General features: G+C 46.6%; 10 protein-coding genes and 1 pseudogene across 21 annotated transcripts; 5 read left to right on the plus strand and 6 right to left on the minus strand.

Moving 5' to 3' along the window:
- Window positions 1-21,207: 21,207 nt before the first annotated feature.
- Window positions 21,208-94,251, minus strand: DRD2 (dopamine receptor D2). The gene is made up of 8 exons (XM_050921825.1): window positions 93,758-94,251; window positions 46,769-47,081; window positions 34,355-34,464; window positions 33,777-33,913; window positions 32,172-32,362; window positions 24,175-24,261; window positions 22,910-23,243; window positions 21,208-22,124 (listed from the first exon to the last, which is right to left on the minus strand). The coding sequence occupies exons 2-8, from the start codon at window positions 47,048-47,050 to the stop codon at window positions 21,931-21,933; spliced, it is 1,335 nt and encodes a 444-aa protein (XP_050777782.1). The 5' UTR covers window positions 47,051-47,081; window positions 93,758-94,251; the 3' UTR covers window positions 21,208-21,930.
- A 101,257-nt stretch (window positions 94,252-195,508) lies between these two features.
- LOC127033717 (transmembrane protease serine 5-like) lies at window positions 195,509-281,666 on the plus strand. 5 transcript variants are annotated; one of them, XM_050921834.1, is made up of 13 exons: window positions 195,509-195,597; window positions 267,272-267,398; window positions 269,133-269,240; window positions 269,832-269,954; window positions 271,548-271,639; window positions 274,414-274,527; window positions 275,413-275,456; window positions 277,000-277,162; window positions 277,298-277,476; window positions 278,005-278,103; window positions 278,470-278,612; window positions 279,649-279,801; window positions 280,933-281,666. In XM_050921834.1, the coding sequence occupies exons 4-13, from the start codon at window positions 269,922-269,924 to the stop codon at window positions 280,939-280,941; spliced, it is 1,029 nt and encodes a 342-aa protein (XP_050777791.1). In that variant the 5' UTR covers window positions 195,509-195,597; window positions 267,272-267,398; window positions 269,133-269,240; window positions 269,832-269,921; the 3' UTR covers window positions 280,942-281,666. The 5 variants fall into 5 exon arrangements, with proteins under 5 accessions (XP_050777791.1, XP_050777790.1, XP_050777792.1 ...); XM_050921833.1 differs by lacking the exon at window positions 195,509-195,597 and adding an exon at window positions 264,944-265,001; XM_050921835.1 differs by lacking the exon at window positions 195,509-195,597 and adding an exon at window positions 265,483-265,576.
- A 5,200-nt stretch (window positions 281,667-286,866) lies between these two features.
- LOC127033707 (centromere/kinetochore protein zw10 homolog) lies at window positions 286,867-353,582 on the minus strand. Of its 4 annotated transcripts, none has more exons than XM_050921797.1 (16): window positions 353,488-353,582; window positions 305,442-305,572; window positions 303,856-303,957; window positions 302,874-302,951; window positions 302,560-302,719; window positions 300,810-300,959; window positions 299,489-299,680; window positions 298,351-298,514; window positions 297,041-297,223; window positions 296,264-296,502; window positions 294,226-294,297; window positions 292,949-293,118; window positions 291,577-291,707; window positions 290,914-291,045; window positions 289,173-289,375; window positions 286,867-287,848 (listed from the first exon to the last, which is right to left on the minus strand). In XM_050921797.1, exons 2-16 carry the CDS (start codon window positions 305,559-305,561, stop codon window positions 287,728-287,730), a joined length of 2,217 nt encoding a protein of 738 aa, XP_050777754.1. In that variant the 5' UTR covers window positions 305,562-305,572; window positions 353,488-353,582; the 3' UTR covers window positions 286,867-287,727. The 4 variants fall into 4 exon arrangements, with proteins under 4 accessions (XP_050777754.1, XP_050777753.1, XP_050777752.1 ...); XM_050921796.1 differs by lacking the exon at window positions 353,488-353,582 and adding an exon at window positions 348,366-348,668 and having other exon boundaries at window positions 305,442-305,576; XM_050921795.1 differs by lacking the exon at window positions 353,488-353,582 and adding an exon at window positions 348,035-348,668 and having other exon boundaries at window positions 305,442-305,576.
- LOC127033581 (transmembrane protease serine 5-like) lies at window positions 313,051-317,314 on the minus strand (annotated as a pseudogene).
- Window positions 319,406-338,861, plus strand: LOC127033731 (centromere/kinetochore protein zw10 homolog). The gene is made up of 16 exons (XM_050921854.1): window positions 319,406-319,566; window positions 321,053-321,187; window positions 322,672-322,773; window positions 323,675-323,752; window positions 323,907-324,066; window positions 325,667-325,816; window positions 326,945-327,136; window positions 328,111-328,274; window positions 329,402-329,584; window positions 330,123-330,361; window positions 332,247-332,318; window positions 333,402-333,571; window positions 334,813-334,943; window positions 335,476-335,607; window positions 337,146-337,348; window positions 338,673-338,861. The coding sequence occupies exons 1-16, from the start codon at window positions 319,450-319,452 to the stop codon at window positions 338,791-338,793; spliced, it is 2,349 nt and encodes a 782-aa protein (XP_050777811.1). The 5' UTR covers window positions 319,406-319,449; the 3' UTR covers window positions 338,794-338,861.
- LOC127033729 (centromere/kinetochore protein zw10 homolog) lies at window positions 338,729-354,214 on the minus strand. The gene is made up of 6 exons (XM_050921851.1): window positions 353,492-354,214; window positions 352,603-352,676; window positions 347,763-347,897; window positions 346,193-346,294; window positions 345,385-345,603; window positions 338,729-338,826 (listed from the first exon to the last, which is right to left on the minus strand). The coding sequence occupies exons 1-5, from the start codon at window positions 353,601-353,603 to the stop codon at window positions 345,595-345,597; spliced, it is 432 nt and encodes a 143-aa protein (XP_050777808.1). The 5' UTR covers window positions 353,604-354,214; the 3' UTR covers window positions 338,729-338,826; window positions 345,385-345,594.
- Window positions 354,215-355,974: 1,760 nt separating this feature from the next.
- LOC127033711 (G protein-activated inward rectifier potassium channel 4-like) lies at window positions 355,975-392,939 on the minus strand. Its single transcript, XM_050921817.1, has 7 exons — window positions 390,964-392,939; window positions 384,791-384,936; window positions 382,906-383,769; window positions 377,734-377,978; window positions 367,474-367,747; window positions 361,685-362,939; window positions 355,975-357,444 (listed from the first exon to the last, which is right to left on the minus strand). Exons 5-7 carry the CDS (start codon window positions 367,687-367,689, stop codon window positions 357,077-357,079), a joined length of 1,839 nt encoding a protein of 612 aa, XP_050777774.1. The 5' UTR covers window positions 367,690-367,747; window positions 377,734-377,978; window positions 382,906-383,769; window positions 384,791-384,936; window positions 390,964-392,939; the 3' UTR covers window positions 355,975-357,076.
- On the plus strand, window positions 388,782-390,971 carry CLDN25 (claudin 25). Its single transcript, XM_050921848.1, has one exon. The coding sequence runs from the start codon at window positions 388,845-388,847 to the stop codon at window positions 389,535-389,537; it is 693 nt and encodes a 230-aa protein (XP_050777805.1). The 5' UTR covers window positions 388,782-388,844; the 3' UTR covers window positions 389,538-390,971.
- Window positions 392,940-393,945: 1,006 nt separating the features above from the next.
- USP28 (ubiquitin specific peptidase 28) lies at window positions 393,946-438,081 on the minus strand. 5 transcript variants are annotated; one of them, XM_050921779.1, is made up of 26 exons: window positions 438,007-438,081; window positions 428,140-428,217; window positions 425,979-426,111; window positions 421,047-421,152; window positions 420,096-420,258; window positions 418,943-419,029; window positions 418,167-418,304; window positions 417,605-417,678; window positions 416,393-416,469; window positions 415,732-415,880; window positions 413,463-413,590; window positions 413,170-413,265; window positions 412,736-412,915; window positions 411,793-412,013; window positions 411,368-411,438; window positions 408,592-408,820; window positions 406,588-406,791; window positions 405,025-405,164; window positions 404,722-404,835; window positions 403,381-403,476; window positions 400,742-400,920; window positions 400,572-400,650; window positions 399,863-399,942; window positions 398,572-398,695; window positions 397,261-397,459; window positions 393,946-395,184 (listed from the first exon to the last, which is right to left on the minus strand). In XM_050921779.1, the coding sequence occupies exons 1-26, from the start codon at window positions 438,061-438,063 to the stop codon at window positions 395,009-395,011; spliced, it is 3,378 nt and encodes a 1,125-aa protein (XP_050777736.1). In that variant the 5' UTR covers window positions 438,064-438,081; the 3' UTR covers window positions 393,946-395,008. The 5 variants fall into 5 exon arrangements, with proteins under 5 accessions (XP_050777736.1, XP_050777735.1, XP_050777737.1 ...); XM_050921778.1 differs by having other exon boundaries at window positions 404,650-404,835; XM_050921780.1 differs by lacking the exon at window positions 404,722-404,835.
- Window positions 438,082-449,604: 11,523 nt separating this feature from the next.
- HTR3B (5-hydroxytryptamine receptor 3B) lies at window positions 449,605-470,164 on the plus strand. The gene is made up of 9 exons (XM_050921505.1): window positions 449,605-449,653; window positions 454,441-454,601; window positions 460,054-460,098; window positions 461,237-461,346; window positions 462,069-462,238; window positions 462,846-463,003; window positions 468,291-468,501; window positions 469,541-469,693; window positions 469,833-470,164. Exons 1-9 carry the CDS (start codon window positions 449,605-449,607, stop codon window positions 470,102-470,104), a joined length of 1,329 nt encoding a protein of 442 aa, XP_050777462.1. The 3' UTR covers window positions 470,105-470,164.
- A 21,172-nt stretch (window positions 470,165-491,336) lies between these two features.
- HTR3A (5-hydroxytryptamine receptor 3A) lies at window positions 491,337-506,331 on the plus strand. The gene is made up of 9 exons (XM_050921824.1): window positions 491,337-491,424; window positions 498,327-498,493; window positions 499,247-499,291; window positions 500,274-500,383; window positions 501,934-502,103; window positions 502,737-502,897; window positions 503,404-503,614; window positions 504,288-504,521; window positions 505,166-506,331. Exons 1-9 carry the CDS (start codon window positions 491,358-491,360, stop codon window positions 505,453-505,455), a joined length of 1,455 nt encoding a protein of 484 aa, XP_050777781.1. The 5' UTR covers window positions 491,337-491,357; the 3' UTR covers window positions 505,456-506,331.
- The last annotated feature ends 19,022 nt before the right edge of the window (window positions 506,332-525,353 follow it).

Genomic DNA, 525,353 nt, shown 5'->3' on the forward strand with positions numbered 1-525,353 from the left:
GTCACTTATTACAGAGGGCAGAAGTGAATTCTGGGGTAAATATCCTGGGCTTCTTTGCGCCATTGCTTGCAGATGCGTGAGGGTGATGCACTAGGTCGTGTGAGAGCTATTTAGTTACAGAGGCAATTTGTGACTCACGTAATTAGCGTGCAGCTATAATGAACTGCCATGTGCTTAATGAGTAATTGCTTCACTTCTTCACTCAAAAAATTGTTTCAAAAACACAGAATCAAGAATACAAAAGATCAAACTCATCCAACGGACATAAAGCTGAGCCAGCCCCCACAAGAACACGACTTAGCTCTTCATCTTTGCGATAGTGTGATAATTGACTTTCTGAATTAATAAAAACCTTGCTAACAAAACCATATTGCATTAGGGAGTCCATCTCCCCACGGGGCAATTATGAAGAGGAAGAGCAGACCATGGTCAGTAATAAAGAAGTAGAGTAATTAGTGCAATGAAGGATAAAATGAGCCTTTGTTCACTGTAGCAAATCTCTGTGGCCCAATGCCACAGAGAAACATCACTGATACTGACTGAATTTCTCTCCATATGGAGGCTACCTTTATTTGTAGCTTCTGTTTTTTCCAGTGGAAGCCAAAACCAGACCTTCTCTCTGGGTAAAGAAGAGGCATGTTTCTTTTATTACAACATAGATTGTATTGATATTCTTTGGACTCATAAACTGAACTACTGATTGGAGCAGAAAATAGTCCTTTCTTGCATAGATCATGGGACTCGATTTCTCCTGTAAACAAACAACCACATTTGCTGTTTTCAGCTTTGAATGGGGCATATTCAGAAAGCCATTTAACGTGTGCCTTATTAAGCATGAGTAGTCCCATAGAAGTGATGGCTCATTTGCTTACCTGTGTTGTGTGCCTTGAGGTTTTATCCTGCTGCTCATCTCTGCATGGAAGCTGACTGGCAATAGCAAAGTTCCTAATGGACTTCATAGAGTCTCTGACCCTGCCTTCCTTTGCAGCAGACTTTGCTGAAAGGCAGGCAAGAACTTCAGCATCTTCCTGAATCAGGGCCAAAATACACTGCATTAAAAATTAATCAAAATCCAGGTGGAAAAAACCCTAAAAATGAGTAAAAATTGACTTTTTTTTATGAGTGTGAAAATGGCTTTTTTTGGTCTGTTTGCTCTCCCCTTGAGTGTATCGCACGCGCACACAAGAGAGAGACACGGCCAGTTATTGCTTGTGAACACTCACAAGTCGAAAGCCTTTCATTTTAGTGCAATCCCATTTGTCATGTGCCCAGATCTCATGCGGGATGTTCCCCTGGGTCAGCCTCGTAGTTACTGGGTTCCTTTGGGCCTGATTCCATGGGGGAATCTCAGGAGGGTCAGAGGTTCGGGGTCTAGTTCACAGGTTCAGATGGTTACCCATATGCACCTTTGAACATACTCCTTTAGTCAGAGAAACAGGCTGAAAACCCCCGTTGTACAGGCTTTCTCAGATGACTTCTTATTATTACAGTACAGAAGAAGTGAGCCCTGTTCTTGTGGGGACTGGCTTAGCTTTCTGTCCACTGGGTGAGTGAGTTCTGCCTCAGTGCAGGGGACTGGACTAGCTGACCTGTCAAGGTCCCTTGCAGTCCTACATTTCTCTGAGTCCGTGTTTTCAGTTGCAAATATGGAAGCTGCCTTTAGCCCTGGAGTGGGCTCTTTCCCCACCATTTAGTATGAGCTAAAAGGGGAGCATTTTAAAGCAAAACTTAACCAAACTTGGACATTTTGTAAGGGGGGGGGGAGATTCCAAACCAAAATGGAAAAACCATCATTTCCCAAGCTAACATGTCCCTGGGCAGCTGAGCAAGGGAGGGGCCTGTTCCCTTTCATCTCTGTGTTTCATAGAAATTGTGGCCTAAAGCTGGGGCTGAGGCTGTGATTTGAAAAGGTTTCTCAGACTTCCTCCTCTCCACTCCCAGTAACGTGAGTGCGAGTGTCTCTGGCTGCAGCCAGCATTGTCGTCAGCAAAGGGCCTGAGCCACAAAGGCTGCAGGAGACTCTCGCTTTTACTGTTCTTTGATGTGTCCTTGATGTATTTCTTCATCTCGGCCAGTTTCCGATCTTGGCAGGGCAGAGAATGACAAAGGCACTCGGGCAGTGCAGAAAGACACAATAGTTGTGTGTGACTTACAGCAATGGGGGTTGCAGCAATAATTGCAGAGGGACCAGGAAGCACTTTCCATTCTTGCCTCTTACCAGCACAGCTCTCGGCAAATGATACACCACAGTCCTACGCCGGGAAAGCCTCTGATGCCCACCATAGCCCAGTTAGGAGCAAGCGCCAGTTTAATGTGCTGGATGAACACTGCCTATTTGCCATGGGGAGCTATGTCGGGCTAAATTTGTCCCTGCCCTACTGCAGAGAGAGAGGGCTGTGCTGCCCTGGCTTGTGTCACCCCTCTGAGCTTTGCTGCAGTCTGGGGAATAGTTGGGATGAAGGAATGTGCTGGGTGACCTCCCTTATAGAGTCCATTCCTCAGTGGATCTCAAAGCACTTTACAAAGGAGGTCAGTATTGTTATCCCCATTGCACAGAAGGAGAAAGTGAGGCACAGAGTGGTGGAGTGACTTGCCCAAGGTCACCTGGCAGAACCAGAAATAGACATTAGAGCTACCTGAGCAATACTCTGGTGCTGTATCCACTAGGTCACACTCAGCACCCTCCCTTTGGTGGCTCTGCACCAAGGTGAGTCCATGTCAGTGGCGGGAGAAGGGGCTCACGGCTGCTTTATACCACAGTGGATCCTCCAAAGCTAGGTTTGCAGTAGCACCTGGTTTACACTTGACTGGCCCATTAGCTGTCCTTGCTGGGCAAGTACGTGCAGGGCTTCAGCCCTCAGGGCAGCCAATATCACCTATTCCTTCACTGATGATGCTAATAATGATAATAATAATTAATCAATCCTGCTCCTTCCACCCCAAAGACCCGATGAGCCCCAGGGCCAGAGAGGGAGCTCTACAGGTCCCTTCAAACTGCTTTGGATGAATCTCCAAATCCCTTTAAAGACAGAACGTTTGAACTAGACAGACCCACTGCAGCAATGACGAGAGCTGGGCTGACTCTGCCCAAGGTTAATGTAGTCACTGAAGCTCCAACTGCAGCTTCATTTGTGCTGCTTACACTCTGCTGCTGGCGACTTGCCTCTGAGCACCTGAGGGTGACAGAGTGGCTCTGATTTGGGGAGATTCATTAGAGGGAACACTAGTATCTGCAGTTCTCAGCCTGTGTCTGGCATCTGGGTCGATGCACCTTTGGGGAGCGTTGACTCTCATGGCCGCCAACACCTCTTGAGGAAATGACGATAATTAATTCTTCCAGTTCCGGTTAGAGTCCATGAGTCCATGGGCCATAGCAACTGAGTGCCATTTATTAGCTTCCCATGGCTGTGGCTGAAGAAGATTACAGCAGTACAGCAAAACAAACACAGGAGATACTTAGGCGCTGTACAGCCACAATGCTTTTCCCACCTATAACATGGGAGCTGGGCCTGATTCTTGATTACACTGAGCTTTGGGCAGGAATGGCATCTGGGTAGATTCATTTCTAAGTCACTTTTGTGTCCTTCATATTCTGGGTCTATGCAGGTGGCTGCCCAGGCCCTGATGTAAATTCTGCACTCGTTCTTTTTTTCTCTTCTCTCCTTGACCATTTTTTTCCCTACTGCACCAGCCTTCTCTCTCCCAATCCTTCCACCTCCCCTTTTCCTTACCACTGTTACCATTTGAATTATGGTAACACCTAGTTGCCTCACTTGAGTTCTCAGTCTTATTGTGTGCGCGGTGCAGTATAAACTCATACTGAAACCTTCCCAAATAGCTTAAGTCTAAATAAACAAGACAGAATTATTGCCCCCATTTTACAGACTGGGAACTGAGGCATTGAAATATTATGACTTTCTCAAGGTCATGAGGGTAGTCTGTGGAAGGGCCCTGAATTGAACCTAGAGTCAGAGTTCCAGCCCAGTGCCTTAACCCCAGGGTCGGTCTGCCCCTTGGTTGGTCAGTTGGTCTGTCTTTCTGTCCCTTCTCCACCCCACCCCCAACCCAACGCCCACCCCCCCTGGACAGAGTGAGGTTGTGCCAGAACCCTTTCTTTCCTTTCTCGTGGCAGGACATAATTTGCACAACTATGCAAAGTGTCTTTGGTGTCAGGAAGAGATAATAGTCCACCAACTAGAGTGACAAGAGAGCCAAATGCTAGACAAGGACATAGTTAAACATAATGGTGAGAGACAATAATGAGATGCATCCGGCAGTGCAGGCACAAGGCTGTGTTTTACATAGTCTGTTCTGTCCCAAACTTTTGCAGCTGTTCATTTTCCTTTGTGGTCTTTTGTCACGGACAATAAGAGCAGGAGGTGAGCAAGAGCTAAGACGAAAGAGGAGATGAAATGAAGGAACTCGCCTAATGTGAAAGAATTTTAAACAGTAGTCCTGATTCTTATCACACGATGGTGTCACTCCATTGGCTTCATTAAATTACTCCTAATTTACTGGGGTTGAGGTGGAAGGCTTACTGTTTCTGGCTTGTAGTGTTTCATTTATTGTTGTCTGCATGCACTGCCCTCTTTAAATATGTGCAGATTTACCACATATCCATGTACCTAATGTATAATTTTCAATGGATTTTATCTAACATATAGCTGTGGGTTTCAAATATGGGTAGGTTAGCAGGATCGGGAGAAGTCACAGAGTGTAGATATATTTCTTAGATAAAATATGTTCTCTGATCATAGATGAATCCCTCCAAGCCTCACACATGCTTTTTAACAGAAACCCGCAACATGCATCCATAGACAAAGATTCTTCCCATTTTCTGACTGATCAGATGTTCCACACCTCAAGGAAATTCCAACCTTCAAAATTTTGAATTTAAACCAAAAGAGGGGTAAGAGGGTGAACAAATTTCATCATTTTTTGATCAGCTCTGTGTAGAACAATTTGCTTTTGACTCCATTTCTGTGCTTACCGTGATGCTATCAGCGTTCCTGGTTCATCCCAATGTTGGATTTTATTTCCAGTAAAACAACCAATTAAACTCATTTCAGGTTCATACCACAGTGACCTACAGCTGCAAACTCAGTGCCATTGGCTATAGCAGTGGGGCCAAAATATTTTCATTGCAGGAGAAAGGAGAGAAAAATCCCACCTCTGCGGAAAATGAAAGCGATTTTTATTCTTGACTCAGATTGTACTTTGGGTAAAATAAAGGCAGTTTCTAGGACTGGAGGATTCTCATTTCACTACAACCTCCCTTACCCACCTCAGTCAATGAGTAATGAAACTGGGGACCTTCTACTGAAGGTAAAAGAGGGGAACGGGAGTTGGGGGCAGGATTTTGCCGTGAAAAGTTGCTTCGATGGACTGATTGTCCACCGCTCTGAACACTGTGCTGTCATCACACCACAGCAAAGTGAAAGCCAAGTGTCACCAAATCAATGCTATTCATTTTACACTAGGGCTAAGCGGTGTGCAGAAGATGACGCATGGAACAGGACAATGAGGAATCAGGCCCAGGGAATCTCTCCCGATGCTCCTTCTAACAGAGAAGAAATAAATCCAGAAGCTGTGGTTTCCATGCAAATTTAAAACAATGGGTTTTAACTCAGATTTGCTTAGTCCTTACTCAGGCAAAGTTCCCATTAAAATCAACATGGGGCTTGTGAATAAGGTCTAGCCCTATGCAATAAAGTAATGAGGCCAAGTTCCTCACAGGTGTAATGCAGTTGAGTTTGGGAATGATTCTGGACCATGATGTATGCACTGATCCTACACTTGTCCAGTGATATCCTGCAGGGGCCATTCAGCAGCTTTGAAAAGAAGGAGGCAGAGGAACGGGAATGAGAAAATCATCACTAATTTTCTGAGCCAACAGGTAGGCTTTCCTCAACTTTGAAAAGATAATCACAAGTGTGTTGTACCAGCTTAGGCTGTGTCTATACGATGGACCTTAGCACGGCTGTACCACTGCAGCTGTGCCATTGTAAGGTCTCCCGTGTAGCCGCTCTATGCCAGCGGGAGAGAGCTCTCCTGCCGACACAATTAAACCACCTCCAACAAGCGGTGGTAGCTATGCTGGCAGGAGAGTGTCCACTGACATAGCTCTGTCTACACTGGCACTTTTGTCGGTCTGGTATGTGTTTTTACACACCCTGACTGACAAAAGTTTTACCAACGAAAGTAGACATATCTTTAGTGTGGACAGAATTCTATAGGTATAAATGTGCTCATACTGGTATAGCTGTTCTCACTAGGAAGGGGAAATAAGCTACACTGATACAGGGCACCTTTATGCCAATATAACTATGTCCACTCTAAGGGTTGAACTGATGTAACTAATTTGGAAGAAAGTCACCCCCGTAACTGACACATGTGGATGATTCCAGCTAAAGGCGAAAAGCCACTTGTAAATTGAAATAAGAGAATCTACACAGGGATTTGCTGGCTTAACTTGAACTGTTTAAATTCACACTTCAGGTTAAATTAATGCAACTTTCTCATGTAGACACAAATGCTTATAAACACCACAAGGCCTGCTTCTCTGTTACTCTGTACTTTGTGTCAATATTGATGCCAGGACAGAGTGCACAGCGGGTCTTCAATGATACCAAGTCAGAAATACAATTCCAAACACTTTTGCTTTTGTTCTGCCTACCCACTGTATTCACTGATTTGGGTTTCTTAACCTTCTTCACAGATTCAGCAGTGCTTCTTTCTGATCAAAACATTCTAGACTGTGTCATCGTCGGCACTTTTGACTGATTGTGAGCACAGTTCGCCAACCACAGCAACATCCTTCTATTCCAGGGGTTCTCAAACTGGGGGTCAGGACCCCACAGGGGGTCAGAATGTTTTAACATGGGGGGTCGTGAGCTGTCAGCCTCCACCCAAAACCCCACTTTGCCTCCAGCATTTATAATAGTGTTAAATATAAAAAGTGTTTTTAATTTATAAGGGAGTGTCACACTCACAGGATTGCTGTGTGAACAGTGTCACCAACACAAAAATTTAAGAACCACTGGTCTATTCAGTGGCTCCCAGTTTAAGATGCAAGCTTGATCTCCAAAGTTCACCCATTTCAGTTCAGCCCAGCAAATATCAACACCACCTGCTTCCCCGTGCTCTAGTGTAAGGTGACGTAATTTCCACTTCCTCATGCTCCTGGGCCTTAGAGCCAAGTCTTTCCATCTTGTTTGCAAGCTTGTCTTGCAAAGCAAAGTAATTATTCCAAAATAAAGTCACTTTTATTTCAGAACAGTGTGTCCAGATCAGGTATAACTATGTTTGTAAGTTTCTCCATATTCACAGTCCCCAACCCATATATAACCTTGCAACTCTTGTGCTTTTCTCTGGAGCCTGGCAAATTTGTCAGGATGTGGTTTGACACGCTAATGAGAATTGCCCAGTTATTGTCAGTGTGTTTTTCCTTGGTTGTTGTCTCCTCTTTTGTGTTAGTACATGTGGAGACAAGATTAGTTGCTCTGTAAAATTTTACTTCTGGGGTTTCTCACTTAACCTGGAGCCTTGTAAGTGGAAGTCAGTACAGCTTTATAGTTCCATTATTAAACGTGCATCAGCCATTGTTACAACAAAGTGTTTATTTTATTCACACAGTGTCAGAGTATGAATTGATTTTCTCCCAACAAGGAGGGTTTATGGGCCTTAAAGTTAGGTCTGCAAATAACTAAAAAGTGGTAAATATTTTACATGGTGGCCTATGCCAAACCAGTGTGATTTATCAGGTAACTTTCTGAGGGTGCTTGTCTTTCATTGAGTTTTGCACATAGAGTGGACACTATTAAAAAGTCAACTTTGAGTCCCCACCCTTCCATTGTGGGGATGCTGCAGTTGGTTCTGATTACAAGCCAAGGGAAATCCTGCAGTATCTCACATAGAACAGTGGGTAGCTGCCGGTAAACGATAGGCAGGCTGGCACAAAGGGACTGTAAGGCGGCAAGGATTTGGGCCCGGAATATTTCTGAATTCCATCCAGTGCTACAGTTCCAGTTCCGCACTGTACGTTATGGCATAAAGGGTCTGGAAAGTGGCTAATCCTCCTCTGCTGGGGTTCTCAGGGTAATATAATGATAACGTAGGCAGCCTTATCTCCGCTTCCCCAATACCCCTGGCATAGGACATGCTGGGGGCAGAGAGGTTTGGCCACAGCATTTTGTGTTCTGGCTATTCTGGACAGCAGCGTGGCTCAGAAGCAGCTGTGGGAAGCTGTCATAAGGTAGAACGCCTGCCAGGGTACCTCTCACTTACACAGAAGGCCTGATCTAGAATTCAGAAGGTGCAAAGGTGGCACGGGTCTGAATCTTTCTCTCTACCTTCCTGTGCTGGAGTAGGCAAAGAAATGCTGTCGCATGGAAGCACAATCAGTTCCAGCTTGTTAAGGAGCAGTTATGAGAGGGGAGGGAGGAAGGCACCATGGAAACTGCTTTGCTGGGGGAGATTGAATGAGAACAGGAGAGCTTACCCTGCAATCTTGGGACCTGTTTGTGTTTGGGCTGGGCTAGAGGGGGAGAGTAGTTTCTCTCAAGCTTCAGATACATGCAGTTCTCTTATCCCCTGGCACCACGATGAGGGATAGCCTATAGGGTGACCAGATGTTAAGGGGAAAATATCGGGACCGCCGCAGGGGAGGTGTTTTTTGTTGTGGTTGGTTTTTTTTAACACTCACCTGTCTGGGAGTTTGGCGGCAATTCAGCGGAGAGTCCTTCAGTCGCGAATGGTCTTTGGCAGTATTTCAACGGCAGGTAATAAACCTTGCCGCCAAAGACAGAAGCACCCGCTGCTGAAATACCGCCGAAGACCATCCGCGACCGAAGGACTCTCCGCCGAATTGCCGCCAAAGACCAGGAAACAAAATATCAGTACAAATGGCGTCCCAACCGTACTCTGCTCGTGACGTGGGACAAACTCCTCAAAATTGGGACAGTCCCGATTTTATCGGGACATCTGGTCACCCTAATAGCCCATGATTCAGAGCAGGACTCTCTCTGCCTCTTCTGGACCTACTCTGGCTCAGGACATGTGGCCTAACGGAAACTCATCCTCTCCAGGGGGGTCTTTTTCTGAGCCCAGGAGAGGACATTTTGTTGGGCCCTGAGTCCTGAAATGTAGGGAAACCCTGAGACGTTGGCAAGGGATGGCTGAGGTGGAGGGAATCCTTGGTTATGGTATGGGGGCTGTGAAACCATGGACCTAGGTTATTACCCTAAAACCAGGTAACTCTTCCTCTGAAATAAATAGAATGGCAGCTATCTTGGCTGACTGATCAGGGGTTGAACAAGGGTACTCTATAGATGAAAGTCTCTGCAGCCAAACTGCTGTAGCCAGGGACTGCCACAGCTGTACAGCCCCCATAGACTGAGCACCGAGGGGGACACAGCACACACTGAGCGAGCATTAGGTCACACAAGGAAACTGCAGAGTTTCATGCCTTGCTGAGAAAGGGCCCTTTATCACCTTTCCTGGTGGATCTGTTCTCAATAAATCTGCTGGCTGTTTGACTGCCAATGATTTTTATTTTTGAAAACATTCTGCTGCCACATGAACTGTTCACACTTAGGGTGACGAGACAGCAAGTGTGAAAAATCCAGACAGCGGGGGGGGGGGAATAGGCACCTATATAAGACAAAGCCCCAAATATTGGGACTGTTCCTATAAAATCAGGACATCTGGTCGCCCTACTCACACTTCCTTAGCATGCTGTCAGCAATTTTTGAGGCGCATTGATATATTTGTATTTGCTTCATTAAAAATAGCAGCGGTTACTACTAACGTACAACAGTTTTGAAATCTCTCGGCTCCTAGTCCTGTTTCCATTTTACAGCTCTGCCATAAGCCCTACTGCTGCGACTTAGGTGACATTCATAATCTTAACAACCTAATCAAAGCCTTGGCCACAGCTGATCACACTCTGTAGTGAAGCAATGACAAGCATGGGTAGGCACACTTATGTGCTTTCAGTCTGGGCCCAGCATGGCAGGATGAGTATATAAAATGGTGACATTCTCCCTGTTTGCGAAGTGTTGCTTTGCTTCTGCAGAAGTCACCCAGGGTTCAGGTCTTGGCCTGTTAATTTTTTCATTAATGATATTTATTCAGAGGATTCCCTCCACTTCAGCCATACATACAGAATGGGACGAGACTGTCTAGGAAGGAGTATGGCAGAAAGAGATCTAGGGGTCATAGTGGACCACAAGCTTAATATGAGTCAACAGTGTGATACTGTTGCAAAAAAAGCAAACGTGATTCTGGGATGCATTAACAGGTGTGTTGTAAACAAGACACGAGAAGTCATTCTTCCGCTTTACTCTGCACTGGTTAGGCCTCAACTGGAATATTGTGTCCAGTTCTGGGCACCACATTTCAAGAAAGATGTGGAGAAATTGGAGAGGGTCCAGAGAAGAGCAACGAGAATGATTAAAGGTCTTGAGAACATGACCTATGAAGGAAGGCTGAAGGAATTGGGTTTGTTTAGTTTGGAAAAGAGAAGACTGAGAGGGGACATGATAGCAGTTTTCAGGTATCTAAAAGGGTGTCATCAGAAGGAGGGAGAAAACTTGTTCACCTTAGCCTCCAATGATAGAACAAGAAGCAATGGGCTTAAACTGCAGCAAGGGAGATTTAGGTTGGACATTAGGAAAAAGTTCCTAACTGTCAGGGTAGTTAAACACTGGAATAGATTGCCTAGGGAAGTTGTGGAATCTCCATCTCTGGAGATATTTAAGAGTAGGTTAGGTAAATGTCTATCAGGGATGGTCTAGACAGTATTTGGTCCTGCCATGAGGGCAGGGGACTGGACTCGATGACCTCTCGAGGTCCCTTTCAGTCCTAGAGTCTGAGTCTATTCATTCCATCTTTCCCTCCCCACTCCTGCTCCATCTTGGTGGAGAATATTCTTATTTATAGCCTCTTCATCTCATTTTGTCTAAGTATTGCATCTGGAGAATTGGGTTAATAATGCTTCTTTTGTCCCACCCTTTGGCTGTCCTGTCTATTTAGGCCAGTGGGTCTCAGCCTATGACTGCTTGTGGCCCAATTAGAAAACAGCTGTAGCCCATGTGACATCCTCAGGGCCATACAGGTAGTATATATCTATTGTGTGGATGTGGCCGCCATAACACACACGCAGCTGCATGTGTAGCCCACAATGGTAAATAGATTGGGAACTACTGATTTCGATTGTAAACTCTTCAAGGCAGGGACTGTCTCTAATTGTGTGTATGTACAGCACCTGGAACAATGGGACCTGATCTCAGTTGGGGCCTCTGGGTGCCACCATAATAATCATTTAGTTCAAAACAGACCAACCATCCCTGCTTCTAATCTGTAAATTCTTTAGCACTGCTGCCTGCTTTGTTGAGTGGTTATTGATGACTGATCATTAAGAATTTCCAGTTAGTGGCTGATTTTAAAATTCTGAGGTTTAGAGGGTTCTAGTCGCAGAATCAGGCACAACAGAAGTAAGTTCAGTATCTGGTTGGGAACCCCGGTGAGCACAGAGACAACATTCACACTGAGGGCAAAGCAAAGCTTTAAATACTTTTATTAGCATCATTCCAACCAAAATGGGAATATAGCTGTAGTGAAGAATTAAGACTGTGTCCAGCTCCATCCCTTACATAAACTCACAGCCTTCTCATGGAGATCTAGTGGTGGGAGACAGGCAGTGCTTCAGGAGGGTCCTACCCGGCCTCTGGCATGCTCAACCAGTCTGAGGGTCAAGATCTTGAGACCTACGCAGTGGTTGGCCAATTATGGGGCTGGTGAATGGATATTCATATGGATGCCCAGCCTCCTTTGTCCATAACTAACTTTCTCACTCTATGATGTTGGGGTGTTCTTATCTGATAGGTTAGTATATTGTGACCTCAACTTATTATCATATACATCAATTTGTTGCCAAGGCAAGTTTGTGGTTGTATTCTTGAAGATATTCCTATCCTAAAGTATCCAAAAGCTGGTATTAGTTCATATTCCTGCAGTTACCTGATAACATTTTATATAAAATTCTCCTAAACTTAATATTCTCAGTTCCCCAACAACTCAGTTACCTAACAGTAACTCACTTACGCTAAGGCTCATAGGCCTCAAAGCCTGAGACTAACTACGTAAGGTAATTGTCTTACATTCTGAAGGCCTGTAGGTTTCTTGCATTACTGCTACATAAAATACCTTTAGGTTAGCTCTATGGGTGACCGAGCTGGAAAACAAATGTCTTTTTGCACTAAAAGCCACTGAAGGGAGCGAACAGCGTAAATCTGGCAGTAAATCTGTGGTGCCACTTGTTAATATTTCCTGCTCCATCTGTTTGGATGGATTAGAAATTGCTACTCAGGTCTCAGATGCGGCTGAGTATAGCTGGCAATTCTTGCTAGGACTTTAACATCAGCATCTCAGTTCTACCAATTCCAATGGTTTCTTAGCAGTCACTAGGGGGCATCTTGTTCTTACATGTGATTCCAAGCAGGTTTAGTTCCAGATGTTGGAGCTCTTTTAACTTTTCAAATTGGAAAGTAAATAGCATTAACGATGTCAAACCATCACATTCAGACCAGGGATTAATCATTGTATTGTAGGGAAATAATGAGTGAATGTGGTTCTCTCCTAGGGACAGATCACAAGGCCTGAACGGTTGAATAGTTTTAATTAAACCAAACCAAAATTTTAGTTCATTAGCTCTTGGAGGCTGCTAGTTTCCTTTCCTGGCAACAGGGATTAGAATTTTCTTTTTTGTACCTACCAAAAAAAAAAAAAAAAAAAAAAAAAAAAAAAGCCTTGGAAGCTGCCTTGCATGTGATGGCAGAAGTTGTGATTTTACCTTCATGCCATCTAAACTTGCCCTCTTTCGTTGAGTTTTGCATCGCTATTGAACATTGTAACAGACAGCTGTGAAGAACAGATGTGCTGTAAGTGGAGCATAAATACACCATCCTGAGCATAGAACTGTGAGCGAGGGCTTGGCTGAGTTTTAAACATAAGCAGAGGAATATTGATAGAAGTAGGGAGGTGACACCATCACTGTGTATGGGTCTTTTTAATGCCGATGGGAGATCTCTCTCCCATTGGCACAGAGCACCCTCATTCTACAGGCTCCAGCACTGCACATATAGACATACCTTAAGCCCTCGAGGGGGCTGGTTGAAACAAAGCTTCTGGCTCCATGCAAATGCCTCTAATGACACAAACAAACCCGGGGAGAGAGAAATACAGAACGTGAAGAACTGATGTATGTGGAGAATTGTCTCAAGTGAGGAAGCTTTCCAATATTTCCCATGACGCACCGGTGGGCTTTCCAGTCTAACCAGTGATCCCAAAGCCCTCTTGCTGTGCAACATTCATTGGCTGAGATAACAGTGCTTCCTGGTTTGCTGTGTTGCAGGAGATGATCCAGCAACTTTGCTGAATGTCAGACTAGCTCCTGGGAAGAATGCTCGCACTCCAGACAAGGGCAATCCTGTCTGAAGGAGGACTGGACCATGCCACTACTTGCTTTTGTGCTGCAGGAATAACCTGTCTCCAGTTCATCTATAGCAACTCTTCAGCTCATTCTGGCCTTGATCTTCCTTGTTTCCACTCAGATTCCACTCCAATTCCCTTGTTATTTGGGTGCTCTGAGCAGTTTTGCAGCAGCTTCTGCATCTTTGAAGGGATGTGATAATTGTGGGAAGGCCCACGGGAGGAGACTGGAGGAAACCTGATTGATGAGAAACCTCACCGTCCCTTTGTATTTCACTATATTTTCCAATGATCCTAAAGGAACTTCAGTGAGGTGGGTGGGGAATCAAGAAATGACTGAGACACAAAAATGAAGCAGCAATAAACACATACACACAAAAGCAGATCTGGCAACAACTTTGATTTAACTTTATTGAATCAACTCCCTTTTTTGCTGAACGTTTACAGTTGTTTTCCTCCATTGGGAAATGTGAGTGACAGCTGCTTTGGGGAATGGAAGGGTAAGGGATAGCTCAGTGGTTTGAGCATTGGCCTGCTAAACCCAGGGTTGTGAGTTTAGTCCTTGAGGAGGCTGTTTAGGGAACTGGGGTAAAAATCTGTCTGGGGATTGGCCCTGCTTTGAGCAGGGGGTTGGACTAGATGACCTCTGGAGGTCCCTTCCAGCCCTGATAATAATAATAATAAAGTTCTGAGAGTTCCCCTTCCCAGCATTCCCTGCTTAAATTTCTGTGTAGTCAGTGACACCACTCCCCAGCCAATCACAGCAGAGATCTCTGTTTCTGAAACAGAGGTCCTTTGCAGTATTCTATGCAGTAGGATTTAACCCTTAAATGGCACTTTTCATCTGCTGATCTCAAGGAGCTTTGCAAAGGGGGATCATTATCTGCATCTCATGCGGAGAAACTGAGGCACGGGGAGTTGAAATGACTTGTCCGAGATCACTGGCGGAACCAAGAATAAAACCCAGGTGTTGTGATGCCTAGTCTGGTGCCCTAGCCGCCGGGATACATGACTTCCTTATAGTTCCTACCTCCAGTATCCTTCAGAGAGTTTTACCTTCACCTTGCACCTCCTAGTGCTAAATAACCTGTGTTTGAGCTTGGCATGGGGACAAGTACTTGCTTTGTCTTGACTGAGATTCTCGAGTGATAAAATAATAGATGTAATTAATAATCTTCAGTGCAAGGACCTTGTCTTCCAGCATGGGATTTTCAAAGTTGCCTAGGGGAATTAGGCACTCAATTCCTCTTCGTTTTAATGGGATTTGGGCATCCCAGTTCATTAGGCAGCTTTGCAAATCTCAGCCCTACAAAGGTGTGGGCAAAGTACCAGGTGCACCTCTGATGCTCTAGAATGATGATAATTATAATAGATGAAGAGGTAGCAAAGGAAGACGCTCTTGAGAAGGAGGAGGAGGGCGGCATGATGAAGGTTACACTATGTATTGTCCCATCAGGATCAGAAGCAGAGGGAACGTAGGTGGTGAATTATGCCCTTGTGACTCAGGTTACTACAGCTCAGTTCTAAGCAATATTTCATATCAGTGTTAAGTAAACCATAAGCTGTGCCAGCTAAATGTGTTGCCTTGAGCTGAGTTTTATATAAAGCAAGCAAGTGATGGAGATGGACAGCAGAACGACTCCCACTAGTGTGAATTTTTACTTCAGGTGCATTTAGCAGAGTGAAGTCCATAATTAAGTCTTTGGGGCATGTTAAAAGCTAAAAAATTCCTGTGCTAAAAATATTGTATTTAGCATGCAAATTGTTTGTAATGCCAGAGTACCCTGACAGCTCAGATTTATTTTCTCCAGACAAAGAGAAATTGTTAGTTTGTAGGTGCCACTAAATTGTTTGTCATCATCAAACCTAGCTGAAGGCAATAAGCCTTTGGGAACAGGTTGACTCTGTTTTATAAGTTAGGATTTTAATTTTTTTCAACTTTCTAATCAGCTTATGCATGCAAAGGTTGTCGTGACTAAGCCAATGGCTGTGGATTATTATCTTGAGCACTTTAATTTACAGAATCAACAAAGAGTCATAAAAAGTCCATTGTGAAGAGCAGGTGCTGTGTTTCAGGGAGAACTTAGACAAATGTTGGCTGCCTTTCTGTTAAGGCTAGTCCTCTTTGATTTAGTCTGAGCTTGTCCCCTGCAGGTTTTTTGTAAAGGAGAAGAGGCCTGGAGAAACTTGAGCGCATCTATCCATCCTTCCCCATCACCATGCTATCAAGGCACCTGGACTCAGTGTAGAAGTGGAGAGAGACAGAATTCTGGACAAAGTGAGATGGAGGAGGGTGAAAAACACAAAAGATGAGTAGGCTGAGAAGGGGAGTGAATCTGAGTAGTACTAGAACTAGGCAGTAAAACTTTAGGGGCAGGGACCGTAATTTTGTTTCATGTTCGATGGGTCCCTGATGCATGATTTGGGTCCCTAGGCACTACCACAATATAATGAGTGGTGCTGCTGGTACTAATCAATAAATAACAGGAAGTGCTGTATCTTTTGGTTAAAAGAACAACACAAACATGTCATCACATGTAGCTCATGTACCAGTCAATGTGCAAATTTGCCTTTACCAGTCATATGGAATTATAAAGTGACCAATGTCTATGTACCAGTCACAGCAAATGTATATTCCTGAACCTTTAGAAAGAGAGACAGTTTCTCAGGATATTTTCATCAAAGATTTTTTTTTAAATCACTGAAGAAACTTCTATGTGATTAAATCATCCAGTTGGACCTATTGTAATTAGCTTGCTCTTTAATCAGGAGGAACAGAATGATAATATCATAATTGCAATGGAAACCAGTGGAGAGACTATAGAATACCGTGCAGGATACACCTGCTTCTAGATAATAACATGTTCAACTATTGCAAACAACCACACTGACCTTCAGTGAACTTTTAACAAAGAAGGAGAAAGGCAGGACCAAGGATTCTCATTAAACAGACTTGAGTTTTTGCTCATTAATAAGGAACCATAAATATGACCATAACAAGGACCATTACAGTTTCTTCTGGCTTGAATTCACCTTCAACAATCCCTGCCTCTCAGTAAGGAAGAAATCAAATCTTCTTGTTTGAGCGATGTGAAAGAAAGCTCACTGCCTTCACCACAAGCAGCACACATACACGTTTCCACAGGTCCCAGGAAAGCAAAATATTTCAGACATGATTTAAAGGACATGGTCATCTTGTCTACAAGGCTGAGGCCAGCAAAAGGGACCAGGAAGTCCCGAATTCTAATCCTGTTGCTGAAGCTGACTCTGTCCATAGGTTTGGAAAAACTACTTCACTTTTCTTCTTATTATTATTTATTTGTATTGCCATAGCATCTAGGGGCCTTAGTCCTGGACTAAGACCCTCTGGTGCAGGATGCTGTACGAACACAAAACAAAAAGATGTTCTCCACCCCATTTTTGAATTTATGCTCTGTCAAATGGAAAGAATAAGTTTGATGGTTGTGGAGATGGTCATATTTGTAAAGTGCTATATTCCTCCACCCCCACTCCCCACTCACTCACACAACATATGAGGATTTTGTGCGAAAATCAATGGTGGCGCTTGGTGGCAGAGCAACTGTCCCAAAGCAGTTGGAATGCAAGCATCAACCTCAGCCAATCACAGAGCACCAGCTTAGGCATGGTACAGCAACAACTTGTCTTAGTTGTCGGGCATCAGGGTTGCAGGTAGTCCGGCCGGGCAGTTTAGAATCGAAGGTTTTAGAAGAGAGTGATGTGAAGGGTCACTGGAGTGAATGGAGAGCTGGCCTGTTGCTGACCTGCACCCTTTCCTACTGAAATAGGAGCTTGTCACCTCGGAGATGTACAGGTACAAAGATCAGAGAAGAGCCTGTTACAACAGCTCCTCTGCTTCACGCAGGCGCGAGGGCTTTTCTCCTTTAATAATAATATTCCAGGTAGTTTGAGCCACAAAGTTTGAATCTGGATTCGGAATCCAGTTTGTCAGAGTGAATCTAGCCCTCTGGTTCAGGTCTGCTTTGCGATACATCTCACATGGGGTGAAATTGACTGCTATGTGGAATGAGGCTTTGACACTAAAGTCCCACTTTCTTTCAAGATTTACATGAGGCATAGGCCTTGCCTGTCCCTCCACGCAGAGGTGAATGTCACCCAGGGAGGTCATCAACAAGGATGCTATATTTTTACGTTATGAAGGAGCTTTTCACACATTTCTTTCTGCTTTGTTGGTCTCCATGGCCAATATTTTATTTGCTTGCTTGACACTTTCCTGCTTTGAAATTGCTAATATTGTTGGAAAATCGAATAGGCTTTTTTTACACAAAATGCATTGATTTTTCTTTTTAATTGTTTGTCTTTTCATTAAGATCAGGCTGGGTTGATTCCCACCACTGGGTTAACTCAGTTGGTTAAAAATGGAAGGATTGGGGGAGAAAAGAACAGAATTTCCTTCTATATCTGCACCCTGCTCCTGAGATCTCCTAAGGCAGCGTTACCAATTTCCTGATCAGAAAAGGATTTTATGGCTTCCTGTGCTTTTGTAAGCACCACTTTTCTTTTTCTCTTGCACATAATCCTGTTAATGTAACGGTATAAAATCTCCTCTCCTAATTGCTGTGTGTTGTCACACTAGCATTGAGGAACAATTAGCCATGACCTATTTGGTTGCAACATTTTGCTCAGGCAGCATCAAGTAACATCTGATTGGTGGGAAGTAAATAAAATGTTGCCAGGATAAACCAGTGCTCCATCTGTGCCCCCTAGTCTGATTCCATCTTCAAGACTCATCTCTGCTAGGGGCATGGGTTCTTTTCCTCTTCCTGTGTCCTGCTCCGGGCTGAGAATAGCTTTGGATGGCTGAAGGGATCACCTTTTCATTAAAATCTATAGCTGCTGACAGACCTCAAAAGATCATGTTCAAATAAGCTTTGAAATCTATGCTGTAACCATCTATAGCAGTGGTTTCCATGCTGGGATCATGCCCCCTCAACCCCCTGCTTTATTTAACAATACAGGAAGCACATATATTGTAACTCTGCTTGCACAGGAAAATGTGTGTATTGGTAACATGGGGAAATAGATCTAGTACCAAGGGGAATTCATGGCAAAGGGCCTACAGCAAGAAATGGTCCTGACCTGCAAAATTTGAGAATTACCCGTACATAAAGAATGAATGAGTCAAATAAGAAGCAGCAAAGAGTCTTGTGGCACGTTATAGACTAACAAACGTTTTGGAGCATGAGCTTTCGTGGGGGAATACCCACTTCCTCAGATGCATGTAGTGGAAATTTCTAGGGGCACATATATATAAGCAAGCAAGAAGCAGGCTAGAGATAACGAGGTTAGTTCAATCAGGAAGGATGAGGCCCTCTTCTAGCAGCTGAGGGTGAAAACCAAGGGCGGAGAAACTGGTTCTGTAGTTGACAAGCCATTCACAGTCATTGTTTAATCCTGAGCTGATGGTGTCAAATTTGCAGATGAACTGAAGCTCAGCAGTTTCTCTTTGAAGTCTGGTCCTGAAGTTTTTTTGCTGCAGGATGGCCACCTTAAGGTCTGCTATAGTGTGGCCAGGGAGGTTGAAGTGCTCTGCTACAGGTTTTTGTATATTGCCATTCCTAATATCTGATTTGTGTCCATTTATCCTTTTCCGTAGAGACTGTCCAGTTTGGCCGATGTACATAGCAGAGGGGCATTGCTGGCATATGATGGCGTATATTACATTGGTGGACATGCAGGTGAATGAACCGGTAATGGTGTGGCTGATCTGGTTAGGTCCTGTGATGGTGTCGCTGGTGTAGATATGTAGGCAGAGTTGGCATTGAGGTTTGTTGCATTGATTGGTTCCTGAGTTAGAGTTACTATGGCGCAGTGTGCAGTTACTGGTGCACCATCACTGGTTCATTCACCTGCACGTCCACCAATGTAATATACGCCATCATATGCCAGCAATGCCCCTCTGCTATGTACGTCGGCCAAACTGGACAGTCTCTACGGAAAAGGATAAATGGACACAAATCAGATATTAGGAATGGCAATATACAAAAACCTGTAGGAGAGCACTTCAACCTCCCTGGCCACACTATAGCAGACCTTAAGGTGGCCATCCTGCAGCCAAAAAACTTCAGGACCAGACTTCAAAGAGAAACTGCTGAGCTTCAGTTCATCTGCAAATTTGACACCATCAGCTCAGGATTAAACAAAGACTATGAATGGCTTGCAAATTACAAAACCAGTTTCTCCTCTCTTGGTTTTCACACCTCAGCTGCTAGAAGAGGGCCTCATCCTCCCTAATTGGACTAACCTTGTTATCTCTAGCCTGCTTCTTGCTTGCTTATATATACCTGCCCCTGGAAATTTCCACTACATGCATCCGACGAAGTGGGTATTCACCCACGAAAGCTCATGCTCCAAAACGTGTTAGTTTATAAGGTGCCACAGGACTCTTTGCTGCTTTTACAGATCCAGACTAACACGGCTACCCCTCTGATACTCAAATAAAAAGGTGGTGTGTTGAACTGTAGTCAAGAGGCTCAGGACAGATTAATCACATTGAAGCTGATGGAATTACAACTGAGATAGTGGATTTGATCGTCTTTTCTCTTTCTTTATATAAAACCAGAAACAACATTCCATTTGTTCTCCACACCTGCAGGAGGCTCCCCCTCCCCGTCTGCTGAAGTCAGAAGCTGTGTGAGGTTCCAGCCTGTATCTCTGTCTACAGGGCATTTAATAGCTTTAAAATTGACAGATGATTTTAATTTTTTGGGGGGAGGGGGCAGTCTGTATATGTGTGTGGACTATTGCAATAATCCAGACTATCCTGATCCTGAATTAAACTCCAGCCAGACCCATTTCCATAGAATTTTATTCATTTTACTGGATATTACAAAATATATGGTGAGCTGGGTACAATAATGAGTGTGGTGGATTTGGCAGTCCCGGGGTCAGCTTGGTGAGAGGGTGTTGGTGACAGCTTCTCAAGTGGTTAAACCATGAAGCACAGAGATAAGGGGTTTGGGGAGGTGCTGGAAACAAAGAGGGGGGGGAATCTCTCATTTTCCAGACCAGGGTCCACACTGAACATGGGAGCATGTGTAGCTAGGGACTCTTTCAGAACCTTTCAGTTTCCCTCCTAAACCCACCAAGGTCAGATTGCAAAGGCCCTTAGCTCATGGTAGCAAATGGTTATTCTCAGTAGTTCCTCTGAAGACAATGGGATTGTTCATGAAAGCAACCACTGCTCATCAGTGTGAGTCAATAGCTTAACATCTTGCTTATAGTGAAGTTATTGTTCTTTAGAGTGATGGCTGAGACTTAAAACCTAATATACAACTCTGCCTCAATGCAGAGTCGTAAGGGAAGGGGGAAGTCAGGATGGCCAATGAAAAATAGCTTCCCTCCCTGTTTGGTTAAACCCATGCTACAGGGGCCAAATTCAGCCTGGAGGTCTAACTCTGATGACTTCACTGGAGTTATACCAGGGAAGGACATGGCTCCAGGGGCCTTCTCTTTCCCTTTGTCCTTGTGCCACTATATGAATGACACCATCACACTGCAGCTAACTTTTTTGTACAATAACCTGTAACTTGGAGATGAAAATCCTGGCAGGTGGACATGGCTTTGAATGGTGATGATGGGTACCTTTTGAATCATAGCACACATGTACCATGCAAGACAACGTGTCATTTATTTATTTTTCTCTCTTTATTTATGTTTTTTTGGCTTGGGCTTCTGTTCAATTCATCCTATTTATTCATATTTACACTTGTGTTATGACACCATATGTGATACAGGTTTCCATTCTCCTCCTGCACCCACGTCCCCTGGACCCATATGTCTGAAATATTGGATCTTGTATGATGGCAGAACCGTCTTAGCCCAGTTGGCATCTCTCTAAGTCTTTGTCTGAAGGCTTCCGCCATTTGATACTGGACTGGTCAGCTGGAGGTGATGGCGAAGTCATTGCATGGAGTTCCTGTGAGCTCTGGCTTTCTGGCTCCTATTGCAAAGCAGAAAAGATGTCGGTGTCTTTGGTGAGAATTGTATCAATGATGTTAACATGTGAGCAACCAGCACAGTGACCAATCACTGTCCACCGCTGGCTCTGCTAATGTCCACAATTAATGCACTGGAGGTCAGTTGGCCACAGGCAGGTATCAAATGAGTGTGTTTTAGTTTTTGCTTCTGTATCTTCAAACACAGTGTGAGAGTACCTCTAAAAACTGCCCTTTGGGTTGATCTCGGAGTCCAAGGGTCACCTTAAGAATACGAGAGAGCATCCCTCTTGAAGCCACCCATTATGTCCCAGCTATAAGGGTGTGTAGGCATGGCACTGTCTTAACACCATGGGCCTATGGCCCTATATAAGAACATGAGGCCTCCTCATGACTCCCTACTCGCCTGTGTGTGTGTGTGTATGTGGTGTGTGCATGGCATCATCTTGCTCTCAGGCTTTATTTAGCAATGGAGGATCTTCATGAAGGCCTTGCGGAACTCAATGTTGAAGGTGGTGTAAATAATAGGGTTCACGGCGCTGTTGACATACCCGAGCCATGTGAAGGCACTGTACATCGCCGGTGGAATGTTGCAGTTGCAATGCATGTTCAGGATGTGGGTGATGAAAAAGGGTAGCCAGCATATGATGAAAACACCTGGGAAATAAAGAATGAATCGGGTTTGATTGCACTGATTGTCATTTTAACCCTAGAAGATTTGTGCAGATGCTCAATACTCTCTGAGATCCAACAATTTAAGCCCCTTATGGTGGTAAAAGAAAATTGCTTCCTGCAGGGGTGTAGGTCTTGTGTCTTGCTATCATATTTTAAGTATCTAAGCACTATGTTTTCTCAGCAGTTGTAAGTTGATTGACTTCAAAGCAGTTACGCCGGCAGAGAATCTGGCCCTCACATGTCTCAGTCCTGTTTCTGACTTCCCTGCCATTTGGAATATAATTGGGATGCATTATAAATCATATGAGCCTCTTGCCAGCCATTGCCAATCAGCATCTATTATTCCCCAGAGTTCGGCAACACCCTGAGTTAGATGCGGTTGTCCTCCTATGCTGCTCTGAGAAAGAGAACCTTGGCTGGCCTTCCTAATGGTGGCATGCTGCCTGGTTGCATGGGTGTTTCCCCTAACTTATCCAGGGAAACCTGCAATAAGGCCCTCCCCTTCAGTACACAATACTCTGTCTCCTGAGTCCACTTTAAAGTATCCTCACCCCCCCTTCACCTTGCATCTTTGTCCTTATTTGACACTTCCTCCTTCCCTCCATGTATTGCCCACTATGCTCCTCATGTTTCCCCACATGTTCCACCAGCAAATGCCCTTCTTTCTGCCTATGTGACAAACAAAATAGTCCTCACTAGACATTCCCATTAAAAGACCAGTCCTGGGAAGCCAATGGGCCACAAAAGAGGCCAAATTGAGCTCTTACCAAGCACAATGGCTAGCATCTGGGTGGCTTTCTTTTCCTTCTGCTGCGAGAGTTTCCTCCTGCTCAGAGTCTTGAGGGAAGTCCTTGTCTTGCCATTGGGCATGGACTGGATCTCAAAGACCTTGGCTGTCTTTGGGTTGTTTTTGGCATGCCCATTCTTCTCCGCTTTCGTGGGGCTGTCCAAGGGCAAATCCAGGGTGGAATTGATGTACTGGTTGGAAGTGGCTGGCATAACCAATTGGTGGTTACTCAGCATGGCTGGTTTGTGTTTGGTTTTTTCAGGGGGGCTGGTACTGGACACCATCTCCATCTCCTCCATGTGATTCACTGCCTCCTGGACAAGGATCAACCCCCCACAACATAAAGATAGATAAATATGTAATTTGGGGCAAGGGAGTGATACTGTCTTCTGTGAAGGGAGCAGGGGTACTACTTGATGAAGAGATTAACCTCAGTTCAACTCCCCATCTCCTCCTTTGAAGAGATGGTCAGGGGAAGGTCTATACATTGGCTGTGTGGGAAGCAGAGAGGGGAGAATGCCTTTGGGAAGGTTGGGGTGACAGGACAAGATGGAAGCTCTAAACTGGGGGAGTGTTTCTGTTGGCTCATTTCTTTGCTTATGTTCCCTTATTTGTATCCTTTTTCTGTGAACATTATTCTGGAAGGAACTAGCCTTTCCGACTCTGACAATGCTTATTTGGTTCTTCTGAGTCGTTCTGCTGTCTTATAGGGCTTATCAAAAGGGAGAACCTACCAGCCTCAGATCTAGAGCCTGCTGAAGATTTTCTATCAGAAGGATGTTTAAATTGAAGATGGCTCCCCCCCAGCCCCCCAAACAGAAATATTCCTGGGAAATGTCCATTTTCAACTATTTTATTCAGGTTTTCATAAGAAACCAAAAGGAATTCATATCTCAAAATATAAAAAACACCAAGAAGGAAAATAAAAAGAAACCCAAGTTGATAATTGCCTTAAAAATCATGACATTTTTAACAATCTCATGGTGTTTGGGGGAGGTGAAGGAACTGAGTCCTAATATTTTAATTCTGGAGTTGGCGATACTGCAGTTCAAATAGCTGGCTTCCTTTGGGGAAAGGGAAGAGCGCCCTTTAAGATTTGATGCTGCATAGGAATTCCCTTTGTTAACACAGAGCTTTTCTTTCTTAGGCTAGGGGGAAAAACCCAACCTAAATGCATTCTGTACCATACATAGGCAAAGGGAGAAAGTGCTTGTCCTGGAGACTTGAGTCCTCTGTAACACTTACCACTTTCCGCTTATTAACTGGAAAACTCCCATTGGACTTGACAATGATTGTGCAGAGCTTCACATCTTCTGGATGAGTGCATTTGTCCTAAGAGGGAAAACATAAGCACACAGGTTACACAAGCAGATGGGAATTACGAGGGGAGCTGGCAAGAGGGATGTGGCAATTAAAATACAGGGCACTGAGCAGAAACAAATAGCTGGGATTACAAAGGTAAGGCGTCTGGAAAATTACTCCGAGGAGTGAATGATGGTGGTTCCCAGAGACTCTTAGCTCTTTTCTCATCATGAGAAAGACACTTTAAGGACCTTCGTAGCTCCTCAATCCAGCCTCACCCCTCTGTCTCCTTATTGCTCTGCTTGACTAGAACCTGGCTTTTGAGGGAAATGCTGAGAGACAGTTTGGAGATGGCGCCTCTCCAGTTACAAGTCCATATTAATTATTTCTCACTTCCTACTAAAATGGGAATTTGTGACAAGTGTCCTCACAGCCCACGCACACTTTGCTGGACTCTGTTAACATGTGTGCCTCAAGGCACCATCATCAGTCGCAGATGTGTTGTGTCAGCCATGCGCTGTGCAGGACAGACATGCGTGTACTGTGTGTGAAGTATCAAGAGCTGTGTTCGTACATGTGTCTGTCTGAGGCTGCCATCACCATGGTGCCACAGCACATCCCAAAGGTTTCCTTGTCCGGGAGCCATGTTGAAGTTGCTAGCCAGTGGGCATCCCTGCAAGACGGCAATAGCCCTCCCTGTGGATACTACCGTAGTGGCAAGTCATCTGCACAACAATCTATTGCCCAGTACCGTAATGTGGGCGACACCAGCTACCATCACCGCCACATTTGGAGAGAAAAGAAAAAGTCAGCCAGCTCAGCCCTACATGTAAAAGGTGACCGGGAAAGAAGGAAGTGGAAGTGGGGAGGGAAGTTTGTGTCTGAGTCCTTTGTTCTGGGGTCTTCTGCCTGCACTCTCTCGGCTATGAGAAGTGATTTCTGTTTCCTGCTTTCTAATCTTCTATTTCCAAGTTGTAAGTACCATATAGTAAGGCAGTAAGGTTTCTATTGTTTTCTTTTGTATTTACATGGATATAGTTGCTGAAGTGCTTTGAATTGTATTCTTTTTGAATAAGGCTGTTTATTCATATTTCTTTTAAGCAATTGACCCAGTATTTGTCACCTTAATACAGAGAGACCATTTTTATGTATTTTTCTTTCTTTTTATAGAAAGCTTTCTTTTTTAGACCTGTTGGAGTTTTTCTTTAGTGGGGAACTCCAGGGAATTGAGTCTGTGCTCACCAGGGAATTGGTGGGAGGAAGAAGTCAGGGGGAAATCTGTGTGTGTTAGATTTACTAGCCTGACTTTGCATTCCCTCTGGGTGAGGGGGAAAGAGAGATTAACTCTCAGTACTTCTGTTTTCAAAGGCTGGGAACGAGGAGGGTGGAATCCCTCTGTTTAGATTCACGGAGCTTGCTTCTGTGTCTCTCTCCAGGAACACCTGGAGGGGGGAAGGGAAAAGGTTTATTTCCCTTTGTTGTGAGACTCAAGGGATTTGGGTCTTGGGGTCCCCCAGGGAAGGTTTTTGGGGTGACCAGAGTGCCCCAAAACACTCTAATTTTTTGGGTGGTGGCAGCTTTACCAGCTCCAAGCTGGTAACTAAGCTTGGAGGTTTTCATGCTAACCCCCATATTTTGGACGCTAAGGTCCAAATCTGGGACTAGGTTTATCATATGGTGTGCAGTGGTGGGAAAGATAGAATCCAGAAGCCAGTAGGAATATTATATTTTTCTTTTCTCTGCGAGGGGCTTTTAAGCAGAGAGAAACAGTTTGGTTTTAAAGGGAACCAGAGAGAATTTTTTTTTTCTGCTCTCTCTGGCAGTTTTTGGCTTGCATATTAAGCAAGGAACCATTAAGAGACTATTAAGGGTCTTTTGTCACACAATAGCACTCCCATTAGGAGGCAAATACCAGCACTATACTTATGCAAATAAAGTGGTTTTTCTGGTTTACTTTACATTGAACAGATCAGCTAGAGGAAGAAAGGGAAAAAGGCACTGTGGCTAGGAAGACCCCTGGAGGCAACAGAGCCTGCAGTTCAGACAATAAACACCGGAGGGCACCCCAACAAAAGAAAACAGGAACCATGACTTCCAAGGAAAAAAGGGAGGCAGAAGAACAATTCAAGGAAGCTGAACACAGGCGACAACTGGAAATAAAACAAAAAGAGATGGAACTAAGAGAAAGAGAGGCAGCCTACAAAAGAGAACAAGCAGTCAGAGAGGCGGCCTACAAAAGAGAATAAGAAGACAGAGAGGCAGCATACAAAAGAGAACAAGCAGCCAAAGATGCAGACCACCAAAAACAGCTGGAACTCCAGAGGGAAGCCCACCGGCAGGCCCTGGAATTAGAAAAGGCTAAACAAAACACAGCCATCCCTAACAACCCTGCGCCAATGATTGTTCCACAGCACAGGAAATTTCCCACCTACAAGGCAGGTGATGACACCGAGGCCTTCTTGGAAAATTTTGAAAGAGCCTGTCTTGGGTACAGCATCCCTGAAGACCAGTACATGGTAGAATTGAGGCCACAGCTCAGTGGACCTTTAGCAGAGGTGGCAGCTGAAATGCCTAAGGAGAACATGAAGGACTATAAACTTTTTCAAACCAAGGCCAGATACAGAATGGGGATAACCCCGGATCATGCCCGTCGGCGTTTCAGAACCCAAAAGTGGAAACCAGATGTGTCATTTCCCAAACACGCCTACTACGTTGGGAAAAATTATGAGGCCTGGATATCAGGACACAATGTTAAAACCTTGGAAGAACTGCACCTCCTCATACAAATGGAGCAGTTCTTGGATGGTGTTCCTGAGGATATAACACAGTACATACAAGATGGAAAACCCAAAAATCTCGCTGAGGTGGGGGAGATTGGAGCCAGATGGATGGAAGTGGCAGAAAGCAAGAAAGCTACTGTCAAGGGGAACGAATACCCCAGAGGGCACACCGACCATAAACCCTACAACCGAGGGCAGCCAAAAACCCCACATACCACCCAAGGAAAGCCACAGACACAGTATTCTTCCACCTCACCAGTCTCCAGTAACTCACCTCGGCCCAGTGACCCATCAGATGGAAGATGCTTTAAGTGTAATGAACTGGGACATATCAAGGCCAACTGTCCAAAGAACACCATCCGAGTGCAGTTCATTACACCACCATCACACCAAAGATCCCCAGGCCCAGATGCCTCTCAAATACCCTTGGAGCGAAGGGAAAATTTGAGAGTGGGCGGAAAGAAGGTTACTGCGTGGAGAGACACGGGGGCACAAGTGTCAGCTATCCACCAATCCTTCGTAACCCAAATTCATCAACCCAAAGGCCCAAGTGACAATTTACCCCTTCATGTCACAAGCTGTAGACTTGCCTACAGCTGAACTGCCTGTCCAGTACAAAGGCTGGTCAGGAATGTGGACTTTTGCAGTCTATGACAATTATCCTATCCCCACGCTACTGGGGGAAGACTTGGCCAACCAGGTGAAGCGGGCCAAGCGAGTGGGAATGGTTACACGTAGCCAAACCAGGCAAGCTTCCAGACCCATTCCTGTTCCTGAGCCGTCCACAGACGCCCCGTCTGTGTTACCAGAGACCCAGACAGAGGTAGTGGACCCGGATTCCATGCCAACCACTGAAACAGCCACAGCACCTCCAGTCCCAGGCCCGGAACTGGAACAGCAACCAGCACCAGCAAGTGCAACCACATCTTCAAACTCAAAGCCAGAGGGCGCCAGCGAGCCTGAACTGGCAGAAGCAACAGACAGCTATACCCAAAAGGCTCAGCCCGAGCCTGAAATACCCTCAGGTGCACCAGCGGAGAGCGGTTCACCAGCAACGGAAACAACCCCATCACCTACATTGCTTCCAGAGGGACCAAGCCCAAGTCCACAGTCTGAGGAAGAACTGGTGACCCGAGACTCAAGGGAACAGTTCCAGACTGAGCAGGAAGCGGATGACAGCCTTCAGAAAGCTTGGGCGGCGGCACGGAGCACTCCACCGCCTCTCAGCTCTTCTAATCGATCCCGGTTTGTTATAGACCAAGGACTTTTATACAAGGAGATTCTTTCTGGTGGACACCGGGAAGAGTGGCAGCCGCAAAAACAGTTGGTGGTTCCAACTAAGTACCGGGGGAAGCTCTGAAGCTTAGCCCATGATCATCCCAGTGGCCATGCTGGGGTGAACAGAACCAAGGACCGGGGTGGGAAGTCCTTCCACTGGGAGGGGATGGGCAAGGACGTTGCCAAGTATGTCCGGTCTTGTGAGGTATGCCAAAGAGTGGGAAAGCCTCAAGACCAGGTCAAGGCCCCTCTCCAGCCACTCCCCATAATTGAGGTCCCATTTCAGCGAGTAGCTGTTGATATTCTGGGTCCTTTCCCGAAAAAGACACCCAGAGGAAAGCAGTACGTACTGACATTCGTGGACTTTGCTACCCGATGGCCGGAAGCTGTAGCTCTAGGCAACACCAGGGCTAACACTGTGTGCCTGGCCCTAACAGACATTTTTGCCAGGGTAGGTTGGCCCTCCGACATCCTTACTGATTCAGGATCTAATTTCCTGGCAGGGACCATGCAAAAACTGTGGGAAACGCATGGGGTGAACCACTTGGTTGCCACCCCGTACCACCATCAAACCAATGGCCTGGTGGGAAAGGTTTAATGGAACTTTGGGGGCCATGATACGTAAATTCGTCAACGAATACTCCAATAATTGGGACCTAGTGTTGCAGCAGTTGCTGTTTGCCTACAGGGCTGTACCACATCCCAGTTTAGGGTTTTCACCATTTGAACTTGTGTATGGTCACGAGGTTAAGGGGCCATTACAGTTGGTGAAGCAGCAATGGGAAGGGTTTACGCCTTCTCCAGGAACTAACATTCTGGACTTTGTAAGCAACCTACAAAGCACCCTCCGACACTCTTTAGCCCTTGCTAAAGAAAACCTAAAGGATGCTCAGGAAGAGCAAAAGGCCTGGTATGACAGACATGCCAGAGAACGTTCCTTCAAGGTAGGAGACCAGGTTATGGTCTTGAAGGCGCAACAGGCCCATAAGATGGAAGCATCATGGGAAGGGCCATTCACGGTCCAAGAGCGCCTGGGAACTGTGAACTACCTCATAGCATTTCCCAATTCCTCACTAAAGCCCAGAGTGTACCATGTTAATTCTCTCAAGCCTTTCTATTCCAGAGACTTACAGGTTTGTCAGTTTACAGTCCAGGGAGATGATGCTGAGTGGCCTGACGGGGTCTACTACGACGGGAAAAAAGATGGTGGCGTGGAAGAGGTGAACCTCTCAACCACCCTGGAACGTCTGCAGCGGCGACAAATCAAGGAGCTGTGCACTAGCTTCGCCCCATTGTTCTCAGCCACCCCAGGACGGACAGAACGGGCATACCACTCCATTGACACAGGTAATGCTCACCCCATTAGAACCCCACCCTACTGGGTGTCTCCTCATGCCCAAGCTGCTATAGAACGGGAGATCCAGAACATGCTACAGATGGGTATAATCCGCTCATCTAGCAGTGCATGGGCATCTCCAGTGGTTCTGGTACCCAAACCAGATGGGGAAATACACTTTTCCGTGGACAACCGTAAGCTAAATGTGGTAACTTGTCTGGACAACTATCCAATGCCACGCACCGATGAGCTATTGGAGAAGTTGGGACGTGCACAGTTCATCTCTACAATAGACTTAACCAAGGGGTACTGGCAAGTACCGCTAGATGAACCTGCCAAGGAGAGGTCAGCATTCGTCACCCATGCGGGGGTGTATGAATTTAATGTCCTTCCTTTCGGCCTTCGAAATGCACCCGCCACCTTCCAGAGGCTGGTAGATGGTCTACTAGCAGGACTGGGAGAATATGCAGTTGCCTACCTCGATGATGTGGCCATTTTTCAGACTCCTGGCCCGAACACCTACTACACCTGGAAAAGGTCTTTGAGCACATCAGGCAGGCCGGACTAACTGTTAAGGCCAAAAAGTGTCAAATAGGCCAAAACAGAGTGATTTACCTGGGGCACCAGGTGGGTCGAGGAACCATAAACCCCCTACAGGCCAAGGTGGATGCTATCCAAAAGTGGCCTGTCCCAAGGTCAAAAAAACAGGTCCAATCCTTCTTAGGCTTGGCCGGGTACTACAGGCGATTTGTACCACACTACAGCCAAATCGCTGCCCCACTGACCGACCTGACCAAAAAGACCCAGCCAAATGCAGTTAAGTGGACTGATGAGTGTCAAAATGCCTTTACCCAACTTAAGGCAACGCTCATGTCTGACCCTGTGCTCAGGGCCCCGGACTTTGACAAGCCATTCCTAGTAACCACGGATGCATCTGAGCGTGGTATAGGAGCAGTTCTCATGCAGGAAGCAACGGATTACAACTTCCATCCTGTCGTGTTTCTCAGCAAGAAACTGTCTGAGAGGGAAAGTCACTGGTCAGTCAGTGAAAAGGAATGCTATGCCATTGTTTACGCCCTGGAAAAGCTACGCCCATATGTTTGGGGACGGCGGTTCCAGCTACAAACTGACCATGCTGCGCTACAGTGGCTTCATACTGCCAAGGGGAACAACAAGAAACTTCTTCGTTGGAGTTTAGCTCTCCAAGATTTTGATTTTGAAATTCAGCACATCTCAGGAGCTTCTAACAAAGTAGCTGATGCACTCTCCTGTGAGAGTTTCCCAGAATCCAGTAGTTAAAAAGTGTTCTTAAAATGTAGACGTCTGTTAGTTATTTACTTAGTGGTGTATGTAAAGGTGCATGTGTTGTATTAATCTGTTTATTTTAAAGTTCTAGGAGAAAATCGCCGCCAGTGAGCTTCCCCACTGTCTGCAATTTGGGGGGCGTGTCATAAACAGATAGCTAAGGGTTAACGTCTCTTTCACCTGGAAAGAAGTAATCTGAAACACCTGACCAGAGGACCAATCAGGAAACAGGACTTTTTCAAATCTGGGGGGAGGGAAGTTTGTGTCTGAGTCCTTTGTTCTGGGGTCTTCTGCCTGCACTCTCTCGGCTACGAGAAGTGATTTCTGTTTCCTGCTTTCTAATCTTCTATTTCCAAGTTGTAAGTACCATATAGTAAGGCAGTAAGGTTTCTATTGTTTTCTTTTGTATTTACATGGGTATAGTTGCTGGAGTGCTTTGAATTGTATTCTTTTTGAATAAGGCTGTTTATTCATATTTCTTTTAAGCAATTGACCCTGTATTTGTCACCTTAATACAGAGAGACCATTTTTATGTATTTTTCTTTCTTTTTATATAAAGCTTTCTTTTTAAGACCTGTTGGAGTTTTTCTTTAGTGGGGAACTCCAGGGAACTGAGTCTGTGCTCACCAGGGAATTGGTGGGAGGAAGAAGTCAGGGGGAAATCTGTGTGTGTTAGATTTACTAGCCTGACTTTGCATTCCCTCTGGGTGAGGGAGGAAAGAGAGATTAACTCTCGGTACTTCTGTTTTCAAAGGCTGGGAACGGGGAGGGTGGAATCCCTCTGTTTAGATTCACGAAGCTTGCTTCTGTGTCTCTCTCCAGGAACACCTGGAGGGGGGAAGGGAAAAGGTTTATTTCCCTTTGTTGTGAGACTCAAGGGATTTGGGTCTTGGGGTCCCCCAGGGAAGGTTTTTGGGGTGACCAGAGTGCCCCAAAACACTCTAATTTTTTGGGTGGTGGCAGCTTTACCAGGTCCAAGCTGGTAATTAAGCTTGGAGGTTTTCATGCTAACCCCCATATTTTGGACGCTAAGGTCCAAATCTGGGACTAGGTTTATGACACCTCTGTGTCCATCTAGGACTCCCAAAAGGCATAAGACACAATATCCATCCTCACAGTCCACGGTTTCATTCAGACCAAACAGTGTCATTGGGGGAGGGAATGGGGGAAGCGTCAGGAAAAGAATGTGAGCAGGAAGGAAAGAAAATGGTGATTGGAAGAGGGAGATGAGGTCTGGTTACCTTCAGCTGTGCCTGCGTGTCAGAGTCCAGGCCGTGGGTGTTGCGCTTGGTGTTGACACGCTTTCTGCGTTTCCGGAGCACTACATAAATCTGTACGTATACCAGCAGGGTGACAATGAAGGGAACGTAGAAGGAGACGATAGAGGAATACACAACAAAGGCAGGATTGGCAATGATACACTCATTCTTGTCTGGAAGACACAAGAGATTGCAGGAGCATCGTCCCAACTGTTAGGAGCTAGAACCAGCATTTTTCTCTCTCTCTCTCTCACCCACCACTGGAGCCATAAGAACATGAGAACAGCTGCGCTCTCATCTTTCTCCAGAAATAATTTCCAAACCAAGAGTGGGATTGTCACAATGAGTCATATACTCAACTCCGCCTGCAAGTCCATGGGAGCTGGGTGTCCCAGCCCCCTAGGCTCCTTTGAAAATCACAGGCCAAGCCCTAATCCAAGGGAAAATAGATTTATTTCTCACACAGTTAGTGCAGGTATAAAGTGCTGGATTGAGAGCTGGAGACTGAAATTCTCTAGCTAGCCACACGATCGCAGCGGTGCAAACTTCCCAGACTGCCCCATCAAGAAGCCTCATTTCCAGCTGTAGGATTTGAGAGGGGAGTGCAGTCTCTATAGATCTCTCAGTCATCGGGCTCTCTTTTAAGGCTGCCTAATAGCTATTACTGGAAGGGGAGGGGTTCTGCTGTGGACACCTGTCCTACAGGAACGGGGCTGAGACCAGCTCCCTTTAAGTGGATCACCAAGAGGTGAGTCTAGAACTGATGAGTGATCATTTGCTACCAACCTGAGCCATACTCAGAGCAGTGACCTATACGTGAAAGGTTCCATCATTCCCATACCATAGATCAGGGGTAGGCAACCTATGGCACGCATGCCAAAGGCAGCACAAGAGCTGATTTTCAATAGCATTCACAATGCCCGGGTCCTGGCCACTGGTCCAGAGGGCTCTGCATTTTAATTTAATTTTAAATGAAGCTTCTTAAACATTTTTAAAACTTTATTTACTTTTACATACAACAATAGTTGAGTTATATATTATTGACTTGTAGAAAGACTTTCTAAAAATGTTAAAATGTATTACTGGCACGCAAAACCTTAAATTAGAGTGAATAAATGAAGATTTGGCCTACCACTTCTGAAAGGTTGCCGACCCCTGCCATAGATCATCCAGCTTCCCTACAATAAAGGTTGTTGAATAGGAATGTATCTCATGCTGCTGTGCCAATGGAGCTGTCTGGTTATTTGTAAGGTGCCCATCACTGTGGTAGATTTTAAGACGTAAGGATATCTCTTCTTTTTGAGTGCTAATGCTGGCTAGTGCTATGCATATTTCTTCTGCAGAAGCCTGAGGACAAACATCAACCCTGATTGATCGGGGGATATAGGCCTGGCAGAGCAAGAGTTGCAACAGATTCAGTGCTGTTTGATTGGCAGAGGTGTGTATGCACCTAAATCTTAACTCCTAGTATTCATTATTCAGCCATTTTAATTCCTTCCCCATAACACAAAGTTCTCTGGGACCCAATGAGGCAGAAGAGAGCATGAAACACACAAAATAGCCAGCCACAGATGACATTATACTCACCTGTGTTGTTGAGACCAAACAGAAGTGGGCAGGAGATGGCAAAGGACAGGACCCAGACCACGGAGATCATGACAGTGACTCTGCGCCTGGAGCTGTAGCGTGTGTTATAAAGCATTGGCATTGCTACTGCGGTGTACCTGCATGCAACATGGAGACCAAGACCCTGCATCTTATTTCACTGCCAGTGCTGAGAGACCGTCTGCGAATGTACAGTTTGTAAATCTGGAAAATTGCTCCAGAGAGACTACAGGGGCAGGTTCAGCTATAGAAGATCTCCAGGAACTGAGATGTCTAAGCTGGAAGGAACCCACTTTCTTGTCTCTGCAGCCCCTTGCTTTGGAAGGTTTTAGGGTGCAGCCCATTTGATGTGGTTTTCAATGCCCCTCCTCTGAAGAGAAGACAGCGATGCTGTAGCCTAATGCACCTTCTCCAGATTATTGCTACCCCACTGGTGCCTGCTCCATCATTTTGAAACATGAGCAGACACACATAAACTAAGTGATTTTGTGCAATTCACCTTCCTACCGGCCACACCGAGCAGGGATAGGACCTTCCTCCTGCCGCCAGAGAGATCTCACCTGTCAATGCTGATGGCACAGAGGTTGAGGATGCTGGCAGTACACATCATAACATCCAGGGTGACAAAGATGTCACAGTGGATTCGGCTAAATCTCCACTCACCGACCACCTTGGAGAAGAGAGAGAAAATTGGAAAAAGGCATTCTTTCAAGCAGCCAGGATGAGAGTGTCTAAGGGCCAATTCTGCTCTTAGTGTAGAGAGTAATTTTGGTGGCTTCAGTGAAGTTACTCTGGAGTTGTGCTGTTTTAAATGAGAGCAGAATTTGGGCCATAGAAGTTAGAGAGGTATTCAGGTCACATCCTGTCAATACCCCGCTGAGCCAGTGCAGGATTTTTTGCTATTTATATCTTCTAGTGCTTTGTCCTGTCTAGCTTGAAAAGTCCCAAGTGATGGCGTTTGACCAGGAGACTGAGCTGTGAGCCAGCAGGATCTCATCCTTTGTAATTTCCCCTGCGATTGAGCCTGATTTTACTTTTCTTAATTCCATTCTATTGCTCTACATTCCCATTAAGCAACCCACATGACAGCTACATGGGCTTAAACTGCAGCAAGGGAGGTTTAGGTTGGACATTAGGAAAAAGTTCCTAACTGTCAGAGTGGTTAAACACTGGAATAAATTGCCTAGGGAGGTTGTGGAATCTCCATCTCTGGAGATATTTAAGAGTAGGTTAGATAAATGTCTGTCAGGGATGGTCTAGACAGTATTTGGTCCTGCCATGAGGGCAGGGGACTGGACTCGATGACCTCTCGAGGTCCCTTCCAGTCCTAGAGTCTATGAATTATGAAAAAAACTAGGACCAAAGAAAATGCTACTTCCATGATGTCCAATGAGTTGACTCAGTTATGCTGTGAAGGCCAAAACTGTAACAAGATTTTAACAAAAGTACTAAATAAGTTCATGGAGGATAGGGCCACCAATGGCTATCAGCCAAGATGGTCAGGGGTATAACGCCATGCTCTGAGTGTCCCTAGCCTCTGTTTGCCAGAAGCTGGGAATGGATGACAGGGGATGGATCACTTGATGGTTACCTGTTCTTGTCATTCCCTCTGAAGCATCTGGCACTGGCCAGTGTCAGAGACAGGATACGGTGCTAGATGGACCTTTGGTCTGACCCACTATGGCCACTCTTATGGAAGGACTTAACTGGGGCCTTAAAATGTTACAACAACATTGTGTCATAACTAATGCATAATAATTAATAAGTTAAACTAGCAAAATGTGAATATTTTTAAAAGATTTTTTTTATGCTCAACAAAGTGCAATAATGGAAATAGCACAAGAGAAGCCTATTGTCTCTGCATATATAAAAATAGAAGAAATAATTCACACATTACACATTCTTATGAATGAAGATGGATTAAATTCATAACAAAAGATCTTTGACACATTATGTTACATAACAAAGATAGAGGCCTAATTATAATATTTCCAGTCACTAGCAGCTCTGTTCTCATCTTTTCTCTTGTTACTAAAACCAAATTTTGCAATTAAGTTTAATGGTGAGTAGTGGAACTATTGTATCCAGCGTGCAAATGGAAAAGCATATTTCCCTCTATTATAAATAAATGTCTTACTGCATTTGAAACTGGAATGAATAAAATATCTATTCTTCAGACTGATTTCTGTTTTCTAACCCATAACCGTAGGCAATATGAAGTGAACGAAGGAGAGATAGAGGCTGCATTAAAGGCTGAATGATAGATTAACACATTTTTTAAAAAAAATACCATTTAAAGGGCACAGTCATATAAATAAGTTGGCTTGATTAGAATTTGCCTGAAGGCAAAGATTTGCCAGCCGGGTAGAACCCAAAGCTGCAATCAGCTGCTTGCAAAAAAACTAAATGAATTTGAGTTCACTGAGGATGCTGTGACATTAGTGCAGTGTTTGTCCTCCAACATAGTGAAGTGTGCGGCCGGGTATGCATGGGAGAACTTCAAAAGTTTGGCGTGGCTGGGATATATGCTTCTATTAGAGCTGCTTGAAAAATGTAACTTCCAGCATTTCAACATTTGTTCTTGTCCCAAGTCAGGACAAAAGTTGAAAGATTGTAACTTTTTGGAGAGTGCTGGAGGGCTGCAAAGAGGGGAGAGTCCTCTCCAAAGAGTCTTTGATTTTACCCTGTGAAAATAATCACCTGCAGTCAGATTTTCAGTTACCCTGAGCTTATACTTTGTGCAGCTGGAGCCAGGAATGTCATTCTGGGTCATCTCTCTGTTCGCCACATCCTGGGCCACTTTAAGGCTGTTTGAAGTTACTCCTGGCTGCAATGGTCCTATTGGGCAGCAGCTGAGGATCTGGCCTGAAATGGTTATTTTCACTGAATGAAGATTGTATGGAGAGGAATCTCTACTCTTGCATCCTGGATCCAGTTACCCTCCATCCCACACATGCCGGTACATCCCCTAACCTAGGCTGAGATATTGCATTATTTGTAATGGGAATTAGCCATCTGGATCCTCTTGTTGGTACTGAAAATCATAGCTTCAGATTGTTGATAGCCACACCTACTGCAGAGATGGTCCCATCTGCTCTGGTGACCATGGTAATTCTTTTTTGCTCTGGATTCTTGGGTCTCAGATCCTTTCTCTGAGCCCCACAGCCTGAGCTCCAGGAGTTTGCCTAATGTCTCCCCAGACTCTCTGAGTTGGGATGGGTTTATGAGTCGCAGTTGAGAGATCCCTGTTCTAGCTGCGGTGGTGTAAAAAAGAATTTTGGGTTCTACTTCTTTGGCAGTTTTAAACCATAAGCCATCAGCCCCTTTTATCTATTGGACACAAGTGTCTCTGGGGATTCCCAGCATTCATGGTGAATGCACGTGTCCCCATTCAAATATCAGAGACATTCAGTCACTGTGGCATACAGGAAAAGCATTGGAAGATCCCAATGCATCAGGGTGAGTCACATGGCTAGAGGGATGCAGGGAGGCCATTGTGTCAACAACGAATCACAGCTACAGTCATGCACACGGGCCTGATTTCAGTTTACTCTCTAGATTTATGACACAGAGGTTCCTAGCAGGAGCCACGGATCCATGAGCTCATAGAAGGAAAAGGATTTATACCCCATCTTGTGTCAGCTCTGCTTGCTTCTTCCAATTGAAAAGGATGGGTGGGGTAAGAAACTCATAAGCCAAGCCAGAAATGATGGGATCTCACAGAATGAGCTTCCATTTAAAGTGGATGGTTGTGGACCTGGTTTAGAACAGCACAAGCTAATCGCAGGGGCATTAACCACAATCACAGCCTGCCAGTGGTCATGTTAATGAGGCTTAGCACATGCACAATGCTTTACATTTCAAAGTGTGGTACAAACATTAATTAACTAGGCTGATAATTAATAATGTGGCTTCTTGATCCTCACTGAGTTTGTTCTGCTCTGTGCTGTTACATTCACAGGTTAATTATGGCTTCTCTTGTCTAGCCTCCTCCCCCCATCCATTTTATCTTTTTCCCTCTTAAATAACCAGTTGCAAATGAACGCCAAGTGAGTGTGTGTGTGTGTGTGTGTGTGTGTGTACACTCTGGAGCTTAGTAGATGCAAGGTCTTGTTTTTTGAAGTTTTCTTGTCAGGTCTAAGTAAACATGATGTACGGCACTAAGAGAGACTGTCTCATTGTGGGGGATCAATACAAATAGGGACTTGGGGGACAATACAATCTTGAAATTTTCCCAACAGACACAGTTATTATTAAACTGATCTGTAATGAAATACAGGGCACACTGCAGCTGAATCCTCCATAGGATCTGAAAGCTCTGCAGAAAGTGAATTGTTGCTTGTATTGAATGTCAAGCGTTGCAGGACAGGATTTTTCATTTTGTATGAATTTCAGCAACTTCAAAATTTTTCCATTCCAAAATGAACAAAAATATTTTTTTAAAAAAATTTCACACGAAAAAGAATCCTTAAATAGTTTTAGATAAATTGAAATATTTCATTTTGATATAAATTGGAATGAAATTATATTATTTTATCTTTTAAAACTTTTAAATAATTTTTAAAATATAGAACAGTGAATTTCATTTCAAAAAGTCATTTTTAAAAAGAAATAAAATAAAACATTCTTTTCCAAAAATGTCAAAATGGGATGTTTGGACATCATTGAAACAAGTTGGTTTTGTTTTCTAAATGAAATTTTATCAAAATGGACACTTTTTAAAAGCATTTCAGTTTACACAAAAATAGCCTTTTCCATCCGCCACGAAAAAAAGTTTCAGTGAAAATCTACAATCGGCTCTAATTGGATGCATGAACCTGAGACTGTCTCTCTCTCTTCTTCTTAGCATGTCACCACATAGCAGAAAATGATATTATGGCTCCCATACACTTTTATCTTCTTGACGAACAGGTAGGTTAGTCGTCTTAATGTGCTTCAATTCACTACACAGTTCAGAACAAATTTTCACCATCCAGTTAACCTCGAGTCTGAGTTCTATCTCCTATATTTAGATGAGCAAGACTCTCTGGGCTGCATGGTCCCAACTTCCACCACACAAAGCAGAGTGCTCATCAGCCGCCTCATGAGAAACAAACATGTTTCCACCTGAGCCCTGGTCTCTGTGGATAACTTCACTGCAATGAAAAGCATTTTATTCCTTCACATACATAAAAATGCCATTTTCCTCCCTTTTGTGCTAAGGCTGAGAATTTTTTTTGTACAACTCTTGTTATCATTCCAGGTTTTCATGTGGCCTTAATCACTGTAGTATTTGAGGGCCTCCCAGTTTTCAGTAGATTTTATCTGCACAACACCTCTTTTGGGTAGAGAACTATCCTTCCACCCATGTCTTTTCACCTGTCCTTTGTTGCCATAAGAACAACAACTCAAGATCAAGTTTCCAGATGCCCATGCACTGAAGCTCGCTGCAGCAACCTGACCTATTAGAATGCAAACCCTAGATCTGTCCAGAGACATCAGCACTGATTCTATCGGCTGGGGAGAATTAGGAATTAGCACTTTTTTTGAAAACTATCCAAATTCAGCAAAGCTGCCAGCAACCTCCACCCCCACCTCCCTACCAAGGGCTGCACTTCTCAGAATCCACGTCTGTTTCTCAGCATTTCTGGCTTTTTGGGAAAGGACTTCGAGCTTCAGGAAGGAGTCACCGAAGAGCCCTGCATATCCACCTGCAGATAACATGATACCCAGTAAGGCAAGTGGAAAATGCATCTTTGGACTGACTAAATATGGTCAGAATATCAGAACAAACTGTAGAATATCTGAATATAGGGAAGAATTTGAGTCCAATTCACTGCTGCCATGCACTTTGTAGTGTCAGTTACTTCTGTGCAAAGAGAATGCAAACTGTTGAATTCTAGTATCAGAGGGGTAGCCGTGTTAGTCTGGATCTGTAAAAGCAGCAAAGAATCCTGTGGCACCTTATAGACTAACAGATGTTTTGGAGCATGAGCTTTCGTGGGTGAATACCCACTTCTTCAGATGCATGTGGTGGAAATATCCAGGGGCAGGTATATATATGCTAGCAAGCAAGCTAGAGATAACGAGGTCAGTTCAATCAGGGAGGATGAGGCCCTGTTCTAGCAGTTGAGGTGTGAAAACCAAGAGAGGAGAAACTGGTTCTGTAGTTGGCAAGCCATTCACAGTCTTTGTTCAATCCTGAATTCTACATTCACACCAAGGGGAGCATAACACAACCACATTGCATAAGGACCACCTGGCAGTAAACCCTACAGCCGGTTTGTCAGGCTTGCCTTTTGCATCACACAAAGCAGATGGGAACTCTGTACCTGCTGCAGCTTGGAACACCAGTCAGATGGGGGTGGAAGTCACTCTGCTGAGCTATTCAAATACTGATAGCAGAGACAGGTCTGAACCTGATACCTCGGTCCCCAGATTATCGTCTCCAAACTGAAAAGTGTGACTCAGGATCTGAACTTTGAGGCCACCTTTAATTAATAAGACAAAGGAATGAAAGTGTTCTGGCAAACCCCTTCCTGGGCAGCTTCCCCATTCCTTGACTCAGGGCCAGCAGAATTGAAGTTCAAGGCACTGGGCATTCACAGAGACTGTGCTAGTTCTGGGGGAAACCCTGCTCAACCCCAGCAACATGTGCTAAACCAAGCAGAGCTTTTCACCTCCTCTGTTGATGATCACCTTCATTTTTTTCCACCTAATCTGCATCCCCCTCTGTTTCCTCATAGAATCATAAAATTTAAGGCCAGAAGGTACCACCCGATTATCAAATCTGACCTCCTGTATATCATAGGCCACCAGCACCACCCTGAGCCCGTAGACTAAACCCTACAAATGAAATTAGACCAAAACATAGCAGCCCAGAGGAGACTAGACTGTTCTGTGCTACAGGAAGAAAACAGAAGGGACTGAGGAGCACTATGATGCTGGTGATGAAGTGAGATATACCCAGATAATTCTGGCGTGTGACCTGCACCCACATGCTGCAGAGGGAGGTGAAACCCACCAAAGATCACTGCCAATCTCACTGGGGGCAGGGGAGGGGAAATTCCTTCTCGGTCCTACCTTTGGTGATCATTTAGACCCTGAGCATGTGAGCAAGAACCAGCCAGTCAAGCCCCTGAGAAAGAGAATGCTCAGTGCTACCTCAGAATCTTGGCCTTCCTCATCCAATGTCCCATCTCCAGCCAAAGCCACCCTTGATGCTTCAGAGGAAAGAGATTTAAAAAACCCTCCCAGAATACATTTTGAATGGGGGTATCCCTTTGTGAACTCTGCTGGAGGCCAGCTGAAACGTTGCATGAGTGTCCATTTAGGCTATGTCTACACTATTGCTACACTACTCCATTTTGAGTCCATCAGTGCAGCTCCTACACTGGCCAGAAAGCACGCCGCAGAGGCATGGAATGCCCTCTCCAGAAAGTTTCAAAGCTCTTAGGACTTGTTTTATAATAGAACCTAAAAGGGAAAACCACGCCCCTTACGGAACATGTCCTCCTCTTTCTTGTTTGTTCACTGCCTTGGAGCCGAGCTGAGGTGCTAATTAAATAGGAGAGGTTACACTGTGTTAAATCAAGACTCTGCAGGCACTGGGTTGAAATCCATCAGGAGGGTTAATGCATATCCAGTGGGAAATACAAGGGCCAGACCAAAGCTATTAGAATCAGTCGGTAGCCCCAAAGTCTCATTTGTGCTGCAGAGAATGCCTCCGGAGATCATCTGAGTTTAATCAACTTCGTTGGCAGCACTGGCTCTGTCCAATAGCAAGAAATCCCACTGGCAAATCAATAGCACACTGAGTTGGTAGGAAGAAGAAGAGGAAGAATAAATAGGTCCCTCTACCAGTAAGTGAGTCCCTCTTAATTTGGATCATTAGGAAGATGCAATGCTAAGTCAGTGCTAAATCTTCTTGGTACGTTCCTCCCCAGGGCTCCCATCACTTGGCATTCCATGAACCTTATATTGAAGGGAAGAGAAAGGAATTCTGTCCAGGTTGCTGTTCTGCCTACCAGGACAAGGCAGGTGCTGTAGTTAGTCCCACGTGCTATGGTAACAACTCCAGTTTTCTTATAACTGAATTGATGACTAAGGCTATATCTACACTACAAGCTATTGCCGTGATTCTTGTGCTAGTGCTCAGCTGAACTAGCATGCTAACAATAGTCGTGTTGCTGTGACCGCCTGGGCAGTGGCAATGGAACCATAGGCTAGGAGTCCCCGAGTGAGTACCCACAGGATGTGGATGGGTTTGTACTTGGGACGGCTAGCTCTTGCTGTCACTGCCTGCTAGCTCAGATGAGAGCTAATGTGAGTGTGGCACGTGTACAGAGGCTCAGAATCACACCACTAGCCTGTAATGTACATGTAGCCAAAATGGAGTCCCTTCCATTTGCCTCCAGCCTTGTAGTGGTTGACAACCAATCACTAATAGATGTTCTGTAGGGAAAGATACAGACACTGCCAGAGGAGATGAGCTGGGTAACTGCGTAGGTCTGTTCCAGTGCTAACTTCCATGACTACGATTAGATTTTTCTCTCTACTAATTGCAGAAGAAAGATCCCCACAGTGACATGATGTCTACCTTCCGGGGAGCAGTTTAAGCTGTATGATATAAAGTGTGAATTGATCTTCATTATGGATTCTACGTCCTGCTGATTTGGTTTTTTCAGTTTTCCTGATGTGCAGTCAAATATCCTGTCTCTTCTTCTTCCCTCCTCCCAACTTGAGACACGTTAAAACTGATTTGTACAGTTATCCAGAATCCACACAGCCTAACCTGGGGGCACAATTAACACCAGCTGAAGTGCATAAATGTGATGAGTGTTGTCAAACAGTTATAAAGGGGCAGTGATCTACCCCTATGCTAACATGGATATTAAACTCCCCACACATTTGTCCTTAATATTAGGTACTAGGTGTGACAAGGTATAGCTGGACATGTATGGGGCATCTGATATAGTTAGGGAAAAAACAAGTAATTTCTTGCTAATTCTACCATGTAAATCAATCACTTAAACAATCAATTTCTCTTACAAACAAATCTTGCCGGCCCTGATTCAAGAGAACACATGTGCAACTTGAGGAATGGGAACAGTTCTCTGGAGGCTTAATCCTGGAAGCTGCTGAGTGTCTGATCCAGCAAAGCACTTAAGTGCATGCTTAATTTTAAGCACACTTGTGTTCCCACTGACTTCAGAGGGACTACCCACCCGCTTAAGGTTAAGCACATAGCTAAATGGTTTGTAGGACTGGGACTAGAGCACTCAGCACTTTGCAGGATCAAACCCTTGAAATAACGGAGACTGTTTAGATGCTCAAAATTAAGCCAGTGCTTAAGTGTTTTGGTGCATTTGGACAGTAATTAACAAATTCTGATTGTGAATCCATTATCATCTCCACTTTCTTGAATGTGTATGAGACAAGGCAGGGGCAGTAATATCTTTTATTGGACCGACTTCTGTTGGTGGAAGGTACAAGCTTTCAAACTACACAGAGCTCTTCTTCAGAAGCCTGTGCCTTCCACCAATAGAAGTTGGTCCAATCAAAAATATTATCTCCCCTGCCTTGTCCTTTTCATATCCTGGGACCAAGAGGGCTACAGCAAAACTGCCAACAACTATTGAAGATATGTGCAATCTTCATTAAAAGAGTTGGAAATGTGGATGAGACGGGTAATATTAATAATGAATGTTATCTGAAATTAATATAGCATTCAATGACAAGTGGAATTTGTACAGAATCTCTCATCTGAGGAGCTCAAAGCACTCTATAAAGATTAAGAGCTAGATTGTACCTTGGACTACCTACTCATGGAGGGGAGTAAAGGGAAGTAAGAACCCTGCATACAACGCTGTGCAGCTACCCATGTCTCCGGTCTGGGTACACAGGAGCAGGCAAGCACTGTGTGGGGATGGTGTAGGCAAGCAGCAAATGAGTACTTCTCAAACAAGGAGAAAGCACAGGGAGGATTTGTGACTCAGGGTGTGTGTGGGGTGCCTGTGAAGTACAATGCTTCTCAGCACTGTTCCTCTGAGGCAGTTTATGCACTGCCCCTTAATCAATCTAATCCTAAGTATTCAAATACCTGGGCAACCCCAGTCTGCTCTTAGTGAAGTGGCAACCAATTGTCTTATAAAGCAAACTCCTCTTCCCTTCTAGATTCCACTGATACCTAATAGGGACGCTCTATGTAAATGCTTCCAATCGACTTCAGGGCTGTAGAGTAGATTAAAGGCCAATAACTCGGCAGTGAGTAAATTAAAATCAAGCCCCCTGCTGTGAAACATAGATTAGACATAGGGCTCAGCAAAGGACATTTCATTTGCCGTCTGAGTGTATTCAGCAGTAATTATTATTTCTGTGTCACCTCTGTAAAGTAAGTAACTAAACTTCTGTAGCACCCTTGAGCCCAGATTCAGCAGAGTACTTAACTTTAAACATGTGAATAATTCCAATGACTTCAGTTAGACTTGCAGCCCTGACTTCTTGCTTGTTTTGACTGCAATTTAATGTTCACTTTGTAATTTTGCATGTGTAGAAAAAACCTCCAGTTTATCTTCAATTACAGGCCCATCTAAACGAAAGAATATTGAAGGAAATGTCATGTATTTATTTATTTTTCTTGTTAGATGATTTTAGCACCAGTAAATGGTTCCACATGGACACCTCTTGATGTCTACAACTTATTTAGAGACTACAACAGCAGAGTAAGGTATCCTTCCTTTCCTCTCACCCAGTGTGTTTCAACCTTAATTGAAGGGATCGTCTCTAGATGGTCAGAGATAGATAAATAGATGTTCAGTCTCCATAGTTTATTCAATCCTTGGCTTCTCCTGATAGCCACCAAGCAGAGGCCAATTGGTAATTATTTTGAAGGTGATGTGGACACCTATCCACCAGGAATTGGATCGAGACCCCTCAAAGCTCATTTCACATAGGTCACAGACAGTCATCAGATAGTAAGATGTGTAACGGCTTTTTGGCAACCTGAGGAGAACTTTATCCAGTACTTTAGGCATTATGGATGCAACTCATCCCTGTGTAGAAGGCTAGTACAAGGCCCAAGTACAACTTAAATACCACTTAAGCCCTTACGTGGTACATAAAACTTGAGATGGTTCTCTGCACAAGAGGTTAATTGCTTAGTATGCTATTCCCTGAGTCTACCAGTCTCCAAAGAAAGTAACATTTTCTCTTTCTTTGAGTCTCACGCACACGCACACAAGTTTTTCTAAAGATTTGAAGAACAAGGGCCTTGTACTTTCTATTATCCTTTCCCACACATCGCACTTCGCTCTTTCTAGCTATTTACGATTTCAAGGATCATTTGATGTCAGCTAAATGCTTGGCAGATTGGGAATATTCCGCTTTCACAAAACACGGTGCCACTCAAATACAGCCGTATGTGCAGAGGCACAAAATTCCTTTATACCAAAGTGACATTCTAACTACTGTAATGTGACAAGTAGCTCACTTGTGATTCTATTTCTCTTATATATTATGACACAGTAGCTCTGCATTTACATTTTGCACATACAATTGCACATTTTCCCTACTGCTGTGGTTTTTAAGAAATATGTCGTGGTCCTATGTGTTTGGTCAATAGTCTATATAGTTTATTCACACAACTCCAGCGAAGTGTTAGGGGCCCGTTCTTGTGCTTGGACATGCATTGCACATGGCTGCGTATCTTGGAAAATCCATGTCAACTCAAAGTTAGTCCTTCTTGGGGTTTCCCTCAGACGTCTTCCACTTGGTTCCCCAAGAATTCAGAATGCCTGCAGTGTCATGACTCAGATTCCTTTATTTGGCATACAGAAAACCTACACTGAACTGCTTAGACTCAAGTTTAGAGGGTGGGTATAGTGCGTACCACAAGTCCAAAGTCATACCGCAAACCTCTTCCTTTATATACATTGGCATGTTACAGTGCATTTACTATATATGGCATCACAGGTTCTGGGACTGGCCTGGTCACTTTGTACGAACCAATATAGCATGCACTGGCCATGCCTGATTTACTCTTTGCCTCATCTTACATTCCAGGTTTATCTTACCCATTGTTATCTTGTCCATTGTAAATTGTTCCCTGAGTGTTCCCCTTATCTTAGCTAGTAGAGACATTCTGGTTCTAGTCTGCTGATCCTTTTACCTCCCTAATCCTGTCTCCCAAGAACTGAGGCCTCATCTGTGTCCAGTTACTCATGTCAAGCCAGGCCTATGTTCCTCTGCTTTTGTTTTTCTTTTTTTTATATTAGCATTTGTTTCATTTGCAATAGGCAGCACAGTAATAAACATGTGTTGTGTCCTGTCCCAGCTAGTGGCACCGAGACTACTTAGCACGAGAGATAAAATGAGTCAGCTCTACAGCCTTCACTAACAGCTGCCTGGCTTTTAGCTCATGCAGTAGAGGCTCATGCACTAAACTCCCGAGATCCTAGGTTCCATCCCGCCCACGTTGACTGGGGTCTGTCAGCATTACAGTTGCAGGCTACATTAATGTTGTCTGACTTTTAAATTCCTGTTTGCCTTGCAGAACTAGTACATCTATGAGAATATTATCTGGATTCTCTTCTTTCTTGTGTATACTCAGTAGATTAGTGTACTAAGCACCAGACACACACATCGAAGACAATGGGACTGCACATGTCACGGATAACATATTCTGAAGACAGTGGAGCAGCCTGGGTATCACAGAGGACCTAATTTGGCCTCCTTTGACCTTTGTTTGTGGTGGTGATGATGTGTGAGATAGGAAGGAGCCAGCCTGACTCTCAGATTCTTGGTTGCATTCACAGGGCTGGCAATTAGAAAAATGAGCACATTTGTTTCTTGAAATTACTGAGAGGAAGTTATTATTCTGAGTAGAGCCACAGTTTAAATAGCTGATTCCCAAGCCACTAATCTTCCACTCTCTGGATATAGGCACCAGACATATTTGGCTTGCAGAGGATATGCTACAAAGCAATGCCACCTACCTCTAGGTAGACTACCCAGGGCATCACCAGAGTCGCCACCAAGAGATCTGCCACGGCCAGGCTCACGATCAGGTAGTTAGTGGTGGTCTGAAGGGCTTTTTCCCTGGACACGGCCATGCACACCAACACGTTGCCAAAGACAATGACGAAGATGAGAAGGGTGAGAAGCATGGCGTAGTAGTTGTAGTGAGGCTTCTGGTCTTCATCGGACCCATTGAGAGGCTTGCTCCAGTTCCTGTTGCCAGTGTCGTCATTGTACCAGGACACGTTCAGGGGATCCATGAAGGTAAAAATGCCAGGTTCCAGCTCCACCCTGCCACAAAGAAGAAGCCACATGATACTCAAAGATTAGAGTGTAACAAATCCATCATGCACACACAAGCTCATGGAGGTCAGCTCCATGTTTCTATCATATATGCAAGAAAACCTTGCAGAGGCTATGACACTTAATGGTGTTAGGGTCAAGGCATTGGAGTAGGACTCAGGAGCTCTTGGCTATGTCTGAGAAACTCAGACAAGTCACTTAGGCCAAAATCCTCAAAGGGAGTCATGTGGCTAAATACCATTGAGGATCTGGGCTTTAATCTCTTTGAACCTGAGTTACACAGGTACTTAGTGGAGACAATACTTTGCTACCTCACAGACACACTGTGAGGATAAATCCTTTTGGGTCTGAGAGGTGCTCACACCCTACAGTGAAAGTACTTTGCAAGGTAGATACACTTATTCAGGTTCTATCGCTTTTACTCATTGCCGGGTTCCAATGGAATCTGTTGTTATGGTCACTTCAGCAATAGGTGAAGGGTGAAACTCTATATGGTCAGAGCTTCCCTTGACAGATGCATGAGTGTATTGAAGGCTGAGCCCAGGCTTGTCTAAACCTATTTAAGATGGGAAAATCAGATCTTCAAAAACAGACTCCAATGAGAAACTGCAGAACTGGAATTAATTTGCAAATTGGACACCATTAAATTAGGCTTGCATAAAGACTGGGAGTGGATGGTCATTACACAAACTACAAGCTATTTCCTCACGCTAATTTTTCCCCTACTGTTACTCACACCTTCCTGTCAACTGTTTGAAATGGGCCATTCTGATTATCACTACAAAAGTTGTTTTTCTCCTGCTGATAATAGCCCACCTTAACTGATTAATCTCATTAGAGTTGGTATGGTAACCCCCATTTCTTCATGTTCTCTGTGTGTAGAAATATATATATTTCTACTGTATTTTCCACTGCATGCATCCGATGAAGTGGGTGTTAGCTCATGAAAGCTTATGCCAAAATAAATGTGTTAGTCTCTAAGGTGCCACAAGTACTCCTCATTCTTTTTTCAGATCTTAAACACTTTTAGAACACCCTTTCTGTCTTGCAGTAATTTATCAACCAGTCTTACCCCAGGAAATGCAACCGCTCGGATATTTTTTTTTTACAAAGCAAACAAAGGTAGCTGAACTTTCCAAACCAATCATCTAGCATGTAGGGCCCACAAGTAATCCAGTTCTTGGTTCCCCACACACAAGCCTGCCAGTGCACTCAGCCCCAGTGCTTCTCAATCCTGACCTGCAGCATCCCTTGTTATTCCATTGATAACCCTTGTCAAAGCAGATGCACTGTGAAACTGTGATCTTATGAGGAAGGCAAATATCTTTCAGAAGATTAGGATGAGATCATTCAGGCCCAGTGGTTTTCCAAAGTGGGCATAAATTTTGAGCACCTCCATTGTTGCGTACCCAGATTCAAAGGTGTGCTCCCTTATTTGCATGGTTATGAGCCCCACCACTCACATTAACTTTCCATGGGAGCCAGAAGTATTGAGTCCCTAGGCATCTGCTCTCTTATTGCCAGACGAACCAGAGCCAATGCCTAGACCCCCTTCTCCTATCTAAAGCAATGAGTTGTCCATCATCCCTTTGCAGTGCTGACCCTGACAGCCTCCATCCACTCCTTTCCATGCTCCCCAAACGTATTGCTACATCATTGTATTGAAAAGGGAACCAAATGAACCATGACAACTGCATTTAAGGGTCTGTGAACATTCATTCAGATAGACTCAAGGCTGCAAGGAAATCAGATGAAAAATATCCAGTTACAAGACTAACATTTGAAAAGTTGACTAGCAGCTGGCTCCGGAACAAGGAGGAGGCATCAAACCCAGTCAAAGCACCAGCCCAGCATGCAATGATAGCAACTCCTAGCGTAGCGAATGCATTAAGCTCCTATTATCTTTCCTGAGTCTTTTTTCCTTTCATGCTTTTTAATGAGATTTCCTTCAGTTCACGTTGGTTTCTTGCCGCTTGTTAAAATGATCAAGATAACAGAGAAAATATAAATAGGGCATCACTTCCCCAATCCCTGTCTCCTTCCTTCAAAAGGTGTCCTGCTCCTGCTGACCTGCTGGCACCAACCATAATTGCAACAAAATCCCAGGCCCTGACATTCTCTGCTCTCTCTTGATACAAACAGCTCCTGTTCCAGCATGCACGGGAATCTAAGCTGGGAGTTGTTCACCTTGCTTTGCCATGAGACTTCTGGGTTGGACCTGTGTGCTTTATTATTTTAGCTAGACTGCAGGCAGAGCACTGTGTGCTCCCATCAGTTCTCCTGGGTCGCTGTTTCAATGGGAGATCTTAAGAACATAAGAACGGCCGTACTGAGTCAGACCAAAGGTCCATCTAGGCCAGTATCTTGTCTACCGACAGTGGCCAATGCCAGGTACCCCAGAGGGAGTGAACCTAACAGGTAATGATAAAGTGATCTCTCTCCTGCCATCCATCTCCACCCTCTGACAAACAGAGGCTAGGGACACCGTTCCTTACCCATCCTGGCTAATAGCCATTAATGGACTTAACCACCATGAATTTATCCAGTTCTCTTTTAAATACTGTTATAGTCCTAGCCCTTCAAGGATAAACCTTTCAGAAAGACATATTGGTGCTACGAGAGATGGTACCTAATTTGTTATTGGAAAGACCTGGTTCAGTGTTGAGTTAATGCTCACTCCTGTCCATGTGTGGGTGCTGAATCCTATCTGTCTCTCTGACATAGGATCCTATATAGTGCCTGTCAATATAGTATCTACCTGATCCCGCCCTGCTAAAGTCAATGGCAAAACTCCAACTGACTTCAACGGTAGCATGGCTGGACTTGTGGTTATTAATGCCCTATGATACTTAAAAAAAAAAAAAAACTATAAAAGTAGATGTAAAATCCCTAGTGTGCTGAAATTCTAGTTTTATTACTCCATTCTGCATCCCTAAATTCCTCCTGCAGTTTCACCTAGATACGGGAGTCTCGGTCACATTTATGTCCTAAAATGTCGGGTTGTACTTCTGTTTGCCAGCTTGTTGTTGTTAAGTGTGGAATCTAGTGTGAAATGTGTGATGAGAATATGTCTGTCATTTAGATCTGGGGAACTTGGAATGGCTAATAAAAGAGGAGTTCATTGGTCTCTTTAATTACATATTCCACCACATGCAGTGTCCTACAGCAAGTGCTCCAGAACTTGTCTTCCCATCTATGCACCAGGATCAGTTGGGCAATGTGTATTCATGGAGTATGAGGACTGCCTACTGGAATCTCGTAGTCATCATTGTACAGTCTGGAAGGTAAGATTATCTGTTGCGATACCTTTTTGACCTAACCTCCCATGCTTGAGCAGTTACCTGTGCTGCACTCTCATCACCTTTGCAAACCTGTCCCTTGACATTGGACTTATCAAAGAAGGCAAGCTCCAGAGTTGGCATTAGTTTAAAATCTTGACCTATCTTAACTTCCATATGACGCAGAGTCCAGCTCTTATGGTGTAAAATACCGCTCGCCCGTGACTTGCCCTCCCCAAAGCCAGGCCTCATAGTAATCCTTCCCTGTTAGGGACAGTTCCATAAAGTCCTGCACATTCATAACTGCCTGATAATGTTGATGGGGGAATTTTACACACACACACAAATGACAGAAAGAGCCCGCATTGTATGGAGCTTCCTTTACCACTTGGCCCTGATTTTCAAAGATGCTGAGCTCTCTACAATTGCTCCCTGTATCTAGCAGCCAAAGCTCTTTGAGATCCTGAGAGTTTTCTTCAGTGGCTGGCCCCCTCTCAGACTGCAACATTTCAGAACCAACAAGAGGAGATAAGCAAGTAGGTCAATCTTAGGGCTAAGCAGAAGATCCTCACACCAGAGATAAAAGCACAGGTATCAGCTGGTCTTTTACAAGCTCCTTGTTTCCAGAGGAGACTCTATAATCCACCAAATATCACTCACAAAGGGATCAAAAGGAGCCTCGATTAGCTCTGAGTCCAATGCTTTTAGTGAAGCCCTTGGCTGCTGGGTCCCCAACTGCACCTATGATGCTGGTGTTTTCAAATTAACATCCCACTGCCAGTGGCATTTTCTTCCAGCTGGAGCTCTTGTGAGCACTTTGTGGAGTGCAGAAATCTGCTAAAAGTCTTTTATGGGAACAAGGCACCTTACAAAGGGCAGCATGGCCCTGGGTTTCACAGCAACTGATTGCTCCAGACACAGCCCCTCACATCCCACTTCCCACTAAAAATGAGGGGCTTAATACAATGATTGTGCTGCTGAATCATCAGTTGAAAGTGATGTTCTCATCTTGGCAATATTGTCCAGGCTAGGGATTGTTCAGACTATCCAGGGAAGACCCAAGAGCTTTCCAGTATAAGGGGTCTTTGAGCTGTTTTATTGCTATTTATTATTTATATTACAGGAGGGGTTAGAGGTGCCCAGCAAGTTTGGGGTGTTGCAAAGAAAATTCTGCACAAGTTTCATTACTAATAACCTTCCCATGCTTGTGAACTTGAAATACTGGGCCTGATCCATGAATGCGTTGCTCTGATTTTATTCTGGTGTAAGCATTTAAATCGGTGGAGGCCTATTAATATAAGCCAGGAGTAAAGCATAGGTGAGCCAGGCAATTGTTAAAACGTGTCCTTAATAAAGGCAATAATGCCTGTTCTTAAACCCGACATTTGCCAGTCATTCCTTTTCTTTTAACAGTTGGCAAAGTCGGTTGTTGTGGTGTTTTTTTTTCTTTTAAGAAAACAAAAGTTTTAGGACAGTTTTTACAGTACAAAATGAATGACAGCAGTGGAGTAAATATAAGCAATCATATAATGGCAAAGCAGCACACACATCTAAGTGTTACAAGAATGAGCAGTTATTCATGAGTATTCAGACCATTGTTAGGTGCCTGTGAAGAAGTTTGTGTATCCTGAAAACAGCAAGAATTTTAGCGTGAATGATTATCAGGCCAAACACATGTACTGGAGAGAGCATTAATTATTATTAACAAATCTCTGAATGGAATATTTCAGTCATCCAATCAGAGAGCAGAAACATTACCGTGTGATCAAGGTCAGCAACCACATCACCTGAGTAACAAATAGCAAACAGTGGGTATGACAGAAGTGAGTCCTGGGAAGTGTAAGGTGGTCAAAACCGAGATGTGAAAGACAGGCATGGACTTTTGGGACAATAAATATCAAGTAGGAGAATCCCTGAGGGATGGTTAATGCAAATTCCTCACTTTGGGTTATGCAAAAATCTACCCTTTTGATGCTACACCCTAAGCACAAGGCCTTTGACTGGTGATTGCCTGTTCCTGGAGACTGGAGATCAAAGACCTGAGCTTTCCAGTTGGGGTTCTTGTTCCTGATCTAAAAAGGTGACATGGACTTGTAACCAACTGGGCAAACCCAGTTGTGGGGTTTGAAAGACTGACACCTACTAGAGCCGTAGCATGAGTTGGGGTGACCTCTGCTAAGCTTTTAGCATGTATATATGGGAACTTTCATTGTTTTTATATGTTTGCTTTGTGAAGGCTGGTTGGTAACTAGCGTACACTTTCATAGGCCCTGGAGGAAGACTGCAAGGTGTATGTGTGTCAAAGGTGCGGTTAAGCCTGAAACTGTGATGGTGGGAATGAAAAGTTTGTAAACAATATCCTTGGAAAAAATCAGTCAGCCTTTCTCCTTAGGCTCATATACTTTGTCTGTTGTTGCAGTAGACAGAATTATTCATAGAAAATATTTAATCAATACTTACCAATCACAGTACATTTTTAAATCACTCTCATCACTACACACACACAATTTGTCAACAAAAAAAGGGGCTGAATTCTTAATGAATTTTAATTCTACCAAATGGTTTGATCACCACTAGTTGTCATTATTGATGTAGAGGTTTGGTTCAGATGCTTTTCCGAACTTATCTGAACCTCTAGAGATTAAAAATCAATTTGGAAATACCATGAGAAGAGCCTTTCTTGTTGTATTTCAATATCTGCCTTTGCGGGGCAAACTACAAAACACAGAGAAGCATGAAAATTAATTTACAAATATGAATGTCTTTTTGGAAAATTCTGGGTTTGGGGGCTGAAGGATAGGATGGGCATGATTGGACACTATGTAACTAATTAGTCCATTCCTACATAATCTTGTTATGTGACTCATCCTACATAGTATCAGCAATCTCTCATTACAACCTTTGTCTTGAAGATGATTTATGAGACCTAGAATGTGCATTTCCCTGTGTATGAAACATACACTGTGAGATATTCCTCTGTCCTGCTTGCTTATCCAGTGCTTTGTTTGCCAGGCTGACTATTCCACTTTGTCCCCAGAGGTTTGTTAAACTGTAAACAGGCCACAAAGTGGAAAGAACCAGGGCATCAAGCTGCAGCCAAAGCAAGGCAGTGCACATAATTCTTAAGTATGATCTTGATATTTCAGCTACTGCATTCTTGGGACAGAACTCCAAGGGTAGTAAGGAATGACTCTATTCTCAGAGTGTCTGTTAAAACGGAGGGAATAGCATGAGTTTAACGCATATTGAATACAGTCATTAGCTGCTCGGCTAGTACTGCATACGCCAAGAATTTCCTAGTGGTGCCGCTGAAAGTACCAGATATGTATAGGCAAAATGTACCTGCTCTTCTGCTTGGTGTGCCAGGCTTCCACGTGGAAAGCATGTGATGGTCCTATATGGCCACACAGAAGATGGACATATGGTCAAGATGCTGGATTGGAACTCAAGAGATCTGAGTCCTGTTCCCAATTCTGTCACGTAACATATGCAGAACCCACTTGCTGCTGAATTCCAAGTAAAGTGTACCTGATTTGCTGCTGAATGTACCAAAGCTAACATTCTATTGATTACCATTGAGTTTAAATGGATAGCAGGACACCAGGTACCACTGGGGAACCAGCAGATAAAAGATTACGCTGTAATTACTTGATCCCATGCATTTTTTTTCTGGAGTTTTATCACCAGCACATTTATTGTCTTATGTGGATGCAGATACACACAGAAAGTTAAAAGACTTCCTTCTGAGTGACAAGCAGAGAATCTCAATGGGCAAAGGAGTTCAGATAAGGATCCCAAGTTCTGGATGCTTTTCCACTGTCTATTGGAATGGAGCTTGTCCTGTTTGGCCTAGAAATCAGGACTGAAAGTTTGCTAGTCTCAGAACTCAGTGGTCATTCTGGCCAGAACATTCTGCCAGAATAAACTTTCCTGTGGCACTTAACGAAAAGAAAGAAAAGAAACAAACATGAACTTAGCAGAACTTTCCCAAGGTTTGAGTCTGGGTTCAAGCTTTGGGGAAAGTGGAGGGTCATTTCCTATTATACCCAAATGGGCTCCCCAGACCTGTTTTGACATGAAGTCCTTGTGAGCAGGCATTGTGGAGGATGCATTGCTCCAAAACATTTCTGTTTTGATCCACAACAGGAGGAACCACATTGATTCAGGCCAGGGTCCATCTAGCCCAATTTCTTGCCTCTGACAGTGGCCGGCACCAGCTGCTTCAGAGGAAGATATAAGGAGCCCTGAAGTGATGGGATAACCAGTCCCCAGGGAAAGTTTCCTCCTGATCGCGTTTACCTAGAGGTTGGCTCATGCTTTGTAATAGGAGAGTTCATAGTGTTGCCAAAACAATCTTTATTTTTACAGCTCTGGATGTTCTTGCTGTCCATAGAAATCACCAATCCCCTTTCAAAACCTGCTAAACTCTTGCCTTCAGTGATGTGTGACACAGGAGCTAGAAACTTGAGAAAGATTCCCTGCATATATTGATTTTCATGGCCAAGGTCTTTAGTGTTGTTTCTCAGCTCTATCCATCAAGAGCAACATTGCTATTAGATGAGGACAGCCAGACTTCTGCTCTAGTTTCATTCACTCCTGGACCTTCAGAGACAGATGTTGAGAAATGAGGTATTCAGCAAAGATGTGCTTTATCATTCATCCGATGAATGGAGAGGTGCAGCTTCCAAATCACACCTGAGAAATACTGGTCCTAACCCCATAGAAAGCCCAGTGGAGCGACCTATATGTGGTTTTCATCTAGCAGAGCAAGGATTGCTGGACTGGGAGGATATGGCGGCATCCAGTGATTTGTAAATAACTCAAAGGCCTTAAATTCTGCTTTACAAATGGAATAATTGTGCCAGAGTTAGAACTAGTCAAATGTACAAAGATTCTTTCTCTTCTTAAGAGTAGCAGCGGGAACTCCAGTCTAGTGCTACAGAAAATGGGCCAGATCCTGAGCTGGAGTAACTCGGCACAGTTTCATTGAAACTTGTGAGCTACACTGGTTTACACCAGTTGAGGATCTTTTCTGGTGCCGTCTTGTCTTGACCTAAGTGGCATATGATGGAATCAGTTTGTCTAATTAAAGCCTAAACCAACCAATCAAAAGCCAAAAATGCCTTGCCAGGCTTCTTCTGTCTCAAACATTTTATTTTCCTTTCAGCTCCTTTATGTATTTCCTGTGTAAACACTGAATTTGCATTTCAAAAGGTAAGCGGTAGGGCTAGAGATGTGCTTCCAAACACGGAGGAGCTCAATACCTGACAAATTTGTTGTTCTTCTACCTGCAATGTCGATCAAGTGGAGGTACGCTGGTTGGGCGGCATGTAGTATCCATGGATGTCCTGCCATAAACATCCCATAAATGTCTGATTTCCAAAAGATGTGAAACCACTTTCTGTCAGGGCCTTTGCAAAAGTTATTGACTTGGGAAAAGGGAGATTTTTCAACACCTCACCGGCATCCCCAGTACTAACAGGGCAAGTGCATTTAGGACTAGTAGCCTTGGCCAAACTGGAAAACACTTCAATTGACCAGTTTGTAAAATCTGCATCCATCAAAATCGGTGAGCACAGGTAAGAAGACGTAAAGCGGGTCTGACAGCTGCCATCTTGGCTGACACCAGAGATTGAATGGAGGACTTCCTGTGCTCAAAGCAGGAGTGTCTACAGCTTGAGCTAAAGAAGAAGACTCTCTGGCTGAGAGCTGTACCAGTGGGTGACACCAGCATGAAGCAAGAAATGACAAAGCTGACAGAAGGTAGCTCAAAAAAGTATTTGCCCCTTCTTCATGCTGGTGAATGTGAAGGCTGAGACCTCTCATTTTGCCTGTCGTTGGATGCTGAACTTTTTGAAGCTATCTTAATATGCACAGAAAAATCCCCGTCCTCTCTCTTATCTTGTACAATGCCTCTGTAACTCCACTGGAGGCTCCAGGAGACAGGACAGTGAAGCTCAAGTCTCTGGAACCACAACTCAAAGTTATAGTCTCTTTGTTGAGGTACACTTAGGATACATTCTTGGACAGTAATGCATGATTTAAATAAATCTTCTACCCCAGCTTCCATCTCTTCCCACCACCCCTCTTCCCCTTCCATCTCAGGTCCTCTCTTTTGTCTCTTCTTTTCATCTCGTCCCCTCTCTTCAGCGATGGTTTCTGTGAAAGCTCCAAACCCTTCTTCCAAGTGACCTCCCATATTATAATGCTTTCCTTGAACTCTGGGGTCCTGCCCCCGTCTCAACTGTATATAAGCCCCATTTCTGTCTCCTGCCCCCTCTAAACCTCACACAGGTTTAGTAGTAGTAGTAATAATCTTTTGCATTATGGTCGTGTCCAGAGGCCCCAGCCAGGATCAAGGGCCCATTGCGCTGGGTTTTGTATTGGACTCAGAAAGCTGACATTCTCAAAGATGTGTGGGTATTGTTTTTACTCATAGCAAACATCCCATCCAGCTGGTGAGATCCTGAGGCAGTTCCACGACAACACGGCCATGTTGTGTCACAGAAACATGTTGCAAAGGGATGATGTCATGTTATAATTCCTTCCTGGCCTGAATTACGTTTAGGGCTCTGATGCAGCTTGTAAGACAGCCTTGTAGGACAAGGGACAGACCTGGAGAATCAGGACAGATGGAACCAATCCTGAAGGGTGCCACCAAATTTGTTGCTCCTCATTGCCTAGAAAGACAATGAAGCTACAGGAAGATGGAAAAAGAAAGGAAAAAAAAATAACCAAATCACAACCCTTTGAATTACCCAATCAGTGTATTTTGACACAAATAATGTTAATTTATGGAGTGCCTGTCAATGTGTCTGATAGAAATGACTCAGAGCCTCAGACTGAGAATTCAGGAAACTAAATTAGATATCACTTAATGCATAACCCCCCAGTAACTTAGCTGTCTTCCCTTTCCAGTGCAGTTTGTTCTAAAAGAATGGGTTGTTGTTTTTCCTGGTGACTGGGGACCTGAATGCGTAGCGGTTAACAGTGAAAAATACATGTATCATTTAAATGAAAATATCAAAACCAAAACCTGGGAGACTGCTTTGTTGTTTCTCTTAATAGTGTGAGCAAGCAGAGAGCCTAGAAAACAGTGAGAGCTCTTTTATAGATACATCTCTCTTGCAAATGGAGTTCTCCAGTTTTACCTTTCAGAAACAAGTATGAAAATGTAAGCTGGAATCAGAGCAACCTAGAAGTTTCCTGGAGGGGTCTGGAACTCATGCTGCATATGGTGATGGATCTAAGTTGGAGAACATCAGGGGACTTTCAAAGAGCAGAAAGCAAACTAGTTTGGATAAAAGAAGAACTGTCTGGCCTGTACTGCTGTTGCCCAAAATTCCAGGTAATCTCATCATAAACCTTTCTTGAGGTCTAAAAAGTTTAGCACGTGATTTCTTAATTTTCATGAAACTGCACTTCCTAATGTTAGCACCATGATGAAGGACACAAATATTTTAAGCATAACCTATATAATATCTGATCATAGCTTGCAAATCTTGGGAATCTCATGAGATTCCCTTCACAGACTAATTTCCACCCTAAAGATGTTTGGATAACTGCCAGTAAGATCCAGCTTTCAAGAGGGAGGCTGATTAAATGACTAGCTTAGGTGTCAGGAGGTCTAGGTTCAATTTCTGGCCCCCGACTGATGTCCTGTGGATTTATGAGATATAAGTCACTTAATTTCTCTGTGCCCGAGTTTCCCATCTGTAAAAACTGTGATAATATTATTTCCTTTCTCTCTCCCTTGTTCTGTCTGCTCTATTTAGACTGTAAACTCTTTGAGTGGGGAATGCTTTCTCTTACTGCGTGTGTGCACAGCTTGGACAAATGGGAGCTTGGGCAAATCACTTCACCTCTCTCTGCTTCTGTTTCCTCTGCCTTGTTTATTTAAAGTGTAAACTCTTGAAGGTAGGGCCTGTCTCAGTACCTATTTGGTCAGTATTTGTCACAATGGGGTCCCGATGTTGGCTGGGGTCTCTCAGCACTAACGTAATAATAATAATTAATAATAACACTTATCCTAACCAGACCTTTGCCTCTCACCCTTCCCAAGTAACAATTTTATACTAAGGACCTAGACATGATTATAAAAATTCTTCCTAGGAATGTAAAACCCAAATCTTCCTCCTGAAGTGCCAATGCAATTTGGGACAGCTCTTTGATTCACAGAAATGGTAAAAAGAGCACGCCAAATTGTTAAAGAAAACTCAGTCCTCAGTATTTTCATGAACAAAAGTGCTCAGTTCAGTGGTCTGGTTTGTGCGGTGACATTATTCACTACGAGTATTCAGACAAATGCTAGGTATTCATGGAAATGTTCCTGAGGGCTTGGCTTTGCATGAAAGATATTCTGGAATAAGGCAGGATGTGAATTTAAAGCAGAATGGGTTATTCCAGAATAACTATAGTTAAATTATCTGTCTATACTCTTCAGCAACTATTCGGGAATGACAAATGCATTTAAAGAAAATCAGGATTGGTGTATGCATCAATCAACAAAAGGGGCAAACTGGTAATAAATACTGTAGAGTAATAACAGTATCCCTGAATTAATTGGGCTTACTAACATGTAAGGGCTTGTGGGTCTTTGATTTTATGGCAATGTATGTTCTAGCAAACACTGAAATTGATGGATAATTGTTCAGCTAGGTGTAATCCTAAATGCCAGGTGTAAAAAGGGTTAATTAAAGCAAAGAAGCTGATTCTGAATCTGCGTTCTAGCATGGAAGTCTGCTTCCGAGACTGGTCACTGTATTACAGCTGTTTCAGGCTTGCATCACCGCTAACATTCCATATCATGGAACTCTCCATACACAGTTCAGAGCAGATGTGCCCCGGACCTGCTTTGTTTTTGTGCTTCATCTGCTGCTTGGGGCTTTGGATTTAATTTTTCAGTAGGAAAATAAGTAAATAAACAATAATAATAATTAATAATAAAATAACCCTGAAATGGCTTGTGCTAATAACGACAGTTGACAAGAACAAGACCTTTGGCACTTAGTGCATGGGCCTCTACCGCATGAGCTAAAAGCCAACCGACTTTTATCTAAGGCCATAGACCAGACTCATGAATCTCTCTGTAAGTGGTCTCAGTGCCGCTAGAAGGGACTGAACACCACACCCAGGAGATGTGTGGGTTACACATACATATACGTGAGGTTTAATAATCTTGCTAAAAGACACAACCCATCACACAGGGTCTGATACGAAGAGGCTGCCTTGGGGAGTCCCATCTGGGGTAACACTTTGTCCCATCTGGGGTAGCACTGCAATCAAACTCCCACAGCTAGCTCATGCCAGCTGGCCTGGGCTCGCAGGGCTCAGGCTGCGGGGCTGTTGATTTGTGATGGAGATTGCAACGCAAGCTCTGGGAACCTTCTGCCTTGCAGTGTCCTAAGCCCAGACATCTATACTGCAGTTAAACAGCCCCCCAGTCCAAGCCCCGCAAGCCTGAGTCAGCTGGCATGGGCCAGCTGCGGGTGTCTGATTGCAGTGTAGACATTCCCTCTGAGAGCAGAAGCCTTTGTTTGGGAGTAGGTTTGTATGCTGTCCCTTGGCACGCAGGAGAGATTGATTTTTGTGAGTGTTGGGCTATTCTCTGTAGGCTGAAAGATGTAGCTTTGCTGATTGAAGATCTCCTGTCGCAGGGCCAGGCCTGGCACAGAGAGAACCTGCAAAGCCTGGCGCCTGCTGGATATATTTACACCCAAGGTCCCATCCCACTGGGATTGCAGAGTACACAGAAGTGAGAAGCTAATGCAGCTGCTGTTTGTTTCCTTATCCCCTTTGAGTGATTGCTGCAGAGCAAAGCAGCCATTTTTATATGAGCACAGTGATGCTCTGCTGCTCTTAACTGAGGGCTTGTCTACATCAGAAAGTTGCAGCGCTGGTGAGGGAGTTACAGCGCTGCAACTTTGAAGGTGTACACATCTGCAGGGCATCACCAGCGCTGCAACTCCCTGTTTGCAGCGCTGGCCGTACTCCCGTTTTGTCTCGGGTGTAGAGGATCCAGCGCTGGTGATCCAGCGCTGGTAATCCAATGTAGACACTTACCAGCGCTTTTCTTGACCTCCGTGGAAGGAGGAAGCCTCTGGTAATCAAGCTGGTCTCCTTTCCCGGTTTGCTCTCTCGTTCCCGGCACCCCGAGCAAGCAGGTCTCCTTCCCTGCGGTTTGCTGGGTGGCTCCGGGAACGCGAGAGCAAACCGCGGCGAAGCTGGTCTCCTTTCCCGGTTTGCTCTCTCGTTCCCGGAACCCCGAGCAAGCAGGTCTCCTTCCCTGCGGTTTGCTGGGTGGCTCCGGGAACGCGAGAGCAAACCGCGGCGAAGCTGGTCTCCTTTCCCGGTTTGCTCTCTCGTTCCCGGAACCCCGAGCAAGCAGGTCTCCTTCCCTGCGGTTTGCTGGGTGGCTCCGGGAACGCGAGAGCAAACCGCGGCGAAGCTGGTCTCCTTTCCCGGTTTGCTCTCGCGTTCCCGGAACCCCGAGCAAGCAGGTCTCCTTCCCTGCGGTTTGCTGGGTGGCTCCGGGAACGCGAGAGAAAACCGCGGCGAAGCTGGTCTCCTTTCCCGGTTTGCTCTCGCGTTCCCGGAACCCCCCTTGAAGCCGCCCAACAGCGCTGCAGTGTGGCCACATCTAACACCACTTGCAGCGCTGGTTGCTGTAAGTGTGGCCACTCTGCAGCGCTGGCCCTATACAGCTGTACTAATACAGCTGTAACAACCAGCGCTGCAAAATTTTAGATGTAGACATGGCCTGAGTGTCCCAAGCCCCAGAGCTCTGGGGAACGTAAAGAAGGCATTCTTACTTGGGTCTCCCCTTACTGATTTCTGCCCTGCTGTCCTTCCTAGAAAGCTGGAAATGCTTCTGCCTCTCTGATTTGCCAGCCCTCCGGTGACCAGCCAGCCTCTGGCCTTCTTTGAATCTCGTTTGTTGTTGTGGACTTCCCCTTTCTCTTTCTTCTCCTTAGGATGACAGGTAACTCTCCTCTGTTTTCTTGTTTAGTTCACGGATTCCCTTCATTTAATAGACATGCTTGAATTCTCCAGTTCATCACTGTGAAAATGAAACCGTCCAGGGCATTTCTTTCCAACCTGGGGCTCCCCCTCTGGCCTGCTGCTTTTCCTCAACTCGTCCCAGTTGCATCTTCTCCCCCGGGTTCCTTTCAATTTATTTCAGAGTAGCAGTCGTGTTAAGTCTGTATCCGCAAAAAGAACAGGAGTCCTGGGGGCACCTTAGCGACTAACACATTTATTTGAGCATAAGCGTTCATGGAGGATGCATCCGAAGAAGTGGGCTGTAGCCCACGAAAGCTTATGCTCAAATACATTTGTTAGTCTCTAAGGTGTCACAAGTACTCCTGTTCTTTTTTCAATTTATTATTACTATGATACACACTCCAGTAGTTCCTAAACCCCCAGTCAGAGATCAGAGCTCCAGTGTGCTCGGCACTGTACAAAAAAGTCAACTAAAGATAATCCCTGCCCTGAAGAACTCACAACTCACAGTCTAGAATTATGAAAAATTGAACCAGACGGATACCAGACAAACAGGGTCGGAGGACAATGTCACCGTGAACAGTGACAGATTTGCAACATTAGTAATCTTGGGGCCAGATGCTCAGGATGGTGTAAATCAGCATATCTGGGGGTACCCGATTGACACCTTCTCATCAATTATTGGGAGTGGACCACATCCACCCTGATCGAATTGGCCCTGTCAACACTGGCTTTCCACTTGTGAGGCAATTCCCTTCTCTTCATGTGTCAGTATATGCCTGCATCTGTAATTTTCACTCCATGCATTGGAAGAAGTGGGGTTTTTTTCCCATGAAAGCTTATGCCCAAATAAATCTGTTAGTCTTTAAGGTGCCACTGGACTCCTTGTTGTTTAAATCATTCTCTGAAGCTGTAATCAACTGATTTACACCAGCCAAGTTTTTACTCCTCAGTGCACTAGCAGTCTCCTTTGACAGCACTATGGATATAGGCTGATTGGGTTTAATCTATAGCAAGACTTACTTATCTGTCTGCAGTGACATCAGAGGCACTAAGGAGTTGTTAAAACTCTGCAAACAACCCTAGAAGGAAACAAAATGTTGTGACAGTTGCAATAGAATAGCTAAATGGTTTCCTCAGCAACCAGTTCCCAACTGTTGTGCAATAATTAAACATCTGCAAACAGCTGTGCTGCAAACCTTCCAGCTCTTGCCACCCTCACTACCTCTAGCTTTTACTAAGGCAGGTAATTTTTTTAATAAGGCAAAAACATTCAGCCTGTTCTTTCCTACCTACAACAGCTAAAGGCCACAGCATGGAAGCATTGATGGTTAGAAAGCAGAGCTGTGCGCAACACTGGTGGATTGTGGTGGTGGTGTGTGTGTGTGTGTGTCTGTGTGTGTGTGTGTGTGAGAGAGAGAGAGAGAGAGAGAGAGAGAGAGATGTTCCTGATTATTTCCTGGGTGTTTGCTGATTTGATCTGGGCTAAAATGGGAGGATTTGCTCAATCAGCAAATGTGACAGTTCACTCTGGAAATCCTGATAAAAAGAAGAATTCTCCCGATTTTTACCCAGGATGAAGTGTCATTGGTTTTGCACCAATGCTGTCTCGGACACCGCTGCCTGAATTGGCTGTACTGTACCTAAAGTGCTTGCAATGCTGGTAGATTTCAGTGCCCTCGCAGCCAGCAGGGGGCATGCCTGAACTCCTCCTGCAGCAAACCGCAGAGAAGAATAACAAAGGAATGCTGTATTGAATTTTAATGCAAGCAATAATAGCTGCCCTGAGCTTATCAGAAGTGATAATGCCAGATGCTCTACAGAAGCAGCAAGCAGAATATTCTGGTTATAAGGATGTGTTTGTGGCTTGCAGCGGAGGCAGGTCAATGGTAGAGTCAGCCCCAGGAGGGACGGCCTTGTTTCCCATCAGTGTCTAAGTTAAACCTGTTTCCTCTGTGAGTGGGAAGGAGCTACCGTCGCATCTTCCAATGGCAGTCATGGAGCACAACCCAAGGGCATTGGACTCTGTAGTTTGCGTAGATACTGCGTGATGTGTTGTGAAGCCTGCCTGCTGGCTAGGACTTAACGACCGAGTGAGGGATGAAGAGGGCTCCCCCTCCCAGGCTGTGATCTGGGAACAGGGCACTTCCTGAACATGTGGCTTTGTGCTAACCAGACACATTATGATATGTGAAATTAATGAAATTAATGGGCAGCAGGCTTAAAACAAATAAAAGGAAGTTCTTCTTCACACAGCGCACAGTCAACCTGTGGAACTCCTCACCTGAGGAAGTTGTGAAGGCTGGGACTATGAGAGAGGTTAAAAGAGAACTGGATAAATTCATGGTGGTTAGGTCCATAAATGGCTGTTAGCCAGGATAGGTAAGGAATAGTGTCCCTAGCCTCTGTTTGTCAGAGGGTGGAGACGGATGGCAGGAGAGAGATCACTTGATTGAAACCTGTTAGGTTCTCTCCTTCTGGGGCACCACCTGGCATTGGCCACTGTCAGTAGACAGGATACTGGCCTAGATGGACCTTTTGGTCTGACCCAATACAGCTGTTCTTATGATGTCGTTCTGCCCTTGTACATTGTAGTGAAGTTGGTCTCTGAGGTCATGTGGCGCTAGCTACATCCTGGCTGGCCTTGGCCTGGTATCAGCAAGGCAAATGGGCTACTTCAAACATTGCAAAGTACAGGAGAGGGAGTATTGTCTAGTAGGTACAGCAAAGGGGCCAGGAGCTAGAACTCTGGGGCTCTGAGACTGACTCATTGACCGCATATGTCTCACTTTCCCTATTTATACAATGGGGGTAACAGTGTTGATCTGTGTCTCAGTGGTACTGCATGGCTGAATCCATTCATGTCCAGCACTTTCAGATGCTCAGGAGACTTTTGGGTGTTTGACAAGAGATATGTTGGGTTTAAAGCGGCAGATCTACAACTGAATGTTAAGCCATCACCCTCCCCTGCCCCCAAAATTGGTCCGGTACAAGATAATGTCACTAATTAAAGGTGAGGTGTTTCATTTTGGATGCCTTGATTTTTTGGTGCCCAACTTGAGATGTCTTAATGGTGACTGATTTTCAATGCTCACCGCTTCCTATGGTGTTCCAAGTTGGACAACCCAAATCACGAGTCATTTTTGAAAATCTTGGGTATATTGGCAAATGCCTATAGAACAGACCTATAACAAGGTGGCCTGCTCCTTTAAGGGCCAGGTAGCCTGGGGCTAGACAGCCCTGCTGGGGTGGAGTGGTCAGGTGTTTTCTATAAAGGGCTGAGACAGAAGGGCTGTGGGAGGGAGATGCGTTGCTATAGTAGGAGATTGAAGGGAAGGGAAGGCTGGAGATGGTCTGGTCCCTATATCTTAGTACTTCAGCACTGAGAGTGGCATGGGGAAAAGCGGAGGTGGGCAGAGAAGCTATTTTCGTGTGCCTTTATGGAGGCTTGGTCCTGATACTGAATCCAAACTGGGAAGGTTGAGAGACCCCATCTTAGTCAGGGGAATCTGAGACAGTGGCTAGACTGAAGCCAGCCTGGCTAGGCAGTGCTGTAAGGTAAGACAAAGCCAAACCTGATTTATTACAAAGTAAGTGATCAAAATAGCAAAACACTTGTAAATATCAAGCTTTCCTGTGAACAATGGGGTATTTTGTGTTTCTCAGCTCTTTGTGTGCTTTGTTCATTCAGAGAACAATTTGTATGATAAACCTTGTAAATTTGTTGCATATGGGTCCTTAATAGCTGATAATTCAAAAGGTGCTTGTCTGACAGTCCTATCAATGCAGCTTGATAGCTCTACAAATGTCTTTTTGAAAACTGTCAAAGTGTCACAAATTAATTAAATGTTAGCTTAAGTGACTCAGTGTGAAGAGAAAAATCAGTGCTAAATGCAGCAATATCACTTTTTTCTATTCTCCTGTTGCCCTTTGATAACGCAAACTACCTTAAGAGAAGGCAGAAACTTGTGTGGAATGCATTTTAAAAAAAAAGCCCTTTAACAAAATCCCCTAAATCTGTAGAACAGTTCACTGGCAACGATGTGCTGTTTGCATGCATCCTCTCACTGCAGGCCTTCCCTTGACTTTAATGGGTTTTGGGACAGGGTCAGGAAGGCTACACACCCATTTACAAATATAATGTAGCCATTGACATTAAGGGCTAGTTTGTCATTTTGAGCACAACCCTGAGCAATCTTGATGCAGCAGCCCTGGGGAGGCGTAACTCAGAGGCACAATTCCCTGCCTGTTTGCTCAACGGGGAGTAACAATTTGCTGCTGGTACGGGGATGTCGCCTGCCTGGGCCCAGTCACTTTGGCTGGTGTGAATGCAGGGAGTGGCGCCAAAGTTCCACCCATTCCCTGCCTGCCCCTGCCATTTCCAGGGGACAGAGTGGACAGTGCCAGCTTCCTACTACAGGCCTGGACCCAAGGTTTAAGTATATTGTACAAGGGTTCTACTCTCCATATCTCAAGTATCAGAGGGTAGCCGTGTTAGTCTGGATCTGTAAAAGCAGCAAAGAATCCTGTGGCACCTTATAGACTAACAGAGGTTTTGGAGCATGAGCTATCGTGGGTGAATACCCACTTCCTCAGATGCATGTCATCTGAGGAAGTGGGTATTCACCCACGATAGCTCATGCTCCAAAACCTCTGTTAGTCTATAAGGTGCCACAGGATTCTTTGCTGCTTCTCCATATCTCTTTTGCTTGGGCGTGTATCTAGTGAGACATAGTGTAGCCCAGTGGTTCTCAAGCTGTGCATTGTGATCCTCTTTACTGGGATCACCAGGGCTGGCGATAGAGTTGCTAGGGCTGAAGCCAAAGTCTGGGCCCTTTGTCCAGGGCTGAAACCAAAGCCTGAGGGCTTCAGCCTTGGGGGGTGGTGCTCAGGCTTTGGTTTCAGCCCTGGGTGGCAAGGCTCAGGTTACTCCCCACTGCCCGCCCAGGGCTGCAGTCCTTGAGCTTTGGGTTTGGCCTCCCCTCAAGGCAGTTGTGCTTGGGCTTCAGTCCTTTTTCCCAGGGTCATGTAGTAATTTGTGTTGTCAAAAGGGGGTTGCAGTGCAATGAACCACTGGTTCTAGCCCCATGACTTCCTACAGAGCTAAAAGATTCTAATTTGCGAATATGCTATAGGGTGTAATTTGTGTTTGTCTTATGCCTTTTTGCTTTGAAAGGGAGTAGATCTTATGAAAAGTTACCCACCCATGTTACAGTTTATTTTCATTTTTCTTCCTGGCCTGTTATGGAAGATGGGATAGAGAGCAGATCAGCGCTTGATTGCACGCTGCCTCCCATGGTCTGATGGCCATGTTACCTTGAACTTGACCTTTATTTTAATTTCAGAAAGGAATGATGAGAATGTGCTCTTGACTCCCCAAGAAGGGAGGGAGATTTGCATCCTTATTACTTTGCAAAGAGAATACACTCCTCAGTGTCTCTCAGAAAATCACATTGCTTTACGGTAAAGCACAATAGTTCATAAAATGGCCAGAGACAAGGAAGGGTTTGGCTAACCAGACAACAGAGTCACCACCTGTTTTACTTACAAGAACCCTCACAATACAGCTGAGGAATGAGAGGAACCAAACTTGTTTCTAAACTATCAATTTATTCTCATCTCACCTGCCTGCAGATGGGAACTGAGGGCACTTTCATAAATGGGCTGAAAGGTTCTCTCTTGCTTTTCAGTGTGACTTCTGTAAGTGTCTCTGTCTTTACAAAAATTATATTTTTACAGCAATTTAAAAAAAAGCTCTTTATTTCAGGATTCCCTGGAGCATCATAGTTGGGGATCTATTTATTTAGCTGTGTAGAGTGATGTCCATCACCCTGGAACCTGGAGGCTTTACATGAATTAAAACAAAAAAATATTGAATAGCTGCTCATTAACTGAGCACTGTCCATCCTGTGCACTGGATGAGGCAGGGGTCTTGTGGAAAAAAATAGTAGGTGATCATGTGACTCAAGACTTGTATCATAATGCACACACGAGGGATAATGTAAGGTTGCACGGGCAGCCTTAATACTGGCATTTCCTAACTCCTGAGTGTTTGATCTGTAAACTTAATAATGTCCTTAACATAGTTGGAGTCTATATTTCTGTAGAGAATATACCTGAATAGACATTGGAGGAATTCTTTCACCAGACCAGAAGAAGAGCTCTGTGTGACTCAAAAGCTTGTCTCTCTCATCAACAGAAGTGGGTCCAACAAAAGATATTGCCTCGTCTCTCTAATCAGGGGATTCAGACAGCATAATGTTAAGTACAGGAGTGACGACGTGTCTGTTTTGAATCACGGAGAAAAATTGCTGTAAGGAACATTTTTATTGCTGATAAATAATGTTTCAATAGGACAAAGAAGCACTTTGACAAATGCACCGAAAGGTTTTCTGAGTGCCTGCATTTCCTTTATGAAAGCAGGTGAAATGACAGTAACTGCAGAACAAACTAAGTGCAACTGGCTAGCCAGAGCACTCTGCTACAGGAAATGTTACAAGGGGGGGAACAATCACCCAATTACAGCTCAGACACTCTTTGTGCCTGGCAGCTCATCATTAACTTCGTGCCTGGGTCTGAATGGTATTGCCAACGTCAGAGGCCTCCCAAAAAAGAGTCTAGCAGTTAAAGCAATGAACTGAGACCCAGGATTAGGATGGCCAAGAATTTTCTGTTAAAACATTTTTCATAGAAAACTAAATTTGTGTAACATTTTTTGGTAGAAAGCGTCTATTTACTTTGACATTTGTTATCTCCCCCCCCCCCCCGCTCCCCCGCCACCAATCAGAAAACTGAAAACCTCACATTTTCATCTTACAGCAGTCTTGCCACCCTTGCCCCATTTTGGAATTATATTGCCACCATGATTTTTGCTTTCTTGGTGTCTGAAAAGCAGAAAGTTTTCAGATTTTTCGTTTTTCAAAGCCTGGGCAATATCCTCAGTGTTAATTGAGGCCTCTAGGTCAGGGCTGACCAAGCTTTGCCTGAGAAGGAGCCAGAACTTGCCAATGTACATTGCCAAAGAGCCATAGGATTATGTCAGCAGCCCCCATCAGCTCCCCCACCCCGCCGATCAGCACCTCCCCTCCCTCCCTGTGCCTCACGCAGCATGCAGGAGGCTCTAGGGGTCAAGGAGAAGAGCGAGGGCGTGGCAGGCTCGGGGAAGGGGTGAAGTGGAGGCAGGGCCTGTGGCAGAGGCAGGGGTTGAACAGTGAGCATTGGAAAGTTGGTGCCTGTAGTCCCAGCCCTGGAGTCGGTGCCTATGGAAGAAGCCACATATTAACTTCTGAGGCACCATGTGCGGCTCTGGAGCCACAGGTTGGCTACCCCTGCTCTATGTGCTACCATCCTACGAATCATCTGCCTCATACTGTACATTTGGGCAACTGCCACAGGCTTCTGCTGACCCAGTTCCCACACCTTTGCTATACGCAGTAGGGCCAGCCAAGGTTGGAATATTGCTTTGAAAGCACTTTACATAACTCAGCAATGTTATGTCCATGCTATTGGAAATCAGAGTGGATAAGGCACATCTTCGGGATAGTGGGGCTTCAGCAAGGAGTATTCGCATGAGCGTGACACCTTAAGTCAGGGAGTGTTGTGAACGAAGCTGCTTGACCATGCACTGGTCTCTATTAGCTAAGGCTGTAGAGCAGACTCATTTTAATTTCTCTCTCTAAGTGGTCTCGGTGCCATAGTTGAGACAGACACCACACCTAGGAAGTATGAGGGTTACACATAGTTGGTAGTTGCAGAGGTACAAAGAGATTCACCATCGGACACTCCCTCTCCCTCTCCCTCTCCAGTTCAGCTTGCTTGTTAGAAGAACGAGCATTGCACACCAAGATCTATAGTAAGAATGTTGTGTGGCTTTATGCAGCTCTCAACATTTATCAGAAACTGTTGGTTATATTTGAATCCCCCCTTGGAGTTTTGGGCTACATCTCTTGTACTTTCTTGATTAAACACCAAACAAGTAGAGGCCAGTTCCTACAATCCTGCTGTACTCCACAGCTCCCCCATAAGCTCCTTGTAAATATTTAAGCAGCATATTTGATTACTGGGAAAGGCATAAGCTTAGCGGTTTAGCACTGGAATGTGTAAGTTGCCCAGCCATTTGCTGCATGAACTTTTAGCAGAGCAGACAATGGTATTGCATGCATGCTTCCAAACTGGTAGTGGCAGCTACAGAGCACCACGTCTGTGCTGAATGTATGAGCACAGAACAGTCTCTAGTAGTGCTGCATCTGAGGATGGCTGAAGATTTGGCAGGGTTGTTTTTTAAAGAAGACATTTTAACATCCGGGATCTCTGGCGCCTGGGTCAGTAATATTGCTGCACGCCATCTGGGCTGTGCCTTGAGTCTAATTGAATATTCTTGCTAGAAAGTGTCTGTATGTTCCCCAGGTATATTCTGTAAAGCACCAAGCACATACACCTGTAAGTGCTCAGAACTGCTGTTAGCACCGTGGTTCGGGTTTGGAACATTCCCCCGCTCCCCGCCTCATGGGCCTTTTGTGTCACTGCCTTTAATGATTCTTCTTGCTGGTGCCACAATATTTTCTGCTCATAGCAGTTTATTTCTTGATAATTGCACTGTTCAGCACTCGCTGCGTTAATTCGGTAACATGAGTCATATCTTCACGATGGCAGTCTAGGGAGAGGTTAGGGCACAGAAAACCAGAGTGTGAGTAGAAACAGAACAATGCTAATCTCTTCTCTGGAATCTCCTTGCGAGAGAGGATGGAAGGATCTGTGTTTAATTCCTGGCTCTGCCACAACCTCCCTCTGAGTCAGAGAATCAGAGTTCAAGGCTATAGGGAAACACCAGATCATCAGAGCAGTGGCTCTCAACTTTTCCAGGATACGGGACCCCTTTCAGGAGTCTGATTTGTCTTGCACACCCCCAAGTTACACCTTATTTTGAAACTACTTACCTACAAAATCAGACATAAAAATACAAAAGTGTCCCAGCACGCTGTTACTGACAAATTGTTTGTTCTAATTTTTACCATATAATTTATTTTATAATTATATGGTAAATTAGAACATAAACTATTGTACTTACATTTCAGCGTATACACAGAGCAGTATAAGTAAGTCATTGTCTGTATGAAATTTCAGTTTGTACTGATTTTGCTAATGTGTTTTTTGTAGCCTGTTGTAAAACAAGGCAAATATCTAGATGAGTTGATGCACCCCCTTGGAAGATCTCTGGGTATCCCTGGTTGAGAATGACTTGTCTAGTGTGACCTCACATGTCACAGGTCACCAACACCACCCCACACCTACATAGTAACCCCAGCCTTGGGCAAGTTACTTGATTCCTCAGTTCCCTAGCTGTAGAATAGGAGTATGAATAATTCCTTTCTCTTAACCAGGCCCTAGATTCCCACTTGAGTTTTATTTACATTTTTTGTGGGGGAGGGAAATAAGTGGTGTTTTTTTCTTTTTTGGGGGGTGGGGGAATCAGTAGGGTCTCTCTTCCCAAATCAATTGCCCACCTCCACTGGGAAAAAGTACATGGAGGGAACAACTCACAGCATGACTATAATATTACCTGGTTAAGAACACAGGGTGCTGCTGTGCTTTCATCAGTGACTAGAGATATACCGATCTCCTAGAGCTGGAAGGGACCTTGCAAGGTCATTGAGTCTAGCCCCTTGCCTTCCCTAGCAGGGCCAATTTTTGCCCCAGATCCCTAAGTGGCCCCCTCAAGAATTGAGCTCACAACCCTGGGTTTAGCAGGCCAATGCTCAAACCACTGAGCTAGCGATATCGGGCTGTTGAAAACTCCTACAAGCACTGGACTAGGCAATTCATTTAGGTTGGGACTACAAAGGAGCCAGTGAAATTCAGTGGGATTTGGTATCTAGCACCTGTAGGCCTTTGAACAACTCAGCCCTTATATGGGAGGTACCAGGCTTTGTATAAGAAACAAAGGAAAGTAGATATTCAGTGGCAGTTTCCTATAAATGTAGAAATTTGGCCTTTACCATAGAACCTCATGTTATTGCAATTTGTGACTAGATTGTCAGCTAATAAGAAGCTCTCTTTTTATTACGGACCATGCTGCTGAGCCTGCTTTGTGTGCTTTGGTTTCTGGTAGCTGGTGGAAATGTGACTCTTTTGTCAGAAAATGTCCATTTTGTCAAAACCAAAACTGTCTGACATAAAGACAGTTCAAGAAATCCCTCAATTCAGATGTTTATTTGAAAGTTTTGAAGTTGTTGAAACATCCATTTTTGATGTTTTCTAAACAAAATAATTTGTTTTTCTTCTTGAAACAACTTTTGTTTCAAAATGTTAGTTTACACTAAACGTATCAAAATAAATAGATCAACAATAAAATATTTTGAAATAATTGAAACAAAACATTTTGATTGACCTAATTCCCCTCCCCCCCCACCCCCGAATATTGAGATTTTCACTTTTCATTCCATTTCGGGAAAGGGAAAATTTTCAAATCTCAAGAACTCATTCAGAATTGGGAGATAAGACTCAATGGCTGGAAGGTGAATTGAGATTAAGTTAGTCTGGAAATACGGTGTACATTTTTAACAATGAGGATAATTATTGGAACAATTTACCAGGGGTTATGGTGGATTCTCCATCACTGGCAATTTAAAAATCAAGACTGGATTTTTTTCTAAAAGATCCACTCTAGTTCAAACAGGAATTAGTTCGGGGCAGGTCTCTGGCCTGTGTCGTACAGGAAGTCAGACTAGATCAGGGGTCGGCAACCTTTCAGCAGTGATGGGCCGAGTCTTCATTTATTCACTCTAATTTAATGTTTTGCATTCCAGGAATACATTGTAATGTTTTTAGAAGGTCTTTCTATAAGTCTACATGTAACAATAGCTTAGTTATATATTATTAAGTAAATATGTTTTTTAAAAATGTTTAAGAAGCTTCATTTAAAATTAAATTAGAATTCAGAACCCCCCAGACTGGTGACCAGGACCTGGGCAGTGTGAGTGCCACTGAAAAGAAACTCTCATGCCGCCTTTGGCACATGTGTGCCATAGATTGCCTACCCCTGGACTAGATGCTCACAACAGTCCCTTCTGGCCTTAGAACCTAAGACAACCATTCTCCCCCTGCCCCCATGTAATTTCCAGGACTTCCAAGCTGACATCTTCTCCCAACCCAGAAATCACCTAAACATGTATTTTAAAACCCTCTTCCATTGAGGAAACCTGAGAAGTGCACGGAAAGTCCTTGTAGACTCGGAACAGCAGCTGTGGCTGTGTGAGTCACTCTTTCCCCTTCAAAGAGGGGTGACTTTTCTATGAGCCCACACCTAGGTGATCCATGAAATCCGCAATTTTGGGTGTTAATCAATATAGCTTCCACCAGCAATTTTCCCTTTCAAATGAACAGCATGTCACTCTCACTACCCACCTGCCTTTCAGAAAGAGACAGAGATTTGGCTCCTGCCTGACAGCTGGAGGAAAGACACCTATTCATTTTCTCTGGAAGAATATGTAGGGATGGTGTGCTTCACTCTTTCAGCATTACACAGGGAGGATTAAGAACCTTCTTTAGCTGCAGCTATCCCAAATCCAGCTGGCTTTAGGGGTGTGGCTACACTGTGGACAGACTTGTGCCTCCTGGCCTGGGCAGACAGGCTTGCGCTAGCAGGGTTCAGGCCAGGACCAGCGCCAATGTTTTTGGCGCCCTAGGTGCAGGGCCATTTCGCCGCCCCGCATGCTGGTCCCGCGGCTCTGGTGGACCAGCAGACCCTCCGCAGGCACGCTGCAGCAGCTCGACCAAAGCCGCCTGCCGCCCCCTCTGAAAAAATGCCACCCCCCAATAATCCTGGCGCCCTAGGCGATTGCCTAGGTCGCCTAAATGGAAGCGCCGGCCCTGGCTCAGGCTAGCAATGTGGATGGTGCAGCATGGGCTCAAATCCACCTGACCCTTACCCTCCCTAGACTGGAGAGCTTGAGCTGCAATGCCAGCAGTGAAGGGGTTAAGGAGAATCGATGAGCCCAGGTAGCCCCACCCCACTATACCTGCAGCCAATGTTAAGCCTGGAGGGGGAATAAAAGGAGTCAGCCTGGTTCACTTCAGTTCAGGGCTGATGGGCCAGGAAGGATGGAGAGCTGGCTCTGCCAGAAAGGAGCTTTGCTTGCAGAGGTAAGGCGATACTGGCCTGCTAACCAAAGCAGCCACTGGGGAGGAGCAGTTAGACACCAGGGAGTAAGAGATGTTTGTGAACTGAGCTGGAAGAAAAGGGCCTGGACACCCTGGGGGAAGGCTGGTGGGCAGCCCAGTACTGAACTGGGTTTGTTTCCTGTTTTAGAACACATTGTGTCTAAGGCCCTCCAACCACATTACTCCCCCGAAGAGGATGGGACTGAAGGGGCAATTAGCCAGTGAGACAGAGACAGACTTCTTCTCTGCAGAGAGGTCCAGGATTGCAGCAGTACACCTGGAAGGTCCACAAGGGGATACAGCTTCAGACATTAAACTTCATGCTTCAGGGTTTAAAACAATCTCTAATCTTTAGAGACCAGGATGAGGCCTAATGGTGTGTGTGTGTGTGTGCAGATTATCCCACAGCTACTACAGCTTCCTCTGAAACATCTGGTGATGGCCACTGTCCAAGATGGGATACTGGTCTAGATGAACCTTGGTTCTGATCCAGTCTGGCAGTTCCAATGGGCTTACGTCCAATGTTGTCCAAAGACCCAGTTGTTTCTTAACACTATTGTACATTGCCTATGCACTGGATTCCACATGACCAGAGCTAAGCCATTAATTTATTAAATGAATTTAACCTCCTTTTTTGTTTGACTTCTCCTTGAGCTATTTAAAGAGTTCTGGAATTTATTAGTTTGAGTTTATCCACTGAATAATTTCTGCAAATTTTTTTGATATGTACTTGTCTTGTTGATTTTTTTTTTAATTCAAATGTGACATTCCTGCCACCCCCTCGACCCCTCCTCCAACTCCCCTCTCTTTTCACTGACTGTGGAGCTGGTTGAAATTTTAAAGAATTATATCATCAAAACAGCTGGGAGTGAGAGGGGGAAATAGTTAGAGATTTTCTTTAATTCCCCTTCCCCCACATTTTTTTCTATCAAATCTTATCTGTAGACTGTTCATTCTAAATATTTGATACCCAACATTTTGAGCCATATTGCTGAATTTTAATTGAATACATAGTATTGCTTCTGTTCTCTGATTGGATAAGTATATCTTTTAGACTCAAGTTTCCATCTAGGTTTGTCCAGCAGACAGCACAGTATGTCCTGACTGTGACTGGCTCCGCTAGTTTCTGCCATATTAAAAAAATGAATCTTCCAATTTATAAGTTCAAATATTTGCTTCTCACTTGTAATATCTGTTGTTCATTTAAAATCTGATCATTTCTGTGAACATTCCTGCCAGTCAACTCATTTTCTAAAACTATTTGCCAAAGCAGCCAATTCAAGGGGGATGTGAAGCAAGTTAATGTTGTTTATTTGTGTGAATATGTCTGAAAATGTTTTGGAAGGTTTTTGCCCAGAACCCTACATGACTAATGTTTGCTGGGAAGCCTCTTTTAATAAATCCTTTCTGGCCTGATGTATGGAGTGTCAATCAACCTGGGATTTGCGTCTGCTTTTTAGGCTGGCTGCTAGCTCCTTGCATTTGAAACTAAAAGTAAACGTTACATGAAGCAGTGCTTTGTCTCTCAAGATGAGTGAGTAAAAATGCTGATAGAGTAGGTAAGGTGCTGTGCAATTCCCCCCTCACCTCATGCAGATCTGCCAATGCTCTTCAACCCTGATTTCTAATATTCTTTGATAACCATTGTTCTCACTTAGCTCTGCCACTGCATCTTCATCCTGACTTGCAATGCCCTCATCCTGTTCTACACATGTCTAACCATAGAAATGTAGGGCTGGAAGGGACTTCAGGAGGTCATCTAATCAATCCGTCCATGCAGAGGCAGCACTGAGTGAGTAAATCTGTTATGTAAATAGACATATGTCGTTTTTCACCAGCTACGATCTGACTCATTTGTCCTACACAGTTCCCGGCCTCTACGGTCCTGTATTACTGATTTGTAGCTTTCCATTAAAATGACTGGCAATTATCTGACCTGCCATGGGCCCCAGTTCAGGAACATATCCTTATTCTGGAAGAGGTGCTTAACTCGAACTCTTGCTGAGCCCCTGCCATGGAATCCCTGGCCATAGCGCATCATGGGAGATGTGGAGTGGATAATAGCAAAGACAAAGGCAGCTGAACTGCAGTTGTCATGAGGAACTCTGGCAGCATTTTCTTAACTGACCTTTTGGAAGTTTTCAACCAAAGATGAAAACATTTTGGGTCTTTTTGGGGTGGGGGGGTTCAGGTTTTTTGATGGAAAAACTGACATTTTCTGCAGAAGGAGGACGCTCTTTCAGAAACATTTAGTTTGGTCAGAAACCCAATTTTCCCTCAAAGCTGTTTGGTTATCCTAGTGCACCAATGTCTTGTCATTACTTCTGGGATGGGGTGTGGCCCTGCTTGGAGTGTGCACTGTCTATCTAAGGGTACGTCTATACTACCCGCTGGATTCTAGGCTAGTGCTCTAACCACTGGAATATTCTTCCTCTCTGCTCACTTGATTCATCTCCTGGAGGGGACCAGCCTAACCCATTCCGCAGTGCATCCCTCTCATCCTGCTGTGATAGAAGAGAAGGCCTTCTCCAGTAGAATTACTGATACCAGGCCTGCCTTTCCTCCCACTGAAGTCAATGGTGTTTTGATCTGGCCCTTAGCATGGGAAGCAGAAATATATATCTATTTGGATCTCAGTCAGGCATTCAATAGCCTGCTGCTTGCAGTGCAACTGGCTGGAGAAGGCCAGGGCACAGAGAGTAGCCATTAGCAGGGTGCAGTGTTATATGGTGTATCATCGCTCTCACCATTGGGACTCATATTATTTAGTGTTGCATTAGCAATCTGAGCCTGGTGTAAATTCAACAGGGATCCATTTCCTGGTGACATCCAAACTGCAGAGGCTGGGAAATGAAAATGCACATGCAATGCAGTGCGAAAGTACAGTGCAATGAACTCTCACTCCCTTTCATTTTGCACCCTGGAAGAGATCTTCCCCATCTGAATCTACAGCAGGGAGGCAGCCTGTCAAGCAGTGAGACATCCCATCGCTGAGTTACTGCGAGATGCAATGTGACAGGACGTGCCATGTTAGATCACGTAATTCCACAGAGCATGGCCCCCTGTGTGACTCATCAAGGCTGCAACAAAACCCTCATAAAGAAAGTGAATCGAGAAGGCAGAGAGCTTCCCACTCCTACCCCTTGGCCCCCCGCACCCACAATATTCCTGGGTCAGTAGCAGTGTACTGACTATTCCTTTGGCTTATTTCACAGCTGTGTTCTGAGGGCCCCTGGTTATGGAGGCACATTCAGTTGATAGCAGGGGAGGAAAGGCATTTGGGGGCTAATCCAGCCAGTGTTTTAGAATGGGATTTTCCAAGAAGACCCAGGTAGTTAGGCACCCAACTCTCACTGACTTCAAGGTGACTTGGGCACCTCATTGTTTTAGGCTCTTTGGAAATTCCAGCCGTGCACTCCCTATTCCATATACTGGGAGTGTAAAATTGGACTCTTGTTTGTTAGAATCCATCAGCTCCTGCTGCTCATTCCCCATCCGGGGTCACTACCCTTTGTTGGTGACATGGTGGTTTTCTCTAGTGCAACCACTCCCCATCGCCTGCCGCTTGCTAGGGTAACACAAATAAATACAGCAGTAGAGCCCTGCTATAAACTGCTGATTTTCTATGGGTTTTTCCAAGTGGTTGCAAAGACAGCTTTGGAGGAGGGGAGGTAAGATGTAGGGAGAGCTCTGCAGTGCCTGTGCTATCTTGTGGCTGTCCCATTCAGTGCTTCCATCTCCCAGATGACTGCGTCAACTCTCAGTCTAGCTCATTAGGATCCAGAAGTCCAATTACAGTACCTGGGCAGACCGTAACCTAACAACAGAGTCTGTTTCCAGGATTCCAGTCTATTGCCTAAGGCCCCTGGGCAGCACAGAGCAAACTGCTGCAGGCTGATACTTCCATGGGGAAAGTAGACTCTTGTGAATCTGAAAACTACCTGTCCTTTTGGAGCAAAGGCTTTTTGTCACCAGATGCATCACAGTGACCCTCTTTCATCTGCACAAGATCACATGGGCAGCGCTTTTTAATCTGGGCTGGAAGTTAATAGAGGCAACATTTTCTGTAGTTCCAACAAATCCCATTTGCACTAATCACTAAGGGCAAAATCCTGTTCTCAGTGATGCTGGGGTGGGGAATGATGGAAATTGGACCTGTCTGAAAATGAGAACAGGATTTATCCCTAAAGGTCTGTCACAAACCCTGAAACTCAAATGGAAGTAATGCTGAGGCTAAAAAAGCCACCATAATACTGTTCTTACTCTGTTTTACCTAAGCAGAACGGAGACTTGAAATGGAACTGTCTTGTACACATGCCATAGGTCCAATCCTTTAATACAAGCAAAACGCCCAGTGAGCATTGTTCCATCTACTCTGTGCTGAGTAGTGACAGGAAAGGACTCCATGCTTGGAAAACTTCAACTGACTTTTGATGAAGAGAACTATTTGTGCAGTGCAACAACTGCAGCTTCCCTTGAAGCAATGTGCATGCAGACTGATGCCTGGTGCCTGCACCACTCTCTGGCTCTCCATGGAACAGGCCCTACAGTATATAGAAACCATTCCATCAGCCAGACAAAAGCCTTGAGACAGGCCAACAATCAGTCTCCATAAGTGCATCCGTTCAGACACAGTGACTCAAACCATTGTCTAAAGCTCAGAATCAAACCACAGACAATACACTGCCCTTCCATTGGGTATTTCTCCTTTTGCTTGCATCCTGGCACTTCCAGCTTCCAGTTGGTACTAGAAGCTGAAATACTGGATGTTCTTGCTGTATTTTTCTCCTGGAGCTCTTACTAGGAAGCCTGTTCTTGTGAGATTTCCAGAGCCTTTCCAGACACAGGAGATTTGGAGAAGAATCTGACATGTTTGTTCTCTATTTTGGGCCATCAGCTAATTTTTCCCTTAAAGATGATTGGACACTTTATGACGAACTTTAGGAAACGTCCTCTTTAGAGACAGCTTTGCTCTGCCTTGTTTCCATTAGTTTTATAGATTTCTAGACTCCTCGGGTTTGTTTTAATTCAGGGGACCTATATGTGGAAACAGGTAATCTGATTGGCTACTTATTGCTCACAGATCCCTCGGACATCCCAGTTACTATGGGGATAAATGTAAATAATGAGTTATCCTTTATGGATGATTAAGGTGAAGTTGGCTCAGGTTCTGACCTTTTGGGACTTATTTCAGCATGTAGCTGATATTTTCACCAGAGGTACCAGTATGTGCCAGAAAGGGAAATAGTGGATTTCATTTGCAGGTCTGGCACATCTCTAACATGGATAAAGAGCCAGTGCAAACATTGTGGATGGAACACAGCCTGCCAGGCTGGAAGGTGAAGGGTTAACTCTTATGGAAATGATGCCTTCCTCCTCCCTGCTAGTGGGCGATAGGTCAGAAAACACTGGAACACACTCTCTGCAGGGGTAAATGTGCAGAAATCCATTGAAGTGAAGGGAGCTGCACCCATTCACACCAGCAGAGATGATTGCTCACTACTTGGCCCAGACAACAGAAGTTGTCATAAACAGATAGCTAAGGGTTAATGTCTCTTACACCTGGAAAGAAGTAATCTGAAACACCTGACCAGAGGACCAATCAGGAAACAAGACTTTTTCAAATCTGGGTGGAGGGTTTTTTGTGTGTGAGTCCTTTGTTCTGGGGTCTTCTGCCTGTACACTCTCGGCTATGAGGAGTGAATTTTTCTATTTCCTGCTTTCTAATCTTCTGTTTCCAAGTTGTGAGTACAAAGATGGTTTGTTGTTTTGTATTTACATGTCTATAGTTGCTGGAGTGCTTTGAATTGTGTTCTTTTTGAATAAGGCTGTTTATTCAATATTCTTTTAAGCAAATGACCCTGTATTTGTCACCTTAATACAGAGAGACCATTTTAATGTATTTTTTCTTTCTTTTTATATAAAGCTTTCTTTTAAGACCTGTTGGAGTTTTTCTTTAGTGGGGGACTCCAGGGAATTGAGTCTGCAGCTCACCAGGGAATTGGTGGGAGGAAGAAGTCAGGGGGAAATCTGTGTGTGTTAGATTTACTAGCCTGACTTTGCATTCCCTCTGGGTGACGAGGGAAGTGCTTGTGTTTCCAGGACTGGAAATAGAGAGGGTGGACTCGCTCTGTTTAGATTCACGGAGTTTGCTTCTGTGTATCTCTCCAGGAACACCTGGAGGGGGGAAGGGAAAAGGTTTATTTCCCTTTGTTGTGAGACTCAAGGGATTTGGGTCTTGGGGTCCCCAGGGAAGGTTTTGGGGGGACCAGAGTGCCCCAAAACACTCTAATTTTTTGGCTGGTGGCAGCTTTACCAGGTCCAAGCTGGTAACTAAGCTTGGAGGTTTTCATGCTAACCCCCATATTTTGGACGCTAAGGTCCAAATCTGGGACTAGGTTTATGACAGAAGTACACCAATCATTTGCAATCAGGACAGGTGAAATCCAGCTGTTGACAATTAACTATCAGTTGCTGAAGGCCATGTTGTCTAAATCACAGACTAAGGCCAGGTCTACACTACAGACCTAGATTGGTATAATTATATTGCTCAGAGGTGTGAAAAATCCACACCCCTGAACTACGCAGTTATACCAACCTGGCCCCCTGTGTAGACAGTGCTATGTCAATGGGAGAGCCGCTCCCATCAATATAGCTACCACTTTTTGGGAAGGTGGATGAACTATGCTGACGGGGACTAGCTTCTTGGACATTGCCTTTTTTGGCCCTCCATCCAGGTTGATTTTTCAAATAAGAGTCAATGTCCAGGACTTTTGCAGAGCAGATGCTGCAGCTCAGAAACTCCTGACTGGTCCATTTCCCTGTGGCTGCCAGATCCTGCAGCAAGGGTGGCCCTCAGGGAGGTGCTGACTGGCTGGCGCTAGTTCCTGGGCCCAGCCACCCTGCCACTATGATAAGGATCAACACTGCCCCCTGCCTCCAGTGAGTAGCCCTGCTGCAGGTACGCTCCCCAACTGTAACCTCCCTCATACTTTCTCTGGCAGTGACCTCTTTTGGGGAACCTGTAATCTGATAACCCTACCAGCAGTGCAGAGCGAGTTCACTTAAGTGGGAGAGGGGTGCTGGTGTGCGTTTTAAGTCTAGACCTGCTCTGTAGAAAGAGTGGAATAGCAACGGGGATGGAGGGAAGAAGTAAGGGATTTCTAGTTATGCTTTGTAACCTAGATTAGTGAATGTATTTGGTTTCACCTAACCTGGGAACTGAACCTGTAGGAAAGGGTCCGTTAAAGGAAACGGGGGATGGATTTACTCAAACCAAATAACTTAGGCTCTTAGAAACCATGTCTCCTGTAACTCATTCATCTGGGATCAGCTACCATGGGTTTTGTGATGTGCATGAAAATGGGGGTGGGGAGAGAAGTGAACCAAATAGGGTTTTCTGAGCATCTGAAGGTTTGGATTCAGTTTGCCTTTGGGTTCTGCTCTTCTTTGAGCTGAGCCCTATGGCATATGAGAGAGCAGGCAGCTTTGGAAATAGAAACTTGCTGGTCGGAGAGAAAAACGTCAAGAGGAGGAGCGGCTTGCCGCAAGGCCTGTTGTAGCCCTGTCATTTGGGGCTCACATCAGGGTGCTGAGATCCAGTGGCTGTATCACACTGAAGAGCAATTTCCAGTGTGACAGGAGCATGTGACAGGCAAATCCTCACACCATAATCTGTTGCCATTACTACAGTTATAAACTGTGAGCCCTGGGCTCTGCATCCCCTCACAAGATTTCTATAGAAGCATCTTGTATTTAATGGCACATGTCCAATACACTCATGCCCCAGCTCTCTGTGCTGTGTGACTCTCGGATACTTGTATTTCTTGTCTTCTGAACTTCTTAAGGTTGGAACACAAACTGCACAGCCTCTCCTCTTTCCTTTTTGTTCTTCCTTAACTGCTAGTCCCAGCAAAGCTGGTTGTTGGCCGTTTGTCAGTCTGTTTCTTTTCCTATCCCAAACTATCTGAGATCTCGGTCACACTAATTGCTTCTTTGCTCTTGATTTGCTTTGCTTTCTGCTTCGTGGGATTAAGCAATAACTAGAGGAGATGGGTGTTTGGGCAAGTTCTCCTGGAAAAGGGTCATTACTGAGAAATGCTTCTGCCTACATGGAGAGAGCAGGGTGACCTCAAATATGGACAGAATTTAGGCCTGTGGGAATCCAGGCACTGGCTGGGGTGATTGAGGGCTACTTGGTGCCCTGCACAAACTACAGGCTGGTAGGAACTCCTCATTTTGAGAACCATAGCAGACACCCCAACAATGCTGTTAGCTCCCTGTTCCCTTGAAATATCTGTTGCTTCTCATCTTACTGCAAATAATTTAATACTAGCAATACTGACAAAGCCCTGAGACATGGGAAAGGTTTTCCAGTCATATGTGTTCAAATAAAGTTCAGTTTGTTAATGCCTTGTAAAGCAGATCAGCTTCAAGGCACAGGATTTCTGCCACAGCGCTGAAGAGCCATTAGAAGTAATGGCTGGGTCATGGGTCTTGCTACTGTAGCGATAGACCCAGCTAACTGTATTGGGATGAAATTGACCCTGTGTAGAGGGGCAAACAACAATTGGCTTAAGTCAGATTTAAATGCTGCTAGGACCTTGTGTTGATCCTCTCCACAGAAGTGAATTTCATCCCATGTGAATAAACACTGTCCCTGTTGGACTGCTAAGGTTTTGTTTTAAAGTGTTTAAAAAAAAAAAAAAAAAAAAGCTCTATGCAGATTTTCTGGAATCCTTATGCAAAGAAGTAAGAAATGTCTGTCAATTAGTTATTAGTGTTGACATTGCAGTGGCTCCTAGCCTGGGACCTCATTGTGCCAGGTGCTATGTAAAAGCGTAAAAGACAGTCCTTGCTCCCAAGAGCTTACAGTCTAAGGCCTTGGCTACACTCACACTTTACAGCGCTGCAACTGGGGTGTGAAAAAACATCCCCCTGAGCGCTGCAAGATACAGCGCTGTAAAGCGTCAGTGTAATCAGGGCAGCAGCACTGGGAGTGCGGCTCCCAGCGCTGCACGCTACACCCGTAAGGGATGTGGTTTACATGCAGCACTGGGAGAGCTCTCTCCCAGCGCTGCCGCTCTGACTACACTCACACTTCAAAGCGCTGCCGCGGCAGCGCTTTGAAATTCCAAATGTAGCCATACCCTCAATCAGAGGTGCCCAACCTAGAGCCCACAGGTTATACACGGCCCACCAGAGTATTTCATAGGGCCCGCAGCCTGCTTCAACACAATAGACTAAGGGCTGGGTCATTAGTGCTTTGTCATCATGTTTACATCATTTTAGTTTAGTTGCGTTTTCTCCATTTTCTATCATTCTGATGCACGTTTTATGCACTGTTTTCTTTTTGTTTTTAAATAGACAATACTGTACATAGAGTGTTTATTTCTAAATACGTGTGAAACAGAATCTGTTTGGCCCTCACAAGGATGTGCTTGGGTTTATGTGGCCCTTCTGTGTAATAAGGTTGGGCACCACTGGTCTAAATGGACAAAACAGCCGATCAAAATTAAAATGGTGAACAGGACTCAGGTGTCCTGTCATCCCATTCAAGTCTACATGAACTGTGCTGTCTCTGCAGTTAGCACTGGTAGTGAGTTGAGTATTTCACAATGATTTATGAACACTTTTAAACTCACCTGGTTTGGTTCACTTGAGGTCATATTTGTGTGTATTTAGAACCTTGCCTGGCATTTTTGAAAATGTCCACATATCCTGAAAGCTGTACCATTTGTAGCACAAAATATTTGTCATGACAGCTCACTAGTCCGTATTTGTTCTCCTTTTCTAAAACTTTGACTCATCCTATCAGGGAGCAGAAACAGTGCTACATGACCCGTCACAAGATGGATAGCGAATGCTGAGTGTCTGAAGCAAACAGTTATAAACAAACTCAAGACTGAAAACTATTAATCAAACACCTTCATCACATAATCATCAAAATGGTTTTACAAATATAGAATCAGTTCAGGGATGATTTGATAACCACCAAAAAGGCTACATTAATCAGGTGTGAGCAAAAGCCAAGAGCTTGGAGATTCCACTGACTTCCGTGCGCATTGCATCAGACCCTGTTTCTCCATCTAGTTCCAGCAGTGGAAATCAGGAGTTACTCCAGTTGCCTCAGTACAGTTACATTGGTGTAAACCCACTGTCAGTGAGAAAGCGGCTCAGTGGGGCTCCGACTATAGCATGACCTAGCAGATAGAGGTGTAGACTGAGAACCAGGAGCGAGGGGGGCTAATCCTGACTGTGACCTAGGGACAAGTCAATTTGTCCCTCTTTGTTTCCTTTGTCCGTCAGGTCTCTTTAGAGTGTAAGCTCTTAAAGGCTCAGACTGTCTCACACTGTGTATTACAATGGGGCCCTGATCACCGTTAGGGGCTACCATAATGAATATTATTTATAACTAATAGTTGGGACTGGCTCTAGTTAAGGGAACAATACATATTTCATATCCATTTTATTGCAAAAACTCATTAACAGAGCTCTATATTTTCATGAATTTTTCCATCCCATTATGTTTGGGAGCATATAATCTTTCAGATTCAAATGCCATAAAGACCAAGTAATGTTTTTAATTATTGAATGCTGGGTATGAGTAATTGGGGAAATAAGGCAGTAATAAACCACTGATGCCCTGATCATGCTATCTTCATTGGCTGTTTTATTCATCATCCTCATAAATGAGGAGTAAACGTGGTCCATTTTGTTATGTGCTGAGGGTGACTTCAGCATAGAAGCCCAAACCTAAGCACGGGGGGACATTGGTGAACTGCTAAGCTCCAAGCAGGAGATCTTATGGTCCTTCAGAGAGTTGATGAGAGAGTAGATTAAAGCAGTGTGGTAAGCACGTGTTTCTCTTCACACACCTTACTACATTCCTGGCTCCCTGCATCTTCCCATTGGAGTTCACAGTCCTGACAAATAAACATCATGAGGCAGTTCTTAGGATTTGTGTGTTGGGTTTTTTTGCAGTGAAATGCATCTGACAGCCACAGGAAATGTCTCATGATCGTCTAACTTTATGTACAGCTATTTAACGCTGTAAAATTAGTGGTGGGTTTCCTGTCTGGAGTGCAACGCTTTCTTGGTCTGGAAAATGTTAAAACAAAGGGTTGCAATAGGAGGGCAAAAAAGTTTTTGACAAAAGTTTAGACAATGAGCCAGATTCCTGGTTTGGTGTAAATCCACCTAGCTCCATGGACTCCACTGGGCTATTCAGCCTTTGGTGTCTTTGCTGAGACTTCCAGTAATGGGGTCAGTTGTGGATACTTATCTCACTAGTAACTGGAGTGAGTCTCCATACAATATCATATGTAGCACCAAACTGACACAAGATGGGAGCACCTTGGAACTAGTTGACCTAAAGGTTAAAGTCTTTATATGCGATTAACCAAACAGTTGCACGGTTTCCCATGTATCCTGTTTAGCTGCCATGGTTCACAGGCTCCAGACTGATTTGTGTGAGCACATCAGTTATACTCCCCTCAAGCCTCTATATTTGTTTTGGCCCCAGGGGTTTCCATATATATATTTGTTCTGATGAAGCTTGGGACATCCGTCCAATATCACGTCCATTGCAGAGATGGATATCCTAAAAGCTACTGAAGCTACCAGTCTTACATAGAATGAAGGTAACAAGGACAGGATTGGAGCTTTGCAATGTCCATTGATTGTGCTGTGGGTAACATTCAATAGTTTTGTTTGAATCAGTGAAGCAACTGGAGAATAACATTCTTCTTAGCATCTGTCTGTGTAGATTCTTAATTGACAGTGGGAAGAGCTGCCTGCAGATATGTTAACAATATCTCCTGGATACAAAGAATAAGGAATTCACAGATAAATGAAAGCCCAACATGTACAAATGCTCTTTCACCCCTCATGATTACTCATCCATGTGGCATGGGCTGCATTTTCCACAACCGATCTATCTTGCAAGTGGAAATGGACAGTGTTGTATTCTAAAAAATGTTTTGCTTTTTCCTGCAGAAAATGTTTATAGAAACCAAAAATCTTCGGCAGAAAAATTTTGACTTTTTAGTAATGCGTTGGAAACCAGGAAACTAGTTATTCCAGGGACGAAAACTGAAAAATGTCACCCCAAAACTGCCAAAGAGCAAAAAGTTTGGCTGAAATTTTCTGGGGGTAAGGACTGTGGGGGTTTGTTTTCTAATGAAATATGACATTTTTTTGAGGGAAGCAAATTTCAAGGAAAGTTTCTTTCATTTAGCCAAAAGCCAGTTTTCCATGGGGAAAAAATGTTTTGACAGAAAATTTCAAACAGCCTGAGTAGTTACAACACTTCAGGAACAACATTATGATAAAGAGTTTCAAAACTGCCTTTGGAAATAACAACAGAGACTCCTCTAACATCCCATATCCCAGATGTGCCCCATAGGGATGTTTCCGTCTTTGACAAGAACAGTCAAATCCTCTTAATTGGCACATATCCTGCTGGAAACAGACATGCCAAATGAACAATCATTGCGACTCTCAGGGGGCTGCTTTACACTCAGCAATTTAAAACAACTTGTGGAATTGGAGAAATATAAAGGATAGACTGTGAAGCAACATTATAAAGAACATGACAGTGAAGTGAAGAAAAGTTCATTTAGGAGCCAGCCAGAGCTGGGAAAATACCTGATGTGAACGAAGCCTACAAAGCTTGGGCCAGATCCTCATCTTGTATAAATGGGCCTATCTTTATTGAAGCCAGTGCAACTACACTGATTTACACTTGCTGAGGATCTGGCCCCACATCTCTAAGGGCTTAGTCCAACATTCAGTGAAGCCAATTGGAATATTTCCATTAAATAACTTTATCTTTGCTGGTTACACCAATCCCCATACTAGCATTACCACAACAGATAGTTATAAAGTAGTATTTTAAATTATTTTGTGAACATTTGGATTGCAGACAGTGTTTTTACTCCAAGTTTTCACGGCAGCTAGGATAATGGGTACTTAATAGTTGACTGGTGCTACCTCTGTGCAAATGTAAATAAATACTGCTCCTTTAATAAATTATTTGCATTGCAATAGGGCCTAGGTACCTCAGTCTTGGGCCAGGACCCCACGGTGCTAGCTGCTGTTCAAATATAGAAAAAAATAATAATTTTAATACTACTAATGGTTCATAGTCTGCAGAACTCTTCCTTAACGTGGGGATTTTGGTGTTGACTCTTTGATTTCTCTAATTAAAAAGCTTTAATTATTCCTATCAGTTTGTAATTCAGAAACTGTAAATAAGGCACTTACACGTTCATCTGGTGTCATTGTGAGCTGAAGAAGTATCTCTGTAGAGTTGCAAACACATTTTGCAAGCTCCCTTAACCCCAGGTAGAATAAACGTGATTCAGCTGGATGCTTGTGTCATAGGAAAAAAGTGACTTTTGCTATTTAACAGCATGCAGCTGATTTTAAATGGAGGACAGGAATGGTGCCCTTACCATTGTTTCTTTAAATTTAACCATAACTTGAGTAATTTACATAGGCCAACATTTTCAAGCATGGATGTCTAAAATTAGGGTCCTAACTCCACATTTAGGCACCCAAATAAGTGGCCCATTTCAGAATGGCATAGGACATCTGTAGCTCCCACTAATAGCAATGAGATTTGTGAAAACTCATTACTCCTCAGAATTGGTTCACTTTTATTTGGGCCCCTGAATAGGGAATGAGGGATCCAGGTCTGAGAATGTCAGAAAAGAAAGTGGTCAGGCACTAATCCAGGACATGGGACACCTAGTTTCAGTTCCCTGCTCCACTACAGGTTTTCTGTGTCTCCTTGGGTAAGTTCCTTATCCTCTCTGTGCCTCAGTTTCCTATCTTTACAATGGGAATAACAGTACTTCACCATAAGTACCTTAAAGACTTGAGGTGCTCAGATACTGCAGTAATAAAGGCCAGATAAGTTCCCAAGATAAATAGAATCTTAAATCGATAAATTCTGATTCTCATAAGGAATCCCAAGTATTTTTGGGGTGAATAATCAATGCACAATGGTAATTTAGTTGGTGTAATATATGAGTCAGTAAATGTGACTTAAGTGATTCTAGATCTCAGTTTTAGCATTCAAGGGAATGTGAACACATTCACACTACTTAGTTGTTAAGAATTCCATTCTGTAAACCTGACAGATGCACTGCAGCCTCTCTGTATAATTTATTTTAATTACACATCCATGGTATTAGCACTTAGTCTCTTGAAATATGCAGTAAAATAAAATACACATCTTTCAATTTAAAAAAATATTTCCAACATTTGAAATCTGTAAAGCGGCAGTATTTGCCATTCTGAGACTGAGGTTTGGGATAAATGAAGCCATACGCAACAGATAAGGAGCTGTGAATCAAAATGAATATTGGTTACAAAGCACGGACGCTCACAATGCATTTCACTTATTCTGCTAGTTTTGGACTGCATCTTGATAAGCTGTCATGAAACAGTTTTACATAAATTCAGCATGTTCATTTAAAGCCACTGAGACCTTAAAATGTGACTCAATTCATGATTACTCTGGACTACCTGTAAGGCTTAACATTGTGTCTTATTATTGGCTGGCTTTGTTGTCGCTTACAGTCTATTTTTTATTTTATTTTTTTGTCCAAATGCTGCATAACACACAAAGCTGTATTTGCATTTACATTTTCTGAATGGACTAATCATGTCTCTCTGCTTTGATAAAGAACATGCTGCCACCCACATACCCATATGAAAAGCATCGGAGAACAGTAAACCAGAAATAAACCCATTCCAGGGGGCTGGAGAGAAAAATACCCACAAAGATAATTGGGAGGTATATACAAGCAGATAAGTAACAGATCACTCAGGCACATCTTCAAAGAAATAATGAAGCTAAAAATATGCACATGAGGGACAGCAAGAGAAAACATGACTTATGTGGAACAACTGAAAGAGGAGTTAATACTTATTAGCAACCATTTTAGATAGAATATTGGTTGGTTTTATAACAGCGTAAGGAGTGATGCCTTTGATAAGACTTAAACAGTTGCCTTCCACTTTAGAATCTAGTTAGTGACATGCTGGAGAGTCAAATTAATCAAGCTCCTTTGTGTGTTACTGAAGAATTAGCCAGAACAACTGTGGATGCTGAAAGCTTTTCCAGGTAAGTTTCAGTGCAGGGGAGAATCAGACCCCAGTCAAATCTCTCCAGTGCAGAACCTAATTCTCCAAACTCTGGCTTGAATTTGTTTAGAGTCCAATCTACTGCATCCCCTCCCTTATCCTGTCATCTTAAACTTGTTCGTCTGTTGCACAAAAAGTGAGGGTCAGGTATCACTTGCAGATTTTGCAACACTGTTAATAAGAAATCAATGCACAGAGACTGAAATTCACCCCTGTTCAGAGGGCCAATACAAGGTCAATGCACATTTCACATCTACCTATAGGCTAGTGCCCAGAGAACTACTCCTGCATTTGAGGTTATGTGCATACTTAAATGCTTTGCTATATCAGGGCCCAAGTAAGCAATGTTCATCCACTCAGTTTAAAATAACAAAGTAGCTCAGGTGAAGAGATGGGTCAGAGAAGGGTAGATTTAGCATTGGCATGTGCAGGATAAAGCAAGAATGTGTTTTGTTAGCGATGCTGTACCAGGAAGCAAGGAGATCAGGCTTCCATGTGCTAGTCTCTATTTCTGCAAAGCTTGTAAATAGGCTCCTATGTAGCTTCATAATATTCTAGTCTCTCTTCTGGGGATTTTTTTTATTTTTCCATAACTGGATGTTCTCTGTGTTGCGGAACCAACTATTTCAAGTTGGCTACAGTAAAGAGTTTCCTATTAACGCTTTTGGATGCCAGTGGTAGAGACTGAGGAAGCTTAGACATAAGTCAATCCATATCTGGGTGTATCTAGGTCCACCACCCAAAGGACCATCTGGGTGGTTATCTGAAATAGAGAGACTGTTAGCTGTCCAGTAAGATTAAAGATTTTCCTTCCAATAGCATGAGGTTTCTTGGTATGACCACCACACGTGAATAAAAGGTTGAAGAATCAAAATTGAGGCATCCAAGACGATAACCACTTCTGAGAGTAAGGTGTTGGTTCCTTCTTAAATGGAAAGGGATTGAAAGATATGTCACTCCAAGCTGCCTCTGAAATCAGAATATTACAAACTCTTTAAAGGCAGGTTTGGGGTTTCATATTTAAAATTGAGTAGGGAGGTGAGTCCCTTCGCTTCTTTTATAGGAAGGGGAAAGTTAAAGAAGAGAAAACATGCTACACCTCCCTTAATTCTCCTATTACGTCTGCTTTAGTAGAGAAAATGGAGAGTTTGATTTTCTGTTGCGCTACACCGTATTTCATCATTCACACCTATGCAAACTGAATGTAAAAAGCTGATGGTATGGTATCGTATTCCCACCCTTACTTCTGCACTGCTGCCTGCCCAGCTGGGCCCTCACTCAGCAGCCGCCACTCTGGCGCTGGTCCCCCCTGTGAAATCTGTGTAGTGTAGGGTATGTAGTGGAAAAATTGCTAGGGCCTAAACTTTGACTCGGCCCTGAGCTTTGGTTCAGAACTGAAATTAGTCAAGTTACCTGGAAGAAGGAGGTGGGTTTTTTTGGCTTGGAGAAAGGGGATTTTTTTGAAGGCAGGGTGAAGGAAAAGTACAAAAGCAGAACTATCTATAATCACAAAGCTTATGAATCATAACTGCCCACTGTTAGTTTTAGGGGAAGCTTGCAACTGCAAAGGGCGAACTACAAATAACAGGAAAGCTGGCTGTGCTGTTTTTTCCCTTTTATGGAAGGTGTATTCCAATTATGGCAATAATGTTAACCAGGATATATGTATTACTAATTGTGGTTTTTTGCTACATAAGTTACTACAAAATCTGTGTTTGGGGGGACTGCCAGTTCACTGGCAAACGGACATGCTTGAAAATAAAGGGGCCTCAGGTGATTCTGATCCAAACACAACACTTGTGCTTTTACCTGTTGTGGAAAAATAACCACAAGACCAGATTTCATGGAGGGAGACCAGATTTCACAGTCCATGGTGCATTTTTCATGGCTGTGAATTTGGTAGGGTCCCAGTCATGATTCTTGTGCTAACTCTCCGTGACAATGACCCACTGAAGCCAACTGCCAAATGAATTAGGGTTGTGTGATGTTACAGCAAAGATAGAAAGGCTTTGTTTAATTATTCTACCTGCTTCCTTCCTAGTGTATGAAGACTAAAGAGGAGGTAAGCGACGGTGCCTTTGTGAGATTGCTGGGTATATGTGGAACTTCATCTTTGCTCTAATGAGTTACTGGAGATACTGGGCCCAATGCTAAGCTGCTGTAACTCCATTCACTTCAATGGGCTCACTCCTGATTCACACTGGTGTAAATGAGAGAACTTTCAAGACTTTTGGACCTCTGGAAGCCACTAGTGTTAACAAATCACTGATTCCAAGAGACACCTTGGAAAGAAGACTTGGAAATCTTGCTGCCTCTGCCCATAAAAGGGGAGTAATTACAGAATTGCTTAGGGTTAGACTGTGGCTTTTGGCAAAGCCCTGCACAAAGTTGCATTACTGTAGGAGTAGCCCGGGAAGGCATTGACTGTGGCAACCTTCTCAGACTCAGCTCCTCTCCTGCATTTTCCTTGGTCCCAGCCAGACGCGAGTTGTCCACCACTGGTCTATAGCAGCAGAAGATTATGATCTTCCTCTGTGTGGACTTAGCTACACCGGGCAGTGACCAAAAGGCAGGAGTCAAGGCTCTACCCATCCCCTGCCCACTCTTCCCACCCAGGGGACAGTAAGCTGAAGAGGAACCTGGCAAATTCATATGTACCTGGACCTGGGTATCCCATGTAAGGATATAAGGGGGCCAAAGATCCTTTCACCCTCTGACTGCTCTCTTGCACAGGCATCTAGGCCATGTCACACAATCCTACCTTTAGTGTCACTTACAAGATAAGAGTTAAAGGGTAATATGAATAAAATGTGAGCTGTTGGCTTCAGTGTATATCTTGACATCCCCCCCGCCCCATAAATGATACTGAATATTAACCCAGACTCACTCTGCTTTTGTGGTGGTGCATTTGAATCTGGCTGAAGCCTGAAGAAGAATCATCTGCTTTTTAGAAGATAGCAGTGGTTTGAAAAATTTTAACAGCATACAAGGTCTTAAAACAACAGTTGAACACACAAAAGCTGCTAGGCATTAAGCCCCTCTATGCTTGTTTAAGTGGTAACATGTTATCCTCATTATGGAACAATAGCTAAGATATTGTAGTAATCCTTATGGTGGTAAAGAGATCACAGAGATTATTTTGAGATACTTCATAGAACAGTGTGGTATGTCATGCTGAAGCCATGTTGTGCATATACACACAGTGCATGTGGGCATAAAGATAGTCTGACATTTCAGACCATCTTCAGGCATATCATGCAAATGGGTATCAGAGCATGCTATATGCATTCCACATAAAATATGGTACTTAGAGTGACATGTCATGGAATCTTGTGATACATCACATAGGAAACTTAGGTGTGTTAACCCAGCTATGAGTAGAAAGGGAGATCTATATGGATCATATAAAGAGATATTGACGCAAATGAGAGGGATTCTGCCAAAACATAGGCCAGTGTAATTCCAGTGACTTTAACAACGTTATTCTGCCTGATTTTCACCTGTGTAATTGATTGGAGAATTAAAAACTCTCTGTAGCTCATATATGCCTTTCACTATATGCACAGTGCATGTGAGGGAGATTCACTTAAATAAACACAGGAGTAATTTAAGAACAGTTTGCTTTAAGGTGAACAGTTTTTGACTAGGATGCAGGCAAGGTAAAGAATGGAAATTCAACAATAACAGAATTTATGTGAAAATGAAGCAGACAGAATGGAAAAAGAATACACCCCAGAAATAAACTAATCAGATTTGGTTAATGCTACTCAGAAACTGCTTATAGAACTTTCCTTTTTTAGGAAAAGCAGTAGCTCCAATAGGTAGCCAACTCAGTTTGGATTGCTAGGAGCAACTCATAAAGATTTACTTTGGATAGAATAACAATTCCTAATATAAGCCTGTGTATTGTTAAGACCAGGGTGTGAATAAGAAATCACACTTACATCAAATGTGTAGATGCTAAAAACATATTCATCGTCTTCTGCAGTGAGCTACACATGTAACCTGTGTTGGCAAGGGATAGTATCATTTCTTAGCTGGGTTATTTGTAAATGACTTTAAACTTTATTTGCATGGACAGTAGAGCATGATCCACGTCCTAACATACTGTTTGTACTTTTGCACCCATCTTACATCTTGACTACCCTGACTGAGATTTAATTTTAGTGTACAAGGGTCACCTGTGTATAAGCCATTTACACACAGCAACTTGGACAAAAATGCTCTGTCAGGAATGTGGCAGATAGGGCCCAATCCAACTGTCAAGATTCCCATTGACTTCAGTGGGAGTCAGATGAAGCCCATAGCTGAGTGGCAGAGACATAAGTATCAATGTAACAATGAAGATTTGTTCATTCCCCACAAGTCACTGTAAATCATCCACAACTACTACTGGCAATGTTTAGAGGAAATAGCCCTAACGATGTGTTTTCCAACCTCATGCAGGAAAAGGTGAAGACAACAAATTCCTGTCCACCGTTAAAAAAGTTTATTCATCATAAAAATCTGCCTCATTTATTGTGCTGAGAAATAAATAAGGGATGATGTAGCTCTGACTTGAGGTAAAATACTAAGTGACATAAGGGGGGAAAAACATTTTTCCTTTAAGACCTTGATTTTTATCCTTGGGATATGACAGCAGCAATATTCTGGATGCCCTGATCTGAGTGCATTCAGGGGAATGGAGTGAACCCTATGTGTGTTCTCCTCTGTCTAAACGTTTTAATTGGGAGTTTGCTCTGTTGGTTTGTTTCCTGTGTATGTGTGTGAGAGAGAAATTAAGCATTACACTTTTAATAAGAACAGTGTGTTCCTTTGGCAACAATAAATGCATCTTAGAGTGGTTTATCTATAGAGTTGGTTGAAATGGGGGTGGGGGGAATCATGAAAAATTAGGTTTTTGTTGGGGTTGGGGGTTGATTCAAATTGTAGAAGAGAATTTTCACTGCAGTTTTGAAATTTGGAGAAATAAAATAAAAACCCAATCCACACCTTAGCTCCATCTGGCCCTCTCCTCCCCATAGCATCTGTACCATCTATATTATTTGAGGAAGAAATAAAAAGTCTTACCTTCAAGCCATACGACTGACTCACTGAAGCAGAGTGCTGGCAACACTTCTTGTCCTGTATATCCACAACAGCACCACTCTTCACCGTGGCTTCTCCCACCCTCTTCAGAGCTTTCCACCAGAGTTTCCCATTGTCATTGGCATTTTCCCTGAACGCACCGGAGTATAATCCCAACAAACCAGGAATCGCTGGTGGGAAACGTGCTGTTATTGCTCAGCGAAACCGAGTCAGCAATTGCCAGGGCTTCACGCTGTGGGGTGTGTCAGGGTTTTGTAAGGACTCTGACTTCGGAGCAAGGAATTTTAATGCAGCTCGGTCGCTGCCCAGGGCTCCGTGAAGCGCTGTGCAAAGGCTGAAGCAAGCTGGTAATTTCCAGCAGCCGGGACGTGCAGTGCTATGGAATAAAGCAGTCCTTTGGCGCTCCCCCGCACACACGCTGGAAGAAAAAGGCCTGCAAGGGATTTGGGTCAGCTGCTCCCCTGCCCTAGGACCTGCTACATGTTCTCTCCCGCACTTTTCCTAGTAGAAAGTTTCCCCCCTTGGAGCTCAGCGCGGGGCTCGGTCTCCCACGCGCCGGCTTTCTCTGCGTGCGGTCCCCTGGCCAGCCCCTCTTCCAGCCGGAGCCGGGGCAGCCTGAGCTGCGGGGGCAGGTCGTTCCGAGCCCGGGGCCAAAGGGGCAGCGAGCGGCAGCAGCGCCCCCGGTCCGCGGGCTCGCAGGCTCCCGGCTGGGCTTGGCTGAACTTCCCAAGCCCTGGGCCCGGGCCCTGGCCGGGCAGCGGGGCGGGGAGGAGGCGGCGGCGGGGTTGCGCTGAGCCGGCAGCGAGCGGCGGCGGATTCAGCACCGAGCGCTGGACAGCTCCGCGGCGAGCCGGGGCGGGAGGCGGAGCCGAGCTCGGGGCTCGCCCTGCCCCTGCGGACAGCCAGCCGTCCCCGGCCGCCAGGCAGCGTGCTGGAGCCATGCAGCGCAAGCCCCTTTGGCTGGAGCTCGCCCCCAGAGACAGCTGCCCAGTGGCCGGGCCGGGCCAAGGCACGCCCAGCGCATCCCATGCCGAGCACCCCTCAGCCCAGGGAAGGGAGCAAGTCAGTGCCCCCTTCGCCAGGCGAGAGCCCAGGGCAGCATGGCAAGGCCTGGGCAGAAGCTAGAGTCTCCCCGCTCCCCAGGGAAAGGCAGGAGTGGAGGAGCCCACTGGTTGCGGGTGGCGGCTGCTTGGCTTTGCATGCTGTGGCTGGGCTCAGCGCTGAGTCCTGCCTTGGGCGCAGGCAACTGGCCTAGGTGACCTGGTGAGGTCCCTTGTACGCCTGTGATAGTGAGCACACCACTGTGACCCTCACTGCCCAGAAAAAGTTCCTAACTGTCAGGGTAGTTAAACACTGGAATAGATTGCCTAGGGAAGTTGTGGAATCTCCATCTCCGGAGATGTTTAAGAGTAGGTTAGATAAATGTCTATTAGGGATGGTCTAGACAGTATTTGGTCCTGCCATGAGGGCAGGGGACTGGACTCGATGACCTCTCGAGGTCCCTTCCAGTCCTAGAATCTATGAGTCTATGAGAACCGCCATGGCTAAGCAGGGCCCTTGAGAAGCGGGTGTCACTCCTGCTGCTGCAGCCCCACTGGGTTAGGGACTCTAGTTTCGGCAGCATGTGAGCTTCAGTCTTAGCCCCGCTCCCAGGCCCTCCACAGGAGCCTGCAAGCTCCACCTTAAAGCACCACTTGACTAGAGCCACAGGTTTTTGTGTATGGAGAGAAGTCAGGTTAGGGGCAAAAACGGAGTTACACCATGAGCTCACATTGCAGTGGGGCCATGCCCCAGGTGTGTCTCTGTGTGTGAAAGGAGCAGGCCAGCAAGGAGAAGGCAGGAAGCAGCTGTGAGCATGGCCCTGGGTTGAACCTCGGGGCAGAGCTTCTTTTGAGCAATATGCTTCCTGAAAAGGTCCAGGTGGATTGCTGCACAAGGACAGGGTCTCTTGTCGTTTGTTTCTACTGTGTTCACAGAAACAGCACTACGTTAGTTTGCACCAAAGAAATACCTGACTACACTCATCAATTTTTCCGACTAAAAGAAAAAAAACTAGTTAGGCCCTGATTACTGGCTAATTTCTTGGGTGAAGAGGAAGAACAATACTCATGAAGATAGACAGATAGATCCTTTGATCCAATGAATATTAAGAGGAATTATTTCCGATGAGCCAGAGACTTTTCCTCGTGATGTGCTGTTAAAATGCAAAGACCGGGGGATAAAAGTGCTGCCAGGATACCGTTTTGTTGCAATATTTTAATATATGCATTAACTACATTTTCAAAGACTAAAGGGTCTTGCTTTTGAAGACATTGCCCACCTCTTTGATGAGGCTTTTAAAAAGTATTTATTCAGCTTTGTGTAAACTGGCCAACCACAGAGAAGATTTAGATCTTGCCTGAGCCTCAGACTGCATTCAACTGAACTCTTTTGTTTTTATGCTTTTGGTTAAAATATTGTCCCTTTGTGCATTTTATTTTGTATGCAATGTGGAGGTAGCCAAATTTATAACAGAGCCTTCAGCATAAAACTCAGAAACACTTAAATGAGTTGCCTTTTCTTAGGAAAATTTTGCTAGTCAACTCTCATTAAAGGAGGCTGTATATATTGTCATTTCAGTATGTCTAAAGCAATCTGATTTCTGCTTGTACAAGGCCTTATTATATTTTTATGCAAAGTTTTACCACCCTTTTGCCTTCCCTCAAAATAAAGGTATTTAATTCCCAGCTGAACAGCACTTAGAACAAGATTATTTATTTGAATCTTTATGCTTCTCATAAGGCCAAGAAATATTTTGTCTTTTTGTAGCCTCTTCTGCTTTACAACAATCTCACAAATATTCGGTGTATCTGCTCCTTTCAGAGCAAAGCAGCCACACTCAGTTCCAGAAAAACAATCACTTTGTAATTCATAACTGGAGGGAGCACAGTGTGTGGACAAACTCCCAGGGTAACATTGATTATTTATTATGTGCCAAGGAGTTGCATGTGAATCAATATAGTCAGGTTGATTTACAGGCTTTAATAAGGCAATGGGAGTATATTTTAGCTGCCTCGAATGGTCTTATTTATGTTTGCTGTCATTACATCTTTCACTCTTATTAAACAAAACTTTTATTTTGTCCAGTGGAAAGGCATAAATTAAAACAATGGTTGACCCCATGAAAGACTTAGGGTTGGCTTCCATGTACTGTGCTGATAATACATGCTATCTTTTCCAAACTAGCAATGTGTAGATCCTCACCTGGTGCAAACTGTAAGCCAATTTATATCAGCTGGGGATCTGTACTATAGAGTTTATAGTGAGATTCATTAGGCTTGAGCTATCTATGAGGCATTTCAGTATACACCCCACAGATGGGGGTGAATTATTTGTAACCCCCCTGTAATGGGTGTACCTAACCCACACTGGGCTAGAGGGGGTTAACCCCATGCTTGGGCTGAGGAAGCCACACACCCTCACCCCTGCTGGGCATGCTCCAGCTGGAACCACAGTATAAGAGGGAGCAGCTCAGCTCAGTCTGGGCTGACCACCAACGAGAGCAGATGTGTGCTGCTGGGAGATTGTCAGAGACACCAGACACTGATGCCAGCCAGGTTGGTGCCTCTACTGAACCCCTGCCAACCATCAAGGCCAATAGAGGCTAGGCAGCAATTGCTGAGGGAGCTCCTGCATTGGAAGATGGGGTATGAGGTGACCCAGAATGGGACAGTAGCAGTGGGTGAATGAGACTGAGCAGCATGGTAGTGGTTCCCTAGGGCCTTGGGTTAGGACCCAGTGAAGAAAAGTGAATGCAGGCCCCTTACCCCATCAGACCTGATGCAGACACTGCTGGCAGGCAAGGAGATGAATTGGGCTGCCCAAGGTCATTACATAGACTCTGGCCACTGGGCCTTACTGTCCCAAACCCCAGAATAGCCCTATTGACTCTGGCCACTGGGCCATACTGCCCTGAGCAGAAGGACTGCTACTTAGACTCTGACTACTAGTCCTTCCTTCCCTGGAGCCCAGGCCTGTCTTAGTGACTGTGGCTGCAATGCCATACTGCCCTAAAGGGCCGATGGGGCGTACCTACCCCACAATGCCGCCTCCAACATAAGTATTGAGTGAATTTCACCCCTTTTATGAGGTTTGTCCACCTGTAAACCCCAATTTTCTTCAATCCATTTGTGGTTTGCCATTACTCATTGAACGGTTTGTCTGACTAACTCTTTCATAGAATGATAGATTATAAGGGTTGGAAAGGACCTCAACAGATCATCTAGTCCAACCCCCTGCTCAAAGCAGGACCAATTCCCAAATGGTTCCCTCAAGGATTGAACTTACAACCTTGAGTTTAGTAGGCCAATGCTCAAACCACTGAGCTATCCTCTCCTTTGTCTATAGATTGTTCATCAGCATTTCACTGCAAGTACACAGTGCTACAGTGATGTTGTTGGTTAATTTTATGTGCACACACATACACACAAATACAATTCCCAAACAAAATACTCCACTGCACACACTTCTCCCTCTTCCTGGGGAATGGATGACACAATAAACACCTGACTGGTGCTAGTCCCATGGCTTAAGGTACGGCTGGAAGGTGTTCAAGTACTAAGATGATGAGCATGGTATCAGAATAGAACAGAACTCTCAAGGGGTACGATGGGAGTGTAGGGGCCTCGGCAGCTCACAGGAGGAGGCACTCAGCATCTTGCAAAAGTAGCCAGTGCGCAGGGTCTTCAAGCGGTGTTGCCCCAGAGAAAAGCGCTGTGCTGAGGTGGGAAAGAGATGATGGAAGCACCTTCACCACCTCTCAGAAGTCCAGCACCACTTAGTCCAGCAACCTCCCTCTCTATCCCAGACCCAAGCAGCTCATGTCCCACTCTAGATTCAACAACCCCTCTGCTGCCCCACTACATCCCCTCACCCTGATCGAGGACCCACCTACCAAACAACATCCCACCAGCTCTCACTAGTAGACTAATCAGAGAATGTGAACAGAGAAAGATCAAAGCAAATCCGTTCAGAAACGTGAATGGATTCTGGGGGAAGGGTGGGTTTTGTGTTTTCTTTTTGTTTTTTTGGGAGCATATGCCCAGCTCTGAATCACTGTAATTATTTCAAGGCTGATTGGCTGGAAGTTGTGAAGCCTTTATTAAAAATAAATACAATAGCACATTAGAATTCATCATCTAAGATGCTTCCCTTCAGTGTAGAGCTAGATCTGGTTTCAGGGTGGATAAACTCAGGAAGAAGGCAGATTAGTCATCAGGTAGCCTGCATGAAGTCAGTGAACTTGATTGCCCTGCATAGATTCTGGCAGAAATGGTATAATTACCAGACTCCTACTAATATCTCACTTCTGTTTCAGAGGAAAGACAGAGAAATTTTGTCATTGTCAGCAGTGGAGGCTCTGCCTGCTGACTTGCTACGCTGCGTTATGGGTGCGTTATGTAAAACACAGGCTAATAGTACTTACTATCTCACAAGGATGTTGTGTATCTATATTAACTTCTGAGCTGGCCAACGTAGGTCCAGTCTGACCTGCAGCATCCACCTGATTCAACAATTAAAATCTTCAATGAACAGAAGTGCCTGAAAACACATTCTCATTTAATTTATTGACTTGGACTACATGGCTTCAGCCTGTCCTGTGTGGCATTAGTTAGAAGAGTGACACAACCAAACAAACACTGAATAAACCAGCATAAATTCAGAACACAACCACGTGAGACATGAGCAGCAGCTATAAGGATCAATCAAGAATTGATTTGATATTTGACTAGAGAGACCCAAGGAGCTAAAGCTCTAGCTGCTTTAATTCTTGCTCCATCCCTCAGCTATGTAAAATACAAATAGCCAGCACCACTCAAAGGCTGATTAAACTTTTGCAACTACCAGATTAAGGAAAGTAGCAGGTCTTGGGGTAGTGTATTGAAGAGCTTCTCATATACTGCATTGGGGTGGTCAGTCCTGAAGACAAAACTTCCACTGTCTAAATAAGGACTCCTAGATTGATTGGACCCATGTATTTCAAGGACTTTGGGGTGAGAAGTACAAGCTATCATCAGTACTGATAAGAGAACTATAGAATCACTGGGCCAGAATCCGAGGTGGAATAAAATCAGTTTTGCTCCATTGACACCAGTTGAGGTTCTGGCCTATTATGATAACACATTATTTTTTTGCAAAGGAATGTCCTGTTCTTCTGGCTGAACTAAGCTCCCTACAAAGCTGAGCTGATCTACATTTTTTTGTCAAAAGAATTTTTTGAATGAAAAAAGGCTTTATTGTGGAAAATTTCCATTTAGGTTGAAATTTTCCATTTTTTCAATTGAAAAACCAGAATAAATCATTGACTAAAAACCTTTTGGTTTTGGTAGAAAGTTTCTTGTTTTGAAAAGTGAAAACTTTTACCAAAAATGGACACTTTTTACCTAAACTGGTTTTTGAGAACTGAAAAATTCTCCTGAGCATCTAAGTTACTTTTGAAAATGAGACTTAGGCTTCTAAGTCACTTAGATGCTTTTGATAATGTTGCCCTCGCTCTAATACAAAGTTTACATATTGTCTCTCTGGTACTGAACTCCCTTCAGCACTTAAGCAGCTGCAATCCTGTGTGGCCACTGGACGTGTTCAGCAAACTGTGAGAGGCTGGAAACATTTTCTTCAGTCACACACACCTGAGGCTTAGGAAGGACAAGCAGTGGGCAAAGATCCTTAGTATTATTTCTGTGTGTTGTTTGCACTTGGGCCATGTCTGTTTTGTTCCATTTATTTCTAGATGGATAACTAAAGCCTAGAAGACTAACCATGTCACAGATGATGGAGAGACGCTCCTAGAGGAATAAGGGACCAAGCAGGAGAACAACAGTTTTGTGTACTGAAGATAGCAGAAAGAGCCATGTTCACTGGGCTTCCCCAATTTCCATGTTTAGCCTTTGCTATTTGCACTAATTTGGCTGTAAATGCAGATGAATTCATGTCAACAACAGAGCCAGGATGCTCTGGGGCAGTTTAATCTCAGACCTACTTAGCTTAACAAACCAGACAGAAAGCCGTAATGGGGAGAATGCAGCAACGCACCATGTCCCACGATGGTAAAGAGGATGACCTTTCATTAGAGAAACAGACCGGGATGAGACATTACGGCAACCAGTTTAAGTGCTACTAATAGAGGGTCATTTATTTACGTCTTCAAACCTCACACATAAATTAACCCCATTTGGTAATAATTGATGCCTTTGCTAGCAAACTCAGTGTGAGCCAAGGATTGAATGGGCCATGGAGACTGAACTTCCCAATTCACGAGAGCATAGTCCATCCAGCTCAGGTTTGAAGCCTATTTCATGCAAGAACGTTGGTCTGGGAAAGTTGTGCTGCTGTTCCAAGGATAATAATGTTACCTCCCCTCCCCTTTTTGACCTGAGTGGTTAGCCAAAGTTCTGGGCTCTGTGGGTTGTTTCTGTTTGGAGGATAAATTGATGTAGTCAGGAGTCTGATGCAACCCTATTTGTTTACAAAGAATGTACAAAATCCTGTTTTCCTGAACACAATGGAACAACAGGATATGGTTTCTTTGCCCACAGCTGCAAGCCTCTTTCAGCCAGCACTCTGCTCCAAAGCACACTCTCTCTGTTTTTTCTCAGGGGCACACTCCCAGTGCTTCTGGGACAAGGTCTGGTGCTTCCTCACTGCCTTCTCGCTAAGTTTTTCTCACCTTTCTGCTGTTTTTCTCAGAGACACCCAGACAAACTGTCCTAATGTCCTAGCCCCTGTGTTTTCTGTATCAGTCGCCAGGGAAACCCCTTCTTTCAGCTTCTACTCAAGCCTTGCCAAGTGCTCGTGTTTTGCACGTTACGCCTATTGTTTCAACTACCTGGTTACACATAGGAACTTAATGGCTTCTTACAACTATCTTAAATGAAGGACAGCGGTTCCCACCCCTCAGTTGCAAAGATGGTTGGGTTAAACCATAACAATAAACAGAGGGCTTCAGTCTGCAGGACATACAGAATTCCTAACAACCAAGAGAAGGTGACAGCGTGAAGAATGCAAAATCCATGACTGAGCATTATGCTACAAGCAGAGATATCAGGCAAGGTCCTTTAATGGAATGTCACTGCTATTGCATATGGCCCCATGGCAGGGAGGATACCTTCCATGGCAGGACACACTAGTGCCACATTTTCTTTTCAGGAATGAACACACTTCAGAGAGAGGTCTGAACACAGTACAGAAAGCCAAGAACTCCTGACCATTAATCTCAGCTCTGGCACTGATTCATCTGGTGGCCTTAATCAAGTCATTTATGCCAAAAGTTTTTCTGTGCCCATCTTGAGATGACAAATGATTAAAAAATGGGCGGTGCAGCTATTCAGCACCTTAGAGTAGCATGCCCCCATTATCTCAAATTTGAAACACTCTGAATCAGTAGCTACTTGGCTAAGACTGGTTTTAATCTTTCTGCCATGGTTTCTCATTCTGTAACATGAGGGTAACAATGCTAACACACCTATCTTAATGCACAGGGCTCTTTGAAGACTAATGAATTAGATAATATCTGTAAAGGGTTTGAACATGAAAAAGCACTACGCAACTGCTATTGTTACTCTTATAATCATTCATTATTACTCATAGCTGCCTTCAGTTTTTCAGAAGTCCATCCGCTCAAAGCCCCAGGGACCTGTGGCTGGGGACTGCTACCAGAACATATTCAAACAGAAAAAAAATGGTGGCAGAGAGCTGTTTAAGAGACATTTGCTTTAGTTCTCTGGTTCCCAGGTAGGAAACAGAGTTTCAATAAGAGTTTGTCAACGAAAGAGAGGTTGAAATACGTATATCAATTACACCTGACTGGGAGAGGCAAGGTGACAAATGCAGGGATCTTCACAGCCCTGGGCAGATCTCACCCCATCTGTGAAGATGCAGCTGCCTCAGCTCATCACACATTAGACAGGAGCAGGGGAGGAGATGCACACTGCCTACAGGCATGCCAGCAGCTGCAGCTAGATACATCCCCACTGCCGCACACAAGCCCTCAAGTGGATAGAAAAAACACATCTTACCACAAGCAGATAATGAGACTGCAGTTTATTAAGCTGGGGCTGAGAACTCTGCGAAAGAGCCGCATGGGCAGCACAGAGAAAAACCAGGGATAATTTTACAGCAAATGGATCTCTGCCAAAACACTTGATGATAGCTAGCGAGGTTAAGAACAATAGAAAAGGCCTTTTCAAGGTGAGATATTCTGCTCTGCAGTGGGTCAGTGCTGGCTAAGAGGCCAGGAATAGATCCAGAAAAGAGAACACAGTGACTCTCAAATCAAAGAGACAGCAAAATCCGTCAAAGCCTTGAACAGATTGAGTTTTCTCAGCACATTATGGCTTGAGTCAGGGTTAGCAAGAGTTGCCCTTTTAGCTTCTCCTGCAAATGAGTCCTAGCCTGACAAACCATCAGGGAAAGGGACATTACTCGCCAATATACCGTGATATGGAGGTGCAGATTCAGCCCAGGAAGGGGCAAGGAGCCTTTTCAGGGAGGACTCCTGCTCATGGTGAACTTGAATAAAGGGGATCCTAGCTCCAGTGAGTCTCTCTCTCCCCAGGCCAAGGGGACCATGAGATCTACAGAGGCAGCACACTCAGGCCTCTCTGGTAGTGCAGAGGATGGGTCCAAAAATTTTAGTTGATACATTTTTTCTTTTTTTTTTTTTTGAAATGTTTCATTAAGGCAAAGTTACAATAAAGCATTAACATACTGCACTGTACATGACTTTGTACTTCTCCTGGCCCTGGTTAATATTCAAAGAACCTGGCTAAAGATTCAATGACAAATGGCCTGTCTTGACAAAATTGAATTATTCACGCTAAACATCTTTTTTAAAAAAACATTTCTGGGTTTTTGTTACAAAACTGCAAACCTGAAAAGTGTTGCATTTGGTTTTTTGTTTAGTTGTTTTCAGTTTTTGGCACCAAAAGCCCCACATTTTGGAGTCTGGATTTTTGAAGCATGACCAAAATTTTTTGATTAAAAGAGAAAGCGAATCATTTTCAGTGATTTTCTTTTTTAGATAGGAAAAAATAATATTTTGCGAATCAGCTCTAGAGGACAGAGATGTTGGGAAGACTCTAATATTGCTCTCTTATGATGCCCCTTCTGTCCCCTTGGATGAGGCGCTGGCTACCCTTGGAGAATTAGAAGAGTGGCCATTTCAAAATGATTTCACAGAATTTTCTTCTAGCCCACATTTCACTTCATTTGCAATTTTGATGAAAGGGTTAGTTTTGCATCAAGTAAATTCTAAAAGCATGAAATGTTGCATATTTTTAAAAATGAAAAATGAATCACTACTTAGAAAAGGAGTGTGTTTCTGAGTCACATGGGCCTGTGTTAGCCCAGGTGTCCCCTGCTAGAAAATGGCCAGCTTCCACAATGGATCAAATCTGTGGCTATCCGAAAGGTTGGCTTTGTTCACCCCAAGTGCCATGCAGCAGAGAATAGACTCAGGACTCAGAGCACTTGCACCTTTGTTCGCGCTGGCAGAAGGGGCAAGGTATTTGCTTGAAATACTTTTGCTCCTTAATGAAATTTTCTTTAAAATTTTTAAAGGGCCCAAGTTTGATTTTGCTACACAATGTGAAAAAACACTGACGGCCTGATTCTCAGATATGCTAAAGCCTCTTCACACCACTCTGACAAGAGTCTGCTGGACTTGTGCAAGAGTCATGAGTTAAATGAGACGCAGGCCCTGATTCTGGTGAAGTCTGACACCTTACTGTGAGTACTTTGTGCACAACTAATGAGCGTCTAATCCATCCCTTGGTACATGGGAAGCTGAGCTGGTAGAATCTTAGAAAGGGCAGATGGAGGGGGAATACAAGGGGGAAAGTGAATCCCAAAGTAATTCCAGTATTGAAACCTCCCCCCTTCCAAAAAATCCCCCCATTCTGCAATAAAAATGCCTTGATATTCAAACCTAGAGCTAGGCAGTGCAGGGCCAGGTTCAAAAGCTACTGATGATATGTTTTGCTTGTGTAACCCACACAGCTCCTGGGTGTGGTGTCTGTCCCATCTAGTGGCACCGAGACCACTTAGAGAGAGAAAGAGATAAAATGAGTCTGCTCTACGGCATTAGCTAGCAGGCATTTGGGTTTTAGCTCATGTGGTAGAGGCTCCTGCCCTAAGTTCAAGAGGTTCCTCGTTTGATCTCCCAACCAGTCATTGGTGTTACAAGTGGGGAGTCAGCTGGGATTTCAACTGGGAAGACTCTGAAGCTTGGAATATGCTTCCTCAGCTGGGGGAAGTATGTAACCCATACACCTCTTGGGTGTGGTGTGGTGGCACGGAGACTACTTAGAGAAGGAGAGAAAATGAGGTAGCGGCCCATGCACTAAGCTCCAAAGGTCCCCGGTTCAATCCTGTCCTCCCACAACCAGGGTGTGTGGGCCTTATGCTTCTACTGAAATATTACAGCAGTTGATGCATTGAACTTCAGCAGAACCAAACAGCAGATGATATGTAGCTTAGCTACACGTGTGTTGGAGCTTTTTGTGGATTATGGAATGTGCCATGGGCTCAGGAAGTCATTGATTTAGTTGGACTATAACCAGTTTCTCATACAATCTGACAAAAGTAATAATGCTCCCTGGGCCCTGTTAACCTTTAATTGCATTTTACTGTAGCCCAGGCAAAGCGTATCTGACCAACTTGACTGTTGAGGGATTTTCCTCTCTGATGATAAAGTCAGCGCTTATTACATGAATTAGCACTGGTCAGCATAGATCAGGCTTTGAAAGCAAAACTGCTTTCCCTCTTTGTTATGGGGTATGATAAGGTGACCACACCACACAACGCAGTGTAGGTTAATTTAGGTTAATTAACCTGAGAGGCTGCACCTGGGGAAGAGCCAGGGCTGGCAAGGCTGATTGATGATGGAGCCCAGCTGAGAAGGAACAGTTGGGGCTGGTATAAAGCCAGGAAGCTGCCAAAGCCAAAGGTTGGCTGGGGAAGTAGGCTTTAGTGATTGCTGGGGAGTATGTTTGGAGTTGTTCCCTGGCTGGAGGAAGTTCTAGCTAGAAAAGCTGGTGGGTGGGCAGAAGCTACAGCAAAGTAGGACAGGAATCCAGGAAAATAGTGACAGGGTCTTGGAGCAAGCAGACCATAGCTGCTGTTTGTGTAAGGTCCCTGGGCTGGAAACTGGAGTAGTGGACAGGCCTGGGTTCCCCTACCAGCCCTTGGGAAAGTGGTGCAGGCCTCTCCTGGAAGGCTGTCTAGGGTGGGCATGAGGACAGCTGCCACAACAGGACTTGGATACCCCAGCAGGGCTCGACTGTGCTGTGACCTGGCTGGAGGGCTGCATCACTAGGAGGAAATGCCCAGAGTCCCAGAGAGGGTGTGGTGTTGTAGTGAGCCCATGATGATGGAAAGGGGGCTTTAAACTGGCCAGAACTAATCCCCAGTGCTGCCAGTGAGTGTGTCCTGTGACATAATACTAAAGGTAAGTCTCTAATGAATAATCTGACTTTACTGGGATCTGCTCCCCTTCTCTGAGTGTGCAGAAGTCATACTAGTGACCAATGCTCAGAAGCCCTGATTTTATTTACACACAAGGATGCTTTGATAGGCTTAACTCTGCTTTCCCAAAATCTTTCATAGAGGGTCCTCTACTGACTCTTACAGCTATGAGCCTTGTGATTACCTGGAGCCTCAATGTAGTTAGGGCAATAATTACTCTAGACAATATAATGGGCTCAAAATCATGATAGTTTTAACTATAGATTAGGATTAATTTACTGCTCAGCAAGACAGCTGGTAGAATTATCCTGTAATAATAATGAAGCAGTATAAACAATCCCAACCCATCTGGGGCTTTGAGTTAATATAAATATCAAATGCTTGTTGCAATATCTCTAAAGTTCCAAAACATCAGACATTTATGTTCTCCGGTTGTGTGTATATAACAGATTTAGGCTTGAATACTAATTTAATCACCAGTGAAACACCACACTCCTCAGAGTGGCTGATGGAGGTTAAATTGGTTTAAATATCTGCACTGGGAGATTGTGGCAACTTTCTGTGCTTGAACTATTTGCAATTGTAGAGGTCCCCCAATAAGAGTATTTAATTAAGGGCTGGAGCCTACACTGAATTCCCTCATAATGTGCTTAATAATTACATATGGTCCTCTTGTTTCCATCACTCCTGGGGTGTGAGATAGACAGTAGGAAGCATTCTGTAGGCAATGACATGATGAGGCAATTGAATAAGCAGCTGGGAAATAGATGTGTTTAGAAGTTAGGTACTGCACAGAGCAGCCAATGCATGAAGCTGTCAGGGCAGGGTGTGATGTGCTGCAAAATAACAATCTGAGAGGCAGCAGGCCAGGGGTCTGCCTGTGTTTTACAGGGCAAGTGTCATTCCATGTATTTAATGGGATGTGGTCTGAGGATTGTTAGCAATACTACTGGAGTCCCTTTGGCAGATTATGGCTTGTTTAGGTGGCTGCTTGTATAAAAGCGAAACAGGGATTCTGCAAAAGTGGCCTTGAGCAAACTGCAGAAGAAAAATGCTGTGAGCCCAACTCCACTCTTTTTCCCAGCCTGCGCTGCATCAGAACGGTGCCAGGTTTATACCAGTGCAATGTGGTATAATGATTACATGAGGATCAAGACCCTTGACGGGTGTAAATCAGTGTAGCTCTGATTTCACAGTTGGCCCATTGGTAGCAGTGTCCAGGACAGGCCAAGGAATGTGGAGCTCAAACTCCCCTCTCAGGTTACTCCACTTGAGCAGTTTGATGGGCACTTGGGGAAATGTGTGAAGGAAGCTTGCTTTGCTTTGCCTGCTCTGTGGCTAAACCAAGGATTTCAGACTCCAGGGTCAGTCTAGAATGAAATGAGAATGTGTAATGTGGTTTGCTTCTGTCTGTCACTAATTCACCTGATCATAAAATAGCCTCATTATGTAGCAGGTGTAAAAAGCAAAGCCAACACTTAAATAAGACCTGGTCTCCAATTACTGTGTTGAGGTAGATAATTATCTGCATATGATGGGCAGCTACACCATAAACATAATGGCTAAGGGAACGCTACGACCACAGGTTAGGTTTTCAGGAAGTTCCAGAACTGGGTTCTATGCTGTCTCAGGAGATTGCACATGGGAGCCAGACCCCTGGATGAAGGGGGAAAGTGAGGAGGGAATATAAGTGACTTAACGCTTGTCTACATCACAAAGTTGCAGCGCTGGTGAGGGGGTTACAGCGCTGCAACTTAGGAGGTGTACACATCTGCAGGGCATCACCAGCGCTGCAACTCCCTGTTTGCAGCGCTGGCCGTACTCCTGTTTTGTCTCGGGTGTAGAGGATCCAGTGCTGGTGATTCAGCGCTGGTAATCAAGTGTAGACACTTACCAGCGCTTTTCTTGACCTCCGTGGAATAAGCAGGTATCGCAGCATACCTGAGGAAGCCTCTCTGGTAATCAAGCAGGTCTCCTTCCCCGGTTTGCTCTCGCGTTCCCCGAACCCCCGTGCAAGCAGGTCTCCTTCCCTGCGGTTTGCAGGGGGGTTCGGGGAACGCGAGAGCAAACCGCGGGGAAGCAGATCTCCTTCCCCGGTTTGCTCTCGCGTTCCCCGAACCCCCCTTGAAGCTGCCCAACAGCGCTGCAGTGTGGCCACATCTAACACCACTTGCAGCGCTGGTTGCTGTAAGTGTGGCCACTCTGCAGCGCTGGCCCTATACAGCTGTACTAATACAGCTGTAACAACCAGCGCTGCAAAATTGTAGATGTAGACATACCCTGAAGCTATCAATCCACTGAATTCTGCTCTCAGCTGTCAGCCCCCAGGGCAAGGTAGGAGTCCCTGGGGATGCTTTAATTTTCAGCAGCCTTGCACAACTCTCGACTGCTTTGCAGCCTAGAATAGCCACAGAGAAAAGAGGTCCAGCCATTCTCTCTCCCCCTTGTACCCAGGCATGCCCCCAGCCTCTTTGTTTGTCCTGCTGCTACTCCTGCAATGGCCTTGCTCCATTTTGATAGGCCAAGAGTGTCTCTTTTCCAGCCATCAGTCAGGGTAAGGAACACAACAATCCTAATTTAAATCACCACCAGCTGGGAAATTTTCTGGGGCCACTTGTCCTTAAACCTACTCAGATAACAGTACAATTGCAGTTAGTATGATATTGCATGGCTCAAATTCATGGCTTGAGTTAGTGACTTAGTGTTTAGTAATTATCTTGTTGGAAGTGCAAGGATGGAATAATCTCCCATATTTATATAATCAAGACACAGGCGTCTTTACAGAAGGGCATCCTGTCAGCAGAAGGCCAGAGCACATATGGTTGAATTCCCTGGGTTTCTACAACTCATGATTGTCATAAACAGATAGCTAAGGGTTAATGTCTCTTTCACCTGAAGCACCTGACCAGAGGACCAATCAGAAAACTGGATTTTTTCAACTCTGGGTGGAGGGAAGTTTGTGTCTGAGTTTTTGTTGTCTGTCTGCCTGCTTTCTCTGAGCTTTGGAGAAGTAGTTTCTACTTTCTAGTCTTCTGTTTCTAAGTGTAAGGACAAAGAGATCAGATAGTAAGTTATATGGTTTCTTTTCTTTGGTATTTGCATGAATATAAGTGCTGGAGTGCTTTGATTTGTATTCTTTTTGAATAAGGCTGTTTATTCAATATTCTTTTAAGCGATCGACCCTGTATTTTTGTCACCTTAATACAGAGAGACCATTTGTATGTATTTTTCCTTTCTTTTTTATATAAAGCTTTCTTTTAAGACCTGTTGAAGTTTTCTTTACTGGGAAATTTCAGGGAAATTGAGTCTGTACTCACCAGGGAATTGGTGGGAGGAAGAAATCGGGGAGATCTGTGTGTTGGATTTGCTAGCCTGATTTTGCATTCCCTCTGGGGGAATAGGAAAGTGCTTTTGGTTTCCAGGACTGGGAACGGAGAGGGGGAGTCACTCTGTTTGGATTCACAGAGCTTGTGTCTGTGTATCTCTCCAGGAGCACCTGGAGGGGGGAAGGGAAAAAGGTTTATTTCCCTTGGTTGTGAGACTCAAGGGATTTGGGTCTTGGGGTCCCCAGGGAAGGTTTTTCAGGGGGACGAGTGCCCCAAAACACTAATTTTTTGGGTGATACAATCTAGACATCACTTACCCTATAGTGCAAATTAAATGTCTTCCACTAATTCAGTATAAATGATAATATGGAGAGATGTTCCTGGTGTCTTATGCTGATGTTAGTCTGTCTTAAAAGCATTTTCAGAGGCAGTCCCTGAGCTGCCTCCTGCAGCACCAGAAGGCCCTGTTTGGGCAGAATGGGCACACCACTTGTCTGCAGGAGTGCGATGATTTGGGGAGCCCAGGCAAGTTTGCAGACACCCTGTGTTCAAGGCAGACTAGTTCTGCATGGGGTCCCTGTGTTCCAACCAACTAAACTAGCATGTGTGGGTGGGGAATGAATTCTGCCAGAACATGTGAAAGCTGTTTTCACTGGGAAGGCTTGGAGATGTGCTCTGGCTTTTATCATTACTTCTATGGAAGTCTTTAATTTTCTAATTCTTAGCAATAAAACTAGTCATTTTTCACAGGCACATTTTTTACTATGTCAATTTTTCCCTGGAATACTTGGTCCTTTTAAAAAGGACCTTTTTTGATTGGTGGGTGGGAGAAAATAATCATTTGAAAAATTCACAAACTCAAACCAATTGTTCAACTTGTGGTTAGAACACAAGGGAAACAATGGTCCGTCTTTCCCAGTAACGTGTCTTCTGACAGTGGCAGCTGACAGTGGCAGCTGTCAGATGCTTCAGAGAGAATGAACAGAACAGGGCAACTATCGAGTGATCCTTCCCCTGTTGTCCAGTCCCAGCATCTGGCTGTTGGTGGCTCAGGGATATCTAGAGCATGGGGTGGTGTCCCTGACTATCTTGGCTAATAGCCATCGATGGACCTATTCTCAATGAATTTCTTGTTCTCTTTTGGTCCCGGTTGTACTTCTGGCCTTCACAACATCCCGTGGCAATGAGGGCACAAGTCAGCCTGTGGGAATGTGTGAAGTATTCCTTGGGGGAGGTGTTAAACCTGCTGCCTATTAACTTCATTAGGTGACCCCTAGTTTGTTACATGAAGGGGTAAATATTCACTTTAGCCACATCTTCTGTGATTTTATAGGTCTCCATCACTTCCTGTCATCTCTTCTAAAATGAACAGTCCCAGTCTTCTAATCTCTTATATGGAAGCTGTTCTGTACCCACAGTAATTTGTTGTCCTTCTCAGTACCTTCTCAAATTCTAATCTTTTTTGAGATGGAGCAACCAGAGCCCCACACAGTATTCAAGGGGTGGGCATACCATGGATTTAGATCATGGCATTGATATTTTCTCTTAGCTATTCCTTTCCTAATGGCATCTAACACTAATTTTTTTTCACTGCCACTGCACATGGAGTAGGATAGTTCTCTGAAAATCTCAGACCACTTTCTGCAGGGCTAACAGGTAATTTAGACCCCATCATTTTACGTGTACAGCTAGGATTGTTCTAATGTGCATTATTTCCCATTTATCAACACTGAATATTATCTGCCATTTTGTTGCCCAGTCATCCAGTTTGAGATCCCTTTGTAGCTCTTTGCAGTCAGCTTTGGACTTAATTGTCTAGAGTAATTTATCATCTGCAAACTTTGCTACCTTCACCCTCTTCCAGATTCTTATGAATAGGTTGAATAGCACTGGTCCCACTATCATCAGGGGACCCTATTTGCCTCTCCTCTGTGAAAATTGACCATTTAGTACTGTCTTTTGTTTCCTATCTCTTGAGCCTTTGGTGAGGAACCTTGTCAAATGCTTGCTGGAAGTCCAAGTACACTATATCCACTGAACTACCCTTGTCCATATGCTGGTTGACACCCTCAATTCTAAAAGATTGAGGCATAATTTCTCTGGACAAAAACCCATATTGACTCTTCTCCAATATAGTATGTTCATTTGTCTGATAATTCTGTTTACTCAAGTTTAACCCAATCTGCCTGGTACTGAAGTTAGATTTACCAGCCTGTAATTGCCATGATCACCTCTGGAGCCTTTTAAAAAAATCAGCATTTTATTAACTACCTTACAGACATCAACATGATAGCAGTTTTCAGGTATCTAAAAGGGTGTCATCAGGAGGAGGGAGAAAACTTGTTCACCTTAGCCTCCAATGATAGAACAAGAAGCAATGGGCTTAAACTGCAGCAAGGGAGATTTAGGTTGGACATTAGGAAAAAGTTCGTAACTGTCAGGGTAGTTAAACACTGGAATAGATTGCCTAGGGAAGTTGTGGAATCTCCATCTCTGGAGATATTTAAGAGTAGGTTAGATAAATGTCTATCAGGGATGGTCTAGACAGTATTTGGTCCTGCCATGATGGCAGGGGACTGGACTCGATGACCTCTCGAGGTCCCTTCCAGTCCTAGAGTCTGAGTCTATGAATATGGTGACTGATTTAAGTGATTAGGTTACATACCACAGCAGTTGAGCAATTGCATATGAATTTCTTGAGCGAATATCTGGTACTGATGACATATTACTGTTTAATTCATTAATTGGTTCCAAACCACCTTTACTGAACCTCAATCTAGGACAGTTCCTCAGATTTGTCATCTAAAATAATGGGTCAAGTGTGAGAATCCCCCTCCCATCCTCTTCAGTCTGGTGCAAAGAATTCATTTAACCTCTCTGCAATGGACTTCATCTTCCTGGAGTGCACCTTTTAGCACCTCAGTCATTCAGTGGCCCCACTAACTCCTTTGGTAAGTTTCCTATTTCTGACTTTAAAAAAAGCATTTTTGTCTTTTGCTAGTTCCTCTTCAAATTCTTTTCTCTTGCCTAATTAAACTCTTGTAAGTGTGTTCCTTGCCATTTTCCTCTATAGGATTTGACTTCCAGTTTGGCCTATGACTCCAAAGGAAGTCTTTTTGCCTCTACTAGCCTCTCTTACACTGTTTAGCCAGTGGCAGTTTTGGTCCTCTCTTTATTTGGGGTGTACATTTATTTTGAGCTGCTATTATGGAGTTTTTAGTTTCCATGCAGCTTGCAAGCATTTTACTCTTGTGACTGTTGCTTTTAACTTCCACTTAAAGAAGCTGGTTATTGTGCATTTCTCCTTTTTTAAATGAAATACTATATTTCTTGGGTTCCCCCAACTGAGCCCCCCAAAAAGCTTCAGTGGCTAGGTAAATTTTTTTACTTCCATGTTACTACTCAAGGCTAACTCTATAATCTCCACATGGGTCTACACTGAGTAGCTACTTGAAGATCAACTACAGTGTCTTGTCTCCACTACGGTTTTACACCAAGAGAGCCAAACTGCAAAGCACCTAAGGCCGGGACTAAACAAAAAATTAAGATGACCTGGATACATTGCTCAGGCCCTAAGCCACATAGTTAACCTGACCCAACCCCCTGGTATAGACAGTACTTGGTCAACAGAGCTGTGGTCTCTTGGGGAGGTAGTTAAACTATTGTAAAGGGAGAGGCCCTCCTGTCACTATAGTGAGTGGCTGCCTTGAAGTGCTACTGCAGCATTTCTAGTGAAGTATATAACAAGTTTAACCACCCCTTTCTATGCAGTGAAGTTGCAGCCTGAGGGTCAGCTCCCCTCAATGCATCCACAACTCCTACAGTGGTTAATGGAAGTGCTACAAGATGAACAGGTCTGATAGAGCTACTTAAGGTCAATCACAAGGTAAGACATGAAAATGTGCCACACAACTGCATTCCACCTGGGCTAGGGAATCTGAGCAAGGTTAGGCCTGCTCAGTAGATGGATAGGAGACCTCTCCAACCAAACTCAATAGTAGGTGGAGGTAGGTAGCATTCCTCTCATCTCCAAAACAATAGTGAGTGGTGTGGTGTGCTGAGACATGCAATGCCATTCCTGGAAAAGGTATAGCATCCTAGTTAACATTTTAACAGCTTAATTTTCCCCTGGGGGGGCGCACATGTTCAGCTATGTTGCTGGCCCAGAAGGGGAACAAATATTTAATAATGGGCTTTTCAGTCTATCAGAAAGGAAGAACGCAATGCAATGGCTGGCAGCTGAAGCTAGACAAATTGACTGGAAATAAGGTGTAGTTAACCCCTGGAACAACTTACTAAGGGTCTTGGTATAACTGGCATCAGAACTCTTAAATCAAGATGGGATGGTTTCTAAAAGATATGCAATATGTACACTATTTTGGTGGTGGTCTGTGGCTGGTGTTACGCAGGAGGTCAGACTAGATGTTAACAATGGCCCCTCTGGCCTTGGAATCTATGGACGGCTGCTGCTGTTCTAGCAAAGGCTGTTTAAAAGTCCATATTTGTGAATCAATAACTCCAGGGAGGGCGATGTGCCAACCACCCATACAAGCATGCACAATGCTGGGAAAGTGGAATTACTGCTTACTAGCAAATTCCAAAGCCCCTAACAAGCCAGTAGCAATTAACATATTACATGCCTTGTGAGAGCAAATGGCCTCCTGGTTTGTTTTGCTTTTTCAAGTAGTTAATATGCTATCCCTAAAGTTAACACTGATGGTGCAAAGGAACAAAAGCATTCCCAGAGCTGTCTCCACTGAGGGATGTTGGAACAGCTCATGTGAGACAAAGGTTGAAGCAAATATTCCCTTTGATTCTGTGCCCTAAACTTATGCCTTGGAACATATGGAGAGCAAGATTTTCTTGCTATTGGGAAGAAAGGCCTTTCTTATCACTTAGTGGTGGGAATTTTCCTGAATGTGAGTTGCTAATGAACAGTATTGGGCATGTATGTAACAGGTACAGTAAAATGCCTCATCTGTCTTCATGCAGTCCTATTAGCAATTGAGCTGGGTAAAGGTTTCAAAACAGAACCCCAGTTCTGTGGATAGCTTTTGTAACCTGAAGTTCAGGGCAGTTCCTGAATTTTGCCAACTTTCTGCCAACCTGGTACCAAGTTCATGTGCAAGAGAAACTGTCCTGAAACAAGTCCCCATAAATCACTTGAAAAAGCAACTGCTGAGTTTTGCCCAGTTCTTAGCAGCACCTTTCAACCTGCCAAATCCAGATGTGGGATAAGGACATAAAATAATGGATGCTAGAAGCAGAATAGTGTCTGGGTGAGTTAAATGATGTAGGAGGTATTTTTCCTGTTCATGAAAATAGCATTGTTCCATCTTCATCTCATGGTTCAGAATTTCTGCTCTACTTTTGTAAGTGGGATAACAAAAGCTGTGTGGATTGGAGGTGAAATGAAGAGTGCACTGGTAATGACCAGCATGAGGTGCAGGATTTACAGTGCACAATCTCTGTAGAAATATGGGGGATTTGTATTAGCTAGCTAACCCACATTTAAAATTAATGGGTGTTGCAGTAAGCGATAAGTTAGATCTCAGGAACTGTACCTTTCACTTGCTTGGTAACTTGCTGCTGTAGGGACAGCTCTTATGTGAACACAGCATTCCACTGTGGAAATGATTTTTTGCACCTGCATTAAAGTGATCATTTAGATAAATACAGCCACACTCACCCCAACACAATCTTAGAGTCCCTGGCTAATTATTTGAGGGCACATTTCAAGATAGCCTCTTATCTTGCAGTGGAAGTACAGGTCTGATCAACCCAATTCACTTGTTAAAGAATGCCTTTCTGTTAAATTAATCCATCACACAGCTTGTATCTGCTACTTAATTTTACCACAGATTTGTCTAGTGAATCCCATAATGTCTTAGCTGTCTTTATTACAGTTGCACTTAAATGCCCCAACCAAGGTAGTGTCCCTCTGTTCAAATGGAGTCCTTGCATTGAAAAGCTTAGTCTAAATGGCCAAGACAGAAGAGAATTAGATGGGGAAATGAGGCCCAGAGAAGTTGGGTCTCCTCCCCAGTGGTCACAAGTCTTGTAAAGCCAGGAACTTAATCTCATGACTACCACACAGCACCATAACCTCTGGTTCTTCATTAGTTTCCCTTTTAGGATTCCTTAGTTATTGCCCAACTTTACTATCTCCTGCTAGCAGATGTTAGAGGGTGTCTTCCCCCTTCTCCTTTGGACTGATAAAAGGTCTGGCAAAGCTTAGTGTTCAGAGCCATCAGAAGCCTACTTGTGGAGACAATATTGCCTAGTGGATAGAATGCTTGACTTGCATTCAGGAGACCTGATATCTATTCCCAGCCCTGCCCTGGCTGGTGATCTTGGGCAAATCACTTCCCTTCTTGGTGCCTCTGTTTCTCCATCTGTGAAATGGGGATAATGGTACTGGCCTCCTTTTGTGAAGTACTTCGAAATCTACTGATGAAAAGCACTATATAAGAGCTAGGTATTCTTATTAGCCTGAAGCAGAAGTTGTTTTCTCCTATAATGAGCAAGCCCATCCAAGATCCTAAATGTACTTATTCAGCTAGCCTGAGTCCATGGCAACTGTTTTTAGGTCACTAAATTGAAGATAGCATGTGTCTATCTGAGCTGGAAAATGTACCTCCAGCTGCAGTGTGTACCCTGAGTGCTTTCTGCTTAATGGCAATTTGAAAAGTGCCTTTCCCTTGGCAACCACAGAGCTTGGAAATGCTGCTGCTTTAGGACCTGATCAAACTCCCAATAACTCATGAAAAGACTCCCATTTCCTTAATGAACGGGGTCAGGACCACAGAACTTGTGCACTGCTACCTAGGGAACAGAAAAGCATGTCTACATGGAACCTTCACCAGGGAGGAACTGTTCCATATAATTAAGTCCTGGGTGCTGCATGGAATTGGGACTAGGTCAAATGTATTACTTTGATTTACTTATTTCCTTAAGTAGGGGAAAGCCTCCTAATGCTCCACTGCTGGAGACTCCATTGCAGAGTCTCATAGCCATCTTCTTTCACATTCTCCAGGGCACTGGCAAGGCCCATAGAGCAATACAAGCTTGTCTGAATAGCTTCTAAAGAGACAGAGCACATTCAGATGCATGCAGCTTGCTGCTACTGAATCAGATGGCTGTTTGAGTCTGAAGAGAATATAATCTACTGTGCTTTCGTAATGTACTTAGGGACAGTCAGGACTTTCTAATACCATGTTACATCCTGGAGTTCTGTGCTTTTCTTTGGATCTGTAGGAATCTCTTCAGCACTAATCTAAGTCATGTTTTGTATTTTTATACCCCTGGTGGGAAAGGGCTCAGCAGAGAGCAAAACCCATGATATACCTGACCCAAAACCCCCAATTCTGTTAATTTCTCTACTCCGCTGTCTGTTCTGATTTAGTTTAGAATAATTTATTGTCAATTCAGTTTGGCAGGAGTTTGGTTAACCGCAGGAGCCCTGAAAGGGATGCAGCTAATCTTTGGAAGAAATTCATGGGGGGAGGGAGTGTTTCGAGAGAAATTTCAGAGGTGCCAGTCATGCTTTCCAGCAAGTAAAGATGTAGGCAGTTAAAGTTGGCACAATTCCAATTTTATGGAAAATTGGGTGTCTGAACAAACAAGATTTTCAATTTCTTCCATTCTTTGATTGGGAAAACTGAAATTTGGGTTTCAGGCTTTTAACTTTGTGGAATTAGCCCGTACAGCTTAAATGTGCACCATGGAAGCTCTGCTGGTGTCAGTAGGAACAAGACCAGGCCCATGGTGCTGTTGTCACTTGATCTGCCTTGAAAATGGTCCCTGGTGGTGGTATTGCCCCACCTGTGTAGCCTGCATCATGCTGGTCATAGCTAAATGACTGAGCTCCCAGGCCCTCAAGCATTAGGGAAAGAATATTTCAGGGGCTTCATACCAATTATTTTTTGCATGCTTTTCTAATGAAGGTTTGTCTCCTGGGTTTTCTGTTCTGCACTATGGCAGTGGTTATCACAGCAGAAACATGTCCAATTTTCTAGTTTAACAATGAAAGTTCAGCCCTCTTACCTCAGATTTTCCAGCCAGTAACCTAAACTGAGAGCCCCTCTGAGCTCAAATGCAGTTCCATCTGCATGCAACCCAGAGACTGCATCTCTCAAACCAGCACAAGTTCCTGATCTTCATCAGGAATTGGGAGGTGAAATTCCATGGCTTGTATTCTGCAGCTGGTCAGAATGGCTGATCATGATAGTCCTTTTGGTCTTAAAATCTGCATGTGAAATCCTGGCCCCACTCTAATCAATTGGAGGGTGGCTACTGACTTCAGTGGGGGCCAGGATTTCATCCTATGAATCTTGGTTTTCAAAGGGTATTCAGTGCTAGTAAGACTTTTCTAAAGGTGTAGACAAACCTTGTGCAATGATAGCAAAACAGGGTTATAGCTCTCCCTAAGAGGAGGAAAGACCCCAGCTGCATGCCCTAAGTCAGGGCAGGGACAACTGTCTTGAATTAAATGCCCCCAGCACAGTAAGAACCCCCTTGCTCCCAGGGAGGCTAACAACTCATTACTTGGATAAGAGGTTAAAGCTCGGGGCTGTTTGAACAAGGATTAGGGGAAAAGGAAGCTTAGCTGTCTGGGCTCCCTTTCTAACCTGGCCTGCTCAAAGCCTTTGTCAGCCTGCTGCTCATGGCATGTTTTGTCTGTTTCTCTGGCTCTGCAAGCAGCCTGCTTGACCTCTTAGTTTGATAACTAGAAATCTCACTGGAGGCAGTTATTTGGCCAGGACTCAGAAGAGCTGGGCATACCTGTTAGTCAGTTGGCATCATATTGGTAAGCCTGGAACCCTCAGGTGCTTCCATAGGAAAGGAGTGAACAAACTCCAAGGTTAGATGTGCTCACAAAGGACCAAGCACTTTGCAAATGATTCAGTTAATGAACTTCTAAAGCCCTCCTGTGCCTAATTATTTCCAGCTGCATCTCTAGCTTCACCTGGTGGTCTGAAATCAGAGGATGACATTGGTATTCAATTCATTAGCATGTATATTGGCAGTAGTCTCAAAGAATTATTTTTCTACATCTTGCAGGGTCAGAGTATTCAAATAAGAAATTGCTTGCTTAAAAATATTGACTTTAACACAATGAGAAATGGATCTACTGCTCCCACTGCAGCTAGCTTTTTATTTACCGGAGTGCACATGCTGCTCCAGATGAAGCCTTGGGAAGAGTCGGGGGTTTGAAATGTTGGAAAACATCATGAGCAATCTCTGTGGCTTGGCTTGCTTTGACTAAACTGCAATAAACCTCTCTGATTAACAGGCTGCCCTCCAAAACTTGGTGTTTCTTGGGCCAGGTCCTCCGTTCTGGGATGGTGGCTTTGCAAATATTGTCTAGTTCTGGTGTCCACAGTTGAAGGGTGGTGATAAACTGAAGCTGGTTCAGAGAAGAGCAGTGAGTGACTGAGGGATTAGAAAACATGGCTTGCAGTGATAGACTCCAGGAGCTCAATCCATTTAGCTTAACCAAAAGGTTAAGGGGTGACTGGATCAGTCTATAAATACCTAAGAGGGGAAGCTATTTAATAAAAGGGGTCCTCAATGTACTGTATCAGACCATGCTCCAATAGCTGGAACTTGATGCTAGCCAAATTTAGACTTGAAATAATGTGTACGCTGTAACACCAGGGTCAATTAATCATGGGAACAATTTAACAGGGGATGTGGTGGATTCTCTCTAGCCATTTTTAATTAAAGATTGGGTCTTTTTCTAAAATCTGCTTTAGTTAAAATAGGACTTTCTCAAAATTTTGAATAGCCTGTTAAACAGGAGGTCAGCAATGGTCAGTCTAGATAAGTGGTCTCCAACCAGCTTTCATAGCTTCTAGGGCAAGAACTAACCAGCTGGAGGAGTCCCAAGGTAACCAACAGCATGGTCACCCTACACTGTTAAGCCCCCTGCAGGGGAGTAATAACTAGGTGGAGAAAGCAGCAGGGTCAGAGCAATAAGAGGAAATCTGAAGTTCAATCTTGTTTCTTAATGCCATCTGAATTCCTCCTTCTGCCCAGAGCTGGTTAAAATGTTCATTGACCTTTTTCACAGGGGGGGGGAAGTTTGCCAACCAGCTCTAGTTCCAGGCAGACTCAGGAAATGTCTTTTCCACTCACTGACAGTATCAGTGTGTCCAAAAGTCAGTAACATTAAAAATACAATAATAAAAGCTTGTTTAGTAGGAAAGTAGAAGGTGGGCTGATTCTTGTGGCTGTACTTTTGGCTGGGTTGAAACACTGGCTATTAGGGTTGGGTTCTGATCTCACTTCTATTGGTGTAAATGAAGGAATTGTACCACTGATGTGCTAGCATGAAACTGGAGTGAGTGGAGAATCCTACTCAACAGCTGAAATCTGCTCAGATAGCCTGTACCAGGGCTCTGCTTGGTACACTGCCTGTTCTGAGATACAAGTCACCATGTACTTACTGTTGTATCCTAACTGGATGTGTGTATCAAGATAGCATATTTTGATGAGATGCTGGCAGCTGTGCTGCCTCCTCTGTGTAAATCCCCAAATAGCCTTAGTGCTCAGATTCACTCTTAACAGTGATGTTCCTTTCTATAGGTGTTTGGGTGAGAAGGAGATTTTTTGACCTGGAAGTATATGCTGCTGTGAATCCTTTTGGGGGGAGGTGGGGAAGGGGGGGTTGGGTTGTCTCTAGACAACTTAATTACTGAAGGCAGTTTAGCTATTGCAATAAATCCATCTTTACATCGAATGCAATATATGCAATTTTTCCAGCAAGGTGATCACAGATCCATTACTGAAGGTTGGATGGTATTGAGTGAAAGGACAGACAGCTCCCCCAACCTTTATGATACATACAGTAACACAGCTAGAGGAGACTGATTTGATTTGGACTCAAGCTTTCTGTTCCAGCCCCATTGCACTAACTGCACTCACAGGAGTTCTGGACATTAAGAGGAGATCAGAGCAGTATAAAGCTAAACTGCTGTCGTGGAAGCAGAGTATTCATCAGCAGCATGTGTCTGCATTACAAACTGACAGATCATGCTCCCAGGATGCCACAGGTGGGGAAGCCCTGAAGTCCAATGCCAGCCTGCATGCTCAGTTAGCATGAGGAGACACTTCCAAGGGAGGAAAGAACCAGGGGCATTCTAGCACTGAAGAGGGGCATATTTGCCTTCCCAATTCAGTCAGTGGTGGGAGGTCTAGCAGATTAGATCTCTGCTCCAGCCCGGAAGGGGTTAAAAGAGCCCTGAATAAGGGCTGGGGGCTGGAGAAAGCAGCCTTTTAGGCTGGGTTGATTGGGGAAGTGGCAGCAGCTGGGGCCATGCCCCAAACTGAGCAACAGGCCCTTGTGTAAGGGCAGAGAAGCCAGGAGCCCAGACAGTCTCTGTGTTCAGAGAGAAGGGCCTGGCTGCAGGGAACCAAATAAGGTACCTAGGGTGAAGCAGGGCTGGGGGAAAGGCAGAGGAGCTGGGGAGCTCCTGCCTGGAAAGCCCCAGGCTGCAGCCTAGCAGGAGGCTTAAAAGGTACTGGGTATTGCAGGGTGCAACCCAGGGGTAGGCCAAGGCAGCAGGTCCAACCCCCTTTGCTGCTGATGAGAGGCTAATACTGCAGTCTGCCCCAGGGTGTGGGGCTAGCTAATGACTGGGCAGTTGCCAAGACACTGAGGCAAAGTGGGGATAGAGGGTGGGGGGTTCCCAGGGAGGGGAAACTCCTAAGAAAGAGGAAGGAGTTACTGCCAGGGGGCAGAACCCCACATAAAAGGGGCACTGGGGTCCAGGGAGGGACATGGGGCCAGTAGCCGAAAGGCAGATCACCGACCTGCAGAGGGCGCTCCGAGCTGGAATTTGAGCTAATTCCTGAAGCAACCAGCAGGAGGCACCGCAGGGGTGAGTCGCACCTGGTTACAGGCAGTAACTTTAACAGGGCTACAGTCATCTCTCAGAGCTGCTGATTGCAGTGAAGTGCTGCCACAAAGTGAAAAGACTCCTGTGCAAAGTCTGTGTAATCCCTGGTGAGACTGGCAGGTGGCTAGTGACTGGACTAGCTAGGTGGGCTACTGTGATTGGTGTATCTGAATGGAGGTGAGACACTAGATGGAAGGCCAGTAGTCAACATTCCTCATCTTGGCAGCAGCCCTACATGTTCATCGTGCATTGTTCAAAGGCCAAACAAGCTGTCTCATGCTGCCCCATGTCTGAATATACACAAGCCACCTCTTCTTCCCTCAAATCTCTTAAGTTGGCTATAGGCAGGAGATTTTTGACAGTGGCCAGACAGCTGGTGCTATCCCCATTGTCACTTTGGGGCAGGGACTGTCATGTTTGTCCTCCACCTACCATGGTGGGGCTCTGGTCCATGACTGGGTCCCATAGGTGCTGTGGTAACACATATTAAGTGTTTCAGTAATACTATCTAGAGCAGCAGAATGACGTGTCATTAGGAATGGCAGAAAGTCAGGTTGGGGAGTCCTTACTCTGGTAAACACTTAGTCATATGCAGGGCATCCCTTTTACTTCAGTAGGCTCAAGCCAGCTCCTGAAGACAATGTCAGAATCCCTATTGCATTAGGCAGGATTGGGCCCAATGCAAGTGAGATAAAAGCTCCAGTCTGGCCAAAAAGTAGTACTTCTAACTAGTTAGAAGCAGAGGAGATGGATACAGGTGACCACAGCAGGGCTTCTCTATGCCCAGGGCAATGCACAAGTCCCATCCAAGCAAACAGAGCTATTTGCAATTTTACCTTTTACAGCCTGGCTCTGAACAGAATGGCTTTCTGATTAGGCAGAGAATGGCTTCTTTACCTTCTCCTCTTGGGAAAACTTAACCTTCTGTTTCCTCCTTTGGTCTGGGTGCAGAGGAGCATAAATCCCTCATGCAGAGATGTGTAGTGTAATCAGAAACAGGAAGTGAACATAACAGCTGTTATGTTCGTCATTGGCCTTGATTGACTTACTGCAGATGTAGGTCTGTTTATGTAGGAAAATGAAGGCATCTTACTTTTGAACTGAGTGATCCCACTCTGTTCCCTTCTCCAAGGTGAGTTTAGCATCCCAAAGCCCTTTTTTCAAGCATTTGAGCTTGTTTTATAAGCATGTCCACATCTGAAGGGGAAAATGAAGCAGAGGTTTAGATTATATAAAAACTATCCCTGGCTGGCAGCAGTGATAGTGGTGTTGAAGCTTCCTTGCTAATTAATTTTGACTGATGCATTTAATTACCACTAGTATAAAGAAGAGGTGAGAAGAAGTGGAAAGTGCTACCATGTTCTAAGTTTGGGAGAAATACACTTTTATTCATGAAAGCAATTATATTTACAGCTCATGCAGATCAGCATTAGAGATGCTTGGATGGTGAGTTGCCCGCTCCATTTCAGATCTGATTTTGCTGTGGAGCAGTGCTATCTAGTATCTTGTTTAATAAAATCTCCAGCCAAGGAAGCTAATATCCAGCAGGCTTTTGCATAGCTATATGTATCTATTTATTCCATGTATGTGCTCCTTTTGATGGTGGCACAGGACCCTTCTTTGGGGCTACTCTGAAGGGAAGGATGAAGATGAGACTCCTCAGGGTAGCTGGATGGTTAGTAAGACATCAAATATTCCAGAGCAGTGATACTTAGACATCAGTGTTTCAGGAGCCAAATTAGTGATTAACATTACTTGAAAGAACCACAGTAGCATCAATTTGTTCCATTCATTACACTACTATATAGTCATACATAAACAGTATGGCTGGGAAATATTTAGTTTGTAGATCTTCTCCCAGTAAAATGACCAAGTATTTTACCAACTACAGTTGGTCAACACAGTAAAAGCACCATGATTGGCTAATAACTTGGGTTAATTAAATAGTGTTTTAACTATCCTGTGCTGCAAAGAGCTACAGGAGATGCATTAAAGAGCCAGCCGCACTCTGAAAATCACTGTTATAGAGCAACTTTTGCGAAACTAGTCAGTGCAACTCTTACCAGCCTGGCCACGAGGAAACCTTTGTCTCGCATCATCTGTTGCTGCCTACAGGCCAGAAGTATTCCTGTTCCAGTCCACGCTGTAGTAACTTGCATGGAATCCAGTTGCTGGACTTAGACACTAACCAGCTTAGCCCATTCAATATCCTAGGCACATGGAGACACAGGAAAAGCCCAGCTAGAGAGAAGTTGATGCTTTTATCTGTATGCTGTAGCACCCAAGAGTGGGCTCTGGGCCACATGAAGCTTTATTCTGCATGGAGAGTGTGTGAAAGATGGATCTGGCTGTGAAGAGCTTATTGAATTGAAGGGCTTTGTCTAAATTTTCTACACAATTCTAGCTAGTGTACAGTCCACATGTCCATCAATAGTGTGAATCACTCCCAGGCCTGAAGCTACTTCACCATCCTCATCCTGACCATGCCAACCTGCATCAGCAATTGCTTGGAGGCAGGGCAGGCACCAGAGTAGGAAACACATGCTTGGGGCGGCCAATGGGAAGGGGTGGTAATAGGGCAGGTCCCTCAATTCCTCTGAGGGAAGGACTGGCAGCCGAATTGCCACCGAAGAATGAAGCAGTGTGGTAGAGCTGCTGCTGAAGTGCCACTGATCACAGCTTTTTTTCCTTTGCTGCTTGGGGCAGCAAAAAAGCTGGAGCTTGCCCTGCTCAGCTGCCAACTGCTCTCCAGGTGCCAGCATCCCATCTGGCAAAAGAGGCAGTGCAGAGATGCCATTATCCAGTAAGACTCACCTGCTTTGATCCTCTGAGGTGCCTGACCAGGCAGGGAAGGCATGGCATTGTGATAGATAGAACTGGCCCTGATCAGTGTAGACCTAGCATGTATTTGGAGTCTTGATTTCGATGAGGCTTTTCACTGGTGCGTGGGTTTGGCTGGGTGGAGACTGATTGTTGGCTTGGGCAGTATAAGTCAAGGATCTGATGGAGGAGAGGTAGCACCTGGTGACTCAAGGAGCATTTCTTCCAAGAGTTGAACTTCTCTTCCTCTTTATTACTACACACCTTCAATGCTACTGCTATTGTGTGGGCCTACAATCTGACAGTTAAGTTCTAAGGTAACAGCCATGCTGCCATCAGACATAGAAGAACTGAAGGGAGGAGTCTGATCTCATTGGGGTAGCAGCTTATGGCACCAGCATAACCGGTTCAAAAAATTTGCTCCTACTTGCTTATCAAAATTCTCAGCTTGAAACAATCTGATTTGCCCGATTATTTTGATCTTGGCAGAAGTATTTCTTGCTCCACTTGTCCTGAATGCACACCTATCTGCTTCTCTTCCCTAAACTTTTTCAGATGTTTCTGCTCTGGTTCCTGCCCATGGTCCAGAACTACAAATTTATCATTTATTGGATATTTCACAGTGAGGTGATCTTATCAACCAAGTACATTTCCTGTGCAGAGCAGCAGAAAATTATAGAAGAATAAAAATTAGGATTGAAAGGGAAATCTCTTTACATAACACATCTCTCCATGCTAATTAAAGTAAAATGGAGATACTAGAATCCCTTTACTATATCACTGGCAAAGTAGCTTAGTTAACACAAGTGCCAGATGAAGCTTTAACGCCTTCATTTCAGGACATGGCAATTCTGATAGTTTTACTTGAATTACAGTAGTACGTCCAGGCCCCAAATGGGTTCAGAGCCTCACTGTTCTGCATACATACACATAGGAACAGTCCCTACACCACAAAGCTTATCTTAAAAAATGAACAAAGGGCTGGGAGAAGACATGTTATCTCCATTTTATAATTAGGGAACAGACAGCATAAGGACCAAAGGGATTTAGCAACCTAAATCTGGGTTTGAAGTGCCTAAGTCTCAATTTTAGATGCAACTCTGATCCACAAAACCCCTGCTTGGCTCCTGCCTAGCTATGTAGGTCCCTGAGCTCACTTAGTGCCCCATTTCTGCTGTAAAAGTTCCCTAGGAGCCCTAGTTCCTGGCTCCTGTGTGCATTGCTGCCTCATTCTAGGCAACCAGATGCCCAAGTCCCACAAACCAGGTCAGAGTGGAGCTTGCCCTCCTGTCCTGTCTGCAGGGCTGGCTCTGATAGGTGTGCTCAGTGGTGAGTGTTGCAACACAAGTCCATGGATCCAGGCCCAAGTAACTGACTGGTTCAAGATCACACAGGGGAGTCTGGCAGAGCCAGGAACTGAATCCAGCTCTTAATAGAGTTGTTTTGAATGGTCATGGGCGAACACAGAACAAAAGGACAATCCCTGCCCCAAAATACACTGATCTTGTGTGCCCTGGTTAGTGCTGTCCTCACCACACCCCATCCTTCCTATGGAAGCTGCTGGTTTATCTTCACCCACGCAGGACTCTTAGAAAGGTGCAATACCTAGAAAAAAGACCATAATAACTTCAATCTACAGACCCCATGAGAATCTGGACAGGGTTGGTCCTCTAGGGTGAAATTCCCCCCTCAGCAGAGCTACATCAAGACTTAAGCCTTGTAACTTAAACCCTAGTTCTGTCCCTCTGTAAATGAGCTAATTTCACTCCTAAAGCTCAAGTTCCTGGCTTTCTCTAGAGTTTGGTGGCCCAGGCTCACGTCTTTCAGCTGCTGGAGGGGAATCTGTAGGCAGCACAATCAAATTGCTTGAATACCCCACTGAATGTTGAATCCCTCAACAAAGTTTTTGCATAATACCTTCTGACTTCTTGAACCCTATATTAAAATGATTCATTGACCACAATTTGACAGATTTGCCTGCCTAATTTTTTCCATTTAATTTGTTCTATTGCAATGGTACCTTCTGGTCAAATAGAATAATAGGCTCATGAAAGCTTTATAAACACCAGACTGAATTTCAGTTCAGTCATTGTGCTTTTTTTAATAATGTCTTCTAATTGGTGCTTTGCATTTAATTCCTTGCATTGTTTGGAAAATCTAATTTTCCAGTTGCATGAAATGTAGAGATAATTAAACTGTGTCTGTGGAAGGCACTTCGTGATCTGAAACAAGCAAAAGGACAGTGTTTGTTTCAAGGTAATTATGAGGGTCTCTTGCAGTCTCTGCAAAGTGCAGACAAGGGGAATGCTGCTCTTTCTATTTTACATCTGCTCATAGAATCTGAGTGCACAGTAGTCTTGATTCTACCTTGCTTTATTCCATTCTCATGCTGGTGTGACCCCATGGCTATCAGTGGGGAAAACTGGAGTGGTGAGTTACTTCAATTATGGGCCAAATTCTCTAATGTTAACTTTACTGTGGTGCCAGTTCACATCACAGAGAATCTGAAAACTGACTATTCAAAAACTGTATAAATCCTAAGTTTCTCCTCTTATGCCAGATGGCATAAAGCTTTAAACTCTGAATATAACCTACTTTTGTACTGATTTGTATCTCTGCTTCTGGTCAGAGGTATGGTCTGGTTTGGTAAGGTACATGGTATGAGTAGAACTGACTAAACTTTCCATCCAGTTTGCTGTTGAAAAATACTAACTTGTTGAAATGGAAATATTTTATGAACATCCATTTCAAATAAACTTCATTTAGGGGGTGAGTGCATGCTGAATTTCAAATTTTCCAGTGAAATAACCCTGTTGACCCAAAACGTTTTCAATGTTTTTCTTAGAATAAAATAAAATTATCATTTGGAATGATTTGTATAGAATGTCTAAAAGTTGCCTTTAAAAAAAGCCTCAAAATATTCCATTTAATTAAGGTTGAAATGCTCTGTTTTGCTTTACATAATAGTGTAGGGCTGGAAGAGACATACAAGTCATCTAAACAGCTCCCTGCCCGAGGCAGGGTCAAGCACACCTAAAGCATCTGTGGCAGGTATTTGTCTAACTTGTTAAAGACATGGGAATTCTAACTTGTTAGGCCCCAGTACTCAAGGACAAGGAAAGACACCAGGTGAAAACAGGTGCAAGGAACAAGTGTCAATAGAAATGGCTTAATGTGTGGATGAAGGAAACCAAAAACATTGTGCTGTGTGGCTTGAGGAGACAGCATTATCTCTAAAGGACTGGTCCTGGAAAACAACCTGCCCAATCATAAAGTGCATGATATAGTATAGAATGGAAGAGGCATGCATCAGCATAGGGTTAAACTTGTGTGTATAAAGTAACCAATTCCTATATATATTTTGGATGTATGGTATGCCCCGTATCCACCTCATACGCAAGTCTGATCAGCTAGCTCCATGTAGGTTTACCATATGCCAATAAAGAAACCAGAGTGACAAGTTTGGAGTCAACCACTGTTCCCTAGAACTCAGTCTAAGATCTCTGAGAGAATCCCAAGATCCACACCCTTCCTTGATAACCTATTCCAAAGCTGAAGTAAGCTTTCCCCCCCTCACTTAACCTAAATCTACCTAGCTGCTGATTCAGCCAATTGCTACCACTTCTGCCTTCAATGGACAAGAACAGTTGGTCATTGTTCTCTTTATAACTGCCCTTAATGTATTTGAAGACTCCTGTCAAGTCCCTCTTGAGCCCTTTTCTCTAGACTAAACATACCTAGTTCTTTTAACCTTTCCTCACAGGTCAGGTTTTTCGAAGTCTTATCATTTTTGTTGCTCCTCGGGCTTTCTCCAATTTGTCTGCATCTTTAAAGAGTGGCACCAAGAACTTGACACATACTTCAGCTGAAATGTCACAAGTGCTGAGCAGAGGGACAGTTACTTCCCAGGTTTGTCTTACTGGTCTGGTTAATACCCCAGAATTCTGCAACTTTTGCAACTGGGTCACATTGTCCATTTGATCCACCAAAACCCCAGATCCTTTCCAGCAGCAGTACCACCTAGCCAGTAACTCTCCATTTTGTCTTTGATTTTTCCTCCTTAAGTGAAGAACTTTGCCTTTTTCTTTACTGAGTTTCATCAAACTGACTTCAGACCAAATCTTCAATTTTATCTACGTCCTTTTAGAGACTAGTGGTTTCCTCGAATACTTGCAGGGCCTCCCAACTTGGTGTTATCTACACACTTAAAAGCCCCCTCTTCACCTTGTCTAAGTCATTAAATCAAGTGTTGAATAGTACAATACCCAGTCCTGCCTCTTAAGGACCAACCTAGACATGTCCTTCCACTTGGACAGCAAACCATAGATAACTCTGGTTTTTCAGTTTTGCACCCACTGTACAGTAACTTCATCTAGACTGTATTTCCCTAGTTTGGTTGATATGTGGGACTGTATGAAAAATCTGTTTAAAAGCAATATACCTGCTTTCCCCTATTAACTAGGCCAGTAACCCTGTCAAAGAAGGTAATTAAGTTGGTTTAGGATCACTTATTCTTGACAAGTCCATGTTGACAATTCCTTATCACCCTATTATCCTGTAGGTGTTCACATTGTTTTGGTGCCAGCATCTTTCCAATATTAGACTGACCTGTTTATAGTTCAAATTTTGATATTGCTGTTTCGTATGAAACAGAAATTCTAGTTCTCACAGCACTAATACTGACTATGAATAACTTTCTTGTATGAAGGTGGCACTTGGAGGATTGCAGTCAAGATCAGGGCCCCACTGTGCTAGGTGCTGTGTGAACACATAGGGAGAGGCAGTTCCCTGCCTTGCAGAGTTTACAATGTAAATTGGCAAGACAAAGGTTGGGAGGATGTGACATCCCCTGCTTCTCAGATGAGAAACTGACGAGTTTCAGTGATTGGCCCGAGGTCGATAGGAAGCTTACTGCAGAGTCGGATCTCCAGAGTCCCAGTCCAGTGCATTAATAACAATGATCCTTCCCTTAGGGTTGCTGTTCACAAGTGTACTAGGCTGCTAAAGTCATGGATTTTTGTTTCAGAATATAGGCATGATTTTTTGGAGGGAAGACAATTGAGACTTGCATGGCCAGAACAGTGAGTAACATACAGATCTAATCTTTGTGGGTTCCTTGTGCTTGAAAGACATTCTGCATTAAAAAAGCTTCTGAAAATAAACATGGCTTCTGTTGCAAAGCACAATCTATCACTTTCTCCTTGTTTTCATGAATTTCATGCAGTGACTTCCTCACTACAGGAATTACTGTATAAAATTCTCTGGCATGTTAGGTCAGACAGGATTATCTGAATGGTCCCCTCTGACTTTAATTGACCATCCTGTGCTTGCTTAGCCCAGTGGTGCTGCCTGATTCTCCTACGAGGGCTCCAGTAACTGCCTGTGTCTCCACCATACAATGGAAGGTGGAATTGAATGTGAATGTCAAAGTTCCTCCATTGGGAAGGCTAAAGGCAATCTAGCCTCAGCCACTGAGGTGACGGACATACGTGTAGTGGAGAAGAGGGATACCAGTGCCTCTTCAAAGCACTTCCTCTGCTGTGATTTTCCCATGGTTAATTAGACACCATCCTACATGGAAATAGGTCTAATGATAGAGAGATGATTTTGGACTGAAATCTGTTGTGATCTGGGTCTGAATTGCCCAGTCTTGGTGCCATCCCTACAGTACATAGTGGGGAGGTTGTCCTGTAGTAAAATCTGGCTCCTGTCTGTATAAAGAACTTGACATTTTTGGGGCTGGATCCTTCCTTGTAGCCTGTGACTGGGCAGCAAAATAAGACTACTTTGGTACTGAAGATCAGATGCTATAGGCTGTTTTCAGTTTGATTACTCTGCCTCTGCCCTTAATCGAGATGAGCCCAAGATAAGGATCCTTCCCCTGCTCCGTGCATCATCTTGACCTGATGCTGCATTCTTCTCAAAATGCACCATCTATATCTGGGACTATCTGCTCCCTAAATCCAATTTTATCATTTTCCCTCTTCCCCTGGATGCTGCTTGCTTGACTGGTTTCTGAGTAGCACCAGAGGCATTCACTCTCCTTAATCAGGATTCATGGATGTGCATGAGGGAATGTCAATCACCATAGCCTAGTTTCCCCTTGTCTATTGGAAATTGTTGCCCAGAGCCCAGTATAACTAATTTACAGCCCAAAGGGGCCCTTGCTGGCTGCATGCTTACCTTGTTACCAAATCATGCTTGCCTCCCCAAAACAATCTACAGCATTGGAGTCCCTCACTGGGACCTGTGGACCAGAGTTGGTCTCTCCATGGCTGGGAGCGAGAACTTGTGCTTTCATCTCCCTTAGGCATTTTCTCATTAGTTTGGGGCTAGCAACCATCCTGCAAGTGGTTTGGGCCAGGCTGGGACCAATATCATTTTTAGCCCATGGACTTCTTAAAAATACAACCCCGGTTAATGTCTGCCTAGTGTTTGTCTGATGGCAGCCCAAAGGTGTGCAGCTTTCTGCCCTTCTGTATCATGGATTCACTGCAGCAAATAGACCAAAAATTTTCTAAGCCACGCAGCTTCGAAGACAGAGTTCAGGACACTGTCTAAGCGAATAGTCAGAAAACTGTCTGCACAGGACTTAGATTTGCAGTACATTCCTTGTCTTCATTTCACCTTAGTGAAGAGGGAAGAACTAGTTGTCTGATGTAACGAATCTCTGTGCAAACAGGTGTTCTGTTTCTTTGAGAGAGGCTGTTCAGATTTATTCTTGAGTGGAGTTACACAACCTGCCACAGTCCTACGGTTGAACTCTCCAGATGTGAAATGCTCAGGCAGGGATTAATTATTGATTCAGATGTGATGTGGGTTGTATGGGCAAAATCTATAGAATAGTTTGAACTAATACACAGAAGGCAGCTACTTTCTTTCCATAGATGTCTCCTATTGACTTTAGTGGTCAGCTGTGTCATTGCACGTTCATAGATTCATAGACTCTAGGACTGGAAGGGACCTCGAGAGGTCATCGAGTCCAGTCCCCTGCCCTCATGGCAGGACCAAATATTGTCTAGACCATCCCTGATAGACATTTATCTAACCTACTCTTAAATATCTCCAGGGAGGGAGATTCCACAACTTCCCTAGGCAATCTATTCCAGTGTTTAACTACCCTGACAGTTAGGAACTTTTTCCTAATGTCCAACCTAAATCTCCCTTGCTGCAGTTTAAGCCCATTGCTTCTTGTTCTATCATTAGAGGCTAAGGTGAACAAGTTTTCTCCCTCCTCCTGATGACACCCTTTTAGATACCTGAAAACTGTTATGTCCCCTCTCAGTCTTCTCTTTTCCAAACTAAACAAACCCAATTCCTTCAGCCTTCCTTCATAGGTCATGTTCTCAAGACCTTTAATCATTCTTGTTGCTCTTCTCTGGACCATCTCCAATTTCTCCACATCTTTCTTGAAATGCGGTGCCCAGAACTGGACACAATACTCCAGCTGAGGCCTAACCAGCGCAGAGTAAAGCGGAAGAGTGACTTCTCATGTCTTGTTTACAACACACCTGTTAATGCATCCCAGAATCACGTTTGCTTTTTTTGCAACAGCATCACACTGACTCATATTAAGCTTGTGGTCTACTATGACCCCATGATCTTTCTGCCATACTCCTTCCTAGACAGTCTCCTCCCATTCTGTATGTGTGAAACTGATGGTTCCTTCCTAAGTGGAGCACTTTGCATTTATCTTTATTGAACTTCATCCTGTTTACCTCAGACCATTTCTCCAATTTGTCCAGATCATTTTGAATTTTGCCCCTGTCGTCCAAAGCAGTTGCAATCCATCCCAGTTTGGTATCGGCCGCAAACTTAATAAGCGTACTTTCTATGCCAACATCTAAATCGTTGATGAAGATATTGAACAGAACCGGTCCCAAAACAGACCCCTGCGGAACCCCACTTGTTATACCTTTCTAGCAGGATTGGGAGCCATTAACAACTACTCTCTGAGTAAGGTTATCCAGCCAGTTATGCACCCACCTTATAGTAGCCCCATCTAAATTGTACTTTCCTAGTTGATCTATAAGAATATCATGCGAGACCGTATCAAATGCCTTACTAAAGTCTAGGTATCACATCCACCGCTTCTCCCTTATCCACAAGGCTCGTTATCCTATCAAAGAAAGCTATCAGATTAGTTTGACATGATTTGTTCTTTACAAATCCATGCTGGCTATTCCCTGTCACCTTACCACCTTCCAAGTGTTTGTTTGCAGATGATTTCTTTAATTACCTGCTCCATTATCTTCCCTGGCACAGAAGTTAAACTAACTGGTTTGTAGTTTCCTGGGTTGTTTTTATTGCCCTTTTTATAGATGGGCACTATATTTGCCCCCTTCCAGTCTTCTGGAATATCCCCCGTCTCCCATGATTTCCCAAAGATAATAGCTAGAGGCTCAGATACCTCTTCTATTAACTCCTTGAGTATTCTAGGATGCATTTCATCAGACCCTGGTGACTTGCAGGCATCTAACTTTTCTAAGTGATTTTTTACTTGCTCTTTTTTATTTTATCTTCTAAACCTACCCTCTTCCCGTAAGCATTCACTATATTAGACATTCCTTCAGACTTCTCAGTGAAGACCGAAACAAAGAAGTCATTAAGCATCTCTGCCATTTCCAAGTCTCCCGTTACTGTTTCCCCCTCCTCACTGAGCAGTGGGCCTACCCTGTCCTTGGTCTTCCTCTTGCTTCTAATGTATTGATAAAAAGTCGTCTTGTTTCCCTTTATTCCCATAGCTAGTTTGAGTTCATTTTGTGCCTTTGCCTTTCTAATCTTGCCTCTGCATTCCTGTGTTATTTGCCTATATTCATCCTTTGTAATCTGACCTAGTTTCCATTTTTTATGACGCCTTTTTATTTTGTAGATCACGCAAGATCTCAAGGGTAAGCCAAGGTGGTCTTTTGCCACATTTTCTATCTTTCCTAACCATCGGAATAGCTTGCTTTTGGGCCCTTAATAGCGTTCCTTTGAAAAACTGCCAACTCTCCTCAGTTGTTTTTCCCCTCAGTCTTGATTCTCATGGGACCTTACCTATCAGCTCTCTGAGCTTACCAAAATCTGCCTTCCTGAAATCCATTGTCTCTATTCTGCTGTACTCCCTTCTACCCTTCCTTAGAATTGCAAACTCCATGATTTCATGATCACTTTCACCGAAGCTTCCTTCTACTTTCAAATTCTCAACAAGTTCCTCCCTATTTGTTAAAATCAAGTCTAGAACAGCTTCCCCCCGGTAGCTTTTTCAACTTTCTGAAATAAAAAGTTGTCTGCAATGCAGTCCAGGAACTTATTGGAGAGTCTGTGCCCCGCAGTGTTATTTTCCCAACATATATCTGGATAGTTGAAGTCCCGCATCACCACCAAATCTTGGGCTTTGGATGATTTTTAGTTTTTTGAAAAAAGCCTCTTCCACCTGATTAGGTGGCCTGTAGTAGACTCCCAGCACGACATCACCCGTGTTTTTTACCCCTTTTAGCCTAAATTGGGTTGAATTGGGTTCATTCTTTGTGACAAGATTTTGTAGCAAAAGAAGAACTCAAGGCATTTCTAAGAATGGCAGTTGACTCTCCTGTGGGAAATAGGAATTGTCAGGCTGGATCGGCCCAGGGGACACTAGTCCAATATCCACTTTTTTCAGAAAAAGGGGACATAACCTGGCAGTTAAGGGTCCAGAGGCAAAATTGTTCCTAATCCCCAATAAGGCCAAAAGCAAACTGAGGTGGGTTTAGATAACATGGGCAGTGTGTATTGGGAGTCTGCTCTTGTCAATGGGGATCTTCCTGGTGACTTTGTTGGATCAGGCCTTTTGCTTTAATTGCTCTGTGGATACACAGGACTTCAGGCTGTGGGGCCAGCAGCTTCTACCCATAGCATGCTTATTTCATATTATACTACAAACATAATATGAAAACCACGCTGGCACAGGTTTGCTAATAATACAGAACATGCTAGAGCAACTGTAACTTTTTTGAATGTGTTATCAAGAATTAGCTACATGGACCCTGGTCTCCTGGCTGCGTTTTGGGGGGCTTCTAAAACACAATACAGTGAGCACCACTAGAGGGCTCACTGACTATTTACTATTCGGTTCCTACATGTACACTTGGCAAAAATCTTTGAGCCACAGAACATACAACCCAGCAGAGGCATAGGCTTTGGAGCAATAGAACTAATCTAACTATTAGGCATGCCCTGAATGGTTTTTCAAGATTATATATACCAAGTTAACCAGAAAATGACTTGGATTTTTAAAAAATTACAATTGTTTGAAATATGTTAGCAATTGAGATAGCACTAAAACCTTAATTGCAGGTTAGACAAATTATTCAAGTAATGTAGTACAATGTCTAATTTTCCAGAGTCTGGAGGTGTGATTTGATAGGTGGAATGACCTTTCACACAACCTAGAGACTGTTTTGTGGAGACAAGCTCAGTAATCCGATAGACTCCAGTCTTGAGTTAGGAGAGCCCTTGAGCTGCATGAACCAGCGCATAGAGTCCTGGGGTTTGAGTCAGGAGACCTAGGTTTTATTCTTGGTTCTACCATTGACCCACTGAATGACCTTGAGTAAGTCTCATCACCTCTTGAGGAAACTAAAGCACATCTGTAAAATGAAGACAATAGTGTCTTCCTCTAAGATTTGAGGTCTGTAGCAGAGAATGGTATGTGATTGGAATAGTCATGATTACCAAGCTGCCTGCAGTTTCTACATTAGTCTGCACTGACCCTTACTTCTGAAACAGACTCTCATTTATGGTACTGGGCACAGTGACCCTAAAAAAGCAGCCTTAACTTTAAATTTAGAAAAATCACTCTTCCAGGGATTGAGGAAGGTTTTCTTGTCTCACTTGAGCAGCACAGTTTGGCTTTTCCGTGGTAGGTCTGTTCAATTTCTGTTGAATAGCACATGCAATAGAAAAGATCAAGTGCTGTTCCTTCAAGTGGTTCATGATTGATTAGCTTTTCACCTGTTTTGTGTTCTGTTGCCATGGACTGAAATGTCTAAAAGAAACCAGAGAAATTAAAGGATTAAACTAAATCAAATAGAAAAACTAATTCTACAGTCAAGTATCAGAGGGGTAGCTGTGTTAGTCTGGATCTGTAAAAGCAGCAAAGAATCCTGTGGCACCTTATAGACTAACAGACGTTTTGGAGCATGAGCTTTCGTGGTTGAATACCCACTTCCTCAGATGCATGTGGTGGAAATATCCAGGGGCAGGTATATATATGCTAGCAGTTTGGCCGATGTACATAGCAGAGGGGCATTGCTGGCATATGATGGCGTATATTACATTGGTGGATGTGCAGGTGAATGAACCAGTGATGGTGTGGCTGATCTGGTTAGGTCCTGTGATGGTGTCGCTGGTGTAGATATGTGGGCAGAGTTGGCATCGAGGTTTGTTGCATGGATTGGTTCCTGAGCTAGAGTTATTATGGTGCGATGTGCAGTTACTGGTGAGAATGTTTCAGGTTGGCAGGTTGTCTGTGGGCAAGGACTGGCCTGCCACCCAAGGCCTGTGAAAGTGTGGGATCATTGTCCAGGATGGGTTGTAGATCCTTGATGATGCGTTGGAGGGGTTTTAGCTGGGGGCTGTATGTGATGTCCAGTGGAGTCCTGTTGGTTTCTTTCTTGGGTTTGTCTTGCAGTAGGAGGCTTCTGGGTACACGTCTGGCACTATTGATCTGTTTCCTTATTTCCTCGTGCGGGTATTGTAGTTTTGAGAATGCTTGGTGGAGATTTTGTAGGTGTTGGTCTCTGTCTGAGGGGTTAGAGCAGATGCGGTTGTACCTCAGTGCTTGGCTGTAGACAATGGACCGTGCGATGTGTCCGGGATGGAAGCTGGAGGCATGAAGGTAGGCATAGCGGTCAGTAGGTTTTCGATATAGGGTGGTGTTAATGTGACCATCACTTATTTGCACCGTGGTGTCAAAGTGGACCTCCTGTGTAGATTGGTCCAGACTGAGGTTGATGGTGGGGTGGAAGCTGTTGAAATCATGGTGGAATTTTTCCAGAGTCTCCTTCCCATGGGTCCAGATGATGATGTCATCAATGTAGCGTAGATAGAGAAGGGGTGTGAGTGGACGAGAGCTGAGGAAGCGTTGTTCCAGGTTGGCCATAAAGATATTGGCATATCGTGGGGCCATGCGGGTGCCCGTAGCAGTGTATGTATGCTATGTACATCAGCCAAACTGGACAGTCTCTACAGAAAAGGATAAATGGACACAAATCAGACATTAGGAATGGCAATATACAAAAACCTGTAGGAGAGCACTTCAACCTCCCTGGCCACACTATAGCAGACCTTAAGGTGGCCATCCTGCAGCAAAAAAACTTCAGGACCAGACTTCAAAGAGAAACTGCTGAGCTTCAGTTCATCTGCAAATTTGACACCATCAGCTCAGGATTGAACAAAGACTGTGAATGGCTTGCCAACTACAGAACCATTCTCCTCTCTTGGTTTTCACACCTCAACTGCTAGAACAGGGCCTCATCCTCCCTGATTGAACTGACCTCATTATCTCTAGCTTGCTTGCTAGCATATATATACCTGCCCCTGGATATTTCCACCACATGCATCTGAAGAAATGGGTATTCACCCACGAAAGCTCATGCTCCAAAACGTCTGTTAGTCTATAAGGTGCCACAGGATTCTTTGCTGCTTTTAATTCTATAGTGACTATCAAACCAAAAGAGCTACCCCAATCTGTACAGTAAATGTCTCCTTCAAATAGTTTAGGCTTAAGAAAATAAAATATTAGCCTGAAGATGAGGATAACCTCCTATTGATCTGTCCCAGATAGTAATGGAAAGTCTTATTGTTGAGGACATTTCCTGTAGGCTTGACTTGCTTTTGCATGGTGTAGTTTATCTCACTTTCTAGCTTGGTCCCCAATTAACAAAGCATAATGAGAACTAGTTTGCATATGCTTGTTCACATCTGCCTTGAGAAACAGAAAAAGTCCTTTGTCTTGGCAAGGCCTTGTGTTGAGGGAGGAGAATTGCATTGTTGGGAAAACTGCAGCCAAGATCATAGATATCCTGGGCTCAGGAAAACCACTTGAGCTTCAGCCTTGAGTCAGCACAACCTCTTGTCTCCTTTAGGGGAGAATGTGGGCTCCTGTCATAAATGGATAGTTAAGAGTTAATACCTCTTTTACCTGTAAAGGGTTAAGAAGCTCAGTAAACCTGGCTGACACCTGACCACAGGACCAATAAGAGGACAAGATACTTTCAAATCTTGGTTGGGGGGGAAGTCTTTTTTTTGTGCTCTTTGTTTTGGGGGTTGTTCGCTTTTGGGATTAAGAGGGACCAGACTCTCCAAATCTTTCTGAATCAGTCTCATGTTTCAAACTTGTAAGTAACAGCCAGGCAAGGTGTTAGTCTTATTTTTGTTTTCTCAATTTGTAAATGTTCTTTTTTGCTGAGAGGATTTTACCTCTGTTTGCTGTAACTCTGAACCTAAGGCTACAGGGGGTTCCTCTGGGCTATATGAATCCGATTACCCTGTGAAGTACTTTGCATCCTGATTTTAGAGTTTTTTAGCTTTTAATTAAAAGCTTTCTTAAGAACCTGCTTTTTCCTTGTTTTAAGATCCAAGGGGATTGGATCTGGACTCACCAGGAATTGGTGGGGGAAAGGAGGGGTGATTAGTTAAATTCCCGTTGTGTTAAGATTCAAGGGGTTGGATCGAGGTTCACCAGGAACTTGGTGAGAGAGCCTCTCAAGGCTGCCCAGGGAGGGGAAGGCTTTGAGGGGGCAGGAAGTGTTCCAGATACTGAAATTTCTGGCTGGTGGCAGTGTTACCAGATCTAAGCTAGTAATTAAGCTTAGAAGTGTTCTTGCAGGTCCCCACATCTGTACCCTAAAGTTCAGAGTTGGGGAGGAACCTTGACGCTCCAGAGGGCTGGGTATTGGGCTAGTAGACCTGGGTTCTGTTGGCACTGCCACTGATCTGCAACCTTAAGCAAATTCCTTCAGTGTTCCTCCCCCTCTAATCCTTCATCTTGTCTATTTTAAGGTGTAGGCTCTTCAGGGGAAAGGTTTGAGTGAGGACCCTGATTCAGAGTCCACTGAAGTAGCTGGAAATCTTCCTGTTCTTGGCTCAGGTCCCAGGTTGGTTTGTATAGTGCCTAAACAGGGGTAACAGTAATGTCTGAGTCTGTCTATAGCCTTATAGCGCCCTGTTACCTGAGAGGTATGCTGTTTGTGTATATATTTATACAGTGTATTTCAGTGGGTATGTACATATGAAGGTTGAATTTTCTATGTAATTGAAGTTGCTTATTAGCTAGCATGTCTTAAACCAAAAAGTGTAAAGCACCTATTTGTTTTGTTTCTGTTTAGGTCCAGTAAAGATGACATTATTTTTGTTATGGAGTCTGCAAAACCCTATATATAAACAAATTATAACTCGGACAAGTTTAAGTCATATTTATTTTTTCCTATAAGTTCAGTATTTTAGGAAAAGCTGTCAGTGGCTGCTGGCAAGAGGTAGTGGTGGTACTTTGAGGCCTGTAGAAATTGGTTGAGAACCCCCAATCTAGCCTATGATGCAATAACAGGGAACTAGATCCTGGAAAGTAATGCATTCGAACCATTTCCCATCTGGATGTGCCAAAGGGTATCAAGTTCTGTTGTCTGAGATTAAACACAGGGTGTGTGGGAGGGAGAAGGGGAACTCAACACAAGTTTAAATGGCAACATTAAATGCCATTGTTAATGCTAATTGTTCAGGCTCAGATTCACAGGTTATATCAATCAACACTAAGTATGGAGCCAGTTCCTCAGCTGATGTAGCTACACTGATTTACAGTAGAAATCAGAATTGTGCTGACATGAACCTGCTGAGGCTCTGGCTCAGTTTCTCATAGTGTAGGTGGTAATTGCACACATGGGGCCAGATCAAGTGATGTAAAACAGTAGATCCATCAGCTTCAAGAGCTATCATTTACACCAGCTGAGTGTGTGATCCACAAATGACTGTGGTGCAGAAGAGCTGTTTTCTATAAGCTTTTAAAAACATCTTGGTACATATGATTCACTCTATCAATAAGCTAATCTCAGGTGGGAGATCTTTCTTCTGGTATCAGATGTTGTGGGCACCTCCTATCTAATTTGAGCCTGGCTATCTGATATCTCCATCTGCTGGATGATTTGTTTGTGTGAAAGCCCCTTGACCATGTTTGACTGTGAGCTGAGTGCCAGCAGAACATAGCAGATTTCAGAGGCATTTGACACCTGTGCATTGAAGTGCTGTTCCATTTGCATATATCACTAGTTGCCCCATGTAACTTGTAGGAGGAGATGAAAAGCTTGTGAGCCACTTCCTTACATAACAGCCAAATTCTTAGCTCTACAGGCCTTGTTTGTTCATAATCTATTGTTTGAAATCTACAAAGCGTGCCTGAAAACACAGGATGGTCATTTACTGCTAAATGGACTGAATGGGTGTATCTTTTAATGAGCTAAATGCCATTTGAGGGGCACTTGCAGCTCAGCTGATGTGAAGACACGACTGAGAATCACGAGTTGTGCAAGTTTAACTTATTTCTCTATGAAATGGTACTAGGGAAAAGCACAAAGCATTAGATAAAGCAAAATGTTCCACAGGTCAGCAATGAGCCAGCATTTTCCTATGGTGGGGACACAGAACTAAGCACTAGGAATACACAAATCTTAAGTTCTCATCAAATGCTTCTGCTAAGTGCAAAATGTAGTGTGTGGTACACTAGTCTGATGCTTTTAATTTCCTAATAGAGCATAGGGGCTGTAGCTGCTAGAAAGGTTATTTAGATTTCGTTATTGATTCAGTGACAGGATGACATCCAAGGGTTTGGCTATGTGCAAAGATATCACTGCTCCACCTGATAAGACATTGGGATGATACATTTAGCAGTTCCATTGGCATCTCCATGGCTTGCTATGCTTCATCTTGACCTGGGCCTGTGACTAAGGAATCCTGGCTTTACTCCTTTGTCTGGGGGATGCCATGTGACCTCAAGCAAGTTACATCATGGCTTTGGGACTCAGTTTACCTTTCTGCAAAATGAGGAATCAAACATGATCTACATAAAGTTGTTGTGAGGCTGAATTTGTGCTTTGAGACCCTTAGATGGCAGTGCTAAAACTATGCAACAATGCTAATGTTAAACCCTTTCTTTTAGTACAGTGGGGGCCAGTATCCTGAGTGAGTCAAGTATTTACTGCAAAGAGTAAAACCTTTACTTCACACCTTCCATTTCCCCCTCATTCTTAGGGAGGACCTTCAGTGTCAATCCATCCCATTCAAACCTGTTGGGTTTGATAATATCACTGTTACTGGTCATGATTTGCAGCAAACATGCTGAATAATGAGATGTTGCTTAGGTCTGAGAAACTAATTCCACATGATTTAAAATTGCCTTCTCCATTTGTCCTGCAAAGGCCAAAGATTGTTGCACCATCTATACAGTTGGCTGGGTGGACTGAGGTGATGTGATGTACACAGATAATGTACGCAATTACACATCAGCTCACATGGCACCCTGAGGTATCAGAGACATTGGGATATGATGTAATCTAAGGTAGCCTCTGTAATGTTCTGACAACCACACAAGATTTGGTTTCAGTTACATAGATTCAGAGAAGGGACTTTACAAATGGCACCTGCCAAGCCAAAAATTGCTATCCGCCTTGGATGTCTCCTGTCCAAATGCCAAGTGCCCTTCTTTGGGAGTTACCTGCCATAATGAGAACACACGCTCAACTTGCTTGCTATGCGAGGAAAGGAAATGATACATCTTTATCTCTAGACATAAAGCTTTGGTTTTTAAAATTGACTAGTGATTTTGAGGGTTCCTCATTTTCAGGTGCCTAACTTCAGACACCTGAAAGAACCCTGACTTTACTGCAAGTGCTAAGCAGCCACCCTCTGGAAAAAGGCTTCTCTAAGGTCTTCAGAATTGGATTTGAAGAATCCCTCTGATGTGGACACTTCGCTATAGTATCTGAGTGGCTCATGGTTCAAGCTATATCTCCTCACAGCACCCCTAGGAGGAAAGGCAGAGCTGTTATCCCCATTGTACAGATCAGAACCAGCAGCACAAAGTAGGCAACTTGTCCAGAGTTCACATGGAGTTGGTGACAGCAGGGAATTAAATCCAGGTCTCAAGTCCCAGACAGTACTGTAACCAATAGGCCTTGTTGACTTGAATGGTCCCTTAAATTGTTTAGCACAAGTAAAAAAACATTCTCTTCCACCTTGTATTTAGCTGTGATGCTCTGAATTCCTTTCATTTTGCAGAGATGTTTTTCAGATCTGGGAAAGACTTGTCTCATCAGAAGTTGGTTATGTCTTGTATTAGACCTCATCCGCTTTCTGAAAATAGAGGCCAATTTATTTCAACTGTGAAGAGTCTAGTAGTATGGTCATTGCCCTGGTATAAAATCTAAACAGAATAGAGAATGGGGAGGGAGAGGATGGGTATCCTGGCTGGGAATACTCTATGCTGTATTCAACCATTATTTCTTCTTTTGAATAATTAAATATTCAAGTGTCCCTTTAAAGAGGGGTAGGTAGTGTCAGATTGGTAGTGTGGTCTGACTCCTGGGGTGAAGGAGCATTTTATAAAAGAAACCTGCTTGTCTCCTCAAAACCTGTGCTGAACAAAAGTACTTGTCACTAGATAAAATAGCTGGGAATTGTTTCAAAATGAAATTTTAACTTGACATTTCTGAGCCTTGTACGTCTGTACAGAAAAAATGACACCAGCAGTTTCCATGTGCCTTTAACACCCATTTTATATTGACAGTTTCCTCACCTTATAATTAGTTGAATGTTCTGAATAGCTCTGCTTGCCAGAGACTAAATGGGGTTGTTTCCATTTAAACATCTGTGGGGGTTTTCTCTTGACTAGAAGACACCAAGTTTTTCCTCTTTGGTTTCATGTGCATGTGTTGCCTAAGACAGCTACAGGCAAAGAAATGATCACCAAAATAATCCCTGGGTGGAGACCCTGGCTGTGGTAGCTGAACCAAATTGAGGGCTTTGTTTGTCTTTGTTCTTTTTCTGGGGTGGGAGGAGAAGAGAACTAACTTGTATGAGAATCTTGAATCCCTGATTGCAGGTTCTGTTTGTGCATGTGACATTTAGATCAGTCAACTTCACTGAAATGGTAGCTTCTAAACAGAATGTTTAAAGTTTTAAAACAGTTTTGCTCCCCCCATGATTTTCTTCATTTTCTTGCCTTTATTTACTGTCCAAAGGTGTTTCCCTGAAGACAGCAAGTTTGCTCCCTGACAGTATCTGCTTCCTGCTGCACATTCCCTATCTGAAGTCAAAACCTGTTTACAATGGTGGAATCAATTCCATTGTCTTATGGAGTTTCTTGGGATTTGTGGATGAGAGGAGGATACAGCCCAAGGACATGAGGCTGTCAGAGCAGGGGAGTATCTGAAACATGCATGTTGCCGGGTCTCCTTATCACAACATCACATCTGCAATTAAAATTGCTAGAGAAATAGTTGTTGCCTTTTGCTCGAACTCCTCCTTGCAGTCTCATGGAAAGGGTGTTGCTCTTCATGCTGCAGACATCAGTGTGAGGTGCTTGTCTCTTCCTTGCTTGGCTAAACAACGGAAATAACATTCCGAGATGTTAAGTGGCTCCTTGGTATATTTTGCCTGAGGTCAGTGCAAGTTCCTTTTATTGGCGAAGCTTCCCTAGGGCCCTGCTAAAGCATTTACCTGCCTTCAGTGAGTCAGTTTCCATGTAACAAATGATTATCCTGGCTACATAAGTGCTCAGAGCATCTCTCCCATCTGTGATTGGACAAAAGGCTCTCAACAGTCTGCGAGAAGGGCAGTATGACTGGCTTATGGCTCAATCCCCCTGGGCTCTTCACTGAAACTGGACTGGTGGTGGAAGTGCAGGTGAGAATTACCTCAGGATTAGCAAGTCTCTGCCCTCTAGGTAGAGAATAGACAACTATTCTTAAACACATCCAGATGAAAAGTTGACTCAGCGCTTGTGTACACCAAGTGCAGGATGAAGCTCTTAATAGAAAGCTCCTGACTGCAGATGCTAAGACACATGGACACCAGGAAAAAGGACCCAGGTGAAGAAATCTGCCTGAAGCACCCATCTGGAGAGTTATTGTAGTCTTATGCTGCTAATTCTTTGCCTTACCTCCAAGTATCCTACCAATATTAATTAGTTAAGACTCACAAGAAGGTAGGTGAGCATTATTGCTGGTATTGAGTCTAGTGGTACAAGTACATACTTGAGAGACAAGAATTCCAGTTTTCTAGGACCGTCTCCATCACAGATTCAGTCTGGCCTTAAGCAAGTGAACTACAGCCAACTTTTGAAAAGCAGAACAGAACTCTTTGAATTATTCAACTTTGGATCCTTTGCATTTGATTTCCCAAGGTGCTGAGTGGCTGGAACTGCAGCTGATTGGCACCTCTAAAAATCAGATGCAAGTTGTATCAGGGCAAGCATGCAAAATGCAGATGCTCAGAATCAGTGGTAGCCCTTGAGTGGATTTGGAGGAATGAGCCGGATCTGGGAACTTCAGTACGCAATGCCTGGTGCAACATGATCAATTGTGGCATCTCTGACTGGTGCATTGGTCCCTAATAGACAATGTGTTTTGAATGTGGCCTTAACTTCTGTCTGCACTGTCTGCTTTGCTGTCTTTAAAATGGATGTGGGGGAGTGTGATTAACCAATGTCTCCCAGAAGTGGTGTGGCAATTAATCAGTTCACTATATAAAGCAATGACTATTCATAGATTCCAAGGCCAGGACAGAAGGGTTCACTGGGATCATATCTCCATTTTACAGAGGATACATTGGAGTGCAATGAGGTTAAGTGACCTGCATTCAATTGTGCAGTCACTACTGAGGTCGGGCACGAGTCCAGCCTTGTAGTTCTAAGCTCCAGATACAGCACCCAAACTTTCCTTGATTTCTCTCATTTTCAGTCACTTTGTGGGTTCCTTTTGAAGAGAAAAGGCAAATACTCAAAGCCATAAAAATGATGAACTTAACCTTGGAACACACCTGTCATTTGACTGCTCAAGTTGGCGTTCGCTTGGCTAGATCTCAATTTCCAGTTCACTTGTGAAGCCTCCTCTCTGGCTTGCTTTTAAAGTGATCTTCAAAGGGTTTAGAGGACATGAAAACATTGTTTTTAATTGCACTTCTGATTAAAAACAAAGTCACTCACAGGGATTACACCTTTGAATTGTTGCAAATGTGAAGCACTTATTAATGTGTACTGTTACCTTTTTTAAAAAGGTTCTTGAATAATATCCAGGGCCTCATTGTCCAAGCACAGCTCGTGAAATGCAAAATACATGCTGGGGGTGTAGAAGGTCAGAGCAGGAATAATTCAAAGTGAAAGACATGAAACCAATTCCTCTCCTCATTCCCCTCTGCCCCCCCAACTCCCCCCCCACTGATTGAGCTTTGAGGAGACAAGTCACTTATGGTGTCCGTATGTGTAGTTAAAAATGGAAAAGGGGCTCTGTCAATGGAAAGTCTTAACTACAGCTCTGCTTGGCCTTTGATGCTACTGATTAATCCACTTCACAAGTGCACCTGGGTCTGCAATGTGTTCTGGCTGCTGTTGAAGACCTGAGCTGGCCTTGTATGCATCTGGCAGATGTGGAGGATTTGTCTCTGAAGCTTACAAGAACAAATGGAAGCTTTCCTTTAATAATCAGCAGCTTGTCCAGACTTCTCCGGGCTACAGATCAAATGCTGACCCAGACAGTTGTTCTGAGCTTCCCGGAGACCTGTTTAATTTGGGCAGCAACTGTTGGAAGGCACTTGCCAGCATATTTACAGCAAATTTTCCAACAGGGTGATGACCATGTGCAGCACTCTCTAAACAGTTGTATTCACTAGATTAACTGCTCGGTCTCTTTTACACTTCACTGTCCAACACATGCTTGTTCAAATGGAGGGAAATGTGTTCCATGTGAAGTTTTTTGGGACAAGGCTGACCTGGGTCGGTAGAAAATGTCTAAACAGCCACTAATTTAGAGTAGTTAATATCAGCTGCCAAACCAAGAAGCATCTCTGAAATGCAACAAATGCACACTTGCGGCTGAGAGGCTTTTGCCAATGAGATGCAAATTGTGTCCCTTGCCATTGTTCGTCAGGGTGACCAGAGACAGAACTCAAATGGACGGTAGGGACGGCTGGATGGCTGTCAAATTAAAGGCAAAATTCTGTTTTCAGATATGCTGACAGTAAATCATGTTTTATCCAGGGCTAACTAGCAGAGTCAGCAGAATACTCTCCCATTTGGAGAAAGTTACATATCGGGGAGAACAATTCCCAAGGCAGGCTCTATTCTGTATCTGAAAATGCAGAATTTCACCAAGGGCATGGGGGGCCTGAGGTCAGAGATTTAAGGGTCCCTAGTACACTGATTCCTTCCCTGGGGACTGCCCCTTGCTGTGATGGGGAGGCTTGTGTGTTCCAATGATCTGAGTCTCAGTGAGAGTTAGAACTCCTGGTAGGGTCTCAAAAGCTGATCAGGTCAAATGTAGGCCCCAGGGAAAAAGCTGTCCACTGCGCCTCCAGGTTGGAGCGGAGCAAATGGGAATTTTGCCTGTTGAGGCACCTCCATAGGAAGAGGGATCAGAATTCCGTGAAAGGCCAGTGGGAGTCAGGGTCAGCCTTCAGTCCATGAGGGAGAGGAAGCTCCCATTTGGAGCGGATACATTTAGGAGTTGAGATCATCAGACTTAATGGGAAGGTCCCCGGCTGCTGTAAGCTTTGAGACTGAGTCACCATCAGGGAAACTCCTGGGCACCTTTTCCCCTGTACAGTGTGTAAATACTCCTTAGGAAGGTGGTGGTTTCATCTACACCTCAGGCAGTCCCAGAATCTAGCTAGATTGATGCATCTTTGTACCTGTGTTCATATTTAGGAGAAGGGAAGAAATAGATTCTAGTTGATGCAAGTGAGTGCTTTGTAGGAGGTCAAACGATGGAGTAGATGAAAACTAAGCTTGTTTTTTCCTTTGGCTCATTCCCTCCCCTATGGCTTGAACTGTTCAAGATTCCTGACTCCTGGAGTGGCTGACATGATGGGAGTGCATGGTTTGAATGTCCATTGAGCAATGGAAACCTTCCTTTTTCCTCATGGCTGATTCCCTCTGAAAGGAGCAGTGGTGTAGAAGCAGCAGCACTGGCTCATGACCGTGTCTTCCCCACACATGCATGAAGGGGTTACAGAAACTGGATGCTCATCACTAATGTGTGCTTTTGGCTCTCGGGGGTGGAGGGGAGCCTCTGCAAAGTTCAGGAGCAGACTTGCTTCTCTGTTTGCACACACGGCTCGTCAGCAGTGATGTGCCGAAGTTTGCAATCCTTGAGTCTTGTTCCTCTTAAACAAAAGCTAGTAAAGGTCAATGCAGTATACCAGAATATTTAAGTTGGAACTCATAAGAATTTGGCCGGGAGATGAGCCAAGCCAGGTCTTCACACCTCAGACCAATGTCCTAACAACCATGGTATACAGCATGAGTCTCTCTCCCCTTTCCAATGAAAATTGAATTGAAACTAGTACATTGCCATGAAACATTTGAGCTTCAGCATATGTAATTTCATTGAAAGAGCATGGAATGTGAGGAACTAAATCCCTTGAAATAGAAATGTCTAGACAGATTAGTACTTGCATATTAGCTTCACATTTGGCTGTCAATATGCATTAATTGCAGGTTTAACAAGCTAATCTATTAAACCCATCTCTGTGGCAATCAGAACTCTTATATTTTAAAAAGAGAAGGATTTTTGTCTGTTAATTACACACACAGACATTCTGCAATGTGAATCCCACATGCAATTTAGACTAAATCAGCAGACAAATTGGATAACATGTTGCTTTTATTGAACCAACAGACAAGAGAGCCCTGTCTTACGGAGCTGGTAGCAAAGCTGTGGGGAACAGGGTTGGCTCTACAGAGACCCACCTGCTGGAACAGCTATTATCAGGCAAGGATCCAAAACCTCTAGTGACAGGGAAATGCTGTTGTCAGTTGCCACCTGCAAACATGTCTTTTTGCTGTGAAAATGATTTCCCTGCTGCCATCTATTCTCCTAATATGGCAGCATTTGTATTGCTGTGGCTTAGTAGTGTGCAGGCTTACCAGGAATGAGGCAATGCATTATGGGAAGTCCTGTGGGTGCCATCAAATCCAGGCTGCACAATGGGGCCCAATCTCCCCTGTGGCCTCTGGGCACTACTGTGTAACAACTGTAAATAGTTCAGTGTGAACCACCAGTTTCATAGGGAGACTTCCCAACTTCATGAGAAGCTGGTTCCTTTAGTGTCATTCTACCTCACTATTAAACTCATGGTGGTGCTTAACTGTGTGTTTGCTCATGATCAATGACACAAGATCTTTCAAGTGGAGTCCCTGCCATGCTGCTGGGGTATAATCAGCAAAAGTTGAGGTTCTGCTGAATAACTTCCTCTCACCCAGTCTGTTTAGTCTCCATCTATAACCCTTTGGGTTGGCTTGTTCAATCTGATCAAAAGAGAAGCTGCTGAAAAATTAATTCTTCCTTTGCTGCTTTGTCTCCTCCCTGATTTCCATCACTGTGTCCTGGACTTCTGCAATGGAGCTCTTGATTGCAGAACGGCTGATTAGCATATGTTTTCAGTACAGCTTCCAGAGGTGGTGCTTGCTCTGAGATCAGTTATTCAGCATGGTGGGGGAGAAATTCTGGCAAATACTGAAAGGGAAGAATCCATTTGTTGTGCAGTCAGAAATCAATCCCAAGAGGGCTCAGTCTGGGGCAGGGTTTAGGCAGAGCAGAAGTGGTGTACGGCATAGACTGTCACTTTATCAGACTAAACCAGCTAGGATGTCTTAATGAAGCATCCCAGAAACCAGTCAGTTACGGGAGCAAGGGAACTGGCTCTCCCACAGTGTGCGGGGATGCTCTAACCAACAGGCTATCATCACTGGTTTTGCTCTCTCTTTTCTGGCCCCAGTGACTCTTGAATTTAGCAAGAGTAAGAGCTTCAATGAGAGAAACTGAAGAAGCCCCACATATCCCATTACCCAGTAGTTAGAGCACTCACCTGAGAAATAGCAATCCTGCAGGTGGAGGAGGGACTTGAATTGGGAGCTTCCCACATCTGAGGTGAGTAGTCATGGAGAGAAGTTATGAAGGGAGGTCCCCTTCCCTCTGCAGCTCACCTTGTGTACTCACTTGAGGGGCCCAATCTGGTAGGTCCTTTCTGAGCACATTTACTGGATTTGGCCCTACAGGCAAAGTAGTGGTCAAATGTCTCTTTGCCCTACTTCATGAGTTGCATGGGGCTTAGAGTGGAGATTAGGTACCCATATGCAGGAGTGAAATCAGGAAGGCCAAACACTTGGAGTTGCAGCTAGCAAGAGATGTTAAGGGTAACAAGAAGGGTTTCTTCAGGTATGTTAGCAACAAGAAAAGTCAAGGAAAGCGTGGGCCCCTTACTGAATGAGGGAGGCAACCTAGTGACAGAGGATGTGGAAAAAGCTAATGTACTCAATGATTTTTTTTGTCTCTGTCTTCACAAACAACATCAGCTCCCAGACTACTGCACTGGGCAGCACAGCATGGGCAGAAGGTGACCAGCCCTCTGTGGAGGAAGTGGTTCGGGACCAGTTAGAAAAACTGGATGAGCACAAGCCCATGGGGCTGGATGTGCTGCATTGGAGGGTGCTAAAGGAGTTGGCGGATGTGATTGCAGAGCCATTGGCCATTATCTTTGAAAACCCATGGCGACTGGGGGAGGTCCTGAATGACTGGAAAAAGGCTAATGTAGTGCCCATCTTTAAAAAAGGGAAGGAGGAGGATCTGGAGAACTACAGGCCAGTCAGCCTCATCTCAGTCCCTGGAAAAATCATGGAGCAGGTCCTCAAGGAATCAATTCTGAAGCACTTAGAGGAGAGAAGAGTGGTCAGGAACAGTCAGCATGGATTCACCAAGGGCAAGTCATGCCTGCCTGACCTAATTGCCTTCTATAAGGAGCTAACTGGGTCTGGATGTGGTGTTCCTTGACTTGAGCAAAGCTTTTGATACGGTCTCCCACAGTATTCTTGCCAGCAAGTTGAAGTATGGGCTGGATGAATCATCGGGCCCAACGGGTAGTGATCAAAGGCTCCATGTCTAGTTGGCAGCCGGTTTCAAGCAGAGTGCCCCAAGGGTCAGTCCTGGGGCTGGTTTTGTTCAGTATCTTCATTAATGATCTGGAGGATGGTGTGGACTGCACTCTCTGCAAGTTTGCAGATGACACTAAACTGGGAGAAGTGGTAGATACACTGGAGGGTAGGGACAGGATACAGAGGGACCTAGACAAATTAGAGGACTGGGCCAAAAGAAACCTGAGGTTCAACAAGGACAAGTGCAGAGTTCTGCACTTAAGATGCAAGAATCCCATTCACTGTTAAACTAGGGACCGAATGGCTAGGAAGCAGTTCTGCAGAAAATAACCTAGGGATTACAGTGGATGAGAAGCTGGATATGAGTCAAGTGTGCCCTTGTTGCCAAGAAGGCTAACGGCATTTTGGGCTGTATAAGTAGGGGCATTGCTAGCAGATCAAGGGATGGGATCATTTCCTTTCTACTTGATATTGGTGAGGCCTCATCTGGAGTCCAATGTCCAGTTTTGAGTACCACACTACAAGAAAGATGTGGAAAAATTGGGAAGAGTCCATCGGAGGGCAACAAATGATTAGGGGGCTGGAGCACATGACTTATGAGGAGAGGCTGAGGGAACTGGGCTTGTTTAGTCTGCAGAAGAGAATGATGGGGGATTTGATAGCTGCTTTCAACTACCTGAAAGGGAGTTTGAAAGAGGATGGATCTAGACTGTTCTCAGTGGTACCTGATGACAGAACAAGGAGTAATGGTCTCAAGTTGCAGTGGGAGAGGTTTAGGTTGGATATTAGGAAACAATATTTCACTAGGAGGGTGATGAAGCACTGGAATGGGTACCTAGGGAGGTGGTGGAATCTCCTTCCTTAAAGGTTTTCAAGGTCAGGCTTGACAAAGCCCTGGCTGGGATGATTTAGTTGGGAATGGGTCCTGCTTTGAGCAGGGGGTTCGACCTCCTGAGGACTCTTCGAACCCTGATATTCTATGATATGCCTAGATGGAGGCAGCAGTGTTCCTGAGGCAGAAACATAAGGATTGAGGGACCTTTTACTGCCCTGTCCTAAAAACTTTAGGTGCGGAGTGGGTTTAGGACTACAGGGGTTCAGCAGTTTTGTACAGCTCAGTGCTGAAATTAGGATATAAGTGCCTAAAATTGGGGCGTAGGTGGCTAACTTTTGTGTATCTGGGCCTTAGTCTTCCTGTGTCTTAGCCCAGTTTTACAGCTGAGAGCTAACAGCTCTGGCTGGCCCCTTGGGGTGTTGAGGATAAAGACTGTCAGGTGCTCAGATGCCATGGTGATGGGAGGTGGGGGCATGTAAGTACTGTAGATGGATGAAAATTGCTTTATTGCTGCTAATTAAGTACTTGAATGTTTCTTGGTGAGAGGACTGCCTTTCCCATTACCTATCCCTAGTTATCAGAGCCTATTCTATGCTGAATTTTGCTCAATAGCAATGTCATTAATGTTGCGCAATCAATTGCAGGTAATGAGACTTAGATGAGCAATGATAGGTGTCAGTTAATCTAATTAGAAGGGAGCCTTGCTCTAAAGGATTCCATTTAAGAATCTAAAGCAGGGATAGGCAACCTATGGCATGTGCACCGAAGGCAGCATGCGAGCTGATTTTCAATGGCACTCACTGCCTAGGTTCTGGCCACTAGTCCAGGGGGCTCTGCATTTTAATTTAAAACTAAATGAAGCTTCTTAAACATTTTAAAAACTTGATTTACTTTACATACAACAGTAGTTTAGTTATATATTAAACTTATAGAAGCAGACCTTCTAAAAACATTAAAATGTATTACTGACACAGGAAACCTTATATTAGAGTGAATAAATGAAGACTTGATACAGCACTTATGAAAGGTTGCTGACCGCGATCTAAAGTGTGGACTTCCATTAGAATTGTCACAATGCATCTCCGTTCACCAGCCATGAGTAGATGTTGGAAAAATCAACCCTTCAAGCTAACACTATAATTAGCTCTAATTGTGTTTGTTGAAGTGTGAAGCCATAATTGAGTAGATCAGGCATAGTGAAGATTCTACAGCATTACAGAATCTTACCAGTATGTTTTTCTGCTGAGCCCCCAACCAAACATGGGCAAAGGAAGACTAGGGAACAGTTGTTAAATGGGTTTTGTGTGCAGCCATGTTCCAACACCAATGTTGCAGCATTCAGACTAATACTTTTCCAGGCAGCAATCTTCAGCAGTAAAGGAGGAAGATTCTCAGGTTTCCTCATTCTAATTGTGAAAACACTGTTAGTCACTGGTTCAAATGGCAATGAGTGAAAGGCCTCCCATTGACTTAATGGACTCTGAATCAGGCTATCTATTCTTTCTGTCCAAGTTGGGAGGATAACAAAGAAATGGAAACCCAGGTTTAAGTGTAAAATTAACATTGACTGTGGAGACACAATGGGCATCTCCATAATAAAAGTAACCTTTATTATTATTTCTAAGTATGGATAGAAGAACTACAGCCTATCCCCTGCTGCCTCAGCAGAATATTGGGTAAAATAAGCCTCTGTTTGCTTGACAGCCCTTAACATGGGTGTCTTCCTCTAGGGCTGCCACAGTAAAGTGCAGTAGTGAGAGACACCATTTCTGTTGGAGCTGAAACACTTGCGGCCTGCCTCCAGGGCTTAACTTGTCCCAGGGCTGAGCCACAGAAATTTTCATTAGATTTAGCATGGTCTGCATCTCATTTGTAAGCCTACCCACTTTCATGGCGGCCTGCTCGCTCCACAGTCTGTCTCCGTTGGTTTGTAGCAGTGAAACTTTCATTCCCATCCTGGTGCCTCAGTTTAACTTTGGTGACGCTGCTTTGACTTCATTTGGCTCACACACAGAGAAGACATTGGCAAACCTCTTCCAGCCAGATATAATGTGTGGTTCCTCTGGAACGTACCAATTGCCAGATGGATCAGACCGATGGTCTATCTAATGCAGTATCTGGCTCTGACGGTGGCCAGCACTTCCTCTTTCAGAGGAAAGGGCAAGAAACTCCACAGTTATGGGATATCCTGTCCCAGGGATGTTTCCTCCTGAGCCCCCCATCAGGTAGCAGTTGACTTATATCCTGGAGACTGAGGGTTCTTTTCCCTCCAAATACTTGCATGTGGAAATACTCTATAATTTACTGTCAATGCCATAGTGGGGGATATACAAAGGAGGTTTAGGTTAGATACTAGGAAAAACTTTCTAACTCTAAAGAGAGCTAAAATCTGGAATAGGCTTCCAAGAAAGACTGTGGAATCTGTCACTGGAGGTTAAGTCTGACAAACACCTAGGTATATCTGATGCTGCCTCAGTACAGAATGCTGGACTAGGTGACCTCTAAGATCCCTTCTATTCTGACATTTGAGCCTCACTGTTCCCTCTCTTTGAATCCCAAAGCGAGAGGCATTGTCTACCCAAACATCCCACATTCTTTGGGTTAATTTCATAGAAGATCAGGGTTGGAAGGGACCTCAGGAGGTCATCTAGTCCAACCCACTGCTCAAAGCAGGATCAAGCCCTAGACAGATTTTTGTCCCGATTCCTAAATGGGCCCCCTCAAGGATTGAACTCACAACCCTGGGTTTAGAAGGCCAATGCTCAAACCACTGAGCTATTCTCCTGTTTCATTTTATGGTGTGGGTTGGTTCCCATCTTGCATGGTCAGTAGATATTCTGGGGATGGATGTGCATACTGTGACCTAAGAATTGCTGAAGCTGTTTAGTTTTTCCGTTGAGGTGCTCTGCAAGAGAAGGATGAGGCAAGAGAAAGTGCAAGAGGGCAGGATAGGAAGCAAACTAATCAGTCCTAATTAATAAGGTGATTCTGATGACAGGGAAACCCTCCCAGTGTAATTACCACTAATTAGCATCTGAGAGTGCAGGAAGAAAAATATAACCCATGGTTTTAAGCAGCTCAGTGAAGTCCTTGCAAAATACTGACAGCACCCAAATTTTGCATTCCACTAGACTGGATGATTTACTTCCTTATCAAAGAGTTCTTAAGAGCTTAAGAAAATAATTAGCAATAGGTTCATAGACCAGGTGTCCTGATCCCTTTTTTCTGATTGTTCTGTCAACAAACTGTACATCTTCAGCATTTGAGTTCTTGTGCAAACTTGTTTCTTCCCTACATGGTGCTCATTGGTGAAATGAGTTGCTCAGTCCAAGCCCTTTGGAACATTAACAGGAAGACTGACCTTTCCTCTCACCCAAGTTGTACTCTTGAGGGAGGCTGGTGTGGCATTCAGAAGGTGCTTGCTCTGTTGCTCTAACTCCCTTCAGTATAGGGACATTCAGCTGATTATCTTGGTCTGACCCGAATGCATGAGTAATGCTTGTTGGGTGTCTGTTCAACTACTGTCATGTTCATTGCAGATTTTCAGACACCTGCTGCTTTGGGCTGGGCATTGCTGGCAATGGCTGCTTGGAGAGATGCCTCTGCATGATTCTCTGGGGGCTTGGCTTCTCGGGAACCCCTCTACTCATCAGGCAGGTGCAGTTACATGGCGTTTGCACACTGTAAATGCTGCATTTTGAGACCTCATGGCTATGAGTGGCTGGGAATTTGAAGATAGGGAAAAGACTTTTAATTGAAATTTTTGCAATGAAGAATCTGTTTTGATTTTCTGATGTGAAAAAATGTTGAGGGGTAGGAATAAGTTTTGAAATTGTCGTTTCCAAAAGAACGCTTTGTTTTTGTGACTCTTGTCTTATTTGAAATTTAACCTTTTATACTCAAAAGGTTGAAGGAATAGAACCGAAGCTTGAAATCCAAACAGTGTGTTGAAATGTTCAAAACAATGTTTCAATTGATTCACCTTTTTCAGTTTGCAAAAATTTTGAAATTTCAACTTTGTCCTAATTTGGATGTGGGGGGGGGTGTCATAACTTAGTCCCAGATTTGGACCTTAGCGTCCAAAATATGGGGGTTAGCATGAAAACCCCCAAGCTTAGTTACCAACTTGGACCTGGTATTGCTGCCACCACCCAAAAAATTAGAGTGTTTTGGGGCACTCTGGTCCCCCTGAAAAACCTTCCCTGGGGACCCCAAGACCCAAATCCCTTGAGTCTCACAACAAAGGGAAATAATCCTTTTTCCCTTCCCCTCTCCAGGTGCTCCTGGAGAGATACAGACACAAGCTCTGTGAATCTAAACAGAGGGACTCCCCCCTCCCCGTTCCCAGTCCTGGAGAACAGAATTACGAGAGTTAATCTCTTTCCCACCTCACCCAGAGGTATGCAAAGTCAGGCGAATAAATCTAACACACACAGATCTCCCTCTGACTTCTTCCTCCCACCAATTCCCTGGTGAGCTGCAGACCCAATTCCCTGGAGTTTCCCCACTAAAGAAAAACTCCAACAGGTCTTAAAGAAAGCTTTATATAAAAAGAAAGAAAAATACATAAAAATGGTCTCTCTGTATTAAGGTGACAAATACAGGGTCAATTGCTTAAAAGAATATTGAATAAACAGCCTTATTCAAAAAGAATACAAATCAAAGCACTCCAGCAACTATATTAATGTAAATACAAAAGAAACAAACCCTTTGGTACTCACAACTTGGAAACAGAAGATTAGAAAACAGAAATCACTTCTCAAAGCTGAGAGAAAAGCAGGCAGACAGACAAAAGACTCAGACACAAACTTTCCTCCACCCAGAGTTGAAAAAATCCGGTTTCCTGATTGGTCCTCTGGTCAGGTGCTTCAGGTGAAAGAGACATTAACCCTTAGCTATCTGTTCATGACAGGAGGAGATTGAATTTTCATTCTCTTGGAGAGGGCAAACCATAGCCTTGCCTCTCTTGTTCTCATGATGTGCATTGAGCTGATGCAGAGCTATCTCCTGCCCCCTCCCCCTGAGACTGTGCTGGCAGGATGGACCTCAAAAGGACTGAAAATAACAAATTATACATTCCTAGTGGCTGAAACTACAGGTGGTAGAGCAAGGGTACTATAAGTGTGTAGCTCCAAAGCCCATTGGGCTTCCAATCTTTACTGGGAACCTGGAGAGTAACCAAAATACAAGTGTGTGTTTACTAGAGTTGTCCTGCATAAAAATATTTTCCTTTGTTTCCTTTTCATGCAATACCCACCACCAGTGCCATGACTGGAAAATGCTTGTTCTGCCAGAGCATGACTCCAACATGTTCTCTTAGCTGCTAGTTGCTGTTAGCATGATAAACACAATGCAGTGGAACTGTTAATTATGGCCCTGTTGCCTTCATCAGCTCCCTGCTGCTTGTTTTTATCTCCATGCTTAGGGGTGGAAAGTGCAGTTTGGCTTCTGCTAGGATAATAAACAACTTTAAAGTAGAAACCTTGAGGGGGGCATGGGGTTGGCAGGCATGGAGTTAAAATTCAAATGATCAAAATTGCAAATATTTTTCCTTCTCTGAACTTCAGAACAAGGGACAGGCAAACCTCAGACTGTTCAGAGACCCTCAAAGCATGATGTAGCTTCAAAAGAACCTCCTTTTTGTTTACACAGTGCTTACTGCTATGGGTTGCTTGTTCATGACCAGGGCTTCTCAGTGTTACAGTAATAAGCTTTTCCATATTGCTTGAGTCTCCAGTTGGCAGGCCAGAAATCTGACAAGCATAGGCTGTGGTTTGAGATTTCTGGGGTGAAAGGTGATGCCTCCTGAGAGGTTATGGAGTGGAAGTGAAGACCCTGAATAGTCTCCTTTTGGCCAAAACCAGAGGGCAAGCAGCAGAGTTGGCAGTTGGAAAAGGTTTAGCTCTCTGCTGGAATGGTTCCAAAAGCAAAAGCCAGGTTTTCTAAACTGAAAAATGCCTTAAACAAAACAAGGAAACCTGACACAATTGTGGTTTTTCCCATGTGGGGTATATCTGGGTATAGGGGTCACATTAATCTTTACTAATGCTCTAGTGCTTTGAAAGGCTACCATGGCAGTCTTCCCTACCTCTAACTGGTATTCATGGAAATCCCTACAGCAATTTTTTTTTCTTGCCAAGGCAAAACTGCTAAGATTTGATTAACTGCAATTATCTCATTTGTGGGTGGCCAGCAGGGTTCAGACATGTTCTCAACACCACATTCTGAGTTAGAGAAATGCCAATAGCTGTTAGCAGTAGTACATACAAATGGCCATACTGGATTGGACCAAAGGTCCATCTAGCCCAATATCCTGTCTTCTAACAGTGGCCAATGTCAGGTGCCCCTGAGGGAATGAACAGAACAGGTAATCAATTGATCAATCCCCTGTTGCCCATTTCCCAGCTTCTGGCAAACAGAGGCTAGAGACACCATCCCTGCCCATCCTGGCTTATAGCCATTGATGGACCTATCCTCCATGAACTTACCTAGTTCTTTTTCAAACCCTGTTAGCATCTTGGCCTTTCACAACATTCTCTGGCAAGGAGTTCCGCAGGTTGACTGTGTGAAAAAATAATTCCTTTTGTTTGTTTAAAACCTACTGCCTATTTTCATTTGTTGACCCTAGGTTCTTGTTAGGAGGAGTAAATAGCACTTCCTTATTTAATTTCTTCACACTGGTCATGATTTTATAAACCTTGATCGTATCCCTCCTTAGTTCTCTTTGCCAAGTTCTAAAGTCCTAGTCTTACGATGAAAGATTAATGTGGAAGCTACTCCATACCCCTCATCACTTTTGTTGCCCTTTTCTGAACCTTTTCCAATTCCAACATCTCTTTTTTTGAGATGGGGCAACCACATCTGCATGCAGTATTCAAGATGTGGGTGTACCATGGAATTATACAGAGGCAATATATTTTCAGTCTTATCTATCCCTTTCTTAATGCTGTCCAACATTCTGTTCGCTTTTTTGACTCCACTGCACATTGAGTGGATATTTTCAGAGAACTATCCACGATGACTCCGAGATCTTTGGAGCTAATTTAGACTCCATTTTATATGTATAGTTGGGATTGTTTTCCAATGTGCATTACTCTGCATTTATCAACAGGCTATTATGCTCTTGTGGACCTGCCATTTGGCTGCTCAGCCCTTGTTTTGAGGCAATGAGAATATTTACTATATGGAAATAGAGGAGGAGTGTTTTAAAAAGTACTGAATTCTGGTGGTCAGTGATGCTGTGTAGATGTAATACTTGTCTATAAAGCTTTTAAGGTAAGATTTTCACAAGAATAACTCTGCCTGTGAAGGGCTTATGGTCAGTTTTATCATCTCCCATTTTAAAGATGGGGTAACAGACACTAAGAAGGGAAGGGAGCTATCCAAGGTGGCAAAGAAGACAGTTTAGATTAGACACTAAATTAAGTAATTTCTAGCCTTTAGGCCTGTGTTCAGACTTTCAGTCTGTGCACCCAATTGTGCTCTCAGCTATATGAGACAATCTGGATTAACACGGATTAACGCTTCAGTCATTTGGATTTACATCAGAATAAGGATACCAAATTTGATCCACTGTGTGCAACATTGTTGGTATCACTGAGCAAATAGCATCTGCTGTCATTGATCTCCTCATTGGTCCATCTGTCCCCAGGAGGTTTTCCTTTCTCTTGGATGGAACACTCTGATATGCAGGACGTTTTGGTGTTTCAAGGTTTAATTCTATTTTGTCTTATGCAAGGTCTCTGAAGGCTTTGGATAGCTGCTGGTAGATAAGAACATAAATATCACCTTGAGCTCCCAGGACCTGCTGTGGGAAACTGTAGCCTTTCAGACAAACATGGAGATAAGCAAACTTTCTGCACGATAACTTTGCAAAACAGTCTGAGCCTAAGCAATATCATCGTAGTTGTTTGAGGCATTTATCATTGAGGAATTAAGTGCAAACAATTTACATGAACTTTCTCCCCACTCTCCCTGATCTTCAAGCCTTGAAGATCTCCACCACTCACCCACCCCACCATCTCCTTAACTCCTGCTATTAAAGGAGAGCCGAACATAGATGTTCAACCCATTCTTGACTCTACTTCCTTCTGGATCTCCACTCTGAGCTGAGCTGGACCTGCTCATTTATTTCAGTTTTGTCCTGCACTAACATGTGTTCTTGCAAAAAGTCTTACAGGACAATCGATCGACAAATTGACAACTTTTTCTGTGTAAATGAAACATTATGTTGGTTTACATGAAACTTTGATTTGGTTTTGATGAAAATTTGCCTGGAAAGATTTCTAAAGTCTAGCATGCAGCGTGTGTGCTCAGACTGTTAAAAGCCTGGGGGTCAGGACACTTGTGGGATGTGGGCAACTTAAGTTAGAAATTTGCTCTGAACCCCATTTGATTGGATAGGAGTTAGGTGCCTTAATATCTCTGAGGATCTGGGCATCTGCCTGATCTCTCCTCCAACCTTTATCGAAGCTCTTCAGGGCAGAAACTTTAGCTATGTCTGCCTAGCACAACAGTGCCTCCAGCTCAACTGATTTCCCGGGGCACTACTGTTACACAACTAGAGAACTATACTAAATTAATGCAGCAGATTGACTGTCTGTTTCCAATTCTATTGGGCTTGTGGAACGGGAAAAGTGCTCCAGTCCTGTATGACACAGGGCAGAGTCCTCTTCCCTAGAGTCGATTAGCAAACAAGCATGGCACTAAATTTTCTCCGTAGGACTCAGGACTAGGCTGTAAATTGAAGTTTGTAGTGCTGAACTCTGCTCTAAACTACATTGTGTACTTGGCATGAGCACTAAGTGCCACTGATGTACTCAGACTAGTAAAGATGCTTTTTTTTATTCCAGATTCACATGACTGCATCAGACATTTGATTTATCCGACTGGCTTTAAAGCTGACATTTCAAGCTTGATAAGCTGAATACATAAAGGAATTCTAATAAAATGACCAAGATGCAGAATCTGGACTTGGAAGAGACCCTGTGAGGCTGACTACTTATAATTTTGCATCCTCACTCTTCTTAGTCTGACTTGTTGTTCAGCATTGGCTTTATTTGTAGCCACCTTGATGAGATGCTCAATAAAAGGACAGGGAGTAACTTGTTCGATCTTTTGGCACTGGTAGTTCTACACAACGGTTCCCTAACTGTTCATGATAAAAATAACATGACTAAATGACCTATTCTGCATGCCCCAGCCCATGGCTTAGATATATACAATGGTAATATAAATATAAGAGCTTTATACAAATAATGAATACCCTCCTGCTTGAATCCACTCATTCTAGCATTCACTTCACATGGCTGAACATGCATAATTCCCATAGCACTTATGGTGGCTGCCCAGGAAAGGAAATTAGTCTGTTAAATGAACCCAGTGTTATGGAATTACATGTGTTTCTATTTCGCTGAGCATTTTTTCACTATGGGAAGTCTTTACATGTGGTGAATTTTGGCATCTGTAGGAAGACTTAACCACAGTTACAGCTTTGTAATGAACAGGTGACTGCCATCCTCCAAAGGTACCCCTGCAGATGCCCTGATGGGTGAATGAGGGCTGAGGAAGAGTAAATGAGCTTGGAAGAAATAAGACTGTGTAGGAATCTGCTCCCAACAGCCACTCCCCCTCTCTCCTGCTCTTGAAAAGTTTTTGGTTAACCTTTTTTATAGACCTCTTCTGGTCGAGTGTGGCTTAAGATACAAGTGGCAGCCCCCAAACACATGCAGAAAGTTATTCTGTCATGTTGATCCATCTGAAATCAAATAGTTCCAGAAAACCTGACAGTGCCAGATTTCAATCTCCAGTTCTGGCTGAGAGCTTCTCCATGTGATGTCAGTTTCAGACACCAATGCAGGCCAGTTTCTTGCCTAATGTAAGGTAGATTGAAGAACCAGAATCCTTAATTTTAGTCCTGCAAATTAAGCCTTAGAAGTTCTTTGGAGGGCTGTTATGCTGCAGTTTTATTAGGTTTTCACCCCATAACAGAATGTCTGTACCTTTTGATGGAGTTGAACCTAAATTTTTCTGGCTCACAGCGTTCTCATCTATTCCAGACACTAATAGGACTGGTACTTCATGAAGAATTCCAGTTTCTTGAAACTGCCCCTCCCTCCCGCCCCTTTCTTGTACTTAGTGTGGGACCTTCATCTAGGCATTTCCCCCAAAGCCTGAGCTGCTACGATGGGAAATTCAGACTGAATATAGAATATCAGGGTTGGAAGGGACCCTAGGACATCATCTAATCCAACCCCCCTGTTCAAAGCAGGACCAATCCCCAGGCAGATTTTTGCCCCAGACTCCAAAATGGTCCTCTCAAGGACTGAGCTCACAACCCTGGATTTAGCAGGCCAATGCTCAAACCACTGAGCTATCCCTCCCGCAGCTTGCAGGCTGCAAAGGGAGAGGACTTGCATAGAAAACCACTTTTGTGATCAGGTCCCCAATATATGGGTCTAGCTCTGTGCGTCATGGGCATGCAGCCATCTTTTGGGTTGGAATGTGACAGCTGTTTGTCAACCCACTGCAACAGCATGCAGCGGCTTAGAACAGAAAGTGAAGAATGATGACTCTCCACCTGTAATGTTAAAGGAACTGAGGGGGCAGAAGGCTGTTACTGGAGTTGGAAGTGGCACTTCCTCTCTTAGGAAAAAAGCCAAAGGGTTTTTTTCCTATCAGAGGGGTAGCTGTGTTAGTCTGGATCTGTAAAAAGCAACAGAGTCCTGTGGCACCTTAGACTAACAGATGTATTGGAGCATAAGCTTTTGTAGGTGAATACCCACTTCGTCAGACATCAAGGCTTTTTAGTTACTCATTTTTTTATGGAAAGTAATAAATGTCAGTGACAATATAAATACAACCCTCTCACTTAATGACTGAAATTTGAGGCCCACCAGTTGTCTCCACATCATGGCTAACCTGTGCCTTCCCAGAAACCAGTTTTGTCATTCCAAGTCTGAGATTCATTGGCTAACCATGAAGGAGAAAAGCTTTCTTCTGGCTTTGGCCCCGGGCAAGAGATCAAAATGGTCAGCAGTCATGTAGGAGGCAAATGAAGGAGTCCTCACAAGAGTGCTAACTTAACGGCAAAGGGAGTTGAGAACAAACAGGTAGCAGCTCACAGCTGGTGCAGACTCCCTATAAGCCCCTTCCACAAATGTCAATCACACATTTAGGCTTGTGACTTGGGTTTGGTCTCTGCACCAGCACAACCTGTAAAGACATTCCAATGTTTTTGTGCAGACTGGGTAAAGAGGACCCTGTCTCCAACTCTCTCTCCCTGGAGTGTGTTTTTGGGGGAGGGAAGGAGAGAGTAGATGGAGAGGTGGAAAACTGGGTGAAACCTCATCTCCACACCGGTAGCTGTGCTGGTGTGAGCTGTAGCCATTCGTGGTGGGGATAGGCCAGCAGTAATCTTCTGCCCTGTTGGACTGAATTGTGACTCAGGCTGTCTCCAAATCAAAGGCCTCGCAGGGCTGCTCCTGGGGTGCTGAAGCTTACACAGCTCCTTGTTCAAAGCTGTGATTAGAATCCCACTCTAGCCCTTAAAGACTAGGTACAAATAGCAAAGCACAGAGGGTCTGGCTTCAATGGAGTTGCATCAGAGAAATAGGGTGCAGAGTCACCATCTTGGTTCAAGGTTTCTAAATCCTATAATCCTGACAGCCTTCCTCTCCAAGAATTAGCAGCTCTGGTGATTTGGAGCACGGGCTTCAGAGGCCTGGGTTACATTTAGGATGACCAGTTGTTCCATTTTTATAGGGACAGCCCCTTTCTGGGGGACTTCCTTATATAGGTGCCTATTACTCCCCAACCCCTGTCTAGTTTTTTCACAGTTGCTGTCTGGTCACCCTAGTTACATTCCCTGTTCCATCAGACTGAGATCTTGGGTATGTTGTCATTTGGTGTCTGTGCCTCAGTTTCCCATCTGTAATCTGGGAATAGTAACACTGCCCTTCTGCACAGGAGTGCTCTGAAGATAATCATATTCAAGTTTGTGAGGCCCTCATAGTATGGTGATGGAAGCTGTGTAAATAAAACAGATAGTTTAGTGTTATGAACTAGTTAAAACTTGGAATGGATTGAAATAAAACCCAGTCTTTTTTTTGCTAGGGAGACAATAGAAATAGTGCCTACTACCAAAAGCTGTAATAATAATACTAATCACTAGCTCTTACATAACATTCCATCAATAGGTCTCCAAGTGCATTACCAAGGGAGGTCAGCCTTGTTAACTCTTAGCAGTGGGGAAACTGAAAAACAGATTAAATGACTTTCCCAAGGTCACCCAGCTCATCAGTGGCAGAGCTGTGAATAAATCCAGGCCTCCTGCATCCCCAGCCAGTGTTTCATCCACTAGGCAACACTGTCTACTGAACAAACACTGGAGCCACCCACACTAGTGAATGCCCTTTGCACCGTTAGTGCAAGAGCCTAACTCCTTCAGTGATATCTGTTCTGGGGCTTAGCTGGATAGCAAGGGGAAACCGCATTTCCAGAGTGTACATGTGTACTCAATCATTTAAAATCCCTGGAGCTCTGTCACCACTTCAGCACATTGATGGAGCATTGCTGCTCTTTCTACATAGCCTTTTAAACCTTGTGTGATTTTAATATCCTAGCACTGATGTAACTAGCAGATAACTACAGAGCCTCAAATACCTCCAATTAACCATAGACTCTGCTGTTCTACAAGCATCAGCCTCATACACAGAAATCTCCTCCACCTCCTTGAGTATCATTTGTTTGTATTGGAACCTAGCAGCCCATCCAAGAGCAAACACAGTAAAAGACAACTTCCCCCTCTGCTCTTCCTCCCCTGGAGGAGGAAACTTTCTCCTCCACCTTGCCTGTGACATTATGAACCGCTTCCCTGGATTCTTTCCAAACTCATCTCCTAGGTAGAGCACTGTGGAGATATCCTCACAGCTGGCTGTGCTGGACACGTGCAGGGAGAGGAAGTAGCATGCTCCCCAGCCATGTGCAACATATAAAGTACCCCATCAGCTTCATTGCTTTGAATGGATTCCAAGGCTAGTAACCTTTCAGTGACCATTTATAAATCCTCCATTAGGTAAGGAGTGGACCTTCCTGGCCAACGTAAAGTTTCCACTTATTGGGATGTAGCAACCTGATATGTCAAACATACAGATGCTCCTCGAGTTATGTAAATCCGATGTATGCAAATCCAATCTTACCGAAAAGTTCCCTAAGCTAGAAAGTTGGTGTGATGCAGTAGGGGCTGTCTGTGTGGGGAGCGGGAGAGCAGGGGAGGACTTTAGGGGATGGACGATGCCAGGGCCTGTAACCTGAGCTAGGTAAGGGAGGGGAAAGGTCAACACCTTTGCCCGGGAAGGGCACAAAGGAAGGGAGTGGCAGGAGGGAAGCAGTTTGAATTTGGGCTTGGGGCTGTGTGGGCGGAATTCAGGGTATCCTAGCTAGGATCCAAGCACCCTGAAAGCCCAGAAGGACTCGGTGGAGGGGTCCTGACTGTGCCTGCAAGCTCTGCTGTAACCTGTGTTCCTGTTGTCCAATAAACCTTCTGTTTTACTGGCTGGCTAAGAGTCACTGTGGGTCCCAGGAAGAGGGGTGCAGGGCCGGACTCCCCCACACTCCGTGACAACTGGTGGCAGCGGTGGGATATACTGCACCCCGTGGACGGCGCTTCCTGCAGTAAGTGACTGGGGAGCAGTAAAACGAAGGGGTGGTTAACCCCTGGGAGTGTGTGCCCAGTGAGAAGGACTTTGCAGTAACAGGGTCCCCCGGGGGATTGCAGCGAGCGGTCCCAGGGGCGGAGGAGTCTGCAGCTCGACCCTGGCAGAGAGGTGGTGACCTCAAGAAGGGCTGGTGCACTAGGGGTCCCCCTGGAAACCGTGGGGAGCGGCGAGCACCCCGGCCTGTGAGTGGTCAGCAGGAAGATGTATGCCAAGCGGCGCAAGTGTGACCTGGTGGAGCTGTGTAAGCAGAGGGGGCTGCGCCCAGGGAGGCTCAGCAAGGACCAGCTGATTGCACAGCTGGAGCAGGGAGACCGCATGAATGAACGGAGCCCTGTCTCTGAGGGAAGCAGCCAGGCGGATGCAGCGCAGGCACCAATGTCTGTCCCCACTGGGAGTGGTCAGCCGGCGGACGAGGGCTTCCCGAGACCCCCCCTTCCTAGGCCTAGGGGAAGGGTGGGGAGGAGCCCAGTGTATACCGAGGGCACCGTGACACCCCCGGCCAGCAGGGGATCTGCCCGGCGAAGCCCACCCCCCAGCAGAGGATCCTCCCGGCAACGCTCGGCATCCGTGGAGCGGACGCGCCTGGAATATGAAAGGGAGAAGCTCGAGTTAAAGAGGCAAAAGCTGGAGGAGAAGGCGAAACAGCATGAACATGAGCGGGAGGAAAAGGAGAAACAGCGTAAACATGAGCTGGAGCTGGCCCGGCTGGCGAGCAGTGGGGCCCCGGCTGCAGTGAGTGAGGGGGGACCCAAGCCTACAAAGAGCTTTGATAAGCACTTGCTGCCCCGGCGTAAGGAGGGGGAGGACATAGATACCTTCCTGACGGCCTTTGAGAATGCCTGCGAGCTGCACAGGGTTGACCCTGCAGACAGGATCGCAGTTCTCACCCCCTTACTGGACTCCACAGCCGTGGAGGTGTACAGCCGACTGAAAGGGGCGGAGGCAGGGGACTACGAACTGTTCAAACAGGCCCTGCTCCGCGAGTTTGGGCTGACTCCTGAGATGTACCGGAAAAAGTTCCGGAGCCAGCGTAAAACCCGTGAGGTCACATACCTACAACTGGTCAACCGGGCGCAGGGGTATGCCCGCAAGTGGACAGCTGGGGCCCAAACTAAAGAGGACCTGCTTGACCTATTCATACTGGAGCACCTGTACGAGCAGTACCCGTCCGACTTGAGGCTGTGGTTGATGGACCAGAAGCCGGAGAACCCACAGCACGCAGGCCAGCTGGCCGACCAATTTGTGGACAGTCGGGCAGGGGATGGCAGGGAGGAGTCTCGAAGGAGCAAGTCTGCCTCAACGCAGAGAGAGAGTCATCATGGGACCTCCCAGCGGGGTCCTATGGAGAACCCCCCCAAAAGGGGAACATCCAGCGGCAGGTCCCTCCGACTCACTCAAGGGGACCCACGAGATATGGGCTGCTATCGCTGTGGCCAACGAGGTCACATACGGGCCCAGTGCCCCAAGCTCAGGGACAGACCAAGCAGACCCAACCTGCAGAGGGTGGACTGGGTAAAAACCCAATCGGAGGAGGGGCTACATTCCCAGGAAAGGGGGGCTGGCAACATACCACCTGTGGATGCGCCAGGCTCCGCGTTTGTGGTTTACTGGGTGGGCGTGGGGTTGCCCCTCCGGAAGGAGTGCATTGTTCCCCTGGAGGTAGATGGGAGGAAGGTCACTGGGTACTGGGACACGGGCGCAGAGGTGACGCTGGCCCGGCCCGAGGTGGTGGCCTCAGATCGGATGGTGCCCGACACCTACCTGACCCTGATGGGCGTGGGCGGGACCCCATTCAAGGTGCCCGTGGCAAGGGTACACCTGAAATGGGGGGCCAAGCAGGGCCCCAAGGATGTGGGGGTACACCGATATTTGCCCACTGACGTGTTAATGGGAGGGGACCTCGAGGACTGGCTTAGTAACACCCAAAGTGCCCTGGTCGTGACTCGTAGTCAGAGTTGGCAAAGGGCACTGCACCCCGACAACGGGGAAGGTACTCAACCCAAGGTGCAGGACCCTAACCCAGGGAGCGGGGAACACCCAGGGGCACGGTGCAGAGAGGCTGCAGCCTCAGACCCAGCCAGCAAGAGAGAGACGGTCCCCATCCCTGTCCCAGCTGCTGAGTTCCAGGCTGAGTTGCAGAAAGATCCCTCCTTGCGGAAGCACCGGGACCGGGCTGACCTTAGTGCGGTACAGACCATGAGGAGAGGTTGCAAGGAGAGGTTCCTGTGGGAGAAGGGGTTCCTGTACCGAGAATGGGCTCCCCCAGGGGAAGTAGAGTCATGGGGGATCAGAAGGCAGCTGGTGGTTCCCCAGAAGTTCCGTCACAAGCTGCTGTACCTGGCCCATGACATCCCTCTCGCAGGGCACCAGGGAATCCGACGCACCAGGCAGAGGCTGCTACAGAACTTTTACTGGCCTGGGGTCTTTACCCATGTCCGACAGTACTGCCAATCCTGTGACCTCTGCCAGAGTGTGGGGAAGGCCCGGGACAAGGGGAAAGCGGCTTTGAGGCCTTTACCCATCATAGAAGAACCTTTCCAGAAGGTGGCCATGGACATAGTGGGACCCCTCAGCAAGATGACCCGGTCAGGGAAGAAATACATGCTGGTGGTGGTGGATTTTGCCACTCGCTACCCCGAGGCTGTGGCCTTGTCCTCTATCGAAGCTGACACAGTGGCAGATGCGCTGCTGACAATTTTCAGCCGGGTGGGGTTCCCCAAGGAGGTCTTAACGGACCAGGGGTCCAACTTCATGTCGGCCCTGCTCCGGTCCTTATGGCAGAAATGTGGGGTCCAGCACAACTGGGCCTCAGCGTATCCCCCCCAGTCCAACGGACTGGTAGAAAGGTTCAATGGGACGCTGAAGATGATGCTAAAAACATTTATGAACCAGCACCCGCAGGACTGGGACAAGTACTTACCTCACCTGCTGTTCGCGTACAGGGAGGTGCCCCAGGAATCTACCGGGTTTTCACCTTTCGAACTGTTGTATGGAAGGCTGGTAAGGGGGCCCCTAGACCTGATGAGGGACGAATGGGAGGGGAAGGCCTCTCCTGAGGGAGAGTCAGTGGTGGAGTATGTCCTGACCTTCCGGGAAAGACTGGCCGAGCTCATGGGCCTGGCCAGGGAGAATCTGACCCGAGCCCAGAGGAGGCAGAAGGTCTGGTATGACCGCACGGCACGGACCCATGCCTTCGCCACCGGAGATCAGGTGATGGTCCTCATCCCCGTGAGGAGAAACAAACTCCAGGCCACCTGGGAAGGCCCCTTCAAGGTTATCAAGCAACTGAATGAGGTAAACTATGTGGTGGAGCTGTCAAACCGGGCACATCACCGTCGGGTGTACCATGTGAACATGATGAAACCATACTATGACGGGGAATGTGGTGTTGGCCGTGTGTGGACATTGGGAGGGGCAGGGAGATGACCTCTTAGTAGATCTATTCCCTGGGACAAAAGCTGGTTCCCCCCTGGAGGCGATTTCCCTCTCTGATCAGCTGACCCCGGGCCAGCATGCTGAGATCAGAGGAGTGCTGCATCTATACCGACAGCTGTTTTCCAACCAGCCTGGACGCACTAATTTGACTGTTCACCGGGTGGAGACGGGGTCACACCCCCCTATAAGATGCTCCCCTTTTCGGGTCACTGGTAAAACTGCCCAGGATCTTGAAAGAGAGGTCAGGGACATGCTAGCTTTGGGGGTGATCCAGCTGTCTTCCAGCCCTTGGGCCTCGCCAGTAGTGCTGGTTCCCAAGAAGGATGGGTCAATCCGGTTCTGTGTGGACTATCGAAAGCTCAATGCCATCACCGTATCTGATGCCTACCCTATGCCCAGGCCTGACGAGCTCCTAGACAAGCTGGGAGGTGCTCGGTACCTCACCACTATGGATCTTACCAAAGGCTACTGGCAAGTGCCGCTGGACGCAGATGCCAGGCTGAAATCGGCCTTTATCACCCTGCTGGGGCTCTATGAGTTTTTGACCTTGCCCTTCGGCCTCAAGGGAGCGCCGGCCACCTTCCAGCGCCTGGTGGATCAGCTACTGAGGGGGATGGAGAGTTTTGCCGTGGCGTATATTGACGACATCTGCGTCTTCAGCCAGACCTGGGAGGACCACGTGTCCCAGGTTAAACAAGTCCTGGACCGACTCCGAAAGGCTGGGTTAACAGTAAAGGCTGAGAAGTGCAAGGTGGGGATGGCTGAAGTATCTTACCTGGGCCATCGGGTGGGGAGCGGCTGCCTGAAGCCGGAACCAGCCAAGGTGGAGGTGATCAGAGACTGGCCTGCTCCCCAAACCAAAAAGCAAGTCCAGGCCTTTATTGGGATGGCGGGGTACTATCGAAGGTTCGTGCCCCACTTCAGTGCCATAGCCGGCCCCATCACTGAACTGTGCAAAAAGGGGAAGCCAGACAAGGTGATCTGGACTGAGCAGTGCCAGGAGGCTTTCCGGGCGCTGAAGGAGGCTCTGGTTAGCGACCCAGTTCTGGCAAACCCAGATTTTGACAAACCCTTTATGGTGTTCACCGATGCCTCAGACACGGGACTGGGGGCGGTGTTAATGCAGGAGGATGAAAAGGGGGAGAGACACCCCATCGTGTACCTGAGTAAGAAGCTGCTACCCCGGGAACAAAGCTACGTGGCCATCGAGAAGGAATGCCTGGCCATGGTGTGGGCCCTTAAGAAGCTAGAGCCATATCTCTTTGGGCGACACTTCACCGTGTACACCGACCACTCTCCCCTGACCTGGCTGCACCAGATGAAAGGAGCCAACGCCAAGCTCCTGAGGTGGAGCCTGCTCCTGCAGGACTATGACATGGACGTGGTCCATGTGAAGGGAAGTGCCAACCTGACAGCGGATGCGTTGTCCCGGAGAGGGGACCCTGAACTTCCCCAGGTCACTGGGCAGAGTGACCCCGCTCAGTTCAGTCTCGAAGGGGGGAGAGATGTGATGCAGTAGGGACTGTCTGTGTGGGGAGTGGGAGAGCAGGGGAGGACTTTAGGGGATGGACGATGCCAGGGCCTGTAACCTGAGCTAGGTAAGGGAGGGGAAAGGTCAACACCTTTGCCCGGGAAGGGGACAAAGGAAGGGAGTGGCAGGAGGGAAGCAGTTTGAATTTGGGCTTGGGGCTGTGTGGGCGGAATTCAGGGTATCCTAGCTAGGATCCAAGCATCCTGAAAGCCCAGAAGGACTCGGTGGAGGGGTCCTGACTGTGCCTGCAAGCTCTGCTGTAACCGGTGTTCCTGTTGTTCAATAAACCTTCTGTTTTACTGGCTGGCTAAGAGTCACTGTGGGTCCCAGGAAGAGGGGTGCAGGGCCGGACTCCCCCACACTCCGTGACTGTTGGCATATATAACATGCCACTAATGTTAGGTGTAATGAGTATGTCAGGCCTTCCAAGAATTACTGACATAGAGTAGTGAACAATCAAGGAGCCTCTCAGGTTGGAGCAAGACTGATTGGCACGTGTAGGAGTATATGGAAGCCTAGAACTGGAGTAGAAGAGGGTAGTTCTGGGTGTGGAGTGAGACAGATGAGCATAGCTGTTGGGAGACCTAGGACTGGAATAGCAGGGGGTGCTGCAGATCACGATTGACGTGAATCAGATCTGTTTGGGCGCCTATGACTGGAAGAGCATGTGATGTTGTAGATCAGGTTTGAGATGCATTAGATGAGTTATGCAGAAAGATGTCTGCACAGTGCTGGCTAGTGGTCCTGAGGTCCTGCTATTCAGAAATTTTACAAGACGGGGAAGCTTGCATATCTCTTGCCCCATGCCTAGCAGATAGCCGGCCTTGTTTCCAAAAACACCAACCCATAATTGAGTGCACATTTCCAAATAGATTAGCACAATTCGACCCAGGCATAGGTTGAGATATCAACTTACTTTAATATAGCAGCCATGAAGCAGTTTGTGAGGGTTTCTTTTCCTTTCCAGCTCAAATATCTAATCTTTTTCCAGTTATCTGACATTACAGAAGCTTTAAAAAAATCAGAATAACATTAAAAAATGTATTAAAACTCCCTATCTGTGTAAAGTTCACCCTCGCTTGATGCAGCGGAAATGAAAGGCGGGTGATCTCCACGGCACCGCTTCTGTTAATTATTGAAGATCTCCTTATCCTTATTTCCCTTTTTGAAGTCAAATTAGAAGGTGATTGTGTGTAAGCTCTTGGCCTGGATTGATTAGGAAAGAAATGTAAGTATCAATCGCTATTTCACAGCTCCACCGACCTCAGTCTGGAATAAGTGTCCAGGTCTCAACCGGAATTTCCTTGTCATCCTAGTTACGCACCCTGTAAATGCTTATCGGGAGCCTTTATTTAGGCTCCAATTCAGCGAGGTAGGAGAATACACAGCATGTAATTGTCCCTTTGATTTGATTTGAATGCGATTACTATTAACATGCTTAAAGTTGTGCACAACTCTCAGCACCGTGCTGAACTGGCACCCTCCTCTGGCTTGTTAGATTTAGTTTTATTACAATTATAATTATTGCACTAGCACCTAGCAGCTCTGGCTAAAATCAGGGCCCCGTTGTGCAGGTGCTGTACATATCCCGATAAGGGACAGTCCCTGCCCCAAAACTTACAATCTGAATGAAGAAGACAAAACCCACTTCCTTTCTCTTTTATGGATGGGGAGGTGAGGCCCAGCAGGCCCGGTTGAGAATCTTTCTCACATTAGAGAGGAGTTACCCCCATAGTCCTATAAGTGCTGCCCGCCCTTGTGAGTATGAGCGGCATGATTTAACCCAGAGTAATTGATTTGCCCAAAATCAAATAGAATGTATGTGGCAGAGGCAGGATTTGTACCCAGAAATCTTGAGTTAAGCTGGTCAGGAGTTGTTTTCAATGACTATTTTTCTCCAAAAAAGCTGATTAATCAAAACAAACTGTTCACAAAACAGGGCTCCTGACTAAACAGCTTTGACATTGTCAGCACGTTCCATTTTGAAAATTTCAAGCTAGAAAGTTTGTTTTCTATATCAAAACGACTTCATTCTGAAATTTTAGTAAATTTAGATTTTTAAAAGTTTAAAGAGAAAATTAAAAGCAAAATGAAAAGTTTTAATTGACAACCCTTTCTGGATGGTTCATGACTGGGAATCATTTTTCTAAATCTCAAATCTTAATTGGATTGGACAAGAAATGACTTTCCCAATCCTGAATGTCAATCTAGATCTTTAGCATTGAGGCCACCCTTTCCTTCATAGGAAACTTGTTTTTTCTCTCATAAACCAGTCCCTCAAGTTTGCTGATCACTTCTGTTGCTCTTCTCAATTCCTTCCAGTTTATTAAGATCTTTCTGGTCTTGAGGGGCCCCAAACTGAACAGTTGCTGTCTCAGTTATGCAGAGAGGGACGCTTCCCTTTGACATATTGACCAAATGTCTTGCGTGATTAAATTGGTGACCGATTAGAATTACAAATGAAGACTGGAACTTAGTCAATCCCTAACCGCACCTGCTCTAACCCCTCAGACAGAGACCAACACCTACAAAATCTCCACCAAGCATTCTCAAAACTACAATACCCGCACGAGGAAATAAGGAAACAGATCAACAGAGCCAGACGTGTACCCAGAAGCCTCCTACTGCAGGACAAACTCAAGAAAGAAACCAACAGGACTCCACTGGCCCCCAGCTAAAACCCCTCCAACGCATCATCAAGGATCTACAACCCATCCTGGACAATGATCCCACACTTTCACAGGCCTTGGGTGGCAGGCCAGTCCTTGCCCACAGACAACCTGCCAACCTGAAACATATTCTCACCAGTAACTGCACACTACACCCTAGTAACTCTAGCTCAGGACCCAATCCATGCAACAAACCTCGATGCCAACTCTGCCCACATATCTACACCAGCGACACCATCACAGGACCTAACCAGATCACCACACCATCACTGGTTCATTCACCTGCACATCCACCAATGTAATATATGCCAGCAATGCCCCTCTGCTATGTACATTGGCCAAACTGGACAGTCTCTACGGAAAAGGATAAATGGACACAAATCAGATATTAGGAATGGCAATATACAAAAACCTGTAGGAGAGCACTTCAACCTCCCTGGCCACACTATTGCGGACCTTAAGGTGGCCATCCTGCAGCAAAAAAACTTCAGGACCAGACTTCAAAGAGAAACTGCTGAGCTTCAGTTCATCTGCAAATTTGACACCATCAGCTCAGGATTGAACAAAGACTGTGAATGGCTTGCCAACTACAGAACCAGTTTCTCCTCTCTTGGTTTTCACACCTCAACTGCTAGAACAGGGCCTCATCCTCCCTGATTGAACTAACCTCATTATCTCTAGCTTGCCTGCATATATATACCTGCCCCTGGAAATTTCCACTACATGCATCTGATGAAGTGGGTATTCACCTACAAAAGCTCATGCTCCAAAACGTCTGTTAGTCTATAAGGTGCCACAGGATTCTTTGCTGCTTTTTCATCCTAAGGCACTTGCTGAAAAGAACAAGGGTGAACCCTGGTATCCCGGCCAATATTCCTTTTGTCATTAAAACAGGGTCCAGTGTCCAGGGTCCAGGAGTCTTTGCTGCTTTTACAGATCCAGACTAACACGGCTACCCCTCTGATACTAGTCAATCCCTATTCTGCCGTAGCTTTCCTGTGTGATTGTGGGCAAGTCACTCAATTCCCCTTCTGAAGAAGAGGGATAACTTCTTATCTATACTTCCCTGCCTTAATTCATGTTGGTGAGCCATGTAAATACCCGGATATACAGGGAATGTGTAGGCCTACAGACATTCCTGGGTAGTTGGATATGATTCCACAAGTCAGAGCAATATGGGTTAATAACAAGAGCAAAGATTGAAGAAGTTTCATTTCACTGAGTCCAATTATTTTTCCCTGCCGGATTCTTGGGGACAGAATAGTTTTTGAGGCTGAGAATTTCCCTTTATTTTACCAAATCCACAATGGGGGCCGGGGAACAGCAACTCAAAACAAAAAGAAAAACCTGCCAGGTTTTAATTTCTCATGAAACCAGCAAGCCCCAGGATTATGCACTAAAAAATGCAAAGAATTTACTAGCGTCACATCAGTCCAGCTTGATAGCCCCCCAGTAAAGGAAAAAAGTGTTTTTCCATCTGTTTAAATCCAGTTAATTCATCCTCTGTCAGCAAAGATCAGTGTTCGAATTGAGATAGCGAGACACTGAGTGTGGTTGGTTTGGATTAATTCCTCTCACGTATGCCCCATGGAATGAGACTCTACAATTTTTGATCATACAGAAACTAATGGCCATTAAACTCACCTGTAGTTATGCAATTTCATAAATTCAGTTAATGGAAGCTAATGTCCCATTTCCTGAAGTTCCCATATCTGTGGCCTTTGGCAGCCAACCAGGAAAGAGAATTAACCGTCTGATCAGTTTTTTCTAAGAATAAACCCATTATTTTGTCCTTGGCTAAATCCTGTTTGAAGCACTGAACTGTGTGGTGTTATCTAGCTTGGAAGGAGAAACATCTCATACTTCTGAGGATGCTTTTCTCATCATGTCTCTTGGCATGCCTGCAAATAAGGGGATAGATCAGCATAGGTCTACTGTAGTCTTTGTAGTCAATGAAATCAATGAATCAATACCAATTGACAGCTGAAGATGTAGCCTGGCTTGCTGGAAAGCCTAGGGAGTTCAGTGTATATGAGCAAAGAGGGGAGATGATGATGCAAATTTCATTTTGATTGTAACCACAATTGTTACATTTGCTTTCTGCAAACATTGGAGAGTGTAATCTTTAACATGCATACTTGTGTACAGCAGCACTTTTTGCTTGCATGCACAATTATTTGCTGAAAGCACATGTCATATGGTATGACTGCAAAATTCAGTTGGTGTGGTGTTAATGACATGGGCCATGTGTTACCATTCCTATTTCTTGACTGGCTGAATTACATAACACTCGCTGTGAATGGTGACTGTCACAACTGAATAAGTAGTACACAGGGCTGATTAATGTAGTCACATAAATGGGTGTGAATAGCAAACTGTAGATTCGATTCAGTATTCAAAATCTGTATGATCTGCAGACCATTAAAGAAATCCAGTAAATGGGACATTTCATGATGTGCTTGTGGATAATACCAAACAGAAAAAAGGTGAGCATACACTGGATAGATTTATTTGTTGTGACTGATTCACTCACCTCTAGTGTTCAGTACCCACTCTCTTCTCCAATCACTTTGACCCTGATCCAGTGAAGCATTATTTACCCATATGTGTAATTTCAATGGGATTGGTCACATGCTTAAAATTGTCTGTGCTTAAGTGCTTTGCTGGACGAATAGCCCTGTGTAAGAGCCAGGGATGTTGCACTGGGGGAGTGGCCTCTGAAGAGCTACCCGATGAGTCATAGCATGAACCAGAATCTGGATTTCTGTCTTACTATGATTGCCAACCCTTTTCCTTAATTTTATCCCCACTCTCCATGTCTTAAGTCATTCATTACTTTTAATTGCTGGGATCTTCTTTTGATCTCTCTCAGAGATGCAAAGTCCCTGACTAGATGTGGAAGCGAATACCTGGTATACCATGCTGCTGTGATGTGTACACTGATTCTATCAAATTACCCTGTTAGAGCGACTGGGAACTCTTCACCCTGCTAGAGGCAGCCTGGCAATTTGTGAAACCAAATTCAGGCTTTAGTCTGGAAGAGGAGATTTTAATTCACCTCTTCTAATGGTGTTGAAGTACATTGCCTTCTGGCTCCATTTGTGGAATTGAGCGGGACAGCCTGCCTCGCATCATAATGTAAACCATAGTTTCCAGCCACTGCTCTCCAGCTGCATATTGAATTAGACTATGTTCTAGCAAATGTTCTCACCAGTGAAACCCCATCAGTTAATGAGCCAAGCTTGCTAGTTGCACCATGCAGCTCTTGTCACTCACCCAAGACAAGCCACAAGGATTATACGGAGAAGAGGGGATAAAACAAACAGAGGTGGGTCTCAGGGCTACAAATGTCCCCAGGTGAAGGGACAAGAGCTGAGTGTGGGTTTGATGGATCAAATTCTCTGTGAATGTAAATACCCAGAGAGTGACTGGAGTCTGTGGAGCTGTGCTCACTTACACTGGCAGAGAATTTGGATGCAAACTTCCAAGTTTTAATGAAGGGACAATGAATAAGACAGTCTGCAAACAACTCACAGGCAGCCTAAATTCTCTAATGGTTAAGAAACCCAGGACCATTTGTGGGAATCAGTTATGTTGTGTGAACCGCTAGCACACTCAAAATCGGGTGGAATTCACAAGCACCATTTCAGGCAGTTCTGCTTGTGTGTCAAAGATGAATACCCAAAAACCTAATGAACTTTGGCCAAAACCTGGAATATTTTGATTTGTCTGAAATTTTGGATATTTTGATGAAAACAAAACTAAAAAATATCTTTAAAATCTTTTCCATGGTGGGGGGGAAGAGGGGAACTACTATTTTCTTACCAGTTCTAGTTGCATAGCAACCTTTATATATACACCTCTACCTTGATATAATGTGACCTAATATAACACAAATTGATACAATGCGGTAAAGCAGCGCTCCGGGGAGTGGGTGGCCTGCACACTCCAGCAGATCAAAGCAAGTTCGATATAATACGGTTTCATTTATAATGTGGTAAGATTTTTTTTGGCTCCTGAGGAGTGTTACATCTGAGTAGAGGTGTACTAACCACACACCTTCTGTTTTATTTATTTAGAATATCTAGGAAGTTTTGTAACTCCTCAGCCAATATAAGGGCTTGTCTACATCACAAAGTTGCAGCACTGGTGAGGGGGTTACAGCGCTGCAACTTAGGAGGTGTACACATCTGCAGGGCATCACCAGCGCTGCAACTCCCTGTTTGCAGCGCTGGCCGTACTCCCGTTTTGTCTCGGGTGTAGAGGATCCAGCGCTGGTGATCCAGCGCTGGTAATCAAGTGTAGACACTTACCAGCGCTTTTCTTGACCTTCGTGGAATAAGCAGGTATCCCAGCATACCTGAGGAAGCCTCTGGTAATCAAGCTGGTCTCCTTCCCCGTTTTGCTCTCGTGTTCCCCGAACCCCCGAGCAAGCAGGTCTCCTTCCCTGCGGTTTGCAGGGGGGTTCGGGGAACGCGAGAGCAAACCGCGGCGAAACTGGTCTCCTTCCCCGGTTTGCTCTCGCGTTCCCCGAATCCCCCTGCAAACCGCAGGGAAGGAGACCTGCTTGCTCGGGGGTTCGGGGAACGCGAGAGCAAACTGCGGACAAGCTGGTCTTCTTCCCCGGTTTGCTCTCGCGTTCCCCGAACCCCCCTTGAAGCCGCCCAACAGCACTGCAGTGTGGCCACATCTAACACCACTTGCAGCGCTGGTTGCTGTAAGTGTGACCACTCTGCAGCGCTGGCCCTATACAGCTGTACTAATACAGCTGTAACAACCAGCGCTGCAAAATTGTAGATGTAGACATACCCTAAGACTGACTTTTGCCTGGTCTCAACGTTGACTTTCCCTGGACGTCTGAGTGTGTATGAGTGGAGGTCTCCCTTACTGGAAAGCCAGCTGCCTGTCTGTACCTCTTCCATGCTCATCTCTGGAAAGCCTGTACCTGTTTTGAAAGTCTGCCCTGATCCTTCATCTCAGTGGTGACTGACAGGTTTTTCCTATTGGTTACGCTCTGCCGTCCTGTCCAGCCCTGCTCTTGCCCTTCCAGTCTTTTGCTGATCAGACTTCCTCTTTGCTGCTTCCCAGGAAGACAATCAGGCCTCTTGCTTGTTGCTACCCTGTGCTGCTCCCTCCTATTAGCCTGAGTGAATTGCAGTGATTGACAAATCAGTTTGATTGGCTCTAGCCTTGGAACATCAGAGAGCAGAACGACATCAGAAATGAGAGGGCCAGGCAGAGCTTCCTACAGTGTGTGCTCCAGGGTTTTACTCAATCCAGGAAGAATAACCCAGACCCTGGGATTTTCACCCTTCCCTTTGAGATGCTGTGTACAGACCAATACCTTTGTCAGGGAGTCTTCCCCAGCACACATTGTCCTTCCTTCAATGTTAAAAACAGATCCACTACCTGAATGGACTTTCCACCCCACTTTGTATTTAGTTCTAGACAGATGGAGGGGCAGAAGAGTCACAGCCAAAACTTGCTCAGTCTGGCTTTCATTATTAAATCTTACAGCTGGATCCTTTAGTAACTAGAGACTTGCTGGCATTTTGGCAAACTTTATTCTTCACTCACAGTCCCTGGCTGATACTTTAAGGGTATTTTTTACTTCAATTGATTGCTTCCCTCTCCTTTCTGTTGCTCATTCTCTCCTGAGCCTCTCTGCCTTATTACTGTGAGTTCCTTGTGGCTCTTTGGAATGCTCCAGCTTAGAGTAAGATGTGAGCCCATTTTTACAAGCTTCGGAGATTTAGCTTCGGTTCATTATAAAAGACAGGGTGTAGGTTTGGTTTGCTCAGCCCAATAAGTTGACTCAAAATGTGTCATACTTATCCCAGTAGTGCTGCTCTTGGCACATACCGTTCTTTAAAAGGGCAAGTCACAGCTACTATATTTAACACTCTGACCTGCCTAGCTGTGGTTTCCAAGAGCTTGCCCTTGCACTGTATTAAATAAAACTTCCTTTGGTTTATTCTAAATATAAACCCACCATTTCACCCCACTGAGTGACTGCTGCTTCTCTCACTTCTTCATCTCCTAAGCAGCCTCCACCTCTCTTTTCTTGCATTTGTTTATATTCCTCTTGACAGCTGGGCACCTGCGTGGAAGAATGCCAAAGCATCCACTTGAAGCTCTAATCCCTGGGGAATTGGTGGATGCGTGGCACCGCCTTTCCTGCAGAGAAGCCTGGGATTCCAGCTTGCCTGAGAAGTTCATACGGAAAGCTGCCTTAGGGCCTCTCGGGGATTTGGAGAACAAAGGAGTAATTACAGAGAACACAATCTTCATATTTTAAAATGTCAAGCAGAGTTTATCTGAAATCTTGCCCAGCTCTGAGGAAATGAGAAAATGCAGCAAGAAAAAGGCACAAGAAGAGTGCTGAGGCCACTGGAGTGGGAAGGCTATTCACTGTGCTTGCCTATCTTTTAAGGACCAGAAGCACCATCAACCCCTATTGAAGTCTAAGATTGAGCACGAACATTGTCAACCTTCAAAGAAAATATAAGCTGGTTGCCAAAGCCTAGACTGATTATGGGGGACCAATTCCTTCAATAGCAAGGGAAGGATGGCCGCTGGGATTATGGACTTCGCCTAGGACTGAGAGATCCAATTCCTGGTTCTGCCATGTACTTCCTGTGTGACTCTAGGCAACTCACTGATGGTTGGGGTACACACTTTTTGTAGGGGAAGGGGCCATCATTTTTATTATCTGTACCGCACCTAGCTCAATGGGACTCCTAGCCACTACTGTAATACAAATAAATCCATCACGTAGATCTACCCTTCATCTCTCTGGGCTAGATATAAAAGATGGAGGTCCCAAAGTCAAAATTTTAGGTATTCAACCCCTCCCCACTTAGCTATCACCTCACTTTCTTGTACCTAAATTTCTAATGAAGTCCTCCTGGTGTCTACATTTCTGTTATGGGCATGCGCAAACCTGGGTGTGTCCTCACATTATACATTGCTACATGGAGTCAGTCGTAAGTCGCCATTGTGGATTTAGCTCTATGCCTGTCGGTGAGTGTGGGATCAAAACCCAGCCCGGTAGCTATACATAGCACAGGGCTGAGTTCTGGTGGGTAGACATAAACAATACTGGCTAAGTACCACAATGAAATACGTTCCTGCAGCGTAAGGGGGAGGTGGGGTTTCAGGGTGCATCTCCTCTGGGTTATCTCCTGGTTTATGGAAGAAGAAAAAGGATTTTTTATGGGCTCGATTCACCATTCTCCTGCACCTTGGGAGTTATTGTCACCAGCCAAAAGGAGTTCAGAGCTGGAAGAAAACTGATTTGCTAGTGGTTTTACAGTGGTGTACAGGATGACACAGGGTTGAAGGCAATGATGAATTGGGTGTAACATTAAGATGCTGGAAAACATTAGAGCAAAATGTCCCCATCATTACTAAATAGAATCTATGCAATCTTTCATATGGAAAAGGCAGATAAGATTGCATTACCAATCTGGCTTTGAGTGTGAGGTGAGATCGTACAAAAAGCTCTTCCCACAATGCAGTGTGTGATTGATAGACAATAAATGGCTTGCAACCCTTCCCGTGGCAGTTGGGTTTAAAAGATCATCTTGAAATGTATTAAATGGTCTTTTGTGCATATTCTATCCCTGACGATGTTTTTTTGGGGAGGGGGATTGCAATAGGCTCCCTGACCCACTTCAGTTCCTCCTAGCTGTGATGAATCTTTCTCTGTTTCAGGTTAGTTTGATTTAGATACAACAGAGGGGCTTGGTGTGGCCGTCTGTGTGTTTGGAGAGCGCATCATGAAATAAAAAGCATCTAGCATAGTATCTTGGAGTGCACTGTCCGGTGCTTACTGAAGCCAACAGAAGTGCTCCCATCGGTGTCAATGAATTTTTGATTGAGCCTCGGATGCAAAGCTTAATTTCAAGCTACTTTGGGAGCTTTCCCCTAAACTTAAAACATACAGCACGGAGCATGAGAAGACGCTAAAGCTAATGGAACAAAGAAATGATGCAAGTCTTCCCTAGTAAGGGATTTGTGCCAAATTAATCTTCTGTGTTGCATATGAGAAGGACTGTGTGGCCCAGGTGAAGGGAGCTTATCACTAAAGCTGTGCAAATAACCCATTTCGCTGAACCAAAAAGAATTGGTTCAGGTCAACATGAAACCAAATTCCCCTCCTTCCCCCTGTGAAACAAAACATTTTTGGTCAATACTGTGTTTTGTTCACCCAGAAACCATTTCATTTAAGTTGAGTGTTTCTTTTCACCTTTAATCATTTTTTATTTAAATTTAATGAAATTCTGAAGAGAAATGTCTTGCCAAAACCTTTCATTGGGGAAAGGCCAAAACAAACCTGTCCAGAAATTTCTGAATTTTTCTTAATATTTTACCAAAACAATTCACTGAAATCTACCTGAATTTGCCTATTTCTTCAGTCCACCTGAATGTGTATTCTTCAGTGGGAGGGGGGAAGATTTGCCCAGAAGTCTGCCCCGTTCTACCTGGTACCTGTCTGTCCCTCAAAGGCACAGTACCAGTGCTCCTACCCGTGGAGCTGAGTTGGAAGAGAGAGGTTCCTGCCTCACTGTGGTTTTGCAGACCACAAGCATGCATCCTGCAGTGAGGTAGTTGACTAAAATCCTGATCCAACAAAGCATTTAAGTACAGGCTGAGCTTTAAGTATGAGTAGATCCTGTTCTTTAAAGGCAGATCACATGCTCCTATTCACAGTTTAGGGATCTGTCTTCACTGCATTACTCTGGTTTTGTCAGGGTAATTCCGTTGAAATCAGATGAGGCATATAACTGGAGTAAGGCTGAACCAAGCAAGCCTGTCATCTAACTCACCCAGCAATTCCATCTCTCCTTTCCAAAGGCAAGTAGACCAAATTCTGCTCTCTTGCTCAATGTGCGCACACACCTTCTCCCATTGACCTCAGCGAGCCAACTGTGGCCCCCTGGTACAGTATCACTTTCATTAGCAGATCCAGAATGCACAGCCATATGGCCGTCATGTCTGTCGGATATATGGTGGGAATGACAGGGCAGCCCCTTGCATGGGGCAGACTTGGCTTTCAGAGAACTTTTCACATCTATACCCCAGTCTCAGCAAAATACCCTTAATGTGTCTTGCCCCAGGGCCCCTTAAAAGACCTTATAAAAATTTAGATCTTGTGCATTTGATATTACCAAGCAAAATCCTAGTAGCTCTAGTCACTTGTAGTTAGAATCTAAATGTCTCCTGATGTCAATAGGAATCAACCTGTGAATAACAGCTAGGTCTCTGCTTAAGCCAGAGTTACTACCCGTTTTTCTTCTCTTTATCTGTTCCTTGCTAAATAAATCTAATGCTTCAAGGGCAGCTGACAAATTAAAATGCAGTTTTGTTCAAACAGAACCTCCTTCGTGTTGCCAAATCATGTTTTAAAAAAATCTAGACTTGTTTTGCTTACAGTATAATTGAAGAGGAATTGGGCTGTCTGAAATAGTGCTGACAGCTGGAACAGGCTAATTATGCAAGTGCTTAACCTAATGGACTGAATAGTGACCAGGTTCCCCAAATAAATATGCACCTTCCACACTGAGGGTATGTCTACATCTACAATTTTGCAGCGCTGGTTGTTACAGCTGTATTAGTACAGCTGTATAGGGCCAGCGCTGCAGAGTGGCCACACTTACAGCAACCAGCGCTGCAAGTGGTGTTAGATGTGGCCACACTGCAGCGCTGTTGGGCGGCTTCAAGGGGGGTTCGGGGAATGCGAGAGCAAACCGGGGAAGGAGACCAGCTTCGCCGCGGTTTGCTATCACGTTCCTGGAACCACCCTGCAAACCGCAGGGAAGACCTGCTTGCTCGGGGGTTCAGGGAACGCGAGAGCAAACCGGGGAAGGAGACCAGCTTCGCTGCGGTTTGCTCTCGCGTTCCCCGAACCCACCTGCAAACCGCAGGGAAGGAGACCTGCTTGCTCGGGTTTCGGGGAACGCGAGAGCAAACCGGGGAAGGAGACCAGCTTGATTACCAGAGGCTTCCTCAGGTATGCTGGGATACCTGCTTCTTCCACGGAGGTCAAGAAAAGCGCTGGTAAGTGTCTACACTTGATTACCAGCGCTGGATCCTCTACACCTGAGACAAAACGGGAGTACGGCCAGCGCTGCAAACAGGGAGTTGCAGCGCTGGTGATGCCCTGCAGATGTGTACACTTCCTAAGTTGCAGCGCTGTAACCCCCTCACCAGCGCTGCAACTTTGTGATGTAGACAAGCCCTGAGTCACCCTGGCAAATGACAGTGACAACAATAGAATGAAATCCAGACACTAGTAGTAGGCACCTGCCATACACAGAATAAAGGTCAGAAGCTTACCCTGTGCTCTGTGGAAAGCATCTGTCCAGTGCCCTGTGGAGGAGTGATACGCATCTGGCAAAGAGGTACAGACAATTCCAATTAGAAATACAGTCCACCTTTTTAACAGTGAGGGTGATTAATCGGTGGAACAAACTACAGAGCCCAGTGGTGGATTCTCCATCTTTTGATGTTCGTTTAAGACTAGATGCCTTTCAGGAAGATCTGTATTAGCCAAACACACACTGTTTGAGGCAAACAAGTTAGTGGGTTAAGTACAGGGGTAAGTGGGTGAAATTCAGGCTGTCTTCACTACCCGCCATATCGGCGGGTAGCAATTGATTTCTCGGGGATCGATGTATCGCATTTCATCTAGACGCAATATATCGATTCCCCCAACGCGCTCCTGTCGACTCCGCTACCGCTGTTCGTGTTGGTGGAGTTCCGGAGTCGACAGGGGGAGCCGTGGACATCGATCCCGTGCTGTGAGGATGGTAGGTAATTTGATCTAAGATACTTCGACTTCAGCTATGTTATTCACGTAGCTGAAGTTGCGTATCTTAGATCGATCTCCTCCCCTAGTGTAGACCAGCCCTCAGTGACATATGAGCCATCAGATTATATGATCTAATAGCACCTTCTGGCCTTAAACTCTGATATGAATCAAATCATAAACAGAGATCATACAGTCTACTTATGTGTAACAATCCCAGCCAAGGGTTACTGGCAGGTTTTTTAACCTAGAGACTTCTACTGTTTGGGATAAAGGGATGATTTTGTTAGCAGGTAGCATTGATAAGCTATCATCTTCTAGTGTCTTGTTGATTGGAGGGAGATAGAGGATACGCTTTGCCCAGCCTGTTGCTCATGCATGCATTTTCAAAGGGGTGTAAGACAGTTGATTTTCAGTGAGATTTGGGCACTTAACTTTAAATAGCCCTGCCTAGATAACTCAGGGCTTGTCTACATCACAAAGTTGCAGCGCTGGTGAGGAGGTTACAGCGCTGCAACTTAGGAGGTGTACACATCTGCAGGGCATCACCAGCACTGCAACTCCCTGTTTGCAGCGCTGGCCGTACTCCCGTTTTGTCTCGGGTGTAGAGGATCCAGCGCTGGTGATCCAGCGCTGGTAATCAAGTGTAGACACTTACCAGCGCTTTTCTTGACCTCCGTGGAATAAGCAGGTATCCCAGCATACCTGAGGAAGCCTCTGGTAATCAAGCAGGTCTCCTTCCCCGGTTTGCTCTCGCGTTCCCCGAACCCCCCTTGAAGCCGCCCAACAGCGCTGCAGTGTGGCCACATCTAACACCACTTGCAGCGCTGGTTGCTGTAAGTGTGGCCACTCTGCAGCGCTGGCCCTATACAGCTGTACTAATACAGCTGTAACAACCAGCGCTGCAAAATTGTAGATGTAGACATACCCTCAGTAATGGGTCTTCCACCCCCTCACTTGCAAACATACTCCACAATTTAGTGATGCTCACTGCAGGAAGCATCTCTGATTCAGACTAAAAGAATGAGTTGAATATCCACCACACAGATGTTCACAGAGAAGCTACTTACGATGTAGTAAATGATAAATGAGAGTAGTGGTGACAGTGGGCTGTGAATTTGCTATTGGCTTTATTATTGCATGGCAAGCAAATGTAAGCCTGCATAGCTTTGGGCTATATAATGGATACCTGACATCACAGAGCACTGTTCTGATAGGCCCATCTGTGTTATGCTGGTGAGAACACACCTGGGTTACCGGATGTGATTTCCCCACTCGTGTACTCTGGCATAAAGCAGGAGTAACTAAATTAAGTCAATGACCAGTTTTACACTGGGTACATTATGAGAGGAGAAGCAAACCCAGGAGGTTCTATTCCAAGCACCTGAGCAGCAGAGATGCACAGACTGTTATAGGAGTGATTAGAAGGACAAAGGGTCAGGAGTGGTTTACTCCTCTCTCCTAAAATAGGCCTAGCTTGACCATGCAATGTAGCAACCAAGGGAGGAATGTCTGCAAGTATCTGAAGGGTTTAGATGGGAAACTAATTACCTCATCAGCTAGAGATCTCACTCCTGGCGCTGGCTGGGAAGTAGGTTTCCTGCCCCTTGAATATTTTTGAGTGCAAAATTATTTTCCATCTTGAATTGGGATGAAGAGTTGAAATATTCACAAACCAAACAAATTTCAGTTCAGGTTCATCAAAATTTTTGTTTTGGAGTTTGACTTTTTTTCCTTCCCTTTTAAATCTTTTTAGTCTAAATTTCTGAACAAAAACTCATTCTGGATCAGGAAAATAGAATGTTTCCCTTAGAAAATGTAGACGTGAGCTATTCTGACAATTCCAGCTTTTTTTAATATAATTTTGAGGCGGGAAAGTCATTGAATCCAACACTTGTTTCACGAACAGCTTCAGTTTTGACAAACTGTCACTTGTTTAATGAAGAGATTTCATTAAATTCCCAACCAGTTCTATTCAGTCCTGCTTTGCCAGCCCTTGATGATGTTCTCAAACCTCTAGTGTTTGTGTAGATTCCCACTCTCTGTCCTTGCTCACTCATTATACCCACTTTGTAAGTGCCCACTCAACAGCTTTGTGACTACTCATTCTTTCTTTCCAGCCCAAAGACTTGATTCAAGCATAGCCATCCATGCAATTACATTCACATCCTTTTGCCCTAGCTCTGGGAAGTTGAAGTTGAGAGAGCAGCAAGATGCAGGCATGAAGAGAAACGCAATTTCCCAGTGTGGAGTTGTCCCTGCTTCGTGCAGTGACATTTAAGCTCTGTAGAATTGATAAAAGCAGTGTGAGAATCTGATTTCTGCAAGTGCTAGTGTCATAAACAGATAGCTAAGGGTTAATGTCTCTTTCACCTGAAGCACCTGACCAGAGGACCAATCAGGAAACCGGATTTTTTCAACTTTGGGTGGAGGGAATTGAGTGTCTGTGTCTTTGTCTTTTTTCTTTTGGCTGCCTGCCTGCTTTCTCTGAGCTTTGGAGAAGTAGTTCTATTTTCTAGTCTTCTGTTTCCAAGTGTAAGGACAAAGAGATCAGATAGTAAGTTATATGGTTTCTTTTCTTTGGTATTTGCATGAATATAAGTGCTGGAGTGCTTTAATTTGTATTCTTTTTGAATAAGGCTGTTTATTCAATATTCTTTTAAGCAATTGACCCTGTGTTGTATCATCTAATACAGAGAGAACATTTGTACTTATTTTTCTTTCTTTTTATATAAAGCTTTCTTTTAAGACCTGTTGGAGTTTTTCTTTACTGCAGGGAAATTGAGTCTGTACTCACCAGGGAATTGGTGGGAGGAAGAAATCAGGGGAGATCTGTGTGTGTTGAAGTGGCTAGCCTGATTTTGCATTCCCTCTGGGTGAAGAGGAAAGTACTTTTTGTTTCCAGGATTGGGAACAGAGAGGGAGATTCACTCTGTTTGGATTCACAGAGCTTGTGTCTGTGTATCTCTCCAGGAGCACCTGGAGGGGGGAAGGGAAAAAGGATTATTTCCCTTTGTTGTGAGACTCAAGGGATTTGGGTCTTGGGGTCCCCAGGGAAGGTTTTTCAGGGGGACCAGAGTGCCCCAAAACACTCTAATTTTTTGGGTGGTGGCAGCAGGTACCAGGTCCAAGCTGGTAACTAAGCTTGGAGGTTTTCATGCTAACCCCCATATTTTGGACGCTAAGGTCCAGATCTGGGACTAAGGTTATTACATGAGTGGCAGCTGGTGGGAGACAGAATCCAGAAGCCAGTAGAAATATTATATTTTTCTTTTCTCTGCTAAGGGCTTTTTAGCAGAGAGAAGCAGTTGGTTTTAAAAGGGAACCAGAGAGAATTTTTTTTTTCTGCTCTCTCTCGCAGTTTGTGGCTTGCATGTTAAGGGTCTTTTGTCATGCAATAGCCCTCCCATTAGCAGGCAAGTACCGGCACTTATATGCATGCAAATAAAGTGGTTTTTCTGGTTTCCCTTCATTGAACATTAGCTAGAGAGAGAAAAGGAAAATTAGCTAAAGGCACTGTTGCTAGGCAGACTTCAGGAGGCAACAGAGAACCTGCAGTCAGAAGATAAACACCGGAGGGCACCCCAACACAAGAAAACAGGAATCATGACTTCTAAGGCAAAAATTGACGCCGAAGAGCAAATCAAAGAAGCTGAACACAGGCGACAGCTGGAAATAAAACAAAAAGAGATGGAGATGAAAGAAAGAGAAGAACAGATCAAAGAGGCAGCCTTCCAAAGAGAACAGGCAGCCCAAGAGGCAGCACACAAAAGAAAACTAGAAGAAGAAGAGGTGGCCCACCGCCGAGAAATGGAAAAGCACCAAAAAGAAATGGAAAAGCACCAAAAAGAAATGGAAAAACAACAAAAAGAGAATGAAGAGAAGGAAAAACAGAGAAAACATGAACTGGAGTTGGCAAAAGCTGGGCTGCATGTGCCAGCCAACCCTAACAACCCGGCGCCCATTATTGCTCCACAGCACAGGAAATTTCCCACCTACAAGGCAGGTGATGACACCGAGGCCTTCTTGAAAAATTTTGAAAGAGCCTGTCTTGGGTACAGCATTCCCGAAGACCAGTACATGGTAAAATTGAGGTCACAGCTCAGTGGACCTTTAGCAGAGGTGGCAGCTGAAATGCCTAAGCACCAAATGAATGACTATAAACTTTTTCTAACCAAGGCCAGATACAGGATGGGGATAACCCCAGATCATGCCCGTCGGCGTTTCAGAAACCAAAAGTGGAAACCAGAGGAGTCATTTCCCAAACACGCCTACTACATCGCAAAAAACTATAAGGCCTGGCTAACAGGAAACAACATTCAAACCTTGGAAGAACTGAACCTCCTCATACAAATGGAGCAGTTCTTGGATGGTGTTCCTGAAGACATCACACGGTACATACAAGATGGACACCCCAAGAATATCGCTGAGGCGGGGGAGATTGGAGCCAAATGGATGGAACTGGCAGAAAGCAAGAAAGCTACTGTCAAGGGGAACGATTACCCCAGGGGGCACACAGACCATAAACCCTACAACCGAGGACAGCCAAAGACCCCACATACCACCCAAGTAAAGCCACAGATACCCTACCCTTCAACCTCACCAGTCTCCAGTAACTCACCTCGGCCCAGTGACCCATCAGATGGAAGATGCTTTAAGTGTAATGAACTGGGACATATCAAGGCCAAGTGTCCCAAGAACACCATGCGAGTGCAATTCATTACACCACCATCACACCAAAGATCCCCAGGCCCGGATGCCTCTCAAATACCCTTGGAGCGAAGGGAAAATTTGAGAGTGGGCGGAAAGAAGGTTACTGCGTGGAGAGACACGGGGGCACAAGTGTCAGCTATCCACCAATCCTTCGTTGACCCCAAATTCATCAACCCAAAGGCCAAAGTTACAATTTACCCCTTCATGTCACAAGCTGTAGACTTGCCTACAGCTCAACTGCCTGTCCAGTACAAAGGCTGGTCAGGAATGTGGACTTTTGCAGTCTATGACAATTATCCTATCCCCATGCTACTGGGGGAAGACTTGGCCAACCAGGTGAGGCGGGCCAAGAGAGTGGGAATGGTTACACGTAGCCAAACCAGGCAAGCTTCCAGACCCATTCCTGTTCCTGAACCGTCCACAGAGGCCCCGTCTGTGTTACCAGAGACCCAGACAGAGGTAGTGGACCAGGATTCCATGCCTACCACTGAAACAGCCACAGCATCTCCAGTCCCAGGCCCGGAACTGGAACAGCAACCAGCACCAACAAGTGCAACTACATCTTCAAACTCAACGCCAGAGGGCGCCAGCGAGCCAAAACTGGCAGAAGCCACAGACAGCCATACCCAAAAGGCTCGGCCAGAGCCTGAAATACCCTCAGGTGCACCAGCGGAGAGCGGTTCACCAGCAACGGAAACAACCCCATCACCTACATCGCTTCCAGAGGGACCAAGCCCAAGTCCACAGTCTGAGGAAGAACTGGTGACCCCAGACTCAAGGGAACAGTTCCAGACTGAGCAGGAAGCGGATGACAGCCTTCAGAAAGCTTGGGCGGCGGCACGGAGCACCCCACCGCCTCTCAGCTCTTCTAATCAATCCCGGTTTGTTATAGACCAAGGACTTTTATACAAGGAAATTCTTTCTGGTGGACACCGGGAAGAATGGCAGCCGCAAAAACAGTTGGTGGTTCCAACTAAGTACCGGGGGAAGCTCTTAAGCTTAGCCCATGATCATCCCAGTGGCCATGCTGGGGTGAACAGAACCAAGGACCGGTTGGGAAAGTCCTTCCACTGGGAGGGGATGGGCAAGGACGTTGCCAAGTATGTCCGGTCTTGTGAGGTATGCCAAAGAGTGGGAAAGCCTCAAGACCAGGTCAAGGCCCCTCTCCAGCCACTCCCCATAATTGAGGTCCCATTTCAGCAAGTAGCTGTGGATATTCTGGGCCCTTTCCCAAAAAAGACGCCCAGAGGAAAGCAGTACGTACTGACTTTAGTGGACTTTGCTACCCGATGGCCAGAAGCAGTCGCTCTAGGCAACACCAGGGCTAACACTGTGTGCCTGGCCCTAACAGACATCTTTGCCAGGGTAGGTTGGCCCTGCGACATCCTTACAGATTCAGGGTCTAATTTCCTGGCAGGGACCATGGAAAAACTGTGGGAAACTCATGGGGTGAATCACTTGGTTGCCACCCCATACCACCATCAAACCAATGGCCTGGTGGAAAGGTTCAATGGAACTTTGGGGGCCATGATACGAAAATTCATCAACGAATTCTCCAATAATTGGGACCTAGTGTTGCAGCAGTTGCTGTTTGCCTACAGGGCTGTACCACATCCCAGTTTAGGGTTTTCACCATTTGAAAATGTGTATGGTCACGAGGTTAAGGGGCCATTACAGTTGGTGAAGCAGCAATGGGAGGGGTTTACGCCTTCTCCAGGAACTAACATGCTGGACTTTGTAAGCAACCTACAAAACACCCTCCGACACTCTTTAGCCCTTGCTAAAGAGAACCTACAGGATGCTCAAGAAGAGCAAAAGGCCTGGTATGACAGACATGCCAGAGAACGTTCCTTCAAGGTAGGAGACCAGGTTATGGTCTTGAAGGCGCAACAGGCCCATAAGATGGAAGCATCATGGGAAGGGCCATTCACGGTCCAAGAGCGCCTGGGAGCTGTAAACTACCTCATAGCATTTCCCAATTCCTCACTAAAGCCTAAAGTGTACCATGTTAATTCTCTCAAGCCTTTCTATTCCAGAGACTTACAGGTTTGTCAGTTTACAGTCCAGGGAGATGATGCTGAGTGGCCTGACTGTGTCTACTACGACGGGAAAAAAGACGGTGGCGTGGAAGAGGTGAACCTCTCAACCACTCTGGAACGTCTGCAGCGGCAGCAAATCAAGGAGCTGTGCACTAGCTTCGCCCCATTGTTCTCAGCCACCCCAGGACGGACTGAACGGGCATACCACTCCATTGATACAGGTAATGCTCACCCAATCAGAACCCCACCCTACCGGGTGTCTCCTCATGCCCAAGCTGCTATAAAACGGGAGATCCAGAACATGCTACAGATGGGTATAATCCGCCCATCTACCAGTGCATGGGCATCTCCAGTGGTTCTGGTACCCAAACCAGATGGGGAAATACGCTTTTGCGTGGACTACCGTAAGCTAAATGCTGTAACTCGTCCGGACAACTATCCAATGCCACGTACCGATGAGCTATTGGAAAAGTTGGGACGTGCCCAGTTCATCTCTACAATAGACTTAACCAAGGGGTACTGGCAAGTACCGCTAGATGAACCTGCCAAGGAAAGGTCAGCATTCGTCACCCATGCGGGGGTGTATGAATTCAATGTCCTTCCTTTCGGCCTTCGAAATGCACCCGCCACCTTCCAAAGGCTGGTAGATGGTCTACTAGCTGGACTGGGAGAATTTGCAGTTGCCTACCTCGATGATGTGGCCATTTTTTCAGACTCCTGGCCCGAACACCTACTACACCTGGAAAAGGTCTTTGAGCGCATCAGGCAGGCCGGACTAACTGTTAAGGCCAAAAAGTGTCAAATAGGCCAAAACAGAGTGACTTACCTGGGGCACCAGGTGGGTCGAGGAACCATAAACCCCCTACAGGCCAAGGTGGATGCTATCCAAAAGTGGCCTGTCCCAAAGTCAAAGAAGCAGGTCCAATCCTTCTTAGGCTTGGCCGGATACTACAGGCGATTTGTACCACACTACAGCCAAATCGCTGCCCCATTGACCGACCTGACCAAAAAGACCCAGCCAAATGCCGTTAAGTGGACTGATGAGTGTCAAAAGGCCTTTACCCAACTTAAGGCAACGCTCATGTCTGACCCTGTGCTCAGGGCCCCGGACTTTGACAAGCCATTCCTAGTAACCACAGATGCATCTGAGCGTGGTATAGGAGCGGTGCTCATGCAGGAAGCAACAGATCACAACTTCCATCCTGTCGTGTTTCTCAGTAAGAAACTGTCTGAGAGGGAAAGTCACTGGTCAGTCAGTGAAAAGGAATGCTATGCCATTGTGTACGCCCTGGAAAAGCTACGCCCATATGTTTGGGGACGGCGGTTCCAACTACAAACTGACCATGCTGCACTAAAGTGGCTTCATACTGCCAAGGGGAACAACAAGAAACTTCTTCGTTGGAGTTTAGCTCTCCAAGATTTTGATTTTGAAATTCAACACATCACAGGAGCTTCTAATAAAGTTGCTGATGCACTCTCCCGTGAGAGTTTCCCAGAATTCAGTAGTTAAAAAGTGTTCTTAAAATGTACAAGTCTGTTAGTTATATACTTAGGAGTATATGTAAAGGTGTATGTGTTGTATTAATCTGTTTATTTTCAAGTTCTAGAAGGAAATCGCCGCCAGTGAGCTTCCCCACTGTCTGCAATTTGGGGGGCGTGTCATAAACAGATAGCTAAGGGTTAATGTCTCTTTCACCTGAAGCACCTGACCAGAGGACCAATCAGGAAACCGGATTTTTTCAACTTTGGGTGGAGGGAATTGAGTGTCTGTGTCTTTGTCTTTTTTCTTTTGGCTGCCTGCCTGCTTTCTCTGAGCTTTGGAGAAGTAGTTCTATTTTCTAGTCTTCTGTTTCCAAGTGTAAGGACAAAGAGATCAGATAGTAAGTTATATGGTTTCTTTTCTTTGGTATTTGCATGAATATAAGTGCTGGAGTGCTTTAATTTGTATTCTTTTTGAATAAGGCTGTTTATTCAATATTCTTTTAAGCAATTGACCCTGTGTTGTATCATCTAATACAGAGAGAACATTTGTACTTATTTTTCTTTCTTTTTATATAAAGCTTTCTTTTAAGACCTGTTGGAGTTTTTCTTTACTGCAGGGAAATTGAGTCTGTACTCACCAGGGAATTGGTGGGAGGAAGAAATCAGGGGAGATCTGTGTGTGTTGAAGTGGCTAGCCTGATTTTGCATTCCCTCTGGGTGAAGAGGAAAGTACTTTTTGTTTCCAGGATTGGGAACAGAGAGGGAGATTCACTCTGTTTGGATTCACAGAGCTTGTGTCTGTGTATCTCTCCAGGAGCACCTGGAGGGGGGAAGGGAAAAAGGATTATTTCCCTTTGTTGTGAGACTCAAGGGATTTGGGTCTTGGGGTCCCCAGGGAAGGTTTTTCAGGGGGACCAGAGTGCCCCAAAACACTCTAATTTTTTGGGTGGTGGCAGCAGGTACCAGGTCCAAGCTGGTAACTAAGCTTGGAGGTTTTCATGCTAACCCCCATATTTTGGACGCTAAGGTCCAGATCTGGGACTAAGGTTATTACAGCTAGACACAAGGTTGATTCCAGCATTATCTGCTGAGAACTGGGGCTGTTTTAAGGATGCTGCAATTTTCCAGCTTGATGGTATCCTCATTGCTTGAGACTCTACAGAGTCCTACTGAGATAGGAAAGCTGCCCCCAGGCACCATCATGCTCCACTATTGCAGTGATTGGCACTGTATAAATGATGCTATGTATGTGTGATAAGGCGAACAGGACAGGAGGTTTCAAGCCCATAGTTCATGGTGAGTTATTAACTTTGTGAGATTTTAAATCTCTAAATTTTTGATATACTTAGTTGCCATGGTTATATAAATACGTGTGCGTGTATAAACGCAACTGAGTCCACCTGTGAGTGGTGACTCAAAGGTGCAGAGACACCAATGCAAAGCCCATGAATTTCAAGCTTCCACACACATTAAAAATTGCCAATTTTTTTCCATTATGCAAATACCCTGCATACCTATCAACTGTCTTTTGCATACAAAACGGGGGTATGAGCTTTTAGCAGGTATATTTGCATAGCCATTTTAATTAACAGAGCTCTCAAGTTTGGTGATTAACTTTGCCATGGCCAAACACTATTTGTCTCCAACTAATAGAATTTAGTACTTGCTACCTTGTTGAGTGGAGCCAGCTGTTACAACTTATATGGAAGCCATGACCAGATAGTGATAACTTTTTCCGAAGTCTGTTTAAATATTAAAAAAACATAATTGCCACTCATAAATATCTCTTCCTCTGACCTTTTGGACATCAGAGTGACTCCAAGGCAGATTCATTTAAATAAAATATCAGCACACACCAACGATAAAGCAAACAACATTATTAACACAGCAATTATGATGGGAAAATAATAGCGCTAACACACTGTAGATAGGAACAAATTTAATTACATAGGTTGCCAAGCTCCATTTAGTTTCTGTCAAGAAAGGGTCTTTAGTAGGCTATGGAGACTATTTTTGGGTGTTATGAGGATGTAAAACTGGCAACTGTTTACGTTGCAAATGAAAATACCCTATCTATCCGTGCATGCATGCTCTCTGAATATTTTCCAGTGGAACATTTTTCCATCAAAAAATGCCAATTTGTAGAACATTTCAAAGTCCAAATTTATTGGAATGGAATGTTCTGAGGTGGTTTCAAAGCCACTTTTCAGTTTGAAATTTATTTAATTATATATTCTAACTTATAATCGAGTCAAAATCAAAACAACGTTCTGATTTTATTGAAATCAGATTTCAACTGTTTTTTCAAAAATTATTTATGGGAAATGCCAATTTTTGCCTTTGTTTATGATTAGAACATTTTTTTGCAATGTTGGGATTTCCCATAGAATGGAATGGCAGATCTGCCTTTCTCTGTCTACGCTCTTGTATTGGGGTCCCTCGCTATGGCATCCACGCAGTGCCCAAGAATAAAAACCAACAGCCATGTCCACTGCAAGGCTCAATGGCTTTTCTGCACAACTTAGGGGATTCTCCTTCAATTTCTCTTGCACAGGGGCAGTCCTCCCCAGGATAGTTGCTGTGCCATAAATGGGCTGCTGGTGTTTTAACTGCTCTCCCCGCTCAGAGCCTGCTTTAACAGCACTGCTGAAGTTTCTCCTCTGCTGGAGCGACAGCGAGGAGAGTTTGCTGAATTTCCTAGTATAGGGGGACAAGTCATTGGAAACAATGAGAGGTCAAATGCAACACGATGGTACCCCCAGGGTTTGTCCACACTAGCAATTATGTTGGTCAAGGGTGTGAAACAAAACGCCAACAGAAGTGTTGGTGTGGACAGTGCTATGTCAGTGGGAGATGCTGTCCTGCTGACATAGCTATGACTGCTCCTTGGTGGCTTAATCGTGCCAGCGGGGGAGTTCTCTTCCCTCCACCGCTACTCTCGGCATAGAGAGGCTTCACGGGAGACCTTATAGCTGTGCCGTTGTAAGGTGTGTAGCATAGACAGCCTTAGTTGCAGTATAATATTCAGCCAGTTAGTGTTTGAGGGTTGGAGGCTGGATGTGGTCTCTGGGAGACAAGATGCCAGGGAACAAGGCTGCAACTCAACCTAGGTAGTTTCCAATTTTTCTTAGTAGTAGTAGCTGCTTTGTTTTAATTGGTGCCTTCTGTTGAAGGCAGGCTGGGACTCCTTAGTTCAAGCTGCTTAGACAGCTTGTTTGACTAGATCAGCATGGAAGATGCAGAACTGTCCCCTGTATGGTCAACCTTTTGTGCTCAAAAAATCATGAGCCAGGCCCACCAAAACTGGGGGTGTTGTTTGCATTCTGGTTTTTAAGCCTTTAGGATTCACCTTTTCTCTACAAATGAGGGCTAGAATTAATATCTACTTTAAAAAAACCCCAAGACTCTCATATCACAGAACTCCAGAAGCTGGGGCTTTAAGAAAAAAATATGAAGCTAGTAAAAGCTCAAGAGATAACATTGTATCCCACTCATTTTGATATGGACATCTAGACTAGTCAGACATCCTCAAGGCAGTAACTGCTTTTCCTGGTTTTGCTTGGGACAGGTACTCTGCCTACAGAATTGCCCATATTGCATCCCTGAAATCTTGTCTATAGTCAGGGAACATTGAGTAAGCACTACAAGTGTGCCTATGTGTCTTAGCAAAACCTGTAAGGCTGTGAAAACTCAAATTCTTTGGCCTTGATTCTGCTCTCACACAGGTGCAAATTAGGAATAATACCACTGATATCAATGGGATTAACCCTTGTGAAAATTGAGCGGAGAACCTGGCTAGTTATTTGATAAGATACGGAGCTGGTTACAGTCTGTTTATAATCAAAGCGTATAGCTCTTGAGAAAGCTTTGAATGCTGAAATGGCCTGACTCTGGATTCTACTGGTTTGACACTGGTGCAACTCCACTGATCGGAATGGAGTTTACACAGGCCTAGAATCAGGTCCAATATGTCCACAGAAGGGGCAGTAAAGTTCTCCGCATACTACATATGTACGTTCTGGCAACTCAGGTTTTCGGTCAGTTATCTGCTTGGCGTCAGCAGGGTTAGAACCCAGGCCCTTTACAACTTAAAAGCAGGAGGCTCTACTGCTAAAGGAATAAATCCACTAGCTGGCAGTGGTAGTAGACTCATCCTCTTATGTGGACCAGCTGATAAGAGGGCAAAGATGCAGGCTCGTTAGTGTGAATTAGAAATCCACCTTCAAAAATCCCATTAATTTCAATAGGGCAGGATCAGAACGTCAGAGGGATATTTGAGCTCTTCATACATAGTCAAATTCCATAGTATGGGTATGTCATGCCTGTGCTTCCATCAGAACTGGATTTGTGCAGACAAAGGCTTCTTATGCCTGGGAAACTGACAAATGTTTTTCCAGGTTCATGGAAAGCAAAATGTTTCCTTTTGGCCTCCATTTTTTCCATCTAAATAAGCAGTGTTACCGAAATATTGGCTCTCAGCTAGGCAGGCCCAATAACAGCCTGACAGGGATAAGGAAAAATGCTTTATTCTGCAGAAGAAAGGAGAGCCTTGGTACAAAACACTCTACTCTATACAAAAACCAAGAATCTTTTATACACACTCACATACGGGCTTCGGTCGTGCTAGCATTTGATTGGTGGTTAACAAACCCTGCACTTCCGTTATCTGGTCTGTGAAAACTGGTTTGGAGCAAGTTTCTCCTGCTTTAAGGCAGAAGAGAAAAGAGAGTTCAAAACTTCAGGGTACTGTGTACATGAGGCTTCTGCTTCCCCCATTCGGTGCTCGTAAGCTGTTAAGTGGGGCTACCCCTAACTTTCACAGCAGCAATGGAAAAATGTCCCTTTGCCATGGAAAACTGACCTCTGCCCAATTCTGTTGGGGTAAGTCTGTCAAATGCTGCATATTATGTTGAAGGCTAGGATTTTGGCATGTTCTTGACATGGGAAAATGGATGATTCACCTTGGAGCCAATTGGCAAACAGTCACATCTGGCAAATGGGTAAAAGATGTTGAAACAGGAGGGGAATCTTGTCCAAGCTATCCATGTGATGCTGCCAAATTTAGCTGGAAATTTCAAAGGAACAGACTTTCTCATGAGCTGTCCTGCTTCTGGTCACAGCCTACAAAATGGGATTTCCAACTATCTGGGAACTTCCAGTCCCCACCACAGCTGAAAATGCTGTGGCATTGACAGGACCATCCATCTTCAGATGGTTCAGTTCAAGGTACAGCTATAAGAAATGGCTGAAGTTTTGGGGGTTCTTGATTTTTCCAACTCGTTTGGCTCTTTCCTACCAGGATTAGCATATACTTAATCCTGCCGCGGTGTGGGGGAATGGACTAAGATGACCTTGAGATCTCTTCCAGCCTAGCATTTCTATGATTTTAACAATATGCTCCCTTCCAGATGCTTCAAACTGCCTTTATTTTGTAAGAGCCATGGAGCTCCATCTACAGTCTTCTCTTCCTTTTTCTCCTTTTCACATTTTTCTCACTTTCAGATGAGTCATTCACAGGATGACTTGGGCACCATCCAAGCCTTCTCAGAGCTGATGAGATGCAGCTCAACTTCTCGCTGCACTGCACAGCCTGCTAGTGCTGCTGTGTTTTGTCGCCTTGACAGAACACAGCTTATTTAAGCCATGTCGTCTTCCCCAAGAATACAACGTGTCAAGAGGTGAGTGGGGACATGTGATACCGGCTGTGTGAAGGGGAGTGGAAAAGTTGGACACGTCGTCAGTTGGCATAAACAGTATGGGTGCCTTGAAGTCAACAGAGCTACTTGGATGTACCACAGCTGAAGATCTGGCCCAGTGAATTTTCCCTTCCTTTTCACTCTTAAGAGAGACTAGGCAGTTCACAACTCTGCGCTTTTTCAAACTAGCTTTTTGGATAGAAAATAAAACAGCCTCTTCTGTTTTAATGGCAACGTGGTGAGTTAGAAAACTGACTTTGATCTGGTGACGATGCTAAGACAGGCACACGTGTTTTTCCTGCTGTTTGGTTATTCATAAACAAATCCAATAAGCAATCTGGAGAGGGAGGTTTCCCTAAATCTCAGCTGGGAGTTTGAAACAAACTCAGAGTAACAAAGCAGTGATGGAAAGAATATGATTTAGCTCTAGTTTGCCCTTCCATATTGTGTATATTAGGGACACCCTGTGCTCTGGGTGTCCCTAAGCTTCTGACTGCCAGAAGCTGGGACTGGACACCAGGAAATGGATCACTTAAGAATTGCCCTGTTCTGTTCATTCCCTTTGAAGCATCTGGCACTGGCCCCTGTCAGACAGAATATTGGTCTAGATGGACCATTTGTTTGACTCAGTATGGGCCATTCTTATCTTTTCATTCAAACCAGGGTACAAGCTGAAATCTGCCAGTGTAATGATACTCTGCTACCTTTCATAGATGCGTTGATTCAGAGTGGGTTTTTTTAAGGACATTAAATCATCTAGTTTGATCTACAAGTGATTAAATTCCTCTGTTACTCTTGTACTGAATCCATTAACTTTTGTTTGAAGCATCTCTTCTAGAAAGGCATCCAGTCTTGACATAAAGATTTCAAAAGACAGAGAATTCACCACTCTCATCAGTAATTCGTTCGAATGGTTTATCAACCTCATGGTTTAAAAATTACCTTATTTCTAAATTCAATTAGTCTGGCTTTTACTTCTGAGTTCTTGTTACTCTTTTTTTGGGGGGGGAGGGGGGGCTAGACTCAAGAGTACCTTATATTCTAATCAAATCACCTTGTGACCTTTCTGATAAGCTAAACTGCTAGAGTTTCTTCAGTCTCTCACTGTAAGGCATTTTTCTAGCACTTAAATAGTTTTTGAAGCTTTTCTCTGCAGCCTCTGGTCACTGTGCCTTTGTGGGTCACAACTAAGAATACCAAATTCAGAATGAACTGCTGAGAACTAGAGCAGACACCCCCCCCAAACTGGTGGTTATTCCTGCATAAGATATACCAAACCAGCCACAAGTTAACTTCTCTCTCACTATGTTGGCTAATGAGTTATAAAAGCAGTTTCCTTAGATATTCAGTTCTTATCAACCCCCCCCCCAAAAAAAAAACTAGCCTTAAAATTAGTCACCTCAACTAAAAGGTTCTTCTGATCGCAAAGGACCAACCCCACACCCACATCACTGTACAACTCAGCTCTTACCCAAATAGCATGCTGTTGCCAGTCCTTTATCTAAAATTTAAAGGTTTGTTTATAAAGAAAGAAAAGTTAAAACTGGCTAAAGGAATCAAATCCATAAAGTTCTTGGTTCAGGCTTGCAGCACTGATGACTTAAACCTGCAGTTTATTCTAAGTCTCTGGCTGATTCTAAGTCATTAGAAGGTCCTCAATTCTTTGGTTAGACTGTCTCTATTAGTATAAATCCAGAGGCTTGAGCAGGAATGAGACAAGATAGCAGTGTTTTCAGGGCCTTTTACAGCTTGTGTGAGGTGGAGGGAAACTGATGGTTTCAGACAAAGCCCTCAGCATAGCTAGTGGCAAATTCAAGGTAAAAGATGAGCTGTTTGGAGTCACAAAGGCAAGTCACCTGTCAATGCCTGATTTCATTTAGTCCTAGCAGGAAATTCCGTTAAGCGTAGATACACATCTTCCATGGTCCATTGTCAGTTACATGTTCCTTTGATAAGCCACTCCATTTGAATAGTCCCTCCAAGTTGTGCTTGTTAGCTACCTTAGGGGTGTTGCCCTAGGAACAAACATTTGAAATCCAAGTATAGAGCCAATACTCCTGACTTGAAATATAAAAATGATACATGCATACAGGTAGCATAATCATATTCAGCACATCATAACCTTTCCATAGACCTCTTACATGCCAGAGTTTGTACAGGATTTGTTGCACATATAGAACAGTGGTTGCAACAATGACCTATGTGGTCCTAATTTTAATTAGATGGTATCACACCTCTAGTGCTACAACAGTTACACTGTGCAGAGAGTCAGGGAAGAAGGGATGGACTGCAGAGAGGCAGTACCAAGAAATCCCCCAGCCCTGCAGAGTTCTGATCTATGGAACTTGTTTCTACCATGACAGGTGGCAGCTTGGGGGAGTATCCCGTGTACCCAGCTGAGGGTAGATACACAAGCCTCATCGCCTACCTCGACAGCAGGCATAACCTCCTTGCTGTACTCTACAGCCCCTGAACAGCAGCAGGAGCAGAGGGGCTATGCGGCTGTTTCATACCAAGGCGTTGGTTCCAAGAAGATGCCTGACCTGAAATCCTGCTCTTACTTTACCCGGCAAAGTGTTGGTTTCTATTCTGCATTTATGTGAAGGAGGGCGCTGGGTCTTTGCTCTCCATGCAACATTAGCAATGTGGGCATGGTGCACACTTGATCTCCGGATCAGTGTTTAACTATTTATAACCATACAAGCTCCAGCTGCCTCTATATGCCGCTGCTCCATGAGGGCTCTGATGGCTTCTGCAAGAGACCACAGGGAGCACCCCCAGAGGGATATTATGCTACTGGGGGTCGGGGAGGGGGTGTTGCAGAAACTGGCCATACCTCAGAGCTTAATTCTCTAGAGCCTGAAGCTGATTTTATCCTTAACAAATGAGATAAAGCCTGTGGGTGACATGCCCAGCCTGCAGTGCTTCATCTTCCCTCCAGGCCCTGGTCGAGCTTTACAGGCTAGGAGCAGCGGTGCAATGTCAGGTTATGGTAGGCGAGAATGTCAACGGTGTGTGCTGGGAGCTGCCCCTTCTGGTAACACATGAGGCCAGTTTGGGGCCATACGATGGGACTCTACGGGTTCTATTGGGCTGTAGGTCACAGTCGGGCTACCCGAGTTTACGCTACTTGTAGCTGACGGGGCCTGGTTTTGTGCTTACAGCTGCGCAAGATCAAGGTTTTCCCATCAACAGTCTCTGAAGGGGATGATGCAAATGAGAGAGCAACACTCCCCCTCCGTTGATACGGAGCGTGAGACTTTCTAGCCCAGTCCAGCCCTTTTTATCTTCAATGCTCAGGAAAGCCCTATGTGCATTCTCTTTCTACACTTGTAGATTCTCCTCTTTCTCTCTCTCTCCCCACTCCACTTCATAGGTTGGCTGATTCATTGGGTTAAAGTTTCTATTTGTAATTAGAAGGCAAAGCACGGACCAGTTGACTAGGAATGGCTCTGTTAGGATAATAATGACCCGCCATTGCTCACATTAACTGACTTCCTTACATTAGCTTAATAAACAAGGGGACATTAATTGCTTCAGTAACAAATTCACATTCAGTTGAAGAGATGTTTACCATATTTCCAGAGGGATTTTTTTTATTAGAAGTCTGAGTGTTCAAGAAAGTGCTGCTGGCAGCAAAGCTTTCTCTGTCAAGGAAAAAATATGCAGTCTCTGATCTTTGGGGCTGTGAGAGAAGTTAATTAAATCTCCAGCTAATAAAATAATTTAAATAGCAGAGGCCTTCTCTGAGGTTTTGCTCTCACCCTCGGACCGACTGAGGGTACGTCTACGCTATGGGATTATTCCGATTTTACATAAACTGGTTTTATAGAACAGATTGTATAAAGTCGAGTGCACGTGGCCACACTAAGCACATTAATTCTGCGGTGTGCGTCCATGGTCCGAGGCTAGTGTCGATTTCCGGAGCGTTGCACTGTGGGTAGCTATTCCGTAGCTATCCCATAGTTCCCGCAGTCTCTCCTGCCCCTTGGAATTCTGGGTTGAGAGCCCAGTGGCTGATGGGGCAAAAATCATTGTCGCGGGTGGTTCTGGGTAAATGTCGTCAGTCATTCCTTCCTCTGGGAAAGCAATGGCAGACAATCATTTCACACCCTTTTTCCCTGGATTTCCCTGGCAGATGCCATAGCACAGCAACCATGGAGCCCGTTCAACTTTTTTTTTTTTTACTGTCACCGTATGTGTACTGGATGCCGCTGACAGAGGCGTTACTGCAGCGCTACACAGCAGCATTCATTTGCTTTTACATGATAGCAGAGACGGTTACCAGTCATTCTGTACCATCTGCTGCCAGTGTAATTTGGCAATGAGATGACAGTTATCTGTCCTTCTGTGCTGTCTGCTGCTGTCATGGGTGCCCCTGGCTGAGATGAGCCAGGGGTGTAAAGGCAAAACTGGGAATGACTCCCCGAGTCAATCCCTCCTTTATGGTTTCTAAAAATAGAGTCAGTCCTGCCTAGAATATGTAGCAAGTGTACTAGAGAACCAGTGTATCAGAGAGCACAGCTGCTCCGTGTCAGATCCCGCAGAAATGATGAGCTACATGCCATTCACGGGGGGTGCCTCTGCAACAACCCCACCCATTGCTTCCCTTCTCCCCCAACCTTCCTGGGCTACCATGGCAGTGTCTCCCCCATTTGTGTCATGAAGTTATAAAGAATGCAGGAATAAGAAACAGTGACTTGTTAGTGAGATAAAAAGAAGGGGAGGCAGCCTCCCGGTGCTATGACAGTCCAGGCAGGACATTAAGCGGTGCGAGGGAGAGAAGCCTAGCATGCCACTGCTATGATAGTCCAGGCAGGACAGAATCTTTTCTTTACACAGGGAAGGGAGGGGGCTGATTGAAGCTCAGCCCCCAGTTGCTATGATGAAGACGGTTACCAGCCATTCTGTCCCATCTACTGGGAATGACCGAGAATCATTCCTATTTTCACCCAGGCGCCCCCGGCCAGCCTCACCTGAAGCCAGCCAGGAGCACTCATGGGTTGATAAGAAGGACAGTTACCAGTCCTACTGCACTGTCTGCCACCGGGGAGGGGAGAGGAGCAGATACTGCTCTTCACTGCTGCAGCATCGCATCTACCAGCAGCATTTAGTAGACATAGGGTGACATTGAAAGAAGTCAGGAAACGATTTCTTTCCCTTTTCTTTCACGTGGGGGGGAGGGGAGTAAATTGATGAGCTATTCCCTGAGCCACGCCGGACAATGTGTTTGGACCTACAGGCATTGGGAGCTCAGCCAAGAATGCAAATACTTTTCGGAGACTGCTGGGGACTGTGGGATAGCTGGAGTCCTCAGTACCCCCTCCCTCCATGAGCGTCCATTTGAGTCTCTGGCTTCCCGTTACGCTTGTCACGCAGCACTGTGTAGCCTGGAGATTTTTTTTTCAAACGCTTTGGCATTTCGTCTTCTGTAACGGAGCTCTGATAGAACAGATTTGTTTCCCCATACAGCGATCAGATTCAGTATCTCCCGTACGGTCCATGCTGGAGCTCTTTTTGGATTTGGGACTGCATTGCCACCCGTGCTGATCAGAGCTCCACGCTGGGCAAACAGGAAATGAAAATCAAAATTTCGTGGGGCTTTTCCTGTTTACGTGGCCACTGCATCCGAGTTGAGATTGCTGTCCAAAGCGGTCACAGTGGTGCACTGTGGGATACCGCCCGGAGGCCAATACCATCGATTTGCGGCCACACTAACCCTAATCCGATATGGTAATACCGATTTTAGCGCTACTCTTCTCATGGGGGAGGAATACAGAAACCGATTTAAAGAGCCCTTTATATCGATATAAAGGGCCTCATAGTGTGGACGGGTACAGTGTTAAATCAGTTTAACGCTGCTAAAATCGGTTTAAACGCGTAGTGTAGACCAAGCCTCAGACTCCCTCTGGCACTCTGCAAGGGGTGTGGTTCTGTCTCAGCACTACTGAGAGGGCTATAACTTTGTGGTTTCCAGTAGTATTTGAATGAAATGGAAAATGCTCACAACACAGAGACTCGCTACTCCGCTGCAAAAAATAGGGACTTTATCGTCCTCGGTGGAGATTCACTATTTTTCTCAGAGAAAAATTAAAAATGCACATAAGGGCAGGAACTGTTTAAGAACATAGGGCAGAGGCCAAGCGGGGGCCCCTGGGTCATTGAGGCGAGTTCTGCTCTTGCAGACAACCCCTTCATGAAATAAATCAAGCTACATCTCTAGTGAGAGTATTGGCCCATGCTCCTCCTTTGCGAGGCTGTTCCAGAACCTCCTTCCTCAGAGTTAGACACCTTCTTGTTTGTGGTGATATAGTCGTGTTGGTTCCAGGATATGAGAGAGACGAGATGGGTGAAAAAAACATGCATGGGCCTAGACCTGAAGAAGAGTTTGGTGGAGTGCAAAAACTCATCTCTTTCACCAACAGATGTCATTCTAATAAAAGATATTACCTCCTCTTCCTTCTGTCTCTCAGAAACCTCCACCTACTTTCCAGCTTAAATTTACTCCTAAGCCATTAAGGCCCATTTGTTCTTGTGCTAACATTGTCCCTCCGTTTGTCTTCACAAATCTAGGGATGGCGTGACTTTACCACTAGTCTGGCCAGCATCGAGGGCTCCTTTACACAGCTGCGTAGAGAGCTGCAAGAACCAGTTGTATACAAGCAGCCCATCACACATTGTGGGAACTCGGCCTGCATGGGAGACTTCTTTGGGGTGGATACACACAGTGCCATAAGCTGCCTGAACGGAATCCCTTAGGGATGGCCCTCTGCCTACCTTGGAATAGCGTTCTAGATGCATGCATTTGTTCCCTACCCCTAAGAGGGTTCTTAATAAACAGACCATAGACCCCTTGCACATGCAGAGTCTGGTGAGAGGATTCAGGCAGTGATGTCCGGGGGAGATGGTGCCAGTTAACGTTAAAGTCCAGGGAGTGGGGCTGGCTGTCCTTGTCTGTTCCACAAAGCCATGCTCCAGGGCAGTCACATGATCTGCTAGTTGCACAGTTACCCGAGGGTGAGGCTTCTGCAAGGACGCGAGCACAAATCCAGACTGTGGCCCTGATCCTGCAGTCTGAGCTGTACGGGGAGCCCCTCTGGCACCCCACTGAGGTCAAAGAGTCAGCAGCAGCATCTGGCCCTTCATTAAAAGCATTGGCCCCCATTCATCTTTGTAGTCAGTGGAGTGACTGCTGGAGATTGACATTGGCCCCGTGGGTTTGTGTTCCACTGTTTGTAACGTCCGTTGTCACTTCTGGTTCTTATCAAACTGCATGGGAGAACGGTAAATGTTGTTTGCATTATGGTGGTAGTAGAGACGCTACTCAAGCTTAGAGTGCTACATGCTCTGCATCCACAGAATAAGAGCCAGCCCCTGCGCTGGAGAGTTTATAGTCTAAATAGACAAGACAGACAACGGTCAGAAGGGGAAACAGAGGCACAGAGCAGGAAAACTACTTTCCCATGGTCACACAGCACAACTGGGAGTAGAATCCAGGTTTCCAGATGCCTATTTCAGCACCCTACATGCTAAGCCACACTGTCATAGCTAAAAAATAGCCCCAGTCCCCTCTCTGGCTGTAGCTGTAACTCTGATTCATATCAAATCCCATTTGTTGCTGTTAATGACTTTTCCATGCATATACGGGAATGAGAAATCTCAGCTGCATCAGGAATCAGATGCTGTCTGCCTGGGACTGGCAGGCAGAATTTACAAGCAACGGGGCTATAGAAAGTCTGGAAATTCTAGGCAATGTCGATTTTCATTTTGAATAAGGTGCGAAAGCCACCGTGAGATTATTTGTTTCTAGTCTGCAATTTTCAAGATCAGTTAAATACACAGAAGATTGGCTTTAGCAGCCCAGCAACAGACTAATCTTAATACTTGTGCAGCGTGCACTGCAATATTATCAGATGTCGTCTGAGCAAGCACTCAGTATTTTAATTTGTAGTTCATTCTGTTTCAACAAACCTGCGGTAGGGCTCCAACTGAGATAAATCCAAGAGTTTGTTTAGGTGATGGAGAAGCTTAAAAATGAATAGGAACAAACATCAAACACTTCTTAACCTGACTAGGGCACGTGGCATTCTGCAAACATATTAAAGAGTGTGAAATTCATGTCAGCAGTAGCTGTCTGAGAGCAGTAACACAGACATGACGAAGCACCTGAAAAGAAGGACAACACACATGACCATTTAATTGTATTATGGTAGAAAACCGAGGCTGCTATCTAAATGAAACCCCATTGTGCTGGGCACTGCACAAACATTAATAAAAGTGCTGCCGGCAGAGCGAATATCAGGACAAATTTATCGGGACATCTGGTCACCCTAGCACAAAGTGACTGATTCATCTGTTCAGCTGGTAGATAAGGGCACAGAATCATAGAAGATCGGGGTTGGAAGACACCTCGGGAGGTCATCTAGTCCAGTCCCCTGCTCAAAGCAGGACCAACGCAAACTAAATCATCCCAGCCAGGACTTAGTCAAGCTGGGCCTTAAAAACCTCTAAGGAAGGAGATTCCACCCCTTCTTAGGGAACCCATTCCAGTGCTTCACCACCCTCCTGGTGAAATAGTGTTTCCTAATATCCAACCTAGACCTCCCCCACTGCAACTTGAGACCATTGCTTCTTGTTCTGTCATCTGCCACCACTGAGAACAGCCGAGCTCCATCCTCTTTGGAACCCCTTCGGGTAGTTGAAGGCTGCTATCACATCCTGCCTCACCCTTCTTTTCTGCAGACTAAATAAGCCCAGTTTCCTCCGTGTCTCCTCGTAAGTCATGTGCTCCAGCCCCTAGTCATTTTCTTTGCGTCTGCTGGACTGTCTCCAATTTGTCCACCTGTGTGCATACCTGTGTGTGTCTGTCTTCACTGCTAAAGAAAGGCAGGTGTTTACTGTGGGTGAACTAATGCATGTGAGCCATCCCGCTTTAAAATCCTACTGGGGAGAAAGCTCTGTAGTTTGACCCGAAGGTAAACAAGTGGGATCAACAACTGGCAGAGGTTTAGTGCTGGTCTCACATAACTACCTCATGGTAAAACCACTGGTGCCTTGTCTCCACTAGGATTTCACAAACAAGATAGCTGTCATGTGCCAGTTATCTTCCTACAGCCACCCTCCACCCCCCAAGCACCTTTTAGGCAATAGGTAGACAAAGATAAGCCTACTAGAATATTTGCTTGGGGGCTGATCTTTGTAAACGTTTCCCCAAAAAGGGTTCCATGCAGACAGATGCTCAAGTTTCTTTGCTGGACAATCAGAGGCCCAAATGATCAGCGTAGGCTGCCCTGCACGAACTGACTGGTTTTATTAGAAAGGGGGGCAGCTCACTGCAGTTGATTAATTTGGTCCTTCCTCTGCACCGCACCGCTTTGTGCAGATAACGCCCAAAGAGAGATTGTTTTGTCTTGGACACTCATAAATCTCCTTTTGACGCACCATAATCTGTTATTACTAGCTGCAGCTTCAGACTCCAATTATAAAGTTGTTGGTGTGGGGTTGGTGGGCTTTTTGCCTTATCCAAATCATATTAAGTATTAATTTAAAGTTTAATGGCTGGGCTGCCTTTCAATATTGTGCTGTTATTATTTCTTCTTATTTGTTATTTATAAAGGGCTGTAGCTAGATATTGAGTTTTAGTAAACTTATCTTTGTATCTCTCTCTTGCCATACATTTCCTTTTCTTCCTTTCTTCTTTTTTCTTTTCTTTGGGAGTGGCAACAAAGTGTATTTTGGTACCACTGCAGTCTGCCTGAGTACAGAATGCCATATGCAAGGAACAAAGAGCTATGGCACATGGAGTTTATCGTAAGGGGTTCATAAGCGAGATTTACTTTTTTTCTTCAGTTACCCTCCCCCTTTCATTATCTGTTCTTTGAAGTCTTTGATGACTGATATCAGCTCCTTGTCAGATGTAGCAGCCTGCAGAGAACAGGATCTGACCCCCTTGCTTTCTCTCATTGTGTACAAATAATTGTTTTCATAATGAAAGGAAGACTGGATTATATCCCAGCTAGCTTTTGGGACTGAGCTGTATTTGCCTGTATTGGCTGGGGGGCTAGCCAGCATCCCAAGGACCAAAGATACATGATATCCCAATCCCTGGGTCTGCTCACCTGTAATTCTAGGAGATGAGAGAACAGATCCAAGACCTTGTTCATTCTTGTCCCCGAGGGGGAAGGATGAGGGAACTCAGTTTGTCTGGCTCATTCTGTCCTTGGTCTCTCTGCTGAGGCTGTGACTGTCTCAGCTTGCTAGCATCAGCTTTGTTGGTGGGTTGTTTTGTGTGTGATGTAGATGCCCTTCCGCTGGGAACTGAACTGCTGAGACCCACCAGCCCTTCAAGACATGTAATGCATGGCTGAGCCCACCACCAGCTTGGCCCACTATTGACTTGGTAACCCTCCCCTGCCTGACCACCTGAGCCATTCAGCGTCCATTGGAGCCAAAAAACACAAGGTCACTGCAGCAGTTGCGTAGTTGCACCTTCCCCCTTGTGAACCAGGCCCATACTTACTGAGCAGCCACCTATAAGAGGGTGGAATTAAACGATGTTTCAATACCCCGGTAAAGGTTTGCAAGATAACATCCCTTCAAATCCACACCACCACCCCCAGCAATTTTAAACAACGGTTGAGCTTTCAGCAGCAATTTCTTGCCAAACTCTGCAGCCCTCAACAATGCAAGAGTGACAAAGGCACTGCAGAAAATTTCATGTGAGGAGCTATTTGTCAGGAATGACATTATTGACAGGCAAATTACGTTGCAATCAATGGAGCTATCTTACAAACGAAACTTAAGCCCCTCCGTAATAATAGCTCAGCAATCCGGTATTGATTAAGTTGCCTGGGCCACATTCGTCTGAGGAAAATGCCTTGTTTTGCTTGAAAACCTGCAGACATCCTTTAGACATGATAATACTTCAGTGATGCAGGCTGGTGTTCTGACCAGCTTCCTAAGGGCGACTGGTATTATGCTGGGGGGGGGCACTTCATCGATTTGATGTCCCGCTCCATTTCTTGTCCTTGCTTCGAAGTATCAGCCCTTGGATGAACTGAAAGAGAGAAACTTGTCTCGGTGGAAGGGGTGGAAAGAATGCAGCTGTCTCACCTCATAATTCAGGAAAGATGAACCATGTCTCTCAGAACAGGGGTCAGGCGAGAGCCTGGAGGGAAACGGAAGGAACATCATTAGAGAGAAAGCAAACAACATCGGGAGGCAGTATAAAGCTTTAACGTTTTTCTCCTTATGGGGAAGCTGCTGCTTGGTAAGGGCTGATCCAAAGGCTTAGATCTCAGTGGAATTTTCTATCCAGCCCGAAATGTGAATGTGTCGTCGCTCTAGTGATCTTTGCTAATGTAAATATAAATAACTGGGAAGGGGGGAATCTTAAACCCTTTTTTATTTTCTTTGGCCTTGTCTTCACTAGAAAAACAGGTGTGTTCGTACTTCCTATTGCATGACGTTTCCGTGAATTAAAATCCTACCGAAGACAGGGCAGTTGTAGTTTTAACACAAGTAAGCAGGTCAAGGTTGTCATAAACAGATAGCTAAGGGTTAATGTCTCTTTCACCTGAAGCACCTGACCAGAGGACCAATCAGGAAACCGGATTTTTTCAACTTTGGGTGGAGGGAATTTTGTGTCTGAGGTCTTTGTTTTTCTGTCTGCCTGCTTTCTCTGAGCTTTGGAGAAGTAGTTTCTACTTTCTAGTCTTCTGTTTCTAAGTGTAAGGACAAAGAGATCAGATAGTAAGTTATATGGTTTCTTTTCTTTGGTATTTGCGTGAATATAAGTGCTGGAGTGCTTTGATTTGTATTCTTTTTGAATAAGGCTGTTTATTCAATATTCTTTTAAGCAATTGACCCTGTATTTCGTCACCTTAATACAGAGAGACCATTTGTATGTATTTTTCCTTTCCTTTTTATATAAAGCTTTCTTTTAAGACCTGTTGAAGTTTTCTTTACTGGGAAATTTCAGGGAAATTGAGTCTGTACTCACCAGGGAATTGGTGGGAGGAAGAAATCAGGGGGGAGATCTGTGTGTGTTGGATTTGCTAGCCTGATTTTGCATTCCCTCTGGGTGAAGAGGAAAGTACTTTTTGTTTCCAGGACTGGGAACAGAGAGGGGGAGTCACTCTGTGTAGTTTCACAGAGCTTGTGTCTGTGTATCTCTCCAGGAGCACCTGGAGGGGGGAAGGGAAAAAGGATTATTTCCCTTTGTTGTGAGACTCAAGGGATTTGGGTCTTGGGGTCCCCAGGGAAGGTTTTTCAGGGGGACCAGAGTGCCCCAAAACACTCTAATTTTTTGGGTGGTGGCAGCAAGTACCAGGTCCAAGCTGGTAACTAAGCTTGGAGGTTTTCATGCTAACCCCCATATTTTGGACGCTAAGGTCCAAATCTGGGACTAAGGTTATGACAAAGGTAAACCCTATCTATTGATGTATCTTAGTTACTTACATGGCCTGCATTACTAGAGTATCTTAGCACCTCACAATCTTTAATCTATTATTAATATCTTTATCTATCTTTAATCGCACAAAACCCCTCTAGGGCAGAGCCATGCTATTATCCCGGTTGCACAGAGAGGCTAAGAGACTAGCCCAAGATCACCTAGGAAGTCTGGTGGAACAGGCTTGATCCAAGCCCCCTACGGATAAGGCAGGTGGAACACAAGCTCAGGGCTGTACCAGTTGCAGAGCTGGCACATCTGTCTCTGGGCAGATACAGTGATAATTATACAAAGAACCCATTCACTCCAATGCCCATTAGGTCAAGGAAAGTCTTTCCATTGGATGGCAACACTGCCACCCCCTATGTTCCCATCTGTAATAATTCTGGTTGTCCTAATTATCCATAGAAAGGTTTGTTTTTTTTTTTTAATCCTGTTCAGCTCTTGGCCACAGTGACATCTTGTGGCAGGGAGTTCCACAGGTTAATTGCATTGCGAGAAAGAATGTTTCTTTTCATCTGTGTGGCATTTTCCACTTTTCAATTTGACTGTTACCTTGGTTCTTGTATTATGAGAAAAAGTGAATAGAAGTTCCTGATCTACCTTCTCTATTCCAATCATTATTTTGTATCCTTCTGTCTGATGCTTCGTTATTCATCTCCTCTCCAAGCTGAACAAGCACAATCTTTCCAGTCTCCATATGAGAGCTTTTCCAGGCCTCTCATGCCTGCATACATATCAGACCTAAAGTATGAGACCCAAAGTATGCAGCAGAACAGAGAAAGAAACCTGTTGCTCTGCATAACTCCCCAGGTCTCTCATCCTGTGTTCTGGAAACCACATCCTATAGTGCACCATAACGACTGCACAGTGTGTCTGGTGGCTGACTCCCCATGGGGCTGTGGAAGACAACAGCGAGTTACAGTGACTGCATGTAATTTTCATGCAGAGATGAGCCTGGAGCAGGCCCGAAACCTCCTGAACTTTGAGAAACTTTGAGTCCTGCCTCCCTTCAAACTCCCTGGCTTGGACCCATCTCTACTTTCTATTATAATCAGAATACAGTAATATGGTAATAATTAGAATCTCACTCTCTCTGTCCCCCAGTTCCAAGAGGGATGAGTTTCATTGTGTTCTTTAAATTAGCTATCACCCACAGAAAGGGGGAAACGACTTCTTAATGACTGACCTTGTTTCATTATTAAGCACCTACTGCACTAAGGGAGACCATTTGTTACCGGACTTGCTTCGGCACAAAGCTCTGGATTAGCAGTGCTCAGAATTAACCCTGGGAGCAACGCTCTCTTCCCACTTGATAAGATCCGTTGTGGAGGGCAGGCTCGTTCATTAGACAGTTCTTGGTGCCGTCCATCCATTTCCCGACCTTCAGCCATTCACTCTTGTGTTGTCTAGGGCAGAGACACTTGTGACAGGAGAGGGGGTTTTGGAGGCTATGTGTGCTAACATAGCCTGGCCCTTCTGGCCTTGTCACTCACGCATAGTAAGGCAAAGAGCTTTGTAAGGTAGAAGCTGCAATACACCAGGCGGGAGGCCTGAGAAGGCAGTGGCTTGAATAGCTTCTGATGCAGCGGGAGGAACCCTCATGCCAGAAACCCCCCAGGCTGTGCAAGAAGTCTAGCAAACCCCATGGATAAGCCTGATGGGGAGGGGTGACTCAGCTACCCGGCCATAAGGACCCCGACAAAGCTGCGACCCAGGCAAGATGGTGCCTCTGACTTCTTGTTGCTTTGTTACTGACTCCAGGAGCGGCTCTGTTTGTGTTGACCTGATCTTTTGCCTTTCTCTCCCCCAGATGTAAAGTAAGCAGCCCACCAGAGTGGGAACCTGCCAGGACTAAGAGCCTGAGTGGGGCGAGGTGCCCTCGAAAGACTCTTTTATAGCACTGCTTTGGAGGAGGTTCTGGCAGACTTTTCCCTTAGCCGCTGACAATCATGTTTTCTTGCTGACGTTTTCATTCCCCTAAGGGCACTTGGTTCATATAGTTTTTCACTGTGTTGCAATATTGAAGAGCTTTGTTCTCTTGCTGAAAAACACACACTTTTGATACCTGGTACATTTAAAATGCACCAGCTACATCGGCATCCTTTGGAACTTATTCCTTTCCCAGGCGGAAATTAAAGTCTAGCAGTACTTTGTGTCTCCCCTTTCGGTCTACTGGGATGCAGAGTGCGCTCAGGACTCTGATCACAAGGCTAGTCCTGGGGCCTGAGGATGTGGCATCCACTTACCAGGGTGCTCCTTGGCTGGACCTGCCGGGGAGTGGCCTGGTGGGAAGAATGCAGCTGGGACATTGGGGCTTGGACAGAGCAGGAGAAAGCTCTGAGGACCTGGGAGAGCTCTGTGGCTGGGAGTAGAAGCAAAGCTGGAATGCTGGGGATTGGGAGCAGCAAGTGGTGGGCTTGGGAGAAGGGCAGTGATGTTAATGAGGAGTCAGAGAAATACCAAGAAATAATATCCCAAATGCTCCTATCTCAGAGCGGAGCATCACCGATGGCCTGAGCTCATTGCATGGCAAGTGTGTCACAAACTGGATTTCCCGAGAGGCTTCCTGAACCATTCTGGGAAGAGATGAATAGTTTCCAGCATTATGATGTATCGTAAATACACCACCAAGTGACATTGCCTATACTGCTGCTTCCCATGCCTTCTGCTGCTAGTTTTGGGCACTGGGCAATTCTTCATGTCAGTTTACCTTTGTAAAACCCATTTAAACGGTATTAGCCATGAAAGGAACTGCTGCAATATCCTAACAGCCTTCATTTATCAAAACATCTTTAAGAGAGGGGGGTGGGATTTGGGCCAGTAAAAGCTGCATGTTAGCCGAGCTCCCATCCTTTCTGCTGCAGAAGCTGATTTTCAGGCCTCCTAATATATTCTGATAAATATTTGTATGCGGCAGTTGACAGCATCGTAGGATGGTGCTGGAGATGGGGGCAAATGTTACTGAAGCTTTACAGAGGACATCTGAAAGAGACAGAGTAAAGAACAAGGAAGGAGCCATGTCGTGGGACTTGGAAATCTAAGAAAAGACAACAGCTAATCTAGCATGGATGGCCCAACAAACTATGTTTTATCACCCTTACTGGGCTCCACTCAGCATGGGTGGCTAGGTGGGTGGATGGAAGAAAGGTAGGGAGAGACTCTTTTTGTTAAAATTTCTCCTTGGATCCTGATCCTCCAATCAGTTCTGCATGAACAGGCCACTGGGCCTGTACAGACTCTTGGTCCAGTCAACCACAGGGCAGGGGTCTGCTTACATGTATCCAATCTCAGGATAAGAACCCCTGAAAAGCAAAATTAAAGAGCGGAATTTGCTGAGGTCAGAGAACAGCAGCATGAAATGACCCTTCCCTTTGCATCTTTGTGTCCAGGAGTCTTAATATATTTTTCTCCCAAAGGACAAAAGGTCTCTCAGGAAGCAGATCCATCCAGAGTGCTCGCTCTTGGTGGACGTGGCCAGTTCTGGGTGAAGGTGATGACATCCACCCCGTTGTCAGATTTCCAGAAAGAAAAGTGTCTTGAGACTTTGGAAATGCACAGGTCTTGTGCTGACTTTCTGCCCTGGGGAAGTTTCACCCGGTGAGGGCAGAGGTGTAAATGTTCAGATAATATTGTCATTTTTTTCCCATGCAGTTGTGTTTGCAGCTTATAGAGGAAACCAGAGTAGGAAGTGTTGAAATTATTTTAAGTACGGTAGCACCTAAGAAGAACCCCATTAAAGTCTCCGGGCCCCATTGCAGTAGGTCCTATACAACCCTGAGCTGTGACAATAATGGATTTTGTTGTGTCACTGGCACTTCTGAACAATCAATGAAAAACTTCGCTTGGGGTCAAACTGAAATGAAATTTTAAAAAAATTTTCTGCCCTTTAAAAAGTTGGGAAAAAAACATTTCAGATCAAACCAAATGTTTCATTTGAGCTAAAATGAAGTGTTTCATTTTGCTTTCAAGCATTTGTTTTTAATTTTAAAAAAGAAATATAAAGGAAGTTTCAAAACAAACAATCATTTTGAATTGAAAAATCAAAATGTTTCATTTCAAAAATGTAAAATGAAACATTTTCCCTTTTTCAAAATTTTTTTTTTGGTTCTTTTTCTGACACGAACAATTCAGCCCAACTGACCCTGAAATGTTTTTTTTCTTTAAAAAAAGTTTTGGCTGACAGATGTTGCCCAGGTCTGGTACAGACCAACACCAAAGCAGCCAGCCCCTGCCCCAGAGGACATACAGTCTAGGTGTCATGCAGGATGCAATAGGTGGACAAGACAAAGTGGGTGGGTTAGAGAGTGAGGTGCCAATAAAGCTAACGAGTTTCACAGTGAAGTCACTCCCTAGGCTGAGGACAGGGCTACTCCCATTGGTGTAGGTCCTCCACCTCCCCCAGGGCCAGTAGCTGTGTTGATGGGAGAAGCCCTCTACACTGGGAGTTCGGTCGTTATGACTGCATCACTCAGGGGTCTGGATTTGTGATACTGACACAAATCTGTAGCATATATCAAACCCTAGCTACCGTTTGTCTAGCCAATGCCCCGTGAGAATCCTGGGGGGAAAACCCCTATTCTGGCCAGAGCTGCAGAGTGAAGGGTGGGGAGAGAGTTTGAAGAACCATCTAAACTGCCTCTTGTCCCCAGCTCTTTGCATCTTAGTCCATCAGAAGTTCTGATGCAATGCAGCCATATCAGGTCTTTCCACTGAGTTCTCCGGGCTTTGGATCAGGCCCCTTGTCTGTCCATAAACATAATCTGCGGTGTAATGAGTCTCTGCAGCCGAGCGTTGCCTCTCATCAGAGCCTAATAAAACATCCTCATCAAAGGATGTTTTTATTGCCTCGTTAATGTCCCCCTACTTAACGCACGAGAGGCAGCGCTGCCATTTTGACCGTGTTCAGTCTGCAAATTCGCCCTGTGGAACAAAGGGAAATTGGAATTAAGAGGAGACGGCGGAATGGCTGTCTGGGTTATTCACCACTGGGATGCTAAGGAGGGGAGTCAGTGTGAGAACATGCTGACTCAGCCCCCCAAAACAGCCTCCATTGGTTCCCCTCTTGTCTTTCATGCTGCAGCCTCAGATGCTTTCAAATGAGGATCACACCAAGCTGTGACGCTTTGGGGTTCAACCAGACCAGGAAGGCGTTGCCTTTCAGCTCTGGGTGTCTGAAATACTATTCTGCTGGATTCCACTGCCCAGTAACTGTTTGCAGGAAGACCCCAGCACCTTCGAGTCCTGAATTTTCCCCAAACCATCTGCCCTGTGGTGTCCAGCCTTCTCGCTGGAAACTGACAGAGGGTATTAAGTTTGCTGCTCCCTTAAAGAGACAGTACCCACCCAGCACTTCTTAACTTAACTGGGGTTAACAAACACTGTATTTTAATCAAAGCACCGAACTGGTTTATAGTAAAAGTAAAACAAAGTGATTAAATGACAAGGGATAAGTTTAAGTGATAAGTGGATAAAAATAGAAAGGGTGATACGCCAACAAAGCTAACATTATGCTTCTAAGATTAAAACCTTATTCAATAAACTCTGGAGTTTCTTGTTCAAAGACATGTTTCTCATCGAGTCTCTTTTCCAGCATGGCTGATCAGGCTCTCTGGCCAAGACCCTTCACTGATCTCAAAGTGCTTGGTTCCTTTGTCTCTTCAGGTGAAGGAGTCAGAATGGCTTTTTCTCTCTCCTTATATCTTCCCAAAGTTCATTGACCCTGCTTCAAGAGGTGGGAAGCTTCCTGGGGTGCAGTCTCCGTCCCCTGCTGTCATCTTTCCCAGTTGCTCTCCTGAGGGCTTTGTTTACCTGGCACATAAATGTGCTTTTCTTTGTCTTTGGTCACATCTGGCTTAATTTACATTGGAGCCTCGTTCAAGCAGGCTGAACCACCTTCCATTGTTTGGAACAAGCGTGGCTTAGGCACTGCATACCAAATATATTTCAAGAAGATATTTCCAGCACCTATCTATAAAGTCACACTGGGTGTTCTTACAGTCATATGGGCTTAATCCAAGTGCTCTCAGAGCTGTGTAAAGCAGGATACAGTAACGCCACTGAAATCAACAATATGCCCCCTCATTTGAGGGTTTAAGTTATAGGGAGTTAAGTGGTGCTTACGCCTGGTGTTAGCTCTCTGCCCAGGAATGAATTTCACCCTCTAAGGAGTATCAGAGGGCTAACCATGTTAGTCTGGATCTGTAAAAGCAGCAAAGAGTCCTGTGGCACCTTATAGACTATATTGGACAGACGTATTGGAGCATGAGCTTTCGTGAGTGAATACTCACTTTGTCAGATGCATGTCTCTAAGGAGAGCGGAGATGAGCACATATTTACTGCACAAGTACAAGCTGGCTATACTATCAACAAGCTAACGTACATAACGTGTGTATTATTGATTGATCTTATTACACACAGAAAAAACATTAAAAGAACATTATTAAGGTTGCAGAATCAAGCACTTAGAAAATGCCAGATTTCAGGTTGCCTTTGTATTTTAGTCTCACCACTATGGTATAGTCTTTACTTACACGATGACATAGTATTTTTTTTAATTTTCAATGCTTTTTTTTCCATTGGAAATGCCTTAGTTCTGGCATTTCCTAACTTTTGAATGTATATTTTTGTGGGTGTAACACATATACACACATTTTGCTGAGGTTTTATCATTATCAATATTACAGCTCCATCCAAAAAGCCCTTTTTTGCTTTAGTTAAAAGCAAAACTCTTGGGCTAAAGAATACTTTGCCAAGAAGCTCTAAACAAACCCAGTTCTAGTTCTTTTTTCCCTATCATTTTTGTTTGTATCTAATGAGTCATTAGATTAGCACCTTTTGAAATTACAGGGAGAAGACAAAAAACCCTATTATCAGAAAAAAATCCTCTTGCAGCTGATTTCTGGCAGCAAGTGACACAAAGTTTTGCTGTGTTCAGAAAGTCGGAGCTTTAGCTTTTCAATGTAACTGTTTTTAAAAAACATTTGGTGCAGCTTCAAAATCTCCTCTCACACATTCAGTTAGCTTTGTAGTTGGTGGGTTAGTATGTGCAAGTAACTAAGATGAAAAGGGTCAGCCACGTGTTTCAATATCTTAGACGCACCTGTGCCCCCTCATATGTCACACATCCATCCCACGGTGCACACATTCTCATCCCATGTCACATGTCGCCCTCCCAACTGATACACACACACTCCCACAATCTTGTACTCACACACCTAATCCACGTGCGCATACATGTTGGTAGTTCACACACCCCATCCACACACATACTCCTTTACCACACTGCACTCACATTGCATATATCCCAAGCGTGTACACACACACATTCACACACAGCCTCACATCTCCAAACCGACATGCAAAACTAGGTACAGAGTCTGCTACAAAATGTCAGTAATAGATGCTAATCATGCCAACCTGAGTGCAGTCATGAATGGTGAATGAACTAGTCTGATGAGAACTGGGTAGAACCTGGGAGGGACCCAGTAGGTGTCAGGTGAAAGGGAAAAGGCTCAGATTTCACTCCACACCAACAGCAGCAAAACCACCCTCTGCCTCTCCCTCTCTCTGTGGCTCTGGTTCCAAAACAGGCTGGGGTTATTTTTATTGTCTGCCTCTTTCTCTGGTGCTGTGCAGCTTCTGAGACGACACCGCAGAGCAACCTCCAGCAAGAAATGCTGCATACTTTCACTTTCCTTGTAAATACATGGGGTCTTTTTTTCCAAGTCGGATTTGCTTTGAATGTTTCATCAGGGTTTAGTCTGATGCTCAGCATGGGATCTTTCCAACAAAGCAGGAGGGAAAGGGATAGAGGATATGTGTTTCATAATACTTAGCGCTTTGCATCTTCAAAGCACTACTTATTAACTAACTAATCCCCCTAATGGCCCCAGGAGGTGACTTCCATTCCCAAGCAGCTGACACCACTGCACTGTTGCCAATTCTTGCAATAGTTGCTGTTTTTCTTGAAGCCGCAGCTTCTGGAGCCATGTGATTATGACAGACTCTCAGCTTTTTTTAAAAAAATAAATTACTTTCTGACCCTTGTGGGTATAGAGAAAAGCTTGAAAACATGAGACCTTGTCCAGTTGCAGATCCTGATCCTTGCAGAGCAGCTGCAGTAAGGGGAATGTCACGGAGGGATTGATGCTCTTTCTTCCTCACTGAGATCTGCCAGATCTCTACCCCCAGGGGAGGGAACAATCCAGCCTTATAGTAGCAATGGGATTTAAAGGAGTGTGACTATCTCATTAAGAAGCCACCATTTCTGCTTGCTAATGTGCCTCAACCTGCCTCCACCTCCCTGAGCAGTTGTCTGGATTGAGTCCCATGTGACTATGTCAAGGGTGTGACTTGTTACTGAAGTTGTTATCCCAGGGCAACCCTGGTGTAGATGCAGTTACATTGGAATAAAGATGCCTGATAGCAGGATAGCTTATCCTCATTCCCTCACAAGAATCTATACTGATATAGGCACATTGAAACTGGTATAACGAAATCCATGCTGTGGGGAGGGTTATATTGCTTTAATTGCATTGGAATAGACTGGAGAATACACCATTGGGAACAGCCTGATCTACCTGGAGGACAATCGGTCTTTTCCATCTCTGGCTGCTAGGATGCTCTGACATGAAGCTGGCCTGGGCACGTGCTTCTGCTTGCAGAACAGGTAGCTTATAAAGTGCTTTGAAACGGGGAGGCATAGCGAGGAGGCCAAAAAGGTGTGAAGGGAAGTCTGGGGACGTGAGGAAGAGTCAGGGTGGCCCATTGAATTGGAGGCAGGTTGACCCTGAGGCTGTGGCACTGCACTGGGAATGTGAAGATTGGAGGGGGTCAGTTCCTGACTGTGCTAGACTCCTGGGGGAGCCATGGGAAAATCCTTTAATCTCTCAGTTCTTCATCTGTAAACTAGGGTTCGTGTCCCCTAGCTCACACTGGTTGTGAGGATAAAGTCATTAACAAGAAGCTCATGTATCACAGGGATGGGTGCCAATGAAGCAATGAGAGAGAAGAGGTGGGTTTTTCTAAAACCCCAGCAACCACTTTGACCCTTCTTCTGGTGTATTCCCCTCCAGCCTGTAGAAAGACTTTGTTCTGATTTCCTTTCCGTAAAGCTGCTTCCCTCCTATTTCTTGCATGTCTTGCTTGCTTGTCTGTCTCTACGCACAGTGCAGCACTGGCTTTGCTTGAGGGCTTGGATTGAGAGCAGCCAGGGTAGATGTGAGTTTTGTTCATCCCCATAAAAGGACGGCCTTCTCCATCTGGAGAGTTGTTATATTAAAAAACTGCTTCTGTGTCTGAAGGCAGCTAGACTTCGCAAAGCGCACAGCTGCATATTTCTGCAGATAGATCCCAGCCCTATGGAAATATGCCTCTCTGATTGGAACTGGAGAGTAATAATGATTGTAGGGCTATGCCATCTGCTTCCCCTAAGCCCCTGGTTGCTGCACAAACACTTGAAAAGAATAAAAGCAAACTCTTGTGCACAACAAACATAGCAAATGTCAGGATTCTTTATTCATTTGCCTCCATCTATTAAATTCTGTGTTTGACAAATTTGTGTACCTCTTGACTTTGATGGGTTCAAAACCCAAACCCAGATTTGTTCCCAGCACCATGAAAGGGCTGATAAACTGCGTCTAAAACTTACTTCCTCAGGACACATAGAAGATAATACAGTGATAAGTAACAGTCATAATGGACTTGTCAAGAATGCATTATGTCAAACCAACCTCGTAGCTTTCTTTGACAGGGTAATGAGATTTGTGGATGAGGGGAAGCGGTAGATGTTGAATATCTTGACTTCAGTAAGGCTTTTGTTACTGTCTCACATGACCTTCTCATAAACTAACTAGGGAAATATAGCCTAAATTGTACATAGCCTGTTGAGTTAAATTTGTTACCTAAAGCAACCTTCCACGTGGTAGGGGAGCCGCCATTCAGAGATACAGACACCGCTGGCCTCTCAGTCTTAGTGATGGGTAACAAAATGCCCTTTTGCATCTCCTTGTATTACCCAAAGTTCATTGTCTTTGTCTCAAGAGTCAGGTTGACCCTCTGGGGCTCAGACTTTGGGATGTCCTCTCGTGGGCTGATGGCATGTTGTTTCCTCATCCTTCTGGTAACTGGTGTTTACCTCAAATGCACATGAACTGCCCATTGTCTCTGGCTTACTCTGCTTGATTTGCCTGTGTCCTGAATATAAATTATCATTCCTTTGTCTAGGATAAACTTGTTTACCGACTCTGCCTCCAAAACATATTTTAGGAACATATTTCCAGTACACATACAGAACTCTTTATGCACCATCTGTACATACATCATGCAATGATACAAATGACTGGTGTGTCACCAGCTTTCCTTTGCTACTTCACACTCAACACTACAAATAAATACGATGACAGCAGTGTGTTAGGTGTAGTGAGTGTCTCAGACCTGGTATGAGGTACTGTACAGTGGGCCCTCTGCCAATTGACAGTGCTGGGCTCTGAGAGTCACGATGTCTCTGTCCTCCTTTTATCTACCTATCTAGGTTCTTATTTTTCATCCTTCACTATGGAATCAAAGCCCCACCCAAAAGTGCAGAGTGTGCCCATAAAGAGAGATTGCTCTCTCTCAGTGAACATGGGCCAAATGTTGAACTCACTGATGTCAAAGGCAAAAGTCACATGGACTTTAGTGGCACAAGATTTGAAATCTTATGCAAAGTTTTGCCAAAAAAAACCCCCACACAAATAAAAAATCCTTCTCTCTGCAAAATTCCAGATCTTTTGCTTTTTGAAACAAGAGGAAAGCCACCTTTGTCCTGAGTTTTGGGACGTTTTCAAAGCTCACATCAATTCAGATCCCCTGGTCTTCATTGCTGTTTTGTTTTGCTCTCGGATTGGTAAGGCAAGAGCAGCCTTCTCCTTTAACAAGTCACTCTTCACAAACCGAATGGTTCCACCAAGGAAACCAGACGCATTGTCCTTGTGAAATGGCTTTTGTAAATTGCACTTCCAGTTACACAGTTGGAGTCCATTTTGTAATTAGTGTCAATTCATTATTTAAATAGCCAGAACATTTAATATCCCCCAGGTATAGCTTTGTACACATTTTAGCTGAAATAAGACTATTGAAGAATAATAGAGCTAATAAACATTGCATCAAAGCCAAAAATTACCCTTCAATTGTTTTATGAGTTATTTATATTAGCAGAAATGTTCCTGTACTGTTAAATGACAATTCTGGGCTTTCAACTCTTTGCCATCAGTTTCATTAGTATCTCATTACATTACACATAACTACAGTGTAAGTCTTACCAGGTGTTGTCAGCTGATCTGGCAAAGGTTTGTTTTAAAGATCAAATTGCTGGAAAAACTGAACACTGGAGTTAATCAATGTGTCAGCTGTCAGCCTGCCATTCAAATCTGCTTTCCATTCCAGCTGTTTTTTTCTCTGAGGATGAACTGCTCCTAAATGAAGAGTGGCAGGTGCTCAGGGAAACTGAACTTACAATGACACTGAATGTTATCTGCCAAGGATGGGTAGAGACTGTTAACCTGGAACTTTATAATAGCACGAGATATAGCTCTGAAGGGTAGTGTGATTTTCTGCAGCAAGGCACACCATCGTCTGAGCAGGGAAGAAGATTATGACCTATACACACACACACGTGTGAGTGCTTCAGGCATAAGGCACCACAAATGGAAAGATGCACTTTTGAAGACCATGTTCTGCAGAGACCTTTAATAAAGTGGGAAATTGGATGGAAAGACTTTCACCTGGACTGTTGATAGACTCTGAAAAGTACAGAATGCAAAGGATTATCCATGGGCTAGAAAGAGTCACATCTGCCGATGAAAAACATGAGCCTTTGAGGAGCTGGCATTTCAGCGTGTAACGTTCAGTCTCAGAAGGGGTGTATTTGCTCAATGACTGACGCTTTCACTGCAGGAAGAGCCTGTAATGCTGCTGCGTGTCCAGTTCTGAACTTTCATTGATCCTGCTCTGCCATCCAATGGAACCGTTCCACTCGTTCGCAGTGGGCCTTAGGCTGGCAGAGCCATGGAATGTGCATGGGGTAAGTGGAGGCAAGGACCTTGCTACAGGTTCTTTCTGGGGAGCCTCCTCGTGGCTTTACATGCAGCTCTGTAAAAGTGTTTGCTGCTCACCGCTGGCGTGCCTCCTGGTGACTCATGTGGGGATAAGCTCACCGCTGCTCGGACGCCCCTTCCTGCTGTCGCTCACCCTCTTGTATCATCTCACCCTCCAGGACTTAAGGTAGACGCATTCTTTGTGACTCGGTCCTCTGGACAGGTCCGATTAGCTCTACCCTTCCAGTGTCTCTGGACAAGCTGTCCCTCTGCCATTCCAGGCTCCATGTCCAAGGCTGTACCACACCACAGCGGCTGCTGGGGGAACCCAGGCCCGCCCACCACTCCGGTTTCCAGCCCAGTGGCCCCATGCTCAGATGCTCTGCAACTGTGGTCTACTTATTCCCAGTCCTGGTTGCTACTTCCCTGGGCTCTGGCCTAGTTCCTCCTCCTATCCTCTAGCACCTTTGAGTTTACTACCTGTTCAAGCTTCCTCTGCTGCCCATGGCTATTTCCCCCTTTGGTGTCTTACCAGCCCCAACACACCCACATCCTGTCAGGGGGTGACTGCAGACTGTTTTCCCTCACAGCCCCCTTCTGTTCTCAGAGTCTTAGCTTGATAGAAGCTCTGCCACTTCCTGCCCAGGTGAACTTCATCCTTCATTAAGCCTTATTGAGCCCTCCAGGTGTAGCTTATGCAGTTAATTGGCCGATATAACTACCTTAACCCCGTCAGGACTTTTGGTGTGGGTTGAACACCCTACCACAAGCTCCCACAGGGGGAAATATGAGTGAACAGATTGCAAGACCTTTACTTGGTTGAGGCTTAGTGCAGAATGGGCAGAAGACATTCCACTTGTGACTGTTCTCACAGTACCCTGAAAAGGACTCTCTGACCTTCCCAGAAAGGGATCTGCATCACCTCCAACCTTATTATGCATTTGCTCATGACCTTGGGTCACTGCAGAAATGCAAACCAGCCATATGCTGGGGATGGAGTGCACCCTAACAACACCTACATAGCCCAGCCTGAAAAGAAAACTGCCAGAGCTTTGCCCTGAACCTGCAAAACAGGGTGTACCAGGATCCTGGCTTTTCCTAGTGAGCCCCATGGTGTTCATCTTCCCATCTTCTGTTCCCTGTCTGCAGATCACCTGGCAGAGATTCAGAAACGAAGAGAAGAAACTGCTAGCTCAGAAGTTCAGTGTCTCCTTGGGAAAGACTAATATTGGACTCAGAGAATTTCACCAGCTCTCATTAGATTCAAGCTATGTGCTGGATTTCCCTGCAGTCTCATGCCACACACCCACCTCAGAGGGTGGAGAGTGATTTATGGCCTCCTCAGTAATGTAGTTAGCAGTTCCATTCTGCCAGTCTCACTAATATCAGTTTTATGTGGAGATATTGGTTGAGGGGACTCAGCCTCACGGCTCTCACAGTCAGTTCCTTCTGCAGGTAGCTAAATGGTAGCAGAACAGGGCAGAACAACTTCAGTTCTTCCTAGCACTGCCAGTCTGAGATTTCACCACACTCCTGTGGGGTGGGGAAGTATCATTATTCCCTCTCAACCAATGGGGAAACCCAGGCACATGTCCTGGTTCCCCGTTTGCTGCTCTAAGCTCTGGAAGCCTTCACCCTGGACATCATTGAAAATTCAATCTCCATATGAAGTCTCAGCTGACTATGATGGATGATTGCACATATATGGGCTATTTTAGTATCTTTCCATCGAATGAACCAACCACCATAAAACTGTTCCCTTCTCTTTATCCCTTAGCCCAGGGACTGCTGGTTGAGCATATGTATCGTATATGCCATCCACCCTCAGGGAAATTGAGAGGTCATAAACACACCCACGTATATACATAAAAAACATTTTTATTTATTACTCTCAGTCATTCATCTCTTCCCTGAAATACTCTGAATCTGGTAGATAATTCAATATAACTTGTAGCTACAGGCTCTGGCCTTGTTTGGACTAGGGATATGTGCCATGAATATGTTCCATTAATTTTAAAAGGAAGATGCATAACTGAGTCCCCTGTTCTGCTTGGAAAATCTCAACCACTGGGCTTATTATTATTACTATTTATTAGTTGTCTTACGGTAGCATCTAGGAGCCCTGGACCAAGACCCCATTGTATTAGGTGCTGTATAAATGCAGAACAAAAAGAGAGCCCAATCTAAGCATACTATATTAGCACATAGGGACCTCGGTTAAGGATCAGAGCCCTTTGTGCTAGACACTGTACAATCAAATAGTAAAAACGACCGTCCCTACCTCAGGGAGTTCCGTGAGTTTTTCTTAACTGAGTCCCCACTCCAGTAATTATTAAAAGAAATTCAATCTATTAGTATTAAAAGTGCTGACATGATATATACAACCGTAATTCTGCTGCTATAACCCATAGTTGTGGAAAAAGTGCCAAGGAGAAAGGCTAATAGATTATTTACATGTTGCATTCCCTTTCCACATCAGAGAATTATGCGATGAAAGCCACAGAATAATGTATGCATAAGGTACAAAGCAAACCCATGGCACTCTGCTCCTCCTGCTAACTTCAGTCATTTGCATGGTGTTCAAGGTAAAACAGGCTTTTCTCCTTCCAGTCAGCCTGATGTAATCATGACTAATTGGATCTCAAATGATTTCAAATAGCAGAAATCAGATTTTGATTAAACTCAGCAAACTTGTTTCATTAAATAGTGTTCATTTGAAATGCATGCCTTTAAGTAAATAGGGATTAACTATTACTTATGCTATATGATCCTCATCTGGTTGAGGACTCACACTGTAGCAGAATCAATGTCTCTGTTTGCTGGCCTCAGCTACAGAGGAAGTTTGTTTCCAATACTGAGTTGCTACAGCCCCTCAAGTTGGGCCAAGCGAGTTGCAATAAGAGTGAAGTTCACTCCAGCACACTGAGCCTGTTCACTACTTAAGTTCCACATAAGACTCCAAAGCAGGACCTAACTGAGCCCTCTGCAAAGTGGTTTATTTCAACCAGTGAGATAGTTTAGCTAGTTTCCCAAGGGGACCCAGCCCTTGGGATTTTTAAAAGTTGAATGGACAGAGTAGAAGCTGTGCGCTGGGAACAATCATTGATTGGCAAACTCACGGGCTAGATCGGTTCATCTATTGTCCTTGTCTGCACAGACAATACCAAATGGCCTGGCATATTTTTAGGAACATCATAATCAAGGGAGCTACCCATTGGTCCTTTAACTCCCTGTGCAGGAGAGCTGGAATCTCCCTCCCTGTTCTTGCCTATTCCAGTTCCTTTGAACAGATCGAGTCGCGCAGGAGATGGAGCCCTGCTCGGTTTTCTGGGCAGTTTTTCCTGACAGAGACGGAAGAGCAGCTGGGCAGAGAAGAGTGTCTTGCTGGGAGCCAGGGGAGTTAATGAAGCTGCAGGCTGTGGTCACTTTCAGGAAGTGTCTATATCTACCTGTGCTTCCACAGAGAATGTCCCCATGGAAATGACATCCTGTAGTAGCTGTAATTACTGTACTTATACCTGCCACAGAACTGCCTGTCATTGCCTCCCAAAGCACATGCACATAAAGGCCATGCCTGTCTCTTTCTCTCTGGAAATCCGGCCCACAAGGCAGGGGCAGGAGGATGTATGAAGGAGAGACTTTCTTCTTTCTAATGGGATTGTCGTTCCCCTGTCATGATGATCGGGCTGATTGCACCACCTCTGCTTCTCAGGGTCTCCTGGAGAGCCCTCGCAGTTGCTAGGCCTCAGGCCTTTACCTCTCCTGGGGCAGAGTTCAATAATCTGCCCACTCTCAGCCTAGGGCCTGAATTACAGCCTCCTAATACCAATCATGGCTACTTCAGCAGGTCCAGTTGGGTTTGGGCCACTTCTCCTTGGGAGTGGTGACTAGCAGTTAGCGCCCAGGGCCCACACAGCCCTCTCAAACAGAGCTGTTTAACATTAACGGGAGGAACAGCGTTCAGAGGCAGGGCTTTAAAAAAGCACAAGAAGAGGTCTATCCCACTGGGATCCTTCCTAGCCTATTAGCTGCTCCTGATCTATATGTGTAAGCCCTGCTTAGAGACAGCCTGCCTGCCTGCAGGCAACTCACTTGATATCTTTTATTCATGAGATGATAAGTTTGATTGATAAGGTAATAAGGTTGATGTAATATACTTAGACATCTGTACTGTGCAGTGTTGTTGTAGCTGTGCTGGTCCCAGGGTATTACAAAGACAAGGTGGGTGAGGTAATATCTTTCACTGGGCCAACTTCTGTTGGTGAGAGAGGCAAGCTTTTGAGCTTACACAGAGCTCATCTTCAGACTTTTGTAAGGTGCTTGACTTGGTACTGCACAACATTTTGATCAGAAAACTAGAACAATGTACAGTTTCCATGGCACATATTAAATGGACTAAAAGCTGTCTAACTGATAAGTCTCTAAAGTAATTGTAAATGGGAAATCATCCTTGAGCAGGTGTGTTTAGAGTGAGGTCCTGCAGCGATCGGTCCTTGGTCCTATGCTATTTAATGTTTTTTAATGACCTTGAGGAGAACATAAAATCATCCCTGATAAAGTTTTCAGATGATACAAAAGTTGGAGGAGAGGTAAGTACTGTAAAGGACAGGTCAGAGTGATCTGGAGAGCCCAGGAAACTGGTGCAAGCTAACAATATGCACTTTAATACAGCTAACTGTATGTGTCTACATCTAGGAACAAAGAGTGCAGGCCATACTTATATGTTGTGGGACTCTAAGCTGGGAAACAGAAATTCTGGAAAAGATTTTGTTGTAGTGGTGGATAAACAGGTGAACATGAGCTCCCAGTGCAAGGTGTGGCCAAAAGAGCTAATGTCATCACTGAATGCATAAAGAAAGGGATCTCAAGTAAGAACAGAGAGGTTACTTTATCTCTGTATTTGGCACTGGTGCGACTGCTGCTGGAATCCCGCATCCAGTTCTGGTGCCTGCAATTCAAGAAGGAAGTTGATAAATTGGAGAGGGTTCGCAGAAGAGCCACAATTAGAAAACATGAGTTCTAGCGAGAGACTCAAGGATGGAAAGGGGAGTTGGGCTCAAATCTAAGTCTGGCTTAGAGTGCACCGTCAACATAACCTAAGTAACTTGCCGAAGGTCACATAAGAAATTAGTGGCAGAGCCAAGAACTGAGGTTAGATCTCTTGAGCCCTAATCTAGCCCTTTAACCACAAGAACATTATGTGTTTTAAGCTCAGTCCAACACCTCCAGTGGTGCCTTGTCTGGTGAGTGCAAACTCAATGTCTTGGATTTCAAACTTCTTGTGTAACTCTGCCAACACATATGCTCTAGCCACCATGATGGGCTGCGCTTATAATGGCATCCTCATTAATTTGGTGGTGGTTGTTTTCGAGAGGGGATGACAACCTGGGGGATACCTGTAACATTCTTATACTGTATGAGCTTCTGTTTCCCTGCTCAATTTTGTATTGTATTTGCAAAGCACTCAGGACCTGGATCCTAGGACCCTCCTGGGGATGGAGGGGTGAGACAGAATCCAAGTCCTGCTGTGAGTCAGGTCCAAGCCCTTCCATTTTGCAGTGTGGACACAGCTCAAGCCTCAGACCTGAGTCAGGTCAGCGCAGTGCAGTACAGACACGATAGCATGGCTGTGAGACCTGGGTCCAGCAATTGTAAACCTAGCTTTGTAATGCAGTGTGGATGCTGAGATGTGGACTTGGAGTCCACACACCTGGGTCCCACAGACATGGGTTTAGAGTGCAGTGCAGACCCCCAAGGATCAGATTTTCCACGTGCCTATGTGAAGTGTTGCTAATTTTTTCTCTGCTTTTTTCTGCCTGCTCTCCTTTTCCACAAAGCAGAAATGGAAATAACACCAGAATCTCATCACAAAGGAGGCATTTGATATCAAGACATAAAAGACTTTATTATGCTTAAAATCTAATTACAAATGCGTAGCCCAACTTTGGTCCATTTGCACGGCTCTGTTATCCCACTCCTCCTCATAAAATGAATGACTCTGTTTTGAAATATGCCTATTTAGCATTGCTGGAATTGGGAAGGAAATAACAGTCCACTCTTCCAATACTTCAAAACTGTGCTATTTATGCTGGAGCGGCAATGGACAGTGGCACGGCAGTAACCCTTCCCAGGGACAAGTGAGTGATGTGTGTTATTGTGCATACCCTAGCTTGGCAGTGTGCATAATGGGAATAGATGTCTATGGTGGCTCACGGTGAAAGAGAGTCAAGATGGAGACTGAAGATGGATGGGGGATTTTTTGCCGAAGGCTCTTACAACCCTCAGGTGTGCTGGGGTTACCAAAGAAATCATGGGGGGTGGAGGTGAATGTTGCTCATTGTTAGTCTAGAACAATGTTGCTAACAGTTCTGTCTCTACTGTGATGTCTTCCAGTGCAACAGGGGTCATTTCATAGTGGACACACATGGTACCGGTGATAACAGTAGAGTAGAGTTTTTTGCTACATAGTGGTTTGAATGTGGATCAGATTTTAAGGCTGATACCATCTGGCAGCTGCTCAGGACTTGGGGTGGGTGGGTCAGTGAATATGGCTGCATGAGAATATCCTTTTTTCCTGTGATCTCAAACCATTTCTCACAGGATGATCACCCCTTTTTATAGACAGGGAAACTGAGGCACCCAGTAGGGAAGCAACTTGCTTAAGGTCACACAGTGGCAGAGCACCCAAAGTCCTGAGCCCCCTTCACTGCACCACATTGTCTCCTCTGAAATTACACCTTAACAAGCAGCCCCCCTTTTTTTGGCAGCTCCTAGCAGGGAGAGGTAAGGGATTGAACAGGCCATGGAGACTGAACTGTGTCTTCACTTCCAGAGATGCCCCCCTGCACTCTGGGACAGATGGACTGTGCAGCATGCACAAGAAACTTGCACTGTTTCTGCCTGTGCTGTATCTGTCCAAGCATTCAAGGCTCTGGGGCTGATGATCTGGTACCCTTCTTTTGTACCAAGAGACAGTGAAAGGAACATCAAGTTGCAAAGAGGAAAAAGCCAGAGGCATGAAAAGCCTCCTCCATCTAAACAAGTTTGTCTATGCAGGGCCTGCAATTAGCAAGGAATCACGTGGAATGGCTCTTGCCCTGTGTCACAGCTATAGACACAAAAAAGCTGAACCTTGCATGGTTTGGGGACTCTGCAGGTGCTAGAGAAGAAGGCAGTGTCCCAGCCAGCCATGTGACTCCCCACCAGGTCAAAACTTTCATTTTGGCTGAGAAGTTGGATTAGCAGTATGGAGCCTGCAAAAATTCCTGCTTTTCTGTTTCTGGAGAGAAACACAGAAAATGCTCTTTAATATGAAAGAGGTGGCTTCGGAATGAGCAGGGCTGTTGGGCAGGATCGGGATCTGTGTTTTATGGTATATCCCTATAACAGGCTGAACCAACCTGGATCTGGATAACCCGGACTTCGGGGAAGTCAAGACCTGGATCCAGATTGAAGCTATTGGGTCAGATCCACCTCCGCATCAGTCCTTTCCCTTTCTAAATAAATACCCACCTGCCTCCACACAGTATACCTGGTGGGGGAATTTGTGAGCGAATGATTCACATCACATACTTCAGCCAAGTCTCTCTTGTCTCCTTCACAACCCATTTATTATCTGAAGAGCCTGAAAGTTTCCAACTGGCAGAGTTCAGTTGTTCTTCCTTCAATAGAATCTAGTGAATTCTTATCCCTGGAGGCTGTTTCTCTGCCCCTGTTACCTGCTTCTGTTGCGGGAAGAACACTTTATTTCTATATCTTTAACAATAGCAAGAGGAGAAGGAAGGGGATGACCCTGTCTGCCCAAGTTAAGTCTTTGGTACAGCATCGTCTAGTGCCAACAATAATAGCAAAGGCCGATTGTGCAGCGACACTGAACTTCACTTGGTTGGATCACAGAGCAGGAAACATGGGCTCAGGGCCTTAAAACTGTCACTAAATGAGGCTGGTTGACGCTGCTTCCATTTTCATTCTTAAACACTGCAAAAAATAAGTCCCTGACTCCTAAAAATTTACCAACCCTAGGCTGTGTCTATTCCTCCGGGTAGGTCTGTTGAGAGAACTTTGGGGCCTGGGTACATCATGTTCACGGGTGCCCCACCTCCTCCCATTGCACCTCATTTCACCCCCGTTACAGATGTTTGCAGGGGGGAAACCTGAGCTCAGGACTCTGGTACAATTGTCACCCCCCCTTGCCCTTTCTCTTGTCAACCCTACCTTCAGAATTATGAACTACTTGTATTATTATTTTATTGTTATCATTTGATTTACAGTGGCTCCTGGAGGCTCCTCCAACCAAGGTCAGGACTCCACTGTGCTAGGCACCATGCACACACGTAGTTTAACCCAGTCCTTGCGTCAAAGAGCTTCCAATCAACATGCATAAAACAGACAAAGGGAGGTTTATCATCACCCACATTGTAGAGGTAAGGAACTGAGGCATGAAAAGATGGAGTGACTTGGCCAAGGTGCCTCAGGATGTCTGTGGCAGAGCAGGGAACTGAATCCAGCTCTGCTGTCCCAGACCAGTGCCTTAACTACAAGAGCATCTGTCCTGATCTTTCTATGATCGTAAGCACTTTGGCTATCTCTTTTCCTATGCCTGTTTGTAATGCCTTGCCCAGTGGGGCCCTGATCAGCACTTCCAGGCATCACTGTAATGCAAACAGTAACAGCTGTGAAGGGGAATCTGGTATTCCCATTTGTTACATTCAGATGCAAACTAGATATAACTCAGTTTAATGTCTGAGCCTGAACTTCTATCAGATTGGTAGACACAAGGGACTCGAGTCATGTTTTACTCCTTGGTTATTAGGTAAATGCTGATTTTAAATGGTTAGTTTATGTTGCACTGGTGAGAGAGAACAGCTCTAATGATCTTATTCTGACTCAGCAAGGTGTCTGCCAGACATGGCAGCATTTTCCTGTTTCTGTGCCCAGTCCTGTACACGCTGCATACGTGGCACGGAGATGGCCAGGTTAGTGGGAGTTCTTAGTATATCAGGATCTCATTTTTTTTGTGAACCAGAATCAAAAAAAGAAAATAAGAGCCAAAAATTATATGAGGGCTGGAGAAAAATTACAGTGAGAGTCACAGAGTGCTTCATTTGTTTAGCTTATTGAAAAGGTCAGGAGATGAGCTGATTATAATGCTTAAGTATCTTGATAGCGAAAAATACCAGGTACTGATGGGGGTCTTTGATCTAGAACTGCAAGGCCTACCATGAACTAAGGGCTGGAAGTTCAAACCTGACAAATTGCAATGTTTAGCAGAGAGGGTGCCTACTCGGAATGTATAAATGGTGATCTTGGTGATCCAAACGCCCCACAAAGCTTTTATGAGTTTTTCTGTCACCTGGGATTGCAATTTAGAGCAATTTCACAAACACTTAAATCTCCATATCTGTAATGCATCTTCATGGGAGATTTCCAGGCTGGAGAAATATGTCAGGTTAAAGGCACAAATCCTTTTACCTTTCAGTTGATTTTCTCTTTAAATCATTTTTTTTTCATCAAGTGATGATACTTCTCCAAATTCTTTGGGCCCTGTTCTGTAGCCAAGGCTCAGACCAATCTCTGGCTGAAACCATCAGAGATTTTCTTGAGACAGGGCAGAAGAACTGGGTTCTTTACTCCATCCCAGCTCATGGTCTGCTCCTGTTGGAGCCCTGCAATGCTGAGTGTACTCCCCACCTTGAGCACTTCATATGTGTGATGTGTACCGCTCCCTGGACCTGATCGGGAAAAAAAAACCAACCCAACATTTTGACAGAAAACTTTCAACCAGCCCTATCAGCCATCTCAGTGCCAGTCCCAAAGTGACCCAGGAGAGGCCTCATTAAAGGAAGTGCAGAATAGAATCTGATATGGTTTCGCCTCTGAAAAATTAATGCTTCCAATATGTATTTAAAAGCAGGGAATGGTGAGTAAATCAGTCAGAAGCAAGTCCCAGGCTCCAGGGGACACCAATGCAAAAGATGTTTCACTAACAAGCAAAGGAAAACATGTGCAGCAAATAACTCGGGAGCCTGAGAAAAAGCACACAAAAGCACTTTTTGTTATGTGTAAATGCCCTGGTTTGCTTCATGTCTGCCCCCATGAGGGACCTGCCTTTTGAAAAGCAATTCCTTAGGAAAACAGCAGGGCCCCTTGTTTCATGAGTGCAAATTGGGATGAAAGCATCTAATTTAATAGTTCTATACTGTAGCAATTCCTTGCTGATGCCCTGAAATCCCTTATCTTTTCTCACTCAGTTGGCATCTACTGTTCTGCAAATCCATTAATGCTGGAGCAGAAGAAAGACTCCTCTCTCCGAGGGATGTTGTGTTTATGAAATTCACTGGGTATATTAAGAAACCATCAAGAGAGAAAGGTAACTTTCCAGTACTGGAGTGCCCCCAGAATAAGGTGAGGTCTCTGCTTCAGCGCAGGGTGCTTGGTAATAAGCCAATGTGAGCAGCAGGAAGGGAAAATAAATATGAGAGGAGGGGGAAAAGCCACTTTGTAAATTTTACTAACAACATAAATATTCCAGGGTGAGATTTTCACTAGCCCTAACACAGTCCTGTGCACTGGAGAAAGGGGAAAGAACCCCCAATGCATGGATGAATTCAGGCTGCTTCTGTCACCTCTCAGGGGAACATCAGGAGCTATATGTCAGGGACGGATGGTTAGGAGGGGGAACCGTGGCTCCGATGCATGTGGGGCACTGGGGAGGAGCATTGTAGCAAACTACTCCTTGCACAGCTGAGCCAGGGAGTTCTGGAGGAACTGTGCCTCGGAAGGGTTTCTGTGCCTGTATGTCATCCCTCACTGACAGCTGGGCCTGAAGATACAGCCTAGGCCCAAACTCACAAACTGATTGCAAGTGGGAAAGGCTTGTTTTCAAGAAAATATGCCAAGGGGGTGTTCCTAAAGTGAATGCAGTCCCATGGGGAGTGGGGAACTCCTGCCTTTGATTTGGCTGGAGCTCACACCTGCTGCATTGCTTGGAGCTCTTGAATTTGATCAACTCGGTCTTCTCCAAGAACCGTCTGCCTGGGCTTACACTTGGCCATTGCTGATGGGTCATGCTGGTTACTTCCCTGAACTTGGAGCTGCTAAGACTGGTATCAGAGTTGGTGACAAAGTGTCCAGCACAACTATGGTGCTGCTGACTTATTGAATTCCCCCAATCTCCTGAGTCCAGCACAGTGCTAGAAGGCACGGGGGCTGTGGACATTACAATGTTTCTGTATTTATCTCCCCAAGGAAGGGCCCTGTATTACTGACCATCGCATGGTCCCACCCACTCACTGAACTTCGTCCCACTAGATTAGAAGGATACATATGGGCTGGTATAAATCGGTGAAGTCGGGGGTGTTACACCAATTTAAACCAGCTGTGGGTGTGGCCCAGAATATGTGGGATGGAGAGTGAACCATCTCTTCTATCAATCCTAAACTCCCTGCTGTTTGCAGAAGAACCAGCTTTCAGCAGGTATCCCGCAGATATATTATGAGTTGCCAGGTAAGCATCCTCCTTGGCCTTGTTCAGTCTGATACGTATCATCACGACCAGATCCCAGAATGGCTAACTTCTTCAGGACTGTGAATAACATATCTAGCCCTGACTTAGTGGAAGTCAGGTGATACCCTAGCACGGAGGACCAGGCTGGCACCAGAACTAATGCTGCTAAGAATTGTATTGTGGTGGGAAGAAGGAGTCTATTATAATTGTGGCTCTGATGGGGTTTTTTCATTTTCCAACTAACTGAACCCAATCAAATAGAGCTGTCTTTCAAGAGCCACTCTGCCTATAAAAAGCTTGAAGAGCCATTGAGAGACCATTTGACCGCTCTCATTTGTCAAGCAATGGATCGTTTCCTGCTCTGGAGCCAGAGAGCCTCTGCAAGCTGTTTCTGCACTGTGGGCACATATCAGAAGCAATTTATTGGGAACGAGTCATTAATCTGTAAATTAGGCTTCCCTAATCCCTTTAAACATGACCTTGTGAAATGGAAGGATTATCCGTCTGTGCAGCCAGCATTTCAAGGACTTGCTTAATGACTGCAAACAAACACAGAAGGATGTGCAAACAGCTCCTCCCTGCTGGAAGCTGAGTGCATAGCCGGAAGACAGTCTTTCTTAAGCGGGTCTGGGTGGAGCGTTTGGCACATATCCTGTAGGAATGGACTTAGCCAGAGCTGGGGTTGTGGGCCTCTGACTGCTCCTCCTGGAGACCACTGGGGAGCTCCAGAGAGTGCAAAACATGGTGGGAGGGGTCTGTGGGAGCTCACTGCACCTGTACTCTGTGAACGTCCATGGGTTTCCAAGGTTCAATTCCAGATGATGGTTTGAATCTATAAGGCCTTACATGGTCTGGGACCTGGCTGCCTTAGGGGCCATCTGTTTTTTTGCCCATCAGAACAGGTAAGATGACCTGAAGTGCCCCCAGGTGGCACGTTTTGGAGACCAAGCTCCAAGGCGCATCACTGAATGCAGAGCTCACTCCTTCCAGCAGTCCAACTCCAGCCGGACATACCGAGCCCAAACCAGTGATGGACTTTGATCGGTGAAAGTGCTCCTCCTTCACAAGCTAGTACAGGGCACTCTGTGTGGGGCACTCTTCCCTCCTCCCTTCAGCAGTAAGCTTCTAGGATTTACTCCTTTTTAGTGTGTTCTGAGTTGGAAAAACAAGTCTTGAAATGATTCTGGGTGCATTTGATCCTCATCCTAAATTGGCTCATTTTAGAAGATAACTCCAGTGGGCTCTCCCAGCTCAGCCTGGCACACGGTAGTCCTGCTGGCTTCTTTCTGCTCTGCCCAGCTGTAAAGACTCTGGCTTTGGACGGGAGTGGTGGATGGTCTTAGTGGTGCATGAAGCACAATGGATTACAGCCCATTCTTCCTGTTAACTCACTAGGTTCCATTTTCACCGCCCCTATCCATGTCCACACTTGCCTTCTGAATAATGTCTGCTTAGCTCACTGGCTACTCTAGGAAGAAAGACCCACCCACTGTGTCTTGTATCTCCTTGGGATTTCCAGTTTCTAATGCATGGGCCACGACGTGGGAGTAGAATGAAAGTTCCCTAAAGTTGATTTTTCTTTTAAGTACAACTTTGCTTGATAATTGCCTTTCATCAGTATGTAATTACAGCATGTACATTTATTTACATAAGTAGGGGCTATAATTACATTTTAATTAAACTGTGTAATTAGGTAATTAAGATATGTAAATATGTGGATTAAAATAAAAAAAACAGTGTACAAAACTCCTTCAGGAAGCAAATGGCTTCCCCAGGCAGCAAAGAGTGTTGTCCAAGTTCTTGGTGTTGGCCTGCGTTTTCATGGCCCTTTGCTGGAAGGAGAGAGCCCATCCGGAGTGTACTGCAGAGATGGTGATGCTACAGAATTCAGAGTGCAGTCTGAACTGCACAGGGAAGAAACACTTCCGAGAACCAAGTCAGCTCAGCAGCCTCTGAGCTCAGTTGTTCTGCCAAGATACAACTGGCAAGCATATCCGATGATTCCTGGAAACACCCTGTGCTTTTCTGAGTGAGAAGCTGTAAACCTGGACAATCAGAGTCTGATGGGGAATGTTGCAAAGTTAACTGTGTAGAAGAGGTACAAGTTCCCGAAGAGTGCAGGAGTGAATTTTGTCAGGTGTTGAGTAGGATCTAACAAGAACCCAAAGTCCCAGCTGTTTTCCCAGGTGGGTGTCTTGCTGGCAGAACGTTGATTCCAAATAGACTTTGTGCCCTGGAGACACGAGGACCTACCAAGGATTTGCCTGTAGCAAAGTGCACATACCAAAAGGCTCTGCAAATGTAATGGTTCTTCTTGTTTGATCTACCAGCTGTGCACCAATCCTCCTCTCTCCTCCACCCATCAGATTGTGGCTCCAGCGCTGTAATCTGAGAGCTGATTATCAGAGCTGAGATCCATCTCCGGGATTCCAAGAGCAGGATTCTGGCTTGAGGGCAAGAGCCCTTTTGCTGTTGATGCTGCTTGGAAGCATGTTGATTTTTCCACCCCTGACACAGCTGCTAAGGCCCCGAAGAAATAACAGCACTGGGGCGGATTCCTAAACAACATGCTCGTTCCTTCTGGCAGTGGTGGTCCTCTCTGGGTGCTCCCTACGTGGCTGTATGTTTGTGAAGCCACATCTGACAGGCCTGTCACCACATTTCCTCATCTCTTGCCCATACCAAAGTTAGGCCCAAAGTTGCCAACTATTTAGAAAATGCCCATGTCACTTTTTATCAGAGCTGTATTGGAATCCTTTGTTTGCCCGAAGCCCGATTTTCCCATCCAATCAAAAATGGCAAGTGGAAGTCGATTTTGAGATTTTTTTTTTAAGAGATAGATATGGTGAGAAATGTAGAAAAACATCAGAAAATGGGTCTGGCTGTAAAATCTGTGACCTGAAAGCAGTTTTAAAAATGTATTGTACCAGCCCTTGTAATAGCCAAGGAAGAGAATGAGAGAGCAGAGGAGGAGGCAAATCCTGAGGTGGTGCAAACTGGCGTAGCTCCAGGGAAGCCCTATCATGACACCACAGCATTTATTTTGGGAGAAAAAATGTACCAGTCAAAAAGAAAGAAAGCAAAGAAACTCCGGAGCTTTGAGCTGTTCTAACGAAGGAAATGAATCTCCCTACCGTGATGTAGCACTTGGGCTGTAAATAGGTCAGAGCCCTGGAGAATTCCCAAGGGGTAATCTACTCAATGGAATAACATGAAAGAGATGATTTCCACTTTCTTCCATATTCCCCTTTGCCACTGAAAAGGAGATGGGTAGATGTGGCTGCTTTATCTCTACACAGCCCAGGCTGAGCTGCAAGGCGGAAGAAATACAGTTTCTAGATAACAAAAAGTAAGAAATCCAAGCAAAGCATCCAAGGCAGGGTCAGGGAGGCTGCATCTGAAGATTGATTTTCTACCAAAAATAAATAAACCCAACTGAAGTTTCATGTCCGCTTATGGCCCTGAGGGCGCTCAGAAATCCTGCAGCAGTGACAGTGCTGGGACTTGCCAGTGCTCAGTGGAAGGTAGAGGAAAAAAGAGCATAAAATCATATTCACATCTCAGGATGGCAGTATCTCCAGTGATGTTTGACCTACAGTGAAATGTATCCTGTTTAACAGAGACTGGTTAAATACATTTCCTTAAAAAAAATCCCGTAAATGCTGCAGGAACAAAACACTTTTCTCTGAGCTAAGAGTAGGTAGGTTTCAGGTTTGAAGCAACAGGTGGAATTTTTGATCACCCCCAAACACCCAGTCTAGTCCCATTCATCTTTAGAGTTTGTCTTCACGTGGCCTCGCTTACTCCCACGAGCCAAGCTGCCCCAGTGAAACCTCGGCTGTATTCAGGATTTGCAATAGGGCAGCAGAATTTGAACTGGTGCAGAAACCAAGGCGAGCTGCACTTCTGCACATCATATCCAGGCTAAAGTTTTCCTCTGGGGCAGTTACAGACCTAGCTTCCACACCAGACAAAGTTAACTGGGCCTGATCCAAAGCCCATTAAAAATAGCATGAGTCTTTCTATTGACTTCAGCGGCTTTTGGATTAAGCACACTCTAAATAATATAAACCATAGGGTAGTTTTCTAATGCATTTGTATAGTTCATTGCTAAACTATACATGCTAAAGAAGGTGTCCATCCCCATGGAAGAGTCAAGGATTTGAGTTCACTTCCACATTGCCTGGGAAAATCTCCTATCCCCATGGATAAAGTATAATTTCAAGCCATGCCATGTTTATTTTATATATATAAATATAGGAAGTTTTAACCAGTTACAAATCCTTGCCATGTAAATATCAGAAACAAACAACCATTACAACAGTTTGCTCTTATTTAGAGAGACATTATACAGGAATATAGCCATGAGATCTTTCTCCCTAACAGGGTGTTGCCATTTTAGAGTGTGAGCATCTTTCCAACACCTATACTGAAGCCAGGTCAGTTTTGGAAAGGTACTAGTTTCCAGGGCACTGTTCCAAAGTGGGTAGCAAAATAAAATGTCCAGCTACTGTGTTCCTGCCTAGAGGAGGCTGCATTTCAGGAGTGGGCAAAAAGATGCATTGGATGCTTGGAAAACCTTTGGAAGCCTTAGAGGAAAAAATTGAGTGCAAGAGTATTTGTTTGTGTTTTCTAACTTCATGTCTACATGTAAGTCGTGGAGACATGCTGTGAAATGGAGTCCTGTCTGTGGGCATCCTGTGTCTCTGTCTGCAATGGACACAGTGCTCACATCTTCCTAGTTCCACAAGGTTTTCTCACTCTTTCCTTGTCCATGTGATTTAACATATCCACATCCAGGTCCCAATTCAGCAAAGCCCTGACACACGTGCGTAGACCCACTGCAACAGTGGGACTACCCACATGGCTAACATTCAGCATGTTCTTAAATGCTTTGCTGGACTGAGAGAGTCTTTTCTTCGAATTCATTGGACTTGGGCTCAAGCACTTTGGAATTATTTTGCCACACAGCAGGAGAGGTATGAACTTGGAAACTTTATATATGTTTGGGGATTACAATATTTATTATATAAGCAGTTCATTTGGTGGGTAATTAAATGCAATAATGGGCTTTCATTTCCATCTGTAATGACTTCCTGGGAGCTGCATAGACTGAGATAGATGATGTAATTTTATAGGAAAGACTTTTTCCCCCCGTCCTCCACGGCTTTTAAGCAAGTTACAGGGGAAATGAATAAAAATGAAGTCAGTTTCAATATTTCTGCACCATGAGTCACATCTTCAAGTTATTGCCCAAGGCTGAAAGGAGAGGGGTAAGGACATCAAAGAGAAAACAAGTGGAGATGCAGTTAAAGTCCATTTGGGTCAGAAAGAAATGCTCTCTCTGACCGAGATGGATCAAGTCCCCTTAGACGTGCAATTGCACAGATGTTTTTCATGTGCAGTAGCACACACATGAAGTTCTTCTAAATACCATGCTGTGAAGGGGAGCTCCCTGCTCTGCCTCTATCATAAACATCCACAAGGTGGGACTTAAGTGATGCATGGGCTGTGCACTGGCCTCTGAAGAAGGTCAATTTCCCTCAATGAGTCCTTCTTCTTCTCAATCAAATCCTTCCTTAAAGCCCCCCTTCTTTCACAGAACCTTCTGCAGCGATCCACTCGCTGACAGCACTTCCACTCCTGAGCCTGGGGTGTGGCATTTGTTTGAGCGAGACGGCAAGAGGGCCTGTTATTCAAGGACCTGTGTATCCCAGTGACTTTAGCATATGCTCAACATCTAGGACTATTAACCGCTAAGCCCTTTGGAGCCAGGCCCTCGCCTTTGAATGTGTTCTTTGAATAGAACAAGGAATCGTCCCTAGGAGCCTGATTGAAAGCCCACTGAATTGAATGTAAAGGCCCCTGGTGAGCATTGGAATGAGCCCCAAAGTGCTAAGAACACCTGTGGAACCCTGTAATCAAATGATACGGCTGCCAAATTCTTCCCCCTCTGCAGAGCAGGAGCTGTGCACAGTCTCTTCAGTAAGGAAAGCGAAACAGCAAACGGCAGTGCTCAGAGACGTTTCACTGAGGGTATGGCTACACTTGCAAGTGCACAGCACTGCCACGACAGCGCTTTGATGTGTGAGTGTGGTCGCAACCCCAGCGCTGGGAGAGAGCTCTCCCAGCACTGCATGTACTCCACCTCCCCGTGGGGATTAGCTTGCAGCGCTGGGAGCCGCGCTCCCCGTGCTGGGGCACTGTTTACACTGGCTCTTTACAGCGCTGTATCTTGCTGCGCTCAAGGGGGTGTTTTTTCACACCCCTGAGCGAGAAAGTTGCAGCGCTGTAAAGCACCAGTGTAGCCAAGGCCTTAGAGGTGAGAGGTGGGTGGAATCTGTTCTGGCGGGAGATGTGTATTCCAGGCAGATAGCAGTTGGTCTTTGTCGACTTGGCCAGCCTGCCACAAATCAGCATTTATATTCAGCAGATGCCATCTTCATTAAACATGTTTATGTCTCCGGTTAGACCTGCTGTAGAGGTGAATGATTTCTGAAGGAAATTAGGAACGGCGTCTGTTTAATAATGGAAACAATTTAGCAAATAGTAAAAAAAAAAAAAAATCCAAACACCTCAAGATGATGCTTAACCAACTAAGCCCCTAGTGCCAGGGAGTAGAGGAGCAGGGCAGAGGTTCCACAAAGCATCTGCTGGAGCTGTAGGCTCTGATAGAGCTCATTTAAATCCTCCCATCCCCTGACTTTCCAGTGCTTAGCCAGGGGTTCCTGCTAGAGAGAGCATAGTTGCTCATGGAGCAAAAGGGTTGAGAGCCCGGAGGACAGGTAAGGGGTTGTTGATTGGTCTTTGCTGCTACTGTTTAGGTTGCAGAGAAAGAGAGCAAGAGCTCCCTGTCCTGGGTGGGCAAGCCGGCTGCATTGAGAGCTTCTTGGGCTTTGCTCTTTCCCTGTTCACGTGTGAGTTTGTTTGTCTGTTTGTTCATTACTCAGTTCTTTCTGAGCTTGCCCTCTCAGTGCAGTATGCTGGTTTCCATCAATATGTGTGCTCCACAGGTGGGGACTCTATGGTATGACAAGAAATGGCAGGAGCTTGTAATGCACTGAAGCTAGATCCGCTGTGGCCTGCTGAATGAAATGGCCGTGATCCCGCTAAATTTGCCTCCATGGGAGCATCTATTGCCAGCTCCCGGCTCCCATCTGTGACATCACAACCTGCTGCTGAGAAGAGATGATGGCATAATATTTGGAGGATTATCACTTCAGGGGTGGGAAATCAGCAGGAGCAGATGAGACGCGTAAGGAGCAAAGCTCCATTTGTGACGAGGATGGTCCCGCTAGTGATAAAAGGCAGAGGTAAGAGAGAGACACAAATCCAAAGGTTTCCGATGGCCTCAGCAGCCTCCCAGGAGTTTCCCATCAGGACTTATGGCTGCCTTTAGCGGAATACGAGATCATGTCACTAGCGGCTGCTTTGATGATGTTAATCGGTACGGAAGCTGAAGCCAGCAGCCACGCTCAGCGATGTGCCATATGCTTGGCATGTGTCTTTGGGCTGATCGCTGTCCATGCAGAAAGTGCACCCATTAAAGGCCTCCAAAGACAGCAACAGACAGGAGGGCTGGGGGTGCTTGGCTGGGCCATTGCTTTAATGCAAGAGCTGTTAGCATGCAAAAACTGCCATCCACTGCATGCATCCTCCAAGTGTGTATTCCTCTGCTTCCCAGTCAGGAGAGGATTCCCACTCAGCTGAGCATGGGAAAAGGCTCACATGTGGGGCTCCTTTCGAATACTCTGACAGCCCCTCTAATACAGGCTGATGGTTTCAAGAGCACCAAAGCAAACACATCTCTCTGCAAGCTACCCTGGGGCAAAAACAGCCCAGAGAGGAAAAAGAAAGTCCTCCAGGCTGGGATTCCCAGGAGCTCAGAGCACCACAATGGCCTTGCTCCCTCAGGAGTGGTGACGCAAAGCCCTGCAGCACCGGGTGCAGAGAATCAGCATCTCATTTTCATGTCTGTCAGTGGAGACTCTTAAGGGTCAGACCCCAGGGGACCTGAGTGCAGATTCCTAATACAACCGTTTTTTGCTCCCTGGCAGCACAGGAGAGGTGGTGCTGGTCCTGGAGGGGAGGGGTGGGGGTTAGCAGGCAGAAATCACTCCAAAATGGGACTTAAGGGGTGAAAAATAACATCAGTCACTGCATTCTCACAGCACTCTGCAAATCCTTCCCAGACCCCAAAAATCATTATCAGGCCTGCTTCACAGATGGGGCAACTGAGGAAGAGAGCAGAAGGAACTTTCCCAGGGGTTGTGCTCACCCAGAATTAGAACTCCGGTGTCCAGACTCCTAGCCATTTCTGAGGAGTGTGCACGGCACCTCGCTCCATGTGAGCATCCCCAGCCCAACCCTCAGCACTGGACATGGACAGCTGCTGTGTGTGTGTGTGTGTGTGTGTGTGTGTGTGTGTGTGTGTGTGTGTGTGTGTGTGTGTGTGTGTGTGTGTGTGTGGGCTGTTGGTTCTAGAATCCGGGCAGTGTCATTGGGGGATTCAATACACTCAGACCAAGGGAGGCAGTTGTTTTATTTACAGTGACATCCAGAGGAAATACTAGCTCATATTTTTGAGAATTAAATGGAGGGATGCCCAATGAACTCGATTTCTCAGCCCCTAAGCTCCCCCCTCCACCTTTCTACCAGGTCAGGTGTGAGGAAAGACTGAGGATGTGGTGGAAGGAGACTTACTCTTTGGCGGCTGCTCTCCAGCCCCGTCAGTTGAGCACCTTCCACCAGCACTAAAACTCAGCTTAAAGGATGGAGGGACAAAGCAGAGGAAATCCTTTCCCAGTCAGAGCACTGCAAAGGAGGGCAACCTTGATATCTTGCCTCTGCAGTCATGAAATAGTAACACTTCGCAGCTATATGGACCTTTCCATCCATAGGCTCCACAAAGGCTGGACAGGCAGTAGAATGCCCATTTTATAGACTGGAATGCTGAGGCACAGATGGACTCACCCAAAGTCAGCAGCAGAGATTAGGGTAGAATCCATTTCTCCTGACTGCTGGCCCTCAGCCCCGGCCATTGGACCATGCTGCAACTGAGACTTTATACCAATTTATGCAAGTTAAAGTGTCTGTCTGCTTGCATTGCTCCTCTGCCACCGTCTCCTCCCAGCCTTCCCCACCACACCTGCCCGCTTGTTGTCCCTCATCTCACACACACACAGCTTCATCCCCCAGCATATGGAATTACTCCTTTGGTGTCATTTTACAGGGCACAGCCCTAAGTCCCCATTTCATATCCATTTTCAGAAGCAAACCAGCCGCCACATCAGCTATGTGTAAAAAATGCACTTGCAAGGGAATTCCCTTGGGCAAAGCAGTAAAGTTCAGGGAAGATTTGCTCCTTGAGTTCTCCAAAGATCACCAACCCGCAACAGGTAATATGCTCCAGAGACCCACCACCTGCTCAGACAAACCCATAGCAGCTGTACGATCTGGTCAGTAAACAGTGCAGTGACCCCATCTGGCTCCAAGAGTTTAAGGATATGTTGCAGCATCCTATCCTGGGGCTTTTCAATAAATGATCAACTGCTGGGATGTCTGAGTGGCAGCGGCATGGCTCTTAACTGCAGCTAGAACAGAAAAGTCTATCTCTTCACTCAAGACCCTGGAAAACTGTGAAATGGCTGGGTTTTGCTGCCAGCTGTGAACACAAGACTGATCTAAAGAATCAGATGGTGACATGAGCTGGACTCAGGAAAGAGGTGCCTGTTCTGTTCCAGTAGAGTGACCTAGACTCATGTTCAGCCTGAGCAGAGGCCGTTAGGAATAACATGACGATAGGGCAGATAACCTCATCGATGGATAGATTCACAGATTCTAGGACTGGAAGGGACCTCAAAAGGTCATCGAGTCCAGTCCCCTGCCCTCATGGCAGGACCTAATACTGTCTAGACCATCCCTGATAGACATTTATTTAACCTACTCTTAAATATCTCCAGAGAGGGAGATTCCACAACCTCCCTAGGCAATTTATTCCAGCGTTTAACTACCCTGACATTTAGGAACTTTTTCCTAATGTCCAACCTAAACCTCCTTTGCTGCAGTTTAAGCTCATTGCTTCTTGTTCTATCATTGGAGGCTAAGGTGAACAAGTTTTCTCCCTCCTCTTGATGACACCCTTTTAGAAACCTGAAAACTGCTATCATGTCCCCTCTCAGTCTTCTCTTTTCCAAACTAAACAAACCCAATTCTTTCAGCCTTCCTTCATAGATCATGTTCGCTAGACCTTTAATCATTCTTGTTGCTCTTCTCTGGACCCTCTCCAATTTCTCCACATCTTTCTTGAAATGCAGTGCCCAGAACTGGACACAATACTCCAGTTGAGGCCTAAGCAGCACACAGGAGAGCGGAAGAATGACTTCTCACGTCTTGCTCACAACACACCTGTTAATGCATCCCAGAATCACGTTTGCTTTTTTTGCAAAAGCATCACACTGTTGACTCATATTTAGCTTGTGGTCCACTATAACCCCTAGATCCCTTTCTGCCATACTCCTTCCTAGACAGTCTCTTCCCATTCTGTATGTGTGAAACTGATTGTTCCTTCCTAAGTGGAGCACTTTGCATTTGTCTTTGTTAAACTTCATCCTGTTTATCTCAGACCATTTCTCCAATTTGTCCAGATCATTTTGAATTTTGACCCTGTCCTCCAAAGCAGTTGCAATCCCTCCCAGTTTGGTATCATCTGCAAACTTAATAAGCATACTTTCTATGCCAATATCTAAGTTGTTGATGAAGATATTGAACAGAGCCAGTCCGAAAACAGATCCCTGCGGAACCCCACTTGTTATACCTTTCCAGCAGCATTGGGAACCATTAATAACTACTCTCTGAGTATGGTTATCCAGCCAGTTATGCACCCACCTTATAGTAGCCCCATCTAAATTGTACTTTCCTAGTTTATCAGTAAGAATATCATGCGAGACCGTATAGGTAATAACAGGAATTGGGAAGAATACTTCAATGGACTTTTGCCAGTTTACACCAGCAGATTTGGCCTTCTAGGGCTTACATATTTAAATACCTAGCCCACTTGGTTGACCTCGGCACCCAAGTGATAGAGCGTGCTGATGCACGTAGCACTCAAGAGCAACCACGTCATGACTGAGAAAGTCCTCTGGGTCCTAGATATGTAGAGCATTGGATTATTGGGTTTCCCCCCAGTCTAACACTGCAGCCAACAGACTATTTTATTATTCGAGGTTGTGGTTTGGGCAGTGTTATCAGTAATAATACCTAGCTCTTCGAGCACTTTTCATCAGTAGATGTCACAACGCTCCCCAACCTTTTATCCTCGTAGTACCCCTTGAAGTGATTGAAACACTTTTTGAGCAGTAGAAGAAGCAACAGGTCCGGCTCGAGTGCACCTGTTTTTGTGCTTCTCTGGGTCACAGTACCCTGGGATGTCATTTCTCTGTCTCATTTACGTGCACACAAAATCAGACAATCCGACATATCCTGGCACATGTCACTCATGCACTCACAGACACGATATGTTGTTTAGTTTTCTGTGTGGTTTAAGGCTTGAATTTGACCCTGGCCACGCCTCAAAGAGCATTTAATAGAGGCATCAACAGTAACAGCAACTACCTTCCCATCTGTCTGAAACACAGCAGATTTCTCTTCCAGGAGATATTGATTACAGTCATGTCAGCTGTGAAACCTGGACCAGGGAGAGTTGTCTAAGGCACTATCTGATCTTCCCTCACATGTGTGTCTATAAAGGCACCTGAACTGTCACACTAAACAGATCCACATTCTTCTCCTCCACACACGTTACTACACCTCCATTTCTCTTCACTCATTTTGCTAACACCAGGAAGCAGGGCTGCTGGAACAATTTTTATAGTGGAGGTGCTGAGAGCCATTGACCAAGCTGTAAACCCTGTATATAATGGAAACCACTTCAAATCAGGGGGTGCTGCAGCACCCCCTTCCCCCCCTAGTTCCAGCCCCTTTGCCTGGAAGTTGCTTTATTCTCAGGAAAGGAGAACAATAAAACTCACGTTTAGATAGCTATTCCTTGGTCAGGTGTGATCTATATATACATAGAGATTCCTTGGTCATGTGTGATCTATATAGCTCACATGCCAACCCAGAGGGCATTTTCTTTAATTTATACCACCCCAACAAGGTCATATCCCAGGATCATTTAATGCGGCACACTTCCCAGGACTCTATTTCTCAAGCTGTGGGTTGTTGCTTCCCCTCCGGCCCCATTCTCAAAGGCCTACAGTAGCTAGAGTTTAACATAAGTTCCCGTGAGTCAGCTTTCGGTTAATAGTACAAGTCTTGAACGTCAATAAGTCAGCTGGGCTTTGTTAGACTGAAGAAGTTATTTTAAAGGGGTGTGTCCATCCCTAGCGAATGTAGGCCGCTTGTGCTCCTTAAAGATCTCATCATGTCCTCTTTGAGGGAGTTTAGGTGTTTTTAACCTAAGTTCCCTGGCCAGATTCCAATCATCTTCTGCTTTCCTGAAACTCCCCACTGCAGATTCAGCAGAAGGAACTAAAATCACACGAAGAGTGATTCTGCTCCCCAGTCATCTGCTCCCCACAACAGACACATTCTTGGCTTCCTTTAAGAGTTCAGATTTCATGGAAATGGAAGAAACATCCATCTCTGACGCCAAGTGGACTGGACCAAACGGGGTCATTTTGTATGGCTTAAGACTTTCCCAACGTCCTGAATTTCCCAAACACCTGAGGATTTATTTTTCAAGAGTTGTGGCACCCACCAGAATAGTTCCCTTCCAAATGAAAGGTATCTCTCATTTTAAAGTGAGGTGAAGGATGGGGAGGAGTTGGCTTGATTAATTTTTCCTGTCTTTGGTTTACCTAATAACAGTACAAAAAACAGAGCTGTTCCTTAGAATAGTAACTTCTGACAAGGTACCGAGGACAGATCCTGATTGCTGAAGGCATCACTCTTTTACACCAGTTAAGAATATGGTCCTACAGTAAATAAAAAGAAGACATGTCATCTCTGGTGAATGTCAGGAACAAAATACACACTGACTATCAACTGGAATGCTTCAGATCTCCACATGGATTCTCAGTCATGCACGCTGACAGGAAAAGAACACAGTTATCTCACCCTCCTCCCCCAGTGATGTGTGTTACCTGAGGATCAAAGCCAGTGCAGGATGTAGAGCAGTTTGAAGGCTCAGCATCTTTGTATCCGACTACCCCATGCTCTGATTGCAAGGACTAGTGACTCTGGTTTAGCATGGAGGCAAAGGAGCCCGAGATTCCCTGGTGCAACTTCAGAAAAATTAAAGAAGCGAAGAGAGAAAAAGAGTAAGAAAACAAACCATCTTTCTGGTCAAGGCTCATCCCAAAGGCTAAAACACGCTTGTCATCATTAAGTTCTAAAATGCCACATTCTCAATTCGAACTCTAACTGCCAGTGACACGAAGCAATGAGCTGTAGCAATTAAAATCCAGTTAATTGGCAAAAGAGTTTTATCTTAATGACTCCAAAGAGTCACATGAGGAAAGGATCTTAGCCAGTCCCAGTCTGGAAATGTCAAACACAATTGAGGTAACTCTCGGTGTCAATCGCATCCCAGGGATCCAGTGACTGACCAAGTCTGCACGCTGCTTATCCCCACCTTGGCTCTGAATGTCCTGCAAGAGCACAAGAAAAGGCTGTGGGCAGATTCCTGGTTCTGCTGGAGTTTTGTGCTGAATTCCAGTAATTCCACATCCTCTCCTGGCCCCTGATCCAGGAAGCACAGAGGAGCAGAATAGGAGAAAATAAAAAAAAGGTAATGAAATTGTCTGAGTATTAATCAGTGCACGTTTTGTTCCAGCTTTTCAAAGAGCTCAGCTCCCATTTAGGCCCCTAAATGTAGCTCTTATTGTTCCCTGGAGGAGCTGCGACTGGTAGACACTTTTGAAAATCTGGCCCTTTGAGTTTGGGGTGAAGGTTTGCCTGGGGTGTTAACGGTGCTGCCCCTTTCTTATGGAACCTTCTTAACGCTTACTGTGTGGTAGCGCCAGCTTCTGGCTACTATGGTTTGCAAAGACGGGGCACTCAGGCTGCTCTAACTTTCTGTTCGTTCTCCAGAACAGGGAGGAGAAATGCAGATGATCTCTCTGGCATGGGCAGAATTGCCTCTGCATTCTCTTTTGAGTTGTTCTATGAGGTGCCAGCTGATCTTGAAATAAAGGATTGCAGTAGGTTATGAAGATGCTTTTCTCGTCAATCTCCGTAGAGAGAAACGTGTTTCCCTGAAGTTGTCTCCACTCACTCTGTGACCTTCATGAAGCAAATTGCCTCAGGAAAGACTCTAGAATGAGGCCAGGGCAGAGTCCTGTGCTACTTGAACCTCTGTACTGCAGATTGAAACAGGGAGCGTGTGACTCAGGAACCTAAGGCGGAGAGCATGGAGGGTGCATGGAGTTTTACAGGGATCCCTTTGGTTGGATAGATGCACAATAATTCATTAAAAGGTGGTGTATGAGGTGTCTACTGAGAGCTAGTAGCCCACTGGTCATTATAATCATTGCAAAATGTGTGTACGGATAATATTTCAGGAGTTATAGCTCTATAGTGAAAATTATGTTCTTATTGTAGAGGGGTTAAGCCAGGTCACCAGTTCTTCTCAGACAGGGGGTAGCAGGTGCTTCTCTCCCCATCTGGTGATGTGTGTCTTGCGATGGATGCTTATTTGCATGCCAAGCCAGATACCAAGCATCAGATTGTGAACTCAACAAGAGAGAAAACCTACAGGAAAAAACAATCCATGGGGCGGTGTCCTGTTTCTGGCTAAATTTAAAGGATTAGTCTGCTATATCAGGTAATGACAGGAAACACACAGCACCCTACACCTTCAAGACAAATGGATAGCATGTTTTGTCTCGTGAAAAAGGGCTCAGAGCCTGCCTGCTGGAAAGCACTGGTGAGCAATATTTTATTAAACAGGAGAGTATTTAATAAATTAAGTCCAGAGCCTAGAATGCAGGTTATGATTTTGTTTTCTATGTAACCATTTGCTTCCAGTACTCCTACTTGCTAGCACTCAAATCTCTATACTTTGTTAAATTAACTTTTATTTGTTTTCACTATAACCTTATGTGATGGGGCAGCCCCGCCCCGCACTAGCCTCAGCAGCATCAGACCAGTAGATGATGGCAGAAGTCCCCCGCCAGCCGTATTGGGCATGCTTCAAGTGCTCTGAGAGTATAAAAGGAGGGAACTCAGCTCAGTCTGGGCTGGCCCGCAGGGGAAGGATCTAACTGGGAAGCTCCTGCAAAGGACCAGCCACCACCCTGGAAGTTGCTGGGAACTGAAGCTTCCCCGAGCCGGCACGAAGCCCTACTATGGGAGGAGCCTGAGGAGGCGATGGACCCAGAGACCTGTGGAAAACCCAGGGACTCGTGGGAGACCCCCAACTCTCAATCCGGTAGGAAGCAACCTGTGGGAGGTGGTGATGGACTGGTACCTGGCCCCCGGTAAGCTTCAACGTGTTTCAGTAGGACCCCCCGCTGAGCCAGTGGCAAGATCCTACGCCACGGTTAGGACTGTGGGCTAGGGCCCGGCAGAGTGGGAGAGACACTGGCCCTTAGGCCGCGCTGTCCTGCAACCAGGGGTGAGTCTACAAACTCTGGCCATTAGGCCATACTGCCCCGCAACCAGGGGCGCGTCTACAGACTCTGGCCATTAGGCCACTTTGCCCTGCTACCAGGGGCGTAAACCCTCACACCTTATCAACTTGCTGTGTGCTGAGAGGCATGGTGACCTGGTGTAATAGGTAAGCTGGGGTGACTGCCCAGTGGAGCAGGGGGATGCTTGGCACGCCAGGGGGATGCTCGGAGGGGTCTTGGGTTGTAATTTGCCTATATCCGTGGAGAGACAGCTGGGTCTGCATAGCTCTATGGGAGAGGTGCTTGTGTTGACCAGGGCTGGTGGAGTTGGGGAGCTGACCCTCCTGCAGGCATGGACAAGGCTTCCTCACACTAAGGGCAACTGGTAGTGAGGTGCCTCTCACCTGCAAACCCCCAGAAAGGGTCTCAGAGGGAAGCAGTGGGAGAAGAGGCTCCAGGAGTGCTGCCTGAGATAGGGGGCCCACATGTAAAGAATAAAAGCTTCCAAAAGGAGGCGCAGACACGCCACACTGCTGCAGCAGCTTTGTGGTGAGATGAATTAGCAGAGTTTTGCTCCTCCTGGGCAGCGTGGCCCCAAAGAGGCTACTGCAGTATGTGTCAAACCAATGGGGGGACTTGCTGATGAACAATCATGACACATCTGGCACATTCCTTAATGTTTAGCCAGCTTCTCTGCCTTTCCCCTAAACGCAGCTTGGAAAGAACCTACGCCACCTCTGACCTTTTCCCACATTCGCCTCATGCTCATCGGGGGCACTTGCCAGCTCTCATTAAAGGATTTGGGCCAGATCCTACTGAAGTCAATGGGAAACCTGTTCATTGATTTGACTGGCCTTTGGATCAGGCTTCACTGGGAATTAGATTGAATCCCAAATGCTGAACTGTCTCAACAATTGTCTGTGCCCTGGATGCCTGGTGCTCTCTGGCAGAAAACTCCATTCCATGGATTTTGTTGTCCCCAGATGCCTTGGTCTGTAGTTGGCCCAGACAAAGAGATCATCTGTTTCCTTGCCCAGGAGCAAAATATTCTGTTCCTATCAATTTCTGCTCATTGCTCCTTACAACATCTCTCTGTGGCTTTTTAAAGGGTCTTTAAATTACCCTTCATTTGGGCCAAAAGGAAATGATATTCTCAGGCTTTGATCTCAGTGATTTAGGCCCATGGTCTCCATTAGAAAGAAATTAATATTTCCTTCCAAGGGGTGGATTGCTGGGCTGGGTTACAGAAGGACCCGTGCTTGTGGATCCCATTAGCAGTGTGAGACCATATGCACTGCGGGGTAGGAGCTGTGCGGGAACATCTCAATGCATAGTCCTAACCTGCAGCTCACTGTTGGCCCAGTTCCAAGAGCCCTCAGTGCTCATTGACATCAGTGGGAGCTGAAAGCCCGCTTAGCCCTTTGCAGGAGGCTGCTCTCTGTGTCTAGTCTCTGCTCTCTGGGCCACATCTCTGTGTTTAGCCATCTGTGTCTAGCTACTTGGAGGTGCCGAGCAGTACTCCGGACAGACACTGACTGAAGGGATTAGAATTGCTGCTGGGAATGTGAGAGTCAGTGGCAATGTTTCTTCTCATCTCCAAGTGCATGAAAACTTCAGGAACCCCTTCCCCTGCATGGGAAAGCCCGAACCTGCTTCTGAAGCCAACACCTGCTTCAGCCTGTTGCTATGGAGTTGCCTTTTGACTATGTTGCATGACTCATTGCAAGACTCTCAGATACATTCTCCCATCACCATGGTGTAAATCTGGAGCAGCTCCACTGAACTCAGTTACTCTGGATTTACACCAGCCTATCTGAGAGCAGAAATGCTCCCCTGACTCCAGCTCAGGGGGCTGGAGGAGTTTGAAAGGTCCTTTCCCTCTTACTGCTGCTTCTCCTCCAACCCCTGATCTTGCTCTCTTCTGGAGCTTGAGTGGCTGTGCTGTATTCCAGAGTTATTGGGACAGTAAATCACATGTCCTTCATTTATCCATAGGCTCACCCATGCAGTCAGGAGCAGTGAGTGAAAAATTCTGTCTATAGCGGTTGTACACAGCTTGTCACCTCACTGAGGCAGACTGTCAATGCAGTCTTTCCAGGGTCTATATTCATTGCAGAGTGGGCCAGTGTGACATCTCAGACAATCCTGGATGGATAGTCCCAGAGCCTAGGACAAACTATAGCCAGTAGCTAGAAGACCAACTCCTATGGCCTAGCAGAGATTGTCAGCCAGCTCTGCATTTGGTATTACCACTCAAGAAAGAGATCTTGGCATCATTGTGGATAGTTCTCTGAAAACATCCACCCAATGCATAGCAGCAGTCAAAAAAGCGAACAGAATGTTGGGCATCGTTAAGAAAAGGATAGATAATAAGACAGAAAATATCATATTGCCTCTATATAAATCCATGGTATGCCCAGATCTTGAATACGGCTTGCCAGGTGGTCGCCTCATCTCAAAAAAGATATCTTGGAATTGGAAAAGGTTCAGAAAAGGGCAACAAAAATGATGAGGGGTATGGAACGGATTGTATGTGAGGAGGGATTAATCAGACTGGGACTTTTCTGCTTGGAAAAGAAATGACTAAGGTTGATATATGTCAGAGGTCTATAAAATCATGACTGGTGTAGAGAAAGTCAATAAGGAAGTGTTATTTACTCCTTCTCATAACACAAGAACTAAGGGTCACCAAATGAAATTAATAGGCAGCAGGTTTAAAACAAACAAAAGGAAGTATTTCTTCACACAACACACAACCTGTGGAACTCTTTGCCAGAGGATGTTGTGAAGGCCAAGACTATAACAGGGTTCAAAAAAAGAACTAGATAAATTCATGGAGGATAGGTCCATCAATGGCTATTGGCCAGGATGGGCAGGGATGGTGTCCCTAGCCTCTGTTTGCCAGAAGCTGGGAATGAGCAACAGGGGATGGATCACTTGATGATTACCTATTATGTTCATTGCCTCTGGGGCACCTGGCACTGGCCACTGTCAGAAGACAGGATACTGGGCTAGATGGACCATTGATCTGACCCAGTATGGCTCTTCTTTTTCTTGTGTTTTGTTATGTTTATTTTTATTTCATCTTTTTTCCTGCTTGCTGGGGGAGAGAAGTCCCATGCCTGACCTCAGTAGGATTATTGCATGTAAATCAAGAGTAATATGCCCTCAAACATATGGTGTCTCAGTACATCCAGGTGGCTGGGGTTTTTTAACAGGGCAGAGCTGCATTTCTGAAACACAAAATAAGTTGGCACCATCTTTTGAACCTCCAGCCCTGAGTGATTAACAGTGTTAATGCTTATGGCCTTGCTGAGGGTTTACAATGGAAACAGAGTCACTGTAGCACACTGCAGTTTTAGCAGCACCACTTGAGTCACTTAAATCTAGACTGGGAAACATTCTAGGTAGCAATTCTCCATGCTACTTGGGACCTAATGAATATTTCCCATCTGTAATATTTCACAACAAATGGAGCTGAATTCCTCTGTGTAAACTTCAATCATAAAGCACTTCCCAGTAATGGCTGTTTGTAATATGCTGCTGCCAGCAGATTCAGTAAGTACAGTGCAAACTCCTTGACTAAAGGCACAGCTCCCTCTGTGATTACGGGTTCACATCAGGCCGAGTTCTGCTCCCACTGACAGCGTGAAGACAGGGCAGAGTTTCACGCCTTCAAAGGATCGCGCCTCCCATGGTGAAAACTGCTTCTGATTGGCGAAGAGGTTTGATGAAGTGTCTTCTGCTCTGCACCTGATATCTGGACCGGTTAGTGGTGAGTAAATCAGGGCAGGGGTGGAAACTGACAAAGCAGTGGGGGAAACTGACAAAGCAGTGGGTCAGAGCATCCTCTGGGTGATTCAGAGAATGGAACCTCCCTGGGCCCAGGATTGCTTGTCTGAGAAGAGATGTACGTGCTTTTCAAGTGAGCCGTATGTGGAGATGGGGCTTTCAGCTCTCTGACCCATGGGATACCATTGGAATACTTCCTAAAGGTTCTTTGATGCACCTTTTGTCTTTGCTTTCATGTCTGTTCATTCAGGAGATGCATTCAAGGGACTTCTGCAGTTGCCTCAAATGGAGGAAATAGTCTCTTCAAATAAAGACTTCCCCCAATCTCAGAAGGCAGGAGGATCATGCTTGCTCAACTCTAGGAAATTATTCCCAACTGACATTAGAAGTATGTCAGAACTTATTTGGAACTAGGGAGGAAACACAGCCTGTGGTATAAATAGCCAGAAAACTCTCATGTTCCTTGCACTGCCCCTTTGCATTTCTCAGTGTGACTATACTTACACAGTGTCTGACTGGGCCACTTGGAGAATAGCAGCCTACTACTGATGCCAGGAAATGGAGTTACTCCTTTCGTTCAAGCATTAGAGATCTGTGCTTTGGTAGTGAAAGTGTCAGATTTAAATTCTGCTGTTTGCCTCTGTCGAGGGAACTAATCTTTAATTAGACCAAATTAACCAGAATGTGCTTTTCCTTTACATTTCAGCCCTGAGAACTGAAGGAAACTTTGCTTCTTCCAGTCAAGTTGCATAAAAGTTGGTTGGTCCTGTTTGTCCAAAGGATCAGTCCCAGGAAAGTGAATGTAAACCAAAGCCAGCAAAGCAGAGTGACCAATAATACACCTCCCATCTCCCATTCGGTGCATTTCAACAACAGCAACAACACAGCAGCATTTCTGAAGCTGAAAGTCCATGGGAATAAGGTGAGAGGAGAGGTAGGGGAGGAAGCAGAGGGAAAGTGCAATGTTACTGTTGTGAAAATGTGGAGACATTTAAAATGCTATTCGATCCCCCCTCCCTGACCTGGGCCTCTCTTGTAACATCTTTGGGCAGATGCTGGTACATGCTCCCAGAGATGGATGCCGTGCAGCGAGACTGTCTGCCACCGAAGGGCCTCATGGAACGTTCACAAGCCCAGCAGGGGGAGAGTCGGGGACCTTTGCCATAAATTCCCTTCTCAAATGTGAGCCTCCACGGGCATGCCTACACTGCAGCTGGGAGCGAGTCTCATGCTGAAAAGAGCAGTGTGGACAGTGCGGCTCAGATGGCAGCTCAGGCTTTCAAGCTCACTTGACTCCCTAGGTCTGAGCTCCGGTGGCTAGCGCAAGTCCCTGCTGGAGCCACAATATCCACATGGCTATTTTTAGCCCCACTAGCATGCCTCTGCCTACCCAGGCCGGGAGCTCACCTCCAGCTGCAGTGTAGACACACCCCAAGAGATGCCGGGAATGAACAGGGAGTGGGAAAGGGCTGGGATTGGACAAACTATCCTGGAGTCTGGTGCAGTTTTGCTGGAAGTTTTCTCACTCTTCTCCTCCTCCAACATTTTTTCCTGGAGAGAGGATTTCAGACTCTGGGGGTGCATCCTTAGCCTGCTCAAAGGGCTGAATCCAAAACCCATTGGAGGCAATGCAAAGCTTCCTGTCAGTTTCAATGGGCTTCGGATCTGGCCCCAAATTCATTCCCGGCAGCATTCATCTAACTCCGAGAGGGTTTCTGCTGCACAGGCAGAGCCTTTGCCCTCCATGCAGAGAGCAGTGGCTCCAGGCTGAAGGCACCAGCTTAGTCAGTATGTGAATAACAGGGCACTTGAATTCTCAACCCCCAGCCCAGCGCAGCTTCATTTTTAGCTCAGATAAGAAAAAGATTTTTTCTTTAGCTTCCACAGGATTTTTTTCCCCATTAAATCAGAAAAACCAAAGCAGGTAAAATACACATATGTATCTGGTCCCAGCAGCAGCTCTCAGCACCAGGTGAAGAAGTCAGATAAGGAACTGTCTGATGTGCTCCTCTGAGTTTTTGCATAGTCCCTAAGTCAGCTGATGGGAGCGATAGCCACTTGCTGGATGCAGTATCATCCCAAGAGAAATTCAGCAGCGGAGTGGGAATCTCTGAAAAGAAAGATGCCAGGGAAGAACGAGGATGCTTGTCTGCTACCCCTCGTTCTGTACTGCCTGAGGAGACACATGAGTTGGGCACTGCTCCTGGGAAATCCAGGGCCAATTCCCAGCCCTGGTCTCTATCCCTCTGGACTGGTAGAGCCTGCAGAAGGCAGTATGCTCAGTCCCTGGGGCAAAGGAGTTCTGTGCCAGGGTCTGTCTCCACTGCAGAGTTAACCTAGGTTCTTATGCAGGTTTTAACCTTAGCTTCCTACCATCCACACAGAGGAATCTATGACCTGGGTTTGGAGGTGCTTTAAGCCCAGGCTAGCTGACCTGGCTGGGAGATGGGTTAGATCCCGACCCCCACTTTAACTCAAGCTAGAACGTACTCACTTTCCAGTGAAAGCACAGGTAAAATCTCTCAAATGCTGATAGTCTTCCATTGCCTTCCCATAATTTCCCCCGAAGAACAAACACATTCTCCTGCAATTGAGAGGGAAAGAATCCTAAAGCATCTCAGCACAAAGAACCAGAGGATATGCCCGCAGACCCATGGGCAAGTGCAGAAACAGTGAGGACACACACATATGGGTATGGCTAACCCAGGTGCTCAGACCCGGGTGCCAATTACCTGGGTCAACTGTGCAGTGTAGACAGACCCTAAGCAGCAACCATCCTGGCTGTTGGTTCCACATTAACAGGCTTTGAATTTCTGCCCAGGTTTCAAACATCAAGACAGTGACAGTCATGGAGAGCCTCAAGGGAATGGGTGAAAGCTCTGAATCGCCAGCAAGGATCTGGAGATCTCCACACATTCTCGGTGCACAGGACTGATAAGTGATGTAGCGTGCACACAGCACGCCTCCTGCACTCACCCTAGGGAACTGGTCTGGTGACAAAAGGTGCAAGATGCTCAGCTGTTCCATCTGCTTCGCATTTCACTCTCCTGGATCCTGTGCTTAAAGAATCAATCTTATTTTTCACCCCTCCTCTTGCACTCCGGGTATCAGGCAGCAGAACCCTGACTGAACATCACTGATTCTTCAAATTCAACAGCCAAACAGATAGTATCCGCATGGCATTATCATTGCTGGCAGAAGCACTGAGTGCTGGGCTCTCAGGGCACAATCCTAATACCGGTGGGGCTCACTAGTTTTTGGATTTCTTCACCAAAAAATGCTTGGATGAGCTGTGCTGAGTTCTGCAGTCTGGGTTTGAGTGCCCCTGGGCCGGCTTAGAGGGTTTCGGGGGAATCCATTCATAACAGTGTGGCTTTGCTCTGCGATTTCCTTGGGCTCATTCATGCAAATGCTACTCAAATCAAAGGTGAAAGAAGCCAAGCTTTGAGCAGAGACCCCTGTGAACTGTAACTGCTGAATTTCCCCCCGTGCGAACATTGACCACGTGCTCTCCCAGCTAACTGTCCCTTCTGTTTTCTCCCTCCTGCGAAGCTAATTGCCTTGGGAATTCTGGATCAGGAGACTGAATGCTATTCTCTCCCAGAGAGAATGAATCCTGCATTGTTTGAGGCTGACTCCTTTGCTTTTTGTTTAGATCTTCCATTTTCTGGGCTCCTCCTGGCCCACTGGAGCATCTGAGCTCTTAGCATGTGTGTCTCCCTGAGCAGTGATCTCTGGGCTTGTCATAAACCTAGTCCCAGATTTGGACCTTAGCGTCCAAAATATGGGGGTTAGCATGAAAACCTCCAAGCTTAGTTACCAGCTTGGACCTGGTAAAGCTGCCACCACCCAAAAAATTAGAGTGTTTTGGGGCACTCTGGTCCCCCCAAACCTTCCCTGGGGACCCCAAGACCCAAATCCCTTGAGTCTCACAACAAAGGGAAATAAACCTTTTCCCTTCCCCCCTCCAGGTGTTCCTGGAGAGACACACAGAAGCAAACTCCGTGAATCTAAACAGAAGGATTCCACCCTCCCCGTTTCCAGCCTTGGAAAACAGAAGTACCGAGAGCTAATCTCTCTTCCCCCCTCACCCAGAGGGAATGCAAAGTCAGGCTAGTCAATCTAACACACACAGATTTCCCCCTGACTTCTTCCTCCCACCAATTCCCTGGTGAGCACAGACTCAATTCCCTGGAGTTCCCCACTAAAGAAAAACTTCAACAGGTCTAAAAAAGAAAGCTTTATATAAAAAGAAAGAAAAATACATACAAATGGTCTCTCTGTATTAAGGTGACAAATACAGGGTCAATTGCTTAAAAGGAATATGAATAAACAGCCTTATTCAAAAAGAATACAATTCAAAACACTTCAGCAACTATACCCATGTAAATACAAAAGAAAAATAATAGAAACCTTACTGCCTTACTATATTTGTACTTACAACTTGGAAACAGAAAATTAGAAAGCAGGAAATAGAGAAATCCTTCCCATAGCCGAGAGAGAGTACAGGCAGAAGACAAAGAACTCAGACACAAACTTCCCTCCACCCAGACCTGAAAAAGTCTGGTTTCCTGATTGGTCCTCTGGTCAGGTGTTTCAGGTTACTTTTTTTCAGGTGAAAGAGACATTAACCCTTAGCTATCTGTTTATGACAGGGCTTACGTGGGTTTTGCATTACTAGACTTGTCTGGGCTCACTACCGTCAAGTGCAGGAATCCAAACATTGGATCTGCCTCAGAGCCTGAAACAGCAGCTAAGATTTTGCTTTTCAAAAGGCAAACTCATTTTGAGGATGAATAGCAACTGACATCTTGGCTTGGATGAGATCTGAGGCTTTGAATCGGACAAGCATTGCAGTGGGTTTGTAAGATTAATTAAACTGAAATCCTGTACAGTTTCCTCCTGGGGCTGTCCAGCTGTGACAGGCTGAATGAAAGCACTCAGGACACTACAAGGGGGATTTAAAATGTCTTGTAAACACATGCAGCAAAATTCTTCATCACAAGAGGGAGAGACTTGAAAAACAGCCTGATGAATCCCCAAGCCGTGAGGCTGACTTTCTAAGGGCTTGTTCTTGTTCTGCATGCGTGCAGCTCACCTCACTGGGTAAAACCCCAAAAGAAGAACTTAGCTGCTGCATCAAAAAGAACTCCAGGAGCGTACAGCAGCACACAGACTGACCCTGGCTCCACACCAACATTTAAATAGGGAGGCGACATCGGTCAAAGTGACACAGTGCAGTGGAAGGCACCCAGGTAAATGGTCCTGGCATAGTGCAGAGCACTGTGGGAGAACAGTTGGAGGACTTCCAAGCTAGTGCAAAGTATAGATGCTCCCACACTAACATTGGTCTGCAGCAATGCAATCCTCAGTTAATTTAATCCACTTTCAAAGTGCATTAGAAACTACATATTAACAGGCCGTTTAATATGCTTAAAGAGTTGCATCCTGTGGATGCAGGTCATTTTAATTCACACTCCACCACAAAACAAATGTTCAATAATAATAACAGTAAGGGCTGACCAATTGGCATCCTTTCATCTGCGACAGACAGTGGGAATTGCAGTCTGTGATGTAGATGGTTTGCAATGTCTCATGTGACTGAATAGTCCAATTTGAAATGTGTGATCTTTGGCAGTTATTGTAAATGTATGTATCTTAGTTGGGAGCAGGGAGACCAGCGTATCACAGGCAGGAGCACGCATGCCAAAGAACATGGTCACGTCTGCCAATAAATAATCTCTTTGTGATTGGACTCAGCAGACTCGGTTGATTAATGGGCAGAAGTATTTGTTCCTGTTTCATTTGCAAATATGGTGCAAAATTAACTAAGTACCTTATTTGACAAACCATGGGCCAGACCCCTAGAGGGTGTAAATGGACATAAATTGATTGGCTTTGATGAAGCTGTGCAGCTTTCCATATTCCACCTGCCCTGCTTGTGACTTTCAAAAGCGAGAGATTGTTTTGTTCCCAAGAGAATAAGTTAGAAATATGATTGTATTGTACAGAATCCAGGAAGCATTTTCCTAAAATGACTAAGAAAACATTGTATCCTTCATAACTGCAGCTGTCGTTCAGTATTGATGTAATACGCGAAGGAATATTTCAGCATCGGGATTGATTTGCAGTCTCTTGCTGTTTGTTTCTGTCCTGCATTTGTATTTTGTAATAGCTACATAAAAAAATGGAGTGGAGCTGGTCAAAAATAGGTAAATGCCATGACAGTCCCCTCCTCTCCCTTCCTTTTTTCATCAGAATTATTAATTTACAAAACCAGCTCTGTCTGTGTCACTAGCATTTTATTGAAGGTAAACAGCATTGTAGAAGTACACTTTATTTTCCTACATAAGTACAAAGAGAGAGCTCAGCAGCTACAAAAGAGAACGGAACAGAACAGGATCGAGGCAATTTAGGCTCTGAGTAGGCTTGGCAGAATTCCTTTCTTTTACGTTTACAATTGTGATGGATAAGCTCAATGTTTATTTTGAAGCCTTTGTTCTCTGTTTTTCTCAATTAAAATTTTCACAATTGTGGGAAATTTGAGGGGGGGAGGTCGGACAATACGGGCTCAAACAATAGTTATTTCATGACAGTAAATGCTGACATTCAAAAAGTTAAAGCTTTGTCACTGTTAAAACATAAATTGTCACCATCCCGGGTCAAAATGTACAAAGTAACTATCCTTAAATTAAACCCTAACAAGTTCTCAATCAGCATTTTTCTTACTTTGCCTAACTGTAAATTCTGATTATTATCGACGGAAATAGTTTTCATGGGGTTCTGTGTGTATAGTGAAATCGACATTTATTGACAAAAATCTAATCCTTGCGAGCCTAGTTATGACTTACATTCATTATTTGTCCCATCTTTCTAAAATTATAGCAATGATTTGTGTTTGTTAGTTTTCCAGTAAATTGTTCCATTTCTCTTCATTCTTATATTCTGGGCAGCAGCATTTCTGTAGAGGTGTTTGTTTTTTGCACCAAAATGGAGCAACATGTTTATTGGCGTCAGTCACAAAACTTTGATCGTCAGCAAATCCAGGCATTTCCCTAGCCCCAGAAACGTGGGAATTTGGGGCTATATGGCTGAATTAATTCTTGCCTCAATTTTCTACCCGCAGACCACTGGGGACTGTTCCATTTGGGACAGCCCCAGAAAACAGGATGGTGATTCCCCAATTGTTTTCCGAGTAGACTGGAAAAGGAGATGGCGAATCCAGCAAAGAAGCGGCTGACTCAGCACCCACCAGCTGCAGTCCTGCACATCTGAGAGCCCCACTCACGGCTCCCTGGTCCTTCAGCACCATCTGCTGTCTGGGAATGGGAGTCAGAGAAAATGAGACACCTGTACTGTTGTTAACCCAGCACAGAGCCTGAGGCAGCCAAGTGTCTGCCTGGAAATGGGGTTGGCCATAAAGCAGAGGGGAAAGGACAATTTGAAGGGAAGGGACTCAGTGATGCTACAAGAGAAAACATCTGGCAGCAAAGTGAAGGAGAAGCTCTGGCTGTGAGGGATGGTGGGGAGAAGTGGAATGAGCAGATAGGGGGAGGGAGACAGGAGATGAGAGAGGTGAGGCAGAGACGGCATGGATGTGCGGGAAGATCAGTGAGGTTGCGTGGGGTGAATCCCGAGAGAGCCATTGAAATCAAGGGCTCATAGGTTTAGATGCATGTGGAAAGGGAGAGGAAACTCCCCAGTAATTTGCTCCCAGGCTGGGCAATATGGACACAGCAGGGACATGCCACTGACATCCCCACTATGTTTGTGTAACTCACTATTGTGGGTGTGTCACGGGTCTCCCTCTGCCCTATCCACAATGGACAGGAGTCTGCTACAAGTGCAAACTTGGGGACTTGGTCCTTAACACACTCTGGAGCACAGCCCAGCGATGTGAAGCCCCACCACTAACTGAATGCAGCACACTGTGCCGGGCCCAGCTCCTCAGCCAGCTTCCCATGCTCACAGCACAGAGTGAAATAAAAGCACCTGCTCCTGGTCCCCATCCCCCTCTTGGGCGATCCTCTCTCCTCCTGCCATCCCAGTGGGCCTGCGCTTCTGTGGGTAGGTCTAGCTGAAGAGTGAGGGGGTGGGAGGGTGGAGATGATTGGCTGTAGCACTGCACAGGTCTGGGGGTAGGTGGTATGTTGCCAAAACGCTGTCAAACGAGGCAATCAGTCCAGCAGAACAAACTCATCTCTTGTGAGCAGGGCACAGCTTCAGCTTTGGAAACTGGAAGCAAATGTGGCTTTCAATCGGCAAACCCCAAAGCCTCTGACTGCCTGGTGTGGACAGACAAGTCGCCCAGCCCCATGGTGTTGCCTGTACCTGAGGAAGTCTTCATTCAACTGCCATCTGTTACACTAAGGGCACCGAGGGCTGCCCATTCTCACTGGCCTTGCACAAGGCAGGAGTGTGAATGCAACATTCCCCCAACAGCGTGTCACTCCCAGGAGCCCCAGAGGGCTGCATCCTCAGCCTACTGTCTCACGGGCTCTTGATCTACCCACTGCTCCAGGGCTCTTGATCTACCCACTGCTCCATTCAGCACTTTCATGGAGCAAAGGAGAGAAGATGTAAGGGGGGGAATCCCATCATGTGAGGAGAGAACCTGTCTGGAAAGAGAGAGTTCTCGCTGGCGTGGATCCACAGCTCAAAGGGAGGAGATCAAGCCAGGATCATGTGCAAAAGTGAAACCCGTGCCTTTCTGTTATAGGAGACCTGCAGCAGTGTGTGAGGGATTGGCTCGTCAATTCCTGTGGTGCATTTAGCCATTTTAACTGATCTGTCATCATTTTCTGTGTGCTGTCCCTGCAAACCTCCAAGGACTCTGCTGTGTTCAGACACAGGCAGCCACTTTGTATTCAGCTGAGGGCAGACTGCAAGAGAGGAGACACACACTTGCTCTCGCTTTGATGTTCCTTTTGCTCTTCCCCACTGCACAGCTCTCAGTCTAATCTATAAATTGGTTGCAACTGGAAGCCTCTCTGAACTGGCTGGGGTCATCCTGAGAATCACAACCATGTCGGCACTGGTCCTGCAATCGGTGTAGCAATGTGCAGCTCCTCCCGCGGGGGCAGCGGCGTATTATCGCCTAGGCCAACAAGGCCTAGGCCTAGGATGGCAAATTTGCAGGGGCGGCAAATTTGCTCGTGCCCCCTCCGCAACTCCGCCCCTTCCCCAAATCCCCAGCCCGCTTCCTCCTGCAGGTGCTGGGAGGGAGGGAGAAGTGAGGAGGCGGAGCAGAGGTGAGCTGGGGCTCATGGGCATGGGGAGTAACCCGGGGGGGCCAGGAACCGCTCCCTGCCCCAGCTCACCTCCGCTCCACTGCTGCCATCCCCCGAGCGTGCCACAACTCCCCTTCTCCCCCCCCACTCCCCATCCTGCCAGGCTTACCGCGGGGGAGCAGAGGTGAGCTGATGGGGAGGGGCAATTTTTTGAGGGCCTAGGGGCGCTAAATTTGTTAATCCGCCTCTGCGCAGGGGTGCCAAAAGCCCACTGTTGGGTGCTAGTATCAACATCTGCTGCTGTGGAATGCTTGCGACTCAAAGCACTTGCTGTTTAGTGCACACGCTTGTTGATTTGTTGCACCAAATCTCTGCCAGAACACGCAGGCCAGGGTGAGCGTCAAACATCCCAGCGCTTTTCTTGGGTGAGTACCATTACAAATTCACTATGGTTGTAAGCAACAAGACGTCAGCTGCATCTTTCTGGTTGGAGAGGGAGCCTGGGTCTATTCCTATTGGCAGGAAAAGAGCTCTCCTACTGCACCAGGAAAGAGGCACAATCGGTTGGCATTTGCTTCACTTGCGCTTTGTCTTTGAGACAGAAGGACCAATTGAGACCCAGCCCCGCATCACTGCAGGGGGTGCGTCTGTGGTCTCAGCACTAAGGGGCACTGCTGAAAAGGGAGGTCAGGCCCAGTGCAATGCCCAAGCAGGTAACGGCTGGGCACCGACATCAAGGTAGCCGCCTTCCACACTTTCACTCTCTTCCCATCTCAGAGAGACTGGGAATGACAGGGAGATTTCAAAGGGGGAAAATCTAGATACAAATTATTTTCAGGCCCAGAGAAGGGCCGCCCAGCGAGAGGCTGTGTCACTGCCTGCCTGCAAGGCCCTGCTGCTGGAGCTCCCTGTCTGGGTGCTCCACACAAGCACACACTATCTGTGTGTTAAGCTACCCTGGTTCAGCAGCACTGCCTCCAGCCCACCTACTTGCTACCCCAGCCACACTCTGGTCTCTGGAGGCTTGGTTACGACCAGCTAAGTGACCCCAGTCCTGAATTTCCCCACCCATGGCCAGCCCTCTCCTGGAAAATTCAGAGGTGTCATAAGGGCCTTGAAAGAGACAAATGCCTCGTGGCTTGTTGCTTTAACTGGAGTGAATATTCACTTCAAGAGCAGCACAGCACCAGGCTCATTTAGAATACAAGTAACACAAGTGTATTTGACCAGAAGCAGAGAACTTTGAACTGAGTGCAGGTACCAGGGTTAAAGTCAGAAATGGTCACAAAGAAATAGAAGTGAAAAACACGCGCTAGTGACTAAGACTTCCCTCAACCAAGATGGTAGTTTTGTTATGTTTCTTATATCTTTTTCCAGCAAGATGGGTGACCGCCTCGCTGGTCAAGATCTCCCTCAAAGTGCTCAACTCCTCTGTCTTCTTAGGTGAAAGATGACTTGGGGTGCTTTATGCCCCTCTTTTATAGTTTGCTGAACTCTAGAAATGGATCTTCTCCATGTCTATTGCCCCTGCTGTGAGGACAGGTGCCCTGGAGTCGGATGGAGAAGACTCCATGCTGGTGCCTTCTTAGCGGTAGGACCTGGCTTCCACTTTTTGCAAAGGGGATCCTTGCAGCTCTGCTGCTCAGATACTGGGTCCCTGGCTCCAGCATCTCTCTTTCTCACCAGAGTTTCTGCAAGAGGGCCAAAACAGCTTGGCGCCTCTTGGATACTGCCCCTCTTGGGAGCAATGCAACTGGCAAACATTTACAGAGACACAGGATGAGATCCAGCTGGAATACAACATTTAGGGCCATGAGGTTAGAGAAGTAACACAAACCCTACATGCGTGTGCATGCTGGCAGCACCACATGCCCGCCTTACCCCAAATGCCCAGGATTGACTTTTCCCCCTGCCCCGGTACAGTGGGATATTGTCTCAGTCTGTTCACACCTCCAGTCCAGCCTCCTGTTTTCAGGCCCCTCTTGGCTGCCAGGAGTTAGTAGTTAATGGTCTGGTTGATGGTCTTCCATGGTCTCTCCAAGGTAACTCCTGTTCTTCCTAGACCAGTCAGGCCAACCCAGACACGTGACTCTCACCCAGTCACTGCCTCACTTATTCTCTGCCCCAGGAAAGAAAGCAAGCCCTTCACCCCCACTGGGTAACAATCCCAAAGGGAGTGGGGCAGCTGAGGCATACGTACATTTCAGAAAAAATAATACTGCGAGTTCCTGCATTCTCCACAGAAAGTCTTAACCCTTCCCTGCTTCTTGAACCCAAAGGCCCCAGCCTATGTCCAATGAATCAGTCCATTGCCACAGTGGGAAGTAACTTATATCCTCGAATCTCCCACTTTTGGAGCTGACACTCATTGCCCCGCTTCCTCCCAGTGGCGGAGTCTGCAGGGAGGAGACAGACTGGCTGATTCCTGGTGCTGAGTCCTCCTGGCAGAGTGACCCATGCTGTGGGGTAGAGGGGGAAGAGGAACATGCTGTGGATGAAAGACTTTCATCCTCTGGAGATATTAACCAGGCACCTTTCACCAGCATGGAATTAACATGGGAAATCAAAACAGAAACGAAATGGTGGCACCTGCTATTCTGACCTTTATTCTTTTCACTCTGCATCCAAAAGGCCAGGGGGAAATGCGGGCAGCTGAGGGTCGGGCACACGTTCCTGGAGAATTACCCAGCTCTCTGTTTGCTTTAAGCCTGCTGTGTTACAGACAAGTGCACAGGTGTAACGGGAAGGCAGGTTTTAGGGCTGAGTGATGAGAGCTGAATAACTGTCACCTGGCCAGCAAATAATGCACATAATGCCTGTGAAAGTTACCTTTAAATGTCAAAGCCCCCCAGCTCACAAGGGCTTGCCGAGACTTGGGGAGGCTCAGGAGCAACCTGCTGTCAAACTGCAGCGCCTTCCTGGTGTTCTGATCCTCAGTCCCCACAGCTCTGTCAACACCCCTCAATCAGCTGAAGTTTCTCAGCACCGCAGTCCAATAATAAATTCAATCCTGTAGCACCCACCTCTACCAGTTCAGCTCAGTCCTGACCTGCATCAATGACACATACCTTTGCCACTTTTTTCTGCACTATATTACTTCTGGCTTGTACATATGGGCCATTAATACACTGCTCAGGTGAAGAGAGTAGCGACCGGCCTCATGCACGTGAGAGCTGCACTAATGGCCCAACAATACATGCCTTTTTGTCTGCTCTGGCTTAATTATCTCAATGGGCTTTTCCTTTTGTGCTATAGCCCAAGGTGTGATTAGCAAGGTGGGTAAAATGCACCATTCTACATGCTGTAAAAATTCAGTCCAGTCTGAATTGCAACCAGGCAGCTTCGGGGACAGGAGTGACTTGCAATAAGCCTTTCCATGCCCTCTCCGCAGGAATGACACAGGCAGCCAGTGAGCTATCTCAGCCACGGATCTGTGTGAGTGTCCTAGGGGAACAGGGGTCCCAAGGATCTTACCACAGTACCCCAGTCCTGTCTGTGGACTCAGAGACCATGATGGTAGGAAGGAAGATGGTGCAAAGGGAGAGAAAACCCTAGGGTCGGCGCAAAGGATCCTGCTGGCAATCACAACCATTTCCACAGCAAATAGCCTCATTCGTTTCCACCCCCTGAGCCAGGCAGGTTCAAGGAAACCAAGGGCCCCTCCGAGGCCCAGGAAGAGCTGACTGACTTTGAGGGAAGAAAGAGACAATGGAAATGGCCTTATAGTGTATGACAGCTCTGCACCAGGGACAGGACAGCTCTGCACCAGGGACATGCGATATCACGCTCCGTGGCTGCTGTGGAACCTGCCCGAGACATGGCTCCAGATGCACCGTGTTAACCTCGACAGCACTCCTGGAGTTTTTGCCAACGGACTGACTGGAGCAGAAACTGTTGGGAGTTGTTGCCGTAGGAGTCAGGTAAGAGGATGCCATCTTCCTAAATGATGGATGAACTGAACCTTACAGGGCTTGGAGAGGCTGCAGCTGATCTTGCTCTCTTGCAGTATTTATCACCTGGAATATTATGGCTGCACTGCAGAGAAGTCTTGTCCAAACAGAATCAAAGTGAACCAGAGGGCTGAGATCTGAAACATTTCAACAAAGGCTAATACCGCTCTGTCACTCTCCACCCTCAATCCAGCGGAGTGACAGCGTTTCCCGGTGGGGCACCCGGGAGAGTGGCATGCTTTTTGGGCACGAGGAGGAGGGCGGGGCGTTGCTAAGCAACTGTCCCCTTATCTATTAGCAGATTGTAGGGAGGTGGGCAAACAGTCTGGCAGCCTCCTGACTTCTCTGGGAAAACAACAGCTCTATTCACTGTGACACCATAGCTGCTGGCTTTGTTTAGCCCATGCATGCGTGTGTGGTGTGAAACCCAGGCTATTTAACGGGAGGCCCAGGTGCTGCGCCTCTGTCAGAGAGCAGCCGCTGGCCCCATGGAGCAGGGATGATGAATTAGCTGCATGCTCTCCCCACTGAGTGCTGCTGTCATGGTAAGGATCTTTTACCTCCTGTACGACCACGCGCTGTCTGGTGGTGCACAGCCTGGAGCTAAGTGGTCTCAGAGCACCTGCAGTTTGGTATGGAAGTGGTGAGCTCTGTGGGTTCCTTTCATGCACTAGACCAGAGGTTCTCAACCTTTTTCTTTCTGAGCCCCCACTCTCAACGTGCTATAAAGACTCCACAGGCCACCTGTGCCACAACAACTGTTTTTCTCCATGTCCAGTACTTTAAAAGCCAGGGCCGGCGTTAGGGGGTAGCAAGCAGGGCAATTGCCTGGGCCTCCATGCCACAGGGAGCCAGGCAAAGCTAAGTTGCTCCAGCTTTGGCTTCAGCCCCATGCAGCAGGTTTCAGACTTCAGTCCCGTGCAGTGGGGTTGAGCTTTCTTCCTGGGGCCCCAGCGCCTCTTATGCCAGCTCTGGTTTATTTTGGCAGACTCCCTGAATCCGGCTTGTGGCCCCCCAGGAGGCCTTAGACACCTGGTTGAGAACCTCTGCACTAGAGGATCTAATACACTTGAACATTTGCATCCGACCGTTCCAGCGAATGGGAGGGAGGAATTGTGGGTTGGAAACTAGTGACGTGACTGAAGGAGGAAATGGAAACGGAAAGCTAAGAAATTGAACGTTGGGTTCTTCAGCAGGCATCAGATTTGTGTGTGGGTGCATGTGTGTGTGCGTGTGTGTGTGTGCGTGTGTGTGTGTGCATGCGTGTGTGTGTATGTGCGTGCACGCACAGTCAGAAAGTGCCCCACTCAGACTGCTGAATAAAGTACCTTGTTTTCTTTCTTAGCTCTTCTTACAGAGCTTTGAGGTGCCTATCGCACAGCTTCTAGAGGACAGCCTTGGGCTGTCCAGCACCGCAGCTGGTGGAGAACATTTCATGAAAACATTTTTTAAGCAAAATGAGCATTTTCATGCAAACACTTTGTTTTGATCAAAATCTGTTTTTGAAGAAAACCTAGTTTGTTTTCAGCGCTCAGGGTAGGGTAGTTGTTTTGTTTTCCCATTTTCCTCCCCAGGGAGTTAATGTAGTTTCATTTGAAAAAAAAACAAAAAAAAACTGAAAAATTTGGGTGAACATTTTTTAAACAAAATGAAAATGTTTTGTTGCTTTTGAATTTCCCCCCAGAGTCCCCCTGTGTATTGACCGGCTGTACCCAGCCCACACAGGGCTGCCAGGGGAGCGCTCTGTTCTCCCACCCTGCCCCCTAGGACCTGGGATCCCACCCCCCATATCTCAGGCTTCCACTGAGAACAAAGGGAATGCCTGGCCTGTTCCCAAACTGCTCTGGCTTTGTGCCTCTCCCTCTGGGCTGAGCTGGGACCGGGTCCCGGCTCTTGAGCCAAGGGTCCATCTTCTCAGCTCAGAGCCCCACGGTGGAACTTCCACTCTGAGCATGCTACTAGGATCCCCTCTCTAAGGGGTATTGTGAGGTTTTCATTGACTGCTGGGAGACGGCAGGACAGTTGGACACTGGTGCCTGCAGGATAGGGACTTTGCAGTTGGTCGGACAGGGGAAGAGAGTGCATTGGCTATTTATCTATCTATCCAAGTGGATTTTCAGATCTGGGCCCAGCATGAGTGACTGGGCCATGAATCACCTCCTCCAGTGCATTTGGACCATTCCCTTGATTCCTTCCCTGTGGCCCCAGATTTGTACAGATCTTTGTTTCTTTTCCTCTAGAGTCTTGGATCAGTTGCCCAGTTCCCCATTGACTTTCATAGCCCTCGGGATGCTGGCCAAAGCCAGGGGGCCAAGACAATGGAGCCAAGAGGAGAAGTGGGAAGGATACAGACCTCAGCAGGACAGAGTGAGCTATTCATGGGGGTGGGGGCATGAGGCGTAAGGGGTTTCTCTGCTTCGCCTGTCACCCACAGGATACAGATCAAGCCAGGACTGGCGACCCCATAACACCTGCTCACATCAAGGTGGCTGCACTGACCTTGCCTAGGAGATGAGCTGTCAGAGATTGGGAGTCCTCACGTGGGAATCCCACACTGAGGAGAATTGCTGGCAACTGTCCCTCGTGCTCACCCCAGAACTGGCGCTTTCTTTGCCATTTCTAACCCTAACCCTCACCTCCCGTTGGAAAGAAAAATACCCTCCCCACCCCCGAACCTGAAAAATCTGTCCACTCCTCCCCCACTCCAGCAACCCCTAGTGTCTAGGGCCTAGAAAGCCCTGCATGGAGGGTGCTGGAGTAGCTGTGCAGGTTGTTACCGTCGCCTGCCCCTGGAGAAGGTCACTGGGAATTGCCTCTTGTCAGAGGTGTCCAACCAGCCTGTCTACTCTGCATTGCTAAATGCAGCCAAGGGGGAAAGGCTATCCAGTGCGCCGGCCTGAGGATCACGTGCTCATCACAAGCATTTGCACAGCGTAGCACCACGTCACATCCCGTCTTGTGCTCATGTAAATGACTCAGAACCTCCTTTGTGATCTATAGATGCTGCAATGTTGCCTCTCCAGAGACACAGCCAGCTATTAGTAAAGTAGGTAGGTTGCCTGGTCCCGCTAGCCTGGCTTCTTTAATTGAAAGGAGCCTGCTGGTCCTGTGACTTTGACTGTGTTTTCTGGCCAGATGGAAGATGTACAGGGGAAGGTCCCTCCTTAGTTCTCATGTTTTCACCCTGGAGAGTCTTGTTAGGGATTGAGACCCAGTGCCCCCTCCTGGGTACTAACCTTGGTGCATGGCAAACTGCTGGGCTTATCCTCACAGGAAGAGATGAGAGTTTGTGGTGAGCTAGGGAGTTTACAAGGGGCAAGATGGGGCCTGTTGTCAGTAGCTACCGGTGTGGTGCTCTGCTCTTGCTCGATGATGATAAGAGTTGGCTGTGTGCATGTTCCCTCTGTGTGCTGCCCTGGCTCTGCGCAGATAGCTGACACAGCAGACCCTGAGAGAACCCCAAAGACCACAGACTCTAGTAAGGTACGAAGGAACCCGAGCCAGGTTTATTGTCATATGAAGCACAGTAATGGTTCCCTATAGACTCTACAGAACATACTACGAATATGTGCCCCCTGGCAATGGACACAGCTCAGTCAGTGGCTGGACTTTCCACTGCCCCCTAGGCTGGACAAAGACGCGCACTCCGGGACCTACTTTTATACAGTTACAGGACAGATTACTCTCCCTACTGACGTATTGAGGTACAGCCCCTTGACTCATTAGGGTGCTGTCCCCACTTTGATCATGTTGTTCCAGGCAAATAGATCTATCCATCATGCTGTCCTGTCTTTAAGATGCACCTGTCTGTTCCTTGTTATGTCTGTGAAGTGTCCTGATGTCATCTTGGCACAAGTTCCTCTTCTCACTACTTCTGTGAGTGAGGCCTGCCTCTGGCTCACAGCCCTGCTTTTGCTTAGCAATGCCTGGAAGTACTTTGGTTCAGGCTTCAGGCCTTAGACTAGGCCTCTGACACAAGAGTTTATATTTCAGGGCCTCATCTTACTACAGGGCCCAGACTGTGCCACAGAGGAGAAAACAATAAGACCCAGAACTTGTTCAGTATCTAACCTCTCTCCCCTTCTCTCTGTTTTTTTAAAGATTCCTCCAACACGTCCCTGGAAAACCTCTGCCCCATCAAGAGATGCCTCTGGCTGCTTGGGGCCATTGGGCTGCTGGCAGGGGCAGCCGTCGGGATGTGGCTTCTAGGTGTGTATCTCCTGGGGGATTCCTCACCCCTCTCAAAACCGCCCTTAGACCAGTGGCTGAAACAGAGAGCAGGGCTTTGGGGTCATGCAAGTGATGGAGCGAATTGTCACCAGGGTCCCAGGACCACAGACACCTGGCGTGGGAAAGCCTAGCTGCAAAGCCCAGGAAGTGAGAGTACCGGAGGCAGCACAGTGCAGCAGGCACTGGAATGGATTCTAGTCCTTGTTTGCCATGACGTGCTGCGTGACCCTGGGCACGTTCCTTTCCCTCTTGGAGCCTGTTTCCCCTCTCACCCTGCATCTGTCGTGTCTGTTTCAATGTAAACTCTTCAGGGCAGGGACCATCTCTCGCTGTGCATTTGTACAGCACCGTGCACAGTGGGGGTCTGATCCAAGTGCTACTGTAGTGCAAATAATAGATCAACCTCATAATAACTGGAATCTCTCGGTTGACTTCAGCAGGCTTTGGATCAAGCCCTAAGGGTGTATCACCCCCTCGGGGCCAGTGCAGGGTTGTTCCCCATGGCGTGTGTTCTGGGGCCTTGTCTAGACTGTTCAATCACATCTCAGTCCTCTGCGCTTCCTCCTGAAGTGAAATTCCTGACAGTGCCCCTGTCGGACCAGGATCTCAGCTCCCTGCAGGACATGGAGTCGATCCCAACCTGCACAGACGCCGGGGAAGATGAGCCCGTCATCACCATGGCTCCCAGGAGAGGTTTGAGATCTTTACTCCCCATGCCCCTTCTCTCCTCGCTGCCAGGATCCCTGTGGAGAGGATGTGTCACCTAGTGCCTTCAGCTGGACCTTTCACTTACAGTGATCTGTAGAAACCCCCTGAAATCCAGCCTGACCTAAGAGCAAGGAGATTTCCTTTCCTCAAGGTCGAAGGCAAAGCAAAGAATGAGGCTGTCTCTGTGCCTTTGCCTGCCCCTTTCTTGTTGTCACAGACCAGAAAGTTCCCCCACATTCTGTTTTTCTCCTTCAGTTTTGCAGTAAAAAGCCTCTTCCCTCCCCAGAGGATGTTTGCAATCTCTGGGGCTGTGGCATCACAGTAGCAACTTGACAGCTGAGTCCAGTGGTTAAAGGAGAGCAAAGCAGGAGGGGGAGGAGCAGTGGGGGGTAGGGGGGAAGTGCTGTTTACCCAAGCCAGGGAGATGAGCGGGAGCTCTGTCTCTGTTCTGAGCAGGGAGCTGGACTGCTCCTTACTGACCCCCTGATTCTGACCCACCCCCTAAAAGTGGGAGCTGAGCAGATTGTGAGCTGTGGTTCAAATTCAGCAGCGACGCCAATGATGGTGTAAATTCAGCAGCGACGCCAACGATGGTGTAAATGATTTCCACGCCTTCTGCTGTCTAGGGCTCAGCGTTAGCCCTCCGCACCCATCTCCTGAGGTCGCCACAGATCACAGTGTGTCTGGGCCCCATTTGGCTGGGGGTTCCCCTCTTGCAAGCAAAGGCGAGGTGACAACAACCTCTTACACACCGGGTGTTCAGTGCAGGTGCACCAGTGCTCCAAACATGTCACACCTCCTGTTCTCCACTGGTTCCCCCTTTTCCGACCCTCACACCCACTGTTTTAATCCCACGGGAAGCTAGCCCTTGGGATGGGGTGTCTCACAAAGCCACCACTTTACAGCAATGGAGTTTTAATCAAGTCCCTGAGATACTAATTGCTTGTTGAATGCAGGAGATTGTGTGGTTCATTGAACAGGGTGTAGGACAGGCAGTGGGTTCCACGCTTGCCTCTACCACAATCGCTCTGTGACATCAAGCTTGGCCTGCCTCTACAATGGGGATAGTGTTAATGGTGCTATTTAAAGTGCTTAGAGATCTCTAACTGGGAAGTGCTGTGTGAGTAGTAAGTGTCTCAGATTCAGCCTCTAAATAATTTTGCAGCTTTTCTTTCACTCAGACACGCCCTGCTCAGCTTCTGCCTTTAAACCCAGTCCCCAAAGTTCTTTGTTTTTGTGACACTGGAGTGATTCTGAAGCAAAGGGGAAGCTTGCTAGAGCCCTCTGCATAGCACTACCCAGAATGCTTTGCCAGTACCCAGCAGTGCCACCCCCTGAGCCCTGGGAACACATGGAAAGGTCCAGGAGTGGTTTGCAGTAGCCCCAAAGGTTTTCTGGGGCACTCTGCAGAGCCAGTTTTGGGGATGGGTTCAGCCCTCCTTAGTCACTGGGACTTTACTGTGTTTAGCTTTGGCCTTTGTAAAGAGCTGGTCGCAAGGAAGCTTGTAGGACATTTTTAATAAAATGGTTTTAGTATCTTTCAGAATAAACACAGGAAACTTCTTGTTGGAAGTGCAGGTGGAAGGCAGGCCCGGCTGGCTCCTGGCATGTCATGAGCGGTGGAATCTCTCCCTGGGGACTCTGATCTGTAGGCAGCTGGGATACCTCCAGTAAGTGATACTCCTCTGAGCATAGACCTAGTCGGCCAGTCTCAGGTACAGGTCTTTGATTTGGCATTTTGATGAAGATAGTGCAGAAGTAATGTGATCAGAGCACAGGACTGGGAGCCACGGACCGTAGAGTTACTGATATTTATTTGGGGCCTAGATTCAGCTGAAATGGAGTCCCATTCATAGATTCTAGGACTGGAAGGGACCTCGAGAGGTCATCGAGTCCAGTTCCCTGCCCCCGTGGCAGGACCAAATACTGTCTAGACCATCTCTGATGGACATTTATTTAACCTACTCTTAATTATCTCCAGAGATGGAGATTCCACAACCTCCCTAGGCAATTTATTCCAGTGTTTAACCACCCTGACAGTTAGGAACTTTTTCCTAATTACAACCTAAATCTCCCTTGCTGCAGTTTAAGCCCATTGCTTCTTGTTCTATCCTTAGAGGCTAAGGTGAACAAGTTTTCTCCCTCCTCCTTATGACACCCTTTTAGATACCTGAAAACTGCTATCATGTCCCCTCTCAGTCTTCTCTTTTCCAAACTAAATAAACCCAATTCTTTCAGCCTTCCTTCATAGGTCATGTTCTCAAGACCTTTAATCATTCTTGTTGCTCTTCTCTGGACCCTCTCCAATTTCTCCACATCTTTCTTGAAACTGGACACAATACTCCAGTTGAGGCCTAACCAGCACACAGGAGAGCGGAAGAATGACTTCTCACGTCTTGCTCACAACACACCTGTTAATGTATCCCAGAATCACGTTTGCTTTTTTTGCAAAAGCATCACACTGTTGACTCATATTTAGCTTGTGGTCCATTATAACCCCTAGATCCCTTTCTGCCGTACTCCTTCCTAGACAGTCTCTTCCCATTCTGTATGTGTGAAACTGATTGTTCCTTCCTAAGTGGAGCACTTTGCATTTGTCTTTGTTAAATTTCATCCTGTTTACCTCAGACCATTTCTCCAATTTGTCCAGATCATTTTGAATTATGACCTTGTACTCCAAAGCAGTTGCAATCCCTCCCAGTTTGGTATCATCTGCAAACTTAATAAGCATACTTTCTATGCCAACATCTAAGTCGTTGATGAAAATATTGAACAGAGCCGGTCCCAAAACAGACCCCTGCGGAACCCCACTTGTTATACCTTTCCAGCAGGATTGGGAGCCATTAATAACTACTCTCTGAGTACGGTTATCCAGCCAGTTATGCACCCACCTTATAGTAGCCCCATCTAAATTGTATTTGCCTAGTTTATCGATAAGAATATCATGCGAGACTGTATCAAATGCCTTACTAAAGTCTAGGTATACCACATCCACCTCTTCTCCCTTATCCACAAGACTCATTATCCTATCAAAGAAAGCTATCAGATTGGTTTGACATGATCTGTTCTTTACAAATCCATGCTGGCTATTCCCTATCACCTTACCACCTTCCAAGTGTTCGCAGATGATTTCCTTAATTACTTGCTCCATTATCTTCCCTGGCACAGAAGTTAAACTAACTGGTCTGTAGTTTCCTGGGTTGTTTTTTTTCCCTTTTTATAGATGGGCACTATATTTGCCCTTTTCCAGTCTTCTGGAATCTCTCTCATCTCTTCTGGAATCTCTCTCATTCTGCTAGTCCCATTTCTCACCCTTTTTCTATTTTGCCACTGGAAAAGGGAGGAAACCCCCAAATCAAACCATTTGGGGGTTGGAATTTTCACTGCAAAATTTAATTTTTTTCATCTGGTATATTGTCTTAAATGAAAAAATTTCCTGGGAGGGGGGAAACAATCTGCATTTTTTGACCCACGCTAGATGTCCTGTAGCTTGGGTTTATTTCCCGAGACTTTCATAGCAGCTTCCCAAGCTCACAGAATCATGGACTGTGGAATTATCTTTCCATCAGCTTCCCTGGAAGTTGGGTTAAGCCCTTATATCATCCCTGTCTATAGAGTCACTCCCAGATATCATGTCACTGTTGTCCTCTCCACTGCTGTTCTGTGGCTGTGCATTTCCCCTGAACATCATCATAGAGGTGAGGAGGATGGTTTTCTGGCATAAATGAGAAGCAGGACTCCTGGGTTCTAACTGTACCTCCTCTACTCCCTTGTGACCTCTATTCTCTGTGCCTCATTTCCCCCATCTTTCAAACAAGGATCATAATAGTCACCTGTTTCCCAGGTGAAGATGAACTCGTTCATGTTTGGAGCATGTTTTGAGATTCTCACTTGGAAGGTGTCACTTTCTCCTGTTGTACTCACACGCTGTCGACATTGCAAGGCTAGCAAAGGGATGGTAGCATCTAAAAAGATACTTTAGTGATGCAAGCAAACCTATTTCCTGATTTTGGGGTTAGAGTGTAAAGTAAGGGCTAGGGTATGTTCATTTGCAGTATTATTATTTAGCCATTAGCTGTCCCTGTGTGCTGTACAGTTCCAGACAGGGCATTGCCCCTGGTAAATGAGAGAGACAAAACTGGAACTCAAGTTGCGTGCGTGGAAGCCTGTTTTTGTGCGTCTGTAGTTGGTAGCCCTCCTGGTTAAGCACTGTGATTCCATGAAACATGGCAGGGTCAAGGTTTAGTCCTCTCAGTGGGTGATGGATATTATATTGAACCCTATCTCTGTGTGAGAATGTGGCCAGAATTAGCATGTATAAACTAGAGTACATTGGTTCTATGCAGAAGAGAGGAAGGAAGAGCCCATAAGAACGCTGTCATGTGGGTGAGCTCTCGGATCTCTCTCTGTGCTTAGGTGATGACATTTGCTGTTGCTTCTGCAGACTCGCCCATCACAAAGGAGTGAACCTGACAGATGTCAAGGTGAATGATACGCAAGAGTTTGTTCAGATTGTGCCCAACCAGAAGAGCAGCATTGAAGACATGTGGCAGGTCAGGTGGGTGATGGAGCTGGGGAGAGCAGGACCGGCATTGCGGGGACTGAAAAGAAGGTCCCTTCACTGCTATATTGTCTGAGAAAAAGTCTCCATGTTTCTGGAGGTGACTGCCAGGGTCTGCAGGGCTGGCATTGACTCTGATCAGCAAATATGAAGGGAGAGAGAATATCTGAGCTGGCAACTAAGTGACACCAAATTGGAACACAAATAGCACAACGACTGCACGGGCAGGAGCCACAACTGCCGGAAGGGTCATGCCACTAAAATAGGACCTAAGCCAGCTTAATGCTTACATAGTGGGGATGTCTGCACTGCACTCAGCATGTGTGGGCATATCCGAGCTAGCTTCGATCTAGCTAGTGCGACTACCTATAGCAGCAAAGCTTTGGCGGCGCAGACTTCAGCACAGCCTAGCCACCAGAATAAAGATCCTGGGTCCCAGACAGTCTGTGTTTCCTGGCTAATGGTACCTGAGCTAGGCACTGGAGTATGTCTACGCATACTGCAATCACACCTCCGATTGCAGAGCACAGATACCCTCAGTGCCAACAGGGTACCTGCCTTCCCAACCTTCAGGCAGGCCCGCTAGCCCTCTTAGAACAACTCTGCTTTGATGCCGCAGCAACACAACCTGGATCGTTGCACACGTGAGCTTTCTGCCCTGCACCAGCTCATGTTTGCAAAGTGCTGGGAAGGAGAAAAGCCTTCGGTGGGCGCGATGATTATTCCTATCAGAATCCACTTTCTGGGCATCCTGGGTGCATCTGGCCGGTCACCATTCCTTGGGGAGTTGCCATAGAACCCCGTGATGGGCCAACTCTGTGTTTCCTGGCTGCAGAGTTCTGGGAAAGCTTAATTTCAAACCCTGATTTTATTCTTGTGCAGGAGCAGCTGTGCTTCAGGGCGAATTGTGGCTTTGAAGTGCTCCGGTAAGTGCTTTACCCTGTCCTCATATTGCACTGGGGTCTCTTGCATTCCTTGTGCTCTTATAGACCCTCTGTTAATTAGCAAAAGCCCCAGGTCAGCTAGACACCAGGCACCCTGCACTCAGCATGACCCTGATGTTCGTTTGCAAAGCCTGTGTCATTCTTCACCCATCCAGCAGCAGGGCTGGCTTTAGGAAGCGCGGGGCCTGATTCAAACAGTTTTGACAGGGCCCCAGTGGGGAAGACTAAAAAAAAAAAAAAACCCGTAAAAAAACGTGTGGGGCTTGTACTCACCAGGCAGCGGTCCGAGTCTTCGGCGGTGGGTCGTTCACTCACTCTGGGTCTTCGTTGGCATTGAAGGACCTGCCACCGAAGACCCAGAGCACTGCCAGGTGAGTAAAAATTTAAAAGGAGCCTCTAGCCAGGGAAGGGATTCTCAGCCACTTGCCCCACCCATCAGCAGCTCTGCCACTGGGCACGGGGCCCTCTTTGGCACGGGGCCCAATTCAGGGGAATTGGTGGAATTGGCCTAAAGCCGGCCCTGTCCAGCAGCCCCAGTGTTGAGCGGTCTGCAAGCAGCAGCATTACTCAGTCAGGCAGCTCCAGCCCTCTTGAGCGACCCTGCAGTAACAAGCCAGCACAAACCAGGAAGATTTAGCTTCCCAGCTGGCTGAGTGGCAAGAAAAAAAGGGTGGTTTTGAAGCCACTGGAGCAGCCCCTTTGTCCGTGTGATTTCATAGCTGGGGTCTGTTTGCAGCGGCAGCAGTGACATGACCGTCAGCTCCCAAATCCCTCCTGTCCATATGGCACAGCTACTGTGTAATTAACAGCATGTGCAATCAATGCCCCTGTCCCCCCGCAGTATCTAAAACCCTAATGGTCTCAGCAGCCCGTTTGTCAGGGAAGGCAGCTGTGGCCCAGAACTCTCCCCTTGAGGCCCAGGGCTATTGCCGGGCAAGCAGCAAGCCCAGAGAAGGTCCAGGTGGGAGTCCTGCATTCCTCGCTGTTCTCTCTTGCTCCCTCTCCACTCTGGTTTAGTGGTGCTGGCTGGGGGAGGAGACTTCGTTTAGGTCTCTGGATGGGCAGGCAGAGGTCCTGGAACTAGCTCGGAGCACGCAGAGGGGGTTAGAGTGGGTTTCTCTGTTATTTCACATGGGGAACAGCACAGGTGGCAAAAGAAAGGGAGAAAGCTGGGGCCACCCTGAATCCCTGATGTTCTGTGGGGGGTGAGCCAGGGACTTGGGCAGAGCAGAGGCTCACAGCCCTAAGGCAGGAGCACGTCTGGGGAATGACTCCTGTCAGCTGCTTCCCTCTGTGCTGCCTGCTTTCCCTTTCTTTCCTCCCATTTCCTGCCTCTTTGTTCTCCTGCTTGTCTCTCCCAGGCTTGGTGCTCAAAGACCTTCCCTCTCTCCCTTCGGCCTCAAGGCAAAGCTCTGCTCAGCTCCTGGAGAGGGACAGGTTTCTCGGACACCCTTTGCTGCCCATCTCTCCCCCACTCTCAGGTGGTGTTTAGGGGCACCAGGTTCACTTTTCTCCCTCTTTGCAGAGTGTGGCCTGCGCTCCAGGGCAGCCCGGATCGTGGGCGGAAGCGACGCCCCATTGGGACGTTGGCCGTGGCAGGTCAGCCTGTACCTCAACTCCAGACACGTCTGCGGAGGCTCCGTGGTGGCGCACAACTGGATCGTCACGGCCGCTCACTGCGTGCACAAGTGAGTCTGGGAACGGCAGAGCCGGAGGCCTAGTGCCGAGCCCGGCTGTTCGCCCAGCAGGGGAGGGACTGGGGAATTGGCCGCCCCAGCAATATTGCAGCCCTAGAGGAACAGGTGGGCCATGTCTCTGCTCAGTTACAGGCGGCCTCAGGTCTCCAGCTGGCTGGTCTTTGCCGGGATTATCGCACACGTGTCAGTCCCACAGCAGGCCGGGGCGGCGGTGGAGAAAATCATCTACCACCCCCGCTATGATGACAGGACTCACGACTATGACATCGCACTGATGAAACTCACAACGCCCTTGAACTTCTCCAGTGAGACCCTTCTCTTCAGCCGTCTCCCCCTTGGAGGGGGCAGGGGATCCCCGCAGAGCAGCCCCATAGCTTCCATTGGCAAGAGAGCCACCCACCAACCGTCCCATTCCCACGCCGGTGGCCTGTGTCGATCCCAGGGGCAGTGCCAGTAGGAGGGTCGGTCCAGCTGTGGAGGGAGGGGGCAGCAGAGAGAAAACACTCCCCAGGCAAGCCCCAGGGCCTCTGCTGATGGCACATGGGACAGAACGCTCGCAAGACCTTGTCTCCCATGGATGCAGTGAAGTAAGTGGGCAGATTTTGTGAAGAGCTGAGATCTGGCTGTAAAGGTCACAGCTCTTTGGAGAATCCGGCCCCTGGAGCCAGAGGGAGCAGATGTGCAAGGGTGTTTCGCTTGCACTTCTCAGGTCTAGATCACCCCTGTTCGCTCCAGGCCGGCTGCTCCTGGGAGCCGCTCTGGATTTGTTTGTGCCGTGTGCTGGGAGGGGCGCCCCAAGCTGGCGGTGCTCTAACATGTGGCTCTCTCCCCAGATGCTGTCCGTGCAGTGTGTTTACCGCAGTACCATCAGGATTTCCCCCACGGCACCCACTGCTGGATCTCCGGCTGGGGCTACACCACACCAGAACATGGTAAGCAGCTCCAGGAGGCACGGGGAGCTCTCTCGTAGCTCCCTTTTAAAACAAAGACAAGCAAAGGCTGCATCTCACTGAGGGGATGAGTTTGAGTCTAGAGGAGAGTGTTGAATTCTGATCTGCAAACCTACTGCAGTCCTCAGTCCCAACCCGCGGCTATTGCAGCCTGGGGCTCCTTGCACACCCACAGCTCTGCTGATACCCCCAATCCCCACTGCTATTCCAATGACCACTTCCTCAGTCCCTGGAGACAGAGGGTCTCTGTAATGCTCCATGTCCCGCTGTGCCTTGAGTGCAAACCCCAGCATCTAGCCACCAGGGCTGCAGGTTAAACTGTCTCTTGTTTGTTTTCCTCACATCCAGTTCCTGTTGCTGAGATGCTGAAGGAAGCTGTTGTTCCCTTAATCAGCACCAAGAAATGCAACAGCTCCTGCGTGTACTCTGGTGAGCTCACCCCCAGGATGCTGTGTGCCGGCTACCTGGACGGGAAAGTAGATGCCTGCCAGGTGAGAGCAGGGAGAAAACAACCCCTGTTGTTAATAGGCCGAGAGGGATGGACTCCTTCCCCTCGCTGAGGAGCAGTGTGATGCTGCTTACCGTGGGCTGGATCCCACACGGTGTCTATCACGTACATGAAAATGGGGAAGAGGGTAGGAAATGTGGCTCCCATCTAAATGAAGAGGGGTCCCCCTCTAGCCCTTTACTGGAGAGGGCATGGCAGGAGCATGCTCAGGCCCCGTGCAGCACAAGGAGGGCATGGCAAGGTGGGGGCGTGTGAAGGCTGAGGTGGGAGGGTCTTAGGGGCAGAGCAGGGGCACGTTGCGGGTGTGCTGGTGCCCTGTGCAGAACTAGTGAGAGGCTGTGGGTGTCAGGGTGGGGGCACTTCATCGGATGCATAGAATGGAGCATATAGTGAGGAGATATATATACATACAGAGAACAGGAAATGGTGGGAGTTGCCCTATCAACTCTAAGAGGCTAATTAATTAAGATGAGCTATTATCAGCAGGAGAAAAAAAGTGGGGCAACTCCCACCTTTTCATGCTCTCTGCATGTGTATATGTCTCCTCACTATATGTTCCATTCTATGCATCCGATGAAGTGGGCTGTAGCCCACAAAGGCTTATGCTCAAATACATTTGTTAGTCTCTAAGGTGCCACAAGTTTTTTTTACAGCATTTGGCCCAGATTCACAAAGATATTTTGCTGCTTAACTCCCATTTATTCAAATGCCTTTGAAGATCTGGCGTTGTGTCGCTGGGGTGCATGGATTGAAAATGGCCAGTAAAGTGCTTTGAGGTCCTCTGACTGAGGGAGAGGAAAATCATGAGCACTAAAGCGATGTAACAGAGCTGAGGTTTAGTAATCTGCATGCCAAGGGGACGTACCGGCAGCAGGCAGCTCAGCTCTGCCCCTTCCTGCATTTCAGCCTCTCGCAACACTGACAGGACCCACAGGGCAGGAGCAGCCCTATGGTGCATAACCCCACCTGCTAATTTCACGGAAGCCCTGCCCCACCGTGACACTCGCTCTGTCTTGCAGGGAGACAGTGGGGGGCCGCTGGTTTGCCAAGATGAACTCACCTGGCGCTTAGTGGGTATCGTGAGCTGGGGTACAGGGTGTGCTGAACCCAACTACCCTGGGGTTTACACCAAGGTGGCCGAATTCCTGGACTGGATTTATCAGATCATCGAGGTAATGGGAGCAAATGGACAAAGGACCTCCAAGGAGAGGCTAGAGGAGAGCAGGGTGTTGGCTTATCATCTCTGTCATCCTGGCTACCACCAACCTGCCCCTTTGGTCATCGCTGCCCAATGGGTACATTCCTTCCTGATCCCTGGGACAATCTTTATAGGGGATGGGAACGGAGGTGGGTTTAAAATACTCCTGCCATTCTAGATCTAGTGCAGCTCCTGGGAGAAAGTCACCAGCTCTGTCCTCTGCAGCAAGACCCTTCCAGAGGCAGGAAATCAGAAACGCAAGTCGGCTCCCTCTGCTTTGGACAGCGGAGAGCTGAGAGGCACAGAGGCAGGGCAATCAGCAGCACAACATGCACCTAAATACAGAGGGATGGAAAAATACTCCCAAAGGCCTAGATGGCCCTGCTCCCTGTGGGAAAGGTAGGTAAGACAGCTGGGATCTTGCAGCACAAACACCTGCAGTGCATCCATACACCATAGCCTGAGCATACCGGTGCGCCTCCAACCAGCCTGGGGTCTTCAGACCTCAGCCTGCCTCCCTCCCCCAGAAAAACAAAAGCACAGGAAGGAGAGGAACATGGAACAGAAGCTACAGGGGCCATTAGATTTAAGACGAGACTCTGAGCTTAAAAAAATAGTCTAAAATCCCCACTAAGTTTCCTTACATCAGTTGTAACTGACAGCAGGGCCCTGTGAAAGTTATTCTCTCACTCACCAGCTCATTATTGGAAGTGTCTTTACTGTATGGGAGCAGAGGGAGGTCAAGTCAGTTTCTTTTTCCCATGGTCTGTTTCTAGTCAATATCAGGACTGCAGCAACACCCTGAAGTGTTTGACTGCAAAACAAGGCAGGGGGAGGTTTTTATTTTTTAAAAGAAAATTGCCATGAAAACAGCTCATTTCACTGGTTTGAATGAAAATATTTCTATTGATCTCAGGTTACACAGAGCTTCAGAGATGACCATCGACCTCCATTTACATGCTTTACCCTAACCCCCACTCCCCCCCAAACGTAACAGGATTTTATTCTTGCTTCCAAATTAGCAACAGTATTCACCCTTGTGATTTGAGACTCTCCCATCCCAGAGCATGGAACTGATACAGCGTTTTGTCTCTTCTTTAAACAGAGCCACTAGAAGCAAAGCAAGGGACAGGTTTAAGGAGCAGAGCCATCCCCAGGGTGACATGCCAAGCAAAGAAGAGTCCAGGACAAACGTATCCCCACTCTGAAGCTCTGTCCCAGTTAATATGTAGTTACAGTGGATCAGCATGAACTGGAAAGACGGAGGGAGCCATCCAACCTGCCTGTTGCCAAGGCCTGTAAGGAGGCATCTCCAGCATCCCAGCTGTGTTCTCTGGTGTAGCGTGAGGGGCAGCGTCTCTGCTTTTGCCTGTTGCAGCTGATCCATATTAAACAACTAGTGTTTGGGCAAAGCCTAACCTAGTTCTGCTGTAGTGCAATGGTTTGGCCCTATTCTTGGGCTGTGCGTAAGGGGCGTTCAAATATCCCCTCGGCTTGTGTTAAGAGGAACTTTGGATGGATGTCAAATGGAATCTTGCTGCATGTCCCCTGAGGTAGTTATGGGGGGTTTCATCTCTCTTGCTGGTGGAAGTTGTTCCACTTTAATTAAATGCTGTTTAGGCTAAGGGATGGCTCATAGCCCAGTGGGTTGTCTCTGGGCTTAGCCTGTGGGAGATAGGGGTTCAGGTCTGCCCGGGTGCCTCTGCTGTCCGCCTTCAGGAAAAGCCATGGGCTTGCTCTCCTCTTGCCTGTTGAAGCTCTTCCACTTTAGTTAAATGTGCTCTGGGCCAGCCTCTCAGCAACTCTCACTCTCCAGTCCAGTGGTTAGGATACTCGCCCGGGTTGTAGGAGATCCTAGTTCAAATCCCCCAGCTGTCTGTTCAGCAGGGATTTGCACAGGGATTTCCTGCCTCCTAGGCGACCGTCCTTTGCGGTGGGCCATCCTTGTCTGAACCCCCTCTCTTGCTCAAGAGGCCATTGTCTTCTTGGGACGGAGAGGGGATTTGGACAGGGATCGCTCACCAGTGACTCTCCCCAGGAGGTGGCAGCCCCCAGTTCACACCCCTCAAAAGAGCAGGGGAGTGCCCTGGGGTCTGCCACAACCTGGGTGTGTATCCTGATCATGGTGGACAAGAGAGAGAGAGGGGGTTTTACTGCTCAGCAGCAAAGCCCCTTTAATTAAAAGAGCAAGAGGCCCTGTGACAGGCCTCTTGCTCAGCTAGGAGGGGTCTCCCTCACCCACCTAGAGGCCCTCCTGTCCCACAGAGCAGGGAGTTGAACCAGGGTCACCCACAATCCAAGCAAGTACCCTAACCCCTGCACCACAGAGGGACTTGAGAGTGTCCCTTGCTCCGGTTAATATATAGTTAAAGTGGGACGCTTGAGCGGTAAGAGATCAAGGTGCCCCTCCCATCTCAGGGAAGGGATTTGAACCAGCACCTCTTCGCTTCTTGGGCGAATACACAAACCACAGGACTACAGAGGGAATCACACACAGTGGGTGGGCCAATTTTCATGTCCTATTTACTGAATGTGGCCTACCTGCAACAGAAAGGACTGAGGGAGACTCCACAGCCCACTACCTCCTAGCCAGGCACTTAGGCCATTCGGTTAAGAGGTAGGCAATCCCCCTTCAAATCTCATCTCAGCCAGCATAAAGGGGATTTGAACCCCCACTGGCCCTCTTCCAAAGAAGGGGACCCAAACCACTGGACCACAGAAGGAATCGTGGTGTAAGAGTGGCCCAGTGACTATTTAATTACCTGATGACATTGGCTCCCCTTCAATAGGAAACACTGAGGGAACCAGCCCATTGGAATATCTCCTAGCCCAGCACTTAGAGCATTAACTTGCCAGGTAAGAGATCAAGGTTTGAATCCCGTCTCAGGCAGCATAAAGGGGATTTGAACTCTAGTCTCCCACAGGCTAAACACGCACCCCAACCACTAGACCACCATCCAGGGCTGTTAGCTACCCTTGAGACCCAATGAATATGTAATGAAAGGGGAAACAACTGCAGCAGAAAAATTGGATGCAGCCACTAGACCCCAATGAGAAGCCCTCTTAGCCCAGCAGCTGCATGTTCACTTTGGAGGCAGGAGAGCGCTCTTCAAGTCCCTTCTCTGCAAGCAGAGGAAGGAGTTGAACCTGCATCATCCACATGCGGAGTAAGGACCCAAACCACTGGACTACAGAGGGATTAACAGCCAAAGCCTTTCCCAGTTGCCCCTTAATGAAAGGGGCACAGCCTCCATCGCGCTAGCTGTATAACCAGGACACAGACATGGGCTGCTGCAGCAGGTCGCTCTTCCCGCACACCCCTTTCAGGGGGGTGACAGAAAGGGTGATTTGAACCAGCAGCTCTCATGGCCCCCAGGAGAAGCCCAACCACTGGATTAGAGAGGGAGCCTTGCGTTTCACCTCACCTTACCCCGGTACTATATAAATAAAGTGGAGCAGCTTCAACAGGCACCACTGAGCAGCCCAGGACCCAGTGATTGGGGAACTTCCCGGGCGGAAGATGAGGCCTTTTCAAATCCCTTCCCAACAGGCCAGGGGGAAGTTAAGCCCGTAAGCCCGGCCAGACTGGGGCTGAGCCAATAAGCCTTGCAGCCCAGTCGCCGCTCTTCCCACAGGGGCAGATGCTTCAACGGCAATGACCAGAAGAGGGCAATGAGCCAGTGAGCTGCGCCCACCCTCTGGCAGCCCTGAGATCTCAGGACGCCCGGAGCACTGGCCTGCGTCCCTGATGCTCTTGGCTAATAGCTTTGGTGGAGCTATTTTTCCACAAACTCACTCATTCCCCCTCCTTCCCTCTCTCTCCTCAGCTCTTTTGCAGGGCATTCGCAGGTACTGAACAAGCTCAAAAGAAACAGTTTAGTCACCTGAGGGGGTTCCTGGACATGGTTGGCAAGAATCCTTTGGTACCGGGGAGGGGTAGACACTGGTTCAATTTCCTTCTCCCTGCCCGATGAGGCGGGATTTCAATAGGGCTCTGCATTGTCGCAAGTGTGAGCCCCAGTAAGGGATAGTCGGAGCTGGGTTGCTCTTTGTAGCAGCTTGAGACTGGGCCACTTCCATTAAAGAGCAGTTGGGAAAAGGCCCCTATGAATCCCTCTCTAGTCTAGTGGCTTGGGTCTGTGCCCAGCATGTGGATGATACAGGTTTAACTCCTTCCTCAGCTTGCTGAAAGGGGACCTAAACAGCCGTCTCCTGTCTCTAAGGTGAACATGTAGCTGCTGGATTAAGAGGGTTTCTCACTGTGGTGGCTGCCTCCAATTTTTCTGCTGCAGTTGTTCCATTTTCATTACATATTCACTGGGTCAGAATTCTAGCCAGCAAGCCTGTGTGGTGTAGTGGTTTGGGGTTGTGGCTGGCCTGTAGAATGCTGGGGTTTGAATCCTCTTTATGCTGCCTGAGATGGGATTGGAACCTTGATCTCCCTTACCTGGCAAGTAAATGCTCGAAGTGACTGGGCTAGGAGATATTCCAGTGGCTGGCTTCCTCAGTGTTTCCTATTGGACTGGGGGGACCAATGTCATTAGGTAATTAAACAATCACTGGGCCACACCTACACCATGAGTCCCTCTGTGGCCTAGTGGTTTGGCTCCCCGTCTTTGGAAGAGGGCCAGTGGGGGTTCAAATCCCCTTTATGCTGGCTGAGATGGGATTTGAAGGGTGATTGCCTACCTCTTAACCGAATGGCCTAAGTGCCTGGCTAGGAGGTAGTGGGCTGTGGAGTCTCCCTCAGTCCTTTCTGTTGCAGGTAGGCCACATTCAGTAAATAGGACATGAAAATTGGCCCAGGCACTCTGCCTGATTCCTACTGTAGTCCTGTGGGTCGGGTATTTGCCCAAGAAGCGAAGAGGTGTTGGTTCAAATCCCTTCCCTGAGATGGGCGGGGCACTTTGATCTCTTACCGCTCAAGCGTCCCACTTTAACTATATATTAACCGGAGCAAGGGACACTCTCAAGTCCCTCTGTGGTGTGGGGGTTAGGGTACTTGCTTGGATTGTGAGTGACCCTGGTTCAACTCCCTGCTCTGTGGGACAGGAGGGCCTCTGGTGGGTGAGGGAGACCCCCTCCTAGCTGAGCAACAGGCCTGTCACAGGGCCTCTTGCTCTTTTAATTAAAGGGGCTTTGCTGCTGAGCAGTAAAACCCCCTCTCTCTCTTGTCCACCATGATCAGGATACACGCCCAGGTTGTGGCAGACCCCAGGGCACTCCCCTGCTCTTTTGAGGGGTGTGAACTGGGGGCTGCCACCTCCTGGGGAGAGTCACTGGTGAGCGATCCCTGTCCAAATCCCCTCTCCGTCCCAAGAAGACAATGGCCTCTTGAGCAAGAGAGGGGGTTCAGACAAGGATGGCCCACCACAAAGGACGGTCGCCTAGGAGGCAGGAAATCCCTGTGCAAATCCCTGCTGAACAAGCAGCTGGGGGATTTGAACCAGGATCTCCTACAACCCGGGTGAGTATCCTAACCACTGGACTAGAGAGTGAGAGTTGCTAGGAGGCTGGCCCAGAGCACATTTAACTAAAGTGGAAGAGCTTCAACAGGCAAGAGGAGAGCAAGAGCAAGCCCATCCCTTCTTCTGAAAAATGGAGGGCACAGGCACCAGAGCAGACTTGAACCCCTGTCTCCCAGAGGTTAAACCCATAGCCTAACCACTGGGCTACCCAGCAGACCATAAAGCACTGTTGACCTAAACAGCATTTAATTAAACTGGAACAACTTCCACCGGTAAGAAGGACGAAGCCCCACAGGGGACGTGCAGCAAGATTACCGCTGACAGCCATCCAAAGTCCGTTTTAACACAGGCCGAGGGGAGTTCTGGACTCCCCTTGGGTAATGAAAGTGCAGCACCTTCGCCAGACAAGAGCAAGGGAACCTCCGGAGCAAAATACTGCCTAGTGCAGCACTTAGGCAATTTACTTGCCAGGTAAGAGATCAAGGATCGAATCCTGTCTCAGACAGCATAAAGGGGATTTGAACCCCAGGCTCCCACAAGGTTGACACAACCCCACACCACTATGCCACACAGGACTGCTTACCAAACTTGTGACCCAATGAATATGTAATGAAAGGGGAACAACTGCAGCAGAAATTTGCATGCTGCTGCTAGGCCCCAATGAAAAGCCCTCTTAGCCCAGCAGCTGCATGCTCACCTTGGAGACAGCTGTTCCAGTCCTTTCTCAGCAAGCAGTTGAACCTGCATCATCCACGTGCTGGATAAGGACCCAAGCCACTGCACTACAGAGGGATTGACAATAAGCACCTTTCCCAGTTGCTCTTTAACGAAAGGGGCACAGCCTCCATCGTGTTAGCTGTATAACCAGGACACAGACACGGGTTGCAGCAGCAGGTCGCTCTTCCCGCACACCCCTTTGTGGCAGAAAGGGCGATTTGAACCAGCAGCTCTCACAGGCCCCAGGAGAAGCCCAACCACTGGATTAGAGAGGGAGCCTCGCGTTTCACCTCACCTCAGCCCGGTGCTATTTAAATAAAGTAGAACAGCTTCAACAGGCACCATTGAGCAGCCCAGGACCCAATGATTGGAGCACTCCCTGTGGGTAACAGACAACAGGGGACGTCTCATCTCTACCATGGTGGTGCTGCCGTCGGCTACAAAAGCCAACTTCCCTTTGTGCAGTGTGGCTGTGAGAGCCCCCGTGCAACAAGGAGATGGGACCGCCTCCGGGAAGATTTGCTGTGCTCCCATGCACGCAGCTGTGACAGGGACGAGTGTAGCAGCAGAGTATTGAACACGGTGGAGACTCGGGGGGGGGGGGAGCAGAAATGTTTCAACTCTCTGAAAATTACTGAGACTATGTTTGTGAGTAAATATAGCTCGAAGGGGTGCCGCATTAGGCATTCAATAGCTCATTGTTAGATGTAGGGGTTACATTGACGGCACATGGCTATACGTTGGTATTCACACGACACGTTCATACAACACACTCTATAGCCCTTCTACTAAGAGTCAGTACTGTTCTGTAAGGAGTTCACATGTATTATTCTGCAAATTGTATTTGTACCATGTGTGCTTTAGGCTTATGTCTCTGGTTGAGCAGAGAACATCATAAATCTCTGTTTTATAATTAGAGGGTGGGGATCTTGTCATCTGTATAACTTAATAAAAATAGCAGACAGAAAAAACATCTCAGAGCAGTCTATTCTACAGGTAATGACAAATATTTCGATGCGATATATGGTACAAACAAGCTCTTACTGTCGTGTGACTACAGACTTGCTTTAACCAAAGGTAAAAGAGTACAGGAACTTGCATAAAACTGACCAGCTGGGGCTAAATGTTTCCCAAACCTCGCAAACCAGTACGATTTGTGTTTAGAAGACTGACGGTTTTGGTCAAAATTAAACTATGCATCTGAGTTACGGCCCTTCTTGTGATTTTCAGATGTTTACAAATTTGGTGCCCGGTCCAATTTAAACATTGTATGACCTAGAAAAACTGCACCGCTTCCGGAATCTACCGCCACCACAATGATGAACTCCACAAAAGTGCTTAACACGGTAGCAATGAAATTTGTCTAGCTGATAAGTTACCCCGTATTGCCCGAAATGGGTCCGGGCTGGTAGACTACATGTCAGGAGCCAGAGTTTTACTGCACAGCACTTCTCTGGGTAGTGGACGAAATAGCACTGGCTAGTGCCAAGGAGTCACTCTCCTTTGCTTTTGGAGGCCAAGCTGCATTAAATTGCTACATTTATTGTATAGAGGCTGAGTGGATGAAGTTTTTTTCCCATTGGCCAGGCCTTTAGGAAGTGCTTTCATAAAGCTAAACTGATTAGAAAAAAGGGTTAAATCCAAATAAGAGTTTGATGCCAGATTTACTGTTGCTTTCCCAGGAAAAGGTCTATTGCACAGGAGTAAACGCAAGGCTATTTAATTTTCGCAAGGGCCGCTGCTCTCCTCTCTGTGTTCTGGAACAAGGCTCGGATTAAACTCTTTACCTCAGTGGGGGAGAATTCAGCTGCAAGGGGCCCTTTGCCGTCCGCCCATCTGGAAGAGAGGAAAAGGCAATCGTTTGCCTGAGCTGTACAACTACAGGTTAATACCAAGACCTATTTCTACCACCGCTCTTCTGACCCCTTTAATGAAACCAATGCAGTTCTCCGGATCTTGCTCCCCACAACCAGTCCTATGCTCCTGAATATTTCAACTCTGCTTAGTTTACAAGCACAGTTCTCGCCTGCAGAACTTCCTCTCACTCTAGTGAAGTTTGGGTATTGTTACAACTAATTCTAGGGCAAGGAGCCACTGCCTGCTCCAACAGCTTCAAATGTATCTGATTACTGACCTGCTGCCCACCGGTCCACTATTAAAACAGTCATATTTATAAAGCACCCGATGGAACAGCAGGAGCTGCTCTGGGGGGTTTTCACTACAGACAGGGCTCTCTCTGCTTTGCATCTAGCTCAGGATAAACTCACAGCCTGCTCTGCATGTATTTACTGGGTCCGACCAAGTCAGCATCTCCCGGGACTGCAAGGCCTGGGGTGGAAGCAGAGCATTCCCGAATATCTCCACCTGCTCCGACAGCAGCTGTCAGTAGCTCACAGTGCAGGCTGTGACAGAGCTCTCTGATACAGGGAAGAAGCTGATTTTTCTGTTTGCTCTCCACACGCTTTGGGTCTCTAAGCGAAGGCTGCCCAAGACAGCAGGCGATCCACACCCCTCCAAGGTGCTTGTAGCGCAAGCGTGGATGGGGACTGTCTGGTTCCAGACATCTACAGCCAGTTAGTGTTGCACTCAGAGGTACGTGGGCCCCACCGTGATGTAAAATGCATGTGAGTCTCCCATGCCAGTCTAAAGGAGCAAGCCATGGCATTTGAAAGTTCAAACTGGCCAGACAGGAAAGCCTGACTCTTTGGTAAAACTGCAGTAAACAGCAAGTAGGCACAGATAACATCACAAGTGATGGGCAGAGTGCCGAGGTGGCTGCAATGAGATACACAAGGCAGGCCTAAGATTACGCTGACTTATGAGAGAATAGAGAGAAACATATTGGTCAGGTTTTACACTTTTCTGCCTTTGGGCATTGGGCAGTATTTTGTGGATAGTCACTTTCACTCCTCCCCTGCACAGTCCGTCATTTTCCCATTTGGGTTGGTCTTTCGCAAAGAAACAGGGAAAATGCACAACTATCAAAAAGGGGGGAATATTGGCAGGTGCAATATCCAAAAGTACTTTACATGCGTTTACTAAAACTAACTCGATTTCAAGCGGACAGCGTTCCTTCAACTGAGAACACTGCATTATTGATCAACCCCAGACATTGGTGAAAGAATTCCTGTGGGTATTAGAAGAAAGGAAAGGCACCTACCGATCTACTATTTCTTGGAGATTGGCCTGCAGGATAATCATCAGCTCTTTGAACATCATCCATTTCTGCACATAGACTGGAACCTCCTCCTGGTATTTCTTATTTTTGTTCTCTTCCAGTAATGGAGTGAACACCAAAGGTCCTTCTTCCAGCATGATCCTGCACAGGGAGTGCAATCTGTCAGCGTCCTCAGCAGAGATATCCTGGAATTGCACAAACGGGGAGCATTATTCAAAGGAACAATTAAGCATTTTCTGGTGCTTAGAGCAGAAAGTGACAAGAAAGGACCAGACAGCTTTGTGAAGATAAATCAGTGATCTGAACCATACTAAACATACCATGGGAGACACTAGGTTTCTTCAGCTTCCTATCTGCCACTCTTCCTAGGCCAAAAGGACTTACTTATGAATGTGTGCATTTCAACAAGCTCTTGGCATCTGCTCAGCACAGTATCTGTGTCTGCTTCAAAGAGCACATACGTCTTAATGGAATGCAGAACATCTTGCTGAGAAGCAAGGAATATTGTTATAAAGGCTTGAACACTTTAGAGGGAAATCGCTCAGACTATGCCGGCCTAATAAATGTAAGCTTTATGTTTATTGGCAGACGCAGCCATAGCAATCTTCCTGTAAAGAAGCTCATACAAAGAAGAGATGCATTATCGGTCTAATTCTTTTCAGGTAGACTTGTGTATAGATCACAATTGGATCAGATGGGTAAACACATTTCAGTCCTTTGGTACGAAATGGTATTTCCTTTAAACAATTCAATATGCTCATTTTACTACTTGTCCCAGCATAACCTGCCAGTCGCTTAACAGACAGAGAATAGGGAAATAAAGAGAGAAAGAGGTAAAAACAACCAGATTATTTAAGCAGAGCAAAATTTCGGATTGAGATCACGCACTCATTTCAGTATGTGGTCCCTAGATAGGATGAAGATAGATTCATGTATGGCCCCCGAGCACTGCAGCAGGGAGCTGGGGCTCTCAGGGTTTCCAGACTCCCTGCCACTCGAGCAGGACTACCAGGCCAGCTGGCTCCCCAGCCTGCGTGGGTTGGGCAGCCTGGTGAGCCAGCTGGCCTGGGAGTTTGGAAGCCCTGGGGTCCCCGGAACCAGCAGACCCTAGGCTACTTACTTGGCAGTAGCTGATATGATTCATATCAGATTAACAGCTGCTAGTCAGTAGTGGGCAGCAGTGAAACTGACATGATTTATGGCCATTTCTCCGAGCAGCTGCTGGAGATCCAAGAAGTATATTTCATTTTGGAATCCTTGTGTTTTTGATGTTTCTGAAACAAAAATTTTCAGATTCCCTGGTTTGCAGGAAATTTCGAAATGACTAAATCTGCTCTAAGCAAGACTCAGATAAACCACTCTGAAACTTTGCAAACAGATTACAAACTCCATCACCCTACTACGCTTTGCAAAGTCCTAAGGTGCACCACACACTCAATTCAACACTAAAAGGTAAAATCCAGCTACTCCATTAAAGTGAATAGGAGTTTTTCCATTGGCTTCAATGGTGCCAGGATTTCACCTTGTTTGGGTGTGTGGTCTCAGTTGGTGCTGGATGATGGACGCTTGAAGTATTTCTGTTGCACTGGATCCTAGATATCAGTGAAAGTCAAGAGTGGCCCTGAAAGCTGGTTCTTGAAAGCTCATCTGTAGGGCAAACAAGTGCCTTATTTAGAACAACATTTGATCCTTGGTATGCAGAGCACATGCAATCCTCCCTTACCTCGAGGGCAGTGATTCTATTAATGATCTCGCTGAGTGCTGTGTTCAGTAAGGTCCCCATGGCCTTGCAGTAGATGTTGACCGGAAGCACATCTTGCCATACTTTGCCAAGTCTCTTCAGCTGGTGCAGAACCTGGAAGATAACAACTCCATCTTATCCACAATCATAAACAAAGATAGACAGTAATGCTGATATAGCAATTACACACGTATAAACTAGCTTTCAAAGGCAGGAGAAGGCAATTTAAGGTATATTAAGAAAAAAACTAGTATTTTTAAGCTTGGATCTAGACGTGGGTCCCCCACCTAAAAAAAGCTCTTTTCCCTGAAAAATTTCAAACAAAAATGAAAAAAATAAAGTCAAAACTTTTACCAAAATCTTCTAATTTTTTGAGAAAGCAATTCAAATAAAAAATATATCTTTCATGCTGAGTTGAAGTGAACGGAATCAAAATGAACATGTTTCAGATTTGATAAAAGGGAAAGAAAACATGGGGAAGAAGAAACCCAAATCAAAAAAGGAAAAAAGAGTTATTTCAGTTCGACTGTGTTTGAATGCCAAGCAGTATATCCGTACTAAGAATTCGTACCGCTATTAAAAGGGGAAAACCACACAGATACATTACACTAGGGTCTGTACAGCCCTTCGGTTTGTCTCACTCACCTGCCTTGCTGCTTTGTTGGCTGCAGAACAGTTTTCCTCATTGTCCATGTTGGAAAAGTTCCTTGCACTTGATAATCTCTCCAGCAGCTCTCCTTTCTGCACACGCATCTGGGCCAGAAAACACTCCATCCCTGGAGGAGCAAATGAGAGGAGGAAGAAGCCATTTATTCCACAGCCTCAGATGATGTCAGCATTAAATCTGATTTGCCTATTCTGAGTCATTCAGCACTGGAATCATATACCTGCCATAAAATTAGGATCAAGCTTTATAAGCCTAATACATTTGCCTTTTCGAGTTTCATAGAACAGCCACATGGTACCAATCTGCCAGGCACACACAGCCAGGGAAGAGGAAACTGCACCCATAATCCACCCACCCACAGCATGTGAGATCTCACACACTTCTGATTCCTACAGTGCAAGATAAAATAAACAACTTGAAAATCTCAGCAGCAGCATTAACTATGGATTCCCTGCCTTTGTCAGATCAACACGCTGAAAGTTTTTTCCCTGCATTTTGTTTCTTTGGCTTCTTACAACAATCTAGTAAATGCTCAGAACAGAGGACAGCAGCTTCCAGAGTGTCCATGTGAGCTTGGGGTCTCGCTGTACAAAAAATCATTCCTGGAACTGTGCACCATTATACAGAAAGGGACAATCAAGGCTACCTTGCCAGCTTGTGACGTGGCAGAGGGCTCTACCAGACAGAGCAGCCTTCTCATCAGATGCAGGGGGTATAATATGTAATCTGAGAATAAGGATTCATACCACCAATAGCCAATCAAGAAGGCTGCTCTAATGAAGCCAGAGCAGAGCAGGAGACCACCCCTTGGCACTACCGGCATGGCCACAGACCAAATGTTAGGATTCCGCACTCTGGGAATTCCTCCCTTATACCTCAAATGCTACCTGAAAGTTGGCAAAGACATACTCTGGCACAGCAACTTCCCTGCTGACAGCATCAGGGAACTGAAAATGTAAACCTGGGCACGCAAACTCCCACTGAAATCAACAGGACTAACAAATCACATTGGATATTGATGTAGAATAACCCACGTTGTGACCAATATTACTCTGCGTAATATTAATCATACTCAGCACTTCTGTGGCACCTTTCGTCTAATGCTCTATAAAGCTTAATTAAGCCTCAGAGCTAGGCCCCCCTCCCATTGAAGCATTGCCCCATTACACAGACAACAAAAAGGAGGGACAAAGAAGTTAAGTGACTTGCTGAGAGTCACACAGTGCCAGGATTCCTAATGCCCAGTCCACTGCTTTTACCACCAAGTCATATTTAAATGATAAATCGCTCCATTACAAATACCGGGATGAGATGCTAGGGAGTATGTTTCAGTTCCAAAGGTAAAATTACCAAGTCTCCTAAAGCCAGGTACCAGATCTACGAAAGTAGCTGCTCCATCATACAGTATGTTGGTAAGGCGGTACCGGAACTGATGCCCCAGGGTCAGCAAGTGGTGGGCAATGTACATACAGTTGTTGTGATGAATGGCAGCGAGCTGGGGCAGTTTCTGAAGGTTCTCTCTACCCAAGGAAGGAGGAGGAAGAGAAGGGAAGAAATAAAGAGACAGTTTTTTAATCAGATCTGGGCCTCTAAAAATAAAATAAATCTCCTGATATTGTTCTAGGCTTCAGAAATGCTCCACAGGTCAGACACTCAATAGGCAAGAGGCTACCTCCACTCTTAGATCAGTGCTGCTCCTAACGAATCAAAAGCAACGTGCATCATGGGAGACAGTTAGCGAGAATAAAAGCATGTGGCCTCTTGACTCTCACACACCATGGACATTACATGTTGACAGGGTAGCACATCATCATCACCTCTGTAGGCCTGGTCTCGACATAGCTACGATGTTCAGGGGGGATGAAAAGTCCACACCCCTGAGCGGCGTAGTTAAGTCGCCCTAAGTCCTTATGTAGCCAGCACTAGGTTGAATTCTTCCATCACCCGAGCTACCCCCTCTCGAGGAGGTGGATTACCCAGGCCAACAGGGGAACCCCTCTCATCCGGTAGGCAGCGTCCACACTGGAGCACTGCAGTGGCACAGGTCTGGGGCTGTCGTGTTTTCAGTGTAGCCATGCCCACACTCTAGCCATGTCTAGATTCAAATGATGGTTAATGTGAAGACTTAGAAGCAGGAAAGCCATTTGATGACAGCAGGAAGGTGAAAACAAGAGGGAGGCGACAAGAAACTCTCACCAGTGTCAAAAGGAGAGGAAAGCACTGGGCTGTGGCAGGGCCACCAGAGCTAAGGGCCCTCAAATCCAGCTGTAGCCTTGGATTTTAACCCTTTCCTACCACTGCTTCTCCTCAGCAGGTGGGGACAGGGAAGCACACCATGCAACAGTATTACAAGCCACACTGGGGTTGAAAGCCTCTGGGCAATGATTCTATTAATGAAAAGCACTATCTAAAAGCTATGTATTATTATTATATGAGGGGGTTTTAAAGAGATGGAGTGCTATTTTTCCCAAAGGAGAAGGGAGTACCCCTCCACCAAACCAAAGACCACCCAGGACAAGCATAGGAGTGAGTAGGAGTATTATAAATAAATAGCTTGGCTCCCCGCCCAAAAGCTCCCCGCCCAAAAGTGCCCCAAAAGTGTCCCTGTGTAACACTCACACACTCACTTGTGGTAAATTGGCACGACGTCATAGAACAAATGGAAGATATTTCGCACTGAGTAAAAGAGCTGGATACAACTGCAAGGCAAATAAAGTTCATGTTAACCATCTTCCAGTTGGAATAATGCATGCAGCAAGAGGCGCATTCTTAATGCAGTGCTGAAAAGAGAAAGAATTCAGTGGCTGTGTTTTGGACTCTGACATCAAATATAACCAGCAGAGACTAAGGGATGATTTTCAGAAGTGCCTACGTAACTTAGCAGCACAAGTTCCACTAGAAGCCAATTGGGCGTTGTGCTGGAGGAGTAATTCCCACCTTGGAGAGATACATCTGGGCCGGCGCTGATTAAACTAGCATGCTCCCCAAATAGCAGTGCAGCCACAGCTGCACAGGTGACAGGATGGGCTAGCTGTTCCCATTTGAAACTCTGGGTACGTGCTCAGGCGGCTTGCCTGGCCCACTGTGGCTACACTGCTCTTTTTAGCGCACTAACTCGATCAGAGCTCAAGCGAGACTGCCTCCTTGCACTGGAAATCACATCCCAAGCTCCAGTGTAGACACACCCAGAGACACTTCTGAAAATCCCACCTGAGGCTGCAAAGAGGAGATGATTGAAATGCTTGGTCAAGGCACATCTGGTAAATCCTTGGCCCTCACTAGCTCTGCCTTTCCACTTGGAGACCTAGCTGTACATTTAATTTCAAGGGCAGTCACCAAGAACTTCGGGGCTTATCTCATTTCTCATTCACCATGGTGTCCTGCTGCACCCACAGTGCCTCTATATGAACGTGCTAAGCTAAATCTCCAGTGAATGCCACTCTCTCCCCAATGTGCATTGCAAAGGGCACAAACACAGCTGAAAGCATTGCTCGTTCTGGAGCTGCATACGGCCATTTGCCCTGTGTTTTCTTCCTCAAGGGTAGGGGGAAAAGAACCTCCACTGTAATGGATAACGATCAGGGGATAGGGAATGTTGAGGGGCACACATTTCTGTGAACGGCAACTATTATTACTATCAAATATTTGTACTATGGTAGTGAACAGGAGCCCCCCCATCATGGACCGATGTGCTAGGCAGTGTGCAATCTACCCGCAGAGCACAGGCTTTTAAAGGCCTGTTCTGAAAGCAGATACCGTCTGTAAGCCACAGGCAGCACCCTGGAAATCTTACCAAGGCTTCCCCCAAGCTGTCACATCGCGGCGGAGCAGCTGGCATTGCTTGCACGCCTGAGAGTTTTGCAATGCTACCCAAGGAAGACCTCCAAGATGGAGGCCAGCTCCAGAACCACAGACCACATGTCAGGAACGAGATCCCTGAAATCCATCTTTAACCAGGGAGGCAGCATTTCCCTTCTCCCCCTTCCGCTCCGCCCACACACACTCTGCTATAGCAGCATGGGAGGCACTCTGTACGCAATCCTCCCTTCCCAACCAGAGCCATGGTCTCCAGTTATCCGGCCAGACGAACACAGCCCTGGACACTTGAAATCCCTGCCAAATGCACAACTCAGGTTCTTTGCTTTCACTCGGGTGATGATGTGGTAGGAAAACAGGCAGCTCACCCTCCCCAGCAATGACACTCTTACACCTCGTCTTGGCTGGGGAAAAAAGGGCTTTTCACCAATTGTCAGCTAACACACGGTAAGATTTTAGCATGGACAAGGCATCGGTTTTTATCCCGATCTGCTAACAAACATGACTGAAAACTACAAACTGCCTCGTCTACACTAGCATTTTACTATGTGTCAATTACCACGTTAGCTAAATACAGCCCATCTCAACACACCCTTAGAGGCCATCACCACTGGCCGTTGTGCCACCAGGGCACTGCCAGGAAGGCTGCATGGCAGCTGTCCCTGTTTGCTGGGTTAATCCGGGGATTCAGTCTCCAACTGGCAAATCAGTAGCTTTCATTAACCATTTCACCTTGATTATTTTTAAGTGAATTACATTTTCTGCCCTTTCTGGTATTGGCGCCCGTAACCAGGTGTCTTGATACCGAGAGCGTCCCTTGGGCTCTACCCACCAATTCAGAGCTCTTACCACTGATCTGTGCTGGCTGTAGCCTCCAACAGGGTCTGATAAGCCAACTCCATCAATTTCTCCACAGACACACTGATGTGGCAGGTAGGCAGAGAGAATGTGTGCTGGCTCAGTCTGGTCTCATTCTCCAAATTTATCAGCTCGTTGTGCAGCATTTTGGAGGCTTTTTGCATTTTTAAATGATCACCTGCCCCAGGGTCAGGCAGTTTTGGTACCGCTACCGAGGAATCAGGTGTGATCTAAGGAGGAAACAAGAGGCACACATCACAACTTAGTTCCCAGAGAATGGAGACAGCATAAGGCAGTTTAACAGTGAATTACACAGACCGGGCTGAGCATTCCATGGGACTCCACCAGAGCTATTCCGAGGGGCTCACAAATGTACATGGCATGATAACAGCTGAATGTGTGATCCACAGTAGGCAACCATCTCTTTCTTAAGCACAATCATTCTAAAGGATCTTTTCTCTTTACATTTCTATTAGCTGTAATGATCCTCAGAAAAATGTGTAAAACCAGCTATCTGGTTCTGAGGAAGGCTTCATTCCATTATTTTAAAAATCATATTCAGCTTGTTAGTTAGAATATCAGCCCTACGGAAAATGCACTCGAGGGCTACCCAAAGCTTTAAGAAGCAACCATTTCCTGCAGGGGTCACACAAACAACAAAAACAAACCAATCCTCTATAAAAACCAGACTCAGTGTTTTAAGCTGTTCTCCTTCAATAGCTAGATGGTTTCTTAAAAATACGCATTGTAAATTGCGATCTCTAGCACCTTTACAGTGTTGTGTATTTCTGAGGTCATCAACTTTCTGGCTGCCACGATCACGTCCTGGCATTTTTTGTTAGCAAAGTGGGAATTGACATTGCGGGCGTATTTCAGTAAGTCCGTGGCATCTCCTTTTAAAAACCCCATGTTCTTCAAGCGTTTTTCAAAGTCCTCAGTGGATTTAATCACCTGAGAAGAGTTAAACACAAATCATTTCCACGCTATTATGGGTTGTGAGTTATAATAATCACGAAGCAGGATGAACAGCAGCTAGACCTTCTCCAGCTCAACGGGAAGGACAGAGTGGATACAAAGGAAGTACAAGGGGTGGAAGGGCTTTGAATCTGGTTCCAGTCAGTGATGACCCCAAACTGTTACCACCTGACAGCACTTCAGTGGCCCTCGTGAGATGTGTGTTTCGGTTGAGGGCCCATGAACACGTGTCCAGAACAAAATATTACAGTAGACACTAACTGTCCCCCTTGGTTGGCAATCTCAACCCCAGCGCCCAGGAGGGAATGAAACGGACAAGAGAGGGGCTCCCTGTGGAAAAGCGGCCTGGGAGAAGCTTTGCCGCTACTGGCTCTTCTGGGAAAAAGACTCCAGAGTCCGGCTGTCAGTCTGGCACCTTTCACCAGCACAAGGGCCCAGAACCTCAGAGGTATTGAGGTGCCTAACTCCCATTGATTTCAACAGGAGTTAGGCACTAAATATCATTTGGGAAGTGGAACTAAGTTCTATTTTATTTATTTAGGTTTAAAATAATAAAGACCCTTGCCCAGGGCTTTAAGAGCTGGAACACAACTAATCATACAGTAAACACAACTACATTAAGTTCGGCAGCACTGAAATCAGTTGTACAGGAACTTGGCCAGTCAGCCAGCTACCGATCTTCCTCATCGTCTAGGAAGAATGCCCTTGACAGCGTGACCTGCAAGTCACCAAATCTGGTCTAGTTTGGACCAAGGAGGGAGGAAGTCCCAGCCCTCACTGCCACCCTCTCTTCTTTATAAAGAGTGTTTGTGCTGAGTGCAGCTTCTTTAGCAAAAGCAAGAGGTCTTGAGCTGCTCAGTGCTGCTATCGTCAACTGCATCTGACTGATTTTTATGCTGGGATACAGACGAGAGCAAAATACGTAGTTAAAAACATTGCACCGTTATTGGCACTGAAGGAATACGAGACATGGCTTAGGGCAGAGACTGACTTTGAAAGTTCCCATTGTGGCAGAGGATAAAGATCAGAGACAATTCCAGTTATTGCAGAATCTGCCTTTCCAGGCTTTACATTGCATGGATTTGAAACGCTTTGAGTCCTACCTCGACGTACTGCTCTAGTTTGCTGCTGTTTGCTGGAATCGAGTACACCAGACATTCCTGAATGAGGCAGCCAGATACCTCCTCCCAGACCATGTCACCCAGCATCTCTGCCAATACCACTCTGGAGTCCTTCTCATTTTCCCCACACACATCGAGAGACACATCTGGATTCAAAAGAAAAAACACAAATGGGTTTGAAATATGCTCCGGGGGCAAAGCTCTCGATCCCTTCCACACCCCATTGTGAGCTCAGAACCGGAACTGTCAATGGTTCCATTTCATCAGATGTTCTCTGGTCTCGGGCCATGTACAGCAATTCCCTGCCTCCTGAGCCACTAACAGATTTTACAGGTAGACTGAACCTGTGTCCCCTGTGAGTTTGCTCAGTGCCTGGAATGTGCCCCATTCACGCTTTGTGACGAGATCCTCCACCGTGACTAGTCCTATACAGAATTTCCCGCGGATTGTATCACGCATTCTAGCTTTTTTCCTCAAGTTCCCCAGAGCTTCTCACAAAGCAATGATTTAGCAATACTGGTCATCTGAGAAGAACTCTTTCTACAGAGAAATAAAGCATTTCTTCGATGGCCTACACGCTAAATACTCTTTGTGCTTCATTTCCATGGTATGGGTTTCTCCTGAATGCTCAGAGTCACTGCAGATGCTGTCACTCAAACCCCACTTTCTCATTTCAGTGCTGCTTGCTGCTCCCTCAAAGAGACCAGGAAATTAAACAAGTCTTCAAGAAGTGACTCCTCGCTCAGGAATTCCCATCTTCCTGTAGTATCAATGCCCTCCCCATAAACCACACAGTTGTCACGGAACAAGGAGGTAAGACAGTCTGCAGAGCCAGGGTGAGGACGCACAACAGAGCTGGGAAGATTAAAGGGCCCCAAAGGAGAGGGAACCAAGTGCAGTTTTGCAGTGTTCAGAGCTGCCCAAGCATTGCAAAGCCTCACTCCGCTACAGCAGACCATCCCAGGGCACTGCCATCGTAGCATTACAGAGAACAGCGGCTCCCTGGCGGAAACCAGTGCTGCTTTACTGCTAAACGTTCCAAGAGCTCTCCACAACAGCTAGATGAGCCAGCCGTGGAGAGCAGCATCTCACGCTAATTCTCAGGGGGCGAACTACCTACTCAACAAGTGTTTGTGAAGAACTTCAAGCACCAGCGTGATCTTGCCAAAAACCTCCACTGGGGATGGATGCTCCAGATTAGGCTTCGCAGACTCAAAGCGCAAGACGACGGTGTCAGGCTGCTCCTCCAGCAGGGGACGAAGGGAGGGATAAGAAATCAGTGGCTTGAGGATGTACTTCAGCAGTAACTGGCCTGACACAGGAAGAGAAAGATGATCTTCAGCATCAGTATGCAGTCGAGTAGGCTGTTTGCTCCAGTAGTGCCCAAGAGGGACCAGCTATGAGCAGCACCTTGGTTTTAGGATTGCTCATATTCGGGATGAGGAACACTCCCCTGGGGTAGCTGTAAAATCAGGAGAGTTCTTGAGGCGGCGCCTTTGGTTTAAGCACGGGGACTCAGGCATAGAGCCTGTGATTGTATAAATCAAATGATAAACTATTTACAAAACCAGCCACGTGAAACTGTATGCCAGCAACTGGCAGAGCTTGTTAATTGCTTTACTACGACCTGCGATTACAATCACCTGGAACAGCCTGAAATTAACGCCTGGCTCTGGGCCAGGGAGGGGACTACAACCAGAAAATAGTTGTAAAACATGAGCCCATCGAGCCACAAAACCACAGATCAAAATGAAGTAACAAACCAACTTGACAGGCAGGGATAAATAATTCAGGGCAACTGCACATTAACAGGAGTCATGGGATTCCGTTCTCACGTGCCATGGGGTCTACCTGGTCCTAGAGGATGTGGAAGGATGCTGCTATCTGCGGTCTTCATTTCACTACGGGAGTCCCCGTGCACCTGCACTGTCACAGCTCTGCCCAGCCCAGAGGCCTGTCACAGTAGGGTAGCAGTACCACCGCCACCACCACCAGCACTGGACAAAGAGACTGGCAAGGAGATGGGAGAGTGGGACAAACACACATGTGACAGGGGAAGAAAACAAAACATACATCCTACCTGAGAGAGTGACTCCTCAGAGAGGTGCTGCCTGCTGAAAGTCAACCCAGGCCTTGGGAAGAGGCCAATGTGACAAGGGAAGGGTTGAATTATCTGACCAAGGGCTAAGGCCATCAACAAAATGTGGCTGGATGAGATTCTGTGGCTGCATTGTGCACGAGGTCAGACTAGACGATCACAATGGTCCCGTCTGACCTTAAAGTCTATGACTCTAAATGCCTCTCTCTTCCCACATTCTGTTCCATATTTTGCACTGACAACGGGACCCAGTCCCACGCTGGCAGATTCTTGAAACAAATTCACTATCTAACAGCAGGTCTCTCCATAGCTCGTTTTAATGGGACACAAAGGCCTGTCTTACCAAAAAGTTTAAGCCTGGTGTGCAGTTCTCCTAGCACAGCAAATGCCTGGAGCACAGAAGCAACAGGTGGTCCAGAGAGCTCATCTTCCTTCAATGGCATGGTGCATAAGTGCAACTCCATCTGCATCACTGTCTCTGCACTGCTGATTTCTAAGAGAGAGCATAACCATCTCCGTTACAATGCGAAGTGGGCTAGAGAGGAGCTGACAGTCTACAGGACTTCTTGGGTGGGCGCTAAAACAAACCATTAAGCTCTCCTTTCTTCACCTCATTTCCCTGACCATAAGCCAGGGAGATCTCAATGGTGGCTGGGATACAGTGTCACGCTCCTGGCCCCCGATCTAATGATCAGCTCTTGCCGGCCTTGGAAGTTGGGCAGTGGAATCATTATCTCCTGAATATCAGCATATTGCAAACTGCTTGCATTGGTCTTTTACACAGGTCTTGATGCAATTTCCCTGTTTCAATTTCTGTGCAAATTTAAGAACATTTTGGCCATGATTACTCTTCCTCCTCCACTATAAACTCAACTGAGGCATGAGCTTGCTTTTTTAAATGAGGAATTTTGGTGGTACAAAGGGTACTGAGATACATATATCTGGGCACTGGCTATGTGTCAGTTGCTTACATCTTCCTAAATATCTAAAGCAGCTTGGCAAAATTCTACCCATTGGAAGTCAAATATCATTAGTGTGTTCATAATCGTCATGGTAAGAGTGGGTGAGTCTATTTTAATTCCTGAGCTGGTAAGATTTCATGATGAATTTTCAAGGCTGAGCTAAAGCAATCCCTGATTTCCTGACATGCTCAAGGAGCTACAGTTATATACAAGAAAATGAAACTGTCACTTCAAAGATCTAACTGATGAGACCTTCCTCAGAAAACTGAAATGGAAAAATCCATGTGCACCAGACATGCTGCACACTCACAGCTCGCTCCGTACAGAGGCACTAACATGTGGGTATGGATGGGGTATCCACAGGGACTAAAGAATCAGTATCACTTCAGACATAGCTTCAGTTACCAGCAGTTTTCCATTTCAATTACCTGTGCAACAATCTGGCAAACTAAGCCCAATTTCTATCATAAATAGGTCCTTTCTATTTTATTCCTCAACAGAACTACACTTTTTCATTCAAAACAGCACTTCATTATTCCCTCATTGCCTCCTCACCCTGGGACTAGAGCGGGCTCCGAGGAACAAGAGAGAAGGGGTGTAACTTGCCAAACGAGTCTGTGCTGGGTGAGCAAGTTCATCTTGACGAAAGGTTTCAGAAGCCTCACCCAGGAAATGGGCCAAGTTAGTTTCTCAATAACGCGAAAACCTGATATTGTCCAAATTGGTTTCCTCAGGAGCAGAAGAGTAACACATTAGCTATGGGGAAATCCTACAACCTCTCAGGTTTTGCATCATGACCGAGAAAGGAGCTAGAGGCTGAGAACTCTCCGGGCTTCTCTGTCTCACTCACTAGGAAATACCGCTGTACGCGCCAGAAGAAACATTTCAAATAAATTTTAAGAGCCACTGAATGTATCAAGCTGCCTGGGATAGCTCCAAGCCACCCCCAGATGGTGTGAAATTCAAAGAGCGCTGCCTCCAGTCAATCCTACTCACTTAGGAATATGTCACGGGCTGGAAGAGCTAGCTGAATCCATCCTAGCTCACCTATGTTAACTAACTTCTTAGCTCTGAAGAGATTTTCGAGCCAGGATCACTTCTGTCACTGACCCAAACTAAGATGTTCAGCACCTTTTGACGGAGGAAGCTTCCACAAAACCATTTGCCGCCACTCTTCTCCCAGGTGATAGAGCATGTTCTGGGTCTGCACCGTCAGCCCCGTGCCTAGTGCCTTCAGAACCTTCAGCTCAAAGTCTTTGCGGGATTCTAGCATTTTCAAACTACTTCGTGCCTAGCAATAAGAGAAAGACAGTTATGCACAGAGCACGGGCACCAGGGACACTGAGCCGATGGCAGGCAAGTGCTAACATCAGGGAATCACGGGATAATTATTGACGATATTTATAAGAGATATAATTACATATACTTGAGAAGCTTGCTACTACCTTTTCCAGATGGCGAGCTGCTGCCACATACTTCTTTTCCAGTAATGCGGTGCTATAGTCTTTAATAGCCCTATCAAACTGAAAGAGTTCAATAGAAGTTAAATAAAACAAATACAAGGTACTACACGCAGGAAGGAATAATCAGTTGCACAAATACAAAATGGGATATTACTGCCAAGGAAGGAGTACTGCGGAAAGGGATCTGGGGGTTATAGTGGATCAGAAACTAACTATGAGTCAACAGTGTAACACAGTTGCAAATAAAAAGTGAACATCATTCTGGCATGTATTAGCAGGAGTGTTATAAGCAAGACACGAGAAGTAATTCCTCCGCTCTACTCAGCGCTGATAAGGCCTCAACTGGAGTACTGTGTCCAGTTCAGGGCACTACACCTCAGGAAAGATGTGGACAATTTGGAGAAAACAACAAAAATAATTAAAGGTCAATAAAACACGATCAATGAGAAAAGATTGAAAAAACAGCAAAACCAACCTGGGTTTGGTTAGTCTAGAGAAGAGAAGGCTGAGGGGGGACAGGACAAGAAGCAATGGGCTTAAATTGCAGCAAGGGAGATTTAGGTTGGACATTAGGAAAAAGTTCCTAACTGTAAAGATAGTTAAGCACTGGAACAAATTACCTAGGAAGATTGTGCAATTTTTGTCATTGGAGTGTTCTTAAGAACAGCTTGGACAAACACCTATCTGGGATGGTCTAGATAACACTTGGTCCTGCCTCAGTGCAGGGAACTGGATGAGGTGACCTACTGAGGTCCTTTCCAGTCCTACATTTCTATGATTCTGTAATCACACACAACTAAGTTTCAGCTCTAAGATTACAGAGCGCTTTTTGAAAAACATGACATGAATAGAGATAGAAGAGTCATGATTATTTATTCACGATGGAGACCCAGGAAGAAGTCAGTGGAAAAAAATACAGAAATATTTTGCGATCTGAAGCCATTTTCCCAGCTTCCTTCCTCACCTCTTGTAGCTGTTTCAGCACACTCAGAACTAACGAGTCTCGCTCCAGCTGCTGCTTCAGTTCAGTAAATTCCGCAATGGCCACGTTCAGATCTTGCCGGACCTAGAACAGCAGCACAGACATCAAGCCTTCAGCAGCTCATTTACAGTAACCAAAGGCTACGAGAGCCATTTCTGTTTCAAAAGTAACACCGACATGACAACACCAGCGTGCTGCCTGAAACGTACGTACCTCCCAAAGTTACAAACAACACCTACGGCTATTATAAGTGACAGAAATTAGAAGGAAAAAAGGTTTTATTTCCCCAGTATATTTACTTAGTGCAGTTGCCAGAAATGTGTATATATTCACTTTCTCTGTATGATCAGACTGTTTTAAACACACCAGAAAGACCCTTTTAAACAGCAGAGGAGAAGAAAAACTCATAAAAAAAAATTAAAAGCATTATTGTACGGGAATTTTTGAAAAAAAGTAGAACATGGTGATATCAAATTGTAGATCTTTAAAAAAAAATAATTCAAGTCAAAAGATTCCAGTCCCTTTAACAGTTCTCTACTTTTAAATGAGATAAATGTCAGTTCAGTTTGAACTTAGCCAAAAGTACAGTTTAACTATACATTTTAAAAGCTTCCCTAGGCATGTAAGATCAACAGATGTGTTTCCCTTCTTTTAAAAAAAATCCCCAACTGTTAAATAAACAAACAAACAATCTCCTGCATTGTTTGTACCTTAAATACTGCAGCACTAGGAACCCAAAGCTGAAATTGACTACAGACAAGTGTAACTGATGTCACTGATTGTTATTGTATATGCTGAGAAACATAAAATAAATACACAGCAACAAATAAACAGAGACAAGTAAAATGGATGTTTAAGATTCTTTCACTTTTAACATAGCATAACTGGTATCAGATGTAAAAGTTATTTTCACAGTGTATGATTTTTGAGTTGATCATTCTCCTTTGCGAAGAAAAATATCCAGATGTATGATCCCACCTGCATTAGAGCCTTTCTTAGATTTCAAAGCCAGAGTGGCAAGGCAGAGGACAGCTACGAGAATTAGTCCAGGGGCATAGAAAGGACGACACACACAAAAATATAAGCAGGCCACGGGAAGGACAGTCTTGCAATCAATATACGAAAATCTGGGCTCAGTTCCCAGCTCTGCACAGAATCTCCATGTGACCTTGGCCAAGTCATTCCACTGCTTTGTGCCTCAGTTTCCCCATCAGCAAAACAAGAACGATTCCTCGCTATCTGAATGCAGAGAGGCTTAGAAGATAAATGCATTAATATACACGAGGGGCTCTGAAACTACTGTGATGAGCACCACGGAAAACCATTCCGCTACAGCCCGCCCTTTATTTATATCCCAGCTCTGCTACATCATACATTGGCATGTTTCAGTCAAGGGCACTCTTTATAAGAGGCGGCGATTCACCCCGGAATCCCTTAGCCAAGATCCTCCTCCCCTGCCTTCCTGTGCAGCATGCTCATGGCTGCACATCAGTGGGGATGTACTGCTTTGGGATGATGTAGGATGAAAGCTGCTAGATACAGACAACGTGAAACCGCTGCCATGTCACCTCATTTTCGATCCTGGATTTCAGTAGGTCGATGTTGCCGGACAGACTGTCCACTTGTGTCACCAAGTCCTCAGCGCTCTGCATGCTCGGGAGGAACTCGTTATACTTCTTGTTAATCATGTTGCAGACTTCTCCCTAGGCAGAAGGGATGGACTCAGGATCAGAAAAACAAACACCCATAGGGTTGCCAACTCTGATTGAAGCTATTCTGGCAGATATTGTTTTCCAACATGACGTAATGTCATTTTCCTAAAATATCCTATTAAAATCTCCCGGGTTGCTTTCAATAGTCACCAGGAGATTGATGCCGATTCTGGGAGACTCCAGGCCAATCCTGGAGGGCTGGCAACCCTAAACATGCACAGAGAGAAACCCCAAGGTGTGGCCACAGGGCCAAAGCCTCCCACCCCCAACGCAGCCCTCTCTGTAACCCTACATCGTTGAGATGGGCAGTGTCAGCACTCACCATACTCACACCCTGTCCCTTCCCTTCTCTGGAACCCCCCGGCAGTCTTTATAACCCTCCTTAATTTACTCGCACAATCATCCCCTGCCCCCAGCACTCCCCTGGAGTCCCCCTGTCCAGGGTCCCTATAGGAAGCCTCCTGTCTAAGATCCCCTTCTCTCCTCCCCCCTTCCCAGCACCCCTGCTCTGTCCCTATCAACACACAAACACACACTGGGGTCCCCTCCATGCTCCAGTCCTTGGATCACCCCTGCCCCCTGGGTTCCTCCCCACCCAGCCCCCCTGGATTCTATGTCTGCCCCCCAGGTCCCTCCAACACCCAGACCCCTGGATCCCTGCCACATGCCACCCTCCTGGATCCCCTCTCTGCCCCCCGGAGCCTCCCCACTCCCAGCCCCCCTGGATCCCCCCTCTACATCCCCACAACTAGACCCCTGGATCCCCCCTCTACCCCCCGACACCTAGCCCCCTAGATTCCCTCCCTCTGGCCCCACACATCCAGGCCCCCTGGATCCCCCCTCTACCCCCCCCATACCTAGCCCCCCTGGATCCCCCCTCTGCCCCCCACACCCAGCCCCCCTGGATCCCCCCCTCTACCCCCCCACACCTAGCCCCCTAGATTTCCTCCCTCTGGCCCCACACATCCAGACCCCCTGGATCCCCCCTCGGCCCCCCCACACCTAGCCCCCCTGGATCCCCCCTCTGCCCCCCCACACCTAGCCCCCCTGGATCCCCCCTCTGCCCCCCACACCCTGCCCCCCTGGATCCCCCCTCTACCCCCCCACACCTAGCCCCCTAGATTCCCTCCCTCTGCCCCCCACACCCAGCCCCCCTGGATCCCCCCTCTACCCCCCCACACCTAGCCCCCTAGATTCCCTCCCTCTGGCCCCACACATCCAGGCCCCCTGGATCCCCCCTCTACCCCCCCATACCTAGCCCCCCTGGATCCCCCCTCTGCCCCCCACACCCAGCCCCCCTGGGTCCCCCCTCTACCCCCCCACACCTAGCCCCCTAGATTCCCTCCCTCTGGCCCCACACATCCAGGCCCCCTGGATCCCCCCTCTACCCCCCCATACCTAGCCCCCCTGGATCCCCCCTCTGCCCCCCCACACCCAGCCCCCCTGGATCCCCCCCTCTACCCCCCCACACCTAGCCCCCTAGATTCCCTCCCTCGGCCCCCCCACACCTAGCCCCCCTGGATCCCCCCTCTGCCCCCCCACACCTAGCCCCCCTGGATCCCCCCTCTGCCCCCCCACACCTGCCCCCCTGGATCCCCCCTCTGCCCCCCCACACCTAGCCCCCTAGATTCCCTCCCTCTGCCCCCCACACCCAGCCCCCCTGGATCCCCCCTCTACCCCCCCACACCTAGCTCCCTAGATTCCCTCCCTCTGGCCCCACACATCCAGGCCCCCTGGATCCCCCCTCTACCCCCCCATACCTAGCCCCCCTGGATCCCCCCTCTGCCCCCCACACCCAGCCCCCCTGGGTCCCCCCTCTACCCCCCCACACCTAGCCCCCTAGATTCCCTCCCTCTGGCCCCACACATCCAGGCCCCCTGGATCCCCCCTCTACCCCCCCATACCTAGCCCCCCTGGATCCCCCCTCTGCCCCCCACACCCAGCCCCCCTGGGTCCCCCCTCTACCCCCCCACACCTAGCCCCCTAGATTCCCTCCCTCTGGCCCCACACATCCAGGCCCCCTGGATCCCCCCTCTACCCCCCCATACCTAGCCCCCCTGGATCCCCCCTCTGCCCCCCACACCCAGCCCCCCTGGGTCCCCCCTCTACCCCCCCACAGCTAGCCCCCTAGATTCCCCCCCTCTGGCCCCACACACCCAGTCCCCCTGGATCCCCCCACTGCCCCCCCACACTCAGCCCCCCTGGATCCCCCCTCTACCCCCCCATACCTAGCCCCCCTGGATCCCCCCTCTGCCCCCCACACCCAGCCCCCCTGGGTCCCCCCTCTACCCCCCCACACCTAGCCCCCTAGATTCCCTCCCTCTGGCCCCACACATCCAGGCCCCCTGGATCCCCCCTCTACCCCCCCATACCTAGCCCCCCTGGATCCCCCCTCTGCCCCCCACACCCAGCCCCCCTGGGTCCCCCCTCTACCCCCCCACAGCTAGCCCCCTAGATTCCCCCCCTCTGGCCCCACACACCCAGTCCCCCTGGATCCCCCCACTGCCCCCCCACACTCAGCCCCCCCTGGATCCCCCCTCTGCCCCCCCACACTCAGCCCCCCTGGGTCCCCCCTCTGCCCCCCCACACTCAGCCCCCCTGGGTCCCCCCTCTGCCCCCCCACACTCAGCCCCCCTGGAGCCCTCCTCGGATTCCCCCCCCACACCCCGCCCCCCGGATCCCCCCTGCTCCCACAGACCCGCCCGACACCCAACCCCCCCGATCAACCAGGCCCCACCCTCAGCTCCTCCACGCGGCGGGAGAGCCGGGCGATCCGGGAGCCCAGATCCTCCTTCTCCAGCCGGCCCGAGTGCGCCAGCACCGCACCCACCAGCGAGGGGGACAGAGCAGCCATGGGGACCCAGCGCCAGGTCACAGACCCGCGGCCACCCCCTCATCAGCGACCCGCCACCGCGCGGCACCACGGGAAAGCGAGTCCGCCCGCCCTCTAGTCCGGGACGCACTTCCCACGAACCTGTCTGAGGCGGCCCGGGCGGGACTACAACTCCCAGAGAGCATCGCGCAGGGCGGGCCTACGAACTGCGGCGTGGGACAAACCTATTTAGAACGTTTTGCTCTTTCCCCGCCATTCTATTGGTCCGCAGCCGCCGAGCGAGTGAACGAGCTCCCCGTCTGATTGGTCCGCTGCCGCGGGGCGGGGAATATAAACCGGCCCCCGGAGCTGCTGCCTCTCGGCCGGGGGAGCCGGGGGCTGGTGCCGTAGTGGCGGGGCGGGGGGGCGGAGAGGAGCCAGGGTGGTGGCGGGGCGGGGGGGGCTGAGAGGAGCCGGGCTGGTGCCGTGGTGGGGGGGCTGAGGGGAGCCGGGCTGGTGCCGTGGTGGCGGGGCGGGGGGGCGCTGAGAGGAGCCAGGCTGGTGCCGTAGTGGCGGGGCGGGGGGGCGCTGAGAGGAGCCAGGCTGGTGCCGTAGTGGCGGGGGGGGGGGGCTGAGAGGAGCCAGGCTGGTGCCGTAGTGGCGGGGGGGGGGGGGCTGAGAGGAGCCAGGCTGGTGCCGTAGTGGCGGGGGGGGGGGGGCTGAGAGGAGCCAGGCTGGTGCCGTAGTGGCGGGGCGGGGGGGCGCTGAGAGGAGCCAGGCTGGTGCCGTAGTGGCGGGGGGGGGGGGGGCTGAGAGGAGCCAGGCTGGTGCCGTAGTGGCGGGGGGGGGGGGGGGCTGAGAGGAGCCAGGCTGGTGCCGTAGTGGCGGGGCGGGGGGGCTGAGAGGAGCCAGGCTGGTGCCGTAGTGGCGGGGGGGGGGGCTGAGAGGAGCCAGGCTGGTGCCGTAGTGGCGGGGGGGGGGGGGCGCTGAGAGGAGCCAGGCTGGTGCCGTAGTGGCGGGGGGGGGGCGCTGGGAGGAGCCAGGCTGGTGCCGTAGTGGCGGGGGCGGGGGGGGGCTGAGAGGAGCCAGGCTGGTGCCGTAGTGGCGGGGTGGGGGGGGGCTGAGAGGAGCCAGGCTGGTGCCGTAGTGGCGGGGGCGGGCTGAGAGGAGCCAGGCTGGTGCCGTAGTGGCGGGGGCGGGGGGGCGCTGGGAGGAGCCAGGCTGGTGCCGTAGTGGCGGGGGCGGGGGGGGGGCTGAGAGGAGCCAGGCTGGTGCCGTAGTGGCGGGGTGGGGGGGGCGAGAGGAGCCAGGCTGGTGCCATGGGGCGGGGGGGGCTGAGAGGAGCCAGGCTGGTGCCGTAGTGGCGGGGCGGGGGAGGAGCTGGGCTGGCCCTGTGCATGGGTGCTGGTGGGGGAAGGTGGGCTGGTGTGATATGGGGGTGGGGAGGCTTCCTACTGGGGAGGTGACAGTTGCAAAGAGGACAAGGCCCTTTGGAGGCTTCTGAAAATCTGTCTGAAGGGCAAGTGCTTTGTGCTGGGCCTGGCAAGGTCTGCTTGTGCTTTGTATCAGACACCCACACTCATCTGTGCTTTTTGCAGTGACCTGGATGTTTGCTTCCTTTTCTCTTGCCTGGAGGGGATTGATTCTTCTAGGAGATCTGGTTGGGAAATGGATCTGACTTGCTGTGTGACCTTCCAGTAGGGTGACCAGATGTCCTGATATCTGGTGCTTTTCTTACATAGGCTCCTATTATCCCCCACTCCCATTGCAATTTTTCACACATGCTGTCTCAGACAACCTCTACTTTCCTCTCAATTTCTCACTTGGTTAGAAAAAGGAGAAAATAAGGGGAATAAATGGTTTTCAGGTCTTTGGTTTTCCAATAAAAGCTTCCACTTAATCACAAGTGTTGGATTTTTCTTTTTGGGGAGGGGGGGTGGGAGAGAAGCTTGTGGCAAAACTTCCAACCTGCCAGAGTGTGGTGGTTCTCCCATTGCTTAGGAGGTTCTGAGTTGGAGGTTTTGGAGCTTGATTTAAAATCCCTTCTAGCTGCTTGGCCAACCTTCCTGAGCACACTATCCCCCTGGTTCTCCAGCAAGGATCAGGGAAGCCATGTTCTGTGACATCAAACTCTAGAGCAGATCTACTGAGACTGCAGCTTGGAAGCTGCAAGTAGCTCTGTCTTCTACAGCACCTATTAAAACACTGATTTAATTAACCACTCAGATGCTCTAACTATATTCATTTGCACAAAGCCATTGATGATGCTGTGAACTAGAAAAACTAAAGATTTCCCTCATACTGTGTATATATATGAATCTATAGTAAATAAAACAATGAACTCACACCACAGGGGCATGTTTGGGGTAATTGCTAATTTCGCTCCTGAATCACTGAGGTCTGAGTATTGCTGCTTGAGAGCTAAGCCTTTGAGGCTATTGGTATACCCTAAAAGTGAAGGATGCAGGATTCTCCACAAATAACCTTTACCTATGGGTTGATCTCACCCTCTCACAGGGAGAGCAGAGAATTGGCTCTGAGCTGAGGGGACCCCAGAGAAGGGAGGGGGGAGACTTGGCAGAGCAGTGGGGCTTGAGGGACTTGACAAGTAGTAGTAGATTGAGCAAAGAGCATGGGCTTTCTACCCTGCAAGGCCATCAGGAAGATAGGTGGCTGCTTGCTCCAATAAATGGACCTTCCCAGTAGTCAGACTAGACTAGACTACACCTAATTAAGCATGAGGCTGCAGGAGTTTGAAGCCTTAGGATTGAACTACCTCTGTGGTAATAGAAGTCAGATCACTGCAACTACTGAAACAACTGCAGAGTCATCTAACAAAGTGATCTCCTAGCATAACACTACCTGTTCTCCTCCTCCCAGCAGGTCTGGTGTTCCTGTTATAGCTAAAATTGTCTGCACTTCAGAGCAGAAACATTGTGGGGTTTGTCTCCCATCATTGCCACAACACAAACACCCCCCAGGTAGGTGCTTGGGTGCTGTAGAAATGTGTACCTACTTTTTGGACTTGCAGGGGGACAGCTGAGTCCTTTTCTTTTAAGTAGCTAAGCCTGTATCGTATCATTTCCTTCCTGTTGGCACAAAGCTGCCAACAGTTAAGGAAACTACACTCTAGCCTCTAACCTCAAAGGGCTGCCTGACCCATGCTTATCAACACCACTGTAGAGAAAGATGCCTGCAGTTGGCTCAGCTAGGATTCAGGTGGGCAAGCTGCAGGAGGCCTGTATCTCAGTAATCCAAAAGTGTGACTGCTTGGAGCTAAGGCCCCTGTGAACTGCTGGCACTGGCCTGATCCTCTCTGCAGAACTTATTAAAAGGGAGAATAGGCCCTGCAGCCTTGTGGTAAAGGTAGAAATATAGCTAACATTCCTCCTTCAGATTGATTTCTCTGGCAGGTGAAGCAACACAGTATGTCTGCTGGAGAAAAGATAGCAGCATAAACTGCTGCTGTTCTCTGCTCACACACAGAACAGAAGCTAATCCATCAACCAGTGTGAAATGTGATGACCATTCCCAGTTCATTTGTTCCTTGGTCTTCTCCTTACATAACTACAGTGGAGGTGTTGCTTGTAGTAATAATTAGCCCTTCTAAGCCTGGGATTCTACACCTGGATGCAGAAAAGGGCTGATAAACTGCTTTTCAGAAGTAGGGAGACCTAGCAAGTCTTTAACCTGCATTTTATCTGTTTCCCCCACACTTCTATCAGTAAAGCAATAACATGCAGCTGGAGGGAGTGTATTTTTCAGGGGGAGGGGGAGCTGAATGGGGGATTAGCTAAAGAGACACAGCTGACCACTGCCTAGACTCTGCCCAGATTGTAGTTGTATCACAGACTGGCAATTCTTTTCCTGCAGACTTCAGTACAATTAAATACTAAAAACAGCTCAAAGGAAACCTGGGATGAGTGAGTGGTAAATGGGGTTCTCTTTGGCTGTTTGCGTAATATTTGAGCTAATCACAACAAGGAACATATGACTGAGCTAATACCCTTGGCAATCTCTCAGTTTATGAAATAGCAGCAAAGGAAACAGATTTAACCCACATATTTGGGGTCAGGAAGGAATTTTCCTCCAGGGCGGATTGGCAGGTGCCCTGGAGGTTTTTCGCCTTCCCGTGCAGTGTGGGGCACGGGTCGCTTGCTGGTGGTTTCTCTGCAGCTTGAGGTCTTCAAACCATTTTTGAGGATTTCAATAACTCTGTCCTGGGATAGGGGTTGTTATAAAATTGGATGGGTGGGGTTCTGTGGCCTGCCTTGTGCAGGAGGTCAGACTAGATGATCAGATTGGTCCCTTCTGACCTATGAGTCTATGCTTCCAATGGATCTTGGAGGTTGGGGTTGTGCACAGAGTTGATCACAAGCAAATTTGCAATGCTGGTGTAAAGTGTCAGATTGTTGTGCTAGAGCCTAAGAGGTTCTGGTTATTCCTAGAATGCTGCATCATGCACAGCAGCCACAGAAGCGTTTCTCCTCTTCCCCACAAAGCCCTGCAGGAATGACCCGTCCGTGCCCCAGCCTGCTCACCCCTAAACATGGGAGTGAGGGAACAAGGGCCAGATCCTCCAAGCTATTTACACACCTAACTCCTGTTAATTTCAGTGGGAGTTAGGTGCCTAATACTTGGGAGGACCTGGGCTCAGATCTGAAACAATATCCAACTGGTAAAAGGTTCCCATTCTCAGTCCCCTGCACCAGGCAGTGGCCCTGTAGACTAAGCAGGAACCCCCCGCATATGCAAACACATGCACAGTGCCTATACACACCCACAAAATGCTGCTCTCTGTTGGGTTCAGAGATTTTAATCACTTGCTGAATTTTGTTTTTCAATGACCTTATTACAAAAGTCTTTGCAAAAATATTTCCACTTAGCTGCAGCTTGACCTGGAGACGTGGGATATGTTGAGAGGTTAGGGACAGCGGTCAGAGGAGGCAGGGAAGGAGGGGGAAGGGACACACTGTACAGAGAGAGTTATCCATATGGCACTGTGACTAGGAGACACTTCCACGTGAGGGCCCGAGCTGCATCTGGGGCCAGCACCAGCTCCGGGTACCTACAGTGCATGAAGGACATGGCAGGGAGCAGGAAAGGTGTCATACCAAAAGGGCTGCACACACCCTAAAGTGCCTGATGTGGACATAATGGGAACCAGAGACTATGGAGAGGGGCTCCCTGCCCCCCTCCAAGCGGCGCTCCCTGGGGTGACTGAAGGTGGGATTGTTAATTCTTGTGTCATGTGACCCACACTACACAGTGGGGCTCTCTGTCACTCTGCTAGATGTGTGCCTTCTGCTACAGCCCTTGAGCTAGCAGAGCTCAAGAGAAAAAGCAGGCTGGCTGCAGCTTGGTATGCTGGTGGAGTGGGGCAGCTGCCCTCTGTGTAAAGGAGCATTAACCTAACCCATGGGGGTGGCTGCACTTCTACATTCTAGTGGCCTGCTATTCCCCAGGATGAAGGGGGCCTGCGCATTAGCTCCAAGCACACCCCATCCCTGGTTCAACAAAGGGTCTGATGAATCGCTGTCATGCCCCCACCCTGACACCCACAGCCTCTCACTAGTTCTGCACAGGGCACCAGCACACCCCCAACATGCCCCTGCTCTGCCCTTAAGACCTTCCCACCTCACCCTTCACATGCCCCCACCTTGCCATGCCCTCCTTGTGCTGCACAGGGCCTGAGCATGCTCCTGCCATGCCCTCTCCGGTAAGGGGCTAGAGGGGGACCCCTCTTCATTTAGATGGGGAGCCACATTTCCCACCCTCTTCCCCATTTTCATGTACGTGATAGACACCATGTGGGATCCAGCCCACGGTAAGCAGCATCACACTGCTCCTCAGCGAGGGGAAGGAGTCCATCCCTCTCGGCCTAACAACAGGGGTTGTTTTCTCCCTGCTCTCACCTGGCAGGCATCTACTTTCCCGTCCAGGTAGCCAGAACACAGCATCCTGGGGGTGAGCTCACCAGAGTACACGCAGGAGCTGTTGCATTTCTTGGTGCTGATTAAGGGAACAGCTTCCTTCAGCATCTCAGCAACAGGAACTGGATGGGAGGAAAACAAACAAGAGACAGTTTAACCTGCAGCCCTGGTGGCTAGATGCTGGGGTTTGCACTCAAGGCACAGCGGGACATGGAGCATTACAGAGACCCTCTGTCTCCAGGGACTGAGGAAGTGGTCATTGGAATAGCAGTGGGGATTGGGGGTATCAGCAGAGCTGTGGGTGTGCAAGAAGCCCCAGGCTGCAATAGCCGTGGGTTGGGACTGAGGACTGCAGTAGGTTTGCAGATCAGAATTCAACACTCTCCTCTAGACTCAAACTCATCCCCTCAGTGAGATGCAGCCTTTGCTTGTCTTGGTTTTAAAAGGGAGCTACGAGAGAGCTCCCCGTGCCTCCTGGAGCTGCTTACCATGTTCTGGTGTGGTGTAGCCCCAGCCGGAGATCCAGCAGTGGGTGCCGTGGGGGAAATCCTGATGGTACTGCGGTAAACACACTGCACGGACAGCATCTGGGGAGAGAGCCACATGTTAGAGCACCGCCAGCTTGGGGCGCCCCTCCCAGCACACGGCACAAACAAATCCAGAGCGGCTCCCAGGAGCAGCCGGCCTGGAGCGAGCAGGGGTGATCTAGTCCTGAGAAGTGCAAGCGAAACACCCTTGCACATCTGCTCCCTCTGGCTCCAGGGGCCGGATTCTCCAAAGAGCTGTGACCTTTACAGCCAGATCTCAGCTCTTCACAAAATCTGCCCACTTACTTCACTGCATCCATGGGAGACAAGGTCTTGCGAGCGTTCTGTCCCATGTGCCATCAGCAGAGGCCCTGGGGCTTGCCTGGGGAGTGTTTTCTCTCTGCTGCCCCCTCCCTCCACAGCTGGACCGACCCCCCTACTGGCACTGCCCCTGGGATCGACACAGGCCACCGGCGTGGGAATGGGACGGTTGGTGGGTGGCTCTCTTGCCAATGGAAGCTATGGGGCTGCTCTGCGGGGATCCCCTGCCCCCTCCAAGGGGGAGACGGCTGAAGAGAAGGGTCTCACTGGAGAAGTTCAAGGGCGTTGAGTTTCATCAGTGAGATGTCATAGTCGTGAGTCCTGTCATCATAGCGGGGGTGGTAGATGATTTTCTCCACCGCCGCCCCGGCCTGCTGTGGGACTGACACGTGTGCGATAACCCCAGCAAAGACCAGCCAACTGGAGACCTGAGGCCGCCTGTAACTGAGCAGAGACATGGCCCACCTGTTCCTCTAGGGCTGCAATATTACTGGGGTGGCCAATTCCCCAGTCCCTCCCCTGCTGGGCGAACAGCCGGGCTCGGCACTAGGCCTCCGGCTCTGCCGTTCCCAGACTCACTTGTGCACGCAGTGAGCAGCCATGACGATCCAGTCATGTGCCACCGCGGAGCCTCCGCAGATGTGTCTGGAGTTGAGGTACAGGCTGACCTGCCACGGCCAGCGTCCCAACGGGGCATCGCTTCCGCCAACAATCCGGGCTGCCCTGGAGCGCAGGCCACACACTGCCAAGGGGGAGAAATGTGAACCCGGTGGTGCCCCCAAACACCATCTGAGAATGGGGAGGGATTGGCAGCAAAGTGTGTCCGAGAAACCTGTCCCTCTCCAGGAGCTGAGCAGAGCTTTTCCTTGGGGCCGAAGGGAGAGAGGGAAGGTCTTTGAGCACCAAGCCTGGGGGAGACAAGCAGGAGAACAAAGAGGCAGGAAATGGGAGGAAAGAAAGGGAAAGCAGGCAGCACAGAGGGAAGCAGCTGACAGGAGTCATTCCCCAGACATGCTCCTGCCTCCGGGCTGTGAGCTTCTGCTCTGCCCAAGTCCCTGGCTCACCCCCCAGAGGACATCAGGGATTCGGGATGGCCCCAGCTTTCTCCCTCTCTTTTGCCACCTGTGCTGTTCTCCATGTGAAATAACAGAGAGAAACCCACTCTGACCCCCTCTGTGTGCTCCGAGCTAGTTCCAGGACCTCTGCCTGCCCATCCAGAGACCTAAACGAAGTCTCCTCCCCCAGCCAGCACCACTAAACCAGAGTGGAGAGGGAGCAAGCGAGAACAGCGAGGAATGTAGGAGTGCCACCTGGGCCTTCCTTCTCTGGGCTTGCCGCTAGCCCTGGGCCTCAAGGGGAGAGTTCCGGGCCACAGCTGCCTTCCCTGACAAACAGGGGCTGCTGAGATCATTAGGGTTTTAGATACTGCGGGGGGACAGGGGCATTGATTGCACATGCTGTTAATTACACAGTAGCTGTGCCGTATGGACAGGAGGGATTTGGGAGCTGACGGTCATGTCACTGCTGCCTCTGCAAACAGACCCCAGCTATGAAATCACACGGACAAAGGGGCTGCTCCAGTGGCTTCAAAACCACTCTTTTTCTTGTCACTCAGCCGGCTGGGAACCTAAATCTTCCTCCCATCCAGACCAGCTGGTTTGTGCTGGCTTGTTACTGCAGGGTCGCTCAAGAGGGCTGGAGCTGCCCGACTGAGTAATGCTGCTGCTTGCAGACCATGCAACACTGGGGCTGCTGGATGGGTGAAGAATGACACAGGCTTCGCAAACGAACACCAGGGCCATGCTGAGCACAGGGTGCTCAGTGTCTAGGTGACCTGGGGCTTGTGCTAAGTAACAGAGGGTCTATAATAGTACAGGGAATGCAAGAGACCCCAGTGCAATATGAGGACAGGGTAAAGCACTTACCGGAGCACTTCAAAGCCACAATTTGTCTTGAAGCACAGCTGCTCCTGCACAAGAATGAAGTCAGGGTTTGAAATTAAGCTTTCCCAGAACTCTGCAGCCAGGAAACACAGGGATGGCCCATCACGGGGTTCTATGGCAGCTCCCCTAGGAATGGCGACCGGCCAGATGCACCCAGGATGCCCAGAAAGTGGATTCTGATAGGAATAATCATCGCGCCCACCGAAGGCTTTTCTCCTTCCCAGCACTTTGCAAACATGAGCTGGTGCAGGGCAGAAAGCTCACGTGTGCAACGATCCAGGTTGTGTTGCTGCGGCATCAAAGCAGAGTTGTTCTAAGAGGGCTAGCGGGCCTGCCTGAAGGTTGGGAAGGCAGGTACCCTGTTGGCACTGAGGTTATCTCTGCTCTGTAATCGGAGATGTGATTGCAGCATGTGTAGACATACTCCAGTGCCTAGATCAGGTACCATTAGCCAGGAAACACAGACTGTCTGGGACCCAGGATCTTTATTCTGGTGGCTAGGTTGTGCTGAAGTCCATGCCGCCAAAGCTTTGCTGCTATAGGTACTCGCACTAGCTAGATCGAAGCTAGCTCGGATATGCCCACACATGCTGAGTGCAGTGCAGACATCCTATTTTAGGGGCATGACCAAAGCTCCGAACACCGTGACCCTCCCGGCAGTTATGGCTCCTGCCCGTGCAGTCGCTGTGCTATTTCTGTTTCCATTTGCCATCATTTAGTTGCCAGCTGAGATATTCTCCCTCCCTCCATGTTTGCTGATCAGAGTCAATGCCAGCCCTGCAGAGCCTGGCAGTCACCTCCAAAAACATGGAGACTTTCTCAGACAATAAAGCAGTGAAGGGACCTTCTGTTCAGTACCCGCAATGCCAAGAGAAAAGGAAGCAAACATCCAGGTCACTGCAAAAAGCACAGATGAGTGTGGGTGTCTGATACAAAGCACAAGCAGACCTTGCCAGGCCCAGCACAAAGCACTTGCCCTTCAGACAGATTTTCAGAAGCCTCCAAAAGGCCTTGTCCTCTTTGCAACTGTCACCTCCCCAGTAGGAAGCCTCCCCACCCCCATATCACACCAGCCCACCTTCCCCCACCAGCACCCATGCACAGGGCCAGCCCAGCTCCTCCCCCGCCCCGCCACTACGGCACCAGCCTGGCTCCTCTCAGCCCCCCCCGCCCCATGGCACCAGCCTGGCTCCTCTCAGCCCCCCCCCCCCCCGCCACTACGGCACCAGCCTGGCTCCTCTCAGCCCCCCCCCGCCCCCGCCACTACGGCACCAGCCTGGCTCCTCCCAGCGCCCCCCCGCCCCCGCCACTACGGCACCAGCCTGGCTCCTCCCAGCGCCCCCCCCCCGCCACTACGGCACCAGCCTGGCTCCTCTCAGCGCCCCCCCGCCACTACGGCACCAGCCTGGCTCCTCTCAGCCCCCCCCCCCCCGCCACTACGGCACCAGCCTGGCTCCTCTCAGCCCCCCCCCCCCGCCACTACGGCACCAGCCTGGCTCCTCTCAGCCCCCCCCCGCCCCGCCACTACGGCACCAGCCTGGCTCCTCTCAGCCCCCCCCCCCCCCGCCACTACGGCACCAGCCTGGCTCCTCTCAGCCCCCCCCCCCCCGCCACTACGGCACCAGCCTGGCTCCTCTCAGCCCCCCCCCCCCCGCCACTACGGCACCAGCCTGGCTCCTCTCAGCGCCCCCCCGCCCCGCCACTACGGCACCAGCCTGGCTCCTCTCAGCCCCCCCCCCCCCGCCACTACGGCACCAGCCTGGCTCCTCTCAGCCCCCCCGCCCCGCCACTACGGCACCAGCCTGGCTCCTCCCAGCCCCCCCCCGCCACTATGGCACCAGCCCCGCGCCCCTGCCCGAGCCCCCTCCCCGCAGCCTCCAGGCCGCTCTAGCCAGAGCTGGGCCGCGACTCCCCCGGCCCGGGCCCCACTTACCGCCGGCCCGGCCCGGCCCGGCCCAGCGCCAGCTCCAGCCCCCGGCTCCCCCGGCCGAGAGGCAGCAGCTCCGGGGGCCGGTTTATATTCCCCGCCCCGCGGCAGCGGACCAATCAGACGGGGAGCTCGTTCACTCGCTGGGCGGCTGCGGACCAATAGAATGGCGGGGAAAGAGCAAAACGTTCTAAATAGGTTTGTCCCACGCCGCAGTTCGTAGGCCCGCCCTGCGCGATGCACTCTGGGAGTTGTAGTCCCGCCCGGGCCGCCTCAGACAGGTTCGTGGGAAGTGCGTCCCGGACTAGAGGGCGGGCGGACTCGCTTTCCCGTGGTGCCGCGCGGTGGCGGGTCGCTGATGAGGGGGTGGCCGCGGGTCTGTGACCTGGCGCTGGGTCCCCATGGCTGCTCTGTCCCCCTCGCTGGTGGGTGCGGTGCTGGCGCACTCGGGCCGGCTGGAGAAGGAGGATCTGAGCTCCCGGATCGCCCGGCTCTCCCGCCGCGTGGGGGAGCTGAGGGTGGGGCCTGGTTGATGATCGGGGGGGCTGGGTATGGGGCGGGTCTACGGGGGCAGGGGGGATCCGGGGGGCGGGGTGTGGGGGGGGGAATCCGAGGAGGGCTCCAGGGGGGCTGAGTGTGGGGGGGCAGAGGGGGGATCCAGGGGGGCTGAGTGTGGGGTGGCAGTGGGGGGATCCAGGGGGGCTGGGTATGGGGGGGCAGAGGGGGGATCCAGGGGGGCTGAGTGTGGGGGGGCAGAGGGGGGATCCAGGGGGGCTGGGTATGGGGGGGTAGAGGGGGGATCCAGGGGGCCTGGATGTGTGGGGCCAGAGGGAGGGAATCTAGGGGGCTAGGTGTGGGGGGGTAGAGGGGGGATCCAGGGGGGCAGGTGTGGGGGGGCAGAGGGGGGATCCAGGGGGGCTAGGTGTGGGGGGGTAGAGGGGGGATCCAGGGGGCCTGGATGTGTGGGGCCAGAGGGAGGGAATCTAGGGTGCTAGGTGTGGGGGGGTAGAGGGGGGATCCAGGGGGGCTGGGTGTGGGGGGCAGAGGGAGGGAATCTAGGGGGCTAGGTGTGGGGGGGTAGAGGGGGGATCCAGGGGGGCTAGGTGTGGGGGGGCAGAGGGGGGATCCAGGGGGGCTAGGTGTGGGGGGGCCGAGGGGGGATCCAGGGGGTCTGGATGTGTGGGGCCAGAGGGAGGGAATCTAGGGGGCTAGGTGTCGGGGGGTAGAGGGGGGATCCAGGGGTCTAGTTGTGGGGATGTAGAGGGGGGATCCAGGGGGGCTGGGAGTGGGGAGGCTCCGGGGGGCAGAGAGGGGATCCAGGAGGGTGGCATGTGGCAGGGATCCAGGGGTCTGGGTGTTGGAGGGATCTGGGGGGCAGATGTAGAATCCAGGGGGGCTGGGTGGGGAGGAACCCAGGGGGCAGGGGTGATCCAAGGACTGGAGCATGGAGGGGACCCCAGTGTGTGTTTGTGTGTTGATAGGGACAGAGCAGGGGTGCTGGGAAGGGGGGAGGAGAGAAGGGGATCTTAGACAGGAGGCTTCCTATAGGGACCCTGGACAGGGGGACTCCAGGGGAGTGCTGGGGGCAGGGGATGATTGTGCGAGTAAATTAAGAAGGGTTATAAAGGCTGCCGGGGGGTTCCAGAGAAGGGAAGGGACAGGGTGTGAGTATGGTGAGTGCTGACACTGCCCATCTCAACGATGTAGGGTTACAGAGAGGGCTGCGTTGGGGGTGGGAGGCTTTGGCCCTGTGGCCACACCTTGGGGTTTCTCTCTGTGCATGTTTAGGGTTGCCAGCCCTCCAGGATTGGCCTGGAGTCTCCCAGAATCGGCATCAATCTCCTGGTGACTATTGAAAGCAACCCGGGAGATTTTAATAGGATATTTTAGGAAAATGACATTACGTCATGTTGGAAAACAATATCTGCCAGAATAGCTTCAATCAGAGTTGGCAACCCTATGGGTGTTTGTTTTTCTGATCCTGAGTCCATCCCTTCTGCCTAGGGAGAAGTCTGCAACATGATTAACAAGAAGTATAACGAGTTCCTCCCGAGCATGCAGAGCGCTGAGGACTTGGTGACACAAGTGGACAGTCTGTCCGGCAACATCGACCTACTGAAATCCAGGATCGAAAATGAGGTGACATGGCAGCGGTTTCACGTTGTCTGTATCTAGCAGCTTTCATCCTACATCATCCCAAAGCAGTACATCCCCACTGATGTGCAGCCATGAGCATGCTGCACAGGAAGGCAGGGGAGGAGGATCTTGGCTAAGGATTCCGGGATGAATCGCCGCCTCTTATAAAGAGTGCCCTTGACTGAAACATACCAATGTATCATGTAGCAGAGCTGGGATATAAATAAAGGGCGGGCTGTAGCGGAATGGTTTTCCGTGGTGCTCATCACAGTAGTTTCAGAGCCCCTCGTGTATATTAATGCATTTATCTTCTAAGCCTCTCTGCATTCAGATAGCGAGGAATCGTTCTTGTTTTGCTGATGGGGAAACTGAGGCACAAAGCAGTGGAATGACTTGGCCAAGGTCACATGGAGATTCTGTGCAGAGCTGGGAACTGAGCCCAGATTTTCGTATATTGATTGCAAGACTGTCCTTCCCGTGGCCTGCTTATATTTTTGTCTGTGTCGTCCTTTCTATGCCCCTGGACTAATTCTCGTAGCTGTCCTCTGCCTTGCCACTCTGGCTTTGAAATCTAAGAAAGGCTCTAATGCAGGTGGGATCATACATCTGGATATTTTTCTTCGCAAAGGAGAATGATCAACTCAAAAATCATACACTGTGAAAATAACTTTTACATCTGATACCAGTTATGCTATGTTAAAAGTGATAGAATCTTAAACATCCATTTTACTTGTCTCTGTTTATTTGTTGCTGTGTATTTATTTTATGTTTCTCAGCATATACAATAACAATCAGTGACATCAGTTACACTTGTCTGTAGTCAATTTCAGCTTTGGGTTCCTAGTGCTGCAGTATTTAAGGTACAAACAATGCAGGAGATTGTTTGTTTGTTTATTTAACAGTTTGGGGATTTTTTTTAAAAGAAGGGAAACACATCTGTTGATCTTGCATGCCTAGAGAAGCTTTTAAAATGTATAGTTAAACTGTACTTTTGGCTAAGTTCAAACTGAACTGACATTTATCTCATTTAAAAGTAGAGAACTGTTAAAGGGACTGGAATCTTTTGACTTGAATAATTTTTTTTTAAAGATCTACAATTTGATATCACCATGTTCTACTTTTTTTCAAAAATTCCCGTACAATAATGCTTTTAATTTTTTTTTATGAGTTTTTCTTCTCCTCTGCTGTTTAAAAGGGTCTTTCTGGTGAGGTTAAAACAGTCTGATCATACAGAGAAAGTGAATATATACACATTTCTGTCAACTGCACTAAGTAAATATACTGGGGAAATAGAACCTTTTTTCCTTCTAATTTCTGTCACTTATAATAACCGTAGGTGTTGTTTGTAACTTTGGGAGGTACGTACGTTTCAGGCAGCACGCTGGTGTTGTCATGTCGGTGTTACTTTTGAAACAGAAATGGCTCTCGTAGCCTTTGGTTACTGTAAATGAGCTGCTGAAGGCTTGATGTCTGTGCTGCTGTTCTAGGTCCGGCAAGATCTGAACGTGGCCATTGCGGAATTTACTGAACTGAAGCAGCAGCTGGAGCGAGACTCGTTAGTTCTGAGTGTGCTGAAACAGCTACAAGAGGTGAGGAAGGAAGCTGGGAAAATGGCTTCAGATCGCAAAATATTTCTGTATTTTTTTCCACTGACCTCTTTCTGGGTCTCCATCGTGAATAAATAATCATGACTCTTCTATCTCTATTCATGTCATGTTTTTCAAAAAGCGCTCTGTAATCTTAGAGCTGAAACTTAGTTGTGTGTGATTACAGAATCATAGAAATGTAGGACTGGAAAGGACCTCAGTAGGTCACCTCATCCAGTTCCCTGCACTGAGGCAGGACCAAGTGTTATCTAGACCATCCCAGATAGGTGTTTGTCCAAGCTGTTCTTAAGAACACTCCAATGACAAAAATTGCACAATCCTAGGTAATTTGTTCCAGTGCTTAACTATCTTTACAGTTAGGAACTTTTTCCTAATGTCCAACCTAAATCTCCATTGTTGCAATTTAAGCCCATTGCTTCTTGTCCTGTCCCCCCTCAGCCTTCTCTTCTCTAGACTAACCAAACCCAGGTTGGTTTTGCTGTTTTTTCAGTCTTTTCTCATTGATCGTGTTTTATTGACCTTTAATTATTTTTGTTGTTTTCTCCAAATTGTCCACATCTTTCCTGAGGTGTAGTGCCCTGAACTGGACACAGTACTCCAGTTGAGGCCTTATCAGCGCTGAGTAGAGCGGAGGAATTACTTCTCGTGTCTTGCTTATAACACTCCTGCTAATACATGCCAGAATGATGTTCACTTGTTATTTGCAACTGTGTTACACTGTTGACTCATAGTTAGTTTCTGATCCACTATAACCCCCAGATCCCTTTCCGCAGTACTCCTTCCTTGGCAGTAATATCCCATTTTGTATTTGTGCAACTGATTATTCCTTCCTGCGTGTAGTACCTTGTATTTGTTTTATTTAACTTCTATTGAACTCTTTCAGTTTGATAGGGCTATTAAAGACTATAGCACCGCATTACTGGAAAAGAAGTATGTGGCAGCAGCTCGCCATCTGGAAAAGGTAGTAGCAAGCTTCTCAAGTATATGTAATTATATCTCTTATAAATATCGTCAATAATTATCCCGTGATTCCCTGATGTTAGCACTTGCCTGCCATCGGCTCAGTGTCCCTGGTGCCCGTGCTCTGTGCATAACTGTCTTCCTCTTATTGCTAGGCACGAAGTAGTTTGAAAATGCTAGAATCCCGCAAAGGCTTTGAGCTGAAGGTTCTGAAGGCACTAGGCACGGGGCTGACGGTGCAGACCCAGAACATGCTCTATCACCTGGGAGAAGAGTGGCGGCAAATGGTTTTGTGGAAGCTTCCTCCGTCAAAAGGTGCTGAACATCTTAGTTTGGGTCAGTGACAGAAGTGATCCTGGCTCGAAAATCTCTTCAGAGCTAAGAAGTTAGTTAACATAGGTGAGCTAGGATGGATTCAGCTAGCTCTTCCAGCCCGTGACATATTCCTAAGTGAGTAGGATTGACTGGAGGCAGCGCTCTTTGAATTTCACACCATCTGGGGGTGGCTTGGAGCTATCCCAGGCAGCTTGATACATTCAGTGGCTCTTAAAATTTATTTGAAATGTTTCTTCTGGCGCGTACAGCGGTATTTCCTAGTGAGTGAGACAGAGAAGCCCGGAGAGTTCTCAGCCTCTAGCTCCTTTCTCGGTCATGATGCAAAACCTGAGAGGTTGTAGGATTTCCCCATAGCTAATGTGTTACTCATCTGCTCCTGAGGAAACCAATTTGGACAATATCAGGTTTTCGCGTTATTGAGAAACTAACTTGGCCCATTTCCTGGGTGAGGCTTCTGAAACCTTTCGTCAAGATGAACTTGCTCACCCAGCACAGACTCGTTTGGCAAGTTACACCCCTTCTCTCCTGTTCCTCGGAGCCCGCTCTAGTCCCAGGGTGAGGAGGCAATGAGGGAATAATGAAGTGCTGTTTTGAATGAAAAAGTGTAGTTCTGTTGAGGAATAAAATAGAAAGGACCTATTTATGATAGAAATTGGGCTTAGTTTGCCAGATTGTTGCACAGGTAATTGAAATGGAAAACTGCTGGTAACTGAAGCTATGTCTGAAGTGATACTGATTCTTTAGTCCCTGTGGATACCCCATCCATACCCACATGTTAGTGCCTCTGTACGGAGCGAGCTGTGAGTGTGCAGCATGTCTGGTGCACACGGATTTTTCCATTTCAGTTTTCTGAGGAAGGTCTCATCAGTTAGATCTTTGAAGTGACAGTTTCATTTTCTTGTATATAACTGTAGCTCCTTGAGCATGTCAGGAAATCAGGGATTGCTTTAGCTCAGCCTTGAAAATTCATCATGAAATCTTACCAGCTCAGGAATTAAAATAGACTCACCCACTCTTACCATGACGATTATGAACACACTAATGATATTTGACTTCCAATGGGTAGAATTTTGCCAAGCTGCTTTAGATATTTAGGAAGATGTAAGCAACTGACACATAGCCACTGCCCAGATATATGTATCTCAGTACCCTCTGTACCACCAAAATTCCTCATTTAAAAAAGCAAGCTCATGCCTCAGTTGAGTTTATAGTGGAGGAGGAAGAGTAATTATGGCCAAAATGTTCTTAAATTTGCACAGAAATTGAAACAGGGAAATTGCATCAAGACCTGTGTAAAAGACCAATGCAAGCAGTTTGCAATATGCTGATATTCAGGAGATAATGATTCCACTGCCCAACTTCCAAGGCCGGCAAGAGCTGATCATTAGATGGGGGGCCAGGAGCGTGACACTGTATCCCAGCCACCATTGAGATCTCCCTGGCTTATGGTCAGGGAAATGAGGTGAAGAAAGGAGAGCTTAATGGTTTGTTTTAGCGCCCACCCAAGAAGTCCTGTAGACTGTCAGCTCCTCTCTAGCCCACTTCGCATTGTAATGGAGATGGTTATGCTCTCTCTTAGAAATCAGCAGTGCAGAGACAGTGATGCAGATGGAGTTGCACTTATGCACCATGCCATTGAAGGAAGATGAGCTCTCTGGACCACCTGTTGCTTCTGTGCTCCAGGCATTTGCTGTGCTAGGAGAACTGCACACCAGGCTTAAACTTTTTGGTAAGACAGGCCTTTGTGTCCCATTAAAACGAGCTGTGGAGAGACCTGCTGTTAGACAGTGAATTTGTTTCAAGAATCTGCCAGCGTGGGACTGGGTCCCGTTGTCAGTGCAAAATATGGAACAGAATGTGGGAAGAGAGAGGCATTTAGAGTCATAGACTTTAAGGTCAGACGGGACCATTGTGATCGTCTAGTCTGACCTCGTGCACAATGCAGCCACAGAATCTCATCCAGCCACATTTTGTTGATGGCCTTAGCCCTTGGTCAGATAATTCAACCCTTCCCTTGTCACATTGGCCTCTTCCCAAGGCCTGGGTTGACTTTCAGCAGGCAGCACCTCTCTGAGGAGTCACGCTCTCAGGTAGGATGTATGTTTTGTTTTCTTCCCCTGTCACATGTGTGTTTGTCCCACTCTCCCATCTCCTTGCCAGTCTCTTTGTCCAGTGCTGGTGGTGGTGGCGGTGGTACTGCTACCCTACTGTGACAGGCCTCTGGGCTGGGCAGAGCTGTGACAGTGCAGGTGCACGGGGACTCCCGTAGTGAAATGAAGAGCGCAGATAGCAGCATCCTTCCACATCCTCTAGGACCAGGTAGAGCCCATGGCACGTGCGAACGGAATCCCATGACTCCTGTTAATGTGCAGTTGCCCTGAATTATTTATCCCTGCCTGTCAAGTTGGTTTGTTACTTCATTTTGATCTGTGGTTTTGTGGCTCGATGGGCTCATGTTTTACAACTATTTTCTGGTTGTAGTCCCCTCCCTGGCCCAGAGCCAGGCGTTAATTTCAGGCTGTTCCAGGTGATTGTAATCGCAGGTCGTAGTAAAGCAATTAACAAGCTCTGCCAGGTGCTGGCATACAGTTTCACGTGGCTGGTTTTGTAAATAGTTTATCATTTGATTTATACAATCACAGGCTCTATGCCTGAGTCCCCGTGCTTAAACCAAAGGCGCCGCCTCAAGAACTCTCCTGATTTTACAGCTACCCCAGAGGAGTGTTCCTCATCCGAATATGAGCAATCCTAAAACCAAGGTGCTGCTCATAGCTGGTCCCTCTTGGGCACTACTGGAGCAAACAGCCTACTCGACTGCATACTGATGCTGAAGATCATCTTTCTCTTCCTGTGTCAGGCCAGTTACTGCTGAAGTACATCCTCAAGCCACTGATCTCTTATCCCTCCCTTCGTCCCCTGCTGGAGGAGCAGCCTGACACCGTCGTCTTGCCCTTTGAGTCTGCGGAGCCTAATCTGGAGCATCCATCCCCAGTGGAGGTTTTTGGCAAGATCACGCTGGTGCTTGAAGTTCTTCACAAACACTTGTTGAGTAGGTAGTTTGCCCCCTGAGAATTAGCGTGAGATGCTGCTCTCCACGGCTGGCTCATCTAGCTGTTGTGGAGAGCTCTTGGAACGTTTAGCAGTAAAGCAGCACTGGTTTCCGCCAGGGAGCCGCTGCTCTCTGTAATGCTATGATGGCAGTGCCCTGGGATGGTCTGCTGTAGCGGAGTGAGGCTTTGCAATGCTTGGGCAGCTCTGAACACTGCAAAACTGCACTTGGTTCCCTCTCCTTTGGGGCCCTTTAATCTTCCCAGCTCTGTTGTGCGTCCTCACCCTGGCTCTGCAGACTGTCTTACCTCCTTGTTCCGTGACAAGTGTGTGGTTTATGGGGAGGGCATTGATACTACAGGAAGATGGGAATTCCTGAGCGAGGAGTCACTTCTTGAAGACTTGTTTAATTTCCTGGTCTCTTTGAGGGAGCAGCAAGCAGCACTGAAATGAGAAAGTGGGGTTTGAGTGACAGCATCTGCAGTGACTCTGAGCATTCAGGAGAAACCCATACCATGGAAATGAAGCACAAAGAGTATTTAGCGTGTAGGCCATCGAAGAAATGCTTTATTTCTCTGTAGAAAGAGTTCTTCTCAGATGACCAGTATTGCTAAATCATTGCTTTGTGAGAAGCTCTGGGGAACTTGAGGAAAAAAGCTAGAATGCGTGATACAATCCGCGGGAAATTCTGTATAGGACTAGTCACGGTGGAGGATCTCGTCACAAAGCGTGAATGGGGCACATTCCAGGCACTGAGCAAACTCACAGGGGACACAGGTTCAGTCTACCTTTAAAATCTGTTAGTGGCTCAGGAGGCAGGGAATTGCTGTACATGGCCCGAGACCAGAGAACATCTGATGAAATGGAACCATTGACAGTTCCGGTTTTGAGCTCACAATGGGGTGTGGAAGGGATCGAGAGCTTTGCCCCCGGAGCATATTTCAAACCCATTTGTGTTTTTTCTTTTGAATCCAGATGTCTCTCTCGATGTGTGTGGGGAAAACGAGAAGGACTCCAGAGTGGTATTGGCAGAGATGCTGGGTGACATGGTCTGGGAGGAGATATCTGGCTGCCTCATTCAGGAATGTCTGGTGTACTCGATTCCAGCAAACAGCAGCAAACTAGAGCAATACGTCGAGGTAGGACTCAAAGCGTTTCAAATCCATGCAACGTAAAGCCTGGAAAGGCAGATTCTGCAATAACTGGAATTGTCTCTGATCTTTATCCTCTGCCACAATGGGAACTTTCAAAGTCAGTCTCTGCCCTAAGCCATGTCTCGTATTCCTTCAGTGCCAATAACGGTGCAATGTTTTTAACTACGTATTTTGCTCTCGTCTGTATCCCAGCATAAAAATCAGTCAGATGCAGTTGACGATAGCAGCACTGAGCAGCTCAAGACCTCTTGCTTTTGCTAAAGAAGCTGCACTCAGCACAAACACTCTTTATAAAGAAGAGAGGGTGGCAGTGAGGGCTGGGACTTCCTCCCTCCTTGGTCCAAACTAGACCAGATTTGATGACTTGCAGGGCATGCTGCCGAGGGCATTCTTCCTAGATGATGAGGAAGATAGGTAGCTGGCTGACTGGCCAAGTTCCTGTGCAACTGATTTCAGTGCTGCCGAACTTAATGTAGTTGTGTTTACTGTATGATTAGTTGTGTTCCAGCTCTTAAAGCCCTGGGCAAGGGTCTTTATTATTTTAAACCTAAATAAATAAAATAGAACTTAGTTCCACTTCCCAAATGGTATTTAGTGCCTAACTCCTGTTGAAATCAATGGGAGTTAGGCACCTCAATACCTCTGAGGTTCTGGGCCCTTGTGCTGGTGAAAGGTGCCAGACTGACAGCCGGACTCTGGAGTCTTTTTCCCAGAAGAGCCAGTAGCGGCAAAGCTTCTCCCAGGCCGCTTTTCCACAGGGAGCCCCTCTCTTGTCCGTTTCATTCCCTCCTGGGCGCTGGGGTTGAGATTGCCAACCAAGGGGGACAGTTAGTGTCCACTGTAATATTTTGTTCTGGACACGTGTTCATGGGCCCTCAACCGAAACACACATCTCACGAGGGCCACTGAAGTGCTGTCAGGTGGTAACGGTTTGGGGTCATCACTGACTGGAACCAGATTCAAAGCCCTTCCACCCCTTGTACTTCCTTTGTATCCACTCTGTCCTTCCCGTTGAGCTGGAGAAGGTCTAGCTGCTGTTCATCCTGCTTCGTGATTATTATAACTCACAACCCATAATAGCGTGGAAATGATTTGTGTTTAACTCTTCTCAGGTGATTAAATCCACTGAGGACTTTGAAAAACGCTTGAAGAACATGGGGTTTTTAAAAGGAGATGCCACGGACTTACTGAAATACGCCCGCAATGTCAATTCCCACTTTGCTAACAAAAAATGCCAGGACGTGATCGTGGCAGCCAGAAAGTTGATGACCTCAGAAATACACAACACTGTAAAGGTGCTAGAGATCGCAATTTACAATGCGTATTTTTAAGAAACCATCTAGCTATTGAAGGAGAACAGCTTAAAACACTGAGTCTGGTTTTTATAGAGGATTGGTTTGTTTTTGTTGTTTGTGTGACCCCTGCAGGAAATGGTTGCTTCTTAAAGCTTTGGGTAGCCCTCAAGTGCATTTTCCGTAGGGCTGATATTCTAACTAACAAGCTGAATATGATTTTTAAAATAATGGAATGAAGCCTTCCTCAGAACCAGATAGCTGGTTTTACACATTTTTCTGAGGATCATTACAGCTAATACAAACGTAAAGAGAAAAGATCCTTTAGAATGATTGTGCTTAAGAAAGAGATGGTTGCCTACTGTGGATCACACATTCAGCTGTTATCATGCCATGTACATTTGTGAGCCCCTCGGAGTAGCTCTGGTGGAGTCCCATGGAATGCTCAGCCCGGTCTGTGTAATTCACTGTTAATTTGCCTTATGCTGTCTCCATTCTCTGGGAACTAAGTAGTGATGTATGCCTCTTCTTTCCTCCTTAGATCACACCTGATTCCTCGGTAGCGGTACCAAAACTGCCTGACCCTGGGGCAGGTGATCATTTAAAAATGCAAAAAGCCTCCAAAATGCTGCACAACGAGCTGATAAATTTGGAGAATGAGACCAGACTGAGCCAGCACACATTCTCTCTGCCTACCTGCCACATCAGTGTGTCTGTGGAGAAATTGATGGAGTTGGCTTATCAGACCCTGTTGGAGGCTACAGCCAGCACAGATCAGTGGTAAGAGCTCTGAATTGGTGGGTAGAGCCCAAGGGACGCTCTCGGTATCGAGACACCTGGTTACGGGCGCCAATACCAGAAAGGGCAGAAAATGTAATTCACTTAAAAATAATCAAGGTGAAATGGTTAATGAAAGCTACTGATTTGCCAGTTGGAGACTGAATCCCCGGATTAACCCAGCAAACAGGGACAGCTGCCATGCAGCCTTCCTGGCAGTGCCCTGGTGGCACAACGGCCAGTGGTGATGGCCTCTAAGGGTGTGTTGAGATGGGCTGTATTTAGCTAACGTGGTAATTGACACATAGTAAAATGCTAGTGTAGACGAGGCAGTTTGTAGTTTTCAGTCATGTTTGTTAGCAGATCGGGATAAAAACCGATGCCTTGTCCATGCTAAAATCTTACCGTGTGTTAGCTGACAATTGGTGAAAAGCCCTTTTTTCCCCAGCCAAGACGAGGTGTAAGAGTGTCATTGCTGGGGAGGGTGAGCTGCCTGTTTTCCTACCACATCATCACCCGAGTGAAAGCAAAGAACCTGAGTTGTGCATTTGGCAGGGATTTCAAGTGTCCAGGGCTGTGTTCGTCTGGCCGGATAACTGGAGACCATGGCTCTGGTTGGGAAGGGAGGATTGCGTACAGAGTGCCTCCCATGCTGCTATAGCAGAGTGTGTGTGGGTGGAGCGGAAGGGGGAGAAGGGAAATGCTGCCTCCCTGGTTAAAGATGGATTTCAGGGGTCTCGTTCCTGACCTGTGGTCTGTGGTTCTGGAGCTGGCCTCCATCTTGGAGGTCTTCCTTGGGTAGCATTGCAAAACTCTCAGGCATGCAAGCAATGCCAGGTGCTCCGCCGCGATGTGACAGCTTGGGGGAAGCCTTGGTAAGATTTCCAGGGTGCTGCCTGTGGCTTGCAGACGGTATCTGCTTTCAGAACAGGCCTTTAAAAGCCTGTGCTCTGCGGGTAGATTGCACGCTACCTAGCACATCGGTCCATGATGGGGGGGCTCCTGTTCACTACCATAGTACAAATATTTGATAGTAATAATAGTTGCCATTCACAGAAATGTGTGCCCCTCAACATTCCCTATCCCCTGATCGTTATGCATTACAGTGGAGGTTCTTTTCCCCCTACCCTTGAGGAAGAAAACACAGGGCAAATGGCCGTACGCAGCTCCAGAACGAGCAATGCTTTCAGCTGTGTTTGTGCCCTTTGCAATGCGCATTGGGGAGAGAGTGGCATTCACTGGAGATTTAGCTTAGCACGTTCATATAGAGGAACTGTGGGTACAGCAGGACACCATGGTGAATGAGAAATGAGATAAGCCCCGAAGTTCTTGGTGACTGCTCTTGAAATTAAATGTACAGCTAGGTCTCCAAGTGGAAAGGCAGAGCTAGTGAGGGCCAGGGATTTACCAGATGTGCCTTGACCAATGTGATTTCCAGTGCAAGGAGGCAGTCTCGCTTGAGCTCTGATCGAGTTAGTGCGCTAAAAAGAGCAGTGTAGCCACAGTGGGCCAGGCAAGCTGCCTGAGCACGTACCCAGAGTTTCAAATGGGAACGGCTAGCCCATCCTGTCACCTGTGCAGCTGTGGCTGCACTGCTATTTGGGGAGCATGCTAGTTTAATCAGCGCCGGCCCAGATGTATCTCTCCAAGCTGGGAATTACACCTCCAGCACAACGCCCAATTGGCTTCTAGTGGAACTTGTGCTGCTAAGTTACGTAGGCACTTCTGAAAATCATCCCTTAGTCTCTGCTGGTTATATTTGACGTCAGAGTCCAAAACACAGCCACTGAATTCTTTCTCTTTTCAGCACTGCATTAAGAATGCGCCTCTTGCTGCATGCATTATTCCAGCTGGAAGATGGTTAACATGAACTTTATTTGCCTTGCAGTTGTATCCAGCTCTTTTACTCAGTGCGAAATATCTTCCATTTGTTCTATGACGTCGTGCCAATTTATCACAAGTGAGTGTGTGAGTGTTACACAGGGACCTGCTTTTGGGCGGGGAGCCAAGCTATTTATTTATAATACTCCTACTCACTCCTATGCTTGTCCTGGGTGGTCTTTGGTTTGGTGGAGGGGTACTCCCTTCTCCTTTGGGAAAAATAGCACTCCATCTCTTTAAAACCCCCTCATATAATAATAATACATAGCTTTTAGATAGTGCTTTTCATTAATAGAATCATTGCCCAGAGCCTTTCAAACCCAGTGTGGCTTGTAATACTGTTGCATGGTGTGCTTCCCTGTCCCCACCTGCTGAGGAGAAGCAGTGGTAGGAAAGGGTTAAAATCCAAGGCTACAGCTGGATTTGAGGGCCCTTAGCTCTGGTGGCCCTGCCACAGCCCAGTGCTTTCCTCTCCTTTTGACACTGGTGAGAGTTTCTTGTCGCCTCCCTCTTGATTTCACCTTCCTGCTGTCATCAGATGGCTTTCCTGCTTCTAAGTCTTCACATTAACCATCATTTGAATCTAGACATGGCTAGAGTGTGGGCATGGCTACACTGAGAACACAACAGCCCCAGACCTGTGCCACTGCAGTGCTCCAGTGTGGACGCTGCCTACCGGATGAGAGGGGTTCCCCTGTTGGCCTGGGTAATCCACCTCCTCGAGAGGGGGTAGCTCGGGTGATGGAAGAATTCAACCTAGTGCTGGCTACATAAGGACTTAGGGCGACTTAACTACGCCGCTCAGGGGTGTGGACTTTTCATCCCCCCTGAACATCGTAGCTATGTCGAGACCAGGCCTACAGAGGTGATGATGATGTGCTACCCTGTCAACATGTAATGTCCATGGTGTGTGAGAGTCAAGAGGCCACATGCTTTTATTCTCGCTAACTGTCTCCCATGATGCACGTTGCTTTTGATTGGTTAGGAGCAGCACTGATCTAAGAGTGGAAGTAGCCTCTTGCCTATTGAGTGTCTGACCTGTGGAGCATTTCTGAAGCCTAGAACAATATCAGGAGATTTATTTTATTTTTAGAGGCCCAGATCTGATTAAAAAACTGTCTCTTTATTTCTTCCCTTCTCTTCCTCCTCCTTCCTTGGGTAGAGAGAACCTTCAGAAACTGCCCCAGCTCGCTGCCATTCATCACAACAACTGTATGTACATTGCCCACCACTTGCTGACCCTGGGGCATCAGTTCCGGTACCGCCTTACCAACATACTGTATGATGGAGCAGCTACTTTCGTAGATCTGGTACCTGGCTTTAGGAGACTCGGTAATTTTACCTTTGGAACTGAAACATACTCCCTAGCATCTCATCCCGGTATTTGTAATGGAGCGATTTATCATTTAAATGCGACTTGGTGGTAAAAGCAGTGGACTGGGCATTAGGAATCCTGGCACTGTGTGACCCTCAGCAAGTCACTTAACTTCTTTGTCCCTCCTTTTTGTTATCTGTGTAATGGGGCAATGCTTCAATGGGATGGGGGCCTAGCTCTGAGGCTTAATTAAGCTTTATAGAGCATTAGACGAAAGGTGCCACAGAAGTGCTGAGTATGATTAATATTACGCAGAGTAATATTGGTCACAACGTGGGTTATTCTACATCAATATCCAATGTGATTTGTTAGTCCTGTTGATTTCAGTGGGAGTTTGCGTGCCCAGGTTTACATTTTCAGTTCCCTGATGCTGTCAGCAGGGAAGTTGCTGTGCCAGAGTATGTCTTTGCCAACTTTCAGGTAGCATTTGAGGTATAAGCGAGGAATTCCCAGAGTGCGGAATCCTAACATTTGGTCTGTGGCCATTCCGGTAGTGCCAAGGGGTGGTCTCCTGCTCTGCTCTGGCTTCATTAGAGCAGCCTTCTTGATTGGCTATTGGTGGTATGAATCCTTATTCTCAGATTACATATTATACCCCCTGCATTTGATGAGAAGGCTGCTCTGTCTGGTAGAGCCCTCTGCCGCGTCACAAGCTGGCAAGGTAGCCTTGATTGTCCCTTTCTGTATAATGGTGCACAGTTCCAGGAATGATTTTTTGTACAGCGAGACCCCAAGCTCACATGGACACTCTGGAAGCTGCTGTCCTCTGTTCTGAGCATTTACTAGATTGTTGTAAGAAGCCAAAGAAACAAAATGCAGGGAAAAAACTTTCAGCGTGTTGATCTGACAAAGGCAGGGAATCCATAGTTAATGCTGCTGCTGAGATTTTCAAGTTGTTTATTTTATCTTGCACTGTAGGAATCAGAAGTGTGTGAGATCTCACATGCTGTGGGTGGGTGGATTATGGGTGCAGTTTCCTCTTCCCTGGCTGTGTGTGCCTGGCAGATTGGTACCATGTGGCTGTTCTATGAAACTCGAAAAGGCAAATGTATTAGGCTTATAAAGCTTGATCCTAATTTTATGGCAGGTGTATGATTCCAGTGCTGAATGACTCAGAATAGGCAAATCAGATTTAATGCTGACATCATCTGAGGCTGTGGAATAAATGGCTTCTTCCTCCTCTCATTTGCTCCTCCAGGGATGGAGTGTTTTCTGGCCCAGATGCGTGTGCAGAAAGGAGAGCTGCTGGAGAGATTATCAAGTGCAAGGAACTTTTCCAACATGGACAATGAGGAAAACTGTTCTGCAGCCAACAAAGCAGCAAGGCAGGTGAGTGAGACAAACCGAAGGGCTGTACAGGCCCTAGTGTAATGTATCTGTGTGGTTTTCCCCTTTTAATAGCGGTACGAATTCTTAGTACGGATATACTGCTTGGCATTCAAACACAGTCGAACTGAAATAACTCTTTTTTCCTTTTTTTGATTTGGGTTTCTTCTTCCCCATGTTTTCTTTCCCTTTTATCAAATCTGAAACATGTTCATTTTGATTCCATTCACTTCAACTCAGCATGAAAGATATATTTTTTATTTGAATTGCTTTCTCAAAAAATTAGAAGATTTTGGTAAAAGTTTTGACTTTATTTTTTTCATTTTTGTTTGAAATTTTTCAGGGAAAAGAGCTTTTTTTAGGTGGGGGACCCACGTCTAGATCCAAGCTTAAAAATACTAGTTTTTTTCTTAATATACCTTAAATTGCCTTCTCCTGCCTTTGAAAGCTAGTTTATACGTGTGTAATTGCTATATCAGCATTACTGTCTATCTTTGTTTATGATTGTGGATAAGATGGAGTTGTTATCTTCCAGGTTCTGCACCAGCTGAAGAGACTTGGCAAAGTATGGCAAGATGTGCTTCCGGTCAACATCTACTGCAAGGCCATGGGGACCTTACTGAACACAGCACTCAGCGAGATCATTAATAGAATCACTGCCCTCGAGGTAAGGGAGGATTGCATGTGCTGTGCATACCAAGGATCAAATGTTGTTCTAAATAAGGCACTTGTTTGCCCTACAGATGAGCTTTCAAGAACCAGCTTTCAGGGCCACTCTTGACTTTCACTGATATCTAGGATCCAGTGCAACAGAAATACTTCAAGCGTCCATCATCCAGCACCAACTGAGACCACACACCCAAACAAGGTGAAATCCTGGCACCACTGAAGCCAATGGAAAAACTCCTATTCACTTTAATGGAGTAGCTGGATTTCACCTTTTAGTGTTGAATTGAGTGTGTGGTGCACCTTAGGACTTTGCAAAGCGTAGTAGGGTGATGGAGTTTGTAATCTGTTTGCAAAGTTTCAGAGTGGTTTATCTGAGTCTTGCTTAGAGCAGATTTAGTCATTTCGAAATTTCCTGCAAACCAGGGAATCTGAAAATTTTTGTTTCAGAAACATCAAAAACACAAGGATTCCAAAATGAAATATACTTCTTGGATCTCCAGCAGCTGCTCAGAGAAATGGCCATAAATCATGTCAGTTTCACTGCTGCCCACTACTGACTAGCAGCTGTTAATCTGATATGAATCATATCAGCTACTGCCAAGTAAGTAGCCTAGGGTCTGCTGGTTCCGGGGACCCCAGGGCTTCCAAACTCCCAGGCCAGCTGGCTCACCAGGCTGCCCAACCCACGCAGGCTGGGGAGCCAGCTGGCCTGGTAGTCCTGCTCGAGTGGCAGGGAGTCTGGAAACCCTGAGAGCCCCAGCTCCCTGCTGCAGTGCTCGGGGGCCATACATGAATCTATCTTCATCCTATCTAGGGACCACATACTGAAATGAGTGCGTGATCTCAATCCGAAATTTTGCTCTGCTTAAATAATCTGGTTGTTTTTACCTCTTTCTCTCTTTATTTCCCTATTCTCTGTCTGTTAAGCGACTGGCAGGTTATGCTGGGACAAGTAGTAAAATGAGCATATTGAATTGTTTAAAGGAAGTACCATTTCGTACCAAAGGACTGAAATGTGTTTACCCATCTGATCCAATTGTGATCTATACACAAGTCTACCTGAAAAGAATTAGACCGATAATGCATCTCTTCTTTGTATGAGCTTCTTTACAGGAAGATTGCTATGGCTGCATCTGCCAATAAACATAAAGCTTACATTTATTAGGCCGGCATAGTCTGAGCGATTTCCCTCTAAAGTGTTCAAGCCTTTATAACAATATTCCTTGCTTCTCAGCAAGATGTTCTGCATTCCATTAAGACGTATGTGCTCTTTGAAGCAGACACAGATACTGTGCTGAGCAGATGCCAAGAGCTTGTTGAAATGCACACATTCATAAGTAAGTCCTTTTGGCCTAGGAAGAGTGGCAGATAGGAAGCTGAAGAAACCTAGTGTCTCCCATGGTATGTTTAGTATGGTTCAGATCACTGATTTATCTTCACAAAGCTGTCTGGTCCTTTCTTGTCACTTTCTGCTCTAAGCACCAGAAAATGCTTAATTGTTCCTTTGAATAATGCTCCCCATTTGTGCAATTCCAGGATATCTCTGCTGAGGACGCTGACAGATTGCACTCCCTGTGCAGGATCATGCTGGAAGAAGGACCTTTGGTGTTCACTCCATTACTGGAAGAGAACAAAAATAAGAAATACCAGGAGGAGGTTCCAGTCTATGTGCAGAAATGGATGATGTTCAAAGAGCTGATGATTATCCTGCAGGCCAATCTCCAAGAAATAGTAGATCGGTAGGTGCCTTTCCTTTCTTCTAATACCCACAGGAATTCTTTCACCAATGTCTGGGGTTGATCAATAATGCAGTGTTCTCAGTTGAAGGAACGCTGTCCGCTTGAAATCGAGTTAGTTTTAGTAAACGCATGTAAAGTACTTTTGGATATTGCACCTGCCAATATTCCCCCCTTTTTGATAGTTGTGCATTTTCCCTGTTTCTTTGCGAAAGACCAACCCAAATGGGAAAATGACAGACTGTGCAGGGGAGGAGTGAAAGTGACTATCCACAAAATACTGCCCAATGCCCAAAGGCAGAAAAGTGTAAAACCTGACCAATATGTTTCTCTCTATTCTCTCATAAGTCAGCGTAATCTTAGGCCTGCCTTGTGTATCTCATTGCAGCCACCTCGGCACTCTGCCCATCACTTGTGATGTTATCTGTGCCTACTTGCTGTTTACTGCAGTTTTACCAAAGAGTCAGGCTTTCCTGTCTGGCCAGTTTGAACTTTCAAATGCCATGGCTTGCTCCTTTAGACTGGCATGGGAGACTCACATGCATTTTACATCAGGGTGGGGCCCACGTACCTCTGAGTGCAACACTAACTGGCTGTAGATGTCTGGAACCAGACAGTCCCCATCCACGCTTGCGCTACAAGCACCTTGGAGGGGTGTGGATCGCCTGCTGTCTTGGGCAGCCTTCGCTTAGAGACCCAAAGCGTGTGGAGAGCAAACAGAAAAATCAGCTTCTCCCCTGTATCAGAGAGCTCTGTCACAGCCTGCACTGTGAGCTACTGACAGCTGCTGTTGGAGCAGGTGGAGATATTCGGGAATGCTCTGCTTCCACCCCAGGCCTTGCAGTCCCGGGAGATGCTGACTTGGTCGGACCCAGTAAATACATGCAGAGCAGGCTGTGAGTTTATTCTGAGCTAGATGCAAAGCAGAGAGAGCCCTGCCTGTAGTGAAAACCCCCCAGAGCAGCTCCTGCTGTTCCATCGGGTGCTTTATAAATATGACTGTTTTAATAGTGGACCGGTGGGCAGCAGGTCAGTAATCAGATACATTTGAAGCTGTTGGAGCAGGCAGTGGCTCCTTGCCCTAGAATTAGTTGTAACAATACCCAAACTTCACTAGAGTGAGAGGAAGTTCTGCAGGCGAGAACTGTGCTTGTAAACTAAGCAGAGTTGAAATATTCAGGAGCATAGGACTGGTTGTGGGGAGCAAGATCCGGAGAACTGCATTGGTTTCATTAAAGGGGTCAGAAGAGCGGTGGTAGAAATAGGTCTTGGTATTAACCTGTAGTTGTACAGCTCAGGCAAACGATTGCCTTTTCCTCTCTTCCAGATGGGCGGACGGCAAAGGGCCCCTTGCAGCTGAATTCTCCCCCACTGAGGTAAAGAGTTTAATCCGAGCCTTGTTCCAGAACACAGAGAGGAGAGCAGCGGCCCTTGCGAAAATTAAATAGCCTTGCGTTTACTCCTGTGCAATAGACCTTTTCCTGGGAAAGCAACAGTAAATCTGGCATCAAACTCTTATTTGGATTTAACCCTTTTTTCTAATCAGTTTAGCTTTATGAAAGCACTTCCTAAAGGCCTGGCCAATGGGAAAAAAACTTCATCCACTCAGCCTCTATACAATAAATGTAGCAATTTAATGCAGCTTGGCCTCCAAAAGCAAAGGAGAGTGACTCCTTGGCACTAGCCGGTGCTATTTCGTCCACTACCCAGAGAAGTGCTGTGCAGTAAAACTCTGGCTCCTGACATGTAGTCTACCAGCCCGGACCCATTTCGGGCAATACGGGGTAACTTATCAGCTAGACAAATTTCATTGCTACCGTGTTAAGCACTTTTGTGGAGTTCATCATTGTGGTGGCGGTAGATTCCGGAAGCGGTGCAGTTTTTCTAGGTCAGACAATGTTTAAATTGGACCGGGCAGCAAATTTGTAAACATCTGAAAATCACAAGAAGGGCCGTAACTCAGATGCATAGTTTAATTTTGACCAAAACCGTCAGTCTTCTAAACACAAATCGTACTGGTTTGCGAGGTTTGGGAAACATTTAGCCCCAGCTGGTCAGTTTTATGCAAGTTCCTGTACTCTTTTACCTTTGGTTAAAGCAAGTCTGTAGTCACACGACAGTAAGAGCTTGTTTGTACCATATATCGCATCGAAATATTTGTCATTACCTGTAGAATAGACTGCTCTGAGATGTTTTTTCTGTCTGCTATTTTTATTAAGTTATACAGATGACAAGATCCCCACCCTCTAATTATAAAACAGAGATTTATGATGTTCTCTGCTCAACCAGAGACAGAAGCCTAAAGCACACATGGTACAAATACAATTTGCAGAATAATACATGTGAACTCCTTAGAGAACAGTACTGACTCTTAGTAGAAGGGCTATAGAGTGTGTTGTATGAACGTGTCGTGTGAATACCAACGTATAGCCATGTGCCGTCAATGTAACCCCTACATCTAACAATGAGCTATTGAATGCGTAATGCGGCACCCCTTCGAGCTATATTTACTCACAAACATAGTCTCAGTAATTTTCAGAGAGTTGAAACATTTCTGCTCCCCCCCCGGAGTCTCCACCGTGTTCAATACTCTGCTGGTACACTCGTCCCTGTCACAGCTGCGTGCATGGGAGCACAGCAAATCTTCCCGGAGGCGGTCCCATCTCCTTGTTGCACGGGGGCTCTCACAGCCACACTGCACAAAGGGAAGTTGGCTTTTGTAGCCGACGGCAGCACCACCATGGTAGAGATGAGACGTCCCCTGTTGTCTGTTACCCACAGGGAGTGCTCCAATCATTGGGTCCTGGGCTGCTCAATGGTGCCTGTTGAAGCTGTTCTACTTTATTTAAATAGCACCGGGCTGAGGTGAGGTGAAACGCGAGGCTCCCTCTCTAATCCAGTGGTTGGGCTTCTCCTGGGGCCTGTGAGAGCTGCTGGTTCAAATCGCCCTTTCTGCCGCCACCCCCCCCGCCCGAAAGGGGTGTGCGGGAAGAGCGACCTGCTGCTGCAACCCGTGTCTGTGTCCTGGTTATACAGCTAACACGATGGAGGCTGTGCCCCTTTCGTTAAAGAGCAACTGGGAAAGGTGCTTATTGTCAATCCCTCTGTAGTGCAGTGGCTTGGGTCCTTATCCAGCACGTGGATGATGCAGGTTCAACTGCTTGCTGAGAAAGGACTGGAACAGCTGTCTCCCAGGTGAGCATGCAGCTGCTGGGCTAAGAGGGCTTTTCATTGGGGCCTAGCAGCAGCATGCAAATTTCTGCTGCAGTTGTTCCCCTTTCATTACATATTCATTGGGTCACAAGTTTGGTAAGCAGTCCTGTGTGGCATAGTGGTGTGGGGTTGTGTCAACCTTGTGGGAGCCTGGGGTTCAAATCCCCTTTATGCTGTCTGAGACAGGATTCGATTCTTGATCTCTTACCTGGCAAGTAAATTGCCTAAGTGCTGGGCTAGGCACTGTTTTGCTCCGGAGGTTCCCTTGCTCTTGTCTGGCGAAGGTGCTGCACTTTCATTACCCAAGGGGAGTCCAGAACTCCCCTCGGCCTGTGTTAAAACGGACTTTGGATGGCTGTCAGCGGTAATCTTGCTGCACGTCCCCTGTGGGGCTTCGTCCTTCTTACCGGTGGAAGTTGTTCCACTTTAATTAAATGCTGTTTAGGTCAACAGTGCTTTATGGTCTGCTGGGTAGCCCAGTGGTTAGGCTATGGGTTTAACCTTTGGGAGACAGGGGTTCAAGTCTGCCCTGCCTCCTGTGCCCTCCACTTTCAGAAGAAGGGATGGGCTTGCTCTTGCTCTCCTCTTGCCTGTTGAAGCTCTTCCACTTTAGTTAAATGTGCTCTGGGCCAGACTCCTAGCAACTCTCACTCTCTAGTCCAGTGGTTAGGATACTCACCTGGGTTGTAGGAGATCCTGGTTCAAATCCCCCAGCTGCCTGTTCAGCAGGGATTTGCACAGGGATTTCCTGCCTCCTAGGCGACCGTCCTTTGCGGTGGGCCATCCTTGTCTGAACCCCCTCTCTTGCTCAAGAGGCCATTGTCTTCTTGGGACGGAGAGGGGATTTGGACAGGGATCGCTCACCAGTGACTCTCCCCAGGAGGTGGCAGCCCCCAGTTCACACCCCTCAAAAGAGCAGGGGAGTGCCCTGGGGTCTGCCACAACCTGGGTGTGTATCCTGATCATGGTGGACAAGAGAGAGAGAGGGGGTTTTACTGCTCAGCAGCAAAGCCCCTTTAATTAAAAGAGCAAGAGGCCCTGTGACAGGCCTGTTGCTCAGCTAGGAGGGGGTCTCCCTCACCCACCAGAGGCCCTCCTGTCCCACAGAGCAGGGAGTTGAACCAGGGTCACTCACAATCCAAGCAAGTACCCTAACCCCCACACCACAGAGGGACTTGAGAGTGTCCCTTGCTCCGGTTAATATATAGTTAAAGTGGGACGCTTGAGCGGTAAGAGATCAAAGTGCCCCTCCCATCTCAGGGAAGGGATTTGATCCAACACCTCTTCGCTTCTTGGGTAAATACCCGACCCACAGGACTACAGCGGGAATCACACAAAGTGGCTGGGCCAATTTTCATGTCCTATTTACTGAATGTGGCCTACCTGCAACAGAAAGGACTGAGGGAGACCCCACAGCCCACTACCTCCTAGCCAGGCACTTAGGCCATTCGGTTAAGAGGTAGGCAATCACCCTTCAAATCTCATCTCAGCCAGCATAAAGGGGATTTGAACCCCCACTGGCCCTCTTCCAAAGACGGGGAGCCAAACCACTAGGCCACAGAGGGACTCATGGTGTAGGTGTGGCCCAGTGATTGTTTAATTACCTAATGACATTGGTCCCCCCAGTCCAATAGGAAACACTGAGGAAGCCAGCCCACTGGAATATCTCCTAGCCCAGTCACTTAGAGCATTTACTTGCCAGGTAAGAGATGAAGGTTCAAATCCTGTCTCAGGCAGCATAAAGAGGATTCAAACCCCAGCATTCTACAGGCCAGCCACAACCCCAAACCACTACACCACACAAGCTTGCTGGCTAGAATTCTGACCCAGTGAATATGTAATGAAAATGGAACAACTGCAGCAGAAAAATTGGAGGCAGCCACCACCACACCGTGAGAAACCCTCTTAATCCAGCAGCTACATGTTCACCTTAGAGACAGGAGACGGCTGTTTAGGTCCCCTTTCAGCAAGCTGAGGAAGGAGTTAAACCTGTATCATCCACATGCTGGGCACAGACCCAAGCCACTAGACTAGAGAGGGATTCATAGGGGCCTTTTCCCAACTGCTCTTTAATGGAAGTGGCCCAGTCTCAAGCTGCTACAAAGAGCAACCCAGCTCCGACTATCCCTTACTGGGGCTCACACTTGCGACAATGCAGAGCCCTATTGAAATCCCGCCTCATCGGGCAGGGAGAAGGAAATTGAACCAGTGTCTACCCCTCCCCGGTACCAAAGGATTCTTGCCAACCATGTCCAGGAACCCCCTCAGGTGACTAAACTGTTTCTTTTGAGCTTGTTCAGTACCTGCGAATGCCCTGCAAAAGAGCTGAGGAGAGAGAGGGAAGGAGGGGGAATGAGTGAGTTTGTGGAAAAATAGCTCCACCAAAGCTATTAGCCAAGAGCATCAGGGACGCAGGCCAGTGCTCCGGGCGTCCTGAGATCTCAGGGCTGCCAGAGGGTGGGCGCAGCTCACTGGCTCATTGCCCTCTTCTGGTCATTGCCGTTGAAGCATCTGCCCCTGTGGGAAGAGCGGCGACTGGGCTGCAAGGCTCATTGGCTCAGCCCCAGTCTGGCCGGGCTTACGGGCTTAACTTCCCCCTGGCCTGTTGGGAAGGGATTTGAAAAGGCCTCATCTTCCGCCCGGGAAGTTCCCCAATCACTGGGTCCTGGGCTGCTCAGTGGTGCCTGTTGAAGCTGCTCCACTTTATTTAAATAGTACCGGGGTAAGGTGAGGTGAAACGCGAGGCTCCCTCTCTAATCCAGTGGTTGGGCTTCTCCTGGGGGCCATGAGAGCTGCTGGTTCAAATCACCCTTTCTGTCACCCCCCTGAAAGGGGTGTGCGGGAAGAGCGACCTGCTGCAGCAGCCCATGTCTGTGTCCTGGTTATACAGCTAGCGCGATGGAGTCTGTGCCCCTTTCATTAAGGGGCAACTGGGAAAGGCTTTGGCTGTTAATCCCTCTGTAGTCCAGTGGTTTGGGTCCTTACTCCGCATGTGGATGATGCAGGTTCAACTCCTTCCTCTGCTTGCTGAGAAGGGACTTGAAGAGCGCTCTCCTGCCTCCAAAGTGAATATGCAGCTGCTGGGCTAAGAGGGCTTCTCATTGGGGTCTAGTGGCTGCATCCAATTTTTCTGCTGCAGTTGTTTCCCCTTTCATTACATATTCATTGGGTCTCAAAGGTAGCTAACAGCCCTGGATGGTGGTCTAGTGGTTGGGGTGCGTGTTTAGCCTGTGGGAGACTAGAGTTCAAATTCCCTTTATGCTGCCTGAGACGGGATTCAAACCTTGATCTCTTACCTGGCAAGTTAACGCTCTAAGTGCTGGGCTAGGAGATATTCCAATGGGCTGGTTCCCTCAGTGTTTCCTATTGAAGGGGAGCCAATGTCATCAGGTAATTAAATAGTCACTGGGCCACTCTTACACCACAATTCCTTCTGTGGTCCAGTGGTTTGGGTCCCCTACTTTGGAAGAGGGCCAGTGGGGGTTCAAATCCCCTTTATGCTGGCTGAGATGAGATTTGAAGGGTGATTGCCTACCTCTTAACCGAATGGCCTAAGTGCCTGGCTAGGAGGTAGTGGGCTGTGGAGTCTCCCTCAGTCCTTTCTGTTGCAGGTAGGCCACATTCAGTAAATAGGACATGAAAATTGGCCCAACCACTGTGTGTGATTCCCTCTGTAGTCCTGTGGTTTGTGTATTCGCCCAAGAAGCGAAGAGGTGCTGGTTCAAATCCCTTCCCTGAGATGGGAGGGGCACCTTGATCTCTTACCGCTCAAGCGTCCCACTTTAACTATATATTAACCGGAGCAAGGAAAGCTCTCAAGTCCCTCTGTGGTGTGGGGGTTAGGGTACTTGCTTGGATTGTGAGTGACCCTGGTTCAACTCCCTGCTCTGTGGGACAGGAGGGCCTCTGGTGGGTGAGGGAGACCCCCTCCTAGCTGAGCAACAGGCCTGTCACAGGGCCTCTTGCTCTTTTAATTAAAGGGGCTTTGCTGCTGAGCAGTAAAACCCCCTCTCTCTCTTGTCCACCATGATCAGGATACACGCCCAGGTTGTGGCAGACCCCAGGGCACTCCCCTGCTCTTTTGAGGGGTGTGAACTGGGGGCTGCCACCTCCTGGGGAGAGTCACTGGTGAGCGATCCCTGTCCAAATCCCCTCTCCGTCCCAAGAAGACAATGGCCTCTTGAGCAAGAGAGGGGGTTCAGACAAGGATGGCCCACTGCAAAGGACGGTCGCCTAGGAGGCAGGAAATCCCTGTGCAAATCCCTGCTGAACAGGCAGCTAGGGGATTTGAACCAGGATCTCCTACAACCCGGGCGAGTATCCTAACCACTGGACTGGAGAGTGAGAGTTGCTGAGAGGCTGGCCCAGAGCACATTTAACTAAAGTGGAAGAGCTTCAACAGGCAAGAGGAGAGCAAGCCCATGGCTTTTCCTGAAGGCGGACAGCAGAGGCACCCGGGCAGACCTGAACCCCTATCTCCCATAGGCTAAGCCCAGAAACAACCCACTGGGCTATGAGCCATCGCTTAGCCTAAACAGCATTTAATTAAAGTGGAACAACTTCCACCAGCAAGAGAGATGAAACCCCCCATAACTACCTCAGGGGACGTGCAGCAAGATTCCATTTGACATCCATCCAAAGTTCCTCTTAACACAAGCCGAGGGGATATTTGAACGCCCCTTACGCACAGCCCAAGAATAGGGCCAAACCATTGCACTACAGCAGAACTAGGTTAGGCTTTGCCCAAACACTAGTTGTTTAATATGGATCAGCTGCAACAGGCAAAAGCAGAGACGCTGCCCCTCACGCTACACCAGAGAACACACCTGGGATGCTGGAGATGCCTCCTTACAGGCCTTGGCAACAGGCAGGTTGGATGGCTCCCTCCGTCTTTCCAGTTCATGCTGATCCACTGTAACTACATATTAACTGGGACAGAGCTTCAGAGTGGGGATACGTTTGTCCTGGACTCTTCTTTGCTTGGCATGTCACCCTGGGGATGGCTCTGCTCCTTAAACCTGTCCCTTGCTTTGATTCTAGTGGCTCTGTTTAAAGAACAGACAAAACGCTGTATCAGTTCCATGCTCTGGGATGGGAGAGTCTCTCAAATCACAAGGGTGAATACTGTTGCTAATTTGGAAGCAAGAATAAAATCCTGTTACGTTTGGGGGGGAGTGGGGGTTAGGGTAAAGCATGTAAATGGAGGTCGATGGTCATCTCTGAAGCTCTGTGTAATCTGAGATCAATAGAAATATTTTCATTCAAACCAGTGAAATGAGCTGTTTTCATCCTAGATAGATTGTGGAATCTCTATCAGTGGAGTATTTTTAAGAACAGCTTGGACAAACACCTATCTGGGATGGTCTAGATAACACTTGGTCCTGCCTCAGTGCAGGGAACTGGATGAGGTGACCTACTGAGGTCCTTTCCAGTCCTACATTTCTATGATTCTTTAATCACACACAACTAAGTTTCAGCTCTAAGATTACAGAGCGCTTTTTGAAAAACATGACATGAATAGAGATAGAAGAGTCATGATTATTTATTCACGATGGAGACCCAGAAAGAGGTCAGTGGAAAAAAATACAGAAATATTTTGCGATCTGAAGCCATTTTCCCAGCTTCCTTCCTCACCTCTTGTAGCTGTTTCAGCACACTCAGAACTAACGAGTCTCGCTCCAGCTGCTGCTTCAACTCAGTAAATTCCGCAATGGCCACGTTCAGATCTTGCCGGACCTAGAACAGCAGCACAGACATCAAGCCTTCAGCAGCTCATTTACAGTAACCAAAGGCTACGAGAGCCATTTCTGTTTCAAAAGTAACACCGACATGACAACACCAGCGTGCTGCCTGAAACGTACGTACCTCCCAAAGTTACAAACAACACCTACGGTTATTATAAGTGACAGAAATTAGAAGGAAAAGAGGTTCTATTTCCCCAGTATATTTACTTAGTGCAGTTGACAGAAATGTGTATATATTCACTTTCTCTGTATGATCAGACTGTTTTAACCTCTCTAGAAAGACCCTTTTAAACAGAAGAGGAGAAGAAAAACTAGTTAAAAAAAAAAAAGCGTTATTGTACAGGAATTTTTGAAAAAAAGTAGAACAGGGTGATATCAAATTGCAGATCTTTAAAAAAAAATTATTCAAGTAAAAAAATTCCTGAGTCCCTTTAACAGTTTTCTAATTTTAAATTAGATAAATGTTAATTTGAAAAGTTCAGTTTAACTATACATTTTAAAAGCTTCCCTAGGCATGCAAGATCAAGAGACATGTTTCTCCTTTTTTTTAAAAAAAGATCCTCAAACTGTTAAATAAACAAACGAACAATCTCCTGCATTGTTTCTCCTTAAATACTGCAGCACTAGGAACCCAAAGCTGAAATTGACTACAGACAAGTGTAACTGATGTCACTGATTGTTATTGTATATGCTGAGAAACATAAATACACAGCAACAAATAAACAGAGACAAGTAAAATGGATGTTTAAGATTCTTTCATTTTTAACATAGCATAACTGGTATCAGATGTAAAAGTTATTTTCACAGTGTATGATTTTTGAGTTGATCATTCTCCTTTGCGAAGAAAAAAATCCAGATGTATGATCCCGCCTGCATTAGAGCCTTTCTTAGATTTCAAAGCCAGAGTGGCAAGGCAGAGGACAGCTACGAGAATTAGTCCAGGGGTATAGAAAGGACGACACACACAAAAATATAAGCAGGCCACAGGAAGGACAGTCTTGCAATCAATATACTGAAAATCTGGGCTCAGTTCCCAGCTCTGCACAGAATCTCCGTGTGACCTTGGCCAAGTCATTCCACTGCTTTGTGCCTCAGTTTCCCCATCAGCAAAACAAGAACGATTCCTCGCTATCTGAATGCAGAGAGGCTTAGAAGATAAATGCATTAATATACACGAGGGGCTCTGAAACTACTGTGATGAGCACCACGGAAAACCATTCAGCTACAGCCCACCCTTTATTTATATCCCAGCTCTGCTACATCATACACTGGTATGTTTCAGTCAAGGGCACTCTTTATAAGAGGCGGCGATTCATCCCGGAATCCTTAGCCAAGATCCTCCTCCCCTGCCTTCCTGTGCAGCATGCTCATGGCTGCACATCAGTGGGGTTGTACTGCTTTGGGATGATGTAGGATGAAAGCTGCTAGATACAGACAACGTGAAACCGCTGCCATGTCACCTCATTTTCGATCCTGGATTTCAGTAGGTCGATGTTGCCGGATAGACTGTCCACTTGTGACACCAAGTCCTCAGCGCTCTGCATGCTCGGGAGGAACTCGTTATACTTCTTGTTAATCATGTTGCAGACTTCACCCTAGGTAGAAAAACAAACACCCATAGGGTTGCCAACTCTGACTGAAGCTATTCCAGGAGGTTTCTTTCCCCAACATGTCGTAATGTCATTTTCTTAAAAATCCTATTAAAATCTCCCAGGTTGCTTTCAATAATCACCAGGAGATTGATGCTGATTCTGAGAGACTTCAGGCCAATCCCTGAGGGCTGGCAACCCTAAACACCCACAGAGAGAAACCCCAAGGCTGTGGCTACAGGGCCAAAGCCTCCCACCCCCGTCGGAGCCCTCTCTGCAACCCTAGATCGTTGAGATGGGCAGATGATTTCGCAGTTAGCAGGACAAAGAAAGTAGCTCAAAGGGAACGTCTCACGGGCTAGGGTGGGAGCAGCACAGCTCCTCATCCACAGATCCCCCATCACTTACAGCCCACCATCCAGACCTCATGCACCTCCCCTCAGCGTTATCCTCCACAGATCCCCCATCACTGACAGCCAGCAAACATTAGCAGGAATCACTGGTCCAAAGAACCCCACCATCCAGATCCTCATGCACCGCTCCTCAGTGTTACCCACCCCCTAATGCCTGGTGCCCTGACACTCCAGTGTCACCCACTACCATGCTCACATCCTGTCCCTCCCCTTCTCTGGACCCCACCAACAGCCTTTCTAACCCTCCTTAATTTACTCCCCAACTGCCCCCTCGCATGATCCCACAATCATCCCCTCCCCCAGCACTCCCTCTCCCCCTGGAGTCCCCCTGTCCAGGGTCCCCATAGGCAGCCCCCTGTCCAGGGTCCCCTTCTCTCCCCCCCTTCCCAGCACCCCTGCTCTGCCCCTATCAACAAACAAACACACACTGGGGTCCCCTCCATGCTCCAGTCCTTGGATCACCCCTGCCCCCTGGGTTCCCCCCACACCCATCCCCCCTGGATATCCCCCCTGTACCCCAGATCCTCCCCACACCCAGCCCCCTGGATCTCCCCTCTGCCTCCTGGGTTCCCCCCACACCCAGCCCCCCTGGATATCCTCCCTGTACCCCAGATCCTCCCCACACCCAGCCCCCTGGATCCCCCCTCTGCCCCCCGGGGGCCCCCCACACCCAGCCCCCCTGGATATCCCCCCTGTACCCCAGATCCTCCCCACACCTAGCCCCCTGGATCCCCCCTCTGCCCCCCGGGTCCCCCCCACACCCAGCCCCCCTGGATATCCCCCCTGTACCCCAGATCCTCCCCACACCCAGCCCCCTGGATCCCCCCTCTGCTCCCCGGGTGCCCCCCACACCCAGCCCCCCTGTACCCCAGATCCTCCCCACACCCAGACCCCTGGATCCCTCCTCGGATTCCCCCCCCACCACACCCCGCCCCCCGGATCCCACCTGCCCCCGTAGACCCGCCCCATACCCAGCCCCCCCCCGATCATCAACCAGGCCCCACCCTCAGCTCCCTCACGCGGCGGGAGAGCCGGGCGATCCGGGAGCCCAGATCCTCCTTCTCCAGCCGGCCCGAGTGCGCCAGCACCGCACCCACCAGCGAGGGGGACGGGGCAGCCATGGGGACCCAACCCCCGGAGACCCCCTCATCAGCGGCCCGACACCGCGCGGCACCACGGGAAAGCGAGTCCGCCCGCCCCTTGCTCCGGGACTCTAATTCCCACGAACCTGTCTGAGGCGGCCCAGGCGGGACTACAACTCCCAGAGAGCATCGCGCAGGGCGGGTCTACGAGCTGCGGCGTGGGACAAACCTATTTAGAACGTTTTGCTCTTTCCTCGCCATTCTATTGGTCCGCAGCCGCCGAGCGAGTGAACGAGCTCCCCGTCTGATTGGTCCGCTGCCGCGGGGCGGGGAATATAAACCGGGCCCGCGGAGCTGCTGCCTCTTGGCCGGGGGAAGCCGGGGGCTGGAGCTGGCGCTGGGCCGGGCCGGCGGTAAGTGAGGCGGACGGGGGAGGGGCCCGGGGCAGGGGAGCCGCGGCCCAGCTGTGGCTAGAGCGGCCCAGAGGCTGCGGGGAGGAGGGGGGCTCGGGCAGGGCCGCGAGGGTGATGCCGGGGGGGAAGGGGAGATCTTGGGCAGGGGCGCTGGGCTGCCGTATGGCGGGGTGGGGCGGGTCGGGGCTTTCTCCTGCCCCGGAGCCTGCTGGGGAGGTGGCAGCTGCCAAGGGGAAAGGGCCTTTGGAGGCTTCTGAGAAGCTGCCTGTGAAGGGGAAGCGCTTTGCGCCTGCCCCAGAGGCTGGGCCTGGCCGGGTCTGCTCCTGCTCTGTATCTGATACACCCACACTCACCTGTGCTCTTTGCAGTGACCTGGAGGTTTGCTTCCTTTCCTCTTGCCTGGAGGGGATTGGCTCTCCTGGGGGATCTGGTTGGGAAATGGGTCTGACTTGCTGTGTGACCTTCCAGACAAATTTACTTCCCTGTCAATTTCTCACTGTTAGAAAAAGCAAAAACAAGGGGAATAAATGGTTTTCAAGCTTCTTTGGTTTTCCAGTAATAGCTTCCACTTAATCACAAGTGTTGGATTTTTCTTTGGAGAGAAGGGGGTGGGAGAGAAACTTGTAGCAGAAGTTCCAACCTGCCACAGTGTGGTGATTCTCCCATTGCTTAGGACAGGGGTAGGCAACCTATGGCATGCATGCCAAAGGTGGCAACTGAGCTGACTTTCAGTGCCACTCACACTGCCTGGGTCCTGGCCATGGGTCTGGGGCCTCTGAATTTTAAATTAAGCTGCTTAAATATTTTAAAAACCTTATTTTCTTCACATCTAAGAATAGTTTAGTTATATATTATAGACTTATTGAAAGTCATTCTGAAAATATTAATGTATTACTGACATGTGAAACCTTAAGTCAGAGTGAAAACATGAAGACTTGGCACACAACTTCTTAAAGGTTGCTGCCCCTGGCTTAGGAGGTTCTGAGTTGGAGGTTTTGGAGCTTGATTTAAAATCTTTCCCTGAGCACATTATCCCCCTGGTTCTCCAGCAAGGGTCAGGGAAGCCATGTTCTGAGATATCAAACTCCAGAGTAGATCTACTCAGACTGCAGCTTGGGAGCTGCAAGTAGCTTTGTCTTCTACAGCTCTTTGTAGCACCTATTAAAGCACTGATTTAATTAACCACTCAGCATGCTTTTCCTGTATTAATTTGCACTCAGGCATTCATGTTGTGAACATAGAAAATCTTTAGTTTTTCTATCATACTGTTTAATTATAGAGCCATCTAAAACTAAACAATTTATGTAAATAGGGCATGTTTGGGGTAATTGCTAGTTTAGCTTCTAAAGCCTGACAATTGCTGCTCTAGAGCTCAACTTTTGGGGCTACTGGTATATGCTAAAAGTGAACAAGGCAGGTCCACTTTCCATGCTGGTTGACCTCAGCCTCTTTTAGTGATAGAGAGATGAGCCATGGGCTGAGGGGACCCTAGAGCCGTGTAGCTGGAGAGACTTTTCAAGGAGTAGTTCATTGCTGAGCCTAGGCCTGCTCCCAGTAAATCAGAGCTCCAGGAAGGAGTCAGACTGCCTTATACCTTAGTAAGCATGAGACTGTGGCCTTGTACTAGCTCTCCGTTGTGGTGGAAATCAGCTCTCCTGCACACATCTACCCTAACAAAGCGATCTCCCAGGATGCCCACTAGCTATTCTCGCTCTGCTGTAAAGTCACCCGCTGTAACACGGCCGGGTGGGGCTGGCGCTGCAGCGGATCAAAGCAAGTTCGCTCTGCCCCGGTTCCGGCTCGCAGGCGGTACGATTGTTTGGCGCCTGAGGACAGTCACACCCAGGCCGAGATTCAGAGCGGGGACACGGGGGTTTGTCCCTCACCAGTGCAGCAACACAAACACCCTGTTCGGGTGCAGTAGAGATTCCCCGCCCCGCCCTCAGCTCCCCCACGCGGCGGGAGAGCCGGGCGACCCGGGAGCCCAGATCCTCCTTCTCCAGCCGGCCCGAGTGCGCCAGCACCGCACCCACCAGCGAGGGGGACCCAGCGCCCGGGCACCCCCCATCAGCGGCCCGACACCGCGCGGCACCACGGGAAAGCGAGTCCGCCCGCCCCTTGCTCCGGGACTCTAATTCCTACGAACCTGTCTCAGGAGGCCCGGGCGGGACTACAACTCCCACAGAGCATCGCGCAGGGCGGGCCTACGAGCTGCGGCGTGGGACAAACCTATTTAGAACGTTTTGCTCTTTCCCCGCCATTCTATTGGTCCGCAGCCGCCCAGCGAGTGAACGAGCTCCCCGTCTGATTGGTCCGCTGCCGCGGGGCGGGGAATATAAACCGGCCCGCGGAGTTGCTGCCTTTCGGCCGGGGGAACCGGGGGCTGGTGCCGGGCCGGGCCGGCGGTAAGTGGGGCGGACGGGAGAGAGGGCCCGGGCCGGGGGAGCCGCGGCTCAGCTGTGGCTAGAGCGGCCCAGAGGCTGCGGGGAGGGGGCTGGGGCCCTGGGCTGGTGGGGGGGAAGGGGCAGGTCTCGGGCGTGGGCGCGGGGGGAAGGGGGCAAGGCGGGGCAGGGGCGTGGGTCTTGGGCAGTGGGGTGGGGCTGGGCTGCGGGGGAGGGGCAGGTCTTGGGCAGGGGCTTTCTCCTGCCCCAGAGCCTGCTGCGGAGGTGGCAGCTGCCAAGGGGAAAGGGCCTTTGGAGGCTTCTGAGAAGCTGCCTGTGAAGGGGAAGCGCTTTGCACCTGCCCCAGAGGCTGGGCCTGGCCGGGTCTGCTCCTGCTCTGTATCTGATACACCCACACTCACCTGTGCTCTTTGCAGTGACCTGGATGTTTGCTTCCCTTCCTCTTGCCTGGAGGGGATTGGCTCTCCTGGGGGATCTGGTTGGGAAATGGGTCTGACTTGCTGTGTGACCTTCCAGACAAACTTTACTTTCCTGTCAATTTCTTGCTTTTTTAGAAAAAGCAAAAACAAAGGGAATAATTGGCTTTTGGTTTTCCAATAAAAGCTTCTACTTAATCACAAGTGTTGGATTTTTCTTTTTGGGGAGAGGGGGGTGGAAGAGAAACTTGTAGCAAAACTTCCACCCTGCCACAGTGTGGTGGTTCTCCCATTACTTAGGAGGTTCTGAGTTGGAGGTTTTGGAACTCGATTTAAAATCCCTCCTAGCTGCTTGACCAACCTCCCTGAGCACACTATCCTCCTGGTTCTCAGGTCAGGGAAGCCATGTTCTGAGATATCAAACTCTAGAGCAGATCTACTCAGACTGCAGGTTGGAAGCTGCAAGTAGGTCTTTAATTTCTCTTTTGTGGCACCTATTAAAACACTGAATCAGTCAGGATGCTTTTTCCTATATTAATGTGCACAGAGCCATTGATGTTGCTATAAACATATAAAAACTAAAGGTTTCTCCTCTCATACTGTATAAATATGAATCTGTAGTACATGAAACAATGGAGTTGCACCACTGGGGCATGTTTGGGGTAATTGCTAATTTGGCTCCTCAACCACTGAGGTCTGAGTATTGCTGCTTGACAGCTAAGCCTTTGAGGCTATTGGTATACCCTAAAAGGGAAGGATATGGGGTTCTCCACAGGTAACCTTTACATGCTGATTGATCTCAGCCTCTCACAGGGAGAGCAGAGAATTGGCTATGAGCTGAGGGGACCCCAGAGAAGGGGTGAGGGAGACTTGCCTGAGCAGTGGCACTTGAAAGACTTGTCAAGAAGTAGATTGTTGAGCATAGGCCTGCTGCCCTGCAAAGCCATCAAGAAGATAGGTGGCTGCTGGCTCCAGTAAATGGACATTCCCAGTAGTCAGACTGGACTACATCTCATTAAGTATGAGGCTGCAGCAGTTGGAAGCCTCAGCCTTGAACCTACCTCTGTGGTAGTCAGAATCAGCTCTACTGCAACTATTGAAACGGCTGCAGAGCCCTCCTAGGACAACCACTAGCTGTTCTCCCCCTCCCACCAGCTCTGGTGTTCCTGATATAATTTTAGCTATATGTCTGCTATTCAGAGCAGAACCATTCTGGCAAGAACCAAACATCCTGTAGAAATGAATGTTTACCTCAGAAATCCAGAAGGTGGGGAGAGTTGAGTATTTTTCTTGTAAGTGGCTAAGCCTGTGCTGTGCTCTCTCCTTTCTGCTTGTACAAAGCCATCACCATCTAAGGAAACTACACTGCTAGCCTCTAAACGCAAAGGGCTGCTGCCCCATGCTTAACAACACAGCTGCAGAGAAAGATGCCTGAAATGGGCTCAGCTAGGATTCAGGAGGGAAAGTTGCAAGAGGCCTGTATCTCAGTAATCCAAAACTATGACATTTTAGAGCCAAAGCCCATGTGAACTGCCAGCACTGGCCTGATCCTCTCTGCAGAACTTACTGAAAGGGAGAATAGGCCCTGCACCCTTGTGGTAAAGATAGAAATATAGTTAACATTCACCCTTCTTCAGACTGATTTCTCTTGGGGAGGTGGAGCAACACAGCTGTGGTGGAAAAGATTGTATTATAACCTGCTGCTGTCCTCATTTGCTCACACACACAACAGGAGCTAATCCATCAATCACTGTGAAAGAATGTGATGACAATTCCCAGTTCATTTGTTCCTTGGTCTTCTCCTTACATAACTACAGTGGAGGTGTTGCTTGTAGTAATAATTAGCCCTTCTAAGCCTGGGGTTCTATACCTGGATGCAGAAAAGGGTGATAAACTGCTTTTCAGAAGTAGGGAGACCTAGCAAGTCTTTAACCTGCATTTTATCTGCTCCCCAACCCTTCTGTCAGTAAAGCAATAATATGCAGCTGGTGGGAGTGTATTTTTCAGGGGGAGTGGGAGCTGAATGGGGGATTAGCTAAAGAGACACAGCTGACCACTGCCTAGACTCTGCCCAGATTGTAGCTGTATCACAGACTAGCAATTCTTTTCCTGCAGACTTCAGTACAATTCAATACTAAAAACAGCTCAAAGGAAACCTGGGATGGGTGAGTGGTAAATGGGGTTCTCTTTGGCTGATTGCATAATATTTGAGATAATCACAACATGGAACATATGACTGAGCTAATACCCTTGGCAATCTCTCAGTTTATGAAATAGCAGCAAAGGAAACAGATTAACCCACTTTCCATGCTCTGTTATGCAACTGTAGGGAACTCTCATGAGAACAGCTGTCAGTTTCCCTCCTCTGCATTTCTGCTTTTCCAATGGATGCAGGACAGCTATAGCATTAATCTGGACAGCTGCCTGGGACCCTGCTCCATTTACCAGACTGAGTGTGCAGAGATGCCAAGTATCTCAGACAGTACAAGCAGTAGTGGGAAAGCCCAGCTGCTTTGCCTTCCCACACAGCTTGGAGGGGGAAGTCATCAATCTTAATGCTGCAGTCAGCCATCTTTCTCACTTGCTTTGGTCATGTATGATTTTATCAGCAGGTATCTTTGTCTCCCCCGAACTTTCATTAAATAACTGGTAGATGATCATCTCCCATCCCTGTATTCTACCATCAGGATCACCCCCAGCAGAAGAAGAGTCTACAGGCCTAGCTGCAAAGAAATAGTTAGTTTCTTGCAGACAAAGTTGGGCATCTGATGGCCTTCACTGTTGGCTTTATACATTTGGCCTAAACAGCCAGATTGTTGTAAAACAAGATGAAAAATATAACCTCCTTCCCACTGATAAGATAAGATCAAGGACCTGCAGAGGCTGGTAGCAGATGGAAGGGGCAATACAGATGAATTTGCTCCTTTTTAATTCAGTGGAGGGGGAAAATCCTGTTGCTATTAATAGATGGAGGGAAATTCTAGAAGATGCTTCCAATGGATCTTGGAGTTTGGGGGTGCACGCAGAGCTGATCACAAGCAAATTCGCAATGCTGGTGAAAGGTGTCAGATTGCAGTGCTGGAGCCTAACAGGTTCTGGTTATTCCTAGAATGCTGCACAGCAGCTACAGAAGTGCTTCTCCTCTCCCCCACAAAGCCCTGCAGGCATGCCCTGTCCATGCCCCAGCCTGCTCACCCCTAAGCATGGGAGTGAGGGATCAAGGGCCAGATCCTCCAAGCTATTTACACACCTAACTCCTGGTAATTTCAGTGGGAGTTAGGTGCCTAATACTTGGGAGGACCTGGGCTCAGATCTGAAACAATATCAACTGGTAAAAGGCTCCTGTTCCCGTTCTCAGCCCCCTGCACCAGGCAGTGGCCCTGTAGACTGAGCAGGAGCCCCCCGCATATGCAAACACTTACATGCACAGTGCCTATACACACCCACAAAACGCTGCTGTCTGTGGGGTTCAGAGATTTTAATCACCTGCTGAATTTTGTTTTTCGATAACCTTATTACAAAAGATTTTGCAAAAATAATTCCACTTAGCTGCAGCTTGACCTGGAGACACTGGATGTGTTGAGAGGTTAGGGACAGCAGTCACAGGACGCAGGGAAGGAGGGGAAAGGGACACACCGTACAGAGAGAGTTATCCATATGGCATTGTCAGTAGGAGACACTTCCACGTGAGTACTCGAGCTGCGTCTGGGGGCAGCACCAGCTCCGGGTACTTACAGTCCATGAAGGACGTGGCAGGCAGCAGGAAAGGTGTCATACCAAAAGGGCTGCACAAACCCTAAAGTGCCTGATGTGGACATAATGGGAACCAGAGACTATGGAGAGGGGCTCCCTGCCCCCCTCCAAGCAGCACTCCCTGGGGTGACTGAAGGTGAGATTGTTAATTCTTGTGTCATGTGACCCACACTACACAGTGGGGCTCTCTGTCACTTGCTGCTACAGCCCCTGAGCTAGCAGAGCTGGTCATTTAGCACAGGCTGCAGGATCTAGAGGTCTCCAGTTGGATCCCTGCTGCTTATGACCTACCCCAGGGCAGCACCTTATACTCACAGGTAAGGAGACATTTCCTCCACATAACAGTCAATGGCTGATGAGCGTCCTGGCTGTGGGTCCCAATCCCTTGTTCCACATTTCCCTGGTCCCTTACCCCAGCCTGGAGTAGGGAGCTATAGGGGTCTTTAACCCCACCACCTCCTCCATAGGAAGGCAGCATCAACTGCCCATATTGGAGAGAGAGAGCCCAATGGCTCCACCACAGAGCTCACTGGTGAGGACTTCAATGCACGTTCAGGTTGGCCGGAGAGCAGCAGTGCACCTTTACCCTTGCCTCTACCCCGCTTGCACCAGGGACATGTCCGGATGCAAAGCAGCAGCACTAGTCCTTGGGGCAGACAAGTGACTGCACTGGGGTGTCTCCTGTCACTCTGTGTTGGGGAGGAGCTCAGACACCGATCTGGTTCTGGAACTCGGCACTTGTTTCCTCCTCCGTGATGTTGGGGATGCCCAGCCTGGCCAAGGGTTCCTCAGTGGGAACCTCATCTTGCAGGACATCATTCAGCTCGGCTGAGAAGCAAGGATGCACCAGGTGGTCCCAGTACAAGCTGAGGGTGGACTGGTCCTGACGTTCCATCTCCTTCAGTTCGTACATTTCCTTGGCGCTGGCTGCTGGGGTCTGCACCTCAAATGTCTTCTCAAACCTGCTGTAGTCTACTCGAAAGGCTCCTTTCTCCAGTGTCATGCAGGGCTCGAACCGATATCCCCAAAGGATCTCATCCTCTATGTAAGAGGTCCGGGCTTGACATGTCATTCCTACAGTGAGAAAAAAGAACATGGAGTCAGGTCTATTAATTGGGCAGGTTGTATGCACAAAGGGATACAGAATGGATGTATAATCCCTCATACTTTATGGGCAGAAGACAACTGCTGACTAATGGGGTCAGGAGGTAACTTTGCCTGGGGACAGGTCATCCCATAGCTGCAGGGTTCTTGCACCTTCCTCTGAGCCAGCTGGTACTGGTGAGTGTTAGACACAGGATACAGGACTAGGTTAACCCTGAGTCTGAACAACCTGGCAGTTCCCATGTGCTTGGTCAGCATCTGAAGGGTAAATCTCCTGTGCTGAATGAGTATTTGCGCAGTTACTGAGGCACGTGAAATGGATATTTAGGTTCAGACAAGCACAGCTGTGGGAACCAGATAAATACCTATGTTAGAAAGGAGCAGACAGTGCTAATCTGTGCACCAAAACCAGGACATTTAAACTAGACTGGACAGTATACTGATAAATATACAATAAGAAACCTGTGCTGGCTCCCAGGGCTATGGACTAGATGGAACCGAATCTGTCTGCTGTGTCTGTGATTCTAGGCCAGCAGCGCTCTCTTCTCAGCCCAAAGTTTGACCTGTCTAGGATTGCTGTCTGACTCACGTAGACTGACAGTAGCTATTTAGTTTTCCATATACATGTTTGTTTCACCATGAAACTAGGCTAGAAAGAACTCTATCTGGAGGACAGACTAGGGAACAATCGTGCACTGGTCCCTGGTCTGGACTAGATCGGTTACACACTGGGGGAGGGGCTTTTGGGAATGCCTGATCAATACTGTGTCACCAGATTGCAAGGGGTGATTTCCTTGCCCCTGATACGACGTAGCAAGGCACTAATTCTGCAAATGGTTCTATTGTCCCTGCTTGAGAAGATTCATCCTTGGGCCTCAAAACAATACTTGTGAAGCACCAATATTTTTGCCTTTGGAATGGGCCAGACTGCTTTATAAGGCAGCAGGTTTCTCCAAACTTCCCCTCTGGGGGAGGACACACCCAGGTCCCTCTACCGCCCCATCTCCATCAAGTTTGAACACTGGATGGGAACTGGCAGCTCGTGTTTTTAAATCATTTTTCTGACTAGGAAAGCCCAAGAACTAAAGACCAGCAGAGGGAGCCCAAATCAGCTGGGAGCGATGAAGGATAGTACAGCGAGGGAGCAGGGTGGCAGAGTGAGACTGAGAAAGGGTGTGTGCTCCATGAGAAGTGCGTGCATATGTGTATGTGAGAGAGGGAGTGGGAAGAGGTGGAGAACTGATAAACAACAAAAAGCAAGGGTTTTTAAAAGAGATGGGGGGAAATGAAGCTTAAACCATCTAAATGAAAATTTCATATCAAGCAGCTGGGCACCATCGCATCAAATCATCCATCCACACACCTGTAATTAACACAGTTCTGATGTCACCAATCCCAAGCATTAAAAAAATCACAAGTCAGCCCCTTCTTCTCCCCTCGCTCCCCTCCCCCACCCCAGAAAAGAAAAAAGAACACGAGATGGGCTTAAAAATAATGAGATTTTTAAAAATAACCAATTTCTGGATTGTTCGTTGTCTTCTGGGTTTGGAATCTCTAGGGTGCACAATGTCAAGCTTTTCTCCACAACCATGAGGGCTAAAAAAATGGGTGTTTACACAAACAGAAGCTGAGATTCTCATGTCATCTCATGATTCGAGTCTGGGGTTTTAAGAATTGTCTTTCCACCCCTCCCCGCAAAAATCATGAGAGTTGGCAACAACTGTAACAGTTCTTTCCAGTGAAGAAACACAGGTGGGGAAGTTGGTGGTCTTCACTGAATCATACTAGTCACTTTGACACACATGTTAAGTGTTTGGGGATATTTTCTCCATCCAGTAACTTCCTACCATTTTTAAGTGAATGTCATGCTAGTGAAAAAGGCCAGACTGACCCCTCTGGGTCCTTTGGGAATCCACAGCAGGCTTCCTCTACGTCAGCTCAACACGGGGCTACAGTCCCGAGTTGGAAGGACCTCTCGTTAAACGGAGAGAAGGGAGTTTAGTCTCCATGGCCCATTCAGTCCACAGCATTGTTGCTGAGACTGCCAGCAAGGAGCTTAATTAGTACCAGTTGTAATGATGGTTTCTGAAATGTAGCTCTCTCTCCACTGATAAATGGACTGCGCCACCCCTGAGTCACCTCACGGCCTCCCAGCAACCATTCGATGGCAATGACCTTTGGTCACTCACCTGTGCCCAATGCATGCCAGTGACCTCCAGGGGAAAGGTTCAGTCCTGGTGCCCTGAGCCATCTGGCTGACGAGCATGTTCTGGCTCATTCTTTGTCTGCCAATGTAGCATCCTGAAAAGACGCCATGGGTTGACTGGGCCATGGATTGTGAACTCCCTTCTCACCCCTAACAGTGCTTCCCTCCCAGTCAGGGCTGAGGGATGTTGCACCAACAGCCAACTGGGAGCCACTTACTTACTGTATTAAGTGGGGCTCAGAGCAGGGTTACCTGACAGGCTGCTGAAAATGGCTGCAGCTGTACAGATGGTAGCACAGAGGCCATTTTCTTGCTAACACTGTGTAGGATTTAGGGCTGCATGAAGTTTTTTGCCCAATATATTTTTTCAGTGTAAAAAACAGGTTGATTTGGTGAAACAAATGTTTTGTGGATTTGTGTCCGTTTTGCTAAATTGTTCATTCTGAAAATAACCCCCCAAAAAAACATTCAGGGAAAAAAAATCAAAAAGTTTGGTTTTGACATTTTCAAAATGAAACATTTCCATTTTTCAGTTAAAAGGAAATTTCAAAACAAAAAGTTGCTTTGAATTTATTTTTGTTTAAAAAAATTAAAACATTTAAAAATGCTCAAAATCAGACAGACATTTACTGGTGGGTCAAATGTTTGACCCGAAATGATCTAAAAAAAAAAAAAAAAAAAAAAAACTTTTTCAATCATTGAAAATTTGTTAAAGGTTAATTTTTGGTCTGACCTGAAATGATTTGTTTCAGCTTTTCAAAACTATCAGTAAACCAAAGTATCTGGTTTTTGCCCAGCTCCACCTAGAAGGCAAATGGGCATTTCCTGCAGTACCACCTGCACCATCTCTCTTCAGGACAGGCCGTATCCCAACTACGCTTTTTCCACTCCCCTGGGATGGTGCCAAGGCTCAGTGTAATGTGTGGGATCCCAGTGCGCCCACCCGCCCTGTGTGGGTGGGAGAAGCCAATGGCTGCCTGGGTGGTTGGTTTTGTATGTCTTTCAAACAATCAAAATCCATGAGTCAACTCAGTGTGTTAAGTAACTGTTTAGGGCAGGGGTAGGCAACCTATGGCACGGGTGCCGAAGGCGGCACGCAAGCTGATTTTCAGCGGCGCTCACACTTCCTGGGTCCTGGCCGCTCTGCATTTTATTTAATTTTAAATGAAGATTCTTAAACATTTTAAAAACCTTATTTACTTTACATACAACAATAGTTTACTTCTATATTATAGACTTCTAGAAAGAGACCTTCTAAAAACGTTAAAATGTATTATTGGCACACGAAACCTTAAATTAGAGTGAATGAATGAAGACTCGGCACAGCACTTCTGAAAGGTTGCCGACCCCTGGTTTAGGGAAACGCAAGGATTGAGCTAACCAAGCCAAGTTCATGTCATGCCGCATCTCACCTCACTGCAGCAGGGGGACAGACCATCTAGGCTGGTACCCCACACCCTCCACCTCAGAACAACAGATGAAGAGTGCAACGAGTGTGGGATCTAATCTGTGCAACTAGGTCAGGTGACTGGGCCATTTAGTCTGATATGGCACCTCCTGTTGAAGCAGATCACACTGCTGGGCTCTCTAGCCCCTTGCCCCACCCGCTGTCTCTCTGAGCAAGACACCAATGTCCCACTGCCCCAGATCAGAGCAACGGGTTAATAATACTTATCACCTCCCAGCTTTCCATCTTCAACACACTTACAGACCCTACCGACATCCCTGTGAGGCAGGGAAGGCTCATTGTCCTAAGCAGGGAGCTGAGGAGGAGCGACTCAGAGAATTGCCTGAGGACACAGAGAGAGGGAGTATTAGAACCGAGTGTCCTGCCAGTGTTGCACCCTGACTCCTGTGGCAGCCATTACCTGATAGTTTGGGAAAGGAAGGAAACCCAATCACAGTGCCCCTGGGTCTAGTAATATGGAGTAGCCCCTGAGCTGGGGGAGGATAACACTTTCCCAAGTCCACCTAGGGTCTGCATACCCTCCTCAGAGCACCCACCTGTGGCTTCCACGATGCCCTCCAGGATTACAATGATCTCAAACTGCTCCCGCTTCAGTGACTCTGCTGTCATTTCCCAGAAGGGGCTGTGGTCATTGATGACATGGCAGATGATCTGCGGCTCCACCAAGAAGAGCCTGTCCTCCCCTGTGTCATAGCCCAGGTTCAGCTCCGACTGCTCCAAGGGGATGAACTCCCCTTCCTTGGTTTGTCTGGATTTGATCAGTTTGGCTCTTATTTTCGCATCCACCATGTGGCTGTCCCGGAGGTCGCCGATGCGGAACATCAGACAGAGTTTCTCATCCCGGTGGGAGACAACGCACTTCTTGCTGAATATTAAGGTCTGGGCGCGCTTCTTGGGCCTGGAGATCTTGACGAACATGCATCCCACCATGAGGGCATCTATCATGGACCCAACGATGGACTGGGCCATCAGCAAAATGACACCCTCGGTGCAATCGGCTGTCACAATCCGGGAGCCATAACCAATGGTCCTTTGACTTTCCACGGAGAAAAGTAAGGCAGATATGAAATTGTCCACATTCTCGATGCAAGGCTTCCACTCTGGGTCTCCTATGTGGCTGACATCGTCCCTTATCCAGGCATCGAAGAAGTAGATGATGCCAAAGACCACCCAGGTGATGATGTAGCACATCATGAAGACGAAGAGGAACCAGCGGTACTTGAGGTCCACAATGGTGGTGAAAATGTCTGACAGGAACCTCTTCTTTTCCTGGATGCGACCCAGATTCACCTGGCACTTGCCCATTTTGGTCACATAGCGCTGCCGCTGCTGCTTGTTGGCGGAGCTGAACTGCCGATCGTCGTCGATGAGCTTGCAGCGCCGGTTCTGAGGTTTCTCTGAGGGGGTCACGGAGACAATGCTCCGGGTGGGCGTTTTTTTCCGTGCTGAGTTGGGGATGTTAGGCACACTGAGGGCATGCCGTGGGTACCACCGGGTGCTGATGTCCCGGAGCGAAGGCAGGGGATCATTGTGCAATGCCCGGCGGTACTTGGGCAGATCTTCGGTGTTGATGGAGATGCTGGGCCGGTGCTTCACGGGTACCACCGTGCCTGTGCTGGTCTGCTCCACCACACTGAGTCTCCTCTGAAGGACTGATCTGTCATTGGGGATGTTTGAGCCACAGGAGTGGGAGACAAAGTTTGACATCAGGGCATTTTTCTTTTCAGCTGCAGGGTCTGTTTGCTGTTGGCTCTCTTCTGATGGGCCCATGGGGATGACCATCATTTCAGGCTGCAAGGGGAAAAGAATCAATCAAGAGAAATGCACCTGTTTTCCCTCCCATCCTTTGTCCGTCTGGTCTATTTAAACGTTAATCTCTTCATGTGTATGGTACAGCACAATGGGGCCCCAATTACAGCTGGGCCACTAGGTGCTACCTTAACACACACAATTATTAATACTGACACCAAACTGAGTCCCCAGCCCTCCCCATGATATAGTTAAATAAAAGCCTTATTTCTGTGATAAAGCCTTTCCCAGCACAGTAGCAGCATCTGCGCTGGAACAACCAATGACTGAGGAGACTAGAGGAGCGGGAAGTAGGAAGCAAGAGGTAAAGAAGGAAGGAGGGAAAACTGCATTGCAGCTGCATGTTTAATACTTGTACCACACTTAGATATCTCTCAGCTGATGCTATCTATCTATCTATGTTCGGGGTAGCATACATCACATTAATGGGTATTATACATATGGTATTAACACAAAATACATTAGATAGATAGATACATTAAACAGATTTAAGAGTTGGGAAGTTACATTAGCTGAATCTATTATTCTCTCTCTACAGTTCCATTCACCCATGATGTCAGGTATCCCACAGCACTTTGCAAACCTGGTCAGTTTTGGCATTAGAAAATAGGAAGCCTGTCAATGCCAAGACACATGAATGGTATGTCCTAGCACAGGTTGGGAGTATCTGCTCCCAACTGGTTTCGAATGCAGTATCCAAAGCAGAGATAAGAAAAGTGCAGAACAAAATAACAAGTTAAAGAAGTGTTGGCACCTGGTGGATTGGATTTAGTGATGAGCAGAGAATGGTGTAACTTGAAGAATCATACTGTAGATACTACTATTGCTTTCTGGAAGGAGGGTATGTCTGTCTCCTTTTCACACTGTACTGCTTTGTCTCTGGCCAAGAAATCTGGCTATTTTGGTCCCTTGAACATTTTAAAGAAGGAACCACAAGTGTAATCAAACAATTGGCTCCACCTTTCAGTCAATATACCATGGTCCTGGCTGCAGCCGATCTTATTTGTATAGCGCCCTTCAGCCAAAGGGCTTTGCAAACATATGTACCTATTTAGCATTGCTAAAATGCAGCCCCCCATTTGGGAGCAACATTATTTGCGCACAGACTGGCTAACCTAGTAAGGAGGGCTTTAAACTAGGTTCGACGGGGACAGGTGAGCAAAGCCCACAGGTAAGTGGGGAACAAGACCTGGGAGATGGGTTGGAAACAGGAGGGAGCACGGGCTATAATGGCAGAGAGGAAGGAGGGTCAGGGCAAACCTGGGAGGCAAGATCAAACCAGTATCTTAGATGCCTTTATACAAATGCAAGAAGTATGGGTAATAAGCAGGAAGAACTGGAAGTGCTAATAAATAAATACAACTATGACATTATTGGCATTACTGAAACTTGGTGGGATAATACACACGACTGGGATATTGGTGTGGATGGGTATAGTTGTCTCAGGAAGGATAGACAGGGGAAAAAGGGAGGAGGTGTTGCCTTATATATTAAAAATGTACACACTTGGACTGAGGTGGAGATGGACATAGGAGACAGAAGGGTGGAGAGTCTCTGGGTTAGGCTAAAAGGGGTAAAAAACACAGGTGATGTCGTGCTGGGAGTCTACTACAGGCCACCTAATCAGGCGGAAGAGGTGGATGAGGCTTTTTTCAAACAACTAACAAAATCATCCAAAGCCCAAGATTTGGTGGTGATGGGGGACTTCAACTATCCAGATATATGTTGGGAAAATAACACCGCGGGGCACAGACTATCCAATAAGTTCCTGGACCGCATTGCAGACAACTTTTTATTTCAGAAAGTTGAAAAAGCTACTAGGGGGGAAGCTGTTCTAGACTTGATTTTAACAAATAGGGAGGAACTTGTTGAGAATTTGAAAGTAGAAGGAAGCTTGGGTGAAAGTGATCATGAAATCATAGAATTTGCAATTCTAAGGAAGGGTAGAAGGGAGTACAGCAGAATAGAGACAATGGATTTCAGGAAGGCGGATTTTGGTAAGCTCAGAGAGCTGATAGGCAAGGTCCCATGGGAATTAAGACTAAGGGGAAAAACAACTGAGGAAAGTTGGCAGTTTTTCAAAGGGACGCTATTAAGGGCCCAAAAGCAAGTTATTCCGATGGTTAGGAAAGATAGAAAATGTGGCAAAAGACCACCTTGGCTTACCCTTGAGATCTTGCGTGACCTACAAAATAAAAAGGCGTCATATAAAAAATGGAAACTAGGTCAGATCACAAAGGATGAATATAGGCAAATAACACAGGAATGCAGAGGCAAGATTAGAAAAGCAAAGGCACAAAATGAACTCAAACTAGCTATGGGAATAAAGGGAAACAAGAAGACTTTTTATCAATACATTAGAAGCAAGAGGAAGACTAAGGACAGGGTAGGCCCACTGCTCAATGAGGAGGGGGAAACAGTAACGGGAGACTTGGAAATGGCAGAGATGCTTAATGACTTCTTTGTTTCGGTCTCCACTGAGAAGTCTGAAGGAATGTCTAGTATAGTGAATGCTTACGGGAAGAGGGTAGGTTTAGAAGAGAAAATAAGGAAAGAGCAAGTAAAAAATCACTTAGAAAAGTTAGATGCCTGCAAGTCACCAGGGCCTGATGAAATGCATCCTAGAATACTCAAGGAGTTAATAGAAGAGGTATCTGAGCCTCTAGCTATTATCTTTGGGAAATCATGGGAGACGGGGGAGATTCCAGAAGACTGGAAGGGGGCAAATATAGTGCCCATCTATAAAAAGGGCAATAAAAACAACCCAGGAAACTACAGACCAGTTAGTTTAACTTCTGTGCCAGGGAAGATAATGGAGCAGGTAATCAAAGAAATCATCTGCAAACACTTGGAAGGTGGTAAGGTGATAGGGAATAGCCAGCATGGATTTGTAAAGAACAAATCGTGTCAAACTAATCTGATAGCGTTCTTTGATAGGATAACGAGCCTTGTGGATAAGGGAGAAGCGGTGGATGTGATACACCTAGACTTTAATAAGGCATTTGATACAGTCTCGCATGATATTCTTATAGATAAGCTAGGAAAGTACAATTTAGATGGGGCTACTATAAGGTGAGTGCATAACTGGCTGGATAACCGTACTCAGAGAGTAGTTGTTAATGGCTCCCAATCCTGCTGGAAAGGTATAACAAGTGGGGTTCCGCAGGGGTCTGTTTTGGGACTGGTTCTGTTCAATATCTTCATCAACGATTTAGATGTTGGCATAGAAAGTACGCTTATTAAGTTTGCGGACGATACCAAACTGGGAGGGATTGCAACTGCTTTGGAGGACAGGGTCAAAATTCAAAATGATCTGGACAAATTGGAGAAATGGTCTGAGGTAAACAGGATGAAGTTCAATAAAGATAAATGCAAAGTGCTCCACTTAGGAAGGAACAATCAGTTTCACACATACAGAGTGGGAAGAGACTGTCTAGGAAGGAGTATGGCAGAAAGAGATCTAGGGGTCATAGTGGACCACAAGCTTAATATGAGTCAACAGTGTGATACTGTTGCAAAAAAAGCAAACGTGATTCTGGGATGCATTAACAGGTGTGTTGTAAACAAGACACGAGAAGTCATTCTTCCGCTTTACTCTGCGCTGGTTAGGCCTCAACTGGAGTATTGTGTCCAGTTCTGGGCACCGCATTTCAAGAAAGATGTGGAGAAATTGGAGAGGGTCCAGAGAAGAGCAACAAGAATGATTAAAGGTCTTGAGAACATGACCTATGAAGGAAGGCTGAAGGAACTGGGTTTGTTTAGTTTGGAAAAGAGGAGACTGAGAGGGGACATGATGGCAGTTTTCAGGTATCTAAAAGGGTGTCATCAGGAGGAGGGAGAAAACTTGTTCACCTTAGCCTCCAATGATAGAACAAGAAACAATGGGCTTAAACTGCAGCAAGGGAGATTTAGATTGGACATTAGGAAAAAGTTCCTAACTGTCAGGGTAGTTAAACACTGGAATAGATTGCCTAGGGAAGTTGTGGAATCTCCATCTCTGGAGATATTTAAGAGTAGGTTAGATAAATGTCCATTAGGGATGGTCTAGACAGTATTTAGTCCTGCCATGAGGGCAGGGGACTGGACTCGATGACCTCTCGAGGTCCCTTCCAGTCCTAGAGTCTATGAGTCTATGGTGGCTGTTTTCCAGCTGCCCAGCAGCAGAGGACAGGAAGTGCAGAAGAAGAATCCTGGATCTATTTGGCACTGGGCTGGACGTTGGGGGTAAAGCAAGTGAGACAGAATGGAATCACCCATGACTGGAGCTAACACACCCTCAGCTGTGTCAAGAACCTCTCAGCTAAAGAAGCTGGGGAAAACTTTGTCCCCAGCTGGGCTGGGCTGTCCCATTATCTACCTTCCTAGCTACGTGGGTATAAGAGTGATCAGGACTCAGCAGGGTTGTTGTGGGAGATGGGGTGGGGCGGGATTTCTTTGTCATTTGCATCAGGCTGGGCTGCATGTCAAATGGAGGTGCCCAGCCTCGCCGTTCCTTTAATGATGGGAACAGCCTCACCTTCTGAGGGAAGGCGCCATATCTGCTGGTGTCCGTCGGGGGCCGGGGCAGGTAGGCAAGCATGTGCTTGGCCGTGGGAGTCTGCACGGGGGGGATGGAGTTCCTCCGGCTCCTCGGCTCCTCATACTTCAGCCGGCAACCGCCAATGTTGTTGCGGACACAGAGCCCGTTGTCCTGCTGCAGCTCCATGCTGCTGCTGGCGATGGGCAGCACCATGGCTGATCGGGGGCTGGGGCACTACCCCAGGACTTTGCACCTTCTCCAGTGGGGAATCCTGCCATGTGAGAATACAAAGAGGGGAGTTATTTTCACCAGCGCGTGGGCAAGTTCAGTACCAAAAGCCAGCTCACTGTCAATGGGGCTGGGGTCCTCATTCCAGACAGTAGTACATGTACCCCCGTAGAGGGGAGCCAGCCTGGCTTGGTAGAGCTCAGGTGCTCACCTCTGAGCATGGCTTAGTGCTGCAGACACTGACCAGAGCGGGGTGCACTGGGGGGATATAACAAAGGCTGTCCTCGGTCCCTTGAAGCAGCCTGCTCTCAGACAGACAGATGCCAGAGAAGCCTCTGAACTTGCAGAGGCTGCATAGTGTCTGAATCCAGCATTCCTGAGCAGGGGGGAAGTTCAGCTGATCTGTCTGTCTCTAGCTAGCTGCTTCTGTTGCCCTTGTCACTGCAATATCTAAGTGCTCCACAGATATCAATGAGTTTATCCTTGCATCCCCCCTGCAAGTGACTTGCCCAAGGTCACACAGGGAGTGTGTGGCAGAGCTGGGACACGAATCCATGTCTTCTGTGTCCCAGTCTCTTGTTCCAATTGCCAAACCACAGTCTCTTGTCGCCTCCAATATGATCTGGAGATTGCTGAATATCTCCTGATAATCATTGCAAGAGACAGAAGCATGGAGACCTTGAGACCCCTTAGAGGGGCCTGATTTTCAGATGGTAGGCAGCCTTCACCCCTTTCTGAAAAAGAGGCACAGAGAGGCTAAGTGACTTGCCCAAGGTCACTCAAGAAGGCTGTGGCAGGACAGGGATGGGAATCCAGGTCTCCAGGCAAATGCCCTAACCCCTTCCTCTCTAAGGGAAACAGTTTTAGCCAATTATGGGGCTTGTCTAGCTTTGGTGCAAATTTCCCTATGTGACTATATTGCTGTAGCTATACCAGTGCAAAACCCTAACGGAGACGCTTCATACGGAGCTTCAGCACATCCACACGGGAGGCTGGCACTGATTTAACAACAGCAGGGAACCCCCCCCTCCCAAGATAGACAAGGGGAGCAGCTCCTCAGTGACCGAGGAGCCCAAGTCCCATTTTCAAAAGAGACAGGTGCTTAGAAGCCTACATCCAGTGACTTTCAGACAGACGCCTGGTACATCTACCCTACCAGTGCTCCAGTGGCAGAGCTTCAGCTACATCTCCGGGGTGTAGATATGTACGACAGCCACGGGAGGGGTTTTCCCATCACAGTAGTGAATCCACCCCCTTGAAAAGCAGCAGCGAGGTCGAGAGAAGAATTCTGCCATCGACCGAGCTGAGTCTACCGGGGGGATTGGTCGAGCTCACTATGCCGCACAGGGCACGTGACATTTTTCACAGCCCTGAGCAACGTAGCGAGGTCGCGCCAAGTTTTAGGCTTCTAGGGGATGTCTACATTGCAAAAAACAAAACAACAAAATGTGATGGCACGTCTCAGAGCCCAGTTCAACTGACTTGGGCCCAGGCTCCAGCACTAAAAATAGCAGTGTAGGCGTTCCCACTTGGGCTGGACCCTGGACTCTGAAAGCCAGCAAGGGCAGGAGGACTCAGAGCCCGAACTCCAGCCCAAGTGGCAACGGCCACATGGCTATGTTTAGCCCCCTAACACGAGCCCTGCAAGTCTGAGTCAGTTGACCCGGGCTCTGAAACTTGTTGCTGTGGGTCGTTTTTTGCAGTGTCGACACAGGTGCCCAACTCTCTTTTGCAGATTGGATTTATGTGCCTCGGTCCCTTAGATTCTTTTGCAAATGTTACCCTGGGCCTTATCCTAGCACCAGTCTTTGGGTCCAGTCTCTGTGACTGGGGAGCCCTGACACGTCCCCCTCACCTTCCTCTGCACATGTGCTAAGGCTGCAGAGCTAAAGCACCCCGAAAGGCCTCAATGAAATTCACCAGTAGTTCACCCCTTGTGCTGCTGCCCAGTATTAATAACACAGAGCATCTGTCCTGAACTCTGAGGGAGTAAGCCAAGCCCCAGATGAACTACCAACTTTTCATTGCCACACAAGCAGCACCTTGCGCAAGATCCAGACACAAGCGCGGGAGGACACACAACATGGGGGTTGGAGGTGGATTAACAAAGCAAGACACAAATCCCCAGCAAATCAGTCCCCTGAGCTTGTCATTCTGCATGATTGCTTTGGTGGAGGAAAAACAAGAGACAGGCCATTCACTAATGACAGCCTCACTATTTGCCCAAAGCCACAGGTTAAAAAAAAGAAGGCTTTCATTGATAGACCTCTAAATCCTTTGCCAGCATCAGTGACGTCAATGGAGCCACAGCGCTTTGTCTTGAGATCACATTTCACTCACTCCCAAAAGTTTGTGTTTATTTTAACAAAGGTTTTCATAGAAAGGGAGGTTGGACGCAGCCCAAACTGCTACTTAGAAATACAAAAAGCACCAAGGAGAGCAAGACAAATGTCACAATGGGCACGTCACAATGACTTTGGTGCTTGGTTCCGGGTGAGAACGGCAGGGTTTGCTTACATTTCCTCCCACCTGGAAGCCTGCCATCTACAGAAGCGCGTTTGTTAGAACCAGTGGGCAGAACTATTTTAAATCCAGATCTATCTAACACGAGCCGTCGCAGAGCGGTTCTCATCCTCCTCTATCTGTCTATGGTTCACATACAGCACCAATTCCTGTGGCATCTGAGCACTTCACAACCTTTCCTGTGTGAAGCACAGAGGTACCACACCACTGCGAGGGAGAGAAATGCTTTTATCCCCATTTTAGCCATAGGAAACTGAGATACAGAAAAACTAAGTGATTCGCCATATTCAGTGGGGATCCCATCCATGATCAGGGCCTCTATTTGCTACCTTAGTACAAATCATAAAAGAATGATAGTTACTGCTATTAGTAATAAAAACACTTAGCACTTAACAGGAACGCCACCATGGACCGAGCAGAGCTCTCTCTACATGGTGTTTCCAAACATTTGCTAATTGTCAAGCGTATTGGTGTTTCAAGTCCCTCCCAATCCTCCCGGTTTCTGACATCCCCCCTCCAGGTCTGCAGGATTAGGGATAGGTCTGTGCGAAGAACTCTACTGGCAGCCCCCAAGCTGTGCCTGGCAAACATTCATCAAAGGCCAGGGCCAATCACCTCCCCAGGACCCGCATATCCCCCATTGTTAGCTCTTCAGGGCTCCATCTCATCAGCAGCACTGCCAGGGAAGCCTCAGTTCAAAGGCACCGAAGAACAGACATGAGAGTCTGGCCCCCAGGTGGCTCTGGGGATTTGGGTCTGGCTCTGAACCTTGTATTGGGGATCTGCCCCCCACCAGCAAAGAGTGTTAAGATAACAGATTTAAGGCCGAGCTGGGGCACAGTGTTTGGGGTGAGAGGCTGGGAAATTTCAGTGCAATACCAGATGGCTAAGCCAATTATGTGACATAACAGCATTGCACAAGCTATCAAAGCAGGAGGCGACTGCCTCCCTGGGTGCTTACTGCGTCCCGCCGAGGCAAGCTGGCCTTCCCCAGGAGCTTCTCTCGGGTCTGTGGGAGGCGGAGAGTGGGCAGAATCTGGCAGTGGGTAGTTTAGTCCAGGGTTTGCCCTGCTTTGATTCTAGTCAGTAAACTAAGTCACCTGATGTTTGCAGGCACAGGCCCCAAAGCAGAGCACTCCCATCCTGCAGTGATGGGTACTGACACGCAAACCATGCTAGACAGGGCCGGGTACAGGTAAAACAGCGAAAGGCATGGCTTAATAAGCAAGGTCCTGATGTGAAAGACATGGCCAACAAATATCCCCACGTCCTCTCTCTCTCACTGTTTGCCCATCTCTGAACATGGGTGAGAGGAGATCTTTCAGGCTTTGGGATGGGTAGTTTACCTCAGAAATAATTATCAGCCTTAACTATTCCCCTCTTCCAGGCCACAGTGGCCAGCTGAGAACAGACATGTGCAAGTGTGGCACACACATCACTTGGAAATGTGCCTCTCCTGCTTGGAAAGGTCACGCTCTAGGGGTCAGAGTGGCAACAGCCTGCACTGCCAAGGAGGTAATTTTCTTGTAGAAAATTTGCCTTCTAGGGCTGTCAGAGAAGGCAGCATGGCCTAGTAGACAGAGCAATGGACTGGGAGTAAGGAGACCTCACCTCTAATCCTGCCACTGACTGACTGTGTGATCTTGGACCAATCACTTCACCTCTCTGTGCCTCTGTTTCCCCTGCCTCCATTAGTCTATTTAGACAGTAAGTTCTTTAGACCAGGGACTGTCCCTGGCAATCTGTTTTGTACAACACCTAGCTCAGGGGTAGGCAACCTATGGCACACGTGCCGAAGGCAGCAGGCAAGCTGATTTTCAATGGCACTCACACTGCCCAGGCCTGGCCACCAGTCCAGGGAGGGGGCTCTGCATTTTAATTTAATTTTAAATGAAGCTTCTTAAACATTTTTAAAAACGTATTTACTTTACATACAACAATAGTTTGGTTATACATTATAGACTTACAGAATGAGACCTTGTAAAAATGTTAAAATGTATCACTGGCACACGAAACCTTAAATTAGAGTGAATAAATGAAGACTCGGCACAGCACTTCTGAAAGGTTGCCGACCCCTGACCTAGCTCATCAGTGCTGCTGTAACCCAAGGGCTTGTATGGACGAACAGTCAGTGCATGGCAAGCTGGGATGTCAATCTGCAGTGCACTGGCCTGTTGCATGCTAGCATAGACTCATAGGTCAGAAGGGACCAATCTGATCATCTAGTCTGACCTCCTGCACAAGGCAGGCCACAGAACCCCACCCATCCAATTTTATACAACCCCTATCCCAGGACCGAGTTATTGAAATCCTCAAAAATGGTTTGAAGACCTCAAGCTGCAGAGACACCACCAGCAAGCGACCCGTGCCCCACGCTGCAGGGGAAGGCGAAAAACCTCCAGGGCACCTGCCAATCCGCCCTGGAGGAAAATTCCTTCCCGACCCCAAATATGGCGATCAGCTAAACCCTGAGCATGTGGGCAAGAGTCACCAGCCAGCACCCAAGAAGGAGTTCTCCGCAGCAACTCAGTACCCATCGCATGCAACATCTCCCCGCAGACCATTGAGCAGACCTGTCTGGTGGTAATTCAAGATCAATTGCCCAAATAGCAGTTCACATAAACCCTGCCACCGCACACTAACAGTTCCTGCTTGAAAAGGGAGTAGCTCAATGCACACTAGGGGACTGTTCGTGCACAGCAGCAGGGTCCACACAGACAGTGCGCGGCAGGCTAGAGCACTTCACATAGACACCCTGCTTGTGGAGCACTAACTGTTCATCCAGACAAGCCCCAAGTGATACTGGCCATCCAGCTCTAACATGTAGCAGAGGATTACAGCTAACATAGTGTTACCAGTTTTAAATTTCACTTGTGCACGCAACTAGGTCAATGACCTGTAGAACACAGTAGATGCTCTGAACTAGACAGACCTGTGTTGCCTCCCTTGAGGGAAGTCCACCACATCCCCAACAGAGCTCTGAGCACCAGGCCAAACCCAGTTTAACCTCCCAGATACACCCCATTACTGAGGCCATGAAACACTGATCGTGTGGGTATCCTGATTCACACTGATGTATTATCTACCAGGGACTGAGCTCATTGGGCTACTGGTCTCTACCCACCCAGAGAGCAGAGGCCATCGTAACCCTGGGTCTCCATACTGGGCGGAAAGGGGCCTGGGACAAGTTGATTTCCCTGCCTCTGATGGGATCACCCCTGCTGGGCAGGACTAAGCTGGAATGACCTAGAGTTTGCACCACATGTCAGGGGGTTAATAAGAAACTCCCTGGTGGGAGAAGTGCTGATCCCACTACAATGGCAGTAGCCTGTTACCCTTCTTGGTCTCCAGACTCAAGGTATTCTCCCAGAGGAAGATATAAACATGTCCAGCAAAAAGGATCCTGACGATAAATCCCTTTGGTGAGAGGCGCTGCCTCCTCCTGTTTGAGTGGACTGGCTCCTGAGCTCCCTTCTGGAACACACTCCCCTCACGGGACGGGGGCTTGTCTCAGGTTGAGGGGGAGTGCTTTGCGAGATCCCCTGGCCCAAACGCTGGCGGCAGGGAGCTGTGCCTGGCAGTGGAGGTTGCAGGTCAGGGGACAGACTCGTTGGCATAGTAGCTTAGCCCCGTCTGGAGCAGAGGCTCCTACTCTGTCATGCCACATGGTGATATCAGTCCTGCCTGCCACAGAAACAGCGAGCCTACAAGGAAATTCAAACCAAGCCAGAGGGCAGAAAACATGGAGGCCATAACTACCTGGCCCTCTAGGGCCTGACATGAGCCCATTTCCTTGTAGGGCCTGAGCTCCTTGCAATCATTCATGCATTCATCCTCCCAAGGCCCCTGTGAAGTAGGACAGGGCCATTATCTGCATGGTTTGGATGGGGAACCGAGAGCTAAGTGACTTATCCAAGGTCCCACAAGCAGTCTGTGGCAGAGCTGTGCAGATCTCCTGAGAGTCACAGGCACAGGAGCTAAAGGCAGTGGGTTAAGAAAAGGCAAAAGGCAGCTAAAGGGCTGAGGGGGGATCAGGAGAAAATTCTATCTACGAGTGAGGTTCATGTGGCGGGAATCTCCAAACAGCAAAGCGGTGTGAGGGGAGAAACATGCTGGGTTGGCAGTGCCAGATGGGAAGGGACACCTCACAGTGAGGGCACAGCATCTGCTCTCCCACCCTGCCAGCAGCCAGGCAGCACTGGTGAACAACTGGTTTGACCCACGAACTGTTGTGTTCTCTGCTGTGGCAAAGGGAGACCTCAGCAGCACCCAGTGTCCTTGTTCCAATCACCTCTAGCCTGGGCAGGCCCAGGCCCAGGTCCAGCTCCAAACAGCACCTCAGCCTCTGAACATCTACCAGCTAGCGTTAAAGAACTGGGCTGGGCTGGGAGCGGCTTCCCCTGGGCCAAGCCCCTGGGAGCCTGGCTGTGCTAGCCTCATCTGGGACTTGGTCTTCACCCCACTCACTGAATGAAGAAGGGGCAGGGAAGCTGAGCCGAGCTCTATCAGTTACTCCTGGCTGTAAAGTAACATTCACAAGATTCACTTTCCCCTGCTTACACTTGAGAAGGCAAGTTGGAATCCCAACACCCTCCCCCCACACGTCTCCTTGCTGAGAACTGTCATCTCAGCATTGTGCTTCAAATCCAAATGGCTGTAGGAGGGGGAAGGGAAACTTGTCCCACTCGGCACCAATCAGCTTTGAGCTCTTCTCTTTCACAGTCAGCTCAGCTGTTTCAGGTTTAATCCCAGGAAGGCAGATATTACCAAATGCCAAGTTCCTGGAAATCCACCCTGGAAAGTGAGGCAGCAAAACACCAAGCCATGCTCAGGTGGGAGAAGGGCTCAGCTGTATCCCCAACATTAGCTGGTTTCTCTATAGTCCCCCAAACCAGTTACCATCGTGATCAGCTTCAGACACAAAGAGGTGGAACTGGACTTACAGAGTGAAAAGGGAGAGAACCCTTCTGCTCAGACCCACATACAGAGCAGCTGTGCGTCTGCCTGTTAGAATGTCCCCTCCAGCTCTTTGCCCTGTGGTTGTAGCCGGGTTGGTTCCAGGATCTCAGAGAGACAAGGTAGCTCATATCTTTTACTGGACCAACTTCTGTTAGTGAAAGAGACAAGCTTTCAAGCTGAGACAGAGCTGAAGGAGAGCTCTGTGTAGGCCTCAGTTACCAAGTGTTCAGGGACTCGCAAGCTTATTCATGGGGTCTCTGAAAAGAGACAGAGCCCCCCAGCTGCCTCCAAAGCCAAGGACACTCCAGCAAAACCAAGGGCAGACAGGGCTGCTGTCACTGGTCATTTTCTTTAGACTGTATACGCCTTGGGAAAGGAAGTGGGTCTTCTTTGGGATTTGGAAAATGCTCACCACACTTTAAACAGCTACTGTCATCATCTGGCAGAGCAGCCAGCCTATCTCCGCTCCACACGATTAGCCTGGCTCCTGGCTGCTAATGAAAGTCCTTCCCCACTGCTGCTTGGCTAGAGTGCTGTTGGGTTCTACAGACAGCAATTTAGCGAGGCACTTAAAACCAGAACATGATCCATCTAGCTCCATCTTGTCTCAACAGTGGCCAGTACCAGCAGACCCCAGGGAGAAATGTTTTCCTGTTCCCAGGTGCTGACTGTCTAAAGTAAATATCTAGCCCTCATTAAGATCTGGATATGTCACAATCATTAATATATCGCAACACCCTTCTGCGGTAGGGAAGTGCTATCACCCCCATTTTACAGATGGGAAACTGAGACAGAGAGGGGCTAAGTGACTTGCCCAAGATCACCCAGGAAGTCTGTGGCAGTGCAGACAATTGAACCTGGATCTGTTGAGTCCCAGGCTAGCACTCTCCCAACAGGGCCATCTTTCCTCTAAGATGCTGATCAGTTTATGCCCTGAAGCATGAGGATTGATAGCCCCTGTACATTTCTATCCCAGCTAGGGGCAGATTTACCTTGAGTAGCTATTTAAAATTCTCCCAAGGGTCAGAGTCATCCCACTGCTGGAAACCCAAGGTTGGTAGGGAGTTGGGGTTCTTTTCCCTCCAGCCACGTTCTGTTATTCCAATGTGTATGAACTGGGCCCAAATATATATTTGGGGAAAGATTCTAGGCCACATATAACATGGGCCACAAGACACAAGATTTCAAAGTTCGTAAGAAAGGAAGAAACTTGCCACACAAACTCAGTCTGTACTTTAAGCTGCTATTTAGGGAAGTGTCTTGGAATTGCACCCAGGTTCTAACTACTGGCACTAATGCAGTTGCCCAGTGTGCACCTGTCCTGGCAGGACAGAAGCAGCAGGCTCTGTCCAGCCCTTGGTCTTGCCCACTCTATACTAAACCAGGGGTAGGCAACTTATGGCACGTGTGCTGAAGGCGGCACACAAGCTGCTTTTCAGTGGCACTCATACTGCCTGGGTCCTGGCCACCAGTCCAGGGGGCTCTGCATTTTAATTTAATTTTAAATGAAGCTTCTTAAACATTTTAAAAACCTTATTTACTTTACATACAACAATAGTTTAGTTATATATTATAGACTTATAGAAAGAGACCTTCAAAGAATGTTAAAATGTATTACTGGCACATGAAACCTTAAATTAGAGTGAATAAATGAAGACTTGGCACAGCACTTCTGAAAGGTTGCTGACCCCTGTACTAAACTAAGTGGTGAGTTACAAGTTGCTTGGGACCAAGCCAAGTTCACTAGCCTGCGGAGTATTGCCAGCCCCTGAGCTCCAAGAGCATATCTTGAATCATTGCTGACTATGAGCTGGGTCCTATAGCCTCTACCTGGCAAAGAACCAGCTGGGATTACAGGGGAAGTGTCCCTGCACTGCACCCCATGGAAGCCAGGCACTCACTGGTCACTCAGACAGTCAAGGGACTCAGTGCTGCAGGTGGAAATGGCTGGATGGGGGAATTTTTGGTTTTGTTCCTCAATGTGGTTTTGGGTTAGGGCAGTTTGGGCCCCAGACTGCAGGGGTGGGGTTCAGATAAATGACCCTGCCTCTGATCTCCCTCCAGGCCGCAGCCAGCTGCAGTTTAGTCTAGCTGCCCATCAGTTAGAGACAATCCACGTTCCCTCCGGCAATGCAGAGAGGCCAGACTGACTGACACTGGAGAGACTGGCATCTGACAAGCTTTCTGTGTAAGTGTCTCCCAGGGTGATGCCATCGGCTTAACATCATCCCTGCTGCACAGGGCCATGCAAACCACTCTGTCTTGCCTAGCGGACCCCACTTCCATGCATCATCTTCCTCTGGCCGACACTTAGCGTCCCAAATGCTTTGTGCAGCTCCCTTCCCCAGACTCCCATTGCAGAATAGACTCATGTTACAGATCTGCTTGAGTTTTCCTAACAGAGGTCGGCTCAGTCATTTGTCCTGACACCTTCTCATTGGGAAAAATCCCTCCAGATTGGTGTTAGCCAAGAGGACCCCTATGGTAACCGTGCAATAGCAGCTCAGAGCCCACAGCCTGCAGACATTCGGGAAGCAATGCACCTACCTCATCTTTTCAACTGAGTGCCCTGCCAGGGCAGGAACAGGTGAGCCCAAGGTGTGCAACCCCTCTCCTTCCAGCTGACTCTCCCACCGACCTTCCCGATGCAATCCAGAGCCTCGTCACTGGGCTGGGGCCAGCCTAGGGTTTGGAATCCCATCGGCCTCCATGCATCTTCCCATCAGTTCTGGATGCAAATCCTCTCGCAGCGTGCAGGGTAAGGGAGCTCGGTGTCAGCTTCCAATCCCGTTCTGGGAGAAGAAGGTCACCCGTTAATCTGTCTCAATGACACGCAGAATTACCTCAAGATGATTTAATCAGGAAGGCTTGGGCAAGGAGGAAACATACTGCCCGGGAGTCGCTGGAGCCTGCAGGGTTAATCTCCCAGGGCTTCTGTTCCTGCTTGTGCAGCACACAGAAGGGGACTTCCCCTCCCCCCAGCTTTGAGCAAAACATTAGCTAACCCCCTGCCCAAGGACCAGAGCCCTGCTCTTTCAGCAACAAACTGACAGATAGTTGGCAGATAGTTCTGGCTAACGCAGTGGGAGACAGGTCTCCTAGGTTCTACTTCTGAGACATGAATGGCTTGCCAATTACAGAACCAGTTTCTCCTCTCTTGGTTTTCACACCTCAACTGCTAGAACAGGGCCTCATCCTCCCTGATTGAACTGACCTCGTTATCTCTAGCTTGCTTGCTAGCACACATATATATACCTGCCCCTGGATATTTCCATTACATGCATCTGAGGAAGTGGGTATTCACCCACGAAAGCTCATGCTCCAAAACGTCTGTTAGTCTATAAGGTGCCACAGGATTCTTTGCTGCTGAGACATGAACAGTTATTTATTGTGTGTCCTGTGGTAGCACCTACTAGCCCCATTCCTGGACCAGGACCCCACCATGCTAGGTGATGCACAAACCCTTGGAAAGAGTCTACCCCGCATTTCCCCATCTGTGAACTGTGGGATAACACCTACCTCCCAGCAGGACTGCAGAGCTCCGCACACTCCTACCTGTGACGCTGGACGGTGGACCAAGGAGTGCTGGGGAAAGAACCATTCTTCAGTTTCTAATAGGGGATCAAACAGTGTCACAGCATGGCATGTAGCCCCAATCACCCACCCCTGAGAAGGGGTGATAGGCTCAGCCCCTTCCTGCTCTGGGATTCCCCAACACAGCTCTTGCGTTCCCTGAAGGGAGCATTATGTACTGTCTAGCACCCAGAAGCCAGGATAGGCACCTCCACCACCCAGAGGAGGACACGGTCCCTGCCCCAAAGAGCTCTCAGTTCAGTTAAAAATAAGACGCAGCAAGTGAACGTAACAAGCCGCAGTCAGAGGGGGGTTGCGAGGCAATGGCTGTGCCAGTATGTGGTCTAACCAAAGGCATAGCTAGGGCAGGGCCCTGGCCCACTGGCCAAGGACTAGAAGGCACTCCCAGCTCTAAGGAGTTCTGCAAGGGGGATTTTTCCCTGCTCTAACATTCATGATGCCCCCCATCAAGGATTATTCCCTCTCTGTCTTTGGGTGGAAGGGGTCAGCTGTTGCTAGGAAACACAACCCCTTGATTCCCCCTACAGTGCCAGCTCTCATCAGGTTCATAAACAAAGAACTGTCATTTTGTGACTGTTTCATTCAGCCATGTGATTACACTGCTCTACAGCCAAAATGCTTCTGAAATAAATGTAGTCCAACTTTACTAATTCTGAGTCACTGAGAACGAAAATGATGCTTAAAATTGTTGATTGGCTCTAGTTTTCAAGATATGCTATTGGGTCAGTATATACGACCCTTGACTTGGGAATGGCGGAGGATAAATGAGTTATAAAGGGAAGGGATCTCAGTTTAAACCAGAAATGACTAAAATACATCTTTGACTGGATCTATGAATAAATCTATGACTGGATTTGGACAGTACTTGTTTTTTAGGCAAAACAATGAATGATGCAATCTGAAGCTGGTATTGCGTCATACATGATATGAATTGCATCATGTTATTCGTAGAAGTCATGGACGATGCAATCGTAACGAAGCTTACATCACTCTGCTGAACAAATTGCCCTATATCAGCTCTAGAAATCATACAGTGTGGTGCTCTCTTATTTGTCAGTGTTTGATTTTGCAAAGGGAAACATTTCTGTTTAGCCAAAGTGAGCAAAGATGCCTCGTACTTGTGTGAACAGTGCAGATACTTCTCCACAAACATAGGAGAAGTTGACTTTTGCATCACAAAAGCGCAGTATAACCACTATGGTTAAGAAAGCCTAACGCCTTTATTTTGGCTGCAAAATTGGAGATCGGGACAAGAGGTGGGCCCAACACTTGTGCAACAAATCTTTGCCAGTGGTTGAACAGGAAAAGGAAATCTATGCCTTTTGCAGTGCCAATGATTTGGAGAGAGCCAACAGATCATACCAGCAATTGTTACTTCTGCATGGTGCCTCCAGTTGGGAAAGGTGTGTCAAAGAAGAAAAAGTGGATTGTGCATTATCCAAACATTCCATCAGCTATACGCCCAGTACCCCACGGACAAGGACTGCCAGTTCCTGATGCACCAGAATCATTCTCACTTGAGTCAGACGAGGAAGAGGAAGAGGATGAAACTTCTGGTCCTGAACCATCAGTGTCACAGGACCCACATTTTCTCCCATCCTCCTCCTCTGAACCACACCTCATAACACAAGGTGAACTGAATGACCTCGTCAGGGATTTGGAACTACCCAAGAGTAAGGCAGAGCTGTTGGGCTCCAGACTACAGCAGTGGAATCTCCTGGCAGGCTATCAGGGCAAATGGAGCCCATCAATGCTTGCAGACTATTGCTGGACAGTGACAAGAGATGCTCCATTTAATGAATACAAGAGACAAGCCAAGAAGTGCCGAGTAGACACTGAACAGGACTAAACTATGTACATAATAGTTGTTTGCCTTTTGTTTCATAATCAATTTTATTTATATAACCCTTTTGCTGATTTTTAAAGTGTTACATAAACAGGGCAGGTGAAATATTATCATGTAAAGCAACCATAAACACATGAAAAGACCTAGGTTTACAATTTATGATTAAAACTCTACTATCTACACAATATACATAGACATAAAATGTAAAAACTTAAATATCTTAGAAACAGTAGCCAATCAGTTGTTTTAATTGTCGTATTTGAATTCAGCACATCAAAATACATAATAAATACCACATTTTATCTCTGAAGCAGATGACTTCTCAAAAATTGTAGACCAGTGTTACATAGCATAGGCCTGTCCAGCGACTCTGCCAATGATTCAGATCTAACACCACCATGTTGTGTTGTCTGGTACTGGTAACTAACAGCTTGCAGCCTATCAATACCTCCTCAGCACAGCGTAAGCTACCGGGGCTGTAAAAAGCAGCCACATGCTACATTTAAACCTATTTCCCTACAGAGAGAAGGTTAAAAATAGCACAGGTAGCATCCCGGTTATAAATAACTGCTTAGCCAGTGCCTTGAACGGCTCGAGGGTTATTAATACAGTACAGTTTAAGCTCTCTTAGTAACTTGCAGGCAGAGTTCAGGTAAACCATGTCTGAAGACATCAAATTCATTCTTAATTTACAGGTCAGTTTGGAAAACAATACAATCCCCAGCCCCAGTTAATACCTTGCTGGTATGTTTAAACCTACCCTCCCAAACAACAGTACAGAGACCTGCATGCACTTTGGGATCATGAAGTTGAAGGAGAAAATAAACAACACAGTCCTGGGTAACGTGTTTCCGAGTAAGTGACAATCCCGAATGTTCTGCCTCAAGGGATTGGACCTAGGATGTATTGGCTGGATTCAATGTTCAGTATGTCAAATTCGTCCCAGGTCAGTAGCGACTGGAAGTCGCCACCGCCGTCTGCTGGCTGCTCAGCAGCCTGCGTGAAGTGAAATCCAGTTCCAAAGAGCACATGCCCACATCCCAAACACCGAGGCATGGCTGGGATCCCTGAGGACAGAAGGGGCCAGGGAGACTGATCTCGCACCAGAGGGGTGCCTTCGGATTACGGATAGGTCACGTTAGCAAGGGGCAGGGAAAAGGAAGAGCGGGGTGGGAGCTTGCACTGCAGTTGCCTGTGCTGGAACTGTCCCATGGTGCCGAGGGATTCGGTCTCCTGGTCTGCCCCCTTCCAGCAGCACTGGAGCGACCCACGCTGTAATGTCAGTAGCAGAGAGTGACTCCCAGGTTGCTCTCAAATGTAGCCCGGTGACAACTTGGGGGTTGGCTTCCCCTTCGACAAGCCCTGACAAAGACCAGCGGGAGCCTCTTGCAGAGATTAGGAGGAATTGCTCCCCCTGCGGTGCTCCCTCCACGCACACTCTGGGCCTTAGGGCATTTGCTCTAACCAAACAGCTGCCAAGCCCAGGCCCCATGGCCCTGTGCCAGAAGACAATGCAGAATTTCCTCCCCTTGGGATTAGTGAGATCCCAAGTCACACACCACAAATTGGGCACAGACCCAACGCTGACAGTGCAGGAAGGAGCTAAAGAAGGCCATGAGTGTGCAGTGCCACCCCTGTGGAAACACCAGACCCGGTCCCTTTTAGCCGTGCCAAGTGAATGCCGAAGGAGGTGCCTTTTGGAGGAGGGAAGATGGTTGGGTTAGTTTCGTCACCCTGGCCAACAATTCCTCTCTTCTCCTTGGGTCCCAGGGCTGCCCCTGAGCTCAGAATGCTGGAGGGGGGTTACATGCACTGTGGAGTGGGTGCACCTCAGTGACAAGTGAGGTGCTGTGGAACACTCATGGAGTATGAGAAGCCTGCTTCTCTTCTTTCAGCAAAAGCACAGCCCCAAGAGGCTGAGTCAGCCTGTCTCTGCAGGTGTGGGCGGATGAGCGAGACAAAGAGGGGCCAAGGAGCCAAAATGTCAACGCTGCAAATGAAGGGACGGGCAGCAGGGACTGAAAAATGAAGAGAAAGAGGCTTCTCATGCTCCATGCATGTTTTGTTATACCAATTATATTAGACCAGTAAAAACCAGCAGGATCTTATTAAAGGGGACAAGGCAAAGATGCCACATTTATTATGATAAGATATTAGTTATTAGTCATAAATCAAATTATCAATTCTTATACACACACATTATACCTAATACCTATACACACACACACATTCACACACACACACATCCATCAGATGTTCTGCAGCTGCTGCATAGTTACCAGTCCTGAAGATAGCTTAAGTTCATAGCTTGATTTTGTAGCTTGGGTTCGTAGCTTATGGCGACTAACTGGCCAGGAAAGCCAGGCACAAAGACAAGCTGGATCTCTGTTGGGCAGGCACTGATGTCCTTCCATGTTGGCAGCAGAATGTTACCCAGAGTCTCTCATCTCACCCTTCTTTTTTATAGGCTTTTAGTTTGGATTCGAAGTCTATAGGTCTTGCTGTGTCACGCTGCCTCTGGGTTTAGATTGATCACCCATCAATTGCAGGCATGACTTTCAGCCTTGAACCTGGCTTTGATCTTCCTTCTGTTGTCCTTTTCTTTTTAGGGTGGATGCTTCTTACTTTGTTTAGGGCTGTTGTCTAGGTCTTCAGCCGTTGGTATTTGAACTTTATCTCATCAGGACAGGCTGGGGCTGGAGGTTGATTCTGTCATTCATACATACCTCATTCACGCATCTAAACTAAACTAATAAGATTACAGCAGGGTTTGCAAAAATGAAGGTTGGAGGAAGCTTTTACAAAATGGAGTGAGTGTTTTAAAATGGAGTTTGAATTACAATATGGAACAGAAGTTACAGTGTAGGCAAGTGTAGTGAATGGTGAACAGAAGTTACATTAATAAAGTGAACAATTAAAAACAGTTTCATTTATCAGTTCTACAGTTTAATGGCACCTTACATGTCACTGGGGTACGTGCACCGGGCCAGTCCCCTTTACCTCTCCCCGTGGTCGGGGGGAGACACACCTGGAGCCGATCTCTCTGTCGGTGTTCCTATGATCACAAGTGGAGTAGAAGACATCGCCCAATGCATCGGTATGGAGGATTTGCTTGGGAACTTCATTGTTCTGGTGCCTTTGATCTGTCATGCAAGGAATACAAGAGACTTTGTGAATAGCCCTCATGGTGCCTCTGAGGATCCTGGCCATGCCCAGAGCCCTTGGGGAAGACGGGCTGCAGGAGCTGGCAGCAGCACCTGCTCCCCGAGACACTCCAAAGGGACAAGATTGGAGCATTTTGCCATTAGTAGAGGTTGAGGTTGAGGAACAGCCGTAGCCTGCGCAGCCAGAGGGAAAGATCCCAGGAGACCCCAGTTAAGCAGCCCCCTCTCTGGGGTTTCAGGTTTTGTTTGTACAGTCGAAAGAACACCAATAAACTGGCCCCCAGCACTGCCTCTGGTCACATTCCCTGCATGGGGCATAAATGCTTCAATAGCAAACACAGTACACGAGCTTCTAGGCAGCAGCTCCTCCACCCCTTTCCCCAAGCTTTTGGGCGGTTCTGATCTTCACTGAGCTCTGCTGTACTTAACGACATCCCAGCTGGGCAGCATCACTCTGGCAGGGATTTTACTCCCCCCCAATATGTGGCACTGTGCTTGACCCACCTGTGTGCCCATGAGCCAGAGAGGAATCTCTGCAAAGACCTGTACTCCCTCTCCAGTCCCAGCTGTGCCTGGTCTTTTGTTGCCCACAAGTTGAACCCTGACATTGACAAAGGCTGAGCTTTCTTAAGGGGCTGAAGGGAGTTTGCCTCCCAAATCCAGCTGAAATTCACCAGGGGTCAGTGCCTAACTCCTTGAGGCTTCTTTGAAACCCCCTTGCCAGAGCCATTTCCCTCAGTGGCCAGAGGAAATGATTCCCGCATTGCTGATTGTGGTGGGTGGAGGAGCTGCTTTCCCCTAAGACGGCCTGATCTGGCTGCCACTGACACCAGTGGTAGTTTGGCTTTGGACTCCCATGGGAGCAGAGGGGATTCAGCACCAGCTAGTGTTCAGGCTGGATGACTATGCACCGCCAGAAGTTGCTGCAGTTTATGGATTCCGGTCACACCTCACAAGCCAGGCAGAATGACAAGTACGTGCCCCATAGCCATCTCCTCACCTCACTGCTTCCAGCGCCGGAAAGCAGGAACTGCTTCTCAGCACACAGTGCCGCACACTGGCCAAGAGCCAAGTCACAGCTCCACATTTTCCTCCCATATTCAACAGCAGAATCTGGTGGCAGCAGGAAAGCAACAGCACTGACAACTGAGAACAAACAGAGAAAGACAGAAGAACAAAACCCTCCCAAGGAGGTTAGGAAACACAGCTCATTGACCCAAAAGAACGAAGCTAGAAACAGTTCAGACTCAACAAACACATCCTGGTGCCCACATTTGCTGGAGAGGTTCAGTTGTCAGCCCAAGCGTTTGTTACTGTGGGGGTTCCCATGGCTCCAGCACAGGGATCTGGAGCATAAGGGCAATGATTTTGATTGGGAATGATGCATCAGTCCCCACTACCCCATTGGCATGGCCCCTTCAAGCTGCTTGCACCAATGCCAAACTCACCTGACAGAGTTACCAAATAACAGCCACTGGTACCAGCTGAAGGACAAGAGCGCTTGGAGCCAGACTTTCAAAAAGAGCTCAGCACCCATTTAGGCTCCTACGTAAGTGGCCAGATTGTCTAAGGAGCTCAGGGTGCTGGGTGCTGAAGTTTTCAGACGCTGGGCGCTCCTGGGGAAGAGCGCCTTAGAGAATCTGGCCCCAGTGGTGGTTGCTGAGCCCTTGAAAATCCTAAGCTAGCCGTGTTCTCCCTTCAGAATTTCTGAAGCACAAAGGCCTGAGGCTGCAAGATGCTGCGTGCTCTTCAACCCGCACAGATCCCCCAACACCTCACAGAGGCAGATCCTAAAAAGCAGCCCAATGGCTTCAGTGTGCCAAACGCAACATGGGAGCCAGTCCTGGGGCTTCAGTTCCACCGGCTAACTTCCAGTCACAAGTGGATTTTCAGTGCTGAGATGGCTTCCCACCATCTACACCTGAAAACAAAGGTACTGAAGGGGGAACCAGACATGCAACACTGACACAACTTGTAAATCCAAACTGTACAGGATCTCGGATTAAATCCTTCAAGTGGAGTTGGAAGACCACAGTATCCCCAACACCACCACCACAATGAAGGAGACGCAGTAATTTACCAGCCCAGGCCCTTAATATCCTTCTCAATAACAAAAGAGGCAGATGAGTGGGAGATTGGAATCACTAATCCTCCAATAAAGACAGAATTCTAAAAGCTGGACATTGTGTTCCCTTTGTATGTCTGTGCACGGAGGGACAGATGGGGACTGAGTGCAAACAGAAACTTAAGCCCTTCCCTATGATGTAGTCCATCATTTATTTTTTAAACAACAGGGTATTTTATTTCAGCAGCAAAACATGTCCTGTGTCCAGGAGTTCCGCCATTCTAATCCCATCTTTGCCACCAACTGCCGGGATAGATTTGCACCAATCTATGTCTCAGTTGCTCTGTCCCTTAAATGGGGATAACAACATGGACCATCACTAGGTTGTCATGAGGATCAATGCTTGCAAAGCATTTCCTGAGGATGTGGCGTGCCATTAGGGTTTAAGTCCAGAGATGTGGTTGCAATTCACAGAACCTTCTGGGATCCCACTGAGAAAGAAGGGAAGGTTGGGGCTCCACAACACTGTGGTCTCCCCTTCTAGATTGACCTACATTTGCTGCTACCAGAGGTATTTCAAAGGCAAAAAGCTGGCTCTTTGGGACCATATGAATAGGACACGGACAAGTGTTCCTGGTGGCAGGGCAGATTCTGCAGCCTCTGGAGGAAGAGTGGGGAAGGGTTCCACCATCTCCTTAGACACAGCATCAAGCCAGAAGCCGTTCACCAGCTGTGGGCAGGAAGAAGTTAGCCACCAGTGTGACAAATGTTTTGCCTTCCTTGGAAGCATTATGTAGTGACCATTGCTAACCAGTCCTTCGTCAGGCTGGAGTCGTTGCTAGGTAGGGGAGGGTGGACGTGGTGGGATCAATGGGCCTGGCTCAATAATGGAGTAACGCAAACCAAACAGATACATTTTTCTGATTGGGAGCCGGTTCCCATTCAGCTTAAATGATCTGACCAGGAGCTCCCTCCCTCTGGCGCTGCCTGGTTACAAAAACCATGACACCGGCGAGACAAAGAGATGAATTCAAACAGTTGTTTTCAAGTATATGTACCAAAGGCAGTTTCCCTAGTGGTTAAAGCAGCAGGACCAGGAGTCGGGACTCCTGAATGTACAGTTGTCATTGATAAGGGGTGGGACCTTGGGCAAGCGAGTTCACTTCGTTCTGCCTTCATTCCCCCATCCGCGTAAGGCAGCTGGCTGTTCCTTTCAAGTTCTTGCATCGTTCCCAGCACCCTGGCATCAGATCCCAGAACATGCTCCCCACCTCCCACTAGAGCAGGTTAAAAGGTGTAAATCACCAGAGTTTGTAAATGGCCTCGAGCTCCTTGAAGGTAAAGTGCTTCAGTTGAACTGACCGCTGTCATTACGCTTATTACGAAAGTGCTGCCCAGCCAGCAGCCTTTCCAACTCCCGCCTTGAACAAACAGGTCGCATTTCCCCTCTGCATGCCAAGCGAGCCCCAGGAGAGGCAGATGATGGGATTTCTCGTAAAGGCCTGCCCACAACTAATTTCTCGCTGTGGCACACCAAGCTCCTTTGATATTTATTTAATGATTGAATAATTGCCAACACTTTAAAAAGCCTCTGAGAATAGAGTCATTCACCAGGCTGGAGTCATTAACAGGGCGGGGGAGAAGGTATTTGGCTCAAGTATTCCACATTTTCTCTAGCTGTTCAAGGGTACTTCTCAACACCCCATCTCAGTCGTTCTTGGAGCTATCATTTGTTCAGAGGTACTTTCTCTGCCAAGCCTCTTATTGCAGGATTTCAGAGGCCTGGTGGGGGCAGGGTAGTCAGTCTTTTGCCAAACCCTCTTGCGTATGGAGTGGTGGCCAGTACAAAATGGGACTGGCAGCCCGTTGTAGTTAGGTTGACTTTAGCGCACTGTGACACAGTCTGCACAGACAGACCTTCCTCTCCCCACTGAAACTTTTTTTAGGGACAACTCCTCTCAGAGGTGTTGCCTGAGACCAATCTGACTGCACCAGTTCCATTCTTCCTCTCTGCATTGCCGTCCTACTCTCCACCCAGCACAGACCCCCTAATTCCTCTGCCTCCTTCGCTCCACATTCCCCTTCTTCCCCCTTCTCACATCTGCTTCCTCAGTTCTCTGTCCTGCTTCTTCCTTTACTCTGCTTCCCTCTCGCCTCCTTTTCATCAATGGTGAAATGCACTTGGGTTGCTCACTCCACCTGCCCTCACACCTGGCTTCTGGAGGAGTTGATTTATAGCAAAATCAGCTGGATAGGTAAGTACAGGTGGAAAAGTCAAGAGAGGGCCTTTTAAGTATTGCTCAGAGAACGGACTTTAACCTTAAAAAGCCTGGCCAGCCATGCCAGATGACCACCAAATGATTGGAGAGAAAAACACTTGACGACCAGGCCCAAGACCAGACTCAATCCAAGTACCACAACGTCCATCCCTCAGGAGCTGAATGCACTGTGGACACGCCCTTGCATGTTGGAATCTCAGCGGCAGTTATCAGGAGACCCTCCCAGCCTGTTAGCAGCAGCTGAATCTGCCTCAAAGTGCTGGGCTGGGCTGGGCTATGTTGGTGCGTTTTGGTTGGGCCCCACATTGCAGTAGGTGCAAGGTCCCACAGCTGCTGTTTCCATGTATGCTTACGGACTGTGGTAGTGGCTGATCATCTGATGCCCTACTGCACAGCACTGAATTGGCTGGACTGCTGGAAGGCACTCCAGCCAGAATTTTTTTTTTTTTTAATCCAGTAAAACCAACAAAACATGAAAATAATTGTTGCCACACCCAGGAATTAGTGGTAGAAGCTTGAATTTCCCCCACGCTACTCCTCTGAAAGCTAGAAACAAATAATAGCTCTCAGTCAACAGCTCGTCAACTGAAAGAGCATATTCATGGAAACCAACGCTGCAGCAGAGCTTCAAAAAAGTTAATACCAAAAGCTTCTGCTCAAACACCCAAATTCATCTTGACCGGCATACAGCTCACTCACACAGCATTAGCATGGCTTGGAGCTGTAACACGAAGGTTCACCTGGGAGGAATATTTCTCTCATTCTTTGGATGGGTCTCATCCTGTGTTGTGACTTTTGTGCCACTCTGGAAGAATCTCAACCTGGACTTGAATGAAATGGAGATCTGGACCATGGGGCTTTGGCAAGTCTGCATAATGCAAGAGAAAGGCACTATGGAGTGTAAAAGCTATGAGTCTTTCTTGGCTCTGCCATTGGACCTCAGGGTGTCCAGGATTTTGATGTTCCTCTCTAATGGATCGGGACTTCTTGGATTCTTGATCTCCAGTTGTGGGCTGGACTGTTTCAAGGCCTGGGAAGAAAAAACAACTCTAAAGAAACAACTAATGCTTTGCGGAGGAGTGATTTTTGGCATCTCAGGAATTATGACCCTCATTCCAGTTTCCTGGCTTGCCTATAACACCGTATATGAATTCTGGGATGAAACTGTCCCAGAAATTGTACCTAGATGGGAATTCGGAGAAGCAATGTTCCTGGGCTGGTTTGCTGGATTTTTCCTTGTAGTAGGTGGGCTGCTCATCACCTGCTCAGCCTGTTTGAAAGGGACGGAAATGACAACAATGCCTTTAGCAGCTGGCCATGAACCAACGCAGGTGCAAGGTCCATTAGCAATGCGACACTGGAGCCAACATTCACATCCCAAAAACGCCGACCTGGTAATCTAAGACTTCCAGCACAGAATTCTGTACTTGCTTCCTAGCTTTTCAGATTGTGAGAAGTTCCCATAATAATTTACAGGATGATTAGCTACTTCTTTGTCCATAAGAAATTATTAAGCTCGCTATTTGTTTTGTCTTCCTGTGTGTTGGTAAGTTTTAAAGAGCAAAAGCTTTTCCTGAGACACTTGCAAGCTGAGTCTGGAACTATAAAATCAGTGAGGTGAACACAGAAAACTAAATAGCACTTCATATTTCTAGCAACATTTTAAATGCAGCATGTTACTGATTATTCTATCTGAGCATCTTTGGAAATTTCTGATAGAACTGTAACATCTGTACACAATTGTGAAGGTTATCGCTCCTTAACTGTCTGTTGTAGAGAGACAAGGTGGGTGAGGAAATATCTATCAATACACAGGGATAAATTCCACCACATATTTTATTCAATTTGATGGCAACATGTTTCTGTGCTCTCAGAAAGTAACTGCATCTTGAACAGCATAAGAGAAGATGGGGATGCAGGATTTTAGCTATAAAGAGCAACGCTGCAGTATTTTTATTCATCTAGCAACATTTTGTTATAGAAAGTCAGTTTATACAAAAAAATGCATTTTCCACATCCATAAAAGGTGCAAAATCAGAGGCATATATTTACTAGTTAGTGAAATCATAAAAATATCAGACCCACAATTAGAATGTTATCCAATTTAATTCTTTTTTAGATCACTTGTGTATAACAATTAGAATGTAACTATTCCTCTAAAGAGCTCCTAAATTTTCATTTGGCTACCAAAAAAAAAAAAAAGTTTCTATTCACTTACTGTGTTTACTAATAAAGTTATATATAAGAAATCTGTTAAATACTCATTTTAGCCTGATCAGGAGTAAATCTGATGCTACAGTACTATTTAACAACTCTGTTTTGTTATTTTTATAACCTTTGCTTACAATGTCTGTGACAATGAGATCAAAGCAAGGAAGCCCCCATCCAAACCCAGAGTTTGTTTGGGAATCAAAGAAGTTCACTTTTGGTTTAAAAAGTTTGGTTTTGCAATTTGCAGTTCATTCCAGCAGAGATACCAATATGCAGAGAGCAAGATTATTTGCAGAAAGTTTTCTAGCCTGGCTGAACCCAGGACATTTTAGAAACTTTGCAGACAGGCCAAAAAATGAACGTTAGGGAGCCCAAGCTTCCTGAACAATCCACCCTCCGTCAGCCTTTCAAATCTCCCAATCGTTACTTGAAATGATGCACGTATTTCTTTCATGAACGGGAACTTTGCTTGGATGGATAATTCAGGATGTGGTCTCACAGCCTGAGCCAAGTCAACGGAAGGTCGCCCCATTTTCTCTACTAGGTTTGGATCAGGTCCCAAGTGCGTACCTGTTAGATCCTTAAAACTCATGTTAAAAAGAACTGAAAGGAACCCACTGAAAATTCAGAACGACATTCTTCTTCAGCCAATTCTGCTGCTCCCAGTTGTCCATTAAGTATGCGCGAAAAAACGATTGTTGCTGCTGCTGCCTTCCCCTCCCAACAGCTTCCCCTTTCCCTCCCGCTTCCCCACACCAAGTCAAAATCCCATATTTTGTGGCGACACAGCTGGTTGCTGTGGAAATTAGTCGATGACAGACAGTTTAGGAACTGCAAAGAGCAGCAGACAAGAGTCCTGTTTCTGTAACAAGGATCAAGAGATGCAAAACGCAGGGGCCAGGACGGCAACATTCTTGGCTGGGGGAATGTTCTTTTCAAGGATTTACACAAACTATTCGCTGCTTTCCAGGGGCCTGACAAACCCCCAAAGGCAAAAGAGACTCTCAGATGTGGGTTGTCACTGTCATCCGCACCCTGGGTAAATCAACACAGGGAGTGAGGGGGGAAAGAAGAGAATTGTGGTGACAGCCCAGATTTTTTAGCCTCAGTGGGCTCCCTTTATGCGTTTGTGGCTTTAAGGCCTGATCCAATGTCAATGAAAAGATTTCAATGGAATTCACTGGACACTGCATTGGGCTCTTCAAGCAGATTAGTGTTACTGTAAACTCCTTCTTCAATTTCCTAAGATTTGGTTTTTGCTGTGTGTGGGGTTGGAGGTCTGTTGTTCATATATTTTTGATAGTAGTTTAATGGGACAGTGAAATATCCCCACGACTGTACAAACAATGGCACTCTGTGCACATTAGGATTTCCCCATTCGGTCGCAGCAAGACTGGCTTTCTACAGGGGTATGACTGGTATGTTCTTGCACAGAGGGGTCGTTAAAATTACACGCCCTCTACTAAACTCCAAACATAGCACAGTGGACATGAGGGAGTCAAGAGCGGTGCTCAACAGCAAATATGTTAGCAAGGTCATGGAGCAAAGACTTGATGAAAAATTACCTATATGGCAAAACAGATAGGCACTTTGGGGACAGGGAAGACAGAGTTAGGGATATCTCAGAGCCCCATGCACTCCTCCCTACAACAAGCCAGATTTGAAACTACCAAAAACTGAGGTCTCCTGACTGTTTTGGAACTAGATGATAACAGAGAGTAGCCAGTAAACAAGAGAATCATCACCATCCCACCTTGCAAAAGCAAGCCATTTAGGACAATATGGAAACACAAAAAAGGCCACAAAGTTGAAATATCAAAGGTCCTTGGCTACACCGTCACCCCTTAAAAAGATAATGGTATGTGACTATCTCTGCATAGTGGTAGGGTGGTTTCTTTAAGAGTGTTTTCAGTTCTGACTCTATGTTAACTGGGGGAAAAGAGGGTGAACCCCAACTCCAAGGTTAAATAACCAGGTGAGGGTGAAACAGGCAAAAGTGAGTCACCCTGTCATTGACAACGAGTCCTCACCTGTCTGCATTCAAAAGGAACTCCACTAAAATATTACTATTTTGCACTCTACCCAGCCCTATAAATGTCTATATCTTCAATTTGCCCATCAAGTCCCCATCTGGAAAGTATGTTATTTTATTTTATTTTTACAGCTGTGTTTTGAATTGTTGAAATAAATCTGTGTTTTGCTAGGGAAATGCTAACAGAAGCTTAACTATAAAAAGGGTAATGGTTCTGCTATAATGCAGATTTATGTGAGCAACTGAATATGAAACTCAAACATTTCAGTCCCAAATCAATAAACGGTTTGTCTGCAGGAACTTACAGTGTTTCTCCTTCCTTTTTGCTAATTTAATCCAAGTGAATTACTCACTGCCGTGTGCTTGGAAATGGTTGTTTCCTGAAGGCATTCTGCATATAGAGCCTACTGCAGAACGACTTGAAATAGAAAGGGGTTCAAAGTGGGGCTCTCTAAAGGAATTTCTCTTGAGTGGCCTGTCCTAACAAGGAGACTTCAAGAGAAACCAGTTAGCATCAATAAGCAACCTGCATGTCAAAGTCTCCAGAATACGTACAGCGGAGGACAGGCAGGTGAAAGAGCCTTAGGTGACCCAGTATTCAAGGTGGGTGAACTTCAGCCAGAAGTAAGACACAAAAAGCTGCTCTACAAGTGGCTCCATTTGTCCAGACCTCAATTCCTGCTAGATGGGCTGATGTACATCTGGACAAAGAGTACAACCACCAGGAAGGATCTGTCTCCTATTGAAATTTGTCTCCTACTGAAAAGCTAATCCAGAGCAAAAGGGAGTGTGCAAATACACTTAATACTATTTATCTTAAAGAAAAAAAACCCCGTAACACCTGGACACAAAATAAGTCAGGAAAAAACTCCAAGCTACTCAAAAACTACAGCTAGCTCCACCCTTATTTAACTTACATTTAAGAAAACTCAAGAGACTCTGATAGGCTAAAGATTCAGCTACACTGTAACTTGTAATAATTTTTTAACACATTAAACAAGATTGAAAACTGTAGTGCAGATGAACAATAAATGTTTATGCTAGTTGTTTTTAAACCTAAGTTTGTTGCTAGCCATTTTTAACCCTAGGATAGAACGTGACTTGTACCATATTTTTTTCTCTATCTACAATTTTCAGCATGTTAATATGCAATTACAAACTATAGTGTCGTCAAGTCTTTAGTGACAGATTTGTTAAATGTTGATGAATGATGGGTTGAAACAACAGTACAACCTTTGGCTAACAACAGAAACAGTACAAGACCATTTTTTCCTCTCTTGTTACACACACACACACACACACACACACACACACACAATCCCCAGCATACCACCCAGCAAAAAACAAAGCATAGAAACCTCTCTGCCACTAGGTGTCCTTCTTTCTTCATTGAGGAACTAGCACAGGTTTGGAAGGTCAGCCTCAAAAGCTTTCTTGAGGTTCTGATCTTTGTAATTTAAGAAAGTTTAAAACGATCTCGTGGACCAACGTTCTCATTTCTTCTGTTCATTCCAAGACACAGAAGTGTTTTAAAACTTGACAGCAAAAATAAAACAGAGAGGGAGCAATTTCACTCTAAAATAAAACAAATGTTTTTATTGCACATTTATAAAACCTGCATAGTCCTATCAAATAGGAATTCTCTTTTCCATTCATTCAGAACATTTTGGTTTAAACAATTTTGTCTGTTCAAATAAAACACATACTGCCCTTAAAAAGTGTCCAACTGTGGTTCTTCCCTTCACTCCCCTAGTACATTTAAAAAAAAAAAATACAAATATACATGCTTTTACGCTAACCTTAGTGTCCAATGCTCAATTTTCTCATCAATAACCTTGGTGGAGGAGGAATTATTTTCAAATCCGAGAGGAGAATTCCCTTTAGGGTTTTTGTTTTCTTTAACCAGTTACTGATTATTAGCACAGTGATATTGTGTACACTGTCATTATTTGCTTTTCTCTGTCTCAAAGCAAGAGCCCTTCATATTTGTTTGACTGTTAAAAAGACAAGAGGCAACTTAACTTCCTGTTTCACTTCACTCAACTAAAATATGCAGCTGAATACATGACTGCCTGCCTGTCTTACTCACACAGTGTTCCACCAATCCTCGCTGTCTCTCAGTCTCCCGACTCAGGCTCCTGCCAGCAGTACTTTGCCAAGATCTGGATTTATAAGCTCTTTCAGCTAAGAATTTAGAAATGTGTGGATGTGTTTGCCAGAACCAAGCTAATAAGTGTCACTGATTTGTCAATGAAGCATTCTCTTATGCGGCTGTTGTCACTGTCCCAAGTATCTTGCCTGAGGGACATTTTAGAAAGTGGCAAGAAACGAGGAGACAATGAATTTTTTTTTGTTGTGGAGATGAGGAAGCAGCTGTTACTGCCAGCCATATATTGTGCCATCTTACAACAGTGGTTCCTGCCCTTCGCATTCTCACTGACAATTGTATCTTATGCGCAATACTGCTTTTCATTCCTTCGTGTCGACACCAAGAGCATGGTGGATCTGTATATGAATCGTCTTTATCTGCCTAGTTTCCTCCCTCTCCCATTCAAATGTCATCTGACAGCAGGATACTACGGCAATAGGTGGGTTCCTATGTACCGCATCTAGGGCTGGAAAGTTGGAAGTTTATTTGACAGTCACAGGTGCGGCCCCATGAATGGACTCCATCACGGCTGCGAAGCGGCTGCAGAGGTCATAGGGGGAGTTGGGCCGGATCTTCGGGGGTTCTTTTAGAATGATGACCTCTGCAGAGCAGTCCAGGAGCCTGGGGAGCAGTTCGCCCAGCTTCATTTGCAGGTTGGCTGTGGAAGTGGAGGAGGATGAAAGAGTCAAATGCACTGGAACAGGCAGTTACAAAAAAAGACCAATCGCAGCAGGTTTTAGCATTGCAAGGAAAAACAGCTGCTATGCTTTTTAGATAATTATCTACCACAGCCAAAAACTGCTCACCTCGAACATACAGAGATGAGTATTGTTTTATGGAGGAGAGACAATGTCTGGTTTATTTAAGCCTTGTATCTTGTCTCTATCAGTAGCTAATACCATATCGTTCAAGGGAGGGGTGGGGGTGAGGGAACACACCAAATGTCTCCCCTCCCTCCCCACAACACACACAAACTATCGTACACTATATCACAACCTAGGTGCTTGGCAAATCAGTGATGTGAAGTTACTAGGAATATAACTGGTGTATGTTACCAGTGCCACTACCAAAGAGGCTTTCCTCAATCCAGGCCACTTTACATGGTCATTCCAAATGTGAGTCTCTAACCTTGCAATCTCAGATTTATGCACTACATCTAGTCTAGGCCAGGCATTATTCATACCCTCCAAGTGCTGACCCAGTAAATTCCATTAATGCACAACGAGTCAAATTTGTAATCATCCGATAATGCAAAACCATAAGTAGACACCCCCTTCCCTGATGTAGCCCCAACAGGAGAACAAGCAGAAAAGGGCACAGTCCTCTAACCGATGATGTACTGCATAACAAAATTAACCGGAACTGCCCACAACTGTACAAAAAATTTGACCTCACTGTCCAGTCAATGGTGGAATGTAAACATTTCTCCTGTGGGAGTACTGTTCCTGTCACATCAGGTGTTAGCAGAAACTCCATGCCTATTTCAGCACTTGGCAGGCCAGCTCTCTAGTAACTAATTAATTTGAGGAGTTCAAGACTTTTCAGGTGAATGTGCTTAAAACCAACACCACAACACTCTTTTCGTCTTCTGACAGATTAAAAGTTAACTGACTTAACCTAAAGCACAAGCAATTTTACATGCAACATGAACAGAGGCTGGTGACAACAGACTTGGCCCATGCAACACAACAAGAGATGGAAACCGCTGAGTTCTGCTCCTTTCAAATCTCAAGTTTCACTATTTGGAATTCCATTACATGGAAGAGTTTATAACAAGGCCAAATTTGAGGAAGTCAAATTGCTAGCAAATTTCTCCAGCTTTCTACTTTGCAGCAGCATTTTGAGAACAAGCCTCCATATTTCTGCCTCACTTTTCTGTAGCAAGTTTACCCTCTGCTGGTTAAAATGAGCAGTGTTAAGAGTCTCAAGCCTGTTCTCTTACCCAGGCAGAGAGGAGTCATGGCAGCTTAACTTCGGCACACAAACGGAAATGCAGAATAAACGCAGTCATCCAAAACTGAAATTCAGATCCAGAATGACCAGCATCTCCTCATTATACTCTGGGTCTAATGGGTAATTCATTGCAAAGCCTCTTCAAAGCTTGACACAGTTAGCTTCCCCCATCCCTTCTTCAAACCCTTTGGCTACTGTACATGGATTTGTAATTATGAAGCTGAACACAGCTAGAAAAAGTTTCTGTCAGTATGTCTCATTTCCAGCATGAAGTCAGAGCGTCTCACGTACCAATTACATGCTTAGAAGCACAAATGCACCCAGTCAGTTTAGAACCTTTTCTGTCTTACCTTACAGGTGAGCATTCATATACAAACCAACAAACTCTGCTAATGTTAGTGTGTCAGTGAAATCACACTGGCTGAAACATAGGCTAAAGTGCTGATCACAAAGAACAGATGAGACCAAGGTACCTATTTCACATATTTTAAAATCATTCACTTCTGATATTTCAATGGTCGGGGATCTATTTTCAGTAGTTGTAGGACAAACAACAATCAAATTGTCCCATAACACATTTCACTCTAAATATGAGCACGTTTTCAGGCATAAGTCCAGTCACAAATGCACAAACACGCTACATATACAGGGCAAATCCTAAGAATACTAGGAAGGATTTTAAATAGGCAATAAAGTCCTTTTCTAGTTTAGACCTATAGAACATCCTGACCACTCAGAACATAGGATTTTACGGGACTCAAGCAAGTCAGCAATTCCCTACCATCCATGTCTTCTTGTCCCAGATAAGAGCACCAGCGGTTCCTCATGACCTCAATGGCGTCCAGGTCGTCCTTGGAGATGTCATTATTGATAATGAGGTGCATACAGGGGATGATCAGCTCATTCAGGATGTTAATGCCCTCCAACACATCCGCCTCTGCACTGCTTACAAACAAAGCCGCTGCCATGTCATTCAGCTTCTGTGGGAGAATCAGAGGTCACAGACATTTGAAAAAGCCCTGACTTCAGAGCATGAACAGGCTACTGGGAAAGCTGCACATGACCCACGAATCTTCCACCTGATGGGAATGTATGGAACGCACATGGACTATTGGGAGTGAACGTGTGCACCAAGAGAATGTAACCCTTAGAATAGTGGTCCCCAAATTTTGGTGGTCACCCTCCCCCCCACACACACACACGAGTCGCATCTGGAAGAGGGGCCGGCGCTGGGGTCAGGGCTATGGTCAGGAGTGGAGCCGTAGCTGCGGCCGGAGCCAAGATTGAGGCCACAGCTAGGGCCATGGAGCCACAGAAAGAGCTGCAGCTGGGGGCGGGGCTGGAATGGCGCTGGGGGAAGAGTGGGGCTGGGTGGCACTTCCTCCCCGCTCCTTGTGGGGACTGGCCCACACCCCACCACACACCCCTATACACAGTTTGGGGACTACCGCCTTAGAAGGATTAGATCAGAGAGAACATATTGCTCCAGAATTAGCTCTAAAGTATACAAATAATTTTGGCTTTGAGATACTAAGATTCAGATCCAGAAACACCAAATGGATTCCCTGAAATCCAAACTCCATCACTTCAGTGAATTTTGCTTCCTAGATTTTCATATTAGGGCTGGCACTTGGGAAAGGGTAGATGCCATGATAATAGGTGCCTTAGATATAATTACACTGGCCTCAGCAGCCATAATGAAGCAGGAACTAAAAATAAGTCTCAGGCTGCTGCTGCTTATTCCTTTCCCAAGGAAAGCCACATTACCTAGTGCCCAGCAAAAGATTCACACTGATTACAACGGAAGAAGCAATGCTGGCTCCCCACAAGGAGGGAAGAGTAGATATTGCTCTTTGTGAAAAGTAAATGGCTGGCATCTACCCTCTCTCTGAAAGACTGTTTTAATGACAGGCCCTTGTATCGTGTCTGTAAAGAGGTGCATGATACATTGATACTCTTTGGGCAACCTGTAGTAAAGAGAAATATGTAGATGTGAACTGAAATCGCTGAGCTAGAAGGAGTGAGTATTTAAGGCTGACCAGTCTACCACTGAGATTGTTCACTTTCAATTTAAGACTCAAAAGATACAAACCAAGAGGCATTTTCTTCTGTACAAAGCAATCAGTGATTCATCCACCCCTCTGTTGGGTCCTTTCATCAGCAGGGTGGTGTTACTTTGGTAGGCATACACCAGGTAGGTCAGTGCTTCCTGGTACCTTGGAGGAGGAGAAGGGTGTTAATAGTCCATCACACCAGGTGCCACATATTCCAAAAGCTGCAGTCAAGTTGTCCACCCAGGCCAGATTCCCCACTTCTTCCCCAACAGACAAACACTTCACCTTCTTAACAGTGTTATTTGCTCCCTTCTCTCTTTTTCCATTCATCAAACCTCTCAAGAGCAGCCCCCATTTAGCCTTCCATATGCCTCAGGGACGCTTTGGCATTCTGGTTTCAACCCCAATATTGAGACTCAGGTCTAGAATTCCTCTGGTTTCAATGGGAACTTGGAGATGAAAGACACTATTAGAAGTTTGGAGAACAGTATTTTTCTTTAGAGACTCCAGGATTACATTTAGAGCTAGTCAAAAAAATTCTGATGAAACACGTTTTCATCCAAACTCGCCAGTTCATCTAATTCTAAAGGTTTGATGAGACTGTTTGATTTAAACCGAGCTCCGACGGAGAACTCCCTGACCTGCCTGATTTCCTGCCAACGTACCCGCCTACTGGACTACCTGAGAGTCGGGGATCCCAGGGCTTCCATGGCGCCAGGGCCGTCTGCCAAGCAAGCTCTCCCAGAGCCAGGACTTGAGAATTCCAAAACTTTTAGTTTACATTCTGAACTGGAACAAACCAAATTCTGAAATACTGAACTCCCCTGTGAAAAGGAATGATCTTTCTCCATACAGCTGTCTATATGGTATACTGCTTGCGGTATGGGGGAAAAAGCCCAGCTTTTCAGTTCAAAGTTGCAGGGAGCGCTGTTTCTATGTAGGAGTCAAATTGTTTTCAAACACAATGAGAGTTTCATTTTGACCCAACTTTCCCAAGAGCCAAGTAAAGGCAGTTACTGCGCTAAATCCTGTCCAAGGACCAGAATGCAAAGTTCTGCTCATGGAAAACAAGCTGGGAACTGTGGAAGAGGCCACATCACAAATCCACCTATTAACTCAACACAAAAGTTACACTCTGGCTCAAGGTCAGCTCTGAGCCTGTACAGCAAGGAAAAAAGTACCTTGGGAAAAGCACAAGGGGCCCCACATTGCAATACAAAGGGTGCTGCATGTCAGGAGTAAGGGGTACTAGAAGAGAAACAGGCGCTCTTACGTATCAGTTACCCCATAGCTTCATCCAAAATGTAAATATAATTAAATTAAACCTACTTTCTATTCTGGTAGAGTTCCAACCCTGTCAGCAGGTAAACAGACACCTTGCGAAATAAACTGTAGTCTTCATGCCATTTCTGTTTAGGGTAACAGGGAATATTACAGGATAGTCAATAACATGCTTTCATGTGCACGTGCGTCTGGGACAAGTCCGCTACCCCCAGCAAAGCCTGGTATGCTAGCTCATTCAGCCTCTGACAGGGAGAGCTCTTACATGGGACATGAGCTCACTCAACCTCAGGGCAAGTTCCCAACATCCCCTTTGCTTCCTCATACAGCTCAAGAACACATTCACCAAGACAGATGAGTCTCTGGCAATGTTTAACTCCAAACTGGGAGCACCGAATGAGTCCTCTAGAACAAGTGTGAAAACACTAACAGCTGATGATCTGTTGGAGGGTGTGGGGGGAGAGGTTAGCTATATAGCTCCCATTCTGATCATATAGACTGACTGTTCCAGGAGCAAGTTAAAGATCCCACAGTACCTTTCAAAAGGGATAGGGCTAAACTGAAACCCCTGTGTCCTGGTCAGAACTCCTCAGCAAACAACTCCTAATGCTTCTGACTATATAACTGTTACCAATGGGTATGTAATAGTTGCTGTGTTTGTTTGCACAGCCAGTGCACTGCCACTATCTTGCTCACTGCTTTGGGACACGTCCAGCACTAAGGCATTAGAGAAAAGGAAAAAGTTCTAGTCCCTTACCTTATACTCCTCCATATTCACATCATCAGGGCCAATCTCCTTCAGCTTAGCTCGTGCTACTTGCATAATGCTAATGGACCTGCTCAGTGCAACAGAGAGAGACATTAGAGAATAGCAAAGCTACAGAATCCCAAATCAGAAAGTCATGATATTGGATCCCCGGCACAAACCTTTCATCATAGCTGAGGTTTCTATCTGCAAACTGCTCCAGGAGGGTTCGCTCCACTACCTGCTTGGGAGCATTGTTCCGTAAGAAGTAGATGAGCACGTGTTGCAGCCGGGGGTCACTGTGAGGGGTTGGGGTCTCTTTGGCCAGCAGATACAGTCTGGAGTACTCTTCATGGAACGCCTATCAAAGTCAAGCAAATTCTAAATGCCTATTCTTTATTATTGCTGCACACTGAATTTGAAACCTGCAGTCGGAAAGTTGATTACAAGGCTATAACTGTCCAGTAACTTGACAGGATTCGGTACTGAGATGTCTAACTGCTACTTCCATTAGCTGGCAATTGCTTAGGGTATCTTCCATTAGTTTTAGGCCAGAAGGGACCATTAGATCGTCTAGTGCAGGGGTCCCCAACACGGTGCCCGTGGGTGCCATGGCGCCCACAAGGGCATTTAAACGCTCCCGCGTCCTGGCCGGCAGTCAAGCATCCACCAAAATGCCACTGAAATTTGGTGGCATTTCGGCGGCGACACCTATGGATGACGCTGCTTGCTGCCGACAAGCGACGTCATCAAGAGGCGTCACTGCCAAAATGCCGCCGAATTTCGGCAGCATTTCGGCGGATGCTCGACCGCCGCCACAGTCCTTCGTCTGGCGCTTGCCAGACGAAAAAGGTTGGGGACCACTGGTCTGGTGTGACCTCCAGTATGTGATATGTTATTATATATCCTCTGGATAACCCTATGCTGAGCCCAGTAACTTCAGTTAAACTACGAAAGACTACACTGTTGTGTGCTACAGGCAGAGAACAGGAGAGACTAAGGTGCCACCAATGCCAAAGGCCCCTCTGATGGCAGGGAACTGACTAGGTGAGATAGGCTCAGATGATACCAGTAGGCAAACCACGCTCCATAATGCAATGAAAAGTGAAAAATCCCCAAAGGTCCCTGCCAGGCTGGCTGGGATCAGAAATGAAATTCCCCCCCCAAATAAAGTGATCAGTATGACCCTGAGCACATAAGCAAGACACACTAGCCAGGCTTCTTAGAGGATATTCTATACCAAGTCAGAGCACAGCTCCGCGCAACCAATATACCATCTCCACTTTATAAAGACAGCGGAATCATATCTATCTATGCCTTAAGCAAAAACATCACCTTTAAAAAGAGAACCCAAGGGAGGTAGGCACTGGCTCCACTGACTTTTAATGGAGTTGGGTGCCTAACTCCCTTAGGCATTTTTTAATACCCCAGTCCAAGTGTTCATTTTAAGGAACTCTTTAGAGACATCTCAAACATCTGTTAAAATGTGAGAGGAACAAGAATGCAGCTGGCAAAATGTTACTCTGAGCAATAATACATGATAGTCAGTAAACCAAAAGCCCCGTCCGATGTTCGTTGTCAATTGCAATTACAGAAAGTCACTGGTGTGATTTAGGACTACCGGAAGCCAGTAGGATGGTAGAATGAGTGAATTTTCCTAAGCCCTCTTTTTATTTAACTTCACTTGTTTGTTTCTTTAGAATGTCTAGCCCAAACTAGTAATGACCCATTCTCTATTCAGGAATATTTACCTTTTTCTAGTCCCTCTTCCCATTGCATAAGCTTAGGAGGACATATTTTACAGAAATTCCTACAGTAAGTGTGTACATTTATGGCCCAAATTTAATTACACGCTACATATGGCCTGCTTATGATTAAAATTTAATTTGTATTTTCTGGTGATAATTATATTGAGCACTGATACAGTACCTTCCAGCCAAGGGCTCCAAAGTGCTTTTCAGACATAATTAAACCTCACGAGCTTCTGTGAGACAGGTATTGTAAGAATCATTTTTGCACTTGGGGAGGGAGAGAAGTGGAGTCATTTGGCCAAGGTCCCACAGCAAGTCATGATCAGAGTTGAGACAACAACTCAGGTCTCTTAACTCTCACAGTGTTGCTTTAAATAGACTATGGCAAATGCACTTGCTTGACTTTAATCAAGGGATGCACTGACTAATGTGACTAAAGATAAAAACATGCATAGGTCTTCGCAGGATTTGGACTTACACTCTCTTCCTAACATGCCCACTCACACCTCCCATTTTTGTTAGATAGAAACATTGTGGGGTTGTTCACTTAAATGGACAATATTAGGTCTAATCTGGCCCAAAATGCAGGCTTGGGAAGAGGGCAACAACAGACTTTCCCAAACCTAGGACTACTAGAAATATTTCTATATTATTTGCTTTAGATTCCGACGTTTGTGTGTGTGCATGCGTTTTAAACAAAAACACTGCGTGCAACCTAAACACTGCAGTCTTGTGCTCAAGCATGAGAGGTGGAAGGCAAATCAAGAGTTTTGAAAATCTTTCCGTTTTTGCTGTCTAGGGGGTTATCCGTAACACAAGAAAGGATGCTTATAAAATGTAATGGGTTTAGCCTAACTATCTTTCTTTAATAGAGTCCTCTTAGTACAAGTAATGGAGAGGATAAACGGAAACGTGGAATGGGAAAGAGACTTAGCTGAAGAGGAACTGCACAGGAAGAGAGAGAAGTGGCCAACTGACACCTGTAACATGTTGAAATAGCATGCATTTTACACTGAAGACGTCAGACTTGTGTGTTAAGAGATTTTTTTAAAAGGAAAATAAAAGGATACCTTAACAAGCCCTGCTTCAGCCCCATCCCGGTCAAATGTCTGACGGGCTTTAGCAATAGCCAGGATCACACCCTGCATGGCTGGGCTAAGCATCACCTACCACAAGAACAACAAAAAACCCACACACAAAAACAGAGGAATAGAAGAAAAGCTGTAATGATTCAAGAAAAAAGTACAAAAAAGGTAAAGTTTTAAAGAAAATTTGTCCAGATCTGAATGGAGATGGGACAACCCAGAGCTGCCATTTGACTACAAAATTAAGTTTATTGGCATTATGGGCAAGTCTACCTCTTGATTGCACTGCCCATGCTGCAATAGATGATTGAAACCTTCACCATGCCACCCCAACTACTCCTCCTCCACTCTCTTTCCCCCAAAGTCATCGTAAGTGAAAATACAGAGCACACGAAACACAACTGGGGAGAACCTTGCAAAGCTACCATTTAACATGAGAGCAATGCCTGAGGCAGAGCATTCCACTGTACTATCTTTACAACAAAAGTGTATATTTAATGCAATCAGGTCACATCCATCTCAACAGATGGAGCTATTGCATTGATAAAATCCTTGAGACAAAACATAAATGTTGGTTTATGCAAAGGACAGTGCTAAACCCACACCAAACCCTAAAAATGCCCACGTAAACTAATTTTCTGAACAAATTAATTCTCTTGCAGACAGATTTGTGTAGCTGGTGTGCAACTATACTTAGAAAAAAGACTATGAACATTTGTAAGGTGTCTGATGTGGTATACTGAGCCTCATAATGGGGCTCTTTCAATTGCCAGCATCAGATACAGTACCTGTGACTGGAAAAGTCATATGGCATTGACTGTATGACATTGTCAGCTGACAATTATGATTATGTGAAAAGTAAAATCAAAGCCATTGACTACTGGGGGGGGAAAAAGTACAAAAACCTCCTTGTGAAGCCAGGTGCCCTAGAAACACTTTAGATGAGTGACAGGAAGGAAAGGAAGGAGAGGAAGAGGACTTAAAAAAATGGGAGCAGGTCTATTGAATAAGATGATGAGTGTGTGTTTTTACAGAGTCACTTTTCAGACAACTTTTCAATTAGTTTTAAAAAATAAATTGCTAAATGATTGGATCCAACCTCTCTTCTTACTACAGAGGGAAAAATATACTTGAACTACACAGTTTCGTGCCAAAACCACTATTCGACACACATTTTCAGAAAACCCCAAGGCAACCCACAATTGCAAAGATTAATGCCAGAAAAATAACTAGCTCCTGCACTGGGCTCTGTACCTCCTCATTATATCCATCTGCATCAGATCTAACCAGAATCTTCCCCACTCTGGGGATCTCCACTTCAGAGACCTGTGAGCTAGGCTGCGCAGCAGACTCTGTCCCTTTAGCATCTTGTTGCTGTTCTGACTGAACTGTAAGGGCTGTTTCTCTCAGCTGGGCCTTCATTGGTTCTGCCTCCTTTGGCTGTGGCGGCAGAAAGAGGAGAAAGAGAATAAGAAACAAAAAACCAAAACCAAAGAGGAAAGCAGAAAGAGATTGGGTTAAATGCAGCAGTGCTGCGGAATTATAAGCAAGTCAGAGAGAAAGAGGTTTGTTAATACAGAGATGCAAAAACAGCGGGCTGCTTCAGGGGCCACATTCCAGAGTTCTCACCTTATACAGAGCAGCCTCTACACCATTCTTCTCATAGGCATCAGCTGTATTTGCAATGGCCTGGGCAGTCTGGTCCTTTGCAATCCTGGCATGTTCAGAGGACAGTGAGCGTATGCTGTGTTCACAGCTTGATGATTGGTCTGATTGGAAATTCAGAGAGATGTTAACAATCAGTAATGTCACCAGGAAGGTACAAATCCAAACGGAAGAGAGGAAAATGGTAAATAGGATGGCTGCATGGTACTATACCTTAGTATTTACCAGGCACAGTGACCAACGTCCTTCCCACGCAATTCCACTTTCTATAAATCTTGTAATTGGTTGCAGCCTCCTTTGTTACGGAAGCACCAGCTCAGTTTTCCTCACACACAACTCAACTTTTGGGTAACATTCCAGAAAAGTCAACATTTCGAATGACAGGTCGTTCACTGTAAACTACGTTAAGGTGCATCTACACTAATGCTGCAAACAATCTTCCCAGCCCAAGGAGACAGATTTGGCTAGCACACTAAAAATAGCAGTGTGGATGTTGCGGCTTGGGCAGTAGCTCAGGCTCTCAGGTTTACCTGACCCCCTGAGCTTGGATGGCTAGCGCAAATCTCTGCCACAGCTGCAACATCTGCCCTGCAATTTTTAGTATACTAGCTTGCACTCCATTAGCATGAGTCTGTCTACCTGGGCTGGAAGGTTTGTTCCCAGCTGCAGCGTAGACATACTCCAAAAGACCCGATCGAGCAAAGCACTTAATCACACAAGTAGTCAAATTGAAGTCAATGGCACTACTTGTGTTTAAAGTTAAACATGTGCTTAAGTGCGCTGGCAGATTAGGGCCTAAGGTTTTTGTATACAGCTCAACAGGCCCTGAGCTCAAGGGTCAGTATCTCATATACTCTGCTGGTCACAATAATAATTTTGTGGCCTCAGAGGACAGAATTATGGACAACACATGGCAGAAAACCTTATTTGAGAGATTTCTGTATCATTTGGCAAACGGTAATGCACAACCCCAGTTTTATATCACATTTGATTCTAGAGATTGAAATTTAATCCCAAAGGAGACAAATGAACTTTCTTCTTTACCTCCTGTCCTAAAACATGAAATGCTGCTGTGTACCATTAAACAGTATGAGTGCACTTCAATGGCAATATTACACACAACCACATTTGTGAAGCTCAGTGAGACTCACGCTATAAAGGACTGCTGTAACGAGTGGTCTCCCACTCAAGAGGTGAACATGTCAACATTCTACAACAATCACACAAAATATTAATATAATTACATCAAATTGAGATTAGATCATTGCCATGCGCTGAATGTAAAACAGGATATGATCAAACTTGATGGCATGTCTATAGCTATGCAGATATCAGCACAACTTTGCATGATAGAACATTAGCTTTTTCCTGCTGATATGATGGGAATTCAGCAACTGAGTTTAGTCGGTAGCTTCCCCCAGGCATTCAAAATTGTTATGAAAAGGTCACATAATGGTGAAATTTATTACAGAGAAGTTATTGTAGAGACATGGAACGTGATCTGCAAACACACTGATCTTGTGTTACCTTGTCCTGATTCAGAAGTGAAATCCTGAGATTCAGAAGGAGTTGAAGGCTCTATCTGAGGGATCTTGCAGGACTGCTCCTGTTCCCACTCCTCCATCTCCTGTTCAAGCCTCCAGTTGTCCTCTTGTATGTAATTCTGGAGCTCAGGTGGCAGAAGTTCTACTTCTTTCTGAAACTGTCCAGTTTCTGCATCATCAGCATCATCTGGAGAAAAGCAAGATTTTTTGTTAGCAATGAAACACACAGCAGCAAGATAATAGTGCTGCAAACAAGGAATATCTAAAAACATTAAGCAATACTGATCAAATGGATTGGAAAAAGAAAGAAGGAAACGAATATTTTTTCCTGGAATTTGAATTCGAGAGGCTCCATAAACAAGTACAAGAAGATGGTAGATGGTCAGCCCTTTGGGCAAGGGACCATCTTTTTGTTCTGTGTTTATACAGAACCTAGCACAATGGGGTCCTAGTCCATGACTAGTGCTCCTACATACTATGATAATACAAACAATAACTAACCATAGAAAGGTATATTTCTGCATGGCACACCTGGGCTCAGTAAATCCTCTTGAAGTAATGGCCAGGGCTGAGAGAAGGCATAGATTTCTCTTTACCAAAGGCTACCATAATTCTACAGATGTGGCTTAAAATAATAACCAGAAAACTTGGAGTTCAGCTTAAAACTCTACACTTCAACCACTACAGGAAACTGAGGGGTAGAAAACGGCAAGGATTCCAGGTAATGAGCGATTTTATACAGGTACTGAAATATCTAGGCATAATGGGACACTGGTATTTCAGCTGTATAGTACCGCTTAAGAAAAAATATAATTAGGAGTGTATCTAATACCGAATGATAATGCCCTATCCCAGATTCTTTCCTTTATAAAAATACTTACAAGTACAAGGGTCTTTAAAAGCACTAAACGTATATGAAGTCTCATTAAAAGCATAGGATGAGTTCAGTTTAGAAACTGAAACGTCAGAGCACTACGAAGACAAACAAGAACTTGTTTCAGCTTCCACATTCCCATTAACTAGATTCTGCAATGACTATTGCTGCATTGTTTGCTTCTATTATATCAAAATGAGACATGTACAAAATTATTAGGCTCTTCTAGATAGCCAACAGCTGTACGATGCAAGTAGCTGCTTACACACTCATGCATTGTAAACACACAATTACAAGGATCAGTTATCATTAGTGATAATTCATCTCAGGCACAGAAGGGATGATACGCTGCATAAGCAACATGCACTGGGTGTGCTGTGTATATTATGCTACCATTATCTATCAGAAGCCAAAACAAAAAGCAGGGTGTAAATGGCCAGGACAAAGTAGGAAATATTCTGTTTGATCTTATAAATGATTTGCCGACTGCACACAGATACAATGAGAGTGCCGGAATACAGGCAAACTGAAATATAAAGACAAATGCAGGACTGGACATTAAATGGACAAGAAGAATAGTTACAGTTAATGCTAAGAAAAACCCTGAAGCATGAAGTTAAGACAATCTCCAACAATTAGGGATTAGGACATCTTCAATTTAACGGGGGACAGATTAGCCCACATATGCCTGCTGCAAGGTTTCTTTCACCTTCCTTTGAAGCCCCGGGTCTGGCGACTGTCAGAAAGACAGGCTACTAGGATAGATGGACAAGGGGGCAATTGCTGTGAGTCTACGTTAGCCAAGCTATATGGAACAATTCTTTAGTATCATCCCAAAAAGTCTGAACAAGCGCTCACCTGGGCTGGTGAATCAAGCACAGGACAGGGAGCATCTCATTTTTATCTCACTTCACATATCCATTTTGCTTCCAACTGCCTCTTCGGCCATGGCCAAATTAAAACCCCTCTGTCACAGCTTACCCTTCCACAGAGCAGGGATAACACTTACTAGTGTCACAGTGGTGTTGAGCAGGTTAATAATCATTCAATGCTATGAAGGCAACACACACCACACAAGTGACTAAGTACTACCTGCAGCTTTGGTTCCAATACCTGCAACGAAGTGGGACAGCTTATCATTGATGTACATCAGACAATAGGCACTGGCATTCCTCAGGCCTCCATATGAATCTCTCTCCACTTCTTCCCAGGAAGATTTTGTCACAGAGATGTCATTGCATTTGAGCCAGCTCTTCCGGGGCTGGTCGTATATGTAGGCCCAGTAGTGACCGGCATTTGCTTGGCCTTCATGAACCAGAACGGCATGCAAGCAATAAGGAACCTGAAAATTCACATGGACATGATTTCCAGACTTATCTTTAATGGATGAAGTAACTGAAAATCTATGAAGACATTCAGAGTTGTCATATGCTTAAAAATTGTCCATTCATACATTCGACTGCCTGATATAAACAGATTCCCTTCGCCTTAAAAACACTTCTATCCACTACCAGTGTGACCATGACATCCTAAGCCTGACTACCCCACTGGTATTCAAACCTGTCAAACTAATTTCATGTTTGGCAGTCATCATATCTCATCTAAATTATTTAATGAGTTTCTTACTACTGAGGATCTTTGTAAAATGTTTGTCAGAGACCCATGATGTGACAGACTCAAGTTCTTCTGGTTTCTATTGCTGGGGTGAAAGATAATTGGAACTTGGAGCCAAGCCCCCTTGCGTTCAAATCTGAAACAAAAATTCTCAAGCAATCAGCCTGGCTGCTTGTAACAGAGCCTTGTGCCTGGCACACAGAAAGTATTTTCAGGACTAAAATTGAACAAACATCCCACAAGTGTTTGTTGTATACATTTTTTAAAATGCACTTACTGCAGTGGCTTTGACTCTCTGAATATACCTCTGTAATTCCAAACTATATGATTAAATGCACTGCTATGTGGTGACAGAACCTATTGCAAAGTACACTACCCAAAGACCCCCTTCTCACACCAGAGAGTACAGAATAGTTCAGGTTGATAACCAAACCCATTTAAAAATAAAGCCCTCTCTGTAGAGTCTACTCAGGACAGCAATTCCTCAGGTCCTTCCTGACCAAAGTATCTGAGTGACATGGATCAGAGCATACTTCATCACTCTCAGATCTTGCGAATCTGACAAGTAGGAGGACAAATCCTCCTTGAACACTCAGGTTCCAATAAATGATCTAAGCATCTTATATCTAAATCCCTATTATCTTTGGTCTTACAGGCTGTAAGGTAGTCATCTGCACTAGGAATAACTGGAACCAGATTCAGAGGATAGGTGTGTAATTTTCAGATGCCTGTTCAGCCTATGCTTCCTGTTCTTTGATACAGAAACAAACGAATCCAAGAAGAGCCTGGGACTCTCAGTAACTGGCTGTTCTACACACAGGTAAAGATTCAGAGACCTCATGCCGTGGTGGATGCAAGTTCTTCTGCAGATAGGCTCAGACTCAGAACCACATGGCTGGCTCTTTCTCCAATAGATCAGAGACTTCTCAAGCAAAGACCTAGAAGGCCCTCTTAGTCTGACAAAGTCCCCTTCGGATTATGTGGGCCCAAGACCCAGGTTCATTCCTAGGCCAGTTCTTGTTGGAAAGTCTTTATTATTTGTCTGCAGTATTTACTGGTAATGCAGTTCCTGGCTGGTGGACAGATGGAACAATTGCCTATCTAAGGTGTTATACATGGCATGGCATCCACAGTGAAGGTGACTCGATAGAAATATTAGGTCAAGGACAGAAGTAATGAAATCTGAACACTTTCCCCAGGCACAGAAAATGTAATTGTCAGAAAAAGTCCAAACACAAAACAAGAAAAAGCTAATGACAATCCCCTTTTTAAAACTCTAATCCTAATAGAGGGAGAGGACTAGATTCTGCATCCACTGAGGATGAAACGCACAGAAATGAGATAGTTGGCAGTGGAGGAGTTTCTGGACTCTTGGTTCTAGAAAACTGGAAGAGAGCTCACTCCCACACTACCTCTTGCCCCATCCCCAACAGCTTTGAAACAGGTCCAGTCACTGAGCGGCAGGACAAGAGATCTCGCATCAGGGATCTACTGAGGCAGTGTCACGTAGGTAGGTAGAACTACAAAGTGCGATTTAGCAGAGAGAAGAATTCTGAGCCCTAAACAAGGCCATCTTGCACCGAGAAATTAGCTCTCTATAAGCGAGAATACACAAAGGGACTGACCAGTTACATACTGAAGGGAAAGGGCAGCAAAATAAAGGCTAGAATTTACCTCAGATTTCATCAAGAAAGCTAAGGGGGAAAAACACTACTTGAAAATCCTTACATGTTTTAATACAAAATTTTCCTGGGGAATTTTTGAAATATGCTAAAGCAGAAAAAGTAATCTGACAACCACCAACTTGGATTTCATGTTATACAACTGGTAAACATAGTAGAGCACGACTCCCCTGCTCCCCTGCAGTGACATAGGGCGTTCATTGTTCAGGGTCTTTGATCAATCCAGATATTTATGACTCTACAAAATTCATCTTAGCATGTGCAGGTGCCCAAGTGCTAATGGGAGAAACTGACAGTGACATGTGTTTATCTAAGATTATATTAAATGCATTATGTTCAGTTTGTTTTCAGGTCCATGGATCCTATTATTCACCTACCAAGAACACCATTTTAAATAAGTTATTTCCCTCCTCAGAAAGGCATGTGTTTTGTTTCAAAGTGAACTTGGCAAAATATTTAGAAACACTCCCCAACCCCCACATACATGCATGCAACTTCCCTTAATATTAATGTTACCTATAGGCACACACCAGCAGCACTGTATCATTTTAATGAGCCCCTATACGAAAACCTACCAAAGCCACACTTCCTACCTGACGGAGGACAGGGTCACCATACATCTGACCAATGGATTGATTGATTCTGGTAATACAGTCCTTCAGATCTATTGAGAAGAACACCACCTATTATTAACTTTGTTTAGATAATGCCCCCTTCACTCCAAACACATGGGAGCACAGAGGTAATCAGAACACAGGCCCATGCCTGCCCTCGGATACAATCATGCAGTTACTACCACAGAAGTTAATAGAAAGTTGTGCATGTTTATCCTGTGATAGACCAGGGCCCTGTGTGTATACTGGACATCACATTACATATAAGGATTATTTCTACACTCACTGCTGAAAAGCAGCCACCTCAGGGGTGGAGCATGGTTCAGGAGTAATCCAGTTGAAGCTACCAGAGGAAATTTAGCTTAGCAAAAGCCTGAAATGCACAATAAATACTTGGGGCCAACCTTGGATGTCCTGCTCAATCTCACTCCTCCATCGCTGCAGGCACGTCCTAACTAGGCTCATCTCCTCCTCAGTGATCACATGAGGAGCTGGGCATTCAGGCATTTCTGCTGGTAAACAGGAGGGCTGGGGCGGCTTGCTCATTAATTCTTGCTGGGACGGAGGGTTTATCAGAGTGGACGCTGTACCATCAGTGTTCTCAGTACTTTCTGTTTCTAATACACTATGAAGCAAAAGCCACATATTGATGGACATATTATTCAGGCTGCTGCTTCCAGAGAGCATACTCAAGTTCACATTGCTTTAAAAAAACATATTCAAGATCTGAACAAGCAAGTTTCCATCTCAGATGATGCCAGGCTTATAAAAAGAGTTTGGTGGTCTATAAGCTTATTCAAGTGCAGTCACTTCTGAGAAGCCCGGATCCCAAGACAAGAGGTGATGTAAAAGCTCGAGTTCTTACAGGGCTCCACAGCGAACCACAGAGCCACAATCCACAGCACTGACAATTCCTTCCCATTTTACCAAGAACTCATTTGCTTGCTTGCTTAAATTTAGAGCGCAAGCCAACCATGCTGGGCAGATTTGTGATAATTCAATATTGCACTATTTTAACGGTTGATGAAACAAAACAAAAGATTACTACACTGTGCAGAGTTCACATAATTTATCTCAAGATTACTGCTTAAAACTAGCAGTTTGACTTTGTTTCTGGAGAGGAAAAAAAGCACAAACTGGATGCAGTGATTGGTAGCACCCATCTGGGAGCAGGATACTCAGAAGCAGGGACTATCTGTGTTGGTGTTCATACCACACATCCCCAAGGTCCTGAGTGCCTAGACAACTGAACCATAAGACAACAGCTCCTGGAGCAATGACCCAGGACTCTTTAGCTCAAAAGGTGAAAGCTCTTTCTTTAGCCAACAAACTTTTTTCTTTCCTCACCTATTTTGCTGCAGAGGTTCATTGAGAGCACAGCACTCAGCTGGGGACTGTGCAGGAGTCATCTGAGAGTCCTGAGCAGAGGGAACAACTAAAGGTAGCTTTGTACTGGCAAATTCAAGAACATATTGCAGCATGTCAGGTAATGGGAAGCGGCTTGGGCCAGAGCCATATTTCATGTATCTAAAGAACAAAAGCGAGACAGCTGAGGTCTGTTAACTGAATCCTCACACAACTCATTTTACACAGAGAGGAAAATAGTATGAGCAAGCCATATTTATTATAAAATATTAATGCCTAGTAGTTGCTGGTTATACTAATAACTAACTGTGGTGTTATTTAAATTAAGCTCTTGAACACAAATAGCTCATTTTCAATTTCATGCCTTGTTTAAAGAGAAAAACACCAACTTGAGGGGGAGGGAGTTGGCTGCTTACCTTTCCAATTTCTGCTGCAGAATTGCTATTTGCTTCCTCAACTTCCTAGTCTCCTCTCTCTTCCTTTGAATAATCTCTTTACTGCTGTACAAATACCTAAACAAATAGCGCCCCCCCAAAAAAGTGACTGAGTGAGATTTGTATACCTCTAAGCTCTGCACTGTCTCATATGCATACATTTTAACATTTCCCTGCTCACAGACCCACCCACCCCTCTATTTCTCTAGTTAGAATAAAACAGAGCAAAGTGTGAGGAATCAGTTTTGAAATACAACCATCTTGTAAATTCTCACCTGTCCATATAAATAATCTGGGGAAATTCTAGCTTGTTGTGAATCTTCTCTGGCTGCCCTAGTGACTGATTGAACTCAAACCGGGAGAGTTCAAAAGTTAACACCGGCGGAAGCTTTGTAAACCAGCGCTGTAACAAACAGAAATGCCCCAGTGAGGGCACAGGTTTTGAGAGGATTGCTGAATGGCACATTTTATATCAACAAGTAATTCTGCCCCCCAATACTTTCTTCCCTTATACATACAAAGTGTGTACTAAATCAATACGAGTTGCTATTTAGAAAGCCTAATTTTACAAAATATAAGACTTCCACTTCCATTTTAGACCTTCACCATACAAAACATAGTTAAATAATATCCAGAAAGTCAATATTTGATGTCCAGGACACTCAGATTGATAGACTACCATCTAGTCAAGGAGCGAATTTAGAAGAAGTTGGCAAATGCTACACTGAAACAATGTATGTAGGCCCACAGAGAGGGAGCTTACTTCAGGAAGCTGCTGGCACACAAAGAATATCAACAAATGGCAGCCCCTAACCAATCTCTGTGCACTCAGCTCCTCTCTTGGTGTATTCAGAAACTGTTTAGCTTAAGAGGCACAGATGACAGACCCACTTCTCAGTATTTGGAGTGCTGCTCTAAGTGCCACACTGAAAAGGTTATTCGTAGTTGCATTTATACTTTCCCTGGCGCCCAGCTTTCACGAATATTTCTAACATCCATTTCCAGCAGAATATTTCACGCATTCTAATGCAGTACCAGACAGACAGTACCCTCCCCCTTTTGGGCTCCGATAGTACACTAAAATAATACTGCTCCGAAAGATCCATATCAGAAAACCAGAACACAATGGTTCATTCGCAGAATCAAAATGCACCAATAATATTGTACACAGAGGGAAGCTGCCATTTATCATGACCCTTTTGAGGAAAGTCAACCAAACATCCTCATAAACAACAACAGAAGGGAAATGTTTATACACCTGCTATCAAGGTAAAGACACAGATTTCTAGTTAATCCTGCTGCATATCAGGCTCCAAAACACTCACCTAAGGTCTCAAAAGATAAAATGCATTTTATTTTCCATGCCTCCTATCATGAAGTCTCTAGTCACGATATCCTGGGAAGTTAAATTAATGAGCACAGATTTTCCAATTACATCTCTTAAAATTAAAAGTGACAGTCCTTGACTTATGTCCTTGTTTGAGACACTTTCCCCTACTTTTCAGTTAACCATTTAATGGAACTAAAAGCCATGGACCTCTCCTATCACCTGTTTAGCTCCATCTTGCTCATACTGCCTAAGATTTTGCACAACACCACTCCCACCAGAAATCTGCTTCGACTGTGTCTGTGTGGCTCTAACACAGGAGCAGCAATCACCAAAATCAGGCAGTTGATTCCAAAGTTAGATGGGCCTTAAAACAAGCTTATCCTGAAGTCGAACCTCTTTTTCCTTTTTTAATTCAAGTCACTGCAACTCATCTTTCAGGCACTCATCTAATGAGTGAAACTTCTTTCCCCCTCCCTCTTTTACCACCAACCCTTGTAAACATCTCTTTAGTGTTATCTTCCAGCACTTTTTAACATGGCCTACAAGCTAATTTCCCTCAGTCTGCCTTCACATCACATGAATCCTTCCATCATGTTAGTTGACCTTCTCTTCCCATTGCTTTGATCTATAAAGTGAAGCTGAATGCAATGTGTGTATCTTAACCTTTTCCTTTGTCATAAAGTTAAGCAGCTTATGATTGACTCATGATTTGAGTAACTGAAAAAAGGAAAAAAATAATCAGCACAGGCAGAAGGTTAAGAGTTACAATGAGAGAGAAAAATGCATACTATAACAGGGAGAAAAAAATACAAATTCCAAATGGCATACCATAGAGTTAAGCACTGTACTTTTACCCTCCGAAAATATGGAGGCAGTGGTTCTTCCCTACTCAGGTACAGGTAGGCTTCAATAGAAAGAGAGAGACTTTATCACAGTTACACATCAGAAGCAGGCGCCTTTTTAAAAGGGTAAACTCCTGGAGTAAGTTACATTGGACAACAATGTCTTTACAAATAAACTAGGGCTTGGTGGCTTAGATATCAACTCACATTTAACATTAATGTACATTTAACAGACTGACCACAAAACGTTTTACATTTGGTGAAGAGGGAATGTTTACAGTCACCATTTTAAGTTACCAGGATACAACAGGACCTCCCTGCACTACACTGACTGCATCCTTTGGAGAAGAGCAAATAATACATGCAACCAACCTCTTGTCCATACTTCACTGATTGATCAGAAGGTAGTGGCTCAATCTCCCCTTCTACCATGGCCCCTTCCAAACATTCGTTCAAGTTCCGATAACCGTTTACCTGAAGGGGATACTGGCCAAAGGTCTCGATCTTAGAAAAGGTCTTGCCTGAATAAAGGGGAAGGAAAAAATATAAACCACCTTAAAACAACAACAACAAACTCTCTCCTCTGTAACTTATTTTAGCATATACAACTATACGTTTCCTACCAAAGCAACAGCTTGTACCACTCCATGGGATCTTGCAACAGGTCCCCCAAGATCTTTCACCGGGCAGGCAGGTTAGACATGTCATCATAGTAGAGAAATTAGGCCCCTATGGCTCATCTTCTCTACAGGTGAGACCCATTACAAATCTATGCTCATGACGGTGAGTATTTAATAGAGGATACTACCCTTTGGAAAACAGACTTTACCTTATATTCACCAGCTCTAGGACAACTCTATAAAGATAATCTTATCTGTACACCTATTGTACTAGCGAAGAACCAGACAGACAATCTCACCAAGAAACTGCAACAACACACAATGTCACAAATCATATCATAGATCTACACTACAGCAACAATCAAACCACTTAAAAAAAGAGTTAAATGTAAAACCAAAAATCTCTAACTTACCCTCATGGACCCCTTCAGTCAAGAAAGTCCCATAGAAGAGTTGCACCATTGGGTTTTCTGATTTGTCTCGAGGGCTGCTGTTTTGTTAGACAGAAAGGGAGCATACGGGTGAGTTACAATTTCCTTCACAAGAATACATATATATTAGAATTTTTATTTTGATGGCATCAGCAAAATATAACCAACATTAATATAACTGGAGAAAAAGGTAGCAAAAATGGCCCAAAACCCAAGCTACGAGGGAATAGGTGGTGTATGTTTAAATCCTCAATTAATAAATAAGTATAACATATGCTTTTTATTTTTTTTGCCTTTTTTTTTTTTTTTTTTTTAAGGCCACAAGGTATTAAAATGGACTTAAATTTTTAACAGCTAAACCTCAGCCTTGGGCTTTGTGCATAAAAACAAACAAACCAAAAGAAGAGAAAGCCATCAATCTGTAGTAAGACTGATAATTATACTCTACATTTTGAAAGTGCTTTTAGAAGGATCCCAAGCTGCTTTTGTAAATATCATCATCCCTTTTGTGTAGATAGGTAACACAGAGGTGGGAGTGACTTGCCTAAATCAGATTACAGAGTAAGCCAGTGGCAGAATCAAGACTGCAACCCAGGAGTCCTGGATACTTGACCTCTATTCTAACCCATAATTGCTGGTTCTGGAGAACTTTGCACTGAGAACTCAAGTTATGCTTTTTTAACATACCAATTTATCCTTACGGACAAAAAAAATTACTCTTCTGCACTTAAAAAAATCATCAACAGTTATTTAAGTGTAAAAAGCAGCTGCTTTTCATACAGCATGACTCTGTACATGTCAAAACCTTTTATTATAATTGTAACTATCACACTACAGATTAATGCACTATTCAATATGAATTTAGAGCACCCTCTGTAACAACTCTAAACAATACAATATGGGGTTTATTACCTGGTGAATAATCCATGTTGAAGAGTTCCACAAAAACATATGTACTCTGTAGGTCACAATCGCATTGAATAAAAGCACCTATCTAGGCAAGAAATGCTGACGCAAACACAGAATGCTGAATATTATTGAAAAGGGATTATCCTGACTGGTGCAGTGAAGAAATGGTTTCTTGGTTTGCCTAAAATATTAATTCTAACTCTAGCATCTATCAGCCAAACAGTTTAATTAAAAATCTATTTTTCTGGACAGTAAGTAAAAACAATCCAAAAAATAAAAACTCACTTTACATTCACAGACAGCTGGAATGCATCCTCTAGCCAATCCAGAAGCTTGTGTGTGACTTCGCTCACATCTTGCTAAAAGAGAGCCAGAAATTAGAGAGTGAAAGATTCTACCAAGAAGCAGGATTTATTAAAATCTCACATTTTTCAAATATACTCACAAAACGATTGTGGTATGTCTAACCATGTGAATGAGCTATACAAGTTGGTGTTATTACCACTATTCTAGGTCAAAGATGAATACTTTATCCAGCACTGTACTAAGTCAAAGGAAACTATGCTGGGGACATGGAGAAGAAGTCAAGTTCCAAATCTGGTGGTCCCCAACAGCAACTCCGATAGCAGTGAAGGGACAAATTTGACATTGGCTATTTAACTGTCTTTTTGGTATGCACGTGCCTTTTCCTGTCAGATATCTTTAAGAGGGGGTTTTACACACACTGTCAGGTGAAACACAGACAGGCAAGTGTTTGGAATTATACTAGCATAAAATGATACATGACTGTTTATATCTTTGCTAGGGCTGTTCTGGGGAAAGCCAAGAGGCATTGTATCCATTTTACCTGCTGTTCGTCAGCTGATTTAAATGCGCCTTTTAAAAGTTCCAGAGATGCAGTGGGGTCTACAAATTTACGATGTGTCCCCAGCATTAAAGCAAAGAGACACTGAAGTTCCTGCATGAATGCAATATTTCTCTTTTCCTAGAAAAGAAGAGAGCACAATAGTCTACTACTCAACAAAAGCAGGACACATATATGAAGAGGTAAATAAACAGGGCCAGCACAAGGACCAGCACAAGGAACGTTAATATAAAGGACAGTCTCAGAAGAGATCAACTTGTATTAGGAACCCCTATCTCCTTCCCCATGACGCAAGGATCTTTCTTGAAAGCAGATCTGATCACGCGTCAAGTACATGGGAGAACTGACGGATTTGCAATGGTTCCTCAAAATGGGAAATCTGGCATCAGGAGAGGTGCCAGAAGTAATATGGCATCTAGAATAAGGCGGTCAAGCTGTACTCTAATATTCTGAAGTTCAGACTTGCACTAGAGACTTGGGGTATTAAGGGGAGGTAGGGGGAGAGACTGAGAGGAAACAAGTCCTGAATTTCTGGAGTCACCAAAACAGATTAACAAGGCACAGATTTTCCACTCTCTCTGCAGTTTCTAGTTTTTGAGAAAAGTTATAGGAGAAACTTTCAACCATTTCTGTAATAACTCATTATCCTCAAGAGCAATTTCCCACCCTCGTCTACAAGCAGCAAGTCAGTTTTTATAGTCACCAATACAAACTGCCAGAATCCCTTGGAAGAGCCAGGCGTTTCCAGGAGAACTTACACTGCGACTTCGACAATTCTCAAGCATGCTTTGCGGGAGAGAATAACTAAGGACCAGCCTACGAAATTCCGGCAGCTGGAAGAGAGACTGAAAGGAAAAAAGGGTTAATTAAGGGAGACTGTCCGGGTAGGTCAACTCAAGTCTGGACTGGACTTGGGTCTCATCTTCATTTGCCAAGTCCACGTCATTCTTTGCAGACTGTATGCTTTTCCTACTCACCCCTAAATTCTTCAGTGACTTTCTCCTTAAGAAATAAAACCTTTAACAGCTCTGCCCTTCCCCAAGACTCAATTCCCTCCCTTCCTCTCAACTAAATTAAGAGAAACCTTTTGGGAAAGAGTGAAGAGAGTTCTTCCCACCCCCGATACTTATCTGCTGATGTAAAAAGAGCCCAAAGAAGTAAGTGTGTTTGGTTCTTCTTTCTGCTGTTTCTTCTCATTTTACTAATCACTAATAATAATCGCTAATAATGCACTCAGTCTAGTTTCTTATTAGTTCAGGCATCTAAGCCATTGTACTCCATTAACTGGAATCTGATACACCATATGCTGTGGAGCCAGCGTTCACTCCAGTAAAATTACATTATCATCACTTTACCAGTCTGGTTTCTGTCATTCAAGAAGTATTTTACCATTGCATCATGACACAGAACACACATTTGTAAACAATAATAAATAAATGGATATATTTATATAGCCTTTTTTCTGTATCTCATTTTTGCTCTGACTACTTGGCTGCTGTTTTTGAACAGGATCAGAGTAAAATATGCTGCCACACAAAGAAACTCACACTTTATATTATTTTTGATTAAAATGTGAAGTAGAAACCAGGTGGGTCTTCACAATCTGCTCTCAAATCTTAGTTCTGTAATGGAAGTCTCCCAAAAAACTGCATCCCAGAGTGAAGACACTCAGTTTTTCTTTTTATATTAATGTGAAGTTACTGATAAATACAGAATAGCTAGCTGGCTCACTGTGACCTTGGGAAAGTCAACTAACCTCTCTGTGCCAACATTTGCCCACCTGCAAAAAGAGGATATTACTTCCATCATGGAGGTGCTGCAAAGCTTATTTAATTGCATGAAATGCACATTTTGACCCTAAGATGGCAGGCATTACAAAAGGGTAAAGTATTACTGCTACCACTGCATTACCTGAATGACTGCACTAAACCAGCAGGTATTTCCAATGTTCTTCATGCCAACAGGCCAGTCATCCACTCTCCTCCAGTCATTCTGCTTAGGATTCTCTCCCCAGACTTCACACCGTTTCCTTTTGGAGCGATTTCTGTTTTCTGCAGCACTTGCTTTGTGGGCCCTGTCAGGGGACAAGTATGCAAACATCACATTGTAACAAAGCATCACATGAGAGTCTTGACAGCCTTTTAAAAGGGACACAAACTCATTTTGGTAGGTAAGCTTGGCTAGTCAAGTAACAACAGAACAAGACAAAAGGAATTACAGATCAGGGCCCCATTGTGCTGGGCATTGTGCTGACAGATACTCATAGCCATCCCACCTGCCTCACAGAGCTTCCATTCTTAAAGATGAGAGGTAGGTGGGTGAATCAAATAGTGTGTGGAGGGGCTGTGGGAGTGGAATGGGTAATAATACTACAAGCTTTTTTTTTTCTATAGACCTACATGTGAGATTTGTAGACAGAGCATATTCTGTTTGTTAGTAATGGAGATAAACTCAAACAATGCAACCCAGTTAAAAAAGGAGAAAGTGAATGGCTGTTTAGTAAGCTATGTAAAATGAAATTGATGCAGGAGGCCTTGGTACAGTTCTTAGTGGATAGGTGCCACAAAATCCTCTACGTTGGTCACATCGGTACAGGTGGCAGGGACAGGACTGGCCATGAAGATAACTATCCTTCAGTGTGGTATTGTGGTACAGCCACAAAAGCAGTCTCTCCAAGTCAGATACAAAGTATCTTGGCAACAGTCCCCAGAGGGTGATAGTCCAAGCACCTTCCAACATCACTAAGCCCTCTTAAGTGGAATGAATAACATTTGTTTTACAGTTGATAAGAACGCACTCTGCATAAAGCTCCAGGGGCCATGTAGAAGCAAAGAACAAAAAACAACATCTACATTCATTGACCTGTTAGCATCTCTTTCCACTCCTTGAACTTCCAGAGACTCCAGGAAGCTGAGAGCAATGACTGCCTGGACGTCATCTTTGTTATCAGGCGTTAGATCAATCACATCTGGAAATTGAAGTGGAGTTATCAGTTTTGCTCTAGAAGCAGTGAACACTTGGGGGGGGGGGGGGGGGGAGGCCAAGGACCAAAAAATGTTAACACAATTTTGCTACATTAATGCAATGAAATCAAACTGCAGAAATATCACAACTTTCTGCTGAAAAATTAAATTAACTCCATGTTCCTTTAGTTTAAAAAACAAATACTCTACAATCTAGCAGTAAGCTCAGAAAAAGGTGTGCACTGCACGGTGCTATTGAAAGACCAGGATTTCCTTACACCTTGATTAGGATATGGGAAGCGGATAAGAAGCAGTTTGGACTGGTCTAACAAAAGGAAACAAAGTGAAAGCCTTAATTAAAGTTCTTAGTACCACAGAGTCACAGATTCTAAGGCCAGAAGGGACTATAGCAGTGATCTAGTCAGACCTCTTGTAAGCCACAGGACTTTCCCTCTCAAATAAATCTTAAATCATATATTTTTTAAAAATATTCAATCTTGATTTAAAAATGGTTAATGTTGGAGAATCCAAGACAATCCTTGGTAATAGTTCCAATGGTTAATGACCCTCACTAGTAAAAATTTATGTCTTATTTCCACTCTGAATTTGTCTAGCTTCAACTTCCAGCCATTGAATCATGTTCTACCTTTCTAAGATAGACTGAGGAACATGTTATTAAATATTTGTCCCCTCATGTAGGTACTTTTAGACTGTAATCACCCTTTAACCTTCTCTTGTTAGGGTAAACAGATTGATCTGCTTGAGTCTATATCTCTCCAAGGTGTTTTCTCTAATCCTTCAATCATTCTTGAGGTTCTTCTCTGAACCCTCTCCAATTTATCAACATCCTTTCTTAACTATGGCCACCAAAATGAGACACAGTTTTCCAAAAGCGGTCGCACCAGTGCAAAATACAGAGGTAAAATAACCTCTTTACTCCTACCTGAGATTCCTGTTTATGCATCCAAGGATTACTTTAGCCATATTGGCCACAGCATCACATTGGAAGTTCACATGCAGCTGATTATCCACCACAACTCCTAACTCTTTTTTAGACTCACTGCTTCCCAGGACACCCCCCCATTCTGTACGTATGGTCTAAAATCTTTGTTCCAAGATATACACATTTACATTTGGCTTTATCAAAACACATATTGTTTGCTTGCACTCAGTTTAGCAAGCAATCCAGATTGTTCTGTATTAGCAACCAGTCCTCTTCATTAATTACTACTCACCCAGTGTTAGTTATTGAAACGGCTTTAAGAAGTAAAGGAGTTTAGTTTGTTAACATTTTGTGCAAAGACTTGGAATCAAATTCAAGTCAGACATTGTGCACTACTGGTCCCATACTGAGTCTTGTGAATGCTCAGCCAATTACAAGATCACTTTGTTTGCCACCTATTTGAGAATGAGAGAGCGAAGAAAGCAGCCGTTTTGAAACAGATGGGCCTTAAACAGCAGAATAAAATGTAATTGACTGGCCCCCCAGCTACTCCTGAGTATGGTGCTTCTTATTTTATAAACCTGCTTAGTGCATAACAGGCAGCTCAATTAGGGAACACATTCTTTGTGCAGCATATTTGTCTTTTACATGATTAAAGGAAATTCTTTCCAGGTACACGTGTACATTTAGATAGGTAGATAGATAGATAGATAGATAGATAGATAGATAGATAGATAGATAGATAGATAGATAGATAGATAGATAGATAGATAGATAGATAGATAGATAGATAGATAAAATGTTTCCTTATATTTTAGCTTATATTTATACTTGGGTGTTTTGTTTTCAAAGCATGTAATTGCTTTTAAAAACAATTTCCAGTTATTCAGACTCCTAGTTCATTGTAATCTGTCTGGAAGAATGTCATCTGGCCTACTGTCTAGGTGCTCTAGCTGTCAATAGCATTACTCAGCTGTGCAGTAACACTAAACAGATTTAGCTGCTTAGCAGCAAGAACCTGTTGAAATGTGGTGAAGTAAGCCCCTCCCAGAAGTTAAAAATACTTATTTGATCTGTTGATATGTGAACCGTGGCTCCCTGCCCCCGCCAGATACTATCTTTCTAACCATGCTTCTGGCAAAAAGCAGCTCTTGGCATTTATCTGTTTCCAGGAAAAGAGTGCAGTACACTACCTTCTAAGGAAAAAATCAGCAGTGATTTTACAGCAATTAACATCAACAACACAGCTGTGCATGTGATAACAATTGTGCAATATATAATGCAGATGGGGCACAGGCTATTTACGTTATGACATCAAAGCTTGTCTCCACCAGTTGCTCCAGGTAAAATTTTCAAAATCAGCTAAACCCTATTGACTTGCAGGGGCCCCATGACACTTAAGTCACTCAGGCGCTTTTGAAAATGTTACCCTTAGTGGCTGTGTATCTCACTGTTGCTCTAACATCAGTATCATTTTATAGTACAGACACACATGCAGTTACTTAGGACTACTATCCTGCTGGTACTTGGGGCTGAAGTAAGTTCAAAATAGTAAATGTGTGAGTGAATGAAGAACTACTTCTCTAAACGAAAGAGAAACTGGATAGCAAGGAAGTTCTTGTGACAAAAGAAGCTGGTTGTTCAGTGGGTGGGAACAATCAGAGAGTGGAACACAAGCTTCAAAGACAGTGCTTAAAGACTAGGTTTAAATGCTCAAGAAAATACTAAATGAAGGAATTTGGTTTCCCCAGGCTGCTAACAGGTATTTGTAGAAAGAAGTACATGTCTTAACAATTATCCTCAGTTCTCTGTGCTATTGTGTATGAGTGCTTTAGGGCTTTTCTACACTAGCAATTAACAGCGCTGCAACTTTCTCGCTGGGGGGGGGGGGGGGGTGAAAAAACACCCCAGTGTAAACAGTGCCCCAGCGCTGGGAGCTTCGCCCCTTTTGGAGGTGGGTTTTCTAGAGTGCTGAGAGAGCTTTAGCGTTGCCAGTGTAGACTAGCCTTTAAGGTCACAAAAGGCTACCAAAGCAGGGGGAGTGATCAGAGAAGGTCATCCGCTCCAGGAAGAGCTGTTAGTTCTTAGCAGACAACTGATTTTGAACATGAAAATCACTGCAGTTGGGCAAGTGGCATGCTGAGTACTGCTTATGGCACCATATTCCAGTCTTTAGTTAAAGTTGAATACTAGAAATGGATGGAAAACATTAAGCCCTCCTTTTGGCTACCTGAGTTACAAGGCCCTCCCCAATGAGTGCTTCTTAGGGCTGGTCCACACTACGGGGGGGAAATCGATCTTATATACGCAACTTCAGCTACGTGAATAACGTAGCTGAAGTCGAATATCTAAGATCGGATTACTCACCCGTCCTCACCGCGCGGGATCGATGTTCGCGGCTCTCCCTGTCGATTCCAGAACCCCGTTGGGGTTGATGGAGTTCCGGAATCGATATAAGCGTGCTCGGGGATCGATATATCGCGTCTAGATTAGACACGATATATCGATCCCCGAGCAATCGATTTTAACCCGCCGATACGGTGGGTAGTCTGGACGTGGCCTTAGACTCACTCCTGGCCAAAGCCCTTCAGACGCCAAACTGTTCTAATCCTGTACAATAAGCTCATCTGTGTTTTATGTGCTGACCACAAGGTTCTAGTCTTCCAGTTGGGTGGCAGGACCTTACTTGGCAATTATTTTGTTTCCTTCTTATCCGTATGTTATCAGCAACCACTGTTTGCTAGTTCTACCATGCAACTCATGGGCATGGAAGATAGGGCATTTTGCCAATCACTTAAGAGGTGTTTACTTGACCTGGGAAAAAATGTCAGTCAAGTGGAAGTACTCTCAGAAACACTGGGCATTCAGAGCCTGATCCCAGAAGCCTGAAGTCCAAGAGAGCCACAGAATTAAAACCCAGCTGAACACACAAGAGAGCACTCTTAATGAGAAATATCATCCGCCTGAAAATAAACAAGAAAAACATCTTATAAATGAGAATCAGATTAAAATAATTAGGGAGTGTCAAGGTAGGGCTAACAACTACTAAGCAAGCTGTTATTGCTAAAATTACATTACTGTGCCATACCCATATTGTTACGTGAAAGAGTATGCTGTAAAGCAATGAGTGCACAAAGAAAAAAAAATATCCAAGAGTCTAGCACAGGTCTGTGCAACACAAATAAACACTGTCTAACAAAGAGGTCCATAAAACTGAATCAATTTTCAGCAACATCAAATCCTGTTAAACCTACACATTCCTTAACCACTTCATTTGACTGATACTGGTTCAAACAGCAAGAACATCCTGCCTCCTGAGCTGTACCTGGCCTATGCAACCTTTTACTTATTAATTAATCCAGAGTATGTATTAATACCTGGAGGAGGCAAACAGCTGTGCCTCTCTCTCTATTAGTGTTATAGAGGGTGAACAATTTATGAGTTTACCCTGCATAAGCTTTATACAGGGTAAAATGGATTTATTTGGGTTTAGACCACATTGGGAGTTGGGCATCTGAGTGTTAAAGACAGGAACACTTCTGTAAGCTGCTTTCAGGTAAACCTACAGCTTTGGGGCAAGTAATTCAGACCCTGGGTCTGTGCTGGAGCAGACGGGTGTGTCTGGCTCAGCAAGACAGGGTGCTGGAGTCCTGAGCCGGCAGGGAAACCAGGGGTAGTAGTAGTCTTGGCACATCAGGTGGCAGCTCCCAAGGGGGGTTCTGTGATCTAACCCGTCACAGGGGCTTATATAGGGCACAAGTCTTGTGGTAGCCCAGTAGGATAAATTTCACCCCCAGCAATTTCTTATCAGTGATAAACCCATATCACTTTCTGAGAAAGGGTGACCACGAATGCACACAATATTCCAGATAAGAATTAACCACCTACTGGTGGGTTGCTCTTTGCCCACAGCACTCCCTTCACAGTCAGATGGTTCAACAGCGACTGCTTCCTGGCCTGGCTCTTTAACATGCTCCTCAGTAAGGAAGTTGACTGCATCAGTTAGGTCACCATTTGCAGCCTGAGAGAAAAAAAAAAGGGGAGGGAGGGGGTGGAAATAGCCAAGTACCCATTATTCCAGATTCTTTTATATACATCTGAATGAAAATCAACACCATCTACATGAAAGAGAACATGCTGGCATCAAGTCAGCTTTCTCCAACCATGGGGAAAAGCTGACTGCCAAGAAGGAGTTAAAATTTTAAAGCTGAAACTTTTCTCAGATGATAAATAATTAGCATCATTCTGTACCCTTAAGTGTCATTCAGTCAACTCTGGTTCCCTTAAAAGCGATTAGAGCATTCACAGGCTCGAATATCAGCAAGGTACTTTAAAGTACATACTTAACTTTAAGCATATGAGTAGCCCACTGAAATGAGACTACTTATGTGCTCAAAGTTAGGCACATGCCTAAGCATTTTACTCCACTGGGGCCTTATTAATGGGTGGGAGCACTGTGTCCTCAAGAAGTCATGAGTGTGGCCCTCTGCATTGCTTTATAATTGTAAGAATGTGTAAAGGAGCTACAAGAACCATATGTAAAACACAGATCATACAGCCCATATCACAAGAGAAAGAACTTAAAATAATATGGGTAGATATTATTTGTTTATATTTAGTTTTAGTGAACAAAGCAACGTTAAAATTTACAAACAAAAAGCTTTTTCCCCTCCCAAAACTCTGTAATCAATTAATTCCCTTGAATTAAATTCAATATTTTACAACAACTCCCACTTGAAGAAACACTGAAGGGGACTTTTTTGTTTGTTATTTGTTAGATTCCTTCTTTTTTTAAAAAAGTCTCCTCATGCACAGCTAGCAGCAACAGCCACCTCCTGGCTGGCAGGCCTCAAGAGAACAAACTCCAATGGTCCCAGACTAGACAATATTAGTGCTGTCTTACCCTTCATTCCCTCCCAGTTTTCTGTTGCAATTTATAATGCACACTATGATTTATAGTACGGATCTTTCCAGGAAAGTGTTTTTTCTTCTACCCAGGACCTCTCATGTGCCTCTTTATAGCAAATGCAGTTCTGCTCCCAGTTCTGGCAAAACGACCACAAGTCTGAAAGCACAAACCGCAAGTCTGTGGTGGTTGTTTCAGCTCTGGTGAAGACTGTTCAGCTGAAGGAAAACTTATTTTACCTCACATTTTTATTTATTGTTATGCTTCGGAACATATATGAAAAAGCTCACTTGAGCCAAATTTCAATGTTTCCAGGAAATGATTACAGCATCTCAGCATAATACTTGCAGTTGCAGAACACGTTCTTAAAGACTACTGCTGGAAAAGTATGGGGACTGCTCCTTTTGTAGTTTGATTCAAAATTTAGAAGAATGGATATTAATCCAAAGAAGAGTTATTTCCTTCAAGTCATAATATCATATGCTGCACTCATGTATCCACCCACATAGGCCTCTCATGTCTTTAAAATAACAGAAATTAGACAGGGGATAACTTAATAGGTGACTTGGTCCATTCTCCTGTGTGGACAGACTTGCTCTCTGTAGCACATATTCTACTCCTTTTGTCAAGTCCAGTTTTGAACATCTCAAGCAAAGCAGTATTCTAATATCTGCATATTACAAATGCCAAACAAATATTTGGAGTTTAAATGCTATTTACAGAAAGCTCATATACAGGTTAAAGCAGAGATCAGCAACCTTTCAGAAGTGGTGTGCCAAGTCTTCATTCATTCACTCTAATTTAAGGTTTCGAGTGCCAGTAATACATTTTAACATTTTTACAAGGTCTCTTTCTATAAGTCTATAATATATAACTAAACTATGGTTGTATGTAAAGTAAATAAAGTTTTTTAAATATTTAAGAAGCTTCATTTAACATTAAATTAAAATGCAGAGCTCCCCGGACCGGTGACCAGGACCCAGGCAGCGTGAGTGCCACTGAAAATCAGCTCACGTGCCGCCTTCGGCACCCGTGCCATGTGTTGCCTACCCCTGGGTTAAAGGTTGAACCAGCGCATGCACAGAGATTTCCTTTCAACAGAAAAACGACATCATTCACAGCATCTCGGCAAAGCATACTAACCTTCAGGGCTGCCCGAAGGAATGAGGGATCCTGAATTCCTGTGATTTCTCCCAAGCGGTTTAAGAGCATTTGGCAATTCTGTGTTACAAAGGACGAAGAAAGTTCATGTAAGGAGGTGAACGAGAAAGACACCAAGCTTCTGCAGCGCATGCCAGGGCTTATGATTTTGACTAACACACTGACACAAGACCCAGCACTCTGAGATAATGACACTGTCAGACTTCAATCTGAATATGTTAGAGTTCTTCCAACGGGTTTACAGACTAACATTCATTTTTGTTTGTATTTAAAAGAGAAACTTAAAAGGCATATCTGAGGAGAAATGGTAAAAATGCCAATAGTTACACTGGGGGAGAGGGGCAGGGCATCAGTGCCTCATGTAAATCAATCCTCTCAAAGAGAAGCAGCATGTGCATTAGGACATATAAGGAGCCCAGGGAATGTGTGGGGGTTTGATGGAGGGCTATTTTAAGCCTAGTTGCACATGCCATTTGTGCGTGTCACTTCTCACTCACAATAAGGTGCAAGAGATATAGAGTACAGTGGGCCTGGAGAATCCTCTTCCTCTCCTCCCACAAGAAGTTCTGGTTAGCTAGCTGCTTGTTGAGTTACCACTCAAAAATCTTTCAATACAGAGACTACAACCAACCCTTGACCATGAAAAACATTATTTTAGGTTTTAAGTTCTCTCTCTTCTTTTTGTTGTTAAACATCAGGAGTAAATTATATCAGAAATACCGAAATTTCACATCTGTGACCCTATGCAGGGTTCCTCAGCGCTTTATTCCACGCTCCCCTTATTTACTGTGTCTGAGGTTGCTATGGGGGACAAGGGGGCAGTCCGGATTGTGGAGTTGTCAATATGGGGATGACATGCAGTTTCACAGGTCTCTTTCACTGAGTCTGGATGGTGCAGCATGTCTACTTTTCCAGTGCCTGGCCAAGACGGGGGCTGGAATGAGAATGAGATGGCTGAAGCTCAAACCAGATAAGACGGAGGGGATTCTCGCTGGTTGTGGAAGCAGCTCAAGAGCATGGTAGGGACAGTGCATGCTCTTCTTCTTGTGGGAGATAGCCACCCTTTGTCAATTAAGTTTGCAACTGAGAGAAGCTCAAGGATCAGTCAAGGGACCAGAAATCGCAGATGGCTTTGGTGGCCAGAAATCTTTTTTTCCAACCTGCATTTGTTGTGATAGAGTCTCTCCGTTGAGAATCCTTGTCAGAGCAATCCAGGCCTTTCCAACCTCCATACTGAATTATTATGAAAGGCAGATGGGGCTGCCCTTGACCACTACAGCTGGTGCAAAATGTGGAAGCCAGCCAGTTAAAAGTTATTAGCCTGAGGGAGTTCATGACACCAGTTTTCTACAGATCACACTGTGGTCCTATTCACTTCAGAATGAGTCAAACAATACTAGTCAGGAATGGTCGGCACTTGGTCTGTCGGATCTGAAAGCCTAGGGCAGGGGTAGGTAACCTGCAGCACGTGAGCTGATTTTCAGTGGCACTCACACTGCCCAGGTCCTGACCACCGACATGGGGGCTCCGCATTTTAATTTAATTTTAAATGAAGCTGCTTAAACATTTTAAAAATCTTATTTACTTTACATACAACAATTGTTTAGTCATATATTATAGACTTTACAAAGAGATCTTCTAAAAATGTTAAAATGTATTACCAGCACATGAAACCTTAAATTAGAGTGAATAAATGAAGACTCGGCACAGCACTTCTGAAAGTTGCCGACCCCTGACCTAGGGCTCCAACAACAGCCTGGTGAAAGATGCCTTTCAGCCTTACAGGTAGACAAAAGCTTTCACCTACTGCACAGAGGTAACTCCAAAGTCTATTTGGATCACTGGACAAAGAATTTGTGGTCAACGGAGTAAGACCAAAGGGTTATATTTTATCGGTAAATGTCAAACTTGAATTTCATCACACATACATAAACTGACAAAAAATATATTTCCATAGATAATTATTGAAACTTACAGATAGAAAAAGTAAGAAAAATGCTGCTTGAGAATTTATCAGAGTTTGATCTATGGATATTTACTTTGTATATTTTGACATACAACGTTGACAATGTGTGTTTTAATGGCTATAAAGCTTTAACTTCTGACTCTCAATATCTACTGTCACTAAATAATTATTGTCTGGTGCCCCATAATTTCCTGCAACTGAAAATCTGAACAGATAATAATGAAAAAATGTTTTAAAATAATCAATATTATCCATTAAATTATCAAAAAATAAAAACTGAATTCTGCCAAGCCTAATGATAATCACCCACTGCACATCTGAAACCTAATACAGACGCCTCCCGACTTACGCAATCGTTTCCTTCAGGAAAGCCTTGCATAACTCAAATTTTGCGTAAGTCAGAAACATATACCAGTATGTTATGCAAAAAATTCCACAATTTGAAAATCCTATTTCTGGCTTATGGTACTTTTTCCGTAAGTATGAATTTGCATAAGTCAGATCTTGCGTAACAAAGGGAGCGTCTGTAAATGCTTCATATAGACCTAGTTACTTTGTATTAAGTGCCAGTTCTGGCATAAACACTGACTCAAAGGACTGTCCTTTTGTAGCAGTGGTCACCAGCTTTACTGTCTAAGCATCCCAGTACTATGAATAACTTTAGAGACAGCATTGAGCTAGAGAGGTCAATTGTCCATAAAAAGAGTCAGCGCTCTTGATTATTCTAGTCCGTGACAATTCTTCCTGCATAAGAAACATTTCAGCAGCCTTATAGCTCTAGCATTCGTTTTCAGCTGGAATTAGAGCCAGTGAGATACAGATTTGCAATGCAGTGATCACGAGTGTAGGAAAGACATTAGCACCCAGAGAGAAATCCCCACCATCACTTCTGGCATACTTGATGCTAACAAGGCTCTTTAGAAGCCCACCTTGAGGGTATGTCTACATCTACAGTTTTGCAGCGCTGGTTGTTACAGCTGTATTAGTACAGCTGTATAGGGCCAGCGCTGCAGAGTGGCCACACTTACAGCAACCAGCGCTGCAGGTGGTGTTAGATGTGGCCACACTGCAGCGCTGTTGGGCGGCTTCAAGGGGGGTTCGGGGAACGCGAGAGCAAACCGGGAAGGAGACCAGCTTCCTCGTGGTTTGCTCTCGCGTTCCGCGAACCCCCCTGCAAACCGCAGGGAAGGAGACCTGCTTGCACGGGGGTTCGGGGAACGCGAGAGCAAACCGCAGGGAAGGAGACCTGCTTGCACGGGGGGTTCGGGGAACGCGAGAGCAAACCGCAGGGAAGGAGAACTGCTTGCTCGGGGGTTCGGGGAACGCGAGAGCAAACCGGGGAAGGAGACCAGCTTCCCCGCGGTTTGCTCTCGCGTTCCCCGGACCCCCCTGCAAACCGCAGGGAAAGAGACCTGCTTGAAGGAGAGGCTTCCTCAGGTATGCTGGGATACCTGCTTATTCCACGGAGGTCAAGAAAAGCGCTGGTAAGTGTCTACACTTGATCACCAGCGCTGGATCCTCTACACCCGAGACAAAACGGGAGTACGGCCAGCGCTGCAAAAAGGGAGTTGCAGCGCTGGTGATGCCCTGCAGATGTGTACACCTCCTAAGTTGCAGCGCTGTAACCCCCTCACCAGCGCTGCAACTTTGTGATGTAGACAAGCCCTCAGTCCCATCCAGAGTTTTAATTTCACCAACTTGATCCTAAACCTATTGCTCTGCAATTCCACTGTAAGATCCTTCTCATAATCTGATAAGACTAAGGCCTTGGCTACACTCACACTTTACAGCGCTGCAACTGGGGTGTGAAAAAACACCCCCCTGGGCGCTGCAAGATACAGCGCTGTAAAGCGTCAGTGTAATCAGGGCAGCAGCGCTGGGAGCGCGGCTCCCAGCGCTGCACGCTACACCCGTAAGGGATGTGGTTTACATGCAGCGCTGGGAGAGCTCTCTCCCAGCGCTGCTGCTCTGACTACACTCACACTTCAAAGCGCTGCCCCGGCAGCGCTCCCGCAGCGCTGCCGGGGCAGCGCTTTGAAATTCCAGATGTAGCCATACCCTAACAGTAATTCTACACATTCAGATCTAATTTGGGTCATGTTTTCCCAGGGGAATTAAGCAAGTCACCTTTGTTTCCAACCATCCATCTAAAGTACAAACAGCAATCATTCAATTGTTGCTATTTCACTTAGAAACATTATAAAACAAACAGCAACATGGCTCTGGAGAAATGGGTGCACCATAATGCTTGCCCCAAAGATCTCACATTCTTTATCCTTTTCATATCTACAATACATAAAAAACTAAAACTACAAAAATAAAAAATTCTTGAGAATGCATTGAGTAAAATCCAATCTTACTGCCGCCCCAAAAGATACACATTTAGGTTAATTCTTGGATAAAAACTCGCCCTACCCCCAAAGCTAATCCTGAGAAAAAAGAAAAGGAAATTCTTATGACTAGCAGGCAGTAGAATGGAAAATTGCATGTTGATCTAATGACAACATTCTGAGGATCAGGGTTTCAGTCCTTTCACAAAGGCAAACCAATTATATCATGTTTCTAATTTTGCTGCCACACCAACTTGTATTCCTGTTGCTTAACTCACTTTTGCGCTGCAGGGCATTTTTTTTTGGTCTGGAGGAAAACTCAACATAAACCTTTTACCTACATCTAACCCACATTAATAAAAAACACACAATAACTAAACACAAGCCAGGACAAGACAAGTTGTGTGCTCGACGAGGAACAGTCTTACTGTGAAAGAGGGACTAAGCAACCAGAGTCAACAGGCAACTCTCTGTCTTAAGTGACCTTTATGGAAGTATCCCAAAGGCTTCTGGTGCAACTTTATCCAACCTTTAGTTAAAGACCATTTCCTACTCGCCAATCAGCTTGTGTTGTTCCGCTGGGTCTCCACTAAGGCACATGTTATTGCACTAGCATGTCAGCCACAAGACTAGGATTTAGCAACTGATGGTTTCCTCTGTACAACATATTGAGAGGGTTTGCATTCACGGCAAACAATCACCGGCAAGTGCCAACACATCTGCACTGGCATGTTTTAAAGTTCATATTTATTAAATGGTTTAAAAATCCCCACTCTGTTCTGACTGGTCTTTGTGTTGTGTCACATCAGAAACTGGACATTAGTAACTGAAACAATTATAATATACGGCAGCACCACAAACATGCCGACACGTTACAAGAAAGGGAATCCCTTCCCAGAAGAACTTACAATATACGTTAAGACTATAGCAACAGAATAGGATGATAAACAACAAGGGGCTGACAGAGGGGAAGATGATGGTGTAATCAACTAAGGGAGTCATGAGAGTCCTAGATTTGTTGTTTTAAAATTACTATGGAATATAAACTACCAGAAGTAATATGCTTTGAGGAGGGATTTAAAAAAAGAAAGGATAGAGACTGGATAGACAGGCTCCAGAAAGGGAGTGCAGAAATAGCAATCTGCATGACGGATAACGCAGTGGCCTGCATGGAAGCAGCACATAAGATAGGTGACCTTTACCAACTGCATTTTAACTTCACACTTATCATGCTTGGAAAATAGATATTCAGAAGATTAAAAACCTATAGAGAGACATTACCAACAATTCCAGCATTTGTGCAGTAAAACCTTTTGCAATCCAAAACTAGATTAAAGGATGAAAATAGTTGGCCATTGTTTTAATGTACATATGCAGACTCCGAGTATTGCACAATTTTGACATTAGAAATGCATAAATACTGCACAATTAGAAACACAAAACAAAATCAATCACCTGTTCCCACTGACTTCTCCGATGCAGAACCCACAAGAGCTTCGAAATACATCAAAGCTTTAGAGTGGAGAGCAAAGGAACAGCCAAACTATCTCAAGAACATAGGTTCCCTGAACATCTTGGATTTGGCTTAAGTCCCTGGCCGTTCAAACTTAAATGAGCTTGAAAGTGAATCTATTCATGTTCTCTTTATGTTACAGATGGCTATGGACATACCACTTACATCCTTCAGAACAGTTTTAATTGGGTCCACTAAAGGCAAGTAATACAACCTATATTTAAAAAAGCTTCAGAAAATGAGTCTTTGTACATGGCATAGAAGTTAAAGGGGGGCTGTTTTAATAATGGCAAGAGGTAAAATGAATTACTGAGGGGTTTATAGACAGAAATGGTGTCCACAAACTTCACAGATTCCAAGGCCAGAAGGGACCATTATGATCATCTACAGCTATATAACACAGGCCAGAGAACTTCCCCAAAATAATTCCTAGAGCATTTTTTAGAAAAATATCCAATCTTGAGTAAAAAATGGTCAGTGATGGAGAATCCACCACAGCCCTTGGTAAATTGTTCCAATGATAAATTACTCTCACCATTAAAAATGTACACTTTATTGCCAGTCTGAATTTCTCTAGCTTCACCTTGGATCATGTTTTGGATGGATTATCCATCTATTGAATCACGTTATACCTTTCTCTGTGAGACTGAGAAGCACATTATTAAATATTTGTTCCCCATGGAGATACGTGCCCTAAGGTATTCCCAAACATTCTTCCCAGTTGGGCAGCGAGACAGAGGGACAGAGTAGGTTTCAGAAAGTTATTTCTTGCAAATTATTTTATCCCTATGTACTAATCCACCAAAAAACATTTAAAGGTGGAGTCCGAAGAAAATTCTAAGTCATTCCAGTGATGTCTGGTGGTAGTTTGTTTGTTTGTTTTCTTTTGTTTTTGTTTGTTTAAATGTAGCACTTCAGTCACTAATGAAACAAGACACAACTCATGCTGTTAACAGCAAAGGTGTACTTTAGAATCCAGAGAAATATTCACTGGGGTTAGCCTCCTTCACAGTGACAGAAATTCATAGCTCCGTAGCTGTTCTTTTCAATGGCCTGCATGAATCAAGGGGGGGGTGGGTTCTCAGTGGGATTCCTAGTGTGCAGATGTTCTTTGTAGACACCTGCCCTGTTACTAACTGATCCCTCCAATGGCACCCTTGGCAGAAAGCATAGGGATTCAATGGGCCAAGGAGCTCAAACTCTTTTCTTCACTTTAGACATCTCCCTCCAAGTCAGTGTTGAGGCACATTGACAGTGGCAACATACAGAGATGAGGGAAGCTTGCATTGTCACTGCTTGTCCTGTACACCTTCCATAGAATAATTCAGTCTTCAGCATGGTCAACCAGCAACCTTATACTAAACTTACCTTCCCCTGGGATACTTTTACTGCTCCCACTTAAGGATTCAAGCATGGGTCTCGGTTCACCGCAGGCCTGAGCCAAAGCCCACTGAAGTAAAAAGAAAAACTCTCACTGACAGAAGCTGGAAACACCCAGTCATTATGACAATTTGGGGTGCAATCCAAACCTGTGAGAGGCTGTCACTCCTGCCCTGCAACCTGGGGTGCCTCACAATGCTTTGCTGCCGTAGTTCCCAACAAATGGGCTCCTCACAAACAGCATGCAGGTCACATCCTGAGTGTCTGTGTCCAGCCTCGGCCTTGGTTCAGCAACTCTGACCCAAACAGTCTGACAGCAAACACCAAGCCACACTTTCGCTTCCAGCAGTCTTGGCTACTACTTGCAGGGTGACCCCAACACACTCCCTGTCCTGGATTTCTCCGCAAAAAAAACATACGTTCTGCACTGTCCAGCCCTCTGCTGGCATATTAGGTCTGTCGCCCCTCTAAGGGAATCAGTATACCACAGTCTGTGATCTTAAATGAAGCTACCCAAAACAATTCACAATCCTGCATTAATTTTAATTAAAGAAAAAAGAAAAGCAAGTTTATTAAACTACAAGGAGTATAAGTATAAAGCACAAAAGTCAAAAATGGTTAGAAGAGAAAAAGATAAAATGCTTCCTTAGTACTAAACTTAACAAGTTTGACTTGGTTCAAGGCAGGGCTGGCTCCAGTGGTTTTGCTGCCCCAGGCAGCCAAAAAAAAATAAAAAAGCCACGATCACGATCTGCGGCAATTCAGTGGGAGGTCCTTCGCTCTGAGCGGGAGCGAGGGCCCCTCCGCCGAATTGCCACCAAATAGCTGGACGTGCCGCCCCTCTCCGGAGTGGCCACCTCAAGCACCTGCTTGCTAAGCTGGTGCCTGGAGCCGGCCCTGGTTCAAGGTCAAGATTCTTACCATATTCTTCCAGCAACACTGCTGACCAAATTCACATGCCAGGATCTGTTCCCAAAGTCCAATGGCTGTTTGCCTTTTGGGTGAAAAGGCGAGAGATGGATAGGGAAAGAGAATTTGGGGTGGTTTTGCCCCTCACCTTTACAGTTCAATCAACCTTTGAAAACTGAGGGTTACCTCTAGTTAAAGTTCATTCCTGCTGTGAGGATGGAGTCAAGAAACCTGGTGGTGAAAGAGGTTCCATTGTATTGTTTGCTAGGATTCTGATCTTTTTGTTCCTGCCCCCTTTCCTTGCCAAAGAATGACCAGTTAATAAATGATTGCCCATCAGCTTTGATGACACCTGGCTAGAAGCATCAGCTTTGTCTTTTGTCTTTGAGAAACAGGTTTACCCACTCCCCAAACTTGTCTGGTAAACACACTTCAATCATGATTTTAGCTTACATTCATAAACTTACATATAACATAGTCACATACATTTCACCATGATATTACTGACGAGCAGGTTATTAGTTTTCAAATGATACCTTACAAGGCATATTGGAAACAATGATTATTACAACCGCGTGTAGGGTGTGAATACAGGGGTGCACTTGGGTACAGTCACTCCCAAGCAAGATCTTCAACAGACACATGAAGCTCCATAGTCACGGTGTTATGAAAGCTGTGTCCATTCCTTCTCAGATGCACAGGTGTGAGGAAGAAAATAAAGACATCACAAAAGATTTCAGTCCAACCAGTCTAGAGGAACATTCACGCTTAGGTTTAAGGCACTTCCATCACAAAGCAGAAGAAAACTTTAAAATATCTTTGATCTCTCAAATCTTAAAATTCTTCCCATTTAACACTAGCTAGCTAACATGAACAGTTTCAAAATCTCATACAACATTAAGCCACAAATATATGGATGTTACTGCAGCAAACCGATGGCAGAACATGACTCATGTTAGCATCTGTCCATACCCAGCAAATCATCCCTATATTATAGGAAACATCATCATTCCTCAAAGATGCTGCAAGTCTGCCAAAGAGATCTCTTGCCCTTCAAAAAATAAACTGATGACATCATGAACGGCCGATAAAGCAAATGCCCCAACACGGGTAAGGTCATGATAAGCGTGTAGAGCGAAGTTTGTAAGATGCACTGAACTGGCACACAGTGTGTGAGTGCCAAAGAGTGTCTTCACCTTTGAAGTTTATTAGCTGAGAAGATGAAAAGTAAAGCGCATCGGCTGAGCGGTTCTGGTCCGACTCTCCTGGAGCCGGTCTGAGATTCAATTCCGGGACACCACAGAACCAATGAATGGGGCTCGTGAACCTTTTGTGGTGGGAACGGATTTGCCCCGGGACTCACCGCCCCGCTCTCCGGTCCCATCCCCCAGCAGGCCCCGGGGCCTGGGGGAAGGCGGCCCTGGGCGGGGGGAACAACCATCTCCCCAGAAAACCAGCCCGGGAACCCCCGGTCTGCGGCCGCCCGGGGAGGGGGCGAGTCCAAGGCAGCGGAGGACAAAGGGCGTGAGAGCGCCCGTGGGCGGCGCCCCGCAGGGCCCCCCCACCGCACCGCACCGCACCGCACCGCACCCGTCCCGCCGCCCTGGCAGCCCCGCACCCAAACCTCTCCCCCGGCCAAGCAGCGGCCGGACGCCCAGCCAGGCCGTGCGATCGCGGGGGGCCCGGCCGCTCTCGGCCCCGCTGAGCAGGAGCCCAGCGCTACCCCCCGGGGGGACCCCGCGGGCTCTCACCGTGCCCTGGCTCTCGGCGGGGCCCTCCGCGGCCTCGGCCTGCAGCTCCGCCGTCATCCCGGGCCCGCTCGGCCGCCGCCGCCCGACCGCGGGAAACGCTGCGCGCGCCCGGCCCAGGCCGCGCCCGCCCCTCAGCCCTGCCGAGCGCCGCCCGCCCCCCCGCTGCGGCCCGGGCACGCGGCGCGCCCCGCCCCCTCCCCGCAGAGGGGCACAGCCCGCAGGAGGGTCCCTGAGGTGGGCACAGCCCCCCTCCCTGCGGGGCAGGAGTAGTGCTGACACAGCCCCCACTCCCATCAGCCCTGTGAGCCATCACCCGCCACAGGCACCACACTTAGGGGGCCACGCTCCAGTGCCCCCCCAGCATCTCCCCCGTGTGCTGAGCCCCCGCCACAGGCACCACACTTAGGGGGCCACGCTCCAGTGCCCCCCCCAGCATCTCCCCCGTGTGCTGAGCCCCCGCCACAGGCACCACACTTAGGGGGCCACGCTCCAGTGCCCCCCCCCAGCATCTCCCCCGTGTGCTGAGCCCCCGCCACAGGCACCACACTTAGGGGGCCACGCTCCAGTGCCCCCCCCCCAGCATCTCCCCCGTGTGCTGAGCCCCCGCCACAGGCACCACACTTAGGGGGCCACGCTCCAGTGCCCCCCCCCCCAGCATCTCCCCCGTGTGCTGAGCCCCCGCCACAGGCACCACACTTAGGGGGCCACGCTCCAGTGCCCCCCCCCCCCAGCATCTCCCCCGTGTGCTGAGCCCCCGCCACAGGCACCACACTTAGGGGGCCACGCTCCAGTGCCCCCCCCAGCATCTCCCCCGTGTGCTGAGCCCCCGCCACAGGCACCACACTTAGGGGGCCACGCTCCAGTGCCCCCCCCCAGCATCTCCCCCGTGTGCTGAGCCCCCGCCACAGGCACCACACTTAGGGGGCCACGCTCCAGTGCCCCCCCCCAGCTTCTCCCCCGTGTGCTGAGCCCCCGCCACAGGCACCACACTTAGGGGGCCACGCTCCAGTGCCCCCCCCCCAGCATCTCCCCTGTGTGCTGAGCCCCCGCCACAGGCACCACAAGGCTGCCACCCCACTTCCATCCGCAGCCGGCATCTCTAGGAACTTGGTACCTGCTCCCCTACCCCAGGCAGCTCCTCCAGAGCTCACATCCCTGCAATCCGGATGAAAAGCAAACAAGCATCCAGGGGGCCCTACAGTTATCCAGCGAGGGTAGTTATTGGCCCCCCTTACCAGTGTCTGAGCACCTCACAGTCCTTATGCAGGTGGGGAATGCTATTATCCCCCCTTTACAGATAGTTTCCCTGTGCCTCAGTTCCCTAACTACTTACCAAGCGGTCATTTTACTTACAGGTCATCTGTGGCAGATCAGGGATTGAACCCAGGGTGCCTCCTCCTAGGCTAGTGCTTTAACCAGGGGCCTGCCCCTCTTTCCTCAAACAGTATTTCCTTCCACAGTAACCCTTGTAAAAGGGGGGACCTGGCTGCATGCTCTGAGATCCTGTCTAATTCAGACTGTCCAAACACCACTGCACTGCACTGCTACAGCATTAGGTCACTTCAAACCATCACCTCGAAACCCCCTACCCTGTTTGAGCTGATCAACTATCGTGCTGGCTAGCCGAACTCCAGTTCTTTAGATATTGCTTTTGGGCTAGATATTTATTTTTGAGCATTGTAAACCTGAGCACTCATTACATTGCATCCAACAAAGTGAGTATTCACCCACGAAAGCTTGTGCTTAGCCCCTACGCTATGGTTCTCAGTTGCTACTGCAATATAAAGAATAATAGGAGGAGAGAATCAGCCCTGGAAATTCTCTTTGGTTGTTGATGTTTTAGACTGGAGGACTAAACATGCTATTTATGGGACTGCAACTGTTGCGTGGGTGGGCTTTTGTCCTCTCATGTTCACAAAGTGCAATTCTGAAGGCTTTGGTGAAACACGCCTTAGGCTAGTGCTGCCACCCCTTCACGGGCAGGAAGATGACGTTTTGTAACAAAATATTTGGAAAGCATCTAACCTTCCCAGAAATAGTGTCATGAAATTGTTTTGAAAATATGTCAATGAAAACAGGGCTTGTTTGGCTGTAAACATCCCCCTGCCCTGTGGGAAACCCAAACACTGCTGCTTGGGCTTAGTGAGGGAAAGCTAAGAAAGTGTCCAGAAAGAAACGGAATTGAAACTGAGTTTTTCTGTTCACTGGCCCAGCTCAGTGAAGTGAAAAACACGCCCACATCAATGCAGGAAAGTAAAGGAGAATGGTAAAATTCAGTTAGTTTTACTGATATGATGCAAGGAGGAAGTATTTGCAAAAATATACATATGGAGCTAAATCCTGTGCTATGGGTGATGGCCTAGGGCACAACAAGAGGTGCCACACAGGTTATAATCCATTTGTGCACTGCTGAGCTTGGGCTACCTTTGCACCAGCCCAAATAGTGGTATAAATTGGGGCAGCCACGGACTTAAGCTAGCATTTGGGGTAGGCGTAAGCTAGTCCACATTTCTCTGGCCACACCAATTGGAGCAAGAGGGTGGCAGAGAAACTGTGCACCAAAGGAAGATACTCCTTTCCCCATAGGGTGATCAACCTGTAGGCAGCACACTAATTTTAGATTCCTCTCTGCTGGTTGCGGTGCAGAGTCCTTTCATCAAGAAAAAAAATCCAGGCTGTATTTTTTAATCTGCCGGCATTCCATGAAACTGCACAGCTCTGGCTGAAGTGTTTTCCCTACTTTGCCTTCCAAATGGCTGGAGCTGCATTAGCTCTTAGCATTCATTATAGACTAGTTTCTAGAGTAGTTCTCTCTTCCTAGAGACAGCTGTTGCTTGTGCCTTATGAAGCTGAGCTCCATATTTGGACAAATGCCTTTCTGCAGGACTAAAAGCTGTTGAACTACAGGTAGTTCTGAATGATTGGAAGGTTGGTTGCCCTCTACCTTTTAGTGACTCACTTTCACTAGACAACCAGTACTAGGAACACAGCAAGGGTGACTTTCCTTGCCCTTTAGTTCAAAGTGACAAGCCTCTCAGACCATTCATGAGCTGGTAATTCCACCAACCATCTGGAGAAAGCCTAGAACATTAGTTACATAATAGCATTACACGTTAGAGATGCGTCGGTGTGGCACACCAGCTATGTACTTTTCATTAACAGCAGGGTATATCATTAGAAAAGTTACATCATTGACTACTCTACCTTGAGGCTGCTACAGTTTACTCTTGTCTAACTTTTAAATTGATATGTGAATCTCATGCTGGTGAAGACATCAAACAAGTAACCCCAGAAAATAAAGTTCTCCATTTCTCCACAAGGCAGGTACAGCACAAGCACTGGCAGTGCAGACTCCTGCCATTCTGCACCCTGCCCTATGCCTCTCGCCTGAACTGCAGGAGGGGTCCCCTCAAGAGTGAAAGGGGAATTCATGCTGCGGGACTTCTCTATTGGGATTGACAACAAGAGGGACAGTTGTATTGGTGCATGATACGGTTTGGACTGTTATCCAGTGGAGAATGGTCTCAGCCCAAGCTCTTTTCATACAGTCCACTAAGCAGCCACCCCTGGCAAAATTTGTGGCCACTACTTGAGCCCAGCCTTATCCAGGAGGTGCAGTAATAGCATCTGGCCAAGGGGATATGCTCAATCCTCCATACCCTGAAGAACACACCAACCCAATTTCAGGAAGGGAAGTTAAATAAATTAATAAACCCAACAGAGAATCCAATAGCACTCACATAATAAGAGGAGACACATTTATAAAGAGTTCTCTTGTTCATCTTCTTATGAATCATTGTTGATTTTCTGTTACAAAAAAAGAAGCATGTTTAATGTAGCTGGTTTCCACGGTATGGGATCACCATTTCACCCTGCCTATCAAATTAAATCCTATCACATTTTTCCAGGGCTGATCATGACAACAGCAGCAACAAAAAGAGAGAAAAAAAGCCAAGTTTGTCACCAGGGCCACAAGGTGGCACTCTGACTGTGCTGACTTCATAAAACAAAACAGTTTAGCTGGTCTTCAGTTTAGGCCTAGTCTACACTACAGCGTTAGGTCAACATAAGCTGCCTTACATCAACCTAATTACGTCAGCATGTACCCTACGGCCTTGCTCACGCTGATGCAAGTGGCCTACTACACCGACCTAATAATGCCACCTCCACAAGAGGCGTAGATCTTATGTCAGTGTAGTTGAGGCAATGCAGTGTCCCTGCAGATGTAACTTACATCTATTGCCTGTCATCCTGGAGCTGTGAAATTGACAAGAAAGCTGGCTCCCGGCTTCCCAGTCAGACTGCTGCCCCGTTTCCACTCCAAGTCAGGCTGCCACCAGGGCTGCTAGCTCAGGCTGCTGCCTGGGCTCTCTACTCCCCGCAGGGAGTCCTGCTGCACCCCAGGATCTTAGCTACCCACTCCCAGCCAGGCTGCCGCCTGAGCTTCCTGCTCCCTGTTAGGAGCATGGCAGTTGATTGGCCTCCAGGCATGGATCTCCCCCTGCCAGGAACAGGGGGCAGCCACACCAGGCTTCTTGGCTCCCTGCCGGGAGCAGCACAGCCAACCGGACACCAAGCATGGATCTCCCCGCCGGGAGCCCAGCTGCCTCAGAGTTACAGTCTCCATTCCTAGTGTGTTTGTAACTGTGAGGTTCTATGGTATTTAAGTGCATCCTTTGCAAACTGCTGCTTCCAACACGCAATGCTCCAGCTACATCTGAGTGAAAAGTTCAAGCCTGAAGCTACTTAAGATGAAGCACTGCATTCTGGGAAAGGTTCTCCCCAGAGGTTGCTGTTACTTGTTAAAAATGTGGCTAGCTGCCACATGCTTATTCTTATGCAAATTAAGTGCAGGCCTCAGCTCCTGGGAAGACACCACCTTTCAGTGAAGTTTGGGAGCTCAGTGAAGTCAGGCTCTGTTGTTTTACTGTGTTAATTCCGGTTGCTCATATCACCTTTACCTGAAACAGGTGATGAGTGGCAGTTTATGAAACAGACATAGTTGAGGCAGCTCAGATGAAATAAGTAAGTCCAGACATACACAAAACCACTTCCTGGTGGTAAGATATAGTGAATAGCTGATTCTCTTTCCACAATGCAAAGGGCTATATTTTTAAAAGGTATTTAAACTCCCATTGAGTTAGAGACCAATGTGTTTTTGTGTCCTGTCTGCATCTTTAGGTGCTTAAATAAATGCTTTAAAAAAAATCTGACCCAAAGATACTAAATAAAGCACATTCCAGAAGGAGCATCTCCTGTTGGTTACTTAGAGGACTTGCAGGTTCTAGAGAGCCACATCTCCACCAAGACGTGTACAACACTGAGAAAGAAGGGGCAGGAGGAATAGGGGGCTGATCTGGAAATATGGAATATCTTAGGAAGTCCAAACACCTAAGAACAGGAAAAATGACCTTTCATAAGAGTATTAAAATACACTTACAATTACTGCCAGTGCGTCATCTTTTTCTGTTATTGCTTTCGGAAGCTAGAAGCAGAGCTGGTTTGAACATTTTTGACTAATTTTATTTTTGTTGAAATGTGCTGTTTTGTCCAAGTTGAAATGTTTTCACACACACGTGTCAATTTCAACTAAGTTTTTGCTGAGACAGTTTCTGAGGTCCAGGGCTCTCTGCTCATTTCTAACCAGAGCAAGAGAGAGGATATGAAAGCCTGTCCTTTTCAGCACACTTGCATTTCATGCAATCATTGGAAAGGTTCTGTTTTCATTCCAATGCAAAGCATATAAGTTCTGAGTCCTCAAAAAGTTGTCCCAAACCAGAACTGTCATCCTCTGGCCAGCTCTAGTGATGACCTGTGTACTGCAGAGGGCAATCTTGAGATTCATGTCTTGAACAGCACGGAACACAAATGCAGCATGTAAAATATAAGATGATCTAGCTTACTATTTAGAAGGGAACAGTCCCTCAACCTCCCTGTGCTACCCCCTCCCCCCCCCCAGTCTTCGTCCCTGCCTGTCCAGATGTGCCACTCAGAAAAAATCTGGTACCTCTGAATTTGTGCATCTGTCATAATTCTCATCAATTTCAGCACAACTGCCAAGGGAGTGAACAAAGGGAGCTGGCGATTAACTTCAAAGAACTTTGTTGGAGAGGAATAAAGATATTTAGGGCCTATTTTGTGAACTAATTGCATTTGCATATTTATGGGATTTACTGATATAGCAGTAATTAAAAACTATTTAGTAGTCTTAAAAGACACATAACTCAGTTGCTGTTTGCATAATAAACACATCCCTTATTATGTTTATTACGTTTGCATAATAAACTCTTCCGCAGCCTGTTAAGGCAGCCATCCATTTGGGAGGGGCCACAGCTACATCACTGCCTTCCTAGTGAATTGAATGCAGCAGGCAACCAAGCACAGGAGATGAAAGGAAGCATTCTCAGCAGAGCTTATGCCGGACCCTTGGCAATAATTCACCATGCAGTAGACAAGAGGGCAGGTTCGCAGCTCTTCACAGCTCTAGGATGGCAGCACAACCAACTCCTGGAGGAGGGAGATGTCTCATATTGCCCTGCAGTGACCCTATCAGTATGTCTACACAGCAATCAAAGACCTGTAGCATGATTGTGGCTGGCCTGGGCTAAAAATCAGTGTAGATGTATGGGGCTTGGTCTGCAGCCCAGGCTGTGGGACCCCATGAGGGACAGGTGGGTCCCAGAGCTCAGGCTCCAGGCCCAAGCCTAAGCCTGAGCAGCTACACTGCAAGTTTTAGCCCCACAAGCTAAGCCCCATGAGCATGCTGCAGGTCTTTCAATGCAGTGTAGATGTAACTCTGTGTGTCTGGTGTTTCCCAAGTTCCCAGTGCTGGAGTGTCTAAGACAGTGACACTGTCTCCCCATGAGGCAACACACTCAGTGTCTCTTGGGAAGCTCCCCATCACCCCACTTCAGCTAGTCTGCAGATCTCTTCTGGCCTTGGGGGCGGGGTGGGATATATCTTACAGCTCTGCAGCCAGTCAGCTCAGGAGCAATGCTGACATTCTTTGGAGAAAGCTGAGCCAGCTCCTCAAAGCAAGGGGAACAGGGTGACTTCATGGAGCAACCTGGAGGGCAAGAGAAGGAAAATGGGTCTGGAGTGTGTCCGAGAACAAAACCAAGTTGACAGAACTAATCTGAAGTAGTTTGGGTGTAGAAGAGGATGAACAATTGTGTCAACCAGCAGGTGACATTGAGTGACTAAGGACACATACCCCAGCCTGTCCAGCCATCCAGGGAAGCAAAGAATAGGAAAGGAACCCAGGACAGCAGGCAGATCCCAGTGAATCCCATTCTTCTGCTCTATAACATATACCAAATTCCTCACATTTCTTACAGGCTCCTAGCACTGCATCCTTCCTCTCCTTTCAGCACAGTCTCAGGGCCATTGGCTCCTTTCTATGGAGTTCCAGTTGAAACCATTTTAGTGCTTAGAGAAGAGGCCCTTACAGACACCTACTCCAGTTTCCCCTGTCCTCAGCATGCAATAGTGACTCCATGTAATGCCTTCTCCAGGGAGTGGAGCCCTTGCAGGGTCTCTGAGAATACATACAGAGTTGCTATTTTCCAAAGCTAAGCAGACCCTTTTCCTGAAGTTGTCTACCATAGGCAAAGCCTTTCCTTTTCCCCTCCTTAATCCAGCCAAAGAAATACAGAGAAAACTGAGCACAGGAGAATTATGAGGTGGGTGGGCAGATCTCCCCCAATCACAGCCAAGGTCAGTGGAGGAGAGGACTGTTCTGTAGTTAGTGAGGGTGGATTTAAAGAAGGAGTCCAGGAGAAGAACGTTCATAAAACACACATGCATCAATTTGATGACCAACAGAGACATCAACCGACTTAGAGAGAGGCTGCATGGAGGGAAGAGAACTGCAGACTCAAATGACTGCAGAAGTGGAAGGCCAGCTCACATGGTGTATTCCAGAAGGATGGACAGAGTGGGATTAGCACCCAGTGAACTGCCTTGGTATCAATGTCACCAAAAAGCTACACATGCTCTAGCAGCAATTGTCTCCCTGCTAAGAATTATAATGCCGGGGATCCCGAGGCTGACGGTACTTTAGTTAATGAAGGTTGTGATGGATTGTAAATCATTAACAATGGCCATCTGGTGACAGGCAGATGGTCAAGAGAACATCCTAAAGAAGGGCAGACAAGAGGCTTTCTACATATCTCTGTGCAGATCTCAGCTTAACCCTAGAATGAATACATACCTAGTGACACTGTGGAATAGAACGAAGAGAACCTGGACTTAAAAAGGTACTGTACTCTGATCAAAATGTCTGCACTTTTAAGTCAAACCTTGCCACTCTTACTCAGGGAAATCCTCCATGGACTTCACTGGGAGGCGTTTCAGTGGAACTTTTGCCAAAGTAAGGACTGCAGGATTTGGGCCTATAATCGTATGCCTAGACTGCAATAAAAACACCCCACACTGAGTCTCAGAAGTCAGGGCAGCTGACTCAGGCTTGGCGGGCTAAGGCTTCAGGGATAAAAATAGTCGTGTAGAGGTTTGGGCTCAGGCTGGAGTGTAGGCTCAGATTACCCCGACTCGTAGAGTGTCAGAGCCCAGGCTCCAGCCCGAACCCAAACATTAACATTGCTATTTTACAGCCCAGCAGCCCAAGCCTGAGTCAGCTGCAGCCATGCTGTGCGTCTTTTACTGGAGTATAGACATACCCTGAGAAGGTTTCTGTGTACAGAAATATTGCACACATTCATTCATGCAGGTATATTCAATCCCTTATATACACCTGCTCTCACCTTTGCCTGGTGACAATCGGCATCCAAAACAGAGTGACTGGGAGCTGGACACACAAGAGGAGAGAGTTTGCAGATCAGTGATGTTGCAATGAACCTGTGATTCTTTGGTGATCCTGAAGAAGAGGGGAAGTGGAAAAAGAGGGAGAGGCTTGAGTGTCTGAACAGAGAGCAGCGGAACAGACACATCTATCCTGTCTGAGTGCGCCATCCTGGTAAATTATCAGACACTGGTGAACTCAGCTATCTCTTGGGGAGTCAGAAAGGAGGCCTTTCTCATTTCAGTTTTCAAAACAGAGAGGTAAATAGTGGTGTCCCCCAGGGGTCTGTACTGGGATCAATCCTATTCAACATACTCATAAATGATCTGAAAAAAGGGGTAAACAGTGAGGTGGCAAAATTTGCAGATGATACAAAACTACTCAAGACAGTTAAGTCCCAGGCAGACTGCGAAGAGCTACAAAAGGATCTCTCAAAACTGGGTGACTGGGCAACAATATGGCAGATGAAATTTATGATGATAAATGCAAAGTAATGCACATTGGACAACATAATCCCAACTATACATATAAAGTGATGGGGTCTAAATTAGTTGTTACCACTCAAGAAAGAGATCTTGGCATCATTGTGGACAGTTCTCTGAAAACATCCACTCAGTGTGCATCAGCAGTCAAAAAAGTGAACAGAACATTGATCATTTAGAAAGGGATAGATAAGAAGACAGAAAATATCATAAAGCCTCTATATAAATCCATAGTACGCCCACATCTTGAATACTGCGTGCAGATGTGGTCACCCCATCTCAAAAAAGATATATTGGACTTGGAAAAGTTTCAGAAAAGAGCAACAAAAATGATGAGGGCTATGGAACGACTGCCATATGAAGACAGATTAATACGACTGGGACTTTTCAGTTGGGAAAGAGATGACTAAGGTGGGGATATGATAGAGGACTATACAATCATGACTGGTGTGGAGAAAGTCAATAAGGAAGTGTTATTTACTCCTTCTCATACACAAGAACTAGGTGTCACCAAATGAAATTCATAGGCAGCAGGTTTAAAACAAACAAAAGGAAGTATTTCTTCATACAACGCACAGTCAACCTGTCAGGGGCGGCTCCAGGCACCAGCATGCCAAGTGCATGCCTGGGGCGGCAAGCCACGGGGGGTGCTCTGCTGGTCACCGTGAGGGCGGCAGGCAGTTTGCCTTCAGTGGTATGCCTTCAGAGGGTCAGCTGGTCCCGCGGCTTTGGTGGACCTTCTGCAGGCGTGTTGCTGAATCCGCGGGACTGGGGACCTCCTGCAGGCAAGCCGCCGAAGGCAACCTGTCTGCAGTGCTTGGGGTGGCAAAATACCTAGAGCCACCCCTGCAACCTGTGATATTCCTTGCCAGAGCATGTTGTGAAGGCCAAGACTATAACAGGGTTCAAAAAAGAACTAGATAGATTCATAGAGGATAGATCCATCAATGGCTATTAGCCAGGATGGGCAGGGATGGTGTCCCTAGCCTCTGTTTGCCAGAAGCTGGGAATGGGCAACAGGGGATGGATCACTTGATGATTACCTGTTCTGTTCATTCCCTTTGGGGCACCTGGCATTGACCACTGTCAGAAGACAGGATACTGAGGTAGATAGACCTTTGGTCAGACCCAGTATGGCCGTTCTTATGTTCTTACCTTTCAGAAGATGCCCTGACTCCCATTCACTCCTGGCTCTGGGGTAGCAGGGCATGTTACTAAACAAGAGGAAGGGTCAGGTGGATACCTGATGGTTGCTGGACTGATACATGCCTGGTTCCTAGAGAAAAAAAGAGCTGTTTAGAAAGAGGGCACGTTCTGTCATTGCAGTGGTGGCCTATGGGGATATAAACCAGCACTGGAAACATGCCTCCCACTATGCAGGGGGAACTCCACTACCAGAACTAGAAGCTCGACTTCCATTTGGGTTGTCACCATCATCAGAGACACTGCAGCTGCCTGGACAGTGTTCTTTCCTTGATTTAACCAGCAGCATAAACCCCAGCAATGGGCCCAAGCTGCAAAGTTAAAGGGGCATTTGGATCCAGGCCCTTTTCTACCATAAACCTGGACAGAGAATAAGTGCATTCATGCTACTTAATCCCCTTTTCATTTGCAGATGACAATTCAGAAGAGACCTGAACAGCCTTTGAAATAATCCTGCTGCCAAGGAGTGTTCCGTTCCCCTTCTGAAATGTGCCAAATAACTCCCTACCCCAGCACTCCCATTAATCACAGTGTAATCCATCTTTTAATTTAAGAGTCAGGGAAGACAAAAAGCAGACAGGATTCCACCCCCCCCCCCCCGCACTGTTAGCGATTGTTCTTCATTAAACAATAGCAGGTTTCCATTATCCAGGGTAATTCAAGAGTGCAGTAACTATTGTCAAATGTTGAAGATGCCGCTGCACAAGTTTGATTTAAAGCAGCTTTTTGGGCCTCAATTGTTAATGGAATTAGCATGCTGTAAATCAGCGACAGCACAGCCTCAGGTAAGAGCACTAAAGGAAATCATATTAGCACGGTATTTCCTCTCCTGGGGACCAGCCTCGGATTCCATTATTCACTTAGCGCTAGAATGTCAATGAAATTAAAATGCTGCCTATAATCTGATTCCAAATCGGAAGGGGCTGGGGTATTTCAGAGCTAGCAGAGAGCCCAGAAACGTTCAGGTAGTGGCTGTGTTCACCTCAGCCCCTGTTGGATGTTTTAGAGAGAATGAAGTTGTAGTGGTGAACGGAGCCCAATAGAGAGACACTGTTAACCTTCACTTACGAAAGCCTCTAATGGTGGGAGCGCTGGACAAAGCCAGATGATGAGATGGCAGCTGTTTTCATGCCCCTCTTCCTCCTTAATCTCTTAGTCTCAGGTAAGTTTATTTGCTAAAACCAATTGTGTAACCCATGCCTGCAAACACTGTATTTATGTGTGTGTGTGTACACACACCACACACACATAATGTACTCCCTACCTATACAATTAGACTAGAATATATACTATAGGGGATCATCTTGTGTGAATCCTGACAGCATGCAATGAATAGGTGACCCGATGGTGCTGCTTCCTCTCTGGCTGGTCCAATTTTGTGATATAATTAAGATGAGCAAGATATTTGTGAGCGTTCATGTGACTAGGAGTCTAGAAAATGCCAGTGCTTTCAAGGGGTAAGCTACCAAAGTCTCAGAGATCTACAGTGTGCTAGGACGTGCATGGTAAAGATGCAGAGAAGTCTCTTGTGATGCATGTAGCAGCAACTGTCTACAGTATGTAACAGAGAAAAGAAAGGGTCCAAAAATGTAGTGGGTTGGTACCTTATTTTCTATGTAAAGTTCATCACCAGTTTTTCAGGCTGGGAGGTTTGTATGGGTCTTGTCTGTTTTCCCTGAATTTTAACATCTCACTTTTAATGATATTCATTTTGCTGAAAAGTCCCCATGTTTTTTTAAACTATTTATCATCAGTTTCCCACAGGGTTGGACCAAGCCTTTGCACAAAGCAGCCGCTTCTTTTAGATCTCTTTGTAAATAAGACACGAGTTTCATTTTGGTTTTAATATTTCTTCTGACGGTTGAACGGGAGACTTTGCTAAGGTCAGGAATCCCGATTGTGCTGGAATCCCACCTCCATGCAGGGCTGTAAATGGGACTCACTTCAGTTTCAGTCCATAATGTTTCCATAATTAGGGTTGGAATGCAGGCCAGTGGCATCACATTCATTCATTGCCACAATGGTGACTGTGGGTGCAGAGTCTTAGAACCTTGACATCCTACAATTGATCATTTTTAGCACTGTCATTAACTCCATCAAGTAGATCTTTCCCCATGGAACCTGCAGAGAGATTTTGCCTTCTGAGGTTGGGCAGGTTCCCTTTGAGTTTACAATTTATACACAGTGCATTTCTTATTAGAGAGAGAGAGAGAGAGAACAACTAATAACCGCCCCTCTGAGGATCTCAAATCACTTTACAAACGCCCCATGAACTGAGATAACATAGCTATAAGCATAATATTGACAGGCAGATGGAGAGATACAAGGCAAGTATCATTAGCTCCATTTTACAGTGGGGAAACAGAGGCCCAAAAGAGATGAAGTGACTCGCCCAAGGTCACACAACGAAAGCATGACAGAAATGAAGCTCAAACCCAGGTTCTCAATGCTCTATGAAGCCAGAAGATAGGTCCTTGCAGTGAGAGGCACTGGCCTGTAGGGTCGAGAAGAGGCAGCACAGGTTTCAGAATCTATTTACGGTCTGGAAGAATTCTACAGAACGTGACTTTTCCTGCCTCTGTGGCAGGAGAAAGGTTGACTCAGTTTCCTCCCTTCATGGCTGTGGCAGAAATCTACAGAAATTCCTTGTGTATCTGCATGGATCAGACTGTGCTTTTCACCAGTCGCACAGAGTTTTCTTCCTTCTTGATTTTGTTATCGGGGGTCACCTGAAAACCAATGCAATCTGTGTGCGCTCAGGGAGGGTGCTTTGGCGGCTGTTGTCAGAGTAGGTCTTGTATTTCACTAATTCTTCTGCTCCTTGTCTGCGCGGTATTTTTGTGTTGGTTTGAGGATTTGGCAGTATCCAGATGTTTCCAGGGGCTGATCATCGTGGTTGTGAAATTATGCAGCAAGACCTACGGCATGCATTGTGCTCACTAAATATGACGAACTTGTGCAGGGTTGATGAAGATGGGGACCGTAATTTCATGGAAATCACATCCCATTCAGACAGACATTAACAGCCACCTATTGTTGTGTGGTCCAGAGAGAGCTAACCTAAGACAGGGCAATGAAAAAGGTGTGCATGTGTGTCATTCCCCAAATTCATATGGAGAGCAAGCACTGCACGCTTACTCATTCCTGATGAGTTCAATTCTGCAAGTTGCTGAGGACTTTGGGCCAAATTTTAAAAGATATATAGGCCTCCTACACCAATTGAAATTAATGGATGTTAGGCACGTAAGCACCTTTAAGAATCTGCCCCTTTGGCCTGGAAATCAATGAGACTTAAGCATGTGATTTCCTTGATCAGGGCTGTGCACCTTGTAGGAATGTCCTGATCTGCATGAGAGAGCTCAGCTGCCTCCCCACCCCATCAGAATCTATGCTACATCCTGCTGTATGCAGCATCACATTGAGATTAGCCTCCCCCAGAATATTGTGTGCAACTGCAAGCTGTGCTAAATTGATTTAAATGGAAGTTAGGAGCCTAAATACCTTGTGGATCTGGGCCAAAAAGCATGATACACACACAGACAACACTGATTAACTGAAGTATCCACAGGTGGTGGTATGGAATAGAAAACAGGCTTATTTCCGGCCTGTTTCCATTCACATCCATCCCCACTCGCCACCCAGAATGATATAAACATGTTCCATTTCCAGGTGACCCTTCCTAATGATCATAAGCAGTGTGTATTATTACATTATATTACTATGCCCTGAGAAGTCACAGGGAAAACCCTTGTTGAGCCATTCTTGATGGATTCTTTCTGTGCCTGTTGAGACAGTGCAGACCTGGCATTGGTCTAACGCTCATGTGAATGTCACATTAGCTCTCAGAGGATTAATTTAGAGTTAATTAATGGTCACTTACATTCTGAATCTGTCTCTGCCGTAATTAATCCTCCTCTGGCCAATTTGCTTTCATAACAAAAGTGCAATTGTTTTGTAATTTATATATCTAAATAAACACCCAACCTTCTTATTGGGTCTGTTTTCTGAAAGATTAAACGGGGCAGGGTGGGGGAGAGGGGAAGTTCTGAAGTTGCTTTCTCTGCTTCAAAATGGATAAAATCATATTTTTTCCCCACTTGCTGTGTAATTAGACTGTGGAACTCATTGCCTCATGATGTTATGGAAGCAAAGAATGTAGTAAGATTCAAAGAGAGATTAGACTATTTGGTGGATAACAAGAATATCCAGAGTTAGAATAATTTATACTAACAAAGCATATTGGATGGGAGATAAAATCTCATACTGCAGGGTTTGATCCAATCTCTAATTATTAGGGATAAGGATAGGACTTTCACAGAGGGCAGGTGATCACACATCTACCTAACCCTTACCTTCCTCTGAAGCATTGTTGGAAACTGGATGCTGGATTAGATGGATGAGTCTGCTCTGGTCTGGCAATTTCTAAGCTCCCTCCCAAGGCTGGGCAGCTGATGACAGTATCTCCAGCTGGAAGAACTCAGCCCCTGGGGCTATCTTATTCTCTGGGCCTCTGTGAGAAGCAATATCAGCTCCTGGAGGGAATACTCTGTTCATGTCACTGTCCAGTACCCCCTCGAGCAAGCACTGGGAAAAGGGTTGGTGAAGACTGCAAGGAGCTACGTCTAGTCTTCATCAGCTGGATAGAAGTAAAGACAAGCAATGGGAGATTGCATAGAAGACCCCCCACATTGAAATGGGCTGGACCAGATTCTTACCAGATGTCAATTGGCGAACCCCTGTTGACTGCAGCAGAGCTACACCAATTTAAACCTGCTGAGAATCTGGCCCACTGTATCCCAGAATGTATCAGTGCATGTTCTGGTTGCATTACAGGTTCTGCTGGCCAGGGGAGAAGGGATCCCAGTTCACAGTAGGTAATATTTAGCATAATTTTATCTCCAGGGTCTAAATGCTGGCACTGACTTAATCAAAAAGTGGGGTCCCTCATCAGGCAACTGTGCGCATTGCACGGGCATTCTAAAGCCCAGAATCAAAAGGAGATCCTTATGGTCAAAATGCACCATCTCTACTTGCTGAGCCCAAAGGGAACATCCCTTGGACTGCACCACTAGGAATGGTACTGAAAGGGACTCAGGTGGGAGCTGTCACCTCCTGACCTGAACCAGTAGGAGCTGCAGGGAGTTAGTCTCAGCTGGGAGACCTATCCCCTGGCTGAGTTGGCAGGAACCACGGTAAAGGGGGTCTCAGCTGGGATCTTATTTAAATTACAGTTTCTGCTGGGGGAAGGGCCCTGCCGGGGTGCTGAACAGGCAAGGCTGCTCCTGAGAGCATAGCTAGAGAACGAAATGCTCATTTGGCTTACAGCTCTGATGAAATCAAAGGTGACTATTCCACGACTCATGCCAGGGCACCTACAGCATAGTCTCTAGCATTTTGTTCTCAGGGACATTGACAAATCATAGAAATTGCTGCCTCTGGCGGCTAGTGACACCACATGCTTCATAAAGGAACGGGTATTAGCAGGCCTGGTGTGCAGGGAAAGGAGATCTCATTTACAGTTTCCTGCTGGATCTCTCGTACCTTCAGCAGCTCATCAAAACAGCCATCAGAAGCACTGAGTGCTCAGGCAACTGCATGCGCAGGACACTGCAGATTAGATTTCATTCACGTGCATTGGCAATTTACTTCAGCCCAATGAGTTGGTGAGGCTGTGCTCCCCAAGGTCTGGCGAAGCTCGTGAGCGAAATATCGTTTTGCATTTCAGAGGGAACACTCAGAAATGTGTCACTTCCAATTTCTGGTCTTCATTTCTCCTTTACCTCCGCCTGTATCGCTCAAAGAACCATGGAATCCTGTCGCAGGACACAAGCTGGATTCCCCCCCATTCCCAATGAATCAGCCCATACAAAAATAAACCGAGCCTCAGCAACAACAACTTTTCCTCTTCTACCTGCCAGGTCTAATTACACAAATTCATTTGTTTTTCAGGAAGCTCGACCACAGATGCTCATCGGCCCAGAAATTCTACTTTGCATCGTCTGACCAGGCACCTTCTACTGAATTACAGCAAGGGAGTGAGACCTGTCAGAAACTGGTCAAAGGCCACTACCGTTTACCTTGACCTCTTTGTCCATGCAGTGCTGGATGTGGTAAACAGAATCTCAAGCTCATTTACAACCAATGTCCTGCTGTTCATAATACAGTAGAATCTGCTAGTTGGAGACTGGAGTTGAATGGATGCCAGTGGTTGTGTGTGATGCTTTTCAGCAGAAGGAGCTGTCTGTTTATTGACAAACCACTTTGCTCCTGCTCCTTTTAAATAAGACTTTCGGATTTCAAAATGCTAGAAAGAAGTTTTTAAAGTGACCCAGTTGATTTAAATTAGACTGAGAATAAGTATAAATAATCCTTGACAACTCAGTTCAGTGAAGAAATATTTTTTAACAATAGGTTGTTTTGCAAAAGGTTGGACAAACAGACAGACTTTTGTAAATCCTCTATTTTGATCAGTTTCAATGAGAACAGCTTTGAGGGATTGAGGCCTAGGATTTACCAAACAGCCTAAAGGAGTCCAGCATCCAAGATGAATGGGATTTGAGTGTTAACTCCCTTAAGCTACACTGAAAATCCCAGTTTTAAAGCTTCCCTTGCAGTTCTGGAAACCCACATTCAAACAGCTTTGTGCTAAGTTAAGAGAACCAGGAAGGGACATTTTAACCAAGAGCTCAGAGCAGACGGGCTACCATGTAATAAACATTGGCTTAAGGGCTTTGGTGCTTTTGGAGAAAATTTGGTGTGTTGGGATATCAGAAAATGATGAACAGATACAGATGGGGGAGAGTTCAGAAACTTAAGGCCCAAGTTATAGGGAATTTGGAAAGAGGGGAAATGAATGGATAGAATGAGCCCTAATGTGCTGTGTGTGTTACATATAAGTGCCCAGTGCCAGTCAGTGAGCAACAGATGCTCTATGCCTTTTCCGTTAAGAAACCTCCGCTGCCAGACCAGATCAGAGAATCCCAACGCTTGTCTGTTACTGGGATAGGATGTGAAAGTCATTGAATCACTTGCTTCCGTTGGTATTTCAGGGTCTATTGATCTTATGAGTAAATATTCCTCGGGTACTATTAATACCATTGCAGGGATCAAACTCAATAGTCACAGCATATCACCCCCTGGTATTTCAGAAGCAGAGCACAAGGGAAATAATTGCACCACGTTCCCTGTTATGGAACACGTATGGACTGGTTCATTGTGAATGGAGTTGTTACACATGTGACAATTTCCTGCAATATCCCTGGAAGAAACTTGACTATAAGCAAATTAAAATTGAGCAACCCAATGACACCATCCATCCAGAATGAAACACAAGTAGTAAAAGAAACAACAAAAATAGCCAGTGTGATTTAAATTTGACTTATAGAATTCTTTCCTTTTTAACAAGCTAAAAATGTTCTTAATATCACTGATCTGGGGAAATATTAGAATATGAATTTTAATTTTGGCAGTATCTGTTTAAGCACAGTCAGAAGCTCTGTGCAGTCAAACTGCTTCCTCAGACTACCTGAGCCACTTTGATATTCTGGAAGCTGCTGAAATGTGTTTGAGGAGCAGGCAAGTGTATTAACACAGGCAAAGTGTGGGCACAGTATTAATTATATGAAATATGCTACATGAATTAATAACTACAAGCACTGTAATTACCTCTTATATTGCAGCTGTTTAATTCCTTGCTAGTGCTCCGAGATTGCATTTCAGAGGATGTAAAGATCCAAATGTTGGGTGTAGATCAAGGGAGTGAGGCACACTCATTTTCTAGATGTGTCTAGCACATCAGAATCTGCTTCCTCCTGCCTTGGACCTTCCATCATCCTTGTACAAGAAGAAAATGGGAGAGAGCAGAGTTGGAAAATGCCTTTTTTGTTACAGTAACTAAAAGGAAGAGGCTCTAACAGCAGCTCTAGTAGGGTTTTGCTTTTATCCATCTTAACTGTACTGAGTCCCTCGTTATCTTTTGTACACAGTAGGAAGTGGTGAATTATATAGCATGCAGGCAAAGTTTTCACTTTCTGAATTCATCATCTTCACTCCATTAGATGCCAGCTAGCGGGGTTTGGGTGAAGTGATTACACCAGACCAGGAGGAGAGCAGTATATTTAACCAGGGTCTTCTCTACTTTTTTGGCTATAACAAATGCATGTTCAAAATATCGGTATTCATGGTATCAGATAAATCTAATCAGAAACTTGGCTCCAGAGCCAATGTCATCAAGAAGCTGTAGGCTTTAAAGGGCTTGATGCAGTAGAGACTTCAGCAGGTGCATGTAGTAATAGACGAACTGTTCAGCAACCATTGTTTTGTGTGAAGAGCTCTCACTCCATCTTCATCACTGCCTCTGACTTCTATTGTGATCTTTTGCCTCCTGTTTCATGTACATAAAAGACTAGTCTTGTCTGAGAATATCAAGTTATTATGAGTACCTTGGGGAAATCTGATTAGGGAGATAATCTAGTCAACGGAGAAGAGTTCCAATTTGTTTATATTGAGTTTCGTCAATTCCGAATCCCAGATACCTTTGTATTCCACTCCATTGACTAGAGCCTCCCAGACAGACGCTCAGGCATCTGTTTCTATAGTCTGCCGAACTGGAGACGATAAATAAGAATGTGTGGGAATTATCTGTATATTTGCTAACCACCAATTTAAGTCTAAGTAGTCTCCCTCTGTTAGGAAGACTAATGAATTCCAATTCTCGAAAATATCCTTTGCTTTTAACAAGCAAGATGGAAGGTAGCTGAAAAAGAAAGAGGGAAGAGCTGTGAATAATACCACGAGAGAACCAATTATGCCAGCCAGCTGGCATTGAGAAACTTCTTGTTTCACTTGACAAAAAGATTCAAGTTTTAGCCTTAGATGTCTTTTTTCCTCCTTGCTCACCTCGGGCCCCTCTAACACTGGGATATCTGTCAGGGCCAAATGGAGTATTTAGCAGTAAGTGTAGGAGAGCCATCAACAAACAGCTTTTTATGGTAAGAACAAAAGGAATAGGCAAAGGTGGTGGCACTATCATGGCAGACAGCGAAGGCATGCTCAAGAACTATAAGCATTAGCAAGGGTGATGGAAGGAGTGGACTCAGAAAAGGATGGCATTGTCCAGTTGCTCCCCTATTTTGTGGGCCTATGATCCAGCAGTTGATCATTTTGATTTAAGATGTAATCAAAAAGGATTAATGAGGGTTGAAGGTGCTTTAAATGTTGCTCTCTGCAACAAAATCAATATCTCTAAGTCAAAATAACTGTGGGAGCAAATCTCTCATGCTGACTAACCATTAGCTGAGTCCGTCCCTTGTCCAAATTTGAAACTGGCCTGACATCCATCCTGCATAAGACTATTACTATGGGTCATAATAGGCAACTTTATCAGATGAGCCAAACGGCAGCCTGCTCCCCCTAGGCTAAGGTCATCTAAACTGGAATTCACCTTTTACAGATCACACATGTTCATAGGATCATAGATGTTCACTGTGTGGGGAAAAAAACCCGTTAGATCACTGAATTCATCCTTCCAACAGGCAGATTATAGTCCCCCAGGAGAGGACATATTAGATACTCAGCCCTTACAAAGGAACTTAGCCAAATGGCCAAACAAAAGGTTTAAATGATTTTTTTCTTTTACATGCATGAACCAAGTCCTGTCTCAGATGCTGATGCAGGCCTCCCCCTAGAGGACATCATAGAAACAGGTCATCCACATTTTGTGCAAAAGTGTCTGAATAGGGCTGACTCATTTCTTCTCAATGCATCCTTTTGTGCGACGATCCAAGGATTCTGGAAAGCATGTTACAGTTTCTTTTTCATCTCCAATGATTTCCTAAACCACTTTTTCCAGGGAAATGAGCTTAATCCACTTTCAAGATGGCACAGATATACAAATTCCAAGCTCCGAGTCCGCAGCAAACCCAAAGCATTCTTGCTAGTCTCTCTCATTCCATCAAGATGGGAGTCACACTTCATTAACAACTAGTGTCTTTCTTCCATCTCTTTTGGGAGAAATTTGATCTCCTGTATTCCAAAGGAGGCTTCTTTCTTCAACTTGTGCTTTTGGTCCATTCCAAGATACTAGTAATTTGAGAAAACCTTTTGCCTCAAGAATTAATAAGACCTTGATCCTACAAACAATTATGCACGTGCCCAACTTGAAGCATGCAAGTAATGAAGCAGCACTGCTCACATTCCTAAACTTAAGCATGTATTTAGGTGTCTCTGCGTTCTACCACAGTACAAACAATAGAGCCAGAGAGGAAAAATAAAATATGCTGAATCATTACAAAGGCAGGGAATTGCTATATGTCATAAAAAATACACCTAGCTTGAGGTCACACTTCTGTTTTATGAGCAAGAAAATCCACACACACAAAGATTTAACACAAGCGGCTGCCTGTAGCAGCTGAGACAACTCCCTTTGAAAAATTATGAATATCCTGATTACAAATACAAGCTCAGCCTCATATTTTTAGCCCTGGATTTGCTGAGAATATGGTATTATACTTAGCAGCCTGATTAATGTCACGGTAACTAATTAGGGTGCAAGAGAGAGACTGATGATTCATTTAGAGTGTCAAGTGCAGCCAAATACTATTTTATCAAAGATAATTTACTGTAGTGAGGATTGCACAGATGGGAGCCGCAGGCGGGCATGAAGTGAGGTGATGGCCAAACAAACCTCAGAATCCTTCTCTATGGCCTGGTTTTAGCAGAGAGAAATGTAAAGGGATGCGATCAAATTGTAATCTAGTCAGTTTAAAAAAAAAATGAGCTGAAAGTCTTCCATGAGCTCCCCCTGGCAGGCCTGGTGATTTTACAATCACAATTTCTGTTGTTTCTTTAGCTCTTCACACAATGAAAATAATATGAAGGAATCACAGGAGCACAACTGAGTCCAAAAGAAAGGTGTTTACTAAATATACACAAACTTGTATACACAGGGCTGGTTTCAATGGCTGCTCAAACACAGAACACACTGAGCACCGCTGGAGGGCTCACAAGCTATTTAAAGGGTTATTAGCCTATTCCTATTTCATAAATGATCTTCTATCCCATTTTACTGCATGAAAGCCTCATGCAAAGCACTGGAGAAGCTCACTAGCTCAGGTCCCATTCTTGCCAACAGCTGTTACCAGACACATCGCTTACAACAGTGAGAAATCCTGGAAAAGCCAATGGGACTGTCCCTGTCACAGATATTACAGCTGGGAACAGGTGATTGCAAGGTCTACCTGATTATAGACAGAACATTTTTTAAATTGATGATATACAAAGAGTGGGAGAGATTTTCAAAGCACCTAATGGATTAGGGCACAAAACCCCAATGACTCCCAATGGGCAAAATGTACAAAACATCACACTAAAGAAATAATGAATAATACTTATCTAATTTCTTTCATCTAGAGCAACCTTAGATGTTATGTGTAACACCAATGGGTACAACAGAGCCTACCCTTTCTGAGAGTAGAGTGATTTTTAAGTTGTCATGATGCTTTACGATCCATTGAGTCAGTTATGTAATTTGTTAAACATTTGATTTTGTTTTCCCCTCTACAGGATACACAGAATCAAAAGCTAAAAACAAGCATTTGGTTTCAGCAGGTAAATGAATATTTTCTTCTCTAACTACATGTGATGCTGAAGCAGAGAGAGACCTTAATTGCTCTGTAGCATTTATTATACATTACTTTAGGTTGTTTGCTTTCTGACTCAGTTAATATTGTAATGATCAATGCAGAGTGCACCTCCACCAATAGAAGTGCTGTATCTTAGTGCTAAATTTCATCTTCTTATTGTACCCATCTGGGTGGGTTTAAGGGAAAGAAGTTTGGAGTCTTGCATGTGTGTGTTGGAGTTGATACTTTTAGTGTCCCAGTAACAACTTTGATTTCTGAAAAAACTGAAAAAGAATCATTCATAATGATTAATGTGATAGGTTTAGCCTCTTCCCTTTGTGGAATATCTGACTGTGATCTTCTCAAAATGTATTCCTTTGATATTATTTGACAACATCTTGGGGGATATCTTCCGGGGGCCAGGGCACATTCACCTGCAGTGGGGTCTATCTCCCACACCAATTCCCTTCTTTCCTTCCCATGTTGAATTGAAGAAAAAAAAATCAGTCAGGTGTTTTAAACGGATTCTCCACCATCCTCAAAAGCATCAGATAGGGTAGATGAACCAAACATACACATGTAGTGCTACTGAAAATATTTTAAAATGTCACTTAGCATTTTTTTATTTCAAAATTTTGACACCTTCCCCCCGCAAAAAAGAAAAAAAAGTCCTTTTCACATTTCAACCTACTCTGGACACAGGCAAGTCTCAGAGACTGCAGACTCTGAGAAATGCATTTTCTGAGCCAGCCTGGCCAGGGTGAATGAGATGGGGATAGTGGAGCTGAAAGGAGTGCCTGCATCAGCACTAATTATACAGACTCCTGGTGACAGGTAAAGCAGCTGTGTTCTGATGAGAATATCCATTTTACGCACCCCTAAAAATCTATCCTGCAGGAAGCAGAGTAGGACTCACTGCTATCTGAGTCGCTGTTTCTTGGCCATTAGCACAGGGGATAAAGCAATTATCACATTCCCAATGCAGGGATATTTTCTGTACCTACCATCCCCTAAATCATGAAGTCAATGGTTCAAACTCACTGTGGCACCTCGGTTAACCGGCCTTGCCAAGTCACAATACGGGAAACCACCCGGGCAGTCACACTCCATTCTCCCTCCCACAGATGTGGAAGGATGAGTTTCTCACCTGGAATTCCAGCCGCTATGATGGGATCAGGGAGATTTCCCTGCCACTCAGCACCCTCTGGTCTCCAGATATCGTCATCAACGAATTGTGAGTCTGGACTGGGTCAGAGTTTTACTGCACGCCAGTAGGTTGGGGTGGGTTCAGGGTTTCTTGTTGGCTGATCACTGCAAGCTCTGCCTCTGCCCACAGCAAGAACAAAAAGGCTCCATCTGGGGGAGAAGTAGGGGGGAAGAAGAAAAAAATCTTTGTTTCTAATGGCTCTGGACTAGCTGTTTAAAGACTTTTCAGGGGATGGATTAACAGTAAGTCGCAGGTGTGAGACACTTAGCTTCTGTGGAGCAAGAGATTCCAAACACAGCAGGGTCTGCTTGGTGCTTCATCCTTCTGAGCCTTGTAAATTGAGTGCCACAGGCACTCTCTGTCTGATACTTAACCTGGTCCCCACAATTGTACTGCCTGGGGACCTCACCATCTTAATGGCTTCAGCCTCACAGTACCTGTGGGAAAGAGGCAGGTCGCTGCTTTTATGTCCATTCTACAGATGGAAAACTGAGGGGTAGAGAAACTTCCATAGGTCACACAGGGTGAGCACGGAATTGAACCCAGGGTCTACTAAGTCCCAGGCTAATGCCCTGGCTGCTGGACCACCCTTACACCTGTAGTGTCACATGAGAGCTTGGAATCCTGAGCTTCTGCCACTCTGCTTGGACATTCAAAAAAAACCTCACTGCCTGTATCCTGTGCAATTAACTAGTCGGGTCTCTTTCCCCCAACCATCCCTGTGAAACAAACCCTCCTGTTCTATACAGTGTGGATGTCAGCAGGTCCCCTGATCTCCCCTACGTTTACGTGAATGCTGCTGGGATGATCAAGAACTACAAGCCCATGCAGGTGGTGTCCGCCTGCAGCTTGGAGGCGTACGCCTTTCCCTTCGACACCCAGAACTGCAGCTTGACCTTCAGCAGCATCCTGCACACAGGTGAGCATGACAGGACTCACCCTAGGTTTGGGATGCTCAGCTGGGGAGTGTGAAGAGGAACATGACTAGCATGTGTTGCAGGACCTAGCTCAGGGCTGCCCAGGGTAGGTGCCCCACTGAGTGCTCCCTTTGGAATGTGATGTTGGTCTGGTGCCAGCATCAATGCCAGGCATTTCATAAGTCAGCAGGCGAGCTCTATAGCATCAAGGTAGCCAGTTCCATCTCACGCTGGACTTTGTAAGTCTGACTCTGCCTTTACACTGGCTCCCTTAGAGATCACCCAGGCTGAAAAGTGACCAACTGCGTCTATAATGGCCACAGTCAAGATCCCACGGCATGGAGAGACAGAAAAGCCAATCGAGGGATATGGGAATGGGTCTCCTAGGCTCCAGTCAGTATAGGCAGTGTCCATACTGCATAAAGGAGCAGTTCAGTCCCTGAGCTGATGGGGCTCATACCATTTGCAGGGGCCATAGAGAAGGCCAGTGAAGCTCTTTTCCCAGCCCTGTGGCCACTGGCAGCTCGTGGAAGAAATGGGGTGAAACCATCCCACGTCCACAGGACTCCCTTCCCCTGAGTCACAGCCCTTTGTTTGTGTCATTCTCAGTGGAGGATGTGGACCTCGCCTTCTGGAGAAGCCGGGAGAACATTAAGAACAACAAGATGTTGTTTCTGGATGATGGTGAGTGGGAGCTGCTCTCTGTGCCCTCACATCCCCGGGTTCTGCACATGGAGACTGGACGCTTCGCCCAGATTCAATTTAACGTAGGTATCAGCTATTTCTCCTTTGCCTCTAATGCATGGACATCTTTCCATTTGGCACCTTCCACTTTCCCTCCTTTTCTTCTTTTCCACTCAGTGAGTTGTGCTGGAATTCAGAGTCTTTGAATCCATCACGAGCACATGGGCTCTGCTGTGCTTCACGTTCTCACTAACCCGCGACATGCTGCAATTCCCAGCTATCGATGGGTTGTGATCCACTGGCAAGTGGGCAGCTGCAACATGGAGGACAAGTCAAGATGAGGGTGTTAGCAAGGGAGAAAGCAAGTCATTCTGTAAAATTCCCCAGTACCAGCACTGGGGATGAGGTAGACAAGAGGGGCACAACCAGCTGGATGCTGGGAACATTTCTGGTTGGATCCCACATGGTCCAACGCAAGAGGCAGGGCTCTTGGAGATGAACCTCCAAAGCAAGTCAACATTCACATTCATTCAGGCTCCCTGTCCATCGGGCAGGGCAGGGAGAACTCCCAGACAGAAAAGTAACAGATGCAGCCTGAAAAGAGGAGCTCAGACCTGGTCCTCGAACACTCCAGTGAAGAGAAAGTGAAATTTAGACCAATGTTGAGGTATAGCTCTGAGCTAGCACCTGATCCCGGTACAGCAATGGCTACCATACGGTGACCTACTGCCAGGATCCCCAGCCAAGGGGGCATAGGTCTGAGTGAAATCAAGAATGTAGTTCAAGTTCACATGCTTTTGAACGGACCGCAAAATCTTTTTATTTACTTATTATCATCATCATTATTGTTTCTCTCATCATCAAAATGTTTCTCTCAATTCCGGACCTTGACTATACCATGACCAACAAATTTGGACCTTGACAAAGAATAACTGACTACCCCGGTCTAGAGGGTCAAGACTAGAAGCAGCACTCTGTACCACGTCACGCCACAGGGGCTGGTCAGAGTAGAGGTCAATGAACCATACTGGCCCAGGGCCAACAGGTCAGCCAAAGTAGGGTTGGCAAGGTGCAAAGTTAGGAGCAGAACAGAAGGGACCAGGAACCAAGACTAGAAGCAGGGCCGGGGGCAGGGCTGGAGTCAGGAACTAGGTGCAAGTCATGGTATCAGGACTGCACAGACAGTCTCCAGGTGATTCCCCTGTCCCTTAAATAGAATGCCTAAGCCAGTCAGGGCACTCCGTAGACTCCTCCAGCCAGGACCTCCGTGGGTGGGACAGCCAGGATGTTTGAACCTGTAGAGTGCATAGGCTGCTGTTCCCTCCTTTGCCAGAGCTGTTGAGTGGCCATGTGGACACAGCAGCCGCCCAGGAGCCAGCAGACCCTGCTTCCAGGCCTGCGGATTGTCACGCCTATACACACAGACTTAGGGCTCCAGATGCTAAGGTGGTAACTGTGTAGTACACAGATAGAGTGGCCAGTGTGGACACTGAACAGGGCTGCTGCAGGTGCTCTGCCCCAGACATCCCTCCGTCACACCAGCACAGACACTTACATCGCTCATGAAATCGACTGGCAGCTATACCTACGTTCCAAGCAGCAGCACTGAGCAGACAGCCTCTGGCTCCCGTCTCCTTGCTGGAGAAGGCTGGAGTGTGGAGGGGAAGCAGCTAATTTGTCCACATCGCTTGCTAGAGGACGAAAATGTGTTTTTGTTTTGATGAGCTTCTTGACTAAGAGTTAAACACCTCATTAATTTTGAAGATAGCAGCCTGCAAACATTATTAATGCCAGAGCAAATAATGAAGAGCATTTAAAGGGAAAAACACAAAGAGAAGCAACTGCAGGGTGGGCTGCGGATCTGGCACTCAGGTGAAACACAACCCATTGGGTGGAAGCAGCAAACTCAACACTCGGGGCTTCGAGAACCCCAAGGCCTCTCAGAAACTTATCAGACACCCTGGGCCCCAGGCAGCAGGCTGGACAGCTCCCCAACTGCTGACCCGCCCTCCCCAGTTTCCCAGCAGGTCCCCCTTGCTAAGCACCACAAGCTCAGCGTCTCTCCCTGCCTTTCATACACCCGGGGGAACACAGAGGAAAAGCAGTAACCTGGTGGTTTATCAGACCTCGCACAAGGATCCTACGAACAGTGACTGAGTTTAGGGCCAAGGTTTGGTCTGGGAGGTATTTTATCTGACTTCAGTGGAGTCACTTGCAATTTACCCAAGTGTCTCCGAGAGGAGAATCAGGTCCAATATGGCTGACCTTAATGCACTCACAGAAACCCCTTACTCGACTGTTCAGTGCCTTGGAAGACCTGCCTGCCAGTCAGGGGACACCCCAGACTGTCCTTGTAACTAGGAAACTGCCAGTTTTTCTTGTAAAAAAATGATTTTTGATAGAAAGTGGCTTTTTTCAAACTTTTAGAAAACATGGAACATTTCAACTATTAAAATCTTCCAGGTTTTCATAAAAACGAACCATTTTCAGGAATAAGGTTTCAGTTTTTTTAATTCAAATCCCAAAGCATTTCAGTTTCTGGTTCCAAGTTTTTTTTTTGTTGAAAAACTGAAAATGTTCCAGGAGGAATTTAACATTTTTTATATATTTACATTTCTGCAAAAAATCATTAGCATCTTTCCTCCAGTGCCCCTAGTACTGTACCTGGGACTGTGGGGGAGCAGGCAGTAGCCTTGAGCAGTGGTAGCCTCTCTGGTGGCTCAGACTCTGTCACTGGTGCTGAGATCCTGGAGTGTGGCTTGCCCCGTGGAAATCCAGCGCTGTCCTGGCAGGGTGAATGTTACACTGAGTTACCGCTGAGCCATCTGTTCTTAAGTTACACAATTACTTGCATATCCCCTCTACGTAAGCAGTCCCCACCACAGCACCCCTCTTTCCTGCCCCTGTACCTACAGTACAGACTGACTGCTGCCTTATTCGGTCCCAGCAAAGCCATCACCTTGGCACTTGCCCCAGGGATGTGCCGGGCATGTCGCAAGGCTCAGGCAATGTTTGGAAGCTAGGGCTGCTTTCAGCAGGGGGACCCCACGTGAAGACAATTGTCATGACAAGGATGTCAGTTTTGAGCCTGGGACCCATTCCAGCAGCCACAGCAGGACACATTCCTCTGAGCCTGGGCTCGAGCTGAAACACACTGGGGTCCTGGACAGCAGGAAAATATGTGGACTACTATGACACTGAGATTCAGGGGTATGCCCTGGGAATCTGCAGATTGATGGGCAGCACTGCACTGACAGGTAGGGGCACCCTGGGTATTGCCCTCCCATCCCCCCAAGAGCAGGCGAAGGGAGTTGTGCCCAGAATCACTCACACAGGAGTCCACTGCACATTGACCCTGGGCACTGAGCAGGTCTGATCTGAAAAGAAGCACAAATCAGCCCTGCGCTACCTGACCAGCTTTCCAGCCAGAGTCACCTTTGGCTCCTTACTGCCCTGGTAGCCCAGGTGAGAGGAGAAAATTGCAACCTTCCCATCTGCAAGAGAAATCACAGAGCTGCGGGGAGAGAATGTAGCAAACTTAGTGGCAAACCTGTGTCTGGGTGTCAAACTCCATCTGTGCCATAAAGATAGTCATGCAAAATTAACTGCTGGTGGGGTCTGCTATCAAGGAGACAATTCATGCCTAACCTTGGGTAATATTCCATCTCCAATGTGCGGCTGCTGTACATGCTCGGAATGAGATTGATCTCCTTCATTAACATCAATGGGCTGCAAATACCTTTGTGTACTTATTATTACCTGGCTTTAATGGATAATGAAATTGTGGCATAATATTGCTAACACCTGAAGGGTGTCTAATGGAGAACACAACTGAAACTAAAGTGCTTTCCTCCCTTTGCTGGAGCATTTAAAGGCATCAGCTTCTTAGCCTATTAGAGAGGATGGGATTTGGCTGGTGTAAGATCTGCAGAGAGTGACTCCCAGCTGAGGCCAGCTCAGCGTGGGTCCTACCGGCCTAGCCAGGAGGATGTAACCCCAGCTGACTCCTGGTGGCTCAGTGAGAAGAACTGGGGTTTATGTACCACCCGGCTCCTGCTCTGAGCCTTGGATCAGGTAGCACACAGGATGCAGCCACAACACGTCCCACATCTGGCTGGGGGCTCCACTGACTAGCTAAGTCTGCCCTGGTATCTGGCTACCAAATGAGCTTGGTAGAAGTCTGTTGTATTGTGCTATGGGTGAACCTGGGTGCAGGACCCCAGCCAATTACAGTTGCTTCTCTCATGGAACTCATGCAAGGCTTCCCCTTCTCCTTCACCCTGCCGGAAAGGGTGAGATCCAGACTGTGACCTCCACATGGCAACATGACCCACTGGGCCAATGCTTTGCTCTTCAAGAGCACCACAGTCAGGATGGCCAGAAAGAGACATCCGAGATGCAATGAGATCAGTACTGCTCAACGCACTCAGACGCGGAGGTGGGGGAATGGACTACCTAGGCTTAATTTCTTTCCTCATGATTTTCATACGGACGCTCTGAGTGCAACTGAGTCTCGCTAAAAACTGTTCTCTGTCTTGCAACAGTTTTTTAATGGGAATCATTTTCTCATCACATGCTTTGACACCCGGGGGTTTTGATTTAAAAGTTTCAGGTTCCTTCCGATCCACTTTGGCAATGGTCAGACTTAAACCAAACCCAACAAGTTGGGTTCTATCCACAATGTGGAGAGATTTGGAAAAGTTCACTGGTCCCAGAACTTATCATTCCACCAGCTAGAAATCTCATGAAGAACCCAGTTACAGAGCGCAGAATGTTTGGCTTCAAGTTATTGTTAAAGGTTTGCAGGGCCCTAAAAACTGTTGCATGAAATACAACTGATTGTGTTTCCCCATCTGAAGCCCAGACTAGGTGAATTCTCATGGCTACAGGTTTTGCAGCATGAAGGTTTGCACAGCTTCCCCCAAGATGAAAGGCAGGGAGGCAGCAGGTGGGTTTGTCTCATTACTTGGATCACGAATATGACAAAACCAACCACTCTTGGTGTTTGGGGATGTCTGCTTCTGTCTGCATCTGCAAAGCCCAGAGGCAAAGGGATCATGTGGAGAGATATATGAATAAGAGTTCCCCAAACTCTTGCCATCCTCAAAAACATTCCAGGTTTGTGGGGAGAAAATTCAAGCTGGTTGTGAATTCAAAAAAGTTTTGGTCACATCTATCTTTGGCCAATGGAACAATCCCTCCCTCCTAGCCCACCCTGCACCACTTAGGTGAATGGCATGGAGGAGCCCCCACATCTCTCAGTGCTCTTACGCAACAGGTCTCTGCATCTTAAAAGATGCTAAAAATCCAAAGCCCCATTGTTTTTAGGTCACACTTCGAATTAGCGCTGACTTCTCTTCTCCACCACAGGTTGTTATCCGAAGACGCCCTCTGCTATATGTGGTCAGTTTGCTGATCCCCAGCCTGTTCCTGATGGTCATTGACCTGGCCAGCTTCTACCTGCCACCCAACTGTGGCACCAGGATAACTTTCAAGACCAGCGTGCTGGTTGGCTATACTGTCTTCAAAGTCAACATGTCAGACAAGCTACCGGGCACTGTGGTCAGCACTCCCCTCATTGGTGAGCTGGGTCTGGCCAGGGCATCTTGGACGGGCTGTGCTGTTATGGTAGGGCCTCTCTTCTAAGGGAGCATGTAAATCTGCAAACACTAGAGGTCAGAGATGGTGAAGATTCATGAGTTTATTCTATCCAGCCCAGATTCATTCTCCAGACTAGCATTAAAATGGGCAGACTTGGGCAGTAATGGGTCATCTGCCTTGGTCTAATCTAAAGTTCCACGGTCTAATCATTCTCACTGCAGGGAAATGTTGACGGACATTCATCCAGCTCTTCCCTGCTGACTAGGTGTCTTACTCTGACCAGGTGGGGTCTCCCTTGGGTGCCAGTACCATTCTTCTTCTTTAAAGCACCTGTTCCTAACCCTGATTTGACGTGTGCATCCTCTGACAAAGGAATCTCTGGGAAAAGAACTACAGTGCCGCTGACACCCTGTGTGCACTGCAAACCCTCCTGGCATCACCCAAACGCTCATCCTGCATGGCTCGGCTAGACGCTCATCAGCATGGTTGTGTCAGATTTTCAGCCCAGAGTGGACTGGATCTGTATTTCTCAACCACTGTGCTAGTGGAAACCAGGTTTATGGAGGGTAGTAATTTTTTTAACGCGGTGGATGCACACCTTGCATGGCTGCGGTAAGAGGATTTGAAAATGGTTTCAAAGCCCCAGTGTGGACAGAGCCTTAGGATATGTCTGCACTGTAATCGGGAGCTGCAATTGCAACACGTGTAGACGTACCTAAGCTAGTTTTCACCTAGCTGTGAAGTTGTGGCAGTACAGGCTAGCCCCACAACCCAGGACCCTAGGGACATGCTTGAGTGGCTAGCCCATGTTGCCACCATGGTTTCCTGACTGTTGCTACTCAAGTTAGCTTTGCCCTAGCTAGATCAAACCAAGCTTGGGTATGTCTACATGCTCTGCAGTCACACCCCATGACTGCAGTGTAGACACACCCTTACAGACTATTTCAGCCATTGCAGTTTGGTGTCCTGGTTGCCTGCCCCACTCAGTAACGTTCCTTTCTCCTCCCTCATTGCCTCAGGGGCGTTCTTCACGGTTTGCATGGCCTTCTTGGTTCTCAGCCTGTCCAAGTCTATCCTGCTAGTCAAGTTCCTTCATCTGGGGGAAGACCCTGTACGGGAAAGGCTCTTCTCTGGCTGCTGGGTGGGCAGTGCCTTAGACAGAGGCGGCCCCGGTGAGAGACCTCAGGCTCCCAGGCTGCAAGCAGCTGGTGACATTGCAGGTACCATGCAAGGCTGGGTTTTCAGCACACTCTGTGCACATACAGCTCCCTGAACTGCTGCCTCACTGAACATGATTTGCTGTCATTGCAGGCCCCTTGTTGCATGGGAAAGAGGAGGAAGGGAAAAGAGAGGGGCCTTGGAAAGTGACGAGCACCCGGAAGGCCCCAGTGGAGAAGATCCTGGCAGAGCTCCTCCTGATCAGCTCCCAGCTCCGTGCACTAGACTGGGCCAGCAGACTAGAAGTCAACTGGCTCACGCTGTCCTACAGGCTGGATAGACTGCTGTTCTGGGTGTACATCCTGACCCTGGGGGTGTATGCGGTCACACTCTGCTCCCTGTGGGTGGTCTGGAGTGCCCAGTAATGGTAGCGGGGGCATAGCAAAGTGAACATCAGAGATGCAGATACATTCAATGCTGGTGGGGACTGGCTGGGCTCACAGGGGCAGGGAATGGGCTACTGAGTGTCCGTCTCTTGGGCTCCATATCCAGGTCAGAGGGGCGAGCTGGCTCCCTTGGGGATGAGAGGAGAAGACCTTCCCCATGTAGGGCATCATTTCCAATCTAGAGCAGGGCCTAAAATCTTTACCCTTTGCTAATGATCACGTGGCCCATCGGGACCGAACCCCCTCACCTTCCAGCTCATACTCCAGGCGGCCTTCCTGACTCTGTGGATCTGTGGAGTGCTTGGTCTCCAGGATCATCTCTCTGGCACCCTCCTCCAGAACTAAATTCATGCAGAAACAAAAAACAGAAACCCCACAAAGAGCCTTTACCTGCAGCTGTCTCTCGCTGCTCGTTACTGCCGGGCTAGTGCTTAGCTCCAATTGCCCATGAAATACTTCCATTGCTATTAAGGAAATGAAGAACATCAGACAGGTTTTGAACCACCCCCACCCAGCCCCTTCCACCAGTGGGAATAACCTCTCTCTCTTGACCTCCCCTAATTTCAACTAGGAGGCGCTTCCCCAGAAAGTGCGTTCACAGATGCCTGTGGAGTTTTCCCTGCTCCCAGCAGCTGGCGGAGGCATTTCAGCTTCGCAATCCAGCGAGAGGGGCAGGTGAGGTGCACCCAGAGTCCATTCCCACCCATGCCTAGAACTGCAGGTATGTCCCAGTCCTTTCTGCCCCACGGGACCTCGGCTTGCTAACCCTTGGCATCTATGGAAACATCGCCCCCTAGTAGTAAGTCCTGCCTTTGACAGGGCCAAGCAGCATCATAAACGGCCCGCAGCTCCCAGGCACAGATTTGGCAAAACACATCAAGACATGCTTAGTACTAAGTACATGCTCAAGTCCATCCATAGTCAGCCAAGCCCTTAAGCACGTGCATTGTTGCCATCAGTCGTCAGAGCAAGGGGAACTGGGAGTCCAGACTCCTGTGTTCTATTCCTAGTTCTACCATTGAGTGGTCTCTGGCAAGTCACTTAAAATCTCTCTGTTGCATGATTTATTGCTCTGTTAGACGGAGCCCCCCAGCTACCTGCTTCCAGGGAGTGAGCTGCAAGACTGGGGAGCATTTGCAATGCAGCTGGAGCTCCCCAGTGGCTCCACCCCACAGTGCTCAACCCTTCTCAGAACCCAACGTACAACCAGTCTGCCCTGTTGCTGGCCTCTGATGCTGAGTTACTGTCTCGATGTACAGTACCAATGCAGAGAGTAAAGCATTTCATCCAGTACAAACAATATTCTGACTAGCTCATAATAAGCCATTCCTCCACGGCATTAGTTCAGTGTCTGCTTTTCCTCCTTTGACCCAGGCAAGTCCATTTCAACTAGTGGGAAGATCTCACCTGTCTACATCCCCATTCAGTGCTTGTGGGTAAAGAGCTTCAAATGCTAACAAATGACATTGCAAATGTTGTTACATTTAAAGTGGAGTTTTCCCCACTTCTGTAAATATCACCGTGCCAGGAGCCGGCGTGGCAATCATTTAACAGAGAGCTATTCAAAGGAGATTAAACAGAATTCAGTGTGGAGGAGACTCTCTCTTATGCCAAAGCCCGGTTTGTGTGCATTACACAGAGCGCTGCTTTCTTTTAAAAAAACAGTAACACACTTATAACTGTCCCCTCCAGGCAGCCACGAACTTTGTGCTGCTGCTAATTAATCAATGAAATATAGTAGAATGGTGAAAAAGTCCCATCTTCCCTCCCATGGCAATGCTGGTTATTTATTTCCCCTGTTTATTTTTATTATAAGGATAGGAGCACAGTGTGGGGCAGTTTTCTTATTGCTCTAATAAAATCTTATTTTCAAAATGCTGCTGCTGTACATTTGGACCTATTACACTTGTCACAATCACACTCCCTCGGAAAGATGAATAAAGCCAATGAGAATCACAGATGGAAGAGTATGCTCAGGTCACCTCCTTATCCCAAACAGGATATTTTGCTAGCATTTGGCCATCATTGTTACAGTCAAGCACTTTGCCTAGAGAGCAGAAGACACTCACTTCAGATGTGTACCTACAAAGGGAACAAAGTTTATTTGAGTTCCGCCGAAAACCTCACACTATCAGCTCCTGTCAAATCCCCATCACCTTGCTGGGCCGAATCAAAGGTTATTGAACTTTTCTGGTGAGTGTACTTTGCCCAGCAGAAATACATCTGATTAATTCCCTTTCAGTTGAAATCAAGCTTCTGAATTCTAAGGGGCGCCATCTGATTAGAAATCACATGCTGGTAACAGATACATTGCTTTGCCTCATTTTAGAATATTAAAAGCAAATGTACTATCAAAAAGTCCAAATTACTTGGCAGCCTTTAGATAGTGATTGTCTAAACTGAGAAATGCAAACTGTGGGAACTTGCACCATCGCTGACTGTCACTTTCCCAGACAGGTTCTCAGCATTGCATTGTCAGGGTAGCAGCTAACCATTCATTTGTTTAGAAACAACTGTTCTAGTTGGGTTAGTTCATGGAAACATTTTCATTTCTTAGTGCATTAAACATAAAAAAGTCTTCTTATTAAATTTTGGGGCCCAATTTGAAATTGATTTTGAACTTTTAGCACACTGACTGGGGATGATGGTCACTGGCTGGTCCAGCTGAGCGATGAGCCTGGTAAGTTGGTACAGCTGCTTTAAAAGATAGGGAACTGCTAACCTGAGCAGCGTGAATGCCACTTAAAATCAGCTTGTGTGCCACCTTCGACATGCATGCCATAGGTTGCCTACCCCTGGATTAGACTCTGTGATGGAAGAGGAGCCTAACAAGCCAGACCTGGGGGGCTGGATGGCTCAGGCACCCAGTGATGGGAGACAGTGCATTGTATCTTCAGATACCTGTCCAGATCCAGCCCTCCCTGGTACAGACCAAAGCTCATTCTTTACCATTGGTGGCTGATGTAAAATGAGTCTGATGGTCCCCTAAGGAGTGGGGAAGATTCCCAAGTTGCCAGTTGGCACCAGCTGAGACCCAGCCCTCACTTGCAGAGTTGCAGTGATAGTAGAGGAGTCAAGGACTGAGTTGACATGAACAGTGACCTGCCCTCTTGCAGGCAGCATTGCAAGAGAGAGCATGGTTTGCTTTGGATCCCACAGGCACAGAAGCCATGTGTAATCCAACAGAATGGAGCCTGATTCTTCACATTGCTTTGGTTTGTGCACATGAATACAGCCCTGTGGCTTTCCCATCACAGAGTACAAGACTGAAGCCATGTAAGCCACCCATCTGCGAGTCCACCTCTATTTATGGTGAGTTATTTACCTAAGGAGACATTTATGTGTTCATAATTAGTAAGACAATGCAGCACCGAGGCGTTTATGATAGCCTGGTTCTTAGCACAGAGCAAAACCATCAGGATCTGAAATGACCCATGACAGTGATTTGATTAGTGAAATGTGTAACTGAGCTCCCAGCTCAGCCTCACACTGAAAATCAGTTTCCAGCCTCTGCAGATCAGATCAGGGAGGTGATGTACTTAAGTTTGTGCTTCATTTGGCAGGACCATAATGCTGATTTAGTTGGGGATTGGTCCTGCTTTGAGCAGGGGGTTGGACTAGATGACCTCCTGAGGTCGCTTCCAACCCTGATCTTCTATGAATCACAGCAAAGTCTTACCCAGGGGCTGCATGGGCCACACCGAGCCTGTGGGCGCTGCATCCCAAAACACAGATGCACTAAGTAATACAACCACACAGAGGAACAGCAGCAAGGGAAGGGAGAGGTTAAGACGCAGTGAAGCAAGGGGACAGGAGGTGCTTCTGGCTGAGATTTCAAAGGAGGAGATCAAGACGCATAGGGAGAGCTTTCCAGATGCTGGGAGGTACCGAGAAGGTTCTCACACTTGGCCGAGCGTATCTTTGTTCTCCACTAGGGCTGGATCGGATTAGAGGCCGTCTGCCTGCTGCTGCCCCAGCTGCTGAGCGTGGGCCCTTCACCCGAGGGAGAGAGGCATGTGTGCTTCGGAGGTGGGCTCCCGGGACAGGCCCCCTGGCAAGTGAAGAATCGATGCCAAGAAGAGCCAAGGGAGCAGCATCAAGAGGACACAGGCAGGCTTGTACCAGCCTAGTTCCTAGTATCTGGAGAGAGCCTGCTAGATCACCAGGGTCACTCTTGGCAGCTCCAGCAACCCGCGCAGGCAACACGTGGCTGGAGCTAGGAACTTTGACTCTGCACGCAGCCCAGGGTTTATTTCCGGTCTCGGAGCATCAAATCACAGCAGACGTGCAGTCCTGAGGAGTCTGAGGTTCCCTAGCAGGCGGTGGGGCCAGATAGGCTTTGTAATAATGTTTTATTGATTTTGAGGCCTCAAATACGCTCTGAAATGGGAGTTCTGGCAATCCTGAGACAGGCTCCTTCTCTGCTCCCGCTGCTCAGGGCAAGTGGTGGCTCCGCACGGTTGCCCACTGACCTGGTCTGTGCATGGCGAGTGCTGAAGGGGTGCTCAGGAAGAACTTCATTGCCAGGGTGCGATGTTTGGCTAGAATCTTCAGTCCCATAATCCCCTCCCCAGAGGGACCATTGGGCCCACCCACCCCTCATTAATGTTGGCCAAGTGCCAACAATGTGCTCGATGCTGTGCAAGGCAGACGGCCTCTGCTCCAAGGAGCTCACACATGGCAGTGCCAGTAGCGGCAGGACTCAGGAGCTGGGTCGCAGGGGCTTGGGAGCTCCAGTCCCAGGAAACACAGAGGTGAGGCGGAAGGATATGCATGCACCCAGAACTCTCGTAAGGAGCAATTACAGCAGAGGAGAGACTTTCAATGCAGTGTGCTCATCACTAGGACAACCCAGCGGGTCAGTGGACCCCAGAGACAGGCCCAAGGTAGCCAGGGCTCCAGCCTGGTGTTCAGATCCTCTGAAAACATCTACCCTGCAGACTTAGCTGGGGCTCTGACACAGGTTTCAGCTCAAGCCCCTTGCCCTGTCTTTCCATCTACACACATATCAACCTGCCTTAGGTCAGCAGGCACCCAGGTCCTGCAGAGACTCAGGTCCATTTTGCAGTGTGGACACAGCTCAAGCCACAGACCTGAGTCAGACAGTCAGCACAGTGCAGTATGGACGTATTATCCCGGTTGTGGGACCCGGCTCCAGCCTTTGGAAACCCAGCTTTGCGATGTAGTGTGGACATGCAAGCATGGGCTTGGAAACACTGAGTCCACAGAGCTGGGCGTAGCATGCCATGTAGACACACCCAGAGCTGTGTGTTCAGATCAGCATTACTGTCCGGATGCAGCTCAACGCAGGCCAAGGTAGTGCCCTCGCTTCTCCTGATTTGGGACACGTTCCCCACCCCAGGCTTCACGCTCAGCTGGCTGGATTCAGGCTAGAGAATGAAGCGTGGATTAATGAATTAATAATTTAAGCAGATACGGGACATCAGGTGGTGGAGTCAAGGCTTGGATGGCATCTGTCAATCACTATCAATGCAAGTAACGAGCCATCAATACCACCCTTCCTCCCCTGCAACAGCTTAGCCAGGAAAGCTGCAAGTGCAGCTGGAAGGCTGAGAAACTGCCACGCTGGCAGCCCAGAGAGAAAGCAAAAACCTGAGTGTCAAGGTTCCTTCATGTCCTATTGCCCCTGCACATCCGCCATGGGAGGCTGCCGGCATTTGCCAGGCAGGGTCGTTTTCCTCCATGCCACATTGGAGATGTATCATGAGCCCGTTTGGTGTGAGCAGCCTCAGCCAGTGCTCCTGAGGGGGCAGCATTGACCAGCATGTTGAACTATGGATCCCCCAGGCTTGGAGTGTGGGTGTGTTTGGCTGGGAGGGGTCAAACTGCCTCACCCCATTCCCTCTTCTCAGAAGCAGAGCAAATGACAGAGTGAATCGGGAACTCCAGAGCCAGAGCCACCTGCCACTGCAGAGTAAATCGTTGCCATAAGAAATTCAAAACAGACGTTCAGTCCCAGGCTAGGCCATTTGCCCCACCCAGAAGGAGACACTGCAGGATCTGCAAAGCCCCTGCTTCGTGCTTCTCCTCAGCCCCAGGCAGAACCCAATGGCTTCTCCTCCATTTCACTGGATTCTGGGGTTTCTCCAACCTCATGGTTAAAGAAGAGCTCACAGAATGCAAATCCACCTGGGGATTCCCTGACGCCTACTTGATTCCGAACAGCTCTGCTTGAAGCTTCCTTCTTGTGGTAGATGCTGCTCAGCTGGTGGCTTCACCCTGATCCGTGGGCAAACACTGCCTGTCACCAGTGCTCCCCTCCACATGCAGTGACACCGGAGACAGGTACCTGCATGCGACCATCCTAAAGGGGCTCCAAGCAGGCTGGGGCAGGGTAGCACGTTGCCACCACAGCAGCTTCAGCCCGCAGTCTGAGCTCAGCTCCTGTTGGCTGGTATTGATTGGCTAAAATACCCTCAAGCGCCTAGATGAGTCCAAGGCCATTTGTGTGTCTGCAGGCCGCAGGAGCATTGGAGCCATGAAATTTCCCCTGCCCTGTGGGAATGCCAGCCGGCTCCCTAAGCTAAATTAAAGGCTTAACAGCGCAGCAGATCCTCCCACGCCCGATATCCTTCAAAAACCTATTAGCTTTTATGGGGAGCTGTCTCCATATAAACAAGAAATGGCTCCGTGCTCTGCAATTTACAAACTACTGCTACACCATGGGCTCATTTTTAAACTTTCCTATTCCCCTGTCCTCCTTCAAGCCCCTTGCCTCCGGCTCTTCATCTCCTACAGAGTCCCACCGTCTGGGAAGCAGAGAGGCTGCTTTATTCCCTTTTCAGGGCTGCTGCCATTTTAAACTATGACCCAAGCAACGTTACTGCCTTGGTGGCCAAAATCCCTCTCGGCTGTGGCTAGACTGTATTCAAGATGGAGCTAGCAACAGGCCAGGTAGAGTGTAATGCAAAGGGTTACTATGCAGGTACCTGAGAGGTTTGGGGCAGAATGGGGTCTTCAGTAGGCACCCTATAAATAGGGAGCACTGAGGGAAACCGAGGGTAAAACTATATGGATGCTGGCTCTGCCACTCAGGAAATACTGAGTTTACTTCTCTGGCCCGCAGTCATTGTTATACAGAGCCTCTGTTTATTTTCCCTGGGGTCTTACCATGGAGCTATGATTAGAAAAGTGACTATGTACAAAGGCCTCTTATTCTGCAGAGAACTTTCTGCATAGCCAGAGCCTGCGTTTCGTTTCACTGTCGGCTGTAGGGCTGGTACTGCTAGGGAAGAGCAGGCTAAATTCTGTTCCATCCCCACTTGCAGGGAGCGAGGCACCAGTGGTTCCACCCACTGCAATTCTACAGGTTACAGAGACAAACTTGGCCCTTGGGATCTTTATCCCTGGTGGGGATACCCAAGCCTGTTTTGTTTTAATTCCAGCTGGACTGTGCATGGCTGCAGGTGGGAGTTTTCCTTGGAAATTTGATCAAGACATTATTGTGAGATAAATGCAGAACTGCAGGGTGCCCCTTTCCTGGTCAAATTTCAAAGTAGATCCTCACTTTAAAGTTTAAACTGATCTTGCTGGACAAATAGTAGGCCCAGTTTTGCATTTCTGTAGCTCCTTCAAATGCTTTATGGGCCTTGCAAAGTGCCCTGCAAGCCATTGATTCATCCTCAGCTCGTTAATGTGAGCTGCAGTACCAGAGGCAAGTAATTAATCCTATTATACACATGGGGAAACTGAGGCACAGACAGGGGCTGTAACTTGCCCAAGGTCACAGAGCAAGTCTGTGGAGCAGGCTGGGAATAGAGCCAAGACATGACTATCTATTCACTACTCTAACTATTCCATCATACTCCTCTCCCCATATGAGACAAAACAATGAAAACATGAGGCAGTTGGAAGGCATAACATTGAGGTGCATTGGCAGAGCTTTGTCAGACTGGCATAGCAGGGGTGGGGCATAGGTCAGGACAGAGGTACATCAGCAGAGCAGACAATGAGCACTGTACAGCCATTGCCTGCTCTGTACCAGACTTTACCTCGATCACTGTTTAGAGCAACACTTTTACAAGAATCAAATTCATCCAAAAATTTGGAAAGAAGAAAAAACGTTATAAGAGAACAGTGGAGGAAATGTGAGGAGGCCAGCAAATTTAACAAGTGCTTCAGCTGTTCTTCAGGTACTCTCCAAAGGGGACTAATAATTGGAGCCATTCCACACAGAAGCTCAAGGACGGTCATTTCAGAGATTATATGCAAAGTAAACTACATGCTATGTTCCATCGCTGAGAGCTGAGGGGGCCCGAGGAGAGAGTTTAATTCCAAGTGAATTCCATATTTTTTGGTGGCTGGGGGCTCTAAAACAAATATGAGGGGAGGAAAACTAAAGACCATCGAGATCATGACCTGCCTCAATCAAAAATCTTGAGCCTGATTCTCACACTGAAAAGCTGATGAGAAAAAAAACTCTGCAGCAGGGGGAGAAAGAAAACCTGAAACAGCCTCAAAACAGGGGATGGGAGAAGAGAGGATGCTTCCATTAATTCCACTAGGAGCTAACCACGCAGATTTAACCTATCCAGGGGAAGCACCCAGCACACCCTGCTGACGGGCTCTCCACAAAGTCCTTAGACAGAGACTCGAGCAGGTTCTCTGCAGCCCCAAGGCAACCATACAAAAGCCCAGATTGGATCATCCATGCATTAATGACAAGCTGTCTGAGGTCAGGGAGAGAGTCTTCAGTTCAGTGACTGATGCTTCCCTTGTAAACAAGCATTTATTTACTTGCAAACTGGACAGAAAAGTTGCCTTTGCCATATTTAAGGCAATTTCTTGCTTTGCTTAAGTCTAAGAACAAAAGTGTATTCAGCATGGATAGACTGTTGCAACCAATATTCCAGTTTGCATAGGAATTGGTTTAATTTCTCTGGATACAGGATAACCCAGGAGACTAGGAACCACTATAGACAACTGCTTCTGAATGCTGAATATAGCTTGGAGTGCGATTCCTCTCGCTTGCTAGTGTGTCTAATACAAGTTAGCAATACTTGAAAGGAAATCCAAGTGGTTCTTCACTAGAGCTGAGCTGGGGTTTTTCTGACAAAATGTTTTGCCATTGGAAAAAATCTTCAAAACAGATGCTTTCCAGTTCTGAAGAATCTCTAAATTTTTTTTTGGGGGGGGAATGAGTTTGAAATTGAAAGTTTGAGAATAGCCTAAAGTCCTACTTCAACACTTCCAAAACGAACAGTTTGAAATGACTTTTCATTTAGAAATTTTATTTCATTTATACTAAAAAAAGGTTAATTTTTTTAAGGGGCATAATTGAAACAAAACATTTTGATTGACCTGATCTGCATATTTGTGGTTCATGAAAATTTTCAAGGTGTCAACTTTTTGTCGTGATTCAGGACAGGTGTTCTCTTTCCCCCTCTCAAAAACTCAGTTTCTCATGAGATGTGATAACTGTTCCCTGCCCTGCTCTTTACTACTATGCCATCATTCTGAATCACTGTGCATTTCTGCCACTGTGGCTCAGGCTAACCTATCCCTGGTCTGGACAACCTACCAAGGTTAACATTTTCAGAAGTCCCATTTTCCAAAACAACTTTGGCACTTAGAGCTTTGGAAAGTTTTACTCTGTCTGTGGTGCATCCAGAGCAGGTCCAGCTAGGTACCACTCAGGCTTAGTTACAGAGCTAACTGTGATGGAAAGCAGTTCTTCTTCTTGAGGCTCTGAAAGTCTCTGGATGCCAAATGCTTCGATTCCTAGAAAAGCAATTACCATGCAGCAGATTACAGAGCTAATAAAATCCCATTACACCATTTCGGAAAGTAAATCTGATCTGGATGCTGCCAATTTATATCAGACGTCCCAGGAAAACACATCCATTACAGTGGGCGTCCTGTAACAGCCCCAAATGTACAGTCTCTTTGTGCGTGTAACACGAGGCTATAATATATCACACTAATTAGACGTCCGATAACAGAAGGGCTGATAGAAACTACATTAAAATCTCTTTAAAGATGAAGACATAAACCCAAGGGAGAAAATTCAGAGTTAATTATGCTGCTACCATAGCTCTAGTGCAGCTTCCCCTCATGCCAGGCCTAGAAAAGACGGTTACTCACCTTGTAACTGGTGTTCTTCGAGATGTGTTGCTCATATCCATTCCAGGTAGGTGTGCGCGCTGCGCGTGCACGTTTGCCGGAAACTTTTTTACCCTAGCAACTCCAGTGGGCCGGCAGGTCGCCCCCTAGAGTGGCGCCACTATGGCACTAGATATATATCCCTGCCGGCCCACCCGCTCCTCAGTTCCTTCTTGCCGGCTACTCCGACAGTGGGGAAGGAGGGCGGGTGTGGAATGGATATGAGCAACACATCTCGAAGAACACCAGTTACAAGGTGAGTAACCGTCTTTTCTTCTTCGAGTGATTGCTCACATCCATTCCAGGTAGGTGAATCCCAAGCCTTACCTAGGCGGTGGGGTCGCAGTGAGAAGTCGCGGCCTGGAGCACTGCAGAGCCAAAGGCCGCATCATCTCTGGACTCCTGAACCAGGGCGTAATGGGAAGCGAATGTGTGGACCGATGACCAGGTCGCCGCCCTACAAATCTCTTGGATCGGCACGCGGGCAAGGAAAGCCAGCGATGACGCCTGTGCTCTGGTGGAGTGAGCAGTCACATGGTCCGTCGGAACGTGGGCCAGGTCATAACAGGTCCTGATACAGGAGGTAACCCAGGAAGATATCCTCTGCGAGGAAATCGGTAGCCCCTTGGCCCGGTCCGCTACCGCCACGAATAACTGGGGAGACTTGCGGAATGGTTTAGTCCTGTCCACATAAAATGCTAGCGCCCGACGGACATCTAGCGAGTGGAGCTGTTGCTCCCTGCGGGACGAATGGGGCTTTGGGAAAAAGACGGGGAGGAAGATCTCCTGGTTAATGTGGAAAGCTGAGACCACCTTGGGAAGAAAGGCAGGGTGTGGTCTCAGCTGCACCTTGTCTTTATGGAAGACCATATATGGGGGATCTACTGTGAGGGCCCGTAGTTCTGACACCCGTCTAGCTGAGGTGATGGCCACTAGAAAGGCGGTCTTCCATGAGAGATAGAGCAGGGAGCAAGTAGCTAACGGCTCAAATGGAGGACCCATGAGCCGAGTTAGGACCAGGTTGAGATCCCATGAAGGGGCAGGAGGGCGGATCTGTGGATAGAGACCTTCCAGTCCCTTCAGGAATCTCGCCACCATAGGGTGGGAGAAGATGGAACATCCGTCCCCTCCAGGATGAAACGCGGAGATAGCCGCTAGGTGGACCCGAAGGGACGACAACGCCAGACCCTGGGCCTTGAGGGACCAGATGTAGTCTAGAATAGTGGTGATGGGAATCTCCATAGGGAGAAGACCTTTCTCCGAACACCAACAGGAGAAACGCTTCCACTTAGCCGAGTAAGTAGCCCTGGTGGAAGGCTTTCTACTGCCCAGGAGAACCTCCCGAACCGGGGTAGAGCAGCGTAACTCGGAGCCTGTCAACCACGCAGGAGCCATGCCGTAAGGTGCAGAGACGGAAGGTCCGGGTGACAGAGCCTGCCGTGGTCCTGGGTGATCAGGTCCGGATGTAGAGGCAGGGCGACTGGGTTGGCTACTGAGAGGTCCAGCAACATAGGGTACCAATGTTGTCTGGCCCACGCTGGAGCTATGAGAATCATACGAGCTCTGTCTCTGCGCACCTTGAGGAGGACCCTGTGTATCAGCGGAACGGGAGGGAACGCGTAAAACAGGTGGGTCGCCCATGGGATCAGGAAGGCATCCGCTATAGACCCGGGCTCCCGACCCTGAAAGGAGCAGAATGTTCGACATTTCCTGTTCTCCCTGGATGCGAAGAGGTCCATCCGGGGACGACCCCACCTCTGGAAGAGTGAGAGGGCGACATCTGGGTGGAGGGACCACTCGTGCGAGCGTAAGGACCTGCTCAGTCGATCCGCTAGAGTGTTTCGTACTCCCGGGAGATAGGAGGCGGAAAGGTGAACGGCATGGGCTATACAAAACTCCCAGAGACGCATCGCCTCGAGACATAGGGGAGAGGACCTGGTGCCGCCCTGCTTGTTGATGTAGAACATGGTCGTCGTGTTGTCGGTGAACACCGCGACACAACGACCTTGAAGGTGATGGATGAACGCTTGACAAGCAAGACGGACCGCTCTCAACTCCCGTATGTTGATGTGGAGGTCCAGCTCCTGAGGGGTCCACAGGCCCTGAGTTCTTCGGGCGCCGCAGTGCGCCCCCCAGCCCAGATCTGAGGCGTCCATAGTCAGGGATGCCGAGGGCTGGGGCGGATGTAACGGGAGCCCCGTACAGACTACGGACTGGTCCAGCCACCACCGAAGGGAGTCCAGTACCCTTTGGGGAACGGTGACAACTGTGTCCAATGAATGTCTGGCCTGCCGGTACTGCGCGATGAGCCAAGATTGAAGAGGCCTCATGCGGAGTTGGGCATATGCTGTCACGAACGTACAGGCCGCCATATGTCCCAGAAGGGCCAGACATGTTCTTAGAGAGGTCAGCAGGGCCACCTGCAAGCGCAGAATGATGACCGACAGTGACTGGAACCTGGGCAAGGGTAGCAAGGCCCTGGCTAGGGTAGAGTCCAGAACGGCCCTGATGAACTCTATCCTCTGTGTGGGGAGCAGAGTAGACTTGTCCACGTTGATCACGAGGCCTAGGGCAGCAAAGAGGCTGCTGATCCTGCGGACGTGGTCGCGGACCTGCAGCTCCGATGTGCCCCGGATCAGCCAGTCTTTGAGGTAGGGGAACACGTGAATGCGGACGCACCGAAGGTATGCGACGACGACTGCCATGCATTTCGTGAACACCCTCGGGGCCGTAGAGAGGCCAAACGGGAGGACCGCAAATTGATAATGTTGGCGGTTGACCACAAAGCGGAGGAAACGCCTGTGCTGGGGGAATATGGCGATATGGAAGTAAGCGTCCTGCATGTCGAGGGCGGCATACCAGTCTCCGGGATCCAGGGATGGAATGATGGTTCCAAGGGATACCATACGGAACTTCAACTTTTCCATATACTTGTTGAGTTCCCGCAGGTCGAGGATAGGCCTGAGGCCCCCCTTGGACTTGGGGATTAGAAAGTAGCGGGAATAAAACCCCTTGCCCTTTTCGCTCTCTGGAACCTTCTCTATGGCTCCCTTGACAAGGAGCGTCTGCACCTCCTGACGGAGGAATTGCTCGTGAGAGGGGTCCCTGAAGAGGGACGAGGGTGGGGGGTGGGAGCGGGGGGCGATGAAAACTGCAGGTGATAACCGGTCTGCACAGTGCGCAAGACCCAACGATCCGATGTTATTTGGGTCCACGCCGGGAGGAAAAATGAAAGACGGTTGGAAAACTGTGGGGAAGGATCCGGAGGGGAAACTGGTACTGCGCCCTCGGGCGCACCTTCAAAATGAAGGCTTGGGTCCAGGAGGGGCCTTGGCGGAGCCTTGGTTTTGCCCCGTTTGGCCACCCGACTGTCTGCATCGGTTGTTCCTGCCGCGGCGCCTAGTGAGGTCCTGCCGTGGACGGAACTGAGGATACGGCCGACGCTGCTGTTGTTGGTTCTGCTGCCGGAATGGCCTGCGCTGTGTCGCAGGCGTATGCATCCCCAAAGACCGTATTATGACCCTATTGTCTTTAAGGTCCTTTAGTCTGGGGTCTGTCTTAGCCGAAAACAGGCCCTGGCCTTAGAAGGGGAGGTCCTGGCCTTCGAAGGGGAGGTCCTGGATAGTATGCTGGAGCTCTGGCGGGAGGCCAGAGAGCTGAAGCCAGGAAATGCGGCGCATCGTAAGCCCCGAGGGTCCGAGCGGCCGAGTCCGCAGCATCTAAGGAGGCTTGTAGCGAGGTCCTCGCTACCTTTTTGCCCTCATCCAGAATGGTGGTAAACTCCTGACGGGCATCCTGCGGTAACAGCTCTGCAAATTTTCCCGCCGCTACCCAAGAGTTAAAGGAGTAGCGGCTAAGGAGGGCCTGCTGGTTCGAGACCCTGAGCTGTAGCACCCCCGCTGAATAGACCTTGCGGCCCAGGAGGTCCATCCGCCTCGCCTCCTTAGACTTGGGCGCCGGGGCCTCTTGACCGTGGCGCTCCCTGTCGTTCACCGACTGGACCACAAGGGAGCAGGGTGTCGGGTGAACGTACAGGTATTCATAGCCCTTCGAGGGGGCCATATACTTCCTTTCCACTCCTCGAGAGGTCGGAGGGATGGAGGCCAGTGACTGCCAGATAGTAGCGGCGTTGGCCTGAATAGTCTTGATAAAAGGCAGGGCCACTCTGGTGGGTGCATCAGCGGAGAGGATGCTCACCACAGGGTCCTCAATTTCAGAGACCTCCTCTGCTTGAATGTCCAGGTTTTGTGCCACGCGTCGGAGGAGGTCCTGGTGTGCCCTAAGATCGAGAGGGGGAGGGCTAGAGGACGAGGTACCCGCCACTGCCTCATCCGGGGAAGACGACAAGGAAACCCCTGGCAACAGAGCGTCCACGGGGGGTTCTGTCTGGGGCTGCACCTCCGTCACTGGAGGGAGCTCTGGGTCCTGGTGGCTGGACCTGTCTTCTGGTTCCAGGGAGGGAGGGGGTCTAGACACCGTTGCCTCTGGTGGCCTGCGTTCCGCCGCAGGGCGGGGAGTGATATGTTGTGGACCCTGGGCTTGGCGGTACGCCCATGGGGTCCAAAACCCCCACTGTTGAGGCCCTCGTTCCTGAGGTGAAGGGTCCTGAAACAGGGCCGAGTGTCTGTCCTGGCCCAGCGTATAGGCGCTCTCTGCCTGAGAGGACACGGATGGTTCCCTTGAAGGCCACGGAGGTGCTGAGCCAGTTTGATAGACCTCTCTATATGCCGACGCCGACGATCTCCTCGGTGCCGAGGATCGGTACCGTGACCCGTACCGGTGCCGGGATCGTGACCGGGAACGGCGTGGTAGTCGGTGCCGGGATCTGGATCGGGATCTGCCTCGAGGTCGGTGCCGAGAGCGGGAAAGCGATCTTCGTTCAGCGCGGTGCTGGGATGGCAGTGGGGACCGGGACCTGCCACCGACGCGGTGCTGGGAGGTCGACCGGGATCGGGACCTACCACCGGCTCGGTGCCGGGAGGTCGACCGGGATCGGGACCTACCACCGGCTCGGTGCCGGGAGGTCGACCGAGGAGCTGAACGGCTCCTAGAGTCTCGGTGCCGGTGGTAAGAGGAGCCAGACCGGGACCATGCAGATGCTGATCGGCGCCGCGAGTGCGACCGGTACCGCCGGGGAGAACGGTACCGGGACTGCGAGCGGCGCCCCGAGCGCGAGCGTTCACGTCTCCGGGGCGATCGGTGCCTGGACTCCGGAGACAGCGCTCTCAGCATCGGTTTGCCTCTGGAGGTTACCCTTCCCGGGGGTGCCGTGGTCTGAGGCTGCGATGGCTCCGTGAGCGCTATCAAGTCCCGTGCCGAGGCAAAGGTCTCCGGCGTAGATGGGACTAACAGCTCGACCCCTGATCTCAAGGGGGAGCTAGGAGGGGCTGGACTCAACGGACCTTCCGGACCCGGAGTCGACAGCAGCCCTGCAGGCGGTGCCGCGGCCAAGGTAGGTGCCGGGCATTCCACTCGAGCCTGCCTCGATGGTGTTGCAGACGTCGAGGGTCTTGGATCTGCTCCCTGTCATAAACAGATAGCTAAGGGTTAATGTCTCTTTCACCTGAAGCACCTGACCAGAGGACCAATCAGGAAACCGGATTTTTTCAACTTTGGGTGGAGGGAATTGAGTGTCTAAGGTCTTTGTTTTCTGGCTGCCTGCTTTCTCTGAGCTTTGGAGAAGTAGTTCTATTTTCTAGTCTTCTGTTTCCAAGTGTAAGGACAAAGAGATCAGATAGTAAGTTATATGGTTTCTTTTCTTTGGTATTTGCATGAATATAAGTGCTGGAGTGCTTTGATTTGTATTCTTTTTGAATAAGGCTGTTTATTCAATATTCTTTTAAGCAATTGACCCTGTGTTGTATTATCTAATACAGAGAGAACATTTGTACTTATTTTTCTTTCTTTTTATATAAAGCTTTCTTTTAAGACCTGTTGGAGTTTTTCTTTACTTCAGGGAAATTGAGTCTGTACTCACCAGGGAATTGGTGGAAGGAAGGAATCGGGGAGATCTGTGTGTTGGATTGCTAGCCTGATGTTGTATTCCCTCTGGGGGAATAGGAAAGTACTTTTTGTTTTCAGGATTGGAAACAGAGAGGGGGAGTCTCTCTGTGTAGTTTCACAGAGCTTGTGTCTGTGTATCTCTCCAGGAGCATCTGGAGGGGGGAAGGGAAAAAGGATTATTTCCCTTTGTTGTGAGACTCAAGGGATTTGGGTCTTGGGGTCCCCAGGGAAGGTTTTTTCAGAGGGACCAGAGTGCCCCAAAACACTCTAATTTTTTGGGTGGTGGCAGCAGGTACCAGGTCCAAGCTGGTAACTAAGCTTGGAGGTTTTCATGCTAACCCCCAGATTTTGGACGCTAAGGTCCAAATCTGGGACGAAGGTTATTACACTCCCGGTGCCCAGCAGGGATGGACAGTGCCGGGGAGTCTTGCCGGTGCCGGCGCGGTCCGGTTCCGGAGTAGAAGTGGCCGGCTGCGCCGCCGGTGCCGGAGTCAGTGCCGCTTCCATTAGGAGAGCGCGGAGTCTTTGATCCCTCTCCTTCTTTGTGCGAGGCTTAAAGGCCTTGCATATACGACACTTCTCACTGATGTGCGATTCCCCCAGGCACTTGAGGCACGCGTCGTGGGGATCGCTAGTCGGCATCGGCTTCTTGCATGCCGAGCACTGCTTGAAGCCCGGCGAACCAGGCATGAGCCCGGTGCCGGGTGCCGGGAAGGGCAACGGCCCACCCGCGAACAAGTTAAACAACTATATATAATAAACAACTAACTAATATACTACTTCAAACTGTCTATAAAACTATTTACAACTACGACTACGAACAGTGTACAGGAGAGCTAGGTACGTGGAGGACAGCAAGCCGCACTCCACAGTTCCAGCAACCGACACGGCGGTAAGAAGGAACTGAGGAGCGGGCGGGCCGGCAGGGGTATATATCAAGTGCCATAGTGGCGCCACTCTAGGGGGCGACCTGCCGGCCCACTGGAGTTGCTAGGGTAAAAAAGTTTCCGGCAAACGTGCACGCGCGGTGCGCACACCTATCTGGAATGGATATGAGCAATCATTCAAAGAAGAACCACAATCACCCTTTGTGCCCAGGCCTGAAGCCACCTTCTCCCTGATTCTCAGGTCCACAGTGGGCCTCTGCCCCTAGGCTGCCCTGGCTGTCCTTGCTCTTGGCCACCACAGCCCTGCTTGATGTTGCGACCAATGTGCAAGCAAGGAAAATGACTCAGGAGCAGGAACACACTTTCCCCTCCTCTCCAATTTACTTGCCATAAATGGTCACAAGATGAGCCCCAAGGCCTTGGGATCTGCTAATGCTTCTGAGCAAGAATCCGGGCTTTATTAACCTTTGGGATAGTTACTGCAATGACAACCCCACTGAGTTCGGGAATGAGGCAGATGTGAGGATGACAGGAGCAGAATTCAGTGTGCAAGGTGCCAGGGTGGATGACCCTCACCTCATCTCCAGAGTGGGCCAATGTAAGGATCAGTGGTGCATTGCCTACACACCAACCATCTCCTGCCAGCCTCAAGAGGCAAGGAGGCAGACCGTCCACATGGCCTATGTACTCCTCAGCCTCTGAAGAAGCTGGCCACAATGGGACCCAATTAGTGCCAATTGAGATGGTTGCTGGATGCATTGCCCCCTCCCCTCATCCCCCTCTCCAGGCCAGTCATTGTGCATCATTCCCAAATGAGGCCATCTTGCAGTAGCTACACCCAGGTGTTAGCAATGCCCATCCTCAAATCCAGCTGTGCGTACCACATGGGTTCACCTTCAGCTGGGCAGCATCCACAGCGTGGGGCATGGTCCCTAGCTCTGCTACAGCAGTGCTGCTTGTGATTTTTATTATCCAGATTCAATAACAGCAAACAGCTCCAAGCTGTCTACACTCCCCAGGAGGGGACTTGCAGTCCTCTAACAGAGCCGAGAAATCAAATTAGCCCTGGCTTTGCACTCTCTTTCGCTGACAACTCCTGGCAGCTGAGGGGGAGTTCATCAGGGCCCTGCACTAATTCTTATCTTGTTTAAGTGACTCCACGCTGCCATCTGATGCAATTTGCACCGTGCTGCAGCCAAGGGCTTCAGTTCCTGCCTATCTGTTTTGCCATCAGTTCCATTAATAGGAAATTTCTTCAGGGGAAGCTTGACTGCTGTGCCATCTGCGAGCAAAAAACAAAAACAAAACAAAAACCCAACTCTGGTGATAACTATCATTGCAGGGTCCCAGGTTCCTGGACTGCTCCCTTCAGTTAAATCGTCACAGAGGAGCCCAATTCTTTAACGCTCACCTAGGAGTCCGCCTACCAGCATGGCCCTTAATTGAAAAAACTTTATCAACACCAAAAAGTGCACAAGAACATTAAAAGGGAGATAGTCTTTCACTGAACAATTAACGGCCATTCCCGTTGTTATTTATCTGCGCGTCAATTTTAATACTGATTATTTCAGTTGCAGCTATGTCTAGAAGCCCCACCTGCAATGCAGCTGCCAACCCTTGCAATTTTCCTGCAAGTCTCATGATATTTGGGGCTTCTCAAAGTTCCAGCCCCTGGGGTCCTCTTTTGGGGGAGAAGGCCAGCTTTCTTTTCCAAATAGTTTCTATCCCTCATGCTTAAGAAAAATATTTCACCTCAGTGGAAAAAAAACCCTAAAAAATTAAAAACAAAAAGAAGAGGCTAAATATTTTTGGCCCAAAAAAAATGAGATTTTTCAATCTTATGATTTTTGAGGCCTGACTTATGATTTTGGATGCTTCAGGTTGGCAAGTCCATGACTGTGGCTGCTGGGTGTGACTGCCATAAAAATAATAATGAAGACCCAGAGAGAACACTACCTGTACTTAACAAATGGAATACTCGACTAGCTATGATAGCTCCCCTAAGCTAGTCTATAAACACAATCAGACTATCCTAGAAACATTCAAGTGATTGTTTTGCTCTTCAAATTTTGTTTGTCTCTGGGGAATTAACTGCATGGCACCTTTAAAGGTTTGTTTGTTTGGTGCATATTATTTATTTGCCATTTGGCTTTGTGAAGGGAGTTTTTTAACAAAACATACCCAGTTTCATTGATCATTACATGCCACACTGCAGGTTGTGACATCACACATCAACTCTCGTGCTTTGCCGTTCGGAAGCGGTGGTTCAGCTTTGTTCTGTTGTGCAAACGGCTCAGAAACCCACAAGTCATGTGGGAGAATCAGCTGAACAGAAAGCTCTCAGTGCGAAGTATGGCCAAAAAAGGGCTAACGTGATACCACGCATTAGCCCTTTTGGCTACTGCATCGCGCTGAGCGCTTAGGTTCCCCTTCGATGCATAAACAGGAGAATCTCAAGGAGTAGAAGAGAGGTTATTTTACCTCTGTATTTGGTACTGGTGCAACCACTGCTGGAGTCCTGTGTCCAGTTCTGGAGTCCACAATTTAAGAAGGATGTTGATAAATTGGCGAGGGGTCAGAGAAGAGCCATCATTGGAAAACATGCCTTATAGTGACAGACTCAGGAGCTCAGTCTATTTAGCTCAACAAAGAGAAGGTTACAGGGAAACTTGATGACAGTCTACAAGTATCTACTTGGGGAACAACTATTTAAGAAGGGCTCTTCAATCTAGCTTAGAAAGGTAGAACATGATCCATTGGCTGGAAGTTGAAGCTAGGCTAATTCGGACTGGAAATGAGGTGTAGATTTTTAATGATCATAGTTTAGCAATAGTTATGGTGGATTCTCCATCAATCACTGGAAATGGTTAAAGCAGGACAGGATGTTTTCCTAAAAGATCAGCTCTAGGAATTATTTTGAGCAAGTCCTAAGGCCCATGTTACACAGGAGGTCAGACTAGATGGTCCCAGTGGTCCCTTCTGGCCTTGGAATCTAGGAATAAACCTCTGAGTTACATAAGAGCAGGGAAATAGAGGCAGACGGGTATTAAGAGCAATGGACAGGATGGGGGAGAAGTTTTCAGCTTTAGTTTGAAATGCAACAAAGGGCCTGATTGTGTCCGCACTTACACCAGTGTAAATCAGGAGTAAGTCACATCACTGAAGTCACTGGAGTTATACAGGTGCCAAGCCCAGGGATTTTAATGAGTCCTTAAATCTGTATGAATTTGTTTTATTTGAAAACGTCCTCTTTTCTCTAAAGGAAAAATTAAACTTAAAAAGTAATCAGAAAGTTGTAATATTCTAGACACTTGCCCAACCATACACATATCTACACTTTCTTCTGTATGTGCCTGAATAGAGATATCCAAATTCATTGTGGGATAAGCAGATCAAACTCCAGAGCAATCAATTCAGCTGCATCAATTTAGCTAGTTAAACTGAAGATAGTGTGAAATCAACCCTTAGTGACCACACATCAGTTGCCTAGAGGTGGCTCCTTATCTGAAGGCTGATCAAAACTGGGTGGGTAAACTTGAAAGTAGCTGTGCTCCCGTATTGGCCATGTGATCCTTAACACAGGTCTCATTGTGTGGCTGTAATATATACGTTACAGCAGTTTAATACATCCTGATGCAGGAAACCTCACTCTCTTTTCATTCAACACACTAGCAGAGAGATAGTTAACATTATTCATCCCCATTAAATTCCAATCTCAAATCGGAGGGTTTTGTCTACAGCAAAGATGAGACATTTAAAACAAATTATAGAAAACCCATCACCATCAATTCTATCTCAAACAGCTTTTAGCCAGGTCTCAGGTAACAAATTGCCTCCCTGGTTAACCTCATGCAGACATGCCAGTGCCCTCCCTGACTGGGGAGAGACTAAGAGGCACTGTGCATTTGTCCTGTGTGACATCAGTCCGGGTGGGTAGGTTCTGTTTTTATCCTCCCAGCCTGAAATTTGAGACAGCAGAGGAGTCTGATTCCAAGATTAATTAGGCATTTTCAAAAAGCTGACCTTTGTGGGGAAAGCGAGCAAAAGGTATACCTGCTGCCCTGATTAGGTTCCCTTTATCGGCAGAGGGAAGGATAGAAGGGGGAGCCGGGGGGGGGGAGTAGAAAAGGCGAGCCAGCGGAGGAGAACCAGAAAACTCAGTCCTACGTGTGGAATCATTGTGAAGAGGAACTAAGACGGCGACCCTCTGGATCAGAGCCATGACACCCTCTGCTCTTTGGGCATTTCTTGCTCTGCTGCTGTTCACTTTTAGGTTTCAAAGTGAAGGTAAGGAAACTTATGGGAAAGTTGCAGGGGATGGGGGATTCTTGTAGGTGTTGAGAGATGGGTAGAAGTATTTTAATACAAACCTGGGAGCTTCATTTGGTGTATTTCATGCACAGGATTTTTTTTTCAAATGGACACCCATGGTATCGCAAATGCTCTATACAGCCTGATGAAGGGGAAACACCCATAACAGGTTATGGAAAGTGTTTTGTGATTTTTCATGTTCAAAAGAGTGTTAGAAATGCAGGTCAAGCTCTGGAGTAGAGAAATAAGCTATAGCCTTTGCGACAGGCTAATCGAGTATTTTAATACTGCTCAATTTTAGACTCAGTAATAAAAGGCTGCAGAGTTGAAAAGTTTAAGATTGTTTAGTCAGAGAGGATTAAAAAAAAAAAAGAGAGAGAGAGAGAGAGAGAGGGAGAACACAGTGATTTATATATCAATTTGGAACCTGTTGCCCAAACGCTTGAGCTTAGTAAATAGATTTCCCCACTAATGCTTTGTTTTTCAAAATGTAGGACTAAATATTTTTGGATAACAATTAACAGAACAGATGATGGGTTTGTTTTCCATGCTCCTACTTCCAGCAGTGCAGACTCTCTCATAACTGTCCATTATTAATTAGGAATCATTTTTTATTGGTTTTTGCACTTTCCTGAGCAAGGGAAGCAATATTCTGGTACCAATGCAGCTGTAAGGATTCAAAGCAAGGTATGTCTGGGATTTCCTTTGAAGGCAGGTTGGAAACGGTCTTTCATTTCTGGCCCCCAAAACTTTTGCAATAGTTTATCATTAGAGTGAGGATGCAAAAAAGAGGAAAGGAAGGAATTGCTGTCATGAGTAAACAATGATAAAAGCGGGGAGGAAAGGGCCAGATCCTCAGCTGGTGTAAATCAATGTAGCTCCATAGAAGTAGGTGGCCCACGCTGATTTATACCAGCTGAGTTTCTGGCCCAAATCTATTTAATGGGGGTGGGGGAGAGACAAACAAAATGGCAAAGCAAAAATGGCAAGATCAGCTAGGAAGCCACTGCCCTGGAATCAAAATCACCAGAAATCTTCAAGTCACAGTTTGTGGGCACCTATTGGAAGCAGTCTAGCAAGGTCAGAGTCCCACACAGATAGCAGAGGATGCACTAGACAGCTTAATGCTGGCCCCTTCCAGCTCTAATCACTTTATGTTTCACTAATGGGTTGCTCTGCTAAAAGCTACTGTCATATCTAACCCCTGGCCCTGCCGGCAACCAGCATTGTTCCTGGTGTTCCTCACTCTGAAAGTTTGGGAAGCTGCAGCCAGCTCCCTAAGGCACCCGCTCCCCACCGGCATATGCAGGGACCATAGTGCGTTTGAGGAAACTAACTTCAATCAACCAGCAAGAATTTCACACCAACTTTCATGCCTTTTTGCACTCACCAAAAAGAAAACATGCACAAAACGCAGTTCCTATACTGTGGACCTGCCTCCTTTGTGCTCAGAGTCCCTCCTTCCATGCCAGGCAAAGCTATTTTCAATTACATTCCATAGATAATACAGATCCCAGCCTCATCTTAGTACCTAGTCTAGTTTTAACATCTGGCTTGAAAATGATGAATAAGCTTTGAGCACTTACCCTCCATCTTCAGTGTGCAGCCAAGCCCATTAGAGATGAGGAGTTGGGCTGTTTTTCCTCCATTCTCTTCTTCAGAGCTCCACTCTCCTTGTGTCTGTTACCCAAGCGCTCCTGGTTACCCAAGGAAACACAGAGTTTTAGAAACAACTTCAGTAGAAAGCTTGAGGGAAAAAAAAATCACATCCATGGAGCCTGCTTTATACACACTCCAGAGCATTTGCAGTGCCTCATTGTTCATTCTGGGAGTTTGCATCTTCCCCTAAAGCATTTGGAGGCAAGATACAGGACTAGATGACATCTGACAATTTCTGTTTTCTCATCCTACAATGAGACAAGCCACAGGGCTACTGAAGACTGAATTTTCTCTCAGGATCACAGTGGTAGGACGACCAACATGTGCCAATGAACAATACAGATTTTCTAGGAAAACTCACCATCTAATAAGCCTGAATGGGTCTCATTTCTACACACAGGAGACCTATGCATGAAGCCACAATAGAAAACACCTGGAAGGAAAAAAGCTGCTTCTTTGTTTCGAGATTGATGCAGAAAAGTGAGGTTTCTCCCAAGATACCTAAGCAATGGAGGAAAAAGCGTCCCAGCAAATCAGACCTTGGTGTTTCTTTAGCAATCTAATGAACTTGCAAAGGTGCAAGTTTAAGGCTGTTATTCGTGCAGAAAGATTGTGGTTGATTAGTTTTGATTTGATTTGAGTAATTCTGCAACAAAGATCTGTGGTCCAAAACTCTAGTCTAATGAAAAAGGGGGCTGACAAAGGGTTCACCTCTTCAGATATGCTACCTGAGGCCAAAGCACCACTAACTGAAGCCTTAAGCAGGATGTAAGTACTGCATAGGGTGTGGGCTAATTTTTCAGCACTGGAGTCACTGTCACCATAACTGAGAAGTTACCCCCCAGCCACCTTTACTGGTTCTGTCTCCTAGAGCTTCTGTGTGATCTTTGCATCCTGGCTTCCCTCCCGCTCTGCTGCTCCAGGCAGCTGCCATTGGGAGCTGTCCAGCAACAAGGCTGCTGAAGAGCTGGGCTGGCATCATGTGTTTTCGTACCAAAATTGCATGCAAGAGGAAAATGCCCAAAGGTGAAACTCCTGATGACTGGAACTTCTCAGCTTGGCAGGGCTGATCACTCAGGGTATGTCTACACTGCAGCCTGGAACGTGCCTCCCAGGCCAAGTAGTTAGACAAGCACTAGCTCGGCCCAAGCTAGCATGCTAAACCTAGCAATGCAGATGTTGTAGCCATCCAAATCCTAGCAGGCCCAGCCTCTTGGGTCTGAGCTTCAATGGCTAGCCCACGATGCAGTCCAGGACACACTGCTATTTTAGCACACCAGCTCTGCTAGCAAGCCTGGGAGGCTCACTCCCAGCTGCAGTGCAGACACACCCTCTGGGACCAGTCAATGTGTGGTGATTCAACACTAAAGCAAGTCAGGAATTTGACGAAAGCCTTTATTTTTAAAATATGAAAAAGTCAAACAAGTGTTAGTGAAAACTCCGAATGTGAAACAAAAAGCTTTGACCTTGTCAAAGTGTTTTGTTTTGACATTTTTGAAACAAAAAATTTCAATTCTCTGGGTCAAAACAACTTTTCTTTTCGAAACTTAAGCAAATTAGGTTGGGAAAAAGTTGAAATAATGAAAAACAATTCAAAAATCAAAGTGTTTCAGAATGATTGCTGTTAAACCCTTTGACTCACCTCAACATTTGAGGGAGAGGGAGGTTGATTGGGGATTTTGATTTTTCACCCCCATTCAGGAAGAAAGAAAAAAAATAATCAAATTCTGAACTATCATCAGGATGGGAAATCATTTCCCACACAGCTTTTTTGTTTCCTTTCTCTTACACACACACCCACCCCTGGCAAGACTAGGTTACCTACTGAGGTGTCTGAATTCTACCAAATTCTTTCTTCTGAGCTTACCCAGAGCTAACATGACGAACTGCTCTGTGGAGCTCGAAAGCTTGTCTCTTTCACCACAGAAATTGGCCCAATAAAAGAGATTACCTCATCCACCTTGTCTAATATCCTGAGACCAACAAGGCTACAACAACCCTGCAAATGCACAGTTTGGCAGGGCAGGCCCCAAAAGTAAACCTTTGTGAGCCAACTATGATTGGCTGCACCATTAAGGGCCACCTGGAAGAGAATGCGACAGAGTCTACAGCACAACTACCAAACAGCCTGTTTTCCTTCTGCAGCTCTCCTTTGTTTTCCTCACCCCCCTCACATCCTCTTTTGTCTTCTATGGACCTGGCTGGGGCTTGCAAGCCCAGCTAACTTGGAGGCATTATAGCTCCTGTGTAAAGCTTTTTTGTGTTTTTAAAGAAAGATGAAAGGCCCCTTCATAGGCAACTTTTCCCAAGTTCCCACAGATCTATTCCAATTAGCTCCTTTTGTTACAGGTGAATTGTGCTCTGGTGTTAGACAGTCATGTCTGCAGGCTGAGCTGCAAACAGGGCTCTGTGGCTTTGGCTTGACTTTCACTTCACAAGTTGCCTTGCAAAGAGGAGCACTGCGTTGGGGGCAATCACAGCATTAATGCAGAGAACTTGCAGGGCTGTTTACAGGCCTGACTTTCAAGAGACCAACAAGTCTAAGTATTAACAAAGTGAGTACAACTCTGTTGAAAGGTTCCAAACTGACAGCGCGGGTAAGTGGGAACTTGATCCCCTATCTCCAGGACAGGTACAGCACAGGCAGTGGCAGAATAACCTTTTCTCACACTCCCTGTGCCTAACCAGTTACCCTTGCTGCATTTGGAGTGGCAGAAAGGAAGGAAGGATTCTTGTCCCCATTTTACAGCTAGAAAACAGACACAAATTAAGTGATTTGCCTGCGTCACACAGGGATTCTGTGGTAGGGGGAGAACTTGAAGCCAGATTTCTGGAATTCCCAGACCAGCATTTTAACCACAACACCGTCCTTGCTCTTAAACTTTCTGCTGCAATATTTGAAAAAGCTTTCCCTTGGCAGGAACAAGCCAACCAAGCCACGCTTCCTTAAACACAGCCTTTTGCTGTGGGCCAGTGCCTGGAAATTCACTCTCTCTCTATCCCTGCCCCCGCCCCATTGCCAGACTCTTCCTGGGGGTTTGATGGTAATGTTGCGACTGATTGGTGTGAAGACTCCATCCAGGGAGCAGTGTTCATTACTACCCTGCTAAGGCATGAAATCACAGCTATCACAACTTGTGATGGGCCCCTCATTCATTTTTTAATCACACCAGCTCTGCTAAGACGTACTAGGCAGAGAGAGCTACAATCCACAGCCCTTTTCCTTTTGTCAGTTCAACACAGAAGGAGAGGAGGAGCCCAGCTAGCATGTTTGCTGAGCAGTAATGAAAGCCAGGATGCTGTGTGGAAATGGCTTGCAGAAAATCTAGGCTCCTAGGGTTTTATGAGGCACCACTGGAGTCAAATGCAAGGCTCCCATTGACTTCAGTGGTGGCAGAGCAAGACCTTAAACCACCCCCACATCACAGCTGATTATAGGGGCAGCCAAGGAGGGAGTAACTGGCCAAGCAGTGGATATTTGACCAATATCCAGGCAAACCAGCAGCTCTGCTGTTGCTTTCCAAGAAAAAGTCTGGCTGCAAACACTTTGGCCAAGACCACTTGGAAGCTTTCACAATATACAAAACTTTCAGAACTTGATCCAAAGTCAATTAAAGTCCATGCTAAGACTACCATTGACTTCAATGGGCTTCAGATCAGGCCTTCAGTTACATAAATACTCTTTTTTAAAATCAATTAAAAAGGTAAATGAATTAAACATCTTGGTTTTTCTTAACTTCAGCCTCTTCCCCCTACTCCTGCCCCCTCCACTTCCCTGGGATAATTTTATTTAAAAAAAAATACTGAGGGAAATTTTAAATAATCCCTGGATGGGAATAGTCTCACCTCTGCCCATTGATCCTTGTCCATGCTGAACCTGGAGATGACAGATCTGGAAGCCAAAGGTCCTTCACACGTCACCTTGCATCCAGCTCCCACAGAGAGCCCAGGGAGAAGAGCTTGGAGCTATCCACACACTGAGCTAGCAGGCTGGCTTTATGGAAAGAAGATGTACATTAACAATGCGGTCAGTCTTGCTGTAAATCCTGGTAACATAGGCAGCCACCTCCCGAGTGCCCCCTTGTGACCAGAGGTCTCTCTAAGACACCCGGCCTCTGCATCCCTCTCTTCAGAGCCCTGGAGAAATTCACAGTCCGCAGGCAGTTCAAACAATTGCCACAAGGGGACCTATTTATTTAGTCTTCTGGTACACGATGGACCTCCAGGCCCCAACCCCACTTTAGGGTCTCTCCTGATCCAAAACCCCACAGAGCCTTTCAGAAAACCAGAACCCAAACTCAGTCTTCATCCCAGTTTCAGTTGGGCACACCCGTACCACCCTAAGCGCCTGTCTTTCTGCTCCCAGCTCCTCCTGCCTGGAGTTTGTTCTTCTCCACAGTCCTTTCCCTGCTTGGAAAGGGTCTCTCCCAGGCCTACCTGCCTGGAAAGCACTCACTCTGCCCTGCTTCTGAGCTTTTCTCCTGCTGACACAGAGCCCGGCAGGAGCTTTCTTACACCCTGCAGCATCTGCAGACATAGCTTCCCCTTCACTGCAACTTCCTGCTCCTTTTGTACTGGAATCACCAGATTCCTCTCAGGTGGGGCTGATCCTATAATCAGGGTTGGCTTTGCTCCAGACTCTGCAGCCCATGAGGCAGGCCACCCTGTTACACCAGCAATATGCTTTTTGAATAGAAGAAAGCTCAAACCCCTTTGAGTATGTGTGGGGCACTGCCAAGGATGCCCCAAAGTGATCTAAGAGGCAGAGAGATGTGCCTGCAGTACCTTGAGCAGCTGGGAGCCAGGCTGTAGGCTGCACTAGTTCAGATTAGTGGAGCTCCTCATCCCACAGCCAGACTGCATTGCAGGGTCTCAAGCCCAGGCCATGTGCCGTGGAGGAGGCAGTTCCACATGGTGAGACAATAAAGTGCTTCTCTGTTCTCTAGTTGACAGGAGCCACACCGAGCCAGTCCTGAGTGGGAGTCACTCCTGACCTGAGATGACCAGGCAGGCGCTGCACTGAGCTGGTCTTGGCTGGAAGCTACTTCAGCCAGACTGAGCCATGATTTGCTCAGAGTCTGCTTCCCTTGAGCCAAGTCAGTCACTTTGCATAGATTGTGCAGCAGCATAGAGAGGGAGGGAATGGGGAAGGTGATGAACTGAGTGGGTTCATGCCCAGAAATGAGTCCAAGGAAATGTGATATTTTTCCCCCCCTTAGCTGCTCGGAAAGGGAACAACAGGACTTTGAACTCTGCCAAGCCAGCCCTGCTCCAGCTCTCTGACTACCTGCTGACTCGTTACAGAAAGGGCGTTCGGCCAGTTCAGGACTGGAGAAGGACAACCAATGTAGCCATTGATGTCATGGTATATGCCATTCTCAGTGTGGTAAGTCCTCTGCTTTGCCACAGAGCCCAGCAGGCCTAACATCTCTGGGGCTGAGGAGTGAGGGTAGGTACCTCTGAGCCTAGGGAGGGTTCATATGTCACTAAGTTTTTCCACATCCAGGATGAAGTGAGGAGAGACATCCTGTTTAGGTAAACTAGGGCAAATCACTTGGAGCCATGTCTTCAAGTGCTCAGAAACCATTTAAGCACCTAATTAAGGGTGAGATTTCCAAAGTGCTCAGCACCCAACATGTTGAGATGATTTGGAAACCTGGCTCTGTGTATAATTTAATAATATTCAATGCACCATCCCAGAAACGCTTGACCACAGACTAGGCTGAGTTGCTACAAGAAGCCATCCACACACACCCCTTACTCCTAACTGAAAGAAGTTTGCTTTAAAATGTGCTGGATCAGTGACTGTATCTGAAGGCTCCTCTGCCAACAGAGCAGTTAGAGGACAGTCAGGCCTTCTGGTGAGAAAAGCTGAAGAACTTAAGAAGGTCCATCAGTGTCCCAAAGGATCTGCAATCAGAGGATCCTTTGCTTGTTATTTTGCCATCTCCTCACCTTCTCCTCTTGTGTTCTTGCCAATTGATCCCCACTGACATCTGAAACCTGGTGATCATTTGTATCCAAACATTTCCTGATAACTTTGGGCCCTCTGCATTAACAACAACTAATGTCAATATCAGTAACCTTGAGCTGGAAAATGCCCTTTGCCAATTTCACCTTTGCTTTTTATTTCCAACAGGATGAAAAAAATCAGGTGCTGACAACCTACATCTGGTACAGGCAGGTGAGTAGCTGGAATGCTCCCAGCTTTATGAAGCTCTGAATCAATGGTTTTCTCTTCCATTCTCCTTTGGTGGGACTTTCCCAGGTCCTTTCCACAGTTAGTAGCTTTTATCTCTGCAGCAGCAGCACCCACAGAACATGGCGATTTCTCAGGACCCTGGCCTGGTGCTGGCTTGGGGGGACTTTTTGCTGGAGATTGTCAATGCCTCTGTGAAGGGAGGCATGTTGCCCGCTTCACCAAAGGAAACTCAGGCACGTCTGCAGCTCAAGCAGCCGTCACTTGACAAGGACAATCTGGCCAGCTACCGACTTGTATTCCAACTTCCATTTTCCGCATGCGGAGGAGGGAGTTTACTCCAACTCCCACAGCTCCAGGATAGAAGGAGAATAGTGGGACATTGAAATCAGTGGAGAATATCCCTTGGCATCCACATGAGAGTTCTCACTTTCTTTTCACCCAGAGCTCCCTGAGCACACCATCCTTTTCTCTTTGGCTATGCATTTGCCTGGAGGAGAGAGCCCTATGAGCTCCTGCTAGTTATCAGCTAACCTAATACATCTCAAAATGAGCAATGCAGCTAAATGAATAGCTGGGACACGGATATGTCTCCAGAAGATTAAAACTGTGCACAGACTTGCTCCAAGACCAAGATGACATCCCCTTATGCAGTATGTAGCCAACACATAAAACCCAGCACCCTCTGGAAAGCAGAGAGACCGGTGGTTGAGAGTGTGTGCACATGGAAGATAATGTACTAGCTTAGTGCAGCGAGGCCAAAACCATCAGACGATAATGAGTAGCATGTGGGGCACAGAGCTATAGGATTAGAGGGGAAGGGTGAATGCTTTAAGCCTTGTCTAGTTGGGCAAGTACAGTAACTGGGAAGACAGGCTTTGCTTTGTATGTAATATTCTGCTAGAGGTGGGGAATCGGCCTGGAATTGATCCTGCTGCCTAAGTCCCCTCTTATCTCACTTCTGCAGCACTGGATTGACGAGTTTCTCAGGTGGAATCCAGAGGACTTTGATAACATCACGCAGATGTCCCTCCCCACCCAGAGCATCTGGGTACCAGACATCCTCATCAATGAGTTGTAAGTGCAGCAAAGTTTTCAGGCAACAGCCCTTGGGTCCTGGAGATTTAACTCTCTTCCTCCTCCCTCGCAAGTTTACATCCCACTTTGTATTCCCAGCACTACTGCCTGGCGTGCACAGAGCTGGCAATATCCCCGTGTACCATACACTGCAGATGGGAATAGCTCAGGAGTTGGGACATTTCCAATGCTGGCTGACTATAAATGTTCATAATTACCCTTGCTGCATTTAGGGTGGAATTCAGATATTCAGAGGAAGGTTTTGTACAGGAAACACAATGCAGGGGCAGCTGCAGAACTGCCAACCCTTCCTCGGGAAATAAATTTATTGTTCTTAACCATCTCTATTCTGCTAGGATTTCAGGAACTTCCATGATCTCAGGAACTTGCCACCCTTTAAAAACTTTACAGCTTTGCTATGTGCAGTGTGATAACTTCAGTGAAGCATTCCCGGTACTAATCAGAGGGAGTGTGTCCATACAGAGAGTCCTACGGTAATGCGAACATGATGCAATGGTGTAGACCTGTGTGAAAACTCACCAGCCAGGGAAGTTAAAAAAAAAAAAAAAAAGGGAAGAAAAAGAAAGCCCCAGTTTAAGTCATTTTCTTCAAGGCTTACTGTGTTTCCAAACACATGACACAAAACCAGAACAAATCAACCTCCAACTATCAGCTCACCAGCCCCTCCGAGGCCTTTCCAACCCCAGCCAGCCGGGAGGACCCAGGACTCAGCTTTCCTCTAGGATATTCTCCTTGGCACCACTTCCTTCCTTCCTTCCTTCCATAACCATGTGACAGACACAAACCCAGTAACCCCATACGCATCAGAGAGCCTTGTCACCAAAGGTAACTGTTGTATGGGTCTGTCATTTGAATGTTAAGGAGTCTGCCATAGTTTACTGTGTTTCCTAGAAGTATTTGTATTACAACCCCAGCTGAGATCGAGGCCCCGCAGTGCTGGGTGCTGTATGTACAGGTAGTAACAGAAAGCCCTACCCTGCAGAGCTAACAGTCGAAATAGACCAGTCACCCACTGAGAGAGGCATCGGCGCTATAGTTTGGCTGAGTGGGGGTGATGCTGGTAATGGAAGATGAGGGATGCCCGGTTGCGGGAAGGGTTAAAGTGGAAAAGAAGAGATAGGTCCACAGAGCTGGAGAGTCAATAAACCTGCAGGTTTCTTTTTGGGGAAAGGATAGGATGGGCTGCTTGGCTCCTTGGATTCCTGGGCAGGACTCAGCTGGCAGCACAGGCTCTAAACAGAGACCTCTGCATGGTTTCAGGCTGCTGTACAGCCCAAGCTTTGCTGACTTCAGACTGCCCAGTACCCTGCCAGGAACCTGAGGGTCACATCTAGCAGGTATCACAGCTGCTACCATTCCGAACAGAGACACTTCCAGCTGTCCTGGCTAGCTGCGCTCAAGGTGCTCCCAGCCACTGCAGTTCGCTGGCATTTCACCATGGTAGAAAAGAGCCACAGGGCTCCACCTTGTGTGGTTTTTTTGTTTTTGGTTTCTTTGATGGGGATGTTTCCATTCTTTGTGCCTTTCAGCGTGGATGTGGGCAAGTCCCCGGACATCCCATACGTCTACGTCCGCTACCACGGGGAGGTCCAGAACCTCAAGCCGATCCAGGTGATGACTGCCTGCAGCCTGGACATCTACAACTTCCCCTTCGACGTGCAGAACTGCTCGCTCACCTTCACCAGCTGGCTGCACAACAGTACGTGACGGGTTGCACTGCCATCCCCGCTACACCCTGCCCTCCAGGTGCCTGGGAAGGGAGGGATCAGGCCAGCTAAGAAAGCCTCCAGCTGTGTGGGGAGTCAATATGACCTGGTCTGGGACTCCATAGTGCTCAGCCGCTTGGCGGGTCTTTTTTATTCCCAGTGGACATTGCAAAAGGCACAAAATGGCCCTCTTACCAGCAGGGAGAGCAAGGAGTGAGTTGGCTGGGCTCCCTGGGTCAGTGCTGGGGCTCATTGGTACAGGCAGCCTGGGGTTAGCTTGTATTGCTGTTGCCTCCAGCCCATGGGCACCCAAGGAAGGACAGAGCAGGGTAAGAGCTAGTGGGGTGGAAGGTGGCATGGAGCAATTAGAGTCTCTGGGAGCACACTGGCTCAGTGCAGGCTTTGCCTCTCCCCCCTAAACAGCCCTAGTAAAGAGGGAACACATGTAGGCCAATCCGTTCTTGAGAACAAGGAGAGAAGAGGAATGTGGCCTTAAAGGGAGGAGTGTGAAGCTACCAGATCTCATAGGGTGGCTGTGGGCATGGAGCACACCAGCAGTTTTGGGGGACCATGCCCTTTCCCCTCAGGCCCCCAGCCCTGATGCCCACCTCTCTTCCGCCCCATAGTCCGCGACATCAACATCTCGCTGTGGCGGCAGCCGGAGCTGGTGAAATTTGACAAGAGCGTCTTCATGAACCAGGGAGAGTGGGAGCTCCTCTACGTACTCAGCCAGTTCCAGGAGTTCAGTGTGAAGGGCAGCGACAGCTACGCCGAGATGAAGTTCTACGTAAGGCCCCTCCCCTGGTTGGGCATGGGGTGGGGGAGGGGAGAACAGAGCGAGCATGGGGTTGGGGAGGGAAGCACCAAGATGCAGAAGGCAAATGGTGCCATTTTCTCTCTACTTGTGCAATTGATCTCCTGGTTCTAAAGTGTGCAGAGGGATTGCTAAGCGAACCCCACAGTATGTGCCGAGCGGCATACTATGGTGGGGATAGCAAGGACTGTTGCAACTCAAGGTGCAGCACATCACCCATGCGAGGGGACAGAGCTCCCAGCCTAGGTCCACTCCAGTGCAGCTCACACCTGGTTCAGTAACGGGAGGCAAATGAGGTCACTCAGCATGGCTCCTACCTGACGGCTGGCTCCCCACAGCAAACGAGGAGGGCAGCCACAGAGAGGAACACATCAAGGCCGATTTTGTATGTGCCTGAGGAGCACAACAGCCACTCAGCCAGGTGGGCTCCTCCTGACAGGGATCTCTGCACACTCCTCCACCCCTTCTTGTGCTGGCAGGTGGTCATCCGGAGACGCCCCCTCTTCTACGCTGTCAGCCTGCTGCTCCCCAGCGTCTTCCTGATGGTCATGGACATTGTGGGGTTCTACCTGCCTCCCGACAGCGGGGAGAGGGTCTCCTTCAAGATCACCCTCCTGCTGGGCTACTCCGTCTTCCTGATCATCGTGTCCGACACGCTGCCAGCCACTGCCATTGGGACCCCACTGATAGGTATGATAGCGCCCGTCACCATGGTTACCTAGGTGCGCACACATCTCCGGTTGAAATCTAGCATCGGTCTCTCTCACGGAGTCGAGCCAAGAAGGAGCTGGGTGATGATAGTGTGGGGCAGATGAACTGTATGGCCGCAGGAGCTGGTAGGACAGTGCACTGGACAGAAGTGTTGGGGGTGAGTGCTGTGGTTTGGGCATGAGGACTATTAGCAGAGCTGTGGGAGGGAGAAGACCAGAACTAAGATAGCAAGAGATGGGGGCTGTGGGTCCTGGTTGAGGTGTCCTGGCAGAACCGTGTGGGGCTAGAGAGGCCAAGGCTGAAGTAGCAGGGTCTACTGAGGGTCAGAATTACAGGGCATCTGCACAGCTCCAGATGCACTCAAGGATTGGAACAACAAGAGTGGTGCATCAGGACTGAGGGGCATTGTCAGAGCTGGGTGTGGGACGACTAGGGCAGGAATAGCCAGGATGTTGGTTGGGTCAGGGCGGAAGTGATACTCTGAGCTGCCAGGGGTTCTGGTAGGGCTGGAGCAGGAGTGGGTACAACATGTGAGGAAGACCTAATGTCATTGAAAGACGTGGGTACAGAGAGTTCACTCAGGCCTGGCCTGTGCCATGCCTAGCTCTAGCCAAGAGACTGACCATGGACCATTGCTGCCTTCCCCCGGCAGGTGTCTATTTTGTTGTGTGCATGGCCTTGCTGGTCATCAGCCTGACCGAGACCATCCTGATCGTGCGCCTGGTCCACAAGCAGGACCTGCAGCCTCATGTCCCCAACTGGGTCAAGCATCTGGTGCTGGAACGAGCCACCATCCTGCTCTGCATCCGTGACAGGAAGAAATTCTACCCTAGCAGGACACAGAGTTCAGACATCAGCCAGCACCCGGAGAACAATGACAGCACAGGTATGAGCTGTGGCACTGGGGAAGGGCTGCAGGCAGCTGGCACTTTGGCTGCACGTTACTACCACCACCAATGGGGAACAAGCTGCATAGGGTTAGAAAGAACTCAGGGCTCACCTGGTGGAACTGGACCATGGTGCAGCACAGCAAAACATCTGAGCCTGCATGATGGGGTTGGTGTTCAGCCCAAATCCTCTCAGGGCTTTAGCCCCAAAACATGAAAGGGGAACCCCACTGCTCTCAGCGGGACCCCAGGGAACAGCTCTGCCCAGGACGTCCATGTGGCACATGAAGGAGCAATGGAGCAGGATCCCCTTTGGGCCACACAGCTCGGGGACATTGGCCCTATTGAACAGGCTTACAAAGGCACGCCAGCATCTTCACTCCCTGCTGGCCCCGGGGCAAGTTTGCCAGAGCATGACCCCTCTTTGGAGCTCAAGTCCCTTGGCCAAGCACTTAGAGAAAAGGGACACACTGGATTTAACCCCCCCCCGCCCGCTCCCAGAGGCTGTTTGGTCTGGGCCAGAGACTGGGGTGGGGGGCTCAGAACCCCACTTCTGGGGTGGTATAATGCCCAGCACAGCCAAGATCAGCAGTGCAGAGTTGGATCCTCTTAGAGGCTGCCCCTCTCTGTCTTGTTCCTGCAGCCAAGCTGAACCACTACGGCTGCGAGAACCTCCGTGAGTATGAGAGAGTGGCGGGTGCAAGGCCATTGCCGGCACAAGGAGAGAGCTCCCCGGTGGTGGCCAGCATCCTGCAGGAGATCTCTGCCATCCGCCAGTTCTTGGAGAAGCGCGACGAGTTCCGCGACATTGCCCGTGAGTGGCTCCAGGTGGGCTACGTGCTGGACGTGCTGCTCTTCCGGGTGTACCTGGTGGCTGTGCTGGCCTATAGCATCACGCTGGGGACTCTCTGGTCCGTCTGGCAGTATGCATGAGCCGTGCCGGCCTTTGCAGGCAAGAGTGACAGGGTGCTCCACTGCCACGCTTTAAAGGGGTCATTCCAAGCTCCACAGACTCCCCTGTATATTCTAACCACAGAGATCCAGGGCCTAACAGTTCTTCAGCAGCACTAGTGTACCATAGGTTGGGCTCCAAACACCATGGCCGGGAGATGGTTAGAGAGGGATGAACAAGATTGAATTAAATCTGAGTCAACACTAAGTTTAGCCTAACCACCTTTCTGGCCTCCAATTAACTCCCTTCCCACTCGCATGCCACATACCTGCTCCCCAAGTCCTGTTCCAGCTCCTCTCTCATTTCCATCAGGACACAGAGAACAATGTCCCACCACACAGGCTGGCCTCCATGTGCATCCCGCCACAACGCAAGCAGGAGAATATCATGGGAGCCTGAATATGCACAGTTCCCAGGCTCACGCACCGCTGAGCTGACCAGAGCCCTTGGAGGGTGACTCAATCCCAGTCCAGACCCAAACAGTGGTGAGGGGGAAGGTTCACACCCATTCATTTGTTTACGGGGGAGGCTCTCAGCCACCTGACCCCGGCCTGTCCATGCCACTTCAGTGCCTCGCTGGCTCTGAGGGGTGCTTTCCTGACATCTATGGCAATCCATGTGCTTTTTCAGCCTCTTACACCTCTTATCCCAGCTCTTACCATACGTTTGAGCAAGCAGGATTTTCTTGTTTGAGTATTTCTTTCAGGCTACTGTGCAGCAAGTAAGCAAGTGTAAGCAAGTCTCTGTGAAGGTTCAATAGCTGCACGCTGCCAGGAACAGCTGGTAATTTGATGGCATGGCTCTTTTGTAAATAGCATCCCACGTAGTCTACGTGCTGTGTATGGTGTGTTGTTAGCAGTTTCAATGGTCTTACCCAAGAGATCTCAGAAAACTAAATAAACTGGATGTTTCAGTCACTAAAATGAAGAGGACAGAGCGTGACTTCATGTAACGGCACGTGGGAGTTGGATAAATCCACTCGGCAAGGTGACCCCAGGAAAGCCTGGTAGGATATTTGGAAAATGTCTCCAGCAAGGGCACTCAGCACTGGCCTAACCCTGCTCCCATGGGAGCAGAGAGAGTCCAGTGCTGAACACATTCGCACATCCTGCCCTACATGACTGGCACTGGAGTAAAGAGTGAGCCAGGAGAGTTCAGCACCAGGGACAGAGCCCACAGGAGAAGAGCAGGGATTGAAGGCTGGGTGTGGCCGGGAGGAAGGAAGGGCTGTTTAAATGCTTCTCAACTTTCCCGAGGAGACTCTTGCTCCTTCCCTTTAAGCCAAATTAAGGCAGCAGCCCACTGACATGGTGCTGACTGTGTCAGGCTCACACACTGCTGGGCACAGGGGCGGAAAGCAGGGACCAACTTTTCATGCACCTAGCCCAGTGGTCTCCTGGTTCAGGACTGGGGTTCCTCAGTGTGACCACAATCTGAATAAGCCCTTGGGGTGGCTGTGGAGGTGCTGGCCATGGGGAGACCACTTGAACGTCACTACTTCCATCTGCTCTGTGCTCCTTGGTCAGCTTATCCCAGCAGCTCTCTTTGCCCATTGATTCTGTTGTAGGACATGAAATCCACATAGTGATGTGCACAGGTGGACGCTGAAGGCCAGGAGTTCAAAGCCACATAGACTGGGGTCAATACTGTGCTGTCACTTCCACCATTCCTGCCCCTCTGCCACCTGGCACATTGTCCAGTGCTGCCTAATAGCATTGGCACAGCAGAGCCCCAAGTGCACACTTCACACATGTAACCCAGGCCACCACAGTGTCGCCCCCTCTCCCACCCTCACTAGGGGGATCCTTGGGCTCTAAAGCCTGCATGGCACATGGCCCTGGAGCTCCTACCCCACAAGCGCAGACAGTGAAATGACCTGCTTTGGCCATGAAGGAGAGAAGAGCAGAGGCTGGGCGAGATCGGGACCAAGCTGGAGGACACAATACTTAATTCTCATGGATCCAGAAACACTGAGCCTCCTGCAGCCACAGGTCACTTCTGTAGTCCCTGGAGACAGGGCTTTCTATCTACGTGTTGTCTCACAAGGCTGATTCAGAGAGATCTGCCTTCTGCAGCCGTAAGGGGTGAGGCTATGTGGTGGGATGGGGAGTGAGGTGGAGGGGACTAGACATTCCAGAGGTGACCAAGTGGCAGCAACGCTGGGGCCAATACAGGAAGAAATGGAGCAAAGTGGGAATGGGGAGCATAGGACCTGCCTCCCATTGTCCCATCTTAGTGCTCTTCATTGTTCACCGACTCCACCTAGCATCTATTATTGCCTGCATAGCTAGCCCAGTTCCTTCCCAAGTGTCCCTTCCTTCCCCTCACTTCATTCGCTTCAGCGGCAGTCCTGTGGGTGCTCTCACTAACTCCATCAGCACAGAATAAAGCACCTGGGCCTGTTTCTGACCCTCTCTTGCCTGCCATTTCATCAGAACCAGCTGCTCACCAGGCTTTGCATGTTTCTTTCCCCCGCCTGCCTGTATTGCGTGCTTGGCCGACAAAACCCCTTCAGACTCCCATTCTGCTGTACGGTAGCTGGAAAGCACTAAGAGAGTGATGACAGGCTCAGCTTAATGAATCAGAGGACTGACAGGATCACTCTCCATCTCCTTCGGGGCCAAGGTGCGATGCTGCCCTGGGTTGAGGAAGCAGTTCCACTGTGCGCAGCACCAAAGGAGTGAGCTGTGCCAAGACTCCGAAGGACATGAGTCACTAGAGCCCACTCAGATCCATGCACACACTTCTGGGCAGGGGGGCAGTAGAAGGAACAAGAATGAATGAGGTCGGGCCCTTTCAGGGTCTGACAAGCTTCCCAGAGTTCCAGGAAGACTGTTGCCATTTGCCCTTGACATAGGGATGTATCAGCTAGATGCTGTGAAGCCTCATACACGGCTCACTCCGCTGGCCATGTACTTGAGCTCCCAGAACTATGGCTATCTCCAAAAAGGCTAGAGATGAAAGGAAATGCCTGCTCTTGTTTCCAGACGCACACTCTAGTTTGTCCTAGCGTTCTAGGCTGAGGAGAATGTGACAAGTATGGTAATTTCCTGCCGTATCCTTGGGAGACCTTACGGAAATCCATGTAAGTATCTTTGGGACCTATTGTATTAAATGAGTGGTTTACATATTATTGTGGGCCGGGAATCCTGTGTAACCTCTTAAGGGGGCAGATGTGATAGATGCAAGACCTGGCAGCTCAAAAGGACTATACTGAACAATGGTCCAGACAGGAACAGAACAGTGTGAAGCAGTTATCCTGGGGCATCTCTAGGGGGAGGTGAATGCAAATTCCCCACCTCAGGTTATGCCAAAACCCCAGCCTTTCGAAGCTATGCCCTGAGGAGTGGGCCACTGTCTGCTGATCACCTGGTACATGAGTAGCCCCATATGCCTCCGACATTCCTCACCTTGGGCACAAGGCAGAAATCAGACAGGCAAAGAGTCCTCAGGCAATTGAGCTCCCAGGGCTGCCAGATGCTGTCAGTGCTCCAGGGTCTTAGCCGCTGAACACTGCTTGTGGAGAAAGCACAGTGCTCCTGCAGACACATAGCTTACAACTCTGAGCCATTGTCCGCCACGCCGGGGGGGACCCCTTGTCTAACAAAGACAAGGCCACAGGCCAGATCCTCCTGCCCCCTATCCATTCCCTTTCTTCCTCACCTGAGCCTGCCACCTTATCCCCCATCCAGTCTCCAGGTCCTCAGGGGTCTCCCCCACGTGCTCATGTAGCTCACTCTCGAGCATCGTGGTCCGTAGGCAGCAGCTGTTCCAGGGGAGCCATGAGAAGCTGCAGTGAGCTGGTCTCAGCTGGGTGTCATCTCCATTTGTGGGATGGCTGCTGGCCTGGCTCCATAGCTTAGGTCACTGAGCACATGGCCTCCTGAAGCCTTCACCTGTAAGAAAACTCAGCCATGAGTGACAGCTGGGGACTGGGGCAGAATGGGTTCTTGGCAGCATGACCTGCGTTAATGTGCTGATGGTCGGTAAGTGGCTGGCTATTGATGAGGTGTCCAGCTAAAGAGTTAGTAAGACACTAAATCAGCCCATTGATCCTGGTGAGATCGATGGTGCTACAGACCTGATCACTGCAATGGGCAATTAACATCCTCTGGAATTAGCTGCCTTCATGTAACATCAAACGCTTCAATGGACAAATCCAATCGGCCCACTGAACCGGGCCCTCCCACCACAGGGATTATACATCTGTACGGTCTACGCGGATACCCAGAGCGGGCTTGCAGACCCTGCTCTAGCTCCTTGATGTACAAGGAGGCCCCAGTCTCCCCCCCCACAGCTGGGTCTCCCATGGCACTGGGTTGAGTTGGGACTCCGGGGCTGCATTTGCTACCCTGGGAGAGATATTTTTATAGATGAACTAGAACAATAGACATTTTAATTTCCTTCTCCAGCCCCCCATTAATTCCTGTTTACTTGGGCACTCACCTCTCCCACTAACCTCCCGCAAATCATGTAAAATGGGAACAGGGACACATTCCACCCTTCTGGCTCCAACCTCCTCTCTCCTGCGCAGCAGAGAATTGCCACCTGAGTGAGTGCTTTGGGGACTGGGCAGAAGTCTCCTGGGACTCACTTCACTGGAACATCCCCAGGTGCTGCCTGTCCAGCAAAGTCCATGGCTGTGGGGGAACCCTGGAAAGAATCCAAGGAACCAGCCTCTAGCCAGTCCCACAATGCTCAGGCCAGATCTTGGGGGGCAGGAATGTTTGGGAGGAGGAGGGGAAGCATGTTTCACCTGCTGCCTTCAAATGCTAAGACTAGCTCTGTGCCAAGCCACTTGATTGCTCTACGAGAGTAACCCCAAATAATATTTACTGTGCTTATGCAGCCAGCATGTATTCCACTTTGGGGCATCTGGGGCAAGGGATGGAGGGAGTCCAAACCACCTGTTCTAGGTGTACGTCCATGCAACCAGACAATACAGCTGCAACAAGGAAAGCCAACGACTCCACTGAAGTCAGATTGTGGATGAGCAGATGTCTCCTGGACAGGCTTTTAGGCCCCATCCCCATTGCCACCTGAGGCAGCTTACAGGCCTCTGAGGAGCTGCCCCTCTCATGTGGGCTTGGGCTGGGAGGAGAACGCTCACCCACCTTTTAGTAGACACTGGGGTAAAAGAAAGAAAATGGTGGGAATCACGTCAGTTCTGCTTGGTCTCAGGGCCTCTGGAAGGTGCTAATCCCACTGCAGAGGGCTGACAAATCAGAGCCACGCCATGCACCTCTCACTCACACCAAGGCCTCTGATACAAGCCCTGCGCACACCTATTCAGGAGAAAGCTGCTGTCCATGTTCAGCTCAAGCTCTCAAAGAACCAAGGCTCAGCCAGAATCCAACCCTGCCCCTCGTGCATCACACGGGAGGGCCATGCCAGGAGTCCGTAGTCATGTGCTACCACCATTCCTGCATGGGACAAGTCGGCCGAACAAACAGAGGGGCAGGAATCCACCCTTCTTCAGACTGGAGCCAAGGAGCAATGATATCACTAGCAGGATTACAGCTGCAAAATGTAGTCCATCTTGGTAATCGCTTACTTAGGGAAGGATCTGCTTAGCTGTATGGTGTGGCCAGGTTCACAACCCGAGAGTCTCCGTGCTGGCCTGTGCTCAGAGTGCCTCATCTCCAGACCCAGCAGGCAGGTGTCCATTCCTCCCTACTGGCACCAGCTGCCCCCTCGCTGGTAGCCTCAGCGTCTGCGTCTACCCGGCCGGGTGCCTCGTTCCCAGCTGCAGTGTAGACAAACCCACTGAGGCCAGGGAACAAGGACAGGCTCTAGCTTGGGCTGGACCCTGCTGCCCAACTGCCTGATTCTCACGCTGGTCTCTGAGCAGAGCAGCCTTCCTGCACTGCTCGTAGGAACCCACGCCAAACCCCAGCCTGTGCTCTCCACCCCCAGGGAATTCCCATTCATCCCAACCACCGGGCTGGGAACTGGCAGGGGGCAGAGAAAGGAGGCAGGCAGAGCAAGTGAGGGCACTTGGCAGGGCAAAAGGAAGGGTAAGGAGTTGGGATGGTTCTGTGGGCTCCTGGGGCTCACGACCCATGCTAGGAGTCCCAGGCTTTCAAGATGGGTCAAGAGTGGTGATGGTACCAAGGTGTTTGGAGCAGATCTCGACCATGGCAATCTCTGAGCACAGCTGGCTCAGGGCCCAGCGAAGTGATATTAGGCTGTGCCTTGCTGCTTAAGCAGCAAGCATCCTGTGCGTTTGTTCCCAAGTAGCACTCCCAGGGACATTCACCAATGAGCCCTGTGTGGCCAAGGGAGCATGCTCCTCACCCCAGAATCCCCAGCAGTGCTAGGGATGTCAAGTCAGACTGGCCCAAGTGTGACCCCAGCCCGTGGTCCCATGACCACTAGAATCTCTATCAGTGGGGATGGGAGTTGGTTCCTTCCAGTGCAAGGAGCTATGTACACACTACAGCTACGATTCAAGGCCCTGGCCCTCTCCAAGCAAGATTTCAGGGACTTTCTCAAAGGAAAGGCCAACAAGATCCGAAGTGAGCTCCCTGTCCTCTTCCTCCCAATGCCAAGCTCAGTCTACTTGAGTTCTAACCTGCCCCTTGGTGTTCATCCCTCCCAGGTACTCATCTTCCTCCCCCACAACCTCACCCCCTCCTGTTCCTCCACTTGGGGCTCTTGCTCTGTATGGGTCTGTCCCCTACATGCTATGAGCATGCCCTGATCTTCTACATCTGTTTCTTAAACTACCGTCCCTTCCCCCATAACTCATGCAACCCCCGCACAGCTACAACCATTGTCTCCAGTTCCTCTCCACAAGGAACTGCTCTCACTGGAACCACACTGTTTTGCTAAGGGCGTCAGCATGGGCCGGTGGATCATCTCTGCTATCTACCACCAGGTGACATTAAACAAGTCACCTCTCCGCTCTATTTCTCCATCTGTATAGAGAGACCACTAATGACCTTTCTTCATTAGGTTACTCATTTGTACAACCACCACCACATTAGTGGCAGTGTGGAGATTAGACCTAACTCTCCTGCATCCCACTTCAGTGCCCAAGCCACTAGACCATAGTGTCTCCCTCAATACAAGGGTTATTACTGAAACACTGCCAAACAGTTCTGGTATTAACACATATCTGTTGCAAGGGCAGCCCCACATGGAAAGTCGGGCACCAAAGTTGCACAAGGGGCTCTGGTGTTTTTCTTCAAGGTTAAGCTTTTCTCTTCTAGACAATTTGGAAAAGTTCAAAGCGGAGGGAAAGTTGGAGACATCTCCTTGAGATCACGAGCCTGGATTTTCCTCTTAAAAAAAAAAATCAATAAATCTGAATCTAATCTACTAATAAAGGTTTAATGAGGACATAATGTTGATGGAACAGAACATTGTCGCAGAATAATCGCTCCCAGCTGCTCCGTGAATGAGCAGACAAAGCCTTGATCCTACGACAATGTCCCTATTATAATAACTTCCTTTCTGTTAGGCCAAATGCTTGGAAGGATTTCATCTCCACTCTCCGAGGGGGGTTGGTGCAGCAGAGAGCCAATTGCTCGTTGAGCCTAATTTAATTTAGCCACTGCCCCATTCCAGGGAACAATTTTCTAACTTTCTAACCAAAATGGCTATAGGAAAATGCTTCATGGTAAAGCAGCTCCCAGAGGCTGTTGATCAAGGGCTGATCTTAGACCATCCTCACATAACCTGCCATGGCAATATCTTAGCCCTGAGTTGGCTGACATTGTGTGTTCCAGTTGGCTTCAGCCAATCTGAGACAGCCATCAAAGAGCCTTCTGGAAAGTTCAACTGGTTTCTGAGTGGCTGGGATTTTAATGGTCCCTGGTTAAGGCTCATTCACCCAGAAGTCTGACTGGCTGTTCCAGATTCCACTGTGGCTAAAGCAATGCGTTATCTAGGTCACTCCTTCTGTCCAGGACTGCTCCACTCTCACCAGAATGCAAAGTCCGTGTCAGGTCTGGCCCTCGAGTGGGACATCATCAGCACCCGATGGCTCTAGCATATTGATTCGATGGGACAAGCCCCAGCCCAAACGTGGGTGTGGCAAGGCAGGCTTTCAAAGTCTCTGCCACGAAGCAGAAAATCCACTGACCTTTTAAGAGCCAAGAACTCTTCTCCCAGCCAAACTCACCAGCAGAAGTCTAGTGTGGTTCACTGCATCCAAGCCCAGTGGAAAAGGGAGTGTGTCCTAATTCTCCCTTCTCGTGCCACAGCAATCCCAGTGCCCTGATGCTCACTGCCAGACTCAACCCCCCACAGCACCCTTCCTTAGAGGCAGTGAGGGACGATTAATTGCCCACAGCTGGCCCAGCCCTGCTATCCAGAAAAGCTCTGCACTCAGGGCAAGTAGCTGTCCTCCTTCCTCTAGCTAGGAGAGCGTTAACCCCTTGTCTACCAGCCTCTGCTTGGGTCTGTGCTCCTCAGCCACACTTAGGGGGGTCTCATGGCTTCCATGTCAACAGTGGGATTATCTGCAGCAATGCTAATGTTGTCTGATTATAATTTACGGGGGGAGGGGGGAAGGGGGAACTTCATCATGCCTTTCCCCCATCTTATTGGTGGATCCATTTTTATCCAGAGACTGACGGGTCCAGAAAGGTCCCAGGATGCTGAGCAGTTGGGCACCAATCCAGATACAGATAGTTTCCTGGATCCCTCTCCATCTGGTTTCTGGCCTGGCTGTGGCCCAGAGTAAGGTGCGAAAGCTGGTTTCAACCATCAGCCTTTGCAGCTGTTGGACACAGGGAACCAGCTGACTTGTGTGTGGGATGGGGAGTGGTCTATGCAGCGAGCCCCTCAGACTTCCAGTACGTATGGATCCCTGGGTCACACCAGCCTATCAACTCCTCCTCTAGGCAATGAGGCCGTGGCCCCCTGCATGCCAAAGTTGCCATTGAAAGAAGCACCTGAACCCGGAGCAGAGGCACCAGCCTCCCTAGCTCTCAGCCCTCCATAGCTTCCTTTCTGCTCCCACAGCCCAGCCAGCACAGACTTAGACCTCCGGAGCCCAGAGCATTTCACAGCCCTGCAATCTGCACCCCGGGTCGCAGGGTGCCCCTTTCCCCCCTCCACGACTCTGCAATCTGCAGGAGCCCTGGGGAGGTGGGAAAAATTCATTTCGCTGGATGCTGCAGTCAGAGCTGAATGGCTGAGCCTCCGGGGCAGCTGGGTCTAAACTGTGCAGCAGAACAGCAGCTAACTGGGAATGTGAATGGAGCACTGAGTCAGTTAATGCTAATAAACACCAACCCACAGGCCAGAGTGTTGGCACACCATTGCTCTCCTTCCCCACACGGTGGCAGTGGAGCCCAGCGTTTCTCCGGAGCAGGACAGGAGAGCAGCAAAGGAGCAGCAGTGCCAATGGGACTGACCAGAGGAGAGAAAACACTCTGGGCTGTGCTGGTGCCTGTGGGCACTGGAGCTGGCCAGGGGCTCTGGCCAGAGCTGGGCGCTATGGCCTGGTGGCAAAACACGGAACTAGCCTCTGCAGCTCAGGGCCACCCCACAATAAACGAACCAGCTCGTGTACCCCACAGGGCAACCCTGCAATAACCAGCTCCATAGAGGCCTCAGCAATACAATCTCCCCACAAACGGGCTCAGGGTGGCAAGTGCCATGGAGCTGCTTGGGGGCCCGACCCATCAGTCCCGCATGTGTTCACAAGGACCTGGGTGTTTCACCCAGCCCGAGCCCCCTCCCTCAGCGCCCCTGGCTGTGCGGAGAGCTGGGTGGTCTCCGGGAGGAATGTGGGTCACTCCAGCAGGAGTATAAATAGTCTGCATTCCTTCCAGCACAAGGCAGCCGCGCGTCTGTCCCAAGGACCTTTGCTAATAGGCTAACTAGCCCAAAGGATTTTACAGCCATTGTGTGGGGGATCCTGGTGGATTACGGTGCTGCGGGTGTGTGTGTGGAATTAAAGGAACATGAGAGGGAAGGCTGCAGCCTAGATTTAATGCAGCATAAACTGGGGGCTAAAGCCTGGGGAGTGAGGGCTGCTGGAAACCAGCCTGCTCAGCCATTTGCTTGGGCTGGAATTGTGCCACCTCGCGTTGGCTTTTGCCTGACTCCACAAGTACGGTGGAAGCTTTCTCCGAGGAGCCGTGGTGAAGCGTAAGGCCCATGGAAATACTCCTTGGGGTGCTGGGCGGCAGGGGCCAGGCTGGGGCTCCCCTTCACCATCCAGCAAGATTCAGGGGGCGGTGCAGTAAGAATGGCACTAACGTGCTAGGTGACGATTCTCTCTTGCAAGGCCCAAAGCCAGAGGGCTGGGGGAGAGCTCTTCTCACTGTCCATTCCCAGCAAGGCACCAGTCTCTTTTCTTTGCTATTGGCACCTCCGTGGAAGCTATGGACTGGTAGGTAGAGCACAGGCCTGAGAGTCAGGACTCATGGGTTCTTTGCCACTGACTCTTGTGTGACTTGATATTTAGCAACCTCCAAAGCTTGGGATCAAGTCCTTGGGCCGAGATTTTCCAAAAATGACTCATGATTTTGGGCACTCGACTTGGGGACCTGGTTTTCCAAGTAGGCTGAGCACCTGCCCTTTTCAGGTGTCCTATTGCTCAGCACCCAAAAATCACTAGGCACTCGGGAAATTCTGGCCTTCCCTCCGAGGGCCTGATCGTGAAAGGTGCTGAGCACAGGCCTCCCACGCAGAGACAAAGCTGTCACACTTCACACAGCGCCTTGCATGGGCGGTATCCCCAAACACTTCAGCATGAAGACTGAAACACGACAACCAACAGAGGCAGGAAGATGTTAAGAGGGGATACCAAATCCCCGGAGGGTGCTTTGGGCGGTCTGGGCATAGATTTTGGGGCAGGATGCTCCTCGCCTTGTTTACAACAATGCAGGACCCTGGAACACACTGTGCTTTGCTGGAGCGCAAGATCATGACTATGTATTTCATCAATCATTTAAAATATAAATAGCACTTTACATTAAGTGACACTAATTGCCCTGGAGCTTCCCCATAATTAACATTTAATCGCATTTTAATTTCCCATAACTCCACGGATTGGCTCGGGAGCCCTGGCGAGGGTACTGCACGTGGGGTCGTGCGGTGCACCAGTCCAGGCAAAGGCAGCGGCAGGTGCTTGGGCAGCTGCTCCCTCTGCTGGGAGAGCTTGGCACTAATTACCCAAGAGGCAGCTTCCTCCCTAGCGACACTCTCTCAAGCGGTAAGCTGGGATTTCGCACTCCAGACCAGAGATGGAGCCGGGGGGAGTTATTTGCCCATGAGGACACCAAGTCCCATACGTGGTGCCTGTAGAGAGCAGTACAGAGGGGCTATAGGAGCATCACGTCCCCCCACAAACCTGCATGAGCAGGGGGCTTTTTAACCAAGTGCCCCGAGGGGCCTTCCCACACTGCTCTTGCTTTCCAGGGCCTTGTGCTGGAAGGGAGGGAGCGAGAGGGAGGAAAAAGCAGAGAGAAAATATATTAATTATAGTCCCTGCCTCACCCCATGATGGGATTGTATCGAACAGCTAAATAAGAGCATGAGTGCAGCATGCCGTAGAGTTTGCAACTAGATAAAAGGAGCGCAGGCTTTGCTGTTAATGTAGTCAGTAAATAAATAAAGGAGGGTTTAAGCTTAGTGTACAGCAATCAGTTTAGAACTACAGGATAATTAACACAGCAGGGGGCCAGAGTACTTCTATAGTCAGGTTTAAATGAACGAGTTCACTTTCATTGAAGCAAACTTGCTCAGCTCCCTGGTGAGCCCAGAACGCATTTAGAAGAGCCAGCTAAGGCGGCTGAGATCCGAGGCGCGTGCAGGCCTCCGGGCACGCGCACACAGACTTCCACACCCGAAGGACAGCCACACAGGGAAGCAGCCAGCAGGCGTGCAGGCTGGGCAGGCACGTGTGTATGCTTGCCCCCACCTTCAGGATGGACACTTAAAGGACAAGTGTGGGCGTGTACACACACCTCCACACCCAAAAACCACAGACCCTTCCCTCCTTTCACCCGAGTGCCTTCCCCATGTTACCTTCCTGTAACAATCTCCCCAAGATTTTATGCCCTTTACCTCCAACTCGTTTCTCACCTCCATCTCCCTCAGGGCCTGCCTGGGAGAGGTCCTGTTCCTCCTTGTGCTGCCAATTTCCTCGCTGGTCTGTTCACTCATTTAGTGCCAGGAATCGGTTTATTCTGATACTGGATTAACCAGATCCCAATAATCCTGTTGGATGGGAACCAGGCGGGCGCTGTTTTCTCCCTCTTTGCACAGAGGGGGCTGAACTGGGGTATCGAGCCTGTCTAAAAAAAAAGAATCAACCTGGCCCAATTGTGAGATTTCCCCATGGAATTCCCCTCTTTAGCCTCCTTTTTTGTTGCCTTAACTCGTGTCTGCCTGGTTGAGGCCAGACTGTTCCCTGCTCCCAGGGGGGTCATGCTGATGGGAAGAGCATGATAAAGTGGTTTGAGCCATTGAAGAGGCTAAGGGGTCTGTTCCCAGCTCTGCCAGGAAGCCTTGGGCAAGGCAATGAGATGGTGATGTTCCCAAGTCTGATTGCAGGAGGTTCCCAGTTCTGGGGCTTTGCCTCAACTTCCTGAAATCCAGAGCTTCTGAGCACCTGCCAGGCCAAATCAAAGCTGATGGCAGCTCTGGGAGCTTGGCCAAGCTGACAACTCAACCCTAAGGTGCATTGTATTGGGCATCCCCCAAACGGAAACACCTGAAATATTGGCCGCTTCTTGCCTCAGTTTCCCCATTATGTGAAATGACAGATGGCAGACAAACAGTTTTATAAAGCACTTTAGATTGCTGCTTGGACACTTCCCCCACTTTAAATTAGACACACTGCGGTTCTGCACCTCTAGGCAGCATCTCACCCAGCAGAGTATTTGGGGCCTGATGCTCGTTCACACCAAAGCCCCTTTATGGCACACTGGCAGTGTAAAGGGGGCCTCCTGGAGGCAGTACTGTAATTTCCCACAGTTTAAGGCCCCTTTACTCTGTTGGGGTGCTGAAAAGGGATTTCAGAGTAAAGCAGCATCAGGCCCTTTCCGTTTATTTGTATCTTGCACTATTTAGTGTTTTTCTTAAAGTCTCAACTCCTAGAGTTCTGTGATTATGTAAGAAACAGCTTTTATTGAAAAACATACTTTTCTAGCTTTTATGGTGCAGAGAAAAAGTGTGAAAACATGACCACAGGAGACTCCAAAGGGTCAACCACCTGAAGGCAAATAGTGCACAACTTTTATTCCTTGGGTTAAAAAGGTCATGATTTTTAACCATCTCATGATTTCTGGGGCCCCAACTCATGTTTTGTGAAGACATGGGGTTGCAAACACTGCAAGATAACTGGAGTACAAGAACCATTGTACATTGTACATGGGCCAAAACATCCATTCTACCCTCGGGTGTTTATTCTTGGGTCCACAGACTCATCCTTTCCAATAAAAGGGAAAGTTTCTATTACAGCCCGTGAGATGTGCAGCTTTCCTTTGGCTCCTCCAGGGCCACCCAGAGGATTCAGGTGGCCTGGGGTCTTCGGCAGCAGGGTGCCCCTATCGAATTGCCGCCGAAGACCCAGCACTTCGGCGGTGGGTCCCGGAGTGGAAGGATCCCACGCCGCCGAATTGTCGCCGAAGACCTGGAGCGGAAGAAGCTCCGGGGGCCTGGGCCCTGCGAGAGTTTTCTGGGCCTCAGAGTGAGTGAAGGACCCCGCTCCAGGAGCCCTGAAAAACTCTCATGGGGGCCCCTGTGGGGCCTGGGGCAAATTGCCCCACTTGCCCCCCTCTCTGGGCAGCCCTGGGCTCCTTGTCCATGCCTCATGCTAGACACCTTACTCCTCCTCAGGACTGTGGCTTGAGAAGCTGGGTTTGTTTTTGTTTTATATCTGCTGCCAACTTTCAGTAGAACAGGCCAGCTTTGCGCTGTACATGGGGGACTCTTTCACACTCCACAGCAAGCAAAAGTAAACTGAAAGCGAGTCTCACTCACTTTTTTCTGTTGGGTCGTCCTGTCAAATGTGGCATGAGCTGTTATTGCAAAGCGGACGTCACTCGACTTAGTGTCCCCTGGCAAAGTGGACAGGAATCTCTCCTTGCGCACCCCATGAAGCATCACTCAGACATTTGGGGAGCGGATTCCTGAGGCTGGTCAAGCGCTCTTTGCACGTTCCAATGCTTTCCCTTCTCCAGCCCCCGAGCTGTGCACAGCCACTGGCTGCTCAGCCGCTGAGGCTGTATCTATATGGTTTGAGGGATTTAATGGAGGGCACAAAGCTTTTTCATGCTCGCGCTGTCAGGGCCCCTTTTTATCCATTAGATCATATCTGGGTCAAAGAGCACATAAGGATGGGAAGCCCTCATTGTCACACAAAGTCTATTCAGCAGGGTTGCTATTCACTCACCTCTTCTCACCCATATCCATGGGGCACATGACCCACCCAGAGGACCTAAGCCTCTGCTTTGATGTCATTTGGCAGAAAACTGCTATTAAATGTTTTAAAGATGGAAATCTTGCTGCCCTCCCATCTGTCAAGAGAAAGCTTAGAGTAGGCCTGCTCAGGCCGGGTGCGTGCATTGGAGATACACACTCAGCATGTTGTGCGGGGCAGCAGAGAAAGCTGAGCAATAGCTGTGGGGGGATTGCGAAAGAAAAACACTCCCCGCTCCCTCTCCCCATATAAGCAGGTGCTTGCCCTTTCAGAGAGATCAACAAGTTAGTTTTGCCCAACTTCTAGCACTAATGAGACCACGAAGGGGGCCACGATATCAGAGGCAACAAGGTATCAGCAGTGACAACTCCCAGGGACACAGCCACTCAAACGAGGAGCAGGAATTCTAGCTCGTGGACCCAGGACGCAAGCTGTGTTAGGAGGGGAGGAGCCTTGTTTGTGATGAAACTCCCTGGCTTCCCCCGCACAACCCTGGCCTACAAAGCTGAGCTCCCGGGGGCCAGATGAAGGAGGAGTATCTATTTTGTAATGGTTCTTCACCTTCATTTGCAAGGGAGGAGGGGCAGTATTTCCTGAGGTGCAAAAGTTTAGCAGGTTCTTATTCTCCTCCTCACCAACATTTCCCGCAATGCAGCCGGGCTTCCGCCGAGGAGACAGGTTGGCACCCACCCCACTGCCTTTGAGCACTGTGGAAGGCTGATATGGAGCAAAAGGAGAGGGAAGTCAAGTCAGACTGTGAGTTTGTTGGGGCAGGAGCCATCAGTTATCTGTTCGGTCAGTGCCTGGCCCAATGGAAGCTGGAGCTGGTTGAGGCTTCTAGCTGCACGATACATAAGTGATGATCAAGAACATTAGAGCAGAAGGCCTCTATTGTTTCAGTGCATTGCCAAGGGCCAGTGCACTGTGCAATAAGTATGGCAGTGCTCCAATTTTAATTGCCATTATAATGTAACCGTCCAGTTACAGGGAAGGCATTTGATGAGAGAATAACCCGCCAACTCTGTTTTACTTTAAGATAAAACCATAGAGATTTCAATCACAATTTGATTCTCGTTATGTGACCTGGATGGATGGTCGAGGTATCCCAGTCCCCTATGGTTTGAACAGTAGCCTCCTCTGTGGTAAGCAATCTTATCTCCAACTGCGGGCCTGCTTCCATAGCAATGGGGACAAGACTTTCAACAGTGACCAGCGCTTTATGGTACCCATCTTGAAACACAATGGCGAGTGCTCAGAACATTGGCAAAAAACAGGCCCTTTTAAAGGTCTCTCTCATTGGGCAGAAAAAAAATAAATAAATTGAGGCTCCCAAAATCATTAGCAGCTCTGGAAAATCTATGGCCTTATGCTGTGTGAGAGACTCAGTTTCTCCACTCATGAAATGGGAAGAAGAAATATGAAGTGGCCATGTGCAGGGCAGTGCAGAGAGCATATTGGTGATGAGACCTAAGTATTATTTCTCTAATTGAGCTGTCTTGAAATGATTCATGGTGATTATTATGTTGGAAACACTTGTGTCAGAGAAGAGCGGTTGAGGTCAGTCAGGTATTATCTCACAGCTATTTCAAGGCCGTCCCTCACCCCCAAACCACCAGAGACAAGAAGGGGAACTGCAAACCATCCTTGTTTATTTTAGAAGTCACAGAGCCTGTTAAAATGGGAGCCAGCAGTAGTCCAGCTGCCAACTTCAGCTCTGTTTGAGGCTGACATCTGCTGGTAAAGAAAAAAGCAAAAATCTCTCCAGTGCTCTCTGAAAGGTGAAGGCCATTTGTATGGAAATAGCATCAACCTTCCAATCCAGTCCCCTTATTTCAGTCCTGTTCAACGGGGATCAGGTAAGATTTTAGCTCATTCGACGGATTTCTCCTCTTCCTCGCCAGAGAAACATCTGAGCAAAGAATAGAAGGAAGGAGGCAGCAGGCAGAGACAACTGAATTAACTTTATTATTTTTTTTTCTAACTGCAGATTCAAGGTATACAACTGAACATTGCTATTTTTCTTATGAGACTTATAAATAAAAATACAAAAAATGTTCACTACAAAAAAATCTACTGTTAGTAGGATGTAAAAAATATTCTCTTTGCTATAGAAGGCACGAACTTCACTTAGTGACACATGGAGAGAAAAAAAACCTGCAGCAGTAAATTTTTTTTCTTTTTTTCTTTTCCTCTGTCAGAAACACTGAAGTTTTACAAAGAAATGCATCTGAATCTACACAGAACGAAGGCAGATGCGGAGAGCTGCAACTAGGAGACATCACAATTTGGGAATTTTTTTTTCCTTTTTAAATTTTTAGCTAACTGCATCTCTGGCTAGAGAACGGACTCGCAAGCAGTGCTGCAAAAGAAATGAACAGAAAGAGAAAACAAACAGATTTGTACAAAAAATAGTAACCAATAATCTGAAAAAAACAAACGAAAATTGGGCACCTTCTAAAATTAGGCTAACAGGAGGTGCTGAGGTAGACAGAACTATAACATCAATTAATTAAAAACACCATTTTTAATACAGAGCGATCAGACTGGCACTTGTGCTGTCACGACATAAAAAGACAAGCAATGAAAACAAGCCTTCGTTTGCTTGGTCCAGCAGGGCAGTTGGTCCTCAGTGCTATAATATACATATATATAATAATATATATATGGATAGATGTCATGGAGCTTTACCATGGCTTCTTAGCCTTAAAAGATCATGCATACATAACACTATGTGAAACAAATACTATGATGCACACCAAAAGGTTGGTACTCAGTGTGGAAGGATGTCATGGGACCAGAGACTTCTCATCAGCCACATTCATTGGAATGATATTTCAAAGCTGTATGTTGGAGGTGAATTTGCCGCCTTTTTGTCAACCCTTTTTTATGTCCTATGGGTTAAAGCAGTCTTGGAATGACACTCACAGAAGCAGATGTCCCCATGAGGGGGATGGTGGGGGAGAGACAAGGGGAGACCAATGAGATGTAAGTGGAGTGAAAAATAATCAAGTGTTCTCATCTTGTCTGATGAGTTTTCATGCAACAAAAGTTCTTGTCTTTAAATTTAGGAAACCCCAGTGCCCTGATTTTGAAATGTGTGTGTCTGGTAGGAAACAAACTTCAGTTTGCACAGTTCCAGGTGGTGCAGCCAAAATGTGCCAACACCCAAGGGCAGGGGGAGAGGGGAGAGGAAGGCTCTTCCAATGGAAAATAAATTAATTGTGTTGGAAAATTGGTTGTTTGTTCCATTGTACCATGACATCCCCCCAGCCAGCAGTACCAATTTACTGCAAAAAGGTACCATATACTTATGAGAAATCGCAGCAATTTTTTTTCTTTTAAATGTGAAAAAACTGTTCTCAGGCACAAAGATTAAACAAGCCATTCTCCAGAGTTACATCCTGGATTGTACTAAATCAGCATCTGTTCTGCTTCCCATTCCCAACACAAAGCAGCAAAGATATTATCAATCCTCTGTGTGCGTGTGCACGCGCACATACGTGTATGCTTTAATATATATATATATATATATATATATATATATATATATATATATATATATATATATATATAGTACATATAATGCATAAAAAGGATCTTAATGGTGTGAACTGAGACACAACACTACTTTTATTCCCAAAACACCACCAGATACAGACAGGTATAAGTTCAAAATGGATGATATGAACAGAGTAAGGTGTGCGCATATAGCCAGCTTTCTGCTTTGCATCTGAAGAAGTTTTGAAAGAACTGTTTAAGGCAGTTGCAATTCTAATTCACAAAGAGTACTATATACTGTGATAAGCCGTGCTCAAAATGTTAACTGACTATCTATAACGGAAATTACTGACCTGGCCAACAGAGCAAAGAAGTGATGCTGCTCTGAAGATAAAACTGCACACAATATATTCCCCTGTTCCCCCTGCCCACCCCGTAAGATTGTGCTTTCTAATGGAAGGGAGGAGCACGCAACTAGATTCATCCTAAATTCCAGACCTGTTTGTGTTTGCCTGAGCTCCATGTGAAGTCTGTCACCCTGTCTACTTCTGTACATGTTGGTGCTCTGGCCCTGACGCATCTGAACTGCCTCCACATATCCTCTAACATTCAACAGCAAATAATATTTTTTAGATTGGCGGGTTGAGGAAGAATTTGCTACTCTGCAGATAACAGTAAATACATTACTCCAACAACCATCATTTGTAACTCCAAACAATAAAAAGAAATTTTTGTTAAGTCACCAATACCAACAGTACTGCCTGTTCCCCACTCTACCTCAAGCCTCTGTTAGCAGATGTAAGAAATCTGCATTTGACATGCACATTTGCATACGTTTCCTGCATGTGATTTTGAAGTTGCAATATTTTGATTTAGTACCATCCAAGGCTGCAACGCTGGATTACAACAATACTGCATGATTTAATACACAACCACACGCACAAAAAGCATACACACACACACACACACGCATACGCACACACACACAATTCCTGTTCACATTACAAAAGGAAGGGCAAGGTCCTGTGGAAACTGACACAGGGACTAACAAATATTACAAAAATATTACACTTTGTAAATATCAGTTCAACCCTTTCAGCTTGGTGAACGGGGGACGGGGTGGATATGAAGAATGGATTCATTTTGTGGAATACCTTAAACATTTTTGACATCACGTTTAGTTTTGAGACGAAGATTATCTCATGGCCATCGCTGGCTAACGCAAAATTATGCGTTAGTGCATATTTATTTATCCAAGTTCTGCCCTAAGTGATTTTATACTCACATTTTTCACATTATAAACAAGACTCTACTGTTCTATTCACATATTCAAGTTTAACTCTTTCCTTTTCAAAGCACTAAATCTTCACTAAACGGTAAGTTACCCTGCTCCACTGTCAAATGAAGTTATTTCCCCCAGTTTTAAGGCCTTCAAATTTTTCCCGACAGTTGAGACAAGGTTGGGGGTAGGGTGGGCACAGCAGTATAACACCCCTCTTTTTTTCCCTTTACTTCCATCTACAAAACGCTCCCTAACTTTTTTTTGTTTAATATAAATGCAGCTAAGTTACAAAATAATATACAATTGCAAGTAAAGCATGAGATGAAACTTGAAATGACATCACAAAGCGAACACAAATATTGCAAAATGTGCTTTCATAACTGCAAAATAAAAACAAAAACTAAACATAAGAGGTAGCTTTCAGAATCAACGACCCCAGCTCTGTCAAGGCAGGCCGTTAAAAAATACCAATTTTGGTAATGATAATGCACAAAAACCACCGTAAAATTACTTCTGCGGCTGTTGTGGCACTTTTGCACTCTCACCGAGCATGCGATTCTTACATCGCATGTCACCGATCTGCGGCATGGCCTTTTAAACAACCTATCCATTTAACAAAACAAAAACCTCCAACCCAACAATAAAAGCTCATGAGGTCACAAAAAAACGAGGTAATTTCAAGTAAAATGTGCTAAACAGAAATATTCAAA

The sequence above is a fragment of the Gopherus flavomarginatus genome, chromosome 13 (assembly GCF_025201925.1).
Source record: "Gopherus flavomarginatus isolate rGopFla2 chromosome 13, rGopFla2.mat.asm, whole genome shotgun sequence".
Lineage (NCBI taxonomy): Eukaryota > Metazoa > Chordata > Testudines > Testudinidae > Gopherus > Gopherus flavomarginatus.

Excerpts from the sequence above, each read along its gene's own strand:
- DRD2 (XM_050921825.1), bottom strand. The coding sequence starts at position 47,050 with ATGGATCCCCTGAACGTGTCCTGGTACAATGACGACACTGGCAACAGG. Across the intron at positions 34,465-46,768 it reads CCTGGGTAGTCTACCTAGAG|GTGGTCGGTGAGTGGAGATT; the intron begins GTAGGTGGCATT and ends CTCTTCTCCAAG. Across the intron at positions 24,262-32,171 it reads ACACGCAGGCACAGCTGAAG|GACAAATGCACTCATCCAGA; the intron begins GTAACCAGACCT and ends TTTCCCTCTTAG.
- LOC127033717 (XM_050921831.1), top strand. The coding sequence starts at position 271,494 with ATGGTTTTAGTATCTTTCAGAATAAACACAGGAAACTTCTTGTTGGAA. Across the intron at positions 271,640-274,413 it reads AGGCAGCTGGGATACCTCCA|ACTCGCCCATCACAAAGGAG; the intron begins GTAAGTGATACT and ends TTGCTTCTGCAG. Across the intron at positions 277,163-277,297 it reads GCCGCTCACTGCGTGCACAA|TTACAGGCGGCCTCAGGTCT; the intron begins GTGAGTCTGGGA and ends GTCTCTGCTCAG.
- LOC127033707 (XM_050921794.1), bottom strand. The coding sequence starts at position 308,439 with ATGGCTGCTCTGTCCCCCTCGCTGGTGGGTGCGGTGCTGGCGCACTCG. Across the intron at positions 303,958-305,441 it reads AATCCAGGATCGAAAATGAG|GTCCGGCAAGATCTGAACGT; the intron begins GTGACATGGCAG and ends CTGCTGTTCTAG. Across the intron at positions 291,046-291,576 it reads CCAACAAAGCAGCAAGGCAG|GTTCTGCACCAGCTGAAGAG; the intron begins GTGAGTGAGACA and ends GTTATCTTCCAG.
- LOC127033731 (XM_050921854.1), top strand. The coding sequence starts at position 319,450 with ATGGCTGCTCTGTCCCCCTCGCTGGTGGGTGCGGTGCTGGCGCACTCG. Across the intron at positions 319,567-321,052 it reads GCCGCGTGGGGGAGCTGAGG|GGAGAAGTCTGCAACATGAT; the intron begins GTGGGGCCTGGT and ends CCTTCTGCCTAG. Across the intron at positions 332,319-333,401 it reads GTCGTGCCAATTTATCACAA|AGAGAACCTTCAGAAACTGC; the intron begins GTGAGTGTGTGA and ends TTCCTTGGGTAG.
- LOC127033729 (XM_050921851.1), bottom strand. The coding sequence starts at position 353,603 with ATGTCCATTTACTGGAGCCAGCAGCCACCTATCTTCTTGATGGCTTTG. Across the intron at positions 347,898-352,602 it reads GGTCACTGCAAAGAGCACAG|GGTGAAGTCTGCAACATGAT; the intron begins GTGAGTGTGGGT and ends TTTTCTACCTAG. Across the intron at positions 346,295-347,762 it reads AATCCAGGATCGAAAATGAG|GTCCGGCAAGATCTGAACGT; the intron begins GTGACATGGCAG and ends CTGCTGTTCTAG.
- LOC127033711 (XM_050921817.1), bottom strand. The coding sequence starts at position 367,689 with ATGGTGCTGCCCATCGCCAGCAGCAGCATGGAGCTGCAGCAGGACAAC. Across the intron at positions 362,940-367,473 it reads ATGGCGCCTTCCCTCAGAAG|CCTGAAATGATGGTCATCCC; the intron begins GTGAGGCTGTTC and ends TTCCCCTTGCAG. Across the intron at positions 357,445-361,684 it reads GGGCATCGTGGAAGCCACAG|GAATGACATGTCAAGCCCGG; the intron begins GTGGGTGCTCTG and ends TTCTCACTGTAG.
- CLDN25 (XM_050921848.1), top strand. The coding sequence starts at position 388,845 with ATGGCTTGGAGCTGTAACACGAAGGTTCACCTGGGAGGAATATTTCTC.
- USP28 (XM_050921778.1), bottom strand. The coding sequence starts at position 438,063 with ATGACGGCGGAGCTGCAGGCCGAGGCCGCGGAGGGCCCCGCCGAGAGC. Across the intron at positions 417,679-418,166 it reads AATCAGCTGACGAACAGCAG|CAAGATGTGAGCGAAGTCAC; the intron begins GTAAAATGGATA and ends GCTCTCTTTTAG. Across the intron at positions 400,651-400,741 it reads AACCTCAGCTATGATGAAAG|GTCCATTAGCATTATGCAAG; the intron begins GTTTGTGCCGGG and ends TGCACTGAGCAG.
- HTR3B (XM_050921505.1), top strand. The coding sequence starts at position 449,605 with ATGGCAGCTGTTTTCATGCCCCTCTTCCTCCTTAATCTCTTAGTCTCA. Across the intron at positions 461,347-462,068 it reads GATATCGTCATCAACGAATT|TGTGGATGTCAGCAGGTCCC; the intron begins GTGAGTCTGGAC and ends TGTTCTATACAG. Across the intron at positions 463,004-468,290 it reads TCGCCCAGATTCAATTTAAC|GTTGTTATCCGAAGACGCCC; the intron begins GTAGGTATCAGC and ends TCTCCACCACAG.
- HTR3A (XM_050921824.1), top strand. The coding sequence starts at position 491,358 with ATGACACCCTCTGCTCTTTGGGCATTTCTTGCTCTGCTGCTGTTCACT. Across the intron at positions 498,494-499,246 it reads TATATGCCATTCTCAGTGTG|GATGAAAAAAATCAGGTGCT; the intron begins GTAAGTCCTCTG and ends TATTTCCAACAG. Across the intron at positions 502,898-503,403 it reads ACGCCGAGATGAAGTTCTAC|GTGGTCATCCGGAGACGCCC; the intron begins GTAAGGCCCCTC and ends TTGTGCTGGCAG.